Source organism: Melopsittacus undulatus, chromosome 9 (assembly GCF_012275295.1).
Source record: "Melopsittacus undulatus isolate bMelUnd1 chromosome 9, bMelUnd1.mat.Z, whole genome shotgun sequence".
Lineage (NCBI taxonomy): Eukaryota > Metazoa > Chordata > Aves > Psittaciformes > Psittaculidae > Melopsittacus > Melopsittacus undulatus.
In genome coordinates, this window is record NC_047535.1 from 17,923,155 (window position 1) to 18,499,870 (window position 576,716).

The window sequence follows — 576,716 nt, forward strand, 5'->3', positions numbered from 1 at the left end:
TTAAAATGAAATATCCAAATTCCATTGCATCTCATTAAACACCAGAACAAATTTCCAGTGTTTGAAGTAAAATTATTTAGAGTAGAAGAATCTGTTAGAGCTAAATACAAAGTCTTCTGCTTTCCACACCCTCACAGGCAGCAGTGCTCTGCAGTCGGAAGTCAGACAAAACTACTATTACCAATATGTTCATTCTGTCCCCATGACCATGCGGTGTGCTAATCAAAGAATCAGTCCTTTCTGTAGCCTATTTACCGAGGGTGAGAGGATCCCATTTGATCTCCTGCACAGACAAAATATCATACAGAGACTTAAGAGGCTTTGTAAGCAGCAACTTTAATTATCCTTTCTAGCTTGTAAATGAAGCATTTGGAAATTGATACATTAATGCAGGGATGGGAGGGGAAGTGACGCTACAGTGTTTCAGGGACAATGTCACTGAGAAGTTATGTTTTGTATTAATGTAATCTTGTAAACAAGCTTAAGCTCCTTGGTAACTGTATGGGACCCCATGCTGATCAAAGTGGAATAGTCTGGTCATTAATTACAGCAGCAGCCTGTGTTCCTTTGTATGATGATTAATATTTGGTGAATTCAGGTTGTTAAAAGAACATGATGATCTTGGATCCATATAACCAGATTAATTTCTAGTAAGCAGGATGCCGACTTGGAGAGCTTAGCTGCTTGAAATCTGCTGTAAATGAAGAACCTTTAAAGTTAATTTCATTTGCAGCTTTGTAGATTGTGGTTCACAGTTCTGATACCAAATCGTATCAAACTGAATTGAATCCTTTCTAACGTGAAATCAAATTCCTTTTCATTTTTATCTTGCATAGAGTGAGGTGGTTGCTTTTTCAATAGCAAACCAAATGAAAGATCAGACAGAGCTCTGCAACTCAAATGTTGCAAGTATTGATACTGTGCATTAGCCCATCCATTTCTGAATACTTTGCCTAGGGAAACGCAAGAAATGCGTGTTCTAGAGAAGAATTGGATAATTTTATTTCCCAGTATGCCTTAAAATAATCTTTGTATCTGCTGGAGTTACTGAACCAGAGGCAGGATGGGTTAAACGTCAGCTCACTCAGCTGGCTTGATTGGCATATTAGGAAGAAACATGCCTTCAACGCCCTGGTACAGTTGTGCAACTTTTAGTGCTATATTCTTGCTGATTTTAGCATGATGGTAGCACCTAGACATGCTGGCATCCCATTAAACTTGGTGCTTGTGTAAGCTAATACTAGAGCACAATACTTGTACTGCAGTATATGTGATATAATCAGGGAAGACGGAGCCTGAAAACACCTGGGAATTGCAGCTGTGCATCCAAAACCACTTAGCAAGAAACTAGCAGCACTGGAGAACAAGCTTGAGAGGTCTGCTTCCTGCTTGAGTGCCATATGTTTGTTTTTTATCATGGCTAGTGCTTGTTTTGAACTTCATCTGGGGCAGGAAGTAGTGAGGCTGTTTAAAAACTTCCAACAGTCTCTTACTGATAGAGGAAGGTGGAAAGTTTGCACTGGTTGAGCACAAATTGCAATATACTCCACAGCAAGTCCATCATACTCTTCAAGTAGTGTGGGCTGCATCTCAGGCAGCTAAGCTAGTGCTACAAGGCTAACCATCTAGCAGCTGATAGGAAGGGGATCTTACAGGTGTAGGATCAGACACCTGAAATTGGATATTAAAATCTTTTTAGTTTTATTAGTTGTCAGTGTCATTACACTGACTAGAACAACAGAAATAGTAATTACAGGTTACATAACTGTCATTTCTACTTGAACTTGAGCTGCTTATTCTGATGAAACTGTATTATAAATGCAGGATTGCCTTATTTGTCATCCTATTCTTTAGATAGTGATAGATTCAAGAAAGACATGAAAATACAAAAATTATGGAGAGCTGAATCATCAATTAGATATGAGGAGTGGAGACTTTTGAAGTTAAAAGATAGTTAAAAGACTTCTAATATAATTCAGAATGATTTGGAGGTCTCCATAATAACAGACTTAATGGCATCCTCTAAAGACTGTAATGGTCTTTTGACGTTTAAAAGCAAACGAACTCTTTCACATCAGTGCTCTCTCTTCTGTTACAGAATTCAATCCTAAGAGTTCTCTTTTCTCTTTGGATGTATTGGGTTTATATTTTGTGAAGTGAAGCAGTTCTGAGCAGATGACTGTGACAGCAGACACAAAGACCCTTAATGTGCTTACAGTGGCTACATCTAGAGTAGCAGTATGCCAATATTGCTACTAATGAAGCCAGCATTGATCTAGATTTGTTCGCTATGCTGCATAATTAAGCTTGAAGTTTATACCCTTCACTGTCATTTACATATGCTTTGTGTTATTTATTCTTTATCAGCTTTTTAAATTTAGTAGTGTAAGTAGGAGGCCACCTCACATATAGGAGGATTGCCAAAGAACGGGAGCTTTCAGAGGAGCCTAAAAATAGAACAAAGTGGATTGAATTGCTGAATAGCCACTGCAACAAAGGTCATTTTTCTCCTCACACAAACAACACCTTACACTGCCCCTTTGGACTTCACACTAGTTTTCTGTAAACATACTTTCAACTACAATGGAATTTTATTTTCTTTCTGAAGTTCTTTGAAACTCTCTTTACAATTGCCATCTGGCTCAACAGGTCTGTTAGACTGGGATGGTGAGCTGCTGTCTGTGCCCTGCTCTTTCCTACCACCTTCATTGGATCCTGATTATCCTTTGGCTTTTCTTCCCCTCCCCCTATATTCACTTATTGCAAAGTACTTCCTTGGGTTCCTGTGCCCTAATTACATTTTCTCTAGCCAAAAAGACTGAAGAGAACCTTGTGGAATGTTTGCTGCCTTTTCCCACCATTTCAAAGAGAGTTATTAATCATCTTGGTTAAGGCCAGCCTTATTTTCATAAATGCTGGCAGTCTTTCTTCTGACCTCTTAGTGGTAGTGGATGATGGCAGGCATTTTGTGTAAGGAAGAATCCGTAGTCTGGCTGCCTTTAATCATGTTTGATGGTGCAGTGATATTCCCATAAGTGCAGTGATGAGATCCTGAAGTTGCAAATATGAATGCGTTCATGTTTGTGAGGCGTTACCATCATGTGCTGCTGGAAACCATACCAAGTCAAATGAAACATTGGTATTTATAGTTTCATTATTTAGTTTTTTTATTCTAGCATGTTTACAGATAATTGGGAGTATATTGGAATACCTGTGGTCATAAATCAGTCAAGGAAGTATCGGGATTTTATGTTTAATGTGATTAATTTATTCTTGAACTTTTGCATTTGCTGAGCCTCTTGCCTTTGAATTGTTTTTGTTTCTCAAGGTAACAAAACAGACTGAAGCTGAAATACACTGTATTTTACTTTTCCGATTTCTTTTTATATTGTTCTTTCTTTTTCTTTACTTTCTTCCATTGATCAGTGTAACCAGTAGCAGATTTTGGAGCCTGCAGTCGGACTAAGCTGTTTCACTCTGTAAACAGAAAAGTCCTTGTATCTGTTTAGTCTAAGTGAGAATTATGTAGAATTTAACTACCCTTGTAGGATGAAATGCCATGCCTTGCTCATAAATCAGCTCCTTAACATAATTTAAGAAAGGAACTCGTATCAGACTGTTTTATGAAGATATTTGAATGCTAAGTGAAGAAAGCTTATTGCTTTTTAGTTACATTGTAGCATGGAAGTTAAATTAGACAAATTTTAAAATTCTTATGCTTAGCATCAGTTACATCTATTCCAGCTTATATAACTATTTGACAATGGCATCGATGCAATGTTTTTATCTGTTCATGTGTTCTTTTGTACATATATACACATACACATGCAGAGATATATCTATAACTTAAGACAGTTAAAATATTCAACTTTATGATTCGTGAGAAATTTGTTGCTTCACTTTTGATGGTTTGTAATAAGTTAGTAAATTGCAGCTGACACTGATGTGTGCTCTATGGCATACAAAGATATGCGTTTTCTGACAGCAAGTGTACTGCAATTTCTCTTTCTGAGCTGTAGTCTTAGGAGGAGTCAGGGATCTCAGGGATTGCATATGCAGTTACACTCCTGCAGACTCTTGCCAGGAAACCAGGAATTTCTTTTGTATGGCCTCTTTTCAACTAGCAAAGAAAAATCATTGAAAATCAGTGCTAGTCAGTGAGAACACTCTTCAGCCTCTTTGTGTGACTGCTGCAAAGTAAACTGATGCTTTTGCCATCTGTTTCAGGTTGCAGGGAGTGAGAAGGGGAAGGCACTTTGTTAATTCAAATATCATTTTATTGCTAGTTTTACCTAAGTATAAATATTTAGCAAGTCATTCATTACTTAGTAAGAACAACATCATTTAGGTTTTCTGTGTGATTTTTAAATTTAATACAATTAATCATCATATACAATGTAGAAATCATTAAGAATAAACTAAGTGTGGGTTCTTCAGTAGTAGTATGGGAGGCTAACAGTAGCTGCTTTAGCACTCAGGAAGAAAAAGAATAAGATTTTTGGAGATATTTCATGATCTCTTCAGAAAATGGGGGAAGGATCTTACCTGCTTTCAGGAATACCAAGAATAGCATACTTTTTCTTGTTTTTCTTCACCAAAGAGTTTAAAAGATCCTTATAATGACCACTTGGAAAATTTTCTATCACTTTTACATTTGTAACATCTCTGTTTTATCCTTGCATCCCAGGTTGTCCTTTTTGTGAGTATAAAAAATTATTTTGTTTAAGTGAAAACACATTGTGGAACTGTAACATAGGAGAGGAAAAAAAGAAAAACATCATTTCCAATTAAGGTTGCAGAGAGAATCTAGGTAGGCAGAATGTAATTGTAGAGATTGGAATCTGTCCAGTGTTGCAGGCCTAACAGCTGTATAATGAAATAAAAATCTTCTGTTTACAAACATTTTATTCTCATGAGCACATCCTACACTCAGTTCCAATCAATTTCAGTATTACCCAAAAGAAACAAATGATAACTTGATGCTGTGAGTAGGGGTTACATTGTAGGAGCATTTATTTATTGGTTTGTTTTGTGATCTTTACCTCCTGAACTACAAGATCTGTTTTTTCAGATTTAATTTTTGTTTTTCATACTCATCCCTACAGTAGATGCAATCTTACCCTTCAGATCAACAACAGTTGGTTCATTATAAGGCAGACAGGTCTGATTTCCACTACTACCACCCCTAAGGGATGTTAGGGAGGCAGAAATACCAACAGTTTGGCCTTTACTTTCTGTTGCAATAAACTAGTCTTTATATAATTCCATTTCTCGTTCCTTGCTGAGTTTCCCAAGAACTAATCCTGATGGTCACTAATTGCTTTAATTGTTGAATGTTTCTGGTTAGTATATAGGGATCTATTGTTCGTTGTTTCCTTCTTCCAGTACCTTACTTTTGAAATCAAGTTTAAATGCAATACTCTTTGGTCAGACTTCTCAGAATATTATCAGGATTATCAACCCTGTCTTGGAAGACTGACAGAAAGAAAAGTGTGAGGAAAGGGGGGATGACACCCAAGCTCTCGACACATGTTGTAATGGGAAGGTGGCACAGCAAAGCATTAAGCGTATGTTTAGTTATTCGTAGGATCTCCACATTAGATGCAATTGAATTATTTTTTTTTACTGCCTACCAAACATAAAAATCTGAACAAACTACATACTTTCTTGTTCATGTTCTCCATGGCAACTGCTGCATGAACAGACATTGTGAGCCAACTTTTGCATTCTTTCAAATGGCTCCCATGATTTGAACCATTGTCCATACTTAGAATGAAGTTATTGTGTAAGAAGTTGCCTTTTTTTCACAGAGATGGATCCAAACTCCATCAGACTCAGTGGGAGTCTTCAATATTAATGGCTTTAGGAAATCTAATCTCAAGGCCATAGTGAACATTATAACCCTAAGGCAGTTTGTTCTGTCTTCTGCCCTATAATCCTTTTACCAATGTGTTATTCTTCATCTTTGAACTAACTTCCTTCTTTAAAGTGGGTCTGTCAGTTTAGAGTCACTGTACATTTTCAGCTGCCCACAAAATTTTTAATTAGAATAGTATCAGAACTGATTCCCTCCAAAGACTTTTACTTGCTTTTTTCATCTGGTAGTCAAGATTATGCAATTTTCCAGGGAAATACTCTCTTGGAAGACAGAATGAGGTTAGCAATAGCTTCATAGTGGCTTCAGAGAATATCTGCTAAAAAATAAATTTCAAAAACATCTCAAGATAATGCTACTTTTATAGTCCTTCAAACACAGTAATGGGTTTGAAAGAAGGTAATTATTTTGTTTAGAAGGTTCCTGTGATGATATTGTGATACTGAAAATATAATAAAACATTGCCTTTTTAATGGAAAATTACACATGTATGTAGCTATAGCCAGGCAGTATATAAGCTATAAAGTGAATTGAATGCATTTCAGAACTCTATTTACATCTTTACAGACCACTCTGTAATACTGATTCTTCAAAGAAAGGACCATGTAAGTCCCTTTCTAATTTATTTCTCCATGCACAAAATAATAATGGTTTTAAGGGAGTTAAAATCCTGAATCTTTACCTTACTTCTGGCTGTGCCTGAGTGGAGACCACTTCCAAGCTTAAGACTTTTCCTGTCAAGGCAGTTTTAGACTGAGATACCTGAAGTAACTGTATATCCCTTCTTTTTAATTGCCTGGAGTGCTTCAGCAGAACTTTTCACAAAGCGAAGTCCATAGACAGATACAGGGGTTTCACTGAATTTTGGAATAAATTCTGAATTCTTTATTGGACACTGAGGATAAAAAGTTGTGTTAAACTGTAAGCATTCCGTGCTTATAAGCTGATAAATTTGGACTTAAGAGGACACACATTTTGTAAGGAAAGGAGTTTTATAACCAAGGAATTTCACATTTCACTAGTTACAAAATCCAGATATTACTGTGCAGCAAATACTATAGGCATGGATACAGGAGGAGTATGCTAAAAGTTTGCAATATATATACTTTGTTCAACATAATGTAAACACCTTTTTTAACTTTATGTGTATAGATTTGTACCTCAGAAATGTTCACTTTATTTTTCTTATTTGAGGAATATAATAATCATGGTAGGTTTTAAGTTGCCAGGTCACATAGGTACCACTTAACCAACTGTTATATTGCCAGAACAGAAAACTGTCATTAAGACAACAATGAAACCAACAGGACTGTAGACAGAATAATAATGCCTTTTTTTGAAGACCTGTCAACTGCACAAACTCTGTGACAAAACATCACTGTCTTGTTGATTTGAGGCAATTATTGGGGTGGGAGGGTTGGTTGCTTGGGGACAAGGGATTTCATAGTAAGCTTGACAACCTACCCAGAAACATTGTTTCACTTACCTGCTGGTATCTTCCAGTCTTAATGTTTGAGGTGCTGTGATTAAGTTTTTATCAAAGACCTATACTGACATTTTAATCCTGCTCTACATTTTTTTCACAGTTGAAGGTTTGCCTTGCTAGTAGAGGACCCTGATGTTTTCTTGGAAGGTACAAGACTAGATACAATAATAAGACTCAGTTAACTCATAAGCAAATTCCTGCAGTGATTAAATAAGGAAAAGGAAAATTATGGGAGCAGATTGGTTCCTACTGTAGTGTTTAATCTGTTGTTTAATTTGAAATCCATGTACTTTCCCAGACTTTAACTTTCTTCATATCTTCCACACACTAGCTCCAGGCATGTCTTGTTATAAGCTGCCTATTTGGTTCTTTTCTGAGAGCTGAAAGTTGAACCTGCCATTTCAGTTGCTTCAATACTAGTGTTTCAGTAAGGACTGCTAGCACTGTGCATCATAAAAATGGATAATGCAACTGTAGGTGCAGGCAGAATTTTAAGCAGAGCAGTAAAGTAATAGTTAATGTCCAAAAAAAATTTGTATACCCATAATAGCAACTTTTCTGTGCTATAATTCAGATGTTGGAAAAAAAAACTGTTTTACATGTTTTAAATATCTTCTTGACGCTAATATTTCACATACATATTTCACAGATGTTTTCACATTAATAATACTGTACTTGTGCGATACTGTTCCACCCGTGTGATGTTTCTCTTGCATGCACTATATGGTATTCCACACAGAAAAGGTTCAGTTACATCATATTTTAATGCACAGTCTATAATTTTACTCTGAGGTATTTCAGAATACCCCCAGCCTGCACCCATTCTTTCCTGATGAAATCACCTGGTTTCCCTAACTTTTTTTTTTTTAACTGAGTAAATTTCTGTTCAGGCATATGTCAGTTTAGCTTATGTAAAAAATTAGTATCATGAAGATAACTATTTATAATGCAGTAACATCTGGAAACCAGTCAGTAATTGGTCTCTGCTAAATGTATTATACGGTACCTCTTCTCTGGAAGCAATAGCGATCCTACTCACTCTTCCTGTAAACAGTGTGCTGAGAGTTACAGGAGCCTTCTATGAAGTCAAACTCCATTCCTTTCTTTTGTGCGATGGTTTAGATGCTCTGTTTTTATCAGTACACATAGTATATTTTATTAGGCTATTCTCATCAGAGGTTAAAAGTGTTTCCTAGAGAGGAAGTAGGTTTGATAGCCCAGCAGTTGCCATTTTAAATGCAGTTGTCAGTAACTCATGTGGAAAATATCAGGAGCTTATAAATATCACCAGGAACCATTTGTTTCTTCCAGATCTGTCAGCACCAATCATATTAGGCCATATAAGGCCATCAGTTGCTTTGAAGTCAGACAAGGAAGAGAACATATGCCAGAATCGCTATCACCTATGAAAAAGAACTTGTCTGTGCTCAGGGCAGGACTGTAAGGAAGGACAGGACATATTTCATCCAAATTCTTTACAAACTGAATGCAAGTTTTGGTCAGATTTGTAGTGCTTTTGTTCCCTAGCCATACCCTCCAGAAGGACATTTTCCTTGATACTGATTTGTTGCCTTTGCAGAATCAGTGCTCTGTCAGTTTGCTGTGCAAGCTAGGTAAGCTTTCAAGTAATACATGGAAGAGTAACTTACTTAATGAGTCTAAGACACAGTCATATGGGCAATACCCAAAACAAATATTGTGAATAAACCCACAAAAGTCCCTCTGATATTTTCAGGTATTTTTTCTGGAACAGTGCTGTGCTTGTTTTCATGGGGCAATCCTGTCACTGGATCAAGTGAGAAGCTAGGTGGAAATGTAGCAGAAGAAAGCTGAGGCAGAAGGTCTTGCATTTCGAATAGGTGTCAAATGCTATGTATTTTGAGTGTAGGAAAGATGGTGTTCATTTAGCATATCTTCTGAAACAAAAAATGTACACATAAAAACATAGCTTAAAACTTGTACAGTTTAGACAAAAAATGAACAAAATGAACAAAACAAAAAGAGAGGGAGAAACACTTTGTTCAGTATTTAGGCAGTATAAAGCAGCAGATATTAAATGGTTCAATTTGCCTCAGCTCTGCTTCTTGCCCTAGACTCTATGGTCAGTCATCCAGTGAATTACAGGTAAACAAAATTTTTGGACACCTTATATAGAAAATACCCTTTTTTGTGGCATGGTCATATGTGCATATTTCCATTTATTAAAAAAAATGTGCATAAAGCTTTCCAAATGTACTATGATCGGGTGTTTTGTGCTGGCAGTCTACTTAGCTGGATAGGCAAAGAGGAACAACTCTTGAAGAAAGCGTTGACCTTCTTACCTGTAGAGTTTTGTCTTCACAAGAGTTCTGCCTTGTCTTTTCCTCTTCCTTGCAGATTATTGTCTGGTATCAAATGGAAGTATGACTCACTTTGCCACCAGCATTTCCATACTCACACATCTTCAGTAGCTTTCTGACTCAACAAGAGTTTGTGCTCTGCACTGTCACAGAGGACCTGAGTCCTCTGCAGTGTGGACATTGAAAATTTGCAGCCTTAGTTTCCTTTGAACTACTCTTGTAATGAAAAATAAATCTCACTTCACCAGCTTTTGTAAGTGCATCTGCTTTTCTAGCATTGCTCTGGTATCACATGTCAGTTCTAGCTACAGATACCAGTTCTAGCTACTCTGGGATTTCATCATTTCGGCTAGAGAAAAGAATAAAAATTAAAAAATCCTGTAATAGTAGTTACACTTTGGGCTATAATCTATCACATTCACTCATGCTACCAGTTAAGTTGAGAAAATACACTTGGGGCACATATGTGTGTGTCAGGTAACATGAAGGAAGAGTTTCTTTCCTAAAGGGTTTTACTTTTTGTCAAGTGAATGGGAAAATCAATGCTGCTACTGCCTGGAGAAAAGTAATATGGAATACCTGTAACCTCTGATGTTCTCTTAACACAGATTTTCCAAATCCAATTATGCAGTTCATGGCATTACAGAAAGGCAATTGAAGTTTCCATACTAACTCTTTTCAAGAGAAAGCACTCACCACCCTCAATGGAGGTGAAGGACCCTTATGAAAGTTGTCAGTAATGAAAGCCTTTTGACCAGGCACACTACATGCTAATCTCAGGAATCCCAAAGAACTGGAGAATAAATTAGACCCAAATGTCTAAATTAAGTGTATGTATCAAAGGTGACAAATACTTCAGTTCAGAAAGTGCTCTGGTTTTATCCAAAAAGTTCTGATGTTTTTAGCTCTGAGAAAACATCTTTTGTGGCTATTATTACTCTGGCAGCTGTTAAAAGTCATGATACCATTATTCTTGGGACCTTCCGAGCAAGGGGCAGAAGAGTGAAATTGCAAAAACTGCAAAGTGGAGCTGTGTTTTGTATCTAATATTGGGATAAATCTCCTGTCATCTACACTGATGTAGGTTTACTATTAAAAGATGATAAACTAATGTTGGGAGATGCAAGAATTTGCAGGTTTTGTATTGCTGCAGAAAGACAGGACATTTTACAGGGCACTAGGGAAAATGTATGAGAAAATAATGGGCTTTTATTACTGTATTTAGTGGGCATGAATCCAGTCTTTCAGAACTGAGGTTGGATTCTTTAGATCTCTGCAGTGGCATTCATTACAGGTTGGATTCTGTTGGATGCACAGAACAATCCATTAAAAGATGCAGATGAACAGTGAGCTTTTTGAAAAGACAGGCTACAGAGTGCTGTAGCTAAAAGCTCTGCTGGCCATAGGGGTTTTCACTTATACCCCATTCAACCCACACAGATTGCTTCAAAATTTCAACAAGAAGGTTATTACCCCCATCCTATTTAGCAGCTGGCATACTAAAAACCCTGGCATATTATTGCAACTGAAAAACTACTGGAAAGCTTTGAATTCTGGTATATTTTTAGCAACAGGAACCAGACTAGTTTTCTCTGCATACATTTTTCATCGTATTTTTCAAAAGTTTATTTACATCTTTGGGTAAATTTTGTTTCAACTCTGTCTTCCTGAAGAAGCAGATTTTTTTTGTATGTACATGTAGGAAGGGCAGTGTGATGTTCTCTGAGTTAGATAAAAGGGATGAGAAGGCTTCAACCTTTGACCAGCTGACTGTTGGTTCTGTAATACTTCTTCTGATCAAAATAGTCTGCTGATTAGGTTTCACTTGGTCAGAAACTGGAAGAAGGATAGGGAGCAACGGATGTGCTATGTCAGCAAAAGTAGTCTTGAACAGTTCTTGTACATTAACAAAGCTGTTATGGAAATGTTTCACAGATGTAGGTAATACATGTGTATAGAGAGGTAAGAAAATATTGTCTGAGGGATGTTGTGCATGTATATTGCCCTAGGATGTAGATTTTTTGTTTCTAAGCCCAAAACCATTTTAATATAACTGTTTAATATTTGGCTTATTCTTAATTCTTTGCATGACTGCCATGAACCAGAATCATAGAATAGTTAGGATTGGAAAGGACCTTAAGATCATCTAGTTCCAACCCCCCTGCCATGGCCAGGGACACCTCACACTAAACCATATCACCCAAGGCTTCATCCAGCCTGGCCTTGAACACTGCCAGGGATGGAGCATTCACAACTTCCCTGGGCAACCCATTCCAGTACCTCACCACCCTAACAGTAAAGAATCTCTTCCTTATATCCAATCTAAACCTCTGCTGTTTAAGTTTCAACCTGTTACCCCTTGTCTTGTCACTACAGTCCTTAATGAATAGTCCCTCACCAGTATCCCTGTAGGACCCTTCAGATACTGGAAGGCTGCTATGAGGTCTCCACGCAGCCTTCTCTTCTCCAGGCTGAACAGCTCCAACTTTCTCAGCCTGTCTTCATAGGGGAGGTGCTCCAGTCCCCTGATCATCCTCGTGGCCCTCCTATGGACTTGTCCTAACAGTACCATGTCCTTTTTATGTTGAGGACACCAGAACTGCACACAATACTCGAAGTGAGGTCTCACGAGAGCAGAGCAGAGTAGAGGGGCAGGATCACCTCCTTCAACCTGCTGGTCACGCTTCTTTTGATGCAACCCAGGATACAGTTGGCTTTCTGGGCTGTGAGTGCACACTGCTGGCTCATGTTCATTTTCTTATTGACCAACACCCCCAAGTCCTTCTCCGCAGGGCTGCACTGAATTTCCTTTTTGCCCAACCTGTAGCTGTGCCTGGGATTGCTCCGACCCAGGTGTAGGACCTTGCACTTGGCATGGTTAAACTTCATGAGGTTGGCATCAGCCCACCTCACAAGTGTGTCAAGGTCCCTCTGGATGGCATTCCTTCCCTCCAGTGTATCAACTGAACCACACAGCTTGGTGTCATCGGCAAATTTGCTGAGGGCACACTCAATCCCATTGTCCATGTCAGCAACAAAGATATTAAACAAGACCGGTCCCAACACCGATCCCTGAGGGACACCACTCGTTACTGGTCTCCAGCCGGACATTGAACCGTTGACCACAACTCTTTGAGTGCGACCATCCAGCCAGTTCTTTATCCACCGAGTGGTCCACCTATCAAATTGATGTCTCTCCAATTTAGAGACAAGGATGTCATGTGGGACAGTGTCGAACGCTTTGCACAAGTCCAGGTAGATGACGTCAACTGCTCCACTCCTCTCCATCACTTTTGTAGCCCCGTCATAGAAGGCCACCAAATTGGTCAGGCAGGATTTCCCCCTAGTAAAGCCATGCTGGTTGTCACCAAGCACCTTGTTGTTTTTCATGTGCCCTAGCATGCCTTCCAAGAGAATCTGCTCCCAGATTTTGCCAGGCACAGAGGTGAGACTGACTGGTCTGTAATTCCCTGGGTCATCCATTTTCCCCTTCTTGAAAATGGGGGTTATATTTCCCTTTTTCCAGTCATCAGGAACTTCACCTGACTGCCATGATTTTTCAAATATGATGGCCAGTGGCTTTGCAACTTCATTCGCCAGCTCCTTCAGGACCCGCGGATGGGTTTCATCAGGTCCCATGGACTTGTGTACATTCAGGTTCTTAAGATGGTCTCGAACCAGACCCTCTCGTACAGTGGGCCCAAGGTCTAGGTTTTCACAGTCCCTGCGTCCGCCTTCCAAGACTCGGGTGGTGCGGTCAGAGCCTTTGCCAGTGAAGACCGAGGCAAAGAAGTCATTCAGAACCTCAGCCTTCTCCAAGTCTTGTGTAGCCAGCTCTCCCGAAAGTTTCCGGAGGGGGCCTACATTGTCCTTAGTCTGTTTTTTAGCTACTACATACCTATAACATCCCTTCCTGTTATCTTTCACATCCCTAGCCAAGTTTAGCTCTAACTGGTCCTTAGCTTTCCTAACTTGGTCCCTAACTACCCTGACAACATCCCTGTATTCATCCCAGGCCACCTGTCCTTGCTTCCACCTTTTATAAGTTTCTTTTTTCCTGTGAATTTTTCTCAGCAGCTCCTTACCCATCCAAGGATGTCTCCTGGCCCTCCTGCTGCACTTCCTTCTAGTCGGGATGTAACACTCCTGGATTGTAGCAGGTGATCCTTGAATACTAACAAAGAGTTTTGGGCCCCCCTTCCCTCTAGATCTATATCACATGGAACCTTGCTAAGCAGGTTCCTTAAGAGGCCAAAGTCTGCTCATAACTGTGAGGTTTGTTGGACTGAATAGGGTCCTGATCCTAAACTGCTGGACACAGTAGAGATATTTCTCTGCCCTTTACAGGCACTGAGGCTGGGTTATATCCTGAATTGTTTAGTTAAGAGGAAGACATCTATGGATGTTATTCTCATCTATGCATATTCCAAAGTAGCATTATATCACATGGCTGTTAAATTTATATTGGGTTTTGGTTTGGGTTTTTTTTTAAGGTCAAAATATACAGATAGTTCAAACTGTCTTGGAGTTTAAGCTACTATTCCTGTATGGCTGTATTACAGGGACAAGTCACTGGAGCTCTGAAAACCTAGTAATTTACTAGTGATATCTTTACATTGAGGGTATAAATATGACACTGATGCTGTTTTGGACTCAAGTACTTTCATGTTCTGTTAATACATTTCAGTCTTGAATGCGGTTATTGGAGTGCGAGAGACTGTTGTTTACTCTCTCTCTCTGCCATCATCTGCAAATTACTTAATAGCACAAACAAATGTTACATAAACTTTAAGGCTTTCTTTTAAGCAGCAGAAGCAATGAAAAAAAAGGCAGTAGTGAAAGGTCTTCATTTGTGGCTGTATTCCTGTTAAGACCCTGTTTGATTACCTCATGGCTAGATTGAGTGTAACATGCAGATTCTGTTCACAGCCTTTTACAATTAACTGATACTTTAGAATCATTAGGATAGGCTAAGACATCAGTTTTGTTCAAGAGAAAGTATATTCTGATCCTTCTTACAGGACTGAATCTAGATGGCTGGTACTATTACTCTATAACCACAACACTCAGGGCTCTGATGAAAGTTGCCACCTACACATCCACAGGGTGATGACATTGGATGTGCTCATGTATAAACTTATAAACCATACCAGCTTTCAGTCTGCATATTAACCAACCACATGCTGACACCAGCAGCAGACAGCAGTCCGATTTTAATCCCCAGTCACAAATGCTTCAGAGGTGGAGTAAGTGTGATGGTAGGTTTATACACAGTGACAGGAAACTGCCTGGTGTGTGCTGAACTAAACCTGTCTGACTACGCTGTAGCATAACAGTAAGTCTGATGTAGTGTGTCCTGCTTCTCAGCACTCTAGAAGAGAGGGTAGGCATGTTGGCTTGGCAGAGTGCACATCCATCAGAATGTTCCTCACCTTGGAATATCTGATGTTCTGATCCACAGCAGTTCTTACCCTAAGACAGGTTGGATTCAGTACCAACCACATTTGTATGACTTGGTACATTGACCTTGACCAAACAGGTCTTCATTAGTTGTTTCTTACAAGCTTGTGGAAGCAATAAGACAATAAAGTCTTTGGCTCAGAACCCTTGATTTTTACTACTGGTACGTGCTCAGTGGGATGTTATAAAGATAGAAAACTTTTCAGGAAGCTTTTTGAACATGTGGGCAGTATATCTTGTCTGTCTCAAAAAAATACCTGACATGTTGCTTTGCCATCCTAGGGGTATTTTGCTGGTTAGGTATATTTTCACCAGTGGCCAACAAACAAAAATTGGCAGCTGTCAACAGTTTATTTAGCTGGTATGGGTTTGTTTTTTCTCTCATTTCTCTCTTCTGTGTTAAACTCTAAGAAGAAAACTAATACTGGCATTGAGGCCATTCCAAAACTTACATGGTATTTCAGTCCTACTCAATTTGATTGCTTATGTAAGACTGATATTTACTGTGGAACTGGTTTACTAGGAGAATATAGATGTATTTTTAATTATCAAAGGTGTTTGTCATCCCATATGGATATATCCAAAGACATTTTTCTTTCTTTTATGGCTGTTTGTGTGTTCTGCAACTTGAACTTGTTTCTATCTTAGCAAAATGAGAAAGACTCAAAAGTTTCTTGATCTAAATCTTTTATTCATACTGGACTGCGAAGGTACTGAGTTTGTTATATGGCGATCAGTACCTGACAGATGTAACATCTCTTCCTAATGCCCTTTATGCCATGTTTCTTACTGTAAAAAATAGTATAACGAAAGGAAACAAAATCTGGGGCTTTGGTTTCCCTTCTTTTCTAGTTAAAGAAGGTGGAAAGCTAAATCATAATCAAATTGTAATTGTAACCTGTTAATTACATCCTGCAGCTAAAGAGAATATAGGGAGAATTTAAAGAAACTTTTAAAAAGAGTCTTACATAGTATTATCTATTCCTGTATAAAATAATTAACTTTTTTAATACTGTTTAAATAATTTACCTGTATTTAAAACTAACTGTTTAAAATTTTACATTTGGAACTTTTTTGGCATTAACACTTAAATAAAAATTTTAAAATAGTAAAAAGTCTTTTAAATATTCAATACAATTCAATATTTAAAAAAAAATCAGAAAAAGTAATATACATTGTTCACACATAGTATTGTACATGACAGGTGAGCTCCAGAGTGAGCTTTTGAAATGGTCAGACAAGTCATAGCTTAATTGCAGTGAACCACTTGCTTATCCTCTCTCTGCACTCTAAAGATTATAACATCCTTACCATCAATATGTTATCTTTAATATTACATACACATACTGTACACAGTGTTTTAATTTCCATTTCTATGCCCAGAATTGTAAATAAATGTTTTTTTTCCTAATATTTAGATCAAAATACTCTTTAGCACATACACAAATATATTTAAGACACACACATTTGACAAGAAACATACCAATTTTGCTCAGCTCAGTCACAGAAAAAATTAACTCATAGATGCAAAATAACATAACTGAGAAGTTGTCACTGTTGTATTTAAAATTTATAATAATCTTATCACCAAATGTTTACAGGTCATGTTAACAGTAGGCTGATAAGGATTCTCCTGTCCCTTGGTGTATTTTCATTAATCCTGCCAACCATAATGGCAGCAGTGTAGGCATGGCACTGGTGTCTAACAGCTACTTTGTCTAATACCTGGTATTCACTGACAGTATTACAAACTCACTGTTACAGACTTGGCAGGACTTCACTAAACAGTCCGGTTTTTTTTAAGCGTAGGCATGTCTGTCATTGATAATTAAGTTTACTGACAAATTGCAAATTGTTTTCTCCATCCTTCTGTAAAAACCTCCAGTATTTAGCAAGATGCTTTCTACAGATGCTGTAAATAGATTCTGGTGGAAAGAGGGATACTCTCATGCCTCCTATATTACACGTGTCATGGTATTATGATTGCAGTAGCTGTGTCCTGTTGTACAAGGTAGCCCCCAGATGTCTTCATTTCACCTTGAAAAATTCTTTTCCAAGAGGACCCTGAAAATTTACGAAGACTAAATGGAACGTTTTGTGTAGCTCCTTAGGGATACTTGCAGAAAGAAAAAATACCAATGTAAATCAACATTTGCATCAGGAAGCCTAGCCTAGAAACATTACTCAGAACAAAAGCACATGCCACATGATGTGTGTAGTTACCCACAGCTGAACAAAACTCATGTTTCAGGTTTTGGACTCCTATTCTCCTGTTCATGTGCAATCTACAAAGTAGAAACTATTTGCAGGAATTACTTTGTGGCTAATTCTTAGTAATTGTTCCTGAAAATTTAACTTCCTCACAGATAACTCTAAGACATGATTTCAAGATGAAATTTTAAGAAGGATTTGAATGCTTTGCTCATGTCTTTGCTGTGTGACATTCTGAATGAACCTTAGGAAGACAAGGTTCTGTGAGAAATGTCCTGCCTTCCTTTCACTCATCTTCCCTTTTGTCTAGCATGAAGGTACTTCAGTGAGGTGTTCACTTCCATGATGGACTGTACCTGTGGTGACTTTGAGCTTGGTTTACATGAAATTTGATTTTTCTGCTCTCAGGGTAGCAGACTCTGAGAAAGAATTGTTTCCTAGGGAGAATAAGCATTCCAATCACTATTTTAATTCAGCATATGAGATAAACTGAGGACTTGAGTTTATTTCACAGTAAAAACATGGTACAACAACAGGCCTCCATTTGCATCTCTGAAGACCTCAGCCAAAGAGTTGGGGTTCTGTAGGATAAAGCAAGCAGTCAATGCTAAAGCAATCCTCCCCCACATCTTTTACCACTTATATCACTGGTCAGGAATACTGGTGCACCAGCAAGAGACCAGTTCTCAGCTCTTCTGTACACATGAAGATTCAGGCCCTGGTATTCTCAGCTCTGCCATTTTCATTAAGCCATCATGTGAAAACTAAGCATATTTTGATGGGAGAATTTCAGAATCAGAAATAACATAAAGTGATGAACTATTAGTTTTACCTTTGCAAACGTTTGTCTAGATTAAGAGAATTTGTATTTAAGTCTTAACCTCTCCTTTGATGTATCTGCAGTGTCTGTATATGTATATACAGTTCATAGTTTATATCAGACCCAAGAAAGCCTTATTATTCATTAGTGCTGTTTGGAGGATAAACTGAGCAGAAAAGGTGCAATTTTCTTGTAAAAACACATTATGGTGACTCAACAGAAGGAAGTCTATGAAAGGTTAAGCATACAACAGATCAAACTCTTAACTTTTTAAATTAAAACCTCAGTTTCAGGATTTAACGGCTTTTTTTTTTTTGCTTTAGATTCTTCATTTATGCTTTTGCCTGTACAAGACACTTGAGTGTCACTTTTCCACACTGAAATATGATTAATAGTAGAGAGACAAGTGTGTGGTTTGGGTTATTTTTTCCTGAGGGTTTTCTGTGAGTTTGGGGTTGTTTTGTTTTTGTTTTGGTTGGTTGATTTGTTGCTTTGGGTTGTTTTTTTTTAACAAGTGAGAATAAAGGCATCCTTCCTTTCTTTTTAATGGTTAAAAAGGTCATCAGTTGAAAGAATGTCTTTTTGGGGAGAAGGAAGAAGTAGTAAACACTGCAAAAATGACTGTGAAGCCTGCTTAAGAATTCAGGCCAAATACATAGGTCAAATCTAGAAAGATACAGAAGGACAAGTTATGTGGTGTATAATTTTAGCTCACAGTTTTCTGGTATGTCTGTAAAATGCATGGAGGGAGTTAAGGTTCTGACTGGTTATAAGTGAGCTGGAGAGCTACATACCTCAACTCAGTCAGAAGCAGTAGCTGAAAAGCAAACTATTTCTCGCTTTCTCTCTGCAGTTTGAGCTTACATTTGGATTTAATCCTCTCCTAAACAGAAGTGTTTACGCTTGCTCATTCAAGTAGGACCACCTTCTGTCTTTTATAACCAGGTTTGGAAGAAGTGACATTTCTGGCATTGCCTACCTGCTATTTTGTGATAGCCAGTTCAAAAATATGTAAAAGATGGTAGTGCAAATACCCTGTCATTCTGAAGGGACTTCCAAATACTGCATCGGTCCCACAGAAGAGTTGTCAGAGGAGCTGTGCAAAGGCAGCACAGGGAGAAATCCTTGGCTTTCCTTCTGAAATGGTGCCACTCTTCTAAAATGAACTCAGAACCAGAGGGGGGGGCAAAAGAAAGCACAGAATGAGAAGCAGTATACTCATTAAAAACAAGCAAGCAAACAGAAAACCCAACTCTTATTTGCTACATATCATACTTCAGAGAATCAGATTGTAATTAGGAGTTAAGCAAAATCTTTAGACACAGCCTCTACAAAGTTTGGTGCTGACATTAAAATACCAATTGTACAAATGATTGTGAAGACTGAAAAAGCCATCAAGCAGAGCCGATCCACTACAGAGGCTGCAAACTTCCATTCACTACAAATGGCTTCCTCTTCATCCTGGTCTCTGAATCGGTTTGCAATGTACCTGACCTCTTCCAAGATCTTAGCCAAATCTGGGTCACCTTCAGAGGGGTGGCCACTGTGCAGCAGGTTTTCTTCATCTGTTGGTGAGCAGGTCATCCGCCCACAGATCACTCCTGAATCAGTGGTAGGTGTGCAGTGAACCCCTTCCAGCCCCCTGAAACCGATGTATAGCATATTCCCATTACTGGATTGCTGGGCACTCAGAGTGTTCATCTCCACACTTGATAGGCTACCTCGACGCTGGTTATGTTGACAGGCAGGACGCACTTTATCTTCCCCTGGTCTTTTCATCCTCAGAAACCAAGCACACCAATTGAGAAGGATGATTCTTGTCTGAAATAAAATTGTTGAGAATAAGCATCTCTTCACATAGCCACTGTCCTTGGGCACTATTGGTATTTTTGCAGCCTGGGTGACTGGTTGGTCCATGGTCTCTGCTTAGTCTGTGCAGGAGTTCTAGAAAATAGCACCAGACTTTTCCAGCTGATTTACTTGCCCATCATGGAGGCTGCTTTCCTAATTCTAGTAGTGCTATTGATTGTCTCAGGCTAGCTTTTCGCTAACAGTGGGAGTTTCTGTAGTGTTGAGCTCACCTTACACTTGAGTAGGAATATGGCAGCCTTTTCGAACTTTACTGGAAACCATGAACTAAAAGAAAGCCCACTTACTGAAGAACAGTTACTTTTTAATAGTCTTAATAGTGCTGCTTTAGACAGTGGTCAATAAATTACAATTCTTTTACTGGTATTTATGCTCTAATATAAAATTCACATGACATTACTGTTTGGATGGGGCTGTTAAAATAGATGCTAAAATGGACTGGACCGAGCCACCAAGCTTTACAATTGTTTTCATGACAGGTGATTACAGATTCTAGAAAACAGATCTGCATATATCATACAGAAAAGATGGAAAAATCACTTTGTTTGAAAAAAAAAAAAAGTACTTTGCAAATTTAATCAATGTGTGTCATTTTACTGTTTTCAAATTGCCTTAATCCAGCCTTACAGAAAGTGCAGACAAGCCAGAGACTGTTCCAGTTGAGATGCAAGCTTCTGTTATTTATTTCAATCAGATTTTAAGAACTCACTCCAGTGTTTCTTTTCCAGAGCACTAATGAAATACTATTGTCTCATATAATGTGCAAATCCTTCACTGTAATTAATACTAAATATGGTCCATTTATTCTGACTATGGATTGCCACTCAGACTTGATATTATATCCAGGCAAGCATCCCAACCAGAAACAGATCTTGTCTTCTTACTCTATTTACACTATCTAACTTCACCAAGAAAGATAATATTCGTTAGCTGAGAGCTTGATCCAACATCCACCAGTATTGAAATAATATTTAATGGTCTTCTGCTCCTGAACACTAAAGCTCACTTCTCAAACTCAAGTACTCTGTTTTCTCAGGATGTTTGCCTCAGTACTAAACATTCATCCCTTTTAGGTCATCAAACATATGTATGAAGGCATACACCATTGATTCTCTTAATTGAAATTAATTTTAAAGCCACTACCCGGAACAGGTCAGGGAACATCTCATTATCTCTTGTCTGCAGGGCACTGCTGTATGCAATAATACCTCATTGTTCTAGAAAGAAAAAAAGAGAAAGGTCTTTCTGTTTGCAGTAGTGCCTGATGCTGCCATGAGCTGGGTGAAGTCAGCGTAATGTTCTTTGTGAAAACAACCATTCAGAGAAGTACATTATGAAAAGAATCATAATGCTTAGAAAAAGACTTTAATTTTTCCTTGCTCTTTACAGATGTTCTTGACCAGAGATGTAAAGAGGAGGATTTTCAGAGCAAGTTTCAGTTCTGCTTTAACAGCCATGCTTTTTAGGCTGCTGATGTTTCCATACACACAGCAGCTAAATGTATAGCAGCTACGCAGTTGCATCTTGAGGGTGGTGTATTTCATGCATTTAAAATCTCCATCAGTACCTTACTCTTTCCTTCTACTTATTTCCCTTCTGGTATTTGCAGCTTATTTGAAAAACACCTTCATTTACATATTTAGTTTTTAGCAAAATCCTGAGTTGCTTCTAGCAGTTATGAGAGAGATTCTGAACATATAAGCAGGCTGAGGTATATTCATTCTCTCACACACACGCACTCTAAGAAGCCTACCACACAAAAGGTATCTGGACAAATCATTTCTGGTAAAATTACTTTTCAAAACAAAATATTTAGGAAGGATTTATATATTTTTTAAAGTAAGAATTAAACCTGGGACACAAGCTGCTATATTGCTTCTTTCATCGGGACATTTGTGCAATTGCTCTCCTGAGACCCCACTTGCAGTACTGTGTACAGTTCTGGTGTCCTCAACATAAGAAGGACATGGTACTGTTGGAGCAAGTCCAGAGGAGGGCCACGATGATGATAAGGGGGCTGGAGCACCTCCTGTATGAAGGGAGGCTGAGAAAGTTGGGGCTGTTCAGCCTGGAGAAGAGAAGGCTGCGTGGAGACCTCATAGCAGCCCTCCAGTATCTGAAAGGGGCCTACAGTGATGCTGGAGGGGGACTCTTCATCAGGGACTGTAGCAATAGGATAAGGGGGAATGGGTTTAAACTTAAACAGGAAAAGTTCAGATTAGTTACAAGGAAAAAGTTCTTTACTGTGAGAGTGGTGAGGCACTGGAACAGGTTGCCCAAAGAAGTGGTAAATGCTCCATCCCTGTCAGTGTTCAAGGCCAGGTTGGACAGAGCCTAGAGCAACGTGGACTAGTGTGAGGTGTCCCTGTCCATGGCAGGGGTCTGGAACTAAATGATCTTAAGGTCCTCTCCAACCCATCTGCAAACTATTCTATGATTCTATAATGAATGAAAATCAAACCTTACCCATTTAGGCATTTTCCCCCCATCTGGATCATGATGATGGTATTGTAGAACAACAACAGTGACAATAACAGAAAGACCAACAATAATCATAGTGCTGGCAAAATACTGAGCTGCAAAATAAACAGATAATTACAGCAATATACTTCAGCTGATATTGCTTTGTAGCAATAAGGGTTGTTTATATACATGCATACATAAAGTTCTTTTTCTAGTGTAGTGATACACATGCTAGTTTAGGTACTTATGAGAGATTTCTCAAAACCAGAAATAACAGCAATTATTTTGAGAGGATAGCCAGCCTCCAGTAATGGCTCTGTGGAACTAAGCACCTGCTTTTTCTGAGCAACCTTGAAAAAAGCTGTCCTCTAATTTTCTTTCACCAGCTTTGTAGAGACTGGCTAGTACTTCTTTTGAAAAGTTTCTCGCTCTGTTTGAGTAGTTACAGTGGGAAGATTTACCCATGGTTGGCTCTGTATTCCTAATGTCTGACCAATGGTGTCGAAACTGGAACAAATTCTAGAGAAAACTAATTCGCTTATGCTTTCCTACAATACATGTAGGTTCTCTATATTGTTCAGAGGAGAGAGCATGGACATTGTATAGGGGATCACACCCATAAGGGCATCTTATCAGCTGGCCACATTTCTCTAATTCATTGCAGTAGGCCATTGTACAGGTAGTTATTTGCCTTATTGCTGGCCTTCATGCAAAGTCACTGCACCTCATTTGACAAAGACATGAAAGTGAATAACAGAAGTAGTGAGCTTACCAATTAAGGGCACAGAATCAGATGTTGCTGGCATAATTTCAGCCACAAGTAACATGAAGACAGTCAGAGACAATAAAACTGTTATACCTGAAAGAGAAACATAGAATAGTTAGGGTTGGAAAGGACCTTAAGATCATCTAGTTCCAACCCCCCTGCCATGGGCAGAGACACCTCACACTAAACCATATCACCTGAGGCTTCATCCAACCTCGCCTTATAACATTAGATTGGTAGCCTGTAATTACAAGGCTGTAAGAAGCAGCAAATGAATCTAAAGGAGTGCCCTTTGCAAGATGCATTCCCACTGTTACCCTTGCACCATCATGTTAGTGGTACTCCTGTCCTTTCTTGTACTACCTCAAGTTGAGGGTAGCAGTACTGTCAAACTAGTTCCGATGCTTGCAGAGATGCACATATTTTTAGATCCTCGTAACTGTTCAGCTGTTATCACAATTTGTTAATTAGCTGAGGTAAATCAAAGTAATTCTTGCTGCTTGCTTGCTTTAAAAACATGGTGTGATTTTGAGTATTTGAGCATATGACACTTGATTAATTGCCATAGAAGCTACAGGTGGTGGTGCAATACATCATCTTCCTGAAAGATTTGCTGTCTTGGACAGACTTTGATATCTTTTGATCTTAGCTGTTCGATTCTGCACTTAGCTATCCCCAGGCAGTCCTTTCTGTTGATTTTTGGAGTTTGACTTCTGTTGCTCGGTGATGAGTTCCCCTCTTTCTGGAATAAGACTTCACTCTTTTCTCAGGACTAGTTGTAATTAATAACGAGCTATTCATTGTCAGGTGAAAAAGGATTTAGGAATAAAGAATTGATCTTTAAATATGGGGAAGGACTTGATTAAGGAGCCTCTACTCAGCTAAATCACATTCTGGAGAAATGTCAATTTTGTTTCTACCTTTTAACGGTTACACCCACTTAGGCAAAGCCAGTGCATTTCCAGGTTTGTACGAGGCAAAAAAAGAGGCATGAACTTCCATCTTAAGGATCAAGTACTTAAAGTGATCAGATGTGATTCACAAACCAATGGTTCAGTTTAAATCCATTATCAATGTTATAATAGTAGCAGTTAGAATCAGTCTTTCTGAGAAGGCACCTTAGGCTCTTAATACAACTCAATATTAAAAGGAAATATTAATAAGTCTCTGCTAAAGGTTAAAGTGGTAAAATGCATATTTGTAAACTTGAGCTTTTCTCAGTGATTGTTGGGGTTTTCTTTGGTAAATAAATGTCAAAAAAAATGAAACCCTGCTTCTTAAGAAAGGTAGTCAGGAACTGCAGCAGGTAGTCACATTTCCCCATTTCATAACTTCAGTGTACCCTAAGCTGAGAGCAAGAACATCACACAGCTTCACCATCAAACAGTAAAAATAGCTTTGTAGCCAGAATAAGGCACACAAGGTATTTTCCCTTGCCTACTAAGAGCATTTAAAAACTTTCAAAAGGGCAACTTCTTTTTGTTTGGTCATATTTACAATATCCTGTTAAGGATTTACCTAGTGAGATCTTTTCTCCTGAGTCTGCTGGAAGCAGAAAAACTAACAAAGCAAGTGCTGATATCAGTACACAAGGAATAAGAAGATTGAGTCCATAATAGAGAGTCCTACGTCTCATAGTTACTGTGAATGTTACATCTGGGTATGGTTCTTTACAGCATTCATAAAAACTCTCAGTTCTCTTCCCAGGAACTCCTGTGTAGGAGGGAGGAGGAAGAAAAACATAAATTAATGTGAATAAACTGTATATTATATAGTGATTGTTTTTAAAAAGGATAAATGTTTTTTCTAAATTCTAATCTTCACTACAGGTAAAACTGCTTTAAGCTTAATTCCCAATCAAGTAATTTTTGTCAGGTAATAAAAGAAAGTTGGATAAAAGATACTGAATTCAAGTGGCAGTTTTGTCATCTACTTTTTTAATGTTGATTTTCATCTTACACCTGTTCTCAGTGTCAAAAATCACTAGCTAAGTAATTTATTAATTTAATTTCTATCTTCATTTCCCAATCTATTCCATTAATTTCAGCAGTGGAGATACGGTTGCAATTTCACAGTGTAAATAAGAAATCAAGAGCTTACCCACTAAATCCCACTCTCCATTTGAAATATAGCCAGATATATCTGCTTCTTGCATTTGTAAGTCCAAGGACCAGCCTCCATAAGTCCAGGATCCAAACTTCAGGTTACACTTCTGAACATCAAATGGAAACCAGCGCACATCTATGTAGCATGAGCTTTTAAATATGCCTAGATTGGATTTTAAACAAGAACACTTAATTTAAATGCTTGTTCCATGTAAATTTTGTAACCAGGCCTTGTTCTACATTTCACCTTATGTTTTTCACTTGTAAAGCATACTTAATCTTAGTTACACCTTGACATGTGAATAGCAAAAGTCAGTCACAGAAAAGGAAAAGAACCATTAACATGTTGATGTCATAAACTATTTTTTTAACTACATTTCCATTTGGCACATGGTAGCAGAATAGTTAAAGAAAAGCTGAGATTTTTAGATACTGTATTTCAGGAAGAAATTAAGCAGAATATTCAGTCTGTTTCTCCTATGTCTTTTAATGAATAAAATAAGAAATCCTAAAAAAGGTTTTCTATCTTGTTAGGTTTACACGATCTTGATTTATTGAGGAAACCTAGCTTCTTTTTTTTCACTTGTTGAGTCAGGCCTTGACATTTAGCGGCTTTCATAATTGAGTTGAAAACCCCCACCAAAAAGAAGATTTTAAATCAAAAGAACAACAGGCAACTGCCTGAAATCCTCTGGGGATCTTAAATGGAGAAAACTACTTTATCTGGAAAGCACTTGGCTTTATTGCTGTAGTTTCTACAATTCAGATTCTAGGTTAAGTTAATTCTAGTTATGCCAGTTGAGTTTAGGAATAGAAACAGTACTCCACTGCTGATATCAAGTAAATATCAAACACAGACTCTTTTCAGACTAACAATGTATTAAATGAACCACCCAGCAGATCACTTCAAATAGAAGATACATCCAAGATGTTACTGAGCATCTTACTATAAAGTTAACATGTTACTAGAAGAGCCAGCTAAATTAATTAAATTAATTTTTATTAAGAAGCATTACCATGGCTTTAAGAAACAATGTATTTTAATATTGGGGGCTTTTATTTTTATCTTCTTTCATACTTCCACACTTCTGAAATAGTGCATTATGACAGAAGAATTCACAGAATTACAATAAATGTTTATCTTTTATGGTGTTTTTCATACTAAGGTGTTAACCATTTCATTCATAATGCACCTAGGCTCAACTAGATCAGATGATGCTAGCTAGATAAATATCAGAGAATTTATGTCAAATTTGAGACCACACCATACATACGAAGTCCAAGTTATCAAAATTTATGACATGGAAACAGCCTACCTGGTGGCAGATATTGGCAATGTCCCGAAGAATTGACTAAAACATTAGTGTGAAATGTAGCATCAAATCTTTCATCAGCACTAGAACAGGGAAGAAATAAAATGGGTTATATGCTCTTTGAGTGGCTGAAGACTATCTGAAACAAATCTATTCTTTATAAAAGGATTATTTCACCCCCAAAACTTGACAGCTTTTCTCCTGACACCAGATTTTTGTGACCCCCAGATACTGATAATATTGGATTTGTACCTGACAAACAACTGCAAGTGAAGATAAGCCACCTCACTGCTGCTTACCTATGCCACTACATTCATTACAGTGCCTGGGTTCTTACTGATTTCCATTGGAAAGTAAGTGCTTTTTAAATACTTCTCAAGCACCTATATGGAGAAAACTGTTTTCTTGCTCTCTACATGAAAAGCAGTTAGTGACTACATCGATACATGGATAGTTCAGTGTCTCATCCTACCCCTTTGCATGTGTGAACACTATTACTGCATGGCATACATAAGATGGTTTAATGCAGCTTCAGCCTTCATTGTCTACTTCAGAATCCACAAACTGGGTTCAGCAATAAAAGAAACCACATTAGAGGTGTCGGTGTAATAGTGCTGGCCAGGACTGGCCCAGTGTGCCTTTTTGAAGTCTCTAGAAAAGAATCATGCTACTTGGAGAGCGCTTCAGATTATGAATTGCCAGCTCCTGCCAGGGAGCATCACAGCTACATCTGACAGTATAACACAAGAATTTACTAGGCATTAAGATTTTAAGAACTTCTAGATGGGAAACACCCCATTTTTTAAATATTTAGATGATGAAATAAAGACTCCTATGAAAAGCTGAGTAAGTTTGCTGAATTAAATCACTCTATGAAAAATGTTTAGATTTCTTAGTGTTGCAGTGGATGTATACTCGGATAGTATGGTATCCTCTTTCACAGTTCCAATTTACTACAGCAGGTTTCTATGATAAGGTATTACAGATTCTGATCTGTACATCTTTGAAAATTTGGGACCTAGATATTCAAGAAATTGTCAGAGTTACTGAAATTGGTGCCTACATTAAATTGCACAGAATGTATTGGGAAGGTTCCAGCAGTGAATGATCATAGCATCTCAAAATTATTTCAGGGACAGCTGTGTTGAGTTTATGCCTGATTATGGACACGGGCTCCTTTCTTGGGCTTTCATTTGTGCAGTGGAGTCACTTCGTGGGGACTGGTTGGCACACAGGGCAAATACCATACCATCTGCTGTTGGGCAGGGCAAAGGAAGTTGCACGAGCCTTAATGTCTGTGCTTCTCTTGACCCCAAAACCTGTGCTGTCTCTAGGCTGATTTGAACATTACAAGTCTCTGATACCCTGTTTGCCTACTAGTGGTTCAGTATCTCGTGATTTTCTAATCATCTAAAACACCATCAGAAAAATGCAGTAAGAATCTGAGAGGGAGAGAAAGTGAAATAATCCTATTTCTAGAAGAAAATCAAGTATAATAACTGGCATGTTTTTCCAGCAGGAACTATTATTGAAATAGTCCTTTTTTAAAAAAAGAACTTTTATATTTGAGCTATTCTGGTGTAAATTTTGTATCATTCATATAAAGCAATCATTATTTCAGTCATTATTACTTCACATTTGTTTTTTTCCTTGTGTATTTGAAGAAATTAAAAAGTACCTGGACACGTCTGTGATAGATGCAGACAAGAAAAAAATAAATGCAAATAGTTACTTGCTCATCTGGAGTTGCACTTTTGACTGTGGTGAGCAGAAGTCCTACAGTGTTGAAAAGCTTACAACTATTTAATTTGAACTCTGAAAACAAGCAGAAAAGTCTAAATATCATGTATGTAGCACAAATGGCTTCTAGCACATTGAGGGGAAAAGGCAATTTGATTCTAAGGCAGTAGAACAAATTCAGTCCACTCTCCTTTAGCTTCACAGCTCATGGCTGGGTTCTCTGAGTTCATGTTGCAGCTTCTCTTCCAGTCAGAGCACTAATTGTTCTCCCTTCTCGTTTTGGTTGTCTGTTTTCATGACATTTGTAAGAAACTGCTAAGATCTCTACTGATTGCACTGCTAAATTTGGCAGACATGGATTCAGAGGATATTGGGGAAAGGGGCAGCAAGAAAGACCATGCAAACGCATGTATTCACACAGGTGTGCATGCATACATGCACACAAGTGATCAAGAAAGTAGGTTTCATTTCCATGTGACTTTGCTTTTTCTAAGACACATTCTTTAAAGAATATCAAGAGGTACACAGACTCAAATATGAAATTCTTCTTTCTGAAAAAGGAGCATATGTGTTTTTCTGCACTGTGCTTCTAGTTGGTTTTGAAGTGCAGTGCTTCAATTAGGAATGCACCAAGTAGCTAAGCCTTTGCTTGATGAAACTTTGGACTCAAATGTAATGATAGAAAACGATTTCTGCTACACCTTTTCAAGAGTATAACCACTTGAAAGCAGATATTGCCTGCAGTACATTGAGATGACAAAGTAGAATTTTTTGTTATTCCATAAAGTACCAACCACTATGTGGCCTTAATATTTGGAAAATAATGCCACCAGAAATGTGCACTTATTTAATAAGTCTAGTAAAACTAACAAAATGGGAGAGAGCCCACACATGACACTAACGCAGTCATGGAATTTGTACATAGACCAAGATTTTTTTGCCTCAGAAAAAAAACAGATGAACTGGCCCTGCTCTCTACATTATAGGCTGGATGTAAAATCTAAGAAAGCTGCCTCAAGTTTCTGTGTACTCGGCTGCAGCATGATGTGTAAGGATCCAAAACATAGTGAAACATGCATTCATTAAAATAAAATGTGAATTTATAGTTCGTTAATACCTTTACAATAGCAGACACATGTCCCTAGTGAAGTGCATGGAAATTGAAAGTATCTATCTCAAAATACAATGTCACTATAAAAGAACATCATAACAGTCACAATGCTATTTCATACAGGAATAAGAACTTGTTTTAAATAGCTTTGCTCCCTGACTAATCTCTGAATAAGATTCTGATTTAATATATGTTTGAAATAGAAACACTGTAGAATAATTACTTCATGACCATGCCATAGTTAATAATCCCAAGAGTCAAAAACCTGTATTGAAAGAAAACTGGTGTTTTATGTTAAGTTATCCCTCTCATTCTGTTATGTGCTTCAGCTACAGTTAGCAAGTGTGTATTAATATTACTCATTTCATTTTGGATATACTTAAATATTGAAGCATAAATCCTCAAATATACTGAAAGTCTCAGGTATGTGATATATGTGAGGAAGATTATTGTAATAAGTCATTCTTTCGGAATGCTGTTGTAGAGTACCAATTTTATGGTATACACAGTATGTAATTCAGCAGGAGATAGGAAATGAATGCCTGAATTGTTGGATTCTCCCAATAATACTGCCATTTATGGAGTCAAGGTAGCTAGGAATAAATGCTCAAGGGAATGATTTTGCATGGAAAAATAGATTAAGCAAGATTATATTGCATAGTTGTCCAGGTTACATGCTGCTCCACTTTGTGTACGGAACATTTAAAAGGGTTTTTAGGCTGGTGCATGGAGGTTGAATGCTAATCACCATGCTTAAACAGGAACAAGAATTAAGTCTTTACAGTTGCCGTGAGTAGTAAGTATGGTGAACTCTAGTGGAGATTAACTCAAATTGTTTAGTATTAATTGTACCTTTGAGAGAAGCACTGCAGCATGCTGTAAGCAAAGCAGTAATGTAGGCCCTAGAGAGAAGTACTCTGAGTGCTATTGCCACATTATTACAATTCAACAGCATCTGTGACAGTGACATTGATCATAATACTGGCAAAAGGGAGTGTAACTGCAGCTGACATATTGGGTACAGCTATTCTCTAGGTCTTGTTGCAACAAAAAGCTCCTCAAGTGGGGACAGGGAATCAGGTTGATAAACACTGCAGGGATGTCATTTGTAGACATATGGCAGAGAAACAGATGAAAAAAGCCAAAAGGTTCTCGTCATCTGCATGGGCAAAAAAATAACAATGTACCCTGACTAACACAAAAATAGCCAGTGCAACATGTACAAAGCAGATGTAAGGTCTTTCTGATACCTGAGGAACAGCACACAGACCCACAGCTGCAGAAAAGGGCAAGCTGTTAAAAGAGTAAATAGCTGTCAGTGCTTTATCTTTTTAAACCAAACAAATTCCACAATGGGAACAACCATATAATGGTATAGCAAAGAATCTCTCAGTGTCAGCCAAAGGGTCTGCAGTGGATTGATGGCAGTCTGTCTGAAATGAGCCAAACTCAGAACAGATAGTTTGAAGACGAGAGCAGTGAATATCCTAGCTATTTTTGTAGCAGAAAGAAAGATTGACACAAAACAGGGCATGGAAAAATGTGAACATAATTTTTGGCATTTACCCATGCTGCCTCTAGTGGAGCCCAGCCTAAAACCAGACAAGAGTCAAAAGTCAGAACTGAATTCACCAGTAAACATTTAGACCAAAGTATTTAAGAGGAAATGATCACTACCTGTACCTTTTGAAAACAGCCAGGAAAGTTTAGTTTTATAATCATAGAATCTGCGTATTAGGGTTGGAAAGGACCTTAAGATCGTCCAGTTCCAACTCCCCTGCCATGGGAAGGGACACCGCACCCTAGACCTTGTTGCCTTAGACTCTGTCCAGCCTGGTCTTGAGTACTGCCAGGGATGGAGTATTTAATCTCACAAAACCCAACCAGAACTGGTGATAGGGAGGATGTCATTGTTTACAGGTATGTGCAGACAGTTATTTGCAGTATTTCAAAGCTTCCCAGTTTTTTGAAAAGTGTTCCAAACCTAGGCATTTTGAAGAGTTGATTATGTCATTTGTGTTGCCTTATCTTTGCAACCGGACAGGATGCTAGGCTCCTTTTCTCATGATAGTTTGGATCAGTTATCTTTTGAGGTCCCTGCAGCCTGGCCTGTTCTGAGATTCTATAATTCTATGATCTTCTCTCCTTCCCGATACGAAAAAAGTATGTGTACCTGTTATAGAGAAGAATATCTGGCTTCCAAATCAGTCCATCAGAAAAACGGACATTCTTCACTCCTGGGTATTCAGACACATTCCACTGTAGATAATGATCTGTCCAGTACTAAGATATGCACAGAGAAAGTAAGTTAGGTCACCTCATCCACTGGTTTACTGTAGTTCTCTAGGGACTGGATAGCCTGAAACAATAGGTGCTTTTTTCTTAAAGAGACACTAATAGCTTCAGGCAGTGAAATTTTTGGAAAAGGTCAATTAGACCATCGAAAGCTCAATGGAAAGCACAAAAGCCTCATGTTCAATTCATACTGCAGTGCACATAAAGACTATGAAAGATTTGGGTGCTTGTGTTTTATTGTTCATTCTGCCTCCAGTGCATGGGATAGAACAGATTTTCTCTTATAATTCATACCTTAAGTATGTTTATCTTCATAGAAAACTTTGTTTTCTGCTGTTGGAAATTCTCGAGTTGTAATGATTTGATTATAGACATGAGGTAGAGCAGCCAACAGTAACTGCTGACAGGGAAAACACCTGCAACAGCAGAACAGTCAAAACTAACAGAAAAAGGTCTTAGCTCTTGTGGCCTGAGGTTAGGCAACCTCTGAGGCAGATGCTCAGCAGCATTGCACTGTCCCACAAGGTTCCTTCCTGCCTGGCACCTACTGCACTGGAGGCATCTCCTCTTTCTGTGATCCTTTCAACCTTGAAACTTGTCCTTGACTGCCAGTATAAGCAGCGAGTCTGTCATAGTCAAACCAACAGGTGTTTAGTCTGTGTTTAGCATTGCTGAATCTCAGATGTGGTCATATGTTCCTGCACAGTCAGAAACAAAAGCACTGCCACAAGCTCATATTCTCCTGAGAAATACTAGCATCAACTACCATGTTTTCCTCAAATTGAGGTTGCACTTCACCCCTTAATAAGCAGATAACGTGTCAGGATACAAGGATGGTTACTGTTGTGTGCAAAAGGTATAAATAAGAAAAAAAGTTCATTTTGTTTCACAAAAGCTATTTTTCTTTATACTGTACTTCATTATATTGTGACTCTATCTCCATATTATGTTATTTACATTAACTTAATATAGCTGTAGGTATCACATAATTTACAGTGAAAACTTCTCCAGATTTGCTGTGCTGTTGCAATTCCAAATGTTAGTCTTTTAAACATAAACTTTGAAATAGGTGAGTAAATGTACAGTACTTAGCTCTTCAACAGTCCAGTGGCCCTTGTCAAAATCTTTGACGGATATTAGGCTCAGAAAAAAATCCTAATGGGTATTATGGAGGTAATGTTATCGATCATTCTCATGGGGTATTCACATCAGGTTGTTCTCTCTAATTCCTTGCGTTACTGTCACAGGGAAGTTTCAGTTCGATACATCAAACAAGTCTCCTGGTAGCCTCACACTGCAAGTATTCAAATTCATTCTTGTACCTCTAAAAGTTTTCATAAATGACTGTTTAGATGCATGCAACCCACCTAGGTGCATTCAGCACAAATCTTTTGTCAAGCTTTTATTACACAATTTCTTGGTCTGTGCTTCCATGTTTTTCTCATTCATTTTTTGCTATGAATTTGTAGTGCCTTGTCACCTGGACAAATTATCTGAGCTGTGTTGTTTTTTCCCTTTGCAAATAACAATTTTTTACAGAAATCTTAAACCAGAATATCTGTTTGGCTCTGTTTTCACTGCCTGCTCCATTCACAATTCTCTAATTAAACCATGCTTGTGTCTATGCACAGTTTCCGTAAGCTGATTAACAGCTTCTCAAATTCTTCTTTTTTTAATTTTCCAACCATTTGTAGTGAATTGTGTCACATGAGCTTCCTGGTACATGAATATCACCGTATGTTTTACCACTTCATCCTTTGTGGAATGTAGAAGTACTTTTTTTACAAAGTCCAGCAATGCAAACAAATGCAATATGTAGTTTTGAGGCTGTGGGCTCTTGCTGGCTTTAGGTGACTCCTTTTCATTTCCAGGAGCTGACAGAACCAGTTGCTGTGAGCAGCAGTGTCAGGGCCCCAGCTGGCAGGCTGCAGGCAGCTGCCACAAAGCTGCCACTTGGCTCCCCCCTTCATTTCCATCTGAACTGCATTACAGTAATTTATAGTGATGTAGCAAATAATTTCTTATTCTAACTTCTTTTAGGAGTTACCATGGCCAATAGGTAGTAGCATAGGGTGACAATGAATGATTTAAGAACAGTCCAAAGGGTGATAGAAAATTTAGTATTGAAGTCTATATTACAGATAATGTTAAGCAGACTGTACAGTTGCTTGGTTTAGCTGTGTGTACAGAGTGCTTACCCATCCAGCTGGACATGAGCTGCCTCATTTTGTTTTGACTATAGAGCTATGATCTCCACTGTAGCTGAAGTACATCTCATGTGGATTAAACTTGCAAACAACTCAAGACAGTTGGGTTAGTATTAATCTGTGTGACAGGGCAGAGCTTCTGCTGTAACTTAGATCAAGTTTAAGATTTTGATACTGAATAGTATGCCATGGAGATAGTGCTCAGGATCAAAGAGTCTGCATGTATAAATACTAGACTTACATTCATCTTTCTCCCAGATTATTTTTTGTACTTAAGTATTTCAGTGGCAATTAAATAAATTGTATTTAAGATGATTATACACACATGCAGATCAAGAAAGAGAATAAAGTGGGAAATTTAGGGGAAAAAAAATCCAGACCATTTAGCATAAGAAAATGACATGTTTGCCTTAAGCATGCTTTGATGTGTCTAGTATCCCATTATTAGAAAGTTAATATGCAACCACATTGCCTTTTTTTTTTTTATGTGTACACAGGCCATGAAGAGTAGCCCTATTCTTCATAGTCATCAAGTGATCTGTTCATTGCAGTCTTAGCATGCTCCACATACATTATGTGTTATGGTGAATAAATCAAAAGAAATACAGAGTATATAAAAGAATCAGGAATTTCCTTAGGGGAAAAAGGAAAACAATCTCAAAAAGGATAAGGATGCTGTGGGATAAAAGGGAAGGAAAATAACTGATAGCTCCTTGTGTATGAATTGCTGTCTGTTTTCCTGGTGAGAAATCATAGCAACTGTTGTCATTGTAGCTCAAAGCCAAAACCATATTATATTTGACAATTTTAATCTTGCTGTACAAGCCTGTAAAATAACATGGGGTAAATGCTTCTTCCATGTTAGCTTTTCTTTGAGAATAAATGGAATAGCCATGCTGTCCATGTCATCAAAATACTCTTTCATTTGTTTCCTGCCACAGTGCAAGAGAGGTGCTCTGTAAAAGAATACATTTAAACTGAATGAGCTGTGCAAAGAAACTGAAAGGTGAAAGAAAAGTTTCTGTGGTAGCAACATGATTATTTTGAATAATAAAACTCTTCTGTAAACCTTTACTTAATCCAAACAGTTGAGCTTCTGTGTTAGAGATGAGAATTCAACTAAAGGCAAACGCTCATCCTAGCTGCTGTAGTATGGAGAAAGCTGCCTGTACCACTCCATCTTTGTAAAGCACAGACTTACAGTAGAAGTATTTTGTGGAAGCATTAGAAGCCCACAGTAGTCAGCATGGTGAAAAGTATCTTGTTAATTCTAAGTCTTAACTAATGCAAAAAGATAAACAATCAACTCAGAATAAATCTGCGTAGCCTTTGCTGCTCAGGAGGAGCTCGCTCACTAGTTAACCTTTCAGAGAAAAGAAATTCAAAATACTCTCATAGAGTTCTTGAATGTTTGCTATCTGCCTCATTTATTACAATCATGATTAAATCTTCTTCTGTCCAGCAATGCCAGCCATGAGTTACTGGAGACAAAGGTCTCTGCTGTGGTAGCTAGTGGTGGCAATACTTACTGTTAATAAAAGAGAATGTGACATTCTGTGGCAACTTTAGCAACTAAGTATTGCAAGAAAAGGTAAAATAAAGCTACTGTTTGAAGAATGAACACCCTATGTGGGCAAAACAAACTGGGAAAGCAGGAAAAAGTACAGCTTTTTCCCAGCTGCACACTAGATAGCCGATGTTCATGTACCCATTTTTGTCATGAAACTGAGATAACAGAATTTGCAGAAGAAACAAAAAAAACCCCTCATGTTCACAGTTAACTTCTGATGACAACTTATGTGTAAACAACAATATTTTGAACAACCTGGGAACAGCATGGCTGTTTACATTAAAATCCTTTTGCAGTATCTTGAGGCAGACAGAAAAGCAAGTAGGATGGCAGAGATTGTTGAAATGAGTGATCAGGCACTTGCACCTACAGTTACTGTTTGTGGGACTTTTAGGACACCGTTATGCTGATCAAGAGTTTAGCATGCCTAAATCAACTAAAATGAGTTAGTAACTTACTTACGGTAGTGACTCAAATTCTTCAAGTTTTTAGAAATACCTGAAACATCAAGACCTAAATCTCAGCCTTACAGTTTTCTATTCAGCTTAGCTTTGTACAGTATGTAGCAAGATACAGAACAAAAGCTTGAAAGTTTCCTAAACTTCAAACTTCTCACCAGATTAAACTGAATGACCAAAGGGGGAAAATAACTACTTTATTTCAAAACTTACCATTTGTAGCCAGACATTTGTTGTTAATACTTGATTTTTTTCATCCTGGGAGGAAGGAGAAGAAAAAAACAAACCACAGCTTAGTACCATACAGATAAAACAACACCTGTAAGTATACTTGACTGTCACGAAGTAGCCAGTTGTGCTAAGGTACTATTCAAAGCAAAGGGAATCCTTGCCTCTAACTTGCTACAACAGAAGTCTTCATATGAACTTTTTAATTTATCTTGTATTACCACAGTCAATCACTCTTTCCTGAGGGTAAGCTTCTGCTAGATTTTTCCCTGGGGCTCCTTTAGTAAGGAGTCTTAAAAGGCACATTACAGTAGTTCTTGCCTGTCCCACTTTTGTTAAGAGCAGCCTTCTCACTAATAAACCTTACACACCAGACATACGCAGGTAGGAGGAAAAACACTGAACAAAAAAAGCGTGACTAAGCACAGATGATGTGTGTTGAGGACATATTGAGTAGCTTCTTAACAGGCAAGTAGCACCGCTTACATCAGTGGAACTGTACAAAAGGGGTTTTATCAGCTTTATCAGAAAACTGTTGTCAGGGCAGAACATTATTATTCTGCCTGCAACAGTTCCTGTTTGAAGGCATTCCCCCTTGCCTCCTGTGACAATTTGATCTCATCTTAATGCTGCAGTTTAATTAAAGATCATAATTTGGAACTTTTCAGACACAGGAAAACATTGGTGACCTTATTCTACGGAGGTACTTTATCAGTATCCACCTAGCTTATGTGAAGCTAATGGAACGTACTATGTATACTGTCAGTATTATGCATTCTCCAAACTGAATGCAAAATCCCTCTCCCAAGCACGAGTCAAAGCTTTATTAACAATCTAAGGAAGTGTCATTCCAAGTTTCAGTCACCTGTGCAGCAGCAGCTATCAGAGGTGCTAATATGTCTAGAGCTCATTAGCTGAATGGCACGTACTCCTTCATGGTTAAATTCTGAGTTAAACTCACATTCTCCTCGCAGTGTGATCTCTTTCTACACATGAATGGCCCCAGCATTAGATTAGTGATGTTTCAAAAATTCCCTTTTCAGTAGCAGGAAAAGATTGTACTAAAAAGTGGAGTGCTGCTGATGCTTGAGCTAATGATACACCATGGAGATGTATTTTGAATCCCTGCGCCCACATCATAGTCAGATGAACTATTTTAGGAGTACCAGAAAGGAACTCTACTCTCAGCCAGCACACATCACAGAACCAGGCTAGAGAGCCATCACTGAGAGTTGAACTAGCAGAGTTGAACTAGCAGCAGACTTTTAATCCAGCTGTGCTGCTGGCAGAATGATTCAGTGCCTGCCACTGCAGGCAGCTGGGCACAATGGCAGAGCCATCACAGGTTTGCCTGCAGGAAGCTGCAGACCTATTCCAAAAGCCGAGTTATTCCTCAGTGTGATCTTTCACTCAAAACTAACACAGAGAGGGTAGCCTGTGAGCACTGACTCAAAAGCAACCTGCATACTGAAGACAAGAGCAAAAAGAAGATGGCCCATGCTGTTTTCCTGGTGTTTCTCTCTGTTATCTTGAGCATTTAGAATCTGAAAGAGTGATTTTGAACAAAATAACTCCCACTTGGAGCACTATATTTAAAGTTCCATTGGTGTCTGAATCATAAATCCCATCATTGGTCCTCAGCTGTAAGGACTCTGCTGCATGCAGAAACTTGGTTTAGAGTGGTGTGGTTTTTGTAGTGGTATTTGTTGGAACAAATGGCTTCCAGCATTTTAGTCATTATTGGATTGACTCACCCGTCACTAGAGGAAAGATTCTGAGTTTAGAGGAATTGTGCTTCTCTGTGGTCCCAAGTAAAGCTGGCGAAAGGTGGGAAAGGAGACAGACATCCTGCAGGGTTTCCTTCCGGCTAGGAGAGTTTTTTGCATGCTGTTTCGAAAGCTTTACAGCAAACTGTATTAACTCTATTTTTTATCAGGGTTGCACAAGACTTCCTCATTTTTTGTCACTGTGCAATATTTTGTAAACACCTACAGAAAAAGTGTTACACACAAAAGCAAGGTAGTTTCTATTAAAAATGCTTTCTTTTATAAAGGAGCATAGACAAAATACTTAACAGTATATTCTGAGATGCTGGGAAAATCAGCCAGAGAGCAAGATGAGAAATTATACCATGTTGTTCAGGTAGTACTGGCCAAGTAGCACAGGCAGTGAAGAGTTAGGTTTCAGTCATGCAGTGGGAGGTGGGTGGGAGGCTACTTGATTCATAACTGTAGTCATGACCTGTGAGGGCAGATGACAAATAGCCACTGGGCAACTTATTACATTATTCCATGGCAGTGTTATTGATGAAGGAAAAGTAGTTGACATCAGGAAGACCTGAACGGTCCTTCGTCCATTTTTGAAGGTAGAGGTAACAATTTCTGGAAGTTCTTGAAGGGAATTAGATAAGCTAAGGAAGTGTGGGCTTGACGATCAGGTAGTGAGGTGGATCAAGAACTGGTTGAAAGGAAGAAGGCAGAGAGTTGTGGTCAATGGCACAGAATCTAGCTGGAGGTCTGTGACTAGTGGAGTCCCTCAGGGGTCGGTCATGGGACCAGTGCTGTTTAATATCTTCATCAACGACCTGGATGAGGGAACTGAGTGTACCCTCAGCAAGTTCACTGATGACACTAAACTGGGAGGAGTGGCTGACACACCAGAAGGCTGTGTTGCCATTCAGCGAGACCTGGTCAGGCTGGAGGGTTGGGCAGGGAGAAACTTGATGAAATTCAACAAGGGCAAGTGTAGAGTCTTGCATCTGGGGAAGAACAACCCCACGTACCAGTACAGGTTGGGGGTTGACCTGCTGGGAAGGAGTGAAGGGGAAAGGGACCTGGGGGTCCTGGTGGACAGGAGGATGACCATGAGCCAGCAATGTGCCCTTGTGGCCAAGAAGGCAAATGGCATCCTAGGGTGCATTAGAAAGGGTGTGGTTAGTAGGGCAAGAGAGGTTCTCCTCCCCCTCTACTCTGCCTTGGTGAGGCCTCATCTGGAATATTGCATCCAGTTCTGGGCCCCTCAGTTCAAGAAGAACAGGGAAGTGCTTGAAAGAGTCCAGCGCAGAGCCACAAAGATGGTGAAGGGAGTGGAACACCTCCCTTATGAGGAGAGGCTGAGGGAGCTGGGTCTCTTTAGCTTGGAGGAGAGGAGACTGAGGGGTGACCTCATCAGTGTTTACAAATATGTAAAGGGTGGGTGTCAGGATGATGGAGCTAGGCTTTTTTCAGTGATATCCAGTGACAGGACAAGGGGCAATGGGTGTAAACTGGAGCATAGGAGGTTCCACATTAACATCAGGAAGAACTTCTTTACTGTAAGAGTGACAGAGCACTGGAACAGGTTGCCCAGGGGGGTTGTGGAGTCTCCTCTGTTGGAGACATTCAAGGCCCACCTGGACAAGTTCCTGTGTGATGTACTCTAGGTTACCCTGCTCTTGCAGGGGGGTTGGACTAGATGATCTTTCGAGGTCCCTTCCAACCCTCGGGATTCTGTGATTCTGTGAATTGTACTGTCTCCATTATTCCAGTTCCCATCTCTGGTTTTGTCTGTCTTTACTGTATAAACAGTCTGTCAGACTGGAAACAGTGTATGAGTTTCCAGATCATCTCTAGAAACACAGTATCAGATTTTCACATTATCCTTCCCTCACCCTGTGTTCAACAGAACATATAAAAGAAGAGATGGAAATGTGACAATGCTTTGTGAAGGGCTTTAGCCTGGACATTACAAACTTTGTGAGAAACATTATCTGCTGACTTTCAAAAGGATGTTATCACATTTATTACCTACACTAGAAAAGCTATGCAGAAAAAAGCAAGAAAAGTAAAATCAGCCTGCATGCCTATATACTGGGATGCACTAATGTGCAGCAGCTAGCAAGAAACACATACTTCTGGAAGACTTGCGTGAAGTAATGTCCTGACTAAAATCTGTTAGCTGTAATTCATGAGCTTCAAATCCATATTCTTAGGTGGTTGCATCTCAACAAAAATTACAGAAAAAGTAACCCCTCTTTGAACTGGGCTTCAGTTGCTGTGAACCTTAATAGAAAAGTTTGTAAAAGCATTTTAAGTCATCCCTTGTCACAGCAATAATACTAGGTTCCTGATTGGTACTTTGTAGCAAGACTGAAGTTAATAATTATAGTCTGAAGTTAATGGGCTAGCAGCCAGTGAGAGACACATAAGGCACGGCCTGTACCAATTTTCACTTTTGTTTGCTTGGATGTCATTCTGCTGAAACCAGCAGGTTAATCAGTTCATTTGCTCTTACTTCATTGTCTCGGCACTTGCTCATTAAATATTCTCAACATCTTCTGATCCACAGTGCCAAATTACTAGTACCTATTGGCTTTTATCCCTCCACATCCTTTAAAACCCTGTTATGATAAATTTTTGCGTCACTCAGCTTTGGGTTTTCTTCCTGTTCATTTTTTATGGTCATGCACTGCACTCACTAAGCAGTATTAAGTGAAAAAGCCTGAATTCTTTTATGGTTAGTACTGAGACAACAGGCTGGAGGATAAGCTAAGCACTCTTAAAATGGCCAATTGACAGAAGATTGATGCTGTGGCCATGCTTTAGGCAGCCACAGTGACAATATGAATCTGAGCTCCTTGAAACTTCTGGAGAGTAGTGAAGGGGCTGGACTTCTTAATTCCTGCCCATGGTGTGGCCAACCTCCAGGAGAGGCCAAAGCAGCAAGTGGTTCAACTTCACCCACCAGAAGCCCAACTGAAAACACCACTGTGACCTTACATTCTTCATAATGCTAAGTCAACATGGGGGACTATTGCAATTATGCTCTCCCCATGTGTCAAGGTTGATGCTAAACTTTTGTATTAAAGGTGGCTCAAGGCACCTTAGTGGTTCAGGCAAAAAAGAACTTTTGCTGTCTTAGGGGTGAGGATAAAAAACAGATTATTTAAGAAAGCCAGGCTGATGCTTCTGCCATGAAATGAAACTGCAGCTGCTAGCTGAAGACTGACTCTAGTCATCCATAGGTGGGGGCTGTAGCTGCAGTGAATCTTGATGTTGAAGAACTGTAGTAGAGGGTAGAGAGTCATGCTGCCCTGTAATGGGTGCATATTCATTACCCCTGAAGCCTAAGGCATCACCTACATTGCACCTTGAAAAAGCAGGAGTAATTAAAATGCAAATTTGGATGGAATTAAGGACTCTAGGGGAGTTTTTTGCATAGGAATAAAAAGCTACATGGGGAGTTGGCTATGTGAAACAGGTTTTTTAAGCAACATAAAGGTAAAAAAAAGCAATGTACAGGATTTGTGAGAAGAAAGATTTGAACTCCTGATACCTCTTTCCCACCTGACCTGCCTTTCAGCACAAAAGGAATGGGTTATTTCAATTACCCTTCACTTCTCCAGAAGTCAGCAGTATACCTTTTCATCACAGTAAAATGTTTTGACTCAGCATACAGCACATATTTCCAATTATGCAGAAATTGTATAAACAGACATTACCAATGCATACATAATAATATTCCATGATCTAGCATGTGAGACTCAACACCAGGAACAGGCCACAGAATGTTTCTAATTTCTTGAAAATAAATGCAAAAAGTGCAAGATGATTCAGTAAGAAGTCAAAAATGGAAAATATAACTTTTCACTGTTTCAGTGCATTTTTCTCAAGACCACTTCAAACAAACACACATTTATATTTGCTGTATAATCGAGGCATTTAGGTCATTACCCCTTAGTCTCTTCTGCATTCCACTTCAAAGCCAAATTCAGCCCTGAGGCACTTTCACTGCTAGGATCATACTTGACTGGGTGACTTTCTCACCTTCCAACTTTGAATCTGGCTCTTTCAGACCTTTAGGTATAAGATACTGCAGTTGTCCTTGGGATTTAGCAAAGTACTGCCTGTAGCATTAAGGTGAATTTTGCAGTTAAATCTCTGAAATCCAGCCTGCCTGAAAGTATCTTCCTTCCTTTGTGTGCTTCTTGATCTTTGACTTAATTTCTGATAGCTTTTTTTTAATCAAAGAGTTAAAATCTTACTGCAAACCAAAATGTGGGTAGTTAATTAAAGTGAAATTTGAAAAGAAAACTTGTTTTCTTTTTGAGCTGTTAGGTGTATTAGATTTGTGATGAATGCTATATGAATTGCTCTTCATTCTTGCTACGTGCTGTCTTTGAAATAGAGAACTGCTGTTTAGAATTGCTTCTGACTGGGAAAGCAGAGTTTTGTTGCTGGAGGTAGCACAGACTGGCACAGATTGCTGCTATTAGCTGTTTTTATTTGTTAAGAAGGCTGACTTTGGACTGTAAATTCAGTGAGGAGCAAGGCAAGAAATGGCTATTCTGGGACTTAGTGAAACACTTAGAGTTGTTTGGGAAACAGTTTTCCTGTAGGGAGACCCCCCCCCCTCCTCACTCTCCCTATGGCCCCACTTTCATTTGTGATACAGTGAATAAAGTTTATTGAAGTCCCCTAAATCTCTAGCTAGGAACAATGCAGCACAGACCTGGCGTATTCCCAACACAACCTGCTGTCCTAAGCACTTCCCATCGTCTTGGAGGACAGAGTGGCAGTACTGATCCCAGATGCAGTGACAGCTCCTCTGTTACCTATTTGAATTAAAAAATCAGCCTCTTCGCATCATGTGAACAGTGCAGCAGAGCTGAACAACAGCTTACACTGGAATGTACAGCTGAAAAAGAGAACACAGCTGAAGAGTATTTGTGAAAGAGTTGAATCATCCATGCAAGGTGTTGAGGCTGAGGACTCTTGTAGGTATTGGCTCAGTTATAGAAATAAATTTATAAATATTTGTAGGAGATTGCCACTGTTAATCCAGTGAAGTTTCCTGCAGGAGACAGGTGGAATTAAGGTCTGACTCTGCACTCTTGCTCTGTTTATTCCTTGTTTTAGAACCATGACCTGCATTTAGTGATTCCTCTGTCTGGCCATATTTACTAGAACTAGAAATAATGCTGGATAAACAAACATTCAAGTTCAAGCTACCTCTCTCTAGCAGATAATGCTTTGTTACAGCCAAACCTCATCTTACTAATACTTCAGTTGTGTGCAGCTTCTTACCTTCAAAACATGACCTGTCTTCAGAAATGTTTACTTAGAGTGTAATGTTTGAAGTTCAAGATATGGAAGATTTACTTCAAAGCAATATCTACTCACATCATCTTCCCTTGAAATGCATACATCCAGGCTGGTCTATGTATGCATGTGTAATGCCATTTTCTCTATTACTTGGGCCAGAGTACTTAGTAAACAGTGCCAGAATACTTAGAGCTAGCCAGCTATGCTCTACTGGCTCTAATTTAGGTTATTACTCTTAATGGCATATGATTGTAGAGCATTTTCCTGTCTTGAGAGTTTTTAAGCTTGTCCCATCAGGAAAACGTGAAATTGTTCAGACCATATATTATCTTTTGGGGTTGGTTTGATTTTGTTTATTTGTTTATTTTGGGGTTTGTTTGTTTTTATAATTGAATTATTATAAATGGGAATAATTGAGTAGAAAATCAATAAATAAAGTGACTTTGTAAATCTTATAACCTACAAGCACATTATTTTCAGCAAATTAAACACAAGGAAAATGGTGCCTTAGCTAGAAATAACAATGCAACAATGCCAAATTAATACTTTACAGTACAAAGCATTACAAATTTCAACACTGCTTTGCAGACAGTTATACAGCTCGATGTATAGCAGTTTAGACTGCCACATCTGTTGATATTAGTTCCAGATGTTTGCATGTAGTAACAATGACAAGCAGAAGAGGCAGGCTGAGCAACAGATCAGAAACATCAGAGCATTACCACCAATAGAAACAAGCATCTGCTGTTGGGTGCAGAGGGTCCCTGTGATAGGGTATGCAGAGGTACAAAGTTTAGCCATGGTGAAGCCCATTATGGTGAACTGGTTTCATGTACTGAAAATGGCAATAGGATGGTCTGCAAGTCACTGGTGAGAAATAGCATCCAGCAACTGGGGAGGGGAGAGGAGGAAAGGAAACCTACTGGTGTGAGTGATGGAAAGATGCCGTTAGCACTAGACTAGCTACCATTCTGATTTGTGTTTAATACTTGAGTCAGCACATATTTAATACAAGATTTGCTATGAGCTTACCCACAGATACAACTCAGACTTAGTGACTCTAGAGCATGACCTATACATAAATCTGAAAAAAACTGGAATCAAGTGTGTGTTCTGCATGGGTATTGAAGCCTGGAGTTCACATGTCCCATGCACTGTTCAAGTGCATGAGAAAGAGAGAAGCAAAAGAGTGAGGAAGTAAACCTGAGTATAACAGACAAGTATGCTTCTGCTTATAGCTAAAGTCTGTGAAAGTGTTAAAGGTGTTTAGAGTTAAAATGCTAAATTATTACTAAAGCATTATGTGCTGCTGGGATAGGAGCAGGTGCTCACTTTTGGTCTTTTGTGTATCTTTATTTTTTTATTTCAAATAAAAATTAGGAAAGTGTCATTTGAATTTTATCTGGGTTAAGGTTCAGACTGGAGTGTGAGATGAGGAGTCTCATTGCTTTGCTTAACTTAATTCAGGAGAAATTCTGAGGAGGAGGGTTGCTCATTTTGACGTGTTTTTTTAAATTGTGCCATGTGTGCTCTATTTTGCAAGTCTGACAAACTCCAGTTGTTTCTCCATACCAACTATTTGACATGCTTTTCAAGAAGCATTTTCTTTCTTCCCAACAACTGAATCTTACTTTAAAAGAAAGGCAGAGTTTGCTCTAAACATACTCAGGTCATCCCAGATGCATGCAAATCTTACACAGCAGAAAAGCTGCTGGAGAAAGAGCATAGAAAAGCCGTCTGAATTCTGGGCGGAGCATCTGTGCAAGGAGCCACCTTAAATGTGGGAATGTGTTTCTGTTCCATATGTACTCTGACAAGATCTGACATTGTGCTTGCCATCGAGTGTACAGGGTTTTGTCCTGACAGTGGGCTTGAGACATACTGTTTCTCAGAAAAGAAGCGGAGATCATAAATGTGTGTAAGAGCCTCATGATGTACCCTTTCTGTTACCATGGGGACGCTATTGTAATAGCAGTCCTTTTTTTTCCCAGTACATCATTGTTAACAAGAGATTGTATTTAGATTTAAACACAGTCACCTCTGCAAAGACAAGCAGGGATCGGGCATCTGAAATGAGCAGAGTATAGTACAGCCAATAAAACACTTCAGCACATATTGTGAAAAAAATATTCTTCTGAAGAGTAAGAGGGGGAGGTTGCATTTTTTTCAAGTTATCTTATGAACTCCCATGATCCCTCAGTTCAATTATTAAATGTAGCATAAAGCTTAAAGTGCAGTTACATTTAGTGCAAACATGCGAAGTAATAGCTGTGTTCTATTGCTTTATTTACAAACAATTCTTGATTCCATTGTATTGCCCAGCAGACTCCCATTCAGAGGATTGAACCCTGAATTAGTGTTAACTGTCTCTAGGTGTTGATTATCATTGCCAGTCTAACACAGATGGGCATCCCAGCTCTGAACACATGCTGGAATTTGGGAGCTGCCAACCATTCCACAGGCTTAGAGGGAAAAATAGAGCCCCTGAAGCCCCACCCTGTAAACAGTGTTAAAACAGGAGGGAATCAAAGCTTTTGGACTTGGTCTGTTTGCCTAGAGCTTAGCTGCAGAACACGTAAGTTGAAAGGTCAGATTGTTATACCAGATGTACCAGTAATTCCAGGACAGCATTATATCAAAAGATTTGACTCTATTTTTATTCTTGATAATCCACTTTAAGTCATATTTAACTTTTTATTAAACCTTTCTCCTTAAAATGTTTGTAGGTCATATGAAAATACTGTTGTAGCATGTATACTTAGCAAACTAAAGTGGAAGGAAAGCAGGTGATTTTTTCAAGGAGAGAAGAGAAATTTATGGAAGAAGGAAAAGCTGAACACAAAGCTGTCTCTTTCTCTCCCGTTGTGTCATCAGAGCATACAGCTCTAGCACCAGCTTGCTGCTGGCATTCTTCTGTTCTATTTTTATGAAAAACAGCAACAGAAATTTCCACTCCATCCTCTACAAATGGACATAATTAAAGCCAGCTTCTGAGAACCAGTTAGCAAATTGCCATTACTCATCCCGGGCAGTCTCTCTAACTATACTATCTTATCTCCACCTTTCCAAGTGTAGGCAAAGTAAGGAGTAGCTCCAAAGTTTCTATGATGTGTAATGTAATCCATTATTCTTGATGTGTCAGGATCTCTGTTCAATCTAGGCTACATCACAGACATTACCATGGCAATTAAAAAGTCTCCTGGAGAAGGGTATAGTACAAAATGTTTATCCTGCTTGAACGTCACTGCAGCTCTTGACAGAGAATTACAGAAAAATTACAAGTGCCCCCTTAATAACGGAGGAAGAGAGGATGAGTCAGCACTACAGAAATACTGGTTATTCCTTACCCTACATCCTCTGAGGAATAGCTTTGAGAGTAATTTTCTAGAGGGTCTTAATTTTGAACTTTCCTTAAAAATGCACCTGGTCCCCACTTCTCTTTAATGCATATAAACAATTACTGACAAAGGTACTGAGAAAATGTAAGCTTGGCTGAGAGAAATACATTGATGAAAATCAACTGCATGCAACAAGCATCATGACTCAAATGTCAGAACACCTACACAGTCCTTCAGGCTGCTGTTTTCTGTGACACAAAAGAGCAAACTCTCTCCTACGAAAAGAACATTTCTGTCTGTTGAGGTCAGAGATGGAGGGAGCGCTCCAAAATAAAACTGCTTATTTGAGTTTCCTGAGCTCAGTGAGTGGCTCAGTCAAGTTTACCATTGCTCATTATTTTTTTCTGTCTTCATTCTTGCATTTAGTAGCATTGGTGCTAGTGGGTAAAAGCCTGCTTCTTTCCTCTCATACTTAGTCAACACAACTGTGTAGTTACTGAAAGTAAGTACAGGGATGCCAAACACAGAAATATGTTAATATTCACGGCTGAAAATGAAAAACAAGCCAGTAAAAGTCCAAAGTAGTAGTGCTGTATAACTAAATGTGTGTGGGTCTACCAACTCTGCACATGGACTGTGCTCCATTCAAGCTACTCCATTATAAGGATCATATAAGCAATATGAAGACATGATTATAGGTCATGCAAATACAGCTTCACATTACTACCAGAGGATTTTGGAGAGATGAGCTGGATAAATATCATATTCTTGTGCTTCTGGCTGCATGCCATGCTCCGAGCACTTCCCAGTTAGCTGTTGTTGAAGCCAGCATTAACAGCCTTGCCTTTTTACAAATAAAATTCTAGTTTCAGATAACAGGCATGAACATACAAGCCGAAGTGAAGGCTAAATCCTAATACATGCTTGCTTCAAGATTCTTCTGGTTATTTTGGAAAGTAATTATTTTATTTTTAAATAAATTAAAAACTCAAAATTAGTTAGCATAACAAAAATAACGAAGTTAAAGTTCTAGTAAGCTTTAAAAATTTCTTTTTTTATATAAGTGCTTGTACACATATGCTCTCTGCTGCCAACCCCAGGTGAGATCTTCTCCTCTTAATTTTTTTTCCTTTTTTCTCACAGATATATTTAGATTGGGAACAGTTGGATTGTTTAGTGGTCTATTCAGGCGATCATGGTGAGTTCAGGAGACAGCAAAGAATTCGCATCTGTATCATCTAAATTTGAAGTAATTAACATCTGAATGTTTCTGTGTTAATATGCTGTTCACAGATAGAAAAGGATTTGCTTGCAGTCCATTGAGAATACGTTGATCAACTGCTGTCAGCACTATTAGGCTTTTAAAATACTGAAACTTTTTATAGTGTGTGCTGTTCTGAGAGAAAAGCAGGCACTGTATCCACACAGGTCTGAGAATACAGCCCTAAAATGAAAGGGAGAACAGGAAGAGAATACTTCCTACTTGATTGTTCAAGAGCCATAGCTCATCAGGACTACTATTTAAGAATGTTAAACCACGACTGGTAATCTGATCTTGTCCCCAAGCTCCTCTGGTAGCACAGGTGCTCCCAGGCATGGTGTTAGAGGTTAGGTGCCTTGCTTTAGGAGCACTTCTTACCTTCCCTTTGCTGTCATCCCTGAAATTGCTGCAGTACCTTTCCTGCCAACTTGTGAACCCACACAGATCCTCTTTACAGGAGCGGGGTAGAGGTTGTGATGGTTAGGTGTGGGCTACTTTTCCTCAGATAACTCATCCAGCTCACAGCATCTTCCCACATCACTTCCAGAAGCCTTCCTAGAAAAGAAATGGGTCCAGAAGAGGCAACCACCTGCATTTGAACTCCTTCTTCAGTGCATGTTGACACTGCAAAGGCAAATGAAATCCAGGAAGAGTCAACTCCCATCTTTATGTGCACAATAAAGCACCAGAGTTTTAGAGTGTGTAATTGGTATGTAGTGCACAAAACCTGAGCAGAGATTAGACTGCACACACATTGTGCATCAGCTTATGCCACAGCTGGGACTGAACCTGCAGGTCTCCCAGGAACCTGGGAACAGGGAAGTAATTTAACTGGCAAAGAGGGTTTGAAAATGCTGATCTAATACTTCTACTTTCTGGAGCCAGGTCCTCAGCTGATGCAGATCAGTGTAGCTCCACTGTCCAAGGACAAGAAAACTACAGAGCTTTCAAACATTTCATCCAGATTTCCACAGACTGTAACAAGCTGATCCACATTGTCAAAACAAACGATAGGAACATGTGTACTAAACCGTAACATGATGTATTGTCTAGTACTAGAATACAAGATAAATATTGTCATTTTAACTGCATATAGTCTTTAAAAAAAGAGAAACTATTCTGCATATTACAGGGACTACACTCAATTCAGTCCCCAGACTTCTGTGAATTAAAAGCTTTGTATAAGAACATGTATTAGGTAGTTAGCCCTGACTTCCACAGATTTTGTCTTGTGCTTTAATTTTATTTCATTACCTGATTACTGAGGACTAGTAGTCCTCATATGATGTGACTTTGCAAATTCTGTTGCTCTAGTAAGAGGTGCTATATAAATATGAAATGTTGTGGTGCCTGTGTTCTACAGTAATCCGTCACAACAGAATCTGTTTTCTAGGACCTTAATCATACTTTTCAGAGTAAGAATGCAAGCCTGCATCACAGATGGCATGCCACTAGATGTCTACTCACTTTTTGAGTTAATGGTGCAGCCATACCAATGTAGTTATAAAGCAGAGGATTAAAGTACCGAGTTTTTATCATTCATGCTGATTGTTTATATCACAAAGGATCAGGAAAATGTCAGAGAAACTGCTTTACTTATATTAAAAAAAACAATAACAAGCAAGCAACAAAACAAAACAGAAAACCCACCAACTGATTTCTGTTACAGTTCCAAAGACTTCTCCTGTGGGACCAGAAAGCAGAATAGAAATTCTGATTTTCACAGACTTTAACATCTCTAATGTCCTCCAGTTAACTGTTATCAGGAGGTTTTTTACTGCCTTCAGTCAGTTATTTTTTCCTTCCTGCAAGCTTCCTTACATTAGTGTAAACTCATTGCTTCCCATTCTATATACAGAATATAGACTGTGTTTAAAATATCTTTCCAGATCTAGCACTGTTTGAGAAGACTGGGTAAAAGAGAGATGCTGAAGGAAAAAATAGTCCAGAAAGCCAGAAGGTATTTAGATGCACAGGAAAAATGGACAAATCACAGAAATAAGGTTACAGTTTCTCGCAGTTTATCAGTATCTCACCACAAGAAGGCAGGGAAAGGTGCTGTTTGCCTGTTTAAATCAATTAATATAATAGTTTTGACTATTATTTGAAAAGAGTGGTTCTTCATATTCCATGGGGAAGGAGAATATGCTGTTTTCTGTTATAATGCAGTGACTTTCATACGTATTAAACTACTGAAAAATATTGGAAAGCATATCCCAGCACTGTTTCAGTTTTCTAAGCTCTCAGGGATAAATCATGGTAGAATGGAAATGTCTGCAAGATGAAAGTGCAAATAGTTTCTCCCTTTAGCATGGAGGGAATAAAGATCAAGCTGCAAAATGAGAGGAAAATAAAGCTTAGAGCGACTTTGTAATGTACACAAATGAATGCTAGAAATTTACAGAATAATGCAGATTTGATGAGCTGCCTTAATCATTGTTTGCAAAAAGGCTGCTGAGGTTTGATAAACAGCTTAGGAGCTTAGGACCTTCTTACTTCTTTAGTGCCATTTCTCAACAAGCTTTTGATTTGGTGGTTTTATTTGTCTTTCCAGAATTTCTGTTGTTGGCATGGGGGATGTTTGGTTTATAGTCTCTTTCTTTACAGAAGCTCTTCTGCTTCCATGAATGACAGCATCATTTTCTTTTAAAATGTCAAGGTATTTCACATTTCTGTCTTCCCCAGTGGGTTCAGGGTATTTGATTGCACATACTGAGCTGCAGATTCTTAGGCAGAGGCTTTGCTAAGCTCTATATGTAAGAAAGGGAAGTCAATTGTATCACACTGTGTAAAATGAAACAAGGACGAAAGCCCTTGAATGTATAAATCTAAGTCATACAAGTAACCAAGGGCAATATAGGAGGAGCAAATTTTGACTGAGTTCAGATAAATGTCAAAAAGTTTGTGTGCTCTCATTTTTCTTTCGGTCTGCACCAGTGAGTTGAAGAGTCTAAAGGAACAGGATTACTCTTGAGATTCTGCTGCTGCTCACTATATACAAACAACTGTTCAGTGTTTTTCTTTCCCTTAATATAAATTTAAAATACCCCAAACATGAGAAACTGGAAAATAAGTGAAAAGTCTTGTGTAGTAAATTATTTAATTCACTAGTAAATGTCTAGAGGAACCATGAAAGATTCCAGACTAAATGGTGTTATGCAACATAAATAAGAACTTGAATATTACTGTAGATAAACAACTAAATTCAACTTTCTTAAATAAATTATCAAATGGTGATTCTTCTGCTAGTAATATATATATAAAGTATATGATCAAGGTTGACCATAGTGGACATATTCATGCCCAACAAAATGTTTGTCACCATAAGTCTTGCTACAGAAGTCACAAGCTAAGAGATTATTGATCCAGCATTCTCCTAAGTTTAGCAACTTGCCTCAGACAGATGGAACTAGCATGGTTTGTTGAATATATGGCATATTTAAAGTGACTAAGAACCCTGTATAGAGGTTTGTGAGCAGTTTAAGGTAACATAAATCCAAAGTAAGTACAGATCATCTAGAAAAATGACTACTCCAAAAACTGATTCAGCTACCTGCTCAGTCCCAGAGGCACTGGTGCAAGCCAAAGGGGTAGGAACATGAGATCAGAAGTTACTAAGATCATCTTTTCCAGCCCACAGTGCTGAGATCAGCATAAGACACTCACAAAATAGTGTCCTGGGTTCCACACACAAATTTGATATGAATTTTAGGTTCAAACCAGAAAGCCCCAGAACACAGTAATGTTTTCAACAGTTGCAGAGTAAAATTGCTGAAATTCCCTAGTAAAATCTGAGAAGACACATTAGTGAAAACTAATATCAGAAAGCCATTGATCTGATCCCAGTGCAATAATTCGCCATTGGTCTGATCCCAATGCAATATTTCTTCTAGTCTTAACTTTAGCATCCTTATGTTAAAGTTTTATTTAATACTGTCTTGTACACTTCAATAGTTCTTACATTACGAACGATTCTGATGTTAAAAGAATCTAGTCTATCAAAATATAATTATTTTGCAAATGTTTTGTAACAAAGGTGATCTTTTCAGCTGTGTTTACATAGATCTAGTACAGGGAGAGTCTCAACTGTGACTAAAGTTATAGTAGATGGAATGGTAAAAATAATACAAATATCGGCCCTCATGCAGAGGCAGTATTGACCTTTTTTTCCAGCTGAGAAAGCACTTAGACATCAAATTAGACTCATTCAATACAACCAAAGCCTCCAGCAGATGGATTATTTCCAGTGCATCCAAATATTTCTTAAATTGTAGTACTCAAAATTTCACATAACTTAGGCCTTGAAAAAAAACATGCATCAGATTGGGCCAAAACAGTCTTTTTACTCTATTTCACAACAAGACTATGTTAAATTCTAGTTTTGCACTCGGTATTCTCTGAACCCCTCCCAAACTTACGTCATCAGCAAATTCAATAAAAACATTACTTAGTCTGTCTTGCAGATGAAGAAAATGAAAGCACTGAATCAGTATAGGTTCCTGGGAAATCTCACCATGTAACTAAATCTCATCATTTTGACAGAACCATTGCCAACTGCTCTGAGATTTTCTAACCATTTCTGCCATGTGGGTTTACCAAAGCCTTATTCTCTAGTTTACTGCCAAGAATGTAATTCAGAAAGGCTTTATTAAAAGTCAAATAAGGTACCTTTGCTGAAAATAGTCAAGAAATCTTGTATACTTCATGAGAAGTATCTCTATGCCATGTACCCAATTTTGTGCAAGAAGGAAAAGTACCTCATTTCTGTAGCAGTGTTCTTTGTGTTGTTCCCAAGCTGGAACATTGGAAGTTCTGCTTAGACTTTAGGTAAACAAGTCTACCATGATGGTAGTTCAATACTGAAACAGATTGCCCAGGGAGGTTGTGGAATCTCTCTCCATGGAGGTGTTCAGTACTGGATATAGTGCTGAGTAACTTGATGTATTTAGACATACTTGGAGCAAGGGGTGGACTAGATGACCTCTGGAGGCCCCTTTCAAACTAAAGTAAGACTGTAGGATTCTTCTACTTGTGTAGACACCAGCAAAAACTGTTTGAACTGTTACTATATATCTCAGTGTATTCCAGTTCTTCATGTCTGTGTCTCCACGCAGTAATTTACAGTATAAATGTATGATTATTTTGCATTCATTTCCAAGGTTTCGTCCTCTGACTTTGGGGGATGGAATTTCCTCAGATATGTTTCTCTTGTGTTAATTTGCAATAGATGCAAATATGTCTATTGTAAAATTATGAAGCTAAGCATAAAATTCATAACTTTGTGATCACTATGTTTGCTTTTCATTGCCATTCGCTATTCTGCATGACCTATAGCAGCATAGGTGTCTATTCCTAGTGTTCACTCTAAACCAATTGGTAGTGGCTGAATATTCTCTGATGGTATTATTGGGATAGATGTAACAAGGGAACATAAGAATGTTTGAAGGTGTTTGCCTCCACATAGTGTTTAAAAAATTGGTGGCTGTATTTTTTTCCAGTGTGGAAATGATATAATATCAGCCTGGCTTAAGAAAATTAACATGAGCCGGCAGTGTGCACTTACAGCCCAGAAAGCCAACCGTATCCTGGACTGCATCAAAAGGAGCGTGATCAGCAGGTCGAAGGAGGTGATCCTGCCCCTCTACTCTGCTCTTGTGCGACGCCACTTGGAGTATTGTGTGCAGTTCTGGTGTCCTCAACATAAAAAGGACATGGAACTGTTGGAACAAGTCCATAGGGGGGCCACAAGGATGATCAGGGGACGGGAGCACCTCCCATATGAAGACAGGCTGAGAAAGTTGGGGCTGTTCAGCTTGGAGAAGTGAAGGCTGCGTGGAGACCTCCTAGCAGCCTTCCAGTATGTGAAGGGGGCCTACAGGGATGCTGGTGAGGGACTATTCATTAGGGACTGTAGTGACAGGACAAGGGGTAACGGGTTGAAACTTAAACAGCAGAGGTTTAGATTGGATATAAGGAAGAAATTCTTTACTGTTAGGGTGGTGAGGTACTGGAATGGGTTGGCCAGGGAGGTAGTGAATGCTCCATCCCTGGCAGTGTTCAAGGCCAGGTTGGATGAAGCCTTGGGTGATATGGTTTCGTGTGAGGTGTCCCTGCCCATGGCAGGGGGGTTGGAACTTGATGATCTTGAGGTCCTTTCCAATCCTAATTATTCCATGATTCTCTGATCTGTTTCTCAAAAATTTATGCACTGGAAGTTTTTCCTAAGCACAGGTTAGGTTCATACTTCATGCCAACCCTGAGATACTAGACAGGCAAAAGCCAAAGACTAGCTTCTCATGCAGGTACTGGGGTGTCCATGAGGTGAGATGGAGAGAAAAAATAAGTTCCTTCTCTACATCATTATTTTTTGACACTGTACTGAAGCTATGACCTTAACCATAACACCTCTTCCTCTCCTGCCACTAAGCTACGTGGATACCCTTAGTATTTGTCTGATAAGATTTTCCTTCTGTGATTATTCTTAAATTTTTATTACTTTTAGTTTTCACATATTTCCAAACATTTTCTGATTCAGATCCAGAGAGGTGTTTATTATCAGGTTTTATGCATCAGTATGTGTTGCTTTCCTGCAAGGAGTTCTGAGACAAGATTTCAGGACATTTATTTGATTGAATAGCTTGGCATTTCTCAAATCAAGAAAAAGGAAACAATTTTAAAAAGCAGAAGAAACCTCTTATTCCATATTCTGATATTGTAATAACTCAAACATCCTTGAAGAGCAGTTCTGGCCAGTTGAGTATCTGCACTTTGTTTTCACTTTAAGGTGACTTAATTGCAAGATTTTTTGCAAAGGTTTAAAAGCACCGATTTTTCTCTTAAGGAATTGTGATGGTTTAACTGGGCAGGTAGCTAAGCACCACATAGCTGCTCGCACACTCCCCTCCTCCAGCAGGATGTCACAGAGAATTGAAGAAAACAAAAAGTAAAATCATGGGTTGAGATGAAGACAGTTTAATAGGACAGAAAAAGAAGGGGTAATAATAAGAAGAATATGCAAAACAAGTGATGCACACTGTAATTGCTCACCATCCACCAGCTGATGCCCAGTTAGTTCCCGAGCAGCAGCCCTTGGCCAGCTTTCCCCCAGTTTATATGCTGAGTATGACACCATACAGGATGGAATATCCCTCTGGTCAGTCGGCTCAGCTGTCTCAGCTGTGTCACCTCCCAGCTTCTTGTGCCCTCCAGACTACTCGCTGGTCAGGTGGGGCGAGAAGCTAAGTTGTCCATTTTGTAAATACTGCTTAGCAACGAGTAAAACACTGGTGTGTTACCAACATTACTCTCATTCTAAATCCAAAATACAGCACTGTACCAGCTACTAGGAAGAAAATTTACTCGTATCACAGCTGAAACCAGCACAGGAATACAGGAATAATGAAAACTGAAAGACACCTAGGATCTCTCTCTTAAAAGTTCTTACTAACTTGAAGCTTTAAGTCCACTCCCTTCAATCCTCTCTTTCCATTTCACACACACACACACCCATCCTCTTCCACCTAAATTCCATCTTTCTTCCAAACTTCTTTGCTGTCTCTCAGGTCTACCATGAATTCTCACACCCTCACTGTTTCCTAGCTCTTTTCTTCACTTATGTGTCCTCAAACTACATTTTTCTCATGCTGTCACTGTTTTCCCTCCCCATTTAGCAACACTGTCTAATTTACTATGCCAGCTTACATTCTCATTAGACAATTCATTAAGTCTATTTTCTAGTAACTAAACTAAGTTGGGGCAGTTGGCACTTACAGGTCCGTCATTAGTCCTGATTCTACCATGCATGTTAATACGCAACACCAATGAAAAAGAGCCAAACCCCAAACATATCTGCAAGCATAGGGTAGAAATAATTGCTAGTTTCAGAAGGAAAGGGTTAAACTAAAAATATAAGGTAGGAAAGATCCACAGTATTTGGAAACGGTTTTATATACTGTCTACCCTTCCCTATCAACAGGGTTAGAGTGGAATGGAAAAGACTTAAAGTGAGGAGTAGCAGCAGCCAGGATTCAGCCTGCCTCAGTCTGTTCTGGCAGGGATTTGACAGATCTGCTGTGGGTAGGTCTAACTTCCAGTACAGCTGGTATCAGCTGAGAAGCCTTTAAAGTGAATATATAAACTACACGAAAGTATGATGGTGACATGTTTTGTTTCTAGCTTGTTAAACCAGTAATTGTTATTGCAAGTAGCTGTCATTCCCACCACCATTTGCTGCTTGTTGACAATGAAGAAAACTCATTTGTTTTATAGTGTGAGGCTTAATTTACTTCATGGTTGGTTTCTTTCTTTGCCTGTCAATCCCATACCTCTGAGAAAGAAATGCAGTCAGTTTTACAGCAAGCAGAATGAGCTGTAACTAAACTGCCAGTATAAAAACTATGGCTTCTGACTGATTATGAAGGGATTTTTTTTAAAGGCCCATAAGATCAAAAACTCCCTTTTGCATCATATTAGCCAAGACTGCCAGTCGTTGACTGTACCCAGATTGACTAGTGATCTGTGGGTATTTGCCTTTCAGTTTATATGGCTTTTAATTAAACTTGACAACTCCAGAAGTAATAACTCTGAAGTTGACTGCCTGCTGGCCTTTAGCCATGTGTCTCCAACAGCCAGCTGTTCATACAGTAGCTGAGGGCATAGTTGTAGCCGTATCAGGAGTGTGAGGAAGAGAGAGCCTCATTATTAACTCAGAGAAATGCAAATGAAACCTTTATGATATAAATGCAATTTAAGTAAGCAAAGTGTCTTGTGGGCATTCAGCTTATTCTAAACAGGAAATGTTTTTGATAACATAAAGAAGGCTTCTGTAAGCTGTGTCATCACTAGGAAGGTTTGGCCATACAACAACCTTTCCCAGTGTGGTTAATACTTTCAAAAAACTACTTGCTTAACATACGGTGTTTTGTTCAGGTGCTCAGTTTGAACAGACCTTGAACAGACTGCTTAAGCTTTCCTGGCCATACCGGCCACACTGACACTGAAACAGCTCACTGACTGTGACTGCCCACTCTCACTTATGAATAGTAAATATCACCCAGGAAATACACATCCCAATTTTCACCTTAGGTCTAATAAATCTAAAACTTGCAACAATATATATAGAAACAATGAGCATTTAAACTTGCAGAGTTCTCTGTGTATGATTCCATGACTCTATGGTGTGTGCTGACATTCAGATCCAGAATGGTATCTGGATCCTAGCAGTCGGCAGCTTGTAAAGGAATAGCTACCAAATAATCCTATCTTTCTGCCTTTTAATTTTGCTGTGCCTCAAACTTTAAGGATTTGATGCCAAGATAATGTCACTTTCAGGTTAACTACTGGTTTTAAGTAATTAACTTCTTTATTAGTGGCCACAGCTAGTTAAATTCAGTAAAACTGAATACTGTAAAGCCACAGAGTAAACTGAATACTGTAAAGCCACAGAGTACCATCTCTGTGTTGCTGTGACAGGGTGGAGCTTAATTTACTTATATGTGAACCCAAAAGATCCAACAGTGCATTTTACAAGCTTGCCAAGCACTGTGTAGGATTATCTATTGATGTACCAAACAACTGTCGTTGCAAATAGAGCAGCTAAAATTTAAACTCATAGAATGTAGCAATCTTGTCTCAATAATGAAGAAATAATATAACTTGGATTTTGGCCAGAACACTTCCATCCTCTCCCTTCATCTCCAAAATTAAGAAGCTCTTTAGTTACTAGCAGAAATCAAGAACTTTGGTTTGGCACATCCCTCCTGAATACACTTCTTGTTGATTCTAAGCACAGTAAAGGATTCAGAAGGCAAAGAATGCAGTTTGGGCTTCATTTTAAATATTTCATACTGCTAAGAAGGTTTGGAAATACTGACAAGAGATCTAAGGAAGAGGCAAACTTAACTTTTCAGTTTACTTCTTTTAAAAGGCAATCAAAATTTGGCATTGTGTCTTGAATCATTTTGCTTTCCAATAACTTGAAGTCTTTTACTATCATGAACCTCCATTCTAGGATGGAAAAATCTACCATTCTAAAGACATAGTTTCCTAGATGGTTACAGACTCACCACATCCATGATCTGCATGAGGCTGAGAGTGAAATAGACAGTGAGTGGCTGGGAATCATTTGCAACTGGTCGCTCCAGTGGGTTGTAGTTTTTCAGCAGCTCCTTGTAAAGCTTCCTTTGGAACTCTCCTTGCAGGGACTCTTCATGTATAGGAATAAATAGATAAGTAGTTAGGATTCTACATCAGAAAGTAAAGCAAGGATATACACACTTTTCCTGCTACCAGCTACTACATATCTACTGTTCTACCTGCTGGATTCCTAGAAAAATGCCACTGTAATTCATACAGTTCATTAGCTACTACAGTAAAATGTATCGCTCTTCCTTTTCATCCCAGCCTGTAAGGGGTATTCCCTCTTTGATCATTTCTTGGCTGGCCAGGAGGGATAAATTCTAAATGCTAAATGATGCTCTGACATCAGTACCCTTTGGTCCATCAGCAAGAAGAGGTGAAGAAGTATTTTGACACCTGTCCTGGCATAGGTGTAACCAGAAAAGCAGAACACAGATATGACAGAGGGTATCAGCAAGACAATGGAAGAAAAATGGCCACAGATTAGACTAAATCCTGCTCCCAGACTGCCTTAGATTGAGAACTCTTTGGGGCAAGTACTCTCTGCTTTGTTCTCTGTTCATGCAGCAATGAATAAAGTGGGGGAATGGGGTTCCTGGCAAAGGTGGTGAGCACTGCATTAATACATTATAACATTCTGGGATTTCTGTCCTTCTTACACTTCAGATCCAGGGAGGATCTGCCGTTTTCCTGTGGAGGAAGAGGAAACGTCCACAGGGATGGAGCAGAGCAGACCAGGGACAGAGGCAGTTTCAGAAGGAGCAGAATCTGGGTCAGGGTAGAAACAGGTCCTCTGGATGTGAGCCCTCCCTGTCCCCTCTCTACACGGACTTTCCTCTTCCCTATTTTATAGTCCTGCGCTTCTCGCACAAAAAGCCACAGTCTCTGCTCTGAAGCAGCTACCATTTAGATGCCTTGGCGGAGTTTTCTCCCCCATCCACGCTGCTCTGCGCATCTCCCATGTCCCTTCCCAAGCCCAGAGCGACCCGGGACAGAGCACAGCATTGCCCCGCCGCAGCGGCAGGACGCGGGGAAGGGGCTCGAGGGACGTCGGAGTACTCCCCCCACCCGAGCTCCTGCCGCACTCCGCGCCGCCCGGTGCCCCGCGGCTTCACTCACCGCGCACAAGCCCCGCTGCCGCCAGCAGCCACACCGCCAGCTCCTGGAGGCCCATCCCGGGAGACCCACCGCCAACAGGGACGGGCACAGCCGCAGCGGCTCCTCCTGCCGAGCCCCAAGCGGCGCGGGCGGGCCGCGGATCCGGGCCACTGGGAGCCGGCTCCCCGAGGACCACCGGCAGCTCGGCCCCTTCCTGCGCCCGCAGCGGAGCTCGCTCTGCGGCGCTGCCGGCACAGGCGGAGCGGAGCGATCCTGGCGGCCCGCCCCCACGTCCTGCCTCCCGGCCTGACGGATCGGCTGCTCCCCTGATCCTTGAGTGTCCGGGGGGAGCGGCGCCGCTCGCAGGCTGCTACTGCTGCCGCAGCCGAAACGCTGCGGTGCGCTGTGGCCCCGACGTTATAGACACGAGGGTGGGGGCAGCCCCCTCCCAGACCCCGGCAGCCGCCGGGCTCCACGCCCGCCGCACGGGAGAGCACCCCGCTGTGCTAGCTGGGAGGGTTGAGGGGCGTCAGGTTCCTGCGGGCCGCGGAACTGCCCCCCCCAGCTGCCCTGCCCGCCTCACTACAAGTGTTCGGCTGCTGCCGTGAAAGACGAGAATTAGCCCAAAACGCAGTGGAGTGCCCCGAACGGGAGAGCCACCGCCTGCAGCGAGCCGCGCAGCGGGAGGGGCAGGCAACCGGGGTTGGGATACAGGGCGGGTCCAGTTTTTGCTGGATTTACCCAGGAATTTGGCTTCGGTCACATTGTTGGAAAGGAGAGAATTGGGCAAAGTGATGTTGCCCACGAAGCTGTTAAATCCCCAGCAGAGATGCAGGGCTGGGGGCTCAGGTGCTACCTGGTTTGTCTGGATATGGGTAAAACAACCATAACTGAGGGGCATTGTGTTTAGTGTTTGACAAACACGTGGCTCAGTAAAATGATGCCTGAGCTCCTGCTTGAAGTAGGTATAAAGCACCGCAGTTGGAAAGCAGGCCTACAAAATTCAGTGCCTTTTGTGGATTGCCTGGTTCCCATTTGCAGCTTGAAGCATATTTTTGAGACTATGCATGGCTTATTCCTTTCAGTCCAGATCTCTGTCCATCAAATCCTCTGTCAGGTCCTTCTCAGCCATTCTGTAATTCCAGGGATTGGTGTTCATTTTTCACTAACACAGAATTCACAGCATTCTGGTGTCACTTTGACATCTTTCTGCATGAGTGTGAACAACAGAAACAGTGGCAAAACTGTTTTTCTTCATCCTGGTTGATTTTGAATAACTATGTAATACAGGGTTCACAGAAGCTAATTAAAGTTGATAAGAAATCTGCATTTTAGGCCTGCAGCTTTAGCAGATCCTCGTATGTAAACACGTGAAGATCAGCCTTATTTATCTTGTCCTAAAGCAACACACCATAATTTTTTATTTGCTGAAAAAATTACCATCTGCTACAATTTAACTAATATGGATTCCACAAAAATGGTCGTCTGATCTGTAATGCTAATTGCGCCTTTCACCATAAAGCAAAGCTCTAATCATTTCAAAGACAGAAATATTTAAAACATGACTTTTTTCTTGACAATACTACATAGTGGTTTACCAATACTGTGAGTAAACTCATTTAAACTTGGAGTTGCAGTTGAAGCAGGGGATATTACACAGATCAGTCTTACAAAGCCAAATTTCTACAGATAAGATTTCTAAACAGAAAAGTAGTCTTCTTTTCTAAAAAGAAAAGTACTGCTTGAGAGCACCAAATGTCCTTTAGAATTCTAACGGTTAAGTGTCAGTTAATCAAATACATACGGTTTTAATTTGGGTGAGGGGAAAGGGATTTATTTTTTCAGGTCTCTGAATTTTGTCTTGGAATGCCTGGATTGCAGGTTTACAGCTGTACATTGCATAAACCCAGCATTCCCTAGTATTCCCTCCCAGCTTCTCCTGCAAAGTCTCAGGATCTCTCCTAAGGTAAACCAGTCCAATCCATGTATTATTTATTTGAGATAATCACTGATGAAGTTGATGTTTTTCAAGCATGTAGACCAACAAATATCATGTATCATCTTCTCTTTTAAATTAAATTTTGTGCTTTCTCTGTAAGTGCATTCTTTATACTGGCACAGTGCTCTCATACATACCAACAGCAGGCTGCAAAGAGACAAATGTCATGGTGAAAAGGAACTCATGGCTGGCTCTTGGCTCTGTGGAATGGCAGCTAGGCATGGCTCAGTGAAAAATGCTGATTGTCTCCAAACAGCTGGTGACACCCACTTCCTTCAAGAAAAATGTTGCAATTGGTAGCATTCAGAGAATGGAAACAAAGATTAATAATTTTTGTTGTCAGAATAGAGCATATTTGAAGGCCATGGATCCTTCAGAGACAGGGAGATTTTCAAAATGAGATGCCCCCTGGACTCCAAGATTGCTTCACTAATGAAGAACTGTGCAGGGAGCATCTGAAACTGCTTTTGATACATGTTTTGATGGAGAACTCACTACAAGTAATTCAGACCACTAGATGTGATCTATTTTATCTGACCCTTTAGACAGAGAAATACAGACATAGGTACTGCATGTCAGAAGTGTGGATGTGCCACTGGTTGTGGTTTTGCTGTACTCGGGAGTGCAGTCCAGTTTTTTCCACATGGGCAGCACAGACTGTGCTCTGACTTCCCCAGCATGGCAAATGTAAGCAGCAGAAAGCATCTGCTGCCTCTTCGGCTTGCTGAAACAGCCAAGTGCGGGGGAGTGGTGGGTCCCTCTTCCAGCTGGGGTGCTGATGTACTTGTTTGTGACAAAATGAGTGGGACTTTTCCATACTCATTCCTGGTTTAAAAGCAGACTAGCCAGTCTACTCGTTACATCGACTGCAAAGCCAGTGACTGTAAGTGGGTGTACTAAGTGTCAGTAGCATAAATCACGAAGCAGAGTACATTCTGGCTGCTGTAGATGAAAGTGAAAAAGCAATTCTAAAGCCTTGTGTATCAGCCCGAGTACCCAGCATCTGACTAAAATGAGGCCTGCTGAAAAGCTAGTGCCAGAGAGCTGGGTTGACCACCAGTGTGGGGATGGCATGTTTGGATGATGGATTGTCTTATAAACAGATATTCAAGTAATATGTAGAAAATACACCCCTCAGTCATACATGACTCATCTTCTCAGCACTGAAGAACCTGACAGAATAAATGACTGACTAATAGTGCAGCTTAGATATCTGCAGTAACCATTTTATGAGCACGTTTGGTAGTAGCAATGAAAATAGATGCATGTGCAGAGGAAAGACTTTTCCAGTAATAAACCTGCCTTTGATTTTAGTGGTAGTTCTCAAAATAAAACTTCTCGGGTTTGTTAGTCATGAGTGAATGCAAATTGCTTTCAGTGTGTTTTTCTTGAACTGGATTTAAAAGACCACAGTTAGCTCATATAGTTACTATGGGTAGTTTTTTCCTAGAACTTCCTTCTAATATGACAGAGAGGATGAAAAAAGGAAAAAGGTGACATAAGGTAGAGAGAGGAAGGGACTGTCAGGGTTCTTTCAGTGATTTTAATTAGGTTGTAGGATTTTTCAAGCTTGGGTAAGCTTTCAGGTATCTACTTTAGCATTTGTTTTGCAGAAGCAATTTCAGACTACTGATTGTTTTAATGACTAATTATAAGATAAAAGATAAGATAAAAATAAAGTAAAAACCTGACCTAAGTTTGTCTGCCAATTAGACCAACATATCTGAAATGTCTTCTTACATTCAGAGATAGTCTTCACATAGCTCTAGGAGTTTCTTCTTCTGCATGTCTCGCTAATGCAGAAACAAGAAGCCAAATCCCTTGTTTACTGACTATTTGTTTTGAATTTCACCCATTTGGTGTGTTATTAGAGCATGAGAAAAATTACCACGGTTACCTGAGCCAGGTAAATAGAGCAAGAAATTTACAGGAGCTTGTTGAAAGCTGTTTTCCTATTTCAAATTGATTTTTTTTAACCAGAGATGTTTGGATACTCAGACTTCTTTTAATGAAACTAAACTTTCAGAGATGTGTTCGTTTTTGCTCTATACTTAGAATGTCTACCTAACTAAAACAGTGTTCCCACTTTTGCTAATTTATATAAGTGAATATTAATTTTTAATTGAAGCTGTTGCTCCTAATAAATCCTCTGGGATGCCTAAATAAAAATGCTGTGGGTCTCTTTAATGGCTGCAATTCAAAGCTATCTTTTTATCACAGTCAAAATTGTTACTCTGGCTTCCCATAATTATGAAGATAATGCAATGTGGCAGGTCAGAGGCAACAATGACATTGGTTATACCAGGCTGCAAGGATAGCTTGTAAGTAGCTATTCAATGCCTTGAATATTTTAAGTAATAATTTAATTTATCAGTTTGCTGATGGATTTCTGTAGTACTGATTTTAATAATTCAAACATTTTAATGTTTTTACATTATGATCAGTAGAGTATGTTAATAACAGTACAAGTTTCAAAAGCACTGCAGTGTTTAGAGCCTATGTCACACTTTTAAAAGAGATTCTGATCACCTGGGAGCTTAAGTCTTATGGGAATGCCTAAGAGTGGGTTTTCTAAGCATGCAGCTGCATTCTATTCTTAGGAATAAAATAAATAATAAATCACCAGAATTCTTCTTAAAAAATTACCCTATAATTTGTTTTAATTTTAATATTTTAAGTTAAAATATAATATATATAAATATATATTTTAAAGTTTAAGCATTGTGTAACAAACTCATTTAAACTGTTGATTTTGAAAGTTGTGAATATCAGAGTCCAGAAATCCCCAATTACATGTGCTACAAGAACACAGTTTCCCCCAGTTTTTCTCACCAAGTGGAGATTGGCTGATCCCATCTTGCATAAGCCAAGCCAGGTGCTACCTTCCTGCTGATTGCTGCAGGGTGTTTTGTGACAGAAGACTGGTAACTAGCTTGTCAGCAGGACCCTGACAGTTTTCTGAACAGCAGTTTGGCAGTCACACATTTTTCCTCACTATTGACCTGGTTTGAGGTTGAGTTACTCCAGTAAATAATTCTCTTTCTCCAGTGGGTTCTGAACTCCTCTGTGTTTTCTGTCACTTTTTTATCACTTATTTGATTCATAAGTTACATGGCCAGATTCAGCCTCAAAATACAGTTCATTGTGTCATTTTCCTAATTTTTATGAGGAAGTGGCAGGATTCCTTCCAAGAGGAGGGAGACATAGAGTTGTTCTGTGAATGTGGAAGTGCCCACGTGGTAAAGGGTTGATAGGGTTCCCACCAGAGGAGGACTGAGTAGATTTTAGAATTACGGACAGGAACAGGAGAGACAGAGATATTCTCTTGAGAGCACTGGCTTTATTAGAGCAACAATTATTTAAGGAGAGTGCTTCTGTAATTCGGACCATGAACAAAACAATAATCTCATTCTGAGATAACTGCTGAAGCTGCAACACAATGCAAGTGGTGGCAGCCAGGTAAGTTTTATATTTCTCTCTTTGAGCATCTTGCTAGAGCCACATACTCCTTTATGAGAGTCTTCCTTTAGGGAAATTCAATTAAATTCAAGCAAAATAGAATTAGAACAAAATATGGCAAAATATTCAGCAGAGCTCTACTTCCAACTCTCTACTTTCTTAGGCCTGCAAGGTTAAACTGCATCTTTCCAGTGTTACATTGAGCTATGGAATTTAACTGAAAATCCACTGTTTTTATGACCAGCAGCTGATGAAAGGGATCCAAATTCATGCAAAGTTGCAGTACTAACCTTCCCAGTTTCATTCAGATGCAAGGAGGTACATGTGGAAAAGTGGGAGCGGGCTCTCTGAAGAGCAGTGTGGGTATTGCGAGTCATGTTGCAAAGTGGTGAAAAAATACTGGGAATACATGTAGGGCTTAAATACGTTTCTGTCTCTCCATGTATGCTGAAGGCATCCTTGTCCTATCTGTCTGGAACAGTGTATAAAAGAAAATTCAAAATTGATTCAGAAAAATGGGTAGGATTGTTTAAATCAATGCTTCTGTTACTGATTGAATTGAATCTTACAAGGTGTGTTTCTGTGTATGGCATAAACCATCGCTAGTCAAATGATTGCATTGCTAAGGCGGTAGTATCTTCTGTGTTATTTCAAACTGCAGATGTATAATCATTTTTCTGATATTTCTGAGGGATTTCTGTAAAGTTTTCACACCTGGGACAGAAGCATTTCCCCTCCTGAATACTTTTTTTTGTAAGACAGATCAAAGAACCTGCTCTTTTGGCAGGTAAAACCCAAATTACTCTCTCTAGAAACAATTCTATCCCCTGAGAGCCAGAATATTTCTTTCTTGTAAGTTGGGGTTTTCTGTTTGTTTGTTTACATAGTGCCATTTATAAACATTCATGAAGTGAATCACTGAATTCTGAACTATGAAATTCTTCGCCAACAGCAGCAATGAAACTTGCCTAAAGTGTAAACGAGCAGCAATTTAAATATTAACTAGCAGTTGATATTTCATAGTGCTTCCCACATACTCATTTATAAAACACTCAAGCTTCAAGCTTTGTATAAATAGCATTTATGTACTGCTATAGTGTAATTGAGAGTTTGGTGTTGGAGGAAGGTTACCACTTGGTAAGTGGGAGCTAGTAATGACTGTTAACTACTTGTGTGACATAGCTTTGCTGTGTAATCTTGAGAGATTACTTTAATGATGTGACATTTCCTTGAGGTATTATAATAATTATCTAACAAAGATATTGTAAAATGCTATTTTATTATACAGAATGGTATTGATGTGCTTAGACATAACTAATGTGCAGCAAGAATGTCTGCTTACAAAGGTTCCTTCAGCTTCTTAGAAGGTTCAGTAGTGGGTAAATTAAACATGATAGATAACCAGGTTCCATTAATGTGTTAATTTAATTGCTGTGAGTGAGGGAAAAAAGTCAGCACAGAAAGAAAGTCCATTGCCTGTCTGGAACACTATCTTGCAATCGTTTTGTTTTCTATTGGTACCAAGCTAGGAACTCAAATTGGCCAAAGCTTGCAAGATCTAGACCATTGCATTACATATTATGTGGCTTTCAGTTTTAACCACTGCATGCTTCTGTAAGCAATAGTATAAAAGTGATTGAGCTTGCTTATCATTTGCAATTGATCATGTTGTATGGCCTTGGGCTAAGAAGACCGTGAGAGCCGTACCCTCTGCTGCTGTTCTAGCTGGCCTTTCCTTGTTTCTCTGACCACTCCTAAAGTAAAGGGCTCTTGAATGAGCATAGCCATGTATTTTCTTAATTTCTCCATCTTAAACTTTTGAATTATGATTAAAATATCTTCTTAGTGAAAATCTTGCTGTTCTGTTTTTGATACCATAATATTCCATTGCCCTTGCCAGATGTACACACATTTGATGTAGTATAGATGACTTCATTCCTGGCTCTGTTGTTTAAATCTTGCATTGAATCCTTAGTTGTTCTCCTGTCAGCATGATGAGGATTCTTTCTGGGGCTGATGACAAGCAGGGAGAACTTTCATGACATAGTTGTCATGAAATGTATGAGTGGTTTTGGTCTCTGCTTGGGCTTAGATCTTGTGTGTCAGACAACTCTGGTTATATATGGAGTTTCTCCTATTTTATTATGCATTACTGGGAAGCAAGCTGTAATAGTGCAGGTGGATGAGAGCTTTTTACCCTGTTGCAGTGTTTGCCACATGGAGTTCCTGCCTCACTGTGTGTGCACAGGGGTCAGACAGTCCCAGCCTATCCCTGGCAGACCACAAGGAGACTCACACGTAACTGAATCTCTAGTTTTGCCTTGGTTAATGGATTTACCTTAACAGCCACTGTCTATAAGGCTTGATCTTTTGACTTACTGAAATAATGTGTATAGCTTCCTGACTGCTGAAATCATTTCCAGAACTAGTTCTTGCAGATGTGAAGCATGACTGGCTGCCTTTACCTCACAAGAAAAGTGACATCAGGTGGTAATGGGGCCTCAGGAATAGAATAATACTTAATTCCTTCTTCCCTTTTTCCTCGTTATCTTTTGTCTTGTTGTTTGGGTTTTTTTTCTTCATTTACCATGGTGTGGGAGTTACTACAGCCAGAGCAACCTAGGGCACAAAGCTATAGATAGCAGGCCCAAACTAGCCCCAAATCAATCAGGAGATCCAGTATCCTAACACCGGGATCTGCCTCATGGTTTCAGTATTATTTTATTTGGATTTTCCTAGTCTCCCCTCACTCTGGATAATGGAGATACGATATTACAAATAAATTGAGGTAATATTATGCTATTATTTTTTTATCTCATTATTCCATGTTAACTGAAAACCCAGATGTTAAGTAATGGTTGAGATTTTTCTATTAATGTGTCATCTTAATTTAAGATATCAGGAGACTATACCAAAAACCAACAACCCCTCTTGTTTTGCAGCATGAAATATTAGACATGCAAAGAGATGAGCAGGCAGTTTATTATATGCTGTGAGCTGACACATTCATTTTAGGGAGATTAGTCTCACAGAGAAGAGCATATGTGGAATTGGGTCACAGCACTTCACATATTCAAACTTGTGTAAGATACAAAGTGATCAATCCCCAAAAAGTCTTTCTAAAGCAAATAAGTTTTATTATTTATAGGAGTAAATAGGTTAGCATTTATCTTTTTGAAGCATGGCAGTAACATAAAATATGTTCTAATTTCTATTGGTTTTAGTTATTTGCATCTTAAAAGCTCTACATTAGATTGTTACACCTTCCTAGAATGTGATGGTTTACGTAAGATACTTGCAACGTGCTTAAATTACAGTTTTCAAAACTAGCGAAGAAGAAAATAGCATGGCACAACATGGAAATTCAATGTTATATATGCAGACACATATATTTTAATACACAACTATTGAACCCTTTAAGTTATTCATAATCAAGATAGCACGATCACATAGGCCACCTAGCAAAGCAGATGCTTACCTCCCAGTCCTAATACAATCAGAATAGCACAAGAATGAGACAGCAAAGCCAGTAAAATCTGTCTTCATTTATAATCTGCTTCAATTTCAGTTGCACCTAATGAAAGCTTAATTACTGCAATGGCATTTGAAAATGACCCTTAGCAGAAACTGAAGCCAGGTTTAATGAGAGTTAACTGGAGTATGTGGAGCAGTGTTATTTTCATTTCTGTAATTAATCTCTTTTCTCCTCTCTCATCGGCAATTCCTCCTCATCTTCACATACTGTTCAGGCTTTTTGTATTATGACAATTGCTACTTCATCTTTCTTCTTAAACTAGATCCTGGTTTGGTACACATCACTGATTCTCTGCTGAGTTCAAAATATTTTTTCACTAATCTATGCCAGGAAAAGTTAGGGTTCTCACACTTATTTTGCAAAATCTGAGGCTATTCCACTGTATTATTTAGCAATAAAATTCTTGCATGGTTTGAGAGTGGCTTTTTGTGCTAGTCCTAGAACTTCACCTGGTAGGAACTGTTCAGATTATCCTGTGGTCTTTCAGCCACAGTCAGTCTTGGAATAGGAAGCAGTGCTTGGAGAGAAACCTCTTCTACATGTTTGCAGCATCTTTTAGGATGATCAGTGTAGAATGCATGTTGCTCTTTCATCTGTGCTTGACTTAGAATCTTATATGCTTTAGAAGAGTTGCCCCGATGTTTTTCTCAGTCTGGGAGGTTTGAAGGTTTTATGCTTTGTATTGGCCCAAGTTCTGCTGACAGCAAAGGTAACAGAGAACTTTGGTCCCCACTCAGCATTCCTCAAGGACCACCACAGCCTCCCTCAGAGAATTTTGCTTAAAACGTTTGGGGTTTGTTTTGTTGGGTTTTTTGTATGTTTGTTTGTTTTTTGGGGTTTTTGTATGTGTGGTTTTTTTGGTTGTTTGTGGGTTTGTTTGGGGTTTTTTTTTTGGGGGGGGGGGGGGGGGGGGGGGGCGTTAATTCTCTCTGTCAAAATGTATAACGTTGTTAAACACTTCCAGATCTGTCTCAATGGTATTGCAGCATACTGAGCATCTTTCTTTGCTTGCCAGGAGTAACAGTGACACCCTGTGGCCAACTCAGTAGAGGACTTGCACAGAATTTCTATCACTGTTTTTCAAACTCGCCTCTAAATTTCTTACACTCTGGGGAGTATGCAGAGGAATCCCTCCTCTACGCATAGGGGGTGCCTTCATCGGTTTGTCATGTGCCTCATTAGACGTTTCCATTATTGAAGTGCATGTCTAATGAGCACTTTAAGATGTTAGTGGCTAAATACTTAAAAAGGTAGAGCAGGAAATGTAGAAACTTAGAAAAGATTACATTTCATTTTATATTGATATTACAGGACTGTGCTGTTATTCATTATCTTTCATACCATTCTTCTCCAACAAGGAACTGTACACTGAACCATATTGATATGTAATGACAAAATATCCACAATATAAAACTGTACTACATAAACAACCAGATCTTGATATCAGGATCATCCTTTTAACTTCTTAGTTGCATCCTTACTTTGATTGGTGTAATGAATCTAAATCACAATTGCTCTGTAACTGTCATAATTCTATTTCCAGTTAAGTCTTTCACTGTATAGTACTGTAGTTCTGCCGTTATCACATGCTAATGTAAAAGGCATGTAGCCCAGTTAAATTTTTTTTTATGAGTTTATTCTTTGACACTTGCTGTGTCATTCAGGCAACATAGCTGACTGAATACTGTGGTCTGCATAATGCAAGTGGGTTAAGTCTCATGCATGCTAATTAGCTGACAAAAGAAAGATTTTAAAGCTTCAGGAAGGGAAGTGTTCTGCTTTTGGCTGGTTTTGGTTGTCGGTGGTGGTTGATTTTGTGGGGTTTGGTTTTTGTTGTTGGGGGTTTTGGGTTTTTTTATATGAAGGAGAATAAACATTTAAGGAATATTTGGCAAAGATCCATATTTTTTAAAACACAGATTGTTTTAAAAAAATAATGGATATGCAGAGAAGAATTTAATAAATTAGGTATCCTCCGTGCTTGAAATTTAAGCACATTACATCTTGTCCTATCAAAAGTTCAAGTATTTGTGTGGCAGGGTGGTATTCTTTAGCATTGGAACAGACTGGATTATTTAATGATTTATTCTTGAAAGATTCATGTAAGCAGGTTAGAGAAGTGTCTATTACAAATATTTTAGGAAGAATTGGCCCTATCTTGAGGCAGAGAGATGGAGCAGATGGCTTCTAAAAGCTCCTTCCAATCTTTCCTTCAGTGAGTTTATGGTCATGTCAGTGTGCTTTGTGTTTTAAATAGTATTTTGTTCAGATTCAGTATTATATTTTCCCAAGCACACTAAATCTTGTTCTGTTTGTTTGTGTGTGATCTAGAAAAAAAATTGCTTCTTCTCACTGCCTTTTTCCACTTGTGGGCACTGGCAGACCCATGTTTGGTGCTGTACGGATGGTGACTTAGAGCATGAGTACTTATGTTGACAAAAAAAAGCACATTACTTCCACCATCACAGGCCATCTGTATCCCTAGAGGACGGGCACACAGGAATGCCACTGGAGACCAGCATGGAAAGAAAAAATAAAGGAGCAGCTCCACTTCCAAGCACATCTATTTCCTTCTGTTTGGTTTTACAGGATCTCTGCAAGTCAGTTTTCAGAATTGGTTTCTACTTTGCAAAATCGAGCTTTCATAGCCCACAGTGCCTATAATATTGTCCTCCTGGCTTCATAGTAATTTCCTTGGGGGCGTGCTGTTTCTGAGGAAACAACTTTGTCATACATCTTCAAGATGACTGAAACATACAGGGACTCTAATTCTCCCTTGAAGGACTCAGCTGTAACTTATTCAGATACAAGCACTCCCTGACAGACAATGCAGACAAGACATTGTTGACCTATTTTGTGCAGAAAATTAAAAAGAAAAGTAACTGAAGGGAAAACAAAAGAATTTATTTTTTCCAATTGTTTGAGCAGATTAAAATGCAGCAGGCAAGTAGGGAGCATGAATTAGGACAAAACAATTAATGCACCCTTCCTTGAGGGGTCTTTGTTTTTTATCAGTTATAGTATTGTCTGTAACTTTCAGGTCTTGCTAAAGTCTTCAGACCTGTTCTGTGCTTCATCAGCAGGTAGCTACTCCTCCTTTGCCCATGCAGCTACCATTCCATTGCTCCACTCTTTTGACTTACTCTTTTTCTCTGTTACTTCTCCAGACTTTTCAGTCTTCCTTTACATTACTTTTTGCATCCTGGCTTTTCCTCAGTTTTTCTGCAGAAACTGTTGGTCTGGAATATGTGGCTTCCTTTCACAACTGACTAGTGAGAGCACTCTGAAAAGGATGGACAATGATGGGCAGCCTACACTTGTGTGTATCCCAGCTAGCCATTTCTGCCTGTCTCTTTCCAGCATACGAGTCCCCACAACCTGTGCCTCCCTCCACACAGCACTTTATATAGTTTGAAGGCACTGCTTGATGGTAGATTGCATTTCAATATTGTTTTATATGGGCTTTTAGTTGTTTGGTTTAGCTGAAATTTAAGAAAAAAAGTCATTTCAAAACAGTGCTTTATGTGTTATTTTATATCTGTATGAATCACACAAGATCATAACAAGAGAAACATTTTATTGAAGTTCTATATATATTGTTTCTCTGATTCCTTGTGGGCTCTTCATATCATACCAGATTCTCTCTGGTACAGATTTCCAATTACAGAGGAAAAAAATTATAGGGTTTTTTTTCCATCTCTTGTTGCTTTTTTCTTTGTTCTTTTTTATAAAATATTGGTGATGGCTTTTCCACTGCTCATGGCTAAATGTTTAAGACTAAATAAGAATACAGACATGAAAAAGAACTAATTTTAAAGACAATTCTTAAGAAATATCTGCAAATATTTCCTTGTCTCCCTTTAGTGAACTGATCTTTCCCCTTAAGCTGCTGTTGTAAATATATTTGACAGCACATGAATGATACAAAACAGAAATAATAGGGGCAGTTTTGTTGTCAGAGAGCACTGGAAGCCAGAGTTACAGAAACTTCCTGTATCTTTGATACATTAGATTACTTGAAACTCTATAGGAAGTGAATATAAACTTAGGCATCAAGCCTGTAAAGATGTGTTTGGTTTTTAGACATTACACTGTCCTACTGAAGGAGATGAGTTTAAGGTTTTTGAGTTTTGGGTTTTGTTGGGTTTTTTTATTTTTTTATAAATATGACTCTGGAGGCCAAACCTCCTTTTCATGAAAGTAATGTGAAACTGGCCACTAGTTTTTCAAATAAGAATATGGTTTTGTAGTACTAGCCAAAAGAAAGGTCCATTAAAGACAGTGCAGAGACATCCTAATAATTTATTTACTTTAACAGTAATGCTTGTGTAAATTAAAAGTATTTTTGTATATGAGTTGTTAATAGTATGAATTAATAAGGTACTGGATTAAGTCTTTTATTCTTCACGAGTGCTTAATCCTGCCTGATTTACAAACATGAGGAGCAATATCAAGCTATGAATGAAGATACAAAATCAACATATGCATATTTTCCTGTCTAGATTAATACATATGCTATATGGGTGCTGATTTTCATTATGTAATCTGTTCCAAGAATGGAAATAAGCACCATTATTATTTGGAAATACTGTGAAGACAAATAGCAGTTTGAATCTACTGAATTATTAAAGTCTACTTAAATCTGAAGAATCTGTTGTTTCACTCCATGGAAAATTAATAAGCAGATCATAAACTGCATTTTATTTTACATTACACTCTCTAGACTGTTAGATTATCACCTTCTCTTTTGTTTTCAAACCTTTCAAAGTTATAATGAAACAACTCACAGGAACACATGCCCAGTTATAAAATACTCATATGTACATCTTTTACCTTGTCTCACCTCCACTTGGCTATTAATTTAAAGATATTACAATACAAGACGACGCAAGTTAAGTTTCTTATGTTGTTGATGAATCATCTTCTACAACTACATTATATAACACTACTTGGTTTACACACACAGAGGATATTTGCAAAACTAAACAAAGATTTTTTTTTTGTGTTGGTATCTGGGTCATGAAAATTGGTCTGTTTCATGCCAATTCTGTCTCCTCAGGAAGTCAGTAGTAGGGAAAGTCACTGTAAAAATGTCATTGACTTCAGTCAAGTGATTTGTCTCAAGGTGGAGCACCTTGCCAGCCTGATGTCAAATAATTTGTATCAACTTGTTTGTTAGGAAGGTTTTGCTGTTTGTTTTAGGCTTTTTTATTTTTCTTTTCTAAGGGGGGTGTGCAGGTGCTTAAATGTATATAAGCGTATACTTGTCTGATCAAACCTGTGAAACTGGAATGCCTTTAGCAAATCAGGTGCCAGCTTCACCAATATATTACTCCAGTTTTACACGGTGCTTAATCTCCTGAGAGCAACTAGAGTAGTGCAGTGGCAAATCAACACCTCATGCCTAAAAGCTTGTTGTCAGCTGATCTATGAAGAGCTTGCACTTACCGCTTTGAGTAAACATACGGACCTGTGCAACGGCAGCATGTCATTTGGTACATGCACTTAATTTGGATTACAGACTGGAACAAGATTGCAGTCTGCCTATTTAGCCAGGTAAACATTAATCTCTTGGCCAAAATCTTGCGGTCATGGTCCAGCCTCTCCCCATGTTGGAACCTCCTGCTTCAGTTGGTGGATCTGCTTCTGTAGGTCATCTCTGTCCAGTTTCATTTTCGCTTCTAGAACTTGCCGTAGAGACCCAATGCTCTCATAGATAGCTGCAAATCCTAATTGCAGGTGAGAGTTAAATCAGTTCCTATTCAAAAGCAAGGGTATTGCTATCTAGTAATAATGCTAGTAAAGAACGTGCTTCCTAGGAAGATAGCAAAAGAAAAACAGGACTATAACTCTGTGCTGATGGCAGAGCTGCACCCAATCACAGCCACCCTATGCCTATGTGTGCTCTGGGGAGATCAGTCCTAAACTAAAAAGATGTCACCTCTTGTTGTGAATTTCACACTCAGTGAAAATCCTTTTTAGTGCCACAGGTGCAGCCATTACCTCTGCCCCAAGAGTCTTTAAACTACCCAATACAGGCAAAGGCATTTTGAATATTATTATAGGTGGCTCACTGTTACCCCATTTCAGAATAAAGAACTTAATAACTGTGGTCCTACCGGCATTAACTTCAGCTTTCATTTCTTTTATATCTTCATTTATCTCATTTTGAAGTTTGCCAATGCGAATATTTATCTTTTCTTCAGTCTGTTTTGCTTCATGTGCTTCCATGGTTATCTTCTGTATTTCTTCTATTTTGTCAATTTTCTCTGCCATTTGGTTGAATTTCATCTCTATAGCTCTTTCACTCATTTCCTGGAGATGGGAAAAGAATTTTAGTAATTTACTCTGCAGGTGAAATTACACTGGTCTTTCCCAAGTATACAATAGATATTAATTTAATTCTCTTTTATGTGGAATTCAAAATTGAAAAGAATTATTTTTTATTAAATGGTTTAAACAGGCTTGATTACCATAGGCTAAAATACTGATCTATTAAGAAGTGATCAGATTTATTTGAAGACTCTCAGCCTGTGGGGATGTTAAATTTGACATCAGTGAAGAGAATTATACAAATTTTGAGGTCTGAAAATGTCACCCAAATAATATCTGCATTATATCATCTTAGATATTAATGATGCTTTTGAGCACTTCCTGCGAAGTGCTATTAGGACATTTGAACAAAACTTACAGTTTTTTCCTTGAAAGTAGATGAGAGTTGGTCTGTCTTTTGCACAAGCTCTTTTTCAATCCTTTCATGTTCCTGTTCCAACCAGCTTCGTGCAGACAAAATCTGGCTGCTGAGTTCTTCAATAGCATTTTTTAATCTAAGAGCATAATAGAAATTAGCAGACACAAAAGAGAATAAAATTTGGTCATTCAGCTGTGACAGGTTTATGAACATGTTTGTAAAAAACATATCATGGTAATACAGTATATGCATGACACTGTATTAAGGTGAATCCTCGAACTTTTAAGGCTACTAAATTGAATGAGGTAACATTGTTTTTTGCAAATAAAGATGAAAGAGCACAATAAATATCTGAATATTAATATATATATTCATATAAATAACAAGTAGTTATCACAACGTTTTGAGATGTAGTAGGTACAAATTCTTTGCAGCATTGAAAACAGAATACAGTCATCTGTTCAGATTATAATCTTCAAGTCCATAGGTCTTAGATCTGAACAAAGATTTGATAACCATTTATTTTAGAGGCAGTGCTGGTTCATACAGCCACACTTACATTGCCTATCCCCAGATCAAGTTTATACTGACCAGCTCTGCCAGTGAAACTGTTTCTTTAGAAAGTCGGTTTTTTTTCCAGTGAATATTTGAAACCTGGATCTATTCTTTCATCTAGTTTGATGTAACTGATAAGATTGCATGAGGCTGGCAATAAGCAGTAAGGAGTGAGGAGGTGGATGGCGTAAGCTGCAACTGCCACTGAGTGAAATGCCTGGAGAAGAGTTAATATCTGAATTGAGTATATCCTTATATAATGTCTCGTAGTTGCACAGTAGCTTATCATTAATAATTTAGGTATTTGAGTTATAGATTTGTATTTGAAGCCAATTTAAAGCAGTAACACTTTGTGAATGCTGTGCCTCACTTTCTGGTGGCTTGAATTGAACTTTTTGTCTGCACTCGACAGCACTTGTTGCCTTGTACAAAAAGGCCACTCCTACAAAAATCATTATTTGTGTTCTTTAATGGAAGTTCTGTCTGAATACTTAACTGGGGACTTAGTGGGCTTTTCAGAATTGCCTGACCACATTAGGGACAGAATTCTTGTTAAAAGCAAGTCCTGCTTGACGGCCCATGTGCTTTTGTAATATCCGTTGAGCACGCATACATATTAAAACCGGTTCGTGCTTTAATAGACCTGAAGATTACAACAGTCAAACTTGGAAAACTGAGGACCCTTTCTTCTAAGGTGCATGACAGCAGCCAGGTTTCTCAAGCACTCACTTCATATCCAGAAGGTGGAGCTGTTGGTTGCTCTCTTTGTAGGCAATCTTCAGCTTTGCTTCTTGTTGCATTATTGATTGCTCTACTCTGCTCAGAAGATGAGAAATCTGAAACAAAATTCAGAATTTACAATTTTTCAACAGCATTTAATCACATTCTTTTCTGGGACGTTTTCATAACGGTAGAGGGGATCTTAAAGAAGGGCCGGTTTTGCTACCACTTCACAATTACAAAATTTGCATGTTTTACTTTATCATGAAAAATATATTATCTTGCAAGATGAAAGTACCAATATTGTGAAAACTAATTTTTCACCCATAAAGAATTTGAATAGTCTTGCCTTGAAAGCATCTGCAAGCTCCCTCTCCTTGAGGTAGCTGAATTTATATGATCCATAGGCATCCATGTTGCCACATAAGCAGAATAAACAAATGGCAAAGCACTCCACCAATACTGAGTGATAGTCTTTATCAGGTCATGTATAGTGTAGTGATGAAAGTGCTGGGTTTAGTTAGGATAAGTCATTACTAGCGGAAACTATTTTTATTTTTAGAAAACCTACTATTTTGTTCTAAAAGATTCCTGATAATATGCTCCTGACATGCATATATACTGCACTGAGCCTTCTGAGGAAGGTAAAATACATTTTAACCATTTATGTGCTGCACAATGAAGATGTAAATTACCTCTGTTGCCCAAGAAAATGGGAATGGCTCGAGAGGAGCTATGAAGAATCCTTTGCTTTAATGTTGTCTCTGCTTCTATCTAGTTCTTTAATTCTTATACCCAGTGGAAGAGAAACCTGACAGACACATCAATGGATTCACAGAACCCAAAACCAGTTTTGTTTTGCAGACCTTCAAAAATTGCGATTAAATACATATAAAACCATCCTGGGAAGGCCAAAACATACAGGGGAAGAGATTGATGCTTGCACTGTTGTAGTAGTTTTGTAGAGCATCCTTGTGTTCACATTCCAACCTCAAGAAGATACTCAGGCCAGTAATCATTGACTTTTGCTCATTCCTAGAGTCTTTTCAGGTGCTTTGAAGTACTAACCCCTTCTACACAGCATACTAAAGGACCTTTTTTCAGTTAGACCAGTACAATAATGCAGCTAGGTACCAATATTCAATCTAATAAGGACTGTGAGCAGATACACCTCTCCATTTGTAAATCTGTGACCTCCCAGGATAATAACTAACAGTAATGGAGTCAGTGTGAATCGGACTATAATTCTTACCCATACATGGATTGCTTTGGTCTAAATACCGTACCTGTATTTCTGCTTCTTTGATTTTAGATTCCAAGATAAGCTTGGAGGTCTGTTGGTCTTTACTTAAGCTCTGAAGTCTTTCATAGGTAATTTTATGTTCTGCAGACAGTCTGGCTAACCCAGCATCACACCTGTATGAATAAAATACCAAAGCAACAGCTGAAAAGACTGTAAGGTCCAGGCTTTTAAAGTTACCCATTTTAGACTTGGCATTTCTGTGAAATTGTTGGCTGTCTAGTGAAACAATGTCTTTTGAGACTGTAAAAATGGTGATAGAACTCATAGTATTCCATCAACCTACTCCCAAATGGGACTAGAAGTCAGATAGTCTGACACATACACTCCTATCTTCTTGGCACTGACGTAACATGTGTAGACTGTATTGTTATCATTCAGGGGAATCACATTAGAAATGCAAAGATGCAGAATTTCAATACCATCAATTTTGTCATACTCCAAAAGACATCTGTTAAGGTGTGTATGATTTCGCTTACATGATTAGAAGCGTAAATAATCAAGGACTATTTTTGCATTATTGCAGTTCTGTTTCTCTGAGTTTTGCATTCTTATTTTTATTTGTGAAATAGCAGTATACAATTAATATGTGTAGTAAACCATGCAGCAAATTTTACAGTTATTAGACTTTATTTAAGTAAAACTGTCATTGAAAGAAAAGGCAATTTTGTCTCTCAAATGAAGTGCTGGAACATAATTCTTGTTTCTTTTCTTCACACTGGAACTTTTTTTTTTTTATGCTGTAACATTTTCAGGATAAATGTACTATGGAATATGTGCATTTTCTACCACATTTCAAAGCTGGTCAGGTGAATTCCATCTACAGTAATACAACAAGGGCATTAGCTGAGCTATAAAAATATAAGTACTGTAATTTCAGGAGGAATACCTATGTGAAGTACAAGCCCTGCATATTTTTTGCTAAGGGAAATAGTGTTATTGGCAGTGTTAGCAAATTTGATCTATGAAATTGATGGAGAACAGACAGCAGTTACAATTTGAGGGAGAAAAAGTCAGTAAAATTAAACAAGTTAAGGCACCTTAAGTCATTACCTAAACCAATGACACATTTTAACCTCTTTTTTAGTCACATTTCAATTTAAAGCCTTTCATTTCAACATGCATTTTCATCACCTCGGTTACAGTAACTACCATTATCATTAAACATGAATTGGAGATAGCAGCTAAAATGACAAATGGAGCATCTACTTAGTATTACAGTACAATTTCAGTATAAAAATAATCAGTAATGCAACATACAATCATAGACATTGTAAAACTTGTGAGAATTAATTTCTGGTTTAGCAGTTCAGCATTGTGAGAGCAATGGGTAATATCAGAGAGATTAGTATGTAAGAGACCAGTTAAGGTTTACATGGCAGTGAACCATGAACTTTAGGTCTTAAAAGCAGGCAGTTTCTTTAGAAAGGTGAGAGAAGCCAAATCTCTCCATGTTGGTATTATCAGAGAGAATCAGAGGAATGAAATAATCTTGCACCTGGTCACCAAAAGCCTCTGGGCTCAAAAAAAAAATGGTTAACTTTGTTTCTCTGAGGCGTAACAGAAAATACAAAAAGCAACTGTAGCAAATGTAAACAACAGGCATGTATAATTGGTTTGAAGGCAAATGAGCAATTCGGGTTTAATCACAGTGCACCTCTCCTCTTTGTTTGACTTGGTTATGGGACCAAGGGGGTCATACAGTTGCATGGTAACTGGAACATTAAAATTCTGACTATGTTAATTCACTGTCAGCCTGGTATGTATTAATCAGATTATTTTGGTTTTCTACAGGGATGCTGTAGTTGGCAATCTTTTAAAAAAGTTGGACTAAAGCTTAAATTCCACTGTTATGTAGGTATCCAGCTAAATTTGGGGAGTTGCTAAAAAACAGTATTCCATTTGAAGCAGTGAAAGAGAAGTCTTTTTGAGATCTATTTATATATATGTATCTATATATGTCAAAATGTGTATATAGTACACACTCACAAACACCTGATCAGTTTTGACCTGAAAGAAAACATTAGTGTCCTGCAGACAAAGAATGAGATTCAGATATATTAGTTATGTGAGTATACACTTTGAGTTAAAAACTTAAAACAATTAAATAACTTCAGTCCATGCTTCCACTAGCTTTCAAATGGTAGGGAGGCAATAATACGATGAATGTGTGGAAGACCGTGGACTTTCTGACTCGGGTTTCTACTGCATGATGGGTGAGAAGAAAATGAGCAATCTAAACACAAGGACACATCATAGTTTGGAATTTTTCCTCGTTCAAAAAAAAAACCCAGATAAATAAAAGGCACCAAGAAAGGTATGTTTCCATCACCACTGAACTTCCCACACCCCTGAAAGTTCTGCTTTGATAGTTCTCTATAGATTTAAGTTAAAATGACAATAGAATTCTTCTTAAAAATAGAACTGAATGTTTCTGAACACTGAATTTAAATTCATGGGTAATCTAATCAAACTGTCTATATAAATTAAGCCAGTAGACTGTGGTTATAGATGGAAGTTGAAAACAGCTTTACAGGTTTGGTCATTTTAAAAGCACAAGGAAAGAAATGAGAAATATATTAAGATTTCTAGGAAGAATATTAGTTTAAAAAATATAAGAGCTGTATATAAAACCATTTTGTACAAAGAAATACATAATAAATTTGTCTTCATATCTGAAATGCTGAAGCTGGCCATACAAACAACCCAGTGCAGTTTTTCATATGTGATTGCACAGATGCACTATTGAAATGGGGCCAAAGATGCACTAGAATGTGTTCAGTTCACCAATGTTTGATTTTGGAGTACATTTTCTGAAAGCTCTGATTGCCAAGCTGTATGCTCATGTGAAATCAGTAAACGAAGAAGAAATTGAGAGATTTCACAGTATTATTCTCATTTTCAGAATACAGTTTAATCTGAGGAACAAGTAATGTTTAATGTAAACAGTGAAATTACAAAACAACTGCTTTCCAAGTCAGAGAGACAAAAAACAGTAGTTATTTTCCTGGCACACTGAGGAGTATTTTTGTTGTCTTTGATCTCTATGAAATCAAAACACAATGGTTGCTCTATTCAGTATCACCAGGGACTAGATAAAGCTGAGAACTACATCAATACTCTGCAGCAGGATGCTATCTAAATATACTATAATGGTACATACAGATCTTAATGTTCCTGGTTTAGTGTAACAGGAGATGTTTCAGTTTAAATATGAGTGTTTCACTGACAAGTAGCTGAAGAACAAGTAGTGAAAAGCAAGTTGATATGTGTAGGGGATCCACTGGGCAAGAACAGCAATGCTGGTAGCTTCTGACTAGCCTGGATCAAGGAGCCCAGATCAGTCCTCATGATGTGCATCTCCTACACAGCAAGTAGCCAGAATGCAGCAGGTTTGTTATACTTCTGCGGCTCATGAACGCAGCACATCCCAGATGCATCAGACTCATTTTCTGTGCAGTGTAGGAAAATCTGCCTACATGTAATGAGTCCAGTGTGTCTGAAATGAATCAGATCTATAATGTATATAAAAATCATCTAAATATGCCAAGTAGGCCCAATCTGAATGTGCATAGCTGTCATTTCTCTGGATGTTTCATCTATCAGGGAGCTTCTAGAGACAGCTACTGCTATAGTTCTGACCAGGCTGCTGTATCTAACCTTTCCAGACAAATTATCATAGTCCACAAGTTATTCTCTAAATAAAAGATAAGGCAGTACTCATTACTGTAACAATCAAATATCACTAGAAATAGAATTAGTAAATCTGTATTATATAAAATTGCCAACATCAGGGACAGGAGACTGGAGTAATGTATCTGTCGACATCTGTCTAATTTTCTGCTGAATGTGTAACTGAATTCAATAGAAGTCATATTTTTCTGGAAGTCAGTAATTTTAGGAAAATGTACAGCATCATTTGTGGTGAGCACTGCAGTGATGCTCTACAAATTCAGCAATAAATTGTGCTTAATGAGAAATAGCCCAGAGACATGAGCTGTAATATGTATTCAGTTTTCTTCTGATAGTGATGTTAGTTGATTCTGTGGTGCAGGTAAGGTCAACTGTGAGGCCTGTCCAGATCTCCCTCTTCCAGAGCTGTGGATAGCATGGTTTTGCAGCTGTGCATCAGAAATGCATGTGCACGTAGGGATCCCTGTTCTCATCACTAAAAGCATCAATCCTTAAGAAATAATGAGACAGTTGCTTGATTACATATTGACATGTTACAGAACAGTTGGTGTTAGGAAATAAACATCAAACTCGCCAATATTGAAGTTGAATAGGATGTTTAGTGCGCATGTAATTACTGGACCTGAAACTTGGCCAGCATCCTGAGATTGACACTAAAATTATTACAGGACCAAAAAGCTCAGACTCAGGTGATTTGCTGTCACGTGGCACATATAAACTGATTCACACTGATTGTCCATCTGTGTGCTTCTAGCCTAGATCAACTATGACGTACTTGAAGTTCACTGCAGCGTGAACCATACATTGTACCTTGAGTGTGGCTGTAAACTGCTGCATGGTAAGCTGGTAACCCACAGTAACTTGATCATGTTCCTAAGGTTCCACTCTCTGAACTCATCTGAAAGATATCAGGACTAGATGTTAAAGTTAAAATTACATTAAGTGAATTCAGCTATTTTACATAAGGAACCTTGGCAAAAGTAATCAGAAAGTGTTTATCCCAGGGAATGCTTTTATTAAGTGTCTGTACAATGCCAGCAGCATAACAAACTGCCAGCTTGATTATGATCTCCAGATACTGCTATAATAATTCACATTCTTTCTCAAAGTAGAGTATGTCTGTAAATAAAGGCAAATAGCTTTCTTCCATGGAACACTGCTTTAGCTTGCTTTCTGATAAAGGGAAGCTTATTTTCTTCCTCATGCAGAGAGAATATTTTTAGTGTAATCACAGAATCACTAGGGTAATACTGACTAGAAGGTAACAGTTAAAGGACAATAAGCCAATTCTCTTAGGGTAGTGAATACAAATAGCCAACATTTTTTGCACAATCTAACATAAGGCAAATTGGTATAATCTCATACAATTATCAGATAAATTGCAAGCCAGGCACAGTACATGGGTGTTGCCCCAAGTAAATAAAGGAAGAAATCCTGGCACAGCCTGTGCTAGTCCCAATACCAGTCACCTTAGCAAGTACCTGGGAGAGGCAATGGTCCCATGGTAAAGCTTGTGCCAGCATGTGTTTGTTAGCTTGAGTTCTGTTATTGAAAGTAAAGGCACTATATTTGGCTTTAGAAGTTGTCAGTAACTGTGTTGTTCCAAACATGGACTTCTCTCAGGAAGTAGTATGATCTCAAACTGGAATTCTTAGGTAAAGAAGCAGGTTAGATCTAAGCATGTAGATGTCTCAGGGGTTTATCAGTGAAATAGCTATATATCTGTGTATATATCTCTATATATTTTTTTCAATCAATTTTATTGTTTGACAAAATAAATGTCTACTTCATTTCTAATGTCTAGTTCATTTATGCACTAAAGGATAGTGCAAAGCAGAAAGTAAAAGTTCTCTCAATAAAGTTCTTTACAAAATGGGCTGTGTATGTTAGTAGGAACTGCAAAATACCCCAGTAATTTATGGGAAAACTTTAGTTCAAGGAAAATCCCTCCTGATTATTTCTTTTGGCTGTTGAAGGTTATCGCTAAATCAGTTGAAGTACAGAAAAAGAAAAATTAAAAGTTATCTGTGCAATATAGACAGTAGGTCAAATGCAGGACAAGTAGACTTCCACCAGTTATGAGTCAAACTAATTTAGGCCAGATTAGGTCCTTTTTCTGTAGCTGTGTATATAATCTGTCTGTTGTGTTCAACTTTACAAACAGTTAAGCAAATGTTGTTAAACTGGAGTTTGTAAATGTGTTGTTGATAGCACAGTGTGAGGTCTGTGTAGTGGCACAACTGTAATCTGGAGTTTCAAGTAGCCTGTAAACCCTCTATTATTTTATAATTTTCAGTTCCTTACATGTCAGTAGCCCATGCATTTTTTTTTTAATATGGCTAACCAATAACTGAACACACAGGTTTTTACTTCTAAGACATATGCAAAAAATGTGCAACTATTCTGTTCTTTACAAGTGCAGATCATTCCATGCTGCCTTTATAATTGTGCTAATTTTTTTGTTTCAAAGACAGGCCAGTCCAACCATAGTAGTCTTTAAAGCTGAACCAAATCCAAATTCCTAAGGAATTTCACGTAATTTATTAAAAACTAATTTCAGGAATTTCAGGAATCAAGGATAACATTGTTATGTTTAACACATAATACTGGAATGCAAAGGATTACTATTCATTTTCTTGAAAACACAGAGCAAAATTATCCCAGGAATTTTGCCAAAGTTGAACTCAGCCCATTGTCATTAACATTCATACTTCAAGATTAAAACAACATTAGCTTGTCCCCAAAATATACTTCTGTGCTGACTTTTACCTTGCTACTCTTCCCCGAAGATCTCCTAAACCAGAAAGCTGCCGCATTTCCAGACTCTTCAGGGTAGAATTTGTTCCATAGCTGAGATTGTCTCTGACACGTATCTGTTCCTGCAGCATCTACAAAGTATTCATATGCAAATACAATCTCAGTATGTCACATTTAACATACACTTAAAATGTCACTCATTATTTTTCAGTATTTCATAACATCAGATACTATCTTTTATTACTTTATTAAAGGCTTTGTTTTGTCTTGAACTGAACCAGACACCTTTTCGGTCGATTGTTGCTTTTTTTTAATTCTCAGTGTCCAATCTGCATATAAGTACCATAATATGTATAAAGTATGACTTGACAACAGAATGGAGACTTAAATATTAACTTTTATCCTTTTATTTTCCCCACCACACTGTTGTTGCTAATTGCAGCAGAGGTCAGGCATGAAGCCATGTATCTGCATGTGATTAGGTCATAAAAATGAGCAGTTGTGTTTGGCTGCTTGGTGTCATCTTTAAGTTGGAAGTGAAAGAAGGTTTATTACAGAGCTAAGGCACTTCATGGTGTTTATACAGAGCAAGCTTTGGTCTGAAGTTGAGCTGTGTATGAGTGTTGCATTAATTCATTTTTTTGAGGTTTTCAAGTGCAGCTTTTCAAAATAAGCTTATTAGTACCACAAAGGTTTCTGTGTTTATATGCTAATATGCTGTGCTATCTTCATAGCCACTGAAAGAATTATGCAACTTGCAAGCAGTTTTTCAAGTTACAAAAACAATTCATAAGCTTGCAAGATCTTTAGACCTTGTCTGAACTTTACTTATCCTGTGGTAAACTTTCTTATTAAATCAGAAGGAATAAGTGGCTGAGAGGCATTAGTCCTGTGAAAAATTCTTAACATACCTCAATGTCCCGATTAAGCTGCCTCACTATTGCCGTTATGTTTCGGATATGTTCCTCCAAGAGTTGCCTAGCCAACCGGTCACCCCCCCCTTTGTTCTGCATTCTGTGCAGAGTGGAAACAATGTCCTCCTTAATGCGAAAAGCGTGTTCCACAAGAGCCGCCGTTGTTTTCTCATGGCTTAGGATTCTGTCTTCCAGCTGATCCACCAGGCTCGCAGATGCCAGCGGGACCGCTGTCAATGCCTGGCTATGCAGTGCTATGTTTCGAACCCGTCTAGTGAAGAAGAATATCCACATATTGTTAATTTCTCACACACAACTCTGCAATGTCTTTCCACTGGAGAAAGTGCAATATTACCTTAGTAATAGTATTGGGGAGAAGCACAAAATACTTACAGAGTAACACACTTCTACAAGTAAGTGTTGGCTACTGTGTCTATCATGTACAAAAGCAGGTCAGGCTCTTTTTCATATTCTTTAAAGAAGCTTAAAAAAGCAAAGGGTCTTAAGAAAAGGACATTAGCATTATAAAATTAGTTACAATCCAGAGCTATAATTTGATTAAGAAACCAAATTGAACCTTTCTATTGTATTACAAAAGTAATGCTATTTGGCTCTACAGTTTTCAGGCTTAATCAAAGCAGTAACTGCAGAAGGCAGATACTGTAAATTAAATGGAAGCAGACTGAGATTAAAAAGGAGTAGCTTGTATCCATTCATTTTTTCAATCTTTATAGCTATTCCATAATAAAGCTTGTTCCTTCATGTCCTGCACAGGACCATATGCACATGTCCTAACTGAGAAGAGACCAAAATTATGACTAGCTTCTCATAGTCTTGGAAGTCAAATTGTCCTCCAAAATAGCTTACATTGGGTACCTTAAATAATTGTCTAGATTTTTCAAGAGTTCTGCACTGCATAGCTTCCATGGAAAGCAGTGGAACTCATGGGTGCTCAAAGTAAAAATTAGGCTGCTAATGCATGCAGTCTTTCCCTGCTGCTATATTCTGTAAAAAGCAAAGAAGAATTTCTGAAGCATAAGTGGAAGATACAAATTCAACCCCACTTTGAAAGATGAGATGGTTTTCTTGGAACTCTGATTTACTGTGCATTCTCCATGTTTCCTATTAGTGAGCCAAATTAACAGTTTACTTTCGCCATGATGACATTGATAGAGATGTATGAGGACTCCAGTAAAGGTCCCTTCTGACTCTGAAGGTCTCTTCTGACTCTGAGTTTTTGCACTTAGCCCATACTATTAGAAGACTGGCTGAGTATAGTGTTCTTGGACTTCTACCAGGTTAAGTAAAACCTGAGTAAGGAATTGTGATTTGGGCCATGATTTGAATGAATCTACAGTGTTTCACTTTGCTTTGCATACTAATGCCAAAGTCCCAAGTCACAGCATTACTATATATAGGGAATTGAGAGACACATAATACTTTGCAATATGAAGATTTTATTTTTTACATTCCAAACTGTACCTTTCAGAGGGGGCAAGAGTTGGGAAGATTGGGCTTCGCTGGGCCATTTTCTGGTCAATAATATATGTCTGTTGAAAAAGTACACATTGAATTATTTAATAGTTTATATCTGGCACTGAAACAACTTAATGCTTCTGTTTTAAGTGAACCTTTAAGTAAAGTTTAAGATTATGCTGACAGCTTTGATCTCAGAATTCAGATATTGCTTATGGAATAAATACAGATAAAAATTAATACAAAAGAATAGAAACAAAAAAAACTGCTAAAAAGCTTTTTTTTTGTAGGGAAAACAATACTCTTGAAAAAGGCATGGTTGACAGCCTTGAAACTGAAATCTGCTGTTGACCCACAGAACTAGTTTGGCAGGACAAAGGCAAACAAACTTCTTGTCCCCAATCTCCCTGCTGGTCTCGGACATCATTAATCAATCAATAAAAAAGTAAGATCAACAGGATTATCATAAAGCTTAAAAAAAAGGTATTGGCTAGAGAATGGAGTAAAAATATTTCATGACACCAGATTTTTTGGGCTATCTTTCCGGTAAAAGCATTGGCAGTCAGAATCCTAAATAAAATGTGTGACATCAGCATAGTTTTGCAAAACTGAGCCTTGCATTAACCTGTCTTCAAATCTAAATGGCCACATTTTATATTGTAAATATGTGATAAGAATATAAATTCTGGTTTTAATTTTAGACATAGCCAGCCAGACTGTGACAGACATTGCAGCAGGGCAGGTCTGTTAAGTAGCTTCAGAGGAACATTTTGGATATCTTACTGTGAGACCAGGACATGGCTAATAGCTTTGTTCATTGATAGAAATCAAGTTAATGAAAAAGATGGTATCCTCAATCAAATCCAACTATTCCACCTTATATAAAACAAATAAACATTAACTACAAGTAGGATGAGCATGGCCTGAACCTGAATTACTTGGGAACCTAAAATCTTTACTGAAAACTAAAGGCCGATGTATGAAATGAATTTTGCAGTTGCTAATGAAATCTGGTGTAATATGCTGTACAAACAGAAAAATAGGGTTATTGACACGAAATAGTCAAATACTGATGGTAAAGAAGTGATAGGACTACCCTCAGAGATCTCAAAATGCCAAGCATGTTTGTGCTTTAGAAATGTATTAAAGCACTGCCTAAAAGCAGAGAGCAAACATTGTCACAGTATGTGTGTTCTATTTATAGCACAGTGCTTCAGAAACTACAAATTAGAGAAAAATAGTTTTGAGAGAAGCTGGGTTGCTGAGCAGCAGTGACACTAGACTGCAATTCAGAAGGTCTGATTCTAATTCCTTGCTCAATCCCTGGACAAGTTGTTTCTGTATCTAGTGATTCTATTTCCCTTTATGGAAGACAGAGATACCTTCCTCCTTGTTTAAGTTCTTGCATGCCTATAAGTAAAAGGCACAGTATAAGAGCTGGCTATTTTCTTGATGAATTCTGCTTTCAAAGTCCTGCCCAGGCCCTGACTGTCCAGTCCTGCAGCCTGTTCCTCACACTCGTGGTTTCCCGGCTGCTGTCCTTTAAACAATGGCATCGCTTTGCAGGGCATCCCTGCTGTACGCAGTGTTACACAGTACAGTAACCGGGCACCTCTCTGTAGATCTGAGCTCATTCACTTCTAATCCTATGAGCTGTAATGTGTTTTACTGATCTTGATGCAATGAAGCATTTAAACACAACTTAATTATAAACTCAGGAATATCCCACTGATTCAGAAGAGCTATGCATATCACAGCAGCAAAGCACTGGATGTTACCTAGAAAAACGAAGAACAAATATTAAAGTCTATACATCTAGCAGTATCTTAGTGAAATATGCTTTATAAAAACCAGCCAAACAAGAAAAAAATACTTGACTGGATTGTACTAAGTGTTGTAAATAAGTAAGTGTTGTAATCTTACAACCTTCAGTATTCCTTTATTATTGATTGAAAAAAATAGAAAATGTTTGCAACAGAGCAAGCATAGGATTGCTTGAAGGTTTTACTTTTTTTCTGACAGACTGCATTAGAAATGCAGCTAAATGCAAATGTCTGGAGAAACTGTGCCTATGAAACTAAAGTTACACAGATGGACTCTCATTCATTCGTTCCTGCTGACTGAAGTACATTACTCAGTACAACAGTGAAATACCCCATCATTTATCAGATTTCTTGTTCTCATCTAACATGCAGAAAGGATGTGTTAAGACCTTGCTCAGCAGTTATAAAAAAGCTTTTCTGCAGTTTGAAGATACTTACAGTAAACAATAATGGATTAGGTGTCAGAACTAATGACAGACTCCCTCTGTATGGGAATAATACTGATTTAGAATCATAGAATAGTTAGACTAATAAATATAAAGGAACAAATATATTCTGTGCCTAGATTCAGAGGAGTATAATTTCACATAGCTCTGATTTTAGTGGCAGTAAACTGGAATCAGCTTGGATACTAGTTCAAATATGGGTTTCAGGTGCTTTATATTTTTTACGTTATCTCATACTTAACACTACTATAGCAATTTAAGTCATGACATATTAGCCAGTAATTTTTGTTCATTGATTTAATTTACTGAATATTCCAAATATACTTGTCACATGGACAAGATTTTCCCAGTTCTAAATGGTATGCCTGATTGCCAAAAGCAAGAGTTCAGCTGATACATAAGGCAGCTTTTCCATACGAGCATCTGTCACCTCTTTATTATTTCTTCATGTCCCTGACATCAGACATGTAAAAGCTTGGGAAAAAAACCCATACATGGGACATGCTGAAGAAACACTTTCAGCAATGCAAAGTTCATTCCTTGCTATTTGTACTGTGGCATCCCTTGCCCACTTCAGCAGACTGCCTCTCATGTTTATTTTCTGTGGGTTCTCCATTTCTCCTGTTTTGAAGGATAATCGCATCTGTAATGTTCAGTTCTCCATCTTCCATGAAAACCTGTGTCAAATACTTGCTGTAATGTCAGTGCACGTCAGAGCAGTTTTCACATTCATTCTCACAATATGCCTGGGTGGTGGGAAAGCATTATTTTTCCTGAAAATACTATTTTCCTTCTGTTGCTGCTCAGGAAGTGAAGCACGTGGGGGCTACGTGACTTGACACAAGTTGCATGGGAATCGAAGCAGACTGAAATACCTGCCTGGGCAAACACTTTAATCACTTCTGAAAATAGAAACCACTTCGGTTGCTGTACAGTATGGCAGCACTGCCCCGGAGCCGCAGATCCTGATGTTACACTGGAGCACTTTGGGGCGACATTTTGGAGTACATGAGAAAGCCCCTGTGTCACAACTCGGCAAAAAGATGGGTCAAAAACTGATGTATCAGTGCGTCACGTGAAACAAACCTTTGCAAAACCCCTCTGCGCTGCCATGACGTTCTGTGAACATGAATGCGGTGTGCGGCGGAGTGCGGGGCGGGGGCTCCCCCCTGGCAGAGAGGGAACCGTGCCAGCTCCGAGCCCAGGCTAAGGGTCCTCTGAGAAACGCGCCTGCTCAGGTGCTTGGTGCTAACGCAGCCATGCAGCATTCGGGGTGCGAGCTGGGACCCTTTTCGGCGGCACGCCGCGGGGATGCTCCGCTCCGCCTGCACTCGCCTCGCCCGCGGCTCTGCCGCGCAGACAAGCCCGAGAGCGCCGGGGGCACCCCGCGGTGCGGGGGTCATCGGGAATCGTGGTGAGGGCTGTGAGACACGGGGTAGGCGACAGCTGACAGAACACCGCGGCGCAGACACCACTTTACGGCCATGCAACACGGAGGGACAGAGTTGGGACAGACTCAGCGGCGGGCGCAGGGCGCTGCGCGCACTCACCCGTGCTGGATCAGGGCAGGACAGCGCTGCCCATCTTTCCCTGCATCCCAGCGGCCGGCTGAGCCCCGCTCCTTAACGCGCTGCCGCCGCTAGACCAGCCGTTGGCGAGCCTTCGTGACTGCCTCCAAGTAGCCGAGGCGTCCGTCCGTCCGTCCGTCTGCCCGTCCGTCCGCCCGCAGCGCGGGGCCTCCGCCCGCCCGCCGGGCTGCAGGAGCGGGGCGGCCGCCGCAGGCCGGGCTGCGGGAGCGGTTGCCAGGACGCTGTCGCCATGGGAACGCGCTCGCTGGGGGACATTGCCGCGCGGCAGCCGCCGGGGGGGGGCACGGGATGGGAACACGTGAATATTGCAGCCTCCAGGACAACCCCCTCGGGCCATCGCTTCCGCTCAGGTTGCACAGCGGTGCGAAGGAGGAAGGGAGAGACCCCGCAAACAACGGCTGGGGTCCCTGCGGCGGGGTCAGCGACGGAGCTGCGGAGCGGGGCCAGGCCTGCGGCTCCCGCACTAGCACACGGCCTCAAGAAAGAAAGTTCGGTGTTGCCAAAGCAGTAGTTACTCGGAATGACTAATGGTGTAAAAGAGCTGAGAGTGTGACTGAAATATGGATTTTTCCACAGCATACAACAAATCCTGATAGAATACAAGATTGTTAAAATCAATGACAAATAATAGTTTTGTTTGTAAGATTTCTGGATTATCTTTTTCAAACAAGATCTAACATGTAGCTTCAGTAAAACCTCATGTATCACAGCAAAGATGATCTGTCCTTTATACAGCAGAGGCATATGGTCTAAGAGAAAAGCAAAGTCTTTAGAGGGTGTGTCTGCCTGCACTTTTGCTTCCTGCCTACGTCATTCTTTGGATTTCAGTACAAACCACCTTGGGTAAACAAAGGGTAAGTAAAATCGCAGACAAACTTACTGCATCAGTTCACTCTGAAATAGCACATTGTCTCTGGCTTTGGTTAAAATATATACAACATCTTCTACTGCTGTATAGGGGAAAAACATTGCAGGATTGGAGTTCTGGCAGATGCAAAGGATAAAAGTGTTACAGCGTACACAATTATTGTAAAAAGCAAGGCAGGCCTGAATCCACACTCTGATTGACCTATTTATTTTAAAGTGATTCCCACATCAAAGGTTTGGCCTAGAAACAAAACATGCCATAGCTGCTTTCAAAATAGGATAGTAACCAACTGAGAATCATAGGATTGTGGAATCATTCAGGTTAGCATGGACCCCAAGAGGACACTTGGCCAGCCTCCTGCTCCAAGTGAGGTCACTGATGAGGCCAAATGCAGTTGTTGAGGGTTTTATCCAGCCTGCTCCAGAAAACTTCCAAGAATGGAAAAGTCCAGCATGATTTTTCTTGCTTTTTGGATCTTCAGTGTTTTCAGGAGGTTGTACATCTACAGGAGTAGGGATTGAAAACAAATTGTTATTTAAAACAAATTGATTATTTTAATTTACAAATATGTCAACATCTGTACCTCCTACTGTAGTCTTGAAAATAACATTAACAAGTACCTCAATACCTGCTCTCAGTCCACTTTGTCCCTATAGCCTGTGTCTGACAACAGAGTTCAGCATGGCAGGGGACAAAGGATGGGGACATGACATGCAAATGCTTGTCTGTTCTTGCACTCTTCCCTAGGCACCTGTACCAGCCACTGTCTGATGCAGGACACTGAGGTGAATGATCTTCGGTTTGACCCACCCGAAAATTCTTTTCACTTTGTGTTATCAGAGATCATTATTTTTACACTTACATCACTTCCCTGATGGTTCTAACTTAAACAGTATTAAACTGTTGTATTTTATATCATTACATCTTCTGTGTAATTGATACTGAATACATAAATTTATTTTCTTAAAGGCCAGTTCAGATCACTTTCCTTACCAAAGCACAACATCAACAATAATGTTAATTTATTCTGGAGTGTTCAACTGTCTCACTCATGAATGGAACTCCATTTTAAATACAGAATTACAGAATGGAGCAATTTAGGCTGGAAGGAACCCTTACAAGAGAATCTGTTCCAACTCCCAGTTCAAAGCAGGGCTAATGTTGATGCTAGATCAGGTTGCTCATCATAACATAAAGTTTTGATCTTAAAAGCTTGTGTAATGTTTCAAAAGATCTCCCTCTGATGAAGAAAATAACCCAAACAATTCTTGTACTTTTGGTGATGTGAACCCACAGCTTAACTGAGGTCAGTCACAGAAACACAGGCAGCAAAACTCCTTGGTTTCTGTGTTCCTGTGGACTTCTTCCAGATTTATACCAGCCTTGCAAATAACAACATTATTCATACATTTTGGTTTGCAGCTGGAGAAAAATTCAACTCCATGAATTCTGAGTATCTCTTATGTCTAAGGCTTCTCTTAATCAGATTCAGAGCCAGAGAGACACATGCCGTTTATCCTACAAAAAAAAAAACCCACCCCAGACAACAAACCACTGGCTGAAAAGGGTTGTTCACTTTGCTACTGTACTTTTTACTGTAGTGATATTTTGGATGGACATGTTAAACATGATAATAAGTGTATCTTCTGAACAGGTATGCTACTCTAATTTAAGGCAAACAAAAGAGAGGAAGGAAGGGAGATACTGTGTTAGCTGCAGAGAAAGGTAGTGAAAGAAAGCTGAAATTATTACAGTTTTCCAACATGGAAAACTGTCCTAATGACTGAAGTGATTTCATCACATTTTGCGTAAAAAACTCCTGCCTTTGTTTGAAACATGCCATTTTGTTTGTCACTTAATTTTACAAGAAGAAATTGCTGAATCCATTCTTTATTTTCTGTATGTAGAAATCTGCATTTGACAAATGTAGCTGAGGGCAGAATGTAACCATCTGCATTTTAGCAGTGAGATTATAAAGTGTCTATTTATTCTGTTTATTCCTTGGAAATCAGATACAGCAAAAAATTGCATTGAATTCTTAATTTTATACAGTTTGTTTTTCTGTGACACAAATCCTTCATTTTCCAAGAAATACCAAATTGTGTGGTTTTCTGACTAGAAGTATGATGTCTTGTTAAGGGCATTAAGCCTTATTTTAGTGGCTTTCAGGCATTAATTAAATTATTACTTAAATTATTCTGGCCAACAGAAGGTGAATACATAGTTTACAAAACTTACTCTGAATACATTTTGTAAGGAAGAGGAAAGCAGCAATGCTTTTTTTTTCTTTCTTTGCTGTCAGTTTAGAAAGCAGTCAGGGCACTGCATATTTCATTAGGATTTCTCATCTTTTCCAGATTCACTGGCTTCTCATAAGAATTATTTCTTTCTGAAGCCACAGTCATATTTTTGGAATGGAGGACAAAGAAAAGTTGTATTCTGTGGGCTTCTAGAGGTAAGGACCATGTTCTTTTTTCAGACAACGTAGTCCTTATACATTTCAGCATCAGTGCTGACACCCTGTGTCACTCAGACAGTGGGTAGCTGGGGACACATGTGTGAGTTACCAGATGCACTGTGGAGGCAACAGCTTCTCTCTTGAGGCACTGCATGGTGTGACATGGGCCCCATATCAGATGACGGCAAAGAGGCTGTATTCACTCCTGTCAGTAGCCTGTACTCACCTTGGACAGAGTCTCAAATGCCAAGTCAATAAAACCTTGTCAGGCACTGAAGTGAAGCTTGTCCTTAAATGTTTTCCTGAAGCTTAGCACTAGCGATCAGTACCAGGAGGACCAAGTGCTGCAACGGCTTGCAGCCAGAAAATATCCTCAAAATAATTCTCAATGCTGGCACTTCTGTGCGTGAGCTGGTAGGTGTTAGTAACGCAACACAACTCTGTCAGACAATACATGCACTGAAAAAATGGATGCAAGTTCTTGATGCAGGGACTTAACAACTTTTCAGGTTAGGTCTTTTAAAGGTAACCTGTCCGTATGAATGTTGTGACAGACATTTCACCACTTCTAATTTTTGTGCATGATTTAAAAGTACAGAGATTCCTTTTTACTCCACTGGAGCTCCCAAATATGAAAATGTGAGTTCTGGCTTTCCTGGAGATGACTATGACACATTATGGGCTGGAGGAGCCCAAGCATGCAGAACATTCAGGCACACCACCACTGACATTGGAAGGGAAATGCCTTCCCCTGCTTCTAAGCATGGATGTTGAATAAGTATAATTCACTTAAAACAGTCAGCGTGGGTATTAGATGTTTATCATTAAAATAAGCAGAATTAAATGAATATGTTTAGAAGCATGAAAAGAGTTCATTGTAAACTTGACAGTGCTTGGTACACACAGAGCTAAGCAAAGGTTCCTGCAGACGCAGAGCACTGACACCTTCATCCCTACAATTTTTGTTGAAAACCGTCTTATAGCCCATCTAGAGTAGGTGGCCCCCAGCAGCACCCATAAACTGCAGTCAGTTCAGGACCAGTTTCTCCATTAGCTCTTCAGTGTGAATGCACTTTTTTGCTCTCCTCCTGCAGCCAAGTTTCTCTACTTTTTTCATAACTTTTTTCATACAATATAGATGTTGTATGTATGTAAACACACACATACAAATATGTCTGTCTTAAGAAAATCAACCTAGACGTTAAAAAAGACCCGCATTCCAAGCAAATAGGAAAAAACCTACCAAACCAGTACAGATTCTCTTTTGTTTCTCAGCCTTATTATTCATTCTTGGGATTCTTACAGGATTGTTTTTTTTCACCACTTTTTAGCAGTCTGATAAATTTATGTAATATATCCACATTCAAATTAAATACTAGGCAAACTATTTTTGTCCTGTTTCCATAAAATTGCTGTTACCTTCTGCTGGGAATCAAAGTGTGAAAGTCATATGAAATTTTGCTCACTTCTAGCATTATCTAGCATTATGTTTTTGCTTTAATAGCTATTGTAGCTCATATTCACCACCCAATTATTTTCTCAATGAAAATATTCCTACCTCTCATATTGATGTCAGCTAACATACAATCCACTATGGAAATCCCAACCTTCACATGATTAGTAATCACACAGTGCTGTAAATCCAGCTGATCTGAGGAAGTGTTCTGGTATTCTTCAAACTCAAGGATGAAGCATGCCCCCGGGGCTGTTGTGTTTCATCCAAACCACCAGAGTGTGTGGAGCCCAGGAAGGGGCCAGATTAACAGTTTAAATTTTGTCCCATTGTATTGAGCACATCAGGGTGGTTTGAATTTGTAACACTTCTTCAGCCGTGTTTAATGTCCGCAGACCAGCATGCTGATCCTGCTGCCAGATCCATAAGGACAAACCCACTGCCCTTCCTCTGTTTGGGCAGGTCTGGCTGCAGATCCAGCATCTGCCCCAGAGGAGCCAGAGCAGCTCTCCAAAGAGTCGGAAGGGAATCCGCTTATGCCTAATGTCTGTATTGATGTGGAAGCTGGTCTGTATTTTGTTTGTTTATAAATACAAACATTAACAATGGAATAACTATATTCTGTGTAAACCATAGGGCTTTTTTTCCCCCTGTAACTTCTTTTTCAGCAAGAAATGAACTAAAACTAGTAATATCTAATGAAAAACAGGAACTACACCTATCGAGAGTGCTTTTCAAGGTGGTTCAGAAGCAATGTTAACAGATGACTCAGTGTCTGACTGTTGTTATGACTGTTACATTATGGTATTCCCATTTTATTTATATTCTAGTTTAGGAGTGGCGGTTAGAAATCCGTGGAAGTCAACCACAGGGCTTCGAGCCCGAGGATGGCAGTTTGTTAGGAAGACTGCATCCTTCGGCTGTGGGTATCTTTACTTCGGTCCTTAGCAAACACAGTCCTCAGGAGTTGCACCGACTGTGTGCTGGTCAGAACGACGATGAGCAACAGCGGGCGGACGGCAGCGGCCAGCGCCCGGGTTCATTGCATCTCTGTGCCCACACCTCGGCTCGTTTCACGCACCTTTGGCACCGGTTGCTTTGCGCTTCCCCGGGGGCTGTGGGTGCGTGTGCGCGGGGCGGAAGCCCCGGGGCCGGTGCCAGCGCCGGGACGTGCCGCGGGGGTGGCGGCGCGAGAGGGCGCACGCTGCCGCGCCGGGATTCCCTCAGGGGATGACGTCCCGGCGCGCGACCATTGGCTGTGCCGCGGCGAGTTCTCCATTTATGGACACGTCGGCCGCGCGGCCGGCGCGGGGCAGTTGTTCCTGCCGCTGCCTGCCTTTATCTGCTCCTCGCTGGAGCGAGCCCCGCCGCGCTCGGGGCAGCTGTGCCCGCGCTGCCTGCGCCCCGCCCCGGCCGCGAGCTGCGCGCGCGGGGAGGGCGGGCTCGCTCCCTTCCTCCCCTCCGTTCTCCCCGCCCGTCAGTCCCGGGGCGCCGGCGGGTCTGGGCAGAGCCGCGAGCAGCGGAGCGCCGAGCCGCCACGATGGTAAGCGCGGAGCGCGGCTCTGGGGGGATGGAGGGGCCGTGCGGTGGCTCTCGGTGCCTGGCTGCCGCGTCTGACCGTGCCCTGCCGGGAACGGGCCGCGGGCAGCGCTCCCTGCCCCGCGCCGCGCAGAGGGCGCGGTTGTGTAACCGGCGCCGTCGTGTGGGGAGCGGGGCCGAGCTAGGCACTTGCCGAGGAGCGGCCGGCCCCGGGGACCCCGGGTCGGTGTCGCCCCGGGGCAGCACGGGCAGCGCGTCCCGTCGTTTGTCGCCCATTGTGGTCTAAAGAGGTTTTGAGCGTTGATGTCCTCAGGTAAGAAAAACTTGGTGTGAAGGTGGCGCCAAGGCGTTGTTGAACAACAAGTGACGCGTCTGCGCTGCTGAGGGCTCTTCATGAGGGGCTTCTGCTGGAGACCACCCCTAGCTGTTGTTTGCAGGCACTCGTGTCCCAGTACCTGCGAGCGGGTGCGTGGCGTCCGGCGGCGGGAGCACTTGACTTGGTGCCGCAACCGCAGCTACCGAAGCCGGTGTTCGGGTACGACAGCTGCAGGTCCTGTCTGTTGAAAGCGTGTATCGGTCAACTGTAAAAAAAGTCAACTGTAAAAAAAAGTCAACTGTATCGGTGCTAGGGTGAGGAAAAACTGATTTTCAGGAGCTGTGTTCGATTTGTCTTTGGTGATTGACTCCTGATGATTGATAATTTTCATAGTGAAGTAATCCCAATAATAATTAAGACTACCTGTTACTCAGGAGCTTGGAGTAAGTAGTAAAAAATCTCGTGTGATAATAAAGTAGGCTAAAATCCATAACCCAAAAGTTAAGATACTTGGAAAGTTTTTGCATTATCCACCTAAAGCTTAACTAAGGTTAAGTTTTAAAAGACTGACCCAATTTAGTGCTTATGTATTCAGAGCTTTACTGACTTAAATGCAGTATTAGCTTGTGCCCTTTGCTCTCAGTGTCCTTGGAAGAATGTCCCTCTTATTGCCAGTGCTCGTGTTTTGACTTCCTGAGACAAGCACAGTTCTTTCTGGTTGCACCTGTGTTGAGCACAAGTCTCTGATTTAAATAAATAGGAAACCAAACCTTCTGTCATAGCCAGCCATAGCAGTACCTCCAGCTCTCACAGTCCTGTTGCTGGTAAGGAGCTTTGAGGCATGTGCGTTGCTTCTTGAGTTGATTGTTCAGCTAGGTGGTTCAGATCAACCTTTGCTCCTGAGTACTGGTTCCTGTGGTCACAGGCACCTGTGGCACCTTCAGACTTCCTGGTAGACATGTGTCATTGCCTAGGTCGCTGACATGTTAAATGGGGATGGAAATCCTTGGTGCAGGTCCTTCAGAGGTGTCTACCTGTTAATAATACTTTGAGAACAGTGAGTGCTAGTTGATCTGCTGTGGATCCATTAATTTGTTTTTAAGGAAAGGTTTTAATCAAAATACAGTTCTTGTAAGTACATATAACTAACTGGTAGCATACTCAACAAGTTTTACTTTATCCAAGTAAAAGAATGGTTTTCTCCACAAGATACCCCTTTCAGAGAACTGGTCAGGCAGTTACTCTCCAGCTTTTGATGTGGTACTTAAGTAGTCTTGAATCAATCTTTTCACTGTGAGATCTCAAGCTAGTGTGAACTGCATTTTTTAAGACTATTCAAAAGGAATAATTACAACAAAACCAGAAAAGATTATTTTTAAAAGTGCTAATTAAGAATTATGCCCAAATAAATGTTTGATAACCATGAGAAGGTAGTATATTGTAGCCTAGCTGGCAGAAGGATTGCCTGGCAGCACTTACAGTAACTGCTTACAAACATGATTCACACTACTAATATCCCGAAACTTTATGCTCATTCTCAGTGCTCTATGAAAAAAGTCACATTATTTCTCTTATTCTTGTCTTGACAATTTTGATTTGGTGGGGGAGCAAAATGTCAAAGGAGTGCTTTGTGTTCTCTAATTGAAGGGGCTTTTTTCTGCTATTTTGTCTCTGTAGACCTTAGAGAGACCTTTTGCTGTTCTGACAGGGCCCACAGTGAAGGGTGCTGAGTTACCATTAACAGAGCCATAGTTTTTTTCATGCTTCTCAGGTAGTTTCATATGGCAGAGCACATAGAGGTGATGCTGGTGTACATGTTCTTTCTGTGTGGTTGTGCACTGCCCCACTCAGGTGTGCTGGCTCTGTGCAGCTTTGCAATAGGACCTTTTCTGTTGGTTTATTTTCAATCCAGACCACTGTCTGTATCCAGGTAATAGTGTGGTTTCAGTGATCATGCAGACATCATATGGGTGAGCTGTTTCATGGTTGTGTGCTGTAGTACAAGGTGGGAATGAGCAATAATGGGACAAACTGCATTAAGGCTGACAGTTTTGGGGAACATGTGGCAACTGTTGATTTTATTTATGATGTTTTTCCCCTTGAAATGCATCCATTTTGTTCACTTTCGTTGTGGTTTAAGCCTAGCTGGCAACTAAGTACAGTACCATACAGCCACTTGCTCCTCAGTTGAAACTTGGGTTTATTTTTTTAATTCAAAGTAAACCAGAGCCTCTTAACAGCTTAGCTGCAACTTGCAAGTCTTGGAATACACGTATTGTGTAAGTGTAAAGTAGACTCACTCCAGTAAAGCAGTGGATCTTTAATGTTAGGAAGCCTCTGTGAAACTAAGCTGAAACTTACTTGAAGTGAAATGTAACATCAGGTGAACTTTGTGGCTTTTGCTCTTATACTGTGAGTCTGGACCTTGGTAATGTCATTAGGTAGTTCATGGAGGTGCACTGGAGAATCTTCTAGAGTTGGACAGAGAATCTGTATGGTGTTATAAAAACTCATCACATTAACATGACAACATGATCTTGAGCCTTTCATTTAAAGTAGCTCTATAGTCTTCAGGGAAAGATTATTCTTCAGAGTGCTGTCAGCTGTCTTTGACTCTAAGGATAAAAGATGGAACATTCATCAGAAAACATAATGCTATTTCTATGGCATAAACTGCTACCATTTTTATAACAGGCAAACAGCAAAAGGCAAAACCAAATAAACATCCCAAGAACAACCCACCAGTGATCAACTTTGTCTGCTTTTGCATAATTTTTGTATATTACGTCTACTTAAGTTTTGTACCACTTTGCTGGGGAGAGTGAGAGGGGAAAGACTCCAAGAGAAAGCAGGTTCAGCAGTATCCAGATTACCTCACAAATCGTTGAGCATGCCAGGATTGACCCATTGCCTAAAAAAAAAAAGTGTTCATATGTTGGTTTTAACCACATTTTCAGTGTTAAGCATTTTTCTGTAGCACCACAGTCTGTTTTATCTGGGTAGATTTGTGTCTCTCTGTTTCCAGTTCTTCAACAAAGATGGAAGATGGTTTGTAAGAAGGAACCTTTTTATAGCAGTTCAACATAATTTGGTAGCACTAGTGGTCAAATATTTATAGCCCAGTTCATGAAGATGCTGGGGTTGTTTTGATTACTTGTATCTGTAAAAGTTTGAAGAAATTACTCAACTTGGCCTGAAAGGACTTGCTAGCCTTTAGGATTTAGTCCTAAAATAGCTAATGTGTGATGTGAACCTCACACTATTTTAAGTCTTTTCCTGCAAGAAAATGAAGCAAGGCACTGATACTTCTGTGTTGGAAGGGTGCTTTTCTGTCTGGTGCCGCAGACAGCAGCATAAGCTCAAACCTCCCTCTCTGCCAAATGTGGAATAGTAGAGAGGGTAACAGCATGTGCTTTGCATTATGTCTAGAGGTGCATTAGTGGAAAAATCTTCCAGCTGTATGATGTTTCTGTCTGGCCAATATATAAAATACAGTAGCATGTTCAATACCAAAGCTGGTGATTCAGACTTGTGTTTTGTTTATATGTTTACATTGTGTGCATGCTTCACTCTTTCTTTCTAGTTTAATTCTCTAGAATGGCTTATGCGTATCTTGTATGTGTTGGAGCACTTTTCCAGGTAACATTAATTTATGCAGAGTGTTACCTAAATACAGCTTTTGCAGCGGAAAGATGGGCACATGATTGTGTATGTATATATGTCTTAAGCATTTTTTTCTCATAACTTGTTTTGCCTTACGAAATTGGGTTTTTTCCCCCTCCATACATAATTAGCTTGTTGTGAAGTAAATGGGATGACAATGCTATTAGAAGTTAAACTAAATTATTTGCAGCCTTTTTTGCCAAACTTGAAGGGATAACCTGCTCCAGTCTTAACTGCCTCTTAAAGCATTGCTGCATGTGTGGAATGAGGAAAGCTAGAATGAGCTTCTTAGAGCCTTTGTGATAGCTAACCAGTGAAAAGTTACCAAGCTTTTACTGAGTTCTCAGTAAAATCCCAGTAATAATTTCGGTTGAAAAGACCTTCAAGTTCATCAACTCCAACCACTAACCCAACAGTGCCAAGTCCACCACTAAGCCATGTCACTTAGTGCCACATTTGCATAGCTTTTAAATACCTCCAGGGAGGGTGACTCAACCAATTCCCTGGGCAGCCTTCCCCAGTGCTTGACAACTCTTTGGGTGAAGAAATTTTTTTTTTCCAAATATCCATTCTAAACCTCCCATGGTGTAACTTGTAGCATGATTTCCTCTTATCCTGTCACTTCTTAATATGGAAAGTAAGTTTCCTCGCTTGAAACACTAAGAAGTTGCACATCTCTTTAGAGAAGTCTTCTCAGCCTCTTTTGTAATAATTTTAAGTATCTTTCATTTATAAATACCAGTTTACTCTCTTCCTAGTTTTAGGAGCTAATCTAAAAGTGACATCAATTAACGGGTCATGCACTGCTCTTTCGCAGGTTATATCAAAGAATAAAGGTTTTTGAACTCTCCTATTCCCAGCTTCAGCATAAAGAATCAGAAATACCTGCATGTTTAGAATTGTCTTCTAATATAGCATTCATGTATTATTAATGTATAGATAGAGAACATGTAAATAAATGTCTTCAGACCTACAGAAGAACCCTTTATATCACTAAAACCTGATTAGTTTTAGTTGGTGCATCTGATGAGGAAGCTAGCAAAAGGGTAAGAGATAATCTTTCCTCCTCAGCTCCTAGCTCTTACACTTTTCCAACGACCCTGAGTAACCATAGGAGTGAGCTTACTGTTCTATGAGGAGTTCTGACAGATTGCTGTAGTTCTGCTGATAGAGACTAATTTGAGATTGGCCTCTAAATTGTCAGATTTTTGCCTCCTCTTTGGTTCTGGTTGTTGCCACAATATGTGGCTTATAAATGACAAACTGATTTGCTTTCCTTTTCAGATTCTTAAAACATTATTGTAATGCAGTTCTTAAGTCTCTTCTTTTTTTTTTTTTTTTTTTTTTTTTTTTTTTTTTTAGGAAGCTGAATTCCAGATCTGGGTGGTGTGTGACTACTGGAAAGCAATGAGAGCTATGTTATAAAGGGATTTTATACCTAATTAAAAAAGGGTTTGTTCTAGCAGTGAGCAGTGCAAGGCTAGAAGGGGTAAAACCAAAGAAGCAGTTCTCAGAACTAGGGAGAGAGTGTGTGTGTTTTACAAAAGTAAGGTAACAGTAAACGCGGGAATTGCTAGGCTTTGGCAAGAGAGGGTTGGCTTGCACTGTCGCTAACTTTTTGAATGAAGGCACTCTGTACTATCTAAAGTCTCACCTTGAATATGGGCAGCAAAAGTTTACATCAGCATAAAGGCTAAACCTGAGGAAAATCATGCTACAGTTCTGTTGGACATTTTCTCACGTGTTGGCAGTTGTTCAGTTCCTCATTATCCTATTGTCTGTCAAGGGGCTTTTCTAGTCAATGCTGGTCACTAGCAAATGACCAGCATTCCTATTATTCCTGTGGAAGTGTCTTCCACTCCCCTCACCTCCTCTCTACCACTTGTGTATAAGTACTACTGATGTACAGGCTGCTTGCTAATTTTTGAAACTGCTGTAGCCAAAGGACTCTGTTAGCTGTTGTATCTTGTTTGACTTCTATTATTTCTACTACATGGGTGTAGAAGTACTTAAAAATATCAGAGAAACATGGCAGAAAGTAGAGAAAAATTTTTCCTCCCTATCTTATGATCAGAACTGAGAGCTGTCTTACGTTGTTTAGACATTCACCTCATCTAATCATTAAGACTCTTGTGTAATCTTAGCCTCCTTCTGCCCTTCTGGGGGAGCTTAGGTGCGAGGAGCTTTTGTTTTAGTCAGACCTTCTGGGCTCATTTGGGTCTTTCACATCTCCTGTTCCCTTCCCCACATTCCTGAGATGCCTATCTCCCTCCTGCCCAGGAAGTACATCTGTCCTCATCTCCTGACTCATCTTCTAGCTTTCCTATCCTCCACCCACTGATTTCCTCCCCTTCTACCCTCACCTCTTAAAAAATGCACATGCCCTTTGGGGAGACCAGGTGTGCAGTCATGTCCTGGCAGTGTATGGGCTCTGTTCTCTCTGCTTGACTAAGTTATTTAATTAAAATGGAAAAAGCAAAGTGGTATTGGTAACTGGAGCTCAAGTCAGACTTACCAAAATTGGGAAGCATACTTAAGATGTGCTTTAAAGTACGAAGAATTGCCTACTAACATGATTTACTAAATTCAACAACTAAATGTGAATTTTAAAGCCAGGTGTTAGCAGATCTCAAGCATGCTTCCTGATTGACATCATTCTGGAAGCGTATAAGGAACTATAAAATAGGTCTGGTGCCTTCCTCTCTTGTCATCTAGGTCATTCTTTAGCTGCCAGAAGTGTCTCTGGTGAAAGCTACCTCTGTCTGTCAAGGGTAGTAATACAAAAGGTGACTGCTTTATACTCTTTGGATGGCACGATGGTAGAGCTTTGTTTAGCCTACTTCATCAGAGAAAGGAACATAAATAGTTTACGCAAAAGCATGTGCTTCTATAAGCTATTTTTGTGCTTTCTTCCGCAATCTGAAGTCTAAATAAGAGGTTTTTGTTGGCATCCTTCAAACAGGACTAGCAGTCTAGCTGCACTTATCCCTGTACAGGAAGTGTGAGGGTTTTTTTCCTTGCCAGCTCAGAACCACTCACTGAATCACCTTCATCAGCTGAGCCTGAGTCTGTAACCAGTTTTCGGTCAGCCTTGTCTAATTTAAATGTTGAAGTCATATGCAAGTCTGAACAATGCAGCCTGATACCCTTTATAAAACATACTGAATGTTCTTAACACACGAAGATTTAAACACTTTCATGCTTGTGACTTATAAAATAATGTGCTGCCAGATGTTTGATCCTGCACCTAGGACAGTCTTATGCTTTCAGTCGGGCATTCCACAACATTTGTGAGCCTTGAAATTCTAGGCAGTTTACCAGTGTGGGCTGTTATCTTTTGCAGTGATTTATTTCTTTTCCTGTACTTTGAGTTATATATTGCTAATAGCAAAAATACAGGAAGATAGAAGTTGGGACCTCTTGTCAGTAATATATATGCAGTGCCAAGCAGTAGTCAAGAATTTGTCTCATCTTGTTTTGTTTTTTCCTTCTGCTTTGAAGGATGCAAGTCTGCACAAATGCTTAAGTGCTTCCAAATTTGCTTTTGCAGTAACTCTTAACCCAGTGTTGTTCCCAGCTTTGTAAAGAAGTATGCTGATACAAAGTGTATTTGATTTTTAAGAAATGCTATCAAGACGTTTGAAATCCTTTGAGCTGTGACCCCTGTACACTCTGATAGCTTTTTTGATACAAAAGCACTACTCATCTGGGGGTTAGTAGGGAGAGTCCAAGACCAAAAGTTTACCTAGGTATTCTAAATGTATATATGTGTAGCATTAGCATTCTGTTAGCTGTTAAGCTTTGAGCTGTTGTAGTTTTTCTGGTATGTACTTGCATGTACACCTTTTGGTCACTCAGGTTTTGGACTATTGTATTGCAGATGTTTTGGTATATGAACTGAAAATACTTCATTTTTTAAGTGAAAGCAATGTTCTTGAGGCATACTGAAGGAGTGCTTTCATTAAACCTAATCTTAAAAGCCATTTCATGATACTCAAAAGCAAGTGCATACTTTTATGCTCGAGTATTTGTTTTTTCCTTCAATATTTGAGAAGAATTTGATTTCTGTTTATTAATCATGAAAGAATTAGTTTTCCTGCACTCTATCCCCAGCTGCATGCAGTACATACCTAAAGCAAGAGAAATGTGTGAAAGGATTTATAACAGTAATTCAAAACAGTCATACTTACAGTATGGATGTACTGGGGATTTTGGATTTTGTGAGATTAATTCCAGAAAGGATATAAAGATACAAAACCACTCATCCTTGCTTTCTGAACACAGAGGTACTAGCTATCTACATAGTCTGAATTAATAAGTAATTGTACAGTATCTCCTGGTAAGGGAAATGAAGCATGGATTTTGCATAATTGGTTCCACTGTTTTGGTACTGGCACTTCCAGATTGTTATATGTTTTTGAAGGAACTGTAGTAATAGGATGTGGTAATCTAGGGGAAAACATAATTAGTTATGGGAATCATCATTGAGTTATTAGACTTGTATCTTATTTAGTTCTGTCATTGTTGATTCTTAATGGTATGGTTTGTATGGAAGCAAGCTAGACTGACACACAACTCCTGTCTTTCCTGCCATGATCTGAATGATAAATTTGGATACTGTGGCATCTGACATATTACATGGTTGAATTATATATCACTTCTGTACCATATGCTATCTGCTGACATTGGTCTTGTGTAAATTTGATAGTTTTTGAATTCTGAATTGCTTTAATCCATGAAAACAAGTATTTGACTTAAGCAAGTAAAATACAGTAGTCCCACTACGAACAGAATTACTTCAGCTAGATTTTATTTTTCTCCATTTAAAAACTGTGCTTATGCTCAGTCATGTTTCCAGGGCTTGAAGCTTTATTGTTGGTAGTCTCCAAAGCCTTTTTTAGTGCTTCCCCTCAACTCTAAATATATACACTGGGAGAGACTACATTGGTTAAGAATTGCTACATTCAGCAAACCAAAAATTCCTGCGAAAACATTTTGGTCCTTGAAGTGGAAAAGTCAAAAGAACTTCTCAGGGTAGGGCGATTCGGATGTTTTTCAGGTTTTTAGGGTACCCTGGCTGTTCTTTGGGTAGCCTGGAAGACTTGAATAGACTGGAGTATGGTGATTTTTTGGAATTGCTGGGCCGTGGTGGAAGCAGAAGGTACAGGCCTACCTGCTGCTATAGAGTAGCAGTTTAAATATGCTGAGATGTCTGTGGCAAAAGAGATAAAAATGCATAACTGACTCCTGAACTGTTTCCAAACTGTTAGCTGTTTACTTGCTCCACAGTGGCTGTTGGCTTGGCAAAGCCTTTTTTCCTTCTTCTTGGGTAGTCAAGAATTCCTAATTACAGATGCTTAAAGCTCACATTTGCTAGATGCCTTAGTAAGGGGTGGAATTGGCACAGAGTGCTTTTGTGAGTAGGAATGCTTTTCTTCCAGGGGGCTCAGTGGACCCCAGTGGGCTCATATTTGATGGCTAGTGTCACATTCTACTTACCAGTCCTTGGAGGCATAGTCCCTGCAGGAACAATGTCCGAGAACCCTTTAAGGACTCAAGTCCTGTTCTGTTAGTGATGGTAAGTTGTAAGAATAGACTTTCAGCAAATACTCTTCACTCTTGAAGTTGGAAGTGGAACTTCTACAGACTGTGCTGTTTGTGGGTTGTGTGTGATGGTCTTTTTGTGTGGGTTTTTTTGGCACTTCTCTCTTTTTTTTTTTTTTTTTTTGAAGTAGTTGTGACATGGGGGAAAAAGTGAACTTGAATATTGTTTGTAACAAATGGAGGTCCTGTGTGGCACTGCTTATGTCTATGGAGGGCTGACTTGAGGTTTGGCCTTTAATGAGCAAAAACTGTTGCGTTTAAAGCAGAGTTGGGGAGGGCAGGAAAATAACTTCATTGTAAGAGAGACCACTGCTTTTGCTGTTTTGCAGTGTTTCACTTGTGTTTTGTCTCAGCATTGGGTTGCTATCCACAAAGCTCGGGGCATGGTCATTTTCAGATGAGAGGATAGGGACAGGTCATCAGCAGAGCAAGTGAGATTAGAGGTGTACCTAACCAAGGGAAAGAGGACTTGAACAGTGCCTGAGTGTCTACTGTGTGGAACTTGAGATACCTGTTTCTACCAACCAAGTCTGGTTTCTCAAGCAGCTTAGATACTTGTCTATAACTGCATTACGGCACTATGAAATAGCTATCTACATGGCAATAAAGGACTAGATCCAAGGTACTAAGGAAAATAAGAATTTGCCCAGTTTGATACATGCTTTAACTAACAAATCGATGTGTATGATCTGTGGTTAATGAAAATTTATGCAACTGAAATGGGCTCTGTTGTGTTTAAGAAAGGTACATTCAATAATGGAAATTAATCTGTCCTAGCTTCAAGTTGCCTTCAAGTACACAGAATACATATCCTCTACAGAACTGAATGCAGTCTCCACTGACCCTGGACTCTGTCTCAGGAATATGTTAAAAGTGTGCAAGCCTCTTTTGAGGCTCCAAAGTGGTTAAACTTCAGCAGCACACGGTAGTAGAGTATGGATTACTTCATGCAGATAATACTATTGTTAACTGACAGTTTTAATATTTAAAGGAATACTTAGTTTACCAGTTCCTAGTGTCAGTTACCCAGCTGACTGCTCCAGAAGTCTTAAAGCTGTTCCCATGAGTAATATTCTTTAAAGCTTTTCTAGTGGCAAATAGGAATTCTGGTTCCAGAGTTCTTAATGCCTGAAATACCAGCACGCCCAGTCCACAGAGACCTGATCTCAATATGCAGAGTAAGTTTATGACCAGCAGTGGTTTCTTCCTGTAGTTTACTTTGTGTTTTTATTCTTGGTTCATTCTAGGAACACTGGAGAGGAAACAGAACAACAGTGGCTACTTATTGCCATATTCGGTATTGTTCTAGACAAAGTGAACATCCTTCTTCACTAGAAGAGTGGTGATGCAGTGTTTGTGGACAGTTTGACCTCCTCAAAGGATGGGTTAATCTTGACAGGGTCACATCAGGTCTGTTTTCTTTGTAGTTGTCTACAGCACTGTTTTCTACATGAAGTTACAGTGATGTTAAGCAGTTAGGTGGCACTGCAGCAGTTGATTAAGATAAGTGGCCTGCATCTTGACAATACTAGAAGCTTGTCTTTAGTTAGGTCTTGTTCTGTAGTAGAGATTCCATTGGTCTATACGTTAGCAGTGCGTTTTAAGTTACGAAGAGTTAGAATTAGTGTTGACTACGAAGTACTTCTAGGGAAATGAACACAGGCTTTAATTGCTGATAGTGAAAGAGCTAAAAATAATTAGAACATCAATGTCAGTTGCACCTCCTAACTTGATCCTTGGGTTGTTTTTTTTGTTTTGTTTTCTTTTCCCTTGAGACCAGTACTTGGGTAGGCTTATGTTATATTCTGTATTCCCAGTACAGATTTGAGGGGAGCCCCAAGCCCTAAACCTGGTTTCCTGAACAGTTGCTAGTAAACCCATATTGACAAAGAAGCAAATATGGTGTACTTTAGAAATCACTGTGATCACTAGAAATGTAATCCTTTCTTGCTAAAATTGTTAGCTGCTGTTCCCATGCAGTTCACCAGCAAAATACAAATTAATTATGTGACAGCAGGTTCTGATATTTTGGAGTCCTGAATTTGGCCTCTTCTTGCTCTCAAGTGTTGCAATCTGTACTTAAACTCAGTCTGAGTAAATTTCAGCTGCATGTGTCAGACTGCCGAAAATAAAGCCAATACAGATATAGTCTTGACAGAACTAAAAACTGCCAATTCTGGCTAAGACAAGAGTGTCTGTAACCCACCCAGAAGAGCAGAACACAATACAGTATTTTAAATCCCTGTTTTGGAGATGTATGAGAAGTTTATAGACTGAAACAGCTTTTATCGAGTCCTTTTGTGGAAATGAATTTAAGAACTGTTTATTCGGAAAACAGTCTGAACAGTGTGAAAGATGACAAGTGCTGAAGCAAGTATATTTGGGCTGTATTGACGGTACAGCCTGTACCCTTAGTGCATAGGCAGATACCTCATAAACTTTTGCCATCACTAAGGATGTTATGATGAATCTGTTCTGAAGGGAGTTGAACGTAATGGAGAAGTGTGGTTGTTACCACAATTAATGAACTAGTCATGACTAGCTATTTAGTCTGACACACCTCAAGAGTGTTCACCTACTGAAATCAGGTTTTCTTTTGTTCAGATAATTTAATGATAGAGGCTGAGGCATTTTTGCACCTGAGGCCAGTAACTAACTTTTTCACTTGACTTATCTGGTACATGGGTCTGGTCTCATTCATAACATTCAATAGAATAGAAGCAGAATACATTCAAAGCTGAACAAGCAGTTAGTAGGCTTATCCTGCTACTGTAAGGTAGGATTTTTCTTCATGCCTTGTGTAGGTAGAGTGGGACTGCAAGGGACAAAGCACGGTGAACTGTTCCCATCAGTTTGCTTGTAACCTGCTTATTGTGGCTTGTATTGGATCTCTGATCTCAAGAACAGTTAAATAGCTGATAATTTAGTATGGGGGAAAGAGACTTCCATCAAAAATGCTAGTGGTAACTTACTACTGTTCTAGAATGCCCTTAAGACAACTTACGGGAGTTCTTCCTAGTCTGCGCTGCAAAATATGCTGGAGCATCAGTAATAGGGATGTTAACTCTGTTGTGAGGTAGCTAGGGCACGAATTTTACATCTGAAGCGAACAGTGTGTAGGAAAAATATCCTTTTTTTATTTCAAAATTATTTTACCTGGGGACTACGTTTAGATCTTAGAAGTTGAGGTTGCTGCTGGGTTTTGATTGTTTGGTTCTTTTGTTGGGGTTTTTTTGTTTTGGGTTGGTCTGTTTCTTTCCCCAGGGTGTTGAAAGTATGTTGTGCTGCTGCTCTCTACAGATATGTAGAGTAGTAGACTAACTATAAAGTTAAATCCTGTTGCTGTTTGCTAGTTGAGAGTGCAGGTGTACAAACAGGAAAAGAAAAAACAAAGGGGAAGTTAATATCATCTGATTGCCAAAACAATAAAGTGCCAATTCAGTAGCTAAAATTATGTTCAAACTGGTAACAGGATACACTGAACAATGAAGAATGTTTTTTACATTTTAAGAATGCTTGTAGCTAGATGTGTCCTTTTAGGGCTTGTTTTTCAATTATTCTTGACCAGTTGAAGCTCTTGAGGGAGGTTGAAGTCTGCCTCATTTAAATGAACCCACTTGCTACTTCCGCTTCATATCTCAATGAGATGTGTTAGTCACTTATTTTTCATTCTTGATATTTTTGAAGACTTGGGAATATACTCAAGGACTAAAACTATTCCGGTTTTTAAGCTTGGGAGGTTGTTTCTGTGGTGTGTTTGGCTTTTTGTTGGGTTGTTTTGGTTTTGTTCCCTTTAAGTCAGGGCAAGTGAGGACATGTATCAGAACTGGCAGGTGGGGGAGTGCTTTCTGTTCTGTGTATTTGCTACTGTGGCTGTAATAAACCTGTTTTCCCCTTCATTCCTGTTCCTGTCTTCCAGTCTGTAGTGTGACAGTGTGCAAAACCTCACTGAAGTACCCCTTTCTCCTTCTGTTCTGTTCTGGTGTTATTTTAATAAGGAAGTACTGGGGAATATAGCTAAGGGGCTTATTCCTAATGGTGGTATCTCTGTTGTCGAGCACTCATAAGAGCTTAAATAATTGATAGTGTGTGAAAAGGCTAGAATCCTCTGCTGGTTTTGACAGGCAGTGTATCCCAACTACTTTTTGTCCTCTGTGATGAAAGTATGACTTGGCCCACAATAGGCTGAGTGACAGATCCTGCTTTCTCAAATAGGAAAGAGAACAAGGGGAGTAAATCTAAGAGGGAATGGTGGCATGGTCTTTGTTGGTGACATGGTGGGAGCCTGGTCTGATCTAAGCAAGCTGCTTCCAATTTTAATGTTAAGTTCTGCTCCTTCAGTTCTACCTTGGTACTCTTTCCATCTGTTTATAAGCCTAATGAAACTGGTTCAGTCTACCATCATCTCTGGTTCTGACCTTACATAGGAAACACATGCTTGTCATAATTCCCATTGATCAGCCATGTGACTTTGAAATGCTTGGTTGGCCTGACTCTGTGGTCTTAATTCTTGGCTTCTGCAGTTGTCTTTCACAAACTCTCCCTTCTACCTATTTTAGCTTTCAGCAGTCCTCTGTCTTCAGCTGCAAATCCCAAAGGCCATGCTCCACATCGTTCCAGACTTCCAGTATGATTTTTGGGGTTTGTCCCTTAAATGTTATCTGCACAAATACGCAATGTGAGTTATGTGTTTATTGAGTAGTGTTAAAATGGTTTAACCTTGCCCAGACAATGTTTCTGAAATGGTGTGTGTAAACATTCAAACATTCTAGTGCTCCATTTTAAAGAGGAAATTTTTATGGTAGCCCATATGAAAGGGAAGCTTGCAATGACACACATTGTATAAAGGCAGTGATGTTCTATTTTATATTTTGCAATAAGGTGATGGAGCTAAACATGTATGTACAAATGTTATCTCCATTCATGAACCTCGTTATATGAAGTTGTTGCTTAAATGCCTGTACATGAATCTTGGCTTTTAACAGATTAAAAATTAATTTTAACTTTTATATTACTCCTTCAAATTGCTGCTATGGGCTGTTGGAGAGTTTGAATGCAATAAAATATAGACACAATTTGTGCATTAACACTAAATTGGCAAAATGGCCCTGAAGACAAATTTCTGACAGGAATCTATGGAATAGTTGGTGTTAGGTATTGCCTGTATATCACAGACTATAAGTGTGTGTTGAAAGATACAGGAAAGCCATTCTGTCATGCTAGCTCTGTGTGATTTAAAATGCACAGCATCTTTTCAAAGCTGTTGTTAGCACTGACTAAAAGCAACACAACTACTTTAGAACTGGACTCCGGCATAAAAAATCTACTCTGACAAAATGTTCTGTGGCAACTTTAATCACTACAAATAATTGAATTATCTTGACACTTGTCTTAAAGGTTTTGTACCGTTTATAGTGCTTTTGCGGAATCATTTTGGGCTATTACTGGCTCATCAATAACTAAATTACTAGTCTTGGTCTCTTTTGAAACTTCTGCTTTGCCTGATGCTCTGCCATGCAAACACTATGTAAATCAACCCTTGCTAAACATCAAGAATTGACAGGAGCAAGCTCCAAAGCAAGGTAGCTGCAGGCTGCTTCCTGTTCTTTCTCACTGTTTTTCAGTGGAAACTGAATGATTCTGGCAGGCAGACATTCCACAAGGGGTATGCAGATTCACATGTGCATATCTAATGGTTTCATTCTAATCTACAGAGTTTAGGATGCTTTCATTAACTGAATGAGGCATGCTTAGCTGCACAACAGTTTTTAATATGGTGGTTCAGACTGACCTTTTGTAAGGGAAAGAAAAAGGCACAGACAGAGGGCTGGGATGGTTTAAGATCACATGCCTGATGTGTGATGTGTTTTTCCACTATTGCTTCACTTAGATGATGCATAGAACTGTGCATGTTCAAGGAACCTTGTAGAAACCAAACTTTTATCAGTCACTGTGCTTCAAATAAACCCAGGCATGTAATGGCATCAGCAGGGGTTTTGAGAGTGGGAGTGTGAATCCCAAACTTGCATCAGTATATGACTAATCATGCAGCTTTAAATCCTGCCTCATTTGCTGAAATGTTTAAAGCATTTCATGCCTTGTGACTTTATCCCATCTTCCATCATAGGTTTTAAGTCAATGTAACAGGATAGCATGCTGCCCTCAAGTGATCTTGATGGTATGAATGACCCATGCCTTATGAACACCCATATTACAAGCAGTAGCAGTTCAGGTGGTAGGGAGATGGCATGTCTGTGAACTGTGTACTCCTGTGTAACTTCACTCCTGGTCTGCAGCTATTTCTAAATGCTGCAGTGGTGTTATGTGTTAAAAACTAACAGTTGCACTAAATTGAACTGAAATCGACAGACATCTGAAATTATAATGAGATTTTATGGTACTATGTATGAAACATAAAGATGCAATATGAACCTGTAAAGTGAATTATTCATCTACAGTTAAAAAAACTTAATGAGACATTCTAGTGTACAAAGGCTTTTAGATGCATGTTTCAGATTTAAATGCGATACAGCCTACAGGAGAGGCATTTTGTATTGCTTATTATAAACAACTTATGTATTTTACTCAAGAACCATTTCTATTAGTGTGTTCTTTCTTATTTTGAAAAAACCTAAAGAAAAAAGAGGCTTTTGTTATTTAACAGGTGTTTTTATTAGATTCTGTTACCTGGATATATTAACAATAGAATGATTCTGAAATACTAAAAATTGTATTTTCAATAGCAAAATAGCAAAGACTTGCAGCCTGTTCAGTTGCTGGCAGTCTTTATTCCTTGCTCATTTAAAGAGAAAGGAAGGAGAAAAAAGAGCCTAAACCCCCCAAAACTCCCCAAAACCTGTTTGTGTAATGAGTCTGGTCTTGTTGGATATGGTCTTGCTTGACTTAGTTTTGTTGATATTCTTTTGTGTGTGTTTGTTAAAGGTTGCTTTGGAGAGTATTTGAAGTTTCAGTTCCATAAGCAGTGAGACAAATGTCCTTCATTTCAGTGTGGCAGATTAGGTGGAATCTGTAATTTAAGGTTTCACCTGGTCTTCAAAAATGTGAAATGTGCAGGTGAGGAGGAAAATTTTAGATTTGTGAATTATGTCCTTATTTATTTATTAATATTAACACCCCCCAACAGATGCCATATATAAAAATTGATAGGCTGTTTAGAATACTTTTTCCTTAGTCCTGCAGAGACAAACATTTGTAATTGGCCTGAACACTTTCTGCAGAGGCAAGGTGAGAATGGTTTTCTTTGCAACAAACTTTAACTAGGCATTAAGTAAAATTAGCAGAATAGAACAGGTTGACAAGTTAATACAGATACCTGAATATTTCATGGTTCTTTGTTCTTTTCTAATTGGGTGTTCATAAATGGAAGAGTTTTGGTTTTGAAAGCCTTAATGAGTTTCAGTATTTTAAGTGTTGAATAATTTGTGGTAAACTTTGTGTTATGCCACCAAAGAACCTCAAGGAACTGATTAAGAAGACTTAACCACATTCCTATATTCACAATTATTCTCTGGTTAGTAATAACATTTAGACACAATGATCTTGGCAAAATCTTAGTTATGTTTATATCAAGACTGGTAGTATACCAAGCCTCAGCATTACAAAGTCTTTCCCATTCCTGGATTATTACATTTTTTAATTCCATGGAAAAATGTCCCAGCATACTTAAGTTTGCTTCCAGTGTGTGTTTCTCTATTTTGGAAGGGCCCTTTTCTTTATTTTTGGGTTAGTGTGGATGCTATGGCCGAGTACAAGCAGTTCGACTACAAAATGAGCTGTATATTTATGATGCTGATACTGAATTACAAGGCGTAACTGACTTTAAAACTTGGTCTTTTGCATAATTCTGCAAAATCAGTGATAAAGTTATGGTGTTTGTGAAACAGCAACAGTCTGAGCCTCCTGCAGTGCATTCAGTGCTGCTGTCTCTGCAAAGCATAATTAACTAGATGATCTTGAGGTCCTTTAGAACCTTACTATTCTAAGATTCTGTGCCATACAACATCTGTGACACAATCTAATCCGTATCCTGATAGTATCAGTTACTTGCAGCAAATGTATGAAGAATGCTAGTTTGCAAGTGCTTGTTCATACATCTGGTAAAAGCCTATAGTTATGAAGATAGCTAAATATCTAAATTAGTTTTCAGTTAGCTTTCTTGCTCAAGTAGTAATTTGAATGTTGGATATTAACATTAAACATTCTAATATGTAAAAAAAAACAACCAACCAACCTTGGGGGAAAATTGCTGTTTCTGTGTTAAAAGGTGCTGAGGCGCGGGCACAGGTTGCCCAGAGAAGCTGTGGCTGCCCCATCACTGACAGTGTTCAAGGCTAGGTTGGATTGGGCTTTGGGCAGCTGGAGTTGTAGGGTGTGTAGCAGAGGGTTGGAACTGGATGAGTTTTAAGGTCCCTTTGAACCCAAACCAGTCTGGGATTCTAGGGTTAAATGACAATAAACCAGTTGCTCTATACGACCTAATTATTACATGGGATATTTTTAATGTAGTTTCTTAGAATCATAGAACAGTTAGGGTTGGAAATGATCTTAAAATCATCATGTTCCAACCCCCCTGTCATAGGCAGGGACACCTCACACTCTAAACCATGTTGCCCAAACAATGTCCTCTCAAAGCTGCCTGAACTATCAAAACTGGTTTAGAAAATTAGTGCAGTGTAAAATATTAACCTTATAATATGCATGTGAAATATAATCTTGTTATGAGAGTATCTCTGTTAGGGGCACTCAATGAGACCTGCTTGCCCTGGTATAGTGTAAGTATTAGTTGAAGTAAAAATCAAATACTGACAGATTGAACAAACCTGTGCATGAAATGGTCTTGTCTGTTAAGGACTTTCATTATGCATTTACTAGGTTCCCATTTTTATATCTTACCTTGGAGCAGCTTACTTCTGCTGTCACCAGGCTGTTAAGGGTTGGAGAAGAACCATCTCTCTGCCCCTGGATATTTAGGTTTGGTCCGTTCATGCAAAACTGTAAACCTGACTAGGGAGGAATGGACTGGCAGGGGTATGTGCTTTCTGGGGTGATGGGGGACTCCTGTGAGCAACAGAAAGAATGTGCTCGTTAAACTAAAGTGTAGCTGTGTAACCATCCTAAACCCTTATACTGGAAGTAGATAGCAAGCTCTTTGCAGATCACACCAGAGATGAAGGTACACCTGGGAAAGTAAAGCAGTATCTGTTTGAGTCTCTTCCTACACAGTGCATGAGATTTGTTGGGTCTGATGTATCCTGCTTTTCCCAAGATTTTGCCTTCTGTTGCCTTTTGATAAATAGCAGCCTTTGGAGAGTTGATGTGAACTTGCGGATTTGGTCCTTTGGGAATGTGTAACTTATTCCTGAGGTGGAGTGCTTAAATGAATGATTGTTTGTATTTATATAATAAACAAGGAAACATTTGTATCTGCATGCACTGAAATAAATACTAAGGGTGCTTTCTTCTGAAGTTACAGGCTTAGTCTATGTATTGAATAGTTGATCTACTTAGTGTCTGAAGTCTAATCTCATTTCTTGCATGAACAGCGAAACATGAAAGTTAATAAAAACGAGTTTGTGAGTTAAGCCACGTATGTCTTACCACCCAGGTGTTGGCTCCACTGTAGGTGAGTGAACACCACCTCCTGATCCTTTCCCCTATCGCTGTGAGTCAGTGCTGCCGAGGTAAACAGGAAGCTGCTGTAGTCCTGGAGCTTTTACTCTCTTTACTCAGCACTCTGTGAAATTAAAATAAACATACAAAGCAATTTTTATATTGGAGCCACCCCAAAGAGCTCCTGCTGCCCACCCAAACAAGCTCCTCCTGTTGGTCAGCAGTGAGGGGAGGTGACAGGTCACGTGTGAAACGTGGATGTTGTGGAGGAGGGTGGACCTCTCCTGCTTCTCCCTGAGTGTGCAATAACAGCTTTTCAGCTCTTCACTGTGTATCTCGCCTCCCACTGCCAAGCTGTGCAACACTGCAGGACTGTGGCTCCGAGGACTCTCCCTGTTCAGGTTGTTCCCCCAGTGAAGTGACTTGTGTAGAAATCGTTACCTGAGCTCTCTATCTACACACAGTTCAAGGGCAGATTATGCAGACCTTTAATCCAACATAAAAGGTGGCTTCTTGAAACCACCTGATTGGGAAAATTTCAAGTAAACCTAACAGTATGCCCTTAAATTCTGCAAGAAAGACTTTGGTAAATTAACCCCTTATCATGGGGCACCACCCTGGTACAACACAACAGTGATTGCCTTGTATTGCCCTGCTCCTCCCAGTTGAAAAAGCACTGCATACGGCAGGGCAGATCCCAGTTATAACAGTTGGGAAGATCAAAGCAAATATCTCAATAAAATGTTAATTTGCAACCAATGACACTTCCAGTGCCCATGTTAAGAAATAAGCATGACTGCATGTCTTCTTGGCATCTTGGCAGTTAAATGTTCTGACTCTTAGCAGAGTTTTGTGGTGTCAGCACAAAGGTGCTTTTTGGTACATACTGTTGAAAAACTAATCTTGGCCACAGTTATCTGCTGTGTTGCAGCTTTTGCTGTTATGCCTATTGAAGTGTTTATCCTGCACTGCTACAGACATGTGACTACATGACAATCTCAAAGAAAAGTCTTATGTTCCTTCTGGTTTGTAAGTAAGCTCAGAAAATGGCTGTATGTATACCTAAAAAAAAAAAAAGGTAAAATAACCCCAACTCAGCTGTTGTATTTCTAAATTCACATGTGATTCAGGGGGTTATTTAACTAATGTGCTTGTTTTATGAATCAGTCCTTTTTTTTGTGTTATTGCTACACACTTGGGATCATGGATTCCCAAGTTTGAAGGGACCTTAAGGATCATCTGATCCAGCCTTCCTAGGCAAAGCATGACATAGACTGTTATCAATGAGTGAGCCACTCTCGTTTTAAAACGCAAATTTAGAAATTATTAAATTGAGCAAGGGATAGCAGATAAAAAACCAGCGCTCGGTGCACGTAGGAGTCTCCGCTCCGCCCAACACGCGCGCATCGGGTTTCTGGGGGGCTGTCCTTTATCCTTCTCGGTTAAAGGCTTCAGCCAATCCCGCTGCCTCCTTTCGCCCAGATGGTGACGTGGCGCTTTTCCATTGCTTCCATCTGTTGCTGGGGTTTTCATCGTCGAGAGGTTTCGAGAAGCTCCCAGAAGTTTCGAGAAGTGTCCGTTATCAGCCTCCCCCCTCACCGGAACCTCTATTCCTAATATGGTGCATGTAACAAGATACAACTTTTAACTACCTAACTCTCTCCACCAGCAGGGGCGTGCTCTGAACACCAGCTCGATCTCGCTGGCTCCAGCCTCAGCACCGGGCTCGGGCCTTCCTCTCCTCCCCAGTCCCGTTCAGCAATACAACTGATCTCCCCTTTATAACTCACAAAGTACAATAATTACAAAAAAAAAAAAAAAGAAATATGGTTCCACACAGTGACAGTTACAGAGAGTGTCTTAGAGTGTAGCAAGCAATATTTCCCTTTAAACCTTTTGATGAACAAACCCCACACATTACAACTAGATGCCCCAGCACCCTGTCCAGCTGAATCTGGTGTTTAACCAGAATCTCCCCATCGCTAATTTGTGCCCATTACCACATACCTTTTCTATGTTACTCCTTGTAAAAAGGGAGTCTCCATCTTCCTTGTAGCCGGTCTCCCTTGAGCCTCCTTTTCTCGAGGCTGAACAAACCCAGTTTACTCAGCCTTTCCTTATATGACAGGCTTCCTAGTCCCTGAATCAAATTTGAGTCCCTTTCCTGGACCATTTCCAGCCAGCCCACATATTTTTTGTATGGTGGGGACCAAAAAATGCAGTATTCCAGGTGGGGCCTGAGAAGTGCAAAGTAGAGTGAGTTTTTTAGCTCCCCCTTTGAATACTGGATCATGGTGATAAGGTCTCCCCCTAGCCTTCTTCCTTCTAGGGAGCTGGCATAAAAACATCTAGTTAGACATTCTTGGTTAAAAACAACAGTAATAAACTAAGGTTCATTCCAATTTCTATGATGTGCCCAGCCTCTTATATTCTTGTTCACAGTCCTTTAGCAATTGATGAGGTGAGGACAAACACACCAGACAAAGTAATTTGTTGAGAAGAAAATAGTACAGTTTCATGTACAGGATATAATGCTCTTTTTTGCTGCTGGAGTGTGTTAGTGCATTACATTGGAATTAAATTGGTTTATATCCAGAGGTCTTAGGAGTATGTGCTAAGCAAATGAAACAATAGCAAAAAGTAGGTTTGGGGTGATAGACAAGTAAAAGTTAATGAAAATGGCATGCTGGGGCTTAGGTGTTTTTATGTTTTAATTAAATGTCTAAGCCATCCAAAAAGAATCCATTTATTGAGATTGTTTCAGTTTCTTTACATGTTGGGAAAGATAGTCTTGGTCTTTCTAAAACAATCTACTTTTTAAAAATGCATTGTCTGTGTATGAAAGCTGTCACACTGTATTAAAATTGTATTTTTAAAGAGCTTTTTATATTGGACTGGTCAGGCCGTGAAAATGGTGTTTGTAGATGAGAGTTCAGTACCCAAAAGCCTTACAAAAGGCATATTGTGTTAAAAAGTTAGAATGAATAAAAATGATACAAACTGTAAAACTGAACTTGTTACACTGCAGTTACAGTGCCTCCTTCTCTAGGAGGCCCAGTGGGCACCATTTTGAAAACAGGATAGATTTCCATCTGGGGCTGAGTAATAAAGGTCAGCATGGGGTTAGAAAAGCTGTCATAAATAGTTGTTTGGTGACATTTGGGATTGTGAGTCATGCAGACCTCCTTCCCTCTATCAGTTATCTCTCAATGTAGGCAGACTGTGAAAAGCAGGTGAGCTGGTGGGAGGGAAGGGGCCTGGCTCCCTCTGGCCACCCTGCCTGGCTGGACATGGGGCTGCTGTCCACACTGGCTTCCACCTTACAGACTGTTTAGGTGTTCTTGCATGAACTGTTGTGCTGTTAGTGAACCGGGTCACAAAATGCTGCTTCATCAGACTATGGATTGAAAATGAATCACTGGATTTTAATAATTTTGATTTCATTAAGCTTGGTCAATTAAGTGGTATTTTTAAATGGGAAAAATAGAGCATCTCGTATGTGTACTACTGCAGAATAGAAATAAAACCCAACAAACCTGAAAGCCTTAGAAACCTAGGGAGATGTAGTGTGTTAAAAAGTGTAGAAATATATTATGATCTTAATGAAAAGGTTGAAGTCTTACTGGTAAATACATAGTTTTTAGTAAATGCCTTAAATAATGAAAATATATAGATTATCATTTTATTATGTAAGGGGTTCCTTTGGTAATGTTTTTTCAATAAAACTAGTTGCTGAAAAGTTAGTATTTTATCACAAAAGTATAGCATTACAGTTTTCTACTAAATTCAGGGAAAGATTCAGAACTGATTGTTTGGTATCTCCTTTTTCTCACACTGATTACTGATGGTATTGAGCATATTTCTCAAAGGTAAGTCAGAGTTCATTGGGGTGTAACTAAAATATGAGCTATTATAAGTATTTTCCTTTAGAATATAGTATTTTCCTGTTTATGATTAAAACATTAAACTGATTACATAAACAATTGTTATTGGGAATGAGCTATTCTTAGTAATTGAAAGTGTTACTGGCTTCATTGGAACTTGATCCAGTAGATGCAGAGTGGATTTGTGGTGACTGATACTCTTTGATTACAATGGAGTAGTAACTAAATGGGGTTTTAATATGAGTGGTTTTATTCCCTAGAAATTCTCTCAGGTCAGTGTCTCAGCAGTATCACTCTTCAGAGGAAACCTTTGTTTTACTGTGGAAGCAAAAGGGTCAGTAGAAGGGGGAAAGGAAGAGCAACTTTCAGCTGCTCTTCATGTGTAGCCATACAAAGAAGGCAGTGACTGAGCAGAAAGGAATTCACTGTGGTGATTGTAGCCTCAGCATGGGTGCTGCTAAAGTTTGGATTCCAAAAGCTGGGAGACAGGGCAGGGTAGTGAGTGCTGACATCAGCTAGAAGAGGACATGGCTGAGATGGCATTGTTGTTGGAATATGCCACGGGTTTTCCTTTCTCAAAAAACTTAAGCTGGTACCAATATAGTATGTACCACACAGCATCAAAACGTCTTCTGTCAGTGTGTGTGTGAGACACTGGTCCATGCGCAGAGCTTCTGAGTCATGCTGTGTTAAGGTTCCTATCTCTGGAAACCAGATGGTAAGCTCCCAGTTGACTTCAGTTTCTTATTTAGTTTCAGGAGGATCAAGAAAAAAGAATTTCAGTCTGATGCTGTAGGAGAGGCAGTGGCATCTTGTCTGAATTGACTGAGTTTTCAAACTACACGTTTCTATTGAAGACCATAATAATACTTTTTGTGAATGTGATGCACAAAGGAAGACTCAGAATAAATTAAACATGTACAAATTGTTTTCTGTTGTTTAAAACAAACACAGGTCTTGTTCCCAAGGCAGTGGAGGAGCCTGGGGCACTGTAGCTGTGGAAAATCTTATGATATTTGGCCTCTGAGATCCCACTTACTGTGTAGATTCTTTTGGGGTGGTGGTATGCAAATAATCCCAGCATCTCTTTTGCAGGTAGATCGTAGAAGGAGGAACCAGCACCCATCCCTTTATTTTTGTAATGACAGTGAAAGAGAGAAGAAAAAATTCCCATACACATATATGCCCATGCATCATACAGCTGCCAAATCAATTCTAATACTCAGTGGAACTGTGATAGCAAGTTTGAATTAAAATGTACAGCATTTTCTACTGTTACACGTAAGGTGTTTGATTTCACAAATGCTTTGAAACCTGTTTTTAGTGGAGAAGAATGAGAGGTATAAAAGCTTTATTATATATTTTGGACTGATAAAACCAAGGCAAAACCTGTTTATAATTGTTTTCTTGCATGTTTTTAACTTGTGCAATATGTATATACAGATGCAAACTGCGTATGTGTAATTTACAGATCAAGAGTTAATGTGCGTGGATGCTGCTCTGCGAAAGAATTGGAATGGGGTGGTGTGTATGTGTATTTACATATGTGTAAAAGCAAGCTCACTGACTAAATGTTGCTATTGCAAGGCCTATCTTTAATCCGCCACAGTCACGGGAAATTTTGGCTACTCATGCTATGAGGGACCAGTCAAACTTAGACCACCTCAGGAGCCTGCTCAGAGGCTAACGTCTAAGAGGAAGTCAACTGTATTAAGTAAGTAGCTAACAGTATTGCATTTCCTTGAGAGGATTATTTCTTGGAATATCAGGCCACATTAATTCGAAAAGCTGTGGGATAAGCAACCGTGAATTTACAGTTCATTAACTACTTTCTGGTATCTGCCCACTGTCTTTGTAAGTTGTATCAAAAACTTACGCATGCTAGCACAATCTGCTCTTCAGCTCATTCCCGTCCTTATTTTGTTGTGTTGCGTAGTTTTGCCTTATTCTTTAAAATAACCTTTAAAAGATAATAGTGAAAGTTAATACTGATGGAATATGTGGTCCTCACAGTCAAACACTGAGGTAACTTTTATTTTGGTAATATTCTGTTATTTATCTTACAGGAATGCTGATGTGTTTCCTGACTCCTGAAAATGATAGGGACATGGTTTAGCGGTGGACTGGGCAGTCCTGGGTTGGACTTATTGATCTTAAAGGTCTTTTCCAACAGAGTTGATGCTGTGAGCATGACATGTATACATTGGAGACATCTTACATTCCCATAACAAGCATGCATTTGCTGTTCAGATAAGCAGGCTCCAGTTTCTGTCTCGTCCCGTCTTCCTGGCCCTGGCTGTGTTGGTGGCAGGGAGGTAGAGTCATGGCTGCTCGCTGCTCACTGCTCCCTGCTCCAGAGCCCAGGGTAGGTGGTGATGGTTGGGATGTCTGACTTAATATCTGCCTCACATTAGATTTAGATAATTTGCCCTTTGTCTGCCCTTTTGCTTCTACTGTCTTCCTCTAATACCCTTTTTGAAATATGGGCACATCATTGCAACCAATTATTTCTAGTTTTTCTAGCATCAGAGCTGTTCTCACAAGAGCTATTTAGGAGCACTTTTGTCTACTATGGCTTCTTGGTTTTGATTATCCCAGAGGTGGACCAAAATTCACCTTAAGTATTTCTGCTGAGAACAGCTGACTTTTGCTTCATAGATTTATGTGAAAGATTCCCGTAAGTGGATTACAAAAGCTTGCTGTTTTGATGGATGATGTCAGTGCAAAAAGTTGTGTTTTGTTTTTTGTTTGTTTGCTGGTTGTTTTGTTTTGTTTTTTTTTCCTTCTTGTTAGATGGAAAAACTGACACAAATTCGTCATGTATGAGACTAGTGATATGTCTCTATTAGCACTCTACACCTACGTTTATCAGGTGTAGAGTAAATGGTGTGCAGCTTTTTCAGTTTTGTATGGCTGTGTATCATTTGATATTTATAAAACTAATCAGAGTAGATAGACACATGCCTTCAAAACTACAATGATTTTATGCAATAGTACTCTGTCATACCTGAAATGGGAAAAAAAGGTTGTGCTTATAATTATTTAACACTCTTACTCCCTTTGTGGAGGCTGAGAATCCCTTCTGATGAAGGATTGATGTTTGACACTGATAAAGTTGTCAGAGATTCAGGATGGCAGTTTTTCTCTTTGTGGGAGCTAAAAATTATTATTTATGGCATGTAGGTTGCTGTAGTTCAGACAGAGTTCTGGTGGAGAAGGTTCTTTCTCGGGCAGAATACAGTCTCTTCTGACCGCTTGTTTTTAGTGCTTTATTTTTAGACCTGCTATTTTAAAATAGTTTTTTTAGTACTTGAGTTTTTAATAGCTTGAAATATAAAACATACTTGCTTTTTTTTCCAGTTAAAAGAAAACCCTGTTGTGACACAGTATGACTAAACCTTTTTATAGCCACATCAAATACGTGTTGCTTAGGATAATGCGAAAGCATACAAACATTTATAAAGGCAAAAATAAGAAGCCAGCAGTTGCTATTGTAACAAAAGGTGAAGGGCAGCAAAAAAAAGTTCTGTAAATAAATATATCATTGATATTTAAGATTAATTCCAAATAAAATAATAATATGCTTTAACCATATCATACCAAAAGTAATACAGGAAGTATAGAGAGCATTTAGTACATAGTGAGTATTTTACATCCCCTCTCTTGGTATTAATGTAGTATTTGTCTTAATCTGTTAACAAGTGGGTGTTAAGAGAGATTTACAAAGTGAGAGTGGAATCAAGTTTTTATGTTCTTCAGAGTCTTGATTGTTTTGATGCTGAAGGTAAGAAAGTTGTTGAAATGGAGGGGACAATGCTGCCTAGTCTCTAGCCAGGTGGGAACTGTTTATGGCCTCCTGAAGCAGTATGGCTCAGAGACAGTAGGCTTCTAGCTCTCAGGGTCATCTTGTGACTCATAAATATTATTATTAGTTGGTGCAAAGCAGATCTGATTCTGAGCCTAAACCAGCAACCAAATGAATAATAACAGCTGACAGCCGCACAGCATACGCATTTAATTCCAGCTTCACCAGCCCAGCCTCCATTCCCTGTGCAATGTCAGGTGGTTGGAAGCTCAGGAGGAGCCTGAAGGAGGCCTGGCAGCCAGGCTGTTCAACTCCCCTGTTTCCACTTCTGTGGCTTTTAGCAGCCTGTTGGTGTGTTTTGTGTTGTTTGTATTTTCCCTAAGCTGCCAAGCTCATCTTTTCTTAACTGCTTAGGCATTGTTAGTGCTGACATAAAGACTTTGATTTGCTTACTTGCTGCATGGGTAGATCATATCTTTCACTGGGAAAACCAGAGGAGCCAAGTTGCTGTTTGCTGACATCTGAGCTGCATAGCTAGGCCCAGGGATGGACCGCAAGCTCTGCCTGGATCTGCCTGTGCCACGGGGGTGCTCTGCTAGAGTTGAGTCCTCAGTGTGGTTAGTGCTGACATGGGGGTGTGGGGCATCTCCACTGGCCCTTGTTCTGCTGGCTCTGAAGTTCCTGGTCAGTCCCTGGAGCAGGTGGGGAGTGGCGGCAGGGAAAGTGTGTCAGTCAGAGCTTAGTCTGAGCCTTCCCTGCAAAACAGGTTCAAGTAGACACCTTAACTTGTTCAGGTTTAAATTGTATCCAGACCAGAATGCTGCATTCATATGTGGATGGTAGAAAGCTCTAGCTAAAATAAAGGTTAAATTCTCAAGAAATATGCAGTAGGAACAAATCGTTAGTGTCTGCAATGTGGACAATTGAAAAGCATTGTAATTTTTAAGTATATATCCTTGACCTTTAGGAAATACACAGCCTGAAGAAATATGAAGAGTTGCTTTTGCAACTGCTATGATATGGAGGGTTTTTTTAGATTATTTATGCATGACAGGAAGAGCTTTTCTATAGGAAGAGTTTTTTTGGTTGGTTTTTATTTCAAAATTGTATTACAAACCAGTGAACTGTTATCAGGGCATGGTTATAGCACCATTTGGAAGTGACTGAAGTTAATAAGGTTAGACTCTGTAGTCATCACTTATGCTTGGAAGAGCAAGAACTTGGGGGTGTCCTGTGGAAAGAGCACTCCCTGTTTTCTTGCCCAGACCAAGGAGGTGCTAGCCACTGCTTGTAGCCATCCTGCTGGTCTTGGGTTCTCACGGAGAGCAAGAGCAAAACTTAACCACAGATTAATTTAAAACTACTAAAGTTTGGGCTTATTTCTAGATCCTGTGGAAAAGTCTCACAACAGTCTGGTGGTAATTTGCTGCTGCTTTGTATATTTGCAAGTAAAGCCATGTTGTAAGGGAATTAAAGTAGTTTCAAACTGCTCACGGAAACTGCCATTTAAAATGTGGTAAAATACTAATGTGAACAACTTAGTGCTGTCAGCTGTCTTCCATGCTGTTGCTTTTTTTGATATTTGTTTTGCTGCTTTTTTATTAAATCTCTCTTCATCCGTTTCTATTTGACTGTATGTGATACTGTAGCACACAGATTTGATTACATCTGCACATTAAAGCAGTGCCTAAGTGCTGGGGAGAGCTGCTTCCAGGGCAAGCTGAGCTGCCCCCTCTTGTTTGCTTGCTGGCTTGTTGCTTTTGGGAAAGAACCCTTTGACCTGGTAGCATATGTGGCTTAATCATTGTCAACAACAGTCCCTGACTTTTTTAAGGCCTGCTGTTTTGCAAGCTGTGTGCACATTTTCCATATATCCCGTGGCTTTGTGAGCTTTGTGTCTCATTTCTTACACATTTTCTGTAGCTTACTCTGTTATCTGATACTGAACCACATTCTGTATAGCTTTGTAAAAGAATGCAGTTCTCTGTATTTATTTTGATACCATATCTTTTTGTCTCCCCTGCCAGTTCCTTTTTCCAAAATGCAGTTTCATAAATAGCTGATGAGAACACTGAAGGAAATGATGCTTCTGTTGGACTTCTCTTTTCTCCAATAGCCTGACCTTCCAACTGATTTTTTTCAGTCACATATTTCATAACAATATCCAGAAATTAATTGGTTCCTTCATTGTCTCAGTGCCTTCAGCTCACTGCTTCCATTGTACAAATGTAAAATCGACAAAGTTAATGCAAACTCAGCTAGTTTGATTGCTATTTGACTGTAGCTCATGTAAGAAAATTGCTGAGATTGTCTTTTCAGGTGTATTTACCTTCTCTGTATTAAATTTAAAGGCATTCTTTTAATTCAAGTTTGCAACTGTTCTTGTGTTAGCAGTGACAGAGCTGCACCAGCTGTAGCAGTGGCTGGAGACTTTATAGAAAACATATATAAAGCCTACAGTTCTGCCTGCAGTAATGAGATGGATCTGGTTTTAGTGCAAGCCACTTTAACTTGAGCTAAAAATCCAGTTGGTCCTTGGTTTTTCTGTCAGTTGAGATGAGGCTAACCCTTGGCCTGACTACATTTGCTAATATGTTATGCATTAAATCTGTGTCTTCATTAGCTTTTGTCGGGTTTTAACCCTATTAGGTGCAGTGAAGCTTGTGGGAAAATGTAGTCTGAAACTAGTTTGATGAACACTTCCAGCCAGCCCAGCTTAAAGGAAGAACCATGTGCTCCCCATAATCCATTTTTTGTTCCTGCCCTTGTGCCTGATCTTGGTACAAGTGCTTGACTGTTTACATGATGGAACAGCATGGCAAATGAGCTTTTGTGTTGGTACAGTTGCATAGGTCATTTACTAGTGCAAAAGTGTGCACCTAAGTTGTTAACATCCCATTTTGAAATACTGGAGTGAAGCCAAAGTGTTCAGAGTACCTACATTTTCTTATTTTATCTGTAAAATAATGTAGTATTCTGCCAACTTCTTTACACTAATAATTTGTGTGTATTCAGACAAATATTACTTGTTCCCATAACATACATGAGAGCAGTGTGGATAAATCACATTGTTTGAAATTGTAGTATTAAAAAATGAGCTGAATACACAGAATTGTCATTTTGTTGGCCACATCTTTCTTGACAGTGGACACAGCTTCTCAGTGTAAAATATGTTAATTCCAGCATCACTAATTTCAGCATTGCATAAAAAAAAGGGCATAAAAAAGCAAGAGGGCAGAACTCCATTATCATCATCTGCTAGGCTGTAGCACATAGGTTTGGGTTTGGAGAACAGTTTTATAGCTGAATTAATAGCATTGATCTAGACTGGATTAAAATTTGTTTGTGGGTGTATCTGCAGAACATAACTACTGTTCAGATCAGCTGAAAGAAAAACAGATTCTGATTTCAAGTGGTACAGCTTGAAATGTCACGTTTTCAGTAGCATCCTGAAATAGTAGTCTCTAAGTGCAGAGAGAGAATATCTGTTTAGATGTCAATTAAGCACGGTGACTAACGGATCAAAAGGGACTGTTAAGACTTGTAGTCGACAAGCTGCATAACGTCATCTGCAAAACATCACAGTATACTTACTGCATCAGGCTCATGGCTTCCGCTTGTCTTACAGCATATGTGCAGGTTTGACTTCAAAGACTGTAAAGGGTAGTGAATCAATCCTGGTGGTGGTAATTGCCCTCACTAGTAATAGTTGCACTGTAGAAGTGTAGTTTTTGCATCCTCAGCTTCCAGTCGTTGGAAAAATGTTTTTCTTTTCTGCTAGATTTAGCAATGTCTGCCATCTAAAATCCCTTCTATGTGTAGACATTCACAAACCCATAGTATGACCTTCAGATTTTTGAGAGCAGTGCAATTATTTAATAGTTTGGAGGTAAGTCATATGACATCATTTATGTATGCTTTTATATAATTCCTGGATCAAGAATTGGAAATCAGTGAAAGAAAAACATTTTGGAAATTGAAATCTGAATAGATGGTTTTCAGTTATTTAATGCTAATGAGAAATATAATAACATTTTTGATGCTTACTGTGCTTTCTTGCAGGGCAGCAAAGGGCACTACAGGTATCACTGGCAGAGCCACAATGTCAAGCACAGTGGAGTGGATGATATGGTCCTTCTTTCCAAAATTACAGAGGATTCCATAGTGGAGAACCTAAAGAAGCGATACATGGATGATTATATTTTTGTATCCTTTATAGTGTTGCTTTTAGAGGGGCCCTGTCAACTTGCAAAGCCAGTGTGAAACTAATTATATGCATGTATTCTGTGTAAAGTGATTACTCAAAGATGCTGAGTGTTCACCTGAGATTACACAAAATGCTTTTGTAAACTGAGCTAATTATGAGGGTTGAAATTAAGATCTGAAAAGTTATTTTAAGGTATTCTTTTTGATACTTGGAATAGTTCTTGTTGTCATTGAAGATATGTCTATAGCTCTGTACATTTATATATCCATGTGACCCCTGAAGCTACTGCAGTAATGCTACTCCTAAGAGCAAGAATTAGTAGGTTTAAGGTGTATATATGTGTCAACACCATGTTGTCTTTTATACCTCTTAAGTTCTAATGCTTTCAAAGTAGCATATCTTCTGTGACATAATCCCATTTACAACTTATTCTAAAATTGCTAATACTGTGAATCATGGGCTGATGGAAACAGCTGACCATCTGAACATCTGTCAATCTACAGTGTTCATGCTTAATTTTTTTTCTATGATTCATGAAAGATGATTTAAATGCCTGAACATAGAACCCATCTTGAACATAGAACCTAACAGGGAAATGTATGTCAGCACTGCAGGGTTGCATTTTTAAATTTTATTTTAAATTTCTTATGAAAACAATTCCTTGAGATAATAATCACTGTGTCATTTTAGCTTTCACAGTGTAACTTGAGCTGCGATAATAAGTCTGGTAAACACTAGTCAATATGATTATATACTGGAAAATACAAAATCTTCTACTGTAGCCAGATATTCATACTTGCTAGTATGGAATAATGGGGAATAGGTTCCTTGAAGAGTTTTAACTTTTTTTTAGCAGAAAGGGAAGGAAATCTAACATCTCCTGTTTTTTTCCATACCTTCGGATGGTTAAGCGCTAAGTAGCAGCTTCGCTTATTGAGGACTGATAGAGGAAAATAATTTTGCAGTTGTGCCAACATTTCCATCCCAAATCACAGAGGTTTTTAATATGTGTGTGCACATGGGTTTGGATCCTTTGTTCAATAACTTACCACACCTTTATTACATTGGCATTGCAGAAACATGATAAAGTTGTTCAGTATTTGTCAAACTGTAGTACTGAGACAAACTGTGGTGCTCTTCCTGTTAGTAACATGAGCACACTGTCCCTGTGGGAGACTGCATCTTCCATGCAGTAAATTCACAAAGTCTTTGGCGCTCTGTGCCAAAGAAGTGTTTTTATGCTTTTTTTCTATAAAACAATCGAACTTTTAACGTGGAGATGGTCTTTGTACTGAAGCAGGAATAAGAATGTTTTCCAAGGCGGCATGTGGTCACATGAATGATCAGTCTTCTTGTAAAGCATTATAATTCTTTTATGTAGGGAGAAAAGACTCCTTTTGCAGTTCTGCAAAGGCTTTTCATTCTAGAATGGAGATAATCTCTTGAATCTTTCCATTGTTTGTGTGTCCACCCATGAATGAACATTTCTCTGTGCTATGTTGCATAGAGATTACAGAATCCTCCCAGAAAATGCTGGTATTGTTTACCAACAGAAAACTGTCACTTTGGATGTTTATACTGACTGAATGCTTGATTTATTGTATTTGAGACCCAGATTATGTCATTTTTCTTAGAGTTAAGTGGAAAAAAGAAGTCTGAAGAAAGCATTGCAAATTAAGAGTACAGAAATCATGCTCACCGAGTTATACTTCTCTAATGTTACCATTTTGTGTTGACGCACTACAACAATAGATTTTTACATAGGATAATTCAGCAGTATAAATTTGATAATTTTCCCATTTTTGTCTGGAAAGCTTAGCAAGCTTGCCTGGGAACAATTCCAGATTGTAAAATGAAACCTGCAGTACAACATTTTGGCCTCATTGACATGGGTACACTGCTAACTCCAGCTCAGTGAACCAGTCCTGCCTGTAAAGTAGTATCAGTTGCTTCATATATGTATACTGCAACTCTGATTCTAAAGCTTCTGAAGTATGTTGTAAATGTTAGGCACATGTGGAGCTGAATGCAGAATGGTGAAATACTGGCATTCAGAATGCTGGAAAAAAGCTTTCTGGGACTAATAATAGCTTCAAACTGAGGGGCTTCTTATAGGGCAGTCTGCAGGATAAGACTCTAAGGGACTGTTAATAGTTACGCTTGTAAAATAACAACACATACTGAATTACCTAATTCCCTTAGCTCCCCTACCAGTACATGCAGCTGAATAATTGTCCAGTTTAGCTCAGTACTGGCTGTTTCCATCCAACTGTGAGTGCTCAGCACTATCTCGATGAGATCAGAGTGTGTCACTATACTATATTCTGCAAAGGTCAAAACAATGTTTTCTAATACTGACAATACGACCTCCTAAGTTACAAAGGAGTAAAACACTTTAAACATGCCATTTCCTTTCTGTATTTTTATTTGAGGTGTGTCATATTTGGACCTCTAATACATATGGCTGTACTTAGCTTGTCCTAAAAGAAATATTTTGATTATAGGAAAGCATCCCATTGAATGAAATGTTTATATTCTTGTAAGTCTGCTAATTTCGTTTTTATTAACAGTTGTAAGTGGTGTTGTTACTGTTGTTTGAAGCTGTACTGTATTGTTTAATAGATGGAAAAGTTACTTGGCAGTCGCTAGTGGTAAGGTAATACTTTATGAAGCTGTAGTTACCTTAACTTCTTTTGAATACAGACATATATTGGCTCTGTATTAATCTCTGTGAATCCTTTCAAGCAAATGCCATATTTTGGGGAAAAGGAAATTGAGATGTACCAAGGAGCAGTAAGTAAAGTAGTCTAAAATGTACTGCAGTATTTAGGGGCATGTAAATATTAGTCAGTATGGTTAAACTCTTGGAAGCATTTGTTTCTGGGTTTTGGTAGCATTGTACTAGGCTGTAAGAACTTGGCTGATACCCATTTAATACCATATATTGAGTCTTCAGATTGAATTCCCCAAAATATAGGATTAGTATATCAGGAAAGTACTTGTACTGATTAACTCTAACCCAGGTCACGTTTCTCTCATTGACATGGGTTAGGCACTCCTCCTTGCAAAAGCTTTTGTTAAAGTTGGAAGTGTGGTGCACAACACAAAATGACTCGAACTCGAAAACCGGACAAAAACGATAAAAAACCCAAAGAGTTGCTGGAATTGAATACAGCTTTTGAAAATAGGGCTTGAAGAGTGAGTCAGCACAAGGACATTAGGGCTTAAAATTCTCTTTCCTGCTTTGCTCAAGTTGGCCATGTGCAGAGATCTGGGAAACCATTCGTTCTGAATGGATTCAGTGGATGAAAATGAAACATACACTATCAAGCTCTGTGTAGCAGTTTAGGTAGTTTATTGTTAGCATGTGACCACGTGGAATGGGCTAAAATTATGTGAGTAATATATTTCAAGCACAAACCATTTTTAGAACAGGGTGTTTACGATAGTTCAGAAGAAAATTATGGATGACAGAAAGATCAGTAACAAAACCCAGAGACTTAGGTTTGTTTTTATTAAATGAACAAAAAAAATTCCTGGGGAAAATTCAGCATAAAGTAGGATACAGAATTGTTCTTCCAGGAAAATAACTCTTCCAGTTTAAATTCAAAATTACATTGCTCTGTCTGTGTTGTTTAATGCTGTGTTGAAAAATGGTTGTGTTTCCTCTGCTAGGCACAATATGAGAACCCACCACATATCTATGCTCTTGCAGACAGCATGTACAGGAACATGATTATTGACAGAGAAAATCAGTGTGTCATTATTAGGTAAGGAAAAGATCTGTAAATAATATTTTATCATCTTCTTTCAGTGTTTTAACTTCAAGAAGCATTAAAGTTTATATCTTTTTTTATACCAGTAAAAATGTTCTGTGTCCATGACCACTGAGCATTTTGGGGTTTCTAGGGGTAGCTAAGTACTTTCTGACCCTTCCTGTTGTTTTCCAGTGAAATCCTGGTGATAGCTTAACCACAAGAAATGTTTGTTACACAGCCAGCTTCATGCCCAGTACCAAAACTGCGACAGCTTGAATGACTGACTACATAAGAGTTAGATTAACAACTATAGGAACCACAGATACAGTTAAATCAAACATTCTCATACTGACTCCATTTTTACCATATTCTGGTTTTAGTACTGGTTTTTCCCCTGTTAAAAATAAATGTACTTTTGTTCCATTTGGAATTTTGCTTGCATTCAGTCAGAGACAAAAGGAGGAGAGAGATACTGGAAAATTAATTTTGTCTTTACTATTAATCTCTTTAAATTTATAAATTAATATATATGTGGGATCTGCTGATTTTACATGGAGGAAGGTCAGTCAGGTTTTAACAATTTTCTACACTGAATTGTACTCCTCTAAAGGCCTCCTGCTCTTGGGCCCCTAGCTACAGCATGGAGCCATACACAGCAAAATGCCCAAAGCTCATATTCCTGTCTCTCATATGTCTGATTTCTTCCCTGAGCTCAGTCTTCCTTTTTGCAAAATAGATGCCTCTTGCCATGCTGAAGTTTCTAGAGCCCGTTAGTCCAATTCAGGCCCCTTGGGAATGGGTAAAATTGAGATTTATTTTGCTTTTTGAACAAAGTAGCATCCCAGAGCCTGGGATGTTTGACATGAAGCTAAATTTGTAGTGAAAACCTTTAAACTGTAGTGAACTGTGATTAAAAACCCCATATTTTTTTATCCATTACTAATGGACAGAGGTTCAGTGAATGCAGAGGGTCACTTTTTCAGAGAGTGGAGATGCAGATCTGAGATACAGACTTACAGGTTTAAATTCATGTGAGAATTCTGGTGCTTGAATGATGGATTACATGCTTCGGAGTGTCTGCGTTTTGTATGTGTGGAGTGAATTCCCTCTCAGTGTGTGCACAGCCTATTCAAAATGTGCTGGAGTTACTTGAAATCTACTGCAAAATGGAAACAAAAACCATGTTTGCCAGGGAACTTCAGGGTTCCTTTTTCTTTCTACACACTTATTTTTCTTAAGATGATTCTTATTACATAATCTGTAGATTTATTTGCAGTTTTCATGATGGTATTTTGATTTTTTTTGGGACACTTAGAAATTGTTTTAATGAAATCAAGTAACTCAGCCACTCACAAAACTGATTTTGGTTGATATTTTAATCCTTTCGACCATATTTCACTTAAACTGTTTGGATACATCCTGTATTTTCTGACTTTAATGTTATCACTATTTCTAACAACTAGAGTTGGCTTAGAAATTAAGTCTCTTGAAGTCTGGAATTTGCTTGCTCATGTTTCATTTAATAACCAGAAGGCACTGAAATTGCTGCCAGACTAGAAGCTCACAAGATGCTGCAGCTCTTGAATGAAATTAATGTTCTAGCTAGTGTCATGTGTACCACCACACCATCAGTTTCACTTAATAGCTGCCAAGAACTTTACCATTTCTGCCTCTAAACTGGTGATTCTTAACAAATTGAAATAAAGTTCTGTCTTGACTGTCTTCAGTCCCACAGGAGTCTGCTGAACCTAAGCAGTTCCAAATGAACCTTTGTGTTTCAGTGAACCATAGTTTTTGCCATGAAAATGTGTCCTGTGGAAAATGAGTGATGATGAAGACAATATGGTTATTATGAGGTGCCTGTTTGCTTCTCTACTTTACAAGTAGTCTGAACTTGGAGTGGCTTCACTGAAAATCCCTGGTACAATGGAAGGAACAGAGCAAGCTAGTACAGAAACCGACCCAGGTTTTCCCTTCCCCCTGACCTCCCACAGTGCTAGTTTTTCCCCGTGAAGAAAAGCGAGTTTCTCTGTAAAGAGAAAACGTGTAGATTGGACTGAGTCACAGTCAGATCAAAAAGGCTACATCTGGCTTATGATGCATACGAAGTTGTAGGAATGGAGACACAAGGTTGATGGGAAAGGGGCTCACCTGTGTCTGCCTACAAAATGTGGCTATGGCAGCTGTCTCTTGATGTGGGAAGGTGCATGCATTCCTAGAGACTAGGTGTAGATTTCCTGGTAAGTGAAGGAAGGTCTCTACAGTGTCCTGCTATAGTCAGGACCCTGTGTGTGCATGAGGATTGCACACCCTTTTGCCAGGACATCTAATTCCAGAATTCCTCATAATGCATTTACACACCCATAGAAAAAGCTTGGCATCTTCAAAAAGTCAGCAACAGGTTAGGAATGCCAATCTGAAAGAAAATACAGTTCTCTGAAAGGCTGAGTAGACAGCAAACAGAAATAATCTTTTAATGTGATAATACTAATTTTAAAAGAGAAACTGTTACCGAACAGCCTTTCCAGGGCCAGGGAAGCCTGTTTCAGCAGTGGAGTATTTGCAGCGTACATGCGTATGCATTAAGAAAATTACATGTAGGCGTGTCTGATTATAGCTGAGGGCCCAGGAGCTATTTTGAATGCCTGTGAACAATGTAAAGAATGAGGTTGTTCATGGGATGGGCTCTGGCTGGGCTGGATGCAGGTGCTGAGCATGTGCTTAGGTAGGAGGAGGGAGCAGTACCCACCGTCTCTACCCTCGTTTTGTATGCATGGGGTGGAATTACAAAGGGAGTTTACTCTTGAGTAAGGTAATTTATGCTGGAGTTTGATTTCCCATTCAGTTTCTGTATTACTGAGGCATGATATTTAATTTAAGTCTGTATTGAACCAAGCTCATAAACGTCTGATACAGCAGATGGTTTGCATTTCTCCCTCCTTTAAATGATGGAACTTCCAAACTATCAACAAGGAGTTGTCCAAACAAGAATTAATTACAAAGGATTGTCTGTTATGGCTTTTAATCCTTTCTGGACTATCACTGTCCTTTAATTAAGAGAGTGGAGGTTATGATTAGTATTTTTCTATTATGTAGCAATAAATGTGTTTCTTTGGAGTGTTCTTGAGGTTTTACCTTTCTATAAAGTTAAGGACTTTATTTTCACTTTCGTTCTGTGATTCTCTGCCAGGAGATGTTGCAGTTGCTTTAAAGCATTTCTTCAGCCCTTCTTGTCTGTAATTTTAGTTTACATATTGACATCCCTGTCGCCATGTTTGGTTACAGTAAAGCTATATATGATGACTGCATACCTGAAAAGACAATGCAACTTAGTAAGTACTACAAATCTGTCTTCATGGAAGGATCATTTGCCACCTCAACTGTTTTTAGAGCAACTTGTATATGTCTTAAATCTCTGAAGTTCAAAATTTAATGTGAGACTTCTAGCCAGCTCCTGTGTCTATGCTTTCCAGAAGACTCAAATGACTGATAAGTCTAAAACATCTGCACAGAATCTTAACTGGAAATACAGTAGAATTTTCATGAGAAAGGGGTAGATACGCAAGTTGAAAACAGTACCAAGAGTTAGGTTAAAGCTCTGGTTCAGAAGGGAAAAATATTTTGCTGAAGTTGTGCTACTGGGGTTTCTCTGAACATAATTAGAAAAAGTAAATTTTCTATGTAAGCAAACTAAAAAGCTTATCCAAACACATCAAGAGTGTTGTACATGTGCAGTGTTCTTACAGGACCAAGAGTTCTTTATAATTTGTTATTAACAGTTCTGCATTGTCCTGGCGATATAGGTAAGTAGTACTTGTATTGTTCTACAGCCAGGGATACTATATTAGATGTCACTCAGAATATTAATTCTAGAGGGAAGGAGGCAGCTATGTACTTGATCTTACTTCTCTAATCGCTGATTGTATTTTCTCTGGAAGCAAGGGAAGGAAGGAGCAAGAAATTTCCCTTCTGTGTTTGTAGTCTTACTCTGTTTTCAGCCAAGTGTTAATTGACTTTCTGATCAGAATGTCATTTGTTTGAAGTAGCAAATAGTGCTAGAAGGAACAATGTTTTTTTTCAAAGAATTATCCTTCTTGTTAGTGGTTGTTTTATTTTTAGTGAGGAAAGTCTCGAGAAAAATGTCAGTATAAAATCCATTTACTTTTAAGCCATTGTAATATTTTTTTCAACCTTAAAAATCCTCCATACTTCCAACATACCTAAAACTACCAAGCTAGAAACTAGTTCTTACATCTTCTTAAAATAGTTTTAATAGCAGCAGAGAAGTAAAATGTGTGTGAAAAAGCTTTTCTGTGAGAAATATTTGGCAGGAATGCTGCAATTTCCCTGCTATACCTGAGCTTTACTGGGGCAAGATACCATCCCATTAGATAAAGTTACTTTGGTTCATAAATTATGCATCATCCTGTTTTATTCTAATTTAATTGGAGCAATTTACTAGTCTCTGATCAATAAAAGCATAAAAAAGAGTAAGTGTATGCATGCACAAATCTAAAGCAAACTCTCAAAGATAGTCATCTGGCCAAGGTAATTTAATATAACTTATAGAAAAATAGAGACTAACAATAAAATGGAACTCTATTATTCCAGGTCAGTTTCCATGGCAGACTAGGGAGTGAGAAATACAAGCTACGCTTAATTTGACCAAACGAGGAGAATTTGTACATACAAGAAGGCCTTATACAAATGTGTTACATTTTTACTGAGTGATAAATAATACCTGATCAAATCAGTTCAGTATTTGGTCCCAGATCCTTCTCTGTATTCAGCAGAACACTGCATAAATGAACTCAAGATTATGATTTGTTTTAGATTGGTCTATGTCTTTTGACAATAGCATGAACAATTTGCTGCAAGCAAATTTTGAAGCAATGTTATTTTAGTTACCAAACTATTGCTGTTCTGAACTTTAAAATGGAGTTTGCCATCAATCAGACTCATCTGCCCCTGTGAATGTAGCAGACACCCAATAATATAGGCTGTCTTCTTAATGCTTGGGAAAATGATTTCATGATTTGGAATGATAAGCATCATGGTCTGCGCCTCACAGATGAAGTGATCAAGTATTTTTTTCACCTTTTCCACTTACCTGTTTGATCTGTGAAACTGCAGTCAGGAGAAGAAGAAAGCATGAAAACTTGGTGGTTGTAGGGAGGAGAAAAGCCTTTCAGTATTTCTGTACTCGCGAAAGTTTTAAAGACGTAAAATGATACTTGGAGTTTGGCAGCCTGGGGAGCTTTTTCAGAATTAAACCGTTGGAAATGTCTCCATTACTCATGCTGATAAGGAGCTCTGAGTTGTTCATTCTCAGCAAGTCTTTTTCCTGTGCAGGAAGTGCTGATGTTTCTCTGGCAAATGTAGCTAAAATTTGTGCAGGAAAAGATGTGCATCTGATCCATATCCAGGAACAAGTAGGTGTGGGATAGAAGAATCAACAGTCACTGAAATTATTGAGGAGCTTAAAGATTTTCACACACAAAGGAAAAAAAATCAACAAAAAACCATTTTGAATATCTGTCACTGAAGCAACATCTCTATGTTGTGTTTTGCATTAGCGTAGTTGTTCCCAGTCAGGGTAAATTCATTAAGGTCAAAGCTGACTTGGACCAAGATGTAAGTCAGTCTAGAGGAATTCTTTTGAAATGAAGATAGCTTTAAAGTATGAAGTAAAGCATGAGGTTGGATTGTCTGGCATGCCAATCTTCTTTCCCTCTTGCAAAGCTAACTAATTGCAAGAAGACAAATCTACTGCTATTGGAAGCATTATTCACTATAGAAATGAAGTATTATAACGGAAGGAAGGAATTGTGAAAGCTAGTATGGGATATTAAGACTTCTTGTACCCTGTGTCAAGAGGCATAGGAACAGGAAGGTAGTTCTTCCGTCATTCAGGATGTGATTAATAATGTCTCATTATTTCATTCAGGAACACCTAAAACAAAAGACTCCTGAAATGAAGTAGGTATCTGGCATGGCATTCAAAGTTTGGATTTTTGAATGAGTGTTTAGGCTGCGATCTGAAATCCCATTAAATTTAGGTGGGAACTGAGTTCTTAACACACTTGTTCTTTTTTTTTTTTTAGCATCTTGATCAAAGTCTGTTTATTTTTCAGTTTACATAGTTCTCTGGCTGTGAAGTCCCATAGAGATTCTGGTGTCCATGCAAGATGATGTATTAAAAATTATTTATTCACAAACATATCCAAGCACCATGCTGCTGTACTGTACCACAGGCTATGTATTACTGGGTTACCTGATGTAAATACAGTGCATATTTATTATTATTTGTTGTTAAGGTACCTAATCTTGATTGAACAGGATAAACCTCAAATTACTTCATTCTAGATTTACTGAAAAACTAATATGTACATTACTGTGTTTCTTTTTTTTGTAGTGGGGAAAGTGGTGCTGGGAAGACTGTAGCAGCTAAATACATAATGAGTTATATCTCAAAAATTTCAGGAGGTGGCCCTAAAGTACAGGTGAGTTGATACAGAGTAATACTGAAGCATAAGCATAGTCTCTATATTTGAACATTATATGACAAGAGTGTGTCTTGGTAAACATGAAGCACTCTACTGAAGAAGCTTATGGCTGAGCAGCTAGAAATACTTACAAGCCCTCAATAGCAGAGGTAGCTGAAGCGGGCAGTGACCTGCTTGCTTGCTGGGCTGCTTATGTGACAAGAGCTGTATGAGAAAAATCCGCAGACTCAGCTCTGCTGAGAGATTTGTAGCTCTTTTATTGAATTATCTCTACAAGCAATTTCATTTATTTATTTAAAATTAAGGGGTAAAGGTACTGTAGTTGTTGTTCTTAACTAGATTAAGAACAGGAATCAACCTCCTCTTAGTAGATGTGTGCAGTTTTCCTCCTTTGTTGTTTGCTTTCTCTTGAACACTGAGATGGCTTTTTGGGGTTCTGTTATTTCCATAAAAGCTCTGATTTGTATGCATACATCATAGAGCCAGCAGCAGGAGTATCATCTTGTTTCCTGAGGTTATCTAGTAAAAATTACAGAATCTGAAAGTCTGCTGAAACAACAAATAGTTGCTTTTGTTAATAGCTATGCTATCAATGTCTGCTCTATCAAAACCTATTAGCTAAAGCTAATTGAGTGAATTAGCTGTAAAAATTCCCTTGATGATGTTACATTGGCTGACAGGCAGTGGTAGGTAGATAGTAGCAGCATTTGCCAGTCCATTCTTTTGAGTGCTTACTGTTAGTTTTTCCTTTATTGCAGTCTCTGATGTTATGTTCTTCCTGCTTAGTTTTGTGCAATAGTGATACTGGGAACATTGCAGAGAATAATTCAGTAACCAAGAGAATGACCCAGAGAAAGTATGCATTGTGTTATTTCTGAAATAAGTATAATCATATTTTCTAAGTAAATATTTTATTTGTTTAAAAGATTCTGGCTTTTTGTACAAAATAAAAAAATATTCCTAGTGATTCCCAGGTACCAGTTGATGAAGTTGGTAAGTTGCCTTGAGCATTTGAGATAAAATTCGGTCTTCTCTTCACAACCCAGCAGGCATTGAATTTGTTCAAACCTAATGTCTTCTCCATACTTCCATCTCCTAGGATCAGAAGAAGAGACAATAGTAATATGCCTAGTTGCTTTCTGAGACAACTAGATAGCAGCATTACTGATCCCAAGACAGGCTGCTGAAGCACCTGCATTCTCTTACATTTCATGCTGCTCTAACTTCATTGATTGTGGTTCCAGGTCCCCCTGAAAGATTTAAATGCTCATATGTAAGAAAGAAATTGTTTAAAATCAAGATGGTGAAAAAACAGTTCAATTTATTGGCTGTGTTGTTTGACAGAACGATGAACAGAAGGACCATTTTCTGTAGGCAGTTTGTTCAGTTTTGTAGGTTTTTCTTTAAAAAGTAGGAACTAGAAGCTCTGAAAAACACAAGCTGGTTAGATTTGGTTCCTTATCTGATCAAGAGGGTTTCTTACAGATGCAGGATTTCTGGCTTTTTTATATATAACTCAGATGTCATGGGTTTCTGGAAAATATTTAAGAACTTTGAAAATGTCTGTTTCTGAATCTCTATTTCTCTGCTTTTCCTGAAATTTTAGCATGTTAAAGATATTATTCTGCAGTCCAACCCTTTACTGGAGGCTTTTGGGAATGCAAAAACTGTACGGAACAACAACTCCAGCAGATTTGTAAGTCCTTTTACTGTAGAGATAACTTTATTCTTCCAACTTCTGTTACGGAGACACTCTTCAGGAGTATAATATACATTGATTACAAATGAATTCAATAAAATATAAAGTGTGTTTTGAAGCATGGTGTTAAGAGGCATCTGTTTCATTCTGTATAGGTTGTGCATTTGGTTCTTTTACAATATGTACTGGTCAGTTTATTTATAGCATGTTAAGTCTGCAAACAAATAATTTATCAGCAGCAAAATGGCCAGTTTTCCAGGTCAGCAAAATAGATGCAGTAATACATTAAAAAAAATACAAAAGAAGATAAAGGGTTTTTTTGTTTATTTTTGTGGGGTTTTTTTTTGTTTTGTTTGTTTGGGTTTTTTGTTTTGTTTTGTTTTAAATGGATGAAACTGCCCTTAGTTGTCTGATGGGAAAGGCCTCTATTAATATGTACAGAAAGTAGGCAGGTATTGAGTTTGTCTATTGTACAAATATAAAATAGTCAAAATCATTGTGAAATGACTGTTCACTAGATAATGTACTATAGGTTCTGTTTTAAATTATACATAGGCTTTACAAACCTAAGATTTGTTCTTCTGCCAATATGAGTGTTAGTGCAATTAATATCCTCCCTGGAAGAAAAAGATAATTGGTTTACCTTCCTTCCAAGCAGAACATTATACTTGCCATGGGTTGTAAATCTGTTCAATTTACTTCCTGCATAGGTGGGCCTTATGGCTTCCTTTACACCAAGCAGGAGTCTCAGCAGCTAAAAGAAGCCGCTGACTTCCTCTCTACATTTGCATTAATACATGATGTATTATTCAGAGTCTAGCACTGTGTAAATGTATAAAGAAAGATAAGCAGTACTTCAAAAATGGAAGCTTAGGTTATACCTTGAGGCAGCTGGGTCACTGCGTCCGTAGAGTAAATATCCTAGTAACCTTCCTTGCAGCAACATACAAGTGTGTGATTTCAGATTTGTATATACTAATTGTTCAACAGCTCTAATTATTTATTGCAGGGCAAATACTTTGAAATCCAGTTTAGCCCAGGCGGAGAGCCAGACGGAGGGAAAATCTCCAACTTCCTACTGGAAAAGTCTCGAGTTGTAATGAGGAATCCTGGAGAGAGGAGCTTTCACATTTTTTACCAGGTCAGAAATGTATAGGTCCTTTCCCAGATATTTAAAATAACTAGGACAAGTTATTCCTTTTGATTGAAAAGTCATGCTCCACACAGTGAGATTACTAAATGTACACAGCAGAAGGTAATCTGGACATGACCAGGAAACTTGGCAACTTGTTAAGGTACCATCTAACATAGACCTACTTACCTGCCTTGCAGCTCCAGAACAAAAATACTTCAGTATTTCAAATTCTTTTCTGAAGTTGGTTAGTTTGTTCATTCCTTCTTATTGCAGCCATGTTTGTACACAACTGTGTAGATCTTACGTAGGACTGAGGAACTTCTCTGGCTTCACTGAGAGTATGGGAACTTTTTTTTAACTACTGTTATTTAGCCTTGGCCCTGTTGGCCTAAATGATGCGAAAAGGTGTGACTAGATCCATGCTTCAAATCAGCATAGCATCCGAACAGTTCGAAGCTTGCTGAATGTATACCATAATAGACAAAAAGGATACTTGGTCTCGCAATTAGAGTCACAAATAATGTTTTTTTCAGGATGTTCTTTCAACTCTGCCTACTTTCGTGAGGTGTAGAAAACATGATGCTCCTGAGAATTTAGATAAGACATTGCAGGTGCAAAACCCATGTTGTAAGTGTATGAGTTAAGGAAGGCATTCAAGTCAGTCACAAACTTTGCTTTTTACTAGATGCAGAAGTTAGAACCAAACCATTTGTGGGAATGGGAATGAAAGCTGGTCTTTTGGGTTTAACAATTAACAAAGGACAGGAAGGATACATACCTGGCACAGCCAGAACTGTCCCTTCCAGTAATTTCAGGCTCACACATCTGTTTCCAACCTGTCCCATCTTTGCTGAAGATCCCTGTATGACACCTATTCTGGGGATTTCTATTTTGCAGCTAATTGAAGGGGCTTCCTCAGAACAAAAAAGCAGTCTTGGCATTACCGGTATGGACTACTATTATTATCTAAGTCTGTCTGGGTCCTACAAGGTTGATGATATTAATGACAAATCAGATTTCCAAGAAACACTGGTGAGTTTTTTTTACTTTATGATGTGCATAGTGCTTGATGTATGTCTGTTTTACTGTTCATTTGTAGCAAAGACATTGATGTATTAATGGGGGAATGAGAAATTAATGTAGGTATAACTTAAACTATATTTTACCCTGTGGGACATATGTAACCCTGAAGAGCTCCTATGTTGCAGCTTAACAAGCCTGCACAAAACACATGGCTTAGGTTTGCTTTAATCAGTTGAGAAGACATTCTAAACTACACATACTTTAGGCTCCAAACCCTAGTCTTGTGGATTATTTTCTAGTAAATTTCTGAAATTCACAGCCTAACCCAGGCAGACCATGCTGCGTTTTAGAGTCACTCAGTACAGCTTCACAATTCTTGGTCTCAGTAGATGAACTGTCTGTGTAGAAGGAATAAATTCATTGTCTCTTAAGTTCATTGTCTATTTTTCAATGAAAATATTTATCTTTAATATGGCACATCAGAGCAGGTTCCTGTGTTTTTAGTAATTTCCATTTTTTTCCAGAGTTTCTTTTGCTGATGTCTTTTAGACGGTTTAGATGCTTCTATATTTAATTAGACAATTACAGAAATGCTGAAGTAGGACAGCTGGTACCTTTTGAAAGTTCAATGCAGGTTGTAGTGAAATTCAGTTGCCTTAAGAGTTTGAATTTCTTTGCAAAACCCAGATTTTTAACATAAATATTTTAAAGGAACGTCTGTGACAAAAGTGTCGTGGCTTAAACCAAGTCCACACAGCTCATTCACTCACTCCCCCCCCTTGCTCCCCCAACTCCTGGAGAGTTAGGAAGGAGAATCCAAAGAATGTAGCCCCCATGGGTTGAGATAAGAAGAGTTTAATAAGTAAAGTATAACACAAATCACTACTGCTACCACTAATAATAGTAATAATGATAAAGCAAATAACAAGTGAAGAGAATACAACATCTCACCAGCCACCGACCCGTAACTCACCCCACCCTGCCCGACTGAGCACTGACGGATACCTCCTCCAACCCCTACAGTCCCAGCCCTTCCGGGTAACTCTTGGTTACATCCTGGGTATGATGTGCTATGGTATGGAATACCTCTTTGGCTAGCCTGGGTCAGGTGTCCTGTCTCTCCTTCCTAGCAGAGCCTGAGGCTCAGAAAGTCCTTGGACAAACCAAATATTTGAGCAGTAACTCAAAACATACTTGCTATCAGCAACCGTTCCCAGCCCAAAAGTCAAAACACAGCACTGCACCAGCTACCAAGAAGCAGAAAAAATGCCTGCTACTGCTGAACCCAGGACAGAAAGTCATTGAACAGATGCTTCAGTTGATCCAATAATTTTTTTCTTTGCAGCATGCAATGAGCGTGATTGGGATCTTTGCAGAGGAACAGGCATTGGTGCTGCAGATAGTGGCAGGAATACTGCATTTGGGAAACATCAGCTTCAAAGAAGTTGGCAACTATGCAGGAGTAGAGAGTGAGGAATGTAAGTACCTCTGGAAACTCTTACAGAAGTAGCAATGGGCTGAAGCCCAGATGGCATAAAGTGAGCTTCAATCTTGAGCTGCTTATCCAAACACAGTGCATCATTTCTTACAGAGCAAGGCTACTAATGTAGACTGTATTCCAGAAGCAATGGTAATGAGGCCCCTGTTTTGCCTTATACAATGCCACTGGCTTAACAGGGTGCAATTTTGAATTAAAGAAATCCTTTTCCAGCCTTTGAGTATGAAATGATAGAAATTGTGAGAAATGCAAGCTTGAGTTCTGCTTCTTTCAATGCATTACCACACATTCATAAAAATACCCATTTTGGATGTGGTTTGCTTGACCTCATTTTCATGTGCAAGTAGCTATCAACTTGTGGAGTATCCCCAGTGTCAGACACAGAGTCAGTGCTCAGGCATATACATATATATGTACAGGCATCCAGAAGAGGTGCCTTAAAAACAGAAATTCAAAATTGAATTGGTGTTCAGAATTTGCATACTACAGTTCTGTTTCTTTTCGCAAAGTGCTCAACCTGTACCTCCTTATTGGGTACATCTACTGTGTAACTATTTATTATTTCCTTATCCACAGTGCATGCGCTTTGCATCCTTCACCTCGTGCTGATGTTTTACATTAGCTAGGCCCACATCAGTAACATGTTGAAAGATGATCTTGATTTTTCAACATTTTTGTCATGATTTATACCTTGCATCTAATGTAGATTTTATGTTACCTTGGTCGTTTAAGGACAACAGTGGATAAGCACAACATATATAGTGGCTTATACGTATCGATCTGTTCTCTTAACTCATTTCAGAATGGTCCTTATGTTTAGGAAAACTGCATTTGTTTAGTTTTAGCTAAGTTAAATATGAATAAAATATATTGTTTAGTCAACTTCACTCTCAGCTGCATTATTACTCTCCTGTTATTTATTTTAAAACATGGGGAAATAAAAATCAGTCATTTTTAACCTTTATTTCTTAATTTGAGAGAATAGTAAGTGAGCCCAAAGAACAACATTTTGTGGCTTTTTATAAATCCAAATAAAAGTATAGGAATTTTTATATTCTTTATGATTCCAAATGAGTTATTGTGCTTCCATATGAATCACAGTATTCAATTTTTTAATGAAATCAGGACATAGCTAGACAAGATAGATAACAGAGTGCTGCATCAAGAAGTACTAAACTGAAAAGACAGGAGCTGAGAATAAGCTGGTAAATGTGAATGGATTTTTGTGATGAGCCATGTACACCATATTTTTCTTGCTCTCTGGGATATAAATACAGAAGTAGTGTATGAATAACACATTGAAAAAAAATAGCAGATAGAATGAATATAGAACTTAGTCATAAATATACTGCATTTTAAACAAGCCGGAGAAGAAAGAGCGATGTCTAATACAATTTCTGCATTATGAAGTTAAGAATTGGGTTCACTTCTCTTTTCCATTTTTCCCCCCAGTTTACTGTTTGTCCTAGCCAACTAAATAGTAAAGCATTTATAGCCTGGATAGCCATGAAAGATAAAACACAAAGAAAGACCACTGATAAGTCATGCTTTGCATAAGTCTGAAATAAGAAAAAGTTCTAAGAATTTGGTCAATAGGGATCTTGTTGTATAGCCAACTGCAGAAAAACATGCAGAAGGCCATTCTTCAAGACTCCAAAACCCCTGGTCTCACACTCTGAGTCAGAATCAAATCTAGACAAACCATTCTTGCCAGACATTTAGATAAATGCTTCTTTAAAACTCCTAGTGATTACTGTCTGTTACAGTCCTTGATTATAATTAATATTTGGGGAAAAAAATTGTCATTATTTATTCTAAATTTTCCATGTTGCAAATCATGCCAAATACTACTTGTTCCCTCCTGACTGCAGAATATGATTTAGACCATCCCTCTTCACACTTGCATTGTATTGAAAGATTTGCTTTACTCTTTCTGAAAACGACATGAACCTATTTTTCTTCACAGATTATATTTAAAGCTATTCCACAGAATGCTACTGATGGCCCTTTGAGGATCATTTTTTCAGTTCCATTCATATCCTGCTTTATAGTAATTTCTAGATGGTAATTCTATGATTCCTAACTAGGGAAAATGATCAGGCATCTTAAGAATGACAAGTTAGAACCAGTCGTGTCCATCTATTCTTTCTTTGTAGTAAACCATTAGCCACTGTGAAGGAAGAGTTTCTCAGGTGTGTGTAGTGATTCTTACAAATTCTTACAGTAGTATTTGCTAAATATTTATTCTGGTATCTTTATATGTGAGCATATTTGGTCTATAAATACTTACATTCTTTTTAGTTTTAAACCATTTGATATTCGACTGCTATGTACTCTGCAACCTGATTTCTCAGTGAATTACCAGAGATGTTGCCAGTGACTCAATGTTCATTAGTTATGTGGTTCCTAGTACTCTAGAGGAAATTTAGTCTGCTTTCTGATTGTAATAAACCAGATTTCAGAGAGCTGGTGGTTATGTGCAGTTTTAAAAATAATTTTGGATTAATGTACTGATGGGTTTAGTGAAACCGCTGTGACGCTGCAGATGTGTGAAGGACAAGTGGCTGCTGCCCTAGTGATTATTTTACATCCTCCTCACACTAGTAAAGTAGATCTGAAAGCAATGGAACGTGGAGGAAACACTGTTACAAGATTGTGTGGTGCAATACCAACTCAAAGAGCTGCCCTCGGGAGCTAGTTCCATTTACTTTTAAGCTATTTCTCATTTTCCGTTCCTTAAGGTGTGTGACACCTGCAGCTAACATCTGCACCACGTGTTAAGAATGCAAAGAGTACTAGATTTGTGTCTGCTTATTGCACAGATGTATTTTTATGCTTTATTTTTAAACAAGGGAAACCAGAATTTCCAATGTGACCTCCAGAGTAAGGAATTAAAAAAACAAAACCAAATAAGTGGCAAGGCAGGTGAAAACTCTTTGTAGTATCTTTACTTACAAGAAGAAAGGGAGGGACTATTCAGAAGCAGATGGCATTTTCCTTATTGCAATTTAAGCATTTCATGATTTTAAAAGGATTTTTAATTGTGTCAATTTGTATTTAGTATGTGAGCTCTATGTTTCATTTCCATCTTCCCTGGGAGTAATTTGTGCGAACCACATAGTTCAAAACTGTGACCTAATCTAGCTTATACATTTGAAGGACTAAAGGTACAGAAATAACTAATTTACTTCAGGGTGGTTTATCTTCATGGAAATCCATGTAAGTAAAGAATTGAAAATGACCCTGGGGGGATTAAGGACATTTTAAAAACATAAATCCCACCTCTTTTTAAGTTGCTTGCCCCCTGAGGTTTATTACTGCTGATTATTATTAGAGATATAGCTGTTTTTTTTCCCCTTAATTCTGTATTGTTTTAGTCTGTGAGTCATAATCCAGTAACCCCTTTCTTTCTTGCAGTTTTGGCTTTCCCTGCTTTTCTCCTGGGAATTAACCAGGAGCGCCTAAAGGAAAAACTGACCAGCAGACAGATGGACAGCAAGTGGGGAGGCAAATCTGAGTCCATTAATGTAACGTTAAATGTGGAACAAGCCTGTTACACCAGGGATGCACTGGCCAAGGCCCTTCATTCCCGTGTTTTTGATTACTTGGTGGATGTAAGTTGGATTTGCTTGAATCTACTGAAATGTCAAAACAGAAGACAAATACACCAGGAATGTTTCTTGCAGTACTTTTTTTGTCTATAATTTCTTTAATTCTGTCTACTTCCTTGCCTGAACCTTAGCAGCAGCACTGAGCAGGGCAATGGGAGCCTGACCACAAATATCATATACAAGGCACAATATAACAAGTGCTACACATTCTTTGAAGCAAATGAGCAGTGCTTTCAGCACTATATTTGCAGTCTCCTGCCACAACTGTCTCATATGACAACCTGACATCTTCTTTCTGTCAGCATCCATACTTCTCTGTGTCTTACTTTCTCCTAAGTAGTGGATTATTTTCAGACAAGCACTGAGGCTGCAAAGTAGGGGACTACAGGAATAGGTGAAAAAATTCATGGTGCCAATGGTGCCATCTGCAAAATGCATCAAGTGTCACACTTCAAGCTGTTTTTTTTTTCTTGTTGGCTTCCTTTTTTTTTTTTTTTAACTGAGCCAATTACGCCACAGGAAAAAGATTTTTACAAACAGTAGATCCAAAGGCTCACTAACCTGGAAAACAGGGCGGTGTACTCTTTATTTCCTAGCTGCTAATAACACTCAGTTAAAAAGTGAAAGTAAAATACCCTGTTACGTATATTTGTATTCCATTAAAATATGCTCTTTTAAAATAAACATTTTTTTATATAAATATTAAAGGATATGAATATATCTTTTAAATGTATGAACTATGCTTTGGTTTACATTTTGTTTCTGTTTTATTAGTCTATTAATAAAGCTATGGAGAAGGACCATGAAGAATATAATATCGGCGTCCTTGATATTTATGGCTTTGAAATATTCCAGGTAAGGCAGTGCAATACTCGGGATTTGAGCTGATCTGACCTGGGAGAGTTTTTTATTTAGAGGCGAAAAAGAATCCAAACCACAAAAAACCCAAACAAATCCTGTGGCCAGAACCCAACCCAGCTTCCTGGACATTGAGTTCTCACTGGTAATGTCTCACTTAATAAACACAAAGTATGGAAGAAACTTCAAAGAAACTAGGTCAGTGATCTTAAAAGATCTGAGATTATGCAGAATGTCTATAAAGTCAGCAACCCATCCGTCATTGACAGTGTTTCTTTGAAGCTTATTGCCAGCATAAGAACTAAGAATAACTGCATATAAAGCATGAGACTAATTTTTAAATTGTTTCCTTTTCTATAGAAAAATGGTTTTGAACAGTTTTGCATCAACTTCGTTAATGAAAAGCTACAGCAGATTTTTATTGAACTGACACTGAAGGCAGAACAGGTAACCAGACATTTGTTGTCTTTGAATTCCTAAATGAGCTATAAATTGCTTTTTCAGTTGGTGGAAAAAATGAGTTTTCATTGTCTGCTAACAACGTTTGCCTTGCTAAGCAAGACAAAGAAAAAAATTACCTTTCTTGTTTGCTGACCTTAAAACTGTGAATAGTTTTAGCTACAGGCATTTTTCTCTACTACAGTAGCACAGAATTGAATCCATCACAGTTTACTTACTAATGTAGTCATATGACTCTGCCCAGACTTGCTGCATATTCTGACTCATGGATAGAAGTGGAAAACCGCAGCTTGGTTCCATCCCTGTGCTTGGACATCCCTGTTCTTGGACATTGGACATGACACACATTTAAATGGGAATGCTTTTTCTTAATTTCCTCAACACCCGTTTATTTTTGTTAATATATATGGGTGAATTACATTACTGAGACATGCAGAAATACTTCTGAAAGTATTTGCAGTTCTCTGCTCACAGTCTTACTGCAAAATCTCACTTTATATATAAAGAGTGTGAGCTTCTGCATGGGAGGGCAGACAGAATGCAGTTGAGACAGAAGCAGTGTATATACAGCATGAGCTCAGGCCTGGCACCAGCTTTAGGACAACTTTTTCAAGAATGCCTTTGTATAAAAGTAACTGATTGTTGCAGCTGAGTGCACAAATGACCTGCTAAGTGTCTAGCTCAACTCATATGTATGCAACTGAGTGGTGAATTGAACCTGATTTTAGTGTGATTTCCCCTCTTTCCCTCTCCCACCCCCCAGTCTCTTGGTGGTTACAGTGATTGTGTACAGAAATACAAGTAGAGCTCTTTCTCCAGTTCATTTGCATTTCTGAATGTATTGTTCTGGGGGTCTGATCCTTTGATAAGCCCATCATAGTCTGAATTTTTAGAATAGATTAGGATATGGGTGCTTAGGTGCACTGTCAAGATGGTGTAAAAGTCACTTGCAAAGTACTTTGACAGTGAATGCACTGATGAAATAATCCTTACCAATAACTATTCAAGGGCTAGGAATGACAATAGAATGTGTGGAGAGACAGATTCTGATTCATATCTTTAGCAGTAGAGAATGGATTTAACTATCATAAGGGTCATTTTTCCCACCTCTCCCCAGTTTCCCGTTTGATGAGTCTTTCTGAACAGGAGTTAGTGTGGAGTTTGTGTATAGGTAGTGCATTGTAAAACTAGTGCTACATCTGCAGTGCATCTGTATTTTTACTCAACAGGAAGAATATGTGCAAGAAGGAATCAGGTGGACACCAATAGATTACTTCAACAACAAAATAGTGTGTGACCTTATAGAGAACAAAGTGGTAAGTATTTCGAACAGACAGATGGAAAAAGCAATAAGATTTTTCTCTAAAGTATTTGGGCAACTGCTTTGCTGTCAAGAATGTTCATAGGAAAAATGCAAATACTGTTGTTCTGTTACTGAGTCATCCTAAACCTATATATAAATCTTACATAAGATGGCTTACAAGAGCACTAAGATATATATCATCCAAGATGTATGTTATCCAAGATGTTGACCAATGAGAGACCCATAAGATAGCATGATTGATGTGTGACTAAAGAAGTCATGATGGAAACTAAAATTTTATTCACCTAACTTTATCATGCACTTCATGATGTATTCTACTGTACATCAGATACAGCTCTTTGTGTCCCTGGGGGATGTATTTCTGTCTGGGGAAGCTACAGTACCCACTTCCTCTGTTCTGCAAATTAAGCAGAAACAAATGAAGAGGGAATGTGGGGAAGTGTTGTAGATACAAGAAATTTGTGACTTTGCTCCACGGAAAGTCTTCATCTTCTGATTTGCGATGACAACAAATGTTTTAGAACAGAAGTAGGTTGGTTTTCAGCTAGTTCTTTGTCGTCATGAAAACCAGGTAATTTTAACAGTAGTTCAAAAAACTATAGTGACTTGTGCTTAAATGCTGATCAGATTTAGCCTATCTTCTATCTGTATCAGGGTAGCTAGGAAGACAGGATTTATATCACAGTTGTAGATAGCTCTTAAATTTGTCACGCTACACCATGCGAGTTTAAATACTTATATCAGACACAAGCTGTTTTTTTTGTGAAACAAGAAAGAAGGTTGCTTTGTGAGGGAATTAAAAACTAAAACAAATGTTGGGCATTTGGAAAGGGTGTGTGTCTTGTTTTAGTTTAACGGCCATCATTGATTTCCCACTGTCACTATCATTTCATGAAGTGGCATCTCTCCTTAAACTGCACACTTACGCATGCAGATTAATCTCTACTATGAACTCCACTGGTGGGAGGAATTTTTCCTGCTGTGGCTTTGTTCTAGTGTTTTTTGTAGAAAAGGTATTTTTCTGTTTTCAGGGGGAAAAAATTGCATCATAATCCTTTCCTCACTTCTTTTGCCATTTTTGTTATCTTCCAATGCAATAGAATCCCCCAGGGATTATGAGCATTTTAGATGATGTGTGTGCCACAATGCATGCAGTGGGAGAAGGAGCTGACCAAACACTACTTCAAAAACTCCAGATGCAGATTGGGACTCATGAACATTTCAACAGCTGGAACCAGGGATTTATCATTCATCATTATGCTGGAAAGGTAACATGGAAAATCATCACTGAATTCTGCATAATGCATTTATAAAGAAAAAACAGTAATGAAGGGAAAGGAAGCCCTGTAGAGGGCTGTTTTGATTTTCGGTAGGGAGAGTATCTCAGGAGATGGTGTCTTCCTTTCACAATGTAGGGAGCTTGGAACAAATATGCCCTAACACATGTCCCTTCCTTAGAGTTGAGTCTGGGCCTTGTTGCTATCAAACCTACCAAACTTAATATTAAATGTAATAAATAAATGACCTTAGTATTTTATGTAATTATAATCTTAATTGCTGGTTATAGTAGCAGTAAATTCAAAGAATTCAAATAGAAAAATGATCCTTAGGGGATGATATACTTAAACTGGGAACCTAATGTACAGTTCTGTCTTCTTTGGATATATTTCTCAGACTGTTCATGATTTCCTGCAGTTAGTAAAGGTAAACCCTTAATGCAAAAATTCCCATTCAATAAAATTCAGTATTAAATTGACTTTAATTCTTTAATCTAGTGTCAGATTCCATTTACTTGCTCCATAACAATCTTTCTCACTGAATTTAAATACATAGATGAAATTCCTTTTGTTTGTTGTGAGTTAACTAATAGTATATGCAAGAGGTAGTGATCATTGTAGTATTGTGTTATACCAGACTAACCAAAAAGTTGGAACAGCTACTGGGAGGACAGAATTTAAATTTTCTTTAATTATTGGGTTCTCAACTTACCACAAACACTCAATTTCCACCTTGGCCCAGGTATCTTATGATATGGATGGATTCTGCGAGAGAAATCGGGATGTTCTTTTCATGGACTTGATTGAACTCATGCAGAGCAGTGATTTGTACGTAAGCAAAACTTGCTTAAAGCTAGGAATAATGTGTTAGTTCAGATGGGTGCAGAGGGCCTGAATTCTCTACTTTGCAACTCGTGAACTCATTTGCATAAAAGTGGAAATAAAACAACATCACTACAGTAGAACAATATCACTTGCATTATGTTGACCTTCGTTTTCTGCAAACATGAGTAAGTAAGGTACTGCAGTGTCAGAATCAAATGGTATAATGACAGCTGTTTGAGCCCTCGAACAAGGCCACCAGTGATTTGGCACTGTCTCAGGGCAGGCACTGTAACATATAAAATAACTTTTTTGTTGTTGTTGTTGTTACTTGTTTTAATTAACTGAGGCTTACTTTTTGAGAAATGTGTGTTCCTTTGAGTCTAGAAGTCTGGTATCATGTCTTCTAGGGCTCACTAGAACAGCAATGTATCTCTGTGAGGAGTGAAGCTCATGGGAAATACTAAGCTTTAAATAGATTTGATACAACTCAAGTTTAATAGAAATAGCTATGTATATTCTGCTCAACTATCAACTTTTACAGCATATTCCTTAACATTCCTGCATTGCATTGTTTTTTTTTTCCATGCCAATGCTGTTTTATTAATTGTTTCTTAGGCCTTTTATAAAGGCTCTGTTTCCTGAAAATCTTCAAGTGGACAAGAAGGGCCGTCCTACCACTGCGGGCAGCAAAATCAAAGTATGTGTAGTTCTGCTCTGTTAGTATGTGCATAGATTGGGGGTGTGTTTGTGTATGGAGACTTACAAAAAAATCAGTAGTCTTTGCTGTTTTTTTACTGTCCAGACATTTGTGGAGACATCAGGAGTATCTCAATTCCATTGTTTTACCTGTTAAAATCCTGTTTTTCCCAGCATCACTGTTCGTTACATGTTCTGTTCAGCTGCATTGTACAGCAGTGAATTTTCCAAATGAGCAATTGATGGCAGTGATAATACTACTTGCATGTGCATTATGAATGAGCCCCTTCACTCAGCCACTTTATGTCCTACAATTAACAATAGATAACTGGTCTCTTTATAGTGCAGAAATGCATCAGGACTTAATCCAGCGCCCACTGAAGTCAACAGAAGTCTTGCTACTGACCCTAATGTGCCTTGAATAAGGCAGCAAGTGTTAAAAGGCAAGCATCTTTTTTGAGACCAGTTGTAAAAATGTATGCTTAGATTACACACTTGCAGACTTTGGAAAATGATATTTCATCAACCTCTTCCTGTGTATTTCACCCTGACAGTCAAGTTTACCTGAGCCTTGTCACCACATATTTTTATAAAATAGTTTAAATATATTCACATAACTGGAGGTAATGGTACCTTGCAGTTAGTGATGAGTTTCTCATGAGGTGCATGTTATCTCAAGACACTTCAGTTCTAGAGAAGGACCAAAGGCAACTGAATCATCAGCAGATGGCTGATAATTTTTAGAATTCTCTCACAAGATTTACCCTGTTCAGCTCAAATCCTGTTGTTTTTCTTCAATTTTACAGAAACAAGCAAATGACCTTGTTGGCACCCTGATGAAGTGTACACCCCATTACATCCGCTGCATCAAACCAAATGAAACAAAGAAGTCTCGAGACTGGGAGGAGAGCAGGTATGGATAAACAGAGTATACACTGAGGAACAGTGCGAATAGTCAGAAAGAGCCTCTAAAATTCATAATTTGTAGTCATAAGCCTACAGATTGTAGTGAAGTGACCAGATTGTGGTCACTTGGTCTAAATCAGCAGCTAGTATGTCCAGTTTTGGGCTTTTCTCCTGTCAGTTCTGAATAATCATCATTTGCATAACAGGAACACAATCAGTATATTAAAGACTCCAGTTTTCCATGTACATTTTACACACCACATGCATTATACACCCATTCTAACTTCTGCTTTATGCTTTGAGAACAGCTTCTGTTAGGTAGCTGAAGAGCCAGCAGGATGTTTGTATCTGCTTTTATGTATCAAACTTAACAAAAGTCTCTATAGCCAACAGTGTGGAAGGCTCTTTTTTTTTACTTCTAGACTTTTAAGTTTCGTTAGCCAAGTCTTTAAAGACAAGTCATTAGAATATCATCTCAGGTGGCTAGATAGATGTTAAATATATGTGTAAATTGTCATTTTGGTTTATCACATCTGTTGAAAGCATCTTTATATGAAGTTTTATAGCATTTTTCTATTTGAAAAAAGGTGATCAGTACAGTCTATACTATGCAAGGTCATAATATAAGTAACCTTTATATTACTATATACTTTTTGTACTGGCAAAAGTTCTGATAAACCACGTGGTTATTTTTATCACAGTGAAACAATTTGCAAAGTCTGATGAAAAGCATTCTTGACCAAATCAACACCACACAGGAATTTGCTTCCTGCCATTTGGCATGCAGGCTAGCACAATTACATGCAGATGCAGAGCACTTACAGAAGCCACAACTGGGACTGCGCTTGAATGTGTCCTTTAGGTTTTGGCAGTAAATGTGGACACTCTTTCTCTCCTCTTGCTTTTCCACCCCTGAAAATTCTACTATGCAGCACTTGGTTTTCCACTGACATCGGGGATCAGAGGACAAAAGGAAGTTATCCTGGAAAAAAGCGTGTCTAAAACTTTTAACTGAAGTTGAGGGGCTTTTAAAATCAATCATTTACATATTGGAAAATGCCTATTATTGTGGAAGGTGTTGCTAGGAAACCAATGAAACAAGCACACAATAACCTAGTCCAGAGAAAAGGCCAGCTTTCAGGAGATCCCTTTTGGAGCAAAACTGGGCAAGGTTTCTTCTTGTATTCCCATAATGAAGGTGATGTTAGTTACCAGCAGCTGCTGCATTTGCCAAGTGAAATACAAAGGATTATACGTTATCAAACTCAGACACAAATGGAAGTTGTTCTTATAATGGTAACCCTTCACCCCTGTTTCAAAATTCTAACATTCTCTCCCATTTCAAGCTATGATTTCCCCTATAGTATACTGGGACCTCACCTAGGATACATTTGTTATTAGTGACATACCTGGGAAAAGAATTTAGATGCATATGGCAATGCAAGCTTAATTTTGTTGTGTTGCGATTTTACTGTGAGAAAGTTCTGTGCTCAGGGAAACACAAAATGTGATGTTTTGCTGAATGTTGATTTAGGGGTTTTTTGTTTTGTTCTGTGATCACATAATGCTGTAACAAACAGTGTGACAGGAGTAGTATATCTAATCTGCTCATTAGTAACATGTTACTAGACTGTGAAAATACTACTGGAAAAACCCCTACACAAAGGCTGTCTTTCTTCATGTTCACAGTAGCCATGTCTCTTTGTACCACTGAAACATAGACCTTGTGCGATACCTAAACTTTGCATAAGACCTTAATTATTCCAAAAATTGGGGTGTTCTTGAAATGTGTTTTTGTTCAGGTCCTGGCATAGCCATTTGGAGTATTCAAAATTTTGCTTCATTAGCTGACTTCCCAGACCCTGACCTGCTTGAGTTTGATGCCTGTAGGGAGATTTTCATTGTCTCTTTTCTCAGAAAGAAAAGGAAAAAAAAAAAAACAGGAAAGTGTCTCAAATTCTCTATTGCTGGACACTAATACTGGCAGGACAGTAAGAAAATGGGAGTAATACTGTTTCTCCAGTGCATTATTCCAGATGTGAACAGGAACGAAGGCTATAAACAGGAAAAGGTATTTTTGACCACCAACTTTCTGCTGTACCAGAATTCTTGGAGCAGGTACAAAATACTTTATTCCTTGAACAAAGCGAGATTAAAACCTGGAGTATTCTTTATTATAAGCTAAAAGAGCAGTATCACTTACGATTTAGTAAAATTCCTTTCAAAGCATTCTTTAAAAAGTATTAAGTGAATGGCTTCTGTCATTTGTAGCATGGGATTTCAAAAGTTTTTTCCTTTATACTATGAATCATGTGAAAAGAATGTCTCAACCAAAAAAATATATCAATGGGCAATGCACTCTATACTGAAATTTAATATCTTAGAATAGCATGGGAATAGCATTGAATCAACAGAGTTTGTCAGGTGTCCCTGCCCATTCCAAGCAGGGTGTGGAGCTAGATGATCTTTAAGGTTCCTTTCAACCCAAAACCTTTTCTGTGATTCTATAATTAAAAAAAAATGTTTGTAAAATTAGAGAAAAAGCAAGCAGAAAAATTAAACAGCTCCTTACAGGCTCACTTCTTTTTATTATGTATAAAGAAGTGCTCTTTAACATACTGTCTGTTAAACTTACAGGACTAAAATCTTAACAACTCTTACATTTCTGACTGAAAGCTAAAGCTTCTGGAAGTTGCCCTATAAAAGAACAGCAACAGAAGCCCCTGAACACCCCATTTCTGTGTTAAAAACAGGCACTGCCTCTTCCAGCCTGACTTAGATGAGGAAATTAAAGAAATATGACCAGCCAGAGTCATACATTAAAGAAGCTAACTGAAATTCTTCAAATTTTCAACCATTAAATTGCTAGTTGTAACTAGCAGGTTATGTAAGAAGTAACCTAAAATAATATACTGCAGCTCTAGAAAGAGGAATAGGTACCAAAAGACAGCTTTTTTGCTGGATTTTTTTGCTTTGAGATTCATGGGAACATACTTGTTCCCCGTTTAGAACCAAAATGAATCTGTCTTACTTAAGGGAACTGTAATGGCCTTGGGATAATGATGTTTCAGTTCACATGTGCTGCTGTCTCTCCATAGCCATTAACATTTTCTATGGGACAGGTACCAGCTCTGCTTTTGTTTGTAATTTGAGTATGCAATGATCAAGCTCACCAGACATGCTTCGGCCAGTCCTGTGCCTCCTCAAATCTTTCCTTTGCAGAATGGTAAAATTAGGGGGAATCCTAGCTTTTCATGACTGTACTGCCTTGCTGTCTTCTCTCCCATTCTTCATGTCATGAAAGTTTGGTATCTGTGTTGTTGTTTTTGGGCTTCCTAAACAAAGATACAAGGTCTTGTTTAGAAAGGAGACATTGTTTATTCTGTGCAAGGTGCTCAGTGGAAGTCCCCAAAAATTAGGGCACACGGAAGCTTGTAACTTTAAGCTATTTATGTATATTGACAAACAAATCAGTGTCCATTGGTTGAGAGTTACACAGTGGAATACTAAGTAATGAACAAATCATGTATTGGTTAAAAGTGCCTCTGGCCTCTCATGCTAATCAGGCACCATTCTTGGTCTCTCTTCTCTGAAGTCACTGGTTACACTGCCCTCTGCCAAGATTACCTTTTACCTAACCACTGCTGACTTTCTTCTGGGTAGTGATCCAAGGGTTGGGGCCTGATGTTCCTTGTTACTATTTCTGACTCTGTGCCCAGAGAAGCAGGATGGATGCTCTTTTTTAGCGGAAGTCTTTGTATGTTATCACAGTCATCAAGATTAGCATCGTTATCAGTTCTGAACTGAGTGGATTACCATTCTTTCTCAAAGTGCTGCAAGTGTCATCTGGGGCTTTCTCCAGCCATCAGATTTGATCCTTTCTCCAGAACTACCAAAAGAGAGCCACTGTTGATGTTTGAGCTATGTAAAACATGGGTAAATCCTACAATAAAAGAATATAAAATAAATTCACATGCCCTTCGGTACCAGCTATGTAATTGTATAGGTAATAGTTACTTGGCCTTTTATGGGTAATAATATTAGTTAAGAAATTTATACATAAATTAGGAGATGGGAAGTTAATTTAGGAAAAAATACTAAGGTGAACTTGCTACATTTATTTCGGTAATTTAGTCTACCTGCCTTGAATATTTTTCTTACCACGCACTGTGCATGGTAATGTGCAAAACCAGATTCACATACCTGCACCTGCATTTTAGAAGTCAGTAAGTGTTTAAACATGCTGCAGACTTTTAGGAATACCTCAATTCGCAAATATGGTGAAAGGAACTGGATTTGTAAATCTTGCACTGTTTTTGTCCGCAGGGTAAAACATCAAGTGGAATACTTGGGTCTGAAAGAAAATATTCGAGTAAGAAGAGCTGGCTATGCCTACAGGCGAGTTTTCAAGAAGTTTTTGCAGAGGTAAGTTAATACTCATTTAGAAGTATCACAGTGTAGTTATTTATATCACAAGGAGGACAGCTTAAATCCCTTTTCTTCATGATCTTCAAGCTTGGACATATCGACATGAATGTGCTTCAGGTTGCATTGTTTCACACATACTGTTGCTGAGATGGAACAGCTTGTGCAAAAGGTAGCCTCCACAGTTTAACACTGATTATGAGGGCTGTGCAGGTCTAGAAATCCACCCAAGAGGTCTGGACAAAGGAAAGCTATATGGTACTTTTGAATGGTAAATAGATTTATGTACTTTGCCTCATACAGAGGTCCACAGGCAATTAAAACCATTCTTTATGTAATTAATCCACCTCTTTCAAATTATCTTGTTAAATTTAACATTTTTATGAATAAAACTTCCTGCAACCTTTTCCATTCACAGTTCCCTAGCATCTAGAGCAAGCTCTATTCTGACACCCTAAGTCAGTGTGAGTAAAAGTGGGCTGAGGCATGGGATGGACAGGAAATGCATGCTTGTACACTTGTTTTCATTGGGCGTTCCTTGGCAGCTCCATAAAAGTGGAGGTTTCTGGCCTGAATAGACTTTTATGTACAAAATTTACATTTGCATGCAAAAAGCCCCAGTCACTGAAAAGGCCTATGTGTTTCAAAGCATAACCAATCTGAAAGCTGAACCCCATACTCCCGTATTTAGACAATAAGACCTAACTGCTCCCTGTGAATTTACCATAGAAAATTTTTGGGGGCAGTCATAATTTAAATTTTTCAGAAGCATTTTAATAGCACATTTAATGTGGTGCAGAAAGAGCAAATTGCACAAGCTTGGAAAAACCTAGACACGGATAGTGGCATGACCAGTTTAACGGGAAGCATGCACAAGTACGTTGAAGTGCTATTTCTGAGCAGCGGTGAACAAGGATAGAATTGTCACATTACTACAAAATTGTGAAATGCTTAACTGGTGTATGCTATAGAACATTTTTTTTCTTCTGCCCTATAGTCTTGTTACACCAGTGAATGTATGAAGTTAGAGTTTATGAAAAATGAGACTTTTAATTCTATTCTTATGTATTCAGTAGCTTTCCTATATTAAAAGGTCTTAAGTCATGTTTTTCCCTGTGGCCTCCTTCATGGGCCAGAAGATGCAGGAATGAATTTGTAACATGCTGAGTAATGTCAGATTCTGTTGTGTGGAAGGTAGCAGTTTCAAATGCCTTTAACAACATCAGCTTCTTTTTAAATTCAGCCTTGCTTAGAACCACCTATACAACTAAGTTATTGGCAGTACATGATGAACCTGCAAAAGAAGCTGTTAAGCTGGGAGTTACTTTAACTTACAACTCCTTACTGGGCTGCATCTGTTTATCCCATAATACTTGATAGATTACATAAATGTGTAAGTGCACACATTGTAAACATAGATCTGTAATATACTTCTATATTTGAGATGGTATAAGAGCTACTTTGTTACACCACCATGCATAGTACTTAAAACCAAATTTGAACACAGTAACATCAGTAGACCCTTTTGAATCCTACTGAATTATTAATGAATTGGCTTTCTCTTTTCATATAGTTGTTATTCAGAGATGTTTGGGTTTTGTAATACATTCCTTTTTAATTGTTTGGTATTTTTTGTTGCATGGCATTTATTTAAGCTGCATGACACTTTATGCTTTCTGGATAGATAACATTTTACATATGACAAGAATGAGTAATGAACATGCCCTTAATGAATTTTCAAACAATTCTTTTTGTGGGTTTTTTTTTTGAGTTTATTATATTAGGAGCTGCCTACATGTTCCTAAGAAACTAAACTTGGAAATACAATAAACTGAACTCCATACTTTATAACTTTTTTCATTAGTTGAATAGTTTTACTGATAAGCATGATTTAATTTATATAACTCAAGTATGGTTAAGACATTAAAAAAGTCAAAGAACATTAAAAATATGGGGGAGAAATTTGTGACAACATATTTAGCTGTTCTCCAGTCTCATTGTCAAAGGAATCTAAATAGCTGTTGCTAGAGAGGTTAATTATCTGTAGACAACTGAAGCAGCTAAAGCCCATCAGTGCTCCTTAGTAGGCAGTGACACAAGGCAGCTTTGCAGTTCCAAAAGCCAGAGTTCAGACTGAAAAAGTGGAGAGTTCAAAAGGGGCTGCAGCCTGGCAGCCACCTTGGTTTCAAGGGTGAAAGAAAATGCCACAAGACAGAAGACTATAAAAGACATTATCATAGCACTTCCCTGCCTCCTCCTCATACCCTTTGGGTGGTCAGTTCCAAGTGTTCCCTCTAGGTAGCACCAACATCACTGTGTCTTTCCTCTTGCACCAGAGGCCAAGCCAAAGGCTTTTAGGGATAAACCCAGGAGTGTCTCCTTGCTATACAGACCAGCTGTTGAACAAGTGGGTAGGAGCATGAACTGGAAACCTGCTTAGAAACAAAAAAGGACTTTGTAAGAATAAGACAGAGAAGGCTTGAGTGGGAAATTTGCCACATGCTTGGGAATGAATCCAGAATAGCAGTGATGTAGGTACTTATATCTGGATCATAAGTCATTGCTAATATATACCCTTGCCATGGACTTAAGGAGGTGACAGCAGAACTTTCTGTAATCAACTGTTGCAGTCACCAAATAGTAACTTGGCATCTGGAAATGGGAGACTTCTGGGCACTGTTGTCTTCTTGTTGTACTTGTTTGGTCTCGCTGAACAAGTAACATCTTAATACTGTACATCTTCCCACACTCCAGGCTTCTGTAAGTCCTGGCAAAATTGTCAACCCTACGCCCAGGGCAATACTAGACAAAGTCAGTGGTATTCTGTGGCTGTTCGATAACAGGTTTTAATCTCTTCTCCTTGGTGGTTAAGGTACGCCATTCTGACCAAGGCAACTTGGCCTTCCTGGAAAGGAGATGAGAAACAAGGAGTTCTCCACCTGCTTCAGTCAGTCAACATGGATCCTGACCAATACCAGCTTGGGAAATCCAAAGTCTTCATCAAAGCTCCTGAGTCCGTAAGTGTGTCAGAACCTGAGTCTTTAAAATATCAGACTCTTTTGCTGAAATAAAAAGCCTGCACACTCCAAAGCTGACATGGTATCTGCTAAGGTGGGAGAAGCTTAAGAATGTAAGTAGGGCTGAGCCAGTCTCTCACAGGTACCTCAAGGTTGTTTTAGGCACTTCCATAACTAGTGCAGTTCATAAGGATCCTGTCTGGTTTTAAAATGAATGCAAAGTGTTTTAAATGCATCAAGAGGAGGAGATTGGGACATGAAGATGCTTTGGTGTCAGGTTGCACATGGTAACTTTTTGTCAAAGAATCTGTCATATGAAGGAATATCACAGCATGGAAGAATACCTGTGACCGTTAGCTCAAGAAAATAGGTCCTCTTCTCAGTACAAGAACTACTGATGAAAATAGACTAGCCCACCAGTTAAGTAAGGATGTGGTATGCATCACTGCATCAGTGCTCCAGGATGACAGCAGTTTTCAAAGAACTTTAGAGGCATCATAAGGCTGTTCTTATCATGTGTCTGCTAACTTGCACAAAATCTGCTCAAGAAAAGTCATCAAGGAGAAACTGTGCTCTACTCGCCACCATGTGTTCCTTATTTATCAGAAGCAGTCAGGCTTAGTTTATATAGCATGCCTTGCATTTGAGTATTAGGTGGTTTCTTGGTGCTTTACCTGAAGTTACATATCAAAATAAAACCAGAACACTTCTACTGCCATAATCACATGGAAACATATCTATTAAAGGGAAACCAGTAAAGCTTCTCCAAGGTGTAACAGAAATTGTCATTTCTACCCTGAATAGGGTAAGATAGTATCATCTCTGTTCAGGAATAATGGGACTTAGGTAAAATACAAAGACAGAAGTCTGTCTGAGAGACAGGTTTACATGGTAAAGCATGCAGTGTTCAAGAGGTAGGTTATTAGAATACCTAGGTGCATGTTGGCAGAGCAGGAAATTCTAGTACAGGATTAATCCTACTTAGTCATTGCAAGCAACACCTTAGCTAGCCCATTATGAGGAATTATGAGCTTGATCTGCTTTTCTCTATAGCAGTGGTCATGATTAATTTTGTAAGATTATTGTGGCGTTCTCTCTAGCAAAGTCAGCATGATAACCTTGGACATTAGTGGATGTCTGTGTATCAATTCTTGTGGCATTACAGTTGTGACTTCTAGTCCTCTACTGATGACCTCAAATTTATTATAGGGTGGTAACAGGTACACATTGTGATCAAATATCTGTTTGAACTAATACAGACAACTTAGATGCTTGTAATTATAAGGAACCAGTGTTAGTAATTTAAGCAATATCTTCCATTCCGGTTTTCAATATTTTACACTGTAGCAAACCAGATCTTCTTGTTTTCACTGTGAAATTATTTACATCCATGCCGTTCATTGCACTTAATTACAATTAATTACTTAATTACAGTTTAGGAGATAAACAATTAAGAAAAGAAACAAAAAAAAAAACCCAAACCAAAACAGTGTGATGGCTGTTTTCTCAACATTTTGCTACTTTGTTGTTGGTTTGTTTTTTTTTCAAAGAAAGAAATTAACTTATTTGCTGGGGTCTTGTCTTCTGATGAATAGCCAGGGGGAAAGTGCTCACCTAGGATTGATGGATTTAGTTCCCCTTCACTCTGAAATAACCAAAACATTCATCTTCTGTTCCCCAATATCATATGCTACTAGGTAATTTCAAAGAGAAAGAAATTGTTTTCTGGAGGATGCACATTCCCATTGTAATGCATTTTTGTAATACTAAGTCCTGGTTGCATGTGTGTGCTATTTAATGGCGTATCTGTGAGTTCTACTGAAGGGCTGTCTTGCAGGTTGAGACAACAGGAGCTTGACTGGAAATAATAAAACTTTTTTGGGTTGCATTACTGTTTTAATGTAAATGTTTTAATTTACTGTGTTTTCTTTCAAAATTATTTTTTGAAAAGCCATGAAATCCGTTTTTAAGCAAGTACTAAAAATAGCCTGGGCCTTTTTCATTCTAAGTTGAAAAAGGTTTCTATGAGCTGAATTATTCTATAGCTTTATTTATATGTTTTTGTATCAAAGACAGTCATCTGTCATATTGTTGAAGTATTGGCTTAGGGTTATGTTCCTTTGGAGAAAAATAATCTTTTAGATGGTAAATGACAATTTTTGTACCACCAGAGAGCACCTGGTGCTGTTTCACCTGTTTTGGTTAATCAGATGAAGACTACTTGTTTTGCTTGGAAGTGTGAGGGGAGGATTTATAATACATTTTAGGAAAGGGTTCACACAGTATTTTTATACCTTAAGAACACATTTTAAGTGTTTTCATTGAAATTCCTTAATTACCCTCAGCTGCAGGTGATAAGACTATTTAACTAGAGATTTTGTAATTAGCAGTATTGTTAGAGAAATAAATGGGGAGTGCTCACAAGAGATTACATGGATATTGTTACTGTAACCTGAATTGTGCAAGGGCTTGATCATGCCATTGCTGAAGCTGAGGAGCCTTTTCTGTCAGGAGTCCTCAGGCCTGTGCTGAAACCCCATCTAGAGCTGGTGTGTTTGTGAAGAGTTTTTTGGTGTCCTGTTTTTTTTTTGTTTCTTTTTTTTTTAGTAAACTTGCTGTAGATGGATAGTTGCCAACTGTGAAATAAGGTTTTATGGGTGGCAGAAAGGAGGCTTCGTCATTTACATTTCCATTAAACTCTGGAATAAATAACTGTTCCAAGAGCATGTGAGGTTCTGCGGAAATGGTTTGCCCTAGATCAAATTTCCTCTTTAAGATCAATACGAACAAGAGTATTTTTCTAGATTTGCATGGTTTTGGGCAGCAAATTAAAAAAAGGACCCTAAAGGCGAGGTTTGCTTCTTAATATACCTGGTTTTACTAATTTTCTCTCTTGAAATCCAGAAGAAAAGTCCTTACAAATGGTGAACACAGTAGAGGGAAATAATTAGCAACAGTCATTTCAGTTGTCTGATATAGTACTGCAATTGTTAGCCAAATGCTTCTGCTGATGAGACAAGAAAACATTTAACTAAAAGTAAGTAAAAGGCTATAGAAGTTGCTAATGGATTCAATTTCCATGTATTTTAGTTGACCTGGGAAATTCTCAAAACAGGGGATGCACATTCCATTTCTGTTTTGATAAGTCAGCATTTTCTTTTGAATTCTGACAATTTACACCTAAAAATCTTATTCTGTCATAGTGAATTTTAAGATCAGAGCTGCAAATCGTGAAGCCAGCTGACAAACTTCTTTGTTGGAAAAGAATGGAGCCAATGGACATAAAAGTAGGAAACTTAGGGAAGAAAGTTGCATGTGAACACAGTGTGTTGCGTTACAGATCACACAGATTTCCATAGACATAGTAGTACTCTAACAAGAGAAATATGAATTTTGGAGAATGAGAAGATGGAGGCTGGATGGAGGCCCAGAGGAGAACCTTGAATTGTACCATAGAATATTTCAGGGCTTCCTCTTCTTTCATCATTAGATATCAAGATTAATGGATAGACTGGTAAAAGCTAGAACCACTCAAGCATCAGATTTTGTCCAGAAAAGGTTACCTTAACATTCTGATCTCAGAACCCATAGTTGTGGTGGAGGCACCAGCTTGAATCTAGAGTGAAATGCATGGGAAGGTTGTTCAAAGTAAAATATAGCTTTTTCTTGACTTTTTAATATGAAATATTTGACCCACCTTACTGTCTCTTTGTACAGTTGTTTTTGTTAGAAGAGATGAGAGAGAGAAAGTATGATGGGTATGCCAGAGCCATCCAGAAGGCATGGAGGAAATATGTGGCCAGGAAAAAATACGTACAGATGAGAGAAGAAGGTAGGTCTTAACTTCTGATGATAGATACGTCACACATTATTCTAGGAGAGAGTGCCATGAGAGATTAGGGAAATACCTCCTTCTCTATACAGCAAGCTATGACATTGCAGATGACTGTCTAGGAATGACTGCAAAGTGTTGGACCCCTAAGATACCACTAGAGAGGTTGGCTGCTCTGTATGCATGAATTTCTTGGACTACCCAGTGTTTTGCTCTCAAAACAAAGCCAGACTGAATAGGACATTGATCAGAGGTGTTCTGGGGGAAGTGAAAAAGGAAAAGCTTCCCACAGTTATACAGGACCTAGATGATCTGTAGATGATACACATTATTCTGAGGACTGTCATGCTTAATTGCATATGTGACCTGTATTACATGAATGAACAACATTCTGGGTCCAGGAGAGCTAGTTTTAATTCCAGCAGTGAGAAATTCTTTAGTTCCTGAAGTGCTCCTGATTCACCAGAACTAATGAGGTTACGAATGGTGTATTTCATTAGGAATGGATTTAATAATTACATGGATCATTATGTAGAAGATTGGTAATAGTGCTTCATTGTTTTTTTCTATATTATAAACAATTTAGTTATGACTTCTTCCTGAAAAGTTCTGCTTGAAACAGTTGGCTCTTTGAGATCATGAATTTAGAAAATTCAGTAAATGCTATTAATCAGTGTTTATTTTTGGTATTTAAGCATCAGATCTATTGCTGAACAAGAAAGAGAGAAGACGGAACAGCATTAACAGGAATTTTGTGGGAGATTACATAGGCATGGAAGACCATCCAGAGCTACGCCAGTTTGTAGGCAAACGAGAGAAGATTGATTTTGCAGACACTGTAACAAAATATGACAGACGGTTTAAGGTAGGTTTAAGAGCAGCATCCACTAATGATTAGTTCATTAGGGAGTTGTTTCATAGATAAGCTAAGAAAGCGTGGGCTTGACGATCAGGTAGTGAGGTGGATCAAGAACTGGTTGAAAGGAAGAGGGCAGAGAGTTGTGGTCAATGGCACAGAATCTAGCTGGAGGTCTGTGACTAGTGGAGTCCCTCAGGGGTCGGTGCTGGGACCAGTGCTGTTTAATATTTTCATCAACGACCTGGATGAGGGAACTGAGTGTACCCTCAGCAAGTTTGCTGATGACACTAAACTGGGAGGAGAGGCTGACACACCAGAAGGCTGTGTTGCCATTCAGCGAGACCTGGACAGGCTGGAGAGTTGGGCAGGGAGAAACTTGATGAAATTCAACAAGAGCAAGTGTAGAGTCTTGCATCTGGGGAAGAACAATCCCATGTACCAGTACAGGTTGGGGGTTGACCTGCTGGAAAGGAGTGAAGGGGAAAGGGACCTGGGGGTCCTGGTGGACAGGAGGATGACCATGAGCCAGCAGTGTGCCCTTGTGGCCAAGAAGGCAAATGGCATCCTAGGGTGCATTAGAAAGGGTGTGGTTAGTAGGGCAAGAGAGGTTCTCCTCCCCCTCTACTCTGCCTTGGTGAGGCCGCATCTGGAATATTGCATCCAGTTCTGGGCCCCTCAGTTCAAGAAGGACAGGGAATTGCTTGAAAGAGTCCAGCGCAGAGCCACAGAGATGGTGAAGGGAGTGGAACACCTCCCTTATGAGGAGAGGCTGAGGGAGCTGGGTCTCTTTAGCTTGGAGAAGAGGAGACTGAGGGGTGACCTCATCAGTGTTTACAAATATGTAAAGGGTGGGTGTCAGGATGATGGAACTAGGCTTTTTTCAGTGATATCCAGTGACAGGACAAGGAACAATGGGTGTAAACTGGAGCATAGGAGGTTCCACGTTAACATCAGGAAGAACTTCTTTACTGTAAGAGTGACAGAGCACTGGAACAGGTTGCCCAGGGGGGTTGTGGAGTCTCCTACGTTGGAGATATTCAAGGCCTGCCTGGACAAGTTCCTGTGTGATATACTCTAGGTTACCCTGCTCTTGCAGGGGGGTTGGACTAGATGATCTTTCAAGGTCCCTTCCAACCCTCGGGATTCTGTGATAGCACTACCATCCTTTAATGGAAACTCCATCATGTTAGTGTCATGCCATCTAAGATTCCAGCTTGAAAAAATGGAATGCAGTGGAATACATGGAGCAGCTACACGCTTGTGATTGGAACATTGCCGTTGTTAAACCTGTTGTCCCAGGATGGAGGCTTTATGGGACTTGCTGGATAGAAAGCTACATTAGTTAGGAAATGGGGAATAAAGCTAGTGTCCAGTGAAATCTGACTCTGAGGTTGTGTGATTAATCCCATCAGGATTATTAATTTTTTTTCCACTTGAACCAAATACTACCAGTATTGCCGAAATCACAGTACACTGTGTATCTTTGGAACAGCATCACATTAGTGCATTGATTTCCCCATGCTATGTATTTTCAAACAATTTTGTGTTTCAGAGTGTGAAGCGAGATCTTGTCCTCACTCCAAAATGCATATACCTGATTGGGCGTGAAAAGATAAAGCAGGGTCCAGAGAAAGGCCAAGTGAAGGAAGTCTTAAAGCGGAGGATGGAGGTGGAGAGAATTCTTTCTGTTTCTCTAAGGTCCGTACCTTGAAAATGTCTTTCCGTTGACACAGAAATCTGTGTAGGATGGGGGAAATAAGTTGGTTGATGGAGCATGGATTTCTTAAGCTGTATTAATTGAATATTGCAAACAAAGCTGAAGCTTGATTTTGTTTTTTTTTTTCAAATCCCAGCCCTAGTAAGTGTGTTATAGCAATAGATGTTTATAGCCAGCCACACAAACATTTTCTGACTAGTTGTTAAAATGTTTCACTTACACTGGGTCTCACCAACCTGATGGATCCCCAAAACTTATTTGTGATGCATATGTTCACCATGTACAAGCACATTGTATTACGTTATGGCTCAAGCTTGTATCCCAGAAATAATTCTTACTTATAGAAGTTCATCTTGTACATGTCCACTGCTTCCTAAAGGGGTGTCATCTCACTGGTGAGCTACTTAAACTAATTTTTTCTAGTTGGATTTCACATCACTTCTGTTGACTGAATGGTGTCCACACAGAGCAGATAAACCCAGTTACGTGAGCAAACCCAGAAAGAAATGGCCTGAAAGACCAGTGTATTCTTGCCTATATCATTTCATCCTTTTGAAGATGAGTGAACAAAACGTCTTGATACCTCTGCATTTGTTATTGCAGTTTATCAGAGCTGGTAGCTGAATGTCATTTAATACAAAATGATCCTGATCCATGGCAAGAAATGTGCTTTAAATATTGCAATAAATAACTGTAAGTCCATAGTTGAGTGTATTGATAGCTACTGCGGAGGTTTTTTTAGTATATGCTTATAAAATGTTCCCATTAGCATAGCCAGAAAATTTGTCACTGACATTATCCAGTACTTCAAAAGAGCAGATTTCATTTTTGCAGAAGGCTTCACAGCCATTTCAAGATTAGGGGAACATCTGTAAGATGTGTATGCTCACTGTACCATTTTCAAAACCTCTTGGTTATTTATCATACATCTTTATGCGGCAACAAAACTGTAGTAGATCTAGGTTAAAGGTCGGAGCAGAGCCTGTCTTTGTAGTGCTCAAAGTCTGGACTGTGTGCTGTACAAACCTTGAACAGATTGCAGCCAGACGCTCGAGTTGGGCCCTGTAGCATTCCAAAGGCATAGTCACATTGAGTCAGCTAAAAGAACGGCTGCCTGCCAAGTTAGTGAAAGCTGTTACACTCCTCTCACATGTCAATAGCAGTTCCACAGAACCTTCAGAAGCAAAAGCAAATATGTTTTGTTCAGAGGAAATAAGTATGTTATATTATGTCCAATAATGTTTTGAACCTAGCTTATTGATTTTGTTGTAAAAAAAACACCTGGTTTTGCATATGCTAAAAGCAAGCTATCAAACTGTCCAGGTATTACTCCAAAACCAAACCCTTAAAAGCCTATGGAGACAAGCAGACTTTACCAGTTACTGTGTTAGTATGGTCTGAGTTCAAAATGGATCTAATCAAGGGATTTCTTAACTCTGCATTTAAGTGGTGTAGTAGTAATACAATGGTGTGGCTGCAGAGGCTGTAGAAGTTACTACTTCTCTTGAATCTGAGATAATCTTGTCTCAGTGACAAGAGTTAGCACTTGTAATATTTAACACTCTACAATTAATACAGCTAGAGTGAAACCTTTATTTAGTACATATAATACCTACTAGGTACTTTGAGGGGGCAGACCCAAACCAACCAATCAGTTTTTCATGGAATTTTTTCATACAAAATGAAATACATTTTAAATGGGAGAGGATAACTGGATTCTTGCACTGCTATCTATCTGGACAGTATATGTCTAGAAACCATGCATGAATTATTGACACAAGCTTATATCAATACACTTAGGGTCAAAGGCAGAATAATTAGCACTGCTGACATGCAATAGCAGCAGTTAACACTTCCTAACAATTTAAATTACTAAAGAGGCTGCAATTCAAAGTGCAGATGCCCAGTTTGGAATTTATTTCAAGAGCTGAGAATGACAATCCATACTCATGGAAATATTCTTGCATTTTTAGTAACAGTAAATAACTGAGCTTTATAATTCACCTGATAAGGATTGACACAGGACATCCTAACAGTATTGTGAAGTCAGACTCTTGCCAAATCAGAAAAAGAAAGGACCACTGACTGGATAATACTTATTGCAGGTCTTGGGCTTTTCTTACAGATCTCATTCAGAGCCTTGCTGAGTCTTTAGTTTGCTTGAGGATAGGAAAGGAGGTTATGCTTTTACTCTTCATAATTCTCTTACTGCTCTTTCGAATACCAATTAGGTATGTTTGTAGTTTCGTACACCCTTTTCCAAACTATGGGGAAGATTACAGGACTTGAAAGGATATTATGAAGTACACAAGTGGGAGGTAGATTCATCTTTTACCTAATGTCTCAAGTCTCTTATGATAGTCGAGAGCACCTCTACCTCTTGACACACTATGAAGCTCTTTTTAATTCTGCATAAAAAGGTACTCACAGCCTTCAGTAACTACATGAGAAGTTGGAGTTGGAATGAAAGACCTGCTTCCCCCTTTCAGATTTATGGAGTCAGCAATCAGGCAGATCACCTCGAAGAGCAAAAGGGACGAGCATGCTTGAAGTGAAAATCTGTGACTGCTGGGTAGTTAGAAACAGAAAACAGTAATGAAGGCAAATAGACCTAATGACATAGGGGTTGGGTTTGGGTTTAGGGTTTTTCTCCTGAGCTGTATGTTGAGTCAATTAATTTACTTGGACTTACTCTGAAACATTGAAGCAATACATACATATATAGATTTAGGGGAGATATTGGCACTTTCTTTGTGTGATGTTGTTGTTCTGCAAACTGTAGTAAGAAGCTGGCTTTTAGAGACAGGTGTGTAACTTCAACTTGCCCTTCACCTGGCTACCACAGTCTTAACTCATAATGAATGTCAGTTCTAAATCCAATAGGATTAGAAAGATCCATTTCTTCAGAAAGAGATGCAAATTGAGAGTGCCTTTTTCACTTACTAGGTGATATTTTTTGAAATAAATTACTATTATGAAATAGTATTTTCTGGTATTAGTAACAGCAGCAGAATATTGACCAACAACGTTGACAAAAGAGAGAGAAGCTTTGGCTTCAGACTCCCTGCTGTGGAATAAACAACCATGAAATGGAGCCACCCATGTTCTGCTGGGAATATTTAACAGTGTTTAACTTAATACTCCTTTCTTCAATGATTATACTGCATTTTGTGAAATACCATGCTGTGATTGATAATTGTCTTGTGATAAGGTTAGGCAATTCTCAGCTCTCCATGTCTGCCAAGAGTCTTGTGCTGTCTCTTCTTCCAGACACACATTTTCCTACACTAGATTGCTCTCAGGTGGCTGCATGGGAATATGGATGAGACATTAAGAAGTAAGGGAGGCAGAAAATTAATCTACTAGGAAAAGGGGATGGATTCTAGAAAAAGAAAGGAACAGAAATAAGCAAGGATTTTAACTAGCTTCAAAATACAGTTGGTTTACTGTGGGATTGGCAAATTGAACTAGAGCATCCTGTGGTTGCTTATATGCTATTTGAAGTCAGGCAGTAAGCGGGGAACCCATGACCTCCATTTTCAGGTCTTACAGTTTTCATTTGAAAGCTTTGTTCATCCTTTGTGGAAAGGATGCAGAAGCAGATGGGCTCCAGTGTAGTTATAGCAAGGAAGTATGCCAATATGCTGTTCAAAGGAAGAGTGATACACATACAAAAAACTTAGAAGCATGCTGGAACAACAGTGATCCTGGCTAGGACACAGCAGAACTCTTTTTAGTGTGGGGACTCTGGGAGGTCAGAAACCAGCCTTGCCAAATTACTGATGTGGATATAGTTCTGTGGTTTCGTATCTTCAGGAGCAGATGTAAATAGTGGTCGATCCAAAGGTGGCGGTGGAACCCAGTGTGTGGTTTGTACACTGTGTTAAACCATTCCAAACTAAAGCTAACAAGAAGTTGAAAGCTTTCATTCCGAATTTGCTTGCTTTGGGTTTCAGCCTTATTTCAGTAATCTTCAAGTTTCTAATTCACCTCTATACACAAGTTTTGCCATTGTTGAAGAGATGGACTTTAGTTGTAATCTTAATGGCACATGTTCTTTTACTAACAGTTATTACTATAAAATGACTGAGTAATATTCTTGTCTCTCAGAAAACTCATGAAAAAAACCCCAAACTTGGTCTCAGAAAGCAAGACTGCAATTAGTGCTGCTTGGACTTCCATGTGTTTTTAAATGTTAACCATGGGTACTCCGCAAATATCATTATAATGCTAGCTGTATTTGCTGATGAAATTTTAATGTGAATGTTACATGCTCTGATTTCTTTTCAGCACAATGCAAGATGACATTTTCATCCTCCATGAACAGGAATATGATAGTTTGCTCGAATCGGTCTTCAAAACTGAGTTTTTAAGCCTCTTATCAAAACGATATGAAGAAAAAACACAAAGAAATCTACCTCTGAAATTTAGCAATACGTGAGTTATGCTTTTTCAATGGGCTTTTAATAATAGTTTTTGTTCTGTCCACCACTATAAGTGCTAGTTGTTAGGCTCCTGACACTGTGCTGTAAGATAATAAGAGGCAGCACAGTGTAAAAATCTGTATGTGCAAAGAGACCAGACTCTGCTTAGCTCATCCAAGTAATATGTTAGGATTGTACCAGGGTCATCTCCTGCTTTTCGCTATTTTTGTGCATAGAAGAGTTGCTTTTGTTCTGCTGAACACAGCGTCTAGGCTCAAGGGTCTTCAGCTCTGTGCCTGCAGAGCAGCTCTGTGCCAGCAGAGCTGTCACACACATCAAGGGACAAGCCATTCACTGCACAATTAATGTGCAACCATACTGCAAGATCTCCATCTCTGTGCTGGCTGCTGTTTCCTATCATGAGAAGGGAGCATCCTCTTCCAAATCTTCAACCTTGACTTAGGAGTGGAAACATAATGAGTTTGAAAGACAGTACTGTATCAATGTGAAATGCTGATATTTCTTGTAGGGACCAAAGACTGCAGAGTGACAAGCTAATTCTAAAGGAGTTCATTAAGTAAATTATATTGGGAACATTTTTTAGAAACAAGCCTGTAAATCTACACAATGTTTGATGAGCATTTTAGCTGTAAGGACATGCTGGAAACTATTCCAACAGACATGTGCTTTTGTTAATACCCTTGTATGTTAAGCATATTAGCAACAGCAGGCCTTGGATTTATATGTTTATTTGATTTGAAAAAGTGGAAGAGTTAGAAAAGTTAACAGGAGGTTATTATTTTAATTTGGAAAGGATATAGGAAGACAGTTGAAGTGTGAAACATGGCTGTAGTGTATACTGTATGCTGGGAACACAAGGCTGCTGTCCTGATTTGCCATAAGTACTTTCTGGCTTTTTATTCATGTGTTTATTAGACTTGAAGTGAAACTGAAAAAGGAGAGTTGGGGGCCCTGGAGCAGTGGTGGTTCTCGACAAGTGCAATTTATGCAAGGCCAAGGAGATATAGCTGTTCTCAAGCCAAGTAATAAGGTGCTGCAGATCAGCATTGGACCAGGACTACCAAAGAATTCCCGTAAGTATGAATTTCATTTAGGCATTAGTGAATGACTTAGAAATTTAGAGTGGCTGATTCTTTCCTTGCTTGCCTCTAGCCTCAGCATGTTCTTTATTATTTCTCTGTAACATTTAAATGAAGATCCAAGTTACAGATCCTAGCAGTCATGCTGGAATTTTGTTGCTTTCACTATATACCAACTGTTTCTGAAATGTCTGCAATTCTTTGCTCTGTTGGCAAAAGAAATGAGGACATTTAATTGTGTGACAGTACAAATGGCACAATTAGCCAAGCGTTTTGGGGAGGAATCTCTGACTCTGCTGAACTCCTGCAGTTCCTACAATCTAGCTGATGAAGAAGGGTCTGCATCAGGACAGAACAGGTTGTGACAGGAGGAAAGGTAGCATCTGTACATCACCAAAGACTGAGCTGCAATGACACCAGCCTCTGGAGTTAAGTGTCCTGCCTTTTTCTGATACTAATTGCTGATCAGAAACAGTATAGTCCCAAAGTACTGCTGTGCCAGCTACCCATGCTTTATAAACAGGTTCATAAAGCTAACAGTCTTTTGCACCTCATTTACTTCAGTCTTGAGGTAGCTTTACTTTACATTCTGTGGCTGAACTGGATCACAAAAGGGAGAGTATGCCCAAGTCATCTTTTTTTGTACCTAAAGCTGTAGAACAGCCTGGCCAGTGCTGTACATTTCAGATCCGTTGTTGCTGAAGATCAGCACTTTCTAATCAGAGTAGGGGTCAGGCAGTCAGAAGGACGTACCCTTAGATAATTAAATGTTTGGGTTTTCTTTTTTAGGTCCTACTAGACGGAGCCTTACCCAAAGTAGAGGGTATTCCAGCAGGTCTCAAAGTCAGACTTACCCTATGAGAGCCGCACCACCTCCTCCTGGTAAGTTCTCTTAGCCTCTGGCAAAAACAGAATTCATGTTTTCACTTTACTCTTGTCATCTGGCAATTTTTTTTCACGTCAGGTCCTAGTAAAGTTTAAAATGCTCTTTAAAAGATCCTGTCAGCAAAACTTAAGTTGTAGGCATTGTTTGAGCATTGTATTGTTTGAGTCAGCAGACAGACAAACTGCTGTTCCACCAGAGATGTCCTGGTTGTCACGGATGCTGGCATTTTCAGCCACTTAATGCAAGACATGGAATCTAAACCTTACTCCTTAGCCTTCACCACTTTCAAGGGTAAAAACTATACTCTTATCAAGTCATAGATGGTGCTTTGCAGTGAAACTGCTTTCAGTGCCATAAAACAATAGAATGTGATTTATGCCTCAGTTGTCCCACCCTGATACATAACTTTTGTGTATGCAAAAGGCTGAGATGTATCAGCTGTGCCAGTGAGCAGCATGGCTTTTTCTGCATGGGATTGATGTCATTAGGGTGTTTCACTTCTGCTCTTGAGAGATAGGATTAATTTAGCCTGTGAGGTCAGAGGGGATAACAATATTCCATTGACAAAACATTCCCCAAGTGGTTTTAGGTTTTTTTTGTGGCTGTTTTTTTTTTTTTTTTACTTATGCTCCCAGAATACTTTGAGTCAGCTGCTGTTTACTGAGAAGCACAATGCTAATGGTGTGAGCTGGGTGTGCAGCCAGTCTTGATCACCAAATTAATTAGACAGTTCCCAATCCTCACAGCTGTAAGAGTCAAATGAAGGACTGCATGGTCTGCAACAACTGCTTGTAGTAAAGTGGGAAATTACTGTAGGTGAGAGTTAATCTCTCTATGAACACAGATAGTAAATATTCATACAGGATGAGTTGTAGCAAAGAAAGTCTGTTCTAATACTTTTAGCAGTTCTATAGCTAGATGAAAAAGCCAGATATTAATTGAAGAAGCCTTGTGCCCTGCAGACACTGCCCAGACTTGCCTTGCATAGGTAAGGTAGTTCAGATGTAAATTTACACACATGTCTGAGGCACCAGTGGATACTCATTCCTGCAGTATGGCCTTTTGTAATCAAATACCTACCAGTGCTTATGACAGGTCCTTACCAGACATCCTCTCACTTGTAACATCCAAGGCACATGTCGCTAACTTGAGCACAAGTCAATGAAGACGTGAAACAAAAACTAATTGCCAGCAGATGTCGAATTGTGTCTAAATCAACATTGTTTTAGAGTACCTCTATAGCCAGGTCTCTGACAGCCAAATCTGACAGCTGAGCCATCAACACAAGGAAAAGGTTACCTTTACTGAGTTACAGTTTGGAGTGGATGCGTTCACACTTTCTTTATTTCTAGGTCAGCAGCAAAACGGAGTAATAAATCCCCCACAGTTTGTGGCACTTCCCCATGCCCCAGGAAACCAGCGGGCCAATCAGAAAAACCTGTATACAAATATGACACGTCCAGCTTTACCACGGCAGCTGTCAGGAGGATCAGGCAAGATTTCGCAGCAACCAGAAAGCCTGGATTTCTTGAAAGTACCTGACCAAGGAGCAGCTGGGTAAGATTTTACATTAAACCTGTGAAAAAGGTGTCAATTTTTGTAAATAACTTTACACACACAAACTGACTTACATCTTACACTGTGTACAGAGATGACCGGATTGTGCTACTGAGCTGTACTCTCAAAGGTATCATCATCTTCCAGAGGATTTAAAAATGCATATTCCATCATAAGCCTTCAGGAATGAAGGTGAACCAGTTCTAGTTAATACCTTAAATTTGCCTGGTAACTTTTAGTTAAGGGTGTTAAGACACTTAGCTGAGTTTGACTAGGCCTTCTTCCCCTCTGGTATGCAGATCATGAACAGCAGATTTTTGTGGCAGTCTTATGCCCAGAAATGCTGGCTAGTAGTCTTTTTGTTCCAACTTTGACTCTAGACTCATATCAGAATTGTACTTCCTTTTAAGGAGGAAGGCTTGGCATGACAGTCGAGATTATTTTAGCATCATTTGGACTTCTAAGCTGCAGCCTTCCAGAATATGTTCCCAAGACAATCCTACAAGGTTTATGGGGGGGGGGCGGTCTTATTAGGTCACTAGGCATTCTGCACTAGCCAAGTGTCAAAAGTATCAAAACCACCAGATTTGTAGCAAAAAGACGGAACCAATAAATCAGGGTCTTACTAAAGGGAAGCAGAACAAGTTGTTGTCAACTCTGAAAACAGTTGTTCCAGATCCTGGCTGAAAATATGGAAGCAGGCAAAACCTCTGATTTCTGGAAATCAAAAGACAGAAGTCTTCTGTCAAGTATCTATGGGATTTCAGTGCTCCAGAATGTTAAAGGCCTTGCAAAATTTCAGACTTTCCAATGACTGAACCTATTCTGCTTCAATTTAGCTTTTTTATTCCTCTCTTGTAGAACATTAGTGGAGCTTTACTGTAGGGGGAATTTGAGCACCCCTTAATCAAAGAATTCTGTCAATTCAACAATTTTAGCACAAAAAGAGAAATAATCTGATTTTGAATAAGCAGTTTTTGTTTCTCGTTGTTATTTAATTCTGATGTAAGCAAGTCCCAGAGCAGATTAAATCAACAAGGAAGGTTCTATTAGAGAATAAAAATCCACTGGGATAAGGTGTAATAAGTTTGCATAGTAATGGTTAGTGCATACACAATTCTATGCTCTGCAGCTCAGGTAAACACATATGAGAAACACCTCCAACAAAACACACTGTATTAAGTGACATCTTCACTGCCTGCCACAGTTTTTCACTGATGAATACTCAGGTTGGGTAGAAAAAAAACCCCACTGACAGCCACAGCAGTAATTGTAACCACAAGTAAGGAACAGGTATCCAGTTACCTCTGCACAGATTTTGTAGAAGTTGAGCTTTTCTACAGGAAGCCGCAAGTAAAGCAAGAGAGTATGTAGTAACATAGCACAAAGTAAAACAACTTATTCTGAGGAAAGAGGATGTTGAGGAGTGAGGGTTGCTTGTTTTGTTCTTTTGGTTTGTTGTGGCTTGGATTTTTTTCTTTCAAAGCAAGCCAAAGCTGTAGGAGACACACAGTAACAGTATGGATGCTACTGTGTAAAGTAAGGAAACACCTGAAAAGGGCGCAGGAAAGTTAGTTGTTTTGTAGACTGGCATTCCAATTGGTAAGCTGTTATCTGTCCAGTACACCCCATGAGTTCATTGAATTGTGGTTCCTATCTGAAGTGTAAAATAGCATTTTGGTCAGAAATGGTGGAAAGTGCCCACTCTGAGTGGAGTGCAGCCCCATGAGGGTGACTTTAGGTGAGCATCAAAGCAAGTAGGTAATTGTTTGGTTTTACATTTGTAAAAGTGGGGGACTGGTGTAGGAATTGGAGTGTTTTGACTTAGCATATTCCATGCTTTGTTAGTGCCAGCAACTCCATCTTCTGAGTACAGCCAGAAGAGCAACTTGTAGTAATCACTGTAATAGACACAACCCGGCTATTGTCCCTATCAGTACTGACGGTGACAGAAGCCTGTGTCGATGCATGTCCCCAGAGCTGGTTCAGGCACACTCCAGCGAATGTCGGTGGTGTGGCGGTGCAGACCAACAGGCAGCGCGCGCCCCCTGCTGTCGAGACAGTGGCACCGCCGCAGGTCAGGCTTTGCTTCGGCTGACAGGGGCCGGACAAGCTGTGTTCCTTTCCATCACCTTCTCGCTGCCCACAAACTGCTGTTACCCCTGGGCCAGCATAAGCATTAGGGACCTGGCTGGAGCACACAGTAATCTAGCCAAGTAAGCATATCCTTCGACAAATAGATCAGCTATTTGTCTAAATAAAGCTAAACCAGGCAAGACCAGAGTCGGGCTCACAAACAAATGGATGCGACAGGTAAGCCCAACAGCAGATGGGTTGTGCCTGTCCTTCCTTCCAGTTCTTCCTGTTAAGTGCCAGACCCAGCACTCAAATTTCTCCAATACATTCACTCCCCACTAAGAAAAACAAATCCTAGGGGAGGTTTCACAGCAGCAACAGACCAAAAGGAATTACTTGTACAAAACAGAGTTGCATTATGAGCTCCTTTCTTACTGTACCCAAAAGAAACATCATTACTAACTACATCCAGCGGTGTAGTTCAGGTAAGTTTTCATCTGTGAAAATAGTAGTTTGGGGGCTGCTCGATAAATGACCAAAGGTAATAGCAAGACTGGTGTTAATAGTGGGGGTTAATAGTTAATAACAGAGGCATGGCTAAACAGATTTGGAGGGTAAGGTTCACTCTTACTGATTTCATGGATGAAGCATACAAAAGGAAAATTGAGCTAGAACTGATTGATACAGAACCCAAAGGCATGCAGAGTGAAGGAGAGTTCTCACTGAGTCACAAGCAGCAGAGTGGAGCCCCTTGCTTCCTGGTGGAGCCTCAGTGCATCTGTGTCCGAACTGGGGGAGATGTGGTGCTGCTAAGGATGCAGTGGTACTGTGACAGCTTTAACAATCCAATACAAACCTAAGTCAGAAACCACCATGCTCTCACCAGCAAAACATCTCATGTAGCGTGTTCTTGTCCTACAGTGGTTGCAGAAAAGCTGAGCTGCTTTTCTACGACTTGCTCTGAATTCTTTAATTTCCATATATAAGTATAGGTTTGATAACATATCCCAAGCAAAGTCAATACATGCAGAACAACAGCAGAAAATCCTCTCTAACAATAGATAAATTTAGAACTGAAATACTATTAGTAACTATAAGCCTCTCCATATATGTGTGATGTTATGGAATTATAGGAACTGATTGCAGTTGGCTCCTCCACATTACTGCAGTGTTTTTAATCATTCATCACATTTATTTATTTATATTAAACTGACATATTGCATCTAATACCTGTTCTCTCTTCCAGCCTTTATTACCTGATGAGCTGACAAAATGCATTTCTTCCCTCTTTCCCCTTCCTATCTTTGGAGTGGTCACAGCTGTGACTGTGCAGCATCTCCCCTGTTGCTTCAGAGTTGACTATAACAGAACAAGTCCATAGATGGCCCTGGAGTCTGAGGCAACTTAAAAGAGAGACAGTCTCTTACAGCTTAGTCACAAGAATGGTAAAGTAGCAAGACTCTGAGCTAGAACTTTGTTTTTAATACTGGAAACTACAGTGAAGTTGGGGCATGGGGAGAGACAGACTCAACTGTGTAGCTGCCAAAATACACAGGAACTGCATGTACACATTTGTTTACATTCCAGCCTGAGCACTAAAATGCTATACTGAGCACTATGCATTTGAACTGCTCTTTGGAAGTACCTATTCATCCATTTCACTAAGGAAGAAATGGCAACTAGGCCTTTCAGAGGGAAGTGTTAGATGGCTATTTTAAATTTAAGAGAAACCTTTTCCCCTTGTTCTGTGATATGCTCTAGAACCAGTCCATTAGCACAGAGGGGTTGATAAGGCTTAGGTTCAAGTCATTCTTCAAAGCACATTTATGTTTTTTCTTCCATCAGCATTCGCAGGCAGACAACAAACCGACCACCACCAGCTGGAGGAAGGCCAAAACCACAGCCCAAGCCTAAGCCTCAGGTACCACAGTGCAGGGCATTGTACGCATATGATGCTCAGGACACAGACGAGCTTAGCTTTAATGCCAACGACGTGATAGATATAATTAAAGAAGGTACGTATTGATAAGAAAACAACTTTTTGAGCTACCCCCCAGTTATTCTCCCTCATTAAGCTTGCAAATCTCTGTGACAGCTCAGAGAGTAGAGAAGTCTCCATACCCACACAAATCAGACCCCATCAGTAAGGTATGCATTACTTGGTACTCCAGATCTCCAATTCTGTAATTGTCACAGGCTTTGACTGAAAATTACCACAGCTATAGCACAAGAACCAAAAAAAGTTATAAACCAGTCCTAACTCTTTGTGTCTTTAAAGCAACCTCCTAAGGCAGTGATGCACCCAAAAGATCAGCAAGCTAAAGTTCTTCATATTTCTCCTCAGTCCTTCACAAAAGGCTCTCACTTTGTGGAACAGCTTTGCAAGGCTGCCTCTTCAGGTATAAAGTTTACAGAACCTCACTACTTTGCTTTGTCATAGATCCTTCTGGCTGGTGGACAGGAAGACTACGAGGGAAACAAGGTCTATTTCCCAACAATTATGTCACAAAGATATAAAAGGCTCAGACAAAAATTGGCGTGAAGTTACCTGTGGTTGAAGATGTTTTTCCTTGCCTTCAGGACATGGTGGTTCTAAGATCTGCCATTATCATCAGCAGGGTTTTCACCAGTGAAGTTGTACATGAGCAGGAAAATGTTACCCACAGAAGAGTTTGATTATTTTGTCTCAGAAGCATATAGCAATGGACATACAGACCAATTAATTTATTATATTTAAAACCTGCTTTTAACACCTATTAAGTGAAGAGTACTCAAACTTACATTTTCCTGAAACAGAAAGGTGCTTTGCAGTCTGGGACCAGGGACTTTGAACTGGCTGTATCTAGTAAGTGCCTTCAGCTGAGTATCAGTAACCTTTGCAATTATCTACTGAAGTTTTTAAATGCACATTTCCTCTAATGCAGATCATTTTGAGGAACATGCTATGTATGCTGCTACATGTCAAAAAAGATTAGGCCAATCTGGGATGTTACCATCTAAAAACCTACTGTGATGGTGTATTTAAGTAATTCTGTATAGAGTTTTACTGGAACCGCTTTGTGTTTGCTGATGTGTTTAGGGACTCCAACAGGCAGTCTAAGAAGTTAAAACAGAAAACCACATAGTACTGTATGCTAAATAATGTTGCCTTCTTTGAGATTTATAGTGTAATATGGCTGGCCCATGTTGGATTTATGTTTAATGCTCTACCTGTAATAAGTGTCTTTATGCAGAGCTGTACATTTATAGAAACAGATCATATACTGTATATAAAAACTGAATATGATAGAAACATGTATGAGTGTATAATGTAGTATTCCGCTGCTGTTACTTGTGAAGTAGTTCTAGAGTTTTTATGCCAGGTACATGCAGATATGCACTACTCCTTTCAAATGGCAATAGCATTATTGCTCAAATCCAACTGCCTCCCATACCAGAGTGACTGTTGTTTGCCATACAGTTAGTTAACACCATTCATGCTTTGCCTTCTGAACCTCCAGAAAATAAAACAGAAGCAGCAGTTAGCTGAACAGGTCTGTCCTTTGTGCAGTTTCTTTCCAGTTACATATATAAATGTATCCCTTCACAATGTATGTTGATTTTACTGCCTGGATTTCTAAAGAAAAAATCCCCTTCCTTTGCTCCCAACACATTTTCACCATGCCCAGCTCAAGTGCTGTACATTATTTTCAGTTATTAAGAGCAGCTCAAAAAAAAATTAAAATCCTGTGTATGTTAACACATTGCATAAGCTGTAAGATAAAGCTGAAAAATCTTGAATCCCCTCCCTCCTAAACTATTGCCTAAGTTTAGTTTAGGCACATTTAAACTCCCCCTCCAGCAAGGCATAACAGACTGTAGAATCTGCTTCTGGAAGCTGGGTCTTAGTCTGGGGTGGAATCATATATACAAAAAATGATCAAGCACATTTTTCAACAGACCATGTGCATTAAGTGCTAGGCTGACTTACTCTATGGGAGAAAGAAGTCTCCTCCTCAAGATAAAATGCAGTAGTTACAACATCCTTCCCACAGGGGGAGCACTGAATTCCAGGCCGTTTTTGCAGTATTTAGTTGTTCTAAATCAGAACCAGCACACTCATGAAGAGGAGATAGTGGGAGAAGGCAGGTAAAAAGTCAGTGTAACTTAGCAGGTCTGTAACTTAACATTAGTTTTATAGCACTAAGTTAACAAATGAATAGCCTTAAATGAGGTAGGGAGGCAGAAAAGACCTACTACTTACATAGTTATATTTTTTCAGTATACAGATATTGATGTTTAATAGCTGCAAAGGACAGCAAAATGGGAAGTGATAAGGTTAGACTGTATTCTTCCAGGTAGGTTTATGGGAGGGAAAGAGAATGGAAGATAAGAAAGGGGAGGAAAAGGGAGAGAAAAAGGTAGGAAAAATGAGAGGGAGGAAAAGCAAGAGACCAGAAGGGAAAAAAAAAATCTAGAAAAAGGCAGAAAATCTAGAGAAAAAACAGGAAAATCTGGGAAAAGACAGGAAAACCTAGTAAAAGCTAAAGAAGGAAAACACAGGGAAAATGGAAGACAGCAGAAGAAAGCAAGAAAACAAGAAAGAAAGAAAAAACAGAAGAAAAAAAAAAGGTAGTGGTGTGAGTGAAGAGGCAGTTGAAAACTTGGGGCCAGGTGGGGGGGATGGTGTTGGAGTGTGCCTTATAAATCAAGCAGATTTTAAGAAGAAAGTTCCTAACTACAAATACTTACCAGGTGAGTATGTGTTACAGCCAGCCAACCTACCTCCCCAAACATGAAGATAACAAATGACAGAAATTCCTGTATATTACTTTGAGACCAGACACTGAAATAAAGTACATATTTGAGGGAGACCAAGAAAAGATAAACTGTCTGTCTGGTTTCATACCTTAACAGTGAAAACAGTAAGTTACTACATATAACTCACTATAAAGCCTGGAGCATCTCACTAGAAACAACCTCTGAGAATAATCATCCACATTAATTACAAACTCTATGAATCACCTATTTAGTCAGACGCCTTGCTTGGACATTAAACATCAGATGTGTCTAGATAGTCTTTAAGATTCACTCTTTTTCATAAAAGATAAGCTTTATTTCTAGACAGAGAGTTGTGTTACAAAAAAAATTTGAAATTTCACCATCCAAACCTGAAATGTCTCTGGTACAGCTGGACTGCTATGTACAAGGAGCAGTAGTTTTGCCTCAACAGGCTGATAAAAACAAAGTGCATATAGCAACAGAACTTTGCTGCCTAGGGTTATCCCAAGAGTGGTAAAGCCAGGTCCTTGATTATCTTGCTGTTCAGTTGTGGGATTGTGCTTATCATCAGTAGTTTGCTACTTGCATACTTGTTCTTTGTAGCCTGCAGAGGTAGAGGAACAACATTACAAAAGATAAATACTGTGCATATAAAATATTTTATGATTTTGGGTCTCTTAGCCTGACTACTTAGAAAATAAGCAAGCAAAGTTACCAAGAGCACAGTTCATCTAAAAATACTCTGAAGTTAGTACTAATGCACTACCTGCTCCCAGTCTTATCAAAATAGCATAGCCTTTAAGGTAACCTACAAAACATTAACCTAAGGAGCCAGAATATACAACAGAGGTTCTCTCGAAAACATTTAAAAGATTTAAGTAGTGGTACTTACACTGTATTTAGTTAAGTTCTCATTTACTTTGAAAACATTCTTGGCCATATGTTTCATAGTCATCTCAAGACTGTCTTCTGTATACCCAGTGTAGTACTCCTGCTTTGCATCCTGCAATGTAACAGCAAGAGATCAGAGACTGATGAGGTGGGGATTGCTGCTCAAGGCACATTCACTTCAGGTAGCCAATGCCCTAACCTTCATGGCTTAGCCTTGAGTGCTAAGAAATGTTGCACTCTCAGTTTAAGTGACAGATCCAGAATTGCTTCTGGTGCACAGTAGGAGTCTGGACACCAATGCCAAGAACCAGATTTCTACACTGAGGAGAACATAAAAGCAGCAACACTTGCAAAGTAACCAGTAGTTGAATTACAATTCACTATTCATGGTCCACACTTTCATTGCTCTACATGTACCATGAAAATTATTAAGATCTATCTTATTTACAGCATGACCTTCATTAACTCTATTAAAATACTTACCCATTTATTATGTCCCAAAAGCTTCTGGGACAAGCATAACGCAGCAGCTGCAATCTCTGAAGGACGATAGTGAACCATGTCATAGTCTACCAGCGTCAGCTCCATTAGGTACTTTGCTAGCATATGTTGCTTAGCGTCAGCCTACCAGATTGAGAGTTTGTTAATCCACAAAGTTTGACTTCACCTTACCATAATAATTCAGAATTGTTTATTATATTAATTAACTGACAAAAATAGTTTACAGGCACTCATGTAAAAATTGAGATGGGAGTCCAAGGCAGTCTAGTCTAGCACCCATATAGAACTCAGACACAAACTCAAGCAAGGGAGACAGAAAACTGCAGTACCAGGCACTGCTGTGCCCAACTAAGGACACAAATGCTATTTCTGTAATACCCTGGGAGCGAGGGGGGCACACAACACAAAAATCTAAAACATGCCAAGGAGATCCCTTATTAAAGCAGTCCCCTAACATCAAGTATCACCTAGTGGTTAGTTGAGGTAACTGAAGCGCATTTAAGCATGGGCAGTTCACTCGAGATAGTGAACTGTCTGGTCAAAGTTAATATTTTTATTCTTAAACAATATGATATTTACATCCAGAAGTTATGAAGAACAGCAACACTGCTCCCCTTTACACTAGGGACTACCCCAATCACCAGACAAAAGATTAAAAAGCAAGGATTCTGCTCTGGGTCTGTTTAACAGTAAAATTACTGCAAAAGACTGAACACAGTGGCCACTAAATACAAACATGAACTGCTACTGGCTGCCACAGTGATGTCATGTTACTCCACATGGTGGAGTTTCATAGCTGGATTTCTTGATCCAGCATGTATGCAGAAAGTTAGTAAGATCAAATGATGAAAGTGCCAGAAGCAATCCTGGTAAGACTTGACACATCTAAGAAAGTTCCAGATAATGAGGACAAGTACCCACCTCCCCAGCTTTTGATGCTCTTCTCAAGAAATGAATTGGAAGAGGTCGTCCCAGACTGAAGTTTAACTCTTGAAGAATCACGATCTCCATTTCTCTGATTTCATTACTGGTGTAGGCATTGTCAGTAATGTAAACAAAGTCTGCTACATCAGGAGAGAACATCTCTTCGTATTTTGAAGCTAGAAGCAGTGCTGTTACACCCACCAACTGAAGCCTCTTCCGAGACACTGGATGATTCTGCAACATATGAATTTAAGAGTCAAGCCTCAGAAAGTCAAACTCTAGATAAAGAGATTCTAATTTATCATTTTAAAACATCAGTATAGCAGTGCTATAACATAAATGAGATTTCAGAAGCATCCCTACAATGACATGCTCAAAGTGGACAGCAGCCTCAGAGTTAAGATGCAACATTACACAGACTGCTTGCACAGAGTGGACTGTGTAGGTTCTTATGATTTATCCTTTCCTTACAAATCTAACTCAGTAGTTGAACAAGTCTCCAAATCCAAACATGAGTTGAAAAATATCTTACTTGTAAGAAGCGATCCATAACTGCAACACACATATACAGAGTTTCCTGCAAAAGCTGGAATCTTGAGTGGACCTGGACAAGCCAGTCAACTAAAATGGAACGCATACGCCCATTGATCGTCTTCCCATCAAGGTAATGTGGGCGGACCGATTGCTGCAGCTGTTGAAGAAAAAGCTGTGTGAGCAACAAGATCAACGCTATATTGCAGAAGCACAGACTCAGAATGTCCTACCTCGAGCTCTCTCAGGTACTCATAGATATCTTTTACATAGTCACTACACAGCTGGGGATCCCCACAGTCCTCAGCATCAATGTCTTCTACATTGTTGAGCAACACATCAGAGAAGGCTTGGCACAAATCCTCCTCTTGCATAGATACATCCATAGGGACAGGAGACAGAACCTAAGGAACAGATTATAGTGCTTACATATTTACTGTTTATATTGCAATGCTCCCTTGTTTCCACATTTTTTTTTCCAGTTATTAACACAATTCCTTAAAAGAACCTGAAACTGAGCTTGCATTCTAGCACTGCAAGCTTTCACCAAGATGCTGTACAGACAGAATCACAAAGCTTTCTAGTAACTGCCATCTAAAATAGAAGCTTCATCCAATACCTCAACAGCTAGTTCTATCACTTTAATGTTAGCTTTTAAGCACAACATTCATTAAACCAAAACCTCAGCTTTTTAAGCAGAGAAATCAGATACATCAAATAAATGAGATACAGATAACCTATTCTGAAGTTAAAGCTCTAAGTTTCAAATCAAATTAAGAATCAGAACAGTATCATTACTTCTTACCTTTTGAACATCGGTTTCTTTCAAAGCATGATTCACAGCAGCTGGAGATTTAGGCAGTACAGTTACATTTGTCATCTTATTAGATCCTTTTGTAGGCTTTATGGATGGTTTGGAGCATTCCGTTTTCTGCAGTCCAAATAATTACAATTAGTACAGAGCCAGTAATCCACCTTTTCCTTATGAAAGGATTTCAAATGTTCCTTTACCTTAGCTATGCGTGTTCCTCTTGTCGTAACTTTATTCCCTATTTCTTCCAAAGCAGCCCTTTTGCCAGGAAGGTGAGTTTTAGCTTTACTCCTAAGGTCAATCAGAACATTTTCCACCCCTCTAGTGACCTAAAACAATAAAAGCGCAGCTTAAGACTCTGAGACCTTTCAGGTACTTAACTCCACTTACCACCACCATACCTCTGTGTATGCTGTCCATTACTCAGCCAGTTTTTATGTCCTGTTCATTCACACATGCTTAGAAGTCTCCTCTATATAGGTTTCAGGGAGTACTACTCTCTCTAGTATTAGAACAACACACCCTATCTCATTCTTCCTCAATGACAACTTTTTGTAGCGTGCTTACCTACCCTGTCGCTGTTTATTGTCTTCACACGTTTGTAACTAGTTTTATTCTCATGAACAAAGCCATTTCTTTCTTACACACAGACCACACAAATTAGTTATGCACGCAGACACGAACACACGTTACACACGGCACACGAGGCACCAGGTCTCTAAGACTGCTCGCGGAGTCAGGATTACACCACCGGTCAGCCACCATCGAGAAGAGATTCTTCTGCCCCCCCTCTCCCCCCGCCAACCTCCTCACCCCCGGGCGAGAGCGTGCCGTGCGCAGCGCAGACCCCACCTCAGGGCTAAACCCGGCACAGCCTTTCCCCCCCCCCCCCCAGCCCTGCCGCGGGTCCTACTCCATGCTGAAGCCCAGGGGAGCCGGATGAAGCGCCGAGTGCCCCCCCCACCCCCAAACACACTGGGCAGAGCCCTTTCCAGCCTGCTCGCACCGTGACCCAAACCCGCTGAGCTCGGCTACCAGAGGGCAAAAAGCGGCACGATCTATGGGTCTTCACGCACCCCCAGCTCGCCCGCTCAACATCCTTACCACCCACCTCCTGCTCTCACTCCCTCCCTCTGTCCTCTCACACTCCCGTTTCCCCTCTCTCCGCTCCCTCACTGCCCCCTTCCCTCTCTCCACAGCCCGACTCGCCTCCTTCCCCCCAGTTCCCCATGACACAAGCAGTACTCACAGGGGCGCGACGTGCCACCGGTAAAGCCATTGCAGGGAGATAAAGGGAGGTTGCGGCCGCTCACGCCTGCACTCACACGCTTGTTTCTGTTTCGGACTTCACCGGCGACTAGCATCTCACACCGCTGCGGCTCCTCTTAAACCCCATCCTGCGCTCCCATTGGGTACAATCATACGATGCACGTCCTCAATTGGTCCACCTTCTCAGGCCCCTCCCACACAGGAAACGGCTTGCACCACTTCCGTCCAGCCGGGCCCTGACGGGGGGGGCGGTGCGCGCTCGGGCGGAGTTACCTCACCGCAGGCTGGGGCGAGGCCAAGGTCAGCAAGAAGCGGCTTTACCGTGAGAAGTGTGGGGCTATCGCAGAAAGCACGGAGAAGGCATCTCCTCCGCACCCCCCGAGCAGCTGCAGCATGCCAGAGAGAGCAGGGGATGCTCTGCACCTGCAAAACTTTCAGTTTAATTGCCACTCATGGCTTGAGGAAGGCACGGCACATAGCTAGAAACGGTCACGTTAAAAAGTTCCTGAAGCTCAGGACTAGTTCAGTTCTACAGCAGTTGCCTGAACTTGCATAAAAGTCTAATGAGAACTATTCTGCACTCTCCTCAACCTCACATGTTTGTTCACATACACCCAAGTTATGCACGACAACATAAGGGCAACACAAAGAAACACGAGAGCAGTTTCACAGGTGATCCTGTTTGTCAGCATATACTGGACCTCTCTGGGGCTTGGCACCACACAGGTGCCTCCCATTGCATCACAAGCACCAGGAGATTGTGTATTAGATGGGGCTTTGAACACCTGCTCCAGGGGAAAATGTCCCTGCCCGTGGCAGGGGTTTGGAACTGGAGGAGCTTTAAAGTCCCTTCCAACCCAAACCATTCAATGCTTCTATATCCAAAGGCTACTAAAAGAGAATTATTTCCTAGGTCGTAACTGTAATAACACATTTGTAAAAGAATCTGCTTACAAAGGCAAAACAAGGCAAAAAGTAAACTTACATAAGAAACAGATTTTTAATTATACCAGTCTAACGTTTTATTTATTGCATACAAAAGGATTTCTTTTGACAATGGAATTTTGTATGAAAAGTAATTTGATGCATACTGTTGAGAAGTCAAAGATGCTGCAGAAAACTTAAGGCAATGCATCTAAGCATATAAAGCACAGTAAGTGGTGGAAATTCTCAAAAGCAAAAGCCTATCCTTTTTCCTTCCCTTAAATTATGGTTAAATCACAACTTTCTGGAATAGAAGTAGGCTGCATCTTTATTAGCTCCTGCAATAGCATGTAAGATCAGAACACTGTGATTCCTGACAAATACCTAAATGTTCAACATCACATTACAATGTTATGCATACATTTAAAAGCAAGACAGTATCAGTAGCAGTTTATAAATCAATTCATGGACCACTAAAATACCTCTAGTACCTGGCACCCAGAGCAGGTGCATAAAATACTTCCTAAAAAAAATATTAAATAATAATTATCCCCCAACCTGTGCTTCTTTGTCCTGTAAGGAAGCCAAAATAGACTTTACCACGTAACCAGGAGTCTCAATTATTTCAGAGCAGCTCCCCAGCCCCTGCTTTTTTTTTTGTCCTATGTCTCTGAAGTACCTTATTGGAAACTTTAAAAGTGAGTATCATCAGATTTAAAGCATCAGTGGTCAACTTCTCTCCTTTACAACACTCACTAAAGAACAGAAGTCTGTTCAGTCCTTCCAGTTACTTTTATTATTTTTACCAATGCAGCTTCAACTTTATACTCACTTTCAGTTTCCTACACCCATAAAGTTTAAGAACCTTTAGCATAAAACCATGTCAGGTTTTGAAGCAGTCAAATCATGTGTTGCCTCTCTCCCATATCCCCCATTGTACAAGCACACAGTGGTTTTAAGTTCAGTTTTAGCAATAAAGTTTAAAAATGTCCATTTATCACACATGCTGGAATAAAATTTCTCTCCACTTAAAGCCTCAGTGCCTGAGACGTTAAGCCTATTGCCAGCAATTGACACTGAACTGGCAAATGCTACTCCTAACAGATGGAAAAAAAACCCTAAAATGAAACAGAAGCAGCTTTAACCAGACAAAAACAGGCATCAAATTAGATAAGGTAATATTTATAAATGGATTAGTTAGTGTAAACATAACAGTTCATCTTCTAGGTTTACTGTAAACCATTTTACACTTGATCTGGGTATGAAAGACAACGACAAGAGAAACTGAAGGTATTTATTATTCAATCCACTTACAAAGCAGGTGGCTTAATGCAAGCTTATGGACATGTTCATATATGATCCCCGAGGAACATCTTTTCCAAAGTGACAGTAATACTGTCTCAATGGTTTTACATATTTGCATTTTGCAACATTGAGCACATTTAAATAAACTATAATCTATTATATGTGAAAGAATGTTGATAAGCAACATGAATCCTGATGTGGATTTAAAACCAACTCCAAAGGCGAAATGTTAGCACATTATAACTTAATTCTATATACTATATTATGCAGCAGATCTTAACTATAGAAAATATTTCAATCAGTGATGGACTGTTGGTAATTTATAGAGGGAATCTATGATCAAGGCAAAAACTAGGTAACCACACTATTTGTGTCTCAGTTTCTACAGAAATTTACAGGCTTTCAATTTACTAATGAAAAAATAAAACAAGAGGCAAGTGGATTTATCTAACTTTTATTAAACTAATCGAAATCCCAAGACACACCTGGAACCCTCAGAAGTTCTATGAATGCATGTACATCTGCCTCCCCCACAAACAAAACCCAAAATTAAAACCACCAAAACAACAAAAAACAAAACCCCTGCAGCTCTAAGTCCTCAATGAATGGTTTCATATTAAAAAAAACCTCAAAACCTCAGTGTGCTGAGATACTTCAACTTAAGTTAGCAGAAGACCAGTTTCTAAGCTTTTTCCACTTCCCTAAGAATTCTTTCAATCTGCAAGTATCTACAATCCAGCTAACTGAAATCAACATTTAGTGTTCACTAGAGCTGTTTCACAGCAGCAAATATTTAAGTTAGGGATTCAAATTTCTAGACACAAGAAGAAGATGATAAATACAATCTGAACAGCAGTCTAAATGTTTAATATTGACATTCAAATATATCTGCATTGTGCTGAAATTTCAAAAACACAAAAATCTGATCAAAAACTGGTGATGAGTATGCTATATGTATCAGTCAAACTGAATATAGTTCATATTCTGTTCCCAGTATTAAGGATGTTATTTGACTCAGAACTGATATTGTAAATATACAGCAGCCATTTCTTCCTCATTAAGGAATGTCTCAATACATAATATTATCATTTTCTGGATGACCTTTATACATTTAAACTAAATATATGACCGATTAAATTAAGGAATCCAAGGTTAGTAATGAGTGAAATTATACTTTCAAAGGTTGATACTATGTAAAAAAAACAAAAAACAAACAAAAAACAAAAAACAAAAGAGACCACACAATTCTACTTCCTAAAGCAGCTAATCTTGCCTGCAAGTTTGGGGTCACAAAGCCCATAATATGTGCAAACAAATGCAATACAAGAAACCATGCAAACATACAGTAATGAAAAGAAAACAAATGTAAAATCTAAAAAATGTTTTATAAATACACTGAAACTCAACTGTCTTCTCTTTGGTTGACTGCAGTACCAGTAAGGATAAGGGAGGGAGAGGGAGGACAAGAGTTCTGGAAAGCGGCGTCAACTTTCACTAGGCAGTTGAGCCTCAATGTCCACTCTGCAAATGGGGCACTTCTTATTAGTAATCAACCACTGGTCCACACATACTTGGTGGAAAAGGTGCATACATGGCAGGCGCCTGTCATCAGAACAGAAAAAATTAGTGTTAATAAAGTGTTTCCATATCAACATACCTACTGCATAAAAACAGTAATGTGAGCTTTGCTACTGAAGTGTCAGTTTTTTTTTTTTTACGTGTATGTTCTTCCCCAAGTTTCATGGGCCTTTCCAGTTAAACGTGCTTTTTCTCTAGTTCCAAGAAGAAATATATATAGCCAATGAAGTCAAGCATCAGCTATCTTCTGCTCTACTATACCAATTTAAAGCTGTCTTAAGTATGTTTACTCCAGATACACTGAAAGCCTGATTAATTGAGGGTTCTTGGCTTGGGCTTATGTTATAAGACAGGTAGGCAACTTACAGAAGACTGTAAAACATAACCTACATTTTACCCAAAGACAACACAAACTGAAAAGTGTGTTTTCAATTGCCAGGAGTATTGCAGAGTAGTATACTATATTCAAATATGGTCTCAAACCCAGAATATTAACACTATGTTCTGATATTCAGTGGTACAATTTACCTGACATCTTCACCTTCCTCCAATATAGACAAACAGATGGTACATTTTTCCTCAGTGTCTTCTTCTGTTCCTTCGTCCCCATCTTGCTTGCAGTGCAGTTTCCTCTGTGAGAACCAATCAGTTGTTACCTTATTAGTAGAGATGACATTATTGACAAACTGAAGAAAACCTGGTTTTAGTACATATTCAACACATACTTTTTTGAGAACTTTTAATAATATTTATTCAAATGTATTTGAACCACAATGAATCTGGAACAAGCACTTGGAGCAAAAAAATCCCATGACAAATGAGATTTAACTATAGCCAATTACAAAAGTCCACTGGAATGACTGAATATATTAATTTCATATTGTTGCAACCAATCCTTTTACTTGCTGTTTATGTGTAAACATATTCATTCCATTATGTGGATAAGACTCTATATTATGGTATCATACACTCAAACTGAGAGACAACTTAGAGTTGCCCAAATTCTGTTCCAGATATGTCCCAGTCTTCCTACTGTAATCACATTAAAGGCTAAAATGATACACACCAAGCAGATAAGCATCATTAACAATTTTATGCAAAAAATAAAGTCTCATTTTATTTCATGAGTTATCACTTAAGTCCCTTGACTATTACCAATAATTTCATTGCTCACAGGGCTACTCATAACTGCTGGACAAGTTAAGTCTTATTAAACCACTTTTGTTTATCACATTATAGCAGCTCTTTATCTCGGGACCAAGTTTAAAATTATCTTTGTGAAAGAAGTGGCATTGTAAGTTTTGCCACATAGGCTTTGCTTACAGTCCTTGAAACTGCAAGATACAGAAAACATGCACTCCCTGAAGCTGCCCTTTCTGCAGATTTAACCTAGCCATAAACATTATTACACTTTCAAAGAAGTAATACAGATGGGCCACAATTTGAGAAATCCTCACCTTTTTGTATTTATGTGGATATGTGCATCTTTCTATAGTTCCCTGTGTTGCTCCACGATTAACATTGCCTAATCGTTCCTCCAAGTGAATCAGCTCCTAAAAAAAATCAGTAAGGCATAAACAGTGTAAAAACTGCTATTTCAGCTATTTTGAGTGAATATTATTCATTTTTACAGAATGACAAACTCTGAATTCCCAACTTACTGAAATACAGACAAAGCAAATGAGTATGTCAGGAGGGAAAAAGCACGGGTTTCTGTAAAAAACCCACACCAACACTGCCTGGTATTTTAAGATGTAGGGAAACACTATTTTACTACTAAAAAAATAAATAAAAATCAGAAATTATTTGTCAGCTAGGATTGGTTAACAATTTCTTCACACATAATTGTGTATCTAATGAAGAAAATGGAACTGGAATGTATTATGTAAATATTTGCTTTCTAACAGTCAGTAAGGCTTCGCAGAAAATGTGTTGCTTAATTTGAAATACAATGATTTATTTTTCTCCAGCAATGAAGTTTATCAGAACCATGAGATGTCACTGAAGATGTTTTCAGTGGACTAGGTCATTAACTCTCTGCATCTGATACCTGCTGTTTTCTCTTCCCCCTGCCCCTTCTTCCCTCAGTTTCAATTCCTGCACTACATAACAAACAGGACAGCACTGTTAAAATTGCCAAGTTGCACCCTCACTAGGAGGATCCTGGCACAGTTATTTGGAAACATAGTTAACATCTACCAACTTATCATGTGAATATAACATCCTACTAACTGGGTGGTAGGCAGAGCAAGATGTAGTATCAGTTAATAACCACCTAAGCCTACATTGTCCAGGGTACCTTTTATTGATTACCTTTTATCCCGGTTCACAACAGTGAGGTCACACTATAAATAAATCGTATTTTCTTCTATGATTTTTACATCTATATAGAGAACTAGCACTACCATACACCCTCCCCATATTTCATCATGGCACATTTTGACATATATCTAGTTTTATTCTATTACAAACCTCAAAATTGCCCCTGAAAGGGCCTCTGAATGATGTTCCATCCAATCCCGATGAAATGTAACGGATGTGAGGGTAGCCCGCCATGTCTGGTACCTATTCAAACAGCAGATGTTAAGTTAAACCTATTCAGAACAGTTTCAGTATTTTACTGTTCACTTTGTAAAATTTAAAATCCTTTTGCTTTTATTTAATCACTTATTATTTATACTCCTCAGCTTAAGCGTTCAATTCCAAGCAACAGCATAGCACACCACCACTCTGAGCTGTCTAACTGTAACTAGAAACAGAACAGAAGTGAGACAAAATCCTCTGTTATTTCTCCGCACCTGCATTGCATACTGCTTGGTCTCATTTCCAGAATCTCAAAATCTCAACCTACGTTGTATAAACCACCATAAATATCTACCTATTTTTGTAAACAAGACATCTAAAAGCTATGCATGAAGTTACAAAAATGAGTTCCTACATATTCTCAAATACAAGTTTTTGGTACCAGAGAAGAAACAAGGCTAATACTAAGTCTGGAAAAAGAGCCAATATCCTGATCTTACTGCAAACAACTGAACATCTGCATACACGCTTGAAATTTAGAGGCAGATCAAAAATGTAACATTCAAAACTCACATCTAAAGTCACAGGCAACTCAATGTACACTCCATATTTAAGCATCAACTAACTTTCTTGCATGTCAGGGGAGACAAGCAGTGAACAAAATACCACCATCCAGTGAAACTAAAGGCACTTCAAGCACCAGGGCTTTCATACAGGAAAGCAGAAAGGTAGTTTATATACAAAGGACCACCTTCACAGCAGGGCTTCCACATTCCACTTTCACCCCAGGAAGATAAGTGTATAATAGCATTCACTTTCTGTCAGAAACATTTTAATGAACAGGTGAAGAATAAAAAAAAATCCAAAATAAGCAGCAGATTGTTTGCTTAATCATTTAGAGTGCACTGATAGAAGGGTTGCAAGCAGCTGTTCATTTGGAAATAAGTACTGTCTTCTTTTCTGTGCTATCAGCTGGGAATGTCGGCTGCTGTATATGACAGCTCAAAATTCATCAACAAGTTGGACATCCCAGATATTACTGAGTCAGGTATCCATGTGTGACTTTTCTTACTTCCAGCAGACACTTCTAAGCTTGTCAAATACTAAGGTGTAAAACTGAAAAGAATTATGAAACCATAAACCTAGACTGTGTGAGTTACACAACAGATCAATAAGGTACTTTTAGATACTTCTCAAATGCAGTCTGGTAACAAAAAGCTGACATGGATAGAAAAGATTCCTCTGCCATAAATAACTTTTTTTTCAGAAAAGAAAACCAGAATCTGACTGAAGCAGTTTACAGCATGGTGCTTGTTAAATGAGAATGTAGGGCCAATATAAACCACATACATCAATATCCAATTTTTACAAACCAGAGAAATTGAAACTGAAGATTTAACTTTCAGACTGTTTGTAGAATCCCAATACAGGGTGTGCCTCTCATAAGCAGCCTAAATATCTGTTGGTCTGGTACTAGTTAGAATTGGAGATGGGAAACAAGCAAGACAGGATGACTGTGACAAACTCGAATGTATCAATGTAAAGTTCTATTGTTGTTATGAAATATGCAGAATGTATTTACAGAGATTATATATTGATCCATGAATTCAATATGATTGCAAATATAGAATTTTATATCACAACATATATATATTCATCTGCATGCCTAAACATTTCATGTAAGTAACAATCTGTTGGTGTCACAGGTCTTACTCTTTGACAATATAAACTATGGCTGTAACAAAGGAGAATGCATTAAAAATACAGTACATAGAAACCACCTTGTAAGAAATCAGTCTCAGATAACTGGGGATTTATGATCCATTCTCCATTTAATTGTGCATTTAATGAACCAGGTCACTCATCCACACTATGAAAATACTTATCCCAGGTTTTTACTATTCATAGACCTGTTTGGCATCAGTTGGGGGTTTCCACTGCCTGTTACTACACTGTGAATTGATTGCCTTCACCCCAGAGGAAACTCCTGACAAAACCTAACCCATGTCTCAGGACTGATTTTCACTAATCGTTTTTTGATTCACCAGGATTTGAAGAGAGACTGCTGGAAAACAGTATGCCTGATAGCATGGACAGTGCATCATTACCACAGCTGTGAAGTCACAGGTGTGTTGCTGTAATGCAGTAATTCCAGTTCCAACTTCCTCAGAGGCTGGAGTTTACAAACTACAATGGCATGCACCTGGACAGGTCTCGTATTTGGAACAATTTCTGCTACTAGAGACTATTTAAAGAGCTTACTGACTTTTAACACTTCAAAACCAACCAAGAAGTTCTCAGAGTACACACCATAACAAACTACTGAACTTTGACAACAGATATACTGGGTGGGACTATACTTTTTATGCTAATAAATGGGCCTTGAAAATATCCTGCTGGGGAACAGTGTAACACCTCTGCCAAATTCAAACAAGGAAGAGTTGCAGCTTCATAGAGACTGTGCAAAGGAACAAGTAATGTGTGCTGTACAGCTGAGATGTAACTGTATCAGCATCTGAGTGGAACATAAAGTGAACGCTCTTCAACAGTCTATATTCTATGGAAAAAAAAAACAAACCCAAAACTAAAACACTCCCCCAAATAGACCAGTAGTTCATGTTTATATTAAGGAAAGAAGCAGCTGCTACATGACAAAGCCCATTTTTCTGATTTGAAAAATGCAGTTAAATTTGGTAGTTAATGAAAGCTTTTTCAAAACAAAAGGTCACCTTGAGCTACTATAGGTACTGTAGATGGTTTACAGGAAGTTCATCAGCTATTTTTGTAGGGAACAGTTGCATCTCTTAGAGCTGTGATACCTGTATGATTACACTCTGAGTGATACTATTATGACCAGCACATAATGTACTGGAACCTACAGACCTATAACCTCCAAATCCTTCCCAGTTTTTAGAACTAAGTGCAAAGATGGCTTCAACAACTCTTAGTCATTCAATAGTTAACGTAATGGAACAGAATAGTAAGCCTATGCAACAGAAGAAAAAGGGAGTGGAGGCCAGCACATGAAGGCTAGATGTATAACACCTGAGAGAGGTTCAGGTACTCTCTTTTTTTAATATTATGAGCCACAGATCTCCTTTTGACAGGCAAGCTACAGTCTGGGTCCACAGATGAATTAAGGAGAATTCTCAAGGCTTGTATCAACCCTATAGAGATTTTTTTACACTATAACTAGCAAACTGTAAAGTCCAGGTAATTCCCCCCCTCAGAAAGTCACAATCAACAAGACACTATTTAAAAGGCAGGAAAAACTGGAGTCAGAAGACTGGAACTACATATCTCAGGAACTTCTGTGATTACCAGGTCACTGAAACAATTTGAGATACATGTAGATAGCCTTCATTATTTAAGATTTAAATTACTAAAAAAAAAAAACCAACCCAAAACCAAAACCTCAAAACCAAACCCCCACAAAAAAACCCAGTAATAGTTGTTATTTACTTAAACAAGCACACAAGTACGCCGAGTTATAAAGCAAAAAGGAAACACTGCTTACTTCAGGTCTATATTCCATTTGAAATTTAGTTATCAGTTCAGAGCTGAAGAGATTTTAACTTTTCCTCTTTCAAAAGGAGAAGATGAAAGGGGGGAAAATAAGACCTTCTAGTTTTAACCTTCAACCTTGTCCATTAAGTGGCAAAAATGAACAAATCCAATTCATAAAAATAACCTTCTCTTTAACAGAGCTGGTTTTAAATATAAAGTACTGATTTTTTAAGTGTCCAAGTACCAAACTCATATTCAGAGTAAGTTCCTGTTTCAAAGCTCAAATAAGTTACAGTTTCTAAATGAATGTCTGCAAATTTTTGAAACAAATAACATTAATTTTCTACTTTTCTAATTCATTCTTATTTTATGAAGCCTGAAAAATGTTAAGAAATGTTTTCAACTTTGCAGTTATAAAAAGTAACTGTTTTACAGCTAAACACAGCATTCCAGTCATTTAGGTAAATGGGTAACATCTGGAAAAAAGACACCAGAGAGGCAGCAGTACAGAGAAGGGGGCCATTTCAGGGCCTCCTCAGGCCAAATTAGGAACACCTTCTGGTGATTTATTTTGTACCTTTTCCCTTCCAGATTTCACTATAAACTAGGATGTCTCTTTCCTGAAGCAACAGAAGAAAAGGAATTCTGCTTGGATACTGGTTACAGCCGTAAGTCAGAATTACAGCTAGTATCTAGCCCATTATGAAAAAGTCACGCTCTTTTCAACATCTATCTCAGCTTATTAAATTATGGAAATTTCCATCCTGTCCACCCAGATGTGATAACTGGTGCTTGGCACTCAGGGACAGAAAGCCTTTCATCTGCAGTGCCCAAAGAGCAGGCAAGGTCATTCAGAGTAAACAGATACTGAAGGGGCATCTAACCACAAGCAGTCACAGCAGAGAACAGAAAACAGGCAAAACTCCCATCTTCTGTGCCTCTCTTGTGTAGTGTTTCATTAGTTATGCCATGCACTGATCTTTAGTTGATTCTTCCTGAAAATGTTAAAGTTTGCAGAATGGATATTTGTCCAGAATGGAATCCATCGCAAAAAAAAAATCACTTGGAGATCCTTCTGCAACACATACACAACATTAAAGCACTAACAATGGGAACAAAGGCTACTCTGAGCCAGGGTCACCCTTAAAGTAACTGTTATATCAAGGAGGGAAGCAGCCTAATTCTTGTCACAGATATGAAGGAAGCTCTTTAACTGCTTCTCATCTAGGATTCCTCCCAAAATAACATTTAAACAGGTGAAGGAAATTTTGATTTTCCCATCCTCTATTTGGACTGCCAAAGCTGCTGAACACTGATTACCCCCCCCCCAACTTATGCTGAGCATTTTCTCTCCCTGAGGATTAAATGACAGCCTTACATTCCAGCACTGATTACATGAAAACAAGGTTAAAATCTGAAATTTGATACATCAGAGTACTAGTGCTATTAAAGCTCAAATCCCTCGTTATGCCCTTTATGGTCTGGCAGTACTTTGAATGGGTTTTAATACTTGAGAACAGACAGCAATGCACACTGCTTATTGGGCAACATGCTATTTCAGAAAGTGGATTCGACACGATTCTTTTAGTTGAACTACCGCATGAGTTACTTTAAAAGACACCCCACCCCTCATAAAGAATGGAGAACATCAACACTTTATGACACCTGCATCAAAAATACTACTAAGGAGGCCTTGTAAATTGCTATTTAGTATCCTCTGTATGTACCGAAAGAAGAAAGCACTCCTCATAACATTAATCATTTGGCAGAGGAGCTCTAATCACAGTTCAGCCTCTCCTCCCCTGCCCCTATTCCTGAAGCTACAATTAAAAAAACCCCAGGTGACAGCTGCAATCGATCTGTTGCTCTTTAATAAAAACTAAAAAGGCACTTTTGCTTAATATCCAGTTAAGTTTGTTATATGAAAAACTTCACTAACTGCTCTATATTCAAAGTAAATTTTGCTGACATATCTGTATTCTCACATACATGCAAACGAAGAAACCTCTGGCATTATTATTGCCACAGAAGGGGCAGAACCATCAAAAAGCATTTGTAATGCTTTGAACTCATTGTATATATAATGCCTATCAGTGCTCTAACCTGCTTCTGTGTTCTTCTAGTTTGTGTAATAGGAACACATTTCAAATTAGTCAGACACAGAACAGAACTTCAAAGTTGTTCCACTTGGTCTGATCACAGCAAAGTTCAAAACAGATCCAAAACACGTGATGAAGTACTGCTTACTGTCAGTACAGTGTGTGCAAAACTTCAAAGTGCAAACAATTCCAGTAACATTTCATCCAGAGATTCATTAATTACTGTGAAAAGGACTAGATATCCCTACACAAACAGATTTCTGTAGTGTTAAAAAAACTTATTTTGTCTGTCACTTATCAATTAGTAACACCAGTCCCTGAGCAGAAGGGCAAAACTCTCTAAAGTATTTTAATCACATACTCAGGAAATGTTTCTGAAGATTCTCTATCACAGCTTTCTTCCATTCTATTGCTAAAGAGATGATCAGTGGGGTCCCATCTGCTTGCCTGTGTAACATTTTAGTTGTAGGAATACCCCTATGAAAGTTAACATACAGCTCCAGGTTTCTCATCACACTGTAATATAATGATCAGCTGAACGATGAAGTTTCTCAAAACTTCACAGGAATAGTGGAAATAAATCCTGTAATTGCCTTATGAGCCCTGATACAAAATGAGATAAAAAAGGCATATGTTTAACTTGCTGCTTCCTAACGCAGTTGCTGGTCCCTGACCTATCAGGAAGGCCCTTTCTCTTTGAGAACCTAAAGCAACTGATAATTATCTGCTAGAGTACCATACATGAAATACCAGTAACAGAGGCAAACCTCTTTCTCATCTACTTAAAAACAGACACCTAACTGAAGGAAAGTGCAGAAAAATCTTAATTTGAATAGATGATGCATAGGAGGTAAGGTTCTGCAGTAAGAAACTTCTTGTCTACATTAATACACCAAATTCTACACTAGAAAGTGTGTGCTTAAGTATGCAAGCTGTGAATCAATGAGTTACCAACCCTGATGTATCAGGGAAGTACTTCAGGATTCTAAATAGCAAGGAGCAAGCAATGTGAAACCAGACTATGAAGCAACAGCTATTACAGTATTGGCTGTAAATTTTCCCTTCAATCCCTAGATATCAGTTCTGGCTACTAACAGACAGATTCTGGATGGGCAAGACTTGCAGGCTGATTTTTAATTACAATTTATCATTAATTGACAGATGAGCACACAATTTTTATTAGATTACCTAGTTTTAAGAACATTAAATAATGTGGTTTAGCTACACAGAATACCACACAGAAACACTGAACATACTCTGCTAAACTAAAATTGGGTCTTTGAGTTTTCATTAAACAAAGTAAGAATATTTTGCATAAACTTACAGACACTCTTTGAAACATAATATTCTGTAAAAGTCAGTTATGCTGATTTTCCTTGGTTTTCTACTGTAGATTATGTGTAGCATGGGACTAGTTTTACCCTCCCACTTCCTGCTGCTTAAAATTATGTACTTTATCACACAGAATTAGGTTGATGAACACCAAATATCATTTGAGAACAAACTCTAGATGGAACTCCAGCTGTACTGTATGCTATATACTGCATACACACTGTAACAAAGCATCAGTGCTAATTCTCATGCACTGGGTGGAAAGTTGGTACCTTTAACAATCCAAAATTTATTAAAGAAGAATCTAAACTTTAAAAATCAGATGCAGAGGGTCAATGCATTGCAATGCAAGTGACAATTTAAACACAAATATGTTTCATTTTACAAGAGCTGAAGTTAAAAATGTTAGTGTCCTATACTGTTTCCTCTTACTTGACAATGAATCTATTCTAGCTCCCTGTCTGGGAGCACCACACAAACACTGGAGTACTTTCTTCTTCAGAATAACCATTAAGTTTTAGAGCAACGTATACATGTCCAATTAAATGCAGTAAACCTTTAAGTAATTTTCCTGACAAAATAATTACAATGAGTAATGATCATAATTCTTCATATGATATCACCTTACCATTAGAGGAAGAGCCCCTATCTGCAAGTGATGAAGCCGAGGAGGTGCATGGTAGTGGGCCAAGTGAGGATGCAAGGGTCCTGAAGGGTAAGTAGCTGCAGTCACACCAGCTTCAATTCCCAGTTCCCTGTCACAAGAATGAAAGTGGCATTACAGTAAAGGTAGATCTTAACTCCTAGATACCATTCCACTGCTTTGGAAAGCATACAATACAGCACCCCTAACACTACAGTTTTACATAAGGTTTTTTTACAAACTTGCTTAAACACTGCTAAAGAAGCACCATAATGTAACTGAAAGTTGGTTTTGAATCAACTGTGAAGATTTAGTATGATAAATCTGCAGAGCCAACTCCTCATTTATTATGTCCAGAAATAAATCAGTGTGCAGTCCTGTAGCATTCACTGTGGGAATAGCAGCTGTCATGCATGCACCTTTTCCGTTACTGAAAACAAAACAAACAAGCAAACAAGATATATTTGACCATAATAAATATATTGTGGAACTTAAATGTAACCTTTCATGAGTGGGCCTGATACAATTTGAAATAAGATCAAAGATGAGAGAAAATGGTATGTAACTCAAATCCAAAAGTCTACAAAAAACATAAATGTGCTAATAGTGTTCAGCAATGCTTTACTTGCCTGTTTTAAAATCAATACTTGAAATAACTAGAGTCAGTAACACTTAATTCCATTTTAAAATCAATGGATAAAACCCTCTAGCAATAAATATAAGATACTGAGTACTCAAAACAGTATTTCAAAGCTATTAACAGCCTCGTCACAGGTGCATGCAGCACTTTCCAAAATCATTATCAGCATTAGCAGCACTGTGATCAGCATATTATGGTCTTCTGACCTGAGTCCTGAACAACTTAAAACAGTAGCTGATTACTAACCAGGCAGATCTCTCTGGAGCTTGTCGAGGATGGGAAGACATTGTCTGAGGCACATGAATGTGATGTCCATGACCATAATTGGGATGCATTCTGTGAGGATGTGGAGGAGGCCGCTCATGAGCACGTCTGAACAACATAAAACAGCAAGTAAATTTCACGTACTTGTTAATATCAAGTAAGCAACATCCATGACCAAAACATTACTGACAGAATTCATGGAATGCATTTAAAATAAAATTAACACTCCCCATACAATAATTTCAACTTTACATACAAGTTAGAAACTAATTACAGTACAAATAATCACATTCAAAGACACAGACAGCTTCAGCTATTGTGATCTGCCTTTTGCAGGCTTCACTACAGAAGGACTGACAAAGTGTTCAGACCTAACCTCAAACCGCAGGTAGGAAAGCAAAGGCCACATGACAGTCATGTTGACATTCTATCATTCACAGCTATGCTGCAGCTTATTTTCAATAAAACCATAAAAGCAAAAGTAATGAGGGGAAACTTAATACACTAATCAGAAGACACAACTGCCTCATAGCTCAAGCAGTAAGAACGCAGAGTTTTTCCATGCCAGCTGGTATAGAACAACAGGTTTGGAAAAAAAAAAAAAAAAAACAAATCTTCGGAAGCCTGCTGGCTGACTTCTGTTGATTTACCACTTCCCAGTTCCAGAAACAAATGACATGGTATTTTTCACTGCATTGCTTTCAACAAAGAAAGTTTTTGCTGTGGGTTTTTTTGTTAGGTAGGTTGGTTGGTTGGTTTTTATGTCAACATAGAAACTTGGATTGTGCCAGAAGCAGTACAATGTGTTCGGATTAAGTACCACTTTAAACTACTTGACAAAGTACACTACACATTTTGTAAATTTATCTGGCTAGAGAAATAAAAAAGTTACTTTGCAGCACACTATTCTAATCACTGTAAATGGACACTTCTCCAGAGAACTCTATCAAGCTTGTATACAATATGCTAGGAGTCCTAGTTTCCTCCAACCATATAGACCAACAGAAGAATAGATCAACCAGCAGAACCTACTCCTAGTCTCACCTTCCTTCAGTTTATCCTCTGTATAGATAACTATACAGAAAAAAATCTAGAACATTTTAATACAAAAAACCCCACAGAACAACTTCCATAATTCCGTAAAAATTTTATGTCACATAGGCCCATTTTTCCTAAAATGAGTCTAAGAAATAAATTTGAAATTATTTCTATGAATGTGAAACTTTCAGGCTGCCTATCCCACAATCTTAGTCTAAAGTAGGTGATGAGATTTAAAAGCAGAGAATCTCTATGTTCTACAAATGCAGTGCACCTTCACACACTGCCTTTTGTACATTTCATGGCTGATTCAAAGACTGTAAGGAAGTTAAAGCTGTTGTACCCACACTTGAAACATGATAGCGAGAAAAGGACTGCTTTCTGTTCTGTTCTTAAACAGTAACACCAAAGCTACATCTCAACACTGGTCACATTTTCCGATATGTGACATACACTGATATATGTCACATATACTGATACTGTTCAGTCTTTCTTCTAAAGAGGTAAAGGCATAGTAAAGCTAAGTATCTAAGTTCAATCTGAATTTAACCTGGTAAACAGTCTCTTATGATAAATTGTTCATTTTGTTTTAAAATGTTTATATAAATTAGTTATATAAAAAGAATCTTAGCAGCATCAACAAGGCAAAACACAATGTCAAGGAACACATCTGAAAGGAAGTCATGATGTACTTTCCAAGCTGTTCAGCTTGAAAAGAAATTCCTGCCTGTTATCTGGAGGATGAGAGAAAGAGAAGCTTCTCTTCCACGCCCAGTCATGCCTTACCTGAAGACATTATTCAGAGATGTAAGGGAACAGGTTCAGTCTTAACGCTCACATGACTCTGGTGGTATGTAAAGACACCTTTTACCATGGTTTCATACTAATAGTTCTCAACCATGCAACTAACAGTTTGAGATTCACATGCAACATTTTACAAACCTGAGGGAAACGAATTACATGTTTAGATATTGCTCTTAGTACATTTGTGACATACGTTGGGTGTTGCATCATTCTTCTTCTCTGGACCTCCATCCTCTGGATCACTTCATGAGGATGTAGCCTCTGTGCTGGAGGTGCTGTTGCAGGGATGTGATGGGATATAGGCTGGTGTGTTGCAGGAAGATGCTGTGGTATTGGAGCAGCTGCACTGGCTAAAGGATGAGTTGGTGGTGGAGGTGGAACAGGATGAGAAGATGCATGAGAAGAGATTGAAGGATGGAAAGGATGCACTGGATGAGGGATAACATAATCTACTTGAGGTGGAGGTTGTGGCTGTGGTGGAGGATTTCCATGAGCATGAGGACATGTAGAAGCTTGATGGTGAAGAGGCCTGGTCAAAGAAGCATCTGCAATGAAAACATAAGGTGATTTTAATCAGGTCAGTTGCAGGTTACGACTGAAATTTATTTTGAAAACTATCTTTGCACAAATGCTTCAATATTATTCCACAATGGCAGTGGGAATATGTGCCTATGAAATTTTTAAATAAAGTACTTCCAGCAATATACCCTACAAGAAACCCTTACTTTCTGCAGCCAAAAGTATTGCACTTGCCAGTGTCAGGAATATGAAAATAATAATTAAAAATCCCCAAACACACAAACAAACCCCTGTGTGATGCATGCTGGAAAAGGTATACATGGGGAGAAAGTTTACTTCAAGTTTTTTGTTTATTTTCAATACCCACCCTGCCCACTGTTCTGTAGAGACCTAAAATCCAAACAAAGAAATCACAAACAAATTAATTGACTTTGAGCTTGTGCAAGCAGAATTCACTGGGGGATGGGATGGGGTATGGACCAAGGAAAACAAAATAAAGAGGCACTGCTAAAATACAAAGGAGATGAAAAATATTTTCATAGTAGATACAGTTGTTGAAGTCTGAATATTATTAAGGTCACTCAGAAGAAAATACTTTCACCTCGCCATGATGCCATTCAAATCCTTTACACAATCTGAACTGTTTAAATACATTTCTTAATATATGTTTTGCTAGGCAAGTTCCAAGATCAAACCAAGCAGATAGTAATAGTTTTCACAGGCAGCCAGGGAAGGTGTTTTCACGTTTGACTGGGTCCCCCCCTGCTTATACCCAGTACTTATCAGTACTTACAAGGAGAATGCATATAATGCCGACAGGAAGAGAGCGATGCCTGAGGAGGAGGTTGAGGCTGTGGCTGCGCAACCATACTTGATCCATATCCATCTATTGTTATTGATTGGCTTGGGCCAGCACTAGCCTGGTGCCCATAAATTGCAGTTCGAGAAGATGAACCAGGACAGCAGGGGTCAAAAGCAGATGTTCCATGAAAAGCACCACTTCCATGACTTCTTATAGCACTGCTGCTTAAGTCTACTGGCAATGCCTGCTGGGCAAACAAACCATCTTTTTTCAAGCAATTCTTCAGACATTGAAAACAGTAACCCTCAAAACAATGTGATTACTAAAACCCGAATTAATTACAAGCAACTCAGATTCAAATTTTTAAGTTTTAAGGGTCAACTCTGGAACATTTGCTAAACTAGAGTTGACATTTCTTACTCCTGAGTTCTTGAATCTGGTGAGAGAGGCCAAATTCATTACACCATACACCCCAAAACCCCATGATGGATAAACCAGTGAGTACATGGGAGCTACATACATTAAAATATTTGGAGACAAACCCCCTAATTTTTAGCATTTTCAGTTGTGGAAATGTATTACACTTAAAACAGAAACTAGGTTAATAGTTCTGCATGATATAAAGTTTGCTCGGTATTGCTCTTAATAATAACTGTCTTGGTTTAGAGCTGTGGTTTTAATTACTTAAGTCTTAAAACCCAATAGTTTTAGAAGAGCAACTCTCTTACATCTTTTATAAACAGAGTATTAATTTTTTTTCTTCTCTTAAAGCAGCTGAAGCATTTGCATTGCAAAACCACTATAATCACCAGAGTATATTTCAAGGTATTTATGTTTGGTTTGCTTAGCCACTATCATCTTACAGTCATCAAAAGGATATCAGCTATCAGTGACAGGATTCTGATTGCAAAATTTCAGGTTTTGTGTGTCCATATATTATAGCTCAAATTTTCTTTTAGTTCCCTTCTATAATGCCTGCTACAGAACAAACATCCAATTCCATTCTCTCATAATTATAACTTGAAATCACAAGGGGAGAGTCACAAGAATTAAACATGCCTGGTCATGGTAACTGGTGCCAGAACTGCTGCTCGGTCCACAAGGTGCAGGCACTGGAGGTGGCCTTTCAACAGGGCAGTTGGAGTCACTGAATGAAGGAGATAGTGGAACAGCTGGATGAGGGTGGTGGTGGTGGTGATGCTGAAAGTGGTGGCCATGCTGCTGAAAGCAGCTTGTATGTGGGTGCCCCAACGCATGATGAGTCTGTGAAGGTCCTCCACAAGGAGAATGCTGCGGGCAGCATGATGGTAACCTTGGCATGGCTGGAGGGCCAGTTTCCAGTGTTGCATTAGATGTAGCTCTTCTGATATCATCTTGAAGTTAAAGAAAATTTGATATTAAAATGAAAGTAATTAGTAAAGCTGATCACCATAAAACTGCATCTTAAATAGAAAAAGGTATTGTACTTCATGATATTGTACTTCTTAAATAGAAAAAGGTATTGTACTTCAGACAAGTAACTGACTGAAAACCGGATCTAAACTAAAACAAAACAAACTGGATACAAAAAGAAGAGATTTAGGCATTCCTTTCAAATGAACCAAAACAAAATAGTTCAGGTGAATGTACTCAAGTACAAGAACCACCGGTGGATGTGAACTGACTTGCCTTATTCCACTTATTTAAGCTATGTTATCAGCAGGGAAAGGAGGAAAGACTGTACCTGTTGTTAGTGCACAAGGACCTCAAATTCTTGTGCAGCTGTGTGCAGCTCATATTTTCTGAGGTACTTTACGTGATTTGCAGATAGCACCCATGTTTCAGGTACATTATGAATGCTACGTATATACAGTTTTACTACAGGTCAGTATCTAACAGGTCTGTATAAATGTGCTTCCAGTCAGATAATATACAGGGAGGTTCAAGGAAGGTACATATATCCTTCACTTCCTTACAATACACATTACAAAACACCCCTGTAACACGTTGCAATGGAAGAATTAATTCCCTGTGAACTATATTCTAACTCCTCAGAAAGTAAGGTGGTTCATTGGGTAAAACTAAATAATTCCTACAGAGAAAAGCAGAAGGCTCCAGCACAACTTTCTTCATCTTTGGGGGAGAAATCAGATTTCTGTTCTCTCAAATCACTACTGTTATGTTCAGTAGTTAAAGTTCACATGCCATTTAATCTAGAGAATGACCATTAACCTCCTTTGCACCAGGAGGCAACAACAGTTTAGAAAGCTCTCATTCTGTACCTCCAGGTGAACTCCCAGCAGTGCCGCCACTGGGAAGACTAGCACTCGTCTCTGGTGTTGCAGAGGGCTGGATGTTGGAGACGTCTGGAGATGAATCAGAGGTCTGCTGAGATGAATCAGAGGTCTGCTCCGACGCAGACCTACTAGAACTGTTACTGGTAGAAGAACTCGTGACCTGTGGCTCCACTCTAGCTGGTGTGGTTGGCACAACTGTTGGCTCTAGCAAAATAAAAAAAAGCTTTAATGTTCCTTAAGCTTTAAAAGCAGCTGGTTTGATTTGGTTGATTTTGTTCTGTTTTGTTTGTTGTTTGGTTGGTTGGTTTTGGTGAGGTTTTTGGGTTGGTGTATGTGGTTTTTGTTTATTATTATTGCTGGTTTTTAATAATTTTACAAGAAATTCTCAATTTGGTCTTGCCAGATGCTAAGCAAGTTGGAACACAAAAACCCGACAGGTACAAAATACAAAAGTTAATTCTGTTCCACTTGTGTGTGGAAAAAAACAGCATTAAAAAAATATTAACTCAAATTTTAAGGATTAATATAAAAATAAATTCCCAACCAAATCAGACAGATCAGATTTATTTACTGAATAACATATGCTACAAAGGACATAAAATTACTTTGGTATTTTGTGATCAACATTTGCTGAAATCTTTTATGATTCCAGAGGCAAACTACTCTCTTGTTATTACCATCACCATTTTTTTTAATGCCTACAAAGCAAAGTCTTCTAGATAACTAACCAAGAGCAGCATAATACCATCTAATCTAAACAGTGCCACTTTACAAACTTCAGTCATTCCAGATGTAGAGTTCCAAACGCTAGAGCAAGATAAACTTGGTTTCTAGACTCAATTAAAAGCAGATTCATTAAATCAGCATTTGAAACTTCTGTTAAGGGTCCATACAGGTTAATTTTGCATATTGTAAAGGTAATAGTTGAGAGTATATTTAATATACAGGGAAACAGACAAAACACTTCACAAATCTTGTTCTCTACTATACAATTGTAAACAGGTTAAAATTTAAAAGGACACTTGGGGGCAAAATTCAAATCTAGTCTTTAAAACGTCTGCCTTTGACTGCAAGTTTGAAATTTATCTCTGATTACTGAAGAAGGCAGTGACATGACTAGGAATAATGAGATACCATAAAAGGAAATATCATCAGAAACAGCTCAGGTTTGCTTTGCTAATAAAAATGTCTGCATGGATGTCAGGGGGGAAGAAAAAGGATAAAAAAAAAACCATCAAGACACTTCAAATAATTTTTACACAAAGTCTCAAAATACAGTATGACCAGCTTTCAAGATTGCTCTCTACGTCTACAAGGTGTATGAGCAAGTCATAAGAGCAAGCTTATCTCCCTTCTTGTAAGTCTTTGAACTCATTACATCAAAAAACATGACCTGTTACCAACATTTAAAATCCCGTGCATTTTAATGTGGCATTCAAATATACCGGATTTTATTTACAGGAAAACATTTTGAGAGAAATGTATTAATGTTCAAATTCAGAAAAAAAAACCAGCGTGCCCTAAAGGATACCTATAGCCTAACATGGCCATGTGATCACACAGTGGCTCAAGACTGGATGCTAGTATGTTCTGAAAGCAATCCTACAGTCAGACAGTTCTCAATTTTAAGCCTCAATCACCCTACTAGCCTGTTACTGTGCTGACTCACCATCAGCAATACAGACAGTTCTGTCCTCTCGCAAATATACACATTACAAAAATAAAAGTTCATCAAGCAATAGTATTTTTAAAAATAATTTGATTTCTGAATTTAAGACTAAATTCTACAATTTAAAGTGTTTAAAGAGTACAATTAAAGCAATAGATAGCCTCTATTCTGCTCTTGTGAGACCCCATTTCAGATGTGTCTGCAGTTCTGGCATCCTCAACATAAAAAGGACATGGAGCTGTTGGAGCAAGTCCAGAGGAGGCACATGAGGATGATTACCAGTTGGAGCACCTCCTGTATGAAGACAGGCTGAGAAAATTGGGCCTGTTCAGCCTGGAGAAGGGTGCATGGAGACCTCATAGCACCTTTCAAGTATCTGAAGGGACCTACAAGGATGGTGGAGAGGGATGGTAGCAACAGGACAAGTGGGTAATGGGCTCAAAGTTAAACAGAGGAAGTTCAGGATAGATATAAGGAAGATCTGTACTGTGAAGGAGGTTGCCCAAAGAAGTGGTAAATGTTCCATTCCTTGTAGTGTTCAAGGCCAGGTTGGACAGCTTTGGGCAACATGGTTTAGTGTGAGGTGTCCCTGCCCATGGCACGGGGGTTGCAACTAGATAATCTTAAGGTCCTTTCCAACCCTAACCATGCTATGATTCCCCTTCATTGATACAGTTATGATTCTTCACAGTAAATCTATAAAGAAAAGAATCTGTAAATCAACCTACCCTCTTCCTTAAAAACCATCAGAAAAAAAAACCAATTACAAACTCTTCCAACTTTCCAACATACCCAAAAATCAAGACAACTTGAAGAGTAAGATATTGCAAGATACTAGCTTGCAATATGCTAAGGGATGGAAGCACAGCAAGGCAAAACTGTTAAAAATGAAAAGTAACATGAACCCAAGAAATCCCCCAAACCACCACCAACAGCAAAAAATGAAACTGCAAAAAAGTCCAAGAACTTTCGTTTCTCCTTCTCAAATTCTGACAATACCTGGAAGTTGCTCTTCGGATTTTCAGCAGAAACAGATTTATTAAATGCTAGCAGATTTTAATGTTAGGAAACAATTAAAGGTTACAGCTTCAGAAACCTAACAAACTTTACTACTTTGGGGTTACTGGTTTGGTTTCTGGCTTGTTTTTCTTTTGTTGGGGATTTGGTTTTGGGGATTTTTTTTTTGTGGGTGGGTTTTTTTCTTCCTTTTTTTAAAACAGTTTTTACTCCAAAGCCTACAAGAACAGTAACTATTCCAAAGCACAAGGAGCAAGAGATTTTACTTTTATAGTGTTATACTGAAGTACATATTATAAAAGAAGCAGTTCCAACCTGTTCTGTAATTTCTGCCTGGTGAGTCAGCCTTCAGACACACACCACACGCACTCAGGTCAATTTTGGAAGAAAAATTACATCTAGCAGACCCACTGGGGATGGATAAACTTTAATTTTAAAAGTAAAGCCACAACAGGGTTTTCTGACAGTCCTGGAAGCGGGTTTGTTTAGAATTAAGACATTTTTATAGAATGGTTATGTTGTCACCAATGCTATTAACTTCTCTCCCCTTACACTGATCATCCTGCTTCTGAAAAGGGAAGAGATTTCTCAGATCAATGCAACTTACCATCTTCATCCACTGTAAGATCCACTACTTCTGCTGCATTCTGTCTCAGTGGCTGTATGACTGTGGAAATCCTATTGCGGTTCCGCTGTTCTTGAGGTCGTGCAGCATGAGAACCGGAGCTTTGTCCCCAGTGTGATCTTGCATGTCCAAGCGTTGAACGAGACCTTAAAACAAGATAACACCTTAAGTGCTGGCCTAGTTTTTACCATGATTAATTTTTCTCCCCAAGTGTTTGAAAAGATTTGTAGTATTTTTATTACTAGAAAAGCATTTTGTTGTGTTGGAATACCCCATTGCTCCACATTCACTACAGGTGTACTTACAAACATTACTGCAGCCTTTACCAGATAACATAATGGCAAATACTCAATAGGCAGATTTTAAAGGTCTTTAAACCATGTTACTGTGAAATAAATACAAGAAATTTATAAAAAAATTCACTGTGAAACTCTACAACCACAGTCAGGCAGCAGTTACTTCCGATGTCATGTTTTAGCTTTGTTAATAGTAAATAAAAAATCTCCACATCCTACACTATTCCTATGCAATCTGGAACAGCAAATTTATGAATGCTGGCAGAACTGTAAAGACAATGAACATCTGTAAACATTAAGTTATTGTGCATGTTAACCTGGGACAGAACATTTTCAGAAGGTAGTTTCTGTATTTTCTTTTTCATAAAAATCCTAAAAGTGCAAAATCTCTGGACTTTTCTCTCTTGAATATTATGTTTCTCCTCTTCTCAAAGAACAAGCACAACTTTGAGTAATATTTACATGATGAAATGTGGTTTTAGAGAAAATTATAAGCCTGTAACCCATGCCTAAGGACAGGGATGGTTTTATCTCTGTAGCATAACACTTAGCACCTCTTCAATTCAGCCATACAAACCTAAACACTCAAATCAGTGATGTTCTGGAATTTAAGTTAAGAGAATACCCTTTGTAATTAAGGGAAGAATACTTCTACAGCATGGTATTTACCAGTTCACTGTTAAAAACCTCTGACTCTCCAGTATTTATGCAGATCAAGTGGCTCTTATTTTCCAGAAAAAACAATGTACTCAGCCTTCAGAAATTCAGAAGAGGAAAATGTGAACCAAACCCACTGCACATACCACCATGGAGCTCAGTTTACATTTCTCTTCTGCCTGTACTCCCTTTAACCCATCTGTGTAACTCGCTAACAAAGATCAGTGTATGTTCCTGTACTGCAAAAACCATGTTTGCTACAGTCTTAACTGGCTTACACTTCCACTCCACTTCAGTAATCACTATACTTTGAAGATTGAGCTGGTTTGAAAAAGTTAAAAAAAATTCTTTCAAGTCTGGGTTTGCATTATATCCAAATTGATTTGTTTGTGCTTTGTGTTTGTCCTACTGACTGTTCAGAATGAAATTTACCTCTCTGGTCACCTCTTTGCTGACTCAAGGTGCGCTCTTGTAATACAAAGAACAGTTAATGTCTCGCCTCCTACTTCATCTTCCCCTTGCCTGCAGTTAAGCAAGATGGAAAATGCCATTTCTATGTTCTTTATCTATCCTGCCTACAACACACTGATAAAAGTGAAAGACTATCTTATGTACACTAACATGTTCCTGGATCTACATCACAACAGATGCTTTGCCTCAACACTACCAACACAAAACTGTTTTTGTTTCTAGCTTTTCGAAATCTAAACACAAATTTTGAGTTTCGAAGAGATTCATGAGTTGTGTTGTTTGGAGAATGCTGGCTTCCTTCCTTGCTTCTTCAAGTAGTTTTCTTTTACTCCACAAAAAACCAAACAAACAAACAAAAAGATAGGACTAAAAGGAAGATTCAGGAAGAGACAGATTAAACACCTCGTCAATTTTCTTTCCTTCTTTCTGATCTTTAAGTCTTCTTTCTGATCTGGGCTAAAATGCCCAGCATGCCTGTATGCATGCTCAACCATCAGCTGACCTTCAGGTACTATCAAGTACATTCATACAAAAAAAAACCCCTGTATTCAAGTGAGTCAATTCCTTTCAAACTAAGTTTCACCTGTAAATTGTAATTTTCCTGCATAGGAAATACTCTATGTACATGGTACAAAAGACTAGTTCAGCAGTTTTTGACATTTCAAGCTCAAGATTTGAATATAAGACTCTTCTTAATCACAGAGAAGAATTCCAGAAAGCTTGCTATCTGTATTACACAAACGAAACCAACCAAAACTGAACACACAGAATCATTACATTTTCCACTAACAAAATAAACCCCAGGTATTTCTGTGAACTTCTCAAAAAGTTTTCAGCTGAACATTTTCAGTGATGTCTTGTTGCAACAGTTTAGAGCAAGGATAGTAAAAAGTTAAAGAGCAAAACCTAATTTGACTATTCTGTTACAATCTTAAGGGAGATACATAACAAATGCCTTTGAGAAATCTTCATATTAGAAGGTCTAACAAACCAAACAGGCCAGAAATTTAAATTCACCAGAATTGGTTCAATCTCCTTCTCACCTAAGGCACCAGGCAAAACAAGACTAACTTCAATTAAAAGAGGGAGGCCTGCTGCTCTTGTTTTGGCTGTAGCACTGTAGAAGGTAAGGTAAGAAAGTAGTAATTGATTTTCTCTCCCCCCCCCCAAGTCTTTTATAGCTAATGCCTAAAACACTCTCATTGCTGCTAGGAAGAGAGAAAGCTGTTTATTTTCTAAAAGCATCTTTATGTCTTACGAGATTTGAATTCATGTTTCATAAGCACAATCACTTTCATCTAGCCTGAGTCTTTTACCTGTTAAAGCTTTGCATGGAAGTTTTAAGAGGATAAGGTGTTAACCTGATGTAGCTCAAGTCTTTCCAAGCATACGTTGCTCTCAATAAATACACTCATGTGAATAAATCAACTATTTCTAGAAACATGTTTCTAATCACCTCAAAACAGAGCATTTCTTGATTCTGCAGCTTTTGTTTTCTTTTAAACAGAAGGAAATAAATATTGTTGAAGAAATTAATGTTGATTTCTCTTATCTCTCTCTACTTCTTTGCTATAGATTGAGGCAGTGTATTTTTGTGAGTATGACATCCTTTGCATGTTGGAGTTACACAAACAATTAAGTTCCAAGTCTTCATGAAATCTACATTATTCACACTTTTGTCTTCAACATAAAATTGGCTTATTCACTGTGACATTTATTGCAGTGATTTTTGCATTAAAACTTGTCTGTTATTTTGAATTTAAAATTGCATCAGTGAAAGCACTGTCTGACAACAGAGATGAAATATTTTCATAATTTACTGTCTATTGTTCCTTTGTGATTATTCTGTAAAAAGAAAAGTAGAATCATTCTTCATATTCTACAATTTCACCTTCATGTTCACAAATCTGGAAACATACACAACAGGAAGGCATCTCCAACAGTCCCACACATATGGCAATTTCAAGTTTTCTTCAAGGAACTCCATTAGGGAGTCAAAATCTGACAAATGTGGAACAGAACTTCCAGAGAGGCATGAAAAAACAGGAAAGCATACACAGCAGAAACTTCAAAAGTGCAGGATGCTTTCGTGAAAAATGCTCAACTAATCCCTAGTCAACTCAGCCTACATTTGCTCACTCTAGGAGCTGTACAGTGGTACAGCTCTGCTTCCCTAAAATTCTGCCCATCAGTCACACTAACTACAACCACCTCAAAAAATCCCAATTAGCTGAATTGTCAAGCTTTGGCAAAGCTACAGTTTTGGGACTTTGAGCTTTAGAGGTTGGTCAATTTTTGTTTGATTGATTTTGTTTGGTTGGGCTTTTAAATAAAAAAATGCATGCTGTGCATCCTAGTTAGAATTTCTGACACTGCTTTAGGCGCTTTTAATGACACACAGCCTTGTGACAAACTTGGGAGTCAAGAAAAACTGCATTAATACAAATAGCTGTAAATCTCACCTGTAGCTTTCACCAACTGTGACAATCTCCACTTCACTATCAGTTGAGGTAACATTTATTTCTTCATTAGCAGTAACCTGGGGAGTGGAGGATGCTTCAATCACCACAACATCTTCATCAATACTTCCTGATGAGGAAAAAGGAAGAAGAAAGTTTGTATATTTCATCTGTCTCAGGAGCTGTCATTATAAGAGACTGTTTTTTTACTAGACTTATAATACATGTAGGTAATTTCACCGAGTATGTCAAAACTGTAAGTATAACTCAACTATACAACCTAGTTATTAAAGGTATCAATTCTGCTGGAATGTTGAAATAAACAGAGCCAGAAGATGGGAGGAGCAGATATGCAAGCTTACATTCTACCGTGTATTGGAAGCAACTACAGTGAATTTTACTAGATTTAACAGAACAAAATTCAGTCACCTAATACAAAAACAAACAAGCTTTCAAACTAGCAAAGCAGTCATGGTTTGTTATCATTAATTGGGTTTTTTACATTTTTTGTAGATATTAAAGTCTCAAGGCTGAACAGTGGCAACAGAAGAAAATATTATGCTCCAACTAATATGTGTTAATTTATTTTTACTACAAAGCGAAAACTACAAATCTATTGGTGTTTATAAACGTCTTTACATCTATACTTTCAATAGCATTCACAATCATGTATTAGAGGAAGTTAAAATGAAACTATCAATGGTAAAAAAACAACCATCAAAACCCCACAAAAATAAATTCAGAAACAAGTTTCCATAGGTAACAAGTTCCACTTCAGGAAGACTAACTACCGTTCCAGCCCAATATTCAGATGCATGGAAAAACTTGTCTACAGATGTAATACTGACAGTGACAAATTTGAGCTACCTAGGATACTTAAACTGAGCTACGGATTATTCAGTATAGTAACAGCACAGTGCCAAAAGAACTAACCAAGTAAATGAGCTAGATTTCTTGAAGAAATCTGCAAAATTTCAAATGGAAGTTTGCTATTCCTAAGCTAAGCACTTCAAGCATTTGTTCTCATTCAAGTGAATACTTAGATCCTGTCTGGATTGAATGCTCTCAGCTGCTCTACCCCATGGCAAGGCAGAGCAGATTATTTCTTCTTCTCTTTCCTCCTCCATCAACATTTTTGTGTTTTGAAAAAACCACAAGTTGTACTCCTTATTTTCCAATGGCCTTTCATCTGTTTCTGGTCATACTTATCCCAGAGAGACTGGTGCCTGAAGAAAGAAAGAGCAATGCTTCCATATACAGGTACTCACCAAATTCTCATTACTGGAAGTTATATGTGCCAAAATTAATCCTCAGAACTTGAAAATTTGGGAAAAATTGAAAATATTAGTGTCTAACACATACAGCCACATGCTAAAATTTAAAACACAGAGAGGCCAAAATGTAATATTTAAACACTACATTAAGATAGTGAAGGCATTTTACAATACGCAATTTCACATGAGACAGACTGACCAAGCCACAAGTGAAAACAGAAGAGATTTAAAATAAGCAGTCAGATTCCAGTGAGGGAAGTGGCTTATTTAGAGTTACAAGTTTTCACCAGACCAAGCAAGGGCCTGCTGAGGTCTACAACCTCTCTGCCAGCTGCAGGAAGCAGAACTATGCAGTCACAGTAGAAAGTCCAGGCTACAATCTTTAACTGAAGGCTCTCACATCACCCAGCATCCACAACAGTGTTAACAGATGTCAGAGAGCACTTCCTTGTCTGTTCATTGCTCATGGACAGCTGTCAGCAAGTGTGTCTAACGCATTTCTTAACTTGCTGGTACTTTGTACCTCATAGTAATTCAGCTTGAAATGGACAACATTTTCAGAATAAATATCCTACTAGTGTTAACAAGTACTCATTTCTTCAGCTTTCCAACTTCTTGAATTAGGTATAAGCAGTATGCCCTGCTCCCAAACCCTGGTATACAGTTAGCATAGCTAACACCATTCTGAAGCATGCAGCCATTCTCTGTGACTGAGCAGGGCACGTATTCATTCTGTTTCCCCCCACTCTCTGAAGGTATCTGTGAAACAAGCAGACAAACCAAACATATTTCTTCTTCCCCTCCCTAACAGCCTCAGAATTCCTGGGCTCCAGGACGATTACTCCCCTCCTTGCTGTCCTTGAAGGTCCCAGGCACCCGGCCAACCAGGTGGTGTTGATCACCCTGTCACAGAGCAGGAAAGCTTAACAGCACACAGAGCACTGCTTATAAAATCACCAGTTACATATCTTAAGTGGGAACATGGACCAGAACTGCTGTTGGACAGTGAGAACTGTGACCTCCAGTGGCCAGGGACACCTCCACCACTGGCTGCTTCCTCCGAGGACTGACTCACTCTTCTATAGGACTTTTGAGTCTAATTTTGATTGTTACATCGATACAGCAAAACACATTAAAATTTTACCTCATCTGCAGATGGTCCAGGTGATTAGAAATTTTAAGTTGTGTTATAAGCTTTGTATTAAGCTACTTGTAGATTGTACTATATTGATTCTGCTTGCAGAAATGTTGTGCCATTCTAATAATAAATTCTGTGCTATACTAATGATAATATCCTGCTAAGAAAATAAATCTTTAATTGTGACTTTGATTTAGAGCTATCACCATTCTGACAAGGATCCCTACAAAAAACCTGCTGGTCCCCTTAGCATTGGGTTACACTTGTTAGAAGATGAGAGTTTTTCTGTACCTAAGACTTATTTGGAATCTACTTTCCAATAGCAGCAGTCCATAATGTGAGAACATTTCAAAACCATACAAATTACTTGGAAGTCGGCACCCTGGTGGAAAAGACAATCAAAAGAACTGTCCCACTGTGAGCCATGCTAGTACAGGCGAATCCCAAACTCTACTGACTGTTCTTAACCAAGCACATAAATCTTAGTTCTATCAGCAATGCTACAGCAAGCCAATTCTAGAAGCAGCATCCTTACAGCACAGAAATCTGCATCAGCTACAGGGAAGTGATGAAGTGAATTCCATGCTAACTTCTATTACAGTAGCTATTTAAAGCTCCAATTCACAGTCGCTAGATATAGCAACAGTGGTTAATGTTGACTGCTCACAAAGCCAGGTGCTTCTTTCCTCACCTCTTCCCAGTTCTTCCTCAAGCTCTCTCTATGAAAAGGCATGATAAAAGGATTTGTAGTCACTTCCTTGTCCACTAATGCTGTCGTGACAAAACACACATTTTTGTGCAAATGTATTTTTGTGAAAAATATAGAGCACACAATAATTCATGTTGTGCTCTGAATTATGAGCTGCATCTGTCACTGTGAGAAAAGTGCATATGCTGTAGTTTTAGGAGGGATTAAATAACTGAAAAATAAGAAACTCTACTAACATGCAACCCATTTCTACTTGATACATGTTTATCTCAAAACTGTTAATCTCAACATGAAGTGGTGGTATATGTTTAACATTTTCACCAGCCTCTGGCTTTTAAAATACTGGATGTCTACACTCAACATTTCTGGGAGAGATAACATATACATTAGAGGAATCAAGAGGATGGTGCTGAATAAACTCAGTCTTATCATTCTAAGCAGCTGTTAACAAAAACTGAAGCAGCTTCTCAACAGCTCTATACTCTAAAAGTACAGTAAAGCCTGTCTAGCACTAGCTGCAAAAAAATATCAAAGTAACATGTCAGACCCTGAAGGGATTTAAAGTGCTATTAGGGGAACAGTTTATGACAATGCAAAATTCTACCCAGTTTTTTTATATCAACACTTTTCCATTTCTTGGGCTTCAGCTTCACTGCCAAATCAGAGTATGAAGCTAAAACCTTGTTCCAATTTTAACTTTGGCTAGATTTCACTCCACTGACTGGCTGTCTCCAAATAGCACCCCCAGTCCTTTAAATCCAAGCTGAAAACCAAATACCTGTTCAGCCATATCAGAAAATATACATTACAACATTACAGAGATCCAGTTACACAAAAAGTTGAAGTTTTCCCACCTTTGACAAGGAAATTCAAAAGAGGATTCTCTCTATAGGCGTGTATACAGGTCCTCCAAGTGCTAGAGAAAAGTTTCTAAGCTACCTAAAATCAAAATCTGCATTTCACAGCAAAACTGTTGTTGTTTGTGTCATTTTAACTGTACAACCAGTAGTCCAATTGAAAGCAACTGATAAACATTCATACTAGCATACCCCTGAAAGCACCTGCACCTTCAACTGTAACTGTACTGTTAAACTACACATGGCTGTTCTTCATCGTCCTCATGCCCTCAACTCTCCTCCTTCTCAATGAGGCTCATCTGGTCATCCCAGATTTAATGATGACAGCTGCCTTTTGTGGGAAACAGTTGGTAAAACAATCTAATTTCCAGATGTCTGGATTTTGTACTTGTTCAATACTCTCCCCCTGCCAAAGCAGATTTAGACCTTTCCTGATAGAAAAGGGGGAAAAGCCCGATTCAGATTGTTTGGGGTTTTTTGGTAAGGGTTTTCTAAAGGTATTTGTCAGAAAAAAACCCCAAACAATAAAACCCACAAACAAACAAACAAAATAAAAAAAAGCACACCACCAACACAAAAAAAAAACAGAAACCTCTCCCAAAACCACACCAAACCACAAAAAAAACCCCATGAAACAAAATATCACTGAGCAAAAAATGCCCATCCACATATCTAATTTTCAAAAAATTGCCAAGTTAATAACTACAAGAACTAACCTACTAAACACTTATTCAGTTAGAAAGATCTGTTACTGTAATTTCTTGCAGTAATCAGAAAGAAACATCCAGCACAGAATACACTAATTCTTTAAATGCTCTGTAACTTCAGGTAATCCTCAACATGCAAAGAAATATTTTGTGACACATCCTTAATAGAAATTGGTGTTAAGTAAGCTACAAGACTAATTGCATCTCTTTGATGCCTTCTTATTAAAAAAAATAATCAATTATTACCACATCTCCTTGCATTTTCTTTTCTGATTTTATTATTATTTTCTCCTTTCTTAAGTCTGTCCTCTAGTACCTTTACATATATGCTGCTGGCCTTATATACTTAGCAGAAGCTCTTTGTCCTTCAATATATTCTGGGACTTCAGCAGATGCATATGTAACCTCCACATGCCAATCTATAGCAAAAAATTCTTCTCTAACATTACCAGGCTAGTGTAGCATTACTAGCAATACAACCCTTTCCTGCTATAGAAGTACCATCCTGCTTGCTCACTATACAGATAAGTTACATAGCTATTTTTCCAGCTGGCCCCATTTCTGTCCCAATTAACTCAGTAACTAGAAATGCCTTATATAACAGCAAAAGGTTACAGAAAGTGTTAATCACACTTTCAGTTTTACTAAAAATAGAACACTCTTGTACAGGAAGTCTGCTCAACTTCCCATTTTATCTGCAATGTAAATAAAATGCTCAAAACCTTCCCATCAATAATATTTCCACTGGAAAAAAGAAACAGTATAGCATTCACATACTCTAAGCCAAAATGACTTCTCAGCTCACTGCAAGTGTTAGTCCTGAATTGCAGACAGCATAATACACATTCTGTAAGACATACCTTATTGCAGTAAACAACTGATGTCAGTGTTTTAATCTAAAATAACTGCTGCAGCACTAATAATTTTTTAAGTCATTGGACAACACACTTTTTCACATAACTACATGAAACAAAGTGCAAGTTCCAGTATTCCTACCATCAAAATAGCACTGAATTAGCAGAAGTTCCCTGAACAGCCTGAATATTTACTGATTATTACACAAACTTTTTAGAGATCTCTCTCCAGAAAGAAACTTTTGAAATACCTATGGTAAAAGGCCTCACTACAGAAATAAGTCAAGGGAAATAAAAGCACAAATTTTATTAATTGAATTTGTGTTAGAACAGGTAATAATTTTTAATAGGTCAAATAAACTAAACGATTTGACAATTCTCTCTTTAAGTACACTTATCATGGTTAGAAACAGATGACCACCTAAGAAGCCATAACGTACGTTTTCTCATCTATATATACTAGTGCCATCATTGCATGGTGCTCTGTGTGGAGATCTGTTAATGGTTCTGCATCATCTCACAGTTACATGAAACTCCATCCTCTCAAAAAATGATAATAACTTGGGAACAGAAATGTAGTTTCCCAAATTGTTTTTTAATATGAATGCATGCATATGCCCACACCTTAATTATTTACAAGCCATACCTTCGATATGCTTGAACATGCTTGCCAACTATTACTTTTTAGGCTTAAAAAAAAATTACACTTCTCTCCCCACAAATATGCACAAAGATAATGAGGCCACGCAATAATTCTTCCGTTTCAGAATTATTTATGCAGCCTGTGTGTGTGTTTGGTTTGTTTGCTTTAACAACAGCAACAACAACCATCTCTTTTTTGTTCAGAGAGCCCTGTCCTTGTATGTTATTTTTTCTTAGTTGAATGATCAGCACAGTCTGAGATATGGTTTCACTTTCTAAAAGACATTTGTCATTAGGCAAAAACCTATGGTTGTGCAGGTTAATACTATGCTGTGTTCTATGCATCTGCTCTCTAAAAAGCTGAAATGATAAACAGAAGGCACAACTACAACACTGTGAATACTGTGGGTCCCAGTCTTGGGACCACTTTTTTACTTGGCAAATTTAAGATTATGAAGGTCCAAGAAAATTGGTAGATGGGGAAAAAAAAAAAAGCCCAAACGAAAACTAACAACCAAACAACACCCCCCCCCAACAAAATCCCATTAAAAAAACAAACCCCCCACCCCCCAAGAAACCCCCAAAACCCACTCCAAACATTCAAGTATACCCTCATATACTGTGTCAAGACATACTAGAGAAACATATGTGTAAGTCAACTGCAAGATTATTGCATCGAGTTAATCAAGGTAAAACATTTGGTATATATTCAATACTTTTCACAACTTCAGAGCTTAGAATTTTCTACAACAATATAAAGCTGAATCCTATTTCAGGCTCTTATCACAATGACCAATTCCTCCCCCCTATTTCTTTGTCAAGTGCAGTTAATTAGGTTTTAGTAGATATTTCTACATTCTGAGACCAGAGACAATTGTTATCTCCACAGTCAGTTAACAAAGCTACTGCAGTTAAGATTTTTAATACAACTCAACAGCTAAAAACAAAATGAAAAAGGAACAACTCTGCAGCACGTGACTGATCACGTTCAGCAACCTTCCAGTACAGTGTTTAGAAATCATTAACTTTACCTATTAAAGATTTTAGCTTTGTTGTAATTTTACTGGAAGTTCTCAATACTCTTTTCCCATCAAGAATTTATGTTCAGATTACTTGCAGTAAGTCTATTTGTAGTAGAACTTTTATAAACACACAAGAACAACTGGTCCAAAACACTTACAAACAAAACATATTGTACATGAGGAATGCTCATTAATCAAAAGTACCTAAGGAATTGAGCTTTACCTGAAGGAACAGCTGTACTGTTCTGGTGGTTTTCACCAGGCGACACAAATAAGTCTTCCTCCCCTTCAGTAGATGAACTGGAAGAAGAATCACTAGTAATGTCATTTTCACTAGAACTGCTAGAGCTGGGCAGTAAAGCGTACTTTCTTCGAGCTAACACTTCCCGCTTTTTCCTCTGCATTAAAATTCGCTCTTTTTGGTTCTGTGTCCTCTGTGATGAACTTGTTTTCACAAATCTCTTCCTATACGGAAGTCTTCTTAAGGAATTGTTATGGAAACATGGCCTTTTCATTAAAAGCCCAGGTACAGAGTCTGCCTCAGTTCGAGGCCACTTCTGTGACCTTGCACTGTGAGTTCTACTCGTAGTATTCAATACTGCCTGAGGGTGTCTCACAAGAGCATCTTTTTCTTCGTCAGATGTTACTGTGTCAGAGTCTCCAAAATGTAGGCTAGATGAAGGTGAAGAGATACAGTCACTGAAAGAAGAATCATTGTCTTCACTCTGTGTTTCTAGATGTCGTCTTAATCCTATGATTTCCTGGTTTTCCTTCTCAGGACAATTTTGAGTATACGAAGGACCAGCCTGCTGGCTCTTGCGTTTTTTTCGCACCACAACACTTTTGTCTTGGTCTGTACGGTTGCCATTCATGTCCTTTTGCTTTTGAGAATCGCCACATAAGTGAGAGAACTCATTCCCTACTTTACTGGCAATCATCTCAACTTCTTGAGGGAAGCTTTTGGCTGCCCCAGTAGGCTCAGGATTCAAGAGGATCCCCTTCAGACTCTCCTGTCTCTTTGGTGCATCAGAAGGAACTTCACTCTTCATATCCGCTTTTAAAGTATAAAGTATATTACATTCAGGAGTCCATTTAGACATGGAAAGTTTAAAGAAAGGCCTGGAAATAAAAACAGATATGCATCAAGAAAAATGAACATCAGATTTTGATACCAAAACTGAACTAAAAGTCATTCACTGCTAAGACCAACCCACTGCTGGGAAAAGCAAAACAGCAGTAACTGAAGTATAAATGTTTCATAATACTAAGAATACTGCTTGACAATGTAATTGTGAAGTAAAACAGAACTCTTGTAACTTGATTGAAGGTAAGTTCTTATAGCCAATGAAAACATCATAATTTTCACAGAGAAAATGTATCCTGCCTGAAAAACGTATGGATGATGTCTGTTTTACAGGCTGCCACTTATAGAAGTTACATAACTTTCAGCTAAACAACCATGAACTAAACTGCATGCTTAAATAAGGCCTACATCTCCCTCTATTGCTGCATATATATGGATAGTAAATACCTGGAACACAACACATGGTACAGTACGATAACAACTGAGCTATAAAAATCAGTTACTTAGAATTCATGGTTCTTTTCTGGCATGAAAAGGAACAGAACAGGAAAGACTTTGAACCCTGTTATTTTTGAGGTAAAGTAATAGAAATCTATTACCTAGATTTTCTTTAAAAAGTATCACACGAGAATAGTGTCATGTACAGAGCTATTTTCAGTCCATGTAATTTTAACTCTATCCTACAACAGAAACTGAGCATACCACATGTTCCCTTAATAGTTGGTACCAGGCAAGCTCCCCTCCCTGTCGAAATACTAGGCTGTCAACATACAACAATGCAGCATTAGCCTCAAAGATTGTTTCAAAGAAAAACTTTTGTACTGGCAGACTACCGAGACACGCACGCAATAGTAAGCTCTGTAAGATATTCACCTTCAATTTGCTTCATCTGGCATCTCTGCCTTCTGTTTAAAGTCCCCAAAGGAAGCAACAAAAGAATTTGGTTCCCACTGTGATAAACTACTCAAGTACTCTTTACTGTAACAAATATCACATTTTCTGTGCCTCAGATGAATAGGGTTATAACACAAATTTGACACTCGTACTACTTAAGCGGTCATGTGTTTCCTCGTTCCTCCCTTTCTCACCACTTGTTTGAAGGAACACCTCCTATGCTGTTCTAAAAGAGATGTTTATGCACTCAACCAGAATGTAGAGCTGACCCATCTGAAAGATCAGTTTCCCAACCAGATCAAACACCAATCCGATTCATTATTCAAGCATTCAAATAGCTACACCTAGCTTACAGGAGGTTGCACTGAACTACCAGAAGGCTGCTCAAGAAAAATATACCCAAGCATACCTAATGTGGAAATGAGGATCCTTATGCAGCACAGCTGGAATATGCATGAAGCCACAAAAGAGTCCAAGGTAGCAACAGCAAGATCTATGGCAGGTTAAGTAGCACTGCCTACTCAGGTCCATAATCTCCTGCCTGTACCTCCAAATTCTTCAAAATGCTAACATACTATTCTATCTGGTGTTAATATTTCAAGTTCTTTGTTTATTTTGTCACAGAATGAATCAATACAAGATTGAAAATACTTGACAGAGTCAAATCCACTTGTCTCACAAACTGGTGCTTTTAGGAGCAGCTGTGAGTTAGTTGATCCTAACAGAAAAGATCCCTTTGAATGTTGCCAGTAGAAAGCCTACAAAACATTTGTAACAATTACTGTTTAATGTGAAGCCTATAGCCCATGGTAACTATGAAAGTGGTGCCATTTCCTACTGGAATTACAGCAGATGTTTTACATCAGTAAGTCAAAAGCTAACCACATCCATGTTGGACTAAACCTCCTTTTGCCAAATTAGTCCAACAACAGAACAGGTTCTTTCGTTTCAAAGTAGGAAATATTTCTTATTTTCAAATGTTAAACAGAAGATTGGCATTCTGGACAATATATATATTTCATTGCAATCAGTTTTAGTGGAATGCATTATATAAGAATACCCACTTCTCTACAACTGAATAAAAGCAGTTGCAAAATTGGAAAAAAACCTCTGATTAAACTTAAGAGTGTAAGACACCTACATGGTAAACAAAGAAGCCTCCATTAAAGCTGTGAAATTCTATCTACCCTTCTCTGCTCCTGACAGCTCCAGAGGAAAATACCAGCTCTCCCATGCTCCTCTCTGGGAATGTACTTACCCTCAGATACACACACCATTTTTCTCTAGTAAAATTAAGTTCGAGACTTCCATTTTATACAATTTCTAACAAGCACTGCTTGTTCTTTGTGTGTCATAAGCACACAGAGAACAAGAAGTACACGGCCTTTTCCTCATCCTCACAAGGTCACCTTAAGGCAGTATTTTTGTTCTGTTATTTACACACCAATGTTCTACAGAAATGCAACACTCAGGGTAGTCAATCTATTCCACAATCCAAAAACAAGCCAGCCCCTCCTGCAGTAACACCATATTTAATCTCAAATTTTAGAAAATCTTCGTGGCTTGGGGAGTGGCGGGTTGGGGAGGGGGTGTGTGTGGGAACAGTTTCCTACCTTTTTAACATGACAAATTAAGGAGCCAATTTTATTTAATTCTGAAGTTTTTTAAAGGAAGAAAAATCTGACCATTTTCTCATGAAGTGAGCACAATCAGGGGCTCATTGACAAAGGACTTGGTCCTACCCACTGGAGTGCTCACACACACAACCTTTCATTGTTAAACTCTGGTGTGGAAATCTCCTGCAGTATGTAAATTCTGCATTCTAAATGGGATTATCTTTGTATAAATGCTGTTTAGCACAGAGGCTACTGTGATAAAATACAGATATTTAAGTTACAGAAAAAAAAGGCAAAAAAGTTTAACATTTTGAGAAATATCAGACTACTGTAAGATAACAACACACCTAAACCACCACACAGTGAAAACTAGTGCACTTGAAACACTATTTACTAGCTTAGTTTTATTCCAACAAGCAGCCTAGATATAATAGCCGGTTAACTCAGATTCAAATGTTTTGTGTATCTGCACTGTAACAATCATAGGAAAAGTTTGCAGTAACTGAAGGGAGTAATCAAGAGCTCTTCAGTTTTGTTACCCAATACAGAGCCTGGAGAACTGCTAACCTACCAGAGAGCTGCTGGCTTCCAATTACAAATCACACAACTTACATGTGAGTACATTTTTGGAAGTGAAGGGTACCAATCAACAATGGCAATTCATTCCTTCACTGTTTGGAAATGACAAAGCTTTGAACAAAAGATTTGACCAAAACAGACAGAAGCTGGAAGAAGAGCTTATACTTAACTAGATTCCAACTCACTGTAAGTATTTTCAGTGGTTAGGTATAAGACATATCCACACTACGTACAAGTCCAATGCTTTTATACAGAAGATAAACTTTAAAAGGGACTACAAAAATATTATGCAAACAATTAAGACTCATTAGAATGAGATCATCTGCTGTTAAACATTTAGAAGTTCTTATGTAGTGTCCCTAATTAAAAGTAGCGCTCAAATTTTCCAAAAAGCAGCAAGATGCAGAAAGCTCAATAAGCATTACTATTCCTCCTTCCTACTCAAAACATTTGCCTATTAACCTAAAGAATAACAACTTCGAGAGGAAAAACTGGGTAGTATCTTCTTTTAAGCCAGTAAGTCTCAGTGAAGAGCTGTTAAGACAGCTACCTGAAAATTATAGATATTCTAACTGCCCCTCTAAAGTGTATAACTGTTCAGAATCATGAAGTATACATGACTTTTATTCATTCATGTCACAAATTAAATACCTTTGCTATTAATCATGCCAAGACATACAGCAGTGCAATAAAATTTATGCAAACAGGGGAAGTCTTTGAAATTCCCAAGTAAAAACTAGCTCAAAGTTTGAGACCTTTACAGCAGACAAGTTTATGATCACATACAAAGGTACATGTTTGAGTTACAAGAAGGAGCAAAGTATTTTGTCATTAAGAATGAATTCCATTACTAGCAATGAAAAAGTAAGATAGCATTGGAACTCTGTAAGTGAAATGGTTCATTACACCATGAACCATTTGCTGTAAACTTGGTTGATGAGTACATGTAAACTAGTATATCATTACCTCAAAAATGTATTTTCAGTTACATTTTAAAATATGGTCAACTATCTTCACCACCAAGAAACAACCTCCTTTTTAGGTGTCAGAAAGCACCATGATCAATTCCCTCAAGACTGGCTATAGTATATGTACACAGTGATTTGACACATGACCAGCCAACCACTTCGCAGAAGATGCCTCTCAACAACATGCTTCTTACATAACCCCAAATTACTGGTCTTTGTCCTGTTGGTGCAAAACACACACCTAAACATAGCTAGCCAAGCAGTTTATTCAGCAAATAACCAACTTGATGAAAAGCAGTGAACAAAATGGCTTCATTTACAAAGCAGTCTATTTCTTCATTTTCCCCATCTTTGTTTCCCTGCTTCTCTCTCATTACAAACACAGTAACCTCCCTTTGTCTGATGCACCCTCCACCACTCAGACCATAAACCCACTTACAGGCAATTCTGCTATCTGGTAGGGCTGAGCCTAGAAGCCAGCGCAGACAAAACTGCTTCTCAACATGACAGCCCTCAAGCCTACCAAGAGGTTCCGGAACACGCTGTCATTATAACCTCAGGAAGAACACTGCAGTTCTACTTACATAAGAATTCTGTGTATAGATCACTTACATACCCAACCCAACTGCCCACATGCAAAATGCTATCAGGCAAGAGAGTATTTATGACTGTCTCAGAAAGGAAGCTTCTATCAGCTGCATCAGTACTTCCTTTATTTAGTCATAAGTTTTACTTACTTTGCATATGTTCACCGAACTCATTATTAACTTTTAAAATTAATTCCCTTCCCTAATATGTGGCCTTTATCAGATTTTAATGTTATTTTTACTGCAATAAGCTAATACTGGTACTGTTATCTTCATGAGAAAACCTCGCTGTTGGGTTGTGCAAAGAAATTTTATGATGTGTATCCTATTCCTACCACAGTACTTTTTTTTTTAACCGGCAAACACAGCTATGAAGAGCTCAAAGAATGGACCAATGAATGGAAGTATTGCACAAGCTTCATTTTGGAGCAATCATTTCTTTACTCTCATTAAAAATACGCATTTTTTTTCTTTCAGCAAGTCTGTTTCATCAGGTAAATCAAGACACAAAGAAACAGGATAATGGAAAAAGCTTATAATATCAGTATAAGACCTTCAGTAAAAGTGTGATAACCCAAGTACTACTACTTCCCTTTCTCAAGGGCAGAGTGCCAAACAAGACTGATTCATGCATGACCCTAATGCAATGGAGGTTGACAGAGGGCTTAGAGCCATTTGAGTAGCTGCACCCCCAACACAATCCCATGAAGATCAAATCTTGGCACTATCATGCCCTTTTTCCATTAAAAAAAAAGAACTGGCAGAACAGTTCACAAAAAGAAACACCCTTGTTAGTCTAAATGGGCAATCATGCCCTACTCATTTAATTTCTCTCAAGCAGAGACAACTGGTACAATGCAAAGTAGTAAGTACGCAGATATCCAAATTCAGTTCCACTTATTGGCAAAACAAGTGCAGACTTTGAAACCTTATTGCATTGTTCTTCATTTTTTGTTGTTCTTCATTTTTACCACATTATGAGACGAACAGTGCTTTTTTTTAAAGCCTGTTTTAACTACTAAATTTTAGCATAGTATATGTATTTTAATCTTTGCCAGGAATTAGCAGTTTATGGTTAAAGATCTCTGAATTTTCAGAAAACAGCAACAATCAGAATGTAATCTAAAACTCTATTATGTCTGCTTTGATATTATGTAGCATCAAATACACCTTTATTCACAGAACAATGAGAAACACCATTGCAAACCACTCTGAATTTCCTGTTTGCTTTAATGCAGCTACAGTGATGACACACTCCAAATTTTTTAATGACAAAACTACCCAAGAATTCCAAGCAGAATACTCGTCTTTTGTCTTACAGAGTAGTACAGTATTTCAGAATAACATGCATAGTATTAGTTACTAACTGCATGATAATGTTCTGGAGACACGTTCCTGCCTATGATCTCCTAAAGAGACTCCTTGACATCAGCCCAGACAGAAAAGTTTATGCTTCACAGAGAGGTGCTACTGTTACACCAGCCACAGCAATGCAAACAGCCTTACTCACTCCCTACAGCCAATTCTAAGAACTCTCACTGACTTGAAAAGTTTACTCTTAAGTGAAACAACATTATTTCAAGTTCAGCGCTACTCTTACTAACCTTTGTAAAGCCATCTCAAAGATAAATCAGACCACAGTGACTGTACTGGACCAGGCTGGATGAAGCCTTGGGTGATCTGGTTTAGTTTGAGGTGTCCCTGCCCATGGCAGGGGGGTTGGAACTAGATGATCTTAAGGTTCTTTCCAGTCCTAACTATTCTATGATTCTATGATATTGTAACAAACAGTATCCATCCTCTTGGACCAGCAAAGCCTCCTTAATTTTAGCTCTGTAAAAAAAAACAACAAAAAAAAAAACCCCAAAAAACCAAAACCAAACCAAAAACAAAGGCCCAAGTTCTTCAAGATTTGTTTCCTCATGCATAAGTCAATTCAGACCAGTAAAATTACCTTGAAACAGAAATGTGAGGCCACCTACAGAATCCCTCTGTAATGCTATGATACCTCATGTCAGAGAGTTACCACCACTCTGTTCTTATGGAGGGACTACTCAAAGTGCCTGTCTCTCACATCTTTTAACAGAATCCAGCACAGGACAGCTACATACAGAAGAGCTCTTCCCTTTGAGTGGATCTATGGCCTGGCTCCAAATGGAATAGACAGAATGCGCAGCTGGAAGCATCTCAGCTACATGAGTTGGCAGGCCAAAAGAACTCTGCACAGAGGCCTATGAGCAAGTTAGTTCTCCCACAATACACTATGAATCAGCCCAAGACTATAAGGCACCCACAGAAATCCAAGCGTCGATCATCAGTGAAGCATTAGAATGCACATACCCACCTGGGCAGGGAATCTGTTTGGCTTTGCACAATGGATGCAAGCAGGTGGATTTGACAAACGTGGCATTCACAAGCACATTCTTCAGTCTAGACATTTCTTTGCTCTGTCCTATGCTTAAACTCAGTTAACTATATTACCACTATGTAAATCATGATTTTAAGACATAAGCATTACAATTTGGCCATTAGGAATGTTTTGGCTTCAGTGAACTCCAAGACAAACATGAGTGCAATGAACTTGGGAATAAGGAGTTATAGCTTTGTGAAAAAAATTACAAAATACACTTCTTTTTTTATTGGCGCTTAAGATCTTAACTAGGAATTCTGCTTCCAGAGTCAGCTAAGGAGGTTCTGAGCTACACAGCCACCAAAAATAAGTTTAAAATTATTTCTTAGTCCCCTTGGCAGTTTTGATCTTTGATATACATGTAACTGTGATTAATGCAGTGTCACTTCGCAAGCACTTCTAGATAAAGCTTTGAGGACCAAAATAAGACAGGATCTTTGACATAACTGCTAACAAAAACCTTGCAAGTGAGAATAATTAAATTAACCATTAGGACAGTTTTATGCTGTTCTTCCGGAAAGCTGTGGGAAGTAGGGGATTTTGTAGACACTAAACTGAGTAGATTTATCAGTTTAAGAGGGAAGGACAGTGAAGCAGGACTTCTCCACACTTCACCCAGTAGAGCCAAGCAGCAGTGGGTTAAAGCAAATATTTTACTTGACAGCAGTCAAGTATTAGGATGGCACTTTATTGTCAAAAAATATACCAAAGTCTCTTGCTAATAAAGTTGTGAGCCAATCTTCACTTGGTAAGGAAGTTTAATAAGGAAGATGTCACTTTAATTCACAGTAGTTACTTGTCCAAATAGTATAAACTATATAAAAACCAGCAAAATAATCTTGTAAGCAAAATTTCTGGTTAGTGAAAAAATGTTTTCCTTTCTTTCTTCCTTCCCCTCTGTTCCATTAGGGGTCTCTGTGAGGCCTGACATCAGCCAACAAAAAAGAACACTAATCTAAACTTAAGCCTGAAGGAAGTTCACTCCTAGTAACCCTCTGGCTGCTGATACATTTTGTATTTCTTTTAAGAGCACTAGAATTTGGAAGCAACTGACTGCTGTCACTTACACTAACAAACCTTAAGGGACTATGACTGGGAATAAGCATCCTATTCCTATGCTGTACTTGCGTCCTATATGACATTATTCAATATGCACACTTTTAAATCTCAGCCTCACTGAGATGCAAACAGCTAAAGTGCTACGGATCTGGTGATAAAGCTGATTTAAAGGAGGTTGTACATGGTCAAACCTGTTTGGAAATCTTCATACAACATCTGCTTATGGTAAATTCATCTCTGTACTACCCCCATTGTTTACACATGAACCAAACCCATTCCTTATCCCATTCCCCAGAGCCATATTTTCTCCATTTATTCATCTGTCTGACCTCTAAGCCTCCATAGCTCATCAGCTAGGGAGGGGGGCACTATTACCTGTATCTTTCCAAAAGACTATCCTCACCATTAGAGGTAATATAAACAACTGAAATGAAAGATTCTTCATTTTGGGGAAAAAAGGCAGTAACTGCTGTCAGCTAAATGTAACATTAACTGTACAGTTAGCTGTCAGCTAATTCTAACATGGCCACCTGCAATGAAAGACAAGAGCTTTACAACTGATCTGGTTACACAGGCCTACAAAGTTATTAATTTAAAGATAAAACACAAGTCACAGATATGTTAAGATACACTCTTAATACACTTATATAAAGGTCACTGCTTCATAAAGGGCACATTTCTGAAAGGTCAGAATGTTCCCATCCACATTGTGAAAAGACGGGAAATATGCATGAATACTAAGAGCTGTTGTTCACCCCCAAGCTCCCAATACTAGATGTAACCACAGCTGTAGCTGCCAGGGCTTCAACCATCAAAACAGGCTTTTAAACACACAAGACTTCAAGAATTTTAAAACAGGAAGTTTGGTGTCTTACACACTTTCATTTGACTAGAGTGAAATGCTACATATGTGCACAGCCTTTTCTGTATTATGAATTCAGTAAGTCTTTCTATACTGTGGATGAGAGCATGAGACAGGTGACCAGAGTCCATCCAGTGAACCAAGATCCTATCTTTCCCTATCAAGGCTTGCACATCAGCAAGAACACAAATTTGAATCGGTGATAAACTTGGCTAACAGTATTTGTTTGGGTTTTTTACCTTAGGTAGTCCCCTAGCCAACTAAAAGATGACTAAAAGCATTTAAACTGGCGGAGAACTACTTTGATACAAAGACTACAAGTATCTGAAATACAAAAAGCTTCAATTTTTAAGAGTGACAAAATATTGCAGTTCTTTAAATACTGGTTTTCTTAAAAAAAATGTTTCTACTAAATATCCAGAATTAATTGATCTTCGGAGTTTTCTACTAGTTACATAAAAGCCAATGTAAGGCCTTTATCTCACCACCTGAAAACCTCATTTTCCTCTATTAGTTTACAATACAGATATTCCACCATAACAAATTCTACCTAGGTCTCTATGCCAAGCAGTCAATCCTTTTTTCAATTTTGTCAGATATTTGTTTCTGAATTAATCGCATTAAAATCAAGTAAAGACAAGATACTGCAGCACAATCTTACCTCCTGGGCTGTATTTTCTTTGGGAAAATTACTCAAGTACCAGGAATTAAGGGTATAATTTAAACGGCTAATGCAGTCAGGCCTTCTGATTCCATGAAACCACTTCAAGCCATAGAAGAGCTTACTCAACACAAAAATTCCACAAATGTGTGCTCAGCTCTAATCACCAAAACACAGACACTTAAAGAAGTACACGGACCCTTATCACCTGCCCACTGCAGTGAGTCACAAACCCTGGTCCCCCCGAGGATCCTGGCCTACATTTCTGAATGAATGCCGCTTCCTTGTTTATGATGCAAAGACGCCTGACAATGATTTTATTTTTTTCAATATGGGGTAAGAAACAGGATCCCAACTTGACAAACACCACAAATGACGTTATGAAATCCACTATTACGCACACGAATAAAACTCATTTCCGTAAGGGAGAATTTGTGACCAATTCTCAAGGAGTCAGCCCCAGAAGAGTGCTGCGCTTCCCGCAGTGAGGAAGCTGCTTTGTGCGCCAGCGAGGCACTCAAACACACAGAAACACCCCCCGCGAAGCGCCCCTCGCCGAACTGCCCCAGCTGGCTGGCTCCGCGAGAGGGCAGGGGGCCCAACGCCAGCTGCCGGCCAGCCCAACCGACATGGGATAACGCCCCGCAGGACGAGGGCAGCACCGCGGCCCCGCCGCCGCCGTACCTGAGACGATAAGGCCGAGGGGGAAACGGCGGGTACCACCGGCGCCCTGCTCAGGGCCGGAGTGTGGAAAGCGGCCCCACGGCCAGTCACATGAACCGGTAACGCCGGCTCAAGCCGTTGGCTCCGCTCGGCCAGTCCGCAGCCGCCGGGCCCGTTGACACGCCGCGCGACGGGCGGCGTTTTGTTGTTGCGCAGCCCCCGCGACTGCCGCTGCTCCCTCCCCAGCGCAGCGCGACGCTCGGTGCTGCTTTACAGCAGTCCGCAAAGCGCAGCCGCGCCGGCTCACGCCCCTCCTTCCGACAGGCACCGCTCCCGGAGCAGCGCTCCCTGCCGGGCAGCAGCGGTACCACAGCGCGAGGCTCCCCCGAGCCCCAGGTGCTCAGTACGAGCCCGGTACGGAACCGGCGCCTGCAGCGCTGCCTGGCCGCAGGGTACAACGGCGGCTGCTGCTTCGCCTTGCCTTTAGATCTCGTACGAAAGCAGCAGTCTACCCGGAGGTGTCTTCCCCTCTCCCCGCGGTGCCAGACGCTGCTGAGCTATACTGACCATGCCGCTCCGCGGCACTGCCGCGCTGTGTCACATCACTGCGCGTCCTTGGCCACCGCCAAGCCTGCTGCTCCAGGGACTGCAGTCTTGCTGCACGGTACTGCCTTTCCCGGAGCTAACAACAGGAGCAGCGGCTAGGAAGTGCAGACAGCCCGCATTTACTGTCTTTAGAAACAGGGATTTAATTTGCATTTACTGCAGTAATGCATTTTCTGATTTAGGAACAGGTGAGCCTGCCCACTCTGACACACTACCAATGTCAGTAAATCTTGTACGGAACTTCTCCAGCGGATATATGTGCCTTCTGCACATCAACCAAGTCCCTCACCTCCCTAACAGCACAGTAAGCATCACAGCTTTGTGGAGTCTCTCAGTCTTTATTAACTTTGTAACTGCTCAAGTCTGCCAAAGGCCATGCTATCTTTGAGCCAGATAAGACTTTTCATCAATGTTAGTGTACACATTCAGAATAGTAAAAACTTAAAACACCGGATAGAAAAGGGTTGTATACTGTCAGTGACAAACAGATACATAAACCCAAGATTTAGGAACAGACAGTGCAGTCTGATCTTCCAGTAAATATCTTGCTGAGGCTGCACTGCCACCACAGTCAGCAGTACACAAGCCCTCTTGTTTTGGAGGAGCCAAACAACCTTCATGCATCATTATGAAAGAAGTGTTCATTGGGGAAAAAAAACGCATTTTGAGACTATTAATTGAATGAGTTTCTGAATAGGATTTCCTTAAAGCAAAAGTGGATGAAATAACTGAAATTATTTCTCAAACAGGGTAAAAAGGCTTTAAGGAAAGACTGTTTCAACAAATGCCTACCTCAAATAGAAATACCTTCAAAGGAACATACTTCTAAGGGCAGGAAAAAAGATTGCTACGCAAAGGAATAGCTGAATGTCAAAAAAAGTAGAAACAAAGTGCGAAATATGCTAGACTGCATAAATTATACAAAAAAAACCCACAAGTTTTTCAGCTTTATGTACAATATGAGAGCACAGAAAAAGTGAGACCCACATACAGTGAAGGCAGAAAACGATCACAGGTGATTTCCTGTGGTTCCAGAACCAAAATAATAATACAGTTCAGTTCTCAATAAAGAAAAAAATAGAGGTCATCCATCATTAATTTGTTACCTTTTCTACATCTTTGTTTGTTTTGGTTTGGTTTTGGTTGTTTATTTGTAGAATCAAGGAAATACAGTACCCCACATCCAGCCAGACAATGACATTGGACCACACTTGAAAAACAAACACTGATAGGGAAGAATGGGGATCAGTATAATGTTCAAAAGGAGCTAGAAACAGTTGGAAGAAGGTCCTATCATATTCAATAGAGATCACTAATGGCTTGACTGTGTAAGGAATTTTAGTATTTTTTGTTAATGACTGGAACCAAAGTTGGAGTAATTAAAATCTGCTGGGGGGGAAGGGGGAGGGGAGGAAAGATAAGACAATACATAGGAAGAACTGAACAACCCTGAAGACCAGACTAATTGGAGCAAGGTTAAAAAAAGTAGAGTGAAACATAAAGCATGTGCACTTAAACACAGACTAAAAGTTTGGGGATATATTGGGTATTTGTCAGTTAGAAGGATGAGAACTTCAATAAATTCTGTAATTAAGAAAATGACCAACAGCCAACATCATGATGTAAGCATTAATAAGCAAACATGTCTGTACAGTATTTTAGTCTAAATTTATTTTGGGGGAGAGGTTTCAATGCTATTGCAAAAATAATTTCTGATGTAGTCTTACAACTGCTTTATCCAGCTTTTTTAACATGTATCCAGAGAAGATGAACCTTAACAGGACACTCAAGGGCACACAGCATATATGCAAGGAAGCTAATGAAATCTGGCTGGATTACCTTAAGAAATGAGACAGGAGCATTTTCTGTAAGCTGATCAGAGGCTAATACTAATTAAAAAAACCCACATACGAACTAGTTATATATTTACCTACTCTCTTAATAATCGTTCTGAATGCCAAAGATGACAGAAAGGTCATTCTTGGCAGAGAAAATAGAGTCACTCTATGCTCACCTATTAAAAGACACACAGAGACCATCTCAAAAACAAAACACAAGGGGCTAAAGAGTGACTAGAAATTTCAGTTCACAAATTAAAAAGCAATGCAGGGTAAGTATAAATACTTAATTTTCTCACAGTGCCAGAGCGGCCACATAATCTGCAAATGCTTTAACTGTGCATCATATGATAGACCTTTCCTCCTTGGGTAAATTAAAATTAAAGGCAGAATTCATAGGATCGTTATTAGCTATGATTCCCTAAAGCCACTACAGCCTACCAGCTGACAGTGATCTAGTACACTGTGGGCCAGCTCACCCTTTAAGTAACACTTGATAGAAATTAGTTTGTCAATTATTGACTGGTTATTAACATAATTTTTAAAGAAAAGTGATGGAGAAATGAACTTCAAAGCCCAGAATTATTCACAATTACTTTGAAATTGTTTATTTAATTGCTTAACTTCCATCTATGTCCTTTGATACAGCTATTAAAAGTTACTGCTGCCATTACTTTAGGATCTCACAAAGACAGACAGTTGTCTTGAAAGTATTTTATGGATTTCTTGGACAAAACCAATTCTCCTTTTCACACTTGTTAGATACATAAAACCAGAAGGTTAACTTCATTCATTTAGATCACTAATGCAAATTTCAGAATAGCTGTCAGGTTATGGTGTCATCAACTCATACTGAACTCTTCAACTTCTAACTAGAGCAAACCAAAAAAACCACTTATACACATACCCCAGGGCCTGGCAGAACTAAAGACAGAGAAGAAGGTATCTTATCTAAGATAAGCTTTGATCTTAGATCAAAATATGCCAGCCACCAGGAGGCTGCACTTTACATTTTTGGCAAAAAGACAAACAACAAAGCAAACCCCTATCTGGGGTACCTTCAGCAGCTTGGCTTCATAGTTGGACACAGTTCTATGCAGAACTGCTGTATCAGTCTGCTTGCTCACAAATGAAAGTGAGGGACAGCTTTTTCCAGGTGCACACACCAGCTTCTGGAATGCAGCCCCACTGGGCACATGGCCAAGATGAAAGCTGCACACTTTCATGAAGACACGTCTTTGATCAGAGCTCTTTTAACTCCAAGCCTGGTAGTGTTCAGGACAGTAGGAACAGTATACACTGACAAATCTGCCTATACACAGGACTATCTATCTACTGTCACAAATACTGCTTCTGGAGTAGCTCAAAATCACTTGCAGCCAGGGTATTAGTCCAAGTGAAACAGCTCATCCTTGACATTTTCATGATCTGTAGTTGTACAGATTTAAAATTGACCATACTCAAGCATTTATCTAAATGTGAGTGTTAAGTCAATTTACAGTTACTAATACTAATCAGCTGTAAAGCCTCTCATGATAGTATGTTGTGAGGATAACACAGACAAAAGTATCACAAAAATGGGATTGATATTCAGATGACACAAATTGCTACAGCTCCAATCAATCCAGATCAAGATGTTATAGATGAAAACTAGAGAAATAGGGAAGAGATTAAAAATGCTGCAAGATTTGTATAACAAAAAATTGCTAGTAGGAAACAAGAAAAGACTAACGCATTCGCAGAGTTAAATAAAACTTGACAGCTGTCTATGCTATATGTTTTATGATGGTAAACATAGCAAATTTTCTAATGTGATTGATCTAAGATCTTTCAAAAGCTCTGGAAAATAACATGCACCCCTCAGGTAATTGTGTATCTTAAAGATACATGGAAGAACAAAATACCCTACATTACAGTATAACATAGATACAGAAATGACCCACTAGTCACTAGTCATTTAATTTCTTACTGTAAAGCCTCATAGAGATGTGAGAGGTTAGAAACAGCATTTTCGCAAGACATTACTTTCAGAAATTATACAAATCCCTGCTAAGGTCTCGAGCAGTTAGATATTCTAAGTGAGATATTTCAAGTATTTCTCACATAATTATAAAGATGTGGTATATGTAATTACTTAGAACTAACAAGTTTGTTGACAATATTTTTAATGGGTCTTTTTCTTATTAAAAAAAAGTATACCATCAATCTGTTAATAGAAAGATCACATGAGAAATTCCTTTATATTCTTTCAGCGCTTGTACAATAATGGGGCCAAAGATATTTCTGCATTTAAACAATGAATCATTAGCTAATTTTAGGGCAATTACATTTAAAACAAACAAAAACATCCTGCATTTAATGACCTGATTTTACACCAAGAAATTAAATTGCCAGTTCCTAGCACGTATATATATATTCAGTAGTAAAATAAAGGAAAATATTCATGTTTGATTTACAAGTAGATCCATGGTCTTCCACTTGCTGTTCTGTAGAACTGCAACAAGAGCTACTTAGAGATCAGAAACTCACTTCTGTAACCTTCTTCTCTCTTCTTCTGACTGATCATCATACAGTGTATCAATAATACATAAAAAACCCCTACATATTTGGAGTGCAAAAAGTTGGGGTTTTTTATAGAAATAATGCAAATTAGATTATCAGTGATCTTTAATCTTAAAATTTACCTATTGTCTGGCAGGTATGAAAAATGTCTCAAATTGTATTATTCACTTTTGCTTTGTCTTCAAAGCAGAGAAACAGTGCAGCAAACATAACAGCTAATAATGTTTACACATAAGCTTGGTGAGAGGTTTGAATACAGTCAGATTGATACCAGGAATTACTAAAACCAAAGTTTGGAATTGTAGTAACCAGACAAGGTAACATGAGAAATGGGACAAAACTCGGTGCCTTTCAAAGTAAAAAGGACTCTGCCTGTTGTTTTCAGTTAACCTAGCATCAACCCAATGTCACACTCTTCTTAAAGAAGGGTTTGGTTAGATCCCAAAAGGAAGACGAGTCATTGCATCATTTATTGCTGTAATAACTAGCTTTGATGCAGTCAGTACCCAAAGCAGAATCCAAAATACTGTGTTTGAAACTTAAATTTCTGAAGCAAACAAACAAAAGCCTAAAGTTGAAAGGAAAGCACACATTGAAAACGTGAGTTTTTAAACCACCAGTATGTTAAACAGAGAACAGAATACAGCTTTGCTGATAAAAAGATATGTCTCAGATGAGACAGTGTCCTGTTTAACTGTTGGTACTTTGGAGATGATATCCCAGCACCCTCAAGCCGTCCCCTTTCCTTAAACCAACATATCTCATAAGGGATATGGACAAATGCGTGGCTGTGCAAAAGAGGAGAAGACTGGAACAGGCTGTTCAGTGCTAGCTGAAGGCTTCAGCCAGGAGGCTTTCTCACAAGAAAAAAGGACAAAACTACTTCCCTATGTTTTAAAAACATTCACTGTCACTGCATTTTTACAGATCCCAACCATGTTAAAACTGCACAGATTATACCAACGGTATTATGCCATAAAAGAAGATGAAACAGCTAGTGTTTGGTCCTTCATTACATTTTACTGTGAGGCTGACAATAGGCTGGTCAGCACTGTTGAAACCAGGATAATTTTCTGTGCAGAGAAAAACAGAATGACAGAGCCTTAAATTAGATTCAAAATCTAAGGGCATTCATGACTTGTAAGAGTCTCACATATAAGGGACAAAAAAGAATTTACATGAGCACAATTATGGACTCCTGTCTTTGTTGTCATTTAAATATAAATATCTGGGCCAAACATTTTTCCTCCTTGGAAGTCTATTACGATTTCCTAATCAAACTTTACCACAAATTCCAGAAACTAATGGCATAAAACAAGGTTTTCAAAACAACTACAACTTTTTCAACAAGAGACTACAAAAGGACAAAGACAGTATTTTTCTTAAAAAAAAAAGGCAACCATACAATCAAACAGAAACCAGCAAACTTGAGTAAAATTCCTGAACAAATTAAAAGCATTTGTATATATGTGGAAAATAACAAAGTGACAAACAACAACCAGCATCATTTGCTCCTGACAATCTATCAGAACAACCTAATTCCCATTTATGGTTCTACAGGTATGAATAAACCGAAAATCTTCACTTCAGGAGGATATGCTTTTAAACCCACATCTGAACAGGCTGAGAGATACTACAATGTGCAGAACTCAAGACAAGAGTCTGAAATCACTGCGGAGGGCGAGGTGGGAGGAGAAAATTCTATAAATGCTAGTTCAAAGTTCTGCACTTAGCAAGAAATAACCAATTGCCCAGAAAAGAGATACTGCAATAAACTTGCTGGAAAGAAAACAATTGGTAGAGCAGATCACAAGCAGAATATGTCAACGAGTTTGTAAAGTTGAGAAAGGCATATGTACTACTGAGATACATAATCAGAAGTTTGGTCACCAAGCTAACTTTCAGAAGGTATGGAAAGACTGGACAGGAGCTAGAGGGGTGCAAGAACAAAAGGTCATGTTTCAGAACTCTGATATAAAACAGGAAATAATCCATGCTTTGAATAAAAATAAAATAGCCTGAGCAAAAATATAGTAATAACCTTAGCTTGTGCAAAAGGACGCTGCAAAAATAAAGGGAACACTGTCATAGAATAGAATCATAGAATAGTTTGGGTTGGAAAGGACCATAAGATCATCTAGTTCCAACCCCCCTGCCATGGGCAGGAACACCTCACACTAAACCATGCCATCCCAAGGTCCAACCTGGCCTTGAACACTGCCAGGGATGGAGCATTTACAACTTCCCTGGGCAACCCATTCCAGTGCCTCACCACCCTAACAGTAAAGAACGTCTTCCTCGTATCTAATCTAAACTTTCCCTGTTTAAGTTTTAACCTGTTATCCCTCGTCCTATCACTACAGTCCCTAATGAAGAGTCCCTCCCTGCAACCCTATAGCCTCCCTTCAGATACTGGAAGGCTGCTCTGAGGTCTCCATGCAGCCTTCGCTCCTCCAGGCTGAACAGCCTCAATTTTCTCATCCGGTCCTTCATAGTCACTTTGAACAAGTAGGTTAAAACAAAAGGGATTTAATCTAAACATTCAAACCTGAGAAATGAGTGGAATCTGTGTTTAAGACTTTAAGACCACTTTAGGTAAGTATTAGTCAAGGTTGTTTTCATAATCCTGCCTTGAGGCAAGAGGATGACCAAGAACACATTTTAAGGTCACTTTTGGCTCTGTTGCCTGTTTTCTTATTTGGGAGGTGGGTTAGGTGTACAGCTGTAACATCTGAATTACATCAACCAGCAAACAGTAAGGTTCAGGTAAGTCAAGCAAACCCCATAAAACAGTGCAAGCACTGTGTTTGTTAGCCATCTTCTTTCCAGGAAGTGGACACATTAAACTTGTCCTCACCAATACTAGAACCTAACGCATGGGTTTTGTGTGTATTTGTCCAACAGTTTACCACATTAACAGTGACTGTCCTGATTGAGACTTTGTTGCACTGATAAATTCAATATAATATGTAAATGAAACACATTTAAGACTTTTTCATGCATTGTTCAAATGTTATACAATCACAAAACCTTTTTTCCATGGTCTAATTTTAAGCTACAGAGATGATTTACTAACCTCAAAAGTCAAATCTAGTGTGTATGATGTTAATACAAATGTTACTGCAGCAGATAGCATAGAATTTATTTACAATTGTTCTTTTCATAAAACCTTGGTACCAAGTGCAACAGCAGCATTATATACTTACAACATAGATGCAATTATTAGTCCAAACTGTGTTTTATACTTTTGTGTGTTCTTAACTTTTAAGTATATGAATACTAGTCTTCGTTAACTGACAACTAGCTAAGCAAAGTATTATTTAAATACTGCAAATGCATTTTGAAAAGAAAGAAGAAGGCAGTGTTTGAAATCTTTTAGGATTCAGGACTTTATTTGCACAAAAGATTATTTAACCAAATTTCATTAAGTAAAAAAAAAAACACCTTTACTTTTCCATTTTTATCAATATGCAATTTCTGAATGAGCAGGCAAGGCAAGGACTGTTGCAACTTAAACTGATTTAGACATACTTAAGTTCACAGATTTGTCTCATTTCCAGATTTAATAGCAGCTGTTAACATCTAATATCAATAAAATAACTTCAAATGCTCCCTACAGAAAGTGAATGAAATAGTTTCATTACCTATTCCGAATGCAGCATAATAAATCATAACAAAAAATACTTTATTTGTTAACAAAACATTAGTATTGTACTTCTATAATACTTCCAATAAAAACTGTTATGCTTGTAGATCTACTTCTCCCTACGTTGTTCATCCTCTGACCTTCAAAAACCACTAGTGCTACTGATTAAAGAAACTACTATTTCACCTGAGTAAAAGCGAGAAACCCAGCATCCATTATTTAAGCATATTTACTAAACCCTGAGAAGTCAGTGGCCAGAGCAAGCAAGAAGGTACAACCCAACTTGTTAATGGAAACGCAGGAACACCTGTACACATTTTGCGGTTATATCAAAGAATTAACCTGACACGAGTTCAATGAACGCCTCGCTATAAGAGCCTGCAAACCTTCCACATCCCATGGCAAAGAGGAACCCGGCAGCAGGATCCTCCGCACCGGTACCCCGAGCTCCACAGAGCAGCCTCACGGTGTTCGCACTTAAACTCACACGCACATGCAATCACCGCACGCTGGTTATCTGGTAATTTTTACTGAACAACTCAGCAGCTGCATGAAGTCTTCAACCAGAAGCTCTCAAGAGAAACGAGAGAACCACAAGCCCAAACAATCGCGGTGAGAGAGTGCTTCTACGGGCCGGTCCCAGCCAGGGAGCCGACGGCACCTCCCCACCTTAGCGCAGGCCCACAGCCCAACGCCTCCCGCCAGGCCAAGCCCCGCGCATCCCGCACCGCCCCGGGGCACCTCATGGCTCTCGGCGCCGCTCCCTGTAGAACCAAGAGCCCAGCCCCTGGCGGCACCAGGCGTGCACAGCCCGTCCTTCCTGGGCGGGCTCCGCGGGCCGCAGCACAGCCCGGCACCCCCCGCCCAGCCCGCCCGCCGCCAACCTCTCGCGGGGAGGTCTCGGCTTCAGGTGAGTCGCAGCGCGCCTGCGCTGCGCCTCCAGGTCCGCCGCGGCCTCCATCCGGGTACTCCTCGGCCCGGCCGGGCGGGGGGGAGTTTCATTGTGCGTGCAGCTGCCGCGCTCAGTCGCTCTAAAATGGCCGCCGCCGCCTCGTCTCCCGCCGCTGCGGGGGCTCCCGCGGCACCTGCTGCTCTGGCGTCGGTGGCGTTGCACCCGACCGAGAGCAAGAAGATCACCGACTTGCGGGTAATTGACCTCAAATCGGAACTGAAACGGCGCAACCTGGACATCACTGGGGTGAAGACCGTGCTCATCTCTCGGCTCAAGCAGGTGAGAGGCCGGTGCAGGCCGCGGGGACCGACCCTCCCCTGCTCTGCCTTGTCCTGCACTGCCCTACCCGACCTGCCGAGGGGCCCGGCCCGCCACTGCTGGCTCCCCAGCTCTGGGGGCGGGGCCCTCACCGCCCCGCCGGCTGCCCCCGGTGTGGGGGGCGGACCCTGTCCCTGTGCTGCCTCCGATGTAGTGGTGAGGGTCTGCCGTGACCGAGCAGCCTGGCGGCTCTGCGTGGCCCCAGCAGGGTGGCACGCCCCTCTCAGCCGCCGAGGTAGTGGGCGGTGGCCGGGTAGGGCTCGGTGTCCCAGCTGGTGGAGCTCTCCCCTCGGCCTTGTCCCTGGGCGTCTGAACTCGTTGGGCGGCTGCTGTGGCGAGCCCTGGGGCTGGCTGTTGCTGTAGGGTTTCTGAGCTTCCCTCCCTCTTGTTTTCGTGCTGCCCTTCATGTTATCGTGGATGTCGTACTAGCCTTCTAGTGTTGTGTTTCCAAAGAGAAATGTGCAGATCCTTGATAAGCTGTGCTTTGAACATGCCATTTTAACAGCTTAAACTCTTGCTATTATCATTAGCGTTCCCTCCCTCACTCTAAATGAAAGGTTTAACCCAAAGTGTTATCTAAAATACTTTTTAGGTGGAAAAAAAGTAATTGTTTGTCTCACTGACTTCTTCTGAAATCGAATTGTCTGGAGTCCCACTGAAATCCATTAAAAATTGAATTTTTGTTTTTGGTCTTATTTAGGCTATTGAAGAGGAAGGAGGAGATCCAGATAATATTGAAATAACTGTTTCAGCTGACACGCCCACCAAGAAGCCAACTAAAAGCAAAGGTTATGATCTTTGGATTTATTACATTCTTAACAGGTTTTTTGTGGCATATGTTACCTTAAAGAAGGAGTGTGGAACTGTGGCCTGTAGTTTAGATACAGTTGTGACTTTACTGCTCATGATTTCTGTCATCTGAGACATCTCTTGCATTACTTATCTGGTTTTAGTCATTGTATATAGCCAATATATAGGAATGCCGGGTAGACATAGATAATGGGTAGGTTAAGAAATGTGTTATGAGGTAGCAGCTGTGCTGCCTGCAGATCTTGTGGGCTTGTGCTGTGTGTGCTGAGGTTGTGTAGGTGATCTGTGAGGTTTTTGGAATATGTTGTGTTCACTCCTGAGCATGGAGTGTCACAGGTGCAGAGTGGGTATAAGAACTGCTGTGTGGCTCTGGGAACAGGGATAGGTATCCCTGTTGTCTTCGAGTGTCTGTATAACAGCAGAGGGAGAGCTAAGAGGTTGTTAAGCCATGAGAAGGTGTTGGATGTAGGCTAGTGATGGGTATAAAATAATATGTGATAGGGGCTCACTACCTGAAGGGTCAAGTTCTGGTGCCCTCAACATAAAAAGGACATGGAACTGTTGGAACAAGTCCAGAGGAGGGCCACGAGGATTGTCAGGGGACTGGAGCACCTCCCATATGAAGACAGGCTGAGAAGGTTGGGGCTGTTCAGCCTGGAGAAGAGAAGGCTACATGGAGACCTCATAGCAGCCTTCCAGTATCTGAAGGGGGCCTATAGGGTTGCTAGGGAGGGACTCTTCATTAGGGACTGTAGTGATAGGACAAGGGGTAACAGGTTAAAACTTAAACAGGGGAAGTTTTGGTGGGTTATAAGGAGGAAGTTCTTTACTGTAAGGGTGGTGAGGCACTGGAATGGGTTGCCCAGGGAAGTTGTGAATGCTCCATCCCTGGCAGTGTTCAAGGCCGGGTTGGACAAAGCCTTGAGTGATATGGTTTAGTGTGAGGTGTTCCTGCCCATGGCAGGGGGGCTGGAACTAGATGATCTTATGGTCCTTTCCAGCCCTAGCTATTCTATGATTCTATGACTGTATTTGGGTTAATTAGCATACTTTTTACTGAAGACAGGATTTGTAAATAGGAATTTCCTGAATGGGCTCTGAAGGCTCACTCTGAAATGTCTAAGGAAGAGATTTTAGTTTTCTTGTTGTGAAAAATAATTATTTAGATTCTGTACAGGTTTGTTTGGCAGAGATTGTTGCCTCTGTTTTCTTTTGCATACATATTTATTACAGTATTTAATAATGTTTTCTCAGCTTAAATTCTGTGGGATATTAGTTTGGGTTTTTGTTTCTGTTGCTCTGACAGCATTCATAATAAAGTAATACTGGGAAATGTCTGGTTTGTGCATAGCATTCCTCATGGAAGGTACATGCTAGGAATGTTCGTGTGATATAGACACCTGCTTTGGAAATGATTGATACTATACCAGTCACTTAACTGAGGCTGAGTTTTGTGGTGGAAATGATTATTCATGCTTTTGTCTGGTGCTGTGAATGGGGAAACAAGTAATAAATTCTGTTTAGAAAGTTTGAATAACTTATCTATACTTTTGACATAGTAGAAAAGTAAAAGGGAATAAAACTGTTTCACAATGTGGTTTCATTTTCTTCTGCAATATTACTTTATTCTCTACTCTGGAAAAGTAATTGATGCTTAAGAAAACTACTTGGAAGCTAAATAAGGAAAGGCTTCTACAATTTTTCATGTAGAGATTTAAATGGATACTTGCTCTCCTGTAATGAATGCTTACCTTGTGCTTTTCATCCTCCTGTTCTCCAAACTAGTATCTCCATGTGCATAATGTTCTTGAGCCAGCTTCTTGTTTAATTTTGCTGCTGCAGAGGTTGCTGCTGCCTGAGGCAGGGTTCAGTAACTGTTCCCTGCCACCTCTTCTGTGGAATTTTAAGATGTATGTGTACCATGTACGTTCTTGGTAAACTTCAAAGTAAAATATGACCTTCATGAAGTTCTTATCTGCCCACTTTGCAAGTTCAAAAGTTTTTCCTCATTACTTTTTGGATTATAAAAGTCTTGTGAGCAAATATTGTGCCAAAAATAAGAAGGTTCATGTTGTATTAATCTTCACGTGTTGAACAAGGAAAAACTTTGTAATTTGTCTGGGGAAAATCTTTTTTATCTTAATTGGTTTACTTATAAATGTAAGAAAGAATATATATTCTTTCTTCTTAACTGTTGCTTTTATGTGTTAGCTACAGATTCTGATTTTATCTCCCTTTCTGATGTTTTCTACTGAAATATGTTATGAGTAACCAGAAAGTATGCCTCAAAGCTTGTAAATCTGGCACTTCAAAAAAATCCATTCCCTAATGTGTCGCTAGGAAAGTTTCAAACGCTTGTGGGAGATGTATGCCCATCACTTGAATCCAGTAGGACTGAATTTTCATTTAACTGTCTTGATCCCTTTGTGCTTATACATGTTCTTCATTATGCATAGTTTTGCCTCACTTACTGATTTTGCTGACAGATTGCTCTAGGCCTTCTGCTAGTGCTTTCTTCCTCCCTGCCCCACAGCTTCAGCCTAGTGCTAATAGATCTTTAATTATTTCCTGGTGTCCAGGCACTGCTAGTTCTATAGTATTTTTTCCTGATGCTGCTATACAAAGGAGGGTAGAAATATCATATAGCAATTTATGAAGAAAATATAGCCTCAGAAAAAGCCAGGAAGTAGGAATGATGACTAAACCTCCTCACAGCAGGCAGAGGGTAATAGGAGAGACAGGTGAAGAAGGAGGTTTCCCTTCTAAAAAATTGTGAACTGTGTCAGATGGTATAGATTTTAGACTGAATGTCTTCTGTAGCCAGTTTTACTGCAACTCTTAAGGTCTGTGGAAAAAGTGAGATGTCTAATTCCCTAGCATTGTCTGTTAGAAACACTTGATCTGCAGTGTTGATGCAGGCTGAACTAGAGGGGGAATAGTGTGTGCAGGGGTGTGTGATGCATTTGTTTTCTCTTGTTGATTTTTTGTATGTGTATGGACATATATGGAGAGGAGTAGTGTCGTGGTTTAAACCAAGTCCGCACAGCTTGTTACCTCACTCCCCCCCTTGCTCCCCCAACTCCCGGAGAGTTAGGAAGGAGAATCCAAAGAATGTAGCTCCCATGGGTTGAGATAAGAACAGTTTAATAACTAAGGTATAACACAAATCACTACTGCTACTACTACTACAAATAATAATGATAAAACAAATAACAAGTGAAGAGAATACAACATCTCACCAGCCACCGACCCATAACTCACCCGACCAAGCACCGACTGATACCTCCACCAATCCCCAGGTCCCAGCCGTTCCGGATAACTCTCGGTTACATCCTGGGTATGACGTGCTATGGTATGGAATACCTCTTTGGCTGGCCTGGGTCAGGTGTCCTGTCTCTCCTTCCTAGCAGAGTATGAGGCTCAGAAAGTCCTTGGACAAACCAAATATTTGAGCAGTAACTCAAAACATACATGCTATCACAACATTCCCAGCTCGAAAGTCAAAACACAGCACTGCACCAGCTACCAAGAAGGAGAAAAAAATGACTGCTACTGCTGAACCCAGGACAAGTAGGAATAAGTGGAATTTACTTTCATAGAACAAGATCTTGTAATGGCCTGATAAGTTGATCTGTCAGCTGAGTATATACTGCAGCTTTTTACTGGACTGTGACAAGCTTCTGACAGTGATGATACAAAGCCAACTTCATATGAGATAGGAAAGAAATATCTTTAAAACACTGAATAGAATAATAAGACCTTGACTGAACTGGTTTGAATGTAGAACTTCTTTAAAAAGCAGCTTTCCAGTGTCCCATACAAAGTTCCACAGCATAAGATACTGTATGAAAAAGGAGCCATATTTAGAATGGGTTGTTTACTGACTTGCCCAAAATTGATATAACACAGAGGGAGCCATGTGGATCTTCATCAGGAAAGTAGACTTTGCATCATGGCTTAAAGAATGTTTGCAGAAGGATTCTGTAATCCAACAAGAATCTTGATTGATCCTGTATGCAAAGTTTGTCAAAATACAGCACTTTCCCCAGAAGCTAATTTAATTAAATATTTGGGGTAAAGAAGAACTGCAGAACAGCTGATCAGAAAAGCTATGGAGGTGGGATCAGTTGGTTTTGCCAATTAAAGTTAAAAAGCTTAAAGATGGAATGAATACCAAGTGCTCCAAGTGTTCCAAGTGCCTCAGCTATGCCTTTCCACACTGGAATTTAGTAGCTATGGACAAATTTATCTGTTTGTGAAAAGAGTTTTTGGGAAAAGATGTTCTTTTCAAATCTGAGCATTCTGCTGCTTCTTCTGATAATCCAGAGAAAGTTACTTCTAGTATGAAGTATTTTCCAAATGTTTCCGATGTGACCCTTCCTTTGAACTATTTGCAGTCAAAAATACTGTGGCATATGATACATCTTGACTTAGTGATTGAAAGTTCCTTTTCTGCCAAGTTTCGGAATTAGTGTGAGTGAGGAACAGATTCTAGGCTAATGAATTTTAACCTTAGAGAATTAATGTGAGCAGAGATGTTTATTTGCAGCTTTTCAACTTTCTAAGGCCAGTCAGATAACTATTACTCATGTCTTAAGTACCCCTCTAGTTTCTGACTGAATTTCCGATTTGACAGTGCTGTTAGATCAAATGCTATAACCAACAGGTTTTGACTTCTTTATTAAAACTATTGAGTTACTTAAAAACAAAACTAAGTTGTATACTGTTGGCCTTCAAAAGGTCTTCCTTTCTAAAACCCGTGAGTAAGAGCAGTATCCTGCATATAATGGAGAAGAATTAAATGTTCTTGTTCCTCTATGATACTGTTTAAGAATACAGAAGTATAACAGGATAATTTGCTTTCATTAATATTGTGGCAAATGATACTATTCAAATTGCAGCAGACCTCTTAACTAAATAATGCTATAAAGAGTTTATTCCATTGTAGAGGTTTTCTTTCCCCTTCTTCCTTTTTGCCTCCTGTCCCACGTTTTTGATGAATCTTTGGCATCAGCTACAACAGAAGCCTGTTGGGTCTCCAAAAGAAGTACCAGAAGAAATGCAAACACTGATTCTTCCAAGATTTTATGATAAGTGTGTCAATCTACTTCTGCCAATATCTAGTTTAAGACTTTTCCAGAATACTTCTGTAATTCTGTGTAAGCTTGAATTTCTCATGTAGAAAACCATTAATAGGTAGAGCAAGCTTATGCAACTTTAAGGCCTGTAAATGAGAGAAAAGCTAAACCTGTATAGTTTTAAACCAGCATTTTAAAGATGTTCTACATCTCATAATGAGAATATTTGTTCTCTATTTAAGTAGTGGGTTGCAATTTTATGATATGTAGCCATTGCCAGAAAAGGGAGTAAGCATGGCTTATAAAGGAGTGCCATCATTCCATGCTAAATTAATATCCGTGGTGCTAGGCACCCAGTTTTGTGGTTAGTGCTGCTTACACCACTGGCATTTTCAATAGCCATTGCATGGATAAATCTGTACAGAAATTTTATCATATATTGATAACTGCTTTACCTGTCAGACAACTGCTGTCTGCAGAAGGTCTAGCTGTTCTGACTGTGATCATTAACATACCCTTTAATTCCAGTTACTTTCCCCAAAGTGATAGCAATCTTGCATAAGGTCGCTGAAAGGTGTTTGCTGCAATCTGATTCTAATCCTGTGAAACTGAGACAAGTGTACCTTCAGTAGCCTGCTGTGGATGAGTGTCAGTGTGGAAGAGTTTTGAATATCTGGGACTCTGAAAGTTGTGAATTTTTATGGATGCTGGCTTTTTGGGGTGTTAGCATGCCAAGTTCTGAAAACTATTTGTATCAGAACCTTGAAGTGCTGCTTTTGAGCAGATTGGCTGACCAGATCAGGGTGACCCAAGACACAGAACTGAGGGGGGAAAAACAAATTTCCTACCATTCTGTGGAATGGTGCTGGAAGGTGAAGGTAGTTGTTCAGGTCTCCTTATTTGTACCAAGTACTCTGGTACTTGGAGTAGATGAAACTCGGTGCAAAGAAAGACAGCAAGACTGAAGAAAGGCTAATGAAAACATGTTTTCATGTTTGGCCTAATCTAACAGCAAACAAAATATATGGACAGCTTCATTACTGAAAGGAACAACTTCTTGATGAGTACATGTCAATAAAATGCATTTCTCTAGCTGCTACTGCAGAATAATGGAATTAATTTGAGGTAGATATGTTTTTTACTTTTAATTCCCTAATAAAGTCTAGGTTCTAGTTCACCTGTGAGACTTCCTCAGGCAAAATGACTGAATTTAAATAGTGTTCATGATAGTATATGCCAGATAGTTGCTAAATATGTCTAGCATCTTATGTGTGGTTTTGGCTGTCTCTCTGCTCAGCTAGATATGGGATGCAGGTTTAACAAACTCGAAAACTGGAATGTGAGAGGGGCAAAACAGAAAACACTTGAATGTGTGTAGAAATCCTTGCTGTTTCTCACTGGGTTTTTAATTTACATTGAAGACACATGTTGCTGTACATTCTACCACAGAGTGTTGAAATAGTAATACAAGATTTGGGTTAGTCTTGTTTTCAGACATCAGCTGTGATGCATATCAAAAATTCTTTCCAGTGTAAGCGCATACTTCTTTTTGAGGAAAGGTGGCTTTCCTAAGTATACCTGTGTTGCTGGCTTTCTGCACTTAAGTCTTGCAAATGTATTGCATTACAAATATAAAACAGGAATGTTTTTGTTTGTTTTAAATGAATTAAAATCAGGGACAAGATCTCTTTATGTATTTGGATCTGAATGCTTAGATCTCATGTTTTGCAATCATAGAAATAACTGCTGCCATATGTCTTTTCCTAGGGACTAGTGTGTGTCTAAAACTCAAAACAATATGCTGCATATAGGAGTAGTGTCAGTGTGCCATCTTTCAGTGAAATGAGTAAATCCAATTAGAATCTAAGTAAAACCAAAACAGTAGTCTCTTCTTTCCCTGTAGTTGAGCAGTTCCCAGCTTTGAAATACAGCTTAAGAACTCTGTATGAAAGACTATGAAAAATAGCTGCTGACAAAATTGACTGTTCCAGGTGGTAGAAATCTCCGTCTGTGTCAAACTTTGGCTGATGTTTTGCTTTTCTACTCCTTATGAACATCTATAGGATTGATTTAGCCATTCGTTAGAGGATGACAGGATCGTAGAATCACAGAATGGTTTGGGTTGGAAGTGACCTTGAAGATAGAATCATAGAATAGTTAGGGTTGGAAAGGACCCTAAGATCACCTAGTTCCAACCCCAGTGCCATATGGTCAGGGACACCTTCAAATAGACCAGATAGCTCAAGGCTCTGAGCAACCTGTGCTGGTGTCTCACCACCATCATGGTGAAGAATTTTCCTCGTGTCTAATCTGAATCTCCCCTCTGTCAGTTTAAAGCCATTCCTCCTTCTCCTGCCACCACATGCACATGTAGGAGTCCCTCTCCAGGTTTCTTGTAGGCCCCTTTAGGCACTGGAAGCTGCTCTTGCTTTAAGGTGTCCTCAGAGCCTTCTCCAGGTTGAACAAGCCCAGCTCTCTCAGCCTGTCTTCAGAGCACAGCTGCTCCAACCCTCGCAGCATCTCCATGCCCTCCTCTGGACTCACTCGAGCAGGTCCACATCCCTCTTATATTGGGGGTGCCAGAGCTGAGAATGGGAAAAGATGTGATGTCAAAAAATAAAGCATTAAGTGGTGATCATGACTGCCATCTCATTTGCATCTGAAATTGACATGAGTTTCAGTGAGATGGTAAAGTCATGTCCTAACAACTGCTTTTGTGCCTTGAGTTACTGAAAACCATCACATAGACTAATCTTCGATAGAATGAATCAGAGAGAGAATGCTCTACAAAGGGGGTGTGTGTGGAGATATTTGTATCTAGTGTTCTTTGGCCTTGTTTTTACTTAAGATTAAGGAAATACAATGGGTTTCAAAGGGAACTGTGTCTAGTTCTGATCTCCACAGAGGCATCTTTATTAGAGAAGAGTGCATGTCCTGGAAGAACTGAATTCTTTGATGATACATTCATTGGTACAATAAAGAACATATAGAAAACACAAGTGCTTTACCTGACTCAGTTCTTCTGCTTATAGTTCCCTCTAGTGATGAAAAGCACTGAAAAAGGTGGCTTGGAGGGTCTCATAGTTGCCATACTTGTGGATAGTCAAAGACATAGCTAGATAAAACGTGAACCATCTGATCATACTTGGAACTTGGCTCTACTTTCAGCAGGAGGTTAGGTGGACTAGCTGACCTTCAGAGGACCCTTCTAACCCAAACTGCTCAGTGATGCTAGTTATGCTAGAAGGCAAGGGCTTTCCAATGTCTGAAGTCATAATGTCTCGATAACTCCAGTAATTGTAGAAACACAGTTTGATGTTCTCCTGAATTCCATTATCAATCAAAATAGAAGGATTGGTGTTAAAATCTCTAACTTGGATGTAACTGCTTGTATATGCAGCAGCATTGATTGTTCATACTTGCTCAGCTCACATTTTTTTCTGCTGACCTTAGAAATATTCAATCTGGGAAGGATCATCTTGATAGTGAACAGTTCAGATAAGCTAAGGCCCAACACAATATTCAGTATTGAAATATTTAGTATATTTTCAGTATTGAAAGAAAGTGTTGTATATGAAGTAGCTCTAGTAATTAGTATATCTTGTCATTCCAGGTAAAAAGCATGAAGCTGATGAATTAACTGGTGATGTGTCAGTTGAAGATGATTCTTTTGTCAAGGTAATAAAAGTATGTAATTTTTTCTTTTCTGAGTTTGTTTAAGCTTAATGTTTGGCTTTATTTACCAAAATAAGCTTCCACTTGCTTTGTGCTAATTTATGTGGAAATTTGAAGCTTTGTTTTTACTGTGTTCACAGCTGTTGTGCCTAAGGGTGTGAAGGTGTGTGTTTTTTTTTTTTAAACATGCTATGAATTTTTATTATGGATGTGTTACAGCATTTTGCAGAAACAGTGATTCCACCCATTAATTTCTCAGTATATAAATAACACCCTTGTAATGTCAAATAATTGTTTTTCACACCAAAAGGAAAGTGAATTGGAGACTCAAGATGCAAGTGATCTAGATGGAAATGATGAATTAAAGGACTTTAAAGAATATGTTGAAGATGAGAGCTTGAATTCAAAAGAACTGACATCTGCAGAAAAGAAAATATACAGGGAGCCAGAGCCAGCAGAGACAACAGAAGAGACAGAAAAGGATTCTGTGAGTCAGGTACTTTGTTACATTTTACATGTATTTTTATTCGCAAAATGTACCTTTTCCCAAGTGCATTTGTATTCCTGGGAAGTCAGAACTAGGGGTTTTTTCTTTTAGTTTGTCTTGCCTATCTGTAAAGGATAATTTAGTACTTTTTTTCTTCCTGTTCTCCTTGACTTGTGTTTGAATAGTCCTGAAACAGATGTGGCATGGGTTGACTGATAAAGTACTACGGCAGTCCATGCAGCATTCCTGAGTGGGCTTTTTCCCTGATACTAGTGGTGACATACATAATCTGATCACTGAACTGAAAGATACAAGTAATGAGAACTGCTCATTGATGTTCACCTTACTGAGTGTGATTCCACTTAACTAAAATGTTTTTTGAGTTAAATGAATTTCTTGACTCTCTGAATGTTTTAAGTGTTTTACAAACACTTTGCTGAGCAAGTCCTTTTTATGTTCTCATAGGAAAATGAAGGTCAAGACGTGGAAGATTACACTTTTCCAGCTGTCCGTGTAAGTTCCAAATAATTTCTGTTTTTCATGTCTGTTTAGTTGGAAAAGATCACTGTAGACTGGCTTTTTGTTCCAGCATGCATCCTAGAGTCAAATGATGTAGTACAATACAGGTAAACAGTATAGGAAGCTTTTATTCATATTTTTTATAATGCAGATAATAGTGATTTCTAAATAAGATGTCCTATTTAAGTGCAAATTCCTGTCTACAATTTGGGCATATTTAGTGCATAGACTTAGAAAGGAGTATGTTTCAAACCCTCTTAAAAACACTTCAGAAGGCTATGTCAAATGCTAACGTAGCATATACGCCTAAACTCCTGTTTTAATGTAGAAATCTGCCTTTAGAGAATGGGATGGGGGAGGAAGGATTGGGTTTGCGTGGTGGTGGTGTTAATACATCTGTAACATCTTCAAGTTCAGAAATTCTTTCTAAGTTGCATGGAATTAATGTCTGAAAATGACATCTACAGCATGCCTTGGTCTGCAAGGCTAATGATAAATAAGTAAATACCTTTTAAGATCTTGTTTTCATTTTCATGTACTTAGTGGAGGAAGTCTACCTAGTTTCTGTCTTCTGTCCTAAGATTTTTAAACCTAATGATGGATTGCTTGCATTGAAAATAGTAATTAGACAGCCATTCTGAAGGCTTTAGAAAGATATGGAACAGTTTAGAAATGTCCCATTGAGCTAAGGGGAAGAAAATAGCTGTGTGTTTCAGTTATAAACTGCAAGTGTTGCAGATGCACACCAGTGAAATTTTGTACAAATTTTCAGTGATTTGACAAGGGAGAGCTGCACAGGCTTGGTTTCCAGACCATTTTTTCTTTGGAAACAGTTTGGGGTTCATTAATTCACCTTCAAAGGATAGAAATTCTGTGGAAACTACAAACTGTTCTGCTTAAAGTTTTAAAGTAGGAGCTGTTTAGTCTTGACTTTCTTTTTTTACAGGATGGTGAAGATGAAGAAAATGAGAAAGGTATGTTTAAAGTTTAATAGAGTTCAGAGGTCTTAGTCTGGTAGAGCAGGCAACTTTCTCTTGTAATATTCAATCTCTTTCTTAATACTAGGCTTGTCTCCAGTATTAAGTATCAGTTGTCTCCTTATTAAGCCCAGCACCTGGAATCATTGCAGTCAGTGGGTTTATTTCACTCCTAAGAATTATTTTACTCTTAAAGAGTTGATTACAGTACTTATCAGTTACTGTGGTGGATGTATAATATAGCTGTAATACTATGATTCTTAATGAAAAAAACATAGTATTCAAGGACTCCAATTTTAATCTACGGTAAGTCTTGATGTGAGAGCTTCCAGCTCGCACTGCAGTAACTGATTTTTAATTGAGTGAAATGATAAACCCTTACACTGAGCTTGAGCACCCAATAAATGTATGGACCATCATATCCTTGGCTGTCACTTAGAAATACCAGTTGTATATAGGATGGTAAAACAAGTGTTTGGAAACCTGTGGAGTGGCTACTTTTTGTAAGCTATGTTCATTAGTGAAACTATAGAAGGAATGTAATGCACTTGGGCAAACAGACTTCCCGGACAGAAGTCTTAAGGATTCTGCGTATTGTGGACTACAAAGGACATGGAACACCATCGCGTTACAAAAGATGGGATAAACACATTACTGAAGCTACAGGATAAAACTACAGACTCCATGTTTACGAGGGACCCTATGGCTGAAGTGCCTCTTCTGCACAAATCCAAGAATATGGTTGGAGATGCCTGTGTCGGACTGAGATGGAAAATCTCTCCAGTGGATGAAGACTGAGAACCGTTTGTCTACGAACTCTGGATTAAGGCTCACTCCATGTTCTGCAGCAGCCTTCTGCAGCTAACTTGACTGCCTAACAACTGCTTAGGAATGGAAAAAGCAAAGGAGAACACCAGCATGGAAGACTGGCTGAAATTCTCCAAGACTGTAATTCTTTTGGATTTGGGAAGAAGTCCTAGAACCACGAAGATTCAAAGACAACTTAAACTGTGAGCAATCAAAGCAACTATTTTCTTCTGGAACACTAAATCCTAAACTGGAAAATGGATACTTCTTATGAAGAACGGGTATCTCCAGGATGGAACCATATTACCCCTCCTAATGTTTTGGTATTTGTCTCTAGAAAATGTGTTTTGCCATGGAAGAATAAGTGATCCTGGGTAAAGGATTTATATTTGTGTTAATACACCTTGTGTTTTTTTCTAACCTTCCATCAGTGCTAATAACTGGCTTTGTATTTTCTAGGTCCTATTCTAGCTTATGCATATGAAATTGTTTAAACTTCTGTTTTGCCATATTTATTCCTGTTAAATCCTCTTAGATAAAGCAGGTTCTGGTGATGGTACACAAGAAGTATCTAAACCTCTTCCTTCAGAAGAAAGCCTAGCTGAGGCTGATCACACGGCTCATGAAGAGATGGAAGCTAACACCTCTGTGAAAGAAGCTGAGGATGATAACATATCGGTTACAATCCAGGCTGAAGATGCCATCACTCTGGATTTTGATGGTGATGACCTCCTAGAAACAGGTAAAAATGTGAAAATTACAGATTCTGAAGCAAGTAAGCCCAAGGATGGGCAGGATGCCATTTCACAGAGCCTGGAGAAGGAAAGCAAGGACTATGAGATGACTGAGAACCATAAAGATGGTAAGAAGGAAGACTGCGTGAAGGGTGATCCTGTCAAGAAGGAAGCCAGAGAAAGTTCAAAGAAAGCAGAATCTGGAGACAAAGAAAAGGATACTTTGAAGAAAGGTCCCTCGTCTACTGGGGCCTCTGGTCAAGCAAAGAGGTTTGTTTTTCTATGTCAGTTCTTTACGATACTGAGTACCAGCATTCAATAAGATCACTCTACATTATGGGGGTAGCAGCAAGAATCTTATAATTAGTATCCTATGCTCCTGCCTATAGATTTTTTTGACCGCCATAAGTTACTTTTTAAAATTCAAGATCTTCGTATAGACACTATGTCCTTCTGATTGCATTGTCGCATTGTCAGCATTTATTTGGTTTTTTCAAATTGACGATTTTTTAAATGTCCTTGTGATGATGGTAATGAACAGCTATCAGTTCTAAGAACACAAAATGAAGTCAAGTCCCCGTCCTGAAATCTGGAGAAGATTGCCATATATCCACTGAATAGAGTTGTCAGAAAATCTAGATCTTCAGGCATCTTGGGGAAAATCAGTGCAAGAATCCATAAGGGAATCATTTGTTCCAATATACAGTCTAGCCCTTTTTTATTTTTATTTTTTGCAGTGCTAACTTGTCTACTAGTATTAGTAGTGTAAATGCAACACTTACCACATGCTGTATTTTCAATTTTCTTCTGATTTTTAATTTGCTTCTCTAGCTCTACTAAGGAATCTAAAGAAAGCAAGACAACATCAAAGGATGATAAAGGTAACTATTACAAATCAGGGTAGTATTGTCCAGAACTAAATGCTTCCCCATTTGAGAAACTGCTTGCCACGTGCTAGAACAGCTTACATGACTGAACTCGTACATCTGTATTAAATTATGCTAGAGTTACAGTAGACACTAGTTATATGTTCATGTCTATGTTTTGGTTTGTTTTTTTTCCCCTGTGTCAGATTCCTCATAAGGTCAAAAATACTTAAAGACTCCATGAAAATACATTCTCTTATTTCAAAATACTTTTGGGAGCAAATTGCACTTAACATTTCACAAGTCTTTGTTTTGATGAGAAAGTGTAATTTTCAGAGAAGCCTGCTGTACTTTACATACTACGGTTTGGGTTGATGTTATATGGAAGATCAGCAAATAATTATTGCAAGTAATTAAACATAATGCCAAATTTTTTTTGGTCTTGTTTTTAGTTCTAGCTCATTTTAAAATAAAGTGTACTTTTAACCAAGTATAACAGCTCTTCTGGTTGTACAGTGCATTAAACCTGGACCTATTTGTCTGTGTTGGAATTTCTATCCATTTACTGTAAAACCCTCTATTATGATTACAAACTCGTATTTGAGTGGAGCTCAAGAGCATGTTAATGTCACCAGTTACACCAATGCTTCATACTTGAGCAAGTGCATTTGTATAATCTCATGAGTCTCCTTGTTTTGCCTACAAGCTCTCTGCCAAAAACCTTTGTCAAAAAATCTCTCATACCACTAATGGATGAATGGAATTTTATCTGATAAATTAATTTCTGAGGAAAAATTTTTGTGATAGAGATAATTCAGTCTTCTGTAGATGCATGTCTTTTCATGGTAGTTATACGCTTACAAGGAAATTAAATGAAGATACTGCAGATGTGTTTTCATATATAACTGTAATTGGAGCTATTGTAACGCTGTCTTAAAATACATAGCCAAAGCCAGCCGTGGCTCTTTAATGATATTTTATGACATTCTAAGTGTGTCACAATTTATCAAGATATCCTATCTTGATGAAAGCTGATAACTGAAATTTATTGCTTTCATGCACTGAAGAAGGAAAGTTATTATTTTCTTCGAGGTGGTTAAATTACCTTTTAAAACTCTGCATACCACCAAATTTTCCGACTGTTTAGCTTAAGATCCAGTCCTGGTCTTGCCTGTATGACTGGCTACAATTTAACATACTCAAAAGCAGTTCATACATTTGGCAGCAAACAACAAGCTGTACTAAACAGTGTAAGGCTAAAAGATTTGGGAATAAGATTACATGAATCTCTTGCTCCCAGTTCTATATTGTTGCAAAAATGATTGCTATCTGTGGGGAACACATAAGGTTTTTCTATTTTTTCTTTAGAATTTTCCTTAGTTTCCAGGAATCACTTCAGTGGGTTGCATCAAGTTCTACATCCAGCAGCATTTTTAAAAAGCCATTCTGGATGGAAGGCATATACTTCAAGAAGTTAGGGAATTGGCCACATTATTCTGGAGGCTCAGTCTCCTCAACTTACCTTTCTGCTATCTTTTGGTAATGAGAGTTACTGTTAACACATACTTATGAAGGACAGATGGGTGATCTTGGGTAAAAGTTATTGATAAGTTTCAGAAGTTGATACTGAATGTACATACCCAGATGAGGGGTAAAGCATGCTTTTAACAAAGAACTGTATGATTTTTCTAGCTGTGTCGTTTGGATGTGTATTAGCCAAGCTGTTGGTTCCAGTGCATGAGTAGATGAATGAAATCTTACTGAATATATTTTTTTTCATATAGAAGTCTTTTCAAGAAAGGTAGCCAGATAAACAGTTACTTAAAGGTAACAGGCTCAACTTCTCTTTTCAGCAACAGTTTAGTTCAATATTCATGGTACCTTTGTCACCTTAATTTTTTGGCTGTTTTGTAAAACTTGTTTCAGGAAGTGCAAGCAGTATTAGTGGTAGCAGTGGAAGTTCAACTAGAAACCTCTGGGTTAGCGGACTGTCTTCCAACACAAAAGCTGCTGACTTGAAAAATCTCTTTGGCAAATATGGCAAGGTATTTCGTGGGGTGTGATACCATGTGTTTTGTGTTTCTCTTCCCCCTCCTCTATTCAGTTACAAAAATTGAGTAATACTTTATTTAAATAAAAGCCTGAATTGAAATGTTCAATCAGTATAAGCTAAAACCCCCTATATTTTCAGCATCTAAAATAAAGAGTGCACACTTTGTGGGAAGAACCATGTTAATTTTGTAAGAAATTATTCTTCCCATAGAGGTAAAACCCATAAATTATTCTTCACATAAAAATAATAAAAAATAATTTATTAATAATAAAAAATATTCTTCCCATAGAGGCAAAAGAAATGTCACAAATGTGACTGGGCAGGACTGGCTTAAATTGTTATTTTATTAATTAAATAATGATGGCTATGTTCTTTTGTAGCAACTGTGTTTAACCATGAGAGGAAGGTAATGTGCTAACTGGGAAAACTGTAATGTGAACAGTTTCTATAGAACCTGCTGCTTTGTGACACTGTTTTTAAAAAGTTTTCTGAGGGCCTGTGAATAGGAAAAATAGGTAAAAAGTTAGAGTCAATGGCTGTTCATTTAAGGGACTCTTGTAATGACTTAAAGAATTTTTTACAGGCTGCTTAAACTAAGTCTGTTTTCCTGGATTTTAGATTCAATTGAACATACAAATTCCATAGAACAATGCAGAACCCATACAAGCTAAGCAGTCTTCTTGAAAACAGTTCTTATTGCAGTTCTCATTTTCTCAAAAGGAGCTGCTGCTAACTGCAAATTCACAGTGTTTGTATAAGCCTTTGCAATTATGACATTATTGTACCTTGGGCACTAACTAGAACCTTAACACTGTGAATATCACATACGTGTGCTGATTATTGGATGTCTAATTTTTCTAATGAATTTAGTAGGTGATTTTATTTAATGCCTTCACAAGTGCTGAAACCCAGGAGTATGTTTTGTTAAAACTTTCCGTTCTTTAGCTGGTTTTGCTGTAAAGATGCTTGTTACCTGTATTTACTTAGCTTCCCAGTTTTAAATTTACTGGGAAATATATAATGTCTAAATGACTGTACTGTTGCAGGCTGCTAGAAAGACAAAATTGTTGCATTAGAGCATGACTACATCAAGATAACTGGCTCCAGTAATTACAGAAATTCTAGCAAGGAACATAATGCTTTCTCAAGAGGCAGGTGTCAAAAAGTTGGTTGCTAAAATTGCTTGATGCATTTGATAGATGCCTTTGAAGAATTGTCCCCCTTATTGAGTTACTACATTATACAACTTACACCTTCCTGCCACTATTTGGCAGCTTTTGGGGGGATTAATCTGTCAGACATGAACTGTCAAATTCAGATCAGTGGTGTTTCTGTGAATGAATTCTTGACAGTAGCTTTCAAAAGAAGCATTTAGGTAATGTTCGTGAGGTTGTGACTTCCCAAAATGGGATGTAAGCATTAATATGCCTTGATGTGAAAGTTGGGATAAAGTTCTCAAAGTTTCAATTTCCTGTGGAATTACATGCCTTTGGAAACTTGGGAGTGTCAGTCTTTCCAGTGGGATGGGGTTTTTTGTTGTTGCTGGGTGGTTTTGCTTTGTTTTTTTACATACTAGGGTAAAAATATTATTGGAATACTGTCACTTCCTTACTAGAAATGTCTCTCTCAAAACCTAAATTTTACCTGTTTATATAGGTACTTGGTGCAAAGGTGGTCACAAATGCACGAAGCCCAGGGGCAAAATGTTATGGCATAGTAACAATGTCCTCTAGTACAGAAGTGGCTAGATGTATTGCACACCTTCATCGAACAGAGCTGCATGGACAACAAATTTCTGTTGAGAAAGTAGGTTATTGAGATGAAAACTTCCCAAAATAGACTATGTTATGCAAGAATCTGTATTAACCTATTTGCTTTTGGGGAAAAAACATAGGTGAAAGGGGATCCCTCCAAAAAGGAGCTGAAAAAAGAAAATGATGATAAATCTGGTTCTGGTAGGAGCATGGGAGATAAGAAGACTGCCTCAAGTGATAAAGCCAGCAAGTAAGAAATTGCATGTGTCTTCTGAAGTTGTGAAAATCCTATAAGTTGAATTTTCCTCATTGCATTTGTGTTTCCTTCCTAATAAGAACTCCATCAACCAAAAAAGAAGAAAAGAAATCTGAGAAATCTGAAAAAAAAGAAAGTAAAGAAGCCAAGAAAACAGAAGGTAAAGATGAGAAGAGTGATAATGGAGCGAGTGGTCCCAGTCAAGAATCCACTAAAAAAAATGAAGAAAAGAAAAGAATAAGTATGCAATATAGCCATGTTTTTGTCCTGTTGTATCTGTATGTCTGACTTGTTTTGTGGGCATGTTCTTGCTCTTATTCAAAACCAGACAATTAAACACTTGTTCTTTTTTTAGATTCAGTAACATAATTACTTTGGAGCTGATGTAAAAGCTTCCAGATTTTATGTTGCTACTTAATTACAGCCATGTGTTGGTATGCTCTTTCTGTCAGTAACATTTCCGTTCAGGGATTCAGACATTTCATTAGGGAAAAGCTGTAATAGATGAATAGGGATGTATGTGTGTGTTAAACCCTTCTTTTTCTTTTCTTTTTCTTCTTTTCTTCTCCCCCTTTCACCAGGTGGTAAAAGCCCAGGTCAAGTTGTAGTTTTAGACCAAATGAAAGGAGACCAAGGCCACACTAGGACAGTTAGAAGGGGAAGGTTTGATAAAGTAAGTATCTATAGATTTGATGCAATGCTTATCTGATTTGATACTCCCTTACAGTTGATATTTTCACTGAGAAGTGGAGAACTACCACAAACTGTTAAGCTTAGATAGAAGCTTTGTATGCTTTGGGATAGCTAAGTAGTTAATAATACTTGAACATAGCATCCAGAAATCTCCCTAAATGAATGAGACTTCTGAAATAACCATTGTAATCTCTATCTATAGCCACAGATATTGAGGAACAAAGAGCGTATTATTCAAGATAAAGTGAAATTCAGGGAATACAGGGGTAGAAAGGATATCTTGCCTTTTGAAAAGATGAAGGAACAGAGATTGCGAGAACACATGGTTCGATTGGAAAGAATACGACGAGCTGTTGAACTCCGAAGGTAGTAATTCATCTTTTTGCTAAAGGCTATTTTCTACATTAATTGATCAGATACTATATTTAGAAACCCACTCAAAATGCATTCTGTCAAGCCTTTTGCTCAGATGCTAAAAGTCTGGGACTCTGCCTGTCAGTACTTTTATATAAATTAATGGACTCCGGAATTTTTGTTTAATCTGTTAATAGCCATAAATGTAAACACACAGCTTAGTGCTGCTTATGGGGGGGTATATCTTGTGTTACTGCATGCCAGTTTTCTATTTGAAAATATGAGAAGTTGACTAGGAGATGTGGACAGAGATAGTATTTGGGGGTGTCTGTTTTTAAACAGAACTGTTGTATATCTTAATGGCAAATGGAGCATAATAATCTTGTCCCTTTAAGTAAAAGGACTAAACAGCTATACCATTCTATTCTGCTCTTTTCATCTGTCCAAAAGCTTGCAAAGGATATTTAAATGACTTCTGTTAGCTGGATTTCCCTAAACAAAGGAATTTGTAGCAACCATAAAGATTAATGAGAAAATGCCTTTCCGGATTCTTGTAAGGTACGAGAGGAGTTTGGAAGATGAAAGCAAAATGAAGCTTTGACAAGTTTACCTAACCTGTGCAAGTCAGAGTGGTCATGTAGTCTGTCTTGGTTTTGGACAGAAAACAAGTAAATTTTTTGTTAGCTTAAAGAGGACAAGAGCTAAAATAGCATTTATTTTTAAGATCCAAATCCTATTCTTCACTAAGCTGTTGTTATTGTTTGCCAAATGACAGCATAAAAATATGAATCCAGCATGGAATACATCAAGAATGATGATAAAGCTTTTCCTAGATCTGCTGTTTGCTTGAATGGTTTTATAGAATATGCTAAAACCAGTCCGGCTACTTGGGGCTAAAAGGAGTACACTTCTTACTCTGGGACTTCTGTCAAGACCTTACTCTGAAATAGTTTTTTTCAGTGTCTGTACCTCAAGTGATGTTAGTTTTGGATAAGAAATTTATGTCAGTTTCTGCCACATCTTTCTCTTTTTCTCCGTTTTTTTAGGCGAAGAGAAATTGCGGAGAGGGAGCGTCGTGAGAGAGAACGCATACGAATAATGCACGAACGAGAAGAGTGCTTACAGAGAGAAAGGGAACGATTAGAAATTGAAAGGCAAAAGCTAGAGAGGGAAAGGATGGAACGGGAGCGGTTGGAAAGAGAGCGTGTCCGTATTGAGCAGGTGTGCGTATTTCTGTTTTGTTTTGCGGTGCAGTATCAGTTTGGAGTATAACCCAGGTGGCACTTGCAGTGAATTTTGATCCTCACCTTTTCACCCAGCCCAGAAAAGAACCAACCAAACACTTCAAAATCCAAAGTGTACAACAGCAGTAATCTTTATCTTTTCTGCTTGATTTGTAATTTGATAGCAAATACTCGTTACTGATTTATGCAGAGGCTATACATGTCTGTCTCTAAAAACAAACTACGTCAGAGCGTATTGTCCTACAGGCCTTCCATAATTTTACTAGATGTTTCCTAGAGGATGTCAGTGGCAACTTGATGAATGTGTTCCTGACCAACAAATACAGTAGCAGGGCAGGAACTTACCTGGAGATATTTCAAATAGCCAATAGCTTCTCCAGATCTATTGTCTACTTTTTTTGGAAATATATTCCATATGCTCTTTAATCTTAGATGCTATCCAAGGATTCATTGTATTAGATAGCCTTTGATAGAGAATTATCAACTATTAATCCCATATACTTGCTAACTGTTAACAGGTATCTCTAATAAAGGGTTATTGTTTGTTGTGTTTATTGACCCTTCGCTCTCATGGTAGGAACGTCGAAAAGAAGCGGAGCGTATTGCACGTGAAAGGGAGGAACTTCGTCGACAACAGCAGCAACTTCGTTATGAACAAGAGAAGAGAAATTCTTTGAAACGACCACGTGATGTAGATCACAGGTAATCTAATTCTCAAACCATGGTTTGACAGCATTTAGTAAATGAAACAGATAGCAGCCTTGTGTCAGACTTGAAAATGCATTTGTACCTAAAACAAGTCTTCACAGAAAAGCTGTCTTTCAGGTATTTGGTTTTGACATCAGTTTATGCTAAGCATGAAACATACCTTATGTATAGGAGAGAGGTTTGAAATAAGGGAAGCATCCTGTGAATTAATTATTACTGTACAAAAAGAGTGTAACACAATTCAGTACATTTGCTGAGAAAAGCTGAGATTGGCTGAAATTCCTAGTTTCTGCTTTAAGAATTCGTATTTCTGGAAAGTGGATGCTTCAGGAAGTCAATGTGATGGCTTTTGTTTTTACTGAAGCTGATGACATCTGTTATTTGCCATTTGAGCCACATGAATGAACTGGTTTTGATCTTTACTTGGCTATAAAAATAGGGCTGAGACCTCAGCCATAAAATTGACATATCGAGGTACAGTGGAAGGTAAATGTAAGTTGTCACGGTAGATACAGTAACAGAATATTAATACTTGTTCACTAGAGGAATAAATACAGCCACTGATAATACATATAACATCTCACATTCTTAGAGTAGTTGAATGTTTTTAGTAAGCAAGGCTGTGATGTTTCCTACACTGCTCTTTCCTAAGAAAGCTGTTCTGATTTGTGGGTGTTCATTGTTTGGTTTGGGTTTCGGGTTTGGTTTGGTTTGTTTTTTTTTCCTAGAGGACTTCTTTTCTTCTTCCCTTGGAAGGCTGGTTTTTGCTACATAGTTTTTCTTGGGGTTTTGGTTTGTTTGTTGGTTCATCTTGAACTGCCCAACACTGTGCTATTGCTTAGATTTTATTGCATATTTTACTAATATTTTTGTCTCTTTAATTTGCACTTTAAACAGGAGGGCTTGGGGTTTTTTTCTTTAAATGATTTCATCCACTATTTAAAGAGTTCACTTCTGTTAGTAGCTTTCCAAAGGTCAAATGCACGTCTTTAAAACAGACAGCTGATTTGTAACAATTTTCTGTGTATTAGGCCTTGATTTGGATCCATGCAACTGATGAGAATTCATTTGTTTTGTTTAAAGGAGAGATGATCCTTACTGGAATGAGAATAAGAAGATGGCTCTTGATACAGATGCACGGTTTAGTCATAGTTCAGATTACAGTCGCCAGCAGAACAGGTTTAATGATTTTGATCACAGAGAACGGGGACGATACCCAGAAGGTTCTTCTGTTCCATCATCATCTTTTGATAGGTAAGTTTAGATAACAGGGCAAGTATTTACCTGCCCACATCTCTTTGCATTTCACTCATAACTGTTCAAAATTTCAAACAATGCTAAAGGCTTTATAGAGTTCTGATGTAATAGAATTGCAGCAGTGTCCCAAAATTTCTTGTGTCTTCAGGGTTGGCAATTTATACCATGGAATCTAGTTTGATTTTCTCTGAAGACTTCAAGTTAATTGCCTGGTGGTCTCTTCTGGGTGACATTTCAAAATAGTTGTTGTGATCATTCCTCTTTCACATCTAAAATCACTTATGATTTTCACAGTGGATTAGATCTGTCCTGTGTGCTTACTTACCTGCTTAAAAAGCAAGGCTAGAAGCAACTTATTTAATCAGAGTTGAGTATTTCTTGCACAAGTCACATTCACAAGTATCCATGCAGTAAATTTACTGTGCAGTAAATGCTGGTTCCAGTTCCAATTTTGTTTCCATAATTGTAGCTTCCGGACTTTTACTTTTGTGCTGCAGCAAACTAGAACTATATTTTCTAGGTGACTCAAAATCTAGCATTCCCTCTGCTTCATACAAGGCAAAAAGAAAGCTCTACAATTGCTTAAATTATACTGACTCAAAAGTGAACTTGTAAATGCATAAAGAAATGTTAAACTGGCTGTAAGAACTTGAGCTGAAAATCACAACTGTAGAAATAAATACAATTCAGGTGCAAAGGATCGTTGAGATACATGTCACATATATAGTAGTGAACATGTAATATATATTTTTGTAAGTTCACATTGTGCTTCCATGTGCAGAGAAGTGGGAAAATGGGAGACAAGCACATGACTTTTTTTCTACCTTAACAACTTAGGCGAGAACGTTTTGTAAATCAAGGTGAAGCAAAAAAGACTCGTCCAACAGCACGAAGAGAAGAGCCAGGGTTTGAGAGATATCCCAAGAACTTCAGTGAGTCCAGAAGAAATGAACCACCACAACCAAGAAGTGAACTTCGAGACACAGACAGACGAGAAGTGCGAGGAGACAGAGATGAAAGAAGAACAGTGATAATTCATGACAGACCTGAGATACCACATGGTCGACATCCAAGGGAGACTGGTTCAAATCCACCTAGGCAAACAAATTGGAAGAGTGAGGGAAGCATAAGCACAGACAAGCGGGACGGCAGGTAAATATGCTGGCTAACCAACGAACTAATGAACGTGCTGATTCTTAGAGTTTACCCATAGTAGCAATTCCTCAAGAATCACTGTGTAAAGAGAGAACAGACCCCTCCCTAAAGAATGGCAAAGTCACTTTCAAAATGCATTAGAAACGATGGTGTGTATGTTGTCACATACACTAAACCTTATCTGTAAACTTCATGCTGACTCCCAGCCGCCTGTTCTTAACAGTGTGTAGCAACATAAAGTAAGGAGGTTTTTCTGCAAGAATGCAGATGTAAAGCTTTAATTCAGCTACATAGATCTAAAAGAAGGAAGCTAACTGCAAGCTGCTAGGAACCTGAAAAACAAAAAGGAATCCTTGAAGTCTGAATGTGCTGTGATTTGGTACCAGTTCTATTATACTGAAACCAAAATTTTGATAAAAGCAATTTTTACAGAAGCGAGAGGTCGGATCGATCGGGAAGAGAAGTGTCTGGACACGTGAGAGGTGCACCTCCTGGTAGCCGTAGCAGTGCTTCTGGGTATGGAAGCAGAGAAGGAGAACGAGGTGTGATGGGAGAGAGAGGTGGAGGACAAGTGAGTCATCTTCTTGTGTTTGTGTGCATGAGTGAGACAGGAAAATGCAACATCACACTGGAAAATGACCATGTAGCTTCACAGAAAAGGCCACCAAGTGTTCTGGCTATTTGAAAGTTAGTTTATTTTAAAAGTTTTTTTTTTGGTGCGTTTAATAAGCCAAGAAATTGCAGAAAACATCCCCAATTCTTTATGTCTAGCACCTTTCAGGTAGATCAGAACACCTCCCAAATGAGTTGCTGATCAGGCTTTTAAGAATTTGTTGTCATGTGTTTTCCAGGTCTCAACCTTACGTTGCCTGCTACTTCAGTGCAGTTTGTTTTAACCTTCATTGTGGTACTGAGAGAAAAACCTTCTGTAGGACTTGTCTTTAAAGCCTACAAACCGAATCAGTCCATGCCACTAGATCTTGAAGCATTTAAAAAGAATAGTCTTTCTCTAGCTATATGGAACATAGTGATTATAGATCAGGGCAGAACTGGGAGTAAAGTATGAGTTCACGGAACTTTACTCCCTGGATACTCAAACATCCATTGCAAATTAGGTGTTTGTTACTTTTAACAGGACTCTTGTAAGTGTGGGTTAGCCGCCTGTGGACTGAAATCTTAAAAGATGCTTGAGTTCTGTATATTGTAAGTTTATAGCATGAGTTTAGCTGTCTTGAAAAGCTTGTTTCCTGTTGATAATGAAGTACACCTTTAATCCTGAAAATGACTACCACTTTCATCCTAGCACTATAATGAGGACAGACATGGTGTCGAGCGCCATAGTCGTGAAACTGGACCAAGGAAAGAATGGCATGGACCTAGTTCTCAAGGAAGTGGGTATCATGACACAAGGAGAATGGGAGATGGCCGTGGAGGAGGTGGCATGATGTCTCCACATACAAGGTACAAAAAGTATTCCTTCCTCTCGGTTCCCTAGTGAGCTCTCAAAGCTTGGGTTGTGCTTAGGAAGTATAATGGTCTCAGTGCAAGCAGCATTACTTTCTGTGAATGGGTTGTTGCTGCACAGCACACAAACCCATCTTTCCCATGCCAGCACATGATTCCACAACTGTTGTACTGCTGGTGGCAGTACTATGCACCTGCACAGAAACAAATGACAACTTAAGTCTCTTTTGAGACTTACAGTGTAACAGTGGGGTGATATGAGACATAACAGTGTTCTTACTTGTACATCAAGAGTTTGGATACTTAACATAACTAAACACCTTTTTAAAACCTTTGTTTCCAGTAATTCTTCACCAATTAATAGAGTTGTACAGATCACAGGCAATTCCATGCAGAGGGTAAGTGGCTCAGGATTTAAACCATTTAAAGGTGGACCTCCACGAAGATTCTAAGATCTACAGCTGCTTGGTTTCAAGATAACTTATTGAAATCTCTTGTAAACTTTCTCTGATTAAAACACAGGAAATCTTGTCTGGAAGTCCTGATTAAATTTTTTTAATTTAACACGATTACTTTCCTCTCAATTTTGGAGGCATTTTAATAGTTACGTTGTAATTTTGGATAGTTTTTGTGTATCTTTGATAAGCAGTTTCCCTGAGGCACTAGAGCTGTGTAAAAACCAAATTGGAACCAAAATATTTGTTAATCCTGTATAAAAGAATAGTTTGTAGCCATGTGCTAGTAGTTTGATTTACCAACATTAGCTCTGTGGTGTCATGCTTTAAAGTTAGCTACTTTTCACAACATACACAACTATAACCTCCATTTCGAAGGTTGTCCAGGCTATTCTCTCTGCTTTCTAATTTGTAGAGAACTTAAGATTGTTCTTTCATTACTGGGTATTATGTAACCTATTTTTGCAGAAGGTACTGTTACATCGAGTGCATTATGTGTATTCTTGCAAATGTATTCTTTTGAAATAAACCTTCATATTCTGTATAGCTTCTAGTAAGTCTTTGCAGCAGTCTTTGGGGAAGGAAGACAGAATTAAACAGACACGTTGTCATAGGAAATCAAAACACAGGTGCCATTAGCCTCCAACTAAAAAAACTACTTTGTCTCCTTCACTATGATTGAATTGAAAATCTAGAAGCACATTTGATAGCACAAGAAAAATTACAAAAAAAACCATAGGAATAGTCATGGGAGGCCTAAAGAAATAATTTTACAGTATGTTCTTCAGCAGAGCTCCAGCAGAACATTGATACAGCTGTGTTTTACACAAGACTACCACAAATGAACTTTGCTTATAGTGCTTGGGGGATCTTACACATTGTTCAGGTAAATCTACAACTGTTGATGTGGGATCAAGTAAAAGCGATGAATCTCTGAAAACCTTTTGATTTTGCTTAACATTGAATGGCCCATGTTAAATTTTTCTTGATGAGGCCCAATCAGAAACGTTAGGAAGTCAGTCTAAGACTCATCTATCACCCAGTCAGCCTAAGTCTGTAGTTACAGCGCTGCTGTCCAGCAAGGAAAGGCTTTACCAAACAGGATAGTTAACAGAAATGAGTATAGGACCTTGCTAACAGAACATAAGAACTTGTAAAGCTTAAGTTCTGCTTAAGAGCTGCTTAAGTTCAAATTTATTGGTTCAAATTATCTTTTAAATTTAAATTATGTTTTAAAGATTAAGTTATGAATTCTAAGGCAAGAGCATGCTGATGTTGCACATGGATCTTTGCTACATTCAGCTACAGTCTGTTTGCTGTGTGGAAAAACTGATTAAGTATCAGCAGTGTTCCGGAAGAATTAATAGCAGAAACTGAATTAAAGTTGTTTTTGAGTAAGGAGCAAAGATGGGAGGAGAGAGAAACATGGTATAACAGCATTTTCTGGTATTAATCTTCTCTAAATATCCAAAACTGACAAATACTTATATTTAAACAGAATAAAACCAGTGCAAGCGTGTCAGAACACATTTATCCAGTAACTTCTCTTGATGCACGTGATACAACTTCTCCATTGTTCAGTTCTTAGGAAAAAAAATAGGAAGCTCAGTTTAGTGAGGTTTTTTTGGGTTTTTTTTCAGGAATTTCCAAAATAATGTTGAAGTTAAAACTACATATCCATTTGGCTGGAGCATGTACTGTTTTAGGTGTGACAACATGTACAGGAATATTTGCTCTAGCATGAATTTGTAGTGGCTAATGGATCAAATGGGAAATATGAAAGTTTATAACTTTAAAAGACAAAGCTATAGAGATACAAAACCAGAACTGGAGCTGTAACTAATCTTGCCAACAGTAAACAAGTCTAGATATATCATTTAACAGTTGGAATGCGTAAGTAGTATTTCCTGACATTTTTGCTTATTTAAATAAAAGTTACTGTGTGCAAGAGATTTAAAATACTGCAACAAACTCAAAAGATGGGAAAGGGGGGGATGTTCGATTGAAATAAAACTGCCAAAACCCTTGAATTTATAAAATATTTAGCTCAGAAGTCAGGAAAAGGACAGTGAGGTGTTCTGTTAGGGTTTGTTTTTTTTTTTTAAAGATTTCATCCAACCTTTATTATTAGGAAAGAACATAAATACCTAAATGAAAAGTTTATTTAAGTTTGCTCACTTAAATCTGTTTACATACAACAAGTATCAGAAGACTGTTAACCAAAATAAATCTCAATAGGTTAAATATCTTAAACTATAGAGAGAATGATAACTGCAGACACTTTAAAAGATAAAAGAATGTAATACTGTTTTCTTCACTGACACAAAAAGGAATATTAAGATACAGCACTGGACTCCTGGAAATTATTTAAGTGTTCAAAATTATTTTAACTATTTACAAGGAAAATGTTGTTTCCTTATAGTCTTTAAAAACATTAATACAATAAAAACAGTTAAGGCTTTTAAAATGCAAAACATTCAGTAGTTGAACTAGATGCCATTACAACATGGGATAATGGTGTAACATCAGGATGGAAAGGATTTCAGGCGCATACATTGGTACAACTGATACTGCAGGATCAGAGTCAATGTTGTGTACATCTAAGCTATGATTTTTAAAAGTGTAACTTCTTCCCTCTCTTGGTAAATGTAGAGTAGCTTGGCATTAGCTTTGATTTTTGGATTTCCTTTTAAAACCAGCTATAGAGACCAAGGTAGACATAAGGTAACCAACAGGCTCACAACTACACTGCTGGTTCATCACAGCAGTTGCCCAATTCTGGTGGGTCTAAGCATGGCCTCTTGAAGACTTACTAATCTCTGTGTCTCTAAGAACTTCCCTAAGATACACAGGTATTTATATAGATTTGAATCTAAAAAGAGCCAGTCAAGACAGTTGATATAATAAATTAAATGGACTTAACACCATTCAACTAGGACAACTTCTGTAGGATTCATTTTTGTATGTCTATTCTGCTCTTGTGAGACCTCACTCTATTATGTACAGTTCTGGTGTCCTCAACATAAGGACATGGAGCTATTAGAGCAAGTCCAGAGGAGGGCCATGAGGATGATCAGAGGGCTGGAGCACCTCCTCCTCCCATATGAAACAGGCTGAGAAAGTTGGGGCTGTTCAGCCTGGAGAAGCTGCATGGAGACCTCACTGCAGACTTCCAGTATCTGAATGGGGCCTATAAGGATACTGGAGAGGGATTATTCATCAGGGACTGTAGCAATAGGACAAGGAGGAATGGGTTCAAATTAAACCAGGATAAGGTCAGGTTATATACAAGTAAGAAAGTCTTTACTGTGAGAGTGATGAGACACTGGAACAGCCTTGCCAGTGTTCAAGGCCAGGTTGGGCAGGGCCTTGAGCAATCTGGTCTAATGCGAGACATCCCTGCCCATGGCAAGGATTTGACCTAGATGAGCTTAAGGCCTTTTCTGACACTAATCCTTCTATGAGTCTATTTCATCAGTTTTATCTATATTTTCTTTAATTACATGTCTGTGTAAAAGGTGATTAACAAATGTTGTACAAATAATAGCTATGCATCTACTGACCAGCTAAAAGGATAATCAGAAATTATGCATGTACACTTTGATGAGAGCTTCTTTCACTGAAAGCTATAGTATGAAAGATAAACCAAAACTGTCACTTAAAGCTCTATAAGGTTATTGTGGAGGAATTGATGACAGTATTGTTCATTCCCTTCTAAAGAAAGTTGCTGTAAGGTATTAACATTCTGTGACTTTGAAGTACCACTATCAGTTATTTTGAGGCCTGACCTGTAAACACTGATATACACTGCAGAAAATAGAGGGGAAAAAACCTCAAACCATCCACAAGTGACATAATTTGTCCAATAGCAATGGGGTTAGGGGGTTACAATTACAACTCATTTGTTAGGTCTGCCAGGGGTGCAACTGGCCAAAAACCCAAACCCTTTTTATTTACTTACCTCATTTTTCAAACTCTGAAGAAACTCACTAGAATTCAGTTGTAAACAAAACCGTTAATTATTAAACCAGCCCCTTTTGGCTCTGGCTGATCTATAATAACAAAAGCCCTACAACTAAGAGACCAGCTGATGCCCTGACACCAAAATATGGAATAGAAAATGAAGTCTCATTGGAAATAGGCTCAAAATGCTGAACAGGTAACATGCTGAAATGCTTGGAAAGCTGGAGCCACAGTTATATTCAAATTTGAACTGAATTTCTTCTCTCAGATTACACAGGATAATGTATCAGCAGCTTTCCTCTTTTGGAAAGAAAAACAAAGGCGAACCCAGCATACATTAAATTGTATTTGGTCTGTGACTTTTCAAAAGAATAGGTATTGGTCATCAGCTCTTCAGCCCTTTGGAAGCTCCAGGTGAAACTGCATGTAAGGAGTTGTTTCTCCCAGCTCTCTGCTTGTACAGCTGATACACATTGGTACTTAACTATTAAACATGTCAATAAATGCTAGAACTGGCTGGTGTAAGTCTGCACTGCAGTGTCCTGTTCCTCCTCATGGTTGTGTCTGGGGGTGTGAAGTTGGACTGAATAGACATTTAATAGAAAAAGATTTAGGACAAGCATCAAGTATTGCAATGCTGCTCCAGAAGTTTGAAAGGATCCTAAGACACATTCAGCCACCACTAAGTCCTGTGTCTACAAGACAGCCCTGACCTGGTTCCTATTGCAGTGCACAGAAGACCATAAGAAAAAAAAACCAAAATGTTGCATTACTTTGTTTAGAAAGAATTATTTTCCTGAAATTTATTCAATCCTTCCATTGAAATTTCTACAGTTTAGGTTTGCTACTTATGAAACAGTTGGCTAGTTTTAAAAGGTGACTGCAGCATATATAACTAAATACAGCATTCTCTTATAGAATCAAATAGTAAGGTGGGTTTTAAAAAAAAACTATATTCCATACAGACATACTACAAGACAAGAAAAACACTGTGTCAAATCATTACGTTTCTGCAGAAACTTCTACATGTTCTTTAATTTCCTAAGACCAAAAAAGACAGTGTTACAAAGAGCATTTCAAGGTAGTTTCAAAGTCTATAGGAAAACAGTCATCTAATTTTCTGTATTTCTTCCACAGAAAGGAAGTGCAGTTATAGCATGGACAGAAGTAATCACGCTAGCTTTATTATAGCTGGCACATTAAATTATAATACAGACTTAATGACAATATGCACTTGGAATTAATACATTACATGGAGCAGTCCGTATCATCATGTCCTCGGTATTAAAACTATTAGCAGTAGCTAAAGATGGCATGGTTATGTCTAGTTAAACTACACTGTGTCTTCATGACATAAATTCATAAATTCATGAGCTGTATGGATTTACAGTAAAGGAACTGGGGTACCAAATCAAATGGGGCCTTTCAACAGCATCTGGTAACACAGCTAGTCTTGTACAACGCCTGCCTATTCTGTATTCATTGAGATGCAGTGCATAACAACACTAATACCTTGTTATCTCTGACTTCATAGTTTCCATTAAATGTTATAATTTGCCATTGCCAAAAATAACATTTTAGCAATGATAAAGAGCTTTATTTATATTTTTAACTATTCTACATCCATTGTATGTAAAAGCATCAGAGTTGGTAAGCACAAATACTGATTGTCGGTGTTATTTCTGTGCCTGAAGGCAGAAGTGTTCCTATCTGAATGCTCAGCAGTATTTACTAGGTTACAAGCATAAACATAATTCAGCAGCTTCACAGACTTGAGTACATAAGCAAGCCTTAAGAAAAAATATTCAATGCAAATATTGACTGGATATGGACAGTTCATCTAAAGGGGGGGAAAAAGGTCTGTTTTCATATTATTGTTTTGGAGCTTCTCCACATCACCAATGACCCAAACCCAAGGATGTACCCATGCTCAGCTCGTTTCAGTTCACTGACATAGATGTTTCTTGTAACTGCAGTTTTGACCCTTTCCTTGGCATGTGCCAGTGAGCCAGAAAAAAGAAGGCTGCAGACAAAACTAGCAGTTATGCTAGCTTTTCCTGAAATACATTTAGAAATCTAAGAATGCCAAACTATGTCAATGGAAGTTTTTCAAGACTGCTTAGCATAATTCAGCTTCAAAGTAACACAGCTGAAGGCTTAACTCTTAAGTCTATGCAAGCTTTACTAATAGCTTCAGAATGAAAAGAATATGAACTTCAAGTTGAAATAGACTAAATGTCACATTACTTCATCCAACTCTGTGATGGAGAGTCTAAGATTCTGTGAGCTAAAGGCATCACCTCATGGTCATGACAGCGGTGTATCACTTCGCATCCTTACGAATTTCACAATAGGTACAACTTGAGCTGGATGGCACCTAAACTGAAATCACAGCACTAAAGGACAGTTAAGAGTTTAATTAAGAAAAAAATGTATAACTTACATGATTCTGTGTCCCTGTCCACTTTCAAGATCTTAGTTTTTGACTATATCACTCATATTTCCCCCTTAGCCCCAGCAAGGCTCTTAGCCACAGCACCACCACCTGCTTCCTTAGATGTGTGATTCATCTAGTGATTAAAGCACTTGGAGTGTCTTGCTTCATGTTTCACCAACAGATTAGAGAACAATACCTTTATTTTCATCATAGTTACAATAATTATGCTTACAAAAATGATAAACATTTTTGTGAGCATAATCTTCATACTAAGCTAACAAGCTCTTCAGTTGGTCTGAGTACTGAAACTGATCTGAATTTGTTCCCTATGGTTTTCCCAAATCCAACAACACTGTGTTGAGAATTCTTCTATGCTGTCAAGTAAACACAGGATCATGACTTCTGAAGATAAATAATTAGACAGCTAAAGTCCTTAAATGCAAAAATCCAAGGAATTTCTCATTTCTGCACATGAAGCTTCTCCATTAGCACACGTAAAACTACAAATCAGAGAAAGAACTGTGAATGCAGTAAAGAACTTTGATGTTTCAGCATGTTCTCCAGAGTTAATTCTCTAGGGTAAAGAGAGCTTAGGGTAGAGATGGTAAGAGCTGACAGAATGACCAGAACTGAACAGCAGGGAACTGACATTTAATACAAGTATTGTAAATTATCAGAGGGTCAGAACAGCTCATCTTGATCTACAAGCATTATGAGAGCACAAAACAGAGTGTACAGGGACAGACAGTACCAAACAACTATGAAGCAAGTTTGCTGGACCTTACCTAGATGAGAAGACTTAGCCAGTGCATGCTAGGCTACAGCTGTTTATATGTGAAATAAAAGCAAAATTAAGGACAAATCCCTAAACAATCTCAAAAGGTGGTTGTAGGGACTTTTATATTCCAGCCTCTTTCCCCCTCAGCATTTCCCTATGGCACTTCTTCCCCATCAAAGCAGATGACAGTTGAAATTAAATACATTGACTTTTTACTGGACAACTATCAGAACAATCTGAACAAGAAGAAGCTATATGAAAACACTACGAAAGTTAACATCAAATTGACTTCTGTATAAATTATTTTTTTATAACAAAGTGTCATTCACCTCACCAAATTTTCCCACTGAAAACAACACTGCTAACAGTTTATTGCTAATTATGCTTCAAAAAAAAGTAACTGCACTGAAATCACAAGATAAAATGCATATGTTTAAGTTCCTGCATGTGACATTTGCTATCATTAGACTATATGAACATTTTTCAGTGTCAGACTTTTCTTGCTACTGAGGTCTTGTTAGCATAGATGGAAGAAATGTCAGCATTATATTGCAACCAAACTAAGGTTTGTTACTTTTGCTTTTCTCTAATATGCTTAGTAATGCTGATACTGCATCAATTAACTTGCATTTCATGAGTCACCTGCTGCTGACAGTTACAACATTAAAGACTACTCTTACATAAAATGAATACAGCTCCTAATTCAGTATGCTGTCTTTAAGAATGTACTTTGTATAAACTTCAGCAATTGACTATGATAAGCATCCTAATGGTAAAAAAGCTGATCTAAGCAACAAGCTAGTTTTGTATTGCAGGTCTGTTGTAGCAGGAAAGAAGAAAGGTTTAATTAAATGTACATTATCTTCACCTTTTACTTGAGTATTTCCTGCTGAATACACCAAAAGTTCCATTTCAAAATCTCAAATTGCCTTTTATTACATACTGGAAATTTTTTTTTCCAAGAACTTGTGTGTACAGGTTTAAAAAAGCATTTGACAATAATGTGAAATACCAAATGGGAGTGAAGATCAGCAATCCAGTGCAAGTGTACATAGGAGAGCATATGCTTCACTTGTAGGTTGTGTGCCTGTGATCCACAAGAGCAGCTCTGTAAAGACAATCTGAACACATGCTGACTAGATGACTAGCTACAAAATGTATTTTTTGCATTGTATTGAAGTGAATTTTCAGGAATGCTAATTTTATCCTCGTGTTACAATCTTCCTCTGGATCTGCTGTGTTGGGTTGCAGATTCCATAAGTATCACAAGAAGAATGGTTCATTTGAGCATTTACAAAATGCCTTTTAGAAAAACATCACTATGGTGGTGCTCTTTGTTTTTTGCTAATTCCAAGAATACTTGTATTTAGCTTTATTTCACAACTACAATGCGACAACAAAAAATTCTAGGATTCTGTCTTCTGTGCTAGCTTTTATCTAGTGGAAAACAAGTTCTACGCTACTTTCCTGCACACTTTCATATATAATATGTAGGCATTTGGAGCATGTGCATGCTAAATTGTATAAACAGATTTAAAGTATAAATCTGCACTCTTTCACCAAAAGGTTAGCTTCAGAAAAGAGGCAAATGAAGCAGTCAGAAGTAAACACTGTCTTTCTGGTCAATATTTTGTTTTCAATATTTTGTTTTCAAAGCTCATTTACAGATAAAAGCAATTCTGTTAATTATTTTTAATTATCAGATACTGTCAGAGATACCAACTGTGACAGTTGCTTTTGGAGTGCTTAGTCACAGTGGGGTACAAATAAAGCTTCCAGATGCATCTCAGTTTGAATACTAACAAGCTCATCCACTTAAAACTTTTGCTACTAACAAGCTCAGCCTGTGCAGAGCAATGTCCTAGATTTCACAAATTCTTTACCTTTTTTCCAAAGTTTCAAGACCTGTAAAGAAAAAAAGATATAAACAGAAAACTGTTTGAATAGCATGTTTGCCATCTCGTCTAATCTGAAACTCTTTTATTGAAAGGAAGCCTGAATTATCTGGGAGTTCAGACTTCATGATGAGTATTGACATTTAACTCTTTTTCCTCTGTGACCATATGACAGCATTACTGTAACTAGAGTATATTAGGTTTCAGGCATGTCTGTCTGAAACTGGAAATGTTACATGAATTCTTCTAATCTGAGCAAGTATCTGAGGGTGAAAAGATACACACAACAGCCACAATGCTGCTCCAGCTAGATTTGTCGAAAAAGGAATTTAAAGTGGCAGTACTGTCACTGAAAATAATAAGATAACAAACACTTAGCACGACATATTTATTTTTCAAGGTCAATAAATAAACGTAAATACACAAATTTGGAAAAATCTTAGTAACAGAATGTTTTTAAACAACATTCTGGCTTAGAGTCTTTGTTATTGACACTACTGGTATATTTTCTGATCTGCTTAAAGTAGGTAAGTCATTATGTTGGTGATCCTCCATCACATTAATTTGTTTGAAGAAGTTAGGCTGCTGCAAAGGAAAAAAGATGTCCACCTTTCCTTTGACAGAGAAAATTATCTGCATACATTAAGCATTAAGATTACTTTTCTGGCCATGACTTTTCTAGATAATAAATTTTTAAATTTACAGTTTGTGTATTAGAGACCTCCTACTGTTCATTACTTCATTATTATAAAAGGAAAATTGTAGCAAAAGTGGGAAAACCAAAAGAGGCATGAAAGAAAAAAGCGATACAAACTGGCGCTTTAGTTAGTAAGACATTCTTCCTCTATCCATCTAATTTTCATTCTAGGTTTGTAACAGCAGCTTCTTACTGGTGGATGTACTGGTGGAGTGTTTAGACACACTCTCCCTCAGACATTCTCCAAACACCTGAAGCCAGGGATGTCTGCCTTCGCTTTCCCAGATTATTGGATACTAAAGCACTTACCCAGGCTTAGAGCGCAAATATGTATCTTGTCCAGGAGAAGCAGCCTTTTCCAAAAGTATCTATAAATTGCTAAATAGAAATCTTTATCAAAAAGGTTCAGCAGGAAGGTAACTGTTATTGACTTAAAAGTGGAGGAAGATCTGCAGTTCCCTCAAAATTCAGCAAGGGTTCTGTTCCTGCATTCTATAAATATTACAAGACGCAACATGTTTATTTGGTTCCCATAAATTAGAAAAATCTGCTTTCTAAAAATTCTAAATTAGTGATTTAAAAACAAAATATTACACTTGACCACCTTCCCAGTCTCAGAGAACAGCCTCGCTTCTCACCACCCTTCAGAAGTGTGCTTTTTAAGGATACATGATTTATAAAACAAAAGTGTGGTTTTATCTACAGTACACTTGCTTAAATATACAAGTGGACATGTTAGCATCATGTTAAAGTTCAAGGTACTTCTGGAAAAAAGGCAGATAGTTATTTTAACTCTGCATTCTTACATAGAATAATGATTATTATAGACCTTAGTCACTTCTCATCATTCACCTATCATATAGAGAGGTCAATAAATAAGAACTTATCTGGTCCAGTTTACCTACAAGAGAAAAAATACTAAAGGAAAAAAGAAGTTACCTATAAAATTACTTGTTTAACCCTGATAACATCTGAGTTGCCATACCCAGTTTGTAATTGCAAGAAAAGCAAACACTATTCATCTTGCTTATAAATAAATGCCCCATTCTCTATGATAATTTTTTGTGTGATGCCTATCAGGTCACATATTCTTGGGGCAAGAAAGCTGGCCAGGAGGTGCAATGATAGCAATAACACAGTATAAATCTGGGTTCAAAAAAGTGAACATACCAGATCCAGAAACAAGGAAATCTGGACACACTGAGGAGGCAGTGCCCAGCTGTTATTCAGGCTCCTGTTTCATGAAGACTATACCCAGCCTAATAGTTTCATACCATGTAAGTAACACAGAACTCTATTGTGCTAGTGTAAAGACTTCAGGAAAAAGTCTTACACAAAACAAATTACCTCCTTTGTTCAGAGTAGAAGATAAAATAGCTTACTAACTGATGTAATGAGTAATGGATGTCACTATGACACAAAACTGCCAAGATTTGTGTGTTCAGCTACAAGGTGCAGTATTTCTTATGACTAATTCAAAGCACAGCCACATCCAACTGTGATTTGGAATTCCATCTTGAGCAGCACACGCCATGACTTTGAAGAAAGTCTGTATGATTGTAACAAAGTCAGCCATCCTCTCTTGAAACATGAACAAAATCCATGGGGTAATCAGGCACAGGCGGCATGTAACAGGTTTGTCTTCCTTTTTATTCCTTGTTTTTGCTTCTGAGGACATGCACTTGGCTCCAGACTAAATCCATTTTCTCTTACAAGAGAACACAGCTATTCTTCTCTTTTTCTCTCTCTTTCTCTCGAGGCTCTTTTCGTTTGCGTTCATTACTCCCAGATTGTCTTCCACTTGCTGGAGAAGCAGCACCTTGTACCTGCTATGTAAAAAAAGATAAAGTGAACAAAACAAACATCACTGTAAATGAAATCTGAAGTATTGCTCTATGGTTAAGTTCACAAACAAAAGGTTTAACTATTATGTGAACCAGCAGAATTCAGTAGGGTCTTTCATGTGTGAACACTCCAGAACTGCCAAAACTTAGTATTTCTAAGAAATTAAGTCAGCTGAAAATGAAAATATATTTCAAGTCCTGTATGTCCTTTCCATTGTATCCACATATTCAGATCAGTTGTTTCAATACTAAGATGTGGCTTCCAGCATTTTCTGACACTTCTATTTTACCACACTGGATTTTTTTCCTAGTTTCTTTTGTAAGAGTATAATCCACATTTCAGAAGTTGCGGAGTTAAAAGTGTTGGTTTTGATAGCTAGATACAGCAAAGCAGCAGCTTTCTGTGACTAGAAACTAATTAAGAACTTGGCAAGGGAGCTGTTATACAAAGACAACATAAGCTTTGTTAATTCATCATCTATTCTAGGTGCTATCCATTCACAGCTGCAAATGAGTGCATGTTGTTATGTGACATTAAGTAGATTCTTCAGTTCTACCTTTGTGCAACCAGCAGTAGCGAATCTGTGTCTTAGAAATAGCTACTGATGATTTATTAAAGCAACATGCAGTGGAAATAAGACTTTTATTTGCCAAAATTCTTTCTTCATGCTTAATATCAATTAAAGGTTTTGATACTTTAGGCCATCAAAGACTGAGCCTTCACAGATTTTTCACCTATTTGTGAATAAAAGTAGTTTTAAAAGTCTTCGGTGGTTAAGAACTCCCCGAATCCAGAACACCAACTTAAACACTGCCTCTTGCACACAAGATTTAGTTACATGGTAATTTTGTATATTAATGTGCATGAATCACATTTTCCAACCATGCAATGCAACTGCTCATAGGGATGGGACAGAATTTGCACAGGGAGAAGCTATAAATTTCCTAATTTGAAACAGGACTGAATAAAATCATGTATCAGAGTGAAATGCCTAAAAACGTACAGCAACAAACTTCTGCAAGACAAAATAAAGACCAAACTTTGACTACTATCAGAAAGCTCTTGTTTGAATGCTATTTTGCAAGTAACAAATATTGGCTAATACAATCTTTGTAACCTTACCTATTAGCTCATCCCATTATTCCAACTTAAACCATATGAATGAAACGCTAACTTTGGTTAAGCTTGCTTTTTAGCATTTAAGTGGGAGCAACTGCCATATCTACATGCACACTCCAACATTTACAGCATATTTCTTAAGATTCCTATATTCATCTTGTCACTTGCCATACAGAATGTAAGTAGACTTACCAGTGCAAAAGAGTTACAAATGTAGATGTGTGTATGTAACTTAACACTCGGTAAAATTCATTATCATAGTCTGTAATAATGCTTTCTTACCTGGACCTGAGCAGCTGCTTGTTCTTGTTCCTGATAGTACTGAGAAGCTCTCCTGTCCTCCTCTTCTTGGAGCTTCTTTGCTAGCTCTAGATCGCTGATTCCTTCTGGGATCTGTTCCCAGTTAATCTCTTGATTTTGCTGCTCTTGTTGTAGAGACAATGCCATCAGGTAATCCTAAACAGTAAACTTGTTTATTAATGCTCTTTCACATAGACAAGAGTCAAGTCACATCAGTGAATTTTTCAGCATGTGTATTTACACAATACCTCACTTTCCTTACAGCCTCATCTTCAAATAGATTTACCTCATGGAAAAGAGGTATTTGAGAACAAATCCATAACGTCACCTGCAGAAAGGCTGAAAACAGCTACTTTACATTTTTCCTTTCACAGTGCCTATGTCATAGCATACAAAACACAAGAGCTATGTTTTGTATATATGTATTTTTGATAAATAAAATCTCTATCAGGTTCTGAATTCCATTACCTGGACAGCAGCAAAAGACAGTGTCAGCTCATATGAGTTCTAGGTAGAAGATTTTATTACTGTTACCTCTGTCAGACTCTATTCTGCAAGAGATGCACTGCTTTAATTTTAAAAACTATCTGTTTATTCATTTTTCCCCAGTATTTAAAAAACATTAATGGTTGTTACTATAAAAATAAACTTCTTTTGCTTATTCAAAATGTCAGGTTTCCCAGGAGCTTCTTCTTGCTATATGTTTATATAGTACAAATGAATTCCATCTTAGGCACTAATTCTATGTAGTTAAAAAAAACAAATGACCACCATCACACATGATCCGCTATGATTTTTGTCCTACAGTCAGTAAAGTGGGCATCAGAAGCCAAAGTTCAGTTATGACAATATTAATGACCTGAAATGAATGTGTTACAGGGAGAAGTTTCTCAGTGCTGTTTCCGTTTCCATATACAAGGCAGATGTGACATTTCACTTAAGTTCTTTGCAGAAGGAGATTCTAAGAGATTAAAATCAGATTTTCCAAACTATTCACAGATGGCCCTACTCTTCTTCCCTTGAAGTCATGTTAATACTTCAAAGTAGCACATGTGAGATCGCCAACCTAAGTAGCTAAAGAATTTTTTATAGTCCTATATATGCACAAGTACACGACTAAAAATACATACTGTTATACATAGTCACAAGCAAAAAGAGAAGTACAATAGAAAAGCAGAAATACAGTACTTGATCTATTTGATCCTGCTGCCCTCTGTAGACAGTTTCAGGGTCTGATGGAGGCCGCAGGTGGAATTCAGAATCACAGAAATTTCCATCACCATCCACATTGTGCAAGCTTTCCCAAACAACTTTCTCTTCTGTGAGAAAGCCCTGATCTGTCACCAGCAGGTAAAGCTGGCCCTATGCAGAAGAATAAAGAAAACCTGTAAAACTAGGATGTTATTTTTTGCAGTCTGTTAGAGTTAGCAGAAATGCTCAGCTAACACAACTGCTGCATTCCAATAAAACATTCATTTAGATTTTTTAGCAAGATTAAAACACAAATGAATCAGTATAGAGCACTAAACCACCAGATACTGCCATTCATTGCTAAATTAACACACAGTTTCTGGATTCCATCTTGTAATTTTGCACTATCAATAAAAGTTCACATTTGTTAAAAATTTATATAAAGCATGAATATATACCTCTGATATCTCCCTGTAAATGCAATTGAGAAGTATGCCTCAAGACTTAAAATTTACATTACAAGTCCCACAAAGACAAATCAGACTAAATTCCAAAGGCAAGATCTGGAGACAAAGGTGATCTTTCCAAATAATTCAAACTCAAAACAACCGCATCTCAGACTTCATGTTTTATAATGGGGTTTAACAGAATGAAGTTTATTTCAATTGAAAAAAACCCTAAATTTAAAATTCTTGCTATCTCTTGTCACCAGTAACTGCTTTTGTTGGATGTTGGCCTTTTTATAGTTCCACAAGGTCAAATTTCTTGATTTAAACTCTGAAATTATAAAATGGGCTGGTCTGGGAGTGAAAGAGACAATGCTAGCAAGTCCAGAAGCCAAGGTACAAGGAGGACGAAATGCAAGTTTAGTCTGAAGGAACGGGAGAGGGGCTGAAAATAAATGGGAAATTACAGAAGTGGATCTCAAGTAAAACGAGATGGAGCTGCAAGTTTGAGGGACAGCAAAGCAGCACAGAAATCCATGTTTAAATTTCAATTTAAATTAGATTCTAATCTTCCCCTATTTATAATATTTTTAGAATTATACTGCAAAGCAAGAATGTTATTTACGCTAACAACCATATACCACAGACACACACAAGGCAGTTCCTGTTCTAATGATTTCATAGGCTGACGAGCAAAAAATGAAAACATCACCCCTACTCAGCAAGTATAGGACTAGTTCATAGATTTCTCTCAAGTCATTAGAAGACTGTCTATAGGATACACTGAAATCCAAATAAAATCTTTCCAGTCCTACTAAGTTACAGCCATCCCTTCTATGGCTGGTAGGTCATATGACAAAAATATTCTTTGAAGATTCATATGCAGCAATTGTTCTAATATTACCTAGTATCACAAGATGTGCTTATACAAAAGGCCAAAGAGAACAAGTAAAAAACCCACAAAGGACACTGTTATATCTTCAAGCTTTGGAATGGCAGTTATCACAGCACAGGTGGGCTTACAGACATAAATGTAACTGTCAGCAGTAAGTCTGATCACGTAACATGATCTAAGGGATTATCTTTCCCTTGGAAACCTACCTAAAAACTGATTGCTACTTCTGATGCTTAAAAACCACACAAAGAAAATAAAAGTAAGTAATTTCACATCATCTCCAATTCATACAAAATACCTTTTTCACAACAACTTAAATATAAATCTTTAAAGAAGTCTTTAAAAAATGTAAAAAAATAAATCACAGAATCTTTAAGGTAAGTGTATTTGAACCTTTTCAATTTCATTTTGTCCAGTACATTGACTCTAACAAAACCTAAAACTAAAAAAAAAAAAAAAAAAAAAAAGGGGGGTTGAGGGCTGTCAAGTTTTCTTCTATTATGCCATATATTTTGAATTACTTTTTAAACAGCTCAGTGTAGCTTACTAAGAATACTGAAATAGACAAATATTAATGCTTTCATAATCTCCCAACTATTAGATTATGAACTTTCCACAACAAAGATTAAAGTATATAATTAGTTCTATGGGATTAGAATCTGGTATCTGTCATTCAAAGACATTTTAAAACTAGCAGCTGTTTGAAAGAGAAATGTTTCAATCTTAAATAAAATTCATATTCTTACTTGGGTTTTAAGACTTCCTCAGCAGAACTACACATGGACACTGATTTTTAAAATGTCATCTTAAGAGTAAATAAAGATTTTAACACAGCTCCCTGATGAAAGGCAATAAACTTCATTACGCATCACTATGTTACCTAAACAATACCACCCTAATTCCAGTACCAATTGCATAGCTTAAAAATATGCTACTTCACTTTAACAAAACTTAGCAAACTAACAAACCCAGCCTCCCTAGTACTTGTGAGAGACTGGGTTCTTTTAACTTTATTGGAATGAAAGAACAATGGGGAAGCACAGGTCAGAGATCCAAAGTCATCTTTCCCCTTTTGTTCGTTTATCAATCACTCTGATCTCTACTTCGTATTAGTATAATTGCCCCCAAAAACCCAAACAGATTCCCAAGGACTCTCGCAACACTGCTAATACTCACATAATTTTGGTAATAACTGGACAACTTTTAGCTTCATATACAAAATATGAGTGAGCTATTTTTGTACTAGGCATCATCTCTGCAGATATCAGTCTTGCTAAAACTTAAATGTTTTGTTCCCTCTACTTGAAACAAGCAAATAAAGGACATAGGTACAGACTTTTCATAGACACTGTTTTAATGCCAATCATGTTATTTTCCAATTTTCTAAAGGCTCACAGACCAACTTCACTGACACAGTGAAATTCCATGAGGGGATTTTGTGATCTATGAAAAGCTTTTTATGATACAACCTTCAACTTCTTATCATACGACCTTCACATTGCCTCTAAATTTGAGCTGCACTAAGTAATTATATGGCTGGTGCCAGGAACCAGCCACCATTCTTCAGCACTTAACAGATCAGCCTCTCTGGTAAGAGACACTGATATACAACCAGTACAATGTAACACTGGAATTTCCAACTGGATGTGTCCTATAGTTCTACATGACATTTGCAGTTTACCAGTTTCTGCACTTCAGCTCCACTCAGTGCAACACACAAGAAGGAAAAGTGTAAGAGGGCACACAGTGACAGAATCAGTAAGAATTATCCAGTGTTGAAACATTCATTTACACTGAAGTAAGAATTTAGGCTTTAAAATAGGTGAAAATCAGAATGTGTTTTCTACTTATTTGATCATGATGCTGATTCTGCATTTACTTTCTAGTTATGGTTAAAGCTGAAACAGGATGATCAGCACACTAAGTTCATGCAATTAGGCTAACAAATGTACATATATATGCTTTTCAAATACACACTGCAAAGAACAACATCATACTTTACAAAATAAATGTGTTTTTACCTTCATAAAATCTTAACTGGCCATTCCTAAAGTACTACCAGCTTATCGTTAAGGTTTATTTTTAAATGTGGGGCTTTTTAATTAATACAATATCATGGGTTAACGCTGCCCCCAAAAGTACTAGCACGTAATATTAGTAGTAATAGAAACTAATACCTGCTCTCAATGGGGAATAAAATAATAAAATAAAGTCTTAAGTGCGTAACTGTTAATGTAATCCGTACCTACAATGAAGTTACAAATAATTATTTATCCTAAGACTCAATAGCTAGATGTTGTAGACCAATGCCCAAATTTTATAGTTTCACATATAAAAAGCTTGAAATAAAGCTAAGGAATGATAAAAGCAATACTACTGTCCTGAAGAACAATCTCTTAGTCTCCAGTTTGCACAGAAAACTACTCTGAAATGCAAACAGATGTAACCAGTAACATCACCTGAAGCCCACAAGACCTCCTTTCCTGGCTTAATTCCATGACCAGAGTAAATAACTAATGCTTTCACAGTACTTGTTCTGAAGCCAATTACGAAGTTTCCAGCAGTTTAGAAAACTGAAAAGGAAAACTAAACATTTGACCAATAGCTTTTACAGTAAAGACAAACATTTAAAGCCTTACATTTTAAAAGCTATGAAAATGTTCTCTTGGATTTCTCGATCAGACCCCTTGGTTCTTATTAAGGGGTCACATATATTTTACATCAATGTGAACGAGTGCTTTCTTGAGATATTCTAATCTATCTGAATGTTTTAACTGTTAGAGAAAAGTATGATTTTTTCAAAAAGGTAAGCACCATTTGATTCAACAGAGCAATCCTGAGAAATAAAACCTGCACACTTACTAAGAAATGGAAAAACATTTAAACATGTTTTTAAGAAGTTATATACATTACCCCTATTATGCCAAACTCAGACATCATCTTAAATACCAAAAGAAAAAGTGCAATTATTGCTATGAAATATACTTTGTTTTTGATTAAAAGTATGTACTAAGTTCTGCAATAGAATCCCGATATTTATAAACCAGAAAACATAACTGCAACACGCATAGTTAAAAATCCAAACAGGTAAGTATCTTGTCACTTTTCAGTAAAGAAAGTAGATTGTATTACAGTCACACCAGTGGGAAAAACATTCCAACTGAACTAAGATACTCTTACCAAACTGATCCCCTCTTTACAGTCCTGTTTTTCCTTGATCTAGGGAATTATCATTTGATGTATTTATTATCTGTGTAATGAAAAGCAAAGGCAAAAAAAAAAAAGAATCACATCTTTAAGAGCTGAAAATCATTACTGTATAATCACATGAGCCAAGTCTATTAATATGCAATTAAAGGGACAGGAAGTAGAATAAATGACTACTCAGACAAATGGACAAATAGTACTGAAAGATGGAGATGAAGAATGTCATAACTGAACTGCCATTATTAACTAACACTCACCATACTTCAGCAGATGTCTAGTACAGTATTGCCGTATTTGCTTTTCTTTTGTAGGTGATAATTTTGAAAATATTACATACTTTTTCCATAGGCATAAACACGATCCTAATACTCAGACTTTGCCCAAAACAGAAATGACAAAATATTGTATTATGCAAATTTAATTCAATTTTCAGAAGAGGACTAGTAAAATATTTATTATTCAAGACCACATTAAGTAATACAACCTGAGTAAACAAACTGAATCTAACTGATGGACTATTCTGAAATGCAATCTGTGAGTCTTCACAATTACATTGCAGTATCAACTCAGCAGTTAAAAGAAATACCAACACAACACTCAAGTCTTTAGAGGAAGATTACTTCAAAACTTTTCCTAGTAATATCTGAAAAAGCTCACTGTCACCATTATTCTACTATTGCTACTTTACTCATCAAGCTTCCATTATTTTGATGTGAAAGCCGTAACTAAAACAAAAAATATTTCTGAATGAGACCCTTCCATTTAACTCTTATTCCCAGAGTCAGAAATTCATAAAAATAGATTCATAAATATGGCACAGGTTACCTGGCTGAAGATTAACCTTTTAGAAGTGTTCATATATTAAACTGGAATGCTTCAAAACAGTAACAACAGGTTTCAAACACAGTGACAGTGAACTAAAACCAATTTTCTTCCTTTGATTTTTTCTCTTGCTCATAAACCAAATACTCTTATTTTTAAGTTTTCTAATACTTTTCATCTATCATTGTCCAGCTCAAAGCCTGAAGTATTGTTATACCTGTAACTCATGTGGAAATGCCTTTTAAAATACCTGCTAGCAGAGACTGTTAATAAGCGTTTGCCTACAATATATAAAGCACTGATACCTTCTTACTGTACACCAGGAATTCATGTTGCTCTATGTTCATAACCATTCTATTTCTGATCTTGCCAGAAGTACTTAAGAGTGAAAAACCTCAACCACCTATTTTATTATTGTTAATTTAGTAACAATTAAAAAGCCACATTTATGAGGAGTCACTCCAATTCCTTTCCTTACAAATTCCTTTACTATCCATGCAAAACCAAAAAAATCAATACACACTGGACACAAAGGAAGCATGAGTAGATTAACCAGCCTAATAAATCATAGAAGTTGGGCAACTAGTACCCCAATTGTTTCCAAGGAGTTCTTGTCACTATGCAACATCCTGTAACAGCAGCCTGTGAAAGAAATTTCAAACCAAAGACACAAGAATTCAGAATACTGCGCTGTTTACTCACACATCCAAGTAGCTCTCATTTGAGTAAAATAGCCCTCTAAAATAAGCAATTCAAAAGCAAGGTAAAAATCCTTTGATCTGGCAGTGGAAAGCCACTGTAAACTCAGAAGAACTGGGTAGTGTTGTCAGTTTTAGTAAATCTTGCATTTTTAAATGTATACCATGTGTCAATAAATACTGCAAACTCTTTGTAATAAATACTTCAAAAACAGAAAGCTCAAATTATATGCACAAAGGATGTTACCAGTCTCCACCTCTCCCATTTCTGCTCTAAAATATCCACAAGATTATCCCTCCCTAAGGAACAACAGGTAAAATGCATATGTCAGAGACTTAAAACCAGAAAATATCTATTGTCTCTAAAACAAGCTCACCAGATGGGATGTGAATGGGACTTTAATACAACTTTAAAAAAAGTAATCTGTTCAGCCAAGCACCACAAATATTAAAAATGGCTCAGTCACAATCATACAATTGTTTCATGGCACCAATAAAGAGCAGAATTAAGGCTATTCTGGTTCATCTGTTCAATTAGAACTGTTATGTTGAGCTTGAAAATGTCTCTGATTTATGAATTTTGCTCTTTGAATTATTTCAATAGCACCAGGTATTTTCTTTCCTAAAATTACACAGACTCTTCAATTCTAAAGCAGAGTCCAGAAAACATAAGCACTTAAAAAAAACCTGTAAGAGGCTTCTATGTTTCCTTTGAAAAAGATCACTGATGTGGTTTGGCTTGTTTTTTTCTTTTAATTTCCTCCAATAATTGCAGTTAAGATCAACCTACATTCTACTTCCTTTGAAACCTAACATACTGAAATCCAAGCCTTTTCACTAAAATATCAGCCTGAAAAAAATGAAAATGCTGAACTTCAGAAGTATCTCACAAGTCACTGTATCAGCTGTACATGAGAGTTTCCAAATAAAAGTTTCAGTTTCATTAGAATGACACTTAAATGGCCTAATGTACCTAAGGGATTTTAATTATGTATTTTTACTACTACTAACACTACTACTATATTTTGCTAATTATTCAAACTGTCAATGTCTCTAAAACCACACAAGTTTTATTATGTGCACATAGCTTTTATTATAGGTATTGATTCCCTTCCATTTAACTTTGTAATGGTTTCTTTTGTCTGTTTCCATACATTTGTATGGAGGTGTAAGAGGGAAAGGCAGTACTAGATAGGCAAACATATTGCATAGTTCTTGCCCTAAAAGTTCTACACCATCCATTTTCTCTGGTATATGTTGGGTCTTCAGTTTTCATAATTGATGGACTTCTCACCATAGTCCAGCTACTGCTGAATACTGCTAAAACTGTGACATAAAGGAAACTCCATTAAAAATCTGCAGAGCTAGCATTAAACCTAGTAAAAGGGCAGAGTAAAGCAGCTGAAAAGTATCAATTCTGTGACAATGATACATTTTGATTTCATATATGTATCTGAGAGGTCCAATAGTTTCTGCATAGCTAACCTTGGCTAAAAGCCTAGACTATTTCTGAATCTCTTAATATGAAATCATGTATTTATTGCAAATAGCTAGGTAGGTTAGAAACAGACAGAAAGGTTACTGCTGACTTTTAGAAATAAAGATTTTACATCTTTATTAAAAGTCTCTTCATATCTCAAATTCTGTAATTTACTACTCACCAGAAGTCCAAAGGAAAACGAACATTTAAAAATGGCAGCCTCAGAAACTAAAAGCCTGTAGATAACGTGAAAATTCAACACTAGCTGCACGAGGTCACCATAATGACTATGAAACACAAGAATAATGGCTCCAAATTCCAAAACTTAGCATTTCAGCAGTCTAAGACTTTTCAAAAGGGACAAGATTAAAGCCATACTGTCTGAGAATCGGTAAAGCTTAAAATGCACAACTAATAAATAATACAATTCTTCGAACATTTGAATTCAGTATTTTTTAGGATTTAGTTCTTACAGTTAAAATTCAGAGGAGGAGTCTCAGAAGCATTAACAAAGTTGTCATTTGTTTTTCCTATCCTGGAATACTCTTTTCACAATTCTTACAGTTTTCCTTCCCCCATTTCAGCTTCAAAAAAATAATCCCTTTAACAAAGGGAACCAGTACTGTAGCTCCCCTCAACTTCTCCAAATGTTTGGCATTTCAAACATGATGGAGCTACTCATCTATTGGCCCAAACATAAGGCAAAGTTTTATATCCTCAAATAAAAAATTAATTAACTTCTTCATTGCCAATCTCTGCAAGTAAATTTAAGCCATGTGAGAGATGTAAGTAATTATACGTAACCGCAAAGGGAGTTAACACAGGGAACAAACTAAGCAAAGTGAAGAGCTACAAGAATATTTAAAGTGAGAATGCATCTGGATATCTAAAACACTGTAATCAATACCTCAAGTAACATTTGCTACACACCTTACATTCACCATAAGCCATACCTACATATGACCATATTCTGGAATTTATTTCTATTTCCAGAATGAGGAAAACCAAGATTTGCCTTGAAATGAGAATATAAGCCCCAACAATAAAGACAAATATGCTGAATATACCTTGTATTTGGTCATGGTGCTGAAATGATTATTCCTGAAGAATACACAAAGCTCTCCCTCCTGGACAGCTGAAGTCAACTCACACAGTCCATGGTATGTCAGCTGTGTAGCTGTGTTATTTAGAAATTGCTCAGCTACAAATCCTACAAAAGCAATACATACTGTTATGTGTGTCCTTACATACTTCCTAATATATAAAACCTGGTTACAACAGTAGTATTTTTCCATGTCCTCCCTACTAAGATGCCCCATATTGCCACAAATCTAAGGTAACACATTTAGAGAAGCGAAAAGGAGTTGAAAGTTTAAAAACGTCAGCATTTTAGATAAACCTCTTATGTTCAAAAATGCTATATCCATTTCTAGTATTACTGCTTTTACCTTGTCATCATGTAGCATATAATTCATATTCTAATTATAGGAGATAATAAATAGCCAAGTTGAAATTAAAGTGCTGCCTATAACACCTTTTCAGAAAGGAAGTTCCCTCCAGCTTTTTTAAAAGTATATGTAATAGATCCAAGAGTACAAGGCTGATCCTTTGTTTGGAAATTGCATCACGGAAGTTTAGAAGACAAGTACGGTACTGTCTGCCCGCCCAGGGAGGAAGCTCAGCAGACAGAATACAGCTCTTCACACTTGTACCTCTACGTACCAACATCACATACAAAATACATAACTAAGATTTGATAGGGTAGATACTTTGATAAAACACAGAACAAAGTTACCCACCTTCACTAACCAGTTCACTGTTGTCTGACTGTTTACAAGAAATTATCTTCTCCACCAGCTGATTGTAACTGCAGTTACCAACTGCTTTTACTATGTCAGCAACCTGCAACAGGGAAGACCACAAAACAAAGAACTTACCTTTGTAAGAACAGAAGACAACAGTGAGCCTATAGCAATTACTCATATAAGAGTTTCAATAAAGAAAGGCATTATACCTCCAAAAATACTATGCCAGAAAGTTTTAGCAAAATGTATAACAGTCTGGGCTGGCTTAGATCCCATTTTAAATCCTTAAGTTAGCACTTAACATTGAAAGCTGTTGCTAAAGCAGATGGGGGGATGGAATGGGGCATCAGTTGGCTCAGTCAGGTAGGTGGGTAAAGTCCAATGGGATAAGAGAACAGCAACTTTCAGGACCAAGGTATGAAAATTAAAAAACAAAGCAGATTATTCCAGCCAAACTCTTCAGCTTCCCCCTAAGAGTACCAGTTTACTGTTTATTAAATACTAACATTAAAAATAACTTATATGTTTGTTAAAGATGCTGTTCTCTGTATTTGGTTCTAATGCTCAGTTCTCAAAAGCACTGACTCGTAAATCAGAAGAAAGGAGGAAAGTAACCTTGCATTTCTTCCAAGTGTTCTCTTACTGAGCTTTCAAAAACAATGACTGGGACACAGTATTTGGCAACTTTCTACTTCCTGCAGCACAACAGTTCCCATTTAAACACTAAGTTTTTCAGCACAGAAGGTTTTTAAAGTTAATCTGACTATAATCGTAGTCTCTGCAAAGTCACCACACTAAAAATCATACAATCTGTATTCACTCCTCTCTGAAGGGGATCCATTTTTTCTCAGTAGATTTAAAACAACCCATTAACATAATTATTATTATTGACTCCAGGTAAAATTATGAAACCTCTCCCTTCCCTCTGAGAAAATTCAGAATTACTTATGTTCTGTTTGAATTATTGAAAAAAAAACCAACAACAACAACAAAAACAAAAAAACCAAACCAAGTTACCTGAGGGTCCACTAACCATCCATGGTACAATGGGATATCAAGAAGATCAAACACTATGCATTCAGGTGTGTATTCAAACACTCTTACACCTGTAAACTTCACATTGACATCCAGACCCGTCTGTAACTTATGTAGAATCGCCATTGCATCACTCATATTCTTAGAGCAGAAAGAAGAAAAAAAGAACAGATGACCAAATAGAGCTTTGTACACTTGGAGGTTAATCTTATAACCCTTCCTCATTTAGTACTCATCAATTCAACATTTTTGAGGGGGAAAAAAATAAAAAAAATGCAAAATTACAAAAGCAGGAATTAGCTAAATAATTGTTTCACTGCATATTCACATTATTAATTCTCAGTTTGCTGATCTCTTCTAGCATAATGAGAACTCTCCCTCCAATCACCTGTATCCAGCTGTTTATTCTTCTGCACTCATAAGCTGCTTTTAGGCAGCTCTTTCTTCTTCTAACTCTATTCCCTATAATCACAAGCCAGTTATTTGCAAGAGCTAGATTATAAAGGATTATCTCAGGGTCCATCCTGAGGGTTCTTCTCTTGTAAGTCCTGCCTTATGAGTCAGGCTGAAGTACCTGCCACTGCATAATAAATGAGCAAAATGAATAGATCTACTTGGCAACTCTAACTTGGGGGTTCAACACTTAAAAGTGGTGACCAACAATGCAGAATCCGATTTTTTTGTTATTTCATAAAAGTTTTGCTCTGCATTTCATCAGAAGTGACCAGATATCAAGCTTTTATACTTCAGGTGTTCTAAAAGAAATAATGACATACTCTTACTCTGCTAAATTAATAGAAAAATGTCTATAGCAATTCCATTAGCCATACACAAATTCAGATCATACATCTAGAAGCATTAGTTGAATTTATTTTGTAATGTTTACTTTGTAAACAAAGCAGCAATACAAACTGTCTAGAAAACTGCAGAAGTTCCTCACTACAATTAGAACAGTATCATTCCTGTTTTAGCTATTTTTGCACAAAGCAACAGATATCTAAAAAAATATGGATGTGAGGATATACATATACAGAACAGTTGAGCTTGGAAGGGACGTCTGGAAGTCATCTGGTCAAGCCTCCTCAAGCAGGCCCACCTAGAGCCGGTTACTCAGGGGCATGTCCAGATGACTTTGACTACCTCCAACGATGGAGACTGCATAACCTCCCTGGGCAACCTGTTCTGAAGTTTGTGCATCTGAACTTGTCTTTGAATAAAAATAATTAAATCCCTCAAGTATGATAAAAAAGAAAATTGCAACTGAAATTAGTATCTTTTCATAGTATAGAAATTATTGTAATATCAAGCACTATAAATCACGCTGTCTGAAAAATTCACTTGAATTTTTTGTAAGAAAACATTGTTTAAGGCAAAGAATATTAACTGTGTAACAAGATGAAACAAAATTACGATTAACATCTAGACTTAGTTCTAACACTTCTGAAATGCAGTAACTTTGTAAAACTCAATTGTGTAATTAGTTTCTTTTTCCCCTCTCATGTGGTTTCAGTCATGCACTTACAAGTACCTTCAGAACATTCATAAGAGCAGTTTTCTTTGAAATTGTTAAGTTAAAGATTTAAGGAACAGGTTTGTGACATATAAATAGTAAACTCATATATCTGAGCACAAGAAAGTCATAAAGGTTGTACTTTAACCAGACACATAACTTTCATCACACTCCTGTGGTTGATTATAGCTGTCATCATCCATAGTACAGAATTGTGTGGAAAAAACACAATAATTTTGTTATTACAAAATATAGAATTTTATATTTTTATATAATTTGATTATTAAACAAATCCAGTCTTCATTCCAATTTCAACTATCCCAACATACTAGTTTGATTTTCAACACTGAATAAGACCAAGAAAAGAAGACCTAATAATAAACAGAAATAGCCTGAAACCCAGAAACTATAATAAATTCAAATCACTTTTCCGTGAGTAATCAAAAAACCAGCTGAGCTTGACCACAGAGCTTGAAAAACTTGCTGAGATAATATATACTACAACAATATTTCCTTTAAACTAATAGCATCATCTTTAACATAGAAAGACCTCTGTGATGAAAAAAAATGCAGTCAGTGCAAATAATATTGCCTTTCATAATATAAAATCAACCTCTTTCTGTCCATCATGACTTAAGAATGGCAATCTCTCTCTTGTCCAGTTTACATCCTCAGAGCAAGTCTAGCAAGCATCACATAACAGAGTACACTTAAGGATGCATAACAGAAGACTTCAAAAGCAACTACCCTGTTGCATGCTCCCATCTGTATTTCTACGTTACAACTCCCCAATAAAACCAAAATTCTTTCATTATACTCCTTACGGGCAAATAAAAATAATTTCTTACCTTAATAGATACTGAGTTTTCCTCCATTAATAGAAAGTATTTATAAATTATACTCTACATAAAGCCTAGAAAAAAGGAGAAACTAACTACAAAGAATGGCTTGTATGCTTCTGGTTTTTAACAAGATAAGCCTGAGGTAAGAAGAAAAAGGTTTAGTTCCTTCAAACGTAAGCGATTATTTCAGGAGCAGTTCCTTACCTGCTCATAATTTAGACGCTGAATTTCAGATATCTCTTTAGGTTTTGCATCGAGAATATAGTCTCCTAAAAAAGGCAAAAATAAAATTACATTCATTCCACACTCAAAGTTTCAACACTTTGTTGAACACTTCTGATTGAAGCTGACTGGTCATAAATACTACCACTGAAGATTTCTATCAAATTAACGAGACTGCATTGTTTTATAACCTGAATTATAATTATGAAGTAAAACATGAGTATAAAAACCATAGTAAGAACATATTAAGAAATAAAACTCAAATGGCCAATGCTGTTACTAAAGGAGCATTTCATAATCTCTTGGGGTATCATACTAATCTCTTAATTATTCACATAGAAATTCTACACATAGAAATTTACCTTCCTCTGTGTCTCAACTTAAAAACAGTAAAAGGTCAAACTGTGCACAGTAAGATATGTAATTGCATTACACAGTTACAAAGGCAACCACTTACTCTCACTGATACTATGAATATTTTGGAATATGTTTCCATGTACCAGTAATTCTGACAGGTGTGTATTCCACCTGTGTCTACAACACAAATGTAATTAATCAGTTAATCAACACACTGGAGTTCAAGAGCTATAAAATCTTTAGTGACCCATATCCATAAACTGCCTCTCCAAAATGCTTCAGATTTTATTTCAATGCTTTTTGTATTTATTCTCGTGCTCCATTACTAAAAAACACATTTATAACCAAAGAAAAACATCATTATAGGTTTCCATACTGATGATCTTTAAAGTTAAGATTGTTCACAGTGGTTGAAAAGCTCTTTTAGTTTTATTTTCTTTTAATGTGTAGAAGAACCATTTGACAACGGCTGATCCTGCTGATGGACTAGGAACCTAGATAATTTGAGCAATTTTTTTATTCGATTTAATAAGATAATTCCAGAAGCTAATATATGTCTTCAAGAAAGAATACACACATTTACATAACTAGGATTATAGAATCATAGAATAGTTCGGGTTGGAAAGCACCTTAAGATCATCTAGTTCCAACCCCCCTGAAATGGGCAGGGACAGCTCATACTAAACCATATCACCCAAGGCTTCATCCAGCCTGATCTTGAACACCGCCAGGGATGGTGACTTCAGACAGTTTTATTCTATCAAAACAGAAGAAATGTTTAGACACAGGCAGCAATATATCTTAAGATTTGTTTTTATGAAATTATGTAATTAACTGTCTTCTTCCACTGAAAGATTCAGTGCTAGGCTTTTGAAAAAGAACAAGCTACACTCTTTACAAGCAAAAAATAAACAAATAAAATACAGTACTTGTTAGGCTACAAAGGAGAAGAACTATGGTACACATAGCTTAAGTACTATAGCAACTGCACTTTTAACACCTGGGTCATTCTGGGCTATTGAAATTATTGACATGTCAGAGGCAAAACAGCAGCAGTTTTGCTGAACTGGATAATTGAGTAACGCCTGTAAATGAGACTCCTATCACTGTGAAGAACGTATTATTTTTTTCCTATTATTTTAATTGGGTCACACTATTAAGGATTAGAGTTACTGAAGTCAATTAAAGGCCCAGCTGAGTTACTACATTGTGTGAACTATAATAAAACAACATTGTAACAGACATTAATAAGTTTAAAGATACTACAAGGCATAGCAACTGCATCACTAGACTAACCACTCTGGAAAACAGTTTAGGAAGCTTCTAAATGCAATTAAGGAAAAGCACTAGTAACTGAAATCCATAAGTAGTTTACAAAGTTGCCTTTGTAAATTGTGTAATGCAGTTACATACCTTATTGTACAGAGTTTGACCTTTTAATATTTTTAAGTTAAGGAACAGGGGGACATAAATTTCTGCGCAAAATTTCTATGAGAATAATTAAGAGATTGACATCCCAAGAGATTATGAAATGCTGCTTTAGTAGCAGCATTGACCATTTGAACGGCCAATGTGACTATTTTTTTTGCAGCATGTGTTCAAATAAAGCTGAATAGTAAATAAGTAAACCAGTTTTCCTATATTACTCCTCACTGGTAAGAACAATACATAATTAAAACAATTTATTGTAATTACTAACCCAAGTATTCCATCAGCTGTTCAGCCGTTATGATTTCCATCATTGGTGGCAGCTTAATCTGTGAAAGTAAAAGCGTATTATCCTTAAAATGTCAAAACACCACAATCCAGAAAGTATCAATATGGTATTTCTAGACAGAAGTCTTCTGATCACATCTGCCTCACCAGTTTATAACAGCATTAGTACACTGGAACCAAGAGCCTTCCCAGTACCTCTACTAAAAAACAGCTACAAGAAGAGATTAAAAAAGGCACTATGACTTTTAGAGAAAGCACATGCACATGGTACTTTCTCTCACTTTAAGCTCTTTGCATAGCACTCCCTACTCCCACCAAAACATTTCACCAGCATTCCCCTCAACTTCATAAGAGTTCACACCACTCATTGCACTAGGTCAGCTGCAAGCACCTGGGATGAAAAGACTGGGAATTGTAGCCATACTTAAGAAAACTTCACCTTATTCAGAAGTCTTTGACTCCCTGCCTTCATTGGAACTCTTAACTGAGTCTTAACTCAAAAAGTTCCAGCATACAGACAAGAGGCTACAGAGAATCTGGTAGCAGCAGCTGCTGAGACAGGAATGCCAAGAAGAGGAAACGACCTTCCAGAACTCTCACCCTGTGCTGACATTTCAAGGATTTGGTTTAACTCCATACAGAAGAGACTGGAAACACACAGAACTTGGTGGTAAAGTTTCTGTTCCACTCTCTCCTAACCTACTCCTGTCATTAGCACCTGCTAAAACCAACCACCCTGGCAGCCACCAGAGCCAAAAGCTTCTTACATATTCTCATGCCTAAGATTTAATAGGCTCCAGCTACTCTGTTGGTTGCAGAGAGGAAGGAGGAACTTCCTCCATGAGATGAAAGAGCAATACGTATTGAAACCTTTGATGTGGCATTTCCTCCATCAATCATTCCGAGTAAAAGTTTTGCTTGCACGCTTCCATTTACACATCTCCCTGCAACTACAGCCAGAGCACAAACACAAAGGCATGCATCTGGCTATCTGAAGGAATACCATAGGAGTATATCATCTTTAACCACAGTGTGCTCAATTTTTCCTTACATAATTATGAATTTTATTTTGCTAGGGTTTGGGGTTGGGGTTTTTTAAGCTTTCTCTTCCATTTTTAATCTTTTCATCCTCTCTTTAGCGTCTTACCACTGGAAGTCTAGAGAGTCTGGTATTTATTTTAAGAATTTTTAAATCAAGTTCCTGAACATTGTTCACAGTTCTCCTTGACCTGAAAGACACAATATGAGAGAGGTAATTCATGCTTAAGGTTTAATAGGCTCAGACTACTTTGCTGGTTGTGGAGAGGAAGTTCTTCCATCAGACGGAAGAACAATACATATAAAGTCTTTGATAAAGCAACCCAAACTCAAAAATACACTATAGCAACAGTACACTGTTCATGTTGTGATGGAGAGGGCTTCCTTCCCAAACTGAAAGCTAAGCTATTTTAATAACTTTAATTTAGTGTGATTGAACTAAATCTATCTCTCCACTGATTTTATTCATATTTGACAAAAGGCATATGTGTTAAATATGCGGGTTTACAAGAAGTATCATTAAATTTGGAAGAAAAAGACCCAAGTTAATATGACCTTGTTATTTATACACTAAGAAATATGACCATGCTTAGGTCACAACTGGCCACACAGCATATGCCACGCACATCAGCCTGGAGATGGTGGCCATAGAAAGAAGCTGATAGTACCAAGATCTGGGGAAGGAAAGGAATGAAACTATAAACTGTTAGTAAACCAGAAAATTACTGATGCATAAATTCATCAGAAAGAAGGCTTAATTAGTTCTGCTTATAAAAAAATTAAAATTATATGAATTAAACAAGAAAAATCAGTCATGCATGCATAGGCACATGAATTTTTGAAAACATCTTTTAAATGACTGACAACTGACTGAAGCTTAAAAATTTCTCAGCCTTTCCCCAAAACTAATACTCAATAGGATAAAGGTTTTCATAATCTTTGATATTGTTCATAATATTCATACTCACTATTCATATAAATATACGATATTGTACCATGTAAATAACAGGAGTACAGGTTCAAAAAGCTGATTCTTGAACTTCTAGTTCCGAATTGGCAGCAGTCAAGCCTTAGCAAACATCAGCTTGCACACCCCTGAGTTGGCTCTGGTTCATTGCAGCTTCTAAGGCACATAGATGTAATGGAACAGAACAGAATTACTTACACTAGATCTACCTGAAGTAGTTCTGGGACTACAAACAGTACACATGTGCCAGCATAATATAGTATAATAGCATTGCTCCCTCAAATATTAGCAGGAGTACTGCGATGACTTGGCACCAAAATTAGCTCTTTTTAATATTTATTTAAAACCTTTTGCATCAGCTCAGCCAGCATCGTTTGGGGATTTCTGCTCAGCACCACATTTGGGAATCCAGAAGTATGCATGTACTACAAAAAGCAGCTATATACATGGGTTACCTGTATTTGAGCTCTTCATATTCATGGCATAAACATAGTAATGTTTCAGGCTTTATGGACTTATGGTATTATTTGTATCACTGATTAACAATCTGAATTTCCCCTCACAACTATAATGCTAAGCAACTTACGGTTTTTTACTGCAGAACCAAAGCAGTTCTATTTGTATCTGCAGAATATCTCATAGCTGCATATTTTAACAAGCTAAATCTCAAAATTAACTGCTCACTTGAACCCTAAACAAAGTTAATGTATTACTTCATGGCATAATTCTAGGGCTGGGATGTTTTGTGGGACCTTGATCACACCTTTAAAGTTTCCAACACAGTCACAAGTACTTCTAATAGAGCTAATGTAGGATATAGAGAGAACATGACATTTCCTAACTGTTTGAAACTTCATTGTGAGTGCTTAAGCTATAGGAAACAGGAAAGAAAAACACCTCAAAGCTTGAGAAAAAAAAAAAATCATACAGAACCACAGTCATTCTCCATATAAATCAACAGAAGAAAACAATTTAAGCAGTTGTTGTTCATAGCAATTTTATTTTGAGGAATAATTTTCTCAATAGGTTTCAATGCTTAGTTTCTAGATTTTACATTAATTCTACATTTTAGGAAAAACATTTCCTCAACTCCCACCCATTTCCTGTACCCCTCTATTGCAGCTTCCTGGTCTTTCGTCTTGCTCTCTCTCTTCCTAACTCTAGCCACTTTTCATTTCCGACATTCAGAAGTGGAAAACTAAATCTTTCTCACCCAACTATAATGTGAGGTACAGTTGAGCTCCCTTTGTAATTAAAAGACTGGTAAACAAATTTCGTATTGAGCAGCTGGTGTAGTACAACTTCCACACCTTCTATGCATTAGACTACAAACTAGAAAAATAGATAATACTAATTTTAAATATTTCCCACTGTATTCTCCCATGCTTCAGAAAGGCTTGAAAAAAACAACTAAGTGATAAAGTCCCACATAGACACCAACACTTCCAAAAATACTACATGTACAGACCATGCAAATGTCTAATGGCTTATTATTTATAGTCTCAGAATATGTTTATCTAAAATATGCAACTCCCTAAATTCAGACTTCCAGAAGAGGTAAAGGTAGCTTCAAGTTGCATGAAAAAAACAATTAATACTCCCTGCAAATACATACCTTTTGCATTGTAGGAACAGCTTCATGAACTTGTCATACAACAGCCCGATAGCACATGCTGCTACCAAATAACCTTAACATCTTCCCCCTCAACCAGGTTTCCTTCAGTCCTTCAGAGCAGTCTTCCTGATCCAGAAAACATACAACTACATGCCCACTGGTCTGTAAGCTCAGCTCATACCACAGGTGCAAGAGGAAGGCTGCCAAGGCCTCTGCTGAGCAGTCCTCAGAAACTCACCAGCAGCTCGCCTTCAGAGGCTAAGCCAGTCCATCTGAGCAATCTATGCAAATTCTGGCCATAAGGAGGTTTAGCTTAGTAACAAGAAAAAGCAAATCACGTGCAAAGGACTAATGCCAGACCTCAGACCTGGCACTACCACTGCAGACTCCAACAAATCAAATGGATATCAGCAGAGCATCCTGTACTCGGCTCCTCTGAAAAAGGGACATTTTTATGAGAACCTAAAACTAAAAAATTCTAACTAGAATTTTTTTACTCCTCTTCTGCACCTCAGTTTGAATACATCTAAACATAAACAGTTCTATATATTTACTTGCATAATTGTTACAATCACATAAATAAGTAAATCATACAGTTCTAAGTTACCAGAATTTTAGTACAACTCTGCATGTAGGGAACACAGCTCCCAAAACCTTCCATTCATTCAGAGGACTGTCACAGAAAAAACTTCAAATACACTGTCAAATACACTACTGGGGTTACTCTCCTACATGAAAATCTGTAAGGACGAGATACTCCATATGCACTCACTTCAAGTCAAAATTAATATTATTTGTACTGCATTATGTTTTCCCTTCGGCTTATTTTATGGTCCAAACCAATTTCTCTGTTCCATGGACATTTCAGATATGTCATTTCTGTGCAATGCATTAAGGTTTAGAATTCTTTGGCTACATGACATCACCTCCTACCAAAGAAACAGAGCAGAATTACATGGCAAGCTTATTAAGCTTTAAGCATCTGCTGATTGCCATGAGGTACATCCTGAGGAGGGCTACCCCCACACAAAATTACAGCTTAATGCAAAGCCAGCAGTTATCGGAAAGTGACGTATGAACTGTATGTAACAAAGATTACAAAAAGCAAAGCAAGCGTTGCACTGCTAAGCTTAACTACATAGTGAGCCACAGCCCCAAGGGAAAAGTGACCAGTCTTCAGATTTAAATAAGCTGAAAGTCAGTGCCCCACACTGGGACAACCCATGCTTGTACATACATTTTAAATGTTTGTTTTGATACTCTAATAATGCTTTTATTTCCAGCACAGAAGCCTAAATGGTTACCACAGTTTTGCAGTTACTTTTCAAGTTGGTATCATACTGCTTTTATTTTTTCTTAGAACATCTTTGTAACACTTGTGTAAGCAGAACTCCTCAGCTCTATGTCCTTAAGGCTAAACTGCAAGTTACACTTATTCAGGCAGTCTGCAAAAACACTCCAAAAGAAAAGTGATATCATAATTGTAACATTTAAAAGTACAGCTTCCACAGTCTGCCACCTCTAAGTTGCATGCTCAGACTCTTTTTAAAGTATTGGATAAAAAAGGTAGCAGTTTTATTGCAAGTTTAGTTTCAAAACCTGGTGCTGTCAAAAGGGACTCTGAATAGTGCCAATAGGTGCTACTATTTTTGAATTTCCAAAAAAAAACAAGCATTGTCAAACCACTGCTTTACAGATGACAGCACAGAAATGCGCAATTCAAAGAATCAACTATTTTTAAATAGTCTTTCTACCTGTATTTCTCAATAAAGAAGTGAATTCTAATACCAGAAATACCTACTAAAAGTATAATAAAACCTGAATAATTGTTAGGAACAGAGCAGAATCTTGCTCCATTAATGAACAAGATCTTCTAGCTACTAGGAAGAAAAATTCTGAATATGTGGTACACTTACCTAAGGTACATCATAGGTCTTCTCATTATTGCAACCCTTTATGCAAATTAACAAACTACCTCTCTCAGTCTCTCCTCCCTCAGTGAGGACTATCCCAAAAAAACACTGTTTTTAATAATGAAAGCATGGAATTGACCATGCAAATGAGAATGTTCATGAAAACTTGAAAACTAGTATTGTAACTGTGGTTTCTCAGCTTTGAGCATTCAGTTATCTGAGACCATACTTATCTAGCCTTGTCAGGATAAAGTTCGGAGACGGAAAGTTGTTGGCTGATGCAGGGAAGAGAGCCTAGCCCTTAACTGTTTATCTTTTTATTCTCTGTTGTGATTTCACTTCCCATCCTCATCTCCTCTTTACATCATTTCCTCCCCCACCACCATATAGCTTCTATTCACCTAACACATACTATGGTATTCTAGTTTTGCTTTTGTCTGTTTTCATCTCTTGGTCTGCTCCCTTGTTCCCGAATTATAATTACTTGACCTAATCTAGTGTTCATAATTACATTATGCCTTACTTTAATTGCTTAAAAGTTAAAAGGAATTATTTTAAGACAACAGTAAATCGGCATCCATCGTGGCTATTAGAATATCAGGTCTCAGAGCTGCATTTATTACGACCCAGTTTTACTCGTTAATTTAAATACAATCTATTCTGCGTAACTGTACAAATGTATCCCTATTCTTAAGGCAGTTAACTTGCATAAATTTGAATTTTATACAAATCTACATACACTTCATTGTACAAAACTAACTTTATTTCCCAAAATACCACCTATGTTTTCAACGCTATAAATAGTAATGTTTACTTACTAGAAACATGCATGCATCTGCAAATAATGCATTTCTTAGTTTAATAAAGGATCATCTAGATTTTTATTCTATTTTAAGGCAACAACAAAGTCCATATATTGCAGCAGCATCTAAGTAGCATATTGGCAGTACACTAACAACATTTATTTTCCAAGTTCTGTATGTAAGATATGTATCTAACAGCAGAATTAAGTCTTTCTTGACAGAATCATAAAATGATTTGGCTTGAAGGGGCCTTAAAGTTCATCCAGCTCCAATACCCTGCCATGGGCAGAGACACGTTCAACTAGACCAGGTTACTCTAAGCCCCATCCAGCCTGGCCTTCAGCACTGCCAATGACGGGGCAGCCACAGCTTCTCGGGGCAAACTGTGCCAGGGCCTCAACACCCTCACAGGGAAGAGCTTCTTCCTAATATCTGAATCTCCCCTCTTTAAGATTAAAGCCATTCCCCCTTATCCTATCCCTATATGCCCTTACAAAAAGTCCCTCTCCAGCTTTCGTGATGACGTTGTCTTACTCAGCACAAAGTTCTGGCTGCGCATTAAGGCGGTGTCGGCACAGGTGCCCCCCGAACGTTTTCAACACTACAGGGAACGCCCCGCCCGCCGCGGCGATGTCGGCGTTCAGGTCACAGCACTACCCAAGCGGCACCGCCCGCACCCGCCATGGCACCCGCAGCACGGTACCTTCCAGGCCAAGAGCAGCACGTTCATGATGGCCAACAACGGGCAGGGTCCGTTCTCGTTCTGTGTGATGACGGGCGTGTTTTCCTCCTTCCAGCGGACCCACTTGATGTGATAGACCGACTGGCCCGGGAAGCGCTCCTTAGAGGCGGAGAGGAGCTGGGAGCCCGCCGCGGGCCTATCCCCTTCGGGCTCCGGAGCCGCGCCCTCCGAGGAGGCCCCCGCCACCACCGCCTCTTCGGCATCGCTGTTGAGCTCAGAGCTGCTCGGGCAGCAGGAGTGCAGGTTAGAAAAGGAGTCCAAAGAGTCCAGGCTCCGGGACTCCTCCCCCGGGGGACTGGGAGCCCCGCTTCTCCCGGAGCCGGCCCCCGCGGGACCGCTCTCCGAGGTAGGCGCCGCTTCGGGACTCTCCGGCACCGCCAGCCCCCCGCCTTCCGCCGCCGGCGTGCTGCTCTCAGGGGTCCGCGAGGGAGACGCCGTACAAGGGACCACGGCGGGAGCGGGGGCCCGCTGAGGGGAAGGGCTGCGCTGCCCCCCGCCCTCCTCAGCCGCCGCGGGCCCGTCACGGCAGCCGCCCTCGCCTGCTGCCGCCTCTTCCAGGAGGAGCTGGCTGGCAGCGCCCCCGCCGCCCGTCTTCAGCGAGCCCGGAGGTGGCGGGGGCTGCGCCAGGCTCTCCATGCCCGGCCCGCCCGGCTCCGTCGCTCTCTATTGGCACCGCAGCGGCTGTTCCTTCGCCAACAGCGCCCAAGACGCCATAATACCAGCAACGGCCCCGCCCCGCCGGGAACGTGTGGGCGGGAGCGGGAAGCAGCCAAGGGTGACCGCGAGGCCCGGGGTGGGGGAGGGAGCCCCGAGGGCGTGCCCGGCGGAACCTGTCGGCGGACGGGAGCCCGGGACCTGTGCGGACGCCGGTGCCCGGGGAATGGGAATGGGGAAAACAGGGAGGAAGTGCGCGCGCCCCGGGTGAGGGGCGCGGGAAGCGCGCAAGCCTCGGCGCGAGCCCGGAAGGGGAAGCATGAGGCGGGGCAGGGTCGGCCTTACATCCCGTAACCAGCGGGCCGCGCAGAGCCGGACAGCTTCCTGAAGCGGAGGAAGGAGGTACCCGCTCCACCCCAACGCAGCGCCCGCCAGTGGGCGTACAGCAGAAACCCTCTCGTTGTCGCGCCCCTCCTCTTTTGCAGGGCGGGGAAGGGTAGTGTGAGCAGTGAGGGGAGAGGCCTGCTTGCAGACGCTGAGATGACTCGTGCCCGGAGAAGTGAGGGGACGTCCCTGCCCGCGGGCGCTGAGGTGAAGCGCTGTGGGAGGAGGCTGCCGGCGGCCCGGCTGTCCCTGTGGAGGCGTTCAGAGCTTCCTGCTGCAGTTTGTGAGGTACCGATATTACTGAAGTACCCATGCGGTGAGTGTGACCGGTAACTTAGGAACTGGTGCAGTCGTATTACTTCATTCACCTTAATGAACTCGTTTCCTTCTCTCCCTATAGAAACCTTCAGCTTTTAATCACAAATTTTGAGTACAGTTTTGGGAAGGTAAATTCTTATGTTCTCTGTGCTTGGTAGTCAGACCTCTTATCTGAGGTCTTCCTAAGCAACATTAGCAACCTTATCTGAAGTACATTCATTGTAACTGTGCTTACTTACACATTTATGTAATTTCTCCCTGCTGGACCTGTTGGGGCTGGGTGGAATTTGAAGATTTTTTTTTTATTCTGACAGGGCAATAGGGCTGGAAAAGGAAAAATAAAGGATGAGAGTTTATACTGAGAAACTTGTCACAAACCCTAATATAAATAATAAATCTTTGGGTGAGCATAGTTGAATATAAGAATTAGCATATTGACTGCCAAGAAATTAATATCTTTAATGTCTTTACCGATGATCTGGATAGGAGAATCGAGTGCACCCTCAGTAAATTTGCAGATGACAGCAGTTTGGGTGGGAGGTCTGCTGGAGTGTAGAAAAGCTATGCAGAGGGAACTAGACAGGCTGGATAAATCGGCTATGGCCAGCGGAATGAGGTTCAACAAAGCAAAGTGCCAGGTCACAACAACCCCATGCAATGCTCCAAGCTTAGGGAAGAGTGGCTGGAAAGCTGCTCAGTGGAAAAAGACCTGGGGGTGTTGATTAACAGACATTGAACATGAGGCAGCTTGTGCCTGGGAAGCCAGGAAGGCCAGGGGCATTCTGGCCTGTATCAGAAATAGTGTGGCCAGTAGGGCTGGGGCAGTGATCATCCCCCTGCACTGGGCACTGATGAGGCCGCACCTCAAATCCTGTGTTCAGTTCTGGGCCTCTCTCTGGGAGAGAGAATTGAGGTGCTGGAGCACATCCCAGAGAAGGGCAATGAAGCTGGTGGAGGATCTGGAGCACAAGTTTGATGAGTAACAGCTGAGTGAACTGGGGGATTTAGTCTGGAGAAGAGAAAGCTCAGGGGGGACTTCATTGCTCTCTACAACTACGTGAAAGGAGATTGTAGTGACGTTGGGGTCTGTCTCCCAAATAACAAGTGGTAGGACATGAGGTAACAGCCTCAGGCTCTGCCAGGGAAAGCTTAGACTGGATATTAGGAAAAATCTATTCACTGAAAGGGTGGTCAGACACTGGAACAGACTTCCCAGGGAAGTGGGGGAATCACAGTCCCTGGAGGTGTTAAATAATGGAGATAGAGACTCATAGGGACATGGTTTAGTGGTGAGCTTGGCAGTCCAGGGGTAGAGGTTGGACTTGAGGATCTTAAAGGTAATTTCCAATCCTGTGAAGCATTCTGCCATAATGGTTCACATTTTATCTTCACTGGAGGATTTTCTTTTATGCTTGAACCACGAAGATTGCTCAAGACAGCCACACAATGAAGAAATTCCTGTTCAGTGGGGACAGCTGCAATGTCCTGTGACACGCAGAGCATGAAGAGAAATAGGTGACTTAAAATAAAACTTGAAAAGTAAGTAAATTGGTATGTGCAAGGAAAAATGTGTGTCGAGGGCAACTGATATAGCCAACTGATGGAAGGTATTTACACTTCCGTCACATCTCCTTAAAGGAAGGGGCCCAAGACTGCTCACACTAAGGTGTGAAGGGGCTGAGAGATGGTGGTTGGGTACGAGCCAAGTTTGGGCACCAGCTTGTTCTGTTTCTCCGAGGACGCAGATCCTTGTGGCCCAGAAAGATACCAGCACCACTCGGCCCCAGCAGAGCCCTTAAGGGTCCAGGGGCCACAGCCGCTCCGCTTCGCCTCGCAGGCAGCCCGAGGGGGGCGGCATGCACGGCCTCGGCCTACCCCAGCCGAGAAGCCGGCCCCGTCCCGGCGGTGCCGTGGGCGGGATCAGCAGCTGACGCCTTCCTGGTTACACCGCTGAGGAAATGCAGCTTGCCCGGACCCGGCCTGCCCCGCGGAGGCAGCCGGGAAGGCTCCGCCCTGCCGCCATTGGGCGTCTCCCCTGACGTGCCGTCCTGCGCCGCCCGGCGGGCGGTGAACTCCGTTCCTCGGGGCCCCGCCCGTTGCGTGGGGAGGGAAACTGGGCTGCTCGTGCGTTCTGGGCGTGCCCTGCGGCCCCGCCTCGCCGGTGGCGTCGAGCGGGCGGCCGGAGGAAGCCGTGGAGCGGAGCTTAGTGGGGCGGGGCGAGGCGGAGCGGTGCCGGGTGGGGGGCGCCGGGGCAAGCTCGGCGGGGGACAAAGCGGAGGGAGGCGCGGAGCTCGTCCCTCCCCATCCCGGCGCGCTACAAGGGCGGATGTGCTGTGGGTAGACGGCGGCGGTGGGGCCTGGGCCCGGTGAAGATGGATCTAGCGGGGACGATAATCCTGCTGTGCTCCTGTGCGGCAGGCGCCGGAGGTGAGGACGCGGCAGGGCCCGCCCAGCCCACGGAGCCCTGGCTTGGGGCTGCCGGCCTCCCTCCTTTTTCCCCTTCCCTGATCCCTCTCCGCCGCGGCGCGGCTGGGGGCTGCGGGCCCTCTCCCCTCAGTGCCGCGTCTCAGCGCCCCGGCGGCAGGCCGCGGCTGGGCCGCCGGCCCGGGTTCTTCTTTCTGTCGCCAGATCTAGACACGTCCCCTCCATCCTGCCCAGGCTTTCTTTCCTCGCCGCCTGTGACCGGCCCGGCGTCCCTACCCCTTTCCAGAGACTTTTTTCCGCTGAGGTCCGACCTAGCTGTTTTTTCTTCCTCGGCTCCTCTTCCCTGCCTCTCTCGGCTGTGCTTTCTCTGCCCGGCTCTGTGCTTTCGGTTGCGCTTCTGTTGCTCGGGACTTTCCTCACGGTCCAAGTAGCCACTTCCCGGTTACCTTCCTCCTCCCCGCCCCTCGCCCGCGGACAGAGTTAGGTGGCGGCTCTGGGGAGCGGTGGCGGGCCCCGGCGGCTGCTCCTGGGAGGGCCGGGAAGCGTCACGGCGAGTAGGGGAGCGGGCGGGCGCGCAGGTGTCCCGCTGCCCGTGGAGCACCCCTCACGTTGCCTTCCCTGCGGCCGCTTCCCTGACGCCGAAAGCAGGAAGCGCGGATAAGACGGAACGCTCAGATTGAGGAAAAAAGGCGAGCCCTGGTTTTTCCCTGAACTGTGACCGTAGCTTCAAGGAGGGTCTGTCTTCCCCTCTCCTAGGCCACAGGAGAAAACATGCTTGGTTTTATGGGGACGCGTAACTTTGTAATGACTCCCGTTATGAGTTGATTTTCAGTAGGGAAACTGTTAGGGCAGTTTGTTGACTGTGTCTGGTAACGTTTAATTGGTCAAAGGATGGGTGGGAAGTAGTTTCAATTTTTTACAAGGGTAGACTTTGGAAAAGGTGGACTTCGGAGGATATGTCTAGAGAAGGATGGGTAGAACAGCTGAAAAGTCCTCTTCCATTTGGCACCTCTGCTATTTATGTGGGCTCTGCATCTGTGTACTTAAGTACCTGTGTTTATTAACAACGAATCTAGCCCTAAATCCTGGTCTTTTACATGTTACCAAAAAGTAATATCAAAGTATGTGAAAACTTTAGTTGGTTGTACTTGTGGCTAAGCAGTGAGATGAAAAGCAAGCTGATTTGAGTGGTCAGAAGTCATCCCATTATTTATAGGATTAGGAGTGATATACAGAAAAGGTTTGAGTGATTTTTTTTGTTAATAGTTTCTTGTAAACTGTCAAGATATTTTAGACTTAATTATTGGCATGCATTTCAGTACCTCTTTGTTTTCTGAACTAAACAGTGCTGGCACAGAATTAACACAAAGTGATTCATTAACCAGTTGTGATGGTTGTTCCCACTGTTTAATGCCAGGCAGGCAAATATGCCTTAAAGTCGTAGTAAGCATGATAAGTACTTTCCTCTGGATATATAGAAGCAAGTTCATGAAGTGTATTTTAATTTAGAAATTCATGTTAATTTTTTTCTTTGAGAGAAAAATGTGCACCTTCAACATCTCTTGCACTGGGAAGCATACCTCACTAGCAGGTGACAGAAGAACATCTCTTGGTATTTTTCAATGAAGGTAAATGTCTAAAGAAAGCTTAATAATACTGGATAGCAATCTAATAATGATGTCAAATACACATCTCTGAAATATCCTATGAAAATTTTCTGGTAAAAGTCTCAAAGTAATTATGAAAGACCATAACTGTTTAGAATTAAGATTGATTTTGAATATTAGAACTTTGTTTTAACTGCTCACATTTTTAGAGTTTACTGTATTTTTTTTATTTACTGAAAAAAATAGAGCTCTTCATTTGCATGCTTTTCTTCTAGGCAGGCATTAATATCTGTGTGAAAAAGGATAAATTCATGATTCTTAACAGTTTTACTGTGAGAGCAGTACAGACTGGAAAAAACTAAGACCCAGCAATTTGCCTTATTTCATTTGTGGACAGTGCTCATTAATTTTACTCAAATCTTGAAGCTAAGTTATACTTACCTGTAATGTTGTCTAGTTTTAAGCATGCAGGTATGTTAAGCAGTACTTAATTATCCATATTTAATGGTGTTCTTTGGGGAATGGAAATAACTGACAGAATCATTCTACCTGAGCACCATTAGAAGTAAAAAAAAAAAAAAAAGAGGGGGGGAGGGAAGGAGAACAGAAAATATGAAAAGAGAATTTACAAGATCCGCCAAAAGCTGTAATTTAACTAGAGTGATCATGCCTTGTCTAGGCTGATCAGATGCTGACTGTGTTATAAAACTGTGATAAATTGCTTGTATTCACTGGTACAACACACCCTTCTATGTGTTGCTAGGACTTTAAAGTAGTGTCTTGGTGTCCTGTGCTGCTGGATATTGAACTACCTATTTCCCTGTGAGCATAGGAGAAATTCTGTTTTTTTCTGGACACATGGGGGAGTTTTGGGAAGACATTTATGAGATATTGGTGTCTGAGCAATTTAGTTTACATCCTTGCTATATATTGGGAAGAATACTAGCCGTCATTAACATGGCACTCAGCCTCAAGCATTCATCTGGGGTTTAAAAGCGTTATGAATTCTATATGGCTGGATGAGACAGTGTCTAGTAAAGACAGCTGTCAGATGGTTGCTTCAGAAATACCCAAGGTAATTAAAAGTAAATAAAATCAGGTGTTTAGTAACTTCAGAATACCGTTGTCAAAAAGCCTAAGGCTGCAGTTTATTTTTGCTTTTAAAAGAATCTAGAGGTTCAGTTATGCAGTATGGCAGAGCCACTGTAATGAATTACTGCTATCTGGTGGTCCTGCCTGGCAATTCATTCCCACCTCTCCTTCTTCACTGCCTCTTGTTTGATGGCATGTGGGAGACAGTTCAACTGCTGATTTAAACAAAATAAATTAATCATTTCCTGCCAGACATGTAACAGTTTATTGTGCAGACCCAAGCTCAGTGGGAAGAGCTGGGACTTGCACAGGGTGGAGAGGAAGAGGGTAAAACAAAAAGAGGCCATCTGCTTACACTGATGGTGCTGTACTGTCTAACTGCCCTAAATGCGAGTTTTCAGTGAAGGGAAATGATCCCGACTTGGACTTTCTAGTTGCATGTTTTTCTTTCACTAAAAGCTAACTTGACCAGAAGTGTGGTTTTTCAGCCAAATCTGTTTTAGTGCCAGCACAAGGGAAGAATAGAAATGGAGTAGAAGAAAAAGGGCAGTGGGACCTGGCCTTCTGCTAGCAGCTATGAAACTACAGCCTGAATAAATTCTTCAGCGAGATTTAAGTCTGGAGGTATATGGTGGGATTACTGACTTTTAGTACACTTAAGCATGGAAGGGCTAAATCTGAATGCTGTGTACACTCTTTTATGTCCCATGTAAAGGAAACATTTTTTTAAGAGAAATAAACTTGACATTGAAAACTACTTGAAGAAGTGCATCTTGCTTTGATTATTTTAATTACAATTATAATAATCTCTTAGAGATTCATCATATGGTGGCATTTCAAATCTGCAAATTACTTATGACAAAATAAAAAGAGTTGTCTGGTAGGTTAGCTGGCTGCTGAGCAATTTCTGATAGTTTGTCAGGTTGTATTCTGGTATTTATTTTTCACTAACGAACTTGAGTTATATTTGAACTATTTGCCTTTGTCATGCAAATCTTAATATGAGTTGTTTAGTGTAAACCTCATCTTTTAGAACAGTGCATACTTAATTTATCCTTTTCTTGGAAGTTAAATATTATCTTTTGCCACAGTATGTACAAACTTTAATGGATTTTTATGTTTACATTGGTAAACTTTCAGTAGTTCTTTACCAGTTGTCTTTATGTGCATGAAGCTAGCTTCTGTAAGGACTTCCTCCATAATCTTTTGAGATGATTATGAATGTTGAATATTATGAAGGAGATTGTGTATCAGTTGCAGACTTTTAACTGCTATAGCAATATTAACATTATACATGCTTCTGGAAGTTTATGTTCATTTGAAGCCTTGATTTCAACCCTCTCTGAAATCCATTTTCTAAAAAGCAGTAAAATAGGATATGCTCTAGGTGATTTTTGTTTAACAAGAGGAGAGTAGCAAGAGTGTTTGTGTTAAGTGTACTCTACGAGAGTACTTAAAAGATAAAGAGTTCTTTTAAGTTTTTGAGGAAGGGAAAAGAAATAGCATTGTTTCCCTGCACAATCACATAAAGTATATAAATTCTGGTTAAGAAAAAGGTGTTTTGCTTAGAACACTCTCCTTTTGCATAGTAGAGAGAACAGTTATAAGTCTGCTTAATGTCAATAGTCTTTTGCTGCCCTGTAACAGTAGTTAGCAGTGAACAGCTATTTGTGACTCAGTTGAGTGTAGACTCTCAGCTTTCCACGTGGTCCTGAGACTTGGATTGGGTGTGAAGTATTATTGGGTCATCAGTAAATTTTCATGCTTTAAAATTTTTTTCCTAGGTGCCTGAAGCTGTTCAAGGAGTACCTCACAATACAGAGAAAAGAATGGCCTATAACAATATAAGGAATGACTTGTTAGAAGCCTGCTACCATAGAAAAATTGAAGATAATTTGACTTGTTAAATAGTCTTGGGATTATGGAGCACAGAAGTTTTCACGTTCTGCAGCATACTAACTCCTGAATTCTGATAAAGTTTTATTTATTAGTATCATATGCTAGGTTTAGGTTAAAACTTAGCTGAAGTTTTAATTTAAAAAATGAATGTTTATCAGTTAATTTTGAAGTTTATGTTGACACTTCGGGTCACATACCTGGGTATATGGAAAGGATGTATGTGAAGTCCAGTTAATGTATATTGTGCATCAATTTGGTGTAACAAACAGATTAATCTTGTTTGGTTTATAGAAGTTCTTAGGCCATAGGAGGTCTTTCTGCTTCTGGGATTATGTTGAAAGTGATTAGAGAAACATCAGACAGGTACAACATCCTTCATGCTGCAAATTCCTCATGCTGGTTGCTGAAACTTTGGATTTGTCCTTCATCTTACTTTGATTAGATTTTTTTCATAAATGTTTAGGATACTTAAGAGGTTTCTGGAAAGATGGATGAGGATGGACTTATATTTTGGGACTAAGAGTGAGAGGAAATTAGAATTAAGTTGGTTTTTCATTGGACTGAATTTGCACTCAGCAGTGAAGAGTCAACATTTACAGAAGCCTACAGTACTGCAAGGAAATTCGAATGGGGTTTATCTGTGCTATATAATTACTTGAATTTTAAAAAGGTATAGTAGTATCTTGTGCATGTTGTTAAATGCAAGCAATGCATTCAGAAATATTAATTTACTTAGTCATTTGTGTTGCTTGTAGAGCTTATTGGCCGTCAAGTACTATGAAATGCAGTTTTGCAGTTCCTATGATATGGAAAAAAATCTTAAAATAAATCTTATGCTCTTCATGAGGATATGTTTGAAGATAATTGATTCAACCTAGAACTGGAAAAAACAGCAACTTGCACTTTCTGTGTTCTAATTTCATATCCTTAGTGTAGATAAGATAGTGTTTGTGTACCACAGCTTTCAATAGACACCTTAGGTTTTATGTGTCTGACAGTTGAATTTGTCTTTCTTGTGAAAGATTGTGTTACAGCTAGTACAAGTGATGCTATATATACTGCACTAAGTTTGTCTTTGTATCATCACATTGCATCTTGGTGAACTAGAAAAGTATGTCCAACTTCTTTCAGTAAAAAGCAGTAGTTCACTGAAACATTGAAATTTTGGGATATGCTTTTTCGAAGGGGCCACGTAGGGAAGAACTTGTATAGTGATTTTTAGAAAAATATTGACAGTGCTGAAACATTTCTTCTACAAATACATTTGGCAATACATTACTGTCAGGTTGCTTAAAAGAAAACTTGACTTTTTTTGCATAATAGCACTAAGATGGTGTTTACCTTTGAGTGGTTTGATACACAAAGTAGTTTCTGTAATGAACAGTTGATTTGGTCTTCAAAAACCATTGCTTGTATGGAGTGACAAGAGAAGAAATGATTGTGTATTTGTTGCACAAAGTGTATAAAAGAATACTGCAAGGCTTTGTTTCAAACAGTGCTAATGATTTCATGCCAGCTTACTGACAAGTTATATATCAAAACAGGCACTTCTTGGAGTTTTGAAACATCATACATAACTTAATATCTTTTATTCTTTGCTGGCTTTAATATTTAGTACTTCTAGAAGCAGGACATAATTTGGGTCATAATCTTTTGAAACCAGAACCACTGAAATGATCTCACTCTTGACTGTAGCTTATGCATATAGATATCTAATTTCCTTATAATTTCATATTTTAAACTATTTAAAAACTGCCTTTCACTGTGTATGTTAAACAGACTGTGTGCATTATCTGCATTGCAAAGACTATTTGCTCCATGAGTTGTTTTGTGGGTGGTTTGGGTTGATTGGTTTTCTGTTGTATTGGGTGTGGCTGGGGAGAGGGTTTGGTGATAGTGGTTTTCTTTCTGTCAAGGTGTTTTTCCCCTATTTCTTCACATAATTTTGTGCTGTTGGATCTTCACTTCTGTCTTTTTTTGGTGTGATCACAGTTACTGAATCACATCACCTTAATAATTCCTTCTACAGTATCTGTGTTTACTTTTGGCAGGTGGATGAAATATTTTTTGTGCATAATGGCGTAGTGCTAGTGTTAAGCATCATAAGACTTGTGAAGAGTGCTGGATGTGCAGAGACAGGGGATGGAGAGCTTGGTGGCAGTCAGGATATGAAGATACACTTCTTGTGAAATACAGACTGTACTGTTCATTTATTGTGCATATACTTCTATGATTGCTTGAGTTAGATTAACTAATAAGAAAGTGAATCCTGTGTGGAAACTGTACATACTTGGAAGAAGTGACCAGAATCAGAATTAACCAAATATCTGTACTGCATATAGTGGTTCCTTGTCTGGAGGAAAGTAATGTATGTTAACATTTTTATGGTTTCGGTTCTTGTGATTACTGGCCTGCTGGCTGTTCAGTATGCAGAAGTATATCTCAAGGGTATATTTGACAGGTGTCTGGGCAGTGCAAGGAGCTTTTTAGAAAATTCCAGCAACTCCTGTCTAGTATAAATATAGAGCTGAGATGGTGATCATCTGTATGCATGTCATAGGTCTTGAAGAGCTCTCAAATGTTAGTGTCTCTGGTCAGTTTTGCATGTCTCTTCTTTCATCAGGATAGGAGGACCAAAATCTTTCCCTGTTTCCTGTAATGTGCTCTTCATGCAAAAAATACTACCTTAGCAGGAAGCATCCAAAATAGGCTGAACTGGATCTACCTTTTTGGAGATACATCTTTAATAAAACAACTCCATGTTATAGAACATCCCTTTTCATACAAAATGTTGTGTTGCTAGGTGGCATGTTTGCTCTTAATTTTTCTGGATATTTGGCATGTGGAACATAAACATTCCGAGCAGATACGTTGGTGTCATGAGTGCAGAGTAAAGCTGGAAATATAATTCTTGTACGGAACTAGAAGCAAGATGTTCAGTTTGTGTCACAAGTGCATTTCTGAAACCTCTCTCAAGCTTTTTTGTCTACTGTGATGTAGGTTGCATTGTGAATTAATTTTTGAGTAAAAGAATTAGTTTTGGTTGAACTTGGTAGAAGTTGCCTTCCAGGGTCCACGTAACTCACTATAACTGCAAGTGTGTATTCAGTCAATGGACCAGGGTAGAATAAATTTCAAGGGTACAGAGAAGAAAAAAAGAAATCTGAAATACATGTAACAGGGAAGTTGGGTTTTATTCACCCACTGTTTTATACCACAGGTCTGCTATACCCGGTATTCTGATTGTAACTGTAATAATCCCTCAGGCATGCTAAACTTTACTTTTTTTTTCTCTTTTCAGGCCAGTATGGAAATCCCCTAAATAAGTACATTAGGCATTATGAAGGATTATCTTACGATGTGGATTTGTTACACCAAAAACACCAGCGTGCCAAAAGAGCAGTATCACATGAAGATCAGTTCTTGCACCTAGATTTTCATGCTCATGGAAGGTTAGTGATATTTCAAAAGGTATTTGTTTAAAGTATTTTATTCATGCATGTGTTTGTAGTGAAGTGTAAGTTGCGAAAGACAGCCATAAAATTAGTGCTAGCTAGAATACACTAAAATGCAGTGCATACAGTTTCTATGAAGTGTTTGCTCTGATGTCCAGTATAAGCGTGAAAATGTTGCTTGTAATCAGTCACTCAAATTGGTGGTAACTATTAATGCACCTTGAAGCTTAAACAATGGAATCATACTGGGAGCAGAATGGTAGTTGGTTCTGAATTTATAATGCAGCTTTGGTATATTTTTTACAAAAATACTGCCAAACTGCCTGAGGAGATTTAATTGAGAAAAAGTAAAATTTCAAATTGTGTTTGAAACTACAACATATGTCAGAAAAATGTTCTGTTTCATGTCTGATGATGTTGTCTGCTTTCTGTACTTTTGTGGAATTTGGCTATTATTCGATATGGGGAAAACATAGTTGCTGTTGCAAGGCTTGTTTTGCCTTTCATTTAATGTGTGATGGTAACACATTAGATAATTGGTGTGAGCAGCTGAGGTATAATTTGTAGGCTTCACTTACGATCTCTTTGTACTTCAGAATTTGCTGCTGTGTGTTTAACCGAGGAGAAGCAGAAGAAAAATTGGAACTTGATAAGTAATTGCTAGCTGTATGTCGAAACATAGTAAGTTTGACAGAGCAAAGGTAAAAGCAGGTTTCCTTAACCTGTTTTGAATACTGTTTTATGAGTAAGTGTTCTGCTTCTGTGCTGGCCTGTAATTTTTTTCAGGGAATGAAGTGTTGCTACTGGAGGTGTACCCTCTAGTTGCCTGAATTTCAGTGACTGCTCCCAAAAGGTTAGCATTAGGGTTGTATTTGCCAGTGCTCTAGAACTGCAACCCAAATTCTGAATTCGAAATTGTCCTTAACAACCACATTTTTGGTTGTGATTTTTAGTACAGAAAATTCTATTATTTAAAGAAAAGTCATATTGCTGCTGAATCTGCTGTAACTTCACAAGCAATTTCTAGTCTTTGCAGCCTAATGCTGCCACTCTTAAGCTGCAGACTGATGCTTAATTTAGACTTACCAAAGTGTGTACTACTGCAGAGAGGAGTAGGCCTGTCTGCATTGGCAGCATCATCTTTGTGCTAGCACTAATAGTCTTAAAACCATGCAAGGAATAGGATCTGGGAACTCATCCAGCTGAAAATTATTTGGCAAAAAAAAAATAATCAATATGACATGATGGGGGGATGCTGAGGCCATTGTTTTGGGGAGCAGCCGACATTTCGGTCCACTTGAGCAGGTTCATCTTGTCATTGGTAAAGATTCCATAGTACTCTTTTGTAAAACAAAGCTCTCAGAATGTACAGGCTGAGCTGTGTTGATAATGTGGGCTAAAAATCCTTACAGTGTAGAACTGTTAACCATATCTATGATAATGAGGTCTAAAAATTACTTCCTCTCTTGCTTCATGGATCTTAGTCATACCAGACTTTAGACAAAAAGGTTTATAAAGATTTTTATAACAGCTGCTATTACTCATGAGGGAGAGTGTTGGTGTTTATATGTGGAATTGATTCTAAATCCCTATGCTTTGAGGCACAAATCCATCACTAACTGAGGAGGCTGAATGGAAACTTACTATAGGGTCAAACCAGTCCATAATTTAGGATTTTGGTAGTTTCCTGTGAGACACCTAATGCTTCCTGTCAAAGAGGGGATAGTTGACTGGCTGTAAATTAATAGGATATTGAAATTTCTAAAACTCAGCTATGTATACCTATTAATTTGTTTTGAATCATAAACTGTGTAGTTTAGATGAGTTGACTTTGCTGCTTCACCAGTGGTGCAAAATGTGTTCATTTCTAAAAGGAAGGGATGTGAAGTTTTCAAACTTGGTTATGTATCATAGCTCTTCCACCTGCCAGTTTATATAGACTATTTTAGTGTGGGTTAGTTTAAAACTGTATTCCTGAGACCTGGATGCATGCAGAAGAATAATGGAACTATCTGTGTAGCATTTAACTGTATTGTCTTTTTACTTAACGCATTCCTAGTAACTTATGCTTTCTAATTTTTTTTCTTGACTTGGCCTCTTAATCACCCATCCACACCCATTTCCACTGTTTCTCCATGATCAGTTGATAACTCTCACTTGGGAAAGTTGCCCATGCAACTTGAGTGAAGAGTTCAGTTTTCAAGTGGTACTTGAATGCGTGGTAATACCTGCTTATTACTGAATTAAAGATACATTGAGAACTCATTTCAGGTGTTTTGTGACTCAGCTACAGGTTTCATTAGATTTTTACCTAAACTTTTTTTAATACTGTAATATTTTAAGTTCAGACATGTTTGTTGGAATGTATGTTCTATACATGATGCTTGCAATAGGAGAACTGTCACTGAAAATGCTTGGAAAATTGCTTCTTTGTGAATCATACAAATAAGACTTTTCATATGATTATCTTTGTGAATATTAAAACATGCACTTACTGAATATTGCTAGGCTCTAGAAAATCTGAGATAGCTTAAAAATAAGAGCTTCATTAATGAAAATGTTGGACTCAAAAGTACTTACTTTCTTCTGCCATGCTCCAAAATGTAATAGACTATATTTTCAGATCAGTCTGCATGAATTCTTGTAGAGGTTTGAGTTACAATAGTCAGAAACTCAGATATCTTCTAACTAATGATGACATGCAAGCTTTGCTTCCACTGTATTAAAAGATCAGTGATACTGATTGTTTATAGTAATCCTTGGTGACCATTAGATGGTTTCCTTCTCTTTGTTTTCTTACTCACCAGAATGTCCTTGCTTGCCCTTCTGCAACACCATAAGGACATACCCCTATGTATGAAAAAAAGCAGGCATCCAGCTCGGCTCTGGAACTTTAGAAATACAGCAGTAGGTGGTTTTTGTAGGGGAAGGAGTTAAAAAAAAATCTTGGTATCCTACCTTTCTTGGGTTTGTATGGGGAGGGAAGGAGAAAAGAATTCTCATCTTCCTGGTTCTGTATAAAAAGGTAAATAGTGTGCAAGTGGCAAGTCCAGTGGGCACCAAGGTTTGGTCATTATTGCTTTAAATAACTTGACAGCTAAAGAGCCTGTCAGTGCTTTCAAAAAAGGTCACTGTGTGCCAGAGTCATGAAGATGCTATAGAGTAAGCTTCTACTTGAGGTTTTTTGCCTGGTTATGTCAAAGTGCCAAAAGTAGTGTTTGATCAATGAGTAGCTGCAAAAAGCTGCATCAAGTCTTACTACTGCTCTTGGTGGGGGACTGCAGGTAACCTTTTTTTTCCCTGTAGCTAACAAATTTTTGACAAAGTCTTTATTATCAAGCATACGCTTTGTAAAGCTGTAATACGTTGCAGAGTGACCATGGGATTGACCTGTTAGGTAAAAGTGCTTTAACTGACGCTCAGTGTGGAATAAAGTTCAGTAAATAATTGGCTCTTAAATATTCTGCTTCTTTTTACAATGTTTTTCCTTGAGCAGATGAACTTTTATAACAGGGAGAGCTTGCGTACTGTGAAAATGTGACATAGGGTCTTAATCCATGCTCACTGTACAATTTGGCAACACATTTTTGTGAAGCAGTGTTTGTTGATTGGCTTTAATACTGGTTTTCTGTGAAGATACCTTTTTTCATAATTATTTTGAGCAGCTACCAGTCATACATTATTTGAGTTTTCTTGTGCAGTTTCGGATTGCATAAGTGGACCACAAAATTTTAGAGTTTTTGAGTATGAGGATTTTTTATTCTTGGTTCTTTGTAATCCTTTGCATTGCCTTCAATAGTCGTTCACTCTATTTGAATAGATAAGGAAACTAAAGGAGGCTACCTGCACAGATACTGTATTTGATATGTTGAATTTCAAAGGTGACATTCTGAGCATGCAGCTGTGCTGGCTGAGGTGGACTGAAGTAGCTGAGCTTGGATTAAAGAAGACTTTATATTGTCGCCTTCTGTTTGATACTAAATGCTAGATGTTCTCTTTATGGCATATATGTTTAAGTACTTTTGTAATTGTGCATGCAACATAGTGCTCAATTCATGAAGAGGCTTTGTCTTCTTATGCTCTGTGAGCCTGTTGGAACATAGAGCAGATTAACTGTTACTGGAGTAATCTGTAAAGTTGTGTCCATGTTTCAGTTCCATGTGCACTTAAACATGGTCTTAAGAAGTTAGTCTGTTTAAGTAGGTTGATTGAGTGCTCATCAAATAGGACTGACTGGCTTCTGTGAAACTTCTGTGAATTATTTCAATGAGGTTTACTAAGTGAATTTTTTTGCAAGGTTTGCTTACTGCAGCTCATTTTGGGCTGTCTGGAATTTAAAAAGAATCGAAAATCCCTTTATTTCTTACTGTCTCTTTTACAGCTTTACTCAGTACTCTCTAAGCATTCTTCAATCATCCCCCATCTGTTGTACCTTTTAAGCTACATACCTGGACAAAAAACTAGCCTGGTAAGAGACCAGTAAATCAGGTCTCACTTTCTATACCTATTTTGTAAATAAACAAACAAACAGGAACCTGAGTTCTTACTAATTTTTAAATTAAATGAATCTAAAAAGTATTTTAGAGGCTGAATCTGTTGTTTACATGTCTTGCATTTTGATTTAAATACAGTGAGTTGGAATATGCGTAGCCCTTGGGGGGTGGGGGGAAGGCATTTAGTGCCTTTTTGTCTAGGAGATGCCTGGTTCAGTGGACTGGGGAGACTGGCCAGCTGAGACACAGGGTTTCCCAACCATGCTCCTAAAAGTGTTTACGCTTTAGAACTTTGCTTCTTGGCCAACAAACTTCAATAGGGATAGCCTTGTTCTCAAAAAAAAAAACCCCATTTTCTTAAAATTAAAAGCAGTGGACTTAAATGAAAGTACTTAAGCTATGTGCTTCATATGTGCTCATATTATCAGCTAGCAGGTGTCTTTCTATATCTTTATTTCTCTAGGAAATCTTTTTTCTAAACTATTTTCTAAGTTTGAATTTGTGTGTTAGCTTTGATACCCTCTGATTTTATTCTGGTACATCTTTATGCAGTATTTTATCTCATGGGGTTTTTTCATTATGTTAAAACATTGCACTGCATATAAATATTAAACTCTGTGTAAATACAACTGGTAAGGTTATTTTAGGTAAATAGGAAATGAAGTGACAGAATCTGCACTTAACTTCCAAAAGTTTTACTGAAGGAGAGGGTAAAAATTTGGGTAAAAACTCTTCTGCTCTTAAAATCTCTACATCATACTCTTCAGGACAGAAATACTTGAATGATATTATTAGAATGTAAATTAGCCAACATGTAGTCCTACTTGGATGGTTTCTGTTATGTGAGATAGTGTACATGTTTGCAGCTGGGTATATCAAGGATAATCAGTGGCAAATTGCTTAGGATGAAGATTGTGTCCTCAGCTGTTTCCTAGAATAACAAGCTTAGCAAGTCTGACTTCTGAAGGTCAGGGAAGAAATCTCTGAACAATCACAAGTGCCACCCTAGAGGTGTGGATGGAAAACAAGCTGCTGCAAGCATTCTGTCTGGGATTGCAGAGTGTTGCAAAGCTATAGAGATTGTTTTTTAGATAAATACTTAGGAGATGATGATACCCTGTAACTGCATCCAGTTGGGTAATAGATTGATAAACCTGGAAACCCTATCATGTTCTGTTTCAAAGCTATGTTTTCGTTAGTGTCAGTAGCAGGCGCATGGCAACTGACAGTTAAATGATGATGGAATGTGTTGTGCAGATATAATAGTAAGTGAAAACAGTGTAAAAAAAATAATAATGTCCAGAAGTGTGATGGTTCTGTAGACTTAGCTTCAGTAGTTTAGACTCACCATTAAGTTGTTAAGCTCTCTTCTATTTAATATAGCTCAGGGTTGGAGCGAGTCTGACAGCCTGTGAGAAATGAGTTTACATTTTGATTCCTCATGTGGAAGCAGTAAGAAAGAAGTTCTCAAATTATTTTCCCCTTCCATTTATACATCCCCTTCCATTTTTCAGAGAAGAGTCTTTGACTTCTTAGGTGGAAAAAGTAGGGATAAAAGACCTGCACCTCAAGCGGAGTAGTAATTTCTAGATCCTGACTTGTGAGGAGGCTTATGGAGGCACTGCTGCAAAGATTTTTCTGGTTCCTACTGAGAAGAAAAAAGTATGAACCTAAGTGGACTCTCCTTAAACTGGAGTCACCTTCCATGCTGCTGCCAACCTGTCACTTTTTGTTCCCTTTTTCCAGCCACTTCTTCCAGCTGTGGAGTAACTCCTCCATCTCCTTTCCTTTTTTAAATCTCCTCTGGTCACTGAATGCTTTTGCCTGCTCAGCCTGCCACTGGTTACAGCAGTTTGACTGAGGAAAGGTAGGAAGGGAAAGCACCAAGAGTGCCATTTTGTGTTCCACTGGTAGTAGCTCTTTCTTCCACTTTTGGAGAAGTCTGCAGACTTGCCATCAGTGTCCCAATATATTGGACATTTCATCATGGCGAAATAACTGATCTTAGAAGGTAAGTCAAAAGAAATGGAATAATAGATTAAGCGTTAACTCTTACATGTACACCTTTATGTTCATTTTACCAAGTGCTGTCAGTATATACACACAGCTTTTTTATTTATCTAAAGTACTTGCTATGTGATTAGAGCATGAGATTGCTGTAACTCAAGCCCATGGGACACTACTGGATTTCAGCTAATCATGGCGTTCTCAACTTTTTTTCTTCAATTATCACTGATTTGCTATGGTACATACTTGGAAATCTGACATAGTCTCCCTGAGGTAAGCTAAAGTGAATTCAAAAGCCCCCTCTTGATAGTCTTTAGGGTTCTGGCATTAATGAATAAGATGTGGTTTATAATCAGAACAGGTTGTATATAACAATGTAAATAGTTTTAGTAAAAATTCTGCCTTCAACCAAATGAGCTACCATACAGCAATAAAGTAATGATTTGTTACCATGCCAGTTTTCAGGTAAGTCTGAGACAGGAGCAGTAACACATAAGAAAGGTCAAAACGTAGTCTAATTGATTTAATTCTATTCTAGAGACCACTGAGGCTGGGAAATGTCTTGTGCAAGGTAGTAAATGTGTAAATAAGAAAAACATTTTTCTGGAAATAGTTAATCTTCTGCCTGGTGTGTAGCTAGGCTAGGAAATAGCTTAGCTTATATTGGTGCTGGTATACAGAACTTGATGCATGCTGTAGAAATGATAATTGCCATTTGAAGCCTTATTTTTTTTCCATTGTGGCTAGTTTTAGAAACTATATTCAGGAATAATACAGAAAAATTTGTTGAATTTCTCTGGAGACTTCTGTGCTTAAAAGATTCATGGAGTTCCTGGATTTAAGCCAAGAAAGAAACCTGAGGTGCATTCTCTTCTGCATCATTTTGAGAAGGATAGCTACTAGATGATATTTGTTTCAAGAAAGGGGAAGAAATGCTAGTTTGAAGAAATTCAGAGTGAATGTTAGGGAAACTTAGATGTTGGGTGAGATACTGAAATGGATTTTTTTAGGGCCTTTGAAGGTTTCTTACTGAGAAATTAAAGTGAACTGGATCAGGGAGTGAGGTCCCTACCAACTCTCCATTTGTTTGAGTAAGTCATTACACTTTCAAGTCTCCCCACCTATGAACTGGCATCTTTTTAGTGCAGTGCATTTCATTGACATTTGTAAGTACTACATCAAGATGTCTCTGCATATTGAGAAAGTAAATTTTGGTTTTATGGCTGTAGGCTTTATGCAATACATAGGGGTTTTAGATTTCCCATTGCTTAAAGTTTGGTGATATGTTAAATTTCTTTATTCTTGAAAGTAGAGATGAATATATGCTTGTTTTCCACGCCCAAGTTGCCTCTCATTTCCCCTCCCATTTTTGGTGGGGGAGAACTAAAGGAAGGTTTGTCACTTCATTTTTAGTTATTAAAAGGATGAACAGTTCAGACAGATCATCCTGTTTCCATCAAGCATGTTTGAATGACTAGCGAAAGACCTGTTTAAAAATAGTTGTGGGATGATCAAGTTATCTAATGGTTTAACTAAGTTCAGATATAAATGGTCAGAGACTTGTTACTGTGAAACACAGCTGTATTTTTGTATTTAAAATAGTTCTCTGATCCTGCAAAATAAGCTACTTTTATTAATAAATAATTAACATCATGTGTTGAATTTGTAGTGTGAGTTATATACCAATGCAGAAAGTAAGAAAGGGGGAAATTCAAGAGTTATAAATAGAGGCTTCTTAATTTTAAAACTAGTAAAACTTTTTGTTTGGTATATACAACTTCTGACAGTCCATTTTGAAGTGATAGGGTAATACTGATGGAAGGATATCTCACCCAGAAGGAATAACCATGCTTCTGAAAGAAAAGTGAGTTGGGGTTTGGTGGTGGTGGGTTTTTTGTTGTTTGGTTTTTTGTTTGTTTGTTTGTTTTTTAGTTTCTTTTTACTTTCCCTTTCTTCCCCCCCCCCCAACCCCCACCTGCTTTTTTCACCAGGAAAAAGTAATTTTCTCCCTAATAAGTGCTTTTGCTAGGATTAGTAGATACTCCCCTTCATCTCAGAGGCAAAATGGCTGACTGGTTATGGTAAGAGTCTTCTGTCAACTATTAGAGAAGGGAGGAGAGCTCTTGTAATTTAACTTCAGTTTAGATGCACTTGAAGAGTGTGTGATCCAGCTTTGGTAACTCTGGAGAACTTGGTCACTGGGAAGACTCAAATTAAAATGAACTTTTATCTCTGTAACACTTTAACACTTTAACTCTGTAACACTATTGCAACCAAAGTGAGTGGAGCTTTTTGGAATATTTGAATGAAGTTCACCAAATTCCTGTCAGTGCTGGTGTTAACTTCTTTTTCCTTCCTGTTCATTTCTAACTTCTGTCCAAAAGATCCACACAAGGTGGTGTCATGGTTTGAGCATGTTTTGAGGGTGTTTTTTGTTCAAGGTTTTTTCCAGCCAGGTGGAGGAGGGGAGTCCGGGAGGAAGGAGAGACAGGACACCTGACCCAGGCTAGTCAATGAGGTATTCCATACCATAGCACGTGATGCCCAGAATGCATACTGGGAAAGAGAAAGCTGGAGGGATAGAGCTGGAGAGGAAAATGGAGGAGGGAGCACATGGTGCTCGGCCAGGCAGGGTGGAGTGAGTTATGGGTCGGTGGCTGGTGGGGTGTTGTATTCTTTTCACTTGCTGTTTGCTGTATCATTATTATTGGTACTAGTAAATGGCAGTAGGGGTTTTGTGTTATGCATTAGCAATTAAACCGTTCTTATCTCAATCCGTGGGGGCTACATTCTTTGGATTCTCCTCCCTAACTCTCCAGGAGTTGGGGGACTTGGTTTAAACTACGACAGGTGGCTTAAAGGGCTGCTCCCCACCTTGGAAAATGTATTGCATAATATTGTGGCATTCTGTCCTATGGTGATGGTCTGTGTTGATTGTTAATGTTATCTCCTCATCATCATGAACCAAAAGGCAGATTTACAGAGCAAATAAAGAGATTAACTTAAGAATAATACTTTATACGTGATATAAATACTTGCTGTCTGTTATAAAACATGCCTTTCAGTATGGGTGTGGATAGCTACTGTTGCCTGGTGCATTCTTCAGTGGCTCGAACACTCAAGCACAACTGTAGTGAAGAATCTGTCTTCATACATTCATACTGAAACTACAGTACAAGCACTGGTTGGCTTGCAAAAAGCCTGAGAGTCACAGGGAATTGCTGAAATTTAACCTTTCCCACATACCAGCCACATCTCAGAATTTCATAACCTCATTGTAGATAATGCATCAGCAGAGGAGACTGCTTGCTTTGAAGCTTTATTAACAGTGGCAACAACAATAATAAATAATGATAGTTTGTGAAGTACTGTTTGAATTACTAGTCAACATGAGTCACTAGAGTCCATATCAGGTTTTAAGTGTAGGCTTGGCTTTTTTCTTTGATCTTGAATTCTGCATCTTAATGTACAGTTGTACTTATAATGTAGTGTTATATTATTGTGCAGGTGAAGACAGAAGATATATTTTCTATATGCTTCAGCTATACTAAAAAGTAGTTAGGTTTAATCAACTTTATACTGTGGCACTTAATTGAATTATTTTGCTGTTAACACAAATAGATACTAGTTTTCACTATGGAAAGTCAGCTCTATTGTTAGTGTACTGTGTATGCTGAGAATCTGGTCAAAATTTTTTTAGATGAAGACTGACACGGATGCAGTCGACTTCCAGACTTGCTGTGTAATAAATTGGTGACATAACTATAATATTCCTTCAATTTTGTTGATAGTGCAGAAAGAGGAAAATACAGGAAGAAAATCAAGACTAAAATTGGAATGACTGAAGTTTCAAAACTTCACTGATCTGTGTTTGCACTGTTTTATACAAAATTTAAGAGAATACCAGATGAAATTCTAAAGCAAGCTAATGGTGGTCCCAGGTATGAATTCACACAATGACAGGCATTTTAAACACTTCAGTTATGTTGCTTGACTTCAGTGAACCAAACTTTTGTTTTTGTGCAAAGAAAATGTGGTATGGTTCATGTAAAGATAGCAGTAGGATTTGCATCAAAGAACGCAGTACTGTAATTTGAACAAAATAATTCAGTGAGTAAAGTCGTTGTGCAGTTGTGCATGTAGCTACCAGTGTAAGTATTTTTGTACTAAATGTTGTTGCCCATCTTATTTTTTGAAGTTTCAATTGAAATGGTAATTAGTTCACCTACATTTCATTTACACTACTTAAATGTTGGCAATGAAAATGAAATAAGCCGATGGTTGCTTTTCTCTTTTCTCCACAGTGCTGTAAAATAAGATAGTTGCTTTTTCCCTTAGGATACAGCTGTGTCTTCTGGAGGAATGGGAACAAGTGTATAGTAAAAGTCAGCATTTTAGATTTATGCATTTACGTCTAACCCTTTTTACTGGGTTAAATTTTGTAAATTTAGCTACTTGTGTCAAAAGCATCTAAATCTTGCTTATGAAAATCCTTCTAGGCTATGGTCTAATTCTCATACAGTATAAACATTTTATATAGATATTTTGCATGGTCTGCAAATTGCTTGCCTGAAAATCTTTATTAAAAGTACTTTGCTTAGTGCTTTTGTAATTGAAGCTCAAAGCCAACTTCCTATCTTTCTTTATTCACTTTAGACACTTCAACCTTCGAATGAAGAGAGATACATCTCTTTTTAGTGATGACTTTAAAGTACAAATATCAAACCAACTAATTGATTATGATACCTCCCACATTTACACTGGACATATTTATGGTAAGTACAACATTTTAAAATGGGTTAAAGTGCAGTTGTTTTAAATAGGAGGGGTTTTAATTGTACGTGCAAAAAATTAATATCTTTATGATTAGGGTTACCTGTATTATTAAACTTTAATAATGCATCTGTGTTATTAAACTTTAATAATACGTCTAAAGGAATTTAAACTCCAGCTGCTTTTATTCTTACATGTCACACTTAACAAATGAGTACTAATAATTTTCATATCCATAGAACTTGAACTTCAGCTGTGTTTATGAGCATAATCTTTGTAGAACTCCGCATTCTAAAAAAAGGACATCTACATTTAAAAAATTAGGTACTGTTCTTAGTTTAAAGGAGCTTGAGGAATATGGAGCTACCATCATTAAGGGTAATATATCTAATTTCAGTAAATACAAAATACAAAATTTATTAGAAAGGAAGGAGAATTAAGGAATTAAAAACAGCTGAAAAGAGAAGGGTTAAGACTTTGTCCCTCTTGATACAGTCTGGTTCTGAAAGGAATCTAACTGCTTCCTGAAGATCTGCTAGTAATGTAACTGAAATCTTAAAATGTTGTGTTTTTTTCTTTTTTTTTAAACTGGAAAAGAAGTATACAGGCTTAGCACTTAAAATGAATCTATGTAGACTAATTTACCAGATGACTTAAGTCAGAGGGTTATAAGTCAGAGGGTTAAGTTTAAGTTTTAAGAGCGTTACGCTTGAAGAGAAAAATGGATGCCCTGAATATAGGGAATTTTTTCTTTGAGAGCTTGCACTCTGATTTATTATTTATTATTATTTTTATAATTGTATGCATAGATGTAGAAGAACAGGACTTGGATATGTGTGCTCTGTATGTGACAGCTTTAAAATACAGAGTGGAATTCTTCATTATATGCTTCTTAAATATGTCACTTATGCACCTGATTAGGAAGCTACTGAACTTGGTAACTGGTTTTGGGATAACTGTATGTCTTACAGAACAATCTTAGTCTTTAAAATGTGGAAACTTCTGCAAGTTGTACTGCTGTTATTCAGAATCTTGCTGTTACATAATTCATATAGGTTTTAGCAGTTGTGAGCTGGGGCACAATCAGTGTAATGTGATGCAAGTATCATTCTTTAGCATCGACTGCTCAACATGTTTAGTAGTGTGTATGCTTGAAGTTTGCACAGGACTGGAAGCTTAAAAGCAGGTATAAGAAGATATGAAAGGTATACCTTTATATAGAAAGACATAAAATCTCTTCATGCACATCTTTTCTTTAACAGGTGAGCAGGGAAGTTTTAGTCATGGGTCTGTTATTGATGGAAAATTTGAAGGATTCATCCAAACGCACAGTGGGACCTTTTATATTGAGCCAGCAGAGAGATATATTAAGGACAAAACTCTACCGTTCCACTCTGTCATTTATCATGAAGATGATATCAGTGAGTCCATCCATTTTTGCTATAGATAAAATAATTTTTTTTTCATTGAATGTCAAAACCTGTAAGCCATTTGTAAGCATCAAATGAAACTTTGCCTGCATATGACACTGAATCATGCTGTCCTGACGTGATTCATATACAGTTGTGGTCTGAAAGAGATTTATGGCAAACCAAACCAGTGTGAGTCTTCCTTATTCTGCCATTTTAAGAATTCTTTACGATTATAAGCAATATATTTTTATACTCAATAGGTACATGTTTCTTTTGAAAAATGCATTCTTAAATGCTCTAAACTGAGTGTTTTTTCCCTGGGAACTGGAAAATAAACGATAATTAGTGTTCAAGTCACATGTTTACTTACATCTAATGAAGGTGGTACTTGTGGGAAACAAAAGCTTCCTCCGTTTACATAGTCATAATTCCCTTCAGATATCTCTTTAGAAGATATGTTGGCACCCAGTATGTCCCATTTTACACAGTAGATAGTGGAAGTGTACAGGGAAAACTGTTTGAATCTGGAGAGTATAGACCCAGAAGTCTAGTCTTAGTTGAAATGCCCAGCAGGAGGAGAAAGTACCATGGAATACTTCTACACTTTCAGAACTGGTTCGTTAGCATTATCCTGCACTCCAGCTGCCTTTTTATGTATTATCAGCCTTCAGCTGTAGTATAAGTAATTTTTATTTGATGCTTAAGGTAACTTTATGCCGAACCCAAAATATATGGCAATAAAGTTGTGATTCCAACTTCAAATTCTTCAAAGTAGATGTTGGCAGAGAGTCATTCTAAGATTACATTTTGATTATTGAAGCTAGCAAGTTGTGTGTTACAAGTTCACTTCTAGGAGGACTTCAGTCTTGCTTTAGAAATCAATTTAAACTATAACTTCATTTAAAAACTTGTCCCGTCAGGACATTGTGCAAAGTGTAGAAGACTTGAGTTTGAAATCCCATTTGGAATTGGATGCGCAGTCTTGGGTTAGGTCATTAAAATTGCTTGAGCCACTCTCGTGATCTTTTTCAAAGTATGTCATAATGAAACTGTGTTGTCAAATGTCAGAAATAAGATACATGAGAAAAATCCCTGCTTGTGACTTGGCTGTATATATTATATTTTCCCGGTGCTGTAAGCCAGTGAAAAACAGGGTTGTTGCATAATACTCTCTGGTTACTACTCTTGCATGAATACAGTGAAGAGAAATTATCTTTCTCTGTTAAAAAGTCAGCAAATACTGTTTACTTTTCTTCTAATTGAATAAAGCTTCTGGAATACAGCTGTATTTTGCATTCAGTGGCAATATGTATGCTGTCTTCAAGTATGTTAAAATTGCTGTAAGCTAGCAGATATGTTTGTCCTTCCTGTTACACCATTCTGTAAATATGATTACTAACCCAAAATCAAATAGAAGTTGCAGAATTTCAAAGGGCTTCTGAATGAACACAGTTCCTGAATTTTATGTACATTGTGAGCAACACTTGTTTTCTGACTGACTAAATGTATATCTTCCTGGTGCATACAAGACCCATATTTGAGAATAAAGTAACTTAATAGGATACTGTTCCATATACTGCCTTTGATTCTCAAAGGGAAGTTGCAGCATGCATTTAATTTTCGGCTCTACAGAGCGTTGCAGATGGAAGTCTGAGAAGAGTGTTTGCCTTGCTAGCTGCTAGTACAGTATTACGTGGTTTGCCGTAACAGGAGAGTAGCGTGGAAAAGTAATAAGAAAACCCCACAGAAGCCTGAAATGAAACTGTAAGATGCACCTCTTATATATTTCTTAAATTTCTGTGAATAATTTGAACATACTTCTAAATTTTTTGGTATGTCTTGTAGGTCTCACCAAACCATTCAATTCACTACTTGATAGTGGAATACTAGACTACCACTTACATAGCGCTTTGTGTGAATAAGTCACTGTCTGCTTTACAAAGGGTTTTGCTAATCTTGTTCAGAAAAAAGAGGGGAGGAGGGAAGTAAAGGGACATAAGGCAGTAAAGTGATTTGCCCAGTCTCCAAAGGCTAAGACAAGCAAAAAGATTGTCTTGTGTCACCCATGCTGTGTGGGTGACTAGAAATACTCTCATATAACAGAAATTGAACTGTACCTTAAAGAAACAGAATTTGATTTTATGAAAGTTAGTATTGTTAATGTTAGTATTGTTTTGTAGAAGTGATCTCTGTTGGAGGAAGAAATGGATCATTTGAGAGATAGAAGAAACTAATGATGAAATCGGTTCATATTAATTATTATTAAAGTGAATGGGAGCAGGATATGAATTTTTTAATTGCTTAGGTGATGCTATGTTGGCTTACACTGGTTTTCCTCTTGAATGTAGTGCATAAAAATTATCAGTTAGAAACAAAATTAGGTTATCAGAGGGGATTCTCTAAACCTATTCTGGAGAGCCATGGTACAATACAGCTTCCAGATTGCCAAGTGAACAACTATTGCCACTTGCTCAGCATGGCTGAAAACAGCCCATCCTGGAGCTATGTCTGAGTGGCACTGTTTGGAAATGTGCCACTGCCAGTGGATGCTGTCCATACCCAGTCTGATGTGCAAGCATACAGACTGTATAATTTAATTTTTTTCATTGGTATCCTAGAGGCCTCTAGGCTTTCTGTGGTCTGAAATATCTGGAGTATGTAGCTGCTTCTGTCACTTTCTGAATGGTGCTTTTGAGGCTGATTTTTTTCTTTTCATTAGTTATTTTTGCATTGAACTGCAGCTCCAAAAAACCCCAACAATAACTAAAAAAACCCTAAGCTTTACAGTAGCTTCAAAAATAAAAACAAGCATGCATATCTGTTGTTATTGCTCTAATCTAAAGCTAACTTTTGTGAAACAGTCAAATCACTGGTGTCTTACACAGAAGGAAAATGCTAACATTTCTAACTCAGGAGAGACTGGGGGAAGAAGTCATCTTTGCTTTAATTTGGGATATGTTTTGGTCACCCATGTTTCAGCCTTTTGAAACAATATGCTTTTTAGTGCTTTTCAGAAATCGCAATGCAACATATGATTAGCATCTCAATGAGTTCTTATTCAGTAGTTAAACAAAAGGAGGTTTTTGTAAGTGGGGTTATATTGTCAACTTTATAAGGCAGCTTTTGTCTGTTACAGTGGATGCGGTGACCAGTGGAAGGCAGCCTTCTATTCGCGACTTAAAACACAAGTTGGGTGATTTTTAGTTTCTAAGTCACTCTTGGTCAAACTGTTCTATAATTTAGTGCTAGAAAGATGCAAATTGCTGTTTTCATTAAAATATTTTGGAAACTTTTAAGGATTAGGCTTTCATTGGAACTGTATTTACTTTATTTAAATCGTACATGCTTCAAATGTACCCCTGAGTTCAGACTGTAAAATCTGTATTTTCTCAGAACAACAGTGGACAGGAAAATCCTGTTCAGACCTTCAGGAAAATAAACATGGTCCTTTAATTGCCTTTATCATCTCGAAAGAGCTGTACAGCCGAGAACAGGAAGTCGAGTATCGTGTAATTCTGGAAAGCCCTAACTCCTGAACAAACTGACCGTTGCAAACTATGTGTTAGTTAGAATTCATTTTTTTCATATCATGGTTGTCAGTTTAATAATGAAGGTCACTTGGCAGTTATCATGGGAGCACAGTGTGACCGACTGCTTAGAATGCAGTCGGTCATAAGGTGGGATTTTTGTATCTGGTTAAAGGTAGATTTTGCTCTGACAGTATTGCTTTTGCTAGAATTGGGCACATCTCTATGGTGGCTGAAGCACTGTATTTTCAGCATTTTTAATAGGAGTTTGTTATACCCTTGCCCTAGTGCAGGATCCAATCAGTAGCTGACCTACATGCTTAACAGATCACACTATATACTGACAAGTGTAAGAAAAAAATTCATGTGACCAGGAATTGTTGTGGGTAGGTGCCTTTCTTAAAAAGCATCTGTAGCTGTATATAATTATTAATGATTTGCCATCTAGTTAGAAAAAGATGTTATTGTCGAAGTTTGAAATGTCAGGATTGAGGTGGGAAGGGTTAGGTTTGTTATTGTTACATTGTTCACAGTTTAAACATTTTGTCAGGATGTTCAGCAATTGAAATCGGAAAATGGGAAACAGGACAATATGGGAAAAGAAAAAAAAGCATTTGTTTTGCTTGAGGATTTTTCTCTAGTTAGAGCATTGATCCTGTCATTAAAAACTTCTTTTAGAGATCTGATGGAAAGTAGGCTTCCAGTTTTTTCTTAACTCTGCATTCATTGTAAGCAATCATTTAATGGCAAAGGCATGTGTGTTCTCTGGATCAATTCACAGGGTTGTGGTAGGGATAGACTGAGCTGTTGATCCCAAAAAGCTGGCAGAAGGCTGTTCTCTCAAAGCATTTAAAAGCATCACAAGAACATGGACCAGATTTCTGTGATGTGGGTCAAAACGCCCAAGTCATCTGACACCATGTAGTTCCTGATTAGATCCAGATATTTAAAACTGGGACTGCAGAAGGGCATGATGAAAATAGGAAGTTTCAAAACATGAGGAGGGAACAGTGCCTTCATGGTTTGAGGTAATGCAGCATTTATCAAAAGACAGCTTTGTGTGCAACTCTGTATGCTAGACATGGTTCCAAAGTGAACTATCCTATGTTACCTTCCTCCTGTGGTTAGCAGAGTGTATTCAAATCTGTCCCTGGGGAATTTGTCTTTTCCAATGCATGCTAAACCTTGCCAATCACTGTTGCAGACTGTTTCATGTTCTTTTTACTTTTAACTGACTTAACATGTTTCATACTAGATTATTACTTTTTAAGTGAGAAATACGTGTTTGAATTGCAGGAAGTCGGTATTAAAAATGTATTAAGGGATTTCCTAACATCTTTGGGGAAACAAAATACAGAGGAAAGGCTGCTTATTTTGTTTAATGCACTGAGAACACTTATTTCTAGTACTGCTCCGTCAGTTGTCATAATGCTGCATTATGACATGAATAGAAGTGGTGATAGCAGAAATTGGTATTTTGCGCTAGTATAGAATATGCTGTGCAGCCATGTTTCCAGTTAATTTCTGTGGATTCCTGCAGTTACCGCCTGCAGGAGTTGTTTCAAAGTTACAATGGTTCATGTAGTTGAAGGGTGCTTATGGTGAGGCAGAATTGTCCATTGTTCCCACCCTTGTCTAATGTCCTTTTGTTGTAGAGATAAGTGGTTGGTGATGTGACATTGGTAGTGGGTAATGACAATTTTAGCTAAGTTCAATGCAGTAGATATTTTTTTTTTCTTTTAATACTATGATGGGGGAAAAAATGTTGGAGATGAAGGGAAGGGTTATATCTGCAATGCTTCACTATTCAGTCCCATCTAGTGATAGCAAACAGGATCCCAAAAAGTACAGATGACTTCAACAGTGAGTGGTACTTTTTGTTTAATATTGGCTATAGCAACACCAGTGTTCCACTACATTGCTAACCAAATTGGGTGAGGTAGCTGTCAGTAAGAGGGGTTGTTTTTTTTTCCTGTTTTTCTCTCTCTATTCTCTACTCTTCTGGCACCATGCTAGGGCTAACCCTACTGTCAGATGAAACTGTACCAATGGGTGCATCTGCTGTTTTCCAGCTGCTAAAAGGCTTTGATTTCACAGAACCAGGCTAGAGCAAGTCCAGGGTAAAATCCCTTAAAATGCATATAATGTGGACATCAGGTCCAGGTCTTAGGCTTTATAAATCTACTCTGGTCTGTATGTTCTATTTACTCTGTGATTCTGGATGTTCACACTTTCATAAAAAGAAAGGGGGGGAGAAGGGCATTTGGCAAACCACAACAACAAAAAATGACAGAAAACCAACCCACCACCAACTCCCCCAAAACAGCAAACCTTGGTATAGTTTACACATTTCTGACAAAACCCCCTTGACATGATGATAAAACTGTGGTTTGCCCTACACAAACTAATTCCCTAAGTATTTGCATATGTGGCTCCCATAATCTGTACTTCATTACCTCTTACTGGGACACTAATTTATAATGGGATCCAGTCTGCAGAGAAGCTGAAGGGGCAAAACCTCTTATCTTCAGTACTTCTTATCTCCAGAGGAAGTTTCTGCACGTATGAGATGCTTATAAATCTCCAATAGGTACTAACAGTCAAAACCTAACCATATGTGTCTAAAACACATTATATGGGTAATGAGAGCTGCATTGACAAGCACTGAAAGAATGATGGTAAGCAGCCAATTGTATGATATTCTTACTGATCCAGTTTGAATCTCCATCATGGAGTCTTCTTTTACTTTACTCTAAGTTCTAAATACATGTGTAAATTTTGTGATCCATAGTTCTGTAAGCTTTAAAATTATACTCATGTATACACATATACATACGAATATATGTGTACACACACTGATCTCTTATCCTTAATTGTACTGTTTACTTTCCAGAATGGAAATCATACATTTTATCTTGTCAATCACATTGCTAGCAAACTTGTGATTCTAGACCTGTAGAATTGAGTTTGAGACCAAGGATTATCAGAGTTTCTGTTCTTGTGGATTGGTTGTTAAGTTGCATAATATAAAATATTGTCAAAAATTCTGTGGAAGATGAGTAAAGCAATAGTATCCTCTAGGAACGTTAGCAGGGTTTCTTGTTTTAGTTTGCCACATAGAATAAAGAGAACCTTTCTTTTATCTGAGCAATCTGTAAGATACTTGATCTGTAATAATTTTCTACTGTGAGTTCACTTTTTTAAGGCTGCTGTTAGCTCAAGTTCATTGGTACAGATGTATAAATAATAGCTCTTATTATGCTAGATGTTGCTCATATTTTCTTTTGCTGTCTATAAGAAAACAATGTTAAGAAGTGATAGTTCTGTTTGTAAAACTAAGAATGTATCTTGGTAGAAATCTTTAATGAAAGAAACAGCAGCATAAAGCTTGAATATTAGAATGTTTCCCTCAAACCACATGAGCAGTATTAGGTACATACTGAGTTGGAGTGATACAGCAATGTTTTGTTTGTACTTGGAATTTGAAAATTCAACCTGGCTTTCCTCTTTTTAGAATATCCACATAAATATGGACCACAAGGAGGCTGTGCAGATCATTCAGTGTTTGAAAGAATGCAGAAGTACCAGATGACTGGTATAGAAGAACCAATAACAGAGGTACAACATAGACTAATGGATTGTTGATTAGAAATTAGTGTAATAACTTTCTGTTTCTTGTATGTTGTCTCTTCTGCTTTCGGTCGGTCATTATCCCCCAGCACTGTGAGGTATTTCAATTATTGCTAGAGGTTTCATATTAATACATTTTTTCAAATTTCTTTTCTCATTGCTTCTATAGCATAGATGTGCTAGCTCATAGTCTTAATGAATCCTACATCATCCCAAATTTTTCAACAATTGGAACTTTAGATTGATGTGGAAATCCAGCTTGAGATGAGGAATATACTTTATTGCAGTTGAGATGGAGAGTTTTAAGATCCTTTGATCTCTAAGTAATATATTGGTCCTTAAAGAGTAATAACTTTCAGATTTTCAAGTTATGTTAATGTAGCACACTTGTAATACCTGAGTGGTTTTAGTGGTAAATTAAGTGATATGAGTAGGAGTGTTTTAGTAGCAATATTGAAAGATTGAAGGTGTTACCACGTGCTACAGATTGCCAGTAATAAGAAGTAGGTGGTCTGTGGTTGAGTCCTGCAGGTTTTTTGACTTCAGGTTTGCACTGCTTGTCATAAAACTGGATTCCCCCTTTTACAGTATAGTAATAACCCAGTAAGTTGAGTTTCTCTTGTTATGTTCCAAACTTTTCCAAGTTTTGGCATTGTTTTGTGGTGTCACTTAAGTATATACCAACTAAACTAGCAGTATGTCATGTTAAAAAACATCAACAAAAAGTTTTATGTTGTGATTTTTTTATTATTATGTTATATTATATTTTTATTATTTTATATATATAATATTATATTATATTGTGACTCCTAAATTATCAACAGTATTACACAACTGGGTGTTGGTAACAGTAACGTGCTTTCCCAAAAACTTACTTTTAAAACTTCATGGAGAGAGTGGGCCATCAACTTATGAATACCTTAAGGCAAATTGTGTTAAGAGATACTGTGCTCGCAAGCATTATTTTAACTTCATGTTACTTCATTTACTATTTGTTTCCTACCAAAGTGCTTAAATACTTGTGTTTGCTGAAGTAGCCAACTAAGGTTACTACACTGTGAAATAACTTGTGCTGGGGAGGGTGCATTTAAGTCCCACAGCAGTGTGTTTTTTCTAATATGCAAAGGGCTCATCGTGGAAGAGGATTATGAAAAAGAAAGACTTAAAGATCACATGCATGAAAAAAAATCTATTTCACATTGACTGCCTTCTATATTACAAAATGACATGCACAGAAGGGTTTGACTGACATACTAAAAAAAAAGTTGTACTTGAAAACTGGCTATAACCTACTTAATTCAAGACTCATGAAATTTGTGGCTTAAAGAATTAAAATCTGTTTGGATTAGTGGTGTCTGTTTAGAAAAATCCATTGCTGTTCTTAGGTAATCTAGTGCAGCATGTAGATCTATGAAATTAAATAGATTTATTTCCTGTGTATATGTAGAAGCCTTTTGAAGAGCCTAAGAACGATGCTCCACAGCTTTTAAGAAAAAAGCGTGCCACTCAGGCTGAAAAAAATACATGTCAGCTGTATATTCAGACTGATCATTTGTTCTACAAACATTATGGAACAAGGGAAGCTGTAATTGCACAGGTATTTCCAATCTCTTAATTTTAAATTATTTGCTTTTACTATATTTGTGTATCTCTGATAAATATAATTTAAATTGCATATATTGCTTATTTACTTTAGAATGTCTTGTTTCATTTGTTAGTGATCCTCACATTACAGCTTTTTTTGTCACTAAAAAGATGTTGTGTGTCTTTGACAAAAGTCCCCGGCACTTGTATTTCCTTTTAATAACGGCAGCTGTGTTTTTGTTTGGCACCTCTGAGTGAGACTTGCAGTGTGACTTTTCTCAGTTCTTACTCAAAAAAATTATACTTCCTGAAGAGTTCTGTTCTGTTTTGACAGTCTGGTGAGCATCTGTGTTAACACTTGCATAGCCTTCCTTTTGGAATTTCAGTTCAAAACACTGTGAGCTGATGACACCATTATGTGTTCCTGTAGTGGCTCATGTAGTGGAAGGTCATAAAAGCAGTGGTCACTAAAGGCAGATGCTTCTCATTTGTCAGTATATTATTAACTAGAAAAAAGGTTTGTTTTTTTTTTTGCTGATCATTTTCTGAAACTGTTACTAGCAGGTTAATGTATATCTCTTGAAGTCTGAAGCTTCGGTGCCACTTGCAAATCTAATGCCTACTATTTATTCAGCACACTGTTCAATCAATTTGAGTAACATTTTCCAAAACTCGGAAGTCACCTTCAGAATCAGGTTTTCAATGAGTTAGCATTTTTGTGGTGCTAGAAAAGGTAAATGGTGGTTTTTTTCACATTTGTATTCTACCAGAAATAAAACAATCATGCTGCAACAGGTTGCTTTTTTGAGAAAAAAGAAATGCAATGCTTTGAATAGAATTTTAACTACCATGCTGTCTTATCGTAGCAATGAATCGAGTGAGTATCACAAAGGGAATAGTTGGTAGAATTACATGGTAAAAAATAAAAGGGGAAAAAAAATAAGGCAAAATGCTTGCTGTTACCTGGCATGGTAATAATGCAGATAATAGGTTATGTAGTAATTTATTTCCATCAGCATTTGATTAGAAAGTCCTGATAGAGTTCATATGGCATAACATCTTTTATGTAAAGTATAGACTTTGTGGTTGCTACTATTGAAGATTACCTACAGTGTAAGGCATAGGTCTTTAAACTGTAGATGCTTTTGTTTTTGACAGATATCCAGCCACGTTAAAGCGATTGACACAATTTATCAGTCAACAGATTTCTCAGGAATTCGTAACATCAGCTTCATGGTGAAACGAATAAGAGTAAGTTGTTTTGGAAATACTTGTAGCTTCATTGATACTGCTTGCAGCTTGTATTGTTCAGAAGTCCTGTTCACATGTAACCATTTATTGTTAGTAATTGTGTAAAACAGGTGTCTCTGTAGTAAATGGTTCCCTAACCCATTTATTTGGTCTGGTTTTTGTATTGTCAAAAATCTGGTAATTGTTATGAATCTGTAGTGAGTTTTGATAGGAATCCACTTGTTACATTTCAGCAGTGTTGACTGTGTCAGATAACTCTATTGCTCTTCATGCAAGGTACTAAAATAGATAAAGCCTATATAGGTAGAAAGTTCCTTTTAAAAGTGATGATTTAAAAGCATAAGCATAAACATAAACTGGGTACTGATGGAAAGGAAGAAAGAAAGAAATAGGGTGTGGATTTACTACACAAATGCTCTCTCTATTGTAGAACTTGTTTTTCCAAATACTGGGTAGGAAGTTAAGGTCTGTGAGTCTTCAGCAACATCTTTATTTAACGTAACAAGGTATTGATTATTGTAAACCTCTTAGCTGGTATTTATGAATCAAGTGAAAACGAATCATGTCTTACAGCTTGTTTTAATTTACTTCTAGATTAACACAACTGTTGATGAGAAGGACTCTTCCAATCCCTTCAGATTTCCTAACATTGGTGTGGAAAAGTTTCTGGAACTGAACTCGGAACAGAATCATGATGATTATTGCTTGGCCTATGTGTTTACAGACCGGGATTTTGATGATGGAGTTCTTGGTCTGGCTTGGGTTGGAGCCCCTTCAGGTAATTATATCCAAACCTTCAGAACTATGAGAAAGTATTGTAGGTAGGTACAAAGAAGAAAAGTAAAAACTCATTTAAATTGACAGCAAATGGACAAAAATGTGATAACCAAAATTGTGAAAATTTGGTTATGGTTTGTTTTCTATATTTTTTTTAAATATAAACAGCATATAATGTGTCACTTCAATTAGTCTGGCTTTCTATGAACAATAAAGAAAAACGTATTTCTTCCATTAGACAAAGGTGGTATTGTGGATGGCTTTTTGTTTGAAAGGTATGAGTGACCAATGACATCCTGTAGAAATGATATTGCTGTGAGTAAAGATCTGCTGTGATTTTACTGTGGGGTTTTTTTACTTACTGAAATCCAAACAGGATATAGATTGAGGCTATCTGTATTAGACATTGCACCCTGCTAGTCTTGTTCTACAGGTATGATGAAATCGGGGCTTGTCTCTGCAGTGAAACACCCAAATAGCTCTTACTTAATAGTTACTCTAAAACAGCCAACTGTGTGAATGTAGCCATTCACTGCTGAGAGCATTAGTGTGGATAAATCCAATCTACTCTGTAAATTGGGTTAGTATTAATTACACAGAAGAACTCTTGGTTCTACATGTCACTAGAAAAGTAACAGTAGTACTTTTCTTAAATGACTAATTTCTGTCTAAATGCAGGGAGCTCTGGTGGAATATGTGAAAAGAGCAAACTGTATTCTGATGGTAAGAAGAAGTCTTTGAACACTGGAATCATCACTGTTCAGAACTATGGCTCTCATGTTCCTCCCAAGGTTTCTCACATTACTTTTGCTCATGAGGTTGGGCATAACTTTGGTTCACCTGTGAGTATTGCTATTGATCTGTTAACTGATCTTCAGCCATTTTTAAGTGCATGATTTGCGAATGGAGTTTTTACTTCTAAACAAGGAGAACATGATTAAGACTGCATGTGCATATTGCATGCACATTGTTTACAAACAAAACACATTGCCAAACTAACCCCCTTTTATGAGTATTTGTCGACACTGGTGCAACAGTGGATTTTGTGAATTATTTCTACTAGCTCAGATCTCTTATAAAGGGACTGTAGTATTATCTGCTAAAAACTTCCTGGTTTTGACAAAAGACTACAGTCACACACATAAACACTTAAATGCATTTTAGTTTATCCTAGAGAGGAGAGAGAATCAATGCAAAATTTGTTAACAGGAAACTTCATTCAACAAATTAAGATGGAACTGCCTTTTATATGTTCAATTATTTATACTTACAAGTTTACCTACAAAAATTGTGGAGAGGATTAAGATACCAAGAACAATATTTTTGAGCAAAATTGTCTCCCAGTCATTTAGGGGCATGATTCCTTTGTGGCAAGCTGAACTCATGAGGCTTTTGGTTTTGCTGGAGATGAGAACAGAGTTTTCTGGTTTGGAATTTTTATTTTTAAACTTAGGTATCTAGGCTTTCTACTGTTGGAATAAAATGAAATCAAGATATGACAGGAATAATGAGTTCTTCCAAAACAGATGTTCACATGTGAATGCTTTCTTCATATGCCTCGAAAATCCCTAATACCACTGCTGTGAGTGGGAACAAGCCTCCCAAGAATAACTAAAAATATGAACACATGAACCAAAAAAAACAGTTGCATTTAACTGAATTAAATGTCTTTTGGTTCAGCCTGGAAGACAGTTCTTCTAATTTTACTCCAAGTCGTATTTGATGCAGGAAAATATGTGAAAGCACGATGGTTTTTTGCATAGTTCTTGTATTCTGAGAAACCTTAGACTATAAGATTATGAACCTTTTATTCTGTGTTAATATTACCAAATTAGATTACTTTTTGCACATCTATAAAATGATAGCAAGAAATACAAGAACCTGCCTTGATAGAAATAGTTTTAAAATACTTGTCTTGCAGCATGATTCTGGAATGGAGTGCACTCCAGGAGAGTCCAAGAACCTGGGACAGAAAGAAAATGGCAATTATATCATGTATGCAAGAGCTACATCTGGGGACAAACTTAACAACAACAAGTTCTCTATCTGTAGCATTCGAAATATCAGCCAAGTTCTTGAGAAAAAGAGAAATAATTGCTTTGTTGGTATGTATTTAGTTATCCTGAAAGCAGAAGGGCTAAGCTATTACTATAATGCATAATCAGAAATTTCATACAATCAGTACTGTCCCTGATGAATAGTCCCTCTTTTGCATCCTTGGAAGCCAGCTTCAGATACTGGAAAGTTGCTATGAGGTCTCCACGCAGCCTTCTCTTTCCCAGGCTGAAGAGCCACAACTTTCTCAGCCTGTCTTCATACAGGAATTGCTCCAGCCCCCTGATATCCTCATGGCCTCCTCTGTGCTTGCTCCAAGTTCCTTTTTTAGTTTAATTTATTGAAAGACTCTGTAAGTTAAGAATTGAATTTGCGATCTGGAGTACTGTGTCGCATTCTGGGCTCCCTAGTTCAGGAAAGACATGGGCATACTGGAATGCATCCAGCAAAAGATTATTAAGGGATTGGAGCATCTGACATACGGGGAGAGTCTGAGAGAACTGAGACTGTTTAGTGGGGAGAAGAGGATGGGGGGGTGAGAGTGGGCTCCTGTCTGTCTTTGTAAATGCCTGGTGGGAGAGAGTAAAGAAATCAGGACCAGACTGTTTTCAGTCATGCCCAGTGAAAGGATAAATTGTAAAGAGCACAAATTAAAATACAGGAATAATATTTAAATATTAAAAAACAAAATAAGGGTTCTGCAGGAATTTTCTTTCTGGAGTCTGTCATGTATGAGCTCTCACAAATTTCATGAGATTGTGTAGCAAGTAGGTTTAGGGTTTGGAGTAGAAGTTGTACTTCTACTCCCAGTGCCATCAATTTTTGCCCTAAAGACCTCAGATTCTGTTAAAGGAAGTGGAGTGCAAAAAAGGATGCTGCTCTGTTGGAGGCTTAGCAGAAAACTTTCTTTTATCACTGTTGATTTCCTGTCTACAGAAGAAACTCCCACTGTTAGCAGGAGAAACTTGTTACTCAGGGACCTAAAATTCTCTAAATTGTAGGAATGACTAAGCTGGGTGTCAAGCAAATAATGCAGGTTGACTTGAGCCCTAGTCCGAAGTCCATCTTGACCAGGCATTTTCAATCATGATTAGCTGGATGCTGTTGTGAGTCAATGTAAACATTTGTAAGTCTATTTGCATATTCTTTGTCCTGCTTTGTACATAAATATACTGGCATTTTTCAGAGTCTGGTCAACCCATCTGTGGCAATGGACTGGTTGAACAAGGGGAACAGTGTGATTGTGGATACAGCGACCAGTGTAAAGATGAATGCTGTTACGATGCAAATCAACCAGAGGATAAAAAATGCAAGTTAAAACCAGGCAAATACTGCAGGTATTGTGCATGTCTGTTACAGTACAGTTTAGTTTTGTGAGTTTATTAGTAGCTGTAGTTGGTATTTTAAAAATTGAATCTGTTTACTTGTATTCTTTTTGAAGTATTTATAGTGTTTAAAATGCCTTAGTGAGAAGTTTGTAAGCACAATTACGCTGTGCCGTTCTTGGTGCTAATTGTAGCTTGCTGTCTGTTAGATGACTGTTCTCTAGCTTTTTGAAAGGTAATACAGCACTGAATTGTAGCAGTGTAACATATCACAGGACTGAGTGCACACAGATGTGTGTTGAGTTTCTTTTACCTTTATTGGAAGTGGGTCATGCCTCTTACAAAAGCTGGATGATTCAGAAAGATGTGCCCAGAATGCTGTTCTTACAATATGTGCAGGAAAACATTAATTGCCCAAATGATAATGGAAGATACAAAATTGGATCCTATCCTAATGCCATTTCTACAGCATTGCCTAACTGGAAGATGACTGAAAGATACAGTTGGTTGATTTTTATTTTTTTAAAACCTTGTTTTATAAATTAAATCAATCTGGTTTTTAAGTCACCTTTATCTTGGCAGTGTTGTGTACTCAGTGATTTAAAGGAGGAACTTTTAAAGATCATAAGACTAGCAGTGAAGTAAATCAACTTCTGTCTTTCAGTTCCATGACTTAAGATATATTTGAAATGCTTACCTCATCTAAAAAGGGATTTTTTTCTATATGTAAAGTGTGAGCTTTTATGTCTCTCTCCAGACAGACAGAAATCTAACATCTGGTTAGACTCAGCCAAAGATGAAGAGAAAATTCTATTATTTTTAGGTGTAAACCAGCTCAACTTTTTTGATAAAACATACACAATTCTGTTCTAATTAATCTTTCCCGGCCTAAAATGATCATTGTCACCCTGGAAGCGGAAGTAGCATGTACTGCTGTTTGACAGTATACACACAGTAGGAGGACCATATCCTGTGAATTCACAGTTATAATAATTTTGCATGTCTTCTCCTCCCTCCCCCTTGCAAATCTGTATTACTTCTGTCAAAATAAAGGCCCTTTTTTTAGTCTTATAACTGGTTTCTGAGATTTTGTATAGCACCTGTGGTGAGTTGTTCCCTTGTGAGTACACCAGGTGCCACCGCCACCTCCTTTCTTTGCTCTCATGTTCAGCTGATTGTGGTCTAGCTTTATGTCCTGTTGCAACAGTCTTAAATATGAATGGATGAATCATTTTTGGTTTAGGATTCTCATTTTCCCAGCTCTGTTAGTACAAAGAGGTTTCCAAAGATCTGTAAAGCAAATCCAAGTGTAAGAATAGATCCAATAAATAACACATTAAAGTACATTTTAGGAAAACTGTTGTATCTGTCCAGCTGCTTTACATGTCTTTCAGTCTTTACATGTGTGACATGCTTGTTTCTCTTAGCATGCAATAGTTTTAAAATAGAGGTGTGCTCACCTGCAGAAGGTTTGTGCTATCTTCTAATGTCCACTAAATGCCAATGAGCACCCTGTGAATAGCGTGAAGATACAATATAATTTGAGATGATGACTTGAAAGGCTGAGCTTTAATGAAGTAGTTATGTATTTTATAACCTTTGCTCTTCTGCTTTTAATGGCATATATGTACTCAAACACAGCCTCAGAAAGAGAAATTATTGTTTCCTGTGGTTTCACCAGATATACTGGTGTGTTACACTCATGTACATAGCATAAGGGGCTTTTGATGTCTGTGATGGAAAGGAAGCCAAGTGTTCTCGAGGAACCAGTGAAACTATACTATATGGCTTCTTTGACAAATGTTTCTTTCCCCAGAATTTGTTTATAGGCTGACTGTGATTTCTGATTGAAGACCTGACCTGTCTCCTTCCCTTTTCTTGTTTAAATAAACAATAAGTTGTATGCCTGCAAAAAGTAGGAAAAAAATATTATGGATGTTAATTGGTGACTGATAAATCTTTATCACACTGAAATTTGTACCATCAGACTCATCAGTTGTGCCTGAATTAATTTTGTCAACTTGCTAATTTAATGTTTTATATAAAGAAACTCTGAAATGCTGTTATTTTCTATATATCTAATTTAAAATGTGCTGTGCTGTTTTTCTAACATAACGTAAATAGTTTAAATGGTTGCTACAATGACTAATGGAGCGGTAACCTTTTGTTACTTTAAAGGGTGGAGAAAAATAATTTCAATTCACATTTTACTTAGTACAAATCAGAAAAATGCTGACTTTGTGTATGTGTCAGGATGAAGAGTTCTTCTGGAATAGTTCATGGTTTTTCTTTACATCCAGTGTTTTCTATTTATTTCTAGTCCTAGCCAAGGCCCCTGCTGTACTGCACAGTGTAATTTCAAATTGAGGACGGATAAGTGTCGAAATGATTCTGACTGCGCAAAGGAAGGAATGTGTAATGGTGTCAGTGCTCTCTGTCCAGCATCTGATCCTAAACCAAACTTCACAGACTGCAACAGGAACACACAAGTGTGCATAAATGGGGTATGGTCTTTTTATCATCCATCTATTGCAAGGTGCTGTACTATGAAGTTATACGGTTTCAATACTTACTGGAGAAGTGTTTAAGATTAATCCCATTTTTAATAAAAATGTTTGATTTATTGGTTTCAGTCAAAGAGGCACACACCAAATATTAAGAACACATAACAAATACCAAGCTAGATTTACTTTTTGAGAAAGTTCCGCTTAAAGTGTTTGTACAAATTGGGGTATGAAAGTGGTTTATTTCCTAGTTCCATCTTTTCATTTTTCTTCAGTCATGGTCAAGTAATTTTGTTGCCTTAGAAAATGAAATATACTATGAAAACATGTTGGTTTAATGAAAATATGCAGTTCCTCCACCCATGTGTATGTAATACAGATGTGCAAGCATATAAAATTACTCTGAACTGCCATTAGTTTCCTGGGTTAAAGAGTCCATGACAGTTGCCATAAAATATTGATGAGAAGTGTCTTATGAATTGATCTATGTTTACCTGGAAGCAGAAACAAGCAAAAGTCTTCCTCTTAGAGCTGTAACTTGCGTTTCTGTAATTCTGTTTTCTGCAGTCTGAGTTTTAAATCAGATGCTACTGCTTGTAATAATTCTTCAGCTAATTTTGAGTAATTTTAAAGACTGAGGAATTGTCCATATAGTTCCTTGATTTTGAAACAAGAATATAAACACACTGGAGGGTTTTTTTTCTAATTTTTTTAGCTGAAGGGTTGTCCCACAGTGGGATTAAACACAGAATCTTTCCTGTCATTAGTTTCATTATTTTCTGAGATAAGGTATTTTGGAGACATGCTTTTGTGATTAATTTTCCTGAGCAGAGTTTTGATTAATCACATCTCGGTGTGAATTGCAGTGCTGGGAGAGTTTTGCAGGATACTCTGAGGCCCTAAAAAGAGGGTACAGTGTGGAAAAAAAATTGTCAGACAAGCCTAAACACTGAAGTTGATTGACAGTATGGTTTTGTGTTTATAAACTTCAGAAGAAATTCAAGCTATTATTATTACTTATAAGCACCTTTAGACCTATGATTATACTTTCAGCTATTAAAAATTAAAATCTTTCCTAATGTCAGTGTGCTTAGAAGTGGAATTGATTTTTATGTTCTCTTGCTTTTCTCTCAAACAGCAATGTGCTGGCTCTATCTGTGAGAAGCATGGCTTGGAGGAATGTACATGTGCTAGTTCAGATGGCAAGGATGATAGAGAATTGTGTCATGTCTGCTGCATGAGAAAAAGTAAGATTTGTCTGCACTGTATGATTAAATGTAGCAGTAGGTATCTGAAATCTTCTCGGTGTTTGTATTTGTATCTCATTGGTTCATGAGAGCATACTGCAATTCTGTTCATACTTAGTTTCAGATAGATACTGTATTGTATTTTCTAGAAGATAATGTATTTTGTTGTTTTACAGATTAGTAGAAACTTAATTTTTTTCAAAAGCATTTTGAATGATTGAACACCAGAGTATTTATACGTGTTTTACATTGATTAATTTATATTTACTTTTCAGTGGACCCAGCTACATGTGCAAGTACAGGCTCTAACCAGTGGGAGAGACACTTTGGTCGTAAAACTATTACTTTGCAACCTGGATCTCCTTGTAATGATTTTAAAGGCTATTGTGATGTTTTTATGAGGTGTCGGCTAGTAGATGCTGATGGCCCTCTAGCTAGATTAAAGAAAGCAATTTTTAATCCAGAGCTGTATGAAAATATTGCAGAATGGATTGTGGTAAGTTTGGGGGTTATTTTATTTTACTAGTCTAATGTAAAATTTTCTTCGTTGGGAAGTGTTGCTGTGTATATACAGTACTTCAACATCCTGAATGTTCCGTCCCTGAAGTTAGCCCATCCCTGGCAGTGTTCAAGGCCAGGTTGGAAGGTGTACCTGCCCATGGCAGGGGGTTGGAACTGGATGAGCTTTAAGGTCCCTTCCAACCCAAAGCATTCTGAGAATTCTTCAAAGTATAATCAGTCCTTGTCTTGCTAGTTTTTTCTATAAGCACCTTGAGTGCGCAAATATTTTGATAGATTGAAGGGAATGGAAAAAAGTAACAAGCAAATATTTTGTGTTGTTAATACCTCTGTTCACTGTTTTGGTGTTAATGTTCACATTTTGAATTTACTTGGGTTTTCCTGTTTTAAGTCTTCATATTTGAATGCTCTGATTTCTTTTTACGAACTAAATTTATTGATCTCGAGCATTTATTATTTTTAATGCACTTTAGATGACCCTTTCCTAATATAATAGACTGGGAGGAGAGCTACAGTGAAACATCATTACAGAGCTCCATAGTCAATTCTGTGTAAGCTGTTGATTGATTTTAGGCTTATATAGCTCTGTTGTAGTGATATATCTGTGTTGTATTTGATAATAGAATGGATCTGAAGTATTTTGGATTTTTTTTTCTGTGTAAGAATTTTGGGGCTGTTTTTCTTTAAAATGCTGTGGTCATATTTTAAGTGATGGTTCAGAACAGCTTTTTGATGACTTTTAGAAGGCAAAGGAAAGCCATATTTCATGACCATTGTCTCTTATGCATGTCTGCCAGCCCACCAACTCCAAATAATTTTTTTCATGTTTTCAGGTATATTGGTGGGCAGTGTTGCTTATGGGAATTGCCTTGATCATGTTAATGGCTGGTTTCATTAAGATATGCAGTGTTCATACTCCAAGCAGTAATCCAAAGTTGCCTCCTCATAAACCACTTCCAGGTGAGTACGTAAGGTTATTAAATTTAGAGTAATGCTTTATCCTCAACTATTTTGTTCTGAAGGGAAGTTTCAGGTGTCCCAACCTACAGTTGTTAGTCTGGCCAGTGTGAAACTAATTCATGTTAGTTTCAAAATGAACTGAAATTCATGCCAGTGAAACAATCGTAAAAATAACTTCTGCCTTATTCTCCTATAACATAATATGCATATCAAAGGAAAGCTTTGAGGATGTTTTCTGCATCAGAGTTCCTTTTATTTACTATTCCATGCTATATTTTTTAAGAATCGACCTGTTTAAGAAACTGCTGTTGAGGTAATAAAATGTAGTCTGTAAATCCTCTGTGCAGTTAATAATCTATTTAAAACCTTGCAGGTCTAAATCTGGAGCCTTTCAGAAATAGTTCTATGTAATCTGTATGGCAACTTTTCTAAAATTCAGTTCTTTTAAATTCATTTTAATAATGTGCATCTTTCTTTGGAACAGGCACTTTAAAAAGGAGGAGACCACCACAGACTACTCAGCCACCACAGCGGCAAAGGCCCCGAGAGAGTTATCAGATGGGACATATGAGACGTTGACTGCAGCTTTTTGCCTTGGTTCTTCCTAGTGCCTACAATGGGAAAACTCACTCCAAAGAAAACCTAATAAGTCATTGTCCCCAGTCTTAACTCTCAATAATAGAAGAGGAAAAAAAAAAGCATGATATGCCCTCAAAACAAGTGGAAATGGTTAATTTTTAATGAATTCTCAAGCTCAAAAAGAAGAAAAGTGGTTTTCTTGCATATTTTTAACTTAGTGGCACAAAGTCCTAGAGTATCGTGATTCTTTCCCCCTTCTGTGCTCTTCATTGCTGCATTTTCTTCACTTGCAGGCAAATATGGCTGTAGGAAAACTTATACTCAAGAATTTGAAAAACAGAAAGTTCTATTTTTCAACTGCCAGACAAGACTAGGAAGCTAGACCACCTCAGCACTGGAGACATTACTTGTCAATGTATATACATTGTTATATGCAGACATGTATTTCTAACGTACACCCGTACTTGTGTGCAATTGTAAACAAGAGAATTGCAATATGGATGTTTTCTTTGTATTATAAAACTTTTCCGCTATTAATGAAGAAATTACTGTTTAATTGACATACTCAGGATAACAGAGGATTATGGTGTGTAATGGTCAAGGATCCTGTGATGCTTTATACAGCAATTTGGAATCAAATCAAACTTTTTTTGTCATGATCAAAGTTGTTTCAAGCACTCATTTCATCTTTGTCGAACAGCTGCTAAGACATAGCATACAAGATTGAATGGTCTTTTAGAGATATACCAGGTGTTATGCAAACTCTGCAAATGCCACAATGTTTCAGAAATGTTTTATAGAGGTGTCTAATTTCTTGTAGCTCAGCATAAATATTCTCATTTTGTCTGATTCAGTTAAATAATGAATAGTTTGAAATATTTCCATGCTTCCTTAGAAAATCCTACCTATTATTCAGCTTGTTCTAAAAATTGCAACTGATTTATTTGGGCTGTTTAGATGTTCTTACAGTACAATTAAGTTCGTGTTCTGAGGGATGTGGAAAGAAAGAAAAGCTGTAGGTTTTGTCTTTTTTAATTTATCAGATATTTGAATAACGCTTCAGCATGATACTGTTGATTGATAACCACTAGAGCTATTACTGCCCAGCTACTGTGGCAGAGTTCAAATTGTAGTTAGGACTACCAGTTTTTCCACAGTTTTATACCAGTAGTGAAGTTCAACAGCACAGTGTCCCATTCCAAAGTTTTTATGACGAATGTAAATAATTGGCATTTTTGAAAGAGGAAACAAAAGGTGTCTTAAGGTGCTTACTGCTATGCAGGAGATGAAAGGGGGCATTACAAAGTGTTTAAGCTTGTGATGTATTTATTGCTTGTTTTCCAAAAGCAACAAGCTAATTAGAGATGCAAATGGCTATAATTTTCCTGGCTTTGCTTAGGGGAGAATTTACTAAGGGTTGGACAGGCTTCCTTTGTTTGTTTTTTGTTTTGTTTTGTTTTTTTTTTTAAGAGTATAAGGTTTACACAATCATTCTCATAATGTGACGCAAGCCAGCAAGGCCAAAAATGTTACAGAATATAATGGGATCTCTTCCTTGTAAACTTGTACAGTATGTGGTAACTTTTTCAAAATACAGCTTTTTGTACATGGTTTAGAGACAAATTTTGTACATGAAACCCCAAGTCCAATAGACTATATAAATAATTCTAAATGATCTTAACTAGTTAGAAGTGTGTGTAGTTGCTTTTAAGTAATTTTAAATACCTTTGTTTTAAGACTGTGCAAAGATTGGAAGTGGGTTTGCATTTCTAAAATGGTGACTTTTATTCAGCAAGAGTTCTTAGTAACTTCTTGAGTGTGGTAGACTTTGGAACATGTAAATTTTTTGCCTGTAATGTTATCCTGTGGTAGGATTTTGGCAGACAAATGCTGCCGTATTTTAGTTTCAGTCTAAGTTAAATGTTTTCTGAAAACAGAAATGTGCACTGAACTCTCCACTGCAAGTCAAGATGTGGTAAAACCGAAAGTTCAAGACAATGAAATGGAATACTACTGTCAATTTCATGTCCACTGTGTTTTATACAGTATCTTTTTTGTTCACTTTGGAAATTTTTACTAAAAATGCAAAAAATAAAGTATTGTGCAAAGATATGTAAGGTTTTTTGAAACTTGAAATGCATTAATAAATAGACTTGATGAAATAATCTTCTGAAGATCCATTTACTTTCTGAACCCTGGAAGCAAAGAGGAATACAGATTCTATTTAAGTTTCGGTTTTTCATGGAATGGGGCTGTCATGCCAAAAAGTAACTGGCTAGTCTTTACACTATCCAAGTGCACCTCCCAAATGTAACATGTGGGAGTGGATGGTTTTCTGTAATCTTTTTAAGGAAAAGCCCTAAAATTACCTTTCAATTACTTGTATGATCACAGAACAAAAGCTTTCTCTGTTCTTATCCTTAAAATGGAAACTAGTTACCAGTGGGGTATATTCAGGCCTGGCTGCATTACTACTGAATGATACCTTCTGAGGGATCATTAACTGGAGTTAGCACATAATACTCTGAATGCATAACTGATGGGTGACACTTTTAGAAGTTAATTAGCTTTTTGCAAGGTGCTTTAAAACTGGTAAGCTGCATGTCTGTGCTTGTTGGGTGTGTTGTACAGTTGATTTCACAAATAAGGCTGCTTTTCAAAGTCGAGTCCTGCCAGCTAGCCTCATGGCTGTTGAGAGTGGCCTCTTTAGACATCTGTTTCCCTAACTGAACAGAATACGCTTTGATGTAATCAAAGCACATGCAGAGTTCCTTCCTCACAGTACCTTCTGATTTTTTCCCATGGCTGGTTTTTTTTATATCCCTTGTAGCTAAATAGCACTGTCAGGGTAAAAGGTATTAAAAGAAAATCAGTTGGAGCAGAGCCCTTCTGCAAATCAGCATCATAGGTGCCTAATATGTTCGGTGAGGGTTACAGTTACATTTTTCTGTCTAGGAACACAAACCAGAGTGGTAGAAATAATGCCCAGACATCTAAAATACAGATTTTATGTCTATCTTAAAATGTGTTTGAGGAAATAAAGGGGTACATAAGTAGCTGTAACTTTTCTAACTAATATTTAACCTAATAATCACTAGTTGTAGCTATTTGTTTATTTCTGTTGTATTTCTTAATACTTTAGATAGTATGCATTCACCTTTGGTGTAGAAGCCTGTATAGTCAGAATGGTGTGGATGTGAGAAGGGCATCAAGCTCCTCTTAAGCTATGAAACTCTTATCAGTGACTCTCTTTCACTGATACAGCTTGTCTTTAGTGTTCCAATATTTATTTTGGGAAAAGCACACAAAAAGGAAAGAAAGAATTTTTACTTCTGAATATGGAAGTCCATTATTACAGAGGTGAGGTAAAGAACAGCATTCATTGTGTCATTCTAAGCTGTACTTGCTCTGACAGGAGCAGGTTCCTGATGGCTTTCAAGGTCTCAACTCAGTTGTTTGGAGTGACACAGGAATCATTCCAATGAGTACAAATTAAGGCACCACTATAGGCACTTGCAATTGTACATGTAACTACAGTTTTACATTCAGGCATTGTAAGACTGACTGCAACAACTTGGGCTTTATTTAATTTTTATATCAGAAATCAGTGTAATGGCTGTCAAAACACAGGGACAGGATTTATTTGGACACATTTCTACAAAAGACATCAGAATAAGTATCTTCATACCTGCAAGAGATCAAATACTGAATGTTCCTTCAAATTTCTTTTTTGATTTATTGAAGTTTTCAAGTTGTCTTATTTGAGGATATAGCAGTCAGTTGAACTGGAAAATTATTCTTCTCCCCCAGCCTCCCCCCACCTCAAAATCTTCAGAAGCCTTCAAACTGCAGTATCCCATTCCCTGAGTTTCAGCACCCTGTAGACATTTTTTTTTCCACATGCTTTTCCTGAACTAGTGCTTGCAAGCTTGCTTCTCCTGAAGTTTAGATCTCTTTGTCAGCCTTTTCACCACGTAAGAGATACTAAGGTGAAAGAAATGCCAATTTAATGTCTAAAATGTTAAGTGTTAGGATGTGTAACTACAGGAAAATCATGACTGGAAAGGCTCTTTGAATGTTTTCCATCATACAAATCTCATTAAAAGCTGTCTTGCCAACTCTTGTGCTCTTTTTTTTCAGGTATAGTGAAGCACTAACATTTTTTCTGCACTGGAGGAGCACAGTCCAGTTCTTTCTAGCCTTTGTCTCTTGTTCTGTCATCTTTCAGGATCTTCTGACAAAACCTATTGAAGAGTGGGGTAGGATGTGGTTCTGAAAGCTTACAAAGTTCATAGCTTAATGAATGGTGTAGATAAAATTCAAGTGACAGTATTTCAATTCTATAAATAGACAAATCTTTTACAAACAAACCAACCTGTAACATAAGAAGTAAGTAGCAGATCTAGCTTTTTCTAAAAGCAAAAAACTGAATTATAGAAACAATCTAGAGAGATGCATAATTTGAGTTAGCCACACACATACTTTTCAGTCTCATTTTTCATTGTGCTTTCAACACTAAAATGGCCACATCATCCTTTGTTCTTTGTCTGTCATTCTTCAGGACACAATCCATTTTAAATTTATGCACCTAAAACTGCTGTCATTGGGTGTCTAGCAATTGAGTCTCTCCAGTGGATTATAGCTTATGGTGTTGCTGAAATTTTCTCTTTCTGCGTGTGCTCCTCATTGTACTTTCAGCTACTGTATTTAAGTGATCAGTTTATATGTAAGCACAGAACATTGTACAGAGTTTTAATAAAATAATTGTGTCAGGAAATCTAAGTATTAGGGTACCAACCTGAAGCTTTGAATTAATCACATTTAAATTTTTGACAAAGAAAGTAGAAAAGCTTTTTGTGTCTAAAAAAAATCCTTTTTTCTTGAGCAAAATCTTTTAAAGCAGAAACTTACAGTGCAGACCTACAGGTTCTTTTATATGGAATTTGTATCAAAATCTATAAATATCTCTCCTAATCAAGAATCTACTCCAAGTGGTCATCTTAAATATTAAGTTAGCTTCTGTAAGGACATGAAAAGTAAGTATCTTCAGTTCCCATTGTATTTGGTCAGCGGTTTTGGTTCAGGAATAGTAATTACTGAAAACAGCTGTCAAAAGTTAACAGCTAGTATTCTGAATGACTGGCAAAGATGCATTCATCATTTGATCACTGTTTGTAATTTGCAGGATTGCTCACTCTGCTCAACTTGTTCATTTGTTGCGCTTTTTAAATAAAACTCACTTGCATTCTGATAACATCCATATATTTTGATTCAGAATTCCCTACAAAATCTTGGAATGGAAAATATGCTTGCTCCAGGCCTGAGAACTATCTCACACATATTTTACCATTTAGAGAACATTCAAAACAAATCACATTCAGAGCACAAGAGCTGTAGAAACATAATTTTTAATGAATCTTGTGCCTAGCATTACGAAGTGACAAATTAAATACTCTGACACACAAACATTTCAGTATGCACTAACCATAAAAATAATCTGAGACAATAACACTTATGTAGTTTCTATTCTGACATAAGAAACAAGGGAAATGTATGTCTGAATTTATAAGATCATGCACTGAAAATGTTTGAGGGTTTTACCATTTTCATTTATTCATGCAGTTCCAAATCATGCTAAAAATCTGCTAAACAGTAACTTAAAATCTAAAAATCTCCAGGTATTACCTGCTCATGAAAGTATAATTTTAAAGCAAAAGTTAATTTAGTTGTGCTAGAATTGTGTGTAGTATAACAAGCATCAATAAAATAATTCAATTACTAGTAATTTAAATCAGCACTTTAAAATAGTTAAACAACAAAGCATTTTTAGGGTCATATGATTATGAACAATCCTCAAGCGTTCTGTATGTTGAGATGCATTTTAGTTTTGGAGAACGTTATAAAGTAAAAAGCTCAAATTTCTTGTTACCAATTTTATCTATTTGGGAATATTTCCTTCTATGAATTAATTCCCCCTTCATGAGGAAATACTGCAAGAAAGTTTTAACTGATAATAGTCATTATTAATCTTTCAAAGTATTTAATGGGAAATGAGGCTTCTTTTTTCCCTTAAATTGAACAAAGTATAATTTTTCCAAATGCTTATGGAGATAGTTCTTTCCAAGAGCAATTCTTTTATTCCTAGTGAGCAGCTGGTTCTCTAATAAAACTTTAAGCAATTTAAAATTGAGAGTTGCCTTGAAATCACTCATTGATCTCTTTGAGAGTAGGCTCCTAGATGGACAAAGCACTATTTCAGCTTACTATTACATCAAAAAGATCTAAATGTTTAATGTATTTTCTTCACCACCTCTGAAACTAGCAGGATATTTAAATGTAACGTAGCTGTGGGTTTTTTTAAACATTTTTCTAGATGTGTATTATTTTGAATATATCTTGGTGAGTTGTTGATTTCTGTGTTCTTGCTCATTTTCTGTTTTGCCCCTGAAAGCGATCTTCACATCTCACAAATGTTTTCTCTTGTGCTGGATAAAGGTGAAGGTTGTCAATGCTTTGAGGACAAAATGTCGCTCTAGAAAGAAAACACAGCAGGTAAGCATAAAGTTACTTTTTAAGGCTACTATCTTTATAAAAGTGTGCCCTCTAGATACACTGAATCTGACTTTATCTTTTACAGGAAGGTATCTGTTTTCATGGGCTTGTGAGGAAAGAGATGTGTCTGGCTACCAAATAGTAGGTGAGTAAATGGAGCAGGCAACTCCTGGATATTGACTGTATTATTCCTGTCTCTTTCTGGTGTCATACACAGCACGCTATTCTCCACAGCATACCTGCACTTCTGTCTTTGTATTCTCAATGGCCATTGTTTCAACTCTTACTACCAGGGCTGCACTACTTGGTCTGCTAGTACTTAGTTGGACACTGGTATTTAACTGAGGTCATTAAAAATTTGTTACGTAGGATGCTAAACCCACCAGCAACTCCATATGCTACAGAAATTTTTTCCATATATGGACCTCAAATATGTTAGAATCTGGTATTTTATTGCTCATAATTGTCTTTTCTTAACTACTTTTTATGCCATTATGTTCTGTGTTTCTCATTAGACAATCTAACAAAGGAAAAGTTATCATGTATATAAATACTGCAAATGTTGTGAGGTAAAGGTATGTGGAGGTAAAAATACTGTCAACAGTTTGTTCAAATGCTTGAGAAAAGGACAAAACAGCTCAAAACACATTTTGTGTTTATTACCATTTTTTAGTTTGAATTTCCAAAATTCCTGCTTCTTTGATCCATTATTTCTGGTCTTTCCAAGAACATCAAAATCTACAGGCTCTTCTCTTTGAAGAAAATACTTTTCCTTGAATGTCCTTTACCCTTCCTTCTAGAATCACCTAATAATCTTTCATTTCCCCATCAAGCATTAATACAGTATTTCAACAGTAACACATCATTTCCATAACCATGACAAACCCAGATTGTATGGAACAAACCCCAGAGGGTTATCAGTATCTGTTAAAATCTTGACACAAATTCCTGTTTATGCTTGCAGAAAAAAAAAAAAAAAAAACCAAAAAAACCAACCTTCTAAGGAGCATTAGGTACCTCAAGATACTAGCATTATTTTTGTTAGTATAAGAGCTCCCCGCCTCTCAGATACCTATTTCCTAGAATTTCTTAGATAGTACATCAGCAGTAATTGGCTTATGCCAGGTTATTGACACAGCTGTATTGGACAGGAGCCATCTAGTTAGAAAAATGAGTATACCTGACATAATCTTTTCACAGCCTTCATTCCCAAGGTACAAAAATGTGTATTTAAAAAAATGTGTATACTATGCTATAATTTGCTCTAGCAGCTAGGTCAGAACTGATTTGGGATCATCACTTTAAGAAGTAGTTTTAGATAGCAGGAGCATGTGCCAAGTGCTGCATTGGAAGAGGAAAATAGCTACAAAATAAATTTTCAAGGGGACAAAACCCAGTAAAATGTGATCCTGTCTCTGCCCCTCAGCACACACAGATTTGTCTTATGAAAATGTCTCTTTCAATTGTTTGATTTGCCTTTTGGTTCAATATCAAGGAGATGCATTTCTGCCAGTAAGTATTGTTCCACAGAAAGTCTTCAGTAATAATAACTGGTGCTGGTAAGAAAGAGACTATAGCAAGGAAAAAATCCCCTTCTAAGCCTGAGCCACAGTTACAAGGTAAGACATCCTTTTCTCATTAACCTTAATTAAACTGCTCAGTTAAAATTGTCCAAGGATTAAAGCAGTGAAAATCATTATAAGTCTTGTTATTCTGTCTTCTGGCAGAAATTTCTTTGAGTGAATAAGCAAAAATGTTATTAGTGTTGCTGTATGTAGAGAACAGAACCACTCAGGCTTGGTGATCCAGTTTCAAAGCAATCAGCAGGGAAAAAAGGAAAAATGAACACTACTACACACCCTCCCCACACACCCTCACACCCTACCCCCCAAAAAAAACCCCAAACAAGACACAAACTTGTTTGTATTCATATTGTTTTTTTCTTCAGAAAACTCCTATCTAGTGCTATTTCAGAGATCAGCTACCAAAAGTCACATCACTGAATTCACACTATATAAAAGAGCACAACCAGAGTGCAAAAACTGGTGTCAAATGCCAGTGAAAGTATAATATGTAGAAGTATGTACAGTCTTTTTGTTTTCCAGGACTGCTCACATTCTGCTCACCCACCACAGAAATTTCAAACTGTAGTTGAAGCTTTGCTTCCACAATGTATCATTTCAGGAATCTCTTACACAACCTCCACTGTGTAGTAATTCCTTATCAGCTATCAGACACTGGACTGGCTCTTGAATGGATGAGGTAAAAATAAGGGAATTTTGAACCCTTAACTTCAATGAATAATTAGATAACTGTGTAGTTCTGGATTTGATCTTTTAGTGAATACTTTCAAGAATGGAGATGCTGAGTTTCTCTATTAATTACATACTGAAAGTCAAATAACTAATATTTAGCATATTTTTTGTAAGTAGGAATTTGAATTTTTCATCACATTAATGTTGGAGCCAATATTTATCTTACAAAATATCTTGTTTCTTTGAAATTTCATATGTTCCTTATGGAGTGAGATAATCACATTCTGAAAATAAGTCACAAATTGTTATCAGTTATTGTAATTAATTGTGTGGAAAAATTGCATTGCAGAACTTGTTAAAATTCTTCCTTGGATATGTATGCTGACTCTTTCTCTATCTTCTATTCCCATGTATCAACAAAACTACCATCCAAGGCTACTGTGCCTTAAATTCAGATGGTGAGCCTGAACATTTCCTACTATTAATTTCTGACCGAAAACCAAAGTAATTATTTTAATCACTTGTAAATTATGCAGTCTGATAGGAGGGGGCAAAGTCAGTTATTGTACATGGATAAATTCACCATTGGTGAGAGTGCTGGGACTCAGATGCTTGCATTTGAATGAAAATAAACTGTGTGCCAAATATCTGTGGTGTTTTTACAGAAAAAAAATGTACTTTCAGTACACTTACTTTTGCTGTGTTTCCCCTGCTTTCACTTTTATTGTCTTCACTATAAGTCCTGGTTGACGGGTGCCTTTTGTCCATGTCATTATGGTTTGAACTGTGTCCCAGAGATTTTCCCAAACTGCAGTTCCTTCCCATTTTAACTTGATCATTATTACCTCACCAATATCAGTATCCAGGGTGATGAGAAAAGAGTAGGTTTTATTCCCATTTATACTTTCAGCTCTGCAGAAAACAAAACCAGACAAATGCTGTCTTAATTATTACGGTTAAGGTGAAAAAAAATCCAAACGATTAGCTTGCTCTTCTCTTTAAAACCAAAGAAGGAACTATGTTTCCTCCTCCTTCTCCAAAAGGGACCCTTACTGTCTCTAGGATACTCTTCCTCCAGGTGCATAAAGTGGCAAAATATGACAACATGCTGAAAAAGAAGAAGTGGGAGAAGCCTGAACAGCTGGTGAAGCAGTTGGGGTTTCTGACAACAAAAGGTGTCCCATAATAGCATCTACATTGTATCTTTTGTCTGCTAAAGCAAATGTTGACCCACTCTGTTGCCTTCGCTTTTGTTAATGCATATGGTGTCTATCATAAGAAATATCCAAAATTATTTACCTTAATTACAGCTGCTTATTTATTTGTGTTTTAATTTATTAGATCTCCCTCTGTTACCCATGCAATGGACCAAACATAAGTGGACAGGATACTTCGCGTTCAGGGAAACTTCCAAGATTACTAAGTTTGGTTTATAGAGATCTTTCGTGCAAAACCAGTAAGAACATTATAAAAGTTTTGCAATTTTTAGGGAACATGGGTGAAGAGAAGACAATTTCCAGTTCATCTTCACTTACCTGTACTAAACCATTTCACACATAGCAATTTACATACATGAGAGTGTAATAAATTGGCACCTTCTTTCTCATTTGTACAGTGATGTGTAATATTAATACTCACAGTGTGATGGGCAAGTTTTTAGCATCCTCCTTAGTGCCGGTCAGAGACATGGTAAAAGTTGGCTCTAACTGCTTTCCTGGGATTTCATTGATGAAGTGGATCTTGAACTGATAATGATAGACTGTAGAAAAGAAGAATTTGCAAAGTGATGAAGTTAATAGTCAAAGAAGCAATAGATTTCTCAGGCAAAATAAAATTTCATTGATACTGTATTTTATCTTTTAGATAGATGTATTGCGATGAAATCTTTTTTTTTTTTTGTGATTGTTGCTGTGCTGTATAATTCCTTAGAGTCTGAAGATCTGTTGCTCTGTTTAAAAGGATGGAGAAAAAAGGAAAAAGGTAACCTGCTTGAGTTGCCTCTGTAGATAAAACATTCTTCCATGGGAAATATTTCAGCTTTTCTTAAGTTTAGTTGTTAGAATTTCTGGCAAGCCCTCTGTGTAATCACCAGACAAATTCTTATGACTGGACATAGCTAAAGATGTATGACACAGACTGAAGAATTTACACAAGGTAGTCAGGCCTTTTCACTGATCAGCTGGAAAGCTGTCCTGTGAAACAGATGACTCGCAAACTTTCTTTGACTGCATAATAATACATTGTGCTTAACATGCATATGTTAACAATGTGACTTTGTTCAAGCACATTACTGTAAGAAACATATCATTAATACTTCGAGATTTGGTGGGTTTCTAGAAGAACAGTGTTTAGGGAAGTCTTTGATCTAAATATTGTCAGAATGAAGAATTAATCTTCAGTGTACTGATTGTGAGCAGCTTGACATCAGCAAATCATAAAAAAACCCAAACAAACCCCAACAACCAATTCCTGGGAATTAGAGGCCATGTGCACACAGATAGTATCAGCTAGATCTGAATGTTCAGAACTCTTCTGTCTGGTGATTCTACCAGCAACCTTCTGACAAAACTGATAGATTTAGGTGTTAAGGAAGAAAACCTTAAGTAACTTCTATTAACAAAGATCACAGCGTATTTGAAAGAATTAAAGGTGTTTGTATTTATCTTTGCAATCTGGTCAAAGTATGCATGGGAAACTGTCCTCAAAATATTATTGCACACTAGTTTTTGAGCAGAAAAATGCTCTTTGCTCATTTCTTCTCCTCACCCACTTCAGGCTTCGCCACATCTGAGAGTGGATCCACCATACTGCTAAGCGTCATCTTTTTATGTATGTGCACAGATCAATTTGTTTTGTGTGTGTGTAGCTCTCTGTTCACAATTGAAGGCATTTGCTGGAAAAGCTGTAATTTTTTGTGTTGTTTCCCAGTTAATGTATTTCAGTGAACAATGTATTTTCTCTAGAAAAGATGCCAGAAAACAAAATGGCTGATTCTTTGCTGCAAGCCTGATGAAGACAAAGCAGGCAGAGGCTTGTTTATAGGTCACTTTTATTACTAAACTGTCTTTCCTGAGTTTTCCCTCAATGTAAAAATTTATTATTCTAGTGTATGTTCTGATAAAGCCCAGGCTTTTGCTGTAGTTATGGTACTCACTTTAAGGGAAAAAGGAGAGCACATTCACATAAAAACTCTGACTCAGGGTCCCATCAGAGCTTTATTATAAATGTTAACGTCTTTGTAACAAATGTTTTCTGTTTGAACTGGATTAAAGTGCACTCCAGAATATAATGCCATTAACTTGAAAAATAAAACATCAGATTTTGTGAAGGAGGACTGTGAAGGATAATGCTGATTTTTCTGAAATTTCTTCTGCTTGGGCTTTTCATGTGATCTTCAAAATTATTTTTTTTTAACAGCATTACAAAGATGACTTTGTCTGCACCCTCCCACAGTTGCTGCCTTGTTTTGGAACCTTTGTGAAAGGAGGCTATTGTCTGGAGCACCAGTATCTGTGTATGCGACAGGGATGGTTTTTTTGAAGCAAAACAGTTCCAGGCATCAAAATGCAACATATTTAAATTGAAATCAAAGCCAACAAGACACAGATATTTTACCACAAGCTGAAACTACCTCCGTGTCCAAAGAAGGCAACACAGGGATAGTGTTTCTGTGCCCGGGCGTGGTGCCCTCAGAGCAATTCACCTTCCTTGCTCTGAGGGTGACCTGACTGTACTGCAGCAAGCTCACACTGGGAGCTAGGCACGGCCGATGGAATTTTAAAATGTACTTAAAGTCGCTTCCTGAGGCGTTTTTAAAAGTATAAGACGAGATCCAGCAGATTCAGCTGCTTTGAGTATCCTTGAGGGCTGAGGAGACCCCTCTGGAGTCATCACTTGAGTACTTCACAGCTGCATTAGTGGAAGACTTCAAAATTATTTTAAAAGTACCCGAATTCGTGTGTTGTTTTTTTTTTAACCTGTGCTATTGCAGCTGAGTACCAGGCACTGTGAGGAAGCAAGATGTGTAATGCAAGCAACATTTTTAAGCGTTTTCCCTCAGGACTGGAAAGCCCCTCAGTGTCCATGCCGGGGCGCACTGCTGACATTCAAAATGCTTCCCCAAGCCCAGCATCTTGGGTAAGGGACAAGCGGGCTGACTCGCTCCAGGAGAGAAGCATCCGCTTTCTGGCTGTGCCAGGCACAACGGGCCAGTGAGTGCAGTGGTGCGGGGCCTCCATGGCTGCTGGGGGAGCCTGGGGGCAGGCAGGGCCCTGGTGCTGCCGTGCTGAGGGGAGGGTAGGGCTGTGGTGCAGTGTGTGCCTGGGCGCGCAGTGAGGAGGTGGGAACTGCTCACAAGCCTCCTCCGTCTGTGGTGGCCCGCGGCCCTCAGCGGGGCTCCTGCCTGGGCTGTGCCCTGCGCTGCTCGCCGTTTGCCGCCTCGGCAGCCGGGGAAGGAGGTAGTGAGGAGAACACCATGCACCAGAAGTACCTGCACGGAAAGAGCCTTGGAAGAAGTGTGTCCCTGCCATTCATCTCGCACAGTCCTGCTTGTTCTTGCTTGAAATGAACGCAAACCTTTCCACTAGGAGGTGAAAGTCTGCTCATCAGCAGCACTTGTCTTCAGTCTCTGACAGCTGAGGCACAATCAGCCTACAGCCAGGCCTGCACCATTTTGTAATGGAGGCTGGCAGACAGGCCACATTTCCCTGTCACAGTGCTTCCCTTCTGGTAATATTGCAGGAAGACACACTGATTGTCTGAGTGTTGAAAATTGTCATTTTGTGATCTTGATAATGTAATTTAATGGACTTAAAGTCACAGTTTTAGTACTACGGTTCTGCCCTGTAAAAGTCCATGTTCTGTTTTCTGTCCGTTGTTTGAAAAGTAACATGTCACCTTGCAGGCTAATTGCAGATAAAATTTGGGCATACTTGGAACAGGCTGTTTTAGAGGCCTCCCAAAGCAATCCTGCTGTTTTTTCGGCTTGACTGTATGCCTGCATATCTGATCACAAATTCACACAGGCCAGTTGCAAGAACTTCCTGTAGATCAAGGACCCAAACCATCCCCAAGGCCTCAGATCCACAGTTAGCCAGCCTGTGGCGAGTATGCAGTATGCTTTTCCCCACAGAAACATTGTCAGGATCTTGATGAAAGGGCATCAACATGGCCTGTGGGGATCCTTAGTTATCTCAGCAAATTGATTATTCCCATGGATTTTTATAAGCTTTAATAAATGAGTAAGCAGGATCCCAAAGTTCAGGCTCATTTTCACATTCTGTGATCAATCTGGACAGTGTAACAAGTATTCGCACAAACCTTTGAAAGGCATACGAGCTCTTGTTTTCAGAAAGAGACGTCTACTTTTTGGGAGCCGCTCCTCCCTGATGTTGTAGCCCAGTGTGTTGCACCGGTTCTTTCTACAGCTGAGACACATTCCCTTGTTGAAAGTGTTGATGTCATTGCACCAGTATGCTGTGCTCTGCTTGTCATTGTGAAGCAGAGAGTCGATGAACAAATGAACTGACCTCTCATGAGCACATTTCACAGTTTGAGCAATGCCTGAAAAATGCAAACAACAAAATTTTTCATGCCCTTGTGTGTCTTTCCTCTTCCTTGTTCACACATTTCAACTGCAGAGGAGTACAGTAACCAGCTGTAAGCAATACGTTATTGTTCCCCCCATGCCCTTTTACTACCCTTCACATAATTATTTTATCTTTCTCCCCACCCTCCACATTTTACATCAAGATTTTGCCTCAGAAATCATAGATTGTAGCAACTTTACTTTTAGGATCGTTCAAAAATAGTTTGGCTGAAGCCACGTGATAATAAAATTGCATAATTTGCTTAAACTTCTCTAGGCTGTTTAAGACTGTAAATATGAACCTTGATTTCATTGCCCTGGCTGTTACAGTCAATATGAAATACAATTTAAGGCTATATGCAGTCTTTCAGATCATGCCACATTAGAGGTAGCTGTCCCATTCTGAATGGTTGAACAGTGTTGTCTGCTGGATGCTTAGACACTAATGTCATCTTTTGTCCCTATCAGAGTGACAAACTCTCATGTTGAATTGAATTTTGTTTTCAGGTACTACTGAGGGGAAATGACAAAAATAAGTATTAAAAACATTAAAATATTAAATACATAGATCTGATTTTATGAGAGGTAACTTTTTCTTGTGTCATCAAATTACAAAAGTTTCCTTCTGTGTAATTTAGATATATCATGATGGACTGTTTTTATGTTTTTTTTACTGATAAGCTTTCCAACTGATGCTTGGTTTCACATTTGTTATGAATTAGGTGGCATCAAGTCTACTCTTAGTGTGTTGATAGTTGCATCAGTACCTTATCTTTTTCAATATGTTGTATCAGTTTCTCTATATGTTTATGTTTAGGTACATTGGAAATAAGCTTCAATATGTAAAACCCAGCCTTAAACACTGGCAGTCAAGTCCTAGAGAGAGCCTCATCTGCATCTGAAGGACATGGAGTTGGGAAAAGGTGAACTAAGGAGGTGAGTAGTACAACCCTGTCTTTTATTTGATTTGAAATAATTAATTGCACGCTAGATTAATCTGGCTTAATTAGAATAATTTTTCTCATTTCCTCTACTGCTAAAACAAATACCTTTGAAATTATTCAGAAGTGCTTGACAGCAGGATGCTTGTGGCCTCATTTTCTGAAGTGCTAGGCAGCCAGATTTCTTACTGGAGTCAGTAAGAACACTTTGAACTCAATACATGTAAAAATCAGACAACCAAATTTTAGAAAATAAATTTCTTGCTTATAATGGAAGGTAATACTCCCACTAGATACTGTTTAAGACCAAAGAGATCTATAAAGTTTCACAAAGATACCATCAGTGCAGCTTCAATGCTTCTTCCTATTTTGTGCCATTGGTTCTTACCAGTGATTCCGTATTCTGCAATGTGGTTATACACATGCATGATGTGACAGCCAGGCTGAAAGGTTCCTCCATTGGGGTAAAAGTCGAAATGAGCCACAGGCTGCTTGATGCCAACACTGAGACCCATGTGCTGTTTAGTGAATGTATGAATTGCATCTACAAAGTTTGCATCATCTGGAGATAACCGGTCTGTTGGTGACATGCCTTCAAACAAGGGACCAGCGGGGTCAAGGCCTGCAATAAATGCAAATAATTAGGTTGTGATGTAGTGCAGGTAGGCTGTTCTTTTACTGTTGTGAGAAAAGCCTGTGATAAGTATTTTAAAAAAGACAGCACTGGTACTTTACAAGTCTTTCACCATAGAAACAACGCCAGGAACACTTGCCCTGCAGAGGGTACAAGATCACACCAGAAGGTAAACACAGGCACTGTAATAAGCAGTAACTGCTACATGGACAAGGACACAAGCCCAGAGATCGATTTGTTTGTTACAGACAAACCATGCTGCTCCTGCTTTATTACCTGAGGGATGTTTACTTAATTTTGTTTTCATATCTAGAGGTCATGCATTTCAGAGGCCCTTTTGAAGATACCAGTCCCACAAGGATGACTTTTAGCCCACACTTAGGACCTGAAACTTTAGAAAGCTTCACTTATTGCTTGAGAGACTGTATGTCTGCTAGTCACTTTTTCTAATAATTGTTCAGCTTAAAACCCTTCAAGGCAAGTTATTGCAGTATTTAGAAAAATAATACACCACTTAGGGAGTCATACTGACTTTTGGTATACAAGATGTTTTTGTATGGTGCTCTTTTTTGTTAGGAACTGATTTATGGAGAAAGACTGCCTGTGTAGCTTAAGGCTGCCTTCAATTTTGAGAACAAGCTTCTAAATTTGAGATTCTTCAGTTGGTATTATGGACTAACGTAGTTGCATAGATGTAACTGGACAAGACTATTGACACAGGCTACAAGCAGGCATGTCACCCTCAAAGCATGCAATTACTTTTATTTTTAATAACTTTTACACTATGAAATATTTGAGCTTCTTGTTACAAGTCTGAGTAATTTGTACTGAAGAATGCATATAGGTGTTACACAAAATATGTTTTAATGTGGTTAAATGTTCTCTACTTATTATTGAGGTTTGATATACTAAAATGCTTTGAACAAGCAGCACTGATGAACTGGAGTCCTTCAGTGTACATACAGGTGTAATATGTCACATAGTGTAAAATCGCCTTCTTGGCATGCAGGCACTGTCACAAGAGCTGTTGTATAAGGAACTGTGATATGTGGCAATGAATCCAAGATCAGAATTGGAACTTCAAACTAGTCATGTGTATTTGCCTGTGTGAAAACAATCAAGTGCTAACTTTGTTTAATTTAAGCATCTATTAGGGATACAACATATGGTGGTACTTCATTTTGAAAAGTGTTTAATTAATTTTCCTAATTCTTAATTTCTAAAGCAATGGGTTGAATCTTGTAAACTGTGGCAAATATTGCTATTCAACAGCTAAATGTTGATATGATATTGATACGTCAAATATCTGTGGAACTTAAATCCACTGACTGTTATATTTCTTAAAATGATGTCTCTTACCTGTTATTCTTCCAATCTTGTTTGTACCACTGATAAAACTTCCAGCAAATCCTGAAACATGAGCTCCTAGGCTGTACCCAATTAGATGAGCATTGCTCCTGGAAAATTGAATGGATTCCTGGAAGAGAGTGGCAGCTTGATTTAGATGCAGAAAATGTAAAATGTAGACAGTGAAATACTTTACTACAAGCTAAGAATACCATGAATTGCAACACAGGGAATGTGTATGTTCATGATGGAAGTCAAATGAGGTGTGTGGATCATGCACTGAATCTTTCCCCTGTCTGAATATTATTCCTTGCCTCCTTTTCATGCAGCAGGACAACACCACACATTTGAGCCCTGCTACTTACTTGCTGTTTTCTGGAAAATCATCAACGCAATTCCAGTTTCTGGAAAACCATCAACGTCAAAGCAGATGTTTGCTTTCTGCGTTTTCTTGAATAGTGCTGGAGACCAGTGGTCCCTTGCAGACTTGCCTGCAGCCTTTTCAATCTAGCCATGGCCACTGCTCCCTATGTAGTAGTTTTGGTAGCAGGAGTTTTGGTGCTGTTTGTTGCAAGTGGTGCAAAAGTGCATTGCCTTTTGTCTGCAGCGTTTGACTTTCCTATGACTATAAAATGCTTATCTGTCTTTTAACTTCAGTGTAAAACAATCCTGCATAGAAAGTGCCTTGTTTTTTTTTGCCTGAGACACTAGCACAAGCCAAAGTAGCAAAACATTGATCAGACACGCTGAGTGATACAGAAGTGGTATTTCTTTAATTGGTTTATACAAAACTAGATATTGGATATGAAACCAACCTACTGAAGCAGAGTCGGACTCAAGTCTGTCTTCCTACCTAATAAGTACTATCTAGATCTTCAGCATTTCATGTGAGCTGCAAGGCTCAAAGTTTTTCTGACTTGTAAAGAATTCCCCTACTAAATCTTGGAGTAAGAGCACTGAGATTTATTTTGATTTTATTCTTTATTAAAATGTTGCACAGCACTGCAGATTTTGTTACAGCCACTGAGAATATTCCAAATTCCTGCCAGCTTGTGGGCAGACAGAAGCATAACTATCTAGTTAGAATAGTTAGAATGAAGGGGTTTTTCACTGTTAAACTCCGGAGGGGTGCTTTTCAACAAAAGAAAGGTATACAGCTGAACACAGTTGAATGATGTGAAAATTTGTGGTATATTTAAATCCTAGAACATACCGTGGTACAAGAGAAACTACCTGCAGTGCTGGAGCAAGGAATTGTTTATTCAGACCTTGATTTGTTTGCTGACACTGGAGAAATCAGACTGTCTTTAATTGTTGACAATGCAGTGTGTCCTCCTGGGAACTGAACAAAGTCCACCATTTCATTCATTCAATAATTAAACAGCTTCAAAATACTACTTTAGGCTCAACTTAAACTACATTTGACCAAGAGCTAAGGTTTGTTTTAATGCCACAACAAAAAAAAAATAGTGACTCTGGCTCTTTTGCCTTCTCTTCTGTGCCTGTTGTGCCTAACTGGTCATGGTACCTGACAACTTCTTCTAGTCTTGCCATTCCTTTTGAAAGCAGCTTAGCCATTCAACAGTATTTACTACAAATCTTTTAGCTTTGCAGTGTATTTCCCTTTCATCTTAGGCCTCACCATATTCAAATTAATATATTTAAAAAGTCATTGTGAGGTCCAGAAGTATACTTTAATTTCAAATTAGGCAACTTAAATTAGTACTGGAGATAGAGGAAATAAGAGTTGCCTGGTTTGTATGAGTGATTCTCATTCTGGTGTTTGCTTTCTGCATTTTCTTGAATAGTGCTGGAGACCAGTGATCCCTTGCAGACTTGTCTGCAGCCTTTTCAATCTAGCCATGGCCACTGCTCCCTATGTAGTAGTTTTGATAACTAGTCACTATGTTAATATGGCTCTATACTCACTGCTCCTTCCCTGTCATCTTGTTTGTGTGGCGTGTCTGTCTGCTTGAAAGGTCTCCCTTTACATTCTGGATCTCTAAGCCATTATTTTAGAATAGTCTTTGAGGAGCTGAGGCAAAAATCAGACACGATTGGCATTCTTGAATTCTGCATTAAAAGCAGAAGATAAAAGCACAGATAACATACCCCATTTTACTGAATAACCCCTTCCAAATGATTATGTGTGTATGCTTTCAAAGTGTGGGACTCTCAGCTGTCTGGACACATGCTAACTGAAAAGCTAAAATAGCATGAAGCTCTCTCACCTCTAAAGATGTATAAAAATATTTTAATAAGCAAGAGCACTTGCTTTTTTTTCTCTTGCGTAATGGAAGTTTTATAAAGTCATGTGAAAGTTTATGGAAGAAAAACTTTCAATGTATTAAAGAAATATAAAGTATTGAACATCATTAATCAGCATAGTATTTCAGAAAGGTGGCAGAAGCATAAGAACAGATAAATAGGTCTTTTCCAGAGAAACATGTGTGGCTCTTACCTCCAGCCATTCCAGGAAATCTGCTATCTCCTGCCCTATGTAGCGTGTATTCTGTACAGCAATGGGATAGTGCTGGTGAGCAGATACAAGCCAGTCCGCAACAATCACATTAATTTGTTTTTGCTGAGACTTCAGAGCTGCTGCCATTTTCCAAATCCAACTTTCTAATATTCCATCCACCTGTTTTATTAAAAAAAGAACCAAACAAAAAGCACCTATTTTTACTGCAAAGCAGTCTCTGCCAAATAGTTCTTGTTATGAGCTCAAGGAAACAAAAGCCATAATACAAAGGAGAGTGTATGCTGATAACTAGATTTTGGGGGCTACAGCATGCTTCAGTGCTGAGAGTTTTGATTTTGGTGGACAAAAAAAAGAATATAGAATAAGTGTATAATAATTTGTCTTGTAGTATAAACTGTTATCAGTGAAATGATGTCCCAAAATATTTACACTCATCCTGAGATCATTGATTAAAAAGAAAGACAGAAATGCCCAGAATATTATTGATTTCATTCAAGAACAGATGTCCCTGTATATTTAAATTAAAAGGGCTGGAGAAGGAGGGAACCTGGAGGATTGCAGACCAGCAGGCATTTACTTATACAGCCATTCCATTCTGGGATATGGTGGACCAGAATTATTCAGAATTCATAGAATCATAGAATGATTTGGGTTGGAAAGGACCTTAAGATCACCCAGTCCCAATCCCCTGCCATGGGCATGGACACTTCAGACTAGACCATGTTGCCCAAAGCTCTGTCTAGCCTAGTCTTGAACACTGCCAGGGATGGAGCATTTACCACTTATTTGAACAACTTGTTCCAGTGGCTCACCACTCTCACAGTGAAGAACTTCTTCCTTTACATCTAACCTGAACTTCCCCTGTTTAAGCTTAAACCCATTACCCCTTGTCCTGTCACCTACAGTCCCTCATGATTGCTCTTGCCTCAATTTCCTCAACTGATAGAACATCCTTATCTCTTCTGGTGTTTTAATAGAATTTGGGAGTCTCACTTCTGGGTCTCCATACATGTTCCTCTAAGAGCCCGACATGTCTGCAGACTAAGTTAATATGAATAGCAGCAGCTGCAGTTGCATACATGGTTTGTCTTTGAGGAGGGTATAGATTTTGAGCAAATTCTGTTTTGGGAGATTTGGCTAATGTAATCTAGGGCAATATTTCATCCAAAGTCAGCTCTGCTGTTTTTTTTTGTCAGGGAAGTTCTATGTATCAAGGGTGTTTTTCAGAGTTTCTTTATGTATTTGCAGATGTGCAAAAAAGATCCATTTTGCTCCCTTGTTATGGTATGGGTTCTATGAGAATCAAGGATCTGTTTAAATGATGTTATTTCTTATCCTGCCTTTTGTTTCAGCAGCTGAGAAGCAGCTGATCAGAGGTCCCATTAGTACAGAAGTGCTAATGCTAGGCTTTTGAGAAAGGTTTTCATGATGGGGGATTTTTTTCTTTTTAACAGTTTAATTGGAAGCAGTTCAGTGATAATTCATTGACAGTGAAGGCTTCATTTTCAGTTGAAGGGGCTTAGTGAGAAGCTCTCTTTAAAGGTGTATTTGTGAGAACGATGTGGGGAGATTGTGTGCACTTTCCACTAAGTGTGTAAATATATGGCAATGAACATATCAGAGAAATGAACCTGGTATTTAGTCCTCTAGAAGCATAGTACATTAATTCAGCTTGTTTGAACTCTCTGCTTTAAATCGGGGCTGACCCTAATTCTTGGCATGGGACTCCCATAAGAAAAATTGCCTGTAGATTTCCTTCCAAATCCTGGTGGGGAATATCCTCTTTATATTATTTCTAGCTATGTTTGCTACCAGGGGAATCAACTGTCTTTCTAATCACAAGCTTTCTTCTGAAGTTACTTTTGGCAGAAGCATGAAGAGAAGGAAAGTATATCAAATTGCATGTAGTTTGAATGAAACATAAAATGTGAGTTCATACCGACCAGCCATGGACTATTATCACCAGAGGAAGAGAGGCATTGAAACTGCATTTATCAAGAGTCTCCAACTGATCATAAAAAATCCGACAGTCTTCTTTAGTTGCATCTGTATAGAGTCGAAATTTGGTTGCAAAGTTTTGGTGATCTTTCTTTGTCCTAGTGTGCTGACTCTGCGATTCCAGTGCCTCTGAAATGAGATTTGTAAGAATGGAAGAAGTTACTAGTGAAACACAGTTTATAAGACAGAGTAAACTAGTAAGATTGAAACTTTAGCTGTGTATAATTGCTGCCTGCTCTGGGTGGGCCTAAGCTGTACCTTTTGGGTCTAAAAAGTGGTTTCTTTCAAAATTTGAGATGGTCTAAATGTGCTTCCAAGTCCATCTATTTGAGCAGTAACAATTACATAGGAAATCTTGACCTCATAATATGTGCCCGTATAGAGTGCATAAGTATTTCAAGAACCCAGCACAGGTGTTGTGACTTTACAATGTTAGTGCTTGCTCAGGCAAGCACATTCATAGCCTATTAACTCTGCAGGGCATATCTTACTAATGTGCATTTGCTAGTAATTGTTGAGCAAGCTTCATTACACTAAAATAACCATTTTATTCAGGGTTATAACTCTGCTTGGAAACTTAGGTTACTGCTTAAAATGACATAACATATAATACATGATTCTTTTTCTCTAAAAAGGCAAGATGAAATGGTCTTGTTCCAGTTGCAGTGTTTTTGGTGGTTTTGTTTTTAGATGAAATAGCTTGATACATATAGGATAGCATTTTTGGAAATGTCTGTTAACTACCTGGGATGCTCTCTGTATTTAAGAAAGTAGGGGCAAAGTGAACTGTGTTCTCATTAACATTATGAGCTTAGAAGGAAAAAATTAAATATAGAGAAATTGCTTGAGTAAAGGAAAAGTAAAATAAAGCAGAAGCTTACAAAAACACATTGTGACATGCAGGCCTGGTGTTTCATTCTGATAAGACTTCAGACTCTTTTAGTTATCTGAAAATTATGTAATGAATTATTCCTAAACTAGAAAAAAAATGGACATTAGTAGAAGAAAAGTCAAGTTTTGATGGACTGGACAAATGAGAGGTTACAGTTGTTTGTATTGGAAAAGAAATTTTGAGTGGAGGGAGTTTACTATTGGAGTTCCTCAGCGACTGTTTTTTGGCTAATCTTGTTTTCCTATTTTCGTTAAAGAAGCAGGAAACAGAAAAGACTGTCAGAATTTGGGAGGCGTTTGCTAATACTGCAGAGAGCAAAATGTTGAACACTAAGAGCTAGATCACCTCGAAAATATGACAACAGAACCGGGTAGAGATCTTGCACTATGAAGTGCAAAGTCATGCAGTTGATAGCAATTTCTTTAAAAATGGGGCTTATAAATTGGAAGTGACATAAGGGGAAAAACACTTGACTGTAGTAATCCATAACAAAACTGAGTCACTGTTGTGATTTGGGTGTGAGAAAGGAAAACATAATCCCAAGATGCACCAAAGAAGATGTTGTGGGTAGGAAGAGAGGATGTTTAATGCTAGTAAGTTATTATTAACAACATACAGAGCAGTGTGTATAGTATTTTATTCACTGAGAAAGAAGTTAAATTATCTGTGTTCGACAGAACTCAGTTAAATTTTAGTTCTTGTATTTTTCTTGCAGAAAAGTGCCTTAATACGCCATTGGTATTAGAAATACTGTATTTTGTCTTCTAAGTGAGCACATTTAATTTCTTTTGTACATCACAACTCATGTCTGGAGGTGCTTTCAGAAACCATCTAAAATCATAGGACATTCATTTCTATATTCTATCTGGAAATGTATCCTGAGGTTCTCCAACATTGTCTTGATAGGATTTTGATAATTTACGGGTACTTCTGATGTACATATAGATGAGCCTTTATTCTGCAAGCAGTTTTGGTGATGGGAAACTACCATACTCATATATTTGCAGTAGTAGCATATTATAATGCATAGTACGAGGAATCCTAATGTGAAAGTATGCTGGATTTAGATCAGACTATTTTTGCCACATGTCAGCCTTGTTAGAAATTTTATTCAGGGTTTTATTTTAGTATAACTATATGACATGATACAAGCAGCACATTTAATTTGGTTAAGTGAATGGCAATTCGGGCAAGAAAACTCTCAAGCTGAACTGCTCTGGATGTGCACAGTTTTCTCTTTGTCCCTAATTATTGTACATTCCAAGTAACTGCAGGCAATGTTATGTTTCCTGGCTAGGAAATGCTGTTGTATAAAGTTGTTCAGCCTTTTATGAGAGCTGGAATTTCATGAGCTTCAAAGGTAGATTGTGAAGGTTTAGTTGTCAAAATTCTTAGCTTTGATGTCTCACATTTTTCATAATGGTGCTTTTAACTGTGGTGACTAGCTAGGACTAAGTCTGATCATTTCTCTGTTACAATGTCTGTTTAACAGCATTTCTGTTTGATTTTTTGCTGGGAGTGTACTCAGTTTCTGGAGAAAGTAATACTAGGAGAAAGTGAATCTATATAAAGAACTGAAAATTAGAGTTCTAATTACGGTGATATTCTCTACCTCTGTTACTTTCAGGCTTTGGGGACTACTCCTTACACAAAGATAAGTATTGTGCTCTATTTTTAACAGAAAGAAAAACAAACTTGTGCCTGTTATTGTACACATCCTTTCTTTGTTATATGCCTTGTTTTAATTTTCCTTTCGCTCTGTTTCTACAAAGCAAAGGCGCTTTGTCACTTTCCGTATTGTTTGTGCATACTACGGAAAACTAGTCTAATAAATGGCTTTTTTCTTTATACATGGACTGTGAAAGTGCTATGGTGCTTTAATGAGTGAGTTTTTGGCTTGCTAGTAAGTCTGAGATTAAAAATACAGTTTGAACTTCTTCAAGTCTGTCAAAAATTAAAAGTTCCAACAGAATCTGTTGTGTTACTAGACAAAACTGCTTCAATCTGTTAATCCATGTGATGACTTGGAGAAGAAAATAGTCTGAAGAGTTTGGCTTCTACATCAGACTTTTGCTAAAAATGCTGTACCAGTGACTCAGTGATTGAAGAGAACTGGAAAGTTTCACAGGTTAGTTTACAAAAACAACAGTATAGAACTGCTAAGAATTTTCCTGTGCTAACTAGTTAAGAGGGCCAAGATCTTCCTGAAAATTAGAAAGTTTCTCTTTGAAAAATTAGCCCTTACTCAGGTGAGTTGCTGACTTAATTTGGTTAAGGGAAGAGTGACTGATTGTCATCTACATGAATTTGTGCCAAGTGTTTGACTTTGTTCTGCACAAGATAATTATCTCTAAATTAGAGAGGCATGGATTTGATGGATGGACCACCTGGCTGGATGGTCACCCTCAGAGTTGTGGTCAATGGATAGATGTCTAAATGCAAACCTGTGACAAGTGGTGATTCTCAGGGATCAGTGTTGAGACCAGCATTATTCAACATCTGTGTTGGTTGGGATTGAGTGCACCTTCAACAGACTTGCTGATGACACCAAGCTGTGTAGTGTAGTCAGGACCAGGACACTGGCCAGGGTTTGAAACCAGGAAATATCATAATGTAAGGAGGAGGGGAGTGATCCAGAATCTAAATTAATTTCTTTCAATAGCATGTCTGGACATAATAATACAATTACAAAATATCTGCTTCACACCACAGAATTTTCTTAAAGGTTTCAGGAATGAGGACAAAGTATGGTAGGACAATATAAAGTGAAGAACAAAATTTTAATGTTGAAAGTCATACATTTTAAACTCGGCTTATGGTAAAGCATAAAAACTTTGATTAGAATTGGCATTCCCAGTTAAGGAAAGTAGCTTTTCTGGTGAAGAAAACTAATGTTCAGCATCCTTCTTCCTGTCATGGAACTCTACAGGAAGAGTTTCTCAACAAGGTATCACTTAAGAGGGTTAAAGAGGAGATTTCAGTGACACTCACCTAATCCATAGGCAATTGAAAAATTATGAATGGAAGCTGAACTTTGGGTTGCTGGTATGTTAAGTTTACTTAAAAAATCATACACATGAGCATGTGAATACACACCCCTCTACCTACACACAGCACATTTTTTCTAATTGCCTTTTCACTCTTACTGCAGCATCCATTCATGTCATGAGTGGATTTGTCTGAGCTTTAATTAATCTTCAGTATCTTTTGGATGGTTTTTACTGCTTTTCATTCATGTAAATGTTTTCAGAAGAGTACTTACATATTGTGTTGTTATTTTAGTGTGACCAGTATCCAAATGGTCACATTCAAGGAAGAAATAACAACTTGTTGTGGTCTCCAGAATTAGAGAATTCTGTTGTGAAGTTGAGCCAAAGGCACTGACATGTTAATGGTTTTTGTTTGGGCCATGGAAAGTGAAGTGCATCACAGATCCGTTCAATTCCATAGGGGGAATTGAATTCTTGGGGGCTCTAGGGGGGCTTTGTCAGTTAAAAAAAAAGAGCGAATGACATGGGAGTCTTCAGGGGTCTTAATCTGACAAATGCTTCCCTTAGAGCTATTCTTGCTTGAAGCATAGTTGTTGATGTTCATGTTGGATATGAAATATCCTCTTCAGTAACCCCTCTTACTTTGTTTTGTAGTGCCTGTCATAACTTCCAGACTCCGTGCTTTCTAGGGAAAGCCATTTGCTGCAACTGACACAAAATGACACAAAGAAATAGTAGACTATAAGAATACACATTGTAATGGACTCTCTAAATCTAAATATTCTACAAAATTTAAGCACTAGTGTGTAAAATGTAGATAAATCGTATGGTTTAGTTGCTTGATGTTTACCTGAACATTTTACAAGCTGCTGTAGGCAATAATTTTTGTGTAATAGCTGGCACAAAATCAGGATCAGAATTCTCCTATTTAAAAATTTATCCAGTAAAAATGGTGATGGGAATGGACTGGAAACATTAGGCTGGCCTTTGTTTGCTTTTATGTTACTGATTTACAGCACTACCTTCAAGCGGGGTGTGGGCTATTCTCTATTTTATTGAGAGTCATTATTTAAGGTACTTACATGTAAGCTGATTTTTATTGTTTATGCCAGTTGAAGGCTTTTGTATGCCATCGACTGGCAGTTGAAAGCTTCATCTCATGTAGTTCATAAGTGAGTACTCTAAAACTGTGTGCTTGGGGGGATGGGGTGGGGGAGGGAATTCTGGATCTTTGGTTGCTCCAGGATCCCAGACAAGATAAGGAAGTCAAAACTAAGGTCTGTTGACTCAGAAGAGGTCCTCTAACCATTGTTAACCTTTTGTTAACATACTTTAAAACCTTTGTTGAAAAATCCATTAAGAGGAGAGCACATAAAACCATGCGATTCATTCCCTGTGTGTTTAATAGCTTTCTAATAATCTAGATAATGCTACTAGAAGGTGGCATTTTTTGGTGTCTAAATACAGCTGATACTTCCTGAACCTGCTATGATCAGCCACTGTTATCATGTTTTGAATCACTGTGGAAGACACAGTTGTCTGAGATAATCGAAAAAAATAAAAGCTCATCCCACAGTTTAACCAAGAGAAGGTTGTTCTGCTGTGCTGTCCCTGGACCTCTCAGGTCTGTGTTCTGTATTTACCTGGGCTATTTGTGGAAGGGGTGAGGATCCTGTAAGTTTGTTTGCAGGTGTGATTAGCAACTGTAGTGTTAGAACTGTATGCTGGGCTGCTTCAGTGTGGCCAGCAGGTCAAGGGAAGTGATTCTCCCTCTCTACTCTGCTCGCATGGGACTCCACCTCCAGTACTGTGTTCAGCTCTGAGGTGCCCAACACAAGAGGGATGTGAACCTGCTTGAGCATGTCCAGAAGAGAGATGCTCTGAGGCCTGGACCTCAGAGCAGCTTTCCAGTACCTAGAGTGCTTACAAGAAATCTGAAGAGGGACTAGACAAAAGCAAACTGAAAGAGGATGAATTTATCAAAATATTTGTCTAATATTAGGAAGAAGCTCTTCCCTGTGAGGGTGTTGAGGCCCTGGCACAGATTGCCCAGAGAATCTGTGGCTGCCCCATCACTGACTATGTTCAAGGCCTGATTGGAGGAGGCTTTGAGGACCCTGGTCTAGTAGAAGGTGTCTCTGCCATGTTACGGTGATCTTTCAGGTCCCTTCCAACCCAAACCATTCTATGAACTGTCAGCAGAGATCCACATCCATGTCATTTTCTGGTTAGTTCTATTTATTCAGAATTAATTTCTGGGTGCAGGCAATTGGAGGAAGAAGAGAATACAAAGTCTTGTTCAGTAATAGCAGACCCATGATTTTAAGAAATTATTAACATGTTAGTAAGGAGCTTAGACCTAGATGATATTTCTCCCTCTCTTTTTTAAAATTAGAATGCTTTCCAAAGGAAAAGTAATTAAAAAAATATCCAGCATTGAATTCATGACATATATAAGCACTGTAAAAACTATTCATAATATTCCGTACAGATCACTGTTTAGTACAACTTGTTTGCTTGGTGGTCTAAGACATAAAGGAGTGCAACCTACTACCAGAAGCTGCTTATATTAAAATAATTGAAAAAATACCCTCAATTGATTTTTAAATTCCCTACTTATGAATCTTGTACTGATACTGATTTGAAATTGCCTCTTAAGGCAGGTAGTAGACACAGGTAGAGATCGTTTCAGTTCCTTGCAGTGCTTTAACTAGGAGTATCTGTGTGTCTGGAGAATAAAACTAGCATATCAAAACAGAAGTCTTGCTAAAAAAAACTTGGAACAGATGATGAAAGGGATTAAATACCATGTTTTGGTTTCTGCTTGCTGTCATGTATCTCAGTTACTCAGAGATACAGCTCTTAAGTCACCTGTGAGTTCCTTTAAATTATCTGTTTATTATTTACATGTATTACTTAATTGCAGAGAATGTATTTTTATTCCTCCTCTAACTAAATTAGTATTTGTTATCGATTTTGAACACTGGATTGTCTCAAAATTCTCCAAAGAATTGCCTTTTTTTTATTCCTGTGCCTTACTCTTTTAATCTTCTTTTCCTTGTAAAATCCTTCTTTACTATGTGAAACTACAAAGCTTTTCACATGTCCTTTATTTAGAATCAAGTATTGAAGTGATGGTTAGAACAGAAGGCAAAGCAATAACACCCACCCTCCAAACTGTTAACTGTTCCTTTTGTCTTTTTATATCAGATGAAAACTTCATGGAAAAACACTGATCTCAAAAGCTTGATAGCTTTTTACTTGTCTGATTAAGTTAGGTAGACATTTTTTTTCTCTTTTCTATCCTTCATTATAACATAATTTAAAAATACTAGTTCTCCATTAATTAATCTCCAGTACAATAATCAACAAGCTTGTGAGACTGTTGCAAAAGAACAGGGCAACCAGTGCACAAAGAAACCAGCAGTGCCTCTTTGTTTAGAATTCAGCTGCTGGGCTCTGGGCTGATGCCCTATGCAGAACAAAACACGCAAAACACCTCTCTCAAAGGGTGCAGAAGGAGACACCAACCACACAGCTATTGGACAGCTTGCATTATTTACAGGGTGACAAATATGCTGTCCTCCTAGTTTTCTCATGTAAAATACTTATCATTGTGAACATTTAAGTGCTACTTGTGCAGTGTGTAATTGATAAATTGAAATTAGAACACCAGTCTAAACTGAATTCCCTGAAAAAAAATTATTAGAAATCATTACAATATTGGCTTTCTGGGAATGGTTTGGACTAGCACATAATCTAGATCTCAAATTGCTACTATAAATTAGTGTTACAAGTAATCATCTCCCATCTGTTACCTAACCAAAACTTTCATAGTTTCAAGTTAAAAGCAGGTATATGTTGGGAAAAATACTTTTGGCCTTCATGAAAATGCTTCCTTTCAAATATATGCATGACTCAATATTTTTGGCAAGGGTTTCGGCCAAGGTGTTCAGATACCTGATTTGGAGCTTAAATTTCCTTTTTCTTGATATTAAAAGCAAAAAGAAGAAATAATCACAAACTGCCTGTACAAACTGTATTTGTTTGTGGGATGTTATCAGTAGAAGGGGCAAATGAATAATAACAAATGTGAAGTTAAGTAGATTAGGGCTTTTCAGCCAAGAGACAGCTAAGAGGGATATGGTACAGAGGTCTATAAAATCATGGATGTCATGGATCACTTGTATGTCTTTCCCAGTACAAAATTTAAGGATTCTTTTGATAAAATATTATGACAGCAAAAGATGGTGCAAGGGTTCTCCTCAAGACATGTAGTTAATCTGTGGAATTACTTGCTAGGTGTGATGTAGATATCAAGCATTTGTCTGAGGTTAGCTGGAAACTGGAAGTATCTGTGTAAGAGAAATCCAGTGAGGATTACTATACACACAGACACCACCACTTACTCAGGAAATCCATGAACTGAAAATGGCTGATGGCTGGGAGAGTACATGGGGTAAGTGCTATGTGTCGAGGTCCTCTGCTGAATATGCATCTACTTTTGGGTGCTGCGCAGGTGATCAAACTAAATGGCGTCTGGATTTCGTCCACTACAGCCATGCTTCTGTTTATTTAGAGCTACCTGGCATTACTTTTAAAAAAATAATGTTGAAATCAGAGTTGGTCAGCAACATATTTAGGCTTATTTATGTTGAAATGTTTGAACCTTTGATTTGCAGTTTTGGTGCTGTTGAAATTTTGGCTTTTTATCTAGTTTGGGCTAGAAAATGTTTTTATAAATGGATATGAAAGTATTTTCCTGTTTGGCTTAGTAAAATTCAAGTAATTTTTTACCCTGGAAGAGATTAACTAGACCTAAACAGCAAATATAGAACAAAGAATTCAAAACCGTTCATGTACTTGTTTATAAGATTGTGATTCAGAGCACTGTTTTCTTCAATTTTATTTCTGAGGGACCAGGAGGAAGCTTCTGTTACTTATGTGCATATCCCTTGGAACTGTTCCACATACACTGACACTATCATGGCAGGTGTAAATTTTGATTTAAAACAGCCAGTCTTGCAAAACACAAGATATTTTGGGGGTTGTATTTTAGGATAGCTGTGCTGGAAGTGGGAGTTCATTTTCTTTCTATGACCTTACTTTTTCTTCTGTGTGATCCTGCAGTGAAATCACATGTCTGGTGCCAACTTGCTATGTCAGAAATTCTGGATCTCAGCATTCCTTAGGATGAGAACAAATGAAATATATACAGCAAGAATGTGTGTTTGAAGCACAGTAAAAAATAATGGGGTATTTACAAGAATGAGAAAATAGAAGCATTAGAATTTTCAGAATGTTAGCACATAAAGGTGTTACTGAGTCAAACAGTCCCTAGACCATGGCACAGCCCTCCAGGCCAGGCTGCTGCATAGTAGCTATATTTCCTAGAAGGCAGAGCTGAGCTGATGGGTGATGACTGTAGGTGCAGACACAGTTTTCATAGGCACAATCAGCCTTGTCAGCGCACAAAAATAAGTGTGTTGTAGATTTGCTTACAAATTTTTGGTACTAGCTATTCTCAGAAACTCCCTTTGTGAGTATTTATGCTTGCCACCATTTTGATACTCAGAAAAAGATAAATGCCTGTCTCAGAGTTTGCAGAAAGGCTGTGGGAAATGAAGAGGTCAGTGGTGCACGAAAGAAGATTGAGTACTGCAGTGGAAAGCAGTTAAAAAAAAAGAAAAAAAAAAGGGGGGGGGGATTTTAATGAATTTTATCCTTAGAACTGTAGTAACAATTACAAAGAGGTGAGACAGCTCTCCAGTACCAGGCAGCCCATTTGTGGGGGAATCTGCCTAGCTTAAGTATAATTGAATCCCAGTCTACCGAAGTGGCCTTTGTTCAATTCAAGGAATAGAACCAAGCATCCAAAGGTCTCAGTCTAAGAGTGGTGATTTGACATCTGATCCCTTCAAGTTTTCATACTTCGAAGAAATCTCTGTTTTAGAGGAGGTACTGTGACAATTTCTACGGATATGTTATTGGGAGCTTTATTTTGCTTAGATCACCCTCTCCTCCCTTCCTTCTTGTTTCCTTTTTTCTTGCCTCTCAGATATGATCCTGTTTTTTTCCATTGTGTCCTTTGATTTTGGGTTTGTGGTGGGATTTTTTGTGTATGTGTTTGGTTTTGGCCTTTTTTTAATAGTGTTGTTTTATTTTTTCCTGGTTTTGTCTGAAAGCCTCAGTTAGGCCAGATTAGCTGAGGGGAAATCCTGGTTTTGCAGCACACAGGGACTGTTTGCTCTGAAAATCACTAGGTGTGTTCATCTAAGCTAGAGTTTGATAGTTTTCACTGATATGATATCAAAAGGCTTTGATGATTTTAAGTGTATCCTGAATTTCTCCAAACTCATCTTTTACAGTGGATGCCTGTAGCTTCCAAAAGCTCTGCAGTGCACACTGTTTACAGATGTTATCTCTATGCAATTATGTCTAGAAATGAGACTTCTTACCAAACACTGATTTTTTTTTTTTTTAATAAGACTCCTTAAGAGGAAGTGAAATTTGCTGTGGAGATATTTTAAAGTAGATTCTGCATACTGAGCTGTCATACAATTTTTATGGTTTTCCTTATACAGGTGAGCTGAGTCCAGATTGTAACTGCTGTTGCTTAAGCCATAGTTCACAGAAATTTTTCAAGTACTTTTGTCTAATACCTCTAGTACAACTGTCTCTTAAGTGAACACTCTTAAAGAGTGGTCACACAATGTGTGACAAAGATTTGTTAGCTGATTTGTGGTGAGCCGTTATCAAAATTGGCAAAGCTGTTGCTGAGCTCTGCAGGCCTTTCCAGGAGTCCTTTGAAAACTATTATTCAGGATATTATTTTGTGGAATACTTAATACTATATGCATTCTATAATGTAAAAAGTCATTAAAAAGATTAACAGCGTACAAAACTTTTATTAGGAGCTTTATCCCTTTAGCCCATAAGGCCAGACACCTTTGCACACTGTGATTCCAGTCATGGAGACAAGATGTATAAAATTATCAAGAATGTATTCTAAAAGTCATGGGGCTAAGGTCCAGTAACTCAGATGGCTGGGCAGCTGATCTGTGCCCATTCAAAGCCTTAAATCTCAATTTTAAGTGACATAAAGCTGCTTCTTGGGAACAGTGCAAGGGCACAGAGTGCTGGAATTTTAACCTGCTACTACAGTGACAGTGACAATTCATATCTGGGCCTCTGGCAGTATTTGAATTTTGGGTGTAAAATTCTAAATTTGGGATGAAGAGAGAAAAGGTAGGTTTTGGAGCTGTTCCAAGTCAAGAAATCTGGAAGCCAGTAGCAGTAAAGTATTAGAGGGCAGTAAAGTAGTACCTAATAATATGTTAGAGCATAGTTTGGTTCATAACTATCCATTATAGCTATGTAATTTATATAATTACCTTATGTGGTGGTGTATAAAGTGCATACACATACAGAAACCTATATGTATATTTATAAAAATCTATACACAATTGTTAAATGTTATGTATAAATACTACAGTGCTTATATGTACTCAATATAGTATATGATATTCCCCTCATTATTACAGCATTTAATATGAATGAAATACTCCTTTGGGCATTTGTATTAGAAGGTTCAAGTATTTGATATTCATAGACCATATACATAAACTGTCCATGAATGTTTCTAGATACTCCCTGTGCATCCATGCATCACTGAACACTCTTTGTACAGGCCCAGAGCATGCCTCTTAATACAGGTGAAGGACATGCTAAGATAACAGCGGCAGTAGTTCAGATAATTTTGATAAAACTTGAAGGCATAAATAAACCACTAATTTCCTGGATAAATTTTGATTATGTTTTTTCTTCTTCTGTGTTTTTTGGTATTGGTTTCTCTTTGACCAGCTTTTTAGTGTCTCTGGTTTGATCTGTTAAGTCTGTTCCTGAAGTCCTTTGTCTCTAGGCTTTGACAGCAGTATGTCAGATTGAAGGAAATGTTGACATTCGGTTTCAGTTGGATCATTTTTTTGATGCATGTTTGTTGTTTTCATCGGTTGCAGAATGCCATGAACCAAACTCTGAAGAATGAAGTTGCTTTCCATATTTTGAATACATGGAAACTGATGAACAAAAGTGCTGTGTTCAAAGTGAATTATAGTACAATCGTTACCTATTTGTTTTCTAGGACACCTGAAAGTGCACACAATTTTTTCAGTTAATATGTCTTAGAGATTGCTAAAACCTATTATGAAATAATTGGGAAAATTAATACATTTTGGAAGTGCAAACTGTCTTAATTCATCAGCTGCTCTTGCTAATTCTCTCTAGACTGCTTCCAGCTTCACAAATGTATGAATACGAGAACAGATACCATTCTGTGGAGCTTCTTTCACCTCTGCTTGTGATACCTCTTGGGGAGAAAGTGATCATAAATTAACTGAACCATGAATGAGCTGTTGAATTCTTCACGTTATTAGATTTGCTGGTGGATGGTTAATGAAACAGCCTTTTGTTCTGTCACCAGGTGCTGATCAACAGAATCCAACAGGGCAGGACACAGAAAGTGTGCTGGAGCCATGTTTGCTTTGGAAAGCAAACTGGATCTGCTTTAGTGGAGAAAATTCAACAAGTATAGACAATATTAAATTTTACTATAAATTGATGGGGTTTATAAATTGGAAGTATGAAATCTTTCCAAAAGGATGGCATCATTAAACAAGAGGTACATTAAATCTGACAGCCTAAAAAGCACAAAAAGAAGAATGAAACGACCAGTTGTCAGATAGTGAAAAGGAAGTTGTTCAGAGCTGATTATGCGATAGCAAGGGTAAATGAAGGCTTGCAGACTTCCTTTTGAAATCAGTGGGAGCTGTAAGTACTCTTTGTGGGTCCTGACCAGTTTGTGGACTTTTACCTCAAGAATTTTTTCTGCTCTAGTAGAGTTTAGTGCCCTGGAAACATTAGTCCACTTAATGGCTTTGATTGCTGACCACTATACTGTTGGATTTTAGATTTTCTAGTTTCTGTCATGCCCAAGAAGTGAGAAGTGTGAACTGCACAATATACATGATATTACTGAATTACAACTGCTTTGGTGAAAAGGAGATGACAGTCAATTGGCTAGTTAATGGATCTCAGAGCATGGATGCTTTCCTGCAATATCTGCATGAGAAGCTTATAGCAAGCTTGTCCCTTCTGTGATAAAGGTTGAATTTCATAATGTCAGATTTGGCTCCCTAATGAGTAGGCTGATCTGTCAAGATTCCAACTAGTCCAGTTATCGCTTAGAAGAAAAAGGACAGATAGACAAGTAATAATAGCCTTCAGATCTCAGTAAAGAACATCTGAGTAGAGTTAATGCACTGATGAAGTCTCACAAGATGCCATCACTAAAATCACTGTACACTGACCATCTCTGAGCCTGGGTACTTTGCACATAAGTAATTAATAATGCTTAGAATCACAGAATCAACTAGGTTGGAAAAGACCTTTAAGATCATCAAGTCCAGCCATTACCCCCGGACTGCCAAGACCACAACTAAACCATATGGCCTTCATCTACATGTTTTTTGAAAACTTCCAGGGACATTTCTGGAGATGTGCTCTGTGGGTAAGGTATTAGTTGATCAGTGAAGTTACTAATTTCATTTCCCTGTCATAGATGTGCACGCTAGCCTCTTCGAAGCCGAGGTTAACCTCTATGTAACCTTCACGTTGCCTTCTGCCACTTGAGCATTACAAACTAGTCACCTGTGGGAACAGCTCAGAAAACATAAAGGTAAAATTAATTCTAACATATATTAGAAAAATTCTGATAGTGGCAATAGTTACTTACTCATTTTAATTAATATGGTGGGAAGAAATAAATTTGCTGGCAAGAGACATAGGCTTATGGAAGGTCTTTGACTTTGAAAAAACACATAGTTTTTGAGACTTTATTACATGAAAGAAAGCTTGTATCCAAATTCTGTAGTCTTCAGTGTTTCCGAGTGATTCCATCTATTTATTTTTCTGATACAGGAAAATCACCTACCCACCAACAGGTGGAACATGTTAGCTACCTGGTAAAAGGCCAGGAACAGTACCACTGAACAAATTGCTGATAGCCTTGTACAACTGTATCACTGGTTAAGAAAGAAAGAAATATGGAAAGGAGAGATTATTTTAATGAAAAATATTGTGATCAGTGTAAATCAAACTGATGTGTTTATGCTGTGTTGTTCTTTCTCAGTGTAAATTATCAGATTGAGTCCATCTACTTTCTACTTGCATTTTAAGATGTTCATTTGACAAGTCTTTTTGGACTCTTACATAAAATAATACACATAATGCACACATTAGTATAGCAGAGTAATTTCCCCGAATGTAATAACTCTGAGAATTATTATTTGCATTCTAGTGTACTCAGAGGCCTATTCAGGATAGGAGCCCCATTGTGTCAAGCATTACACAAGATGAGTAGGGGAACAGATTTTTGTTCCCCTGAGAGCTACATTGATGTAGCAGATTTTTTCATGAGCTTGGTTCATGTCCTTAAGCCTTAGTTCTGGGATCTTTAGGAATGTGTCCCCATAAATCAATTCTGTGTGGCCTTAAGCTGTTCAGCTGCAACATTGGAGCTAATTTAAAAACAGATGTAAGACTGGATGTACCAGAAAACAATGGGAGATGATATACATCACAGAGAGTGGAGGTATTCAGAGTTAGAAATTACTGCTCCTAGAGGTGCTAGGTGGTGTAGGCACTAGTGGTTTTCAGCTGTGGAGGGTCCCTGCTGGAGGTTTGCTGAGCAAGAGTGGCATGCTGCCTGTTGTAGCATGCACTGTCATGCTTGCTCTGTAAGGGAATAAGACTCATGAAGATTTTATGGAGATGTTATACAGTATTGGTGAGGGTGGAACCCCTGCTCTCAGGCATGGTCCTAGGAGCTGTGCATCCATGGAAGTGATAACAGAGAACCCAGAGGTCCCACTCCCCCATTCCTGAGTAGAGCAACTGTGACTCTTGCCCTCATCTGATTCCATTCACTCAGCAGCCAACATGTGGAAATTCACTTTTCTTTCTAATGGGTTAATTTGCTTTTGGCTTCTAAAAGGACTCCTTCAGAAATTTGCTAGGTCAACATTAAGAATAAGAAAGAAATGACATCACAGAAGTGAGCAGGCATGTGCTCCCAGAAACTGCACATGTGAAGATCAGAATGGAGGCAGGACGCATCTAAAGTCTTAAACAAAAAATCTGTCACCCAAAAATAGTGATTGTAGAAAAATTTGCATTTTAATTTGCTTAAGATTCTTTTGTGAAAGATATCAGCATAGCCCGCTCAAATCTTCCTATACTTTTTGTTATGCTAATAGAATGATATCTCTGAAAGTGCCTTCATTTGACTAGCAGGAAGTATGTAGGCTCAGAAGTTAAAAATTCTCCAAATAGCTACAGACCATTTGTATTTGGGCAACAATGTGAAACTCCATAGAAGTGGCTGGGAAAACCTAATGAGATTCTTAGAGGAAAGCTGGAAGCACATTCCTTTTTAATGCTTGAGAGGAGGCATAGCAGAGCCAGAAAGTCTCATGAATGCGATGTGAGGGAAAGGAACAGTTTGTTATGAATCCAGAAATTGCCATCTCTTACATTCACAAGCCCAAAAGAGAGATCAGTGGCTCAGCTGAACAGCCAGATAGCCATTTTTTTTCTGCTTGGTGAACAGCTGCCCTTTCTGAACATGGCAAGCCTACAAAAAGCACTAGAACAATGTCAGAATGGCATGTTTTTCCAGCCCTTCTGTGCAAAGTATATATGTGACAAGTAAAAGCATCGGAAGATGCGTAATCAGAATTATTATGCAATCATTTATGAGAACAGCTGTGTGAGTAAAATCAAAATGGTCATCCTTTCAGCACTCTTGCCCAAGTGGCATGCAGTAGAAAGGGAGGAAGCTGAACTATGGGCTTGACCCTGTGATACTCTGGACAGGAGTACTCCTGGGGTAAGGCAACATGTGGGTGCTGCTGCAGGTCAGAATCTTTGTGAATGTGAGGAGACAACAGTATCTGGAGAGAAGGACCTGAGTGAGCAAATATAATGCGGGGATTACCAGGACAGAACTGAATTTCTGCCTAGAAATTCAGTCCTGCATTGTCCTCCTAGCTACTCTAGTTTGTCAAAAGCTGCTTTCCCATATTGTGCATAGGTGGTGCTTATAACACTAACTCATGCTTCTGACTTTGGTTGGCATGTTTTATCTAGAATCTGTCATGTTTCACAGGGCAAAGAAAATGGAACTGCTATTCATATGTAAAGAATTAAAAACTCAGAATGGGAGGAAACCCTGTATAAAACAGTAGTTGAAAGTCATTTCAGAAGGCTGCTTCTTTCCACTGTATCAATTTTTCTTTTTTCATTTCTTTTTTTTTTAACTACTGTAACAGTAGAAACAAAGCTATTTGAAGGTAGAGTTTCCTTTGTATACAGAACCTGAATGTGCTTCAGGGTATATAACTGTGCTGCAGAAAACTGGTACTTTAACACTCGTTGTATACAAAGGAGCATATTACAGCAGTGGACAGGCCTCCTTATCTGCATCCCAAGATGCATTACCAAGACAGAATTTATCATCTCCCACCACCTAGAAATTACTGCCCTTACTGTTTCAATGCTCCAGAGTTGGACCATTGCTGATTTGTTGCAAGAAAAATCAGCTAGGCTGCCTCACATAACTGATTTTAACTCTTTAAATTACCTTAATTTATATTGCTTGAAACAGATTAGGGCATGCTTACACGAACAGGTCTGCTGCATGACTTGGAGGAAAGTGGTAGCTTTCAGGAAACAATGAAAGCTGAAGGAGTGCTACAGGCAGGTACCATTGACTAGAAAAAGGATATTTGTTCGCAGCCTGAGATACATGCATGCAATGATTCAGTAACTTCCTGAAGACTACCTTACTGAATTTTTCTTGAATCCTTAGGTTTTAAAAATTAAGTTTGGGTGTACTGGCTTGTGTGTAATGCTCTCTCAGTCCTACTGTGGACATTATAATCTTTTCACTGTAGTATAAAGGTGCAGAAGTTAGATATAAATAGACAGAACCTGTACCTTTTATTGTCATCTTGCTAAGCAGTAGAATCAATTTATGAAATTTCCATAGGCAGAAATAGTATCAAATTGTTCCCTTTTATTTAAATGCAGAAAACTCTATAATGATCCCAACACCCTTTTTGTCTCTGTAAACCATCATTTGGTTCACCTCAAGTGACCAACCTGGTAGCATAATCAAAAGGTTACACAGAGAAGTAGAATTATTTGCCTCTGAGTTTCATGCCTGGAGCACCAAGTGGGTAAATTTATCCACTTCGGTTTTTAGCACTACATCTGAGTTCATCCTAGACTCCTCAGAGCTGAAATTTTGCATAAAAAAAGAAAGTTATATCATAGTTCATATGGCTAAGTCATGGAAGGTGATGATATCATATACACTGCCAGAACATTTTGTTCTCAGTCTCTTCTCTCCCATTCAGTGCATAATTTCCTTTTCTCTCTGGTCCATCTCGTCAGAGCTGTGATAATATCCAGTAAATATTCATATCAGTTTCTTCATTAAAAAAAACAAACAAACAAAAACAAACCAACAAAAGAACATGTTGTGTTTAATATTTGCTTTAGGAAATGTTGTAGCCACCTATTGTGCTGTTTTATGTGGACTGAGCAAAACCACATGCTCAGATACTCAATTAAAATCTTCCCTGTCGTATATCAAAGCAACCAAATACAGCACAGTGTCATGTGTTTTATCAAAGAAGATGCTGTGCATACCACATAGAAAATTCATTCTGTCATTGGAGCAAATTCTAGAGCTTGGGATTCTCCCATCTCCCTGAATGTCTCCATGCACTGACATTCAAAAATAATAAAATCATCACCACCTGTGCTAGCTTGGTCTTTATAGTTTTGCATGATTTCAGAAGTGATTTCAGAGTGGAGACTGCTTTTTAGGCTGGAGTGATGTGAATGTCCACTACAGAGTCAGCTTCAGCCAAGTTTGTTCTCTTTTTTGTGATCATCTTGGCTGAAGAATGGCATTTCTGACCTGGTAAAAAATAGAAAATAAGCTGAGCAGCACCAGCATAGTAATGGAACCCAAATTTCGTCACAGCTAGTAGCAGAGCAGTGAATGCTGTTGAATGAACCCCACAGCACTGTGACACAGGGACATCTACTGAAACTTTATTCACCATCCAGTTCCCAGGTTCCTCTTGGAGACCTCCATTGAAAAAACACAGGAAAAAAATCTATAGGAAAACCCCAGTCTATTCCAGTAGTGTGACAATTGCCTTAGGTTTATCAAAGGCTCATAAATTTAATGAAATCAGTATGGACACTTGGACACATAATTTTTAGCTAAGGAAATCTGCAAAGACTGTTCTGCCCTTTACTGATAGGAAATAATGAAAGTAGAAACATTCTGTAACAGTCATTTGCTGTTCTAGGGATCTTTGTATTGCTATGAGGAGAGGAATAGATAGTGGTAATAGGGAAGAAAAGACCTAAACATCCACGTTCCCTTGCTCAGCATGTTGGGACTCTATGCTGCTGGATTTTTGTTGTTCTCTCTACAGTACACATCATGCATTTCAGCTGTAATAACCATTTTCTTTCTTTTCTTTAAAGACTGAAGAAGTGAACACAGGATGGTTATTAACCAGGGAGCTACGGGTGCTGTACTGGTTTTTTTATAAGCTAGTATAACAGGTTTGATTTAAGAAGGTCTGGAATTAATAGAAAAGGTTCAAGGTTGGTAAAAAATGAAGTTATCGCTAGCAATAATTCTGTACTGACACTGGAAAAATTAATTTTTCTCTGTATACAGTCTAGGGGGAGAAAAGGATATATTTGTGCATAATTTGTCACAGAAATAGTTCTTACTGGACTGAAACTATTGAGCAATAGATTTGAAGGATTCTAGGGGGAAATCTTGGTTTGTGAGTCAGTTTGTATTAAATGAGCTGGTGAGTTTGGCCATGGTTCACAGCAGACATGAAATCTACCTTGGAAGATGACTGTTCTCTTTTTTCCAAGTACTAACATGATTCAGTTTTAACTAAGCACATTCTAATGAAAGTTCTCAGTGATGGTGTTTATGGTGTTTAGGGGGAAGAATTGTTTAGTGACACATCATGCCTCTGGTTTTGGAAATGAAAATTGTAACACACAAAACAAAAAAAAACTAGCAAACAAAAATCCCTATTTGTGGTAATAGGGTATTCTGGTATCTGCAGCTGTAGTAAACTTGAGCAGAAGCTGAATGTTGCATGTACTCATAACTAAATTGATTTTTCTAGAATAAGTACATGAAGAAGACAAGGAAGATAAGCCTGACATAAACAGTAGGGACATATAATTATCTAGTTAGATACCTAGATAGTCACTCTCACTGTTGATGATGATATTTGGTAATAAAAGCTGTTACTTCCCAACAAGAAGTTCAGATTAATAAAGCACTATGAATTAACTTGACATGTTTAAGAAATGTAGATTTTACGAGGAAATACCAGGTGAGCACAGTCAGTGTACAGTAGGTTCTATTATTCTGGTTTTGGAATGATGAATTTTCTAGGAATGTTCTGTAAGTATTTCTCAGATTTGAAACACTATGTTTATTTTCCTGCTTATGAAAATACTGATAGTTTCTCTGCTCCAAAATGCTGGAACTGTTGCTCCAGCTTTTTCTGTAACTATTCATTCTGTAAAGCCTTTTGTAATTTAAGTGACTTTACCTTATTCCAGTGAACTAAAAATCCCCAAACCAAAGCAACTCCAGTGGCCTGCTGAGTGTGACGGGACACTGGAAAATGACAGAAAATGGTTAAGGATAATTTAATTATAGGAAAAAAAAACCCTAACAAACCAGCAAAACACCAACTTATACTGGGCTAATTGAAGAAGAGAAAACCAAAGAAACTTTAAAGGGAAAAACAGTCCCCAAAACATGCCCCCCCAATTTTAGTTCAGTGCTATGAATTTTGTCTTGCATATTTTGTGTGGTTCTAGTGCAATCTGAGCAGAACAGATAATACAAGAATTTATAATCAAATGGAATGTGGCAAACACATTGGCTGCTGTCACTGACAGTAATGGGCAGCTGTCTCTGCTCTGTACTTTACAGGTATTTTCTATAGATCCATGGTTTGCACTGCATCTATTATTGCAGATGGTACATTGCATTTATTGATCAAACGGTCTTTTTGTTCTTGGCTGTTTAGCAGGGGGATTGGTTTCATTGTGTTTCATTGGTGGGGGTTTTGTTTATTTTGTTTGTGGGTTTTTTTGTGTGTGGGTTTTTTCTGAGTTTAGTTTTCTTTTTATGTGTATGTCTGACAATAGATAGTCCATATGCAACTGTGTTGAGTGCTGGTGGATATTGCTTGCTTCTCAGGCTCCTGTAGCTATCAGCTGGAGATACATCACACACTTTACATGGGGGCTGGGTCAGCTGCTAGAAATGAAAGTGAAGCTGTTCGTTCTCTCTCATTTAATTTTGCAGCAGCGTCATGGATTTTGTTCAGATTTATGGGAAACTGCCTAGACTAAACAACTGGCATTGCAAGCAGCAAAAGTCACTCTCTGCTCAGTTCTTTTTGTATTAGAACCATTTATTATGCCTCTACAGTGAGTTTAATAACTGCCATAATTTTCAACTACAGATTCTCATAAACAGCATGTTATTTTTAAAAAAGAAATACGTTTTCTTCTACCTGGACCTGACAAATCTATTAGCAAAACCTTCCATTAGCTGCAGGAGAAGTTTCCTTTATTTTGTACAAGTTCCTTCCTAACCTTTTAGGTAATTAACTGTAATTATGCTCCTATGTAATTATAGTGTACATATTCTAACTATTCTGAATTCTAACTTCATGCAGCAGTTATTCTAGCTTTCGGTAGATGACTCTTCTGTGGTGCTGTGCAGCCGTGAAGTAGTGCTTTTTGTGGTAGTCACCTTTTGGGGCACATTTGTTGAAATGTAGGGAGAATTATTCCTTAAGATATATGTTCATTTTATCCTAAGGATACTTCCTTCACAGTCTTTCAGCTTCATTGCTTCTTTTATTAGCTGCTTTGCAAGCTGCTTTACTTAGTCATGGACAAGGGCTTTTTGGTAGTGGAGGTAGGGCTTATTTTGGTTTTTATTAACAAACCTAATGCTATTATTCTTACATGGGTATAGGCTTATTTGTGGGGACAGGCTCTGCCCCACAGGCATTTTTTTAGCTGCCAACCTTGCTGGACAGATATTTTCAGGATAATTAAGTTAATGTAAGAGGTCTGCAAGTGGTTGTACAACCTCTGTCATAATGGGTCATTTTATAAAACTGTCAAGGGAGATGCTCTCCCACCCCTGCCATCTGAACTTTCCTGGTCTGCCACATGGAACTGATCTGGAATTTTCACGTCAACATATTTTTGTGTTGATTTCCTGGTATATCAGACTGTGAACTTCAGAACACGCTGGAAGCATTCCAGAAATCACAAGAGTGATCACAAGGGCAGGGCAGCATTTCTCGTGATGCTTCAGTACATTTGCAGTTTCAACTAGAATCAAGTGGAACTGAAATAGCAAATTTGTCCAAAATTCTTAACCTTCCAATTTAATTTTAATTGCTTCTATCTCTTAGATACTTTTCTGTCATCTGCAGGATGGTCCCTGGTGGAACTGATGCATCCGTTTCCTTCCAGTGTGCACAATAATTCCTATTTCCGTAATATAGTTCTCCCAGCTCAGCCTTTACTGGTGCTTTTTGGATGATGAAATGTTATTTATCTGAAATATATGCATGAAATATTTGTGAAAGAGAAAAATATTAAATATTTTCCTTCAAATTCTAGATAGAAGTAAAATATTCTTTCTTATTTTATGAGAAGTGAAGAATAGCAGGACTATAAACATGACATTAGATGAAATTCTAGTCCACATTCACCTTGTCTCTTTGTCCCTGACACAAGGGTGAAAAAAGCTAGCTTGAATGAGGCCTGGAGTTCTCAGCTGAGGTCTGACAAACTGTTTGTATTTCTGCTATCCTGAAGTCCAGATGAAAACAGAGTAGTCCATGGTTGGTTCATAATCCTTCAAATGGATATTACTATCTGCTGCAATTAAGAAGAGTTTCCAGGCCAGTCTCTTTGGGTCTGGAATGAATGTAAAATGGCAAAACCAAAAAAAAAATCTTTAAAAATTCACCATTCTTTTTCTCCAATAGGCTACTTACAAAATATAAAAACTGTCTAAGTAATAATCCTGTTACAGACAGTCCTGTTTGGGCCATATATTCCTTTGGACAGCAATCATGTCACATAGTATATCTGCAACATAAAATCATCCTAAAGAGTGGAGACTGCTTAGGGCTAAGTGTGGGAAAGCAGCATCCACAGCCCAGAAGAGCTTCTACTAATTCCATTCCTTTATTTTTTCAATCAAATAGCTGTTACATTCTGTTGAATGTAGTTTGGCAGTGAAACATATAAACAAGTTTACTGTAGCATTTCAGCCTAGGGTAAAGAGCTGTTCGCTGGCACTGAAGTGTCCAAAACCTTCCAGGTGACAGATTACAGTTGAGTCAGTTTTCCTGGTCTTGTCCTTGGCTCTGCAAGATGTGAATGTGTCAGTAAGCAGAGTTTGGCCAGCATGCAGGGAACGTGCCTGGACAATCCAGCACAGTTGCACATGTGACACATGACATAGGTGTGAAAGTGCAATATTCTGCTCCATTCCAGCAGCATTCCTGGGCCACCTCCTTTCTTCCTATGCCTACGAGGTGTGTGTCTAAACTCGCGTTGTTCTTTGCTCTGTGCCACTTTGAAGTGTAACTCTGCCTGGAGGCATAAATTAAGTTAGTGTAGCCTTGAGATATACATAAGATCGTTTGAGTTTAGATCCTGTTTAAGTCCAATCAAACAGCTATTTGATTGAAGAAATGAAGGAATTGAATTAGTAGCTCTTCTGGGTTGTGGCTGTTGCTAAAGGCTGTTGTATTAATTTTGGACTAGACATGCCTAGGGCTTGTTCAGTGAACATCATTCATTTGAACAACATGCTGTAGTGGTTATGCATATGATACGAGAAGCCAGTATTTAACAAGATGTTGCTGACTCATAGACCTGTCAGATAAGAGCAGTGTTCAGAGAGGGCACAATAGCTGACCTGTTTTGCCAACTTGAATACAAAGTTAATATTCAGTAGGACGGTGTGGGCTCAATGTGTTTACTAAAAAGTAGAGTATCTTGTGAAGAAAGAAATATGGAGCTTTGAAGTCTGGCAACCCAAGCTTCAAGTTACTTACGGGATCTCTGATGAAACTATTGCTTGGCAAAATGAGGAGTTTGTGTGGAGGACTCTCTTATTTGTATTTTTCTGTTTGCTGTTTAATCTAGTTGTAAATTCTATAAATTGTGAGTAAAACGTTAATACATGGAATGACTTGACATTCATCATAGGAACTGTTAGCAGTCATCTCCATGCTGCATCGGAGAAAAGACCACCTTGGCCAAAGATGCAGGCGAGCTGTAATCTGAGCCAGTGGTAGAGCCAGAATCACAGAATAAACGTGTCTTCAAACACCAAATATTATGGAGGATGCCTAAAATTTGTCTAGGGTGGTTGGGCCTTTCTCTAAAAGCTGTCTTGCAATAGACTGATTAATATGGACATTCTTTCAGTCTTCCTTTTGCTATGGAGGCAAATCAGTTTCTTTATAACAGCTTCTGATATTTCAGACAGCCAAAGATTATGACAGGATGAAATGCTTCTCTGTATTTAATTATCATGTTTTTAATTTGAATTTATCAGGAGACTGGTTGAGTAGAGTCTGCAAAATTGTCAGGCAAATGAATCTTCTAAAAATAAAATGCTGTTAGCAAGATATTCAGCATGCATAAGATGGAGTTTATAAATAGGTTTAGGAAGAATTGAGCTTGTTATAAAATAAATCAAAGTTGGATTTTTAGGGATATGGCCACATTTCAAATTTATTTTAAATGAGCCTAAATCCTGACTGTGGAGATTTTGACTTGTTCTTTCTGTATTCTCCAGAGCCCTGCAATAAATGGACAATATGAAAACCATGTGTGCTAGAAAGCAGGCATAGAGCTGTCTGCCAACAGGAATCAAGTAGTCTCCATCACCTGACATTAATGTGCAACTTTTCTCCACCCCATTTTTGTTTTTTTGTTTGTTTGGTTGGTTTGGTTTGGGTTTTTTTTTCTTATTTATTTATTTATTTATTTTATTTTTTCCCCCCTCTTTTTTTTTGATTACTCAGGAATGTCACACATGGCCTCCCAAGAAAGAGAAGTGCACATGTGTGTGGTGTTGGGCCACAGGCATCAGTTACCTGGGTGTGTGTTTCAGGACTGGAAGGTTTTGCAGTACCACCTGTGGTGGGGCTAGGTCTGGTGAAGGACACTGTGAGAACAAGGAGCAGTTGGCAGAGAGATGTATTTGGTATAAACCCACTCCTGAGAGTGGCACAAGCAGTCCTGAGACAGCTGTTTCTAAAGTAATGGGAAATATCCTCAAAAAAAATTACCTTTGAGGACATGGAGATGATTCTCTATAAACATTATTCTTTACATACCATCAAGGGAAGGAAAAAAGTACCTAAAACTGAAACCAGAACAGAAGAAAAAAGTGTCTCTTTTTTATGCTTATTGTATTTGGGGTACCTATTTTCAGTCTCAAGTGATATAGCAAAGAACAGAAAGGATGCACATCTCCTTCACCGTTTTCAGATTCCTTTTTTGGCATGCTGCTTTCTCTTACTTTAATTCATATTTTGCTACCATATTGCAAGCAGTGCTTACAGCCAGCCTTTACTGTAATAAACAAGAAATAGTTTTATTATAAGTTCTATTTAAGAAGGTGCATATTTTATCTGACTACTTCACAATGCAAAAAACATTTTAGAGAATTGCATAATTTTTATTATTTAAGACCTTGACTGTAATGTTGAGAGCCTAGCTTCATTCCAGAAGCTTAATCTTCATGTACTAATATGTTCAGGAATTGCTGTTCTATTTTGTGATTTACTGGTCAGGACTGGAAGCTATGGGAAATGCCTATATTTTTACAAAACCCCTAAATTTAAAGCTGTAGAACAAGTCTCTTTTTGACTCCTTCCCCTGATTGGAGTATTTCCAGGACCAAACTTGATAGAAATGGGAAGTCACCTAGATTTGGATTACTTATGATTACATATTATTTTTGTGGAATGGAGCAAACTGCCGAGGATCACTGGGCTCAAGCAGATTGAAGGAATCTGAGTGATCACTTAAGAATGATGCATTTAGGCTTTTATGTAATACTGCATCTGCTGCTGTTAAACGTTCTTCTCCTGACTGCAAAAAAAATATCTTGCCAAGAAAAGGTTGTCCTTTTTAATCAAGCATTTTGTGTTTGTGTGGCTCCTTAAAGGTAAACTGGAACTGAGAGAGCTATCATTTTCGTTCTAAAAAGTGAAGGCTTTTGCCTATTTGGGTTTACTAATACTGGAAACTACAAGCAATTATTACCTTTTAGAATCCTGCTTAGCATCTTATTCTGTGATGAATGGATAATGATCAGTGTAACCACTCTGTACGGTGGCCCATGTGTAAGTGATGCATGGTAGATTACAATATATGTCAAACCTGATGAGAAAGGGAAAAAGGATTTTTCTGAGAGAAAACTTTGCTGAGAGCAGTAAAGATTATGTTCTAGAGGCACAGAATAGTTCTGATAAAGACAGATATTTTAAAGCATTATTTTAAAACAAAGCTACCTCAGCACTGGTTTCATAATTTTGAATAGATGGTAAAAAAGACGAGATGTTAAGAGAGCTTGACATTGGAGATTTAGTGTGAAAAGCAAAGTCAGAAGTTCTGTAGTTGTTTGTTTTCTATGTACTTGCTAATCCCCTGGATTTTCTTGCTGCCTTTACTATGCTGACCCTTCAGGTTCACCCAGATGCATACTGGCTCACTGAAAATATCAGACAAATATCAGCGTATGCTGGAGCGCTTTCTCATAGGTCCAGATTCCTCCTCGGAGCTAACAGCTGTTGTTCTAAAGTATATTTAGTGCCTCACACATTTGAATTGATATATGCTAAAAAGTATGGAAAAAATTCAGAGCTGTAACAACAACCAATAGCTCTCTTAATTCAGTGAAAGTGATTTAGAGATAACGCTAAAACTGTGACTATTACTGTAACTGGTGCTTTGGAGTTGTGGAGTTGTCCTTTTAAACTTTAAGTGGAACTTTAAGGATGGCATAAAGTCAGGAGGGGCTGGCTGAGCATTGCAGCCACAAAGTGCGGTGTGTTGTATCACATGGAAGGGGCTGATGTATATCCTAGGGTCCTTATTTCCAGCTCTGTGATTGACTTTTGGCTATATGAAAATGAATACAAGAGTGTATTGCTGAGTGGAGCTTGTGGTGAAGCAGCAGCCTCTTGGTGACAGACACAAACTTGAATGTAGTTCAGTGACACAGGCAACCCACAATCTGATTGATAGCCATTGTCAGCTTTCGGCTGGTGGGTTCTGCATCCAGCTTATGAAAAGCTGCCACTTGTCTTGCTGCATTGAGCTGGGCTCTGCAATTTTGCAAACATAGCAGTGTTTGTTCTGTGTTTCTCACTCTGCTTTTCGCTTTTGCAAGGAATAGTAGTTGAAGACACACCTTGCCTATCTTGCCTTTTAAGACTTTCCATTGTTTCCAACTTCTTGTCATAGATGGTAGTCACTTGTTTTTGGAGGTGAATCCTTTAGGTCCCAGGTTCCTTTATATTAGGTTCTCCCATATGTATTTTGCCTAGTTTACTTCTTATAATCAGTTACTTTTTGACTCCTGTTATAATTTCGCTTACTTTTTGTAGGAGATTTATTTCTAGACTAAAGGTCATACTGTGGATTATCTTTTAGGCCCAAAATAGCTGATTTTAACACATTTTCTTTTTTCCCTTTTTCAAATAAATCCTTCTATTTCTCTGTAGCAGTGCCTTTTACTAAAGAGAGCTATTGCTGTGCTCCCTTGTTCTGACACTTTGTTAGAAATGTGCCTAACACACAAAAGCGATGGCTTACAGAGCTTTCATCAGTTCTTGGCCAATTTCAAAATTAGGATCAGTATTTTATTTGGAGCTCTGTGATTCAGTTCAGATCTCTCTAATTCTCAAGGGGGGGGCTGCTCACAAGGGGAAAAAGTCAGTTTTCATACAGACTTGTCTTCAAATCTGTACATAAAACATTAACTTAAAAGAACAGCCTTGTAATTGAGATGGGACATGAATGTCTGTACCCTGCTAGAGGGTTTAAAATATATCACCATATAAGAAGTAAGGCCAGATGTCTTCAATTTCTCATTAAGATTCTGTTTAGACGTTTGTAGAATTCCTTTGTGTTGGAACAGTTTCATCATATCCTTGTCTCTATAGATATGCTTCATCATTGGTATATGGATCAGACATAATGTTACCAAAGCCTACTTGCATGCAATAGACCTGTGTTTCTAAAGAGGATCTATTTCTCTGATTCTTTCAAAGACATTAGCAAATTCTGCACCATATTGAGTGCCCTTTGGCTGCAGGTAAAGAATTCAACAGCTTGTGGGAGTGCTAATTAGAGCTAATAATAACTCCAGTGACCTGCCTTGGCTTTAAAATGCCTGACAGAAATTACCCTGTCCTTGCAGAACAGAGATTTTGTTTCTGTGCACATCTGATGAGGGACACTCACGCCTTCATGGTTTTGTTTAGTGATCACATAGCTAACTAAGTGGGTGCCTGTGTGTGAATGAAAGAGAAGTGGGTGGTGTTGAGGAATCAAGAGGAAAAAAGGCAAAGAGATCTCTCAAAAATACTACACCAGAATTTCATTGATAGAAGAATTTCTCTTTTAGGCTAAACAGCCTTCTTAAAACCAGAATTAACAATAAGAAAGCAATTAGAGTAGGAATTTGATTATTCATACTTAAGCCTTTTCTCTCTAATTTTGGTACTTTTTCCATGGTTAGTTTGCTGAAATAGGTACAGAGGGTATGAGGAAAATGCAGGCTTTAATATGAGCAAATACCCCAAAAGCTCCAAGGTATGAGATTTTTATTTTATCTGGCTGATAAGTTGCTGATGATGCAGAAAAAAATTGTATTGTCAATGAGATTGCCCTTGACCTTTCTAACGTGAATGTTATTAACACTAGCCAGAAAAAAATAAAGTACAGTCGTTGTTGAGATGTTATTGGAATGATAAATCAGGGTTTTTTCTGGCTTCTCTTTCTGTTGTGGGGAAACGCAGATATACAGATGTCACTCAATGGTTAGGGTCTACAATTCCTAATCTAGACACTTTGCTTCAGCACTTCCCGGGCAACTCTAAGCAGGCTTTGTCCCCATCTTGCTGCCACCTTATGCCTGACCTCCTGTAGTCCCCATCATTGTCCCAGCATAGCAGGTCATGTAGCTACACTGTGAACACGATCAGGGAGCTGATCCAGCTAAAAGCAGAATTGCCAGGAAAACATAGGACTATTTTTTACTGTATCAGTAAAGCTGTTTTGCTGCAAGCAAGCTATACTGGCATAAGGGAGAAGTCTATGAAATACCTGCAACAGTGACCAGAGGCAAGGTCTTCTTAAATTATTAAGGTCACTAAGGGTGTAAAGAGTTACAAGATTTCCCTTTGACTTTCAAACATTTGCCATCAATGAGCACTGGTAAGTATAAAACACAAAAACCAAGTATTTGAGGTCTTGATTTTTCTCAGAGCTGGACAGATATAGAATGTCACCCCTTCTCTTCTGTTAATATAAATATTGGGTTTTCTCTTAGATTCTTATTTGGCTTAACTCATGTCCTTAGTCTCATTTTGGTTACACTGTTAAAGGGCATTCTAAAAATCAGAGAAAAGGCTATCTGCATTTGATTGCCTTATTCCTATCAATTAAGCTTGTTCAGGAACACAGCTATGGGCTGAGGAATTAACTTGTGCAGCAAGAGGGAAAATGTTCGTTTACTGCATTTGCCAACTACTCACACCATCTAAGAACATAGAAATTTCTAGGCAGTGCCAGCTCACAGTAAAACCATGGGGAAATCTACTACCAGCTTTAATGAAATTTGATTTTACTTAGAATAATTTCAATCAGAATTAATTTTACTCAAGCTAAAATCAAAGAATATTTAATGAAATAAAGGAATATCTGAAACACACAATCTTCCATCTGGAAATTTTAGGGATCAGAAAGTTCTGTAGCACAACAGTTTTGTGGCTGTGTTTACTTTGAAAAACAATAATACAGGTAGTCAGTAGCTGAATTGTTATTTAGAGTAGATTACTGAGTAACTGTAAGAGAAACCTTTAATTGCTCATTAAAAACCTAAAGAGATGAGAAGCAATACTGTGCTGGGGTTGCAGAGTGCTAAATGCTGATCTGATGCCTGTGGGAAGTCCTTCCAAGCCTAGAGTACCAAGTCCCTGAGTGGATGCAGTGTAACTCTCAGAGACTTCGGTTCCCTTCTGCACACCAGGATTATCATATTCAAAGTATTCAAAGCCGGAACTGTTCGGGGCTTTTTTTCATTTGTTTTTGTTGTTTTGGTGGGGGTTTTTTAAGGCAGTTTATAAACTAATGTTGCTACTTGATAGATGGGAATTAACTAATAAATATTTCTGCTCCATAAGTCTATCAGCTATTGGATGGTATTCAGGGGAGTAATACTGTGTTTAAATGAATGGCTCAATGCATGTTAAGGTTATGCAGGTATCCTCAGTAGAATTCCTTGACTAGCACTTAATGTTTTGTAAAGATGAAGATTTTTTTTTTTATATGCAGTCTTCACAAACTGGACTAGAAAGAGAGATAGAAAAGGGCACAGATTTGTAAGAGAAAAAACAAACAAATCTAAAGTGCAAACCATATGAATCTAATAAAATTCCAGAGATGAATTTGGGAGAAAGGAGATGTGAAGATTCCTCCTGGATGGAATAACATGTCACACTCCTGCTTTTATTTTTATTCTCTAGGAATCTCTATGGTAATTGTCTTCATTTCTGCTACCTAAAATTTCATATAGAAGATACAGTGTAGCCAGCAACCCTTCCCATTGCCACTTAATTTGGGCTATGATTTAGGGAGATTAAAATAGGAAGCAGAACAACTGACTGCTTTGGGGCTGCATCAAAGACTGTAAGTTTTGTCTGTTTGCTTCAGTTAAGAATCTCTGTTGCATTCCTTGGAAACACAAACAAGCCATTGGGTGCTGAGACAGATTCCTTGGCCGAAGTTTTCTAGAAAAGTTCCTTTAAATTAACATACTAAAGTAAAAGATTATGTGATGGTCCTGTAGCATCAGAATGGTCCAAGGCATGCATGAGGATCATGTAGAACTCTTCTCTCTAGGAAAGAGTCCAGGCATTGCTATTGGGGTAGAGGTAGAGTTCTGGCAGAGAAAACGCACATGAAGTTCTTGGAAAGGGTGAATCCTAAATGTATCTGTGCCCTAGGAAAAATGCAGAAATCTCCCCGTGCTCTCCATAAGGACACACTACTGGTGTAGAATGAAGGCTGAAGACCACCAATTCACATGTAGTAAGTGAATCTCATGTGTAGAGTGCATTATATATATATATTTGATGGTATTTGAAATGTTATCTATTGGCCATAAGAATGCTTTCAGTGTTTCTGTTTTCTATACGGTCCTTGGTGTGCCCTAGAGAGCAGTATGTACAGGTCACCTGGGACCAATTGGAATATTGTCCTTTTGGTGAAGGCAATGCACGTATGCTCTCACTGTTATATTGCAGAGTACTGTAGTATGCAAGCAAGCTTGGGGATAATGAAGTGGTTATTACCCAGTATGTATAAAGATGGCAGAGTTACAACCCTAGTAGTCAATGAAACACAGAAGGAGCAATTTCAGCATTGCACACTGACATTATTTTGTTTAGAACCTTTTGAGAGCCTCATTGGGCAGGCTATAGACAAAGATTTCTGATACAAACACCTCATTTTAGTATTTCAGCTTTCATGGCTTTTTGATGCTATCTAATAAGAAAGGAATGATATATTATGTTCCTTACAAAAAATGTTCCCTGTTGAAACATCAACCTTTAATTTCTACTCCCAATTAAGTAGAAGGTAAGCATGATGGATAGAGAGCACAGTAGATTTTTAGATGATGTGCCAGCTGTCTGAGTAGTTTCTATCCTAGCAGAGGTCCAGTCACCAATGCTTTAAGCAGGTAACTGAATTTTTATATTAACATTTTAAGTTCCTTTTTTCTTTTAAGTCTAGACTCCAATTTCACAACCTGCCCTGCTCGTATCTGCACTAATGGAAGTGCAGGCTAGAGAATTAACTGTGGTTTATTCACATCTCCCTTTATCTGCTCTGGAGGGAGGAATGCATCCTGTCCATTACACTCTGTACTGCCTCTTGAATAAAACATATGAAAACATATATGCTTTGGGATTACTTTCAAGTATTCTGGTAGTTTTTCAGTATAGTTTTTTATTAGTACCACTAAGGAGCATGCACAGCTCTCCTACACCAGTCTGACAGAATCCCCAATTTCAGTGGCTTTTGGAAATGCAGATTGACAAACGTGGAGTTAAACCTTAATTAATGTCTTCCAACATCCCTTATGGCCCATTGTTGCTTGAAGGGAGAAGAGTGGTGCTTGAAACACAATAAAATTCTTCAGCCAGACGCTACAGATTATCCTCAGACTGAGATGCATAAAGTAGAACCACAAGTGGTTTAAAATATAGAAGATTTTAAAATAAAAATATTAATCTCAGCATTGTTTCTATATATTTGTTAACAAAGCTAGCATTAAAATATGGGAAACCATGCCAGCGTAGCAGAATGCTGTGGGACTTGTCAACTCCAGAGGCAAAGCAAGATAAAATGTGTATACTTTTTGTCCCTGGACCTGCTGTGACATCATCTCCCCCATGGGTCAGTACCTTCCTCTGTAAGTAGTCTCCATCAGTTTCACTTACTGAGTAAAGCAGTCTGCAAAATTAGAAAATGGTATTAGGATCAACTAGTTCAAAATATCCAAAATTTTGAGGTTTCTCTAATAAAAATAGGTATTTCAGATGGGACATTATGGTTTTATTGCAGAGCAACATGTTCAGACACCTTCTCCACTCATATTCAGTATTTCTAGATTGATTTTTTGTGATTTTCATTATGTTATTTACCTGATAGCAATTTGTTGCACTTGGAGCAACAACATGAAGTCTGGAGGTCATGTAGGTGCCCAAATATGAATACTATTGTTGGTAAAAGATTTAAATGGATTTTACTGGACTGGGAAAGCAAATTGGAAAGGGCAGGAGAATGTCTGTGAGTACTTTTAAGCAACAACTCCCATTTCCACAGCCATGACGCAACCATGTTGTATTGGAAGCATTGCAACACCAGCAAAGGCTTCTGTTGTCTGATCATAATGGGTATGTGTAAGGTTGTGCAATCCTGTGTGATTTATAGTTCCTGAGAATATCAGCAATTGTAGCATGCTTTGCTTTTTAAATTAAAAGGAAAAAGCAAGAAAGATATCTCAATAATAGCACTTAAACCCCAGCGATTTTCTGCAGAAGGCGGCTGTGACGTATGACAGTGGTAATTTTTTTACTTGGAACACAGAGATTAAGGGTTTTTTTTCTTTTTCTCAAGAATTGTAATTCACATTTGGCCTACTGCCAAAGCAATGAACTTTATCACCCAGTCTTGGCATGTGGAGATAGATGGCCTCTTCTGTCTCTTTTGCCAGTTATTGCTTATGTTGCCAGGAAGTCTTAATCATGCTGCTTGGAAGAGGCTGCTGTCCCTCCACCTGCTGCCAAGCTATTCCACTGTATAAGGAGTCTGACTTAGCTTCAGGAAACAGTCTTATCTCTAGGTAAAATACAGGAAAAAAGGTCACTGTGCTAAGGCCACCCTAGGGGACCATATGGCATTACAAGCTACATCATCAATATTGCACTGCTGTTGAAACAACACTATTATTAACCCTGAAGCTTCATAGGGATTGGGCATAACTATGTTTTGCAGTATGAAATGTGCAATATAAACCTATAGTGAACCACAAAATAAGCAGAAAAAAAATAATGAATGTGTTTACTGATACTTTCCATTAAAACTATATATACTAAAATCACAGCTATAACCTATAAGATATATATTTCTTATATAACTATAAGAAAATCAGTTAAGCAATTAGATTGCAATGCCACATTATCAGAAAATGTTCTGTATGTTCATGTTTATCAAGTGCCAAATGAGTTCAACCACTATTCGTACAGTAGTCAACAGAATATAAGTAAAGTGAATATCAATTCAAGCTCCTCTTTAAGAAGTTCAGTCACTTGCAGTAGTAGAAATATTGATACTTGTTTCATGCATGGGTAGTTCTTCTATTGATCAAGTTCCCATTATTGTCTACTTTCAGGGGATAGAGCAAAGGGTCTTCTATTCCTTAGTCCACAGTTATATTTTGGACTCTTTGGTGAAAATTTATGTCTGAAATTCTATTTGTAGATTTTTCCGGGTGCCAAAAGGAAGAATAGCTGACTTAGGTATTAGACATTTTGGTAGAATTCTGAGACTTCTGAGAGCATTGCAAATGTTGTGTACTCATGCAGTGTTTCTGAAACACAGCCACTCAGAAATACATCTGTAGAAATTTTCCTAATAGCATAACATAGTCACTAGTGTAATTCGTTAGTACCTAAAATCCTGCCTTTCAGCTTCCAGGACTTCATGGACCAGTGTTTTGATATGTGATAAAATATAGCTCCTGAATCCCTGTTTCAATGATCCAACTAAAAGTGACCTGAATTTCAGGTCATTGGTGATGCACAAACTCCACTGAAGTTAAGTTACAAATATCAGTGGTTTTTAGCCTTGTTTCCATAGGCTGTAATCATGGTATATTTGTGCATTTGAAGACGAGGGGGAGTAAGAGAATAATTCTTTTATTTTATTTTTTTTTTAGCCAATTGAAATCCAATTTAAAGAGAGAAAGAGGTATCAAGTAATAAATTCCTACATGTTTTCTGAACATGAGCAGATCCTTATATCAACACAGTTGCTATTGCATTAACGTAGGATTCAAGTAAACATTTGATTCTAACAGTTTGCTTGTCCATAAGGCTTAGCTGTTACCTTGCACTCTGGTTGTCATTTGGGGTCTGGAGAAATTGCTCCTCAGACAGGGAGATTCAGAGAGTACTGGCTTGTGCTTGAGTTCAGCTGGTGCAGGCATTGTGGGTGCAGTTAGCTCAAACCATTTTGGCCCTGAAATTTGATCTTGTTTGAGCACTGATACCAGACACAGGAGATGAGTAGCTTCCCACTTGGTTCAGTGAGCAGTCTTGGGCCAGTCACTACCTTATCTGTGAGCCTGTCTGCATTACCTAGTCAATGGACACAAACATACCCCTGAAACAGTCATGGCATGTATGCAGAGCAAGGCAAAAAAGGCTAGGTAGCAGACATGAGGTGGTGACAGTAGTGCAGGGGTGCAGAGAGAGACCATGGAGTGGATCTCAAACTGAGGAGGGTCGTAACAAGGGTTGTGTAAGGTATATGAGGAAGCTTGAGTGTGCTGGGATGTTCATGGGTACCATCAGAGACCCAAAATCAGGAATATAGAGATGCTATAGAAATGGGGAGAACAAACTGAGAATACTGGGACAAGAATGTCATGGAAGCTGGAGTTAAAGATGTGAGGAGTTTGGAATACTTAGAATCTAAGTGACTGGAAACCAAACATACTTTGTTCTGCTGCTCATGGAAGTGGTTATGTTAAATTCAAAGTTGAGTTTGAACTTGTAGTTGGACATTTTAGCCAAGGAGTTTCAATCAGAGGAACAGATTACTGGGCCATTCTGTCCCATAAAAGAAATTGATTTACATAGTTTTCTGCCTATGCTGGAAAATTATAGTTTTCTCTGAAACTGGAAGACTGGATTACAAGTACCCTGTGAGCTTGTTGGCTTTGGTTTGTGTTCTTCTGTCATTTATTATAAACCCAAACCACACAGAATTAATGTGAAGTTAAGGCACAGATTATTATTACACTGAAAACATTTTGAGGAATTAAAAGAAAGGTCTCTACATTTTTAGTATTTATTGTAGACTTTAGAGAAATGTTAGATAGTAAAGTGATACCTTCAGTGTCAAAGGTAATCATCTCATCATCTTGTCAGACTTTAGTTCCTATCTCTGCAGTTTAAATAGCCTGTGAATATTCTGTGTTTCTTGCATTTCTAGTAGTTTATCAGCTTCAGGTAGAAATTACTGTTTTGGTAGTTTTTAAGATCTGCTATGGTATACTGCATGTACACTGCATTTTATTGAGAAATTTTATCTGGGCTTTGGGGAATTTGATACACCCAACACATCTTTTTGTATCTCAATAATGTGATTGGGGAATAAAGAAAACATAGCAGCTGTTCAAATTTCTATATAATCCATTCTCATGGTCTGTGTTATAATCTTAAAGTGTTAGTACTGTAATACTTAAAACACAGCAGAACTGGACAACAACTAAGATGTTACCTTCTTTGGGAAAAAAATGGTCTAGCCTCAAGTGCCAACTGTGAGACTGTCAAGTAAAAGTGCTTGCTCAATAACATACATTCTCATGTCAGCTATTGTATATTTCTGCTCTACACAAGGGAGTAGCATAATGGAATATATTCCTGCCTAGTTTTATGTTTCCAGAAGAATCAAAATAAATAAGAGCTTATGTTTAAATACTTTTTGCATTATTCTAGAAAGAATCATCTTGGCTCAACTTCAAGAATGTTATGTTTAGGTGCTTATTTCTGGTCTTTTTCTGGAATGCTGCTTTTAGATAATGAAATTTTGCCAAAAAATGCCAAACTATTCCCTGCTATATAAAGAAACTCATGGCATTTCAGAGACACTCTTATGGCTTTTTAAGAAATAACTTCTGTTTGTGTTTAAATGAGATGTTGTGTTTGCTTGGTAATGCAGTCCATTTTATTCTCCATCATTAGTATAAAATAAGAAGCTATAACATGTATTTATGTACATAACTTGATCAAATGGATTTACATACACCTCTCTACATTGATTTACCTGCTGCTAATATCTATACATTTTGTTTTGTAATGTCTTTAACTGTGTAGGTGGATAGAATAATACAGAGAAAATTGAAGCAAGGAGTTGATTATTTGCTGGCTACAAATAAATGAGAAAGAAAGACTTTTACACAATGATTGCTCTTTCAAAGGATGGTTCCTGTATAGGCAATTGTTTGTGCTAAAATTACATGCCAGAGAAGGCTTTGTACCTCCTTATAGTTACACTGATTGTTGCCACAGTTCCTGCTAGACTAAGAAAAAGCAAGTTCCAAGGTAGAAGGATATTCAGATAAAATGCAGACTATGGTCACTAGAAGATATCTCCACTTGACAATGTCAAAAGGCCTCTCATGCAGGCCTAAAATCTTCACTGCCCTTCTTAGTGAGGATTAGTGCTTTACTGCCATTTGCTTATGCCCTTGTGGCAAACAAATTTGCCTTACTGAGAAGTGAAATGAGGGAAAAGACTTTTTCAGGTTGCTAGGTGTGGCCAACACATTAGAACTGATTTTGGGGAAGACAACTAGCTGAGCTATACTGATCAATGAAATGGTAACAGAAATAAGTGAAATTTGAGAGCATGTCTTGAGACATTATCTTCTGGACAAAGCTGCTGTGGCTGAGATTAGATTGAGGAAGGTGAAGGGGGGTGAAAGGTGCAGAAGTACATTAACGTAAATGGGTAGTTGAAATCAGAGTTGCACCAATTTAAAACTGAGAGGAGGTGAAGATCCGAGTTCAACATAATGGATTATCAGGGCCTTTAACCTTGTAACTGCTCTCTGTTATTCTCTGCATAGCCTCTAGAAGAAATCACAGTAGACTTTTTTTTTTTCATTTTTAGAAATGTACCTGCTTTGCTTCTTAAATCAGTCTCTTGCTTCAACATACTATGAACTAGGCATATCTGCTAGTGCTAATATGACATGTGACCTGTTTTTGTGGCCCACATGCAAGCTGCAGAAGCAATGAGCAAACAAGTGAAGTCCATTGACATAGAAGTAGTAGGTCATGAGGGGAAAGGGGGATGGAGAGAATGAAGTGACTGACCTTGCTATAAGTGGTGCCACATATAGGGGTGGTAGGTGAATGTGAGCTGGCATCAGGTAAGACTGGCTGTAAGATACTGAGGGTGCAGCAACTTCCTGTCTCTGCCTTGTGTTTATACCTAAGGCGAGCTAAACTTTAAGCACACAGTGGAGTCTAAATAGATCTGGGTAAAGGTGATGTGAGAAGCCTCAAACTAAAGTTAGTGCCCTGATTTTCGGTTCTCTCAAAAATGCAGAACTTGACTAATATTTCTAAATAGCTTGCTAAGACTCAGCAATTGTTAAGGATGTGCAGGCCTTGCTGCCTTGTAAACCAGGCCAAGTTATGGCATTAATTGAAATTTACACCTCTCACTGTGTTTTAATTCAAGGATTTTATATTGTACAAAATGAAACCCAAAGGCAAGTTTAATGTGCAGAATCAAAGAAAGGTGGTCCTGCCTCCTGTAGACTGAAATCACTCTGCCTATTATATATACAGTATTTTTATGGTAATATTTTCTAAAACTGTTATTACAAATTAATATAAATGCAAACCACATCTACTGAAAGAGACCATACTTCCATAAATGTGCATTTCTTGCTTTAGTTACAGCTAGAGAGAAAGCTACATTTATCCCCCCTCAGAGCATTAGAAATGCAGTTAGATAAGAAGGAAAACTAATGCTTGCTCTGTATGGCTCAACAATGAAGGCAAACATGGAATTGTCTTTGAAAATCACATTAGAGAGGTTTTAAGAAATGCAGTTGTGTGATGCAAAGCCATACTCAACAGTCACACAGATACTGACATAATGTGCAGTGTCACAAAAGCATAGAAAATAGTTGTACAACTATGTAAATTATAAAGATCCTCCACAATACTCTACAAAACATACTACAGATGTATCTCTCTTACTCAAAGATATTCATCACACTTGAGGTGAAAGGCAGCCTTATGTTAGGCAATGCAGGAAATGAAAGCTTGAACACCCTTAGACAGCTAGAAATTTCTGCTCATAGTAGGAGACTGAATCTATTTTATAGAAAGTATTCTGGAAGTATCCAGCCCGAGAAGATTATAACTGATATCAGTTCCATGTATATTTTCAAACCAATACAATTTTAAATTAGCTTCAGCAGAAGCTTTTGTTAAAGGTCAAATTACATTAAGTTTGTAGCCTCAGAATGTAGATTTCCACTGATAAATGTTTGTTGTAATTACATTTTCCAGTAAACACAATTATAAATGCCATATTTTAAGGGAACATAACACTCAAAAAAAACCCCCCAGAACTCAAACCCCAACAGGCTGATGACCAGACAGTCAATACTACTTAATTTTTATAGCATAAACATTTCAAAGAAAGCTCATGATCACTGTTTTGGATAGGGTATTACCTTTTTTCTTTCCTCCATATGTATTTGCTGGGATGATGATATAAGAAAGCAATAAAAATGAAAGAAGTTGCAAACTTTTCATTTCTTCTTTCTCTGAATGAGTTGGGGAATGCACTGCTCAATTCTGCCAAGAGATGGGAAAAGGAGGGAATTACCAATGCTTTGCAAGAAATTGTTTACTCATTAATCATTAACCTTAAATTCTCCTGTCCACTGCTCTGGTCTCTCCTTTTATGGAAGTAAAAATGGAATTTGCTGGTTTCCAACCTCTTCTTTTTTATTTTCTGCCACTTGTGGCAGGGATAATTTGGAACTGGATCCTCCTCCCTTGCACAACAGTGCTTGGCTCTGAACACAGTGGGCTTCAGGGCATTTTTTCTCTGGTATACTCCTAAAGGCCATGAGTAGGCAGCTCAAATTTGGTTGGTCAACATCTCAGCCTGAACACATTGCAAAAGAGCTGAAGGGTAATCTAAATATTTCATGAACACAGACAAATCCCAGTAAGGGAAGCATCAAAAATTGTTGTATAATAAAGACTTATTTCAGTGACAAAATTGGTACAAGGTTTTGGATAGTTGCAAAATGTTTCCTTTCAAATTAAGTGAGCAATTTTTATCACATAAAAAATTTACTGATGAAGCACAATAAGCAGCATCTCTCTTCACTTTTGGTAAACCATCATAAGGAAGTGTATGTAGTAGATGTAGCAGTCATTACAGAGAAAAATATGTATACAGGCAAATATGGAAATCAAAGTAGAATCTTAATTACAGCTGTGTGCATATATGGCACAATGAATAGGTGAGTACTGTAAAATGTGACAGGGCAAAAAGTACTCTTGATTATGCAGCAAGTACTGCCACAAAGTGGGATCTTGCACAGGGACAGAACACAGTGCTATCTTCCGGTCTTGTTAGCATCAGTCTGGAGCATCATAGTTTTCCCACATCAGTCAATGTTCTTGAAACCTACTCCAGCTTATTTTAAAGCAACTGAGTGCCATTTATGATGTAGCCATGGCAGCACAGGCTTGGCATGGACTGCAAGTAGGTCTGCATTTCCACTAATTGTTGGATTGCCAGCTTATTTGGGTTGATGTTGCTAACCTCCACTGCTACCTGCATACCTGAGCTAGTATATGATTAGCCAGATAGGCAGTCAGCATTGTGGAATTTCCCTTAGACATAGTTCTCTGCCACAGTAAACTGTCTTGAGGTTTTGAATGTGTCCTCATGTGCTGAAGAAGGGATGATGGTGTAAATTCTTTTCTAAATTTAGTTTGTTAAGGATTTGCAGTTAGTAATAGCAAGTAGAGACAATGTTTTAAGGATTCTACAAGTATCTTTGTTGGACTAAACAACTGAAACAGCTTGTAAAGTTTAAAAAGTATATTTTGAGCATTCAGTGACACCCAGACCTTTTATGAAGCCTCTTGTCACAATTACTATGTCTAGAATGTGTGATATGATAGCTGTACCTTCCCACCTTGAGGAATTTTTCATTCTTCATTGTTTTTTTAATTAAGAACTATGTCAAAGTGTTGCAGCTTAAAGATTTTTCTCTCTAGAAAACGGTAAATCTCATAGGACCCATTTGCCCTATCAGAACTGCAAAAAAAAAAAAAAATTCTCAGCAGGAAAACTCTGCTGTCATGTTTGACTTGTTGTTTTGGCATAAAGGAGCATGCTTCATGGCATGTGGCCCATGGTGCTGGATGTTGCATGAATAAAGGAGAAAAATACAGAGCACTCTTCAGGCCAAAGAGCTTTGAGCCTGGGATATATCAGACAGCTAGAAAACTCTACAAGCAATCTCTAAGATCATACTAGTCACTACAGTTAACTGATTAATCAGTCTGTGTGTCTGTGGACATACAGTAATAAAGCAGGAATACAGAAACTGAGGTGATAACAATAAAACTGACTGGCTGATAAATACTTTTTGCAGCAGTATTTTGAATGAATGCAAGCAAAAAAAGGATTTGCAGTAACTGAGATGGGACAAAGAACTTGGACAAGAATTTAGACTGTCATGGTGGACAGGAAATGCTGTATTTTAGTAAAGTTAATGCTGGTGGAAATTACTGTTAAAAAATTTAGCACAAACTTGTAGTGAACTTAGTAAAATGTAAACTGAAGATGATGTGAAGATTACAGAACTGACTGACAGGTTGAATGGTAATACTAGGCACAGTAATCAAGAAAACAGAAAGCGTTCAAGGGGCAAAAGATTATAAGATCTATTTTCTTCAGACAGGAATTGTTCTAGAACAGGGTGGTAGATCTGTTGGGTACAGAACAGACTGTTGGCTCTTTGTGAGGAGATTGACTGGAAGTAAAGACTATAGAGATCAGTCTTTGGATTTATTTCTCACTTGAGAAGCCATATACAAAACCAGAATGGCATTACAAGCGTCTTATGAAGGGTTGCTTAAATCAGTAATAGGAAAACTGAGAAAAAGTTTACAAAGGATTGCTTCAAGTGGTAAGAGGAAAACTGGAAAAATAAGAGTTGCAAAAGGAGGAGTCTGTCTTCCTCTCTGCTATTTGCATCATTTAATTTGGCAATCCTGTGTCAGTCATTGCTAGTAGCAATTTGTCTTTTCAGTGTTGACAGAAAATCAGCAATAATGGTGGAAGAGCAAAGCAGTGTTGTGGGAATACTTGTACAGCATTTGAACTAGAGATTCCACAGTATACATTCAAGATGAGTTTATGTAGCACTAAATTGCTTGCTATGGCACATTAGTCCACAGAGAACAGATGCAATTGTGTTCTGGAGGAAGGAGTTGCTCCCAGTGGCCTCTAAAACTGTCACACAGTGTATTTTTGGAGTGCGGGTTTGGTGGTTTGTTTTTGGGTTTAGGTTGTTGTGGGTTAGATTGGGGTGTTTTTCCCCTTAGGTCTCTTCTCCATTTGATTTACATGAGTAATTCCAATTACCTTTATTATCTACTCATAAAGAAAAGAATGGGTCTCCTGCCATGTAATGAACATTAGAGGTAGAAGACTCCTGATCAATAATTATCCTGTGAATCCACATACTGAAGTCATAACCTTTGCCATCTTCACCATGTTTATCTGGTCACTTGGTGAAGTTATCTACTTTGTTTGAGCTGCTCTGTCTCAGCTTGGTTAAGTGTTATGTTTGGATTGCATACATAATATTCTATAAATACATCACCAAAATTGTTTTAGGAATTAGTTCCTTACATAAAAAGCATAACAAGAAGGAGTCTTTGCTACATTATGAGAATAGGAAAATTTGAGACAGGTGTTTGTCAGAAGGGAGTGTGCAATAGCTACTGAGAGTTACTTGCAGCATGTTGTTATCACATATTGAAATGGCTTTTTTCAGGCACATTTGAAACTGTATGCGCTACAGTGACTAAGAGCTGCAATATTCTGAATGAAATACATTGTGAAAAATATTAGATTCTCTGGATCTTTGTATTAGTGCATTAGTCTATCATAGAGAATGCTCTCTGAATCAAACTGGATACTTCTGAGATACAAATAGTTGTCTGCTGGCCTGCCAGAGCAATAGGAACTCTAAGGGTGCTCCGCTACAGTTCTGTATCACTGGCAGTGACAAAATTTCCAACAGCTAAATGCAGCACAGGTACTAAAAAATAAGGGAACAAAAATCTCAGGGACTATAAAGAAAGCTGGGAGATTGATGTAGGTAAATGACACCTGGAATATGCAAGCTATGCTGTGTCCTGATGTGACCTTCAAGAGTGAGTGCAAGGTTCATTCTTTAGAGTTGGGTATGTTTGTTATTCATGCTCTGGGTGAGGCAAATGGCTAGTTTGGTATTTGTAAAAACCTGGAGTCCTAAAAAAAATGTGTGAAATTAAGTTCTTAAATTTAATGTTTATATATGTTAACTGTAAAATTTAAAGGATCCATTGATAGTTATTATTTTACCAAGTGAGCAGATCTGATCTCTCTTTTCCATAACACCCAGCATTTGCACATTACTTCATTTTCCACACTGAAATCACTCATACTTACTGTAGTGATCTGGATTTTTAAAAATGCTAAATTTAAAAATAGATAATCCAAACTGCTCTTCTGTGAATCAGACAGAACACGTATTTTGTGCAGCATGGAGGCTAGTGCTTTACCTACTTTACATGACATAGAACCTTTTCCTAAACCCACAGCACCCAAAACCAAATTTGTAGTTTATGTTGTTGTGTTTATGTCTAGTTTGCATGTACTGTAAGAGGGCTTGATACCCTCCTCTCTTCTCTTAGAGATGCCGCAGGAGGTATACTCTCAATCAGAATCCCCATCTGCTCCTTAGCTAATGTTCCAATTATAGTTAGACTTCTTGCACATATTTACATCTATAATAAAATTGATGGTTTCACTATTGAGAGCAGCATGTGACTAATTGTGCATTCTACCATGCAAACTTTTACTTAAATATATCCTTCTAATCAAGTTAAAGAAAGGAACATGAATCAGAAATTTGTCAGGCATACAGTCCTGTTCTTTTCCTGAGACCACACTGTTCGTCAAGATGGTTTTCCATCACCTGAAGACCAATAACACTGTAGTACAAATTGTTCTTTCAGGTTTAGAAGAGATTTTATAGGCCAGAACTTCAGTTGGCATAAATTGGCTTCTGTGCAGCTATAATGATTTTCACTAGCTGAGGATCCACCCTGTGTTCCTATAAATTACCCACTGGCATCCGAAAAAGATTCATGTGATGGTTTTGCTAATATATCTGAGATTATAGGGCAAGAAAAATTTTATGTGGCTGAATTTTAAATGCAATTTTTTAATACAGAATTTATTCTGCCTGTTTCACCTTTCTAGTATTATTTAATATCAAATAACTCTGAAGATACATATTTAGATAGGCTTTTGTATGTGGATTCGTGGCCTATGTCAGCAGCTACCCATGAGCCTGAAACTTTGTTTATGGCAATAGCTATTGAGGCATCAAACTTCTCAGTGCTAAATTTACAATTAAATAACTGATCAGCAAACTTTGTTTTCTGATATGAATTAAAAACACCCATTTGCATAAGCGTAGTCCTGTGCAAATATGAGTTTCTTCTGCAAGATGCATTTCATACTCTGTAGCCCCTGATAAGGCAGTCTTCTTCCAGGACTCGTCACCCAGAATATTGCCTGGCTTTCTGGCTTCCCTTGGATGCACAGCTAGGACTAATAATAGCATTCTTACAAGTTTAATGCATTCTGTATAAGTGTGCCTTTTAGTAATTTTTAAAATACTCTCCACTGAATAGTTTATATTATTAACAGCTGTAAACAGAGAATAGAAATCCAACTGCCGAGCACAAACATTGTGTGGTAAGTGGCTCATCTAGTCCTACTTCCCACTTAAAAAAAAGGCATTTTTTTAGCTTGTTTCTGTGACGTAGCCTTGTGCTTTTTGTAACAATGCATTACTTGTTTAGTAGCCTTAGAGGAATGCTATTTCTTGGCTTATGTGTCTGTCTATCTTCCTCATGGGTACACTGTGTTCACTTGGGGTATGTGTCTGAAAGCTTAACAGATCAGAAAAGCACAGACTAGATGAACCAAAGAAAAGGGGAGCACAAATCCCAATAAATCTGGGTTGTCCATACTCTTGCATTATGTATAGACTGTTGTGTGCTTGTGTATTACTTCAGCCTTAAAATAGGTAAGGAGCTGGCGTACTTCCTGGCTTTCATTACAGATAGTTCTATTCTTCAGCAGACGGGGCGAAATTTCTGCATGGTTATACACTACTGAAAGGATAGAACAGCTGCAGACTTTTTCTACCCACCTGCATTCTGTCGTATTTTGAATTTTCACTGTTGTCAGTGCCCTATTTTAGGGATGATTGTATGGCCTATAAAATTTTACACTGAATTTATAATTGGAAAAGCAGATTTTTTATGTAGTTTTGGTCTGTAAAATGTAGGAAATCATCCATGAATTAGCATTGCAGCATCAATACTGTAAAGAAGAATGTGCTTTTGCAGAACCCAGCATGCCTGCTGAGGATATTTCTCTTCATTGGACTGTGTAAGAAACAGCTAAACATGTGCAATAACCCAATCTCTTCTCTCCCACCCCCCCATGAGGATTGAGCTTTATGGTTTTAAGCAAAAACAACACAAGTGCAGTGTGTTTTGAAGCTGCCTTGCTTGTTCACCTCCCTCACATCAAACAGAAATGCATCTGAAAGAGATGAATACATGGCAAAACCAACAATGCTCTCTCTTCCCTTTCTAGCTACTGTACTTAGGAGAGAGTCTCTTTAACAACAAATAGAAAGCAGACTTGTTTTAGAAATTGATTGATGGTTCTTATTAATAACGAAGACAGCAAGAGCAAGACAACTAGGGCTTATTGTAGGCAACATATTTGAAGAGGATACACTTGAAGGCACTTAAAACTAAAGGCAGAGGACCATGTCAAAGTAAAGGAACTTGAAAGACATTAAATGTTCAAGTGCTGATTGATGATGACTCTTAGGAGTTAACATGCTCACAAGAGCAAAACATGGATCTCTGTGGAGCTGCTGTCACTGGAATTGAGTCTTTATGAAAATGAAAGAACAAACAGACAAGAAAACTGAAAGAATAGCATTAAAATACAGAGTAGGTACAAACAAACAGATAAGGAAACACAAATCTCTTTGACCAATAAAGAAAAACAATGAGAAACACAAACCTTTTATCTGAATAGATAAAAGTCGTCACAACATAGCCAGACTAATCCATAGAACAAAATATTTCCAGGCAGTCATTTCTTCTGTACCCACTGACTGCACGGCTTTCAGCACCTGTGTCTGAAACAAGTGGTTTAGGCCACCAGAGCCAGAAGGCACTTTCAGGGGCAATACTGATGGTCTAGGTTAAAAAAAAAAAAAGAAAGAAAAAAGAGGATAGGGGAAGGGGGGACCTTTGCTTGCAGCATCCTCTATTCCTTTCTCACCTCCCCTCACCCTAGTGATTTCTTGCTGTGACTCCGGAGCTAGCATGTTTTGGCTTTCTGCACTGCAATATTGTAGTCATCGTGAGTGAGTGTAAAGAATGACAGGATGAAGGAGTACGTTGGGGGAAGCAGACTGTTTGAAGTAGTTAATTATCCACCACAAATATTTTGTTTGTTCCAGGGCCTGAAACAGCTCTTGTTAGTCTTAGCAGAACTTAGATACTGGATTGGGTAGACCCTTGAATCTGATGTATTATGGCAGTTCCTGCATTCCTATAAGACAAGATTATAGGATAGAAAATTGGCTTACTTGAGGGCTGAAGAAGCCTTAAATACTTTAAGTATCAGTTGGGATAAACATTTAAAATCTTAGCCAAACTTTCTGAAAATCTGGTCTGAAAAACTACCTGAAAATATTACAGAATAGTAGCAGAATTATTTACCTTATTCACAGAAATAAAAATTAATGTAGCCTACTAGAAAGAAATGAAATATTTCTTTCTCTTTTAGTTCTGGAACTGCACATCTTAGATGTCTGGATTAACCATAGGATAATAGATTAAGAACTTTGATATTCCAAGTCCATAGTTGTTGAAATGATTCACAGCATATCAGTAATCAAATGTCAATCAGTATTATTAGATTTGAAGTAAGTAACTGTGACCATGAATTCAAACAAGTTCTTGGCACTGTCTTGTAAATACTGATGTTCCACAACTGAAATAAGAAATGGGAAGAGCTGTTAAACACTGAATTTAGCACAGATGTTTCCTGTTAAAACAGATTAGTAAAATTTCAGTATTCAGTGGGCCTTTAACACCCACCCTCCATCTGTGGTAAGCATTTTTAGCATTGTGGAATAGGCCAAAAGAGCAAGCTCATAATTAAAAAGAAACCCCACTAGGGTGTTTTCTCTAGCTCTCCTTTCTGTTTTTTCTAGCTGTGTTCATTCATTTGTATGTGGAAACATTTTATTGGGGGGCAACATGGGTAAGACAAGGCTTGTTCTCCATCTGGGAGTCACACTTACTGCAGCCAAGTGCACTGCAAACAAGCCCTTGAGCATATGCTACACACATAAGTGCTAATTGAGAAAATCTGATGATGTCAGTTGCGTAACGGTGATATTCTTTGCCAAATGACTAGTTGGTACTTGTGGCTTTTAAGTAGCTAGGGTTCAACAAAGTGCTTCAGAAACACCTTTGCTTTGAAGAGGAAGCTGAGCAAGAGGCTGAAGGGAGGCTGTGCTGAGTGACCAGATGAGCACTGTGGGAGTAACAAGGTCAATAACCAAGAGAATTGCCACAGACCCACTGTGGAGACAGTGTTCTCACAGGAGAATGGATATTTGGTACATGAGCTCTGAATAACTCTGAGGGATACAGCAAGGCCATGAGAGGCCCGAGGAAGCCTAAGCAAGCAAGATAAGAAGAAGCTGGAATTCACTGAGTTATGAGAACTGTGGACTGTTGGCAAGCGTTCGAGGTCAAGTTCTCACACCTGTGCTTAACCAATTATATGTTAGTCACTAAGGGTCTTCAAGACAAGTATCCAATCATGATATGCCAAATTGCTGTAGGTGTGTGTAAGCAATAGTATATAAGGAGTTAATGCTTTGCAATAAATGGCTTTTTGTCTGATCATATTGGTCTCTGACAGAGTCCTTTCCGCGGCAACCCACTCAGATAAAATGGTGGTAAAGATCATCTTTCAGTAACTTGTTTGGAAGATAAAAGAGAAGAAGGAAGCAAGCATAACAGTGGCTCTGTCCATAACATACATTATGAATACATACACAATTTACTGTGTAAACCAACTTCTCAAATTTCTTTCATGTGTATTTATTCATGGCTGAATGTCAGCCTTAATTTCTTACTTGTATGAACACAGGTGTTGGATAGATGACATTAAAGACTTGGGTGGGATTTGGGGATTCCTTATTTTTTAATTTTCATTCTGTTCTCTTCTATACGTTAGTGTGAGTTTGCACGAGAAAAGTCCGTAATTCCTTCTGAGACAAAACAGTGATATCAAATGCAACATTATAAAACAGGGCCACAGTGTCCTGTAAAAATGACCTGAAAGTTCAGAAACTTTGAGATACTTAAAAAATCTGGCCTACAGAGTTATTGAAGAGGATTTTAAAGGCCTGATAAAGAATTACAAGCACTGAGCTAAGAAGAAAATTTTTGATGCTACAAGGGCACATTTTTACAGTGAAGGGAATACCAGTTCTGTCTACTGGGAGAACAGTCTTGCTGCCCCCAAGTACTTCTGCTTTAGCGTAAATGCTGAGACTCTACAGGAGTCAGAGTGGGCTGTCATAGTGGTTCCTCTCATCCAGAGCAATTCAGTCATCTTTCAGAGACAGACAAGGATCTGGTCCCAAAATGTATCCCTAATGTAAGCTGCCATTCATTGATCTTCCTATTTTTCCAAGTGTTAAATGCATAAATACAATATAATTTCTATTCCTGAAGGTTGAGAGTTACTTAAAAGTTCTAGGACATGATTTAATTGGAAAATTACCATTTCACAGAATCATAGAATGGTTAGGGTTAGAAAGGACTTTAAGATCATCTAGTTCCAACCCCCCTGCCATGGGCAGGGACACCTCACACTAAACCATATCACCCAAGGCTCTGTCCAACCTACAGAATCATAGAATAGTTTCATTTCAATTTTTTAATTTTTTGTTTTTCTACTAGAGTGCCATTTAAATATTTCTTTTCTGAACGCTAAGAATGTGTCCCTGGGTATGACCATGGCCATATCACTGTGGCTGACACTGGCAAAGGATAAGGTTAGAACAGTTATTTTTCAGTCCTTTTTTGATCTTCAGGGTTTTGATTCATCCATATACCTCAATTATAGTGTGATTTCAGAAAAGTTTCATTAGATTTCTTAAGAGTAGTTACATGCTTAGAAACTGCTGGTTTGTGATTTCTAAGTAAAGTTCCGCTTCTGAGAAACAGATTCTGCTGTTAGGTATGCTACTGTAAATCAGAGTTTTCACCATGGCAGATGCATTTGTATTCATGATGCTGACAGCAGAGGTTGTCCCAGATTTTGATTTAATATTGAGAGGATTCCCTTCATCTCCCTCTGTCTCATCACTGCACAATGTTGTCATACAGCAGTTGTGGCTAGAGATGGACATCCTTTCCTGGTGTGGGATGGTTCAGCGCTGGTACAAAGCCGCTGGTGCAGGGTGCAGTCAGTTTCTGCTATCATTACCTCATAAAGAGTACACAGGGAATGAGCAAGCTGACCTGTTTTCCAGAAGTGTGGTTTAAAGTTTGAGACCAGCTACAGCAGATCATCAAGGACTGTTGTCATGTGTTAAAAATATTATTGACCAAATCTAATAGCATGACAGTAAGTGGTGTAGTGTCCAGCTGTTTTGTCTTTGGTTTTTCCTCTAATAGTCTGTCCTGCTAAGAATTGATATTGCCTTTCTGACTGCATCTTTATCTATTGGCAATTCTCTCTCTTATTATTTACTTCCTCTCTGACACTAGTGAGCCATGGTTCAAGCTCACCTGACTCTGAGTGAGGTTTTCAAGCAATCTATGTGTGTCTTCCACTGACTGTAGTATTGTTTACTGTGAAAAGGCATTCACTTAGAAAAATAATGTCCTGTGCAGCATCAGGCAAAGCTGGTAAAAAAAACCCACCCCAAAAGCAGGTGTGCTAATGCCACCATTAATACTGTTTACAGACTGGAAGAGGAAAAGTAGCCTTTTGCTTTCTCAAGCTGAACAGTTTTGTTGTCTTTTAAGGAATGTCTTTAAACAATTCCACAACCTTCAGCTTAAAAACATATGCAGTAATGTATCTACTGCTTAAAAGATGACCTTAGGAGGCAAATGTTTGGATCTGGTTTCATCCTGTGCCACTCATTTCCCCTTAGCTTACTGGCAATTCGCTCAATTTTCTGCTGGCTTAAATGTCCCATTTGCTAAAGGGAGTTCAATAGTATTCTGGAGTGCGGTGAGGCTGAATGAATCCTCTGTAAATGACATTGTATTTTTTGGAGGAAAGGTGCTATATAATTCAAAGTACTAATTTTGTATCTGATTGAATACTTTAACAGATGGAAGCAGCTCTTAAGATCAAAATGTTGAGCATTTTTTTCCTTTCTGCTATTTTTGTATCTCAGAACTCACTTTGAAATGAATGCCTGCTAAACAAACAGAAATGTTAAGAGTAAGTTTTCCCCCATACAGTTACGTTCCCACATAAAAAAAAAATTACTTCAAATTTATTGTTTTCAGACCATACACATTACCAGGGAGACTGTAAGCACAAGGAGGCAAACAGCCATTCCATGTGCTGTTTGGCTGTAGCTCAACTTTGCTCCTTTTCAGTGGGGGTCTTCTTCCCATCACCTACCTACATCTGTTGGGATCCTACACATTCAGCAGGGCAAGTGTTTTCTTTCTAATAAAAGTAATAGCTCCAGAAAGTTTTTTACTGTCTTTCTTTTACAGTCTCGTGGGCTGACCAACTTCCTGTGAGTTTTGAGTAATATTGGTTATTGTCAGCAAAGGGTGAGGTATGGCATGGCTCCATTCACAGCAAAACAATGCCCATACTAAGGGGGGTTTTGTTGCCATCACGTGCTACTTCAGATAAGTAACTTCATGCTTTTTCCTGTTAGAGAAAGTGACAAACTCAGACTTCCTTGCACATAGGCTCCCTGTTTCTGCTCCAGTTCCTGCATTTGCTTGAGTTCATGCCTGTGCCCTGGCAGAGTTTCAATCTGTGCCTCTTTTTCTAGGGCTTCCTACTGGGTAACCTGAGAGCTGTCTTTCCCAAAAGGTGACATGTTAATTTGTTGAATAACTTGGGGGGCAAAACACAGTTGTCAGTGGTCAGAGGAAAGCAGTCTAAAATGTATTTACTTTGGAGAAGAAGAGTCCCACTGCCTAATTTATGGGATGCAAACCTTTCTAAGCACATACTTTCTGTGGCATCCTAGACCTGTATCTCCATGTCTTACCAGACTGTGAGCCTTTCCTCTGGAGGATTTAATAGCTCAGTTCAAGCAGGGCTTAGTGCCCTGCTATGTATTCCTGTTCTTTTCTGTGTTCTAATTATAACTTCCTTCTTTTTTTTTTTATTTATTTCCAAATTCTGTTTGCCATCTTGTCACACAGAGAAAGAATTCAGACTATTGGATAGAAACCTTTCTTGTCACATTGCCTCACAGATAGTCCAATCTGCTCTGCAGTTCATGCCTGAAAGCCAGTTAATATGGCAGTGTAGGAACACACATTTAAAACGCAAATTCTGGCTCACCCTCAGGTAGGCACCTCAGCTGTGTTCTGTGCCCTGAAATTGGAGGTATGCAATGGCACACAAACCACATGAAAGGTTTTGAGGCTACTGTCCCTTACAGAAACTTTCGAAGAGAGATACATTTTTGGTACATATTCAAAGACATAGAAGAAGTATCTGCTTTTTCAAACTAAGGTACCTTAGGCATGATAGTGCAAATTAATTAAGATAGACATAACCCATTTAATTCTATCCACAGTGGATACAGAAAATATGTCAGTCAGTGTTTTGGTTTGGTATATTGCATCAAATCAACAGAAGATTTTTTTTCCTTTGCTCATTGGAGGGGAGCACTTTGATGAATGATGGATGATAGCAGCCTTGAATGATAGCAGCCTTCCAATATCTGAAGGGTCTACAAGGATGCCACAGAGGGACTTTTTATCAAGGACTGTAGCAATAGGACAAGGGGAAATGGGTTTAAACTTTAGCAGGGGAAGTTCAGGTTAGATATAAGGAAGAAGTTCTTTACTGTGAGAGTGGTGAGGCACTGGAACAGGTTGCCCAAGGAAGTTGTGAATGCTCCAATCCTGGCAGTGTTAAAGGCCAGGTTCAACAGAGCCTTGGGCAGCATGGTCTAGGGTGAGGCATCCCTGCCCATGGGAGAGGGGTTAGAAACAGGTGATCTTAAGGTCCTTTCAACCTTAACCATTCTATGATTCTATGATCTACCCAGAAAAAGAGGGGTACATAGATGCACCTCAACTAGCATTAAGGTAAATTGCCACAGTTGTGTGTGTGCTGTAGCCAGGGCTGTCTTAAGCCAATGTACTGTTTCTAAAATGCTATCAAGTTACATACATGTGTTTCTTGTAATGTGAAACATGTCGGTTTTTGTGTTACTGGTGCATTACACAAATGCATAATTCATTACAATTAAAGTAATTTCATTTTGATACAGAAAGGTCTAATAAAGACACACCTTTGCTCAGTACCATCAGTCTTATATCTGAAACATATTTAAAAAGCAGTTTGTAACTAAAAATTGGGGATTTTTTTTTCATAGAACTACAGGATCATTTAAATCCTCTTATTTTTTTTTTAGAAAGAGAAATTTCTGTTTCTGACAACATTCCATACTGAGTCTTAAAAACTTGTGTCTCCCAGACTGTTTGTTCCAGATCAGTGAAATTACCATGTGAAATTCTACAAAAGTTATTACGCTTTAAATACATCAGGTTTGTTAAAGCAAAAGAGAGAAATCTGAATTCCTTTTGCTCCAGAATAACAATCTCCAAATGACAGCAAACAAATTCCTCAAAATGCTACCTCTATTTTTGATTGTCCATTCTGTACGGTATTTGTCAAGAGATAAGTTAACATGAAAATTCAAATGAATCATTTGAATTTTGAAAAGTACTCAAACTGAAGGCTGAGTATTGAGCAGAACTTTTAATGTCACATTTTCCCACTCCTTTTTGCTGCAGAAATAAGGAATTAAAAGCAAGAAGTCAGGATGCCATTATGTTTTTATAGATCATATAGCAGTGTAAATTTTGAGATGGGTGATGAGTTTTTCCATAATTCTTTTTAGTGAGAAAAAGTCTGCATAAAAGCTTTTAGAAGTGTCCCTGGGGATTCCAATGAGGTGATGATGATTTTTGTTAGGAATTAATTTTAGAAAATTTCAGAGTAGCAAAAATCCTGAACATTTCAAAAAGTACCACAACTTTAAGAACAGTTCATAAATATGTGGACTACCATAACCCCAGCTCTGAGCTTCAAAGGAACTGAATATTCCTGATTTAAATTGACTTCCAGTTACTTTACTCTAAAAATAATCAGTTTCAAAATAAGTGGGGCTTTAGCAGTAGAGTAATTTCTGGGGAAATCACTCTTTAAGGGGGGGGGAAGGTTTATGGTGATGTAGAAACATACATGATAGAATCATAGAATGGTTTAGGTTGGAAGGGACCTTAAAGATCATTCAGTTCCAGTCCCCCTGCCATGAGCCAGGACACCTTCCACTAGAGCAGAGTGCTCCAAGCCCTGTCCAACCTGGCCTTGAACACTTCCCTTCAGTTTTATTTTTCCATTTAGACTTAGGCAGAGTTGGTCTAACTTGAAGAGCTGCTGTAGTTTCCAGAATATTTTTTTATTTAGCTACAGGTTCTTGAGAACCTTTTTTCCATTTTCTGTGCTTTATTTAATGCATTGTAGTGCTTGTTCCCTTTGAACAAAATACATAAGGAAATTAAGTTCTTGCTTGTAATTACAGGATATGTGTATCACATTTTAGTTTTCATAGCAAAGGATATCTAGGCTGTATCACTGGTACATGACTACAGCTGTAGCCCTCTGAGAGCCATTAGTACTGATGTGGAGCATATCACATATAGCCAGTCTTAGGAATTTTGACAGCCTAAGGAAAGCAGGTTTGGACTAGAGTATTTTTCTTGTATTTGCTTACATTTTGCATCATTTATCCCTGTATTTTGCTGATACATTTTCAGGGGAGCTATTAGTCTGGATTACGTTGTGATGATTTTGTTTCATAAATCAAAACAAAATAAGAAAGAGGAGTTGCTTTTGGGAGAAGATGGGCCCATTACTTAGAAGAAAAAATTACTTTATGTTAAATTAAGTGCTTATGAAAATAAATACAACAGAATATGACAACAAAGAATTTAGATAAAAACTTGAAAATACAGAGATTTAAACACTCTTTCCTTGTTCATTCTGTGCATGTGATTTGCTAAGTCAAAGCCATGTAAGCAATTCTATCTTAAACAGTTGGCTTCATAGTGATAGCCACTAGTAATGAATTACATGGCCCAGTTACTATGGATGTGATAATAGCTGACTTTGTATAGTGCTGGCAGTTTCCCAATATACCAAATAAGGAAAGTTCAAGTATAAAATATCTGTGTATACCACCATTTCTGAAAGAAAGTGTTTCCCTACAAGGCTGCTTAGTTTCACTGGTGCTTATGAATAGGAGAGGTGCTCCTTTATTAAGAAAATTGGTTTTGGATTTGCACAGGCAAATTGAGTGCCTTAAGGCTAGTCAGTGCAGAGAAGGAAAACCCTGAAAATCTGTCTTTTAAAGACTTGACCTTGTATCACAAGGGATGAACCCAACAGGTAGCTGGAGAATTGTGCTGGAATGCCAGCCAGCCAGATGCAGCAGCGCATGGGTGCTTCCTGCTTCTGGGCTGGTGGCACCTCCGGGGCAAACCCTGGGGATGCAGCTCACAGCACAGCTTTCCAAGCTTTCACACCCTTGGCTTTCCAAGTTAGTCAGGACTGTGGAGCTCTGGTCACCTCCTTTCCAAGTAACAAATTGCCATTATGATCCTTTTCTGGGACAGACTGATTCATGAGGAGAGCAACTGTCAGTCCCAGAAGAAAGTTAATAAAATTCCTTAAAAATCTGAGCTGCCAAAGGAGGAATTACTACAATATATATAAGCCATAAATATAAAAGTACATGAGCTGCAGTGGGAAACAGGTTTCATTTTTCCATTTCTTTCAAGATTTGTGATACTGTTTTGAGTGACAGACACTCAGAGATCTATAGAAAATGGGACATCTCAAAAGTGAGCATGTTCTTTTCCCTGGGCAGGCACTCTGCTCACCTGAAGGATTACTTATCCTTGTCCTTTGGTGATGACAAATCACATGGCCTTTTAAAAATACCATCAATATTTTTCTTGCAGAGATATTGGGATTTTTTTTTTTTATTGTGAGCTTTCTAGATTACTCTAACAGTTTTAAGTATAGGCAACATAAGCATCACATCTTTTAACTTCAGCTGCTAACTTGAAACCAAAAAAGCATCCTTTGACTACAGTTTTCGGACTTCATTTTGTCAAGCTTTGAAGAAACAGAGTGTGGTTTTGTATAAATCAGGACCAGGCTTAAACACATGGGCAATTTGCATGCTGAATTTGAAGTTAAGATTTGACATAGAAGAGGACATTCCAAGAATTTACAGTGAAGTTTAAAAAAATCAGTACAAAGCTAAAGTTTATTGCTAGTACTGTTCTCACAGTTCAAGGCTATGCTAATGTGGTCTAGGGTTACTATAATATTTTACAGCCTCTCATTCCCTCAGTGCATGTTTTCAGCATGCGTATCACTCATTTTTATAATAAAATAACTTGATGAAGCCTTCTCCTTTGTATTGGCCTCCTGAGGTAAAAAGTCACAGAGATGTTAAATCTCATATGGCTTGCTCCAGCTTCATTACTTTCAATGAAAGAAGTATCTTGGTTATATCTCATAGCATGCAGTACTTCCTCAATAACTGGATTGCTCTAAGGAAGGACATTTTTTACCTGGATAATGAAATTGTTTCCTGATTATATCCCTGGTTGTCTCTGTGTGACACATATAGGAGGCTGACAGCGTATTAACAACTACTGCACAGCATGATGGAAAGCTTTGAAAAGGAATTTTGTCTTTAGGGGTGGATGAGCAGAATCTTTACAGTCTTCCTGAAGGATATACTGTGCAGCTTTTTATTCTCTGTGCAGGAATAGGTATGTGTATATTCTAAATATAATTATGGGTCAGAGTGTAAATGTAAGGCTATGTGAACTCCATGACTAAAACCAGACCTATCAATTATGTCAATGGTAGGTTACTGCCAAGATCAAAAGTAGATTATATGCCTGGCTAAGTCCATACTCATGCAGCTTTGCTGGTGCAGCAGTCTTGATGTGCGACCCTCGCAAAGAGTGTGTTACTAATTCCAGATTGCTGTGAGTAACAGATGCTTCCTTGAAAAACATGTTGTCCATATAACTATCTCTGTACTACAGCTTTTGCTTATGCAAATAGTCATGTGTCAGTTCTGTCCATGTTCAAGTTGAGAGTATTTACTAGCTCTGATTCATCATCGTAGAAGCCTGGCCTTCAGTAGATGGACTAACAGGCCTAAGTTGAGCCCTTGACCTACACTCTGGTAAAGGGGTTGAACATCCATAAGATTCTCTATGCCTTACGGGACAGGGATATTAAAAATTACTCACCTGGGTCAACCCCAAATAATCCTAGGGCATCCAAATCCCCAGGCAGTCATTAAATTAAAATTGCAGAGGATACTTCTTTCTGATCTTCACTTTGGTAAGGAAGTAGAAAAGCAGGAAAAGCTATTTCTGGCAGAAACGTAATTTACCCGAAAACCATTGGATGGAAAGTTCTTTGTCTTTCTCTGAGGTATAAGACAAAACCAGTAATTTCTAAAAAAATAAGGCTTTTTAGTGTACACACTACAGGATAATGACTCCCATTTCTTTATTACTAGAGCATAGGTATTATAACTAAGCGATTGCATGGCATTGAATGCAGAAGGGCTGAAAGATGATGAATGCAGGATCTTTGTTACAAAAAGAAGTAGAAAGCATTGACCAAAAATGCTCTAAGGCAAACCAATTAGGGACCCATTGACAGCAAACTGACCTGCTCATCCATCTTTCAAATGAAACATAAAACTTAGGTCCACATCATTTGTGGCCATTTTAAATACTTGAACATCTTTACTGAAGTCTGAATGCTGTTAATTTTGGTCTTCTGGCCAAACTCCAAACTGCAAAATTGTTCTGCTTTACTCCCTTCTTTAATTACAGCAATAGCTTCATTAGGGGCAAATGCATTCAGAGTCTGCTGACCTAAACTGCTATATATTGCTATGCACTACTGACTGTTACTGCATTTCCATGGTGGATTAAATGACCTCTAGACAAAGCATGTGTAGCTTGTTTAAAAGGTGTTGGGACAAAAGGTGCTATGTACAAATGCTATCGTAGAAATAATTTTAGATCCAGAGCATGCAGGCATTGAAGTGTGTTCCCTGAACAAAGGAAACTGTTGGCATTTGGTGATGTAGCTGCATAAAGAACAAAGACTGTTTGGGAACAGAGGGTGTGTGCTCATGGACTAGGAAGCTGGTGGCTGCTATCATGAAAAAGTACTTTCTCTGAGGGACATTACAAAATTACAGAGCAAATCGGGAAGCAAAAGGAGGGTGGGATTTACTAGAAACAGGAGGCTCAGTGCTTTGTGGTTGCCTGTGTCTGTATAATGGCGCACTTTGGTTTTTTTTTCTAGAAGTAAAAGAGAGAAAATTGTTGAGAAGTCTGCTAAACTATTCCAGGAAGTCCATGCATTTTTTTTTACGGTTCTGTACTTTGTTCTAATGAAGTTATAGCTTCTCTGAGAAAGGTCCATACTCTGCCTGAAAAGTGAAGGAAAACCAGAGATAGTCTAAAATAGAAGCAAGAGGCTTTTATAGACCTTATCTTCCTATTGTGCTGTTTAGCTACAGCCTTATCCTCGTTGTCCAGTGCTCTGTTCATTGTATAGCACCTGAATGACTTGCCTGGAGGATTTTTAAACTGTGGATTTTAAAGGATTGCATGCATTATAATAAACATGCTATAATTGGTGTACTATATTCAGTGTGCTGTATTCAACATATTGAACACATTACCAGTCAAGGGGACTGCTGACCATTTTGGATGGTCTCCTAATCCATACCAGAGCAAAAAAAAAAAAGTGTTTAGAGAAATTGAAGCAACCTTGAACTTGAAGCCTGCTGTAACATGGTTTCATTTTGCAACAGACTTTATTTTCTATGAATAATTTGATGAGCTTTATTTAATTGGCAGACACAACAAATAGCCAATCATACCACATTTCCTACAGGCTTTGAATCATGTTAGAGCCCTTTTGCACTGTTAAATGGTTACTAATTTTTCTTTTTCAACATCTGTTTTAGTCAGTCTTAGAGAGTATCCATTCACTGATGTTAGAACATGATGTTGAATGTTTAAAATTGCAAACAGCTTTAGGATGGTACTTGAACAGCATTTAGCTCTCATTTTGGATCTTTTTGCTTTGTATATTGTATACTGAACTTTAAAAGAAAACACAGAAATCTACTGGTGTAAAAACTAGGGAAACAGTAAGTACATCATTAACAATTTCAGCAGAATTACAGATTCTCATTTGGCTTTCAGTAGAATATAGACTTCTAAATCACTTAGGAAAATCAGCAGTTTTTTATCCAAACAGAAACAGTCCACAGCCTTTTCCTTCATTTCAATAACACTCAAATTCTCATTCTGATGCAGTAGATAATGGAGACTCAACACTGCAATATTTGGTTCCCAGGATGAGCCAGTTCTTTCTGACTTGAAGGATCAGCCCTGGATATTAATAATAACAGTAGATTCCTAAACCTCTCATATGAGCCAATTAGTCTTTTTGTAATATTCTCATTCATAAGCAACAAGGGATCTTATGCTGATTATAAGCCTTCATTCTAACCTCTCTATAAAAAAGCAGGTTAGTAAAACAACTTCAGTTTGAGTAGAATTTGGACCACAATGTACTTATTATATACAAAAACCATGTGCTTACCCAACTTCGCCTTACTTGATGATGGGTTCCAGTTTGGCATAAGCTATTTTATAAAATGAAAATGGAAAAAATGTATTAATGAAGATTTCCTCCTTAGAAACAGTGGATAGATATCACAAGTAAACATGTCTCAATTTTATATACTCTTCAACAGAAGGCACAACTGTGTCTCGTGTTTGAATGGCTGGGTTTTCAAAATTACATGTTCTTAAAAATATTGCTAAATAAGATCATTGTGTACCATGTTCTTGTGCCAAAAATACACAAGATACACTATATAAATAAGTCACATATGCATTTAGGCATCTAGGACAGGATCTCAGAATTGGCTTTTTTTTTAACTGTAAAATAACAAGCCTCTATTATGAGCTAAATACTGTTCTTTCTGTGAGACAACCATAACATTTGTCTACCAAAACTCAGCAGAACTGCTTCTCTCAAATTATAGCAAACTAACAGAGACAGAAGACTTAAAAGATTTAGGCCCAGATCCTGGCCATTTTTAACTCAAAGGCTGATCTGTCATTCCCTAAAAGAGACCAGTATTTTGCCTGTAATGAGCAGTTGTTTTGATGTTGGCTTTATGGCCAAATGGAAGAATAAGGAATTGTAAATGAGGGAGATTTCTTGTTATGACCAAGGATGCATAAGCTGGTGTGCAGATAAAAATCTATTCAGTAGACTTAAACATGCTGGTTCTCATACAAGAAAGCAGTTCCATGTAATAATATACGAACTTTAAAGGAAATGGAAATAAAAACAAAGCCCTAACATTGGAGGTCTTAACTGGTCAAATACAAGGACAAATACAAAACCACTGTTCAAGGAAAGTTTTATATGATATACAGAAGCAGTTAGTGGGCTTGTTATCTTACCATCATTTGTGACTGAGAATATTTTATGGCTGTTTTTCAGGATTTCATGACAGAATACCCTGAAAAGCATGATTTTGTGGAAGCCAATCAACATGAGTTGCAGGCAGAAATGTTCTACCTCAATTTTCTTGCCTTCTTCAAGAATACAGTGTCACAGCTGTGGCTGGATGATACAGGGAATGTAATGTGTGTTGAAACAGAAGAAGATGATTGTGTGCTTTAGTGAGAATTGCAGAGTAGGAGAAGAAGTGTGTAAAGGATAAAAATCCATCTTTGAACAGAATACTTAGTGTGATTATTAGAAAACGGTGCATTTCCTTAAAGATCTGGGAGAGACCTCTTCTGTTTATCACTGCATCTAACTACATGGGTTGGCAATATAAGTTTTAAAACAATCAATTGCTTATGAAACCAAGTGAAGAAATTGCAGAATGGTGCAACTATGCCCTAGGAGACTTACCTATTTAAGGTTATAGCAGAGCTAAATGATCAGTCAAGTACAATGCAGACAAATTAATACTCTCAAGTTTACACAAGTACATACTGCATGTATTAAAAGCATGTTCACAGTAGAACTGAGATAAAGGATTTTAATAATTCTTTAATCTTGGAAAATTAACTCAAAAAGTTGTCCCAGTGAGTTAAAGAAATGAACCCTACGGAGGATTTGAGGGGAAAAGGGGCTTAGCTGGGAGTTTCTGAAGAATACACTTCCTAGCCTAGGGAAATAATATGGAAATTATACTTGGCTAAGATAAGGACATTGCTTTTGTTTGCTTTTTCGGGGGAACTTGCCTTTTGATTTAGATGAGAGAATCTGTAGGCATTTAACCATAGTTCTGGAGACTTTCTTTCAGTACAAAGTGTTCACCTCTCCAAATTGCAGGCCTGTCGTATCACTTTACATATCTCTTACTGTTTCTCTCCTGTTAGGAGATGAATCACTGTATGTTTGCAGAGCAAAGTGCACTGTAGTCTCAATCTCTGAGGAACTTTAAAGCCACCTCTCTAACAAAGAGAATATTCACAGCAGGTGAGAAGGAAAGAAAATGTGAGGAGGGAGAAAAGACAGGGAAAAAAATGAAAGAGGAGGCTGAACAGAAATGTTAAACTTTCTCCTCTAGTTTGTGGGATAAATACAGGCTACACAGCTCTACCTCTCCACATTTCATGAAGATGCCTGAAACTTGGGTTTATAGTTTAATTCGTATCCCTGAATTTTACTCCCCCCTACACTGCCCTCGTGTGGTCTTAGTTCCAGAACAAAAAATAGTCTATAAGCATGACGTTAAGGGATTTGGAGTAGTGTGAAGCAAGTCACATCACATTTTGGACCAGATTCAGATGCTTAATTTAGGATATTTTAACCAGTCCTACTGTTCTGGTTTGAAATCTCACACTGAAGATTAGAAACTGTTGTTACATGATCAGAACGATAGTTCTGAATCTTATTGTTGGCCTCTGTGCTCTGAAAGCAGGCCTTACTATGATCTAACTGCCAGTTTCTTATCCTATTTTAGCCTATGGGTTTATGTTTCGTGATTGCTGTCATGTGGCTTGTATGAAATGAGGTGATAGTTCTGGTCCTATGTATAGGAGATGAGTATCATGAAAATCAGTATCTCCAAGCAAATGGCATGATTAGCACAATCAGATCTCTGTAACAGAGAGGTGAAGGCTTTGGGGGTAGTAGGACTGTACCACTTTCTTTCAAATGTGAGTCATTAGTTAGTGAAGATAAAATTCCCCTAAATATAGAATGTGCTGAATTATATTTTACTGATGTATAGAAGAATTTTGGCCTCTTAATACTTGTGTCCTATCACAGCTCTAAACTGTCTAGAAGCATACCATGAGACTGGCAGGAGGCAACTGTTTATTGTAGTGTTGCCCTTCATTCACTACAGGGTGTTTTTTTGTGTCCCCTCTCTCCCAGCAATGTCTGATCAAGATCTGACTGGAGCCAGTTGGAGCCAACCCATTGTGGCTGTGTGTACTGCTGAAAGCTATTTGCCTCTCTTAAAAAGATAGAATTGCCTGGTTCTCAAAGTAATCTCTTCTTCCTGCCTCATGCTCTTTACTGTATTGCACCCGATTGCTGTCAAAGTATCTCTCCAAGGATCAAGGGCTCACATTGTCTGTGGTATAGGCAAATGTAAACCTAATAAAGGCAGTGGTAATGTGCTGGCTTACGTTGAATTGTGGCCTATAAATGTTTCTACACCAGTGATTTGCTGGGCAGTGTTTAACTGCTGCCTTAACTAAGACTCAAATGCAGCATGGAGAGGGCACTCAGCCAAAGCTACGGGTTCTCTTCCTGGCTCGGTCATAGTCATGCTCCATCTGTTTTGCTGTCTGTCATATGGGTATAGTAATACTGACATTCCCTTGTAAAGTACTTATATAGCTGCAGTGCACTATGTAAGAATTAACTGTTATTACCATAGACTTCAGGAGCCAAATTTTGACCTTTCAATGCACTCATATGTCATCAACTTGCCATAAGCTTTCTGAAAAAATAATTTAACCAGCAGGCTGTAGCAGAGTGAGGATTGCAAAAGCTGGTCACATCACAAATCTAATTGAAGGCTGTTGTCCCACCATCAAAACAGAACAGGAGACAACAGATACAGATAACAGGAGGTCTTGGCAACCGTTTCACACCAACCCCTCCTAGGAGCAGTGAGCTGATGGAAGTTCATTTTTGTGTGATTTGAAGAAAAATCTCGAGAAACAATGGATAAAAGAAGCAAGCATTGTAAAACTGAATGTCATGAGGCCTGTCAGGCCATGTGACTTTGGCTGTCTCCTTGAATCCTTTTATGCTTGTTACTGAATGCTCCTTTCCTTCAGTTCAGGCACTCCTCTGTTTAAGCAAACACAAATAACAGCTATGTAGTTTTCTTCTAAGGGAGACAACAAAGAAAACAGAAAGAACAGAAGTAACTTTTCCTTGAGAAAACACAGACTGTAGCAACTCTTAGAACCAAACGGATAATGCCTCCATTAACAGGCAGATGTCAGCTTTACAAGAGGGAAAAGACATGGTGATTTTTTGGAAACAACCCCTCTGCCCTGGATGCCATCCCTTCCCTCCAGTGTGTCAACCACACCACACAGCTTGGTATCATCAGCAGACTTGCTGAGGGTGCATCAATCCCACTGTCCGTGTCACTGACAAAGGTGTTGAACAGTATTGGTCCCAACACTGACCCCTGAGGGACACCACTTGTCACTGGTCGCCGTATAGACATTGAGCCATTGACCTCAGGTCTTTGAGTACAACCATCCAGCCAATTCTTTATCCATCAAGTGGTCCATCCACCAATGCCTCTTCAGTTTAGAGACAAGGATTAGTAAGCAAATGTGCAAAAAATTCCTTTTCAGGTGTGCGTCATGATTTCTCAACAGCATGTCTATTGTAGAATAAAATACTACCCAGCAAACCCTGACTGTCAATATGCAGGGCCTAATTAATTGCTGAGGAAACATTTTAACAGTCATAAAAATTAAGATACAAATATTTGAACATGATCTGATGATGACTGATCTGTGGAAAGAAGGTTGAATTTTGGCAACTCCCTCCAAAATGAATCCCAACCTGTAGAAAATGTGATTTGCAAATAGCAATTATCCATACTTTCCAGTTGTGTCAGAAGAGAAGGTATCTGAAATACATGGCTGAGAAACAGTGACTTGACAGCTCTTCTCCTGTTTGTTCTCTTTAATTTTCTACAAATTTCCTGTATTTGAACCAGTGCTCCCCACTGTTGGCCCCAAACCCTTTTCGTACTAGGGCTCTCAGATGTTCCTTCTATGCTAAATTTCATGCAGGTTGCCACAGGTGCTTCTAACATTCTTGATCACAGTGATCAACAAGTCAACAAGTACAAAAGTGTAATAGCAAAGGTTACTGGACACAGGAATATATGGAGATAGCAGGTAACAGGATAACTGCCCTGCTAAGTGAAAAGTGAATGGACAAATGCATGAGATTTTGCAGCTAAATTATGCAATGAATAAGTTGTCATTGTAGAAGGTACATTTTATTCATCACTTGTGGAAATAACCTGGTATCAGGAAGATGAAGAGTCTGCCTTACATTTTGGTGTTACCTAGAATTTGTAGATGTCTGGATGGATTTTGCTTTATGTTGTCATTTCTTAGGCGATGCATGTAAATGTGTAAGTACCCTTAATCCTTAGAGAGGGCTGTGATTCTTGCTCCTCTCCTCCCTCCCACAAGCTGCCATCAATGAAAATGATCAATTTTAATGAAAGAACTCAACTACCATGTGGTAATTTTAGATGGCACCTCAATTATACTGGCAAGTTATGTTCTAGATCCACTGCATATTTACGTTGTGCTAAAGCCCAACTTTATTGTATCTGGACACTGTGTTTTGTGCTGTAGGAACTCTGACAAGCAAATCTTTTGTCTAAATCCACAACAAAGCAATTTGATCTCCATTCTCCTGTTAGGCTGGTCCTTTGGGTTGTCTGGAGGTTTTATTGCAACTATTTGGACCTAAACTGGAAAGGAGAATGTCAGGAGGAAGGTGGAACAAAAAAAGTTCATTTTATAAAGAAAGTATAGTTTTATTTATAACAGGAAGCATTTTAGTTTGTGCTCAGAAAGGAAAGGGAACACTGTCAAATTCAGCCCTTCAAGATGTAGCTTTCCATGTTATTTTAAATTTGGATCATACTTGAGTTTATTTCTGTGGCAGTCCATCCCCCACTTTTCAAAGAACAGTAAATCACTGCACCACATTCTGACTGTGCAGGTGGGAAGCTTTTCCGATGCTCTGTCCCAGTCCTACAATAAATGAACAAGCCAAGGCACAAACTCACTTTTTAACTGTAACTTTGCTACAGTCCCTTTTTATGTCCTCCACAGCAAACTCCATTGTGGGGGGAGATTAGTATGCCCAAGCATAGCAACTTATCCTGCACCAGTGAGAGGATGAATTTGCAGGACAGAAAATGTTCCAGAACATGTTGCCTTTTGGACTATGGGCCAAATTTTGCTTAATTTCCCCGGTGTGAGTTTGAAATGGCTCAGTTACAGCAGTGTAAATTGGGTAAGCCCTACTGGCCTCAGTGGGGCAGCTGAATTTGGCCTATTGCTTTACAACTGTGTGATCAGAACAGACAATCTTCCGTCTGCAAGGAGTAATATAGAAGAATTAAAATGTACGTATGTTGGGGTGTGCTCTGGATGGCGTTGTAACAGGATGGAATATCAGACATAATCTTGTTTTGTACTGCAGTGCTGACAACGTACATGTGGCAGCATTGGGGAGAAAAGCAGCCACCTCACTATTCTCGGTGTGTTTTGCAGCACACCAAGGCATCTGGGCAGGAAGGCTTTCAGAACCATGGCAGTGCTGGAAAAAATTGTCTGAAGTGAGGTGTAAAGATGAATAAAGAATTATATCCTTGTTTTCACTTGAGGAAGAAAGTGTTTTTTTTAAAGAAGCGGGAAGATAAATTAGAAAGATTTGCATCTAATGTGAATCTCCAATATATCTCAAGTTAACAGGAGAAATACATCAAAATTTATGATGAATGATACTTTTGTTTGGTCCTGTTCCCGTTATATGTACATCTGAAGTGGAACCAATGCCATTTGTGAATAATTTAATTAAAATAATGACGAATGCATGTTTTGTAGCAGACAAAACTGTAAACATTAATAAGGCTAAAAATCATGAAATGCAATCTTAATTACTAGAAACTAGGATAATCAGATGAAATGAGGCAGACAAACAAGTAAGTCTTTAGAAAGGAGTTTTCAGCTGTTAGGTTGGAACTAACATCCTATGAGAGTTAGCATAGTCATTTTTTTGAAGTGCACAACATTTTGGAATAAACCATAAAAGCAACATAAGATCTCTTCATTCTGCACGTCTTTTGGATATTCTACAGCCCTTAGAATTTCTCCAAATAATTTATGTTTCAGTTGATTGCCAGCCCCACGTCTTAGTAATAAATATCTCCTTCATAGTGGTGGCTAAGCTGTCATCAGGGAAAAGTACAGACTAGATGGTGCCCCTGGACCACTGCAGGCATTTGTGTTGTGTTATCCCTCTCCCATCTATCAGACTATCAAAGTCTGCTTAATAATGAGTAAGGTTTCTTGCATCTTGCACTCTCCTGGAAGGAACTTAACTGGCTTGCCAAATAGAAGCCTTCTGATTTCTCACCTGACCCCTACTCTAAGTTGGGGACACTTTTTATAGCAGCTTCTCTGCTCAGGTTTTTACCCTTCACCCTGGTGTATTTAAAGAAAACAAGCATACTCTTTGTACTGTAGGGTAAGCAAAGAAATTGTTAGAGATCCCCATGTCAGATGGACTCACCTTTTTCCTGATTGTTATTTCTATTTTGATTTCAGCTTTCTTTAATATTGGTACCAAAACTGTGCAAAGGTTTCTGTCTGGCTGTAGAGGAGACACTTTCCAAACTGGGTGAAGTTTTAGTCAAAGTTCAAAGTCAAAAGCATCAGAGAGCTGAGAGTTATCACTCTTGAGGATAAAATATATGGAGCTTTTAAACTATAAATCCTGTACTTGACAGCATCTCTGTGACTTATGACAGGCCAAAATGACAACATCTGCTCTGCAAGTGGCACTGCTTTTTTGCCAGGGTGTTGTTCATTTCTCTGCTTTTCATTCTCTGGTGCCTCATTTCTGACTCATCATGTGAACTGAACAAAAGAAGAATCAGAACTGGTAGCTGAGGCTTCTGTTTTACTTCCGAGGTCACCACACAGTCAGCCTTGTGGCCCCTGTGCGCCCCGGGCAAAGCGTTTCCCATTCCTGTAATTCTGAAGTTGCAACAGAATTACAAAACAAGAAATGCAAATTAGCTAAATGTTGATCACAAATTACAAATATGATTGGCAAATTTAGAGAACATTTACAGTTTCTGAATAAAGGGGATCATTTAACCTTTGCTATGGTGTTTTAAGAGCGCAGGTTCTGGAACATGGAATAATCCATTAGATTTGGTAAAATATAAATCGGCATCACCAGTTCTTACTTGAAACGGTTTTAAATGAGAACGAAATTCAGAAGTTTTCTACTGAGACGACTGAAACTCGGACGAGGAAAAGCTCTGGATGAAGTGACATCTAGTGGCTGCCTGGCGAAATGGCTGGAACTCCCAGACGTCGGCCCCAGACCAGAGATCTGCGCTGCCTGTGAAGATCAAGCCAATGTAGCTGCGCCGATAAAGGCAAATGCCATGTAATTTTGAAGGGAAAATACCTGAACCAGGCTTACTCAAACCCCTGCTATTAGCTGGCACTTGCCTCTCAGAGAACCGTGCACCCCTGGAACACAGGGCAAACCGTGTTCTAACAGAAGTAGGTCCCACTGCAGTCTGTGAAATATTAACATCTGTGTCCATGGGCATGGATTTCTGACCCTAAATTTTAATCCCAGATTTAAGGCTCTGTGAACCTAATTCCTCTTGGCTTGAGCTTTTCTATCTGCAAACTAGGCACAAGACAGGGGAAGTTTTTGTTTCAGTGTGGCTTTCCAGAAGTGCTCTCTTAGGTCAGTTCTTATGTTTGCCATTTTCAGGTGGAAAACATAAGTGAAGAGATCAACACTCAGCATTAAAGTCGGGTATTTTAAAAACAGTCTTCTACTGGCAGGTAATTGAGTTGATCATGCACAGGAGATGGAGAAGCTGGGTTGCTGCTCAGCCTAAAGGGAAAGAAAATGCAAGTATTGTTAAAACAGTTAAATTTAGTCTTTCTCAGAAGTGGTGCATTTGGAAGACTTTAGAGAGAACACTTCTGATTACATGTGCACAAATAGTGTTTGTTAGCCAGCACGTTTCACCTTTTAAAAGCTGACATGTTCAATGCTGTGTATCCTGTTTTCTAAATCAACACAACCAATCACCTTTCTCCATAGCTTCACTAAGAACACCAGCATGCAGGAATGAAAGCATATCATGCCCTGTATACCAGTGCAATAGAGCTGATCTGTGTTTCAGGCAGTGATTGTGGTCAAAGTCCTGTTTACACAAGTAAACTGTAGGGGCATCAGCCAGCAGTCAGGATCACACTGACTGACCTAGCTCTTCTGATAGACACCTGGAACAATAGTGCTTCTTTCACCAATGCACAGAGCAGCATGGTGCTGCCAGGAAAGGGAATGCCTCCCACCTTTGTATTCTGCTGATTTTTTATCTCCTAGGGTTCGGTTTATTAAAGCTTAATACTAATTTTTTTTCATTATTAATTGTTTGCACAAATTTTGCTGCTCTTGGCATTTTCTGTGTGTATCAAAATTTCCCTTCCCTTTTTATATTTTCTCGAAAGTCAGTAGTTTTTTAAACACAATTCCAGCTTGAGGGAATATATGAAGAGTAGAATTTAGTGGCATGAGGTGCTGAAATAGGGCAAATTTCAGCAATATCTGAAATGTCTATTGCTCCTTAGTTCGATTATAGAGTATTTTTTATTAGGTTTTATTTCATTCTATGTCCACTCATCAGCTTTGAGTCCCTTCAATAATGGCAACTTAACATAAGTCATATTTGCTAGAAGCACCAAAGTTTGTATGCTGACAAGAGCAGTTTTACACAGAAGATGGATATACCAGGGCTCTTAAAGATAAACAACTAAAAATATGACTATATTTTGCTAAATTTGCTGTTCATGTGTAACATAACTATGTTTGTCTTGGAGATAGTTTCTATAAGAAATTCACACATGTATTTTTTCCTAGTAAGCAAAATATTGTTAAACGACCATAGAATCATAGAACAGTTAGGGTTGGAAAGAACCGTAAGATCATCTAGTTCCAACCCCCCCTGCCATGGGCAGGGGCACCTCACACTAAACTATGTCACCCAAGGCTCTGTCCAACCTGGCCTTGAACACCGCCAGGGATGGAGCATTCACAACCTCCCTGGGCAACACATTCCAGTGCCTCACCACCCTAACAGTAAAGAATTTCTTCCTTATATCCAATCTGAACTTCCCCTGTTTAAGTTTTAACCTGTTACTCCTTATTTCCATAGTAAGTTTCAATGGTAATCAATATGGTTTGACAGTATGTAATTTTTAATGACAAAAAAACAGAATTGCACGTTTACATAGGTAGACAATGGATTTCTTGATAGGTAAAATATCAGAACTAACTGATGAGGTTGTGTTTGTCCAGAATTAATCTAGGTTGAACTGTATAATTAGATTTTGATTTAAGTTAAAGTGTTTTATGCAACTGTGAATTTGTGGGGTTTAAAAGGTAAGACTGTAGGAAGCAGGAAATTCAGGGCTGGAAACCCACTTCATAGAAATGAGAATCCAAGTGGCATGGAAATGCCCCAATTCCAGTTCTTCAAGAAGTCTGGGTTGGGATTTTACTCCCTGCTTCTCACCTAGTGCTTGATGTGTTGGAGTACTAGGTAAGTCTTTTAACTAGTGTTATGAAAACAGGGCAAGTGTATCAGTTTGTAAAGACTACTTAATGCTGGAAAACACAGAAAAATTGGTTCCTAGTCTATCACAAGTCTTTTTTATGTTTTATATATATATTTCTATATAAAAACTTAATTTATAGAAACTTTATATGTTTCTATAAAGCAGAAATCCAATGACTACTGTGTTAAATACTGCAAGCATACTGGAAAAGTGCCTGATAGGGCAAATAAGGACACCTCACATTCCAGTCTTCACAATCCTTCTTAAAAAAGGGGAGAAACAATTTATTACATTCTGTCATTAGACAAATATTTAGTTCTCAGATACAGCAGTACAGACGATTTTATTGAAACTTGTAAACATCAGCCTGCACTTCCTGTATGTTCAGGGTTTTACAAGCTGTTTTCATTACAATAAGAGATTGATGTTAAAGCCAGATAGTCAATTGGTTAAATCCTTATTGTTTACTGCAGAATGTAGGCAAAACGCTATTCCCATCACCACACTAGGCAGATTCGTTGTTTATGCTTCCAAACCTTCTTTTCCAGAAACTACTCTGTTTATAAAGCTTTCTCTGAGGAGGATGATTCTTTCACTATCTCTTTACTTTTCATAGAATCACAGTATAATTTGGGTTGGAAGGGACCTTCAAATGTCATCTAGTCCAACCCCCCTACTTTTCTGTTGTTCCTGTTGGGTTTCTTTAAATTGCATCTTATTCATTAGGACACTCATTTTCAGCCACATAGAACTTCTAAATCTGACCTGTTAAAAGGCCTGTTCATTTCTACTGTCTTCTATGAGTGGGAATTTCCTAGGTAATCTGTATTTTCCATGGCATGCTAAGTAGTGATGCTAGTCATGGATCAGTCGACAGCATAACCTTCACTGTCTGTATAATTAATGGAGTGTTGGAAAGTTGCTGTATTCACAGGAACATGCTCTTGAGTTTTGTCCATGTTGTTTGACTTTTCAGGGCTTTTTAACCAGCAGAGGCTCAAGTACATTTCAGAGATACTTGCACTTTTGTTCTGTGAAGTGCAGATCAGAGCCTGCTCTGTAAGGTGGAATAGGCCAGAGCCACACTGCCACTTATGGTCTTGTCTTCAGTGAAGACTTTTTAATTTAATCTTTTCAGCACACATGGTACCCCCTTCCTCTGAAACACAGGGCATGTATTTCCCATTCTGGGGAGCAGCATTGTCTTTTTGAGACTGCCTCTGAAGAAGGTCTCTGAGTTTTGGAGCTATAACTCAGCCTTGCATAGTTTGGAAAACTAAGCACTGTGATGTTTTTTTGGTTTTAAACCAGTACCTGATACTCCAGGTGATCTGGATTCTGCATAAGAGACTTTTTTGCCAGTTCATAATGGGCTGTGAGATTTCCTACCTGGCTGTTAAGAAATCAATTGATTGAAGTGAAATGGTTACACAATTGTCTCAAAATGTAGGGACAGCAGAATGAGGTCAGCAGTCAGAATTTCAAATAATTAATTCTCTAAAAGAAAAAAAAGACAAGCTGGAGGGTGTAGTTGTTCCTTAAAACTAACCTTTCCTGGAAAATTCTTTGCATCACCATTCAGCTGATTGACACTGTGTGCGAGGAAGGGTTTTATTTAGAAAGTTGTGTCTCAAGGATCAGTTTGTTAGGTGTGTAGAGTTTTAGAGAAGTGAATGGAGTCCTGTGCAGAGAGCAAGCTCTTAGACCACTGTAGCTCATGTTGTTTCCCAATGCCTACAGAAACACCTCCATCTTTCCTCTATGTGCATTACAGAACAAACAGGGAGAGCTAACAAAAAGTACCTTTGACTCTTCAAATATGGGCAGTACTTGTTTGCCATAGGAGCCAGCTCCAAGTCACCTAGGAAGAAGCAGCACCCAGTTCTTCACAGATCTTCCATGGACTGCATTGATAATCTACAAAAGGCCACACTAGATCAGATTTTCTTACTCCATGTCTGTAATTCAAATGGAAAACATTTAATTTATAAGGAATATGAATGTTTTCATTTATTTTAATGGCCTTTAAATCAGGAGCTTGTTGTCTGCTTTTCATTCTTCTGAATTCTGCAGACATCAAAAAATATCCATGTGTGTTTGTGGACATTTATTCTGTTATGAGAATGTAGATTCACGATGTGATCAAAGGATTAAAGTATTAGTTATCACTGCTACTTCACACGTACACGTCAGAAACTTAATGGTTATGCATTCTGGAAAGAAAAATACCCGCTTCAGTAGAAATATTGCCTTGATTTTCCATTCACTTATATGAGTTTTATAGTAGTGCAACTTTAATGCTTTCACCGGGCTTACTCCTGATTTACCACACTGCAGGAGAAAACAGAACCAGGTCTATATGTTTTTGCAGACTTTCACTGATTTTTGGTAGGTTGCTGATTTAGTTGAAGAGCTGTAATCTCAGAATAATACTAATTGAATTATTATTATCAAAACCATTTCAATTTCTTGAAGACATTTTTCATAACTTATTTGGCTGATTTGTGCTCTGGGTTTCAATCTGCTGTAGACTAGTACAAATGATCCATGAGGTTTTATTAGAAATTTGAAATTGTACTTATTAAAGGCAATTTTCTTAACTGTCTTTGCAAATACATCAAGAGCCTGGTGATAGTAAAACTTAGCTGTGACATAGTTTTCTGGATGGTCATAACCATATGCTGAATCAAAGGGATTTCATTTGTCAGATATTTTAATCTCCTAGAGCACCTGTAGCAAAGATTAGTGTGAATGATTTATAAGCCATATCTACATAAACAGTTTTAAACACCTTTCCATACATTGTACGAACAATTGTCTCCAAGAATATAGCATTAAAATTATTAGAACAGGTATTTTTAAAGTATCATACTTCACATATATTACATTTTCATTTTAATGTTCTTATATATATGAAATACCCTGTAATTCATATTATATTGGAGGATGAAAGAATCTTACAGATCCTTCATAAGCAGTGCAAAATTTTAGGAAAAATAAATTCCTCATTACACAAAATCACAGAATCCCAAGGGTTGGAAGGGACCTCGAAAGATCATCTAGTCCAGCCTCCCTGCAAGAGCAGGGAAACCTAGAGTACATCACACAGGAACTTGTCCAGGCAGGCTTGAGTATCTTCAATGTAGGAGACTCCACAACCCCCCTGGGAAACATTAAAACATTTATGTTTCACATCTCAGCATTGTTTGGGAGACCTCAGATGTAGGTTATATAGTTCACAAATTCAGACCTAAAGAAGCTGACAAGTATCCTTTTAAGATGGCTTTAGTGCACAATGTGTCTCAACTAACCTGGCTGACAGGGAACAGTAAGTTGATGGAGTCCAAGTTTCTGCTTCAGCATCTGAGGTGCAATTTCATACTGAAGGGCAGTAAAGAATTCTGTCCTCCATGGTAGAATTCTGTCTCTACCTTACTTTTGTAGTGATTTTGTAGTGAGGAATGTCCAGCCTTCACTATCCAACAAAGAACAGTGAAAATTATATGCACAAGTATTTCAACAGCTTGTGTGGCAGCTGGCAAATGATGTATAGAAATGTTCGTTCTCTTATCCATGCACTTGCTAAATACTTACTGATCCCCACCTTTTAACTATGAAATACTAAATAATGAAATTTAAAATAGTAGAAGTTTTTATGAAAAATGTGCTTTTATGTAACGTGTGTCTCATATTTCATTGGAAATGAGGTTACACCTAAAATGTCAAGGCAGGACTTAGAATTTAATCTTTACTCCCACACTAGACATTAACTTGGACTTTGTGTGACTCCAAGGGCATTCAAACATATTTTGAAAAATATTGGCTGGCCAGTTGTATACAGTTAACAAAGGAACTGAGTAACTCACCAGAAGTAATGAAAACCCTATCAAATATTTGTACTAACCAACCTTAAACCTCAGCAAGTATAAAAATCCTGTAGTGGAACCTTTAACAAGTATTTTCTAGCACATGGACTAAGCAGAAATTATGAAAATAAGATGCAGTGTATGGCTTAAATGTTGCAGGACCAGTAAGATATACAGCTAATGTGCTAAACAGAAGAAAGTACCAGAACTTCAAATTAAGGTTATGATGAAATAATTTTATATTGGAATAACTTCTCATGCATTTCTAGATGGGAGAAGAAACAGTTTGCCTACATCCCATTATTAAATATATTCTGTAATGGGTTCTAAATGGAAAATTCTGATGTTTCCTTTTTCCATGAGGTCACTAGTTCTTAATGAATTACAGGAACCTTAAAATATGCTGCCCCTTTTTCAGGGTTTAATACCCTGGCTTTCTGTGCAAAAACCTGACTAGTCTGATTTGAAAATATTTAGGAGGGTGCCAAAACTGTAATCATATATAAAGAGCTATGTGAAAGAAAAGCTAAATCTCCAAAGTAACGCCTGCCTAAACCAGACTATTTGTATCTCTTTGTATGAAAATTCATCCCTACCTTTGTGCTTGAAAGTCTTGTTGACTGAAATGTTTTTCCCTTTGTTCTTGTGCGAAAGCATGACCCATCAGATTGGGCCCCCAACAGCATCTCTGCCAGGCTCTGCTCTTGCTTCTGAACTTCAAAGTATGAATTTCAATTTACTTCTGCTTTCCCATTTAACCAGAGCTCCCAACCACTGTGGAGCACTGTAAGATCTGTGTGCAAAGTGAACTATCAGGGTACTTTACGGCTAACTAAATAGATGGATACCTTCTTCAGGATACCTTCTCCAGGAAGAATTCTATTTATTTCAATAGACTTTGTGCCTGAGGAGGCCCTGCAGGTTATGCTAATGTGAACACTTAATAAATACATACTCCTTGGGGAACCTAATAACCAGATTTTCATACCTATGACTGATGAATATACCATAGGGCTTGACCTGGCTAAAAGCATTTTAAATATTGGCCATGTGGAATAGTTACAAGCCAACATATGAATCTCTTGGGGCATATTCTTTTTAGATAGGAAGTTCCCAATTGTAAATGGTTTCCCTCCTTTAAGGCACCAGGCTTTTAATTCACCCTTTATTGCAAGTGCATCTGGTTAATGTTAAATTAAAACACTCCAGGAAATCTGTACTTTTCACTGTATTTGTTATTTATGTAAATCTTTGGACAGCATCCATTGCTCCAAAATCAAGTTAATTTGAAACATAGAGCAACAGGCGTGAACAGAGTCCCAGCAGAGCATTCTATGTCTGATGCCGAACTGTTAATCTTTATTCTTTTTCTAAGACATTGTCCAGATTTCTACTGTGAAATCTTCAGACGCCGGATGAAGGCATAGTCTTTTATACTGAATCTCATCTTTGTTTTTTTCTGAAGACCATTCCTATTCTGGAAATTTTAGGTAAACAGTGTAAGTCAGGTTGATGTAAGGCTAAATCTGTGCTCTGTTGACCTGGGGCTTTGGCTTATGTCTGCAAGGTTTGGGTAGATTCAGAGGTCAGAGTCCATGTCTAAGGGCACAGATTCACTGAGACAGACAAAACTGAGATCTAAAGTTAGTGCTTGTATCATAAAGTTTCCCTTCAGTTGGCCACAGTGATCATAGCAAGGGAGGAAGTTTGTTCTTTGATTGCAGGCATTGCCGTGGCCATTTGCAGATGTTAAGTTTCAGGAAAAGAAGCTTTCATGGACATGAGATGTATTTGCAGAGAGCTTTTACTCTGTGACACTGGTTTTGAAACCAGTGTGGGCTGAGAAGTGTCACATACTAGACTAACATAACTATCATTCAGTCTCCACTTGCTTAATTAACAATTATAAATAGTAGCAACAAGTAACTACATGTTTTTACTGGGTGAGCACAAAAGTTACCACAGGACAGGGCAGCCCAGCCCCCAAAGTGAGACAAAATGAAGATGTAGCAGAGTGGTTAATTGGCCTCTTCAGGTGCAGGTAATGCTATTTAGCTGCAGGTGAGTCTTTATCTGGGGAGTCAGGCTCATGCCCTCAGCCAGGTGTGTTAAAGTGTGTGGCTGCTTTTGGGGAACTGCAGCTTTTTTTTAGGAAGGAAATCCTTCTTGGTTACCCAAGGACACAGGTATGTGTATTCAGCAGACTTTAGCACTTCCACTTTGGAGAATGTTTTCTGCAAATCATCTGGCTGCCTGCCTTCTGTTTCTTGCTCCCTTCTGGTTACAGCTGAATCTTGTTTGCTTGCCTTTTGGCAACTATGCCTGTTCAGCCAAAAAATGCAGAGAGGAGGGTTTCTGTATTTACTATGTCTGATGAGGGTCTCCGCCTTTGTTTGCAGGCTTTAACAGTCCTTCTGAAATACTAGTCAGCTTTTGAGCCCTATTTCATCATAAGCAATTGTAATTTTAGGGATCATTGTCTTTCTCTACAGATTCCATGGACTTTATCAGGCATCTGACTCTTTTATTTTTGCTTGTCTTCTGCAACATGTGCAGTTCGACATCGAGGAGACATCTGTGTTTTCTTGTCAGAAGTGCCCTCAGATAAAAGGTATGCTTTTTGAAAAGTACTCAGTGCCTGGAGTGCTTCATTGTTATTTAAAGGCTTAGTCCTAGCTTTTCATAAACTTTTCATTTCATGCAGAGCAGGCAGTGGTTGGTTGGTGGTCTGGACTTTGAAGGAATTTGAGAGGAAGCTACAGGCTATTCTTTAAAAATTAAATTCAAGCTATGGAAAGACATAAAATTTTATATAGCTTATGTTTCAAAACTGAATTGACTGCTTTCGCTAATGTATGTGTATCTCTGTATTTTGCACTCTTAAAGACCTGAAAATTATAATCAAATTTTAAACCTGACAGTACTGACTGTTGAGGGTTTTTTTTTGCCAGATGGGGAAGATTAATATATTTGAAAGTGTCTTGAAGGATGCCAAATATGGTTTACATATATGAGAGGGGTTAAGTAAACTGTGTCAAGATTTTCTGTAACATGTTTCACTGAGACTAAATACAACATGTCATCAGGTCTTTACAGGCTAACATTTATAGAAAGTATAAATTACTTTCAAATGAGGGCTGTCTGCTGAGGGTTAGCTGTTAAAAATGTTTACCTCTCTGTTTATAGTTTTCTAAACCTGGATTGTTAACAAAGGCACAGGCACCTCCTTTAAATGTTACACATTTCCAAAGCATTTGACTCAAACGTCATTCTAATGGGTGACTTGCTGCTGGCTGTGCTGGCTACTACCATGAGATAAACAGGTTAAATGCTGACTGTAATTTTAACTGCTATGATTGTAAGTGGGCAACTGCTGAAGTATGCAAATCTATCTTGTAAGTCTAGATCAAACCAGCCTAGTATGAGAGTAATTATTATCCATTAAATGTGTGAATCCCTCAGAAAACGGAGTTATTTCCTACAAAGTATTGAGATAGAGAAAGGGGTAGATATTTTGTGTGCCCATGAAGATTCAAAATTCACTAAAATCAGTGGGCTTGCTTTCAGTGGGAATAGAGTCCTAAGTTAATGTGCAGCAGTAATTCATATAGTAAATATAGACCTAGTGAACTCACCATGACTGTGGTTCAAAACCATGACCCTCCAGTGGGCTCCAAATGGACAGGGAGATTTTTCAGGAACCTAAAAATTCTAATGCATGTCTTGGATCAAGAGATGTTTGGTCCATTTGGTATTACTCACATTTTAGGACATTTTGAAGTATGTTTTCATTTTAATATATGAACTTCAAACCATAGGTAAGTTTACTTGTAATGATTTACAGAATTTAGAGAATTTTGGACTATATTTTTACTCATATGTGTACTTCAAAACTATGAGTAAGTTGGCTTTTAATCACTGTTATTAAAGCTGAGGCAAATTTGTGAGAACATGATTTGACGTAAGTTTTAAATGTTTCTCTGAGCATTATGCAAAACAAAAAGAACTTCTGAAACACACATGCAGGCTGTAATGTATCATTACTTACAGCTATCCTGGGAACTCATTAGTTTCTTGTTATATCTTTGGTATAAACATAATTTTATTTTAAGTAATTAAGCAATGAACTTGTTATCTTGTTTTTTCCTTATAATAAGCTTAATTGTAATTCTCTTTTGGTAAATGTTACTGTGGAAACATTGCTCTCATTCAAAATCACTAGTTGATAAGAAAAATTAGAGTGACAAGGAATTTGTGGTCCCATAAATCAAATGTTATTTTGTAGCAACATTGGGCAAGGTACTAAGACTATACATTATATATACCTCCAATAGTAGCCTACACAATTAGGCTGCCCCTTCTCATGGTATGATCAAATCTTTTGATAACATCTAGTCTTCGTGGTTCTAATATGACAAGAGTTAACATACAGCCTAAGTGATCTCTTTCTGTTGCCTGGTTTATATAGTTTTGCTTCTATTTGCTCTCTGTAAGATATTTTCTGCCTATGTGTTATTGTTGAATCCAGTGACTTTTGTTTGGACCGGATTTTCAGTTCCTGGGCTCTTGAATCTCCATATTGTAACACCTATACATAAACTGCTTGGAAACGAGAAAATATCAATACATCGACACCTCTTAAACTTTTTGTCTTTGATGTAGTGTTCATGTTTCTTCTACTGTTTTAAAACTTCTTCAGTAATAAGAAGATGCAGAGTTTGCAAAGCAGGAAAAAATAAAATAGAGGGAAATTTTAGAATATCATACAATGTGTGCCTTTAATTGTGTTACTTTCAGAAACAGAAATTTTCCTGAGAAGAGGGAAAATTAAAATTTGTTACAGTTGAAATAGAATATTTTTTAAAATTATTTTAAAGATATTTTAAAAATATTTTGGTTTATTTTGGATCTTTGTAATAAATCACAAAAAAAAAATTCTGGGTGAAGACCCTGTTTTAAAGCATATTTGGTAGATCCCAAAGTTTTTAAGCAGTCATGCTTCCATACACTTCGTTCATGCCAGCAGCCTGCTTTATACCTGCAAAGCTTTATTACTGGTTTATATATAGTCTGTTCTGAATGTGGGTGCACAGGACAGCATCACTCAGGGTTCATAGGCAGTCTTTTTCCAGAACAAATCTTGAGAAAGAATAGTGTGTAGATTTCCATAACTTGGATGCTAAATTCACAATACCTTTGCAGTTTTTCTGCAGCTATTACAGATTATGTAGCCCTCCTTGTCACAGCAATGGCTAATGGCCTTCATCATCCTTTTGCAGAGAACTTGGGTACTGCAGTATTCATGATGTGGGAATCATTATAAGGGGCTGTTCTGTTTTTCATGGGCAAATCTGTCTTTTTTTTTTTTTTGTCCCTCTGACACTGCAATAGGAAAAAGTAATCCTTAGGAAGATCTCAGATATTGACTAAGGAGTAAACCGTTAGATCAGATTATGGCTGACATGAGATATTCCAGCGTGCTATTTCAATAATCTGTGCTTGCTTTGCTTTAAGGTTTTTATTAAGGTTCTCAGGAGGCCAAACCAACCAATTGGCTTCACAATGAGCTTTCCAGCTTGCTCTGGAGCCTTTAGCTCATGTTACTGTATGGGTCAGCTTACTGCATTCTCTTTCCTGCAGCTCCATTAGCTGGTGGCTAGTGGTGTAACGGAAGCAGCCCATTTCCCCAACAGCATCTTGCATACAAAGGTAGCTGTTCTTTTCTGTCTTTAAAAATACTTCAAAACTGATTACACTCTTTTATATAAGTACAACAAATAACCTAAAAATAGAACTGTGGCTGGAATGTGAGCTACTTAGCATGCATTAGTGTGTTTATTAAAACCCTAGGGATTTTGGATAGTCTTGTGAGATACACATGACCTTTTCATGATACTCCCCAGAGATACTAGTCATAGTGTCCAAAAGCAGCATAAAGTAGTTCAGCCTCAGACAAACAATATAATTCAGACCACTTTGAGCCTGGTAATGGGATATCAACAAAGTAGTCCTGCTTGAATTGCCTTTCCAAGTATACTACAGTTATCAAATATTGCAATTATTGATGCAATTATCACAAATATTGTATCTCTGGGTATAACTGAGATTTGTGTTTTCAGTGTTGAATATAAAGAATTGGTTAGTTTTCTTAGTAAGCTTATGCTAAATTGTTCTCTGTGTAACAAATAACTAGAATCTGCCTCTCTAACTCTGGAGTATGTTGATCTTGGTTTACTGGAAGTCATAAGACCCAGACATCTTGCTCAGCATTCATTGGAAACTCTTACTGGCAGTCTTGGCAGAGAGGTCAAGGACTGCATAAATGGTGTAGGCTAATATGTCTCCCCTACAGTAAAGGACTAAGTTCAAGGTCAAGGATTATTGTGGGGCAGCATGGAGAAGCCGCATATATTATTATCATCCCCAATCCTATGAGGCCTTAGCATTGTGCTTACCATCATACAAATATAGAACAAAAAAATGCCTTCACTCAGACCTTAAAACCTAATCAGTGTCCTCCCCATCTGGGCACAGAACCCCCAAGTGACCTAAGTGTAGCATCCCCTACTTGCATTACTTTTGCTCTCTCTGTTTCATACTTAAAACTGCTGCTGGCTGCAGAAGCCAACTCTGAAGACAAGCTGTTAACATTTGAAAAATATTCTAATTAAGATATTCAAATAAGCCAACAGCTTAATAAAGCACAGACATAGGCTGTGTACTTTAAAGCAGATTTTTTTTTAATTAATGTGGCCTTGTCATACTCCTGACATTTACTGTATATATTTTACATCAAAAGAATATGTTTCTGTAGCATTTATATCACTGTGTCATAGTCTTCAAGAATAATATAGCAAGTAATGATGATAAAGAGCATCCTGTCCAAATCAAACATTTTGAAAGTAGGCTTTGTTTAAAAAAAGTAAAATGATCTGCTGTTGATATGGGGCTGATGATTAAAACTTACAAGTGCTGTGGCTTTCGATACATAATTGATATAAGGTATTCTAGGTGGCATTGCAGTGTTGATGTTCTGAGGGGGGAAAAAAAAAAACCACACCGAAACAACTTACATTCACCTGTTCTGTGTTTGTAATGTCCCTTGGTCAAAAGTTCCCAGCAGAGGAATCACATGCCTGGAGTACTCCCTTTTGCTTCAGTGCTGCATTTGCTACAATAGAATGTTTCTAAGTTTTTGTCTGACCTTTATAGCAGCAGAGCTGGATGCCTTTAGTCAGCGCTGCACTCCTCTTAGGTAGGCTGGCCATCCTCTTACTCTCAAAACAATGAAGCTGGGGTACTACTGCATCCTTTGTGCTAGATGTTGCTTTTGATAAAACTGTCCTGTAGAAAGAGGACGGTTCTGATGGTGAGAATCTTCTCAAAGCCACTGCAGGAGGAAGGTTTGTGGGATAAAGCACTCTAGGGCTGGCTCAACTGGTGTGTAACATGCACTTCCAAGGAGCAAGATGATCATGAAAGAGGATGTGGTTATTATCAGACCAAATAAATGCACACAAAGGACTGCATTTGTATTTATTAAAAAAGCAAAAAATATAAACCCCCACACACACCCCCAAATGAACTTTGAAGGAACTAGAACAGAGCAACAGGAGAAATGATGACAGAAGCAAAGTTTATAGCCAGAGGCTATGATGTTAAGGAAATATAAGTTTGAAAGTAAAGCAAACAAAGTATTTTTGAGCATGGTTATCTTAGTCATGATAACATCAAAACACCATCAGGAAGTCTCAGATCATAGGAGTTCTTTATGGCTTTTCATTTTTATGAACTGTACACACTTGCTATTTGGGAGTAGAGTGAAGTTTTTACTTCTGGAGAGAGCTTTTTTTAGGGGGGAGGATAGCTGTGCTCTGAAGTTTACTTAATATTTTTAAGGATATATGTTTGTTTCTTGCTTTCTAATTTCTAATGAAACTACCTGAAACTAGATGTACAAATAAGAGCTCTGTTAACCTCAAACACTTCTATCTAGAATCTGGAAGACAAGCTGATCCGTACCAGTTTATGCGTTGTATCCTGTAATGCAGTGTAACTAACTACCCAGTTTCTCAGGGTAAGTCTAGTATAACAGAAAATCCACCGATGCCTCATTTATGCCTCTTGTTCTAGGATTTCCCTTGGGGAAAATCCAAATCCCATATAGATCTCCCTTACTGAGGTAATTGTCATCCTGCCAGGTTACTGTAAACACTGCATCTGATCAAAAGCAAGGAAAATGGTGCAAGTCACAGATGAATAGATGGAAGCCCATTTTACTAGCAGTATACACCTTGAAGTTATATAGAACCATATGCATTTTGAAAGGTATCTTGAAATTGTTTAGGTTTTGGTTGTTTTTTGTAGTTTTTTTTTTTCTTCATGGAAATGGAGTATTTTGGATGGGGCATGGTACTCAGTGGATGTGAAAGACCAGTGGCACACAGTCAAGACAGGAGCATGAGAGAACCAGAGGCCTGCTGCTAGTTGTACCAGAAAACCAGGTAAAATACTTGGAAGACAAAAAGGCCCTTGTAGGCAGGGTAAATATTTTAGCTTGTTTTTTATTCTTTGTTTTAAAACTGTACTGTTTGGTTTCTTGTGTTTCTCTAATTTTAAAGGTCTACCTGTGATAACAATTGGAGCTTATAATGGCTTCTAATATCCCGTAGCTTTTATTATTTCGTATTTTTGTGACAGAGCAGATTGAAGTGTCTGCATATATCCATCGTATTTTCTTGTATTGGAAGTCTCAGAAGTACTAGCAGTGTTTGCATATATATTATGTTTGCAAATGGCCTGTGTCGGAGTCATTCTTCTGTGAAGACTATTTGTAGGTGTGAAGACAATGCGTTTCTGAGTCAAGATTTGTCTGCTGTTGCTTCTTTCCCCCAAGACTTGCTTGAGTAGCCTTTGCACTTGCTTTATCCCCTTGGATTCTTTGGTAATCTGGCAGCTGTATTCATGTCTTTCTTGATTTTTGTGCTTCTGAAAGCTGTTCTTAGAATAGTTAGGGTTGGAAAGGACCTAAATATCATCTAGTTCCAATCCCCCTGCCATGGGCAGGGACACCTCACACTAAACCATATCACCCAAGGCTTCATCCAACCTGGCCTTGAACACTGCCAGGGATGGAGCATTCACAACCTCCCTGGGCAACCCATTCCTGTGCCTTGCCACCTTCACAGTAAAGAACTTCTTCCTCATATCCAATCTAAACTTTCCCTGTAAGTTTTAACCTGTTACCCCTTGTCCTATCACTACAGTCCCTAATGAAGAGGCCCTCCCCAGCAACCCTATAGCCTCCCTTCAGATACTGGAAGGCTGCTATGAGGTCTCCATGCAGCCTTCTCCAGGCTAAACAGCCCCAACTTTCTCAGCCTGTCTTCATACAGGAGGTGCTCCAGTCCCCTGATCATCCTTGTGGCTCTCCTCTGGACTTGTTCCAACAGTTCCATGTCATTTTTATGTTGAGAACACCAGAACTGCACACAGTACTCCAAGTGAGGTTTCATGAGAGCAGAGTAGAGGGGCAGGATCACCTCATTTGACCTGCTGGTCACGCTACTTTTGATGCAGCCCAGGATATGGTTGGCCTTCTGGGCTGTGAGTGCACACTGCTGGCTCATGTTCATTTTTTCATCAGTGCTAGCTTCTCCAAAAACCTGTGTTGTTTCTGTAGCCTGAAAACATGAACCCACTGGGGATTACATGTGTATGAGATGAAATCCTCTCTTGCACTGAAGCCAAACAGGCTTTCTTCCTTAGGCTGCAGAGTAGTTACATAGCAGACATTCTCTGCATTGTGTAGCAGTTTGTTGCCTATGCCTTGAACAATGAAGATAAAACAATTCTGGTCTTGGTATTGTGTAGCTTTAGTGGAAAGGTTTTTAGTGGCTCTTGTGAAGGGCGGTAGCATACTTCACAGGGAAGTTAATTAAAGAAAGATACTACTGTGTTTCCCTTCTTCCCCATTGAGATTTGCATTCTTTTTTAGTTTTGGGGGTTCTTGTTTCTTTGTTATTGTTTTTTGTGGGTTTTTTTTGTTTTATTTGGGTGGTTCTTTTTTTGTTTGTTTTGTTTTTTACTGTTTCAATAATCTGCAAGCATTCAAATAATCAAATAACTTTTGTTCCTTTACTGTGGAAAATGATACAGCTATGGCTTAGTCCTTTTGTTCTCAAATACAATTATTTTGTAAGTCTTTTTAAAAGGCATTGACAAAACACCAGACTCCTTGAATTAGAAATGTTTGTTGCCAAGCATGTGCTGCCTCTTTGGCTTCATGTTTGTTATTTGATGCCTCGGTCATACCACAGAAAGTGTTGCATCTGTTCGGTTCTGGCTGAGATTGTTCATTTCCTTCTATTCAGATGCTGACTTTTCAAGTGTTCCCATATTTTTTGCTTTGTTGCCTTTTCATTCAGAGCCCTGTTAGTAACTGGAAGGCAGGCAGGGTTTCCTGACAAGAGGTGTGCAGTGCAATGAAGTACTGTTATTTCTGAGGGTGTGAAAGTGGTCTTTGCTTATTAGCTATTATGTAGCTAATGCTGAGGAAATACTAGTATTAATGTGCCTATACCAGTTCTCTTGTTGATACTGAAAATGTGAGAATTTGCATCCAAGACAGATGAGTTTTCTGACAGGTGAATAAAAAGACCATCTTCTGATGGTGTTATTTAATACTGTTGGTTTTATTTCTGTGTTCCCCAGTAAAATGTACACTCTTTTCTGAAGTAACCAAGCATTTATCAACCAGGCTTTCATCTGACATCTGGCCAAGAGGGCTTGTATTGTTTTACCAGCTCTTGATGTTTTCTCTCTTCATTTTTATTGCTTTATTTGTCAGTGTAGCTACAGCAGGATCCTACCTCCTGATTTGATTTCTGGATAGTTGAAGCAGTGTTCAGAGTGTTAAAGGAAAAGTGTTAAAGGGCAAAGTGTCCCTGCCTGTGACAGGGGGCTGGAACTAGATGGTCTTAAGGTCCTTTCCAACCCTAACCATTCTATGGTTCTGAAGCTTGATTTCTAATAATTTAAAGCAGACTGCTCAGTCCTTAGATAGGGAAGCAATGAAGGAATGTATTAGTCTTTCCTCTACTGTCATGGAAAAGGAGCTGATTGCATTATCTGGCCAGAAAGCTTTATCATAGCTGATTTAAAGTGCTGGAATGTTCATGCTCCCCATCTCAGAAACACCTTCTGAAGGAGAGCTGTAGTCAGCAAAGAAAAATTACATAAATGTGTCATGTCTAGGTTCACACTATATGGATTTCTTTAATATCTGGTTGAAATATACAATGAAACATCTGTGGCTAGAAATATTTACCTGCTACTCTCTTCTCTGAGACTGTATCATTAAAGTGTGCAAATATGCGTAAAGACACTAACATTCACAGTACAATAATTATTTTTTTAACAAGCTGTAAATGCAAACTAGAAGATAAAAATCCGAAGTATCGGCTGATGTGCACAGAATGCTTTTTTTCTGGATGATCTTGTGATATTTTTAATAGTGGTTTTAAAAAGGAAGGCTTTAAAAATTGTACATGCTTGAAAGAAGTAATGTTTTATGCAACAATTGTACTAAACAGAAAAACAGCATCTGTTACTGGAAGATACAGTTAATTGTTGTATTTTCCAGCACAAGTTTGTTTGGTGGGAACAGTGGGGAAAAATGCAATTAACTGCCAAAAACCAAGGGTGTGAGGTGAAACTGGAATTTGCTCTCATGAGAACTTTCTAAGATTCAGAAGTAATTGAGAAAAGCATGCTGTATTCAAATCTCTGGAGAGCTATTGTACTGTATAGAGGCAGCACAGCACACAGTGTTGGTAGGAGAAAGGAGAACAGAAAATCAGACTGATAGGAAGGTGAGAGTCCTAGGGGTGGATGGAGCTCGTTAGGCTTTGGGGTTTGGTTTTGTTTGGTTTTTGTTTTGTGTAAGTTGAAGCTCCTGTTCTCCCCTCATCCCCTTGTGCCCACAGAACAGGTTTTCCTGTGGGTTTTGTTTTGTTGTTTTTTTTTTTTTAAATGAAAAAAGCAAAGCATGTCCTTGTTACAAATGTGTGGAGTAGAAGGCAGCTAAATTAGCTTGGGACATTTTGTAAGCACTGTAGGCCAAATCTTATGTGATATATGCATGCCTTAAAAGTAATCCCTGCAGAGGAGCTCTAGGCAAAACATCCCACCTAAATGCTGGCTGTCATTGAAGTGGTGGGAAAGCTGTGGCAGAAAGCGTCCATAGGCAGGCTGCAGACAGGAAGAGAAGGTCCAGAGGCGAGGGATCTGGCCTTCTAGTTGTTGGCATGGGTGCTTCCTGGCTCAGCACTGGCCATTACTCAAGTGTGAGCATTTCTCTGCTTTGGCGCTGCTTCTGACCCACGAAATCTGCCACAGGGTCTCCACGCTGGGAATACAGCTTGTTAGTCAATGTGTTCTTCCAGCATGAGGCTATAAAAAAATTGTAGGTCATAATAGGCAGCTATTTATTTCTTAATATGTCCTTAGGTGCCAGAGGGGAGACTTTTTTTATAAAAATAGTGCTAGAATGCATTTACTAGGGATTGACTCTATTTATTTTGAACCACAACACATTCATCCAGATCCACAGTCAAAACTACAAGAAAGTACAGTTTCCACCATCCACTGAGCTCGATTCTCTGAGCTCTTATCCTTCCCTGTATTGCATCCTGTTGTGAGTAATTCCACTGACTTTGATGAAACAATATGAAGTAACCAACCTTAGCTCAGTACTATTTGCAGGAGCACTCTCCACATAACTTCAGCACAAAGTATAGCTCTAAAGAAAAAGCACATTGCTCAAAAAGAACAAACCTAGACAGAAAGTTAAGCAATAATTGTTGCTTAAGTTTGCAACATTTCAAATGATCAAGCCTGATTACTACTGACTCATTACTTAGAAGATCTTACAACTGTAAAACATGTTTCTTGTTGCCAACTGTATTAATTCAGTATGAACACAGCCACTAAATATCACTTAATATTAGAAAATTACAGTTTATGCAGAGTAAAAATACTTTGTTTTGCACAAAACAGATCATGATGTCTGTGTAAGGCATGAGATGATTATTATTGTTCCCTTTATGTTATGGAGATACTAGTTCTATAGTTAAGACTCAGTTGAGTTTTGTCCCCAAAGCAGGAATTAATTGTTATACTTGCAAATGTAAATTATCTCAAATGTGAGACGGGTCCATCACACCTTGTTCATGAAGGAATTCTGGCTTTTGTAAAGTCAGTATGAATTGTGGTATTAGTGCCACACATCTTCAGAGAATTTACAAGCATATTGAATGATTAAATTTTAAAAATAAGTTCTTAAAGCAAAGAAGGAATGGACAATTTGTTGAGAGCATATTTTAGATATCCCTGTGCTTGGATGCTAGCATATCACTCCTTACAATTTGCATGTTGGTAATTTCAGGTAATTAAATATCACTTATACAGCAACTCAATGCACAGGAATGGTTTAAGTAGGAGAAACAAGATTTCATGTTGATTTACAGGCAGAACCTGTTGTGATCAGGAGAATTTTGAGAAAATATGCAACTTGTCTGTACATTGGCTAATGCACAGACACACAGCACATGTGGGCTGGTCACTCAGTAGGTTGCATAAATAAACTGTCCCTTTCTCATTCATGACCTGTATTCTGCTTTTCCCCATGTTTTCCATGGTGTATTAAAGGAAGCAATATTGTGCAGCATATGAAGCCTACTGCAAATTTCCAGCACAATAAGTGACAACCTGCCCCTACCATTTTGGATAAAATCTGTCACTTCTGGTTAATCAGCTGTCTATTTCCTGCACAGATATTTCATGTTAGAAGTTGGTGTCAGTGGAAGAGTAAGTGTGTTTTGACCTGGGGGCAGATCTCTGACTGTTCCTACCTATGTAATCCTTCTCCAGACACAGATGGTTGGCAGCCACCTGGGAGTGCTCCTGCCAGGTACCACCAAGGGGTGAAGGACAGCACTTGTTGCAAGGGAGAGCAAAAGGAGGTTTCTTCTGCAATTGCTTTTACACACCCTTTTGTTTTACGTAGTATAACTTAACAACATAGAGGCCAGATGGCCTGTGGTGACTATACTGCACAGTGTAAGTCACCAGTATAAGTCTACAGTTAGGAATAATTTCCACATTGTACTTTTGATTCTCCCGCATTTGCCTCTTGTCATCTTGAGTGCTTATTCTGTGAACCCTGCTTTCTTGTTATTGTGGCTCTCCAGATAATGACACAATGCAGTCAAACATGGATGGGAATAGCTGTGTCAGTAATTAACCCACAGCAGAGAAATGCTGACTCAAATGAGCATTTTGCACTGGGTTGATACGGTCTCTGGGCAACGTGAGTTTCTTCAAAAACCAAATTAGAATTACACTCCCTCAAGTATACAGCATCATCTGACTTTCTGCTGCAGCAGGCAAAGCTTTGCTTGACCTGCTCATTCTGTCCCTTCACTGCCATGAAGGGAAGCATACATGAGAGCACAATAAAGACATGCAGTGACATAGGCCCGATCTGCCCAAATGCTGAGGCAGATTCTGACCACAGTATTTCCCAAACCACTTCTGTGGATATTTCACCAAAGAGCACAGGCTGTTACTGGCAACATGAAGGGTTCCTCCCTTCAGGAGTGAAATCAGAAAATAGTGTGGAATTCTAGGAAGTAGAGTTGAAGGAATACAAAGGGAAGAACACCCTAAAATGGGTGCATTGAATTGGTAGTTTTGCCATGAAAATAGCTCAGGAGCATCACTGAATAGGATGTTTATTTATTCATGATCAGCCTTGTCACCCCTCCTCAGATATATGAATATATATTAGAAATGAACTTTGGTATAATTGGATACATTCAATTCACAATGATTAAGCAGAAACAAATTCATTTTTCAAGGCTGGATATTTAGGAAGTGGTGTATGTCCAACCACTTCACTTTAGTTTTAGTGAGAGAGAGCCCGTACTTCAGACATGTAGAGCTGGCCTTCCTTGGGGACTTCAGATCTAGGACTAGTTCTGAGATCACTTTCTAATTTTAATTACTGCTATCAAAATAAAAATTACTCCCACAAAGCAGATGAAATCCTCCCTGGCACCCCCGGAAATCAGCAGCAGCAGGCCTCTTTAAGGCGTATACAGACAGGCCTTGTGCTGACCTCTGAGCAGGATAAGCTACTGTTGCTGGCGCTTCTCCACAGGAATGAATTTTTTCCAGAAAGAACAGCAAAGTGGTTTGGGTTAATATTCTAGGTTGGGCTTTTAATATTGGCTAGCATAAAGGTCAAGTAAATGGTTTAAAAATAATTGAATGACTGCTGTAAAGAACATGTGCAGAACTACAGCTTTGTCTCTTTGGTGTTGATTTTGTAACACACAGTTTCTACCTTTTTATCATGTTCTGAGTTGTTAAACCTCATCACTGATGAGTTCATTCCTTGCTGTTCAATTAGTGGTTCCATAAAAATTTAGTAAATTATTTAAAACTACTTCAATTGACGTTAGGGTATTATTTTTAATTTTCAGATAAGCCATTCTTAAATAATGGTTATAAGAAGTGAATAATCTTCTTGCCCATTAATTCAGCACTGAACTGTCTGACTAATCTGCATACAGTTTTGTAACAGTAGCTCATCTATTTTTGGGTAGTTAGGCAACATGATTAAGATCATGTGTGGAATTAACAGGTCAGTACATCGTCTCACTAGTTTCATCTAGGAGATAATTTGATTTGAAAGCCATATGAAACAGAACAATTTACCCATTCTAGCCTCAAGTTCTCAGTTTTGAATGTGGTCAGCCTGATGTTTTATGGGAAGAGTTCACCTGTGAGCTTGACTTCTATATGGATTTCCTCCTTTGAAATGTGAATTTCTAATTGAGGCATAAAGGTTTTATAAAATGGTCCAAACAATCATTTGCATAAAAACTGCATAACAAAATGAGAAAGAAAATGCTTCACTTCTTACTCCATGTTCGTCAGTTCATATTTATCATGCATGTCATTTTCTTCTCCTGGCTCAGTATCTGAGTGATGAATTTCAATAAAAACAATATAGATCACTGCTCCAAGTATGCCTCCCAGCATAGGTGCAACTATAGGGACCCACCACCAATTATTTCCAGCCCTGAAAAAAAAAACACAAAGGATTAATAAAGTTATTGTTATTTGTTACTCTAGTGTATACTATATTTATATATATATATACCTTATATTTGGCAGTGAACAAAATAGGGTGGCCTGACACTGGCTATACTGTAGACTTTTCTGTTTAGCCCCACTTTCTGTATAAGGATGACACTCCTGCCTATCCTGCCCATGCTGCGATTGAAATGCCAAGTACCAACCACCAGACATGATGGTCTATGTGCTGTACTTGCAGCTTAAAAAATCAGGCCTCTCTACTGCATGTGTGCTTTGGGGGCAGGGGATAATTTCTCCCTTGTGGAAAATGAGCTTCATTGACTTGCAATGAAATAAACAGGGACATACCCTATTGCACAGCAACCTTGACTGATGCTGTTGCCAGATGCTCATGAATAGGTCTTCAGGAGTGATTAACACAAATGTATGTTGCAAAAATGGTTTATGTCACCTGCATGGAGATCTATAGCAATAGTATATACAGTCCTCCTCTTGACAAGTATAATAGATTATACCTGATTTTTGAGGATATTTGCCTTAAGGAATGTAATAAAACGCAGTGACTGTAAAGCGGATTATACTTGATTAAAGTGGTCAAGATTAAAATTTCATGATGCTGTGTCTTATCTCTGTGTGTGAAATGTGGGATCTTTCAGTAAGAGGTAAACAAGCATTTAGAAGTTTCATACACTTAAAACTTACTCTTTTTTACAATTGCTGTGTTTGGGAAGCAAGTCTGGCATACTGGCTCCACTGAACTGTTTACATTCCCTTTGCACAGTTACTAGGATTTAGTTTTTAAATGTGTAGCTTTATGAACTTTTTTAAAGAAACAAGTCCACCATTAAACAGTATAAAACAAAAAGTAATGAAAAAGCCTCTTCATACAGGAGATTTGGGCTTGTAGACTTGCTCTCCCTTTCCCAGAGGTCCACATTCAGACAGTAAATTACTGAGTATTGGTTTCAGAGCACAGCCTTTCTTAACTGTACTGGTGAGTGAAGGTGTTTTGATTTGATAACATGCTGTATTAATTGAATATGCAGGTCTGCAGTGAAAACCCAGCCACCTCAATTTCATGCATATTGAAAATGGAGAAAGAACTTTTTCTCCCAGAAATACACAGGGTCAAATTCATCTGTGAGAGGAAATTTTAAAATTCCAGGAGAGCTTTTAAATTGTAAAAATAATTATTCAGCACTCAGTTGTATAGTTTATGCTAAGTGACCTTGTGGTTAATTCACAACGTAAGAATAGAACAGGACTAATATCACAGTGCCCTATTGATGCTAATGTCATTCCTTGTTCAGAAATGTCTTGGATGTGTATGTTTTGTCTTCAGAATTACTTATATTTTGCCTTGAGGATATAAAATAGCTCCTCATATTGTTCTACTGAGTTTATTAGATCTGTTTGTTGTTGAGTCATAAATGTCTGTTGAGCCACTGAATTTCTGGAGCAAGCATGGACTAAGGTTTTATTGACTTACTCAGCACAACAGAATCTATATCAAGTATTTACGTGTGTTTCTCTGTGCCCATATGTGTATGTGGGCATATAATTAAGGTGTTTTTTGGCAGGTTTTTATCTCTGCTTGTCCCATGAACTGACATGTGCCTTATTGGCTCCTGCATAACCTCCAAGTCATGGCCTGTATTTGCAGCAGCTGCTGTCAGCTGCACTACAGATGCCCTCTGCTAAGATGATGGGTGTAAAGTCCTTATGGAGGGTGATGCCGAAGCTGAAATGAGATCAGGACTCAGCTGAGTTGTGAGTTTCCCTGACAATGCTCTTTTATTGACACAGGAGCAAGAGCTCTTTGTGGCAAGCACAGATAGCTTCCTGGTAGTAACCTTAGGTTCCTTACACCCTTGCTTTGCCAAAGCACACAACTTTGCTGCTGAGTTAGCAGGAAAACATCCAGCTGTGCCTTTTTCATCGTCAGGTGTTTTGCAGTTGGGTGGAGCAGGAGGGAGCTGGCTGTGAATGGCTGGAGGCAGTACACAGGCCTGGCAAGTGGCACTTGGCTGAACTGCCACAATTTCTAGGAAACTACAGTGTATAAGCTTCATGGACTGAGAACTCTGGCCCTTTTTAGACTTGCAAATACATATCTCACTTAAGCAGCTGATGCAGGATGGTGAGATAACATTATTTGCTCTAAGAAATGCCAGGATAATTCAGGCATTCTGCAGTGTGGAAGGTGCCTGGCTACCGTTCGACGATCCGGCAAGGATGCAGCATATTTCAGAGGCCGCTTTGCCATTCTGTCTATTACCTGTGCAGAAAATAGGTGCGTGTCCACACCCTTTCCGAAGTGCGGTTCCGTCTACTCCGGGCGGCTGGTGCCCGGAGCCGCGGCCACGAGGTGTCAGCGTTACCGCGCCACCGGCTGCCGGGCTTTGCCCGCCGCGGCGCCGCTCTGAACACGGTCTGCACGATGCCGCGCTTCTGCCAGTGCGGATCCTATCCGGCCTCGGCAAAGGGGATACAGCACCCCTAATAAACTAGGGATGAGACATTCTATGGCTAGCCTCAAATGCGGGTGGAAAATACTGTTCTGTGGAGCCGTTTCTCACTTGCTCATTGCTGTTTCGTGTTCTCTTATGCCTGTCAAAATCCAGCCTGGTATTTGTACACAAAGCTCTGGCTGTTTTCTCACTACAGACAAAACTGCACTACCAACAACTTCTCTTAAGCTTCCTAGAATATTAAGCATGTGATTAAGAGATTTCTAGGTATCTCCGTGGTTTTAGAGCAAATAATTAGAAACATTTAGGTCTCTAAAGTCAGTGGCTGGGAACTGTCCCCATCATCAGAAATATCTGTGACACCTACTCTCAACAGGTTGAGGAACACTTTGCAGGAATTGGCCACAGTGTTAACTACATCTACTATATGCAAAATGGTGTGCTCTAGCGTGCTGGTCAGACACTGCCTTTCCAGCTGCAATGAATCAGAACAGCTTCTAATGAGAGCTCTTAACCAAAACGAATGCAGTTGCTCTGGCTATGGAAACCATGCCACAGGCTGTGTCCCCTGGCTTGATTCTCAGGAAAACTGCTCCTTCAGGTAGGTGCAAAATGTATTAACAGGAACATTTAGAAAAACCCTGCTCAACTGCCTCCTTGTGCTCTGGACAGCTCTATGCTCCAGCAGAAGAGCTTCCCTGTGGTCTAGTCACTGTTCCCTGCCTGAAAGCATGATAAAAACGGAATTTACTGGACCTGCAAGCACAAAGAAGGATAGAGGGGATTTTCTCCCTGTGAACTGATTATCTCAATGTTTAGAGCATTTGCTTGGGATCACAGTGTAGAGAATCTGATGCTTCTATATCTGATCTGTTCCAAAGTGAGGGTTTCCTGACGGTCCCTGGCTGCCCTGTAGGCAGCACTCAGGGCACTCGCTGACCTGGACAGTGTGACTCAGTCAACCTTGTGAGATGTTTCCATTTTCATACCAACATATATTCAATGTCTCTTCAGTACTTCCTAGTGCTCGGTTTGTGCAGCAACTTCCCTCATATCACTGTGGATGTTTCATGCTTATGTCCAACTTCCTGAGCATGCCTTTTACTTGACAGCTTGAGCACCTGTTTCAAGGTTGTGAATTGCAGTTAAGCTGAGACATTCAAGGTCGAGCTGTCAACTGTGGCTGCATCACTTCAGTCTCTCATGCATATATAGCGCCAGCAGAACATCAGGCAGTTCAGGATCATAGCTACAATCAAACTTCTCCCATGGCCTGTTGCTGTTCCAGAGCTTCCAGCTACCTAATCCTGTTGTATTATTCTCTTGAATTTGGTTATAGCTGTAGCCTTACAACAAAGGAAGGGAGGGAGACTTCTTCCTCAATTTATACACCCCTGAGACTGCTGTAAATTTATTATGGCAATGACCTGAGATTTAATTTTTTGTTTGTTTGTTTTTTTATGTTCCCCATTTTGAAATTTTCTGGTATGGTCTTTACATGGGGATGCTCGCAGCCCAGAAAGTCAACCATATCCTGGGCTGCATCAAAAGGAGTGTGACCAGCAGGTTGAAGGAGGTGATCCTGCTCCTCTACTCTGCTCCTGTGAGACCTCACTTGGAGTACTGTGTGCAGTTCTGGTGTTCTCAACATAAAAAGGACATGGAACTGTTGGAACAAGTCCAGAGGAGGGCCACGAGGATGATCAGGGGACTGGAGCACCTCCTGTATGACAGGCTGAGAAAGTTGGGGCTGTTTAGCCTGGAGGAGCGAAGGCTGCATGGAGACCTCATAGCAGCCTTCCGGTATCCGAAAGGAGGCTATAGCGTTGCTGGGGAGGGACTCTTCATTAGGGATTGTAGTGATAGGACAAGGGGTAACAGTTTAAACCTTAAACAGGGGAAGTTTAGATTGGATATAAGGAAGAAATTCTTTACTGTTAGGGTGGTGAGGTACTGGAATGGGTTGCCCAGGGAGGTTGTGAATGCTCCATCCCTGGCAGTGTTCAAGGCCAGGTTGGATGAAGCCTTGGGTGATATGGTTTAGTGTGAGGTGTCCCTGCCTATGGCAGGGGGGTTGGAACTAGATAATCTTAAGGTCCTTTCCAACCCTAACTATTCTATGATTTTATGCATTTCCTCTCTGTATATAGTTCCTAAAACTAAATTAAGGATGAGCACATATGTGTTGGTACAGATGTGGAGTTTTCTTGTAACTTCTTAAATTTAAATGATTAATTTAAATTACTTTTGGGGAGGAGGGGAGTTCCTAGGTGTTCTCTGACTTGACCACAGTACAATCAGGCTTCCAACCTTTTCAACAATGTAATAGTTAACCTCATAATATTACAGCTTACACACATGACACTATAATTAACATCATAGTTAACAACTATTTAGGCATGAGAGGGGAGAATCCCAAGTGTGGAATGTCACTCTGTGTGCTGCTATTTGTTAAGCAGTGCAGTGGAGAGAGAGCTGCCAGGGAGGAAAAGTTTGGTGAGTGGGCTGGTGAGCTGACCTCCAGCGGCAGCTGTGTTATAGCCAAGCTTTGGCTGTGACCTATGGCATGGCTGTGTGCCTGTTTCTGCTGCGCTGTGCCTGGCTTTTCTTTGTACGAGAAAAGCCTTGCTGCTGCTCTTCTCTACTAAGGCAAGTGATTGATGTAGATAGAAGTCATACTAAATAAATACAGCTTATTTGTACTTGGTGAAGTAGCTAGAATGAAATCTCTATTAACCAGAGCTCTCTAGTGATCTACAGTACTTCTGGGGATTCCTACTTGTAAATAACTGGAAAAACAAACCATACAAAAATAAACCAAAAGTTCTACCTCCTGATGACAGAGTACTCTGACTTGGATATCCCAGAGTGCCTCTTATGCTGGATATGTGTAAGCTGTGGATTTGATTCGCAACTAATTAGCTGTGTGTTTGGCCAGCCAAGAGTGTGCTTGTGTGTGTGCACATCCATGCACAGGGATTTGAGAGTGTGCTCTGAAATGTGGGAAAACGAAGGGATCTTTCTTTTATTCACTCCTTTGCTCCCAGGCAGGAAGTCAGGCTTTTAGATTGTTGTATATTTCTGCAGTAACTCAGTGGTAATAATAGGCTAAATCAATCTGATATGTCTGTGTTTTTTACAGCACCCAATAAATACTTCCACCTAACTCCTCATGATGATTATTATGTTTTCTTTCTGAAAGCTGCAAGACAAGAGAAGAAAGCACTCTTACATTTTCAGTGACCTCTAAGAATCTCTAATATGTTGGGAAGGGTCTGCTTGAAACAGTGATTGATACTAGAGATAATGCATGTTTCATTTGCCTTAGGAGCAGGAAATCCTCTATAAAGCCCAGGTCCTAGAAGATGTCTGGCTTAAAGTGCATGAATAGCTTTTCCTGGTATGCAAGGAATTACCTATATGTATATAAAGTATGACCTGGTACCATGTTGAATCAGGATCTTACTTTCTTAGGAAGCAATTTTAACCAAAAGCATTTTACTTCATATCCAGGCATACTTACGTGAATACTTCCATCCCCCATCCTGCAATGGCTGTGAAGACCCTTGGGCCTAGATCCCTCGCTGGATTCATGGCACAGCCACTGTTCATTCCCAAGGAGCAAGTAAGAACAATTATAAGAAGTCCTACTGCAATTGGCTCCAGGCCCTTAGGTACACTGTTATTTCTGCTGTCAAAAATAGCAAATATAGCCAGAAGAAGAACAGCTGTTGATATCACCTGCCCAATGCAAAGAAAAAAATATTGAATAAATATGGGCAGATTCCTTCCAGTAATGAAAAGAGGAGCTATGGCAGCTCAGTGGATTGTGGTGGCTTAGACCTAGTATTTAGATTGACCCCACTACACAGAGTAGCAAAATTTGGAACCCTGTGCCTCTCTACTTCATGGTAAGGAGAGGTTTTGATATCTGCGCTGAAAGAAAAAGATCAGAAATGTGCTGAGGACATTGAGGGGAGGGAAGGGAGGGACAACAACCTTGTTTCTCCTGTGTGACATCTCATGCTTTGTTTCTAGGGTTTTTTTCTCTATGAAATTAACAGTTCCGTTTGCGTGACTTTCAGTAGTTCTGCTATGCTGATGAAATCAGTTACATTGATATCAAAGTGTTTTATGTGACTGTAGCTTACACTGATAAATTAGAGTAAGTATGCACCACTTTATCCAGATACTGCATAAAGTAAGGAAAAGGTGAAGTCTGCAAAATCAAAACCAAGCAGCTGAAACATTAGGAATTACCTGAATTAAGGTTGCAAGTGTAACTGTAACATAAACTCTGTATTGCAGATGCTAACTGAGCTGATAAAGGAAATTTTCTTGGCATTACTTTGATGGATGTGCTGCTTTGCTGAAATGCTTTGTAAATATAGATTTTGATAATAATTAACTTAGGGGGAAGCAGACAAAAGTTTCAGCCATGTCAAAGCATTTAATTTCTGTACTGATTTAAGGAAGCTCGAGTTTGGTTTTTTTATTATTATTTCAGCTGGTTTTAATTTTGTTGAAAAGTACCCATGGGTAAAAAGCTCTCACAGAAAAGGCTGTTGGCTTATCCAAGAATCAGAATTGTCCTTCTTACAAAATTTCAAAACAATGTTTGCATTTTTTTTGAAGCCAGATTGCACAATCTTCAAGTCCTTTACGTGAGAAATTCTTGTGCTCCAGCAGTCCCTAGTTTTTCATATTTACTTATGTGGTATTTGCTTCTTGTATGTCTAAAGAGAGCAGGTAAATTATTTAGAAGTAGATAGAAGATACGAAACTTAATTTTTTCCTGGTGGATATGTGGCATTAGAGGATACAGATTGGAAATAAAGGGGAAATTTTTCTCCGATTCAGTCATTTGAAAACAAACCAAATAATACAAATCTATTTGCAAAGTGGTGGTTGAAGAGGAGGCTTGTGTAGCAGAAAACTCACTTGTTCAAGGTGTGTTAAACTGACTGCTTAAGCTTTACCTCGGGAATAACAGGTCAACAAAATGGATTGGGTTTTGAGGTAAATGGACATAGCCCTGCTGAAGTTTATGGAGAAACATTTATTTATTCTGGGAAAAACCTTTTTCATATATTGCACTAAAGACATGCGGAGTGCAAAAATTAATATGATGTATGTGAAAAGAACAACTTGAAACTATCTTGCTTGTAAAATATGACTCAGATGTGACCCCTGCAAACAACACTGTGTTATCATTGCTATTGTACACAGTGACATAAAGTAAAGCAGGGAGATTCATCATGCCTGTTAGAGATCCGTGTATTGTTTCTTACTGCTTGGTTTTACAGTTCTCAGTATGTTTATTTTGTGGACTCGAGAGTAAGTGCACTTACCTGATCTGCAAATCCATTTATGAGGGACAGATATGGAGCTGGATATGTTGCAAAGATATGTGCTGTTGCGTTAGGTCCTATGACTTCAAGTGTTCCATTGCTATATTCCATAAAGGCATCTATAGAAAACAGCCATTATGTGGTTGCACTTCTCCATGAACATTAGGTTTTCTAGAACTGGAATGCATGTGATAGGTCTTTGCACTTCATATTCTCTGCTAAAACTAGTTGTTTTTTTTGGGAACATAGTTAACAGATTTGAGGTGATGCACTAATCATACCCCCCTGTCTCATTTCTTCTCCTGTGCCTTGAAGTACTTTTTATGTATCACGGCTTTCCAAATGTGGCTGTTGTTTCCTCTCCTCATTGCTCCAAACTCAGTGCCAAGGAGTATTTTCTGATTCTGAACACAGCTGCATTACTCTGGTAAGAGGTGCTATATTTGATACGATGCCCTCCCAGAATGCATCCATCCTCTTTGTACAGTTGTGGATACCTGGCTATTCCATATGACAGCTGAGCAATAATGACTTCTGGGAATGAACTCTCCTGAGAGACCTACTCTTTTTCACTGTGTGGGCCTTATACCCTGCTATGCTAGTCATCCAAGGTGTGAGGAGAGATGCTACCCTCAAATCTTCAGTTCTTAGTGTATTTTTTTAATATATATTGTAAATACATGTGTCTTTATATTAGTGTATTTAAAGTGTATTTCAAATAGTATAATACAGCTTCTGTGTCAGAATAATTTTCTGCCTTGACAAACCCTGGAATATAAGGAAGACATTAAAATGAAGCACCCTAAAATCTGCATAGGCAGACATGAATAACAAGCACTATGCCTGTATTTCACTAGTGGGTCCATTGATGTGGTGATACTTGTGAGTAAAGAAACAGCTTCCCACCTCCTATGGTAAGCATGGTTAGCTTCTTGAAGTGAACAGGCAAATGTATTTCTCCTTGCCCCTGTTTTTTGTAGTTTTGCTTAAGGCCATGACACGGGTGCAGGGAACATTTAGTTGTTTACTTGGTTGGTCAAGCTCTCTCATTTGCAGTGTCAGATTATCTTGTTGCATTTAATTATTAGGGGAAAAATAAGGAAAAGAAAATGTCTCAGCTGTGAATTACTTTGTACACCTTTAGAAAACCCTCATGCTCAGTAGCTGAGCATGTATATTTCCTCACTCTTTCAGGCACACTGCTGAAAATGACAGCACCTAGCTCAAATATCTGTGTATGGGGAACATGGAAGTGTTGAGCTCCTATGTCTTTTTCTACCCATGATTTTTCAGTGGACCTTGATAAGTACATGACACTCTTCTTACAAGTTGCAAGAAGGAAAAAAGTACTGAAGAAGTTTGGGAATTAATAGGAACAAGAGGAGGGCAACGTTGGTCTTGATCAGAGATGGGGTATGAGAAGATCCAGCACTCCTGACTAACAAGAAGTCTCTAACCCTAGCCCTAAGTTCCCTATCCTGGCTCCCTATCCTACTGCTACCCTTTAGCAGAACCCAATGAATTTACCTCCAACCCTATGTGGATGTTGATGTACTGCTGCATCATGGCTGCAGTCCTAAACTTGGCTGTCTATCTTGAGGAGGACTCTAGAAAATCCTGTTCTGGAATCCCACAGTTTCCAAATTCTGATGCTAACCTTAAAACAAACTTTTCCCCCTTCTCCCCATTCCAAATCCCAAACAAACTAACAAAACCCCCATCAAACTCAGACCATTTAAACAGTTTCTTCAGTTCCTAAAGATTTTTCTGTTCATGGTTAAGTACTGGCACTGAGCACCTAACTGATACACAATGGGCATTTCTATTTTCATTTTTCCTCTGTTGCTCCTAGACCGAACACTGTCTGCAGACATAATGCCCATCAGAGAGAGGCCTTGGAGGAGATGGGCTGGATCAGTACAAGCAGAGTTTTGGAGTAGGTGGTTGAAACAACTGATTGAACCAACTGTGTGGATTCATCAAGTCAGGGAGACTGTCACTGTTTTTTCCTTCTGTGGCACACTGCATAAAATCAACAGCCTCAAGGATAGGGGTAACTTTTTTCCCCCCTTCTTTTCTTCCCTTCTAATATGTGACCCCTTTAACACTGTACTTGGAGTTCATTGCCTTGGAGAGCTACCTCTCTAGGGCAGCCTGACTTTTAGTGAGGGGGGACTTGATCTCATATCCTGTAACCTCAATGAACGATGTTGGTGATACTTGCCTACAGGCACTTGGATCAGGTCTTTAATGTTTCTAATTTGCTTGGAAGATGAATAGCCCTATATCCTGGCTATTAAGTAATTTAAAATCCTTACGGAGAAATACATGATCTCAAAGTATCTGATTTCCCAGGAATAATTTTTCTAAATTTCAGAACATTTCCTGAATTATTAATGTTTCACAAAAGTTGTAGGATACCTGGAATGTTTGAGCCTTCCCTCCTCCCTCCCCTTCCCCCCCCCCCCCCCCCCCCCCGCCCCCAACTCTTTATGCTTCTTCCTTTTTTCTTCTTTACAGCTTTAGCTTCAATCCTGCCATTAGCCCTGTGTTCCGTGCCTATTTGGCATTCATTGAGAAATTGGGGCCTTAGAGACTGCCTGACCTCTAGTTTGTCCTGTGAGCATGTCTAAGGTGTACTCACCGTAATAAATCCCAAAGACAGCCGCTGCTCCAGTGAATGCTCCCAGGAGTTGTGCTAATATGTAAATTGGTAATTTGGTCCATCTTAATCTTCCAGTCACGCACATGGCTAATGAAACGGCTGGGTTTATGTGACCACCTGAAAAATGAATCACAAAATAAGTCATATGGATGACTCAGATACATGAGAATAGGTGAAGGATTTGTAAAAACATAGATGCTTCTGAGCATGAGACTAGTACATGCTTTTCTAGCTGTTGTTTTGCAATTATAGCCTGACTGCAATTAAACTGAAACAAATTACAGGGGAGAGGAGGAAAGCCACCAAGATCTAGCTTCCATGTTAATGTTTGCACGCTGTGCTATTTATCAAACTGCTGTCCTGCACTATATAATCTATAGACAACTCTTCTAGAAAAAGCCTAAGTCTGCCCTATTGGTTGTGTTGGGAGGGTCCATCATTCTGCACATATTCTCTCCCCTTAAGTCTTTGGCTTTTTATTTTTAAGGGAAGATTGTGGCAGCAGAACATTCATTCAGTTTAGAGAACATGTATTAAGATTGAGGACTATTACTGGCTTCATCATATATCTTGAGGCAGATCTAGCGTACGTTGGATTTAAGTCACGTTTATGACCCTGTCTTCAACCAGGGGTTACTTAGGAAGTCAGTTTTCATGAATATAAAACAATGTCAGGCCTATCCAGCTTCATGCTGACTGTTGGTGAGCTATGCCTAGATAGGATCTGGTAACAGCAATGTGTAGTTCTTCATCACATGTTTTCATCAAGCTCTTACACCTTCCAGAAAGGTCCATGATAAGGAAACTGGTAAAGTATTTATGCTGAAACAGAATTTTATGTCCTGTGGTATTTAGCAGTATCTACATCTAAACTCACACATGGAGAAGATTTCAGTAATACTGGAGTTCTTTGTGACAGTTTTAGTTTCTAAAATACATTATTATGTCATGTGCTAGTCACTTCCCTCAACATCTTTTATCAACACAGAAAAAAGATATATACATGTATATATATATAAATATGTAGTTGATATTTAAGAAATACAACTTGCCAAATAAACAGATGGAACAATATTCCAAAGTAAAAATACAGTAAACCCTAACTTTTGCAAGGACATAGCAGATCCATTGCTTACCTTCCAGGTAAAGTCTCACTTTGGCCTCATGGTTATTGGGGAAAAAAAATTAGCCTTTTTCTTTAATAAAATAACTAAAAGAGTGTGACCTTTGTCTGTCAAAGGCTACTGATGGAGAAAGGGCCTCTATGTACAGTTTCTGTGTTTGTTTGTACTTCAGGTCAGCAAGTCACTATATTATGAAATCCAGGCACCTTTGATACATAATGAACTGACAAACACAGATAACAAACTGGATAAAACCTTCTTTGTATCACTTCCAAAACTGACCTAATAGCATCAGTCCTAAACCAATTTTGAATTCCTCACTGTATTTCAAATTCTTCAGCACAGAGCAAATAGATGGCTGGCACCTTATTTAACAGCCCCTCCTGCATTTTGTTGAACTGTTGTCTTGTCTTTTGTTCTTAACTCTGCCTGGAATTAATCATCTTCCTTTCTTTCAACGCCTGATACTGTTCCCCACCTGTAGATAATACCTGGTGATTATGATGGCCAGGACAGGACATAATAATATTAGAGATATCTAATTAACATTGCATCTGGAAGGCAAAAGACTAGTTGAAGGCCAAATATGCTGACATAGGAGTTAAAAAGGGTCTTGGTTCCTGTGCCACTGATAGTGTCCTGGTTTAAAAAAGAACCAAAACACTTTGGATAGCATGTTCCCGAATTCTTTTGTAGCTCCAGTGATCACAGCGATCTAGACACAGAAGATTAGATGGAGAAAAAGAAAAAGGGAAATTTTCCTAGATAGGAGCTCAAAATCACCAAGTGTGCAGCCTATATATTTTGTATTACCATAAAGAACTGAGGCAAACTATTTTAGCGATACTTAAACATGAAACATCATGACCGAAAAGCCACAGAATTTGCTAACAAATTTTGAATAGCAACTGATATTCTGAAATGTCCACTAGTAATCATATGCTGGGTAATCACAGCCTATTGAAATATCTGTTGCTATTCTTTTGCAGAGAAAACGCACTGTCTGCAGAATCCTTTGTCATGGGAAAAGCACAGGAAGTGCAATACTGCAACATCGACAACTGCTCTGCCCTGCTGGGATTGAACTCTTAATCTTCTGTATAATGGAGATTAATATCCCTTAGAGATGCAAATGTAGGGCAGGTTAGTGTCTATACATTTTGGGTTTTTTTTTTTCATGATACTGCATTAGAAAAGTTGTAGTTTAGTGTTGTAGTTTAGAGATGTTCAGGTAATAGGAATTAACTTCATGTTGTATCAAGGAACCATTCTACTCTGTTTCAATGACAGGAACATGACTGCCTATTTTTCAGTACCTTGAGCACTTTCTAATGTGAGCTTAAACTTCCTTGTGCAGAGTGCTTTTGTAAAAGAATTTGTAAAAGAGAGAACTGGCCACACTGATTTCTGCTATAACAACTATTTATAATGGCCTATTTATACTTAGAGATATCTGCCCAGATCTGCTTTACCTTCTTTATGAAAGGTAAAAAATGCCTCTTCTATGAAAGCTGGAGTACAAGGACACCATTTGCTATAAGAGAGCAATACCAATTCCACATACAACATGGAGTGTTGTCTATTATAATACATAACACTGTAGTATTATTATTATGCAATGCATAACACTTATAATACAGAACACTGTATACATAATACATTAGCATGTATTATAATACATAACACTGTATAATACATAACACAACCCATCATTTTCTATTTTAAAGGGAGACTTTAAATGTTAAAACCAGTTATAATATTTCTGATATTAATATGGCTAAACTGAATGGTGGAAATAGGAGAATAAGCACCATCCAATATGTCACATGTAGATACTGATCAGTTATCCTAGTTATGGACAAAAGAAAGGTTCCTGGCCAATATACATTGAGGAAATAATACAGCAGAAAGAAAGGGGCAATGACGGTATGTTGACAGTGCATCAGAGTTTATCCCTAGTACTCAATATTTTTTGCCTTTTCTGTTTTCTGTGATCTGCTGCTCTCTGAATCAGGAAACAGACAGGAGCAGACTTGCTATTGCCCAGTCATATGACAGGAAGAGATTGCATGCTGTAAGGTGAACCCTGCTCGTTATACCCATTAGTGGGTCATTCTATGTTCTTCCAGGCTGGCAGCCATTTTAGCTGGTGCCTCTACTGGATTCTGTAAGCTTTTCATGGTTATTTCCTTAAATGCAGTGCCTATCCTGTCCAGGATCAACTTTATTGACAGAATTTTCAAAGCAAGACCAAGCAGATTTCTGGCTTGAACAGACTATTTTCCATAAAAGCCAGACACGTGCCAATTTTGCATACTGTAGTTCAGATCAGAATTTGGTGGAAGATTTTGTCAAACGCAAAGAATAGAAGGAAGCAAGAACACAAAAGATTTATGAGCAAAATTCTGATGCAGACTCTGCTGCTATTGCTAAATACATAATTGTTTATACTATGAAATGTAAGTAATTTAATAACATAGCCTTAGAACTGTGGCAATAAATGCTATATAAGGAAAAAAGAGTCACTTACCAGAAACCCCCCCAGACACATACACTGCTATGGTGACTGCCATTGCAAATCCAACTGATACTGTCATAGGCCCACCATGGACTCCTCGGCTAAGGACAGACTGGCCCACACACCCACATCCAAGCATCTGTATTTTGAAAGAGAAATGAAAAAACCATGAGTGTGTCTATCAAATGTTGCTGGTTAGTTTGTCCAAATGTAGCTGAAAATGTTGTTAAATATTAAAGCAGTGCTAGAATTTGAGATTAGTAGCATGCGTGACATTGTTGCCTTTGCTGCAATGAACATTTCCTCTTTTTACCCTGCTCTGTGACCATGTTTGCTTGTAAGAACCTCTGTCTTCCCCAGAAAAGAGCGTTCAAGTACAATGATGGGATACAGATCAGAGCTTGGAGCCTAAACAAATCTCTATATCTGAAAGTAAAGAAGGAATTAATTCTGTGTGGTAAGCTTGTGTTTCCAGATTGTTATAAGCAACGAAAAATTATTATACAAGTTATGAAATACCATTCAAAAAGCTTCTAATGATTAATGCTGAAACTCTGGAAGGAGACAACTATCTGGAAATTAGAGTATGTGTTACTGTTATGCTGCCTTGATATCGTATATTGCTTTATCAAAATATTTCACTGGCTCTGTAGCTTGAACCATTAATTGAAGTGGGGATACCTGAATAATTCACACAGTAGTATTCTCAGTGGATTTAAACTAGCTTCTGTTTTATGTTGGTTCTCAGAATTAAATTCAGCAACACATTTCAATGTATGCTTAAGATCATGTTTATTCTGTTCTAAAGCTTCTGCTTAGCTTCAAATGTACGTTTAGGTCCTATTAAAGTTGGTAGGAAAGATTTTCAGAGTTACAAAAGCCTTTAGGTTAAGATAGACTAGCTGATCGTTTTCTGCCAGAAATCAGGTTGTGTCTTTGAAAATCTCCTTTTTAAATTTATGCCTAAGTGCTTTGTTGAAGGACCCAGCACTCTGTGGAAGATATCAAATATCTATAGTCTGAAAACTTTTGCTTCTTTGCAACTTACAGATCTGAATTGTAATGGGACAATTCTGGGATGCGACTAGATTTATCCTGAACTTTAATCCACCTTGGTGCTAAATATCCCTTATATTTATAAATATCCCTCCTATATATATATTCCTACTTTGATGGTACATGGGAATCTGATTTTTTTTTTCTTCCTATAAAGTCATTCCATCTTAGCCTGTGTAATTGCTTTGGTTAATCTCCTTGCTTTGCTTTAGTGTTTTGCCATTACTGTCAAACTACTGCTTGTCACCAATGCCTGTATCACAAATATTCTTTCTAACTCTGCATATTTGAATACATAAAATCTAGTTCTTTTAGAAGTGCTTTTTTTCAGTTGCAAAGTAGTTGTGTTCAGAAACTGCAAAGTAATGGGAAGATCTCTCCTGCCTTAGAAATAGACTGTACCAAAAAAGTTCGGTGAGTGAGGTTTAACAAGCAAGTCCTGCTAGAATAGATGCAATTTAAATAGGAAAAAAAAAACCAACTTCATATTTTTGTTTCCAAGGGTGTTTTCCCAAGTGTTTAACATCAAAATGTGACAGAAAAGCTGTCAATAAAATTACGCTCTTAACCAGCAATGCAGATGGAGTTGCTGTTATAAGAGTGCCCCAAGACTGTGTCATATACGCAGGTGCAGTTCTTGCCTTGAGGTTATAATTATGCAAGCAAACAAAGCACTGTCTGGTGCCAAAGTGTTACAGCTGTCAGGTTAAGTAAAGGTAGGGTGGTGTTAGATAGCAGTAGTTTATTGGACTGTATAATTGAAAGTTGCAAGGCATAGGCCAAGCTGCACTGTGCAGAGGATGACATATGCACTGTGTACACTGAAATGCAGCCTGCATACAGGCAAGCAGTTATATCTACAAGCATGCAATTGTGTTCTAAAAAGGCATAGAGAGTTTTGAAGATACAAAGAAAAGGATGTTCTTTTGAAAGTATTACTAAGGATGTTACAAAAAACAGGAACAGGAGAGATGGGTATAAAAAAGGGTAAGGGACAATAACGTGTGTATATCAACTACAAATTCACAAGAAGAGGGAAGGAAATAACAGAGGGAGGATCTGGCCTCCCTTCTCTAATTACCAGAACTGAGGAGAGTTATACAGAAATAGCTGTGTATCACTCTTGCGTAATAGCTTCTGCTTTGCATGTCATAGGGAAATATGCAACTACAGATGTGCCATTTTTGTGCTTCACTAGCCTCAGAAAGCTCAGTCCACAAACAAGAAAGCATGCAAGCCAGCTCAAACACAGCTGCACTGGCTTCTTGCTTGGTTGATGTTGGTGACTGCCTGCTCATGAACACTATTGCAGGCCCAGTCAGAGTGTGCCCATTCCGTGATGGGGAAACTGGGAACTGAACCTGTAAATCTGAATCGTGTGACACTAATATTTTCTCCATCTGCTGTCATTTTTAAGAAGAGAAAAAAGCTTTCTCATACCTACTGTAGCTAGGTTGACATAACTGGAAACTATCACCTAATCATGTAATTACAGGAGCAGCAATTTAATACCCTGTGAATCTTTGCTTGGCTGAGTTAAGACTGACTAGATCATCAAGTTGTAACTAAATATTCTAAGTTTCTAGGCCAAGCTCAGCCATCAGCTGCACCCACACAAATTCATCAAATGAAGCATAATGAATCAGTGGGAATTTAATTTACAGTAGAATATAACCAGATCTCTTTATCATATCTTACGTTACTAGGTTTTCGTCTTATCAGTTGTCTATAGCCTGACTTGCTTAAATTGACTAGAATAGCTTCAGTACTGACTTTTGCTCACAAAGTAATGATATTATTGTCATAAATAGCACATTTGGGTGTGGAATAGCTGTCTGCACATTCCCTGCCAAAAAAAACCAGAACTTGCTTTATAGACATTAGAGCCTTTTCTTTGTCTTGTGTAACATGGATAACGTTAGGAAAGGAAAACAACTGGCTTCCAATGAGCATAATGTCCTGTTACTCCCTGGAAGCTTACAGAATTTTATCTCTACCACATTCATCAGAGCATCTAAAGATCATTTTACTTCCATTTGTGCTCTTTTCAGGATTTTTTGTAAATGCTTGTGATAGCATTTTTAGTGTAAATAGGATTTCCTGCCAGGTTGGAATCTAGAATTTATGTAATTTATTTTCCTACATGGTCTATAAAGCTTTAGACATCTTAAAGCAGAATGCTTATATAAAAAAAAGGCCCCTTCTGATCAAACAGATCTAGTGGTACTCATAGCCATACACTTAAACAGTACAGAAGCAGTCAAATCTCCTGCTTTTTAGCAGTGTGGAGACAATGACAAGTTTTTTGTTATATCTTGTACTTCACCAGCAGTCAAGTTGTGGTGAGGGTATCACAGATGTCCCTGCAGGCAGATACGGCCTCAATGGCTGCACAACTGGTTGATGCTCTACATGAATACAAGAACTCAGGGTGCTACATGGAATACAGAGTCAGCACTTACAAAAAAATAGAATTATAAGCTGTACAGTTTCAGTTGGGAAATCCTAGAAAACCAGTTCAGAATTCCTGTTTCAGTCAGTTTTCAGGACTCCCTCCACCAATTCGCAATCTTGTGAGGATGCCTTTGTTCAGGTAAGGCAGCAACCCTGCCCCTTTCCCATGTCACGCTCCCACCTGTGTTGTTCTACTGTTCCCCAGACAGGCGTTTCCTGCTAGCCCATTGCCTGCTCCCCTTTCACACTGGACAGCCCTGCAGTACTGCTCTGGATTCTGCCATATGTGCTTATGTTCCTGCTATCCTGAAGCCGCCTTTTCCAAGTCTACCCTAGTATTTCACTTCTTAGGCAAACCTCCATGACTTTTCCAAGCAGCCAGACTTTAAATGGCATATTTATGCCCTTAAAAGGAGGAATAGGAGTAGGAAGAGTCAGAAAGTCCTTTGGAGACTGGGAGAAGTGATCATTTTCCCTTCACTGCAGGTAGGGATCTCTGACCAAAATTGCCCATGGAAGCATTAGAAGTTATTTGTGACTGACTCTAGCTTTTTACAGTTTCTCCTGCTCCCCCTTAACATTCCCATATACAGTTAGTTTGAGTGTTGCCTATAAAAGTAGTAAGTAAACTTTTCAGATATGAGGCAATTTCTAAATTGATGGTGTCTTCCTAGAGGGCTTTAATTTGGAGTGTGTTATAAAACTCACTTTCATTTTGAACCTCTTAAATTCTGAAGCAGACTTGCTTTTAAATAATCTATTGCATTTTGTAATAAGGTATTTTATAAGGGATTAGAAACTCTTTCCATACAGAGCCATACTTTTGCTATGTTTGTGTATTATGTAGGGCCTTGGTTCAGACTGGGCTCCTAAACACACTTTCAATAGGGATGGTAAGGCTAACAGCAATATGTTAGATGTATGAAAATTCAGGCCTTTAGCTGAATGAATTGAATGTGCAAGCTTTCAATTTGCAGGAAGCTCCTGTTCTTCCAGGAAAGAGCAATCTTCATCTAATTTCATGTTTAATATTTGCTGTCTTTTGTTAAATCAATACATAAGATTTTTAGGTAAGATTAAAAATACAGCTTACCAGTCATGTAGCTGTTAAATACTTTACAAACACATGCCTCTTATTTTATCATTAATTAAATATTTTGGTGGGGATGGGCGGATTTCTGTACATTATGATTTAATCAAACTTGAAGTAATAAAAAAATCACTATATCCATTCTGCTGATGATCTACTGGGATATAACCAATATCCTCTGGGGTTCAAATGGATTTCCCTTTTGAAACCATTTTTTAATGACAGACAGAATTACTTCTTGGAGACAAGAATGTAGATTTAGTAAGGTTTTGGATGAATTGTGTATATAAAGCTTTAAAGACACATAAAGATCAGGCTTAAATTGCTCTGTGGGAAAAATACAGTGAAAATATTGAGGCACAGACTATGCTGTGGTATATAAGCTGCCACTTTTAGATTTTTATTATTGCTTTTGTACATGCAATAGGAGAAAAATAAAAGTTTGAAATCACCTAGAGAGAATGCAAAGGTCTGTATTCTCTCATATTTTATTATGATTAATATTGCACTCTTCATCCTGAAATGCTAAAGTGCTTTTGTTTCCTGAATTCTATAGGGCAACTGGTTTGAGTCAGTTTCTTCAGTGAAGATTATTTTTATTTTCTTACAATGTTGTAGAAATTCAGGAGAGAAAGGAAACGAAACACTTCATATTCAGATGCAAACTTTCAGGAATGAAACGTGCCCCCTTGCAAAGGGGCTAGGAAGAAATGGCTAGACAAGGGAAGAAATTCTTACCTAGTGTCTTGAGGAGAGAAAGAGCCTATTCAAGTGTTGCTTCCCTCCCAGATTACTCATTTATTCTTGAGTTGAGATGTGCCTCTCTGCTTTGTTTCCTACACCAACTGAAAAGATTAAGATCTTCCTGTACGCTTAAAATGTGCTTAGTCTCTGTAGCAGTGCTTGGGGAATTATCTGTAGTATTCAGAGATAGTGCAGGAGCGGGCACGACAGCACGTCAGTTTCTGAGAAATAAGGTTTTTTGTCTCTTAGGCGTGCAAGGGTACATGTAGCTTGGTTTACTCTTTCTTTTGGGTGCAGGAACAGGGTTGTGGGATCTTTGCTGTGTCCTTGTCGTTAGAGGTGCATAGGTATGGGTAATTAAAACATCAGCATATTCTCTTCCTAAGCTATTTTCTGTTAGGAAAAAAAAAAAAAACCTTGAATGCTTTTAATGGTAAAGAAACCTGTGGGTTAGAGAAACTGTGTTAAGTTTGTCTTGGACTGGGAGAGCTCACGAGAATTCTCTTTTATCCACAATAGTTTATTGAACTGTTTTGATCACAGAGATATAAACTCGCTGTATGGCATGAACTACATTCACTATCTTTTATTCTGTTCCCCAACTGTTTGCCAGTTTTAAAAGTTATTACTTTTATTATCTTTTTTTATTTGGCAAAACCTGAAAAAGCACTCTGTAAATTTGTGTCTAAAACACAAATACAAGTGGAAGAGAATTGTTTGTGGTTGTGCACTTGAAATTGAATGTTGGAAGGATGCAAGTGTCCTGTAGGGACTTTTCTCTGAGCCTCAAACTTCAGTCCTATAGATGCAAACTTTCTGGGGAGGGGGGAAGTTTCTACAGAAAAAGATAATGGAAAATTAATTCTAGCATGCTGGAACCCTGTGGTTAAATAAGAGCTGAGGATAGACACTGCTCATTATATAATATTGAAAAAGCTGTTGAGTGGCTTATCAAAATACCAACTTAAGTTTTAATAACCCTTTTTTATCTAGTTTTGATGAACTTAAGTTCACTAAGAGCTAATTATATAAGATTCTGTACTCCAGGAAGTTCAGTGCTGACGGCAAACAAGGTAGCTGTTACTGCCATTCAGTTTTCTACCTTAAGCAAAACTCACTGTTTAAGTAATTTCATCCTATGCAGAATCTTCCTTTCAGAAAAACTCAGAACATGGAATTTATCTTTTTTTAAAACTTCTTAGTATTAGTTTTGTATTAAACACTAAACATTTGAGGAATGAATTATCAAAAGCTACATTTGCTTTCATGTAATAACATTGTGTAATGAGGATTTTAATGCATGATGTATAACTGTGCAGTATTGTAATTACCATGCACTGGAATGTAAGGCCATAAAAAGATATGGAAAAGTTGCGTAAATTTTAATCTTCTAGACTAGGCAAATCCATGGAATGTCATATTTAAAACATTTTGCAGGCAACACCCAAACTCCACAACAAAGCAGGAGTGATAACTTACAAAACTAAGTGGTCAGAATATGAAAACAAGATAAAAAGGTTTTGATGAGAAGATAAACAGCCTTCCTTCTCATTAGTTGGATTATTAGCAATATGGGTTGTCATGCATTTATTTCATGCTGAAGCACTGCTCCTTTAGACACACAAACAGACACTTGCTTCAGTGGGAGTTTCGCAAGAGGCTCCCCACCTCCAGCTGGAGACTAAGCTTTAGGATAAGAATACTTACACTACCCACCTGTCTTTATATGCTAAATGGAACCCCATGTTCTGTTTCAGCAAGGAAGCATACACTGCTCTGAGCTCAGGAGATACTAACTCCTCTGCAGCTTCTTTCTGGGAAACTGTGTTTGGTAAGATGCTCTTAAGAGAGACAATGAAATAAACAGGTGAGCAGAACTGGTAAAGGAAGCCACATGGCCAATTTGACATCTCTTTTTTTGGGAATGTTCCTATCCAGGTACACTTTAATGGCATTAGCCAGAGTAAATCCTGTTTTGTTTGAGAGCAATGCAGCCAAATTCCAAAGTGGAAATATGGAGAGAAGGATGATTAAAAGCAGAGATGCAGTTGGATAGGTGAGTTGCAGGCAGGCTCACTGAAAATTCACATAAACCATCTGCCTGATGCAGCATGGCTTCCTGACACTCTTGTGCCTGGCACCCAGTTGTTGTCCCCCATAGTAACCCAAAGGAGCCCCAAGAGGAAATGCACTGAGCCAGGAGGCATGCTGGAGAACAAAAAGCTCTCCAGAGAGCTCTTTCACAAGGTGGCCTCAGGTAGCCCTAGATACAGAAGGCTGAGGCTATGTCAGAGGCTGGGAAATGTGTGTGTGCACAATGGCCGCTCAGACACCATGAACCAAATGGGTTCTCCCACCTCAGGAACCTGTTGCCTAGGTATAGCCTGGGGAGGGACCAGTCCCACAAGTTATTTCCAAACACACTGTGCATACATTATCTATAAAACAGTTGTACTGTTTTCAAATGTTCACTGAAAACTCTGTGGGTAGATTGTTGTGTTTTGGGGCTATTTTTTGTGTTGAAATTTATTCTAAACTACAAATGGTACAATTAAAATTTGCTCTTATTGGCTGCCACATGACATCACCAAGGTAAATACAAGAAAGGGGCAGAAGTTCACAGGTAATCCGCAAATACCCAGCATAATGTGTGCTCCTTGATGCCTGTACTGCAAATATAACTTAGTTATGTTAAAACTGCATTGCTCCATTTGTTTCATAGAAATCACATAAGCGGTGAAGTGTAACATTTGTTCAGGTTGATGGAACGTTATAAAGTGAACACAGTATGAACACAGTAACCAAAGCTTATTGTAACTGAACTTACATGCAATTTGCATCTGGTTATGGACTGTATATTTTGGGGTTTCTGCCCTGGTTCTTGTTCCAGAGTGTAATCAGGGAAGCTGTGCTATGCTTGGGGAGGCTTGATGCTGAAAGAAATACTTGTTCCACAGCAGAATAGTCTAAGTGAAATAGCCTACTCATCAGCAGGATTACCCAGGCAGGTGATAACAGCAACTGCTCTGTATACCATCAGATCTGCCTATATAGCAGGGCACTTCCAGGTTCCTAGGGTTTAGTGTTTCTCATTGAACCCTCAGGGGTTGAAGCCAGGTGCTTTGGTAAGCAGAAAGAGAGAATCACACACATTATCTGTATTGTCAGGTTGTGTAGTGCAAGCAGCTGGTTCAGATAACCTCACTGACGTCTCAGGAGGGATTACTTGGGAGCATCTCTATTCTGATCCACTGAAATGAGTATCCATTAATGGTCAGTACATTTGCTTTATTCTGGATCTCACCTTCCACTTTAGTTTCTTTTGAAAATAATTCAGTTTATGTGCTCTGAAACCATGCTGCAAGGCACGCCACAGCATATTAAGTAGGGATGACCAAGAAATGTTACCCAAACTGTATACCCACTGACTTTCTCCAGGCTTGTTGTCTCAAGTCTGTTTAAGATAGCAGGCAGAGTCCTTCTCACCCACAGCTGAAGGCTTGAAGTTTGCCTCAAGTGACTGATTTCATTTTCTAGATATCCTGAAATTAATCTTAAAGTTTCTACGTTTTCCGGTTTGGGGCAATAATGTTGCAAGGTTTGAGTTTCCAAAGATGGCAGTTCAAGCTCTACTCAACATCACAGACCACATGCTATTAACAGTATGTGGTCTGTGATGTTTTTCTCCAGAAAAAAATGGAAATAGGTGATTTGGAGGACAGAATTACACCCAGTTGATTTCCAGAGGTGCTAGGTTGGTGGCAAAATTGGGTATGGTCAGTTAGCATTGACTTCCAGATAAATTCTGTTGGTAATAGAAAGGCTCATCCTTGCCTCGCTCCCTGTCATGGGTGCTCCCCACAGGCTATAAAACCCATCACAGTGACATAAAATGGATTTCAGCAAAGATTTGATTCAACTGTGCTGTAAGCTGTGGACTCTGGTCTCACTTTCACTTTGTAACAGGAATAAGACATAGTAATAGGATGGTGGAAGAAAATTACCACTTCTTTTGCATACACAGTATCTGTTTTTCAAGCATTTCTGCTCTCTGACTTACCAGGTGCCCTTTTCATTAGCTCCAATCTAAGTTAAGGGTTTAATATTTATCTGTTCTTAAAGCGAAACTACTTGCTAGCTGACAGAGCCTGAAAGCAATAGCAGTAAATAACAGCAGAAAAGTCAGTTCATTCACAATAAATGTTTTGTACTGCCACTAACTTGTGCAGTCAACATAAATTGAGATACCCAAGCACTGAAAAAGTTGCCATTTAGTCCATGTGAGGCTCTTTGTTTTAAGCCAAGGTTGAAACAGGAAAGGGTAAAACAGAATTGAGAAACTCAGATTGTCAACAATTTTATAGCTTCATTTTTTACTACATCTGTGTCATGAATATGCTAGAAAATGAGCTTTGGGTTTGCATTTCCTTCTAGTCTTGTGCAGCAGGACATCAAATAATAGCATTTGTGGTCTAATCTGTACTTTGATATGTTTTCTTTACTTGCTTAATTGTATTAATGGACAGAGGAGGATGATCTTGCGTTGAGGACAGAGTACTGGAAGTCAGGTGGTCTGGGTTATATTCAGAGTTCTGCTGCAGGCTTCCTGTGCAGTCTGCTGTAATCAGGTTTGCTAATATATCAAATGAACATAATGACATTCCCCCCCCTTACCAGGGTGTTGTGACACTTAATTCATTAATGTTTGTAAAGTGCTTTGTTCTCCTTGCTTCTAAATGTGCTCCTTACTGTAATGATGTCTTATGGATGGTATTAAAATTGAGAATAATGTTACTTCAGTGCCTCTGCACTTCAGTTGGCTGAAGTGTAGTAAAGACCATTATTTTAATGTATTTTATGAGGTACTGAAATTTCTTAGATTACTTACTTGAAATTTAGCTAAAACATAGTTACAGTTGTAAAATACACTGTCAGTGCTATGCCTGCTTCTTTTTATTTCCTTTTTCCTCTCACTATGAAATATTTAGCAATAAGCAACACTGTTTCGTTCAGACTGAAAGGAGGAAGAAAGAGTTTGGCATAAATACTCTAGCTGCTCGACTTCCAGCTCTGCTACTGAATCTGCTCTCTGCCCTGGTAAATCACAGGGAAAAGCTCTGTGTCCCATTGCAAAACACACAGAAAAATTGAGCAAGAAATTAAGTAAAAATAAATCTGAGTATATGAAAATGAGGGATTTCGGTATTTACCTAAACCATAGCTGTACTACAGGACCAGGCAATTTATGTAGTACAGTTAAACCAAAAAACCTCTGAATGTTTGGCAGTGCAACTTCCAATAAATTCACTGCAAATCACACAGTTAAATTTCTATATTGCATGGGAAAATAACTTGGCTGAAATTCTTTTAATGTGAAATACAGTACATTTGTTAAAGCACATGGAAGTTGTGCACAGAACTGGAACTAGAATAAACTGCTGAGCTTTTTCAAACAAAAGCAAGAATATTATTAACATTCATTGTGCGTATTCTGATTTTTCACAATGTGGTAGCTCACTGAAATTTTGTTCCTAGATGAAATCAAATGCTTATTAGATAATTATAATAAATAAAGCTATCCGTTTTTAATAGCCAGTGGTAATTACATCAGATGAAGAAAGGAATTACAAACTTACCATAAATAGAAGCAGTTCATTCAAGGCTGTACAATGTTTGTCAGGCAGTAACCACGCTGCTGGTACAGTAGAAGAAAAAGCATACATGTCCCCTTACAAGCACTGCCCAGCATTAGATTGGTAGGAAGAAAGGAAAGCAGCTGACACTTACTATCAGTATAAAAGTTCCCAGGAATTCTGAGAGGGCTTCTTTAACCAAGCTGTTCTTGAAGGCAAATTTCTCCTTTAAACTCCTTTTGCTTTTCCGGCTCATTTTGGCTTCCTCTATTGCTCTGGTGCCCTAGTTACAAACACACACAAATTTTGTTCTGTGTTTGTCCCTGCTTCAGCTGAACTTTGACACTTATATATTGAAATATGAGATTTCATCTTGCACAGCCAGTGAAATCATCTGACTGCAGGCATTGACAGAACCAACTCAACATGCCCTAACAATTCAGCATGAGTTTTCCATCCTGTGTCTTCTCTGAGTACTTCTGTTTTTACTGGCTTGATAATACCAGTAAGTTCACAACAGAACTCTTCTTTTTTTCATGAAGAATGGATTAATCATTACCTTTCCTGCTTTCCGGTAAAAATGAATAAAATGTTGTTCCTGTCACCTTGATCAAAAAGAAAGGCAAAAAGAGGAATCACAAATTCAGACACCAAAATATGGTTGAAAATTTCCCTCTGACCTAGATTGGGTTTTAAACCATGCTCTTATTGGCTGCCCAAAACCTTTTCAAGGAGAGGTTGTGAAAGAGTGAATGCTTCTGAGAATGCTGTGCTCTAGCCTGTAAACAAACGCTTCTATCTTGTCACTTCTGAGGAATTTCAATGAGTAATGAGGAATCTTACCTTGGCATAGTATGTTGAAGTTGCGTATCTACCCACAACCCTCTTTTCAGATTAAATGCCTTGCTCTCTAGTGACCCATCCTGTTTACAGAAGAGCAATGAGGCAGAATAAATTAGGAGCATTTAATGAAATCTCCTTCAGTCCAGTGGCTCCCTATAATGCAGTATAGGCAAGTGAGGCACTATATGTCTCCAATATGTTTAGCTTAAAAGTGCATAAGTGCTATAGTATGAAGCATGATAATATTCCATGATCTTAAGACGTGAAGTTGCTGAATATACCAAAGAATCAGACCTTCTAGAAAAAAAAAATAGTCTCTCAAATGTTTTGTATGGTTTATCAGATGTGATACTGACTTGACTGACTTGCCATCTGGGTGATTTTTGTTGTTTTTGTCATTTGACTTGACACCAAAATCTTAGCCTAGTTTTGGTACATTGTTTTGGCATGTGTTGTAGGTGCTCAGTGCCTTGGTTTCTATGCACCCTTTTTCTCTTTGGTGGTAAATATATTCAGGTCTGTCAGTACTGGTGTCTGCTGTGAACAGGCTGGAGCTCTACAGGACTGGGCAAATGGGTTCACTTCTGTTACCCCATCAGTGCTCTTCCTTGCCTCCAACTAGGACCTGATGTATGTTCCCTACATTCACCACCAGTTCCATTTCTTTACCATCCAGTTCACCCCACCACCCAATTTTAATCCTTAATCACTCCTCTGTGTCCCTCTACTCACCTTTCTCTGCCTCCACATTTAAGTACTGCCCTGCCTTTGGTGACTGAGAAAATGATGGCTTTGTGGCAAGCAAAGCTGATGAATTATGAGATGACTCTGTCTACACCAGTTCTGCATGAGCCAGGTGAGCACCTGTGCAGCAGCAGGCATGCTCTGGGGCAGGAGTGCTACAGGTCCTGCCTGTAGTGCAAGTCAGCGCTTGCACAAACAGCTGAGAGCTGCATCTGGGAAGACCCTGAAAATAGCTTGTGTGCAGTGCTTTGAAAACCTTTACCCTACACCACTGCAAAACAAAGATATTATTCAGGATGTTAATTGTCACAGCATGCTAAAGTATATGTTTATTATGTCCATGAGAGAAGTCTTTCAGAATTATGTATACAGTAGGGCTGAGAGAGGATGTTAGGGAGGCCATTCATTACAGCAGGAATGAGATAAACCACTTCCTCTCTTCCAGGAAAATGATGAATATATAAATATGCTTATAAAAGCAATTTTTAGTTGTATGTCTGTAGCAGTTCTTTCTTTTGTGCAGACGCAGGTCTCTCTCACACAGTAGTATGGAGATACCTCTTCGTTTAGTTTCATAACAGGTGTGAAGGCATTAGTGCTACTTTTCAACTAACAATAGGGCAATAACATGTCAGAGACACAAAGCTTTACTCATTTGTCCAGATCATGTTAGCTTCCTTACAACAGTTGGCTTTAAACGGTTGAGAATAGGCACAAATACACATATTTTACATTTGCTTTCTTCAGATTTTCTTCAATGCTTTATTGAAATTGTACAATTTAACTCCACTAATAAGAAGCATGATGCTAAGTTAGAACAAAGGTCTTTCTCATTTTCATAATCAGATTCAAACAGATGCTGTATGAAAGTATAGGACATAGTACATAGGGGATGATCGCTCCCTTGGTAAATCCTTCCAGCTTTTGCCAATTGTCAATTTATAGTTTCTGCTACACTTTGGAACCATTTTCAAATAGAAAAGGGGACAGAACAGGAAATTTTAATTAAGTTTCTTCTTTTATTGTATTCAGAAAGAGGTTCTCAAGACATTTCCCAAATCTAACAAATGTGTACCTAGCATTACAAGAAAGATGAAATGTAAATATGAACACCATGAAAGCTTTGTCCTTAATTACTAGCCCATATGATCCATGCTCTGTGTTACTGCCTTTTAGTCACATGCAATGGACCACCTGGTTTAACAATGGAAAGAAAATACACTGTGATTACTGTTTTCTACTGATCTTACCTGGGCCCCTCTCCCAGAGTCATAAGGGTAAGGACAGTGGCAGTGCCACCCATAAACATCGACAGCTGTGTTTACTGAGGGAAGAAAATGCAGACGTTCTTCAAAAATTGAAGTTTATGTAAGCAAGGAGCATAGGAAGAGGATAAGGTCTGTCAAATGCAGAACCACAACAGAGCTGACCAAAAAGGTTTAAAAATTTTGCCAAGAATGCGGAAGAAATACTATAAACTGTTTTCAGAATCTATCACTAGAGGAGTCCTGCAAGAAAGTAGGTGAAGCATCAGAGGCTGAAAATGTAGAGGAAGTGTTCAAGGTGCTTAACTCCACAGCTAAAAAGCTAGAATAAGTATTTGCCTTGCTAAAGAACCAAACGTTAGGTGGGCTGAGGGTGAGGAACTGTCCTAAAGTGAATTGTCAATAAGAAAGACTTTAAGAGAAAATGGTAAGTTAAACAGTATTCAGTTGCTGGAGCTGTGTAGTGTTTCCACCAAGGATTCAAATGTTCAGCTACTGAAGTGCTAGTGCCAGTGGGTTGTTTTTTGCTGAACCTGATCCTAATGCCAGCAAAAAAGAACATGGGAAACATACCACTGATCCACTGGTGTTTCAGAAGAGCCCTCCAGGGGCGATCATGGATGCTACAAGATGGTCAATATGACTTCTATGCCAGGAAAATTAGAGGAGCAAATCATTAAGACACACAGATAAAGCTCTGTAGAAACATCCAATGGATTCTGTTAAGGGAGATTGTGCCTCACAAATCTATTGGTATCCTGTACAGACATTAAAAAGCATGCTGATGATATTGCTCATGCTTGAACATGTGATAAGTGTAACCTTAGACTGCAAAACTAAGACCCTTGGGACCCTTACCCAAAGGCTGTCTGGACTGAACTATTTCTTCTCTTGCCTATATTCAAGCAGAGCAGGAATTCACACAGTGTATCTAACCTAACCATTTTTACAGTAATCTCTCTTATAGAAATAGCAAAGTAGAGAAATATGCATATAGCTCCCACAGTTTAAATCCCATGGGTAGCAGTATATACTGTACAAAATTTTTAATAGCACATTATTCAGAGTATCACATAAATTGTTATTACTGATGTAATAAAACCTAAACCAACACAGCTGGAGAGACCAAGGCTATAAATATACCATTTATTTTTTTGCATTGTAATAATATGGGCCAAGTTATTTTTCAGCTTAAATCTGCTGATTTTAAGCTTAAATCTGCCCAATTTTGAATTGGGCAAATTCTGAATGTGTACATCTACTTATAATAGACATCCCTGGTCAAATTCCTTTACTTAATTTACATTTTCTTACAGAAACTGTTGCATGGTCCTTAAAGGATGTTCTCTGGCTTATGGAGTGATGCTGCTGCTGGAGGCCTCAAAAAAAAAAGAAACAGGTAAGAAAGACCTGAACACACTGTAATTCAGTGTTCTAAACTTTTTGAGTACGTTAACCCCCCTATTTCTTCAGTTCTTGTGTTTTCTGATCATCCCTCTGTCTCTTCTGTAGTCTGTGGTGAAAAACTGCTCATAGGGGCAAACATTTGCAACATGCAGCTTGGAGAGCACACTTTGGAGGGCAGGCAAGATGACCCTTGAGAATTTCTTTGTTCTTTCTTCTCTGTGATTTCAGTGTTACAATAAAACACTTCAGATCATGAATATTGATCAAAACCACACCACATACGTATGTTCCAAGCTTTTTGCCAGTGATCTTTTAAGGCCCATTTCAGAGCTTCTTGAAGTCCACTGTTGCTGACACTGATTTCAGGGAGAATTAAATTGGGCATTTTCTAAAGCAGGACCCAAAACTTTTCTTGATTGGCTGGGCACATTATTGGGCCTCAGTGTATAACTGATGTTACTACATGTGTATATATATTGCCTATAGTTATATAACTGAGGATAGTAAATTGTCAGTATGTAACATGGGCCCTGAGAGTTTCCAAGCCAGTTTAATCTCCATGATAGCCACTCTGGCATAGTGGGGCACAGATAACATTCCACACCAAAGAGCTGCAGGACAGGACTGTCAGTGCTGGCAAAACGTGAATGTATTAGAGAAGTGCAGTACAGATGTTGCAGGCACCAGTGTTATGTGCTGGGCTACATTCTGCTTCCTTCTGAACGTGCTGGGTATTGCTCTAGTATAAACTTATCTGGTAGGTTACAGTATGGGCATGTCTGACTTTCTGAATGCATCTCGAAAAAGATTGCTCCAGTACAAGAATTCTATTTTAAGGAACAGATCAATTTTGTACAGGCAAATGCTTTGGTGCAGCCAGTTCCCTGTTTTTTTCTCTGTGTATTCCCTCTTCTCAAACAGTTAATGTACACAAGTAGTGAATGTAAGGGAGGATTACTGATAGCATGTTCTTTTTAAAATAACTCCTTCCTTTTACAAATTCCTTAAAAAAGTTCTCAAAATAGAGGTAAAAATTTTAAATTCAGCTTTGCTATTAAAAGATATCTTGGTAAATATATCTTTGCAGAGTGGAGAAAACCTCAAAGTATATCCAACAGGCTTTGCAGTGATTGAAGCCCTATTGTTTTCTTAACCCAAGTGGGGTAGATTATCAAAACCTTTCATCTTCCTACAGGGCACAGATTCCCTATAGCAATGAGACTTATGGCTACCTGTAGTGTTGTGAAGAGCAGGAGATCTGAACCTACCTAATTAATAAAAGAAATTTAACATGAAAGCCAAAGATAATGACAGATTTGACTCTGCTGATAGGTAAAGTATCAGTGTTTGGCAAACAGAGGTAGCTGAACAGGACAGCTGATTTGTGGTTCTGAAACCTGTTTACCATCAGAAAGGTGACAGTTTCCTGTATCTCACCAACCCACCTCCCTGCAGCTGTCTCCCACTGACATAGCCCCCTAAGGATGCCATCCAGTCACATTTTGAGTCTCTGTTGAAGAAGTATTTGCTGTGAGAGCTGTTGTTCCTGGTGCTCTGTCCCCTCTCTCCTACAAGAGTACATTTTGCCTCCATGCTCCACTCATCCTTTGTCCTTTAGTAGATGAGGTGCCAGTCTGCATGGTTTTCGTTCTTTTAATTCCATTCAATTTAATTTAATTTCATTTAAACCTTTAAATGTTTAAATTCTCTGTCTTTCCAGAAACATAAGCTTTACTTCCTCTTACATACTAAACACTAACTATATAGATACTAAATTTATCTCAGGCTCATGTACAAGGATATGGGATTACTAGGTCCAGTTCCTTAGAGCTCACCAGTGAAGATTTTTTAATCAAAATACCCTGTTCTGAGGTTCACAGCAGACCCTTTACAGGGTGTACTTAGGAGCAGACCCAGGCAGCAATCTTCTTTTACTTCTGTGTGGTATCTATATTCATGAAGGTAATGAAGCTATTAATTGAATATGTAAGTTCAGGTAATTAAATATAAGACTTATTTCTTTAGTTTAAAGGGTAACAATAAAAAATTTAAACTTGCAAACTAAATTACACATTTAGTGATGATAAATGTGATCTAGAAAGTGCAATATTCCAATATGAATTAGTTAATTGCATCCATTCATTAGATGGTATACATTAGCAGGTCAATCCATTTGAGGCTTGATGTGTTTTACAAATAATAAATTCAAACAGGTAAATTGAAGAGAAATTCAAAATAGAAAGACTTTTTATATATTTAAATTCAGAATAGAATGTCCACAACCAAGAGCATATTGCCTTCAGTTAAGGGCACACATTCTTTACAGCTGTCTCCTGAGGCAGTGCCACTCACTGCCATGCATACTCTGCAGGAGAAGACGGGTGCCGTTTTGCAGAGGCTGGGTTAAACCACCCCACTCATAGCTGTGAGTTTCTGTGTATTGCTGTGTGTCACTGTGTGCAGCGTGGAGACCAGCCAAGGAGCAGCGTTGAGCTGGATGGTCTCAGGAAGCCTCCGACTAAAGGAGTGGTACCTCTGGCTCACTCCATACATGGCAAAACCAGCCTTCTGCACAACAGCCTAGTAGTGACATGGTGCATTTCAACTGGCTACTTAACCTGTAATACTAACTTTTAAAACCAACCCAAGTATAAAGTGGGTCAAACTCTCAGTCTTTCCAAGCATATTCACTTGATCACTGTCACTGGAGTATTTGTGGCTTCCTTAAATCCTTAAATTTGAGTTTTAATTTAGGACTGAATTAACCATAGCAGCAATCAACACTTCTACTGGGTATAAAATGGCCAATATCACAGGTAAAAAACTTATCCATTTGACTAATTTTTAGGGAAAATTATGTTAAATGAAGTTCATGGATGTTCAGTAATAAAAATAGGCTTTCTTGTTATCAGCATTTATTAAATTTTTTTTGTTAAAGGTAATGTAGAAATATGGAGAATAAAAGTAGATTTTCTTTTGTTTCTTTAGAGCTTAAAATATATCCAGACTTAATCATTAATAAGATTTATAATAGTGAGACAATCAATTCACTGTGATATTTGAAAAATGTCTGATATAATATTTTATAGGATAATCACAGTATTGGGGTGTTGCTTTACATATAATATTGCTTATGTGTATAACAGTATTTTTACATTGTATATATAAAACATCTGTCTGGAGCAAGGACTGATACCATCCTGCACACAATTCAAGGGCCATAATTCTTAAGAGATTTCAAACAGTGAGCCTCTTTCAAATGACCAGGCTTAGAGACATTTAGAGAATTGATTCAATTAACCTAGAGGGAAAAAGTGCTATAATGTGTGATTTATGTTTGCAGATAAATTAAAATACAAGTATCTCCTGAAGAGCATTTGCTGCCATCATGGTCAGTAATGAAAATAGAAGGCAATTAAAATTGGACACCTGAGGCTTGAAGCTTTTACTGTCCATATTGGAAAATGAAGTTGAGATTTTGTAAGTGGAAATCTGAGCTGAAAAATAACTTAGAGGAAGTTTCTTTTCAGTCCCTATTTTTCTTCCAAAAGTGGTTTCTAAAGCACATAAGAAATAGGAACACATTTACTGAGGCAGGAGGCAAAGGATACAGAAGAGTGGGCTCTCTCAATCAACACTGAATTTGTATGAGGACCCGGGGATATCCTTGCTAAATGGCAGTGGGCTAGCTGAGAGAAATATATATATATAAAAGAAATTATGGGTCAGATTGAACTAATTTTAGGGCAGGTTTTGAAGCTGATCTTGAAATTCATCACTGGAAGTGTCTGACAGAATTATGTGACTCACTTCATGTGTGTGACAAAGTGCTTGGACTCAGGAGCTCACTACAGAGCATAAGAAATGATCACAGATTTGAAGCAGCAAGAGTGAAGAGCTCTATGCATTTACATGGTGTATCAGAATACACTTTGGCACAACTTCTCTGCCCAGAAGAGCTATGTGAGATACAAATAGTTTCACCCTATTCTCTTAGTGCTACAACTTCCTTTAGGCAATGGGGACACAGTAGTGTAGAGCAGAAAAATACCAGTACTCCAAGCAGGAATGCCTTGCTTACATCTGTATTGTCTTCAAAATCACAACCGTGTCTTTTGCACCCTCTCTAGCTACCAAAGGTCCTGCTTCCATCAGACATTGTTTGTATAAGCAATGTCTAGGTCCTTGTCTGTAAATAATAACAGTTGCTGAGGGTGAGTTGAGAAACTGAGACCTGTGAGTGAAACAAAGGTATTTCTTCAAATCATGCATTCAGATTGATCTAAATGTAAGAATAACACTCTTCCAGAATGATTGTGATCTTGGCTTATATACTAGCCTAAATTCTAATACTAAAGTAAGGAACAATTGCTTGGTTGTTCTTAATTTTTTTTACAGCTATTTCCTCACAAAGTATGAAGGCAGTAATATCTTTGCCATTACAATCTGAAATTGAACATATTTGTTTCCTGATTCGCTAAGTAGGAGTTTAATTAAACCCATTCAAGTGAGTGAAAATAAAGCCAGTTTGACTCAATTGCCAGTCAATACAGTATTAACAATTCACAAAAAAACCCAAACAAAACAGAACAAAACAACCCCCAAACCAACCAGGAACTACAGGAGTGCAATAAGTGGTTTCTCTGTTGTACATTGGTGTTTAGGGACCGCAGAACTAGGGCTGAACCTGGGGTGTTGTTCCTGTTCTTTCTCTTCTTAGCAACTGTCGGACTCACTTTTTTAATTTCACAAATCAATTAGTTTACTTCTGTATTCACTGTTATTGCTGAGGTATTGTCCTAATGTCCAAGGGACGTCATCCCTCCCACAAAGAAATTGCACTAAATATCATTCACTTGCAGGATTTGAAGCCATGACTCGATTTGCTATCATAAAGTAGGCAGAGTAGTGCTGAATCACTGAAGCAGCTCAGCAAACTGGACACACTAGTGTGACCAGCATAGTGTTACAGACCTCATTCCTAAGTCTGTTCAGTTAAGTTACTGTTGTACTTAATGATAACTCACTTGTAGTCTTTGTGCTAAGGCCTCCATCATTGTCTTCCAGGATGGTGGAAGAGGAACTGCGGTTGGCCACTTGATGTCAGGAAGACACAGCAGCATGGCTGGCATGTTCTCCTGGGGAGCGCCCTGAGGCTCGCTGTAAACCAGGAGCCTGCGAACAGTAAGTGCAGTGCTGTTCTCCACTGGGGCATGCCAATGAGGTAGTGAATAACCCAACCATAGTCGGCTCTGAGTGCTTTTGCAAACTGAATTGCTTTTAGATGCAAGAGGAATGTGGTTTGTACGGCAAGTAGTTGATGGGAGGTTGCCTAAGCAGCTCCAGATTATGTGGATTTGAACTGCATCTCCACATGCACTGGAATCCCTTCTCACCAAAATCTCCTGAACCTTACTGACTTGATTCAGTAATGAAGCTGTTACCGGGTTTCCTCATTCTTGAGTCTGGTTGAAACTCAGTCATTTTCTAAAGAAGCACATCCCCAGGCTGATTTATTTTAAAAAAGCTTTCAGAAGGTGTCACCCCCATGATGAAATGCTGGGTCTGTGTTGCCAGGGTGCCATTAAAAATTGAATTTCTGCCATTTAAAAGTCTCACTCATCCCCAGTGTCACAGTTCGACAGTTCTGCTGTCAATGTCTGTAATGTCGCATTACACACGGGACTGTGGATCCATTTCCTGTCGGGGGAAATGGAAAAAAAGAGATGAAAAATGAGAGAGCAAAACCTGCAGCCTCCTTCATTACTGTGCTGGAGGTACACAGAGGTGTTTAACCCTCAAAACAACTTAAATGGCGCTCTGTATGTTGTGCTGTCTTTCTGGGCACAAGCAACCTTTGTCCCATGCTCTCTTGAGTTCAAACACTCAAGAGAACACTGGGACAGGCTTTTCGGTTGCCCACAAGCTTGTAAAACACAGAACAAGGAATATCTATGGAATCAACAAACTGATATTTAGCAAAATCAAAATATGGCCCTTTCCCATTGTTTACTCTTGGCTGGGTCAAAAGAAAGTCTTGTGGTGTATTTGTTGTTGCTCTGTTTTGCCAGCCTTAGACAGCTGTAACTTTGGTGTCTTTTCCTTGTTTATCTGTCTGCGATGATGTTGGGAGTGTTTGAATCCGTAAGCAGAACCTTACTGGCTCTCTGCGGTTTCTGTCAGCAAGTTTTGACCGGGGGAGTGCAGGGCTTTGTCCATGAATTCCTGATGTTCCTCAGCCCAGCCAGGGAACGAGCTCCCGCCACGAGACAGTGAGTGGTGGCTCCAGCTTGTGTTTGGCTGCTGACCCGCAGTAACCCACTGCAGGACGGTGCCCAGCCTCTTGCATCAGTTGGCCTCCTCCTACCAGGGCCCCCTAGAAATAATGGCTGGGAACGGGTGGCTGTTGCTTGAGCAACTGATTCTGCCCTTTGGGCCTCTTCCTTTTGCAAAGCACTTTGAAGAGGGGAGACCGCCCGAGCCGGGCCGCGGGCCCTGCCCCTGCTCCTGTCTCCCGGCCGCGTTCTTTCCCGAAACCGGCCTGGAAGCAGCAGCGCCCCCGGGCGCCCCCGCTGCAGGAGTCCCGCGCTCTGGGCTGCCCGGCTCGGGAGCGCGCTCTGCGGGCAGGCGCCAGGCGGGACCGCGCGGCGGGGGCAGCCCCGCGGCATGGCCGGGCGCGAGGCGAAGGCCCCTGCAGTAGCGTTGGGCGGCGGAGGTCGCGCGGCCGGCAGGGGGCAGCAGGCGGACGGGGATGGCGCCGCCGCGGGCAGGTAGGGCTGCCTCGGGGGGAGGGGGTGTGCGCGCTGCCGTGGCTGCCAGCGGGGACGCGCGGGCGCTGCGGTGTCAGCTGCGGCCAAAGGAGGAGCGGGGCGGCCGGGGAGCAGTGGGCGCGGCTGGAGGGGACAGGGGAGGGCAGCGCCGCCGCCAGGTGCTGGTCGGGGGGCGGCGGGAGGCAGCCGGGGAGCGGGGTCGGACGCGCTGTCCGCAGGCGGGGGCTTCGCCCCACCGGACCCGTGCCCTCGCCGCTCCTCGGGCTGGGACCTGTGAGGGGCCGCCCGGCCCCCCCGGCTGTGCAGCGGCTCCGCGCCACGGGCCGCGCTGGGAGGCAGTGTCGCTGCCGGCTCTCCTCCCCCCAGGCCCCGCTGGTGCTTCCCGAGTGTTGTCCAGACTCCCCCCGCGGCGAGGGCTCCTCACGGGATGCCCCGGTCGGGGCGGCGCGGGGCCGGGTCTGTCCTCTCCCGGACTCGGCGCCTCCCCGCCGGCCCGCAGCAGATGGGGGGAGGACACAGAGGTTTTGGCGGCCCCCGCTCCCCGCCCGCACGGACCGGGTTCCCCAGGCCCGCTCCCTGAGCGCGGCTCCCCGCGGGCGGCGGGGGAATCCCCACGCGGGGGCTGAGGGGCGCCGCGGCTGCGCCGCTCTGCACTAGGTAGGACGGACCTGCCCCCCTGCCTCTGCCCTCATGTCCAATAAGAAGAGACCCGGCTTGACACCTGCCTATATACAGAGGAGGAGAGCAACATCTTCAGCGCCGGTCTTTGGAGGGGGGGGTGGGGGCACCAACCCAAAACACATCAGATCGGAGCGGGGGGCTCAGTGGTACTATATAACCCCCCCCCCCCGAGACTATGACTTCCAGTAAAATTGAGATGCCAGGGGAGGTGAAGGCAGATCCTGCAGCTCTGATGGCATCTCTGCATCTGCTGCCTTCTCCCACTCTCAACCTTGAAATCAAATACACCAAGGTAAGTTGTGTTCGTTTGTTCTGGCAGGGAAGTTCATGGCTTTCCCTCCAGAGGAGGGATTTTACTAAAATCAGTTTTGTTCTGCCCTACCCAACTTGACTGTAGAGATTAAAAACTACTAAAAGGCTGCTTGAATCTGTTAATAAAGGAAATGGATTCTTAGCCCCGTAATATCTGAAAAACCACTGGATAATAGAAAAGCAAATTAGATCTGCTGGGACTGGCTTTGCCACTTCTCTTTAAATGCAGTATCTTCTACAGAGCTGTTGGGGTTTCTTTTCAGTGCAAAATCAGTATTTCCCAAGTACATTTCAGTGGCATTTGATGCACTTCAGAGGAAGTTACTGTGCATACCTGTATGTCTCAATCAGAAAATAAAAATGTTTTCTTTCTTCAATTACCCTGTGTGCCCAAGGGACTCCTTTTCAGTTCCTGGAGGATTTCTAATACTACCAGGTTGTTACAGCACTGAAACAGATCTCTAACTTCTGTGATGCTTGAATACACCCTTGAACAATATTGCAACAGGGCATATTTTTCCTGCTAACCTTTAAGGCTAATTTTTATAAAGAGAAGGTTATGAACAAACTCATTGGGTCAGTGTAGAAAAATGTGCTGGTTTTCTATGGTGTATTGTGGGACTAAATTGTGTTTGTTAATTAAAATGGACTTTAAGAGTAGTCATTGGTTTGTAAATGCAATCTGAATTTTTAAATTTGTTTCTCTATTTTAGACCCTTGCATCTTTAGTGTCTTTAGTTAAAGCCTGCTTTCGTTTCTGTTGGAGAAGTTTCAGATATATTGTATAAACAGATTACAATGTGTCAGACAGACTTTGTTTCTAATTACTGAGTAACTTAATAGGAAAATAAGCACATCAGCACTGGAAAAAGGTGATAACATTTTTATCTACTAGAAATACAACTTCAGAAGCTTTAAAGCTGATAGCAAACTCATTTTGGCTGATGTGTATTTTTTCCCTCTGTATCATCACTTTAAAAGCTTTTCATCTTTTCTCTTTTTTTTTCAAGCGGGTGCCAAAACCAATTTGTCCTCTAATTTGTTACAGCAATTCCATGTTCTAGAAGAATGTTCCGAGGAAAGTGAACTCTTTTAGGTTTTATTACGTTTCAGCACAAACTGCAATATGCAGATTAAAATATGCATAATGTTTCTTGAATATAATTTCTTTGAAAATGGTTTAAATCGGGAATGGAGTTATTTGATGTTGTGTGGTGTTACACTTTGGAAGGAGACATACTGTGTAAACAGTGTTCATTGCTGGTTTCAGTGTGAGTTGTGCTTCAGGAGCATTTGGTCTATACTCGAGAGTAGTATCACAGTCAGTTTGTACAGTAACTGTGCTTGCGTTTCTCTGTTCAAGTAATAGAATTGGTTCTAAAAACCTTGGTAAAAGATAACTCATCAGCAGTCACATTTTCTGATCTCTGAGAATGTAAGCTGCATAGAAACCTTTAATAATTCAGAATATATAGTGCCATCATCTCCAAAATATACAAGATGTTACACATTTTATACTAATGAAACAAATAAAGTTATTTTATTTCAATATTAAGTCAAAAACAACAGCAGCAAGATTCCTCTGAGCTTGGTTTTGAGATATCGCAAAAATAACTCCTGGTTGCTTTTGAGAGAAATTTGGTTTAGGACAGGTATCAAATATTTCACTTTGCCGACTCCTCTGTCTCTGTTTTTCTGTCTCTCTCTTCCCTCCTTTTTCTCTGCAGGAAATACAAGTGATTTATAGATAATTGGAGTCTTCGGCTTGGAGTCTTGTCTTGGGCAGGACTTTTATCCAGGATCCACTTTCCCACCTATTACAAAGAAAAACAATCAAAAATGAAATAATGGATTGTAACTTGATTCTTTCTTTTGGGGGGAGTGGTCACTTCATGTCTTAAATGACAAACAACTTCCATAAACAATAAATAACATTAGACTAAAGCACTTAAGCAAAAAAAACCCTCCAACAACCCCGAACCTTGTAAAATCAGACATCTGTAACCATTCCTAGAGCCTCTCTCCTGCTTGTTAGCTGAGAATTTTAAATACACAGCCAGGACTCAGAATGCTCAAACTCTTGACTACAGCTGTCTCTGAATGTAAAATCTTAACCATTTGGGAGTTAATTCTATATGAAAAATAGAGGTACCTGTGAACACTTGAACTGAGTGAAGTAATTTTAAAATATGTTTTTTCCAATTAAATTCCATTTATGGAATTCTGAAATTACAAAATGGTTTTGTTAGGACAGAGAATGTTAAAATTCCATGAAATGAGATTTATTAAAGATTTGTCATGTGTGAAACAGAAATGAAGAAAAAGTAGCTGTACTATTCATTAATCTTGAAAATACTCCATTATCTGTGGGACTGCTGTGAGAGCACAACCACCACCTGTGTAATTTTCATTTGTTCGATTATTCGGCACAATTACTGAAACTTGTGAAACATTCCTCTGGTAGTTAGTGATGTGAGCAGAAAACCGTGTGTGTTCAGCCCTTCTGATCTGTACACCTGATGGAGCCACAGAGGTGATGTAGTTTGTCAGTGGTCAGAAACAATACATTTGGTGATAAAAATTGTTTCTATGTAAGATGTGCAGCAGTATCTATTGTGACTGCAGTACTGGGCTTTGCTGCTTTAAAAAAACAATCATTGAAAATGTTTTTCCCAACTTTTTAATACCTTGGCATGGTCTCTGTGAAAAATAAAGAGTGTTGGATATGTGTGATAAGAATTGGTGGACAGGATGTGAACCAGACATGAAGATGAGTGTTCAAGCACACAGGGTTAAGTTTTTTTTGTGAGGCTGGCAAGTACTAAAACTGCTACATGCAAGATTGCCTCTTTTTTTCATTGGAATAACTCTAACTCTCTACTTCTTAACATTAACTTTTACGGAAGGGTTGCATCTACAGAACAGAGCATCTTCCAGTATTGCATGGAATTAGGTTATTCTGCAGCCCTGTGGCACAGCAAGCCCTCCTTCAGGATTGTCAGGACTGTGTTGGCGGTGCTGTGCTTTATGTCTTAGCAAGCATGAACGTGGGAAGGGGATCCAGCTCTCTCTCTGACAAGTCTGACTTCTGCAGGTGTCACCTTGATGCCAGGAACTCTCAGAATGGGCTGCTCCAGGTCTATCAGATGGGTGAGATAAGCTGTAGCATGATACCCTGTAAGGATACATTGTTAGCATGTTTTGTCCAGGAAACACACTCCTGAGCTGATGGCTCTGTGAACCTGATAGATTCTGTGAGGATTCTCAGCTTAGTATTACATTGATGCCTTCCTCCTTGATGCTCTTACAAAACTCCATTCTCCCTCCTGAGACCTGGTGCTCTCTCAAGTGTATGACAGTAGATGTGGAATCAGCCTTTTGCAGCGTTTTCCTCCTGCTGTCTCTGTTTGAGGGGCTACAGGTGTTTCCACAGGATGTAGCTATCCTTCCTTTGTTATGGCATAATCAAATCTGCATTACAAAGTATTTTCATAGTGGTTTTAGTAAGTCACATTGACTTCAAAAGACAGCTTGGTTTAAAACAAGGACCCTAGGGCTCTGTCCTGTGCTAGCTGTGCCTCTAAATCATGTAACTGAGTGAACAAACATTTTCAGTTTGCATCATGTTGGGGACATTAATCCAGATGGATATTTTGTTTCTTGCATGCCAACTGATTTAAGTCTGAGAATGAATTCAAGCATTGCAGTCGAGAGCTTTTTATGAAGAGGTGCTCTAAAGGGGTGAAGTTACAGCGCTGTGGCAGTGAAATGTACAGGAATGTTTCTGTCAGAAGAGCCTGTGAATTGACTGACAACAGTGGGTTTTGTCCTGTATAAAAGCATTTGCCTCTACTCAGACTTCATAAAAGCAAGTCAGTCTAAAATCAAATCAAGTCTAAACTCAGACCAGGTAAACTACCCAGCACTACAACAGAAAACTGTATACAGCAAAGTGCACGAAGTGCAGGCAAACTCTTCTGGGTAGACAAGAACCAACAAACACATTTCAAATTCTCATTATAAGTTTTTGGGCTTGAAGTGTTTTGTTATTAAGTAAGTTTCTGTATTTTCATTCTCATTGTGCTTTCTTGGCATTAATGCTGCAGAATGCTATTACGAAGTCTTTTCACTAAAATTTCCAGCATGTATTTTCCAGATAAAATTCTAGACTGACATTAACATAGGAGGCAGGAAATCTATTTTATTTAGAATAACATGCAGAATCTATGTGAGTTTTTGACAAGCTTTGCAAAACTCAGGTAAGTGATGAATACATACTATTTCCCATCTCTTTCCCTGAGTGAGCTCACTACTTTAATGCCTTCTGAAGTTAGATTCAGTGGCTGACAGTTGAAGAACTCAGTGAACCTTTTGGGTCAGCTCAGTGAGCGCTGTCCAGTTACAGAAGATGGGCACAGAAAATCAGAGATGTTTGCATGAAGAGCAGACAAAGAGAACAGCTACTTTTCCCCTTTACGGAACACTTCAGCATCTGATGCAGACACGGTATGTCCCTCTGTATCACCACGTATGACGTTTTAGGGTATATACTGTATTTAGATTTATTGCTGTTCAAATCTACAGTTGAATTCTAGTGTATTCATACTTTGTGGTTAGTATTATAATCTATTAGCCCACATAGCAATTGTGAACTATTTATGCACTTCTTTCCAATAACAGCCTGAATATAAGATCCTTTCCCCCCAGACCTTTAAGGTCTTCAACAGAAACCCAATGTAACCAGTTTTTGCATGAGGGATCAAGAAACAATTGTAGTATTATGTGTATTAAGTCCCCTGTCTTTGCTTACTCTGCTGCTTATAACTATGTTAATTCAAAAGCATTAAAAATATTGAATCTACCAGGCTGAAACTGGCAAGAGCTAGGTAACTGCTGCAGATAACTGCTGCATTACAGAGTAGGTAACAGTTGGAGCAGTAACCTCTCACAGTGCTGAATTTTTAGGGAAAGACTTAATTTTTAGGGAAAATGCAAACTGCTTTAATACATCAGGCCGTATGATACTATAGTGATGGGTAGGGGGAAATTTCCTCTCCTTGTCTGGTTTGTAAGGTTAGATGATACACTGAAAGACAAGAGCTGTACAATTAGCGTTTTTCTCATCTTTGCAAAAATGTGTATGATTTCAAGTATTCAGATACAAAAGATGCATATAATTGTTTGCACACCAAAAGCAGAAGGTCAGTAATAATCAGAGCATTTGCGCAAATTGAAGAGCAGCCAAATTAGTACTGCTGCTCTGAAGCAAAGAGAGCAGAAATGTGGATATGGATCCCTACTTTCTGATGATGGATAGGTCCCAGTTTTGGATGCTCTCCATATTTGGCTGTCCCTGGAAAGAGGCTCATATTCTCTCCTATTGGGTAATTCACTTGGAAGTATTTATGATGCCTGAGAGACATCAATTTGATAGCCCAGTGGGCAGGACACTCACGAGGAGAAGTACAATTCACATCTTAGCTCCAGGAATACTCATGACAGAGCAAGGATTTGTTCCAAGATCTATGGCTATTGACCCTGACTATCAAGTTGTGATAATGTGTCTTGAACACACACTTCCATTTTGACAAAAAAATTAATTCCCCTTCTTTAAATCTCTATTCCATTCTGTCCTTCAGAAACCTCTCCCACAGAAGTTCACCAGTCCTGGTACATTTCTATATCAAGCCTCTCTCTTGATGTGTCCACATTTTCTGATAAATCCCAACAGCCCATAATTCTTGATAATCTCTGCTCAGATTGTTCATTTCCCTGTCCATGCAAGATTATTCCCAACAGACCTTAAGGGGCTCTGCCAGTGTGAAGTTGTTCACTGCCGTAAACGGCTTTGGTTTTGGGAGCACCACACAATGGAACCACTGTATCCATTTGTCTTCTCTTCTTTACAATGCACATTAAGAGTTGCCTTCAATAAGGTGTCCATAGACGCTACATGTCGCCAGGGACATAGAAGGATCTAAAAGTAATTTGAACCCTTCCTTCCAACAAGTTTTGCTTTGCATTTACTATCCTTGGCAAATTTCATCACCCTTGAGTTGCCCAAATGCTTTTTAACTTCAGTCCTGGTGCTATTCAGTACTCAGGTCAGCCTGAATATTTTTATCTGCAAACTATGTACCTTACTATTAATGATCTGCAAAAGCAGGTGAACCAAGATATCGATTGCTAGGCTCAGTAATGAAGGGGCACTTTGCTATTAACCTCTTTCCAGGGAGAATTATCCATTTATTTCCAGTCTTTTTATCTTATCTCTTAACCACTTTTTAATCCATGGCAGGACTTTATCTTTCACCATATGGTTACTAACTTTCCTTAATAGCCTCTTGCTAAGGACTTTATCATCAAAAGCCTTTTTAAAGTCTAAATAAATTATATCCACTGATTAATCTCGGCTCCTCATTTGACTAACTATCTTCCAAGGAATCTCACAGGTTTACAGAGATAATTGACAAAAGATGAGATCAGTGGTCCATATCGTAAATTCTTAGTCAGATTCTGCATAAAATCACATTCTTCTTTTACAGTTTTGCAGCTAAGCCTGAGCTGTAACTTTGTGCTATTTGTTTTCTGGAAATTGTTTCATTTTCTCCACTTCTAAAAACCCACAACTTTTTAACTGTTTGTTTGGGGTTGGTTTTTGTCAGTTTGTTGGGTTTCTTAAGAACAGAGCTCACTCTGTGAAACAAGAAACCAAAACATCAACTTCAGTTCAGCTGAAAAAGTTGTCAGATGAAAAATGCATTTATGCAGAGACAACATTGTAAGGCAGTTATGAGCACAGGTTGTGTAAAGGTTTAAAGAAACTTTGGAAAGTTGCAGGTCTATGCAGTCCTCTACTGAGGAATCCTCAGACAAGCATTGGTGTCCGTACTCAAGCACAAACAAGTGCATAAATAGCTATGTGAAGACTTAGTAATAAGCATTACATGGAGAAAGGTGAAATCTAAAACATGATTGCCATCTAAGGGTCCAGTGTTCATTACTTTTGTGCTTACTCAGATGAATAAGAGGTATTCCCATTCAGTCTGCAAACACCTTGTTGGGTTTTCCCCAAAACACAAATTCCATATTTCAGAACTTGTCTAAAAACATACTTGTACTGACCAGCATCTCTTGTTACTTTTAATAGCAGTCTACCTTTGTGAAATGAATGTCACACATCAATTTTAAGTTATGCAGTATAACTAAGCTTTAGGAGCACTTCATTACTAAAAGTATGATCTGTGAAGCCACATCAAAGAGTTACTGTGATAGCATTGCTGAGATAGACTCCAACTGACAAAGAAAAAAAGGGCTTCATACTTGCTCACTTGAAGTCAGTTCCTTCCCCAGCAAGCCCAGTGAACTAGATTTTTACCTTATGGCTTGAAACATAATACATTCCAGCTTTGCTAGACTGAAGTGGGAAAAACATCCACATCAAATTCTGTGACCCAAATGAGAATGTTTAAGGTCAGCTCAATGTCAGCTGACCTTAGCTGGAGATTAAAACACAAGGACCGCACTGGCCACTAAAGTATATACACCTTAATCTGTGAGGGATTCGTAGGTAATGAAGGTGTTGAATTGAACTCAGAATCTAAAGGGATATCAGTGGGACAGCTGTACAGAGGCCTGCAGCAGGTGTTGTGGTTATAGAAAGGTTATACTTTGTTGATTTCCATGTGGATTTCCAGTATGCCCCAATATAAAATAAGTGAGTTGCAAAAATCCATTTGGAAAGCCATGAAGATGTAGGAAGTGTTTGTTACATAGAAGAACAGGCTGCAGCCTATTTGCTGAACTCAGATGAGCAGAGGATGCCAGGGAGGCACTGTCCTCTAGTTATCTAGCAGTGATTACACAAAATCCCTTAGTTCTGACCCAGAAACTATCAGAAAGTGCTTTCCCCTACAAAAATTCCAAACGTGTTTGTTTGCACACGTAAAGGCTTCCTTCTAAAGTGAGACTAATTAGCAAAACTATTTATTATTTCAGGTATATACAGGTACTATTTAACTGGCACGTAAAAAGTGATTTTACCCACTTGTGACTAGATCAGCATGACTTAAATTTGGCCTCCTAGAGCTTGTCAGAGCCTCAGCTCTACATTTCATCTGAAATAGATCTCACCAACTGGAAGTTCCTTCCAGGTCTGTGCTATGGCATGCTTCAGTGGGAAAGCCACCACTTAATACTTCATTATCATCACCCACCACCCTGGTATATCCTTAGTGGCTTTTGAGCAATTCCTGATGCTTCAGCTTTTGAAAACTGGAAGAACTGAGATGCATTAGCATTTGGGATTTCTTTCAGGGATGTTATTTCAGCTCTTTGCAGCACAGCTGGGACTGGAGCACCCTTGTCTTGGACATGGCCTTTAAATGATCTTCAGTGGACTGTTGGTGTTAGGTTTCTGGTAAAAGATGATTCCCTAGAATAAGTATTTTACCTGCTATCTTCTATGGTTAGCACCAGTGGCTCTGCTTTTCTTCCCTTCGCCCTACAACACATACCAAATTTTGGCCAGAAATTTAATCTACTTTGGTACAGCCAAATTAAGATCCCCTCAAATGAGCTGCCACCTCTAGAAACACCTTCAGTCCTCCTTCTGTACCTTTCATAGCCAGGTTGGTTTTGGAATCCACTGACTCTCCCACAGCTTATATATACTTATTTATTTAACTTAGGCTTCTCTGGGCTGTTTTAATTGTGTTACCTTCTTGGTATTTTTCTTCAGAATATTTAGTAGCAATTTTTGTTTTTTTGTGTTTCTCTGCCTCTTAAAGTTAGCACTTTGTTCCTTTTTTGCCTGTATTTCTTTCTGTATCTTCCTGCTTAGCCACCCCATGTATTTTCTTGGTTGTGCTTCCCAGTTTTAGCCTTGGGAATGCAAATCTTCTTCGATTCTTTCACATTATTGAGCCTCCATGCTGATTCTGTGGATTTTAATTTCCTAGCTTCAAGCAGGGAGTTTCTAAGTTACTTCCTCTCTTAAAAAAAATCGCTTCTTGAAGTTTAGTATCCCAGAGAGTAGGGCTTCTTCATATGTTTCTTGCCTGCAATGAAGTTGAATTTATTTATGTGGTAACCACTTCTCAGGGGTTCAGAGACAATTATTAGTCCTTGACAGGACTGCGTCAAATGTTCATTAGTTTGGGATACAGAAAACTCTATGTTCCTTCGACACTATCTTAGTGCAGCTCTCACCGGCCTATTATGCAATTACTTCTGCACCAGTCTTATTATCTTCATGTTCTTTTTCCACTTCAGTACCACTTCAGTGTCATTTTAGCTGCTCTTATCCGGAAGTCAGTACTTCACTCCTGCTATTATGCTTCATGAACTGGACTGCCTCTATATCTGTGGGTTTGAATTATCTGTTTTGTTTCTCTTCCAAGAAACAACCATGCAATTCCTTGCACACAGAGCTATTTGCCCCTCTCTGTGGCCTGACTTTTCCTCTCTGCGTAGCTTGCACCTAGAAATCATGGTATGCCTCTGAAAATTCTCATACCCTTATGTTCAAAAAATGCTGGGTTTTTTTCTGTGATACAGTCCAGCTCACCCACACTGAGATTTCTTATGCTGGTTTACAGGCACTTGTACTTTTATTTCATAGCTCATGAAAATTGTGATTGGGTTAGCTGAAAAACCCTGTAGTCTTTTCAGCTCAACCAGTAAAGCACTTCCCATGACACTGAACCTCACTCTTATTCACTTACTGTGAGTGTAAAAAGTCCTTAAAATAGAAACTAAGTTATAAGCTGGCTTTAATATTTCTTTATACTCTCAAATTGATTTGAGAAGGCATTTATGTAATTGCCAGTTGGATACATAGATCTATTTATTTTTCCTTTTATGGAACCATTTTGGTTTTGGAAACATATTTAGAATTTATTTTAAATGTTCTTTGCATCATGCATAAAAGCACTGTCCTGATTCCACTGGGTGTTTTCAAAACTTACCAGTATACCATAACATACACATTTTACACTTGCTTAAGTGGGTTTTTTCAGCTGTAACAGAAATAGTTGAAGTTTATTCTCAAGTAGTTAGAAATTGCCAAGAAATTACCACCTGCCTTTCCAAATCAAGGGCTGTTTTCTTTTTTTATTGCCTCATTTCTTCAGTTGGGATGTGTGATGGTAGCAGTGCTGTACTGGAATGGCCTGCACCAACTTTGGGAAACATGCACGTGTGTTTTTGAGGATGTCTAGCTAAGCCTTCACCCCCTTTTCCATCATTGCTTGCTGTTTTGCTGATCTTCCTCTTTTTGTCCTTATCACACTTTCGTTACCACAGCTACTTAATGGTCTCTTCTGTCTTTTGTGACATCTATGTGATGCTGTTTTGCTGGAGATGAGAATCAAGCTCTGCTTTTTCACTTGTTCATCTGAAATTGTGATATTGACTAACGCTAAATGGGCTAGTTGTGCTGATGATGACTTAGTCTTGGTGGTCCAACCCTTTGACAGACTTTAAAATCCATTTGCTACATTACTAAAGACATTTTTAGCTAGCATCACTCAACTGCAAGTGTTAATATTCTGCTCCTTCTATTGAAGCTTTTAGCAAGCATTAATTGATTCAGTCTCATGGTAAAACTGGTGACAAGGCTCCTTCACAGATGGGGGAGTTTAAATTTGTGGGAGTGCAACCATGACTAACTCAGACCGTAGGTCAGTGTCAGAGGCAGGATCTCTTGCTAAACCAGCCAGACTACTAGAAGATAAGCCCTCTTTTTCTGTACATACTATTCTGTGAAATTGAAATACAGATGAATTTCAGAGCCAGTGTCTACACATGGGTGCGTGTCTATGATTTTGTATGGTATTCATTGCACACTTTTCTGTGCACTCACCTATACATGCACACAGTATAGATTAAAAGATCCCTTTCTTTGTGCTCTTTACTCTCTTTGTGCCGCTTTATCAGGTGTCTCTGCTGTTATTCCCTGAAATGTCGCCTGGGAGGCAGTGCCCTCCTTGCTGGAAGATTTGCACTATGAGTTCAAATGCAGCTGGAGCCTGCGGTGTTGCTCCCCTCTGTATGTTTCTGATATGAGGAGTTTTTCCATTGGTGCAATGCAGTGATGGTATTGGAAGTCCTGGTTGTTGTCTCTGTTACTATTTCTATTCACTTTTCAAAGGTTCTGTTTTAGTAAGGCGCTCTAATGTAGAGAAAGCCTTGCTATTTAGATGACAACCAGGAACCTAGTGCAGAACATGCCCAGTGACTGGTGCAGCACAGCTCTTCCTCAAATCAGCCAAGACAGTTTGGATTCTAGGTGAACCACAAATCTGTTCATGCTCTTGCTCTCTGTCTCGGTTTTTTTCTGTCTTTGAGGGAGCAACAGGACAAATCCTTGATAACTTATTTCCTGCTTAGAAGCCTTTACCTGCTTTCCTAGAGTGGTTCCCTGTGACTGGGAACCTTTGTAGTCAGCTCTTCCAGCTGTTTGCCTAAATGGTCTTCAGGGAGACTAAAAGCAGTGAACCTGGAATAACAACATTCGACTTCAGCTAGGTCCCATGAGAATTTAGTTATTACTTAATGGATTGAATTGGTGACATACCTTATACCGGATAACTGCCAGAGGTTGCATGAAATTAACCTTCACAAATGGCTAGTTATTGGTATACTCCTCACAGAAAGCTGGGCATTGGGTGACATATGTTCTCTGTAACTAATATTGGTTTTTATACCTTTATGTGCCAATAGTATTTGCAATGTCTGGGTGAAAAATCTCTCAGATTAAAGTTTTGATGGTGATTTTAGCCATTTAGTGATCATGTGTCATTGTGTTCAGTACACTGAGCATAAATCCTGTCTTGTAAACAGCAGGGAGACTAATGAGGTTTGCCTGCATTCTGGTATCATTACAAGGGGTTCCAACAGAGAAGAAGGGAATTTGGTTAGAAAGGGGAAAAGAAACATGAATTTTAAAGGAAAGTTGGGGGGAAGAAGGGGAGTAAGTGGATCCCAGGACTTGCATATATGAGCATTTGGTTTTTAAGGAAGGTTTTTTATTGACAAGACTTATAACCTCCTTTGCTTATTTAAGGAAATTTCTGTATAGTTATGGTTTGTTTTTGCCTTAGTCCATGTTTTTAATGCTGCATGTTTGGCAAAAGTTGAGGGTCATGTTTTTAATTTACACACTCAAAAGTTATTAGTCTGCTTCTGTTTAAAGGTAAATAGAAGAGTTCATTTTTCATGCAGGCCTACATCTCTCTACAGAATAGCTTGCCAGTCCTATAAAAATGCTCAACTCTATTAAATATTGGCATTATTTTGCTGTACCCTGAAGTGTTTTATTTGCTTGGGACTGTAATCAGCCCTTGCAAAAACACTTCACATCCAATTTTAGTCTTAGCACCACAGTGTACTTTGGGGTGTAAATTTGTCAGGTATCCAAGCACAGCAGGATACTTTGACAGCTTAAGCTCAGGTCTCCCCAATCAGCCTTATGAATAATAAAAAGTGGAATGACCCATTCCAGTTTTGTACATGTAAAGGCAATGGCTTATCAACAGAAGGAACCGGAGGAGAAATCAGAACTGAACTCTGAGGAAAGGGAATCCAGCTAAAGGTTTCCTCTCCAAAAGAATATTCTGAAGTAAATAAATCAGTATTTCCTAAGGCTTTTTACTGGAAAGAAGTTCCAGCTTGAGAGATTTCATTGCAGCACTGAAAGAGAGGAGAGGTTTTGGGCTCCTTTGCATCTTCTTGAAGAGCAAAAAGGATTTATAAATCAGACTTCTGGGGATTGTTATCTCACAGCTTCTTCTAACAAACACAACAATTTGTTTTAAAGGCTTTCACCACAGATGTCATAAGTGGTAATCCCTGTGTTGTAAGTGGGTACTTAATGTGATTTAACTTAATGCTGATGATGCAAAGCTATTCTCTCCCAAAGCCCATTAAGAACATCCAATTTTCTGGTAGACTAACACTCCTGCTTACTATTGTAGAGATAAGTGACTGTTTAACCAGAACAATAGGAATAGTTTCAAACCAAGGCTGCAAAATGGAGTTGCCCCAATAACTGGTCTTTGTGAAAATTCAGACTTTGAATGAAAATCCAGTTACAAACTGTTTTTTTTTTTAATTATTTTTTTAGGGGTAGTTTGAATTTCTGTGTGTACAGACATGTACATAACAAGCACTTTCAGTCACCTCAATAAGCATATTGGTGAATATAATTTATGATATTAGTAAGCATGGTCTAGGTAGAAAAGGGCCCAGTGCAAGCCATTTATGTAAATGAAACAAGCTGAAAAATACTGAGTTTTATTCCACGTCACCTGAAATGCAGATAATTCTAAGAGTTTATCCAAGGTAATGCTTCTCATACTGCATGTTTATGTGTTTGTTTGATGTCTTGTGGATTCTTTACATGTAGAATGACAGGAAAAGAAATGTCAGTGGCATCATTTAGCAAAACATGCTAACAGTAATATTTGAAGATATTAAGGATGCAAAGCAGAAGTTAGGCAAACTTTCCAGGAGCCTAAGGCTGCTCGCTTGTGTCCAATATAGAGTTAGCACTTTGCAGGTCAGTGGCTCTGCTATTTGTCTCTGACCTAAAAGATCTGGAGTTCTTCACATCAAAACCAAGTCTTGCTGAGCTGAGATCAAACGTGTTAAGGTAAGGCTCTTGCCAGTGATTTATCGTGCCAGGGAGGGTGATCAGGCCATAAGGGGCCACTGCAAATGAAGCTGACATTCCAGCAATTTCTCATGTGTAGTTATAAGGTAATTTTCTCAGACAGAGCTTTTAAGTCAAAATAGATTTGTCCATTGTATTTTTCTGTGTTGCCTATGTCTGAAATCTTAGTAGTATTTACTTATGCAGCATAGCTAATTTCTAAGTAATGACTTGCTCTTTGGTGCTAAACATTTAAAATGGCAGTTACCTACGAGTGATGATCTACTAGATACTTTTAAATGGCAGAACATGTACAAAAAAGCAGTTTTATGTCACACATAGTGAGCACACGAGATTTGCAATGCACAAACAATGCAGAACACAGGAAAACTATACAGACAAGACTAGTTTTGTTTGTGCAAACCCCTCCTCATTCCCGTCGTTTCAAACGACTGGAAGGGTTTCCAGGATCAAGTTCCTACCAGCCACAACTTCATTAAAGCCAGTGACAGCCCAATAATTGATTCTGTAAACAAATACTCCCTCCTCTGCACTCCTGATGGGATGGATTTTTAGAAATCTTTCATTATTTCTTCTTTTAAGTTGCAGTGACATCAAGGATCATAAAAAAACTTCATAAAAAAGCACTGCCATCTTTACCCAAATCATTCAGTGATGGCTTTTCTTTGTCATTAGTGGAAATGTAGAGAACATACTTAATCTTTAATCATTCTGGCTTCAGACACAATGTTTTCTGATGCAGTTAAGCAAGATAGTAAATGTTCTCCTCCAGCAATTAAAGAGAGCCCCACAAGTGAAAGGATAAGTAAAGCTTAGGAGCTTAGTTCCTTAGGAATACATGAAATATTACCCAAGCTATGGGAAAGGGTTATTGCTCCTGTATTGTGCTACTAACAGAAGATAAATTCTTCATTAACTGAAAAAAGGTAGAAGTTACTTTGAGGAAAGCTTTTATGTGTTCTAAGTGAAGTTTCTTCCCACAGGTTTAATAAGGCAGCCAAAAGGAGTAAAATGTTTGTGGCGGGTATAGTTCAACAGGCAATACAATGTGAAGTTTCTTCTCTTTAGATTAATTTCTTGAACAAACAGAAATAAATTTAATTCCTTTAATGAGACTGAATAAAATAACGGATGCTGTATCAGCATGTGGCACAGTGAGAAACTGAAATAGAAAATGGTATCATCACAGTTTGACAGCCTGGGTTTTGTGCAGGGAATATTTTGGGGGCTGGGGGAGGGATGTAAGCATGCTACTGCATGTTGTTAAGATTTATTTAATCTGTTTAACTAATTACTCACACTTCCTAATTCAAAATCATACAAACAAAAAGGTTTAGATAAGCTGGGAGTTTTTTCAAATGGGTGCCCCCTACAGCTTAGAAAATAAACAGGACAGGTTTCCCTGTCTGATGTGCTGCCATTTGCAAAAGAACAGACCCAGCTCCCAGAAAGACAGAAGACTAATTAAGACAGGAAGACAGGCAGGTCAAACATTTGGTGTGAGGGATTTGGGACATAGGGGAGAAAAAATCATGTTACATTCCACTTTCACAGCAGTCTGACAGAAGATTTCAAGCCCTTTCTCCGATTCCATTTGCTGCTCAGAGACCCTGGATTCCCCCAGCTTTTCCTCCCAGGCAAACCATTCCCCAGACCTCCACCAGCTCTGAGCTGGCTCAGCGGGGGCTCACTCTATCTGCCTTAAAAAGCACCCAAACAAGGTGCCTAGATGAGTGGGCCAGACAAGCCCTTACAGGGAGAGGGTAACTGAGCACTCTGGAGGTGGCAGGTCCTGTCTTGAGGGGGCTGCTGCTCCTTCTCCCACACCACCGGGAGTGGGAAGAATATGAACTCTGCATTAGATGCCGCCATTAGGTGCTAGATTCTCTTCCAGCTTATGTCTGTCACGCTGAAGTCTGACTTTATTTGCACATGCTGAAATGTCACTGAGATCTTGATGTAGTCACCTATTTTAAATACTTGGCTTCTGATCCAAAGTCCACTGATGTCAAGGACTGTTTTTGATTTCAGTAGTCTTGGCACAGGCCTTGCTACTTGGAAGTTACATCCAGAGAAGCTGAACACTCCAGTCTTCTCATCCAGACGTGTACCCTTGGCACAGGACTCAAGTTGCGTAAACGCAATTCTACTAGATTTCAACGCACTGCTGTGCTGACAGCAAACCAGAGCAGCCTCATTCATTGCTTGTGCATTTTATTTCCAATTCCACTTTTTTATCCTCCTGCTGTAGTATGCTTGTAAATGTTCAGAATTCTCCAACCCTCTGAGTACAGGCTGAAGTTTAGACTCTAGATTTCTTAAGTGAACTTTCAAGCTTTGGTTTGTGAAGGAAATCCCCATTTATGACAGACCATATCTAAAAGCCATGGTATTATCCTCCAGGCTCCAAGGTCAAAATTTGAGGTCCAAATGAATTAAAACCCAAACACCCCAAAGCACAGCTTTAGAAAAGGGCTCTTCCTTTTCAAATCTTTGGGTTTTTTTTTTTTTGGCAGATGGGGGAGGTGTGTGGTGAGGAGAAGGAAGGGGTCAGGACATCCCCCCAGCAGCCAAAGAAGAAAACTAAAAAACAACATGTTCTGGGCTTGCTTGGCCCTCACAGACCTCACAGGCTCTAGAGCGGGTGTCAAGTTTCCAGCAAAACAGCTTTATCCCCCAGTACAAACACCCCTCTGTTGGCTGTTGCCACTGCTTTCTTTTCATGTGCTGGGGCCCAACTCAGTTCCCACTGAAACCAGTTGGATTTTTCCTTTCATTTTCCTTAGAGTGGGATTGGACCTCTAGTGGCTGAAAACCAGCTCCATCCGCAGCAGCTTGCTTGCTCAGTACAGCATTACTCATGTATGGGTGGTTCACTGTTAACTCTTCAGTTACATTTCCTCCACAGTTGAAAGGCATCTTATTACAAGAACCAAAATCTGGGTAACTTCTGCAGGACTAATACTGCTCTGTGGTAACTATAATGAAGGACATGATAACCATTTCTCCTTGCATGCTCAAGCCAGCCTGCTCTGATTTATGTAGGTGTATTGTTTGCAAGTGATGCAGTCATTGGCACTGCCCAGTGAGAAACAGGAGAAATGTCTTCTGCACTGAGGTGTTTGGGGAGGTTGGCATCAAAGTCTGTGGCCCATTACTGATGATTTGTGAACTGCAAGCAATGAGCAGTAACTTGCTGTTCACCTGAACAATCCCCTTTTTAAAGTAAAACCAAACAGCACTGCTGATGAATCGCTGGCCAGTCAGCAATCAGTCTGCTGGGGTTGCCTTTTGCTTCCATAATGTCTAGATATAAACCAGTTTTTTCACTGATTCCATAGCCACCTGTTGGTTTCTAGTCACTCCCAGGAGTGCCCTACTACACGCTCTGGCTAGAATGTGAGATTTGTTGTATCAAGACAGCCATAAAAGTGAAGGAAAACAAAGCTTGAGAAAATAAACAAGCTGCACCTCTGATTGGCAATCCCATCTACTTCATTCCCTTACAATCGCTCTAATCATTAGGACTCTTGAAATATTTCCAAAGGAGAGGAAATGAAGTTGCCGAGATGGGAAAGGATATGAAATTTCCTGACCAGACTGAGGCACAGGTGCCCGGTATCTGTGATGTTATGCAGTATTTACCAAGGGAAATGCTGCTGCTGGATTTTTTGCATGCCTCTAAAATTGTTGCTTGTCCCCCGCACCAAAGAAAGTGTCATTATGTGTTTCTTAATGCCTCCAGCTCTGAGAAGATGCTGAGGGCTGAACAGCTGTGATTCTTTTATAAAGTACTTTGGCATCTGATGCCCCCTCCCCCATCCTTGTAAATTTAATGTCAAAAGCTCTCTAAGGAGAAAGTCACATATGAAAAAAAGATCTTTGATGGAATGAAACTATAACCAGCTACTAAATCAATTGAGTTAGGAAATTCCTATTCCTTCCTCCATTCATCCAGAACCAAATCTCCTGTGGAAAGCCATTATTATTTGGATGTTAAAATCCTCTTCCTGTACCAAAAAAACATTTGTGTAGCTGCAACAGCACAAAAACCTTGTTTATTAAATCCATGGGAAAATAATTCCACCTCCAAAGAGCTGAGCATGAGGCCACTGTCTGTCCTGCGGCCCAAGTTCCTACTTGGACAGCTGGGGAGCCTGAAGAGAGTGGCTCATGACATCACCACGAGGCAGTATCGAATTAAGAATGTAGATCATCATTTCACTCACACATCATTCCAGAACATTTTCGAGAAAGGAAATGAAACGTTACATTGTTGCCACCTGTGTTGATTGCTTTTACCAGTTACAGGAGCAGAGATTACTTCTTTTCTGTATGTTTTAAGGGAGGACAATATAAAGTGAGGCAGTGCGCATGCAGGAATCCCCTGTGAGGGAAAAATCAGTGCCATTTTCCAAATCCAGGGCTAGCCCCTGGGTGAATATCAGTGGCAATCTGCAGTGCCACGAAACCAAATCTCATTCAAGTAAGAGCTGCAAAGGAGGTATTAGTTCTGTGCTGCATTTTAATCGATTAATTAAATCGGTTGGTAGTTGTTCAGTACTTCCTCAGTGATAACTAGTGATGAAAACACAAAACCCTACCCATTTTCTCCCTATTCTAAATTTTGCTACTACTGCATTGCAGATTAGATTCAAACTGCCTTTGTACACACCCCTTTCTCTTTGAATACTTATCACTCCTATTACCTGTATGATTTGAAATGAACATGAAGTTGCTAATTATTATTAAGCCAACTGGGACTGATGGCTATTTAAACAAGATACTGTAGCTGTTTATTTGCAAAGCTTAATTTGCTTTGCTTTATGCTGAAAACATTGACTCTTGGCTTGGTTTCAAAACTGATGGACATCCAAAAATGCTATTGAACTCAGTGCATAATGCTTTTGAAATGCAGATCTTATGCAAAATGCAGTATATGATTTCCTTCCAACTACATGTCAGCAGGGGCTCAAGGTAACTTGAATTTTTACATGGTAACTTTGAATTTTGCTTTTCCTTTGCATACTTTTTGTGTGATGCAGTATCTCAAAGGCTCTGAATAGTCCTGTGCTCTGTATTTACGGGTCAGATTGCTTCCTTGATTAGTCATATGGAACTCAGTCACAACAGCAGCTGTATGTAATAGACCATGGGCAGAATTTGAACCTAGCAAATACATGGTGGGAGCATTTTCTTGCAACGTTCTATGAAAAGGTCTGTGAGAACAAGTGTGTGTGGGGAAGAGGTTATTGTCAGTGCCAGAGGGATGTGCCTGTATTTTAAAGAAAATGCAATGTCCTCTCCATCTTTCACTTGGGAAAGGAGCAGAAATTATCAAGACACCTTTAGGCTAGGATCTCATGGGAATGATGACACTTAAGGGCATGTTCACAGGGGCAACCAGGAGCTTCCAACCACACCTGCTATGTGGTAAAGCCTGGTTGGAACTTCCCATCCTGCACACATACACACCCACCGACTGCCTTAGCTGCTGCCCTGTTCTGCCTGTTGCCTTAGGCAGCATTGCTGGGAAAGAAAGAGTATCTCATTTCCTGCTTAGACCACTGTACACCAACTACAGTCAGATTCCTCACTTACAAGAGGCATTCTCTGTTTTGCCAGTTGGGTTTGTACTTGGCCAAATCACTGTACTGACAGGGACACCAGGAAGGTTTGCCTTTTCTTTTCCTGCTCTGACATTACTGCAGTTATTGGCTCTACTGAGAGTAGATGGCAAACTAAATGTTCATATGCTCCAAAATTTTTCAAGTGTTCCCTTCTTCTCTTTGGTTGTGTGACAGCACCCAACTGGCCAGATAATTTAACTACTCACAATACCACATAACAAATGCATGACATACAATATACTTTTCGTTACTGCAAATCACAAAAGGTAACATTAGGATTCAAACAAAAACAAATTACCTCAGTAACTCCTGGAAAACTCGAGTGGTTAATCAGTTACCTTTTATTTACATATATATGCTTAATGCTGAATTAAGTTGTAAAAACCAAAGGCTGATTTATAGCCCCAGTCAGCCTTAATTAACATTGATTCCAGGGGAATAGTAAATGTGAATAGCCTTTGCAATTGAGGTTGAACAATGAACTCACTGGGTGTTGTCCAATTTGTAGCATGATTTACATGGAAGCAAGCCCTTCTTTTTAATAGGGTTACCCCTTTTTCATGTGGTGTTTAGGTTGGGTTATATATAATCCATAGATAGGAAGATTTGCTGTCAAATATTCTCCCTGATTTAGAGGTAGCCTTTACCATGGTCACTATAAATAAGGCAGAAAAAAACCCAATTTGAGACTTTGCAGGGATTCCTTGTTCTTGCAATGTGTCATCGCTTGTCCATTCCATGGCATATTTACGAAGTGGCCATAATGAAAGTCAGATTAAATGTACAGGATATATACATTTAATCAACAGCCATTGGAGTCAGTAGTGCTGGAAGAGTTATAAAAGCCCCTGTGAATGCAAATTTATTGCAAAAGAATCTGCGTCTTGGTGGTAGGAATATCTGCTGAATGGTACTACCTGACACAGAACACCTAAAACTTTCAAAAGTGAATTATTTAAGTGTAAGGTTTTGCTTGTAAAGCCGCCAGCTGCTGGATTTCAAGACTTGAAACCATTCCAAAACATGGGACTAGGTACTTTATTTGTGCACTGGAGTAAATACTCTGATTTTACTGCCAATTTAAATGTGCTCAGTTTACAGTAATGAGCTTGTATAGGCAATACCTTGTTTATAGAAAGTGGAACAGGAAGAAACTAACATTAACCATTAACAGTAGCAATTTTTCTTGCCTTCAACTCTAGCTTTATGCCAAATAGATTCTTCCCATGTCCTATCTGAAATATGTTACTGTTCTTTTTCTAGATCTGAGGGATAAACACAGTGTTTGATAAAATAATACACTGTAGTTCCAGTCAACTTGAATTGCAATGCTCTTTGTAATTCCAAGGCATTATTTTAGTCCTATGGTCAAATGTATTTTTAGAACAAATGCATCCTATGTATTAGCAAACCTGATGATAGGTGTTCATCCCAGCATAATGTAGTTAACATTTTTTAATCTTTTTTAAAAAGAACAGACCACTTCTATAAGGGAAGAGTACTCAATTGCAGTTGCCACCACTTCACAATTTGTTATACTCAACCTGGTTTATTCTTTCAAGAGAGATCACACAAGGAACCTATGTTTTTATGTATGTACTGTAACCTAAAACAAACATCCTTACATCTCCTTTGGCCATCTGCTTCTGAAGCTTTTCTCCCTTTCCCTCCCTCAGCACACCCACACATGCTCTGGGCCTGGAGTTAACTTCACCCAAAGCATGACACTAAAATCCTTCCACAAAGGTCAAAGATCTCAGAGTTTCCTGGTTTCACTTACAGTTTAAAAAGTGACAATGATACACTAGAGGATTTTGGCTTATGGTATTAGTCACTAGAAATCATACTGGTGATTCTTTCTTTATTTTACTTTGGCTGGGTTAGTTCCAAAATGTCCTGATGGGGACCAGTATTCTGGTTTGCAGAGCAGTGTAATCACTGAGCAGGAAGATACCACCCACAGACCTTACAGTCCAAGAACATGAACAGGTTCAAGATAAATACAGTGTACAAAGAAAGTGATAGATGGGCAATGGTGGGGAAGGTCCTGGGTGCAGCTACATCTGAAAACCAAAACAAAAGGAGGGGAGCAGGGATAAAGAAAGGACAGACTCTGCTGTGTGCCCTTCCATCCATTCAAAGTGGCTAAGGCTAGAGGCACAGGAAAGATGAGGAAATACAACAGAAACAACCATAAAAGTAAAAGCACATGTAATTGTTGGCTCTGTGCGCAACTGTTATATTGCCAGGCTCTTTTCCAGGCAGGCACAGATACCTTCTGCCCGTGTCCTAAGAGCCGGACATGAGTCAGCTCTGAACCAGAAGCTGTGTCACTGCAGTTAGTGTGGCACTCAGCCTGAGCTAATAAGCCCTGCTGAGAAGAACACAGCTACATGACTTCTATTTGGCTTGGAGAGCAGGTTGAGCAAGCCCATGTCTGATAACAGAAAAATCTGTAGACCCATTTTTGCCTTCACGTGCAAATTGTGTGCAATTTCTTTGCTTTCTTTAAAATACAGATGCATTTTAAAGTGTCCTCACCATGGTCTTTTCTTTTACGGCTGCTTCATACCCTTTGGTGTTGCAACTGTTCCATCCTGAGCTTTCTGACTGTATTTTCTCTTGGCTGCTTTTTTTTGCTCCGTTACTTGGGGTTTTCCCAGTTCAGTTTCTTGTCGTCTATTTATGACTAGCTGTCTACTTGTTTCCTTCTTTCCTTACAGGTATGTTAAAGCTTTGGTGATCCTCTCTCCTTAAATACCCAGCATGTGATGTTTAGTCTGCCTATCAATGGGACATTTTTTTGTCCCAGCATTGATGGTAGTTTTGTGGGGAAACTGGACCGATATTTAATTTGTTCCATAGCCATGATCTAAAAGGATTGGCCAGTTCTATAACCTGAGTATCTCTAACTGGAACTGAGTCTCCTGAATCTTTCAAAGGATTTCACTTTGCTTTCAATTCATCCACACTCACAGGATCTGTATGGGGCATGGGACTTTGCTTTGCTTTAGCCAGAGAAAGGTCCCTGTCTCTATAAGCACAATAATCCCTCATGCAAAACAGGGTGGTGAACATTCTATCTAGGGGTAGACAGAAAGGTATAGATAGAAATTCACTCCTGCCTCCAGTGAAGTCAGTGGTAAAATTCCCATGCATTTCAATGAGGCCAGAACCTCCCCTTACACATTTAAGGGTGTATTTCATGGAATACAATGAAAGAATATGGATACCTCAACTCCAAGGAATCTGTGTGGTGCTGGGACTTTTTGAGCACTTTAGTTCTTAGAAAGATTTCAGGGATAGAAAAAGTCTGAATACCTGGAAAACCTTTCACTCGGCCATTTCCTGGGGTGACCTTTTTCATGTTTGCTAATAAATAATTGCATCCTGTTCCTGAAAGTCATTCAGAAAAAAATAACTGGCACATATGCAGCTATCAGTAAAAACAATCTACTTTAAATAAACTCATTACCTCTCTTAAGACAGCTCTTGTCAGCACCACTAAAATTCAAATTTAGCTTGCCCATGACAATTAAAATTATGTCAACAGAGAGTGAGTTTAACAATTTCCATTGTTCCAAGCAGATAAGCAAGGTAATTCTGTGCTGTAAGCCATCACTGTAGCCATAATAAACTGAATGTGTATTGAGGAACTGTTATGTGATTCAGCCTTGACTGGGTTGTATCAGTGACCAAATGTTTACTTACTGAACTGAGTGATTACTCCAAATCCTTGTCTTGTCTCCAGCAGTTTCAAGGCTGTTTCTCTGATATAGGTTCTTCAATTTTGAGTTTATATGTTACAATTTTTCAAGCAAATTTGAATGGCAACCACTTAATTAGAGTTTGATGTTTCTTCTGTAATGATGCTGCCACAGAATACAAAAAGGCATCAGGGGCTGACCTTTAGCCTGAACTCTTCAAAACTGTAATTTTCACAGGCATAAATAAGTTTCCACTCTTGTGTTAGAATCTGCATTTTTTTCCCAGGAGTTGTTAAATGCTTCTGTTTGTGCATGCACAAGAGCTGATGGCTTTTCTTCCTTTCCTAGATTTTCATCAATAATGAGTGGCAAAATTCTGAGAGTGGGAGAATATTCCCAGTATATAATCCAGCCACAGGAGAGCAGATCTGTGAGATCCAGGAAGCTGACAAGGTAATGCATCCTGTGAATGGGCAGATATGTATAAACGGATCAAAGCAATAGGTCCAGAACAGCACTGTTGGACAGTATTAATCATGATTCCAAAACCCATAATGTGATCAAGCAAATTTTGTGAGCCTTTTACTGTTGCTTACCTCAATGCCTTTGCTTTTTTTTCTTCTTAACAGGTTGATACAGACAAAGCAGTGAGGGCAGCTCGCCTCGCTTTTTCTCTCGGTTCAGTCTGGAGGAGAATGGATGCATCAGAAAGAGGCCATCTTTTGGATAAGCTAGCAGACTTGGTTGAAAGAGACAGGGCAGTTCTTGCTGTAAGTGCACATGAAGAACCACAACCCAGTCACCTGTCAGTTTTATCTTCTGAGAGCAACTAGCTCATAAATGTATTAATGTGAATTATGTTTGAAAACTACACTCAGCTTCATGGCTGAGATGGCTGTCTACTTAAGACCTGATGGAAAGCTCATAAAAATCAACAAGAATCCTCCAATTGACTCAAATGAGCTTTAAATTGGACAGCAGACAAACGAATGGGTGTGCACACGTGTGGGAGCCTGTCATGCCTGCTTGTAACATCTCTAAAATAAAAAATGGAAGGCTAAGTGATCTGTGCAGGCATTAATGAAATGGCAGGTGAAATACTTAGTGACAGTCAACTGGTAACAGCAATTCTGGGTACCACACTATTTCACTCATGTACGAAGCCATCTAAATGGTGGCATTGTTAATGTTGTTTTCCGCATGTCAAGTGCTTTGAATTAAGCTGGTGAACATCTTAATTCCAGCTTTGTCAACACTTAAATCATCTTACCACCAGCATATACTGTAAAATCACCACAGGGAGAAGAAAGTGCACAGCAAATCAAGTTTACTCTGCCTGTCATTTGATTTTTATTTCTAGAGCCAAGTTCTTTACTGAATTGCACTGCAGGCAATGCTATTAATTGCTCTTGGGGATATAAGTCAGTGCAGAATTAGGCTCTCATTCTTCTCTATAGAAACTTATTTGATGGTTGGTGTGTTACACATGGGTGTACTTTACCCATTCTTAATGATTTCTATTAGACAGCTATTGAGAATGAGTTAAGCTACTCAATATCTTAGAATATTTTATTGGATTATTTTTGCTAAATGATCTTAGGAACCCCTAAGAGGATAGCTTATAAGATACTTTCAAAAATAGGAATATTAACTTAAAAATAAGGACATTATCTTGTTAATTTATGAGCTTCCCTAGAGGAGAGTTTGTTTATTTGATGGCAATAAATAAACTGGCTGTACAGTATAGATATCTCAGACCTCAGCAGGAGTCTTGGCAGACATATAGAGAAAATTTTATATTCACATCAATTATATAAAGAGGGATATGTCCATTCTTCTTTTTATGGATTCAGATCATTAATATAGGGTTACAAGTAGGCCCCTTCTCAGCTGTTATCATTAACATAACAGAACTGAGTTTGACAGGCATTTTTATCTTGGCTCCTGATTAAAGCAATTTAGCAATTATATATCTGAACCAAACACAGTGGCTGTTAGGTTCAAAATACACACAAGTACACGTACATGGATATGGATACACACACAAACCCACAAGACAGACACACACAGATAAACACACACACACATGTTCTTAAAATCATAGTAATTCCAGAGTACTCCAGAAGGAACCAGATTTACTTTTTTAAGGAAAATGGGTTTGGGTTGTTTTCTTTTCATGTTTGCAAAAAGAAGCAACAAAAGGGATCACATCATTGTTCTGAACCTTTTGAGTTAAGACTATGCCAAAATATAACTGGTTTGTCTTCATTAAAATCTTTATGATTAAAGAACTGTTGTTAAGATGGTGAATACTTAAGTACAATAGTCTAGAAATACTACTGTGCTTATATCTCTTAACTTTTTCTTGTCCTCTAGACTATGGAATCACTGAACAGTGGCAAACCTTTCTTGCAAGCTTTCTATGTAGATCTTCAGGGAGTCATAAAAACCCTGAGGTATTATGCTGGTTGGGCAGACAAAATCCATGGAATGACCATTCCTGTAGGTAAGGGAAATTAAAGCACAGGTATGCACCTAGACATTCTCATGACCAAATGACTAAATAATTACAGCTTCTTGAAGGGTAGAAGGGAACCTTGTTTTGGTCTTACAGTGTGTAGTTTGTTGCTGAATCAGATATTTAAAAGTCAGCAAAGGCTTGACTCAGTGACCTGCTATTGTGCCCCAGATGCACATCCCAAAGAGTGTTTTTTTCTTTTGCATGTGTCTGTCTGAGAAGAAACTATCTCAATACCTACATTTATATATTGTTGCACTTATAAAAATGGATGCAGTATAACCTGACAGATACCTTGGAACATGTGAAAATAACATTAGCTGTATGTTGAAGAATGGTATGCTTGTATGTATATTATCTAGTTTATATATGTATTCTTACTGCCTATGCAAATCATTTTACTTGGGACTAACATTGGATACAAATTCATTTATAGTTTGAGTTTGTAACATTAGAGAACTCTGCATACTTATCAGATAGATTTTGTCTTATTTTCTTCCAGTTATTCAGTGGGATATATTTTATGTTGTGTGTATTAAAAAAAATGTTCATAAGTGCTAGGAAATTTGTTATTCTGCTCTTTTTTTTTGTTAAGGAGATAAGAATAGAAAAAATCCTCACAATTACTTTTATTTAACAAGCCTCTTTGTCCTGCCCCTCCCTCCCAGCTGTTTTACAAAGACAGGCTGCATTTCTGTTGTGAACGTACTCATTTGCAGTCTGGACTAGATGTAACAAGTGCTGTAATTCTGCAAAATGGCACATCAAAGAATGATTTTATGCAGGTTCAGTCTTTAGGATAAATGTACTCATCTTTTACCTGCATAAAATAAATCTTTGGGAAAATGGTAAGGAAAATTAACATTTAGTCTATGGATTCTTTCTGCCTTTGTGGTGCATACTGTTCACTGCACGTGCATGTTTATTACACTTTACTGAAATGAATTTTGCTGTTGCCCATCTATTTCCATACAATTTTATCATGTAACATCCCACTAGCTAGGGTACTTGCAGTCCACTAGCTGTGCCTCTGTGCAGAAAAGCACAAAACTGTCAAAGTTAGGAAATCAGGTAAATTAAAAATGTGGCCCCAGAATTTTCAGGAAGAAGACAGATCATATAACTCTGACTGCAGCATTACTCATCATGGTGTCTCAGTTATTAAAGCTATACTGTGTCATGACAATGTTTATCATCACTAGGAGATTTTCACCAAAGAAATGACAATTTTTCAGGTGTAAACTCTCTTGCAAGAACTCTTGAAGATTTCCATAGTCATTTAGGCTGAGATACAGAAATCCTGGTTTTGCTGCTTGCACTTCACATTTAAACTTGCAGAAATGCAGAGCACCTCATAAATTAATATATTCAGCAAATTTCCTCTTCCCTAATCTCTTTCTCCCTAGTCAGTGAATGCCATCTCCTTACTCATTAGCCCTGCAGGTACACAGAATTTAGGTCAGTCACCAAAATGTACTGCCAGGTTAAGGTGAATAAATATTCTCTGCTTATTCTTGTCTTCAAGTAGTGTATAAGATGAAACTGCTTATTTTTTTAGTGAAGTAGGCTACACAGGGGGAGAGGAAGATACATTTTCAGTGTGCCTTCCCAAATTCAAGCTTCAGTGCTAACAAATACAGCTATCAGTAGTGTAGAATCCTAGTCCAGTCACAGATTTTCAAGGTACCAGTTCTTTCTCCTGGTTTAATGCTTCTCTGTATGCTTCTAGTTTCACACCATAAATTTGTCATTCTCATAAAGCTATTTTAAAGCAAGGCAGGTGTTAAACAATGGTGCTCTTTACATTCATTTACCATCAGCTCATCAAAGGAAACCAAACAAGACAACAAAACCAAACTAAAAACCTGATTTAAATCACCTGTTTCTGTCCAGTGTTCTACTAAATCTGAAACCTTCCAATCTTTAATCTGTTTTTGTTGAGGCTTTATTTTCCTCTAGAATAAAAACAGGCAAGTCATAGACAAGTAGAAGAACAGTGTGTTTCACAGTCACATTCCTTTTGGTCCCAAAGCTGCTGAAGCCTTCAGACTGCCCTTTGCTTGCTCCCATGCATAAAGCCTTGATGATTTAAATTAAAACAGAATGAGGCTAGACTAGAAACTGTTAAAACTAATAAACTGAATGCAAGCAAATGTGTATCTTTAAATCAAGCTCTGATATGATTCAGCTTAAATAACTGGTGCGGCTTCCCCACTCACTTTTTTGCTGTGTTCTGGTACATTAGGCATATGTGGCTGTATTATGATTGTTATGCAAATAAAATATCTGTGACAGAGACTCCTGATGGAAATCTGAGCAAACACATCTGTGGAAGGTACTGCTGTCCCAGAGTGAGATCCCTGGCTTAACAGGGCTTTCTTTCTGATTAAAAAATAAAAATCTTTGGGCCAGGTGCTAAGCAGCCGCAAACTGATCTGGCTCTGTTGGTATCAGCAAGGACTGAAAATGCCAGTTTACATCAGCTGAGAATATTAAAATCAAAAAACACTCTTAAGACACATTTTTAGATTGGGTGTAGGATCAGACTGTCAGATCCCTCTCAGGCAATGTTCTGTCTGCCAGCTAGTAGAAGGATAAGAGCAACAATCATCATCAATAGCATCTTAGAAAAAGTGGCATTAGCATAACTTGTATAAAATAATCTTAAAACTCCAGAACGTTTTGAAAGTCTCCTATTTAATTTCTGTGCATAAGGGTGCTTTCTATGCTAACTATTCAGAAAAAGTGATTCACTTCATCAACCTTGAGTTATTTTGCCATGGTAACAGCTTATTTTATATTATGGACAAGGAGGCTCTTAGATAACATCTTTGGCCTGCCCAGGGGCATCTGAATCTTCTGAATAACTTCAAGTCACATATGTTCACAAAGATATTGTTAGAAAGTAACTGCCAAAATCCCATCTTAACAATAAGTCTGCGGATGGTGAACTTTGGAAGTAGGTGTCAGAAAAGGGCAGCTGTCTAGAGTCTAGTGGAAGAAAGCAGGGCAAGCAACTCTGCATGGGAAGTGTTGCTCTGTGGAAAGAACGTTCTGCCTGCACTTGGTAGAATTAACCACCGCTTGTCTGACTTGGCAAGCAGGTTCAGGTTATCTATAACTTTATGTCATGAAGCATGCAGACATGTGGCAATGATTATGCAGTGACAAACTAAAGTCAGACAGTGCTAACGTAACTGTGTTACTGTTATGTTGTCACCATCCTTCTGGCTGAGAATCCACCTCTCACAGTACTACTGGGTACAATTTGGTATTTTTAGCTGACTCCCCTATGTGCCTCTTGAGCATTTAGACAGCTCTGCCTGTATATACTTTTCTGTACTTTGACTTCTACTTTACTTCTGTCTGGTCTGATGAGTCTTCCTATGGCCTGTGAACCACTATTAGCAGCTGTGAAGGATAACCTAGAAAATCAAACTGATCATCTCAATTTATGAAATATTCTCATCTCCACTGGTAAGTTTTTAAGTATCTAGAGATCAAAGCAGTACCATGTCATTTTGTCAATGCAGAACAAACCAACTTACAATTATTTTCCTCCCCTTTTCCCTGATGTGAATCTCGCTTCTCTCTCTCTCCCTCCTTTGTTACCTCTGTTCTATCCATCGTCTCTGTTGCAAGACTACTTTTATCTTTCTCATAGTATTTCTGTATCTGGCCCCCAGCTACTCTAGCTCAGGTTTTTATTGAGCAAATACTATAAACTAGATGTACGTAAACAAGCAAACGTGAAAATAAGTTATCTCTAATCAAATTGAAGATCTGTTTATTTTGTGACCTGACTCAGGCTGCCCCAGGCTCAACAATGCTTTAGTTCAGGACTGCAGATCTAGCGTAGTCCTCAGTTTGACTAATGATACCTCTCACCCCTGGAGTTTTTTTGCCATTTTCGTTCATCAGGGTCTTAAAAATAATCACCAGATGAGAGAATTCATTGAGTGAGTAATTCCCTCTAGTCTCATACCACCCACACCTGCTGTTTGTGAACATGCAGTCTGCTTTTCCTGCATCCTTGTTGTCAGGCTCATTCTTAGTCCATATTCTTGTATTTGCCAAAAATTTACTGAGAAAAGCCCGTAATTTCCAAGTTTCCATTCACTTGGTCCCTTCATTTATTTGTTCACCTCTACCTTGGCCAAATAGTTTGCGAAAACTTTTCTTATTTCCTGTTGTCTTGTTTTCTAGCTGCATCCAACTTTTCCCTGTCACCTTAAACTGACTGCCTGTTTATCTTGAGGCCATTTCTGACACAGGCCTTGATCTACAAGTCAGCTGTAAGAAAGTGACTGTATGACAACCCCTGTATTCTCCTTCGTGTTGTTTCCTACAGTAAATTATGCTCAATTACACATTAGTCACAGACTTCCTATTTTCATTCCATACCTACAGATTGTAGTGTATCATTCAATTACCTCAAAATGCCTGTTTCTGCAATATGAATAAGATGTACATTACTTCATTATCCCACCTCTACTTGTATACTGCTCTGTTCCAGTCATGCCTTTCAGGAAGCTGCCTTTGTGGCACTTCCTTCTGTTCTATCACCCTGAAATCAGTAGAGGCCAGTAAGTGTCTTCATTGCTACTGCCCTTTTCTGTGCAGTACAGCTTGTCCTCTTTCCAAAAAGGACAAAGCAGGTTACCTACTTTCTGATGGTATGCCTGCTTCCCTTGTTCTACCGAAAGAATACTTAGGTTGTTCCTTGAGCCTAGGTTTCCCATGCTGGCTCATGAAAAAAACATTTCCGTGACTTCTTTATTTCTTTTACTGCCATCAAAGGCTGATCCTTGGAGCTTTATCCCCCTCTAATTTTTTTTTTGTTCTGCCAAGTCAAACTGCACTTGAGAGTAACCATGCTCATCTGTTTCAGATGGAGATTATTTTACGTTTACAAGACATGAACCCATCGGAGTGTGTGGACAGATCATCCCTGTGAGTATCTCTACTAGCGCTTTCTATTTATTTTCATTTGAACCAGCTCTCTTTAAAGACACATAAAACATGGTCCTCAGCTATGTGTGTTTTCCATTACGAAAAAAGCTGAGCTCATATTGTTGACATATCTTTAACAGCCTCCCTGCAAATGCTTATTTGAACATGCTAATAGGGTTTAGGGTCTGTTATTAGGAGTTAAGTTCTCAAGTCATAGAATTCTCATGATTAAAACAAGCAAAGCAAAACACAGTGTTAATATGCTGTCAGTGGTTATGGATGTTCACACAACTTATGGAAAATTGATGCTTTGCTGTGGTAGTCTTTTTATTTATTTAGTTTTTACTGTGATTTAACAGGCTCCTTGGTTCCTGGGAGAATGTGATGCATTTTAATTCCATTCTTTCCTGCTATTTCTTTTACAAGAGTGGAGGAGAAAGGGAAACTCCAGGAGACAGATCATTACAATTAACATTGCATAGCTAATAAAAGGCATGAAATGTTTGTTTTATTTGTTCTGAGAGAAAAACACAGCATTTCATCAAATCTAATACTCCCCCTACACCCCAGTACACATTCTTAATATACTCTTGCTGAACAGTGCATGGGAATTGCACTGAGAGACTTTTTCAGAAGAACCAGTTAACCAGCTTTGGCAGAAGTTTCAATGGGAGGCTCACATATAGCTATTAAAATACTGTGTGGAAGCCTTTTTTCCTTCCTAAAGCACTGGGGAACTAATCAGGACATTCTCTGAAATTTTTGTTGGTGTTTTTTTGTTTTGTTCATGTTAACCATAAAGCCACTAAACAGCAACATGCAGCAATTCCATTAATGGAGGAGCAGCCAGAAAAGATTACTTTAACAATGTTAAGCCCTTATTCCCTATTTATATTTGTTGTTATTTCATGTCTTTGCTAGGGGGTGGCTATTGTGTTTGGCACTCAGAGTAACATGCAAATGACTCAGAGAGTCTGTGGCTACACCCATCCTGTACTTGTGCACTCACAAGTGGTCCTTGCGACTGAAGTATTCCACAGCTCTATCCATTCTTCAGCCAAGCACATGCATAAGCATTTGCAACATGACAAGCCAAAGATCTAACCCCAGATTTGCTTACCATCTCTTAGGCTTGTCTCATTGAGCTTAAGTAACAGATCTGTTGAAGAAACTTGGCCACAGGCTGAAGATCAGGCCAAAAGTAGGATTTCTTTAGTTTAGATTTGCAAACCCCTTGGTTCAGGGTACCCAGCCATGCACCATACTTGGTCATTCTTACCCCAGGTTTGTCCTCCAAAACTCCAACATGGCTGTCATACGCATATATTCCAATGCTACTGCTAATCTGCTACATACTGCCTCTGCAGCTACCAGTCATAGAGTACAGCCCCTGGGCTGCTGCGTGCACTTAGTCATTACACTAGCAAATATGTTATTACAAAAATAAAATTTAAACAGCAAGCCTCACACTAAACTCCTCATCCTCTTTCACATCCTAGCTTCCATCAAAACATATGCTCTTTGGCAGCTTTTAGCATAAACAGGGCTATATACCACCCTATAAAACCCGTCAGAGCTCTCCTTGCAATACAATTAGAAGCACAGGCCGTTAGCACACTGTTGGTCCTATAGCTCCCCTCCCAGGTTTATATACTGGAGATGGAATTAAAACATCACTTTGTCTCCAGAGTTTATAAACAACTGAGGGAGTAAAAAATTGGGTGTTTGGTGAAGGACAGACAGTTGTATATTTTTCCAAGCTAGCCAGGGGCTAGAGAGATGTCTGTGAGCATGGCAGCTGATATGCATCAGGCAATAACATGTTCTGGCCAGTGGCTGACTCTTTGTGACTGATACTTTATATTTTTCTTTCCAATGGAGATTATTATATGCATTTATAAGAGTGATTGTGCAAAGCAGTTATTTTATTACTCTGGCATTTCCACCGAAACCAGGGGGGCTATCCACTTGACCTGTTAGGAACTGGCCTTAATACAGAAAGGCTTGTTACTCTTATCCATAACTTGTTTGTGCATCAGAAGGATATAATTCACTACATCTGCTGCTGCAGTAACATGAAGTTGAAATTAACGATGATACAAAAATTTATATTAGCAAAGATATATCAGTTTTGCAACTTGTTTTTTGCTGTTCTTTTCAAGTCTTCCATATAAATGGCTCAGTAAGACGTTTTGAAGAAATGAAATGCTTTGCCCGAGCATTAACATTTGGGGTTTTTACTGCAATCCCATTAACTAAGGGTTATATTATTTTGAGTATAACTTTTATATCTAGGGATGTATTCAGGGATAGAAAATCTACATCAAAAAATGCTTCAGCATGAACAAACAGAATGTTTGTTCCAAATATATCAGAATTCCAAATGTATCAGAAGCAATAAGTATTTGTGATGGGGGAATCAAAAGTGCCAATTGCAAAACAGTAAATGAAATAAAAAATTGTGACCAAAACCATTAACAGGTAACATGATTCATTTAGGAAGACTCCAGCTGGGGGCTGTATTTTATCGAACAGGACAGAAAGCACAACAAGGTCACTATTGTCACTTTTTAATGGCAGTAATTAAAGAAAAATCCTTGCTTTGTGCTGGGAAAGACTGCTGTTGAGGATCAGCCTGAGAAATGAGTGAGGTAGCAGCTTGACATCTTGAAAACAAAATACCACTGCAATATTTTTCTATCTATCAACTTTTATTTTTTTCCTACAGTGGAACTTCCCCCTGCTGATGTTTGCATGGAAGATTGCTCCAGCTCTGTGCTGTGGCAATACAGTAGTTATTAAACCAGCAGAACAAACACCACTCAGTGCTCTCTATATGGGAGCCCTCATCAAGGAGGTAAGAATAAATTGACAGGAATAATGTCTCTGTCTCTCCTTGTGGGGAAGGAGCTACCAGCACATACCTAGTTTAATGTGTTCTGTTAGTTTTCGTAAATCATGCTTCCCTTCATTCATTCCTATTTTGACAGGCTGGCTTTCCACCAGGAGTTGTCAATATTTTGCCAGGATTTGGTCCAATTGCTGGTGCAGCCATAGCATCTCATGTTGGCATTGACAAAATTGCTTTTACTGGATCCACTGAGGTAAGAGGATTTATAGATATGTTACTGTAAAATGTGAGTAAATACTTAGGGAGACAGTAGTAACTCATTGTGTTACATTTCTCACTGTCACTGAGTAAAAGAGCTACATCTAAATAACGGTGGTGTGTTCTTCCCAGCTAAACTTATGTGTCACAGCGCTTCCAAACCAGAAATGGCTCCTTTCCTCCAGTCCCTGCTGTGCTCGGCACCTCAGCACAGGAGATATGCCTGGAAAAATATTGCTGGGATTTCCTGTGGGCTTATGAGGATGAGAATCACATGCAAGTAGGCAGAACATCCCGTGTATATCACAGCACACATAAATGCTGCTTTAGCATCTGTAATTTGTGTATCTTGGCATACTTGGAAAAAAAGGAGAGAAAGGGGGAAAACTGGGACAAATGTACTTCAACTTTGATGTTGCATTCAAGTATATTGAAGATGAGGAGGAAGTCTAAAAAGGAACGAGTGCACAGAGAAAAGGAGATAGTCTGAGTTGTCTGTTCCCAAAATATTGGAAACAAGCTGTCTAGAAGATGAAGGGAATCAGTGGTCTCCTGGATGCCAAAATGTCTTACTGTGAGTCTATGATGCAGATGTTTCAGAGGAGGTTTGGTCTTCAGATGAAGGCTACAATCTACAAAAGGAGTAACAAATCCCTCAAAACTCAGATCACGTCTTGCTCTCAAATATGCACAAAGCTGGTTGTTATCAGGGTTGAGGCAGGGATGACAGAGGTACTCCAGACTGAAGTCACAGGAGAAGGGGCCTTATCTCATTGTCTGAAGGCAGACAGAAAGGAATCTCAGTGGGAGTTTCAGGGCTGGTTATATTTAGAGAGTGCTAAACCCAGCCCCTTTTCAATTCAAAATTTGGCAACCTATTGTACGGAGGGAGCTAAACCCCAAGGATTCAGTCTGACTTTGGTATGTTTGACTCCCACTCAAGGCAGTGGGAGGCTTTATTTATCCCAGGGGTACTGCTCCTCACAGTGAGTCAGTTTGGTTTTGATTTGAGTTGATAAATTCACAGACCAAGCACCCATATTAGATAGGTGTGGGCATCTTCCTGGTAGGCCCAGGGATTGCAGAGACCAGCTCAATTATTTCAAATAAATTATTCTGGTGGAATTATCCTGTAATCAAGTTTGGAAGTCACCATTCACAAACTTAAATTGCCAGTAAAATGTGGCTGCCATTGTATGCCTAATTTTCACAGGTACAGTTCTACAATTACTATGTGTCTATACATGATTTTTTTATGGCAGTTTTAGATTATAGTGTACACAGGTTCCATTCAAAGTCAATGGCAACATCAGATTTCAGATTATTCTATGGAATTACTCTAGTCATTACTTCTCCTGTAACCAATTTATATTAGCATCCTGGAATACAGAAAACTTTAATATGAGCTGATTACGCCCCATAAATTGAGTTGAAACAATTGTTTTCATAAAGATATGTGGTCTCTGTTTAAGATAAATATTCTATTATACAGGATGTTGCACTGTTTGGAGGAGGAAAAATACAGATGGGTTAGGTTTCAAAGTTGTCTTTTGTAGCCAAAATAAATTTTTATTGTAGTTCCAGACAGCTTTAGTTTTAATAGGCGTTTAAACTCAAAAGCTGTGGGTTTTATACTAACTCAGTGCCTACCTTTAAAAGCCTTACTAATAGGAAGTGAAAAGCATTACTGAGATGAAAAAGCAATTCTCTAAGAATCTAAAGGAAGAACAGATGGAACGTTTTAATGCAGAGTTAGTGTAAACTATTCCATATTGTTTCTGATTTCCTGTAACACTGAATTTTTGTAACAGCAAGTCAATGTTGTAACATTTTAACCACAATGCTGTGATATGAGCTGTACTGTAGAGTCTCTGACTTCTCCAAAACAGGTTTCATTTTTTAATGAAGTAATAATGGAAATATTTTGTGTCTCTGGTCTTATCTGAGGCATGTCCAGTGATGTGCATTTCCGATAGCCATTAGATACATAAATGCCACACTATTAACTTCCATTCCTTGTTTCATCCAGGTGTCAGTTAAGGCAGTTAGTACTTTCAACTTCAGCAAGTTAATGATAAAACCTATCAGTACAACAGCAAAGATATTCAAGGTTAGACACATGAAACAGGTTTTTCTCAAGTTTTTTACCATAAGGTTCTTTTGGAAAAAATACAATATTTTTACAATTTTTACAGTTTTAAGTATATGCTTATGGCTAATGAAAACTCCCCATTTGCCTGTAAAAATCACAAAACCCAGGCTACTTTTAAAAATAAAAGGGTTCTTTCAAAGACAGAAAACAGGCTGCTCTTCCTACAAAAAGAAATTAATGGTAATGATTTCCAAAATTTGTAGAACATAGTCCATAGAAATATGAGCCAAAAGGCCAAGTTCATGACCTTACCTCAATAAAGCCTGACATAGCCACACCAAAGATCCATCCAGCCTAGCACTTTATCTCGCAACATTACCAGTAACAGATGCTTGTAGAAGAAGAGAGCATGTGTAGAGTGATCCTTTCCTTGCTGTAGCCTCACAGCTTCTGGTAATCGACAGCTTAAAGATTTCCTGAGCCCAAATGTGCATGTGGACAACTGTGTTTAATAGCAACTGATGGCCTTGTCATCTGTGCATCAGTCCTGTACCTCTTGAGACTTCTGACCAATGTGAAGCATCAAGCCCATGCCTATGCAATGACAACACATAAATTACTTCAAATTTATGATGCTGGTCCAGTTTGTACTCTCCATTCCTTTTCTGTTTCTTAGATTCTCTAGTGCTTTCAAAATTGTTTTAAGTAATTAAACTAATTTAAGTGTTTTAAGTACTCCCCCACAAATAACATGTGAAAAATCACGAAGAGCTCTTTTTTCTGTGGTACCATCACTGTTTGATTCCACTTCTCTCTTTCCTTCTGACCCTTCCTTTATGGGTTAGCTCACACACATTAACAGAGCAATCTGCCAACTCTTTCATCCCTTAGCCTGCCTGCTTCTTATGAAACACCCTCTCATGAATCACCTCCTCTCTCAGTCCCCTAGTGCGTGGCTCTCAAAACTCTTCCCTCCGCAGTTCGCTATGAAGGGTTCTGCAGACACCCAGCAGGCTATGCATTTCACTTTGACAACTGTCACACTGCAAGAAAGAAAATCATACTGAGTAGGAAAGCAAGCCTAAAAATACTGTACCACCTCAAACTCTACCAGCTTTCTTGGCTTTTCTGCTTGCTTTGCTTTATCCTCTTCAGCAGCTTGTTTGGTGTGGGCATTTTAAGGAAAGTGTTTATTTTTACTGTGTTGTTTTCAGTGAACCAGGGCTAATCTATGATCCTCCTTAATTGAGATAGTTCCTCTCAGGCTTGACACATTTTTTCCTCATTTTCCACAATCTGATGAAACTTAAAACTGCCAAAACCAGTCTTTCTTCCAGTCAATGTGACCATGTCAACACTTGCTCCTATCCCTTTCCTACCTTCCCTTGGAAGCCCATAATCAATTTAAATACCTCCTTATATTTTACTGTATTTCTCCTTTATCTTTCTGGTCCGAAGGTGTAAGGTGAATCTCATCAGGACCTCAGGAGTGGTTCTGTAAAGCTCAGCTATCTCCCACACTGTCCCAGTTGTACATGCCTTTCCCTTTTACTCTGCCCCTCTCTGCCTCAGCTTCTTCACTGTTCCATGTATACATGTCTATTTGAGCTTATTCTGAAAAACTACTAACAACAATTTAGTTACAATAAAACTCAGTCATTTGTATTTTCTGAGCTTGCAAATGGACCCAAACTCAGGATGTCTGGCTTACCTAGACACTGGGTATGCGTTTACTCATCCATTGTCTGCTGTTGAGCTGCAGAGCTCAGAAGTACAGGAGAGGTTATACAAGACTCTTGTCTTTCCCAGTTAAATGAACAGTGGAGCTTATTTATTTTGAAGACAAGTGCCAATGAGGAGACAATTCTGACACAACGGAAATGCATGGAAGTTCAGTATATGACTTTCTTATTTGCTGAAAGAACTTTTTCAAAGTAGCAAAAGTGAAAGGCCTTTAAATAGCAGAGAAAGGCAGCCATCAGGAGCTGCTTTACTCTTCATTTGACTTTATATCCACTTGGATCTGTGAATTCAGTTACAGGCTTTGCAAATACAGCCGTTTTGACTGCTGGGGGCTGTCTGCCCTTGTCTGTATACATACGCTCCATTTCAACAGGAACTGTGTACCCTTAAGGTCCTGATGCACATGGAATAGTTGGGTGCAGTATGTTCTGGGTTTAAGATTAGAGATGATTATGGCGAGCAAGAAGTTATACATTTAAAAATACGTGCATTTAAAGCACTGTCTGCATTAAAAGATGTATTTTCCTTATTGCAAAAGTTTAATGAGTTCTAGTAACTTCTGTTCAAAACCAAATGTGTTACTCTCCAGTTGTTAAACGCTCTCAAGACAAGAGCAGTAGATAGCACACAAAATATTTGAAGCCCTGGCCAACAAGAGATGTATCCTAAGTGGCTGGTTTCCACTTCGTGCAAACTACAGCCCATTAAAATGCGGACAGATTAAAGACAGGAGTCAGGTCTGTGTTCATGCAGTTCTGTAGAGTAACCCAAATAAATATCCAACAAATTGGTTTGGATGCCTGTGTAAACAAAAGGTCTATAAACAACTGCAATAAACCCCAGCAAAAGAGTCTGCATTTTGTTTGTCAGAATGTTTTCTTTATGCACTTAGATTAACAAACCATGATCTCATCATTAGTCAACGAGATACTAGAGAGACTTTCAAAGCAAACTACAGGAGCGTCAAGATTGATTCATGCCAAACAAGTGTTTGTAACTAACAGCTGTATTATCACTGATTCTAATTTACTCAGTAGGATTCTCATTTCCGAAGCAAGATGAATGTCACAATGCATGATTTAGACAGAATGTCTACCTACTGCATGAGCAATGAGTTGTGTCAGCTCTCCTGCATCACACAATCTCTTGCTGGTTTTGGGTATCATAAAGAATTACATACTGGCATTTTTTACTTTAGCAACAAGAATCCTAAAGGTGATTTTACCTGTTCTGAGATGCCTGTCAGCTTCCAGTGCTACACACATGCCCTGTTCAATAGAAGGAGGATTTAGGGAAGTTACATTAAAATTCACTCCTGCTTCTGCTGAATCTTTTTGATTGTATCTTGAACAGCTTGTGCCTCCTGAATGAAAGTAGTTTCGCTTTTCTTTCCTTGGTGTTTTTGGTAGAGTTGAGGGAGCTCTCCTTAGACAAATATTGTGCCTCTGCCCATAAAATACATACATCAAAAGAATTCACCTTCTTAAAACTGAAACATATAGGGTGGTGTTTATCAGCCCTGTCAGAGTTAACACCATTTAGCCACGGATTTCCATGGGGCCAAGATTTAACCAAAGAACAAAGGAGCCCTTTATTACTTAGGATTCTCTCTAGGAATTTCTGTTTGGGATTGCTTTTTTACTTGTGCTGTACCATTCACTGTGCTCTTTTCAGTGCTGCTTCTCACACAGGGCACTGCACAGTCAAATAAAGCTGCTCTTCTTTATGTCAGTATTTTAAGATTCACTTGGCTTTGCTGGAGACACACCTTGAACATGCCATGAAGTCCTAAGATGTTTCTCAGAAAGATACTGCATACAATCTGGAATTCAAGAAAAAATGAGGCAGGCTAAGCAAGCAGCAACATGGGTTTGAAAGTTTTGCCAAAACCCTGACACCCTGTGCCTCAGTAGCTAGAGAGGGAAAACTGCAGCTCAAAAAAACACAGAAAATTCCTGTCTGATCATACAGTCTCCCCAAACCTTAGTCAATCTCTTGTAACCTAAACCATTTACTGTTCTTCAGATGTTATTTCAGTATCCCAAGAAAGGTATAGCAAAGGTGGGCAGTAACTGAAGATGTAGGTCTTCTCTCAGTTTTTGCACTCTTCATGGAATCTTAATCTACATATCTCTGTGTGCAGTCTTACCTTCACAGTCTTGACTGTGGCAGCGTGCAAATAAATGACCTACTGTTCAGCTAGGCTGCTGTTCCCCTACATTCAGGTGTTTCCTAATGACTTAATGCATATCTGTGATTAAAAGGAGTTTCAGAGCAGAGGGGAAGCCAGACATTCTGACAGAACTGTAGAGGAAGTATCACAAATCTTGGAGGTTTGCTTTTGACTCACAAGACTACCAGTGCTTTAATAGTAACAGGCAAACCCACCTGTACCATTTAGAAACACAGATTTCTGTCTAAAAGAAAATTAAGAGAACATGAAAAGCAACAGACTTTTTTTGTATTTCTGCACAAAGTATTTAAAATGTGACTGCATAAGCCTCTTGAAAGGTACATTAAACTTCTAATCACAGAAGGCATAAATAAGTACAATCAGATGCTTTGTATCATGTATCTCAATGCCTAATGTCATACACTTCACAGTCCAGAAACAGACTCTTGCAGGACTGTTCTTCAGATCACCTTTTTGTACAGAGGTGCCACAAAATGCTTCTTCAATCTTTTGTTGTTGTTCTGAATAACAAATTGCTTTCTCTGAGGCGGGCCAAATTACATCTGCCTCACCCTCCATGCAGCTTACAAGGTTATGGTACTTCACAAGCTATCCAGGGATACTCCTGATATCAATCTTGAAGCCTATTCAAAACAAGGATGGGGAGTCGGGGCTTTCTCTGCCAACATTCCTGCTGGATAATCGCACAGCTCCATTATCTGTGGGGGAGTCCTCTCTTCCATCGTTCCCTCACAAGGCTGTACTGCCTGTTGGGAGCTCACAGATATAGCTGAGAGACACCACAGGAAGCATGTACTGAAAGACCATAGAGATTGCAACACTATCACTTATCCCTTTCATGCTTTCTCCAGAAAGAGAGGGTCAGAAAAAAGGCTGCCTTTGTCACTAAATAATCACAGCGCCTGCTGCCTTCCCTAAGCCTTTTCTCAACCTGTAAGTGCAAAGGGCGCAATAGGAGCACAGTGAACAAAAATGCTGAGCAGCATGAGCCCTACCATCCTGATGTATGCACTGATTTCTAATGGGAAGGACAGAGTGAAGCTGTCAAGTTTATACTTGGGAACTTGACAACCACCTCCCTGTATTAACAATACTCTGGACCATATTTTTCTGAATTAGCACCACTGCCCCCAAGCCCTCTGAACTCCAGTATTTGCCACATACATATTTGTCATATACATAATAACTGGATTTGCGTATTTGTCAATCCCTGGTTTGTACAGAATCCTTTCCAAATCTTTACTTACATAGACATGAAAGTGGTAGAATGAAAGGCAGAGAGATGTGAGCTCAACACATTGCTCTGGCTTCCTTGTCTGTTCTGCTCTTTGAGGTTTTTTGAGTGGGAATAGCTGGCGGTTGTTCTTTGAGAGAGGGATGTTCAAGGCAGTGAGGGTGTGAATGGTATTGGCTGGCACTGGCTATAAACATGGCACTGTCACTGATTTCCAGTGTACATTTTCAGCACAGTCTGAGAGATTGGAATTTCCAGATGACGTGCTCAATGTATGTGGTGGGGGTGGAGGGCAGAAAAGGTCCTTCTTTTTCTTGTTCACTTCTGGCTGTCAGTCAAACATAGCAATAAAATCAGCTCCTATTAAGGGGATATGCAAGGAATTTCATGATAATGTCAACACTCAGTTCCACTGATACAGGGGTAAAGAAAAGAAACTAATTTTAAATTTATAGAGTGGGTTTTTGTAAGAAATAACCAGTCAGTTGACTGTGGTATCACCAGATAAACAGTTAATCACAAAGGTACATGAAGTGGTTGACAATTCCTTCATTATCCTGTGGGGTTCTTGCTTTGTTTTTTCTGTGGGGGCCCTGGTTTCTATTTCATTTGCTTTCTGATTACTCCAGTGCTGACTTAACTTTCTCCAGCAGACTGCCTTCAGCTCTCTTAAGAGATTCAGCTTCTCATCCATTAACCCCTTACTGTAGAGAATTCCACTCACCTGCCCTCAGAAATAGGAAACAGCTAGAGAGATCAGAGTACTATGTGAAAAGTCTAGCTCTGGATTTACTCCCATCTAACCTCACATCTAACTCTCTGTGTGCCCACAAAGCACGTCCCAATTAAAAGAACGAATTTATCAAGGCTCTTAAACTTCTCAATATTCAATGGACACTTTTAATCCTGTATTTTACCATGTAGGGCCCAAATCTACCTGTGACTACTTCCATGGCTGCAAAATGGGCATAGTTACACTGGGACACTATAAATCTGATCGATTTTGGATTCATTAATCCAGGGAGGTGAGAATTTCCAAGGAGTACAGCTGCCTCTCTGTTTGTACTGATGTGGAAACAACGTCAAATATGTAGCTGTCAGATTGCTACTTTACTGAGCCTACTTTCATGTTCCTTAATGAGAGCTGCAGTCTGGCTGCTCCAGCTGATCCCACAATCTACAAAGACAGGTGCTTTTGACTTCCTCAACTGATATTTAGATTATCTGTGGTGCAGCTAAGGGTCAGGTCTGGAATGGTGCTTTTGTAACTTCTTGCCCTACTTGATATTCTGCTGTGAGTTCTTAATCCTGCAGAAAAGGCTGATGATTTCCTCAGAATTTTACATACTCTGGCTCATGATTTCATGGTCAAATTACTTAAACGTTTGAGCACTGTAAACTATATTTTGAGGAGAACAAATGCCCTCGTACACAGATTGAATAGCAGTTTAGTAACTATAAATAGTAGATGATGAAATAAATTATAAAAGCAGTGATCATGTGGGGCAACTATAAAGAAGTATAATAGCAATTATTATTAATAAATAGTAACATGCTTAATACGTGCTCAGATATCAGATCTGTTTATTTCCACTAAAAATTATATAACTAAATCTCTTACTGATAGTATCTAAAAGCTTGTGAACATGCCACTAGTTTGGATGGAAGCAGTTCTAGCTACACAAATTTCAGATTTTTAATTTAGCCTTCCTACTGCCCCCTAAAATCAAGCCCTAAGCTGTTTCAGCATAGATACAACTGGATGAAGGGTACTCTGTGCTCTGCCTCATCCCTTCCTGATTTCTAGCAAAAAGCCTGGAAAACTGTCCACTGCTGATGAGAATCTGGATGGAAGAACCTGCTGGCTTATTTAAAGCTCTATTCCAATGATAGCCAACATTGGCTGTTAAAGTGAACTGTATGACTACATTCCCTGTAAAATGTGTCTCCATTTCCTTTCAGGTTGGGAAGCTGATCCAAGAAGCAGCTGGAAGGAGTAATTTGAAGAGAGTTACACTGGAGCTGGGTGGGAAAAGCCCAAACATTATTTTTGCAGATGCTGATTGTAAGTCAGCACTTCCATATTTTTCTTACAAATATGTTTGTGTGGTTGGTTTTCTTCTTTTCTTTTCTTTTCTTTTCTTTTCTTTTCTTTTCTTTTCTTTTCTTTTCTTTTCTTTTCTTTTCTTTTCTTTTCTTTTCTTTTCTTTTCTTTTCTTTTCTTTTCTTTTCTTTTCTTTTCTTTTCTGGCACATTTTTCATACAAAGTGACTTGGCCCAGTACAGCTGTATCTGATGGCACTTTTAATCTTACAGAAGCAGCCTGAGGGGTGATTTTTTTTATAAAAAGACAATATTTGAATCCACAGATTCAGAGACAACAAAAAAAAAAGAGGAAAAAAAGGTACAGCCAAACATATAAAAATGGCATTATCCACAGTCATGGTCTCATGCACATCTGTCATCTTCAGCTCCACAGAAAGGTGGTTTAAGTGCTTTGCGTTTGGAAATTCTATTATTTTTTTGGCTTCACAGCATTATTAAAAGGGAGGGCTTTAATTTACCCTTGAATTACTAATCTGGTCAGTGCAATATTCCTTTGTTAAGGTGTTTTGATATTAGGTATAAATTAAAATTATACCATTTTTTAAATTTTCACAAATGAAAAATTGTGTATTGAAATATTCTCATTGCCACTGTCAGCGGGGAACTGAAGATTTTGGCAGCTGAATGATGTTGTGCAGCTGAGATTTTTGGCACCTGAGAAGGTATAGGGCAGCTGTTTAGGACAGGATAAAAACACAAACTGGAAGTCTCTACCTAAATGATCAACAACAAAATAGCTAAAAATGCTGATATCTAAATAATCAGCAGTAGATTTTGACATTAACACCCACTAAGATGAATGGGACAGTTCACACCGTGCTCTGAGCTCTTGTTTCAGGCTGTGTGCAAGCACACTGTACTCAATGCCTTCTCTGAGAACTTTGTAACCCAAACAAATAGACATAGAAGGATTTGATCTTTTAATTTAGCAGGGAAGGCAAATAGACAAATGATTCTGAATAATATGAATTATGAGAGTTGGTCACATATCTATATTCATCTTACAAACTTTCTGGTATTTGAAAGACTAGGGAAAGCTGGAGAACTTTTCAGGAGCTTTTCTACATAGAAATGTTTCACCAACTTGGGAATCTAAATTACAGCCAGGTGTGCTAGTAAGCTAAAAAGGCTCTCGTCAGCTGGAGCCAAATGCAGACGTTACAGCCTCCTACTCCAGTTACTCATCTCTTACCAGAAATCACCACATTGCAAATGTCCCTAAGCTACTAACTCAGACTGGATATCTGAAGATTTCTAGTAGAGTAATACATGCTGGGGGCAGGACTGTGTTACGGTCTTCCATAGGAGAAGAACAAATGCTCCTACCTGCCACACGGAGCTGTACTTTATCTGTGACTTGCTGTATCTGCCAAAAAAGGTTGAGAACCTTGGAAGAAGTTACAGGCAATGGGGGAATAACAGAGTACAGTCTTCTTCCTGACTGTCTGTTCTACAGTATGTCATACTAAAGTTCTCTGGTCTTCCCATAATTACAACCACCAGTACCTGACCTGAGATTCAGACTTCAAAGCACCAATTATTTAAGAGCAGCAGGCAATTTGCTCACCATTCCAAAGGAGCTGTTTGTTCTGTTTGAGGAACACTGTGCCAAAGGTTAGCAGAAAGCATGACAAAGCTGGTGAAAGTTTAGTCCACCCAAAAACCAGAATGGTTAGAGCCCCTCGTGGTGGAAAACTGAGGTAACAATAGAGGAAACATCTGTTAATCAGCTCTCTCCCCTAGTGTTTTCAATCTCCATGGACTGACTTTGAATAGAAAGATATGATTGTGGTCCAGGGAACACACCCTATAAATTTTTTTCCCCACACTGAGGGCAGAATAAGACATTTCTGTTAGATGGAGTTGTCTGGAATGTGCTGAAAGCACTGTTGCTTTGTTTATTCCATTGAAGATTGTGCTTTAAGCAATGCTGCAAAGTGTTACAGCTGATAACAGGTATTACAGTGCTGTAGGATATCACTGTTTAAGGATGGCTTCAATATTCTTGTCTAGTCAGCTATTATACCCAATGGGAGAATTTAGCTCTGAATATCTGAATACAACTGAATCCTCTCTTGCTTGGATAGTAGATGTATTAGTTATACCTCCAAGGAAGTTAGAGTAGAAATCAAGGGTTGATTGTTCTATAATTGACCTGCATTTTTAGAGCCTTGCCCAGTAGTCTGCATAGGCTGAAAAGATGTTTCTGTCTTGCAGAAAAATAATGTGGCCTTTTAGGAAGGATAGGCCTTGCCATTATCAAAATTAAATTCTCTCAACCGCTTGGTTGGCTCCAATTCTCACATATGCAGTATTAAATCAAGTACAAACTTGCAACCACAATTTTCCCCCTCCTCTTCCCCCTCGAGTCAGACAGACTTCTGTAATGTGGGGCACAAAACCACTTCCTAAGATCTCCTATGAGTTTTAGTTGATAAATTACATGTTGCTGGCATATAAGACACTGCTGAAGTTCTTGCACACCCTATTTTTATAGACCGCTAAAGTACTGTCTTAATGTAACTTGATTTAACTTCTGCAGTGGATATAAAATAATATTTTGTGACTTGTATCATGAGATGGCATGTGGAATGTATTACTTATGGACCCTCCTTTACCTAGATGATGTGTGAAGTCCCAGGTGGTCCTTTGCAATCTAGTGTTTCCAAAACAATTGTAATGTCACTAATATCCATCCAGTATAGCTGTGTCCTGGGTGGAATAAATGAAGAAAACATCAGCTTCAGACATGTTTAAAATCTCCGTATTTTCACAGGGATTATGATGCAAAATGAAATTAATCACCTTAATTTATGACCCTACATAACAATATTATGTTTTGATTTGGTCACTCTTTTGTTTTATTTAACCAAACCCTACTTCTGCTTTGAAGTTCTGGGAATGTGGCACAATGTAATATGCATGACAGTGGTGCAATAGCACCTGTGTCTATGAAGTTTCAGAGCAACATATGCTGTCTTGTTTTTTTAGTGGACTATGCTGTGGAACAAGCTCACCAAGGGGTCTTCTTCAATCAAGGCCAATGCTGCACTGCAGGCTCACGGATTTATGTGGAAGAATCAATCTACGAAGAGTTTGTTAAAAGAAGCGTAGAACGTGCAAAGAGAAGAGTTGTGGGGAGTCCTTTTGATCCAACCACAGAACAAGGTCCTCAGGTAAAGGAATAGAGCTTTGACTCTACAGTCCAGCAGCTGCCTGAAGTATTTAAACTCTTCTAAGACAGAGGTTGGTCAGTGTATGCTCACTCACAGTCCAGGGTACCTAACATGATAAACATTTTAAAGATTAAAATTTTAAAGGAGTAGATAATCGGTGCAGCTGAGAGGTGCTTTTTGTTAAAGAAAAATTCTCATCTTAAATATCAGTAAGTTTGCCTCCCAGCTTTAACCACCAGATTCTGGTCTTCAGCATCCAAGATACAGCTGTAAACTGTGAGAAGCTCTCAAAAGTTTCTGTGGACACTTACTTTCAAGAATTGTTTACAACCATTAACTGTGCTCATTGACCACTAGAAAGACAGGAATTTTAAGTAAAAACTGGGCAGAATTACAAATAGGTCTTTAGAAAATGTTCCTGCAACTAATAACCAGCTGGCCTGTCACCATTTTCAGGAAGTTAACCTGGGACAGAAAATAACAATGTTTTGTTTGGGCTTAGAAAACCAGACTGCTTAGTAAAAATTTGAATTGAGCTACATACATGAGGGGACACATCCTTAAGAAGACTAAGCCCTAGGTTACAGCCAGCAGCTACTTATAGATCTTTGGCATCTACAGCTCAAAGATCAGTGAATACAAGCAGGAGTCTACTCTCTGGGACATGACGTCTAAAAAAACAATTTTCACTTGATTGTCAAGTGTTTGGTCTGCAAGTTAAAAAGCTGCTTCTCTCTTTCAGATTGATAAAAAACAATACAACAAGATCTTGGAACTGATTCAGAGTGGCATTACTGAAGGAGCAAAACTTGAATGTGGGGGCAAAGGGCTAGGAAGAAAGGGCTTCTTCATTGAACCAACGGTGTTTTCCAATGTAACAGATGACATGCGGATTGCTAAGGAGGAGGTATTCACATACATGGGCAAAATCACTTTAGAATGTCCTAAACATGACTTTTTTTCATTTGCTTACTTTAGAGACATAAGCTTTAGAGTGAAAATTACCACTATACTTTAAAAAAAGTAAAATCTTTAAATTTTTTCAGAACTCCTGATGCACACACAGCAGCTGACAATATGAGTTGGGTAAAGAAGCTCTATTTTTACACTGACTGTAAAGTCTCAGATCTCCAAGAGATCAGGGAAGAATGAATGAGTTCCACTGAGAGACAACTGCTTTGGGAAATTCATGCAGTTTTACAGACACTATTAAATGATGCTCTGAGAATTTTTAAAGACTATAACAGAACAGAAGAGAAAAATGCAGAATAAAAAAATAAAATGTCTCTGAGTGGGCTGGTTTATTTATTAATGATTAATCTTTCTTGCAGATTTTTGGGCCTGTTCAAGAAATATTGAGATTTAAAACCATGGATGAAGTTATAGAGAGAGCCAACAATTCTGATTTTGGGCTGGTAGCTGCTGTCTTTACAAATGACATAAACAAGGCCCTGACAGTCTCTTCAGCAATGCAGGCTGGGACAGTCTGGTAAGGCAGAAGTTATCACTCTCCTGCTCTTGGAGATAAAGAGTTTGACTCATTATCATTATGACACCTCAGTTTTGCACCCTTTGTCTAAAAAATGTTTATCTAGACCATCCTGGTGGTGAAACACTAACCAAGATACAGAACAGCTGTAGGGAAGTGTGACTGCTCACTGGCGGTGAAAACTGGAAAGTGCCTGGCTTGCTGTTATCATGATGGCCACACTGGCATTCCTGAAAACAAACAAAGCAGAGTATAAATGATACTTTCTGTGGAGCAGAAGAATCCTGTGAGGTTTCTGCTAAAGGCACAAAATATCATGTACTTCTGCAACAGTTAAGGAACTGAGGGAACACCTTTTCTCTCTAGTCCTTAAAAATAAGTAACCCACTTCTACAGTTTAATAGCTTGCAATTTGGTATGTTAAGCCTGAGTATTCTAAAGATCCAGAAGAAATCAGGGAGAAAAAGGACAAATTAAAATCTAATAGCTCTGTGTTATAAACTGGCACTGAGGTTTGTCAGCACATTAACAGCTCATTACTGAAGTTTGTCCAAGTATTCTGTGCTCTCCTGCAGTCCTCACAGGCCAAATCCCTTTCTCCTAATGAGTAAGGAGCAGAATATTGTGTTTTGCAGTATAAAAACCTAATTCCTTTTCAACATGAGACAAGGCTGTTAGTACTACGAGGTGTACAGTGTCTTGAGCCCCACAAATTTCAGCTCCCCCCCCCCCCCCCCCCCCCACTGTCAGAGACAGTGCAGTTGGACTGAATACCTCTTCCTTTTACAGGATAAATTGCTACAATGCCTTAAATGCCCAAAGTCCTTTTGGAGGATTCAAAATGTCTGGCAATGGGAGAGAGATGTAAGTATTATTCTGCTGTCTTTTGGACTGTTTTCAGCTCTCCTATTTAACAAACACTGGTGAATCCTTCTGTGCAAATTAAGATCAGGAAATATTCCCATCTGGGGATTGAGGCATAATATAAGATGACAAATTGCAAGTGGTTTACATGATTTACTTGTAACCTGTGTTTTCTGAGGTTTTTTTCTTAGCCATATTAACTAGCACTTTTGCAGAAAGATTCTCTCTTTAGTACTGCTGCGTGTTTGTTGACTGGTTTGGTGGTCTTGTTTCAGAGTTTTTGCAATATATTTTGCTTCTCTTGCTATTTTTTCCTTTCTTTGCTTTTTCTTACATTTATTAATATAAGTGCATCTGAATTTTATTAAAATGTTATCTCTTCCAGATTTATAAACAAAGTTAAATGGAATCAGGCCTAGAGAAAGCTAGAAAAACATGTTCACATCCCTTTCAAAAAATCACCTTCCATTTCAAAGCTTTTTATCTCTCTTATTACATTTAGAACTAGGTGGCAAGTATTTTGAAATGGAGCTCCAAGCTCAAATACTGTCCCAGGTACCTAATTTAAAGTCTTACCAGTTTTTAATTCTCATTACAATCACAAGGAAGTTGAGCAATTGCATCAGCCCCAGATTGGTTACACGTACAAAGAATTCAATTAATTTCTGTGCAGGAGGCATTTATACCAGACATGTCTCACCTAAGCTTTCAAAATAGCTTATGGCTAATGGCAAACTCAGCAGTAAAACTAAAGTAAGGTCAAACTCTTTAAAACTTTAAATACATTGAAGTATACAACTTGATCTATAAAATAAGCTCTATGTAGTCTGAAATATTTTACCTCATTAGGGAGTACTTTGAATAACACATTCATACTAGTCTCCACATTCATGAGTTATGAGGTGATCTCACACTGGCATAAATATGTCAGCTCATCTAACTCTTATCATTGTGAAAATATTCTAAAACTACTAAGCTCCATAGAGCACATGAGTAACTTGACACCCAAAAGTGACCCTGTTGACTTCAGGGAGGTTAACTGTGCAAGCAAGATACTCACATATTGATAGTGAGGAGGTTTTGAAAGTGGAGGAAACCAACCATGCAGCACCCCAGATCCCATGAAAAATCTACAGTACTTGTATACTTGATTCCCATTTAGAGCTTTGAAAATATTCATCATAAACAGTAAATGTTTGGAATGGTAGTAACCTGTATCTTGCAAAGATGCCTAAAAACCTACTTATGAGTAATTATTCTACTCCTTTCAGAACCTCTTTGATCAGATATCATCTTCTAATTCACCTCCTCTCCCCTGGATTAATATCTGCATACTTTTTATTAAAATGCCACAGTTTCTTAGATCTCTGTTTTTAAGGGATACATTTTATAGCATAAATAATGTTGAGTCAGACAACTAAAGAAGAAAAAAAAACTCACAAAAAAAACCCAAAACAAAAACCAAGACAAAAACCAAAAGAGATAAAGTGTCCATTCATAGGTGTGTTATTGCTAAGCTAATACTGTGTTACAGTCAAATCATAATTGTGTCACAGTGCTGCCTGTGCTGGCACTGTATTATTTGGGACTTTGTTTTTCCTGCATTTAATTTCACAGATTTTTATAACACATGGGGAAAAAAATGAACACAGGAAGTTGAGATCTGCTGCACTCATTTCACACTCCCACAACATGTAGCAGGGTATGCACATAGCCGTAGAGCACCAGAACTTATGTACACAATACAACTGATTTCTGTTCACATTAAAACTACTTTAAGAATACAGGAATATTGTAAGCAGTCTAAGAGATTTTTTTTACATTTACACATCTTCAAGGGAAGGAGGTGTTATTCTACTGTCTGAATAGCTCTGAGATACAGGAGTGCATAGTTGCATTCTGAAAAAGAAATGCAAGTTGGAGAATGGCTTAGAGTTATAATTCTTTTCCTTATCTCTTTTGTCTCTGGGATGGAAGAAAGTGTGTCATACTTCTTTTGGAAGAGCAGTTTGTTTCCCTTCCCTTACACCTACACAACCAAGAGGTAGCATCGTGCAGACTTGACCCATGGGCTCCTTCCTTTTCACATACACAACCCTTATTATCACCCTGATACCAAAGTGCCATCCAAAAAGACCCAAAGCAGTCATAGAACAGGATGTTACTGCTCCCTACTTGCCTGTATTAGGCTGTGGGGACAAGTGAGCCCTTTAATTGAACACACACTGGTTCTTCCACTCTGTATGTCTGGAGTAACCCATCTACCTATTCAGCAAGAGCAGCTTTTTAACTTTTGAAGAATACTTGCCTTAGAATTCATCACAATTGTCCACATCAAAACTTTTGGCCAGAAAACAAACATGTAAGGCCCTGAAGCCTTGAGCTGAAGAAACAAACAATAAATCTATCTAATTTTGTTTGCCAGATAAAGATAAGAAACCAGCTGGCAGTCAGAACGTAGGTAAAGCATACTGTGTATCCTAAGTCACCTTCTGACTTGCAGAAATGCATCCAACAGGTGTTTGGAGCTAAGCTGCAGCCCTGCTGAATCAAGCAGAAGCATTCACACAGACATACCAGCATTAGTTATTGGACTCCACACAGCTCCTGATGACAGCTTCCACTGAGCCATACGGGAATGGTTCTGTGGCTCAGCCGAGTCTGATAAATAGCTAAAGTTTTTGGTCATTCTTTTGAGACAAGTCCACCACTTTCTACTGAAAGCTGGGGGTGGAGTGGTCCAAGTCAATGGGATCCTTTCAACTTGTCATAAAATCTTTACCAATGTATTTCCTTGCATGTATGTAGTCTCATAAATTTTAAAATGCCTCCTGAATCATCAGTCTGAGTAGAACATCAAGCGTTGTATCACACATGAGGCTGGTTCACTGAAATGGACTGGTAAATACTGGTATTCCTGCCCAAATGAAGTGACTTTCTTCCCTGGTGTTATATATTATGTAAAATTTATGGTGTAAAGATAAATGCAAAGTAGGCTATGCAGCACCAAGAGCACACAGAAGGGCTTAACGACCCCTCACTCCATTCTGAAAGACACACTTATTACAAAGTGGTTCTGAGGAATTCCCCTGAAATACTCTGTATAGTGAAGTTAGCATTAAATTCTGCACAGTCAAGTTCATCTTTATCCAGGGTTGTGAGGAGGAGTTAATTTTCCATAATACTCAGTTTGGACCTTCTCTTTCTTGAGTGCAAATATAAGCAGTAATTTTACTGGCCAGTGGTGTAGATCTTGGTGTTTGGACATTTTCAAGGTCTGGAAAGGACAGAGAACATCACTCCCAACAGTTCCATCAATGGACAGTGAGTATTTCTGGGTTTAATGTCATTCTGTATCTCCTTGTCAAATGCTGGAACCCATCCAATGGAGGGCGGTGGGAGTTTACCTAAACTGAAATTTCATCTTCAGGTTTTCTGAAAGATGGCATGAAAGGAAAACCTGTGCAAAATCAGAAAACAACAGAAAGCTATACCAGGAATTTTCGCTCATGTCTTAACTTTACCAAGAAAGCACTTTGCAGGTTTTTGCTCTATAAAGAATTAATGTCTTCTGTAAGCTGATGCTACAATTTGGTTTCTTTTAGGGGTGAATGCGGATTGAGAGAATATTCTGAAATTAAAACTGTGACAATAAAGATCCCTCAGAAGAACTCCTAAAATGATGAAGGACCACCCTGTGCAGAAGAGCACATGATGCCACCCTCTCTATTGCTTATGGAGACCAGCACTCAGGAATAAAAAGCGTTACACAATATATATTTAAAAAATTAAGTTGCAACTTATATTCTGGGCACATAACTGCGTCCCTAAAGCAAACCAGCTCTGCATGTTTTCACAAAACTCTCCTGAGAACCATAACATCTTTATAAAACAAATCATAACAAAAGATGAAATTGCTATTGGGCATCATTTAATAACAATTCTAGCTAGAAAACTGTTAAATGCAAATGCATGCACACACACATTTATCTCTTCCTTAAATAAAGAAGTTTCAGTGCTTTCAGGTTGTCTTCTCAAACAGACCTGCCTGGTACTGACATTCTAGATTCAATCATGGCTTTACAAGCCAGATTCTACCCAAAACACTAGCAATGAACAACATAAGTAACATTGATGTTCTTAAAAAAATCAAAAACTCTGAGCAGTAATGAGCCAACAGCTAATATATTGGCAACATTCCAATTAGCATGCTCACATAAAGAGATCAAACTAGGGAGGGAATCAAACCATTATATGGACAACAAAATCCAAATACTTATCAGTGAGATTTGAATTTCACAACCCAAAGTGATTTCATTTTCAAAGCTTATTTTCATAATTAGTTTTTGTCTTGCATTAAGCAAAAATCCTCCTTCACTTACAGCAACTTGAAAGGTTTTACCTGCCTGCCAAAAGAGCTTGGCCAGACAGGGTGGGAGGGTATTAAGGACAGGAACAGATTCCCAAAGGCTTCACAGATTATTTCAGTTTTCACTGCTTGTCTAGCTTTGGTGTTGCTACTGTTGTTTTCACCTATTTTAAACAACTATATGCACATGCAGACTCTGTTTGCTGTTAAACTGTCCATGGTAACACTGGGAATTAAGTATTTGTTACAGCAGGAAGAACCCAGCAAAAGCCCACCTGACAAGAAGTAAGCTTGATTTTATATTCTTAGTAAATGAAGACTTGCAACCCTTACCATGCTTGTGAGCTTACTGGCTGGTACTGACTTTTCAATTTTATCTCTTCTTTTTTTTTTGGCCCAGGACAAAAAATATGTGCAAGTTGTTTTAGAAGTGAGGTGTTTAAAACCTATCACATTATTACTTGCTGCCTGTAGAAGCTCTTCCAACTTGTAACTAACAAACTAAACACCATCTCTTTCTCCCTCCCAACTGTAGAGCTCACTGATTCTCCATACCTTTTTAAAAGGAGTTTTTATTTTATGTTTTAAATTAGAATTATGAAAATTTATTTTAAGAAGTACAGTAAATCATCTACACTGGGTAGCTCCATTATCTGGGATGTAAGGACAGAATTATGGCCTCAAGTGTAACAGTTCCCCTAGCTGCAGAGTCTGTACTTTGAACTGTTGAAAACTCGAGATCTGATCAGCAAATCACTTCTGCATGTTCTTAACTTCCTTTACTCTCTGAGGAATTCCTCATAAATTTGAAGTTGTGTGTGTCCTTAAACTTAATGCTGGATCATGACAAGAGTATCCAGCACTCTGTAGTGTGGTGGCTCTCAATATTTTGTATTTTTAACTCATGTCAAACGGTATGTTTTTAAAGCAATATGTATACATAATGTTATTCAGAAATGACAGTACATTTGCAGACATGGAGATGAATCAAAATATTCCTGAGTTGTTAAATGCAAATGCCATATAGTTTGAAATGTAGTGTACGTCAGAGTGAAGAAAACCAAAATACAGCAAGTAAGAGATTAGTTATCTTTTAAACTGCAATACAAAATCTGAAAAAGGAGATTTTAATTCTTTTCTCCTATTTACTTAAAAAAGATTCTTCCTGTGCTAACAGCATTTACACCGTGTACTCTTTTGTATTCTTTTTGTGTATCTTGTACGTCTGTGCTCTATTCCCAGTACCTTCAGGTAAATAAGATAGTTGCCATTTTTTTTCAACACTGTCACTGCAGCTCCATTTGATGCACATGGATTTGTGAAGTCCTTATTTTAAATGTACCATTTGCATGGATCCAAGAAAACATTTTTCCAGTCCCCGCAGTTTTTTGTTACAGTTTTTAATCATGTATATAGTTATATGTTATTAAAAAAGTAAAAGGATATTTTCTATGAAGTTTTTTCAATTAAAAAGGTTTAGAGAAAGACTTTAGACTGTGAGACTCCTTTCTTGTTGACAGAGCTATAAAAATATTTAAAGAAATATTTTCTTAGCAAAAGATCTGCTCTCACAGTAGCTTTATTTTCATTTGCAAAAGTGAATGAAGTAAAAGGCCAATTACATTTTCTGGAATATTATTCCAGCTGTATGAAAACCACTTGTGAGTTGCAGATCTAGGTCATAGCCAAAGTTCATCCTCACCCTCATGGTCATAAAGTTTAGCTATTGACGAAGGTCTGAAATCATCAGAACCAGTGGGGTACCCTTGCAAACTGCTACATCACAGCTTGAGTTTTGGATAATGTTTAAAAAAATCATCATGCCTTTTCTTTCTGTACTCAGTGAGTCACAGAGATGATTAAATTAACACTCAGATCTTTTATGGAGTGATATTCTACTTGTCTTTAATTTCAAAATGCTAAAATGGGAGGAAAGGATGGACTGAATATTATTTGACGGACAGTAAAATTCACATGGCCAGGTACTGCATGACTCTCACCCAAACTATTCCTTTATCTCAGCATTACTTTCATTGCCAGGACCAGCATTCCTCTTTTGAAATGGTGCCGATTTGGATAAAGTAACTTACTTGGTTAATAAGGCCAATCTACTTCATTGTATGGCAAGCAACAGTTATACTTCAGTGTCACAGAATAATACTGTTGGTTTAATCAGCACTCTACAGGCAACCACACTAGACTAAATAGACTAATAAATCATGACCGACTAAACCAGATGGGATAAAGAGAATAAAACTTCAAAACAGCAGTGAAATTGCATTCTCATAAAGCAGTACTGTTCCTGAAAGTTTGGGTTATCAGGAATATGTTAAGTAGAGTTTAATTTCTATTTAATTAGTGGCATGGACAACACTCACAGGACTGGGAGTGGACAATGAGCACTTTCCATATTCTGTGTCTCTCTGACCTGTTTGCAACCTGTCTCACCACTCCAAGCAGTCACAGAGGCACAAGCAATGGAGTGTTTTTCTGAAAGTGAAAGGAAGGAAGGAAGATTGTTCTGGAACCCACCAAAAACAAGTGTTGTCATTTAATAAAATGAGCAAAATTCAGTCCATAGTAAATAAGCATTCTGTGGAGCCCCAGACGGTGAAAGCAAATATGTCAATAAAAGTGTACAGAAGTGTAGTAAAGCAAGAGTTTGGAAATAATTGTGCATTTCTTCTGGGAAAAGGATGTGAAGAAAGGCTAAAGGAACTTCAGTTCTGTGGCCTTCAGACAAAGCAATGGATACTCATATTACTTGAATAGCATTCACGCTATATTGGTGCCCTGTTACAAAGAACACTCTTTCTCTTCCTACCCACAGAGCCAGGATGAAAAACCTTGCCTTGCAGATGCAGAGGCACTGTGCTACAGTGCCCTCTTATTTCTCCATTCTGTCCTGGAAAAAAGAACCCATAATAACACTGAATTCAGTACACCGATTTAGTGAGAGAGCAAGTTGATGATGAGCAATACACTGTATTGTTTACTCATGACTCTCTGCATGGTCACACCTACAGCTCTGGAGAGCTACATTTACAACCACCTTACATTTGCCTCCACACATCTCCATTTACTGTATGCTGAGTCCATCCACACAGGAAGTTATTTTTCTTGTAACAACTTCATACCACAATGACTGATACTCGCAGTGCTACATCCATCAGGAAGCAGCAAATGCCTCTGTGGCTATTTGATGCCATCAGCATTCTGAACCCATTGAAACAGACTTCCCTCAGCACATTAGACTACAGCTGCATAAAACGCATCTTTCTGCCTCATCCTTGTTAAAACACAGAGTTGACTAATTCTTTCTGTATCTTCACTCTATCTTCTATGTCCACTGGTGGCACACAGGTATCAGGGAACTATGTAGCTCTGCCAGAAAGCTCAGGAACTTCTGAAGCAAAGTGGGGGCCTTCAGCATGAAGCTGGACCATTTATAAGGATAGATTATGCTGATGTGAGAGTAGTGATATCGTTTCATGTGACTAAAGTGTGGCTAGAATGTTTAAGTCCTAGAGCTTGGGGTCACACTTTCCTCTTCTACACAGCAAAACATGGAGTGCTGGGATGCTGGTTTCATTAAGAACTTGCCTAATTTTTCTCAGAGGACCAGAACTGACACACTGGAATTCAAGGTTAACACAAGCAACAGATTATTGCAGCTGGCTGAAGTGCAAGTTCAGTTATTTTAGTGGTGAAGAGCAGGTTAAGCTGTCTGTGCAGCCACAGCTGCTTCACTGGGGTAGTGTTCAGTGCTGAGTACTTGGTTGTTTAAGACTGAGGCCTAGAGACTGTACACACACATATGACTGAGAATTTATCCCAACACAGTGAGTGGCATCACAAAGGTGACTTGAGTCTTGGTCCAACTGAATTAAGTCACCAGAGCTGTTGCATAAGGTCCCTAATTCCCTTAGCTTACTGTTAGAGTGGGAGAAAAAGCACTGAATGTCCCTGGTTCATAAGAATGGTCAATTCTAAAACAGTTCAACGTGCTGAGTTTAAATCCCGAACCCTCACTAAAAGCCAACCTTAACCCCCTAGCACAGGTAGTCTAGAACCCAGTTTCACTGGTAAAAGCACACCTCTTTTTTCTGATATCAACAAATTTAAGCCCATTCAAGCCACTGAATAGAAAGACTGCATTCACGATCCAGTGCTGCTCTATGGTGAGCATCTGCACCATCACTTTTCATGGGTTCATATAGGATGAGTTTCATCAAACACCAGAGCTGCCCTATACTGGGCACATAAACAGCACATACATTTTTGGCTGTGCCTGCTTTGTCAGAAAGCACTCAAAGAAACATTATTTCACCCGATTTCAGGTGACATTTATAAACACATTACAGAGGGCCCTTGACATCAGCTGCAGTGCTCTAAAGACTCCAATGCTAGGAAGGCTGAGACATCTGCTGGGACAATTCACCTTAAGGACTGATGAAGTCTGCATTACTGCTATGTTCCCCAGTGCATTACTGTAACCATTCCTTGTATTGTCATTTAATCAGAGTACCTAACATAAAATCCCATGATTCCAGGCTGGTTGTGAGGTGGTTTTACTGCCTTTAGTCTCCTGATAAGACCTGCAAGATAAACCTGGATTGTGCATCCCCAACAGCCACAGACTGTACAAAAGCTCCAGCTGCAGAGGTTCCAAGAAGGCTGTGCACACAGCAGGCTGAAGTAACCCAAAAGGGTGCTTGTGAAATGTTTGTGCTGCTGGCAGGCAGCACACTGCCAGGACAGATCACACATCATGCATTTGCACATCAAATGAAGCTGCACTGGTTTGAGAGCATGGGAAAGGCCTGTCTTGAACGGCATGTGTCCTACTTCCTAAACATGTATACTTTACACTTTACACTTGGTTATTGGCCAGACTGAAAGTACCGCAAGTTCCCCAAAGCTTGCCGTTTTGCCTTTGAAGTAGAACTGTTTGGATAATGTTTCCTTTGGCAATTTATCTATGTAACAAAGCAGGAACCAGCCTCGCAACAATCCACCACTAGCTTTTTACAAAGTATTCACACACTTGTGTATATGCACTCACACACAATTTACCCATTTTCATGACCTTGCTTAGCCCTTCTCCTTCTCCCTTATAGTTCATGATGAGGTTGGTGCAACTTGTGCTAATATTAACTCAGTTCATTTTGGGTTTTTTCCCCTGCTTTTTGTATGCCTGGCTCAGTTCCCATTCTCTACAGCAGCTTAATTAGCAAGATGTTTGTGTGCAGCTCACTCTTGCTGCACAACAGAAAGAAAATATGTTTGCACCACTTCCTCTGGCAAAAGGGCTCCATCTCAAGGTCCACTGGGTTTCTCAGACTCTCCTGGAACCAAGAGATGGGACACAGAGCATGGTCTTTTGTGAAGCATCTACTGTTTTCTGCTTTCTACCAGTCCAAAAACCTCTCCCACAGTCTTTGGCACTTGACATCCAATCTCAAAACACAGTCAGTGCCTGGCAAGAGAAGCCTCTTTTTAGCTTTTAATTCTGAACTTCACAAACACTCAGGTTTCTGGGGAGGATGCTGAATGGTAAGGGACTCCTCACTCCCACCAAGAAACTGCAGATTAAGGACTAAAGCTAAAGCATTATCCTTGTATTTGATGGTCCTGCCACTTGCCAGAACTCCCAGCTTATTCATTGATCATGACAGAGTGGCTCTCACTCAGAGCTGCTAATGGGATGACCTATAGCCAGGTTGCATAACTATGGGGATGAAGCAGGCAGCCTTTATTTAAAACAAGCGTTCGCCCAGAAAAACCACCAAATACTCTTCAGCCTTACTCTTCCAGCATCATGTGCATATTCTCTCTTAAATACATCCTGTCTGCAAAATTAAGGAGAAAATCATGTTGTCTCCAAAGAAATGGGCATGTGTACAACTACCATCTGAGGTTCCTCAGTAGCCTGGAACTCCTGAGCAGTACAAAGAAAGCTCTTACACTATGACATTGCATTGCCCCAGCCTTATCACGGTGGCTGCCACATCCAGTGTAGACAAAGAGACAAGCCTAGTGAGGCTGCTGAGAGCACTTTGCTCCTTCTCTCCTGGCACAAAACTTAACTGGAGCTATGGACTTTTTTCTAAGAATCTGTCCTTTGTTTCTCCACAGTGCACACTGCACATCTTGTCACAGGAAGCCGTTGCTAGAGAGTTCCTGGGGACTGCTAAATTGGTCAGGCCTCTGTTCACATCAGTATATGCAAAACCACCTACTCCCACAACTGAACTGCAGCAAAACCCAGAGCAATTCCTGCTCTGCTTTTGCTACAGCCCTGCCTCTTCAGCAGTCTTCCCCTTGCAGCATTTGCCTCCTAAGGACAAGCACAATTTGCCAGACATTTATGGGGGAAATGTCCAGGCAATGCCACTGGTACAACACACAGGAGTTCCCTTAGGGAATACATAACATTTGACCCTCTCCACGATTCCCATTAGATTTCCCTTTGTGAACCCCTCTAACACCATAATTTCAGATTACTCTAATGGGAAAATGGCAGTAGACTCCAGCTGCCCAATCCGTTTTAAGAAGACCCAGAAAGATGCTCTCATCTGCATCTGTAGTGACTTCATAGCCAAGGCTCTGGGACAAATGTTTTAAGTTAATTTCATATTCTAGCAGCCATAAAAAATATGATGACAAAATCACCACAGATACTGTTCTCAGTGTTTCAAATCACCTTGCAGCTCTTTCCTATGCAAAAGCCAAAGCTGCTTTCTTCCCTGTAGTGAACTGTGACACATATTCCCTGTAGCATGCACTGTAGAAGGGCTGTTGCAAAGCTCTGCTAAAAGACTGGGTTGCTAGTTGGTTTCTATTTTAAAAACACATAGCAAATAAGCAATTTCTAAGGGTTCTGGCAAAGAGGCTTCTTTAGTTAACTGTGTTCTTTGGTAGAGCAGCAACAAATGGGTCAATGATTTGTTTTTACAATGTCCTCTCTGGGAAGACTAATTACCAGCCAGCCTTCTAGCATGCAGTTTCAAACATTTGGGGCCCCATTCTTTTTCAAGCAAAATTCATACTGCAGATTGCAGAATCTGTCTGAGTGGGGGCATTTTGCTTAAAGTTTCTAAAAGATTTAGGATAATGGGCTGGCCAAGAGACTTCATGACGCTTCTAGAAATTAAGTAGGAAAAAAATCATGCTTTCCTTTGTATTACTATTTCTCTCTTTGAGGTAGTAACACAGATACCAAACCAAAGCCACTGCCAAGTGCTGTTCTCAGCTGTTTTGTACACAAAGCTCAGAAGAATAAAGGTAGATCTCATGCGCTAGTTGTGAAAGCTGTGTTCAGCAGCAAGAATCACATTGCACAGTGCAGTACAGTGTGTCAAGCCTCTAGCAGATTCTGCCTGACCAAGGAAAACAAACTGATGGACTTCTAATTTGTCTTTATTCATACAAAGTCTCAGGACAACCAAATTTTCCTCCTCATTATTCTCCTTCATGGACTTTTGTCTCCCTCTTTAATTCCTACTCCTCTTGAAGTAAACGGTACCTCTCTGAAGTTCTGATTGAGGTAAAGCACTGAACTTTTAACTGTACTGTCCATATAGTCTCTGCTGGTATTTTCCAGCTTTGCCATTGAACACTGGGCAGTAACTCCTCAGTAGATGGTGTTCCTGGGTGATTTAGACTGCAGAACCAAGGCAGCAAACATAACTGACATTTTAGACTCAGTCACGATAGCCAGTATTCTGTCAGTCATCATCAGTCTCATCTGCACAAGCCTATCTCAAACCATCCAACGTGACTTTTTTCCAGTTATAGATATCAACCTTCATAGCAAATAATTCTGTAATCTTTTTTAACTGAGAAATTAGACAGCAGTGAAGGTATTGTATGTTCAGAACTCACTGTTCAAATAAAAAATAAGCAATCACAAAGGCTTGCTAGGTTTCTATCCACATTTTTTTCCCTGCTTTGAATGGAAGACATGCTTGCTTACTTTAGCTTGAGTCATAAACCATCTCCTGTTGCAATTACAAGCAAATTGGTATCTGAGCAACTGCAGATGCTGCTGAGCAGAATAAAACTTGATAAACCAGGAACTTACAGAAGGGAAGTGGTAGTGGGAGGCTTAAATGGGCTTTCACTTCCTCTATCCCCCTTCCCGTCCAGTACTAAGGGCACCTCATACAGCCTCATGCCTCACTCCCAGTCAGGCACTTGATCACATCTCCTGCATAGCTCCTCTTCTACAGCCTTCAGTAGTTATCCTTTAAGTGGCATTATTTTTAGAAATGTAAATGGAAAGGTTTCGCTGTGTATAAGAAATCAAGTTATATAAACCCCTCACAGCACTCAGAATTTCCAGAATCTATGGAAAATCCAAACCCACAAATTTGCTTCAGCTGCTTATTTATGTCAGGGGTGTTCAGAAGTTCAGACCTGGAAAGAAACTTACCCTCTCATCATGAAACTGCAGATACGGGTACTTCCTATGGAGTATATTTACAACATAACTGGGCTTTTGATGGTCTACAAATCAAAGTTACAAGAACTGAGGGAGTTACAGTTACAAGGTAAGCATCAATTTTGCAACTGTTACTTAATAAACAAATAAAATAAATAATAAATTTAATAAATAAATAAAATAATTTCAGCTGTGATGGCCTGCTGGGACACCAATATTTGCTTTTTTTTCGCATCATCTTTGTCAATCCTCCTTCATGGCACAAAAAAGGGGAAACAAGTGATAATTGATCACCTGATTATTTATATGCAATTGACTAAAACCATGACCCTGCTGTCCTCTATGAACACCACAGATTTGGTCTAGGCCTTGAAGGTTTTAAAACTAAGATGAAAAGCCAGGAAAAAAAGGAAAATCTTTATTACTATCATTTTACACACAAGGAGCTGATTGAGTGAAACAAATGCATCTACTCATTCTGAGATTACAGAGAGAAAGCTGCTGCAAAGGCTGGGACCAAGCAGAGATCTCCTGGCTCCCAGCAAAGTGGCCTACTTAGTACTGATTTTTTCCTGAGCTGTCTTTCTTGTATATAAACACTATAATTATGCTATTGTAAAGGAAAGATTAATACATGCAAACACATAAGCAAGGAACTGATGAGACTCTTACAGAAGTATTCTCTTTGTCTGAAGATCTGTTAGAATTGCAAATATTTTTCACTTCTGACAAACTGAGCTGGGAAAGCCCTTTAAATTCTTTGGAACTAATGAACTTTTAAGACCTTTCAAGGTAGGGGGGGATGTCTGACTTTTCTTGTTACACAGAGACAGACCAGCCATTCATTTTTACATATCTAGACTCAGTGTAGGATCTCTCAGCTAATAAATAATACCATCAACTTTCACCAGGGCTTGACCATAGACGCATTAGCTTTTCAGCACTTGTATCAGTTTACTACAGTTTTGGTGTGTTTCCTGTTTCTCCACATCTAAGTGGAAAGCACTGTACTTAGGTATGACTCTAAGATATTTACTTAGTTATTTTCATGTGTGTGCTTTCAAGCTGCAGATTTTTTTATTTGGATTAAATCAATTCAATCCATTGCATTCCCTTTCTCTCCCCATTCCTGCATTTGCTCTCCACAGCAGAAGGTAAGCTTACAGAGGAGCTAAGTGCTGTTCATCCCTGCTGAGTTCACTGGGAACTGACAGTGTTCAGCACCTCTGAAAACTTAGGTTATATAGGTATTTAGGTATCGGCAAGGCTTTAAACTCAAGGAAGCAGTTTGTGGCTGGCTGTGCTGGATGTCAATTTGTAGTTGCCTGACTAAAAGCCTTTGAAAAGCTGAGTATAGAAAAGGACCACTACACGAGATTTCTCACAGAGGTCCAGCCAGCAGTGGCATACGTAATTAGAGCTCTAGGTTGAGATGAGCTGTTATCTAGACTCTGTTGACCCAACTAGGTCTGTTAAAGCAGCAATGGGAGATCAGACCCACAGAGCAGGTGTCAACACCTCCAGCACAGACATACCACCTTACAGGGAGATTCATCTTTTCCAGGTTCCTAATTTAGGAAACTTATTTGAAAAATACATTTTTACCTAGATGAATTCAAATTATGTTCAATGCTTCATTTTTTAAACTCAAAACTACTGATGATTTGATGGCAAAGTTACATAATTGTGTATGCAATGTGCTAGGTTACCCTCAGGAAACCCTGATTACAGGCTCTTTAATAACTAACCCTGTTGTTAAACATCAAGGTGCCAATACACAACTGCACTGTAACACAGACACAACAATGCCTTAAGACTGTCAAAACTAAAATAAACCCCAAACCAAATGAAAAATCCAAAATGCACACTTTGAGTAAAAAGCTATTATTTTAGAAAAATATACAGAGAAAACACTTAAGCAGAAACAGCAGAAGTTGATTTTGAGTTCTTGATAATTACCATCCTAAAGACCAATAATTCTGTAAACTGATCAGATAAGTAATGATATATTTTTTTCCTAAACTCTTGTCACTTTTTGGTTCCTTATTCACCTAAGCAGGTACATAGTGTTTATATAGATTTATGTCAGCCTGTATGTTATTTTTCTCTGCTCTTTTATTCCTAGTCTCAGTATTCTTTTTTGCTCCTAACACTGAACAAACTACATATAGTCAACTTGCTCTTAGCTCCTGATATTTTCTGTTTACAGTGTGATACCCTCTTAGAAGGTACCAGGTACTACAGATAACTCAGCTGCCTTCATGACTACAATAATATGCTTGAGCCAGTGCAAACAAGTGATGCAATGCAAGCTGTGATCTTCCCAAGGGTGGAGAGCATCCCCCAGCCAGACTCCCAACTTGTTTCTTCCCAAGGAGAACAATTTGTAAGGTCACTTTTGAACCCTTACTTCCCATGGGGTGGCCATGGTCCACCCAGCAGAGCTAAGGGAAAAGAAAATTAACTGCTGAACTATCTTTACTCATGTACAGAGTACACAAACTAGCAAAAAGCAATACATAACACTAACTAATTGCAGCTTCAATTGAAAGATTTTTCTAAATAATCTGAAAAGATACAAAACTGTTGCTGAATTCTTGTGACCTTATTTAGAAGTTTGTATTAGATGGTGGCAACTCAATGTGTAAGTTGTGTATAGTTTTCAAATGCAAGAGCCTCAGTTACCATCTTAATGTTTCTGCAAGAGCTGCTTGTGATTCCCATCTAAATTGATCATTCAGAAAATGGTTTAACTAGAAGAAAACTGCCACCATCTAAATATATTACACCCTCTATACTTTTTGCCTTTTAAAGCATTGTGGAAATAGAGAACAGAAATATAATAATTAAGGTAACAAAGAACTTGACAGGATTAGTACTGTATCAATTCTTTAGTTATTAATCACATTTCTTTATATAATTATCATTCATTGTTTGACTACCTAATATCTACATTTGTTACTCCAATGTATATAAATAACATTTTTAATTATGATTCTCTTCTTTAAGCAGCCAAAATATGTATCACTGTGTTAGCCCTTAATGGGATTTGGACTTTCAGCTGTTTTTCAAAATAGTGAGGATTTTAATATAGATTACACAAACAAAAGTCAATCCGTATTTCAAATGTGTAACTAGACACAAACTGGAAAGCATTTAAAAGGCAGCATACAAGTTAAATGCATAAAGAAATAGTCTGAACTTTTGCAAAATGTTGATCATCCCTTGAACTTTCAAGGCTAATCCAAGTACACCTCTTCTTGTTCATTCCCTTGCTTCATTCCTGTTCTGAATCTGTTTCATCTCCCAGTGCATCAGGTAATTTTTTCTTGTCATGACTGCCTTTTTCCAGCTGACTCTGGTTAGAAATCTCTTCTTGTGGCAGCCCAACCTATTCTCCACACCAAAGAATGGTGATAAGCAACCAGACTACTTAAAGGCCAGACTAGTGTTCTTTCTGACCTTTTCAGACATTACTTGCTTGTAACACAGAACAAAACACTTTCATACCAGCCTTTTGCAATTAAATCAAGATTCTCATCTAGCAGAATAAAGAAGCTCAAAAACCTTATCTTTTGCCTTAAATTTGTACACATCCTAAAAAAATAAAAATAATCCAAACCAGAATACATCTATGCACGTAGAAATAGACATGAAAATACACATACAGCAGATGCTAGGTAGCTAGTTATTCTGTACTACTGGAAGGTTCTCAAACTGTACATGGTCTGGAATAGTCTACAGGGAGACTTCTATACCACCTACAAAACAACACTGTTGCAAGATTTTCTAGCATCTTTCAAGCAGATAAACAGCTGCTACAGTGTTATAAAGGACCATGCTTGGGGCAACTTGGACTGGGTTGGGGAGAAATTGTGCAGCTCCTGTACACAATAAAAATTACAAGTTTTCTTGCACAGTGTAATACAACCTGCTTAAAATTTAATCTTAATGCTTATGGCATCTATAGGAATTATGAACCAAAGGTCAGACCTTCCAGTAGGTGACATCTGTTGTCCCAGTGATGTGTTCCACAACAAATAAGGGCATAACACTAAAGAAAACATGTGACATTGGTAAAGAAAAACAAACAAAAAACACACAGAGAGAAAAGACAAGAAAAGATATCAATTTTTTTTTGAGCAGGGCAGAACAAATGTTTGACTGAAAAGTCTCAGGTCCAGCTGGGAGAAGGCCAAGACTAATTTAACCTTTGGTCAAATGGTTGGGAGTTAGCTAGTTTCCTTCTTCCTCTTACATCACTCCCAGAGATTTTGACAAAAATAATATGGACCCGATTACATGACATTATAGGCTCTCATAATGCACTGGGGAGGACAGTGTTGAAACTCCTTGGAGAAAAATTAATCCCAGCAAAGCAACAGCTGTAGGACTGCTATAAACAGGGAAAACAACTACAGTGTTTGCATCATATACTTATATGGTTTTAATATCACCTATTAATGGGATTGGATTACTGGATATTTTTTAACAGGTCTGACAGGTTTGCATCATTGTGAAAATATCAGTTGTGGGGTTGCATGTAGTTGCCATTAAAAAATGTAACTACTCAGTACATTCTTTAAAATACCTAAAGCAGACACAGGTATAAGATGATTTATATTGCTTTCAGAAAACTTAGGCGGTAAAAAATACATGATCCACATGTACATTTAAAATATGCTGGAAAGGATCACCACTGTTGTCATCATCTGCACCACACAGCCCCTGATCAGGTGAAAAGCACCTGCTCAGCCGCCTGCACCCTAGTCTACTGCTCCAGGAGCCGCTGCAACAAGTCTCCTGAGGGCCTATTGCCAAAAACTTCTTCAGTGTTCACACTTCCAAAAACTTAAGGAATTCCCTAGCCAAAGAAAACGCAACACTCCTGTCCCCTGCTTTCCAGTTACTCTACAGACATACCCCTCTTATATTACTCTTGCTGCTGCTGACATGCTATTAAAGATGTGCTGTTCTCTGCTATAAAGCCCCTTTGGCTGTAGCCCACATGCTCCTTTTGGAAAATGACAACATGACCTGAACAAATACTCCAGTTTAAGCCTCTCCTGTGCCCAGGCCACACATCCTTCCCATGTTTTGGGCCCTGGCCCATATGCTGCCTGTGAGCCAATGGCAGAGCTCAGCCTCCTGCATCCCTCCTTGGCCCTTCTCTGCATCTCTGCCATGACAGTCACCCCTGAGGCCACATGTGCTCCAGGCCACTAATGAACCTCCCAAGAGCAGCACAGTGGCATTTCAGTTCAGCCAAATTACAAAGCATAAACTTACCCCTCCCTGTGTCACTCACCCATGCACACCTCCTCCTTCCAGAGCACCACACTGAACTCCCAGTATGAGCCCCACACACCGAGGCAATGGCACTGGGCAGAGAGACACTTCCAGCACAGGGCGCACATGGGATAGGTGAAGAGCTCCACCAGGCCAAGGCCACAGTGGGAAGCTGCGGCCATGATCTGGCATTGCGAGTCCATCAGCTGCACCAGAAAACACTTGCTATCCCCGCAGACTGGCATGGCAATGGAAACCCCTGGCACAGCCTGGCCCACCTGTCCCTGTCGCCCCTCTCAGCACAGCAGCTCTTGCCCAGGCAGTTGGACAGTGCCATGCAGGAAAGACCTCAAAGAGATACAGTGTTTTCTCATGACAAAGCAGCCAAAGCTACCTCCCTGAGGTTATAGCAGCTGGTGGAAAGCTGAGCAGCAAGCAAGAAGTTTCGGCACCTCAACATGTGCTATGAAGAGACCAGGGGATGATTTTTTTTTTCCAGACTGAGAAAATATGTTCATACGGAGGAGTATTTTTAGGTGCTTTGTGTTGCTACTTTGAGAACAGGAGCTGGTTGGGGTTTATTTTTCCTTACTTGGTTTGGATTACATTTCTGCCTTCCAGGTTGGAGGAGTAAAGATAGATGTTCATGGTAACTGTGAAATATGACAATATATTCATTTTTAAGAACTGCTTTTGTATATGGTAAACTTAATTTAATCAGATTAAATTTAACATGTGACTGCAACTTTTAGTACATTGAACAGATTGTAGCCAATGTCATGACTATAACAGGAAGTATACCACAAATATTGCTGTGAAATTTAGTCCATATTGCAACTTATACATTTCATGAAAGGCATAAAGTAGTTTCATAAAAATGTAAATTGCTTTTGAATAAACACAATTTTTCACATAAAATTATTAAGGTGGGATGAGATATGACTGGATATGCTGTTATTTTCCCCTATGTATTTACCCGTTCTATGTATTTACTTCATTAAAACATCATGACTTCATGGAATTTCATTACAGATTTCAGGAATATGTTGCAGGTGCTATACCTATACATGCTGTATCATTATATTGTATGTAATCCATAGGGGCTTAACCTGTAAACATCCACAGAGGTTTAAAAATACTTTCTTCTTACACAAATTTTAGCATAACATAATAAAATGTGTAAACTTGAGAACAAGTGATTAAAACCAGTGAAAGTTGGCACACTATGTTGAAAGCTCAACACTACCCACAAACTTAAAACTGTGAATGCCTACGCCTCTGGCTGCATGGTCTTCACTCAGGTTTGTGCTGGGTTCCTGCCCATCCAAGGACAGACACACTGTGCTAGAGAGCAAAGTTTTCCCTGATAGCTCAGGAAGGTTCCTAAACCCCGCAGCTTCCTGTAGCCTCTGCTGTGTTGGCGGGGGCAGCGGAGGTGCGGGTGGCCCATGGAGTGCACTGCCCCTGCAATACCCAAGGCACATCCAGCTCTCTGTAGGGAGGATGAAAGGATTGAAACAGTATGTTATCTGTTGTTCTGTAATTGTCATTCACACTGTGCACAAAGTCATGGTACAGGTCTACTGTGAAATCAGAAAGATGGTGGGTGCTTCCAGGCCACATCACTGCCATGCTTGTAGTGAACACAGAGATGTTTGCTGTTCCTTGCTGGGAATGGGGCTCCGGCAGCCAGGGGCTGCCCAGAGTCATCCCATTGGCCTGGCAAGCCAGGCCTTCCTATATTTAGTGAGGACAGGAAAGTGAGCCTGCTGGGGGACATGTTGTTTACAGGAGATCAGATAAGCAATTACATGTGCTCTTGTGGAGAGCATAGCTATCACTTCTTAAGAGATGCAAAGTATGTCTCAAAGACAAAGGTCTCCACTGCTATGAAAGGTATGCTTTGATGTTATTCCTCTGAATGATCTTCAAAGATCTATTGAATTGGAAAGGTATTTCTACATATGATGGAAGAAACAATAAGATCTGTCAAGTAACAAGGCCATAATAGAGCTCCTTCCTCGAAATTGTTCTGCATGTATGCAAAAGATATACAAGTCTGCCAGGAAAAAAAACGAGGTTTTGCAAGGATCATTCCAAACCTGGAAAGGTAGAATGCTCTTGCTTTACAGATGCCTTATTAACTTAGAGTATTTTCATGTATTTTCTAAAGAAAGTTTATAGTCTATTTAAAGTGTATGGCCTGTGCCAGGAAAAGAAAAAGGGGGAGGAGAGTGCCTGGCTAACTATGAGCAATACTATAGAATATGCATCTAGGAGCTACATTTATGCCTTGCAGAGCTATGCCATCTTTTCAGTTCTACATTATGAGAGCTGTAATCTCAAGCAGGCACAAAATAAGTGAGCCAAACTAATCTAAATGTGGACCACAGCACAATCATTATAGATTTCTTGATCTGAAACTGACCTTAATACTGTGCCACTGTGAAGGACATGATCTTGGCCATCTATAAGCATCCAAACAAATAAATACCATTTGATCCAGCTTTGCTTTAAAGTGGCAAGTAAAGAGACTTGCCTGTTTTGATAAAGGAATGCAAGATAGTAACAAGAAGACTGTTAAAATGACCTGCAGCATAACAGGCAGTCAACATGAATGTCAACCCTCACTAAGACTGCCATGAAAATTCACTGTTTTCAAACAGGACACCAGAATATGCACATACTATCTACTTGCATACTTCACCTCTAACTTCAGAAGGGAATACCCAGTTTGGCACTGGACACCAAAACAGGGTATTGGCCACTGATAAAATCCTGCTGACCCCAGCAGTATAACACACTGTTAGGCCAGTTCCTCAGCCTAATGGAGTAATTTTTGTAAAGCTGCCTGTTAAAAATATTGGGACCATACTTTTCTAGTAATTGCATGAAGAAACTCTTAGTGTTGCTTAGAGTGTTTCCCCTAGTAAGGGGAAACTAATCAACACAGGCAATTTAGAGGAGCAATGAGATCAGAGTTTGTGGCACTTTCACATTTCTGTCTTAATAATCACTACAATACGGAAAAAAATATCCCTTCCTAGGATTGACAAGTCAAGACCTATTGGGTGAAGGAAAGGAGAGCAAGCTGAGGGTGCTTTCCTGAATTTCTGCAGTAAAAGCCCTTTGAAGGATCCTGTTTTTGATAGAACATTCTAAAAAAACTAAAAATAAAAGTAATTTTGCAGCCTCACTACATATAATGTATACATGGATATTGCTGAAAGATACATTTTTACTTAACCTCTGAATATGAGAGCCATGCCAGTAGGCAGACTTCTCAAATGCCTTCAATTTCATGGTACACTTTTATGGTGGGAAGTTATTGACATCAGAAAGGAAGAATAATGAAACTAAGGTCACGGAGTTATTTACACTGACGGGTGGATCCCACAGCATTCCTGTATGATTCGATTGTTTTAATGACCCTCTTTTTGGGATTCTGTCACACATTACGTCTGATATTTGGATCTTGGTAAGTTGAAAGGGACACTGAGAGGTTTGTTTGATTACTGTTACCACAAGGTTAAAAAGCCTGTCCCTTTTCAAGCCTATGGTACAATTCCCAGTGACTTCAGGAAGCTTCCAAACTCCCTGCCCCAAGGTGATAACAAGCCAGAAAGAAGAGGGAGCCATGTAGACACCAAGATGAGCAAGGGACACCCAGGGAACACCCAGAGAAATACGGCTGAATTATTGATGGGGGGGAAGGAGAAGGAAGAGTCATGAGTATGAAAGCAACTTTAAAAGGCAAGCTTTATTTTTAATTTTGCTGCTGAAAAAGAACTTGTGAATTATTGTCTTGAAGTCTTTCATTTAGAACTGGGAACTGACGGTCCACTGCTGCATAAACCAACAAAAGAAATAGAGCACAAAAAGCTGTGTTTAGATCATAAGCAGAAATCTCATAAATGTTCCAGTCCTGAAATGAGCCTTTCCTCTGTTTTCAGACCATTCTGTAAAGCTGTTAACCTTCACAGATACTGTAGCCCAGTCTGGACAGCAGGAATTAAAAACACACGTCACAGTGACTGGAAAAAAAAGACTAGTGACACATTAGCAACAAGGACGTGTAAGCATGGCTGTGAATAACATGGGTCTGATCCTAGTGCAGAAGCTAAGGGCTTCATTATGTTTAACTACTTCCGGCTTTAAATCAAGGGCTGCTTCAAAATGAGGGTGGCTGCTATTAAACTAAATTACTTTCTCCTCAAGCTCGTATGGAAAAGTACAGTACCGAAGGAAGAGAGCTTCTATTAAAAGCAGTATGGTAAAGGTGCTGTTGCCAGTCTGGAGATGGTTTGTGACTGGGAGCAGCTCATAAATGAATTTTTATATGGTATCTGTACTTAATACTTTATGAGAAAGAAACATTTTTATTTGGCTTGGTTCCTTTCTGCCTGTTTCTTTTTGCTGCTCATTGTACCACTCTAAACTGCTATATAGTGACCTTTCTTAATGCAGAAGTTACACATCAGCACACTGATTCTTTTTCCTGAGGGTTTTTCCCCCTTGCAGCATGGATACAGGGAGTGACAGTACAATATACAGCAACACGAGACTTCCCACAAATAAGATGTACTCTGAGATGTGGGCAGCTTAGATGACCATAAGTCTGAGCATAGATTTCAAACATAAACACATTAAAGTGGAAGAAGAAACCCTCTCCCACAAAGGTCACAACACTTATATCCTGGACCTGCCTGGATGACAGGCCCAATTAGTACTGATCTAAAAAGCAGCAAGAAGCAAACACCAGCAACAGCCCTTGATAAAATAATCTGCTGTGGGATACACCATATTCCTAGTGGAAAAGCTGAAATGAAAAAGAGGGATGGTTACTCAGATCAAACGAAATATGAACTGAATGAGGGTCTACCCAAATCTTCTGACAGATTTTCTTAATCCCTGTTGTGTTTCTGGCTCTCACTTGTATTCAGCATCTGCTCTCTGTCCTTGATCACTATCCGAATATTTGCTTCATGCACTTAATTTCATTCTATTTCATTTTGCAGCCTGCATGGTTCAGTTGTTCATTCTTTGATTTGCCGTCACATTTAGTCAGCTTTTCATCTTTTCTGCTTTTTTTTCCATCTCCTGCTTTATTGTCTCTTTCTCTCTCTCTTTTGCCTCAGCCTATACAGCCCTAAATTTTCCTTCGCTATTTCCCTGTTGCCTTCCTGTCACCATTTGTTTTCTATCACCCTGCTTTTCTGCTGGCTGATGCTGGAAATATTTCAGGAATTTCTACTTCACAGTGTCATGAGAACTGTTATCTTTGCATTTTCACTAGTGAAAGTGCTCTCAAACGGTGAGGACGATGATAGAGCAAGCCTGGGACAGAGAGGCTTTGGATGGACTCTTCCCTGAGCCCACTTTCCTCCGGAGTGGTATGCTCCAGTGTGGAATGTGTGAGAGGAAGCTGGGTCCATGGGGAGAGTGAGGGCTGGGGGCAGGGAATGTGTATTGAGAAAACTCAAATTCCACAAACAAAAATGACTACAGGAGAAACTGAAATGTAAGAGAGAAGCAGGATGAGGGAACAGCTGGAGGGAGGAGGGGAACAGGAAAAAAAATACACCCACCACCACCACACCCTAGCCTTCAAGTGTTTCTTCCATGCAGGTGCAGATGAGCAGCAGTACCAGCCCTTGGTAATAATCACTTGCTCTGAGTAGTAATACTAAGAAAGTCTCAGAACTCAATCTATCCATTATTTCTTTCCCTGAGCCGGGTCAGAGGTCACCTTTAAAATAACAACTGCAAATGAAAGGCGATTACAGGGAATAAAAAATGATCAGTGACCAAAAGAGCCAGCCAGTGCATGGACTGCTGGTAGCTTGTCACTGTAGTATGACAATATGCCAACTCAAAGTCACCACAGAGAGAAAAATAAATAAATGGGTAAATTGACTGTGTTCGAGTATCTAGAAATGTCTCAGGAAAAGACCATCAAAGGTTAAACCACCTACTTTGTTATTGCTTCTGCTGCTCCTGCTATTGTTATTTGTATTCTGGTATCACCAAGAGGCCTTAACCAAGATTGAGGATATCATGTTAGGCACAAGATAAATATGCACAGGAAGAGAAAGTTCCTGTTTTAAAAACTTAAAGCTTAATGGATGAGCAAGAAGTTGAGGAAAAACAGAGATAAAGACAAGTGAAATGACTCAAACTGAGTCACAGCAGGTCAGTCAGAGCTCTTACCCTATGTTTTATAGTTGCAATAGGAAATTTAATGGGAAGAAACTGCAAATATTGTGTATAGTTATTGTTTGTTAGAATATGTTTATGTTTAGAAATGTAAGAATTTCACAGGTTCTTACATCCACAGTGATGGAAGCCTCCCCTGTACATGCAGATAAAAGTTCATGTTTGTTGTTTGCTAGGTTGGTCCTTGACATGTTCACATACTGTCTTGCCATGCTAAACGTACATGATATTCGTCATTACAGATCATGTGTAGATGGTGATGAGATCAGGATATGTTCATGTGTTTTAAAATCTTCAGAAACATTTTACTCAAGTGCCACAATCTGCTAATGTAAGGTAGTACAAAGATGTCCCTAACCTTCTAATTGCAGACTAGAGACATACCAGGATGGTTGGATGGCCAAGAATGGTAGTGACTGGAGTTAAATTTAGTTGGAGGTCAGTCACAATTGGTGATCCTGAGGGCTCAGTACTGAGGCCAGTTATGTTTAATATCTATCGGTGATCTGGACAGGGGGACCAAGTGCACTCTCAGTAAGTTTGCAGATAACACCAAGTTGATTGGGACTGTTGGTCTGCTGGAGGGCAGGAAGCTCTGCAGAGGGTTCTGGACAGTCTGAACAGATGAGCCAAAGCCATTTGCATGAGGTTCAACAAGGCTGGGTCCTGCCCTTGGGTCACAACAACCCCACAAAATGCTCCAGGCTTGGGGAAGAGTGGCTGGAAAGCTGCTCAATGGAAAAGGACCTGGGGATGATGATTGATGGAGCTGAACTTGAGCAAGCTTGTGCCTGGGCAGCCAAGAAGGTCAATGGCATCCTGGCCTGTATCAGCAATAGTGTGGCCAGCAGGGGCCAGGGCAATGATGATCCCCCTGCACTGGGCACTGGTGAGACCGCACCTAAGATCCTGTGCTCAGTTCTGGGCCCCTCACTACAAGAGAAATATTGAGGTGCTGGAGTGAGTCCAGGAGAAGAGCAATGAAGTTGGTGAAATATCTGGAGCACAAGTGTGATGAGGAACAACTAAGGGAACTGGAGGGGTTTAGTCTGGAAAACGGAAGGCTCAGGTGGGACTTTATCGCTCTCCACAACTATCTGAAAGGAAGTTGTAGTGAGGTGGGGGTCAGTCACTTCTCCCAAGTAACAAGCAATGGGACAAGAGGAAATGGCCTCAATTTGTGCCAGGGAAGGTTGATATTGGATATTAGGAGAAATTTCTTCACCAAGAGCATTGTCAAGCACTGGAACAAGCTGCCTACGGAAGTGGTTGTGTCACCATCACTGGAGGCATTTTAAAGATGTGCAGACATGACACTTAGGGACATGGTTTAGTGGTGGGCTTGTCAGTGCTGGGTTAACATTTGGACTCGATGATCCTAAAGCCCTTTTCCAACCTAAACTATCCTCTGATTTTACGGAAGTGCCTATCACCACCATCTAAATTTTCCAGAACTTTTAAGAACTCCAGACCTTAAAAAAATTGCAGAATCATTCTGTGCTAGTCCAGTAACTACAGCTACTCAACAGGACTTCAGGATGGATGCGCTGTGGCTGGTAACATTGCAAGACACTCACAAGAGAATTAACCATAAGGTTTGTTCACACTGGGTCCAAAGGACATAGTCATACTCATGTTTGAGAGAGACAAACTCGGTTAGCAACACCTGAAAAATATAGGGGAAAAGATGCCCCAGTCATTGAAACTACCACTAGACCAATTAGAGCTTCAGGCAGAAGACCTGTGACTATGGCAGAGAACCCACTAGTCTTTGTCCTCATGATTTCCCCACGAATTCTATTAAGTAGTTAGCAGTGACTGAGTTACTGGAGCACTGATTGACACCTGCCTTGAAAGCACAAACAAAAGTAGCATGTTTACCCAAAGCTGTTGAACAGTTAAAGATGTCCAATTGGAAATGAAACAAGTTACAAAACCCTGTTAGGGGGAATGAGGAGAGTTTTCTGAAACTGCGGCAGAAACAAGCAAGGGGAGGAACTTCCACTGAGTGTGCCTTTCAGAATGATGCACTCCTGAGCACCTATTTCAAAATTATTTGGGCTCAACCTGTAAAGATCAAAACTCAATAGCACCTAGCAGCAATAAGCCGAGAAAACAATTAGGACAAGACAGAATAGGTTAATCACTGCACCCTATTTAAAGCACTGATAAAACAGAGGTGGTCCTTTATTCTCAGCAGTCTTCAGGCACATCACTGTAAAATCCCTTAAAGAGAATGATCAAATTCAGTGTACCTAATAAACCTCTTCTCAGGTTCTGTTCCAAATATTTTAACTTCGTTTATAATAATTAAGCACTGGTAGCCTCAGGACACAAGAAAAGGAGGGGGAAAGTCAGGAAAGTAGTCAGATATGAATCAAAATATGCCTGACTACAAAAATACTTCATAATTAGTTTTCAGCTTTTGAAAAAATGAACCAACTTTGTTGAAAATACCAGAATGGAACTGCTACTTCAGATGGTGTTCAAAATACAGCATAGCTAAAAGCAGATGTGAACACACTGCACAAATGGAAATTTACAGAATAGTATCTGTGGTTTATTGTGGATCACAAACTGAATACAAGTCAGCTTGTCATGCTGTTGCCAAAAGAAAAAACCTAAACACAAGAGCAGCAGAAGCAAGAAGACATATCTACAGAGTACAGTTACAGGCTGGAGATAGTGAAGAGAAAATAATGAGGATGTTCAGTGATTCTGAAAGCATGATTACAGAAAGATGCAATGAAGTAGAGGTACACAGCCCAGTGAAAACACTCTCAGTGATGTGAGGTGGGAAGGTCAGGAACAGTAGCAACCTCTGAACATCCAAAAGGCTATCCAAAAAGGCCTGGAAGAGTCTGACCTCCTGAAGAGAAATTCATGTTGGGCATTAAGAAAAATTCTTCTAATATTCCTGTTGGGACTGCATCACCCCTTTGGGCAAGGAGATAGACTGGATGTTTGTTCAGCACAGTGATTTTTCACGTTTTTCGTTCTAATTGGTCAGTTACCTGGTATGTGTTATATGGAACTCCCTTCTCTGGGCAGGGAAACACTTCACTTCTGGTAATGCTCATATTCAAATCCCCCAGTTGCCAGATGTTCAAATTAGAGAATGGGTTTGGAAAACAAAAAAAGGAAGTTATTGACACACCTTGAATGGTAATCTAAAAACCAGCGAAGGACAGACTGCATTTGGGGCTGTCCTCAAATCACTTCCCACATTGAGAAATCACAGTCATAATTTTCTGTGTAACTGACACAGTTCTGCAATAGCAAAGCCATCTTCATGTTAGCTCAGGTATTATATGTCTTTTTATGTTGTCTGATGTAAAATTACTCTTGAATTTTCCTTTGGAGAAAAGAGAGGAAGGGCTCTCTCTACAAGGCTTTTGGGCAAAAACAAGAAAAAGAGGTTGACAGGAGTTTTAAACCTGATTACCCCTCCTGTTAGGTTCAAAACCTTGTTCAACAAGTTAGGTTCTTCCTTGTTCAACAAGTCAATCTGTTTTACTTCTGTAACAAAAATAGAGTCAGACCTGTGCATAGTGTATTTCAGAAGAGTCATTTTTTAAAAAACATCTGTTTGGAAGTGTTAAGGTTCTGCTGAAAAACCTTACACAGATGTGGGCAGCATGCCATATTCTGAACAACAATAGGCTCTGCAAACATCCTCTCAGGACATCCTTAAATAAAATTCCCAAACAAGAATGAAATCAAAGGTTTTGAAACCAAAATTTTGTTTTGCTAGGCTGCTCATGGTACCATACCTGTCCAGCTGCACGGAAGACCAAGTCAGCTGCCACCTCCTGGCAGTGCCATGTCTTGCACTATTGCTTTTAGTTCTATTAACATGGTTCCACACTCCACTACCCCATGTCTAGTTATCATATACATTAGATAAAAGAGAAGAAAAAGGGGGTGAAACACCACAGAACTCAGAACATTATGTTTTTCTCATTTCTTCCTTTCTTTTTTTTTTTTTTTTTTTTTTTTGCCATTACAGTACCCTGTATGTGCTGAAGATTTGTCAGGATTCTGCACCCAAACTTCATGTTCTCAATTCTCCCATATTTTTCAATACTCTCTTTGGGATTCTCATCCCATTGTTTCTTTCAGATTTAATTTTCTTCTCCCTTTTTCTCTTCAGCTTTCTTTACTTTCCCCCATATTTTTCACAGTTCCTCTCACCCCTGCAGGAAAGGAAAAAAAAAAATAAAGGAATGAAATGAACTGCATTCTAACAATCAGAATAACAGTGAAACAATGCTCTTGAGATCCCATCTGTTGCCAACACATCTCCCAAGACAGCAAATGATGGGCATTCCTGGTTAAATAAAGAGAATTTCCCACACCCCTTAAAGATCTACACAGCAAAGACTGTTGCTGAAGTATTTACTTTTTATGGCATACAAGAAAACTACCTGGAATTGTAAATACCAATGACATATTGTTCACATCTCTACCAAACATGTGGTCAGTGGCCATATGGATAACTTCTGGGTGTGAAATGTCCTTTCTCTTTTTTACAGTGCTGCAATATCCTTGTGCCAGAAGCTTTTTTTTTACGTTTAATTGCATAATTCTGCCTCCAGTGGGTGAAATTAAATTCTATTTACAAACAGAACCAACATCTCTTCCTACCCCAAACATCTACTAAAGCGAACTGTAACTCAGTTCCTACACCCTACCCAATAAAGAATTGTGGGAGTTTTATTATTATTAATTCAAACATTCTTGGATCAAGACTTCATATTTCTTTATCTGAAACAGCAACATTTATGTACACCATTTACATCCTCCATCTAATCCACAAAGAAGAGCAATGATTTAGAATATGACTGCCTTGCATTTCTAGGGTGGACTTATTAAAAATATCAACACTAGAAAAACATTTCTCAAAGTTATATAGTTTACTAAGGACTTAAATGGAAACACAGTGAAGCTGCAGCAGAACATGTCCAAAGTGCCATTTCTCATTAACTTGCTAACGAACTTCTCCATTAAAAAGGAAAAGTGACAGACTTTTTAAGAGATATTATGCGAGTTCTTAAGAATTTTCAGGGGAGTTGCCTTGACATCTCTACTGTTTCAGCTTTCATTCTGCACTCTAGAGAAATGCAATTTCCATATGGTTAAGCAAATGTTTCTCACCAGCATATCTTCAAACCCAAGTTATTTTGTATCTCCTTTTTCATTAGAGTCATATCCCAGATGGTGCTTCACAACAATAGGTGTTACTGTGAAAATAGTGAGGCTTCAGAAATGTAAAACCATGACAGAAAATCTGAGACAAAGATGGAAAGAAAATGGTTTAAATTACTATCACTTTATTTGCATAAGTGCTGAAGAGCTTTTTGAAAATGGGTGAAAATCCATGATCCAGAGAAACAAAATGAGGAAAAGACAAATATGGAAAAGTATTAAGAATAGATAACAGGCCTCTATTAGTGGAACAGAGGGAAAAAGGGAGAAAAAGATTTCCAAACAGAAGGCTGAAATGATCACGCAATGTTGGGGTTTTTTTGAAGCAGCTTGTAAGTTGAGTGGGGAGCTATCTGAGTTGTTCCAGGATGTGGGCAATATGGTTATGCTCTCTTGCATATAAATGAGAGAAGCTAGACAGTGCTGCTCTGCACACCCCAGAATTTGAAAGAGAGGAAGCATGGAAAGACATACAGAAAGAAACTGCATTAGTAAAGGTGGAAAGACAAAACCAACTGCAGATGAGATTATGGCTAAAGCAAATCGGAGCACTAGCATATATGCTTGGTGTGGTAGAGCTATGATAGATGGTGAGAGGAAGAATTCATTCAGAGTTCAAACAGAAGGCCAAATTCCTAGCTATTGAAAGTAATCAGAATATCTGAGCAGAAGAGGAATGCATTTTTTATGGAATAATATTGAGGAAATCGCTCTACTTTTGAGAGGTACTTAACTGAAGGCATTAGCCAAAAGATATTTATTGAAGGCTCTGAGCAGATTTACTGGTGAGCCTGATTAGGACGAAAAGTGTCACTAAAGCTATGACAATCTAAGGCACAGTTCATAGACAAGGGTCACATCTTCTATTATATGTAACTGATATATCCCACACAAATACAACACAGTCCCTGTTTTGGAATAAGAACAAAGATAATATGTCTGAGAGACAGAAGATAGTGGAAAAGACAGAGGCCTACACAGTATAAAGGTATATATGTTAGCAGAGAGCATTATCATTCCCTACTGAAGAGAAAGGGAAGACTATTCTCTGGATGATGTACATAGAACCTTGAAAGAAGGAGGACAGATGAAACATTTCAGAAGGATGAATTTGAAAGCAGAATATATGAAGTATCATTATCTTCCATACAGCAAAACCCTTAAATGGAAATTCTAGAGGATAAAAAGAAGACCGGTGCTAAACTATAATGTATCTTTCCAGCCTGAGTACAGACATCTCTGGAAGCTCAGGATTTGATCCTTATATCTGGGAAATGTTTTTTCCAACAAATGCTCTCTACACTATCACTGTAACACTATCAGAGATAGGTTATTGCTAATCTGATCATCTGCTGCTGCGATAAACTACTTTGAAGATACATGAGGAAGCAATATAAAACCCAGCTCCTGCTTACATGGGTTTACTAATACACTGGGTTTACTAATTCACTACTCAGCAAGTGCACAGTTGCATTGGAAAAACTGCTTGTGTCTCTTCCATGTATTTAAATAACCATAGCCAGAAGTAAAAAGTCTCAGTTTCCTCAAAAAAAAAAAAATAGAGGAAACAGGAAAGGCATGTCAGGAGGAAATGGTCACACCTGTTTAGCAATGCCTGACTGATAAAATGGTGTGAACACATTTGTAAATGAGCTAAAATGCCTGAAGGATTTCACATTGTGGTTACGTTTATGCTTCCTTGTCCATTCTGACAAAGTAACAGTCTCTCAGATTTCTAAAATACTGCCATAAAGAGGCAGGAAGCACATACAGCAGGTATAGCTTCATACTCCTTCCCAGTCGGAATTTGTTAAATCACTTTTGCCTGTTCCATTTTTCATTCCATGTCCCATTTCACATATTCATCTTGTGGTCTGTTCTCTTATCTGGCCTTGATTGTGGAATGGATTTGTACCTTGCTGCACATGCAAATACTCAGTCTCTTATGCAAATCAAAGACAACAGATATTTTCCTTCTGTTTGTTGGGTGGGGAGAGCAGGAATAAATTCTATAAGCAATTCTGAATGATTATAGTGTCTGCTTCTGTTTTGTGTGATAGAATTCAAGTCAGCAAGAACCAGTTAGCCTTATGCCTTCCATCTTTCCTCTCTCTGTGAGATAAAGAAACCCACAACCAATTTGCTACCTGGAAAGAGAAAAGGACATAAAGAGCACAATTCTCTTCCAGATGATGAGGGATGAATACATAGCCTTTACTCTTTAGCAACAGCCATTGTTAATACTACCTCAATTATGCTTGATGATGATGAAAATATAATTAACATAAAGATCCATTATTTTTTATTGATGTTAAGTGTATGTTGATTATAAATGGGACAGGATGTATTTATACTTGAGCTTCACTCTTCGAGGAAGGTTGTGAAATCAGAGTCCGGTTCTGAGCTGAGAATAAAAACTGCATCTTTTATAATTGTAATTGTATCCAG

At 38.6% G+C, this 576,716-nt stretch overlaps 11 protein-coding genes across 29 annotated transcripts; 4 read left to right on the forward strand and 7 right to left on the reverse strand.

Annotated features, from left to right (window-relative positions):
• Positions 1-15,830: 15,830 nt before the first annotated feature.
• CHRFAM7A (CHRNA7 (exons 5-10) and FAM7A (exons A-E) fusion) lies at positions 15,831-59,406 on the reverse strand. The gene is made up of 10 exons (XM_034066448.1): positions 59,254-59,406; positions 58,062-58,201; positions 36,302-36,346; positions 31,732-31,841; positions 26,711-26,790; positions 25,390-25,557; positions 24,808-25,002; positions 23,296-23,382; positions 22,527-22,636; positions 15,831-20,012 (listed from the first exon to the last, which is right to left on the reverse strand). The coding sequence occupies exons 1-10, from the start codon at positions 59,306-59,308 to the stop codon at positions 19,494-19,496; spliced, it is 1,509 nt and encodes a 502-aa protein (XP_033922339.1). The 5' UTR covers positions 59,309-59,406; the 3' UTR covers positions 15,831-19,493.
• A 14,408-nt stretch (positions 59,407-73,814) lies between these two features.
• FAM81A (family with sequence similarity 81 member A) lies at positions 73,815-90,265 on the reverse strand. Its single transcript, XM_005145667.3, has 9 exons — positions 90,151-90,265; positions 86,338-86,405; positions 84,853-85,126; positions 83,954-84,072; positions 77,478-77,607; positions 76,201-76,307; positions 74,917-75,052; positions 74,345-74,540; positions 73,815-73,954 (listed from the first exon to the last, which is right to left on the reverse strand). Exons 2-9 carry the CDS (start codon positions 86,382-86,384, stop codon positions 73,815-73,817), a joined length of 1,149 nt encoding a protein of 382 aa, XP_005145724.1. The 5' UTR covers positions 86,385-86,405; positions 90,151-90,265.
• A 6,039-nt stretch (positions 90,266-96,304) lies between these two features.
• On the forward strand, positions 96,305-180,614 carry MYO1E (myosin IE). Of its 4 annotated transcripts, XM_034066004.1 has the most exons (29): positions 121,217-121,318; positions 121,671-121,969; positions 127,472-127,615; positions 130,320-130,409; positions 131,292-131,386; positions 137,790-137,877; positions 139,487-139,576; positions 140,589-140,720; positions 141,612-141,746; positions 143,083-143,215; positions 146,653-146,849; positions 147,621-147,701; positions 148,065-148,151; positions 149,393-149,479; positions 150,588-150,755; positions 151,507-151,592; positions 152,205-152,286; positions 153,092-153,198; positions 157,518-157,616; positions 160,489-160,633; positions 164,351-164,465; positions 165,161-165,330; positions 166,877-167,022; positions 171,332-171,478; positions 172,402-172,559; positions 173,355-173,447; positions 174,804-175,008; positions 178,930-179,099; positions 179,525-180,614. In XM_034066004.1, exons 2-29 carry the CDS (start codon positions 121,928-121,930, stop codon positions 179,599-179,601), a joined length of 3,369 nt encoding a protein of 1,122 aa, XP_033921895.1. In that variant the 5' UTR covers positions 121,217-121,318; positions 121,671-121,927; the 3' UTR covers positions 179,602-180,614. The 4 variants fall into 4 exon arrangements, with proteins under 4 accessions (XP_033921897.1, XP_033921895.1, XP_033921898.1 ...); XM_034066006.1 differs by lacking the exons at positions 121,217-121,318; positions 121,671-121,969 and adding an exon at positions 96,305-96,511; XM_034066007.1 differs by lacking the exon at positions 121,671-121,969 and having other exon boundaries at positions 121,268-121,318.
• A 1,529-nt stretch (positions 180,615-182,143) lies between these two features.
• CCNB2 (cyclin B2) lies at positions 182,144-186,882 on the reverse strand. Its single transcript, XM_005145944.2, has 9 exons — positions 186,753-186,882; positions 185,704-185,832; positions 185,498-185,623; positions 184,926-185,096; positions 184,694-184,852; positions 184,159-184,395; positions 183,220-183,360; positions 182,738-182,848; positions 182,144-182,449 (listed from the first exon to the last, which is right to left on the reverse strand). The coding sequence occupies exons 1-9, from the start codon at positions 186,780-186,782 to the stop codon at positions 182,345-182,347; spliced, it is 1,209 nt and encodes a 402-aa protein (XP_005146001.1). The 5' UTR covers positions 186,783-186,882; the 3' UTR covers positions 182,144-182,344.
• Positions 186,883-187,775: 893 nt separating this feature from the next.
• RNF111 (ring finger protein 111) lies at positions 187,776-242,667 on the reverse strand. Of its 4 annotated transcripts, none has more exons than XM_034066345.1 (14): positions 242,343-242,667; positions 221,647-222,542; positions 214,224-214,350; positions 210,320-210,483; positions 207,012-207,230; positions 205,810-206,123; positions 204,742-204,994; positions 203,623-203,974; positions 201,570-201,695; positions 200,669-200,795; positions 193,052-193,144; positions 192,037-192,132; positions 191,108-191,235; positions 187,776-190,603 (listed from the first exon to the last, which is right to left on the reverse strand). In XM_034066345.1, exons 1-14 carry the CDS (start codon positions 242,417-242,419, stop codon positions 190,486-190,488), a joined length of 3,090 nt encoding a protein of 1,029 aa, XP_033922236.1. In that variant the 5' UTR covers positions 242,420-242,667; the 3' UTR covers positions 187,776-190,485. The 4 variants fall into 4 exon arrangements, with proteins under 4 accessions (XP_033922236.1, XP_033922237.1, XP_030902017.1 ...); XM_034066346.1 differs by having other exon boundaries at positions 191,108-191,211; positions 242,343-242,666; XM_031046157.2 differs by lacking the exon at positions 242,343-242,667 and adding an exon at positions 242,200-242,286.
• SLTM (SAFB like transcription modulator) lies at positions 242,383-268,616 on the forward strand. 8 transcript variants are annotated; one of them, XM_031046152.2, is made up of 21 exons: positions 242,383-242,689; positions 243,429-243,516; positions 252,230-252,303; positions 252,602-252,778; positions 253,244-253,291; positions 254,244-254,271; positions 255,617-256,085; positions 256,647-256,696; positions 258,608-258,726; positions 260,391-260,540; positions 260,629-260,738; positions 260,825-260,985; positions 261,326-261,417; positions 261,640-261,803; positions 262,838-263,012; positions 263,613-263,737; positions 264,827-264,997; positions 265,838-266,152; positions 266,576-266,726; positions 267,459-267,616; positions 267,963-268,616. In XM_031046152.2, exons 1-21 carry the CDS (start codon positions 242,495-242,497, stop codon positions 268,069-268,071), a joined length of 3,129 nt encoding a protein of 1,042 aa, XP_030902012.1. In that variant the 5' UTR covers positions 242,383-242,494; the 3' UTR covers positions 268,072-268,616. The 8 variants fall into 8 exon arrangements, with proteins under 8 accessions (XP_030902012.1, XP_012983688.1, XP_030902014.1 ...); XM_013128234.3 differs by having other exon boundaries at positions 252,230-252,294; positions 252,602-252,787; positions 266,588-266,726; XM_031046154.2 differs by having other exon boundaries at positions 252,230-252,294; positions 252,602-252,787; positions 255,671-256,085.
• Positions 268,617-277,521: 8,905 nt separating this feature from the next.
• MINDY2 (MINDY lysine 48 deubiquitinase 2) lies at positions 277,522-305,467 on the reverse strand. The gene is made up of 9 exons (XM_005145942.3): positions 304,374-305,467; positions 297,318-297,375; positions 295,244-295,308; positions 292,670-292,828; positions 291,647-291,749; positions 290,915-291,057; positions 282,297-282,470; positions 281,091-281,264; positions 277,522-279,673 (listed from the first exon to the last, which is right to left on the reverse strand). Exons 1-9 carry the CDS (start codon positions 305,046-305,048, stop codon positions 279,554-279,556), a joined length of 1,671 nt encoding a protein of 556 aa, XP_005145999.2. The 5' UTR covers positions 305,049-305,467; the 3' UTR covers positions 277,522-279,553.
• Positions 305,423-351,053, forward strand: ADAM10 (ADAM metallopeptidase domain 10). Of its 3 annotated transcripts, XM_005145914.3 has the most exons (16): positions 307,930-308,195; positions 316,092-316,242; positions 327,402-327,520; positions 328,781-328,939; positions 335,972-336,075; positions 337,535-337,684; positions 338,830-338,922; positions 339,517-339,700; positions 340,378-340,541; positions 341,621-341,804; positions 342,941-343,091; positions 345,400-345,583; positions 346,722-346,830; positions 347,106-347,326; positions 348,183-348,309; positions 348,794-351,053. In XM_005145914.3, exons 1-16 carry the CDS (start codon positions 308,141-308,143, stop codon positions 348,886-348,888), a joined length of 2,250 nt encoding a protein of 749 aa, XP_005145971.2. In that variant the 5' UTR covers positions 307,930-308,140; the 3' UTR covers positions 348,889-351,053. The 3 variants fall into 3 exon arrangements, 1 of the variants encoding a protein (XP_005145971.2); XR_004549957.1 differs by lacking the exon at positions 307,930-308,195 and adding an exon at positions 305,423-305,766 and having other exon boundaries at positions 347,106-348,309; XR_004549956.1 differs by lacking the exon at positions 307,930-308,195 and adding an exon at positions 308,790-309,820 and having other exon boundaries at positions 347,106-348,309.
• Positions 351,054-354,280: 3,227 nt separating this feature from the next.
• Positions 354,281-428,905, reverse strand: LIPC (lipase C, hepatic type). Its single transcript, XM_031046136.1, has 10 exons — positions 428,768-428,905; positions 409,104-409,227; positions 370,626-370,813; positions 368,666-368,845; positions 366,217-366,334; positions 364,612-364,845; positions 363,015-363,257; positions 359,334-359,454; positions 358,389-358,607; positions 354,281-355,420 (listed from the first exon to the last, which is right to left on the reverse strand). The coding sequence occupies exons 2-10, from the start codon at positions 409,183-409,185 to the stop codon at positions 355,315-355,317; spliced, it is 1,491 nt and encodes a 496-aa protein (XP_030901996.1). The 5' UTR covers positions 409,186-409,227; positions 428,768-428,905; the 3' UTR covers positions 354,281-355,314.
• A 24,159-nt stretch (positions 428,906-453,064) lies between these two features.
• AQP9 (aquaporin 9) lies at positions 453,065-484,949 on the reverse strand. 2 transcript variants are annotated; one of them, XM_005145912.3, is made up of 7 exons: positions 484,788-484,949; positions 484,383-484,511; positions 473,264-473,390; positions 469,589-469,726; positions 466,945-467,063; positions 465,117-465,334; positions 453,065-459,105 (listed from the first exon to the last, which is right to left on the reverse strand). In XM_005145912.3, the coding sequence occupies exons 2-7, from the start codon at positions 484,482-484,484 to the stop codon at positions 458,943-458,945; spliced, it is 867 nt and encodes a 288-aa protein (XP_005145969.1). In that variant the 5' UTR covers positions 484,485-484,511; positions 484,788-484,949; the 3' UTR covers positions 453,065-458,942. The 2 variants fall into 2 exon arrangements, with proteins under 2 accessions (XP_005145969.1, XP_005145970.1); XM_005145913.4 differs by lacking the exon at positions 484,788-484,949 and adding an exon at positions 484,232-484,290 and having other exon boundaries at positions 484,383-484,742.
• Positions 484,950-493,626: 8,677 nt separating this feature from the next.
• On the forward strand, positions 493,627-548,532 carry ALDH1A2 (aldehyde dehydrogenase 1 family member A2). 3 transcript variants are annotated; one of them, XM_031046162.1, is made up of 13 exons: positions 493,627-493,671; positions 519,611-519,715; positions 519,892-520,032; positions 521,639-521,768; positions 526,672-526,733; positions 529,462-529,590; positions 529,724-529,837; positions 539,068-539,170; positions 542,203-542,387; positions 543,130-543,294; positions 543,719-543,876; positions 544,666-544,740; positions 548,346-548,532. In XM_031046162.1, the coding sequence occupies exons 3-13, from the start codon at positions 519,958-519,960 to the stop codon at positions 548,416-548,418; spliced, it is 1,269 nt and encodes a 422-aa protein (XP_030902022.1). In that variant the 5' UTR covers positions 493,627-493,671; positions 519,611-519,715; positions 519,892-519,957; the 3' UTR covers positions 548,419-548,532. The 3 variants fall into 3 exon arrangements, with proteins under 3 accessions (XP_030902022.1, XP_033922160.1, XP_005145967.1); XM_034066269.1 differs by lacking the exon at positions 493,627-493,671 and adding an exon at positions 495,146-495,257; XM_005145910.3 differs by lacking the exon at positions 493,627-493,671 and adding an exon at positions 496,014-496,230.
• Positions 548,533-576,716: the final 28,184 nt, after the last annotated feature.

Coding starts and splice junctions, on each gene's coding strand:
- CHRFAM7A (XM_034066448.1), bottom strand. CDS start 59,308: ATGGGCCTCCAGGAGCTGGCGGTGTGGCTGCTGGCGGCAGCGGGGCTT. Junction 25,558..26,710: donor TTGCCAATATCTGCCACCAG/GTAGGCTGTTTC, acceptor AATCCAATCTAG/GCATATTTAAAAGCTCATGC. Junction 23,383..24,807: donor AGGAGAAAAGATCTCACTAG/GTAAATCCTTAA, acceptor TTTCTCTTTCAG/GTATAACAGTTTTATTGTCT.
- FAM81A (XM_005145667.3), bottom strand. CDS start 86,384: ATGGCCCAGCGAAGCCCAATCTTCCCAACTCTTGCCCCCTCTGAAAG. Junction 77,608..83,953: donor CTTCGGGGAAGAGTAGCAAG/GTAAAAGTCAGC, acceptor TTATTCATACAG/GTGTGATGCTGGGTTAGCCA. Junction 73,955..74,344: donor GAAAGCTGAAGTTAATGCCG/GTAGGACCACAG, acceptor ACCTGCAATTAG/GATTTGCAGCTATCTATGAG.
- MYO1E (XM_034066004.1), top strand. CDS start 121,928: ATGGCTGCTCGCTGCTCACTGCTCCCTGCTCCAGAGCCCAGG. Junction 139,577..140,588: donor ACAACAACTCCAGCAGATTT/GTAAGTCCTTTT, acceptor TATTTATTGCAG/GGCAAATACTTTGAAATCCA. Junction 152,287..153,091: donor CTGCGGGCAGCAAAATCAAA/GTATGTGTAGTT, acceptor TCAATTTTACAG/AAACAAGCAAATGACCTTGT.
- CCNB2 (XM_005145944.2), bottom strand. CDS start 186,782: ATGGCTTTACCGGTGGCACGTCGCGCCCCT. Junction 184,396..184,693: donor TTATGGATCGCTTCTTACAA/GTAAGATATTTT, acceptor CATATGTTGCAG/AATCATCCAGTGTCTCGGAA. Junction 183,361..184,158: donor GAGCATCAAAAGCTGGGGAG/GTGGGTACTTGT, acceptor TCAATCTGGTAG/GCTGACGCTAAGCAACATAT.
- RNF111 (XM_034066345.1), bottom strand. CDS start 242,419: ATGGAGGCCGCGGCGGACCTGGAGGCGCAGCGCAGGCGCGCTGCGACT. Junction 193,145..200,668: donor TAGGGGCTCTTCCTCTAATG/GTAAGGTGATAT, acceptor CTGTTTGAATAG/GTACCAGACATGGCGGGCTA. Junction 191,236..192,036: donor ATCCACATAAATACAAAAAG/GTGAGGATTTCT, acceptor TCTACTAATAAG/GTAACAACTGATTGGTTCTC.
- SLTM (XM_031046150.2), top strand. CDS start 242,495: ATGGCCGCCGCCGCCTCGTCTCCCGCCGCTGCGGGGGCTCCCGCGGCA. Junction 263,013..263,612: donor AGCGTGTCCGTATTGAGCAG/GTGTGCGTATTT, acceptor CTCTCATGGTAG/GAACGTCGAAAAGAAGCGGA. Junction 266,727..267,458: donor GAGAGAGAGGTGGAGGACAA/GTGAGTCATCTT, acceptor CTTTCATCCTAG/CACTATAATGAGGACAGACA.
- MINDY2 (XM_005145942.3), bottom strand. CDS start 305,048: ATGGAGAGCCTGGCGCAGCCCCCGCCACCTCCGGGCTCGCTGAAGACG. Junction 297,376..304,373: donor TGCTGCTCTTGGCCTGGAAG/GTACCGTGCTGC, acceptor TTACTTTCACAG/ATTAAGCTGCCACCAATGAT. Junction 281,265..282,296: donor AGCAGGATCAAATAGATCAA/GTACTGTATTTC, acceptor TTTACTGTTTAG/GATTACCTGATGGCATTGTC.
- ADAM10 (XM_005145914.3), top strand. CDS start 308,141: ATGGATCTAGCGGGGACGATAATCCTGCTGTGCTCCTGTGCGGCAGGC. Junction 327,521..328,780: donor TTACACTGGACATATTTATG/GTAAGTACAACA, acceptor TTTCTTTAACAG/GTGAGCAGGGAAGTTTTAGT. Junction 337,685..338,829: donor GGGAAGCTGTAATTGCACAG/GTATTTCCAATC, acceptor TGTTTTTGACAG/ATATCCAGCCACGTTAAAGC.
- LIPC (XM_031046136.1), bottom strand. CDS start 409,185: ATGAAAAGTTTGCAACTTCTTTCATTTTTATTGCTTTCTTATATCATC. Junction 370,814..409,103: donor ATATGGAGGAAAGAAAAAAG/GTAATACCCTAT, acceptor ATCTCATTTCAG/AGGCACTGGAATCGCAGAGT. Junction 368,846..370,625: donor TAATAGTCCATGGCTGGTCG/GTATGAACTCAC, acceptor TTAATAAAACAG/GTGGATGGAATATTAGAAAG.
- AQP9 (XM_005145912.3), bottom strand. CDS start 484,484: ATGAGCCGGAAAAGCAAAAGGAGTTTAAAGGAGAAATTTGCCTTCAAG. Junction 473,391..484,382: donor TGGGAACTTTTATACTGATA/GTAAGTGTCAGC, acceptor TTCAAAATACAG/ATGCTTGGATGTGGGTGTGT. Junction 467,064..469,588: donor TGTCTTTGGGATTTATTACG/GTGAGTACACCT, acceptor TGTTTTCTATAG/ATGCCTTTATGGAATATAGC.
- ALDH1A2 (XM_005145910.3), top strand. CDS start 496,114: ATGACTTCCAGTAAAATTGAGATGCCAGGGGAGGTGAAGGCAGATCCT. Junction 496,231..519,610: donor TTGAAATCAAATACACCAAG/GTAAGTTGTGTT, acceptor TTCCTTTCCTAG/ATTTTCATCAATAATGAGTG. Junction 521,769..526,671: donor TGGAATGACCATTCCTGTAG/GTAAGGGAAATT, acceptor CATCTGTTTCAG/ATGGAGATTATTTTACGTTT.